Below are 534176 nucleotides of genomic sequence, written 5' to 3'. Positions count from 1 at the left end.
GTACAGTACATTTAGAAATTGTATCACTTGTTTAGAAGCCTAACTTTTAACCACTTGTTTTTTTGAAAATTTATATTACAAAGTCAAATCAGTCATTAGCTGTTGCAATCTCCGTAGCAGACTGGCGTATTTATAAAGTCTGTGTGCTTTTCCACAAGTGACCATCACAGGAAATGACTGAACGCGCATTACTAATTGGTCCTGTAAAATACAGTATGGGAATTTGTTTTTCTTAATTAAAATATTGCCTGATGCTGGATGTACACTACATTAATTTACTTGGTATTTAGCATTTGCCTTTCCAGACCGATGTTCTGTACCTATTTGGTACAAAATCTCCTGCTATGCTACATCTGGCTTCAAAAGAAAATTTGGAAACAAACTGCCTTTCTTATATGGAAAATATGTGGTGTTATTATTGTTCTGAATTATTGTAACAGCTAACAGCACCAGTCCTGGATCCCACTGTGCTAGGCCCAGATCATGCCATCTGCAAAGGGTTGGATTCTCGTAGGAGAATTATTTGTGGGTAAATGCTGGTGTTTATAAACAAGTCAGTGCCTGGCAGTGTTGTGTAGATTAATGAGGTAACAGAGATGCAATTTTCCCCATCTCTCTACCAGCCACACCTCAAGCCTTATTTGGCTGCAAGGTGACATTACTGCTGTTCTGACGCCTCTTCTTGAATGAAGGAATGGCCATTGTGCCAAGCCATATGAACATTTTATTTTGGCAAATCTCCTATAATGAGTGAGCTGAGACCACCAAATCGATGGCCATTTATGATTCTACATTAAGTCAAGTTAAACCCAGTTTTCCTTTATTGCATTGATCTATACCACTAGCTAGCCCCGTCAGCTGTTTTTTAACAGGTTTAAAACCTTGTTCTCTAATGGGTCTGTGAGTCTGTCTTCTCTGCAGAATGAGCCTGGGTGATTGGCACTCAGGTCTGAGCACCTGACTTAGCCTAATCTGGGTGCCAGCAGCCACACTACAAAGACCTACTCAGGTTATGATGTCCTCACTAGTGCTACACTCACCCATGTGTATCACTGAGTCTTCTGGAGACATTTCCCATGGTTCCTTGTGATGCACTAAACAGAGCCTCTCCATGATTCTTTCCCAGTGAGCTGTGGGAGAACTTCTCTATCCTTCTAAGCACAGGAGGGATTTGTGGGAAGGCATTGGAGGACTATCAGCAGTCAAGTGATTTTAGCCTGTGTCCTCACTGCAAAGGGAACAGGTTACCTGCTCCGTGAAAGTGGAACCTGAGCTCTAAACCATACCGCCAAACCAGACCACATGGCCTGGGTTGAAAGCACCACTTGGATAAGAGATTTTTGCATAGAGATGAGAGGAGTGGTAGGGCAAAGTGGATAAGATCCCAGACTAACTTGCAATGAAGCTATACCCTCTGAGTTCTGAGCATGGGTTTGTACAGAGCCAGTACTTAGTAATATGCCATGCTAGCATCTCCCTGATGTAGCATCTACAGAATCTGAACTTTCAAGGTATTTTTTAAATTAAGTTTCTGCCCTGACAGTGGAAGAGAGAGCCCTCCAGATATTATCAATATACTGGAATCTGAAAGAATGAGTCTCAGAGTACAGTAACAGTTTAAATAACCTGAATTATTTAACTGTTAACCCACTTGTTAGTAGAAACATCCTGCGGGGCAGATGGACAGAGTTTGGGCTCATGGGCATAACTTACGCAAAGAGCAACAACTATTTTCTCTTAGTCTGGCTCCCTTAATATGATTAGAGAAATCCTTTGCAGTGAAATCTCTATTAGCCACCCTACCTTTTGTATGATTATGTATTAGTTATTTGAATTGCACTAGCACTTCCAGTGCCCCAGTCATGGGCCAGGACCCCATTTTGCCAGGCACTGCACAAACTTATAACAAAAAGATGATCCTTGGTGGTATTATGACAGAAATGAATCCATTTTTTCCCCCTTGAAAGTGGTGGTGATTGTTTCTCTTCATTGGTCTATGGAGGGATCTTTGAGGTCTAATTTATCTTCCTTAGGCCATAACCAGATTTTAGAAATTTTCTTTTGTTCTCTGCTAAGTGGAGGCAGTCATATTTCCAGCAGATTATAAATGGGTACCAACAAAATTAATTCCCACCTTAATTAAAAAGATCTTGAATACCCTGAAAAGGAATCTGCCCAGGTCGGAACCATCCCTATGAGACTTCAGACTATTTTGAACAACATTTGGAGATGTACATTAAAATAGAAATCCTCAGTTTTTGAGCTGCCTTCCCCTAGATCAACCAGGGGAATTTTCCATCCTGAGTCATTTGTTATTCATCCATGGGATGAAACATTTTGCAAAAGGCTAGAAAAATAAACAAACATCTTTTCCCAAAGAATATAAAAAGAAATAGTGATCAGATTCTGAATACAGATGAGTTGCCAGTATTGCTATATAATGGAAACAAAAACAATATAGAATGTTAATCTATTTATAAGTTTCTATATTTTCAATAAGAGGAGAATATTCTTAATACACTGCATAAAACAGCACTCAAAAGGCAGTTCCTCGAAGATCATGATTTATCATGAATGTTCAAATACTTGTCCAGATTTTACTACATGGAAAATTCTTGCTCTTCCAAGATCTTTCTGCCAGTTGTTAAAAGTCATAGAAAATACATCTGGCTGTTGAGTGTTTTTAACCTGAATTAATCTCTAGCAGAGTTCCTGCGAAACAGGAATATTTGCAGAATGTTCCAATATTACTTCCTGGAGAAGGAGAGATTTACATGGTAGAGCTAGAATTCCATGTAAACCTGGCAGTGGAGTTAGAGACAAAATTCTTCATAAATTCCTCTTCAAAGCTCTGCCTCTTGCAAAAATCTGAAAGATCACAATACTGCAGTTCAGCAGTTCCTGAATGGGTAATGAACAGGAAATGTAGGGTGTCACTGGTGTATCCGTGAATACATTTAACAGCTATTAGTGGCAAAGAGCCTGTTTCTACTATTGGAGCATGATCCAAAGCCCACTGAAGTTAATAGAGAAAAACCCTCACACTGGCTTCAATGGACTTTGAGTTGTCACTGATACATTTTCATTGGGACCCACTGAAGCATGGTATTTTTACTAGTTCTCTTTGAAAAGCAGTTTTTATGGATAATTGGTAATAAAAGGCAAGAGTTTTCCGCATGTATAGTTAATGTTTTAGACTAGGGGTCCTACTTTCACTGCCCCAAGGACAACTTTGTACCAGTGAGTTCTAAGAAAGGCTTGATTAGAGAAAAAGAGCAAAAGAGTAGAGCCATTCAGCACAAAATAATAGTTAGACCCTAAAAGATTTTAGTCTCTTTTCAATGCTGTTAATATCCTACATTTTGACTCCGAATAGCTCCCAGAGGGGGCTAGACCTCAAAACTCAGGGGATTGGTTATGGGTGTATGGACTTTTCATGTGGAAGTCAATGGTTCACACTCAACCCAGGTCAATACAGACCCAGAGTTGACACACACTGCTGATTTATTGGTGGCCTATGTGAAATGAGTTTTAGACTTTCAGTCCTGGTCTCAGTGGTTGAGAGTCCTCAACATACACCTCTCCGCCGCAGCTGGCACACCCGCCAAAGAAGACAAAGAATTGAATGGGCAGGAAGCCTGGCACACCCGTTTACCATGAAGATGGTGCCCCCCCCCCCCGTTTCAGATTTGGAGCCCACTGGCAGGGCAGTCTGGGTAATATATATATTGCCACTGCCCTGCTGTACTTGTTTTATGGGTAAACAGGGGACACGAGCCTCACAGCAATCAGCCAGGCCCCTTTCAGACCAGCAGGAAATTCATCCACACACAGAAAGTCTGGACTTGATTATTGTCTTGTTATTTACTCATTCCTATATATTAGGAATGGGTTGTATTCAGCAGCTAAACCGCTGTAGTTGCAATGACTTTTGGGCTGTACAATAGCCCTTTTTGAAGTACTTGGCATGCAGAGTGGGCTGTAATAAATGCTGTTTTGACATTACACTGCCATAGTGGTGAATGTGCTCAGGGCTGGCTTGTGCTCTTTTTACTCATGTCGGTGAGCGTTTGCTTATAGGAATAGATTTATTGCACTCATTGGGACTCTTCACGTTTACCATCGATCATAAAGGTTTCCCAGCCAAGGCCTATAAGAGTATTATTTGCAGTATCAAGATTAAGGGACATTCTGCAAATATACTCTTAGAAAGGTGAATTTCTGGCTTTGTTTAGTAACACCTGATTTGGGGGCTTTTCTCATGTCCTGAGTTATTTCCTGGCTGAATTAATTTGTTTCCTGCATGTGATTATTCTTATGGGGCTGAGTGGTCATCATTATGCGATTGCAAGTTAATATATCCCAGTTTATGCAGGAGGGCAGACTAGATGATTGTAAGGGTCCGTTCAGGCTTTAAAAAAAAAATTCTCTGAGCTGTTTGGGCAACCTAAAGCTTCAGTATTAGGTTTTAAAAATATCATTTAAATGGTATTCTAAATAGATATATCTACCCCAATTCTCACCCCTTTGCATAATTATCTCTGAATTGTTCGTTTGAATTAAATTAAGCTAGTTATGCAAATTGGAGGTTTTTGTCTTTTCCTTTGCAGAGTGACCACCATTGCAAACTAAACAGACGCATTGTGGTATTGTCTTGACTGTGGTATTTCCTGTATTCCAGCTGTGTACCGCAATGAGGTATTTATACTGCACAGCAGTAAATATTTACTTTATGATGATGCCCTCTTCACTGGGAATTTTATACTTTCTGGTTCACATGGCATAATTCAGTGTGCCTGGTGTGTGTGACATTCTGTTAGTAAAACAAAAGTGATTGTCCTTCCTAATCTCTTTCTGTGAGTAACTAGACTTGCACATCACCCATCTTTTAAGGATCTCAGCACAGTGCCATGGGTTGGCAGGTGACTAAGTCTTCGCTGTAATGGAACCTAAGGTGGCACTTGCTGCTGGAATCTAACACTTCCTTCCTGCTGCTTAAAATCTATTGAAGGCCCTTCCCACTTCCCAAACAGCACTGGTGTCCTTTGTAATGATATGCCTTTGTTTTGGGGTTTTAGATCTTAATTTAATTTTTGTATCTGTTTTGCGCTGTTTTCCTGGATGTCAGGTCTAACTCAGTGGTACAGAATCCGTAGCACCTCCTCAGGGGGTATATATAGAATTCCAATGGTCAATATTGTTGCTTCTGTACAGAAGTGAAACACTTGTCCCCAGTGTTTTAAAGATTGATTTGTTTTTAAGGGCTGGAATGTGCCTTTAGGGACTGCCCTGAATAAGGGACAGTGCATAACTTGCACCGTCCCAGATCAGGCCCACGTTATCTGATGTGATCAACCTGCTTTGGAGAGACCAACATAATTAGTGCCTGACAACTTCTGTCAGATTCCTTTCTCTAAATTGTTAGGCAGTGCAGTTGAAGAAAATTTATCAACAATTTCAGTTTACAGGATTGTGCTGAAAGATGAAATTCTCTAAATGGTACATATATCATGAAATTGTGCTCAGATATACATTCTCATCCTGGATACCAGGGGTTAAAAATCAGCGAGGAAGAGGCACTAGCCTGTGTGCCAAAGTGTGTGTGTAGGTTTTTGTGATTCCTTTTGGGTGCCCAGTCTATACTTGAAATAGAGGAAGTTGAAGAAGGTGATGATAGTGAGGAGGAGGACACAGAAGATAATGTTGCAGTTATGTGAAAGTGAGAAAGAAGAATCATATAAGCAGTCTAGGGTGTTAAGTGTTGCAGAAGATTTTATTTCCAGTGTAAATGAAGGTACAAAGTGGATACCCAAATATATTGGGCTTGGAAGCACCTTTCACTAGGCCACAAGACAGGGTGACCAGATAGCAACTGTGAAAAAACAGGATAGGGTGGGGGGTAATAGGCGCCTATATAAGAAAAAGTCCCCAAAAATGGAAATGGGACATCTGGTCACCCTACCACAAGATCAAAAAAAGTGTCCAGAGGTTTCACAATGCTGGGCACTGTATCACCTACAAGGATGTATTTCAAGTAGACACAGTACTGGCAAAGAGCAAACTGATGACAATGAATGGAGATGGAACAGTGATCCCATCAAACGTGGTTAAAGGAATATGTACCCATTTCACTTCAGATAACATTAATACAAATGAGAGTATACTTTGGAGTAGGCAGAGCAAAGCAAGCGCATCCATCACACTGAAGAACTTTAAACTTAAATCCCTGGAAATATTCATTTTTAGGAGGGGCTTCACGAGATTTCACAATTTCATGAAAGGGGTTTGCGGGCTGTTAAAGTTTGGGAACCTCTGGGTTAGATTAATATTATTAATAAAGGAAGATAGGCTTTTAAGTGAATTCAAATAAACAAGTAAAATCATACAGGGAGAATTCATAACATTACATATAATGCTACTACATACATTTCACCATGATATAGTTGACCAGAGAGTTATTAGTTTTCCATTGATCACAAGGCATATTTTGTACAAAAATTATTACAATAGTGTGTAGGGTGTGAATACAAGGTGCTTTGAGTCAAAGCTTTATCAACAGTCAAGACTATTTGTTTCTGTTGAAGATAATGTGTGACTTGTGACAAGGAATTCAGTGTATCAACTTCATGACCTGGGGAATGAATATAGGTAGGTAGCCATCCGCAGTTAATGAAGAGTTATTGTTACTGTGTTTTTCATTAAAACTTGCCCAGACAGAGTCTGGATTTTCAAGTTGACATTTTAGGAAAAATGCCATATCCTGTGCTTGTGCTTTCAAAGCTAACAATCATCTGCATGTCAATTACACCATTCTGTCAGGACATCTTCACTGAATTTTTGTTCCACTGTACCTTCTGTGATATTAGCAGGAAAGATGGTGTTCATTGCGTCTGGAACATTCCAAGTGGCACGATTGGTTGATTCAGTGTCCTGCAGTATCAGATCAGATGCAGGTCCTCTCTGCCAGGCTGCATACTGTGTGGCATGAAATGTGTTTTGCCCATCAAGTAGACCAGGGGTCAGTAACCTTTCAGAAGTGGTGTGCCGAGACTTCATTTATTCACTCTAATTTAAGGTTTTGCATGACAGTAATACATTTTAACATTTTTAGAAGGTCTCTTTCTATAAGTCTATAATATATAGCTAAACTTTTGTTGTGTGAAAAGTAAATGAGGTTTTTTAAATGTTTAAGAAGCTTCATTTAAAATTAAATTAAAATGCAGAGCCCCCCGGACCAGGGGCCAGAATCCAGGCAGTGTGAGTGCCACTGAAAATAAGCTCGTGTGCTGCCTTCGGCACTTATGCCATAGGTTGCCTACCCCGGTCTAGTCTGTCTTCAAGTTTCCATGACCAGAGAACATAATTTGTGCTGAGCAACACAGAGAATCCTCCCAGTTTGCAGTACTAGTGGCTGTACATGGCTATGCTGTGTATCCTACTACTTTTCACTAGCGTAACAGGATGGAATTTGAGAACTTCATCTGTATGCCTTCAAAAGAATGCCTCCATTCTTCCACTGATATGACCACACAAATTATGTTTGATGGCGATCTGTGTGCTTAGCAGAAACGAACCAGGTGTCTCTGAAGGTACTGGAAGAATTCCAAAGAGGTACTGAGTAGTGAAATGTTCCAGCCACAGATTCTATCAGATTGATCCAGACTATTCCCAAGCAGGGCTCTATGCACTGGTAAAAGAGGAGGAGGAATTGTATCACAACAGTGACCTCGGCGCATTGGCGCTCTCCTTTAATCTACATGCCCAAATAGCAGGCCAAACCAGAAAATTGTTCAGTCTTCGACTTGATGAGCAAATGACTTGCAGCAAATCCACACCAGCGTGACTGCACCAACCGCAGCTTGATCATGTTGATGAAAACAGTACTAATGACATTTCAGAGATTCAAATGATTCACTCGTGAGCCAGCCTCCAATGTGCTGCAAAACATTGCAACAAAGGATGTGGCTACAGAAGCAATTCAGGAAGTGCTGCAGAATGCAGAAATATTTGGCCAGGAGTAACTGAATATCACAACACTGTAGCTGAAGAAATGCCAGTAAATGCAAGGGGTGTGTTGGCACATTAGGAACCTTTAAATTATGCTTGACAAAACAATGAGCAGGATATAGAGTAACTGTTTGTAGTGGGGGGAAAACCCAAATTTACTAATATTTCAAATTTTACTTAAATTTTGAGCTCCATTTTAGAAGGTGAAATAGTCAAAATTCAGCTCAGAAAGCATTCTTTTCAGATTTATCACACTCAAACTATGAAAGATTGTTTACCTGCTTTCCCCCCAAAATGCCTCCTACCTCTTAGTTTATAGACAATGTGCCCCTTCTAATGTACTTCTGGAGATGTGTAAATTTGTTGAGGAAGTGGCAAAGCATGTCCTTGGGTGTCCCCTGCAGAGTTGTTTGGGAAAAAGACGTTAACTGCATTTATCTGGGTGGCCTAAAACTGAATGATCCTGGGAGCACATGAGGTCATTGCTCCTCCAGGAAGCCCAGCAGAGACCAAATGGTGCTGTAAAAAAACAATGCAAATTTTGTTATAAATCTTAAAAGGGGGCTAGACAATGTATGTAACTTTTATTTACATGAGCAGACAGACCTCAGAAATAGTCTTTTATGGGATTATTAGTTTTTGTAGATACAGTTCTACTAGCCTGTTTAAATAATTAAAGAAACTGAATATGTGGAGAGTCCAAATGAAGATCTTACTATGCAGTTGTTTTAATAGCTTGAAGACAAAGGGTCAGTTATTCCATTCTAAAATACTTAGGCAAACTCCTTTTGTTCAGTTTCCCATGAAGCATCCCTTCCTAGAAAGTTCCAAGAAGCAGTGTACGTTCTGTGCATCCACCTCTTCTTGATATAATAAAGATTTCTGAGAGAACATCAACCAAACAAGCAAGCCACATAAGGAGCTTGCAGTGTAAATCAAGTTGACTGCTGTCATTTTGTAGAATTCCATAGGGCTATCTTCTGCTGTCAGTTCTACACAGAACTCCCAGTAGCTTTGGTGAATGCTCTGCACTGCATGTGAAATGATCTGAAATAATTAAGTGCTCTTCCTGTCTGCTAAATCAGTACCAGCAACAAAGTTTGCAAAACCACATCAGGTTGCAATTTATGAAGTGACTAGACTATTGTTTATATGCAAACTTCCTATACAAAGGATTTGACTAGCATGGCAAATCCCAGAGCAATAACTTAATGAATGTTTAGATTTGCTGTTGGGATAAGCAGATGTGCTGCTTGTAGGATGGAATTGTGGCTTAATCTTCTGCTGTTACATAACTAATGCCAATATATGCTTTGTATTTTGTGTAGCAGTATAATAGAGGCTTCTCTTGTGATGCACATTATTTTTCTTGCTTGGTACAAGTTATTTGGGTCATACAAGCTTCCTAAAAAAGATAATTGGTGCCATCTATATAAAACAAAAAAGTGACACCACCAAAAATAGAGGAAAGCAATAGTGAAGATAAATAAAACCAAAGTAGCAATGAAATTCTGTCTGGGATATCAATTCATTTTAACTTTAGACACCATTGTGTCTGGTTTTATCTTTATTTTGAAAACAGACTAGAGTGATATTAATTTAGGACTTTGTATCAACTGGTGCCAAATTTGTTTGCCTTTGTTTTAACTATACTTTTCTTGGTTTTATGGTTTGTCAAACACTGTGACTGTCACACTGAGTCAGGAGTTAATGTAGAATATCCTCTGAAATAATTGTCAATCATCATAGCTAGTTCCCTGAGCAACTAAATGAAAAGTCAACAAAAGCCAGTATTTTTAAAACCTCTTGAGTGTCTTTTTATATAAACAAGGCTGGTTTAATTCTGTATTAACAACCAGGTGCCTCGGGGACTGAGGAGAAGGGGAATGGGAGCCTAGCGGAACCTAAAATGAACGAGGAGTACTTGTGGCACCGTAGAGACTAAGAAATGTATTTGAGCATGAGCTTTCGTGGGCTAAACCCCACTTCATCGGATGCATGGAGTGGAAAATACAGTAGGAAGATATATACAGAGAACATGAAAAGATGAAGGTTGCCACACACACTCTGATAGCTGAACCTAGCAACTCTTTATGCATTAGGGGATGACATGCACAGCTACAGGTGTCGGAGTTAAACTCATCACCCATGTAGCCCTATTAAAGTTCCAGCAGTGATGATTTTGGCCTTTCGGATTTAGTCATGGGTGCGATGGTAAATTCAGCTTTGTCAAATGACAGTGGTTACCATTGAAAAGTCAACATTTGTTAAACAATGGTACTAGAGGAAAGGCCATAATTTCCCCGTATGCCTGTTGGCAAATGCTGATGTTTTAAGAGGCTGCCTCTGCAACAGAGTATCCTGGAGTGAGTCTGCTTGCCTAAAATAAGACACAGATGCAGCTGATCAGAAGGAGCACTTCAGGGAATGAGGGGAGCTCTGTCTCTTTAACTGGAATGAGCCAGGCTGGAGACATAATGGTAGTAGAAGAAGGAGGAAAACAAACCAAAGGTATCACCCATGAGTAGCAATAATCCCAAGACTGTGGAAACACCATGCTGTGGTTAAAAGAAAACCCAGCAACTCTAAAGAGAGAAAAATTGTCACCTGGCATAAAAGTAGCTCATCTTAAGAATGTAGGAGGTGGTGATGAGATAAAAATTTGCCTGAAAAAATAGGAATTACCCTTTTCTAGGAAACTTACCAAAATGAAACTGAACATTCTTAAATGTACAACTGCCAGGATAGGTTAGACCCTTCTTAGACTCGTATAATAGGAAGAGGAAAGGAATTGGGGTTTTGTCACACAAAAATATATCCCTAATAGTTGATAAACCAGTAGTGGAGCCCCAAGGAAAATAGTAACCAATCACAAGCAAAATTAATGATGAGAGAATACATATGCATGTAAAAAACATTTATGTGCTCCAAAGGAACATATAGAGAATGACAACAGCTGCCTCAGAATGATTCTGCCAACTGGGCTTTGTAGGGAGTAGATTTTGGCACCATGGCTGATGAACAACTGGACTGGAAAGTGCTCTGTAACCCTAAAGCCCAAAGCTGCCTTACAGGATGGAGTTATTTGGTATCTGGGGAATTTGTCATCTCGTAAAAAGAAACCTAAGTGATTAACGAAAGACTGGTTCCAGAATAGATGTTCTAGGAAGGAAGGAAGCACTAGTGAAATGTCTTGATGCCACAAATTGTGGCCTTACACCTCCCTGGATTGCTGAGTTGGGGTGTAGAGATGTGCCCCTGGAAGAATTTGTCTCTAAGGCTATGTCTGCAGTGCAATTAGTCACCTGCGGCTGGCCCGTGCCAGCTTACCGGGACTAGTGGGGCTTGGGCTAAGGGGCTGTTTAATGGTGGTATAGAAGTTCAGCCTGAGTTCTGGAACCATGGGCAGCAGGTGGAGCCCCCCTCTGGGGAGACTAGCCCGGACTCTGCACCTTCCGCACCTCCCTCCCTCAGCTGGAGGAGCCCCAAGCTGGCCGCAGCCCCTCTCCCCTCCCATGGCTAGAACCCCCACCCAGAGGAACCCTGAAACCTCCCCCTCAGCTGGAGGAACCCTGAGCCCACCCCCGCACCACCACCTACCCAGAGGAACTCCCCTGCTGGCCAACGCCCTGAGCTCCCCTGCCCAGAGTCCCAGGCCAGCTGGAGTCATGCTTCCCTTCCCCAGCCCCCAAGCCACCCGAAGAAAAGCATGCATCTCTTTTCTCTGGAGGAAGTTTTTGCTATGCCCCATGCAGGTTCCAGGGTGGCTGAGAAGGCTGCTCCCTCAGTTGCCCCAGAACCTGAATGGGGCATAATAAATCAAAAACTTCCCCCCAAAACCCCGCAACTGGGGGTCCAGTGGCCACAGCAGCACCAGGGGAGGCTGAACTTCCCGTGGCCTATTATACCCCCTGCCCATGTCTTGGACCCTCCCACCTCGCAGGGTGCTAGAGCACCTGGCCACCAGCCTGATCTCAAACATCTACACCACAGTTAAACAGCCCCTTAACCTGAGCCCTGCGAGCCTGAGTCAGCTGGCACGGGCCAGCCGTGGGTTTTTAACTGCAGCATAGGCATACCCGAAGAGATTAAAGGGTCTGATTGTCAGAGGCATTGAGCAACTGCAGCTTCACTAGGAGCTGAGAGTGCTCAACACCTCTGTAAATCCATCATTAAAGATTCATAAAATATGTAAGCAGACGCCCATGCGGCTATCCCGTCAATGCAGAGTGGCATTAGGGAGAAACTGCCTACATTCCTATGGGAGGCCTTGACACTGTGCTGTCACAGAATGATGACAGCATATACCTCCAGTAAGGAGAATATTCACCTTGGTAGACCAGCTTCCCTGGAAAAGGAACTACTCATCTTCCATAAACAATTTGCACACAGCAAATCCTTGGAGAGTTTGGAACAAAATTCACCACTAAAATCCAGTTACAGCCATAACTGTGATTCGACATAAAATGGTTCTCTACTATCAAAAGGGAAGGTTTTTAAGAGTAGGACAATAAACCCAACAAGCCTCTTGCAAAGCTACTCGTACCAACAGGTAGTAAAGCTGGTTTCTTACCCATACAGAATGGACCTACAGCTGGAGTTGTGCATAGCATGTGAATACCTGTTCTTTATTTTATTATTTAGCTCATGAAATGCCCCGTTTTGCTTTGCGTGAGGGGCCCTTTTTCACTTTTTTACAAAATTTTAAAAAACTTGAATTGGGTGTTTTCTTGCATTGCCTCATGAATATTTCTCACACCTCCCTGCTATTAAAATTCATTACACATAATAGAAAAGCAGCCATGCAGGAAACATCGGGCAGCTGTTTATTATGAATTATGTTTATTCCTAAAAAGTCATGGCATGTTTTGAAAACTTCACTGCACATCTGGGCATCACTGCTTGTTTTGTAAAACTCTGGGAGGCATTCAAGACAATTAGCCCTAAGCTATCCAGATCGTAGGGAGATACTGATGTAAGCAAAACAGGCATTTCTGAATAGACTTAAAACCCCCAACTATTAAGGTAGAAGATAAAACAGCGCAAGTAGTTAGTTGAACATTAGAAGCCGCTGAGTTGCATGGGCTATAAATTCAGGAAAGGAAGTCAGTTCCCACTACTAAATTCTATGTGCTCAGCCAGCAAACAGCCGTCACATATTCAAATAAAGGCTTGTTTGAGTGGGTTCTCAAAGGCTAGGGGCTTGGCTACACTGGAGAGTTGCAGCGCTGGTGGTGGCTTTACAGCGCTGCAACTCACTCACCATCCACACTTGCAAGGCACATGCAGTGCTGTATCTCCCTGGCTACAGCGCTGGCTGTACTCCACCTCGGCCTGGTAAATAACGATTGCAGCGCTGGTGATGCAGCGCTGCTCCACCAGTGTGGCCACCAAAAGCGCTGTTATTGGCCTCCAGAGATATTCGGAGGTATCCCAGAATGCCTGTTCAGCCACTCTGCTCATCAGTTCGAATTCTAATGCCCTGGCCTCAGGTGACCCGCCCTTTAAATGCCCCAGGAATTTTAAAAATCCCCTTCCTGTTTGCTCAGCCAGGCATGGAGTGCAATCAGTGAATCTTTCCAGGTGACCATGCCTCCACGTGCCAAACGAGCCCCAGCATGGAGCAATGGCGAGTTGCTGGACCTCTTCAGTGTTTGGGGGGAGGAAGCTGTGCAGTTCCAGCTGCGCTCCAGGAGTAGGAATTACGATACCTATGGGCAGATATCAAAGGCCATGCTGGAAAGGGGCCATGACTGGGACGTGCTGCAGTGCAGGGTTAAAGTGAAGGAGCTGCGGAGTGCCTATTGCAAAGCCCGTGAGGGAAACCGCCGCTCCGGCGCTGCCCCCACGACCTGCTGTTTTTACAAAGAGCTGGACGTGATTCTTGAGGGAGACCCCACCACCAATTCGAGGACCATGATGGACACTTCAGAGCGGGGGTGGGAGGAGGAGGGGGGGAGGAGGAAACCGAGAGTGAGGGTACTGGGACACCCCGGAGTCCCAGGAGGCATGCAGCCAGGAGTTCTTCTCAAGCCAGGAGGAAGGTAGCCAGTCGCAGCAGCCGGTACTTGATGGAGGACAAACAGAGGAGCGGGTTCCCAGTAAGTGGCTTTTATTTTCAGGATGGAAATTTTTTGGGAGAGGAGGGAGGGTTAGGGCTGCATGCATGCATGCCTAGGTATGGACTAGCCCATTGATGTGGTCTATCACGTTGCAGTAATCGGCCTTGGTAATCTCTTCAAAAGTTTCAGCCAGAGCGTGGGCAATGCGCTTGCGCAAATTTATAGGGAGAGCCACTGTGGTCCTTGTCCCAGTCAGGCTAACGCATCCGCGCTACTGTGCCGCAACGGGTGGGGGGACCATTGCAAGACACAGGCAAGCTGCATAGGGGCCAGGGCAGAATCTGCATTGCTTTTGAAGACTCTCCCATTCTTTCCAGGTGACCTGCAGCAGCGAGATATCTTCCAGGATCAACTCCTGTGGAAAATGTTGGGAGACTGTTCAGTGTTGAAAGACTTTCCAGGGCAGCTGTTTGCTTTCCCCAGTGCACAGAAACCCCAAGGACAGTACAGCCCTGAAGCAATCAGTCCCCCTTACTCACCATTTCGGGGCTCCTGTGGGTTGTGTGTGCTCTCTTTGGTATGGGAAAATTATGCTATTGTGAAGACTGTAAACTCCTTCACTGTGTAGGAATAACTGTCTGATATAAACAATGCTGCCTCTGTTAAGTGTTGCCTTTTTTGCCTTTCCACAAGCAACCTTGAGATCTCGGCTGCCCATGTTATCAACAGCTCAAAGACTCCAAAACCTCTGGAAGAAGCCATGAAAAAGCAAAGATGACATGCTGCAAGCAGTTATGGTTCACTCTGCCAGAGAGAATCAAAAAGTGCAGGACTGGAGGGAAAGGGAAAGCTGGATCCGCCAGAAAAACGCAGCAGCGAGGAAGAAAAGCACAAAGCAGCTGATAAGCATCCTGGCGCGCCAAGCAGACTCTATCCAAGTGCTCATAGCCATGCAGGCAGAGCACTAGCGCACTGCCCCCACCCCCCATCCCAAAGCTCTTTCCCTTGTGCCCCAATGTCAGCTCAAAACCCCCTTCCCCAGCATCCAGGTTCTTACCACCACCAGCTGTCTCCAGCACCTGTACGTTCACCAACCAGCCCTGAGAACTACGACCCTTACCCTCTGCACTCAACACCCATCACCATGTAGTATAGGCATCCTGAAGTGCAGCAGTCATTGCACAGCACTCCAGACAGGACATATTCAAACCTGTGACTGTACAGTTACCCACCCCACCCCCCTGCCCTTTTAGGTTCCCAAAATGATGTGTGTCTGTCAATAAAGTTATTTTCTTTTCAATAAATGAATTCTTGGCTTTGAAAACAGTCTTTATTATTGCAGAAAGTCAAAGATACCTTAGCCCAGGAAAGAAACAGGCACTGCAAATCATCTTAGGAAACACAGATTCCTACTAACATTGTAACCACTGCACTTCACTCCTGTGCAAGGCACCAAACATTACTCTTGGTTTTTAGCCTCAAATTCCTCCCTCAAGGCATCCCTAATCCTTGCAGCCCTGTGCTGGGCCTCTCTAGTAGCCCTGCTCTCTGGCTGTGCAAATTCAGCCTCCTGGCGTTGAACCTCAGAGGTCCATGCCTGACTGAATCTTTCACCCTTCCCTTCACAAGTATTATGGAGGGTACAGCACGTGGATATAACCGCAGGGCTGCTGCTCTCCCCCAAGTCTAGCTTCCCATACAGAGATCACCAGCGCCCCTTTAAACGACCAAAAGCACACTCCACAGTCATTCAGCACCAGCTCAGTCTGTAGTTGAACTGGTCCTTGCTCCTGTCAAGCTTCCCCATATACGGTTTCATGAGCCAAGGCATTAATGGGTAAGCGGGGTCTCCAAGGATCACAATGGGCATTTTGACGTCCCCTACTGTGATCTTCCGGTCTGGGAAAAATGTCCCTGCCTGCAGCTTCCTGAACAGGCAAGTGTTCCGAAAGATGCGTGCATCCGAAAGATGTGTGCATCATGCACCTTTCCAGGCCAGCCTGTGTTAATGTCAATGAAATGCCCATGGTGATCCACAAGCTCCTGGAGAACCATAGAGAAATACCCCTTCTGATTAATGTACTCGGATGCTAGGTGGGATGGTGCCAGAATAGGAATATGCGTCCCATCTATCGCCCCTCCACAGTTAGGGAAACTCATTTGTGCAAAGCCATCCACAATGTCCTGCACATTCCCCAGAGTCACGGTTCTTCTTAGCAGGATGCTATTAATGGCCCTGCAAACTTGCATCAACACAATTCCAACGGTCGACTTTCCCACTCCAAACTGGTTCCCGACCGATCGGTAGCTGTCTGGAGTTGCCAGCTTCCAGATTGCAATAGCCACCCGCTTCTCCACCGGCAGGGCAGCTCTCAATCTCATGTTCTTGTGCCGCAGGGTGGGGGCAAGCTCCTCACACAGTCCCATGAAAATGGCTTTTCTCATTCGAAAGTTCTGCAGCCACTGCTCGTCATCCCAGGCTTGCAGGACGATGTGATCCCACCACGCAGTGCTTGTTTCCCGAGCCCAAAGCGGCATTCCACGGTGCTGAGCATTTCTGTGAATGCCACAAGCAATTTAGTGTCATATGCTCAGGCTACTCGCTATCATTGTCGAACTCCTCATCACTTTGGATCTTAAGGAATAGCTCACCTGCCAAACGTGATGTGCTGGCGAGACTTGTCAGCATACTCCTCAGCAGTTCGGGCTCCATTTCCCACAGTAATTGCGCTACACAGAAACTTTTGAGAGTCAAGATAGCGCCAAACATGGACGGAAAAACAGGGGTTGCTGGGAAGTGAAGCGATGCATCACGGGGCGTTGGGACAGGAAGCAGAATGACCCGCACCCTCCGCCCACAACCCACGGCGCCAAAATGGGACAAGGTGCTCTGTGGGATAGCTGCCCATAATGCACCACTCCCAACACCGCTGCAAATGCTGCAAATGTGGCCACACTGCAGCACTGGTAGCTGTCAGTGTGGCCACACTACAGCGCTTTCCCTACACAGCTGTATGAAGACAGCTGTAACTCCCAGCGCTGCACACCTGCAAGTGTAGCCAAACCTTAGGTTAACATTCCGTTCTTTTATTCATCAAGTTTTGTTTGCGCACTGCAAAGTTCCCAAAGAGATGAGCCATTTTACAAGGTCCATGTGCTGCAATAACAAAAGGGGAGAATTGGAGGTTGAGCACAGATCTTTAATCCCTCATTCTTTCGCTGGTGTGGGCTCCTCAGCTCTCAGAGAAAGTTGCATTAACGGAGTTTGTCAAGAGCTAATGCAATTCGAGGTAAATGTATTGTAGATATTTGAAAAAAATACATGCAACACAAAGGGAGCATCTCTGAATGAACAGATGCTGAACTAAAGGTTCTGGCACAACATTTTTGTGTGTCAACACATTAAGTACCTCAAAAGAGTCATTCTGAATAAAGGTGATTTTTTTTTCTTGCTTGCTTTGTTTTTTAAGAAAGCATAAAGACTATTTTGTTGAAGAGACGTTTTGGGCCATTGAGTACAGCAGAGTGTTTCAACCCAACTCCCAGTGTTCTCTTTTTGAACGATCCACCATGGCCATGAAGTGTGTCACTCCCAGCTATAGCAACAGTATTGCATAGCGATAGTAGCTGGGCATGAGCGATGTATCAGTGCAGCCTGACAAATGCTAGAAGCTGGCAGGTTGGGAAAACATAGTGAACAGAAGTTTGTTTGTGTTTTTTTAAATAGATTGGAAACTTGTTTTAAAAAAGAGATCCCTCCAAGCTAGTAGTCCACATCAAAATCCCCCCGCGGCATACATCTGCAAACTCTGGGAAAATTCGTATCCTGACTAAAACTTCAGGGCTGGCTTCTAATGGGCTGACCATCCTTGAACTTTGTGGTTCTGTGTACAGGGCTCCCTACTAAGAGGCAGGAGGCTCTGCCACTGCCTCACTATGACTTTTTGGTCAAATCACTTACCCTCTCCAGGCCTTAGTCTCCCCATCTGTAAAATGGGAGTAAGAATACCTACCTTTGTAATGGGCTCTGAATTCTGCCAATGAAAAGTGCTTTAGAAGACCAAAGAACAGGGGAAAGTGAATATCAAACTTTGTAGCTCTTTATTAAAAACAATTTTATTTTCCACAGTTATATCCAATTTCTGAAAATAGATTTAAATGAGCACTTTGTGACTTGATGCTTTTACAGAGATTGAGGCAATTAGATTCTTTGCAGGCAGAAAGCATATTATTTGTGTGTTGAATTAAGGCGGGGGGGGGGGAGGAACATAGCCCTTGGAGAATCATTTTGAAAGTTAGGCTCAGTGAACAGTTGCATTCAAGAGCTGCAGAATGTCAAGACATTTTGAAAGGGAAACTCATGTAGCATAGGACTAAAATGTTACCTACTTTAAAAGTGGCTTAAGTGTAAATGGTAAGAGATGGGGAGTGCTCTGAATTCTAATCTACCTAAGAAGAACTGACGTACTTGTGGCACCTTAGAGACTAACAAATTTATTTGAGCATAAGCTTTCATGGGCTACAGCCCACTTCTTCACATGCATAGAATGGAACATATAGTAAGGAGATAAATATATCTACATACAGAACATGAAAAGGTGGAAGTTGCCATATCAACTCGAAGAGGCTAATTAATTAAGATGAGCAGTTATCAGCGAGAGAAAAAAAACTTTTGTAATAACCAAGATGGCCCATTTCAAACAGTTGGCAAGAGGTGTGAGGATACTTAACATTGGGCAATAGCTTCAATCTGTGTAATGACTCAACCATTCCCAATCTCTATTCAAGCCTAAACTAATGGTATCTAGTTTGCATATTAATTCAGGTTCAGCAGTTTCTCGTTGGAGTCTGTTTTTGAAGCTTTTCTTTTGCAAAATTGCCACCTCTAAGTCTGTTACTGAGTGACCAGAGAGGTTGTTCTTTTTGCAGATACAGACTAGCATGGCTGCTCCTCTGTAATCTACCTAAGGTGTTTTGCTTGCTTCTTTACTGCTGTCGTCACACTGTATTGTTGGGAAAGTATACGAAAAAGAAAATAGCATTAGGCACTGATTTTTGTGAGACCAGAGACAGAAAGCATTATTATATTGCGGCTGCTTCTGACTCTGTGGCATCAGCGGATGCCTCCTCAAGCTGTTCTGATACAGAAACAAAGATCCTTTAACATGACAAGGTGCTGTGTTGGTCAAAGTTAAACCCAAACAGTCATTTAATGCTCTTTGGATATGGGGAGAAAATAAATTCAGTATCTGCCATATGCTGAAGGCCCTAGCCCTTCCTGGCTAGTGCAAATAGAGGGAGCAGGAACATTCTGCAGCATAGCCTGTGCTGCCAGAATGCTGCTGGCCAGGGCAGAATTGCACATAGCAGGCCTAGGACATCTCATAGGGGATGCACTTTGTTACTCTTCTAAAAAAGAGCAGTATGTACTGCTGGCTGGTGCCAAGATAACAGAATAATTGACACCTTCCAACATTTGGCACTCAGACAGATAGATAAATGCTGCTGGGTTGTGTCCCCTAGCTAGCATACCACATCCCCTTGGTCCTTTGCTTGGGGGCCTGCATGGCAGATATTCCCTTCCTAAGGGATGGTAGATAGCGATTAGCGTGACCAGATGTCCTGATTTTATAGGAACAGTCCCGATTTTTAGGTCTTTTTCTTATATAGGCTCCTATTACCTCCCACCCCCATCTTGATTTTTCATATTTGCTGTCTGGTCACCCTAGTAGAGACCCTGCCCTGCTGCTGCATGTGTGTGAGCAAGGATGGAGGCTGTGGAAGCTGTCTAGACCAGTGTTCTTATCTAGCATGAAATGCCAGGATCTAGCACAGAATTGGTAAAGAAGACAAATATTGTCAGGCTTATTGCAAACAACACCGAGTGTAAACATTATAGCTATCGAAGAAATGGGGAACTTTTAAGTATCTCTAGTCAATATTCTTAATCAGGGGCTCCACTATGAGCTTCATTTTTCAATGAAGTTCTGTGGCCTGTGTTATACAGGATGTCAGACAAGATCACCACGATGGTCCCTTCTGGCCTTGGAATCTGTGAATGAATGATGGAGAACAGGAAAATGGTGCAAAAGGTGAAAAACAGCCTTGGCTGTGTGCTTTAGGTCAGAATCAACACATGCGAGCAATAAAGCTTTTTGCAGAATCAGTGTCTCAGAATTCCCCAATTATGTTTTAGTGGGATTTCCACTGTACCAGTGTGAGCAAATCGGTGGTGCTGTAATTTATAGTCTTAGGCTGTCTGTCTTCATTTAGTAGCAAGCACCCTGGCAACAGCAGAACAGTTGTGGCTGAGCTGCCAGAAAGGAAATGAGATGCAAAGAATGCTTAATGAGGCCAATTTGCTGCAGTTAGTATTTGTATAAGGTTGCTGCACCTGGGGAACAAGCCATGATAAGAATAGTGAGTGGTGTGTGGAGCTCAGAAAAAAGTCTGTTCAGTTCCATCAGTCAGCACTCCCTTCCAGAAGATGACCTATTGAACATTTCCAGGAATCGCTGTGCCAAGCCTGTCAACTGCTTTCTTGGAAATACACTCAAGAAAAATGGCTTCCTTCCAGTAGGGATCTGCAGAAAGCCTGGACTGGATCACAGGCTATATTTAGATGCTGAGATAGCATCAACAGCTCAGTCTGTTTCAGGGCTTCAAGAACTCAAGCCATGATTGTTGTAGAGGGAGGTGAGTATTTTTGTGATTGACTCTCTTACATAAGGTTCTTAAGCACTAAATATAAACAGTAGAAAAGGAAAGGAATAATTTCTTGCTCCTTGCTTCCACTCCTGTTACTCATTTCTTGGCGATTCAATCTTGAAATTGTGAGTCTAGTGTGTTGCCAATAAATGCAACTACAGCCTGGCATACTGCTGTACCTGGGATGTTCTTTAGCCTGTCTTTAGCATCCACTCCCAAGTAAATGGCAGTAACCTATTTCTGGCTAGCTGTTTGCCTCTGTGATCATTTTCTTATGGGAATTTAGTCAATAACATGAAGCCATTTTCTTGTGTCCTGGGTTTCACTCAGTGCAACAGTGGCAGCTGCATAGTTAGAACATACATTGTTGCACTGGAAATGGCATTCAAATGTTTTCTAGATGCTCACATTCTAATTGAGCCAGATCATCAGACAGCACTTTCCTAGCTACAAAATCTGCCAGGTTATGGTTGGTTGTAGGACAACAACAATGAGTACGATGTGATAGTGGGTACATGTCAGGAGACGTTACTATTAGCCCATGGTGCTAAGTATTCATTCAGACTTCAGAATATGGCAGTCAGAAGAAAGACATCCACGTCTGCCAAAGGGCAGGACTATACTAGAGAATATAAAGCGGTGCAGCTGCACCAATGCAGTTGTGCCGCTGTAAATTATTTAATGTAGCTGCTCTCAGCCAATGGGAAAGAGCTCCCCCTCAGCTTAACTACTCCAGCAAGGATAGCTTTGTTGGCGAGAGACGCTCTCCTCCCAACATAGCGCTGTTCACATCGGCACTTAGGTTGGTGTAATTTATGTTGCTGGGGCAGGGGGGGAGGAGGAGTGATTTTCCCTCAGTTACACCTGATCTTATAAGAACATAAGAACGACCATACTGGGTCAGACCAAAGGTCCATCTAGCTCAGCATCCTGTATTCAGATAGTGGCCAATGCCAGGTGCCCCACAGGGAATGACAGAACAGGTAATCATCAAGTGATCCATTCCTTGTCGGTCATTCCCAGCTTCTGGCAAACAGAGGCTAGGGACACCATCCCCGCCCATCCTGGCTAATAGCCATTGATGGACCTATCCTCCATGAACATAGTTCTTTTTTGAACCCTGTTATAGTCTTGGCCTTCACACCATCCTCTGGCAAAGAGTTCCACAGGTTGACTGTGTGAAAAATACTTCCTTTTTTTTGTTTTAAACCTGCTGCCTATTAATTTCATTTGGAGATCCCTGGTTCTTGTGTTATGAGAAGAAGTAAATAACACTTCCTTATTTACTTTCTCCACACCAGTCATGAATTTATAGATCTCTATCATATCCCCACTTAGTCATCTCTTTTCCAAGCTGAAAAGATCCAATCTTATTAATCTCTCCTCATACAGAACCTGTTCCATACCCCTAATAATTTTTGTTGCCCTTTTCTGAACCTTTTCCAATTCCAAAATATCTTTTCTGAAATGGGGCAACCACATCTGCATGCAGTATCCAAGATGTGGGCGTACCATGGATTTATATAGAGGCAATATGATATTTTCTGTCTTATTTTCTATCCCTTTCTTAATGATTCCCAACATTATGTTCACTTTTTGAGAGCCACTGCATATTGAGTGGATGTTTTCAGAGAACTTTCCACGATGACTCCAAGATCTCTTTCTTGAGTGGGAACAGCTAATTTAGACCCCATCATTTTATATGTATAGTTGGGATTATGTTTTCCAATGTGCATTACTTTGCATTTATCAACATTGAATTTCATCTGCCATTTTTTTGCCTAGTCACCTAGTTTTGTGAGGTCCTTTTGTAGCTCTTCGCAGTCTGCTTGGGTCTTAATTGTCTTGAGTAGTTTTGTATTATCTGTAAATTTTGCCACCTCACTGTTTGTCCCTTTTTCTGGATCATTTTTTAATCTGTTGATTAGGATTTGTCCCAGTTCAGATCCCTCAGGTACACCACTATTTACCTCTCTCCATTCTGAGAACTGACCATTTATTCCTACCCTTTTTTTCCTATCTTTTAACCAGCTACCAATCCATGAGAGGACCTTCCCTCTGATCCCATGACAGATTACTTTGTTTAAGAGCCCTGTCAAAGGCTTTCTGAAAATCTAAGTACACTATATCCATTGAATCCCCCTTGTCCACATGCTTGTTGATCCCCTCAAAGAATTCTAGTAGATTGATGAGGCATGATTTCCCTATACAAAAACCATGTTGACACTTCCCCAACAAATTATGTTCATCTATGTGTCTGACAATTTTGTTCTTTACTATAGTTTCAACCAGTTTGCCCGGTACTGAAGTCAGGCTTACTGGCTTGTAATTGCCAGGATCACCTCTGGAGCCATTTAAAAAAAATTGGCATCACATTAGCTATCCTTCAGTCATTTGGTACAGAAGCTGATTTAAATGGTTACAGACCTACAGTTAGTAGTTCTGCAATTTCACATTTGAGTTCCTTCAGAACTCTTGGGTGAATACTATTTGGTCCTGGTGACTTACTACTTTTTAGTTTATCACTTTGTTCCAAAACCTCATCTAATGACACCTCAATCTGGGACAGTTCCTCAGATTTGTCACCTAAAAAGAATGGCTCAGATTTGAGAATCTCCCTCACATTCTCATCCGTGAAGATCAATGCAAAGAATTCATTTAGTTTCTCCACAACGGCCTTGAGTGCTCCTTTAGCATCTCAATCGTCCAGTGGCCCCACTGGTTGTTTAGCAGGCTTCCTGCTTCTGATGTACTTAAAAATTTTTTGCTATTACTTTTTGAGTCTTTGGTTAACTATTCTTCAAATTCTTTTTTGGCCTTCCTAATGATATTTTTGCACTTAATTTGCCAGTTTATGTTCCTTTCTATTTTCCTCACTAGGATTTAACTTCCCCTTTTTTGAAGGTTGCCTTTTAAAGGACGTCTCTCCTATTTTGTTCCTATGTTGCAAAAATCTTTAGGAAGAAACCTTGCCCCATCTGTGACCTGACAAGCCCAGTGGAGCAGATTCTGCTGTCAGCTACGTTGGTGTAAATCCTGAGTGACTAGAGTGATTTCAGTGGAGATACTCTGGATTTACACCAACATAACTGGGAGCAGGATTTGCCCTTTGTAACAGGTTACCATTAAACCAAAATCAAAGGCACATAAACTCTGGCAAGTTTATGGTAGATTGGCAATAAGATATCAAGTCCTTCACTTCTGGCTCACTAATTCAACCCAGACAAGGTCAGTAGCTGCCAAATTTTGTTGCCATCTGATAGCTGTTTGGTTGCCTGTATGAACTGGGTTAGGTAGTGCCAGGAATTGGGGCCTAAGTCAGAGCCAGTTTCCGGGCCACCTAACAAGCGCAGCTGGCCTGTATTAGACTGACTATGTGATTACACAAACTGACTGGTGAGAAGAGTCAGCAGATCGGCTCTTAAGTGCAGCAGCTGTGCAGTGGCTGTGTTAGGGTTGCCAACCCTCCAGGCTTGTCCTGGAATCTCCAAGAATTAAAGATTATGTCATGTGAGGAAACCTTCTGGAATACGTCCAACCATAACTGGCCACTGTAGGCTGTGCAAAGCATTTGCCCACAGCTGCAATAGCTCCTGCGCCTGCTTGTTCCCAGCCCAGCTCCTGTCCCAGACTGGGTCCTGCCCCACCCCGGCCTTGCCCCACTCCAGGTAACCTGGCTCTGACTCTCAGTTCCAATTCTTGACTTCCGACTCCTGCTCTGCCCCTGGTTATCAACTCCTGCTCCAGCCACTAGGCCTGACACCTGCTCCAACTACTGGGCATGACAGCTCACATCTCCACTCTGACAGATCATCTCAGTCCCCCCAGACCCCAGCAGACAAATATCCGTATCTCAAAACTGTCCTCACATCTGCCATTAATCAGCATACTTGTTGGCAGGCTCAGCAAAGAAGCCAAGCACTGAATGCGCACAGAGACAGAACTACTTTCTCATTCTCTGAAGATGGACCCTCTTTAGAAGGACTGAGGTAATGTGGCAGGACATTAGGAGGCAGCTTGCATTGTCTCTATGTGTGCTGTAACTCTTCTGTGGATAAATGGAGAATTTAAGTCTCCAGGGCTATATATCCAGCACTTTTTACAAGCACCAAAGGTGAAATTCACCCATGTGCAGGAAGCCCCTGGGAGGCCTACACAGCACTTAAACCCTAAGAGTGGGACAGGAGTGGGCATATAGGCCTCATGTGGGACCTTCACACAGAACTTCATTCTGTGGTTTTCAAAAATTAAAAGCCATTTAAATGATTTAGACTTTGTGAGGAAGAAGAGGCCATATTGCTTTTTTCTCTTTTTCTGTAAAGTCCAGTTAGCTGGCAGGCATTTAGTTTTAAAGTACTAACTAAAATAGGCTTTTTTTTCTAGAGATTTCTGGGCGTGGTGAGATTTTCTGGCAGTGGTTCTATGAGCTAAATTGTGCATCTGACTAATGCAGCAAACAGGCCAGCACACCAGGCCTTTTGCAAGGATTATTCATTTCATACCATCAGATCCCATCATTTACGATTTGCCATGCTAAGTTCAGATTAAATATATACACTGTTTTCTTGTTTGGGGGTAAAATTCTGTTAAATGAACACACTACAATGAATGACAAATAGCTTTTCTGCTTGGCTGTCAGAGGTCAATGAAGAAATCTATTTGTAACAGCACCTTTGCACTACTGGATTGTCTGCTATAAGGTCACTTGACAGAAGCTTTACTTCTTTAGATCATAAATCACCAAAAATGTGGTCATTGCATCCCATATAGGACATTGAATACCCCTTTACTACTGTCCTTTCATCTGTTCCCCCATCTCCCCCTTTCTCCCTTGCAGGTTGCACTGTGTTGCAGGCTGTCCACTACAGGTTGGTATCTGGCCCCTTGGAATTAGCTTTAAGGTAGGTAAACAAAAATTAAGTAGTTGAAATGGAATTGAGACCCCAATTTGAGCACAGGGGGATTTGAAGTCTCCTGCCCCATGAGGTTTTCCAGCCACACATCTCCATTCTCTGTGTGCTGATGGTGGTGTTGGTGAAACTGACTAGCATCTCCATCTTTGAAGTAGCCTCTGATCTGGTGGTGGGGCTAGGCCAAGATGTTGTCCATTTTTCATAGAATCATAGAATCATAGATTATTAGGGTTGGAAGGGACCTCAGTAGACCATCTAGTCCAACCCCCTGCCCAAAGCAGGACCAATCCCCAAACGGCCCCCTCAAGGACTGAACTCACAGCCCTGGGTTTAGCAGGCCAATGCTCAAACCAATAACTGCCTTGACAAGTGAATTTTTTTGTGTGCTTATGAAAGTCTGGATGGAGATTAACAGACCTAGGAAAAGTCCATTACTTATGCACAGAACAGGGACAACACGGGGCAGCCTTCCTGATACTGCATCTCTCATGTACCTCAATCCTTTTCTGGAGGGACCACTTTCAAGAGGTGAGAGGGAAATTGAGTTTCCAGACCTATTCAGGTTTCAACCTAGCTTCCACTAAAATCAATGACAAAGCCACCATTGATTTTAAATGGAAGCAGGCTCAGTCCTTGGTCCAACTTCTGAGGTTGCTGTCACAAATGCCAGTCTTGCCAGTTTTGTGATCTGATCACTTGTCCACTAAAACTATGTTGAGACACCAACTCACTTCACACAGGGCATGGAGCGGCCATTCGTGATAAGGACTTTTGGTCACTACCAACCAGGGTTGGATTTCACTACCAACCAGCAGCCATGCCAATTCTCATAGGGTATGTAGAATCATTCTATGGCATTATTTGGTGTTGTATGGAGGTCACCTACCCAAATATTGCAGGAAGTGTGTAGTGGAAAGAGCTCTTGCATCTAAACTAGTTGAAGTTTGTACTCTGCTTTGAAAAACATGTAAAGTTAAATTCAAACTATGTAAATCCTAGTTATTATTATTACTGAACTAGTGCATTGTCTTTGCATTAGGGGATACAGGGCTGTTAAGCATGCCATCTTTTGGATGAGATGTACAATTGAGGTCCTGATCATTTCTTTTAATTCGAAGATTCCATGGTACTTTGCCCCCATTGTTGCAAGGTTCAATCATTAATGCTTTAGAGCAGGGGTGGGCAAACTACGGCCTGTGGGCCGGAGTCGTTTTAAGCCAGCCTGCAAGCTCCCACTGGGGAGCAGGGTCTGGGACGTGCCCTGCTCCGGCGCTCCAGCTAGGGCACAGGGTCGGGGTGAGGGGGAAGCACCACATGGCTCCCAGAAGCCACGGCATGTCCCGGCTCTGGCGGTCCAGCCAGGGCACAGGGTCCGGGGACGCACCACATGGCTCCTGGAAGCCACAGCATGGCCCTGCTCTGGCTCCCATGCACTCCAATGGCCCCATCTGGCACTCCAATGGGAGCTGCAGGGGCGGCGCCTGCGGACAGGGCAGTGTGCAGAGCCGCCTGGCTGCTCCTCTGTGTTGGAGCTGGAGAAGGGACATACCACTGCTTCTGGGAGCCACTTGAGGTAAGTGCCGCTCAGAGCCTGCACCCTTGAGCCTCTCCCCAGGCCCCAACCCCTGCTCCAGCCCTGATCCCCTCCCACCCTCTGAATCCCTCAGCCCCAGCCCAGAGCAACTTTTTGCATCCCACCTCTCATCCCCAGCCCCATCCTAGAGCTGGCACCCCCAGCTGGATCCTGCACCCCAACTCTGGACCCAACCCCTCTAGCCCAGCCCTGATCCCCCTTCTGCCACCCGAACCCCTCGGTCCCAGCCCAGAGCAAACTCCTACACCCCAAACTCCTCATCCCCAGCCCCACCCCAGAGCCCACACCCCCCAGCCGGAGCCCTCACCTTGCACCCTGAACTCCTCATTTCTGTTCCCAACCTGGAGTTCGCACCCCCAACCAGAGCCCTCACACCCCCACCTCCCTGCACTCCAAACCCAATTTTGTGAGCAGTCATGGCCCGCCATACAATTTCTATTCCCAGATGTGGCACATGGGCCAAAAAGTTTGCCCACCCCTGCTTTAGAGCATTTTGAGGTCCTTGGATGAAGGCTGCTACAGACATGCCATGTGTCATCATTATTGAAGCAGTGGCCTAGAGATGAAGTATTCCCTGTTAGCGGTCTGCTGAGCCATCCAGTTCAACATTTTCCCATTGCTTAAAAGAGGAAGCTAATTTTTTTTTAAATTCTAGTTACACCCTGGATTGGAATTCTAATCTTCATCATAATCCTCCCCACAGTTGCCAGATTGCAAATTCTTTATAAATGAAACCTAGTATATTATTTTCTTCGGTCCAGCAGTGGGCTCCTCTCCCTACCCCCTTCATGCTGACCCTACCTCTCCACACATCTAACCAGCATCTGCTTACAACCTTTCTTGGCTGATTCAGATGGCTGCTTTTTTGCTTTTGTGTAGCACAGGTTCTGACATTCTCCAGGCTTCTGTGCCTAGCTGCTGCTGACAGTAAGCTATCTGATATTTCCATACTAAGTGGAGCCAACTTGTTATTCTCTCCCTGCATGCAGACAAGTCATTGTTCCTCTCGTAAGGAAGTACTTCAGAAAATTACATTATTTATAATACCATAGATTAGTGAGAGTTTCTTTCTTTCTTTTTTATAACAGCCTCTAATTTTCAAGCTTCTTTGTCTTACTTGATCATAACATGATTCACCACATGAAAAGCTTAAATTGTAGCACTAATGGTAGTCTCCTTGCAGTTTACTTACTCATTATTCATTTTGCCCTGCTGATTGATTGATTTTTTTGGTGAGTTTTTATGAGAGTTTAAAAATGACACTGGCATCCACTCCAATGTTATAAGTGTGTTTTGTTTCAAATAGCCAAGGAAACCGTGTGGATTCAGACTTGCAGTAAAACGAAGGTGTCTTAAAAGCCATATATGAAATCAAAATACAGCAGTAGAAATGCTCTGTGAGAAAAACACCTGAGACTTGGACACATCTTGTGTGTTTTTGCATATAACGTTTCGTAGCAAAAAAAAGCTTGAACTCAGAGTGAAAATGTAATATCATAAACTACCTTGTAAAATACCCTCGGGCCTGATTTGCCTTTCTGTTACCCCAGTTGTACGTCAGTGTAACTCCACTGATTTCCAGTGGAGAATAACCCTGCCCCATCTCTGCATGCTGGCCAATGGGGCTTACTGAGTCAACAGGCAACACCTTGCAAATGCAGCAGTGCTGCCACAAAAGTATGTTCTCCCCAGGCAGACTCAGCCAACATTCCAGTGTGTGGCTCTCTCTGCCATACAGCCTCACTGTACCCTGTGGCTTCTAAGCCACAATCTGGCCCACAAGGTTTTCCTATTCTCTCTTCTATTTGTTCCCCTTCCAAGATCTGCAGTGGCCACAGTTAAGGCCCATAGCAGGTGCAAGATTAAGCATCCAGCAGTATTGTTTACCCAGGCTGCAATCTTGTCCTCCTCAGACCGGTGGTCACGTTTGTTTCGAGCGTGAGAAAGATGAGGAAGAGGAACAGCTCTTGCAATGAGATCAAAAAGATTGCAAAGTGTATGGTAACTCTCAGTCTTCTGCAAATGTTGCCAAGGGCTTTCACGTTTTTGAGGAATATCTTAAGCAACAGAATGATTTACTCTGTAACATTATATTGTTAACAGTGTTGGGCATATGTTTGCCTTATACCGCATATGTATGTGTATAGCATCATAGAAGCCTAATGTGCAGAACAGACATCTGTTTTGTTGGGTCTCCATCTCAGGAGATTTTCACATTTTGCATGCCAATGAGATATTGGCAACCAGAATGTCCAGCTCCCACTCTCTCTGGGTATGTCTGCACTGCAAGTAAAAACCTGGGGCTGATCATTGCTGGCTGACTCAGGCTCGCAGGGCTGGGTACAGAAGCTGATTTAAAGGACAGGTTACAAATGATAGTTAATAGGTCTGCAATTTCACATTTGAGTTCTTTCAGAACTCTTAGGTGAATGCCATTTGGTCCCAGTGACTTGTTACTGTTAAGTTTATCAATTAATTCCAAAGCCTCCTCTAATGACACTTCAATCTGTGACAATTCCTCAGATTTGTCATCTACAAAGGACAGCTCAGGTTTAGGAATTTCCCTAATATCCTCAGCCGTGAAGACTGAAGCAAAGAATTCATTTAGTTTCTCCGCAATGACTTTATCATCTTTAAGTGCTCCTTTTTTATCTCGATCGGCCAAAGGCCCCACTGGTTGTTTAGCAGGCTTCCTGCTTCTGATATACTTAAAAAATATTTTGTTATTACCTTTTAAGTTTTTGGCTAGCTGTTCTTCAAACTCCTTTTTGGCTTTTCTTATTACATGTTTACACTTATTTTGGCAGTGTTTATGCTCCTTTCTATTTACCTCACTAGGATTTGACTTCCACTTTTTAAAAGATGCCTTTTTATCTCTCACTGCTTTTTTTACATTGTTGTTAAGCCACGGTGGCTCTTTTTCAGTTCTTCTTCTCCTTCCCTGAGCCTTTTATCCTCCTTAACAGTGCAGGGGCTGTTTGACTGGAGGTGTGACAAATCTACAGAGTCCCAGAAAGCCTCATCAACATACCTCTCTGCCTCCCTTAGCACCTCCAGTTCTGCCACCCTGACCTCCAAAGCCCGTATACGATTTTTGAGAGCCAGGAGCTACTTGCACCAAATGCATACATACGCCACCTGCACACAGGGCAGGTAATCATACATACTACACTGAGGATAGCCCCCACTCTGCTGCTGGGTTTCTGCCTGCATTCTCTCCTACAGCTACCTGGTTAATGATAGGGTTTTTGTTTAAATCAAGATGTTTTGATTATAGTTTAGTTTAAAGGTTTTAAAGAATGGCACGTGTACCTCGCCTCCTTCCAAATTCTCTCTGGAAACTGCCTGCTAGCATCCCCTGGTTGCTGACTCACTGTTTTATAAAGCCCTGGCCTTCCTGATAGCCCCACCCCCTGACTAAAGCTCAGCCAATGAACAGAGGCTTCTAGATTTCAAACCTGTTTAGAATCTCAGGAAACAGCAAGTAACCCCCAAACACAAACACACCCTACAGACAGCCATTTACCTCAGGTGTCCCGTATTTGCTCCTCCTTCACCTGGGGAACTCCCTCTCGAAACTCCATGTTAGCGGCCCCTGTTCGCAAAGGGGAAAAAGGAAAGAGTTAATTTTACTCTCAGTCCCCACAGAAGAGGCCATTTACTTATCTTGTTCTTAACAAACAGACAGACTCAAGGTAGAGGAGAGACAGGATAGAAAAGATGGGTGACATATGACTTTGGTTGATGTTTTTGGAATGCTGGACTGCTGGTTAGTTATGAATGGGTGCTTTTAGCTGGCAGGTCAACCACATTACCTACTGCTTGGATCCTGGTTTTATAATCTGGTCTGGGATATCATCCAATTGGCTCTTTTCTTCTTAGACAAGGCAGGGTTGGATGACGGTAGCGTAGTTGACGTCAGAATTTGATGAAAAGCCAAGAGATAGAAGGAAAGAAAGGGGTACAGGATGCCGGCAATTAGATATCCCCAGAGATGGGCTGAAGATTGGATGTCCTGATAATGTGATGATTTTCAGCACTCACAGGTAAAAACAATATTCCTTGAACAAGATTAAGGCCAGCCAGCCTTCCTCTCAGGAAGAAAGTCCTATAGATGAGTCAAGATGAACCAGAATAAGGTGTAGTGCTGGCAGTGCCGGGATGAGTTGGACTGCAAAGTGAGCAGGAAGACAGGAGGGAGAACTGAACTAAACTGATCATGTCTTTTTTTCAAAGTTTATTTTTAAGGGACTCAAAAAGGGAAAAAGTGAGCATCATAGTTCATCTCCCTCATTGTTTTAGCCACCAATTAAGCCTAACTCCTGTCCCACCAATTTGGGTCTAGTAACATCCAGTTCCACATCTTCTGTTTTTATCAAAGCATAATTTTAACAGTCCTTGGATTACGTCAACATGGTCTTTTTGGTTTTGACTAACCCAGCTTCGTTTGGTTCTCTTGCACTTATTACAACACTCAACAGCGTAAACAACGTGACCCATTTCTCATGAATATTGTAACATCTTATGAACTTTACATACTTTTACATTTGAACTCACAATAGAAGTACACCTTTTAGGCCCAATAGTTACAACACTGCCCCACCGGAGAGGAAACACAGCAGTTCTGATATTCTCTCCCATGCTGAGAATTCGGCTGTCGATAATGAAACAGGGACGGAAACAAACTCGAAAAAACAAGTGAGCTTAAGAAAACAAACTGACCGCACCTGGGAATTCCAGGTGTAGGAATCCTATCAACATCAACTGGAATTCTGCACTAGACCATGTATAGACATCAGCTCCAAGAAAACAGGAAATCATAGAAAGTTGGAGCTCACTTCAAAGGGCTCAGCTTGTGACCTGCCCTTGTACAGAAACGCTGTCCAACAAACATTTGGCCTTCACTTCCTTTGCTAGTGATGGGATTGCTTTTTAGTCCATTTCTGCAGTTACTTTCATCCTCTCTTGTTTACCACCTTTTGAACTAAGCTGAATGATTAGAAAAACAGTCATGGTTATGTGTGGAGCCCTTCTTGCTATGCATTCATGGGTGGAGTTGGACTAAAGTGATAGCTCATTCCATTTCCTCAAGGGGAAACAAACAAAAACCATGTGTGATCCATTGCAGAGTGAAAAGAGCTGAGTTTTGCAACACAGCAAAAGGATTTCCTCAGGGGAAGCAGAAGTCAGCTCTATCCACAGCTTTATCCACAAAAGAGGCACCGTATATTCTAAAGAATACCCATGCATGCATCTCAACAGGCCCATCAATATCCCTCATAAACTGACTTGAGAGGGACCACTAGGAGCAGCCTCCAAGACTAGGCAGTCTCCATGATTGGTCAGTCTGCTACCCTTTTGCTGAGACTGCAAGTATGGCAGATCTCAGTTAGGATGATCAGTGTAATTATAGTCTGGGGAAATTGCTTTGCTGGGTAAAAGATAATTAATTCATTTCAAATAGACACAGGAACCATCAGATATGATTTCCCCCCAGTGCATGTATAGAGAACAATCATGAGGGAGGGAGAAGAGCTATTGAAGCTAAAGGACAACGTTGGCACAAGAACAAATGGGTATAAGCTAGCCATGAACAAATTCAATTTGGAAATTAGCCTCCTAAGAGGAGTTGTGGGGGCAAACAATGTAATTAGTTTTAAGGGAGAGCTGGACTAATTTATGAGTGCAATTGAATTATGGGGTTGCTTGTGGTGGTAGCAGGCAGGGCTCAACAGCCCTGGGGCTTATGTCTGATTTATGTCTTATGTTCCCAAAAGCTCATACTTCAGGGCTTCAGATGGCCACCTGCAGAGGTCAGAAAGGGATCCCACCAATGTATTCAGGGAGGCAGTGGGGTTGGGGGAAGGAGTTAGACTCGTTCCTTTTAAGCATCATTGATGGACACAGCTGGAGATGGACACTGGACAGAGTGGGCCAGTACTCTGAGGTGACTGTGAGAATTCTCTTTTTCAGGTGCTCGGCTGGCTGCTTTTTGCTCACATGCTCAGAGTCTAACTGATCTTCATATGTGGGACTGGGAGGGAATTTTCTTATCAGTCAGACTGGCAGTGACCGAGGAGGGGTGAGGGGTTTGCCTTCCTCTGCTGTGTATGGGTACAGGTCACTTACCAGGATTATCTGGGTATATCAGTTCCTTGTCATTATGGGGGGCCTGGGGTATTGATGTACTTTGGTCCCTCCTATTCTCTCCTTGTGGCACTTAATAGCGTAGTTGCCTGTGGGCTGTAATACTTCGGTATAATTTCAGTTATTGGGTTTAGTATGTGAGTGTTGAGTGGTCATGGTGGCCTGTGATATACAGGAGGTCAGACTAGATGATATGGTGGTCTCTTCTGGCCTTATGAAATGGCCTTCACCAAATGAAATTAATAGGCAGCAGATTTAAAACAAATAAAAGGAAGTTCTTCTTCGCGCAGCGCACAGTCAACTTGTGGAACTCCTTACCTGAGGAGGTTGTGAAGGCTAGGACTATAACAGTGTTTAAAAGAGAACTGGATAAATTCATGGTGGTTAAGTCCATAAATGGCTATTAGCCAGGATGGGTAAAGAATGGTGTCCCTAGCCTCTGTTTGTCAGAGGATGGAGATGGATGGCAGGAGAAAGGTCACTTGATCATTGCCTGTTAGGTTCACTCCCTCTGGGGCACCTGGCGTTGGCCACTGTTGGTAGACAGATAGTGGGCTAGATGGACCTTTGGTCTGACCCATTACGGCCATTCTTATGTTCTTAAATTTTGTGACTATAGGAGATTTTGCCAGAGTGCTGGGCAACAGCGGCTAAGCCAGCACTCTGGTCACTGCCATCTAATTAATTACACCAGAGCAGAGGCAGGAGTGAGTGGGCCCTGCCATGCATGGGGTTTGTCCAGGATCTTAGCCGGTGACCTGGACAATGGAGTGGGCCCTGCAATGGCTGGTAAAACAGCAAAAAGAAATGCAGAAGACCCTGCAAAGTTTCCAACAATCCTCTCACATGGCGAGGCAGACTTTGTGTACCTGGCAGGCAGAGCAGCAAAAGAGCCTGTGGGATTTCATAAGGGAACAAGCCAACATGCAGCAGCAGCTCCTACAGAAGGTAATGGGTCCTGTGGTGGGGGATGGCAACTGGACACATGGCCTGGCACTGTGTAAGATGGGCCCTGCAGATGCAGGTGCATTCTGGGGAATTTTTGAAAGGGTAGCTTTGGGTGCAGGTTGGGATAGGACAACCTGGGCCCTGCGGCTGGCTCCCTATCTGTCGGGGGAAGCCCAAGTGTCCTATATGGCACTGAGTGCCAGGAATTAGGAGGTGGTGAAGACAGTTATCCTGACTTGGATGGGTCTATCCACTGAGAAGTATCAGCAAATGTTCCGATCCAGGATTTACGGCCGGGCATTCAACCAAAGGTTGATGGACTGGGCCGCCCACAGGCTGTGACTGGATACACAAACAGTGGGGGAAATAACTGATGCTCTGGTGCTAGAATGGTTCCTTCATGGTCTTTCTGAGAACATATCAGTGTGTGTCAGGCGGCATTAACCAGGCAGACTTTCCCAAGAAAGAGGGACAACAGTAGAGGTGTCTGGAGCTTGGGAGGAAGACTGGAGAGCCCACAGCAGGAAGAGGCATAGAGAGGAAGAAGAAAGAACCCCAAGGAGCTCTGTTTGGGGCTTGACTTATTACATTCTATCAACGTGGGCAACAGGGACACACAAAAGGGGACTGCCTGTATGTGGACTGCTGTTTTGCTGAGTTTTGCAGCTGGACCAGGACTAGAGGGGAAAAAACAGGGACAAAAACTGTCCACTATTTCAGTGATGGGAGGGAGGAAACTCTGGTCCAGAGAGAGCTGGTGAAGCCTCACTGGATGATTTCAGGAGCATCTTTGGACATATAATGTGTCCACGGGTGATAAAAGACACTGCCCTATGATCCAGGTGTCCCTAGAGGCCTGGGGAGGTTTTGTTGGAAACAGATTGGGGTAGTGGAGGGGCTGCCCTATCGTGTTGTATTGGGCACTGATTGGAATCCCTTCCCATGATGGAAACAAGGTGGTGTAAGGAATCCCCGACTGGGGGAAAGAAAACCACAGAGGAGAGAAAAGATTAAGCCCACAGGAGAAGCCACCAGACAACAAAACCCAAGTCAGAAGGAAAGGAAGTAAAGGAGACCTGAGGGGATAGAAATTAAGGAAAGAGATACAGCGGAAAGAGCGTGAACTCCTTAGCAGAGGATGAGGGACTTGTAGAGTCCCCAGCAACACAACTCCAATGAGAAGAAGAATCCGAGGCCCCGAGTGATCGGGGGATAAAGAGAGTAACCACTGTCAGATACAAAGAGGGAGAATAAGGGGAGCAATTCCCTAGGCTTCCCATGATGTGGGACTTGTGGGCTGAGATGGAGCTCTGGGGGTATCCTCCCCTCACAGAATGTAATTTCTGTGGGTAGACCCCACAAGGGCAACCCAGATGATCACCCTAGGGACAGAGAGAGCCTCCCCCAGTAAGGGGGAGAGGTGTGTGGAAAAATTGGGTCAGATTTGCAGGGGAGGGGACGGACGGGTCAGTTCAGGATCCGGCCTATGGATTTCAGACCTAGTTTTTAGTGATTACATTTTAGAATAAATTCTAATCTGAGTTTCCTTGATAATAAATTTGGAATAACTTCCTTTAACATAGTTATTCTGGATCTGCAGTAGTGTAACTGAAAACATACCTTGGAATAGCTTCAATACTGTATGTGAAAACTTTAAAACATACCTTCCCCCTTCAATTTCAAAACTTAGTACACACAAATATCAGTACATAATAAAATAGATTCTACAAATACTCTTCTAGATTTCTTTGTGCATGTAGGTATATAAGGGTGGGGGGAGAGAGAGAGATCAAGCATGCCTCCTACTCATAATTACATTTCAGTTACATTATTTGGAGAAGATGTATTACAAATGCTTGTAAATGACACAAATCTTGTTAAATAACAGCTGCAGATGAATGTTGTTTCTGGAGGAAGACGGAGAAAATTACCATGCTTTTCAAGATATACAGTAATAAGATTTTAATTTCTTTTTCATCTCTGATAGGAAAGTCCAAAATATTCAGCTGTGTATATCTGTAGTGCTTGCAAAGAAAAGAAAATTAACTGTGTTTTGCATTTACTTGAAAGTAAATTTAGAAAAGTAAAATAAGTTGATACTTAGGGTGGCAAGATGGAATCTTAGACAGGTGTGAGTTTGCTGTAAAAGAGATATGTAGGTCTACTGCCTGCTACAGGAAGCCTGGTGGGATTATTAATTTTAAAATGGTTAAAGTAAAGCAAGAGCAAATTCTATTGATAATTGTGGAAATTTCTTTCTCTGGAATGCTGGGGGGAAGAAAGCCTCTTGCACATTCAGCCCAAGGTCAGACTGATGGGACAAACAAATCCCTGATGAAGAGAGTACCAATACCTTTGTGGTGATGGGGCAGGGTAAGGCCCATTCTCATAACTGGGATTCTATGAAGAAAGGTCCTGTCACACAATACTGATGTCACAGGAAATGAATAATTAGTTTTTGTGATGAGGATGAATTGGTACTTTTACATTTTTGGTGGGGGAGGGCAAGACAAGATATTTTAAGTGGTATTCATTTGTAAGGGGGGTTGTGCCAAAGGCTTTTGATTTTTCCCATTCCATAGGGCTGGATGGTGGTGTTGCGTGGAGAATTTCAATGCAGTATTAGTGCAGACACAGTTAAATGACACTGGTAAGAAAAAAATTATACGTGGGCATGTTATGTGCACTGTTACATCAAATATTCCACTTTCTGGATTTCCTCTCCTGTGTCCATGCTGCTGCTGGGGAATTCAGAGAAATACCCCTTGTAGCTTTTCAAAGCACTTTTTGAACAGCAATACAGATGGACTGTGTGTCAGAGAGAGAGGCTGATATTAAATCATCCATGTCTCCATTAAGAAAGGTGCTGGATTTGCAGTCATGGCATTTTTCCAGTGAAGCAAGAGGGGAGTTTCCTATTCACTGAAGAAACCACATGAGAGATTATTTCAGAAGACAGGTTTACTTTCTAATCCTTGGGAGTGAACAAGAATAGTTTCTCTTTGATAGTGATGCCACTTCCAAGGATTTCATTGAAATACCCTCAACTTAAATTAATAAGTCCCTTTAGTGTCTATTACCAACCCCACCCATTCTGTTACATACCTGATACAATTCAAACATACAAAGATGTAAAGGCACTGAGTATGATCAATCCCCAGAATACTGGTTCTGGTTTAACTTGGTTGCAGAGAAGGGTGGTCTTGGAGGTCAAACCTCTGGCCTGACAGTTGATATCTGGGTTCCATACCCATCTCTGCCACAGCCCTGCTGTGTGATCCTCTGTCATCCCAACAGCAACCCAGGGCAAGAGACTCACTGGTATCTGGTAGTGAGTTTCAGCCGACCTGACAAGTTCAGTGTATCCCAATTCATTAATGTCATAAACTGTATCTAATGTGGGTCGTGTAAGATGTCATTGGAAAACTAACAACACACTGTTCATTAATGTTTTTGTGAGGTGCATGTATGGTAAATGCCCAAGGGACCATATGAACATGGAGGAAATGCAGAACAGAAATAAGTTTACCAGACGAGTCTGAGAAGTGGGTAAACAGGCTTCTCTCAGACAAAGGGCAAGCCAGCCAAATGTCATCAGAATCAATGGGCAATCACATGGCAAGTGCCCATTCATTTGCATTTGATGGAGCAGGAACAGATTAATTTGCATTTTAACAAACACCTAGGGGGAAGAAACCAGCAGAGAACTTCCTTCCACAGAATCCATGTCTTCTTCCTCACAGCTTGAATGAACTTTCCTTTGGTGGATAACATGCAGAAGACTCCACTTTAGAGATACATTGGACTATGAAAGAGAGGGACAAAAATTGCCAAGTTACCTTTCATCTAGGAAGATAGGGGAAGGCAGGATCCTGTACTTCTGTGGAAGATCCTGAGTGAGAGACATTCAGCCATGCTGGAGAAAGTGTGATCTGTGAGAGAAAGCTTCATAACAAAGCTTGTACCTTGCTAGATTACGTTCTAGATCAAAGGTGGGCAAACTATGGCCCAGGGGCCACATCCGGTCCTCCAGACATTTTAATCCAGCCCTCAAGCTTCCTCTGGGAAGCAGAGTCTAGGGCTTCCCCGACTCCAGCACTCTAGCTGGGGAGTGGGGTTGGGGTCTTGCTCCACTCTGCATGGCTCCTGGAAGCAGCAGCACATCCCCCCTCTGGCTCCTACGCATAGGGTCAGCCAGGGGGCTCTGCACGCTGTCCCCACCCCAAGTTCCACCCCCACAGCTCCCATTGGCCATGAACCACAGCCAATAGGAGCTGCAGGGGCAGCGTCTGCGGACAGGGCAGTGGACGGAGCCATCTGACCGTGCCTCTGTGTAGGAGGACTGTTTCTGGGAGCTACTTGAGGTAAGCGCTGCCTGGAGTCTGCTCCCTGACCCTCTCCCATGCCCCAACTCCCTGGCCCAGCCCTGATCCCCCTCCCACTCTCCAAACTCCTCAGTCCCAGTCCGGAGCTCCTTCCTGCATCCCTCATCCCCAGCCCTACCCCAGAGCCTGCACCCCAACCCCCAATTTTGTGAACCCTTGGGCCAAAAATTTTGCCCATGTTCTAGATGTTTGGATGTGTGTTTTTCACCTTAGTGTCCTTGTAACCATCTCTATCTTTATTTCTTTTACTTGGCATCACTTTACCTATGTTCTCTTGTTAATAAGCTTGTTTTACTTTAAGCTAAATCAACCCAATGCTGTATTTGAATTGACGTGGTTGTTAACTCCAGTAAATGTGGGAAGCTGCTGGGTACTGATTTTTGATAGGAGCAAACAAACCTTATTATTCCTCTGAATGGTACAAAAGGCTGGACATTGCAGAGCACGTGGTTTTGGGAAAATTCAGGACTGGGAGTGTGTTGGAGTCACTTGGCTGGTAGTAACCAAAGCTGGTGGATACCTGAGTGTGGCTGGGGTGTAACAAGGTCGCTGCTGGAATCAGAGTTACTGAACTAGAGCTGCTTAACACAGACACTTCTCTCACTGGTCCGGATTTCACCCCAGGATGTGACATCCTGAGCAGGTTACAAATAATCTTTGTAGAAAACAAAGAAACAGTTACAGCTGGCAAATCTTCCTATGTCCTGTGTGTCTAGTGGCCTTGTACTCCTCAAAATTCATTACTTTTGTCTCACTTTCAACCATTGATCTCGTTACTGGCATTCTTGGTTGACACTCCTCTGCCTGACCATGACTGGACAAACAGCAGTTGTAGACAGAATCTAACAGTACTCTCTCAAGAGCATTTCCCCTTCTCCTTGTCGCCCCACTTGTCTTGTCACCCTAGCATTCCCTGTCCTGGTTTGATGTCTTTAGTCATTGGGTTATTTGTTTATACCGGACTTGTAAGCACATCATAAGAAGGCATAGTCCCTACTCTGAGATCTGTAAAGTGCCCACTTCTGGCACTGTATAATTATTAACAATAGCAAATACAATGGGTGAATTTAAAGTTCCTCTGGTCTGAGAGATTCTACTAATTCTAGTGGAATTCCCCATTTCACAGACAGAAGTTCTCTCTAGACCTGGTGGAAAGTTTCTAATCTGTGAAGCTTTTTATGGGTGCCAATGATAATTGAATTGCTGCTGTTAATTATGCTTCTAGGAATGCTTCTAGGCATTTTCCATTACTAACATTAAAAATGAATCCTAGTATTTACGATAAGCTCTCTGAAGTGATTTCTTTCTACTATTTAATTTTGTTCCTGGATTTTAAAGAATTTTTTCCACTATGTTTTTTTTCAATGTTATCACCTTTTATGCAATGAATGTTACATAGCTTGTATACAAAAGCCCATTGATTTCCATGGAGTTTGCATTTGAAGAGTGTTGTCACTTTAGGATATGCTCTAAGAAGAATTTGATGTTGAGACAGGCTCTGACAAGCTCTTCCTTTTGCAGTAGTGTTATGAGCCAATTTCTGCTATCATTTATATCATATAAACTGAGTTACTACACTGACTTCTGTGGAATTACTGTGGATTTACACTGCTGCAGCTGATCAGAATCCAGCCCCATATTCTCTCAGATCCATTATAATGGCATAGGAAGAACTTTATAAAAGTTGGGTAACTTTTTGTAAAATAAATGTATTTACAGGTTCGCTTACTACTATTAAAATGCTTATTGTGGTAGATGCATTTAATTTCTCTATGCTCATCAACATTTTACTTGCTGTCGCATAACATACATTTGCTTGTTACTGCAACTATCCTGAATTACTTCAACAGTACAATAGTCAGCATCTGATTTTCCCGTCGTGACATTTTAATCCAGTGTAATTCCCCTGACCTCCATTTACAGTGCCACATAGTGTAAATTTAGAATGCTGTTCAAAGCATTAATAATGCCTGAATCTGCAAGGCTGAGGCAGAGAGGAAGAATGTAGGGAGGTGAAATATAATTATCTACTTTGAAATTTAAACAGGACAGCATCCTATCTCTTGTGAAAAACACCGTGGGATCTTTAAAGACCACAAGAGAGTGGAACTAAGATTTTAAGTCTCCTTTAGAAGAATAACATCTAAGCAGCCAAGCACCTCTTACTAACACCATTTTAAAAAGACACCAAAAAACCCTCTTAACAATTTTAGCAACTGTTTAAAGTATAACCTGATACCATAAGGGTTTATGTGTCCATGAGCACAACACATCTTCCTGATCAGTCTCCAAAACTGTGCAATATGTTCTCGCCAGAGACGCATGGTAATGCGTCACTCACAATTCACAATACATAAATGGCCTTCTGTACATTCGGATGACAGCTGAAGAGAAAAAAGTGAGTAATCATCTCTTTATTATAAACTTCCTAACAGATGTGTGTAACTGACGAGGCCTCTGCAGATGCATTTAACAGGATTAACTCACCAAATGAGACGTTTTCTCTTTCAAAGGAAATTTGTAACTAGCTGCATTCCTGCATCAGTGAGGCATATCATTCATTGGATGATATAGTGCAACAGCAATACGTTAGCCCTGGTGGGCTTTGCCTCAGACAAAGCAATTAATTGTTTCTCCAAAGAATTTTTTGTCGTCAAAGCCAAAAGTCCTGTGACAAGACTTCACACTTCTCCAGTTCTCCTGTCAAAGGCCCAGGCTGTGCCACCTAAGATCTTACACCTAAGGCACCTACTGTGCATGGATCTCCCTTTGCCTCTGCAGAATGGGCAAAGGTTTAAGCTGCTTCCACAACATTATTTCTTTAGTTCTCCCTTATCCCCAGAGGTCCATTGCAGGGTCCAGCACCAGTGCCTGGGGAAAGGGATGAGGAATTTGCAGCATCCCCAACCAATCCTGTGGAAAACATACTGAAAATTATTGTAGCACCTCTGCACTGACGAACCCCTCTTTTTTTTCTAGTTATTGTTATGGCTGTAATTCTGGGATGGTGGAGGTGTGGGGGGGGAAGGGGGGGAAGAATGGAAATCCTGGGGTTAATTTGGATCAGACCCTCTTTTTTTTGTATTAAAGCCAATAAACATCTTACATATGTGACTGCGCATTTTGTCACAGAAATGAATGCTATAATAATGTATGGTCCAAATAAAATGCCTACTTCATGTGGACTCTACCCACTAGTCTCTTGGCAAGGGCCACCATCTTCTGGGGAACAGATCTCAAATGTTGGCTGACTTGTGATGGTGAAGCCCATTGCCATGGCAGGAGAGAAGTTGCACAAAGCAACGGAGGGATGATGTCACTGTGTGGCACTGAAGTTGTGTAACTTATTCTGAACCATGTAGGGTGACTAGAAAGGAAGTGTGAAAAATCAGGACAGGAGGTGGGGGTAATAGATGCCTGTATTAGACACAGCCCCAAATATCAGGACTATCCCTATAAAATTGGAACATCTGGTCACCCTAGATACCATGGGAGGAGGCTACTCAGATGCATTCATAGTTTCTGCTCTCCTGGCTGGAGGAAGGGACTTCTACAGAGGGCAGCATCAGGCAGTCCTGCATAAGGGTCTCTTGTCTGTGGAGACATGAAAGAGGCTGGAGAGGAGGCTGCAATAGTCAATAAGGAATTGACCAGAGCACAGACTGACCTTCTGGCACCAGAGAAAAGGAATAAGAGGCACATTTTGCAGATAACGCAGAGAAAGAAGGAGCTAGCTACAAATACCAATAATGCTTTGCTGGCACTGCTCTTGAGGAAGAGTTTTTGTTCCAAGTTGGAAACACCTCTAATGACACTGAAGACCAATCTCCCAGAAAATGACTGAGAAATGTTAGAATAAGCCTGAGTCGTTTCCAAAGATTATCCTACCCTTGTTTTGAAGTAAAACTACACTTGCCATAATTCCTTTCTGCTGATTTACATTTTTCTTTTTGGATGGAGTCTGGAAGGATTTCTAGCTCCAGAAAAGAGCTTCCTTCTTCTTAGAGGAATTAAATCATTGCCATCAATTCTGGTTTTGTGTATACAAAGATTAACATCATATTGATCTGTAGGGTTGAATGAACCACAAAACAGATGTTTGAGTATTCAGCTGAACATGAACCCAATGGAAAAAATTCCATTTTGGTCAGCTGGAGGTATGCTCAGTCATCTTATGGGTGTGTAGGATGCTAAAATCTGGATCTTGTAAATGAAACACATATTTTTTTTTCAAAAATGTATTTCCTGGAGATTCACAAGTGCTTCTGGGATTTTGTTTTATTTTTGTACGCTCCAGTGAGCCACTGACACTGATGCTCTTATCCTAGCAACCACACCTTAGACATTTGGTCATAGTTGGTCCCAACCCAGAATCTTAGTGGGGCCACGTTGTATCCATCTTTGTTGCTTTTCACATGGATTGTGTTCAGACTGAAACACTGCTGGGATTGGGAGCATGACAGGACATGGCTAATTACTCTACAACACCCCCATTTTTCCTTCCACTTCATCCAGAGCCCCAAGGGCCATGGAGAAACAGTGGATGAGAACTAGGATTAGCTAAATCCAAATCCCCACCAATCAAACACACAACTAAACATAACAAAGGCCTGGCTCATGCTTCTTTATGTTTATAGTGATACTCTCAGATTATTTACTGCAATTAACAGCATTACAAATTCCTTTGAATATGGTTTCTGTGTGACACAGACTGTGTTGTATTGTCTGTCTTGTAAACATTTCATATTAATACTTGGAATGTTTATACTACTTCTTAATTCCCTCTCTTCCCCATGCTCCCCTCTCTGCCATGCAGTGGCAATGGAAGGACTCACTGGTTCACATCTTAACTAAAAAGGGTCTCCTCAGTGACCCCTTTCTCAATGTATCTCATCTGCAGATATAGTTAGGCTTGGCAGCTCCATTGAGGTCTTTGTGCTGAGCTCATTGATTGCTGCTTGGGTCCCTCTGCCAGATTTAGGAAACAGGTAGCTTACTACTAGGGAAACAGACTTGCAGTGTGTGCTAATGCTCTCACCTTGCAAATGGTAGATCCTCACATCCTCATATTCCATGTTCCCAGCTCTGGGCCCACATCCAGGTGGTCCAAGGATGCTGCTATATCTGCCCTGTTTCAGCCAGGGGAGTGGGGATAAGAATTACCAAACCAGCAAACAGCAGTTCTGGTTACCAAGATTTTATATTACTCTAAACTGCCCTGTGGGTCTGATGGTTTTAAAGGAAGATCATGTGGCTAAAGGAGACTTGGGAATGAGTCTGAATCACTACTAATCTGGGTAATGGAAACTCCCAAAATAAGGTCCTTAAACAGATGGAGCATTTTTTGTCATTTGACCCAACAATATTGACATCAACAGAAGAAACACAGAATACAATACTCTATTAAGATCTTAAGAATCAATCCCTGCTTAGCCAGAAACCAGATCTTTGAAGTGCATTAATAGATTATTATACATAATTAGACCCATAAGAAGGACTAAAAATGGGATATTCTTTTTTATTTTAAATGAGAGGGTGTGCCTCTCTCCCTAGTGATTTCTGGAAAACTGCCATCAAAGATTTTGTCTGCCATATTTCCATCTGGAGGACATTCTTCTGACATTCCCCTTCGCCTGTTGGGCTAACAAACACCAGGAGCCAAATTCAACTGTGATTCAAGCAACCATTATTATGCTACACTAGGACTAGGTTTGGCCTCATGTGTCTACAGATGGCCGAGTGGACTTTGTTGCTCTTTTTCTTTATGTTGTGGTCTTTAGTGACCACAGTGTGTTTACACTGGGCTTTTCAGTATCACCGAAGAGCTGAGGAGGACAGACACATAGACTCAGTGGCACCAAAAGACTTCCAGTGAAGGGAGTTGCCTTTCCTCCTTGTGTAGTATTTTGAACTCTGCCAGGTGGTGCTTTTTATATTTTAGAGCCTGCTTTCTTTTATGTAATAATTTCCTTCTGTTGGGCTGGAAATAAGCCAGGGTTTAATTATAGCAAACCCTACTTATAGAACAAGAAAAAGAAGCTTCATTGTCACAATCTCATTCTGGCTTCAACTGTCATTTCTCTCTTTTTCCAGTTCAAATGCTTTATAAATTATGCATATTGTACAACAAATCCTTAATTTGCCATCTAGTACAAATCATTTCCTTCCATTTCCAAGAGACTTGCAAACTCTGAAAAGTGTGTATATGGATACACACTCATACTTCAATATTATACTCCTTTTTAATGACCTTTCGTATTCCACTCTGTCTTTCTCTCTAGATTTCTCTCTCATACACGAGTGTAAATTATTACAAACTCACAGTGGTGCAAGTGACACCACTTCCCCACATACACCCTCTCCAGTCCTGACCCACTTAACATGTAATTTACACCACCTTTTGGCTATCAAACAACTAAAAACCACCCCCTGGCCTTGAGCGGTGGAATATGTGTCCTACGTTTGCAGGTGGATGCACTAGATGATCTGACAGTTTGTTTTAGCTCTAATTTATAATTTATAATGACTGGGCAAGTTAACTGAAAGTCCAGCATTGTCTGTATCCTATTCAACGAATGCTCTCCCGAAGACACTAAGAAAATAGAAATTCTAGTTTGAATGCAAACTTGCTCATATACATCTGAATCTGAAGTTCACTTTATGAACTTTATACCATTTGGATGGCAAAACGAGCGGAGAACTTTAATTCATCTTGCACACACGTGCAGAAGCAGCTGCAAATAGAATGTTACTACTGCAGTGTAGATTATGACTTTAAACCAATGACAGTTTAAGGGAGGTTAAGTATCAGAGGGTAGCCGTGTTAGTCTGGATCTGTAAAAGCAGCAAAGAATCCTGTGGCACCTTATAGACTAACAGACGTTTTGGAGCATGAGCTTTCGTGGGTGAATACGATGCATCTGAGGAAGTGGGTATTCACCCACGAAAGCTCATGCTCCAAAACGTCTGTTAGTCTATAAGGTGCCACAGGATTCTTTGCTGCTTTTAAGGGAGGTTGTGCACTAGGCACTCTGTCTGACTCAGAATTCCTCCTGGAGTATTGAGGGCACATTCTGGACCAGAAGCTCCACTCCACTTTCAAAGAGGGCTGCATATGCTTCTCACATTGGCTCAGCTCTGCTGACGGATGCCCAAAGTGCACCCCATCCTCTAGCTGAGGTAGTTAGCACCCCCGGCAGTTGTAACCAGAAGCAGTCCTTGTATTCAAGGTACCCGAAGACTGTGAGTGTAACTAGCTTGTTCATGGAGCACAGCAGGGAGAGAATGAATCTCTGTACTCTCTCCCAACTTTTCTCACATTGATTTGGTGAAAAAGTAGCCTTCAACTGCACTTGAAATATTTCGATTATGAACAGTGGGTCACAGAATATCAATGACACTTGAAGCATATGTATAGCTACCTTTGTTTATCAATCTAAATGAAGTAACTAATTTCTTCCATATTTGGGCCTGATCTAACACTCACTGAGGTAAATATTCTTATGGTTTTCAATGGGCATTAGATCAGGGCCTTCAATTGGCATACTTGTTGAAACGGGTGTAAATTGACTTCAGTGGAGTTACTTCTGTTTAACCAGTATAAGTGAGGTTAGACTCAGGCCCAAAAGTCTCTTATCGGAGGGAAGCCAATGCTTTTGTTCAGAGAGAATCCAATGTATTTCTTAATTTTCTAGGTGTCAACAAATGACAGGCTAGCTCCAATCATTGCCACTTTACCAGTGTGTGAAATTATGCCTTCTGGAATGGCTTGTTTAGTTAAAGCTGTTTTGACTGTTAATAATGCCTTCTTCAGAAGGTGTTCATTCACCTGTCAGATGTTCATGCTAATTGACACAGCTTTTGAATAATTATTTCCCAGCTGCTCACACTACTTTTGAAGGGTGATTTCCAGTCTCTTCGGCAATTGTTTTTCTTGGCCTTATTCCAGATTAAACTAATTTGACAAAATTACTTCAAACTCAGAATTTCCACTTAATTTTATGACTTTTGGCAGCCTGCCCAGAAAGATAGCTGAGCTCCAAACATTAAAGCAGTGGGCTGATTTGAAATTTAGCTCCAGGATCCTTTGAAAAAAACCCAACCTCTATTTAGGCAGATTCTTAGGGAAAGACGATACAAAATACACTCATATTTTTTAACAAAGGAGACTCTGAGTGCACTAATAACACCCTTGCTTGATTTCTTTTTACAACATCTGTAGTACCACGATTAATTACTGTTATTTTTTCAAGCGCTTCAGTCAGCTGACCGTCCAAAATGCCCCTTTTTAATCTTCCTTGAGTACATTCTTGTGAGCTACCGGCAGGCTTGTAACTACTATACAAGAGACAGATTGAGCAGATGTGCACTGATATGCCATACTAGCACTTCTGTGATGGTCCCATCAGTTTCTGCAAAATGTAAGCTTTCAAAAAAAACCACCTGCTTCTAGTCTTTATGGTTGCTAAGAAGCTAGAATATAAATGGATGCAGTGCTGCCTTCTTGAGTCTGCTGCCAGACAGACAAACTAAAAAGTGGGCCTGATGCCGATTTCACTTATACATCAGTTTAACACTGGTGTGACTCATTGGAATTCACTGGAGTTATCCCTGTTTAACATTAGTGAAAGAGAGAGGAGAATCAGGTCCAGAAGTTCTTTGTTATCTATTTCACTGCAGATCTTGTTAGCAGAAAAACGCTGAGATTGGGGGTGGCACTTAAGATTTGGAGAGGCTAGAGCTTTGTGGTGCTGGAACAATTGGTATAGTGGGGGTGCTGAGAGCCATTGAATCAAACCGTAAACCCTGGGTATGATGGAACCCACTTCAAGCCAGGGGGTGCTGCTGCACCCCCACCACTGCTAGTTCCTGCACCTATACTAACGCTGCTTTTGCAACTCCCCAGGCGCAGTCTTTGTGTCCCATCTGTATAGATGATAACTCTGCCTGCCGCCTGGTGCTTGTGTTGGGGCTCCTTGCACCTTTGCCTCAGTTAAATCTCAACACAAGGGCCAATGCAGTCTGGCCTAAGCTTAAATATGGTGGTCACTGCAATGCCATGGCTTTAATTTTAATTTAAGGCCCAAACAACTGTTAAATTTAAATGAGATAGTTAAAAGCTGATTTAAATAGTGAGCTGGCAGCCACACTTTCCCCAGGAAGTAACAGGGTAATAGTAATCTAAAAATCTACTGCCGCAGTATGGAGAGATTTTTGCTGGCAGGAAAAAGTGCAAGAATAATTCATTGAGGTGGGTATCAAAAGTAGAAAAATAATGTATGGCTTTTTCACCCCCAAAAAAGGAACAGCTGTTCAGTCCTGGTTGATTTTTAACCTGACAGCATCCATTTATGTATCATATCATCAGCAATGCCTCTCATAGTCTTAATACAATATTGTGCTATTGACTTAACTGAGTTCTCCATGAAAATCAAAGGAATAATGTGGTCCTAACTTACCTGAGGGGTAATAATCTTAGTGTGAAGGGGGTGCTACCCCTTAAGGGACATGCTGTCCCTGCAGCTGGGACAGCCTGGGGTGTAATCAAGAAGGCCCTGCCCTGCCCTAGGACTGGGCTATATAAACAGGAAGCTGAGGAGGAGAGAGGGCAGTAGAAGCCATGCAGGCTGCAGTGGGTGGTGGACTCCTCACAGGTGTTAGGAGATAGGCCTAACTAGAGACTTTGTTTGTAAATTTTAGGTGTAGGAGCTGAACCAGGGCCCTGAGGTGAGTCCCTTATGAAATATGTATTGAATTTGCTCCTGTTCTGAAACCTTATTGAAAGGAGACATACCATCTGTGAGTGTCTGTTGGCTTCTGCTTGCCCCAGGCTGTTAAAAGGACCCTATTGCTGCCCCAGTGGGGAAGACATTAAGGCAGGGCTTACCCAGTGTGCCACACCAGACTGGGTCGATCTATCTATCTATCTATCTATCTAATGTGTATATGTAAAGTGCCTTTCTTCTGAAGATTTCAAATAATTATAAATAGTACCTGGCTCTTATATAGTGCTTTTCATCAGTAGATCTCAAAGCACTTCATATTAGCCCAGCATGCAGATAGTGAAACTAGATCATGAGGCGGTTACCTAAGGTCACACAGGGAGAATAGAATTTGTGTCCTGCCTCCCAGTCTAATGCCTTATTCTTTCGCCCATGCTGCCTCCCTCAACACCAGCAGCTGCATACGTAAATGCTGTCCATTAGCCATGTTTTAGTTTAGTTATTGTAAACATCAGATAGCTCTGGAGTTATCTTAGCAGAGACAATGGACAAAGCTGAGTGTTTACAGAGGAAAGAAAATAACGGGCACTTGGGCAGCTTCAAGAAATCACTTAATGACAGGATGTGGAGAAAGTGAGACAAAAATATCGGAAGGAATGAAAAGAATGATGCTGGGGAAAAGAGCAACTAAAACACAAGAAGCAAAATGAAGAGCAGTAGGGAAGTGTGGGGAAAGCTAGTACAGAACCTTACAGAGCGGTGATGGGTACTGTCCAGTAAAGGGATGAAATTACAACAATGTAACCTTGACACTGGAAGACCAGCCAGGCTGAGGACAGCAGGGAATAGAAATAAGGAATGAATAAAAAATATCCTTGACTTGAAATCATCCAATTGTGCAACTATTTGTGTTTCTAACACTTTACCCTCATCCTACTTCCTTCATTCTGTCTTGCAGTATCTTGTTTTAAATTATGCTTCAGTCCTGCAATCTCTTTTTCAATGCGGTCAATAGGACCATTCATGTGTACACAGTTAAGCATGTGCATATGTGTTTGCAGGATCAGGGACTTAGGCTGTAAGCTCTTCAGAAAATGGACAATCTCTTAGTAGGTGTTTGTACAGCACCTAGCACAATGGGTGCTGCGCTGGAGTGCCCCAGGGGCTGCTCTAACAACATCTGGCTGTGGTCCTGGAGCTGTGCTCTGCCCCATTTTTTACATACTCCCGAAATATCCCCTCAGCCAGGGTGGAGGTGAGGTAGTTGGCATAGGAGCTGGCTTTCCCTTGTGGGGGAATTATCAGCTAGAGTTTCACTGTCACTGTCTGAGTGGCACACAGGATCAAATTGCATAAAAGAACCAGGCCCTCTGTCAACGGCTTGTTGTCTGGTGAGGGAAATACAGGAGTGTTAAATCACACTCACATTCTGTTGTAAACTTTCAAGATATACACATACACCAAAAATTAGAAACCAAACATAAAGAACTCCATGTCATCTAATAGATTCTGTGTGTCATTTTAGGATCCTCTTCTAGGGGATGGTCCCTATGAACTATAGTTAAGATTTTAAATCCTTGAGTCCTGTCAAAATAAAAAGAATAAGCAGAGTGGCTTAGTGAACTAGCCTTTAAAAGTCACCTGCACAGATTAAGTAAGGTTCTTGCACAGTGACTTTATTAAGTTCTGAATGTCCCTAAAATGCAGGTTCAGGGAGGCATTCAACTCATTATCACTTAAAAAGCAATATATTGTTCCTCTCTGCAAGGTATTATGATTTAAATTTCTGCCACAGCCAGTCAACTGGCTCTGACTTCCAGCGACATACCAGCTTGTAATATGCAGTGCTGTCTCACAGAAATCCTGCTAGAACATGACACCAGCCGATAGGAGACACATAAATCCTGGATTGTAAGGTTGTCTTTTTTCCCGGTGTCCTTTTTATTAGCAGTGCAACCCCAGGGGTAAAACAATAATAAATTTTATTTGAAACGAACTTGATATGTTTATTGGAATTTTACCAACTGTCTCATCTGCTATTATGAATAAATAAACAAAAGCTTGAAAGCAAAGCTGATCCTTAATGTCCCAAATTAATTCTAATAATCTAAACATGAACCAAGTCATAAGTGGTAAATCAGAAGCCTTAAGAGCAGCAGGCTTAACAAAATTTAGCAGTTATAACTACTGCTCTGCAATTATTTTAAAGATCTAATTATAGCAGTACACATTTGTATCACATGCTAAGGGATCGGTGCCACTACGAATTGGATTTTTATATGCAGATATCAATTCTTATTAACTGAGGGTACAGTGAGAGTCTCATTTCCCAGAGTGAGCACTCTGTTGTTTAAAACCATTGCCTGGGAGACTGGCAGTTCACGTGGGGCAAGATGTCACCAGTGGGGGAAAAGTCCATGGGATGGGAATGTTTTGGCTGACAGTCGTATCCAACAGACTATTTTCTGAATCCTCTCCTCAAAGGGGCAAGGTGTGGCAGGAGTACAGGCTGCAAGTGCTGCAGTTCCCAGGAGCTGCAAGGACAGCACTGCAGAGGGCAGCTGTGTGGATCTAGGATTTTCTATGCTAATTGCAGATGGCACCTGAGGGATCCATTTTGCAATGGGCTGTCCCCTTCGTTCCTATCCTACCCACTCCTCAGCAAGGATTGCATGGCATGGAGGCTATGACAATATTGCTGTCTAGAGTGGGCTGCTCCCCTTCTCCACCCCCTTTTGCTTCCATTTCCACCTCTAATCGTTGTGGCTGCCTATTAATATGGTCATACAGGGGTTTTCTCTGCTTCCTGGGGGAGAGGGCAGCATGCAGCAGCATCCACGGAGAAAGCAGACAGTAACCCACATTGTATCTATTTTTGTTCCACTCTGCCAATAAATACTGTTCCCAATGTTAAATCTCTCTACCCAACTTTGTACTGTCAATATGCTATCCAGAGAATGCAATACCAAACTTATAGTCAGATTGCATCCTACAGCATCTACAACCTAGGGGCCAACATTTTCAAACCTGTGAGATTTAAGTTGGATGCTTAAATTAATATTTTGGCACCCAAGGATAGTCTGGTGAAAAACGATCTGGCCTTGTATGACAGAGTGCTGGGACCCAACACTTGAGCCACTCGGATTCCTTAAACACCAAGTAATTTCCCTGGAGTGGACATGACTGTCCACATATTTGAAGGGGCAGGAGGAGGACCAAAGAGCTAATTATCCCATTAACACAGAGAGTGGAAGAAGGCACAGGAGGGAAGTCCTGAGGATAAAGGCAGGTTAGCAGAGCCAGAACCAAGAAGGTGGGGGGAGCACATTTGCTTCTCTCTTCTTGATGGAGAGCTCAGGAGAAACTGAAACTGTAAGTAATATAGCAGAGGTCCCCAAACTGTGGGGTGTGCCTCCTAGGGGGGTGCTGAGGAACATTTGGGGAGGATGTGGTGGGGCCTTGGCCAGCCCCCACAGGGGGTAGGGAGGAAGCCCAGCCCTGCCCTGCTCCTGCCATACTCCCCGCCTTGCACCTGGCCCTGCCCTCGGCCTGACTGCAGCTCCACAACTGGCCCTGGCCCTGTCCTTGGCTGTGGCCTTGCTCCTGGTCCCAGCCCCATGGCCAGCTGCAACTCCAGCATTGGCCCCCTTACCCCTGTCCACATCTCTCCTCCCTTCCCCCCCCGCCTCCGGCCCTCAGAGCTGCAAACCTGCTCCTGGCCTCAGCTTGTGGGGACCAGGGGTGATGGAGATCCTCAAAAGTTTGGGGACCACTGTAATACAGTGTGTGGATCAGTAAGGTGGTGGGAAGAGCAAATCCCCCAATGCAGTATGTGCTTCTAACAATGGAAAGGCTTTGAGTCTGTGCGGACAGAGTGGGAGACAGGAGTGGGATTTTGCCATGTCATATCTTGGTGTGAGGTCCTTCAGAGAAGAATATTAGTGACCTGATTCTCCTCTCCATTACACCAGTTTTATGCTGGTGCAATGCTATTAATTTCAGTTGGATTATGCTATGGAAAAAGGGTTTAACAGAATGGAGAATCAGACTTTATATATAAAAGGCACAGTAGCATGGCAAAGATCACTCATGACAGCCCCCGGTTTGCAGGATTCTCGGGAGGCAGGAAAAAATTAATGCAGAGGAAAAAGGTAGTCAGAGTTTATGCTCTTGAGGTTCTGTGTTTTTGTGTTTGTTTGTTACTTAGCTTTACAAATGTCATGCTGTCTGTGTCAGGAGACATGCGTCCAAAGGGATCCTAGGGAGATTGTTTGACAATACACATTTTATATCAACAGCCATTATTTTGTATGTTACTTGAGAAATTTGGAAGGCAGATTGGGAGGTTATTCTGTCATACTTAGGTTTCAATCCCTCCTGTCTCTCTCTCTCTCTCTACTAGTGTTTCAGCCTTTGCTATTTTTAAAACTTTCAATGTAATAATAATGCACCTGGGTAACTTAATAGTGTTTTCTATTTTTAGTCCACTGATTACTTAGAGAAATAAACCTGAGTACTGTCACCATTTTTTTTTTAAATGAACATACAACTGGGGCCAGAATCTTGTTTAGGCTACTCTTCTAATACCAAGCAATTTTTCTATTGCCTTAAGATATTTGTTATGCAGGAATGTGTTAATGGCTGCTACAGTCACAGACCTTGGTAAAGTCAATAGGTGTACTAAGCACCTTTACTTCAGGCTAAATGAAGGAGCAATTAAATTCCCCTTTTGTATAGTGATAGCTAAAACTATGAAAGCCACTGCTCAAGGCATTGCTCAGCATGGCAGGGCCTGAGCAGAAACTAAACCATGTGGACTGAGGGGTTATTCTGGGGGCTGATCCCAAACATAGTGGCTGAGACATTGCTTGGTTGCAGCTGTGTATCAGAGGCAGAAAGCCACAGGAAAGCAAGCAGACACAAAGAGAAGCAGTTGTGAGTGTGACCATGAAAGTGAATAGAGACAGAGCTCCTTGGGGCACAGGACTAGCTGGGAAGGCTTGGAAATTGAGCACAGAAACTGCATGCTCATGTTTGTTCCTGTAGTCTTCAGGGAGAGTGGACTTTGTGTTTGTTTGTGTGTGTGTATATATGTGTATATATACACACTTTGTAAATACAGAGGACTGTACCAAAGAAATACTTGACTTGTATAATCAGTTTGTCTTCCTAACAGAAAGTGTGTGGCAAAATCCCAAATATTGGCTAAGCACTCAGGCCAAGGGCAACACTTATGGTGGCCACTCTCCAGGAGTGAAAGTAATATTAAACACTTACTGGTATGGGGGCCTGGATCTGGGCCCCCAGAAGAGGTGAGGTCTCAGGCGGAAAGGGTAGGGCTGGGAGTCAGCCTGGGGCTCCAGCAGTGATTTAAAATGGCCTGGGACTCCAGCCACTGCTATGGTAGCGGCTGTGGTGACTGGGAGCCCTGGGCCTTTTTAAATCACTAGCTCTGGGGCAGCTGCCCCTTTTGCCCCCTTCTCTCCCCGATGGCAGCACTTTAACATCAGCTGCGTATGGGCTGGTACCGGCTTCTTACCAGGATGCTGTACCGGCCTGTACCAGCCTACTTTCACCCCTGCCACTCTCACGTTCCCAGAATACCAGATGTTCTGGTACTTCCACGAATGGTTTGGGCCTTTCCCTGCTGACAGGACCTCACCCCCCACCAGCGTGACTTCGGAGACACTGTGCATGTGAGGTCACGCCACACAGGGGGGCCATTTTTAAGAGTACACCCCCTTCATCCCTGCCGTTGTGTCCTTGGACATAGTGTGTGTGAGGTCACAACACATGGGGTGGCGTGGCATGCTCTTAAAATGGCATTCCCCCATCCAATAGCAGGCAAAAGGCACCTCCGGTTTTGTCTGAGTAGCGGAAAGGGGAAGGATCATAGAAAAGCAGGACAGTCTGGTTTAATCTGGGATGAGTGGCCTGCTTACCAACGCTATGTTCGCTAGGATCCTGAGTGTATTGAATCAAGGTATGGCTTTCTGACTTGGAGTGGAAAAAGAAAACTCTTATGCCCAGATCCTCAAACATACTTAGGCATTGCATTGCTTTGCTCAGCATTGCAACACCTAGCCTCTAGATGGCCCTCCACCTTATGGAATCTTCAGCCCTGAGTTAGATGGCCAGGATCACTATACAATGCCTAAGGAAAGCTTGCTAACTTCTGAGAAGCCTAAGCAGGGAGCTGCTTCAATTAGCCAGGAGTCAAATGCAGAGAAACGGGGCTTAGGTATCTGACTAATGGACCAGAGATAGGTGCCTCCCTCTGCTCAGGATTCTGCTGTGAACCTTCTCCTGGAATTAGGTGCCCAAGCCAGAGAGACCAAACTGAAGCCAGCGATTCCCAGTGGGTTTTCCTAGGTCTGCCCTGAAAAACACTTTGAATTGATAGATCGATACAACTGTCACTCTTAGGATTTAGATTGCAACTCATTTGGCTACAGGCATTGTCTTTGGTGTGAGATCTAATACAAATTGACTTGGGGTAAGTGCTTGGTTTCTTGGGACTGGAAACAACATGACTGCTTTGTAGTAGGTTGTGTGTGTTTGTTTGTTTTTGTAAGTAAACTAAATCCAGCTTCCCTGTGTGGCAAGATAGACTGGAGAGTCTAAAGGGATTGTCTGACTCCTTGGTAGGACTGGTACAGTGATCCAGGAGTTCACATTGGTCATTGGCTTAGGCCTGGTCTACACTACGATTTTAGGTCAAATTTAGCAGCATTATCTCGGTTTAACCCTGTACCCGTCCACATGACAAAGCCTTTTCTTTTCTTTTTTTTTTTTTGGACTTACAGGGATCTTTAAATCAATTTCTTTACTCCGCCTCCAAAAACGGGATTAGTGCTGAAATCGGCCTTGCTGGGTCAAATTTGGGGTAGCATGGATGGAATTTGACTGTATTGGCCTCCGGGAGCTATCCCAGAGTGCTCCATTGTGACTGCTCTGGACAGCAATCTCAACTCAGATGCACTGGCCAGGTAGACAGGAAAAGGTCTGAACTTTTTTGAATTTCATTTCCTGTGGTGAGTTGATCTGCACAGGTGACCATGCAGAGCTCATCCGCACAGGTGACCGTGGAGTCCCAGAATAGCAAAAGAGCTCCAGCATGGACCGAACAGGAGGATCTGATCGCTGTATGGGGAGACAAGTCCGTGCTAGCTGAACACCATTCCAGTAAACGAAATGCCAAAATATTTGAAAGTCTCCAAGGGCATGAAGGACAGAGGCTATAACAGTTTTCACATGGCACTGCTGCGAATCCCTAAGGAGCTCAGACAAGCCTACCAAAAAAACAGAGAGGCAAATGGCCAGTTCGAGTCACAGCCCCAAACATGCCATTTCTATGATGAGCTGCATGCCATTCTAGGTGGTGCAGCCACCAGCACCCCAACCCTATGCTTTGACTCCGTCAGTGGAGTAGGATGCAACACAGAAGCGGGTTTTGGGGACAAGGAAGATAGCTCACAGCAAGGAAGCAGAGAAACCGGTTTTCCCCAATAGCCAGGATCTGTTTCTCACCCTGGACCTGGAGCCAGTAACTTCTGAACCTACCCAAGGCTGCCTCTTGGACCCTGAAGGCAGAGAAGGGACCTCTGGTGAGTGTACCTTTTGTAAATATTAGACTTGGTTTAAAAGCAAGCGTGTTTAATGATTAATTTGCCCTGGCATTCATGGCCAATACAGCTACTGGAAAAGTCTGTTAATGTGTCTGGGGATGGAGCGGAAATCCTCCAGGGACTTCTCAATGAAGCTTTCCTGGATGTACTCCCAAAGCCTTTGTAAAAGGTTTCTGGGAAGGGCAGCTTTATTCCATCCTCCATAGTAGGAGACTTTACCATGCCAGGCCAGTAGCATCTAGTCTGGAATCACTGCATTTAAACAACATCCGTTCCTTATCTCTCTGTGTTATCCTTAGGAGAGTGATATCATTCATGGTTATGGTGAAATAGGGTGATTTTATTAAGGGGAATTCAGAGGGGCCCGTTCCTGCTGGGCTGTTTGCCTATGGCTGAACAAAAATGTTCCCCACTGTTAGCCATGTGGTTGGGGGAGGGGTGAAGCGATCATCCCAGAGAAGGGGGGGGTAGTTGGGTTTGTGCTGCATGCTAACCTGCAAACCTCAGCTCCTCCTTTAAAATTGCCAACCCGTTTTAAATGGCCAAACCAATGGCCACTTGGTATGGGAAATGAGGGCTCTGCTGTTTGAAACCATTCCCACATGTTATGAAGGTTAAAGAAGCCAAAAGACTGTGGCTTACCATGGCTGCCTGCAAGCCGAAATCTGTTGCCCAGCCTTGCATGAGTGATCTCTCACACCAGAACAGCAGGCCCACCCTCAGTAAGAGGCAAAATGTGACCTTGTGGCAAAAGCACATACGCTATGTAATGTTAACAGCAAGGTTACCATGAAAGCGTGTACCCATTGTACTGTAAAATGTTTTTAACTACCACTCTCCCTTTTTTTCCCTCCACCAGCTGCATATGTTTCTCCTTTCCAAAGGCTAGTGAAGATTAGAAGGTGAAAAAAAACTCACTCGGGATGAAATGTTCTCTGAGCTCATGCTGTCCTCCCACACTGACAGAGCACAGCAGAATGCATGGAAGCAGACAGTGTCAGAGTGCAGGAAAGCACAATATGAATGCGAGGAGAAGTGGCGGGCTAAAGAGAGTAAGTGGCGGGCTGAAGATGTTAGGTGGTGTCAGCTTGCTGACAGAAGGCAGGAGTCAATGCTCAGGCTGCTGGAGCATCAAACTCATATATGCTCCAGCATATGGTTGAGCTGCAGCAAAGGCAGTAGGAGCACAGACAGCCACTACAGCCCCTGTGTAACCAACTGCCTTCCTCCCCAAGTTCCATAGCCTCCTCACCCAGACACCCAAGAACACGGTCCAGGGGTTTCTGGCCACCCAGCCACTCCACCCCAGAGGATTGCCCAAGCAACAGAAGGCTGGCATTCAAGTTTTAAAGTGCAGTATGGCTTGTCCTTCCCTCCTCCCTCACCTCTCATGGGCTACCTTGGCAGTTATCCCCCTATTTGTGTGATGAATTAATAAAGAATGCGTGAATGTGAAGCAACAATGACTTTATTGCCTCTGCAAGCGGTGATCAAAGCGGGGAGGGGAGGATGGCTAGCTTGCAGGGAAGTAGAGTGAACCAAGGGGGGGATGCGGTTTTCATCAAGGAGAAACAAACAGAACTTTCACACCATAGCCTGGCCAGTCATGAAACTGGTTTTCAAAGCTTCTCTGATGCACACCGCACCCTCGTGTACTCTAACAGCCCTGGTGTCTGTCTGTGCATAATCAGGGGCCCGGCGGTTTGCCTCAACCTTCCACCCCACCCTAAATGTCTCCTCTTTACTCTCACAGATGTTGTGGAGCGCACAGCAAGCAGTAATAACAATGGGAATATTGGTTTCGCTGAGGTCTAAGCAAGTCAGTAAACTGCGCCAGCACACTTTTAAACATCCAAATGCACATTCTACCACCATTCTGCACTTGCTCAGCCTATCATTGAATAGCTCCTGACTACTGTCCAGGCTGCCTATGTATGGCTTCACGAGTCAGGGCATTAAGGGGTAGGCTGGGTCCCCAAAGATAATTATAGGCATTTCAACATCCCCAATGTTTTTTTTCTGGTCTGGGAAGAAAGTCCCTTCCTGCAGCTTTTGAAACAGACCAGAGTTCCTGAAGATGCAAGCGTCATGTACCTTTCCCAGCCATCCCACAATGATGTTGGTGAAACGTCCCTTGTGATCCACCAGGGCTTGCAGCACCATTGATGTACTTGCTGGCTTGGTGCCCAGTGCAAAGATAGGGCTATGGGTTCCGTCTATTGCCCCACCACAGTTAGGGAATCCCATGGCAGCAAAGCCATCCACTATGACCTGCACATTTCCCAGAGTCACTACCCTTGATATCAGCAGCTCTTTGATTGCATTGGCTACTTGGATCACAGCAGCCCCCACAGTAAATTTGCCCACTCCAAATTGATGCCCAACTGACTGGTCGCTGTCTGGCATTGCAAACTTTCACAGGGCTATCGCCACTCACTTCTCAACTGTGAGGGTTGCTCTCATCTTGGTATTCTGGTGCTTCAGGGCAGGGGAAAGAAAGTCACAAAGTTCCATGAAAGTGCCCTTACACATGCGAAAGTTTCGCAGCCACTGGGAATTGTCCCAGACCTGCAACACTAAGTGGTCCCACCAATCTGTGCTTGTTTCCTGGGCCCAAAATCGGCGTTCCACAGCATGAACGTGCCCCATTAACACCATGATATGCACATTGCCAGGGCCCGTACTTTGTGAGAAGTCTATGTCCTCATCACTGCTTGCCATCGCCTCCTTGCCTAGTTTTGCTTTTGCAGGTTCTGGTTCCGCATATACTGCAGGATAATGCGCATGGTGTTTACAGTACTCATAATTGCTGCGGTGATCTGAGCAGGCTCCATGATCCCAGTTCTATGGCGTCTGTGGCTTTGCATCAAGGAGAAACACAAACAACTGGCACACACAATGGACCCCTCAAGGATTGAACTCAAAACTCTGGGTTTAGCAGGCCATTGATTTCACAGAGGGAGGGAGGAAAGAGCAAATGAATACAAAAGAAATCGGGTCAATTTCTTGTTTTGATCCACTCCATCTATCTTTTACATCTTAGGCTGGCAGCAGATGGTGCAGAACGACTGCTAGCCATCATCATCTCCTGGGTGCTCAGCAGAAGATGGGAATGACCTGGCTGAGTCGCTCCCATGTCTGCCCAGGCGCCCCTGACCGACCTCACCAAGGTCAACTAAAAGAGCACCCAGGAGTACAATGATGATGGCTACCAGGCATAATGCACCATCTGATGCCAAAAGGCAATGAGCTGCTGCTGTATAGCAATGCAGTCCCACATCTGCCAGCACCCAGGAGATGTACAGTGACGGTGAGCTGAGCGGGCTCCAAGATTGCTGTGGTATGGCGTCTGCACAGGTAACCCAGGAAAAAAAGCACAAAATGATTGTCTGCCATTGCTTTCATGAAGGAAGGGAGGGAGAGGGGGGCCTGACGACATGTACCCAGAACCACCCACAACACTGTTTTTACTACATCAGGCGCTGGGATCTCAACCCAGAATTTCAATGGGTGGCGGAGACTGTGGGAACTGTGGGCTAGCTACCCACAATGCAACGCTCCGGAAGTCGACGCTAGCCTCGGTACTGTGGATGCAGTCAGCCGAGTTAGCGCACTTAGAGCATTTTGTGTGGGACACACACAATCGACTGTATAAAAATGATTTCTAAAAAACCAACTTCTATAAATTCGACCTAATTTTGTAGTGTAGACATACCCTTAGTGAAATCTAGTTATAGAATACACCACCAGTGTGGGGTATCTGCCCTGTTTTAGCCAGTTTGCCCTGAGGTAGCAGCTCCAGACAGTGTGACAGCTGGCCCATCACAGTTTTCCATGCTCTAGCAGCTGAAACCCACTAGGATGAAACTGAGACCTTTTGACATTTTTTCCATGGAAAACCAGAGAGCAGGAGAGAGCTCAGAATAGCCTGATGGTACAGCACTCGTCTAGGATGTGGGAGACCCAGGTCCAAGTTAGATCACATTGTTAATATCTAACAAGATATAGGTAAACACAGACAAATACATTTAGTATTAACTTCTATTTACCTGACAATAGAGGTTTGCATTTAAAAGAATTTAGTCTACTTAATGGCTTTGATAACCATCTACAGCACAGGAAATGGCCTTATTTACCATTTCATTACTTCTTTAGTATGTTTTTAAAGGTTGATCTGGGATCACTTTAACCTGCTGGTTGCTTAACACTTTCTGGCTCAGTGTCACAGGGGTACTTAAAGCACTTCATGTGGATAGTTAGGCTCTTCACTTTGTCATCAGTTAAGCTAGGAGCCTAAACTGTCTTTGAGGATCTGGGCCCTTGTGTCTCCAGATTCCAAAACTGAAAGGGTTGATTCAGTGCAAGTTGAGGCAGCCTACAAGGCTCCCTTAAGTTGTGCTCCTTGCTTTTATAGCCCCTGTTGGGCCAGCAGGGAATCACCAAGGGACAGGATCCATTCTCTCCTTTCTGTAGCACCCCTCCATGCTACCCCAGAATGCTCACTGTGCTGCAGGGATGTTTCAGAGGCCCCTTACATTGGTGCTGTTGGTGTAGGTTGTAGGGAAATTATGAATGTGGTCCCATAACTGTGGCAAGCCTTTTATCTCAGTAACTAGCACATGAGCTGCTAACTGGAGGCTATCATACCTCATAAGAGCATTTTTCTGTTTGGAAATTTACAGTACATAAAGTTTGAAAAGTGTGCAGTTTTTTATTAATGCAAACCACATTTTAATAAATTGTACAAGAGACAGAGGATACAAAGGCACCCTGTATGGAATTGTTGGCCTTCTTAGGTAACGTAATCTCATGTTGCCCTTCCTGCATATCTTCTCATTTTGTAATGCATCCAGTTCCCCTTTTTGTCTGACTTCTCTTCCTTTCCCACTTGAGTCTGTGTTGATGTAAAAGCAACTAAAGACACCTGGAATCACCAGTCTACACACTTGTCTCTCTTGAACGTATGCTACTAACTTTATTACTGTTCACCTCTTCAGTGCAACAGTGCTACCACCCTCCATGAGAACATGAAAGGCTTGAAAATCACACTCACTTACTTTACCTTTGACCTGTTAACTTATTTTATTATATAATTTACTTATGAAATGGGGTGTGTGTATACCCTGTGGAACAAACATACACTGTAATATCAGCATATTTTTAAGTTGATTTTTAAAAAAAAGTAAATACATATTTTGTGGACAAGATTTTTCCAGATGAGTGCCTACAGTTATGTTCCTAAATCCATATTTAGGCAACTAAACAATTCTTAGAATCCTCTATTGACTACAATAAAAGCTTGCTTAGATACTCAGCATTTCTGGCAATAAGATAACTTATTTAGTTGCCTAAATATGGATTTAGGAACCTAACTTTAGGCACCCATTAAAAAAAATCTTAGTCTGTTTGAGATGTTTTGAGCATTTAAATGGGGCTGTACCTTGTATTTCACTGATTGAAAAGCTAAATCCTTTAGGGCCATATTTTCAAAAGGATTTGAATGCCTAATGAAACTTATCTGCTTGGGCACCTCATGGGACATTCAAAGACACCTATCTTAATCTTTACGCACCTAAATACTTTGACAATCTGGCCCTCAGTTACTATGGACCTAATCCTGTATCTACTAAAGTTGATGACAAAGCCCCAATTGGCCTCAGTGGGTTCAGGATTGAGCACCTTGAGCCTAACCGTGCAGGGCTCAGAAGAAATTGTAAAACTCACTTACAATTGCATTTCTCTACATTCTTAAAATGTCACAATTCTAAATTGTTATCTCTGGACATTCCAGTCTAGCAGTGTGTCAGGCCGCAATGAGAATCTTTCCCCAGGTATAATGCTCTAATTTCTAACACTGCAAGATGCACGAGCTAACGTACCTTAGAACCATTAGCTTTTTATTATGTATGGAAAAGGGGGTTTTTGAGGAAGTACAAATTGTGCACATCTTGTGTGATTTTTATTTATTTATTTATTTATTGAAGAAACTTTTCAGGGACTTTGAAATGGATTGTTACAATAAGCCCAAAGGAGATCATTGACTGGACAGAGAATCCTAGAATCGTAGACTGGAAGGGACATTGAGAGGTCGTCTAGATCAGTTTTCTGCACTCAAGGCAGGAAAAAGTATTATCTAGACCATCCCTGACAGGTCTTTGTCTAACATGTTCTGTGGAATCTCCATCACTGGAGATTTTTAAAACTCCCTAGGTAATTTGTTCCAGTTCTTAACAATTCTGACAGTTAGGAAGCTTTTCCTAATGTCCAACCTAAATCGCCCTTGCTGTAGTTCAAACCCATTGCTGCTTGTCCTAGCCTCAGAGGTTAAGGAGAACAATTTTTCTCCCTCCTTCTTCTAACAACCTTTTATGTATTTGAAAACTGTTATCATGTCCCCTCTCAGTCTTCTCTTCTCCAGACTAAACAAACCCAGTTTTTTCAATCTTTCCTCATGGGTCATGTTTTCTAGACCTTTAATCATTTTTGTTGCTCTTCTCTGGATTTTTCTCCAATTTGTCCACAACTTTTCTGAACTAGTGAAATGGTCACATATGCTTGACAAATTAATGTATCACATGGTCTTGCAACTGATCACAAGGATGTTTCCTTCACAGATGTGATTTGTATGAGTGTGAGATACGTATTAGTGTGCATACACATACATAGCATGCTGCATGCTATAAATATCCCCTATTGACTTACAAGTCTGCAGACCAGTGCCATATTTACCTTCTGAGTTGATGAAAGCTTTGATCTTGTCCACTCACTAATAATGAAATCCTACAAGCACCTCAATCACATTACAGCTTTGTGATTCACTTCACCTAATGGATCATGTAATTTCTACTCCACAAATCCTATCCCACTGTGATAACTGAGCAAGAGAAAATGGTGTATTTAAAGGCATTGTAACTATACAATGGAGAGGTGTAAGGGAGTTTTATGCAATCCTTTCTCAATTATATGCCTGCCTTCTGCACTCCTGCAATGCATGTCTGGCTTTCATGGCTTCTTTTCCTTTCTGAAGTAACTAACAATTAGACTCACCTGCCATAGGTTTCAAATAGTGTTTAAATTGCCTCCCTTGAAGATCAAATTTGACTTAGGAATGGAACAATTTCTCATAAATGTTGTAACAGACTTCTCAAGTGGATGAATGATTTAGTCTAGATCTAAATTATAAAGTAATATTCTCTGAGAGAAATGTGAGTAGCACTAGAGTTCTGCATATGTAAAACAATTCTCCTTGCAATTACTCACAGCCTTTTGAATAGCTGTTTCAAGAAGAGCTAAATCCAAGAATAGAATATAAAAAGCCTCTATAGAACAAAGGCCTCTAGAAAACTAGAGGGCCTCTTCCTCAGAGCAACTCTGAATCAGGAAAACATTCTTCAATATGAAACCCATGATGGCTTTTGTGGTAACTTAAATTTTACAATAAGATTATTTTGTTTTTATTGTGGTTTTTTAATACCATTGCTGCTTTTCATCTGCTGTGCTCAATTACAAACCAGTGGGTGGGGAAAATCTATTTTGTTTTCTAGTCTATTCTTAAAAGCTCTAATTTCTGCTCTCTGTATACCAATACCTGCAAATTCATGGCTGTCTGCACTGCAATAATATATTTTATATAGATCAGTAATTGCACAGTCTATCGTTGTGTGTATGTGGTTGCTAATATTTTGCAATTAAAGCAGGCAAAGAAGTGTTAATTGTTTATCGTTCTAAACTGGGGCAGGTGGACAGAAGATCATGAGACTAGACCAGGCTGAAGATTCCCAGGGCTTAATTCAACTCTGTTACACCTTTGGGAGGATCTAGTAATGGAGAATCTCTCTGTCCTAGTAAGAAGGCAAGGAGGAAAGACAATAAAATATGGATAGGATCTAATGAGAAACCATCAAATGAAAGAGTACCAGTCAATTACATCATGTAATGGCAGACAGCTAAAAAGTGACAAATTTTTAAAGTGCTTATATACAAATGCGAGAAGTCTAAATAATAAGATGGATAAGCTAGAGTTCCTCCTATTAAATGAGGATATTGATACAATAGGCATCAAAGAAACTCGGTGGAATGAGGATAATTAATGGGACACAGTAATACCAGGGTGCAAAATATATTGGAAGGGAAGAACAGGTCATGCTGGGGGGTGGGAAGTGGCACTATATGTGATAGGAAGGCGTAGAATCAAATGAAGTAAAAATCTTAAATAAACCAAACTGTACCATAGAATCTCTATGGATAGTAATTCCATGCTCAAAAAATAAGAATATAGCAGTAGGGATTGTCATAGTATAATTCCCAATTCTGAACCTTACCGTCCAAAATATGGGTACTAGCCTGAATTCCCCTAAGCTTAATTACCAGCTTAGATCCTGTAGCGCTGCCACCAATCAGAACTTAGGGTAGAGTGCCTGATAAACTCTGGTCTCCCCCAAAACCTTCCCTGGGGAACCCCAAGACCCGGATTCCTTGAGTCTCACAACAAAGGGGAATAAACCATATCCTTTCCCCCTCCTCCCCTCCAGGTACTCCCTCCCTGGGCTCCTGTACAGATATACAGATTCAAGCGCCGTGAATCTAAACAAAAGGATTCCCCCTTCTCCTTTCTTCCTCCCAGATCTTTCCCACCCTGGGTACACTAGGAGATCACCGTGATTCAACTCCTTGAATCACCACACAGAGAGGAATGATACCTTCCCCCTCCTCTTTTCCCTTCACCCAGAGGCAATCCAGATTCAAACTCCGTGAATCTAAAACAAAGAGAAAATTCACTTTTCCCTTCTCCCCCCTGCTCTCTTTCCCTTCTCCCCACCAATTTCCTGGTGTACACAGACTCAGTTCCTTTGAGCCTTAACTAGGAGAAAAAAATCAGACAGGTCTTAAAGCAAAGCTTTTAATAAAAAGAAAGAAAAAAAAAGTAAAAGTTTATCTCTGCAATTTAGATGGTAAAAAGTTACAGGGTCTGTCAGCTTATAAAAACTAGAAAGAAGCCTCCCCCCCCAGTAAAATACAATTTAAAATACTTCCAGCAAACTACACATTGCAAATAAAGGAAAACAAATAAAAAGCCTATACCGCCTTTCTACCTTTATACTCATAAAATTGGAATAGAAGATTAGAGAGCCTGTAGGTACGTGTGGTCACTCTCAGACCCAGAGAGAACAAAGCAAAACCCAAAAAACACAAACAAAGGCTTCCCTCCACCGAGATTTGAAAGTATTTTGTCTCCTGATTGGTCCCCTGGTCATGTGTTTGGTTCCCTGTTTGTTAACCCTTTACAGGTAAAAGAGACATTAACCCTTAACTATCTGTTTATGACAGGGATATATTGTCAATCACGAAACCAGGATGGTGATAGTGACTCTGAAATTATCAGGGAGATTAGAGAGGCTATAAAAATAAAAACCTCAGTAATAATGGGAGTTTTCCACTATCCCCATATTGACTGCGTACATGTCACCTCAGGACAGGATGAAGAAATAAAGTTTCTTCACACCTTAAATGACTGCTTCTTGGATCAGCTAGTCCTGGAACCTACAAGAGGAGAGGCAATTCTTGATTTAGTCCTAAGTGGAACACAGGATCTGGTCCAAGAGGTGAATATGTCTGGACCGCTTGGTAATAGTGACCATAATATAATAAAATTTAACATTGTTGTGGCAGGGAAAACACCACAGCAGCCTAACACTGTAGCATTTAATTTCAGAAAGGGGAACTACACAAAAATGAGGAGGTTAGTTAAACAAAAATTAAGAGGTACAGTGCCAAAAGTGACATCCCTGTAATCTGCATGGAAACTTTTTAAAGACCCCCAAAATAGCAGCTCGACTTAAATGTATACCCCAAATTAAAAAAACATAGTAAGAGAACAAAAAAAGTACCACTGTGGCTAAATAACAAAGTAATAGAAGCAGGGAGACACAAAACGGCCTCCTTTAAAAAGTGAAAGTTAAGTCCTAGTGAGAAAAAGAGAAAGGAGCATAAACTCTGGCAAATGAAGTGTAAAAATATAATTAGGAAGGCCAAAAATGAGTTTTGAAGACCAGCTAGCCAAAGACTCAAAGTAATAGCAAAAAAAAAATTTAAGTACATCGGAAGCAGGAATTCTGCTAAGCAACCACTGGATGATCGAGATGCTAAAGGAGCATTCAGGGATGATAAGGCCATTGTGGAGAAACTCAATAAAGTCTTTGCATCGATCTTCATGGCTGAGGAGGTGAGGGAGATTCCCAAACCTGAGCCATTCTTTTTAGGTGACAAATCTGAGGAATGTTCCAGACTGAGGTGTCATTAGAGGAGATTTTGGAACAAATTCATTAACTAAACAGTAATAAGTCACCAGTAGAAGATGGTATTTATCTAAGAGTTCAGAAGGAACTCAAATGTGAAATTGCAGAACTACTCACTATAGTCTGTAACCTATCATTTAAATCAGCTTCTGTACTAGATGAATGAAGGATAGCTAATGTGACACCAATTTTTAAAAAGGGCTCCAGAGATGATCCCGGAAATTACAGGCCGGTGAGCCTGACTTCAGTACTGGGCAAACTGGTTGAAACTGTAGAAAAGAACAAAATTGTCAGACACAGATGAACATAATTTGTTGTGGAAGTGTCAGCATGCTTTCTGTAAAGTGAAATCATGCCTCAACAATCTACTAGAATTCTTTGAGGGAGTCAACCAGCATGTGGGCAAGGGGGGAATACAGTGGACATAATGTTCTTAGATTTTCAGAAAGCCTCTGATGAGGTCCTTCACCAAAGGCTCTTAAGCAAAGTAAATTGTCATGCGATAAGAGGGAAGATCCTCTCTTGGTTTGGTAACTGATCAAAAGGTAAGAAACAAAGGGTAGGAATAAATGCTCAGTTTTCAGAATGGAGAGAGGTAAATAGTGGTGTCTCCCAGGAGTCTGTACTGGGCCGAGTCCTATTGAACATATTCATAAATGGTCTGGAAAAAGGGGTAAACAGTGAGGTGGCAAATTTTGCAGATAATACAAAACTACTCAAGATAGTTAAGTCCCAGGCAGACTGCGAAAAGCTACAAAAGGATCTCACAAAACTCGGTGACTGGGCAATGGCAGTCAAAAAAAGTAACAGAATGTTGGGAATCATTAAGAAAGGGATAGATAATAAGACAGAAAATATCGTATTGCCTCTATATAAATCCATGGTACACGCACATCTTGAATACTGTGTGCAGATGTGGTCGCCCCATCTCAAAAAATATATATTGGAATTGGAAAAGGTTCAGAATAGGGCAACAAAAATGATTAGGGGTATGGAATGGCTGCCTTTGGAGGAGAGTGTAATAAGACTGTGACTTTTCAGCTTGGAAAAGAGACAACCAAAGGGGGATATTATGGAGGTCTAAAAAATCATGACTGATTTGGAGAAAGTAAATAAGGAAGTGTTATTTATTCCTTCTCATAACTAGGGGCCACCACATGAAATTAATAGTCAGCAGGTTTAAAACAACCTAAAGGAAGTAATTTTTCCCCCCACAATGGACAACCTGTGGAACTCCTTGCCAGAGGATGTTTGTGAAGGCCAAGATTATAACAGGGTTCAAAAAAGAACTAGATCAATTCATGAAGGCTATTAGCCAGGATGGGCAGGTATGGTGTCCATCAATGGCTATTAGCCAGGATGGGCAGGTATGGTGTCCCTAGCCTCTGTATACCAGAATCTGGAAATCAGCAACAGGGCATGGATCACATGATGATTACCCCTGTTCTGTTCATTCTCTCTGGGACACCTGGCATTGGCTATTGTTGGAAGACAGGATACTGAGCTAAATGGACCTTTGGTCTGATCTCGTATTGCCATTATGGTCTTATGGCATTAGGGGTTGGTGCACTACTCCTACCACTCCACCCAGGGGCATATTAAAGAAAATAACAGCTTCATACACTGACCTGTGAAAGACACTGTGTATGTGTACCTGAAATGGAAATGACTGTTCTTTCTTCTTAAGATCTGTTCCCTTAATTAAAGTTTTTAATTGGCTGCTTCATGTTACTGAATAAAATTCTGTTTCACGACATATGCTGGCTGGTACTGAGCAGGTCTGACCTCAACCTATTTCCTGTTACTACACTGTCTCTGAACCACTAACATTCACAAACAATATTAATAGATGCATTGACAAACACAACAATCACCAAAAGATTAACTCCAGGCCACAAAAGTGAGGCCAGGCAGAGCACACTACAGCAACACGCTAGTTCACTATTAAAATGGTTTTTCAAAGCCTCCCTAAGCCACATAGCTCTGCACTGAGCTCTTCTTATAGTCCTCGTAGCTGGCTGTTCAAATTCACCAGCCTCCACCCCAGGAGAAACTTATTCCCCTTTGCTTTACAGATATGAGGTGGGCAACAGCAGGCAAGTAGAACCATTGGGATATTTTTCTCACTGAGGTCCAATCTTATAAGCAAAGTGTGAGCGACATTTCAAACAACCAAAGGCACGTTCAGCTGTCATTCTGCACTTGATGAGTCTGTAGTTCACGTGCTCCTTGGTGCTGTCCAGGTGGCTGGTGTACAGCTTCATGAGTCATGGGAGCAAGAAATAAGCTGGATCCTCCAAGGTCACTATTGGCATTTCAATATTTCTAATAGTAATTTGCCAGTCAGTAAAGAGAACCTATGCTTGTAGCTTTCTGAATAGCCTTGTGTTCTTAAAGATCATGTGTCACGCACCTCCCCTGATCAGCCCACACTGATGCCAGTAAAGCCTACCCAGTGATCTGCCAACACTTGCATTAGCAGAGAAAAGGAGACCTTTCTGTTGATGTACTCTTGGCAAGGTGGTCTAGTGCTAAACTAGGGATGTGTGCCATCCATCACCCCACTGCAGGAATGGGGTTCCCAAAATGATAAACCATCCACTATGAACTGCACATTGCCCAGGGTCACTGTCCTGCAGAGCAGGAGATGATTAATGACCCTGCACACTTGCATACAATGATCCCTGTGATGAATTTTCCAACTCCAAAATGATGGATAGCAATCTGGTGCCGCAAGTTTCCACAGTGCAATCACCACTTGCCTCATCTGTCAGTGCAGCTCTCATTTTGGTATCCTGCACTGTAGGGCTAGGGTGAGTTCAGCACACAGGTCCTGGAATGTGGCCTTGTGCATTCAAAAGTTCTGCAGCCATTGCTTATCTTCCCAAACCTGCATGATAATGTGATCTCATCAGTTAGTGCTTGTTTTTTGGGCCCAGGACCAGCACTCCACCAGCTTCAGCTGCTGCGTGAACACCATCAACAACCTTGAATTGTTTTTTTTTATGTCCCACAGTAATCTGAGCTCCAGGGAATAGTCACATTCCCCATAGCAACTCTTGCAGCTCTGCAAATGTGCCTGGATCATGTGCCTGGTGCTCGCAATGCTCATGACAATAGTGCTAAGCTGTGCAGGCTCGATGCTTCTGTCAGAGATGGCAGACAACAAGGAGGAATGTGTGCAGTTTGGAGACTTTGAAAAGAAGGTACAAAATATTATGGGCTGCAGATAAACTTTATGAAGAACACTATTATGGGATGTAGACCTCCATGCTCCTAGTCACCCCCTGTTTCAGCCCCATTGGGCATTGCAAGAACTTCCCAAAACACCCTGGATTGGAAAGTGGTGAGTTGCACACAGGGATACCTATCCATGATGGACTGCATTCTGCATAGATACAAGTGTTCCTGAAGAGGACATACACTGCCAGCACATGGAGCCAAGTGTGCGCGCACACACACAAGTGATTTAACAACCACAGTGGCTGTAGGCCAACATGACTTAGGTTGACATAATTTTGTAGTGTGGACATGGCGTGAGAGGTGGCCTCTGTCCAGTACCATGGGGAAGATCAGAGATTAGTGCATGCAGGGCTGCCTCTGTGCTGTGATTTGGTCTAAAGCTGAATTGTTGCTGGGTGTCATGTCAATGCTCTCTTGATTTCCCAACCCCCTTCGGAATGCGAGACTGGAGATGGGATGAGACTTGACAATGCGCTCTACCTTGTGTTGGCTTTTTGATGATTTGATGAGCAATTATGCTTTTCAATTAGATTGGCACTTGATTTCCCTTAGCAGAAGGTACCACGTTATGTGGCTGGCTTTCACCAGTCATGAGGACCATGGGTCTGTTTTGCAGGCAATGGCTCAAATTATAGGGCAATATTCTAAATTTATAATACAGGACTGAGAATTAAGTGGTGCTATGTCTTTTATTTATTGCTGTTTTTCATCACATTTGTCATGAGAGCCAGATATTTCCCCGCCTTGATTCTGCAGAGTTGCAAATAAAAAGAAATGATGCAAGTCTGGAGGAAGATAGTTATCGGATCTTTTATTCGTATATTAAATAAGGATGTGCTTATGCTGTGCTTATGACTCATAAAATAAGTCAATAAATCAACGGCAGTGGGAAGGAGGATAGCTGATGATAACTTTAATGGCTAAGGCTGGATGTATGGCATCAGGTGGTATTACTTTACAAGCCATGATTATTTCTGACTTGATTGACCCATCCGCTCATTACAGAGATTTAAAAGTTAGACATTTCACAGATAACATAGTAATGGCTACATTTTATGAATGTTGTCCTAGCTTTTACTTTCTAGACTAATGCAATAGCATTTTATACCACAGCAAACTGTCACCCTTAACTGACCATCTGAGTATTCCATGTTGTGACTTAGTGGTTTTCAGCTTTCATAGATCTGTGATATTTTTAAAGATTCTTATTTTTTTCCTAATACCTCTACTTGCCAGCTCCCCAGGCAGCTTCTATGCCTGATGTTTCTGATACAGCGTTTACTTTACTTTCCAATCTGAGTCTGCCATCTTCTCAATGGGAAAGAGGGAAGGGGTTGTGTAGCGCTAAAAAGCTTCATGCAATGACTTCAGATGAGTGAGTTTAAGATTTTTAAAAAGCCCTTAACATGCAAACATGCTTAAAAAAAAATTCAAATTCACCAGGGCTCTGAGCCAGCAAAACACTTGAGCATGTGCTTAACTTTTAAGCACGTGAGCAGTCCCATTGACATTAAAGGGATTGCACATGCTTAAGTGCTTTGCTGGCTCAGGGCCTAAGTTAAATGTATTTCAAGTGGTCCCAAAAATCAATGGAGAAAAATGCAAGTGTTTAAAATGTTTTGGGTATGAAATGTACAATCGCTTTTAGAAGTATTTTGTAAATATTGTATTGCTCAACCCATGTCACTTTTCCCTCTCTTGATCCCGCTGGTCTTCTCTTTCTTAGCTGTATTTTTAATTTTTAGAAACAATAGTCTTAGGAAGTTTCCCCTTGTGCTCCATACACACTTTCTACTCTCTGAGTCTTGCACAGTGTACAATCTGTAAATCTGGAACTTTAAATACAACACAATGCCTGATGCAGCTCTCACTTGCACCACTGTAAATCCATTGATTTTGACGGAACTACTCTTGAAGTGCACTGGTGTGCAATGACAAAATCAGGTTGGAAGCTTACATAACTAATCACACAATTTGCTGTGTTATGCCTCAGTTCTATAAGTGACACTGGACAGATGGAACCTCATTGAATTATGGGACTTGCTTGAAGTTCTGCATGTTCTTAAGCATCCTACTGAATTGGGGCCTGGAACAGCTGCCACCCACGCAGACCCAGATCATGTGATTGGAGCCAAAGAACAAAGACCAGGGACTACATTTTTTTAAAAAGCTCATGATTTTAGATACCTCAGTTTGGGAGATTTTTCAGAGGGCAGTTTCCCAGCACTTTCTGAAAACTAAGTCCCTTAAAGTTGTCTGAAGCTGAGAACCCAAAAACTGAGGTATCCACAATCACTAGCCACTTTTGAAAATTCAGTCCCAGTTTCTTCTCAGACCTCCTGTGTGTCAAACCTTATTCCAATACCTGGAAAGCCTATCCAGCTTTCAGTCTCAGCTAAAGTGACTTGAAGTATCTGTTTTTTCATTTAATCAATTTTTTATATACCTACAGAATGTTTGTCCAAGTCAAAATGCTATACCAGCAGAATTTGCACTGTTTCCCAGAACCTAGCTGGCAGTGGTGGTGTTGTCTGTAGCGTGTGTTGGTCCCAGGAGATGAGCCCAGGTGGGTGAAGTTGATTCAATAAAAGATATTACCTCACCCACTTTGTTTTTCCTAGGAACTAGCAGTCTGCTGTTTATTGTGACAAACATTATTTGGAGTGAAAAGAGAGGCTGAATGAGTATAGAGGTTATCAAAACGGCTGGTTTGCTCACAGTGAATGGTAACGATGCTTGTGTAGTGTTTCTTGATAAATTCAGAATTCTAAATTACAGGACAAAATTCTCTGTTCTAGGAAATAGGCACATGTTGCTATTGAGTCAGGCACTGGCAGTAGTGACAACAGCACATATTTAAAAAACACCTCAAAGTGTGCTTTTGAATTTTTCCACGCCCAACAAAAACTTGCCACAAAGCTGTCATGGTTTTTTATTTTGACAGTATGGTGGCCATAGTTCAAGCAGAGCTTTTGATACTATGAGAACATAGTTATTTTCATCAACCCTTGCCATCATGTGCACTATAACATGTACAGTAACTCCTCACTTAACATTGTAGTTATGTTCCTGAAAAATGGGACTTTAAGTGAAATGATGTTAAGCGAATCCAATTTCCCCATAAGAATTAATGTAAGTGGGGGGGGGGGTGGGTTGGTTCCAGGGAAACACAGTATAAGTTTTAAACAAACAATTTAATACTGGTACACAGAGATGATGATTGTGAAGCTTGGTTGAGATAGTGAAGTTAGAGGGTGGAAGAGGGTGGGATATATCCCAGGGAACGCCTTACTGCTAAATGTTGAACTAGCAATCAGCTGAGCCCTCAAGGGTTAACCCATTGTTGTTAATGTAGCCTCACACTCTATAAGGCAGCATGACCGGAGGGAGGGGAGACAGCATGGCAGAAACACACACACTGTATGTGTGAATGAGAGACGCGCATTGCCCCTTTAAGAAAGCTGACCCCACTCTAAGTACACTGCCTTTTTAAGTAGATCAGCAAGTTGAGACAGAAGTTACTGCCAGAAAGCTCCCTCTGTCCTGAGCCCTGTTGTGTCATCCCCTGCTTCTTCCCACGCCCCCCCCAACCCCCGCTCTATGGAAATGGGATAAGCATTATAAGGGAGTATTGAGCCACTTTAAATGAGCATGTTCTCTATTTGATCAGCAATGTAACAATGTTAACTGGGAAAACTTTAAGTGAGGAGTTACTGTAACTCTGTACAGACAACAATAGTCACTTGCAAATGTGGGCTGCACTCTAGTGTCTTGAAGTGCAGATGCTACATGTGCCCTCTGTGGTTATGTCTGTTGTGTTCAGAATGAGTACTTGCAGGGCATTTATATGCTGTGGGTTGGAATTCTTGGAATTACTGGAATCAAAGTAATATTTATAAAAAAATAATTGCTCTATAATAATTCTCTATAAAGCTGTTTTCTGCTCATTCTCTGTTCCTCAGATGAACACAGGATAAAACTTGCAATAGCAAAAGGAACAAGATTTATAACTACCCCTGAAATATAAGAAAGATTACCCATAGTGTATCCAGTAGGAAGCTTCCTTGGAACTGGAAGAGCTGAGATTTAAAATAAAATATTCAGTAACATTTAGGAGAACGGCAAGCCTAACATTGGCTTTTGTTGCAGCTATCAGGGTACTGGTATATGTCCTCCTGATAAATTGACTGCCCCACCACATTCTTGACTTCCAAGGGTTGGTGTTGGAATGCAGATTCTCGTAAATTCAGTATGTGGATCTCCAATTTCAGCTTCATAGTTTGCGCATGTATAGGGAGAAGTTGGCATTTCACACCTTGACTTGCTCTTTCCTGCACCTCAGTTAGCTCCAGGATATGAGGGCATGCTTTGATATCAGGACTGGCTTCATCGCTCTTGGTTCCGCTCTTGCTGCTTGTGTTCTTTCCCCTTGTGCTTTATCATTGCAAGAGAGAGTGAAGCCAGCCCATGGTGGATAAAAGAGAGGCTCCATCCTGCAAGGCCTTTCCAGTGAGGAGCTGAGGGTGCACAGCACCTTGCAGGATTGGGTCCTGGCAGAGTAAATGAGAAAGGAATGGAGAGAGAAGAGGGGGAAAAGAAACAGGAAGGCATGAGATTAACAAAGAAAAGTTCCAAAGAGGAGAAAAGTCATTGCAGAGAGACTTTGCAGGAAGAATATCCCAGCTGAAATGTAGTTCTGTCACACTTGTTTGAGAAAGAAGCCAATCCATGGAGGTAAGGGAAAAGCGATTCTCTAATGTTGCCTTTGGGCACCATTTGTTTTATGCTGTACACATTACATTTAGCTTTGGGCAGCAGTATCTGTGCTGGTGTTGCACTGTTTATTGTGGCAGTTGCTCTAGCTGACAACTGGGGGATAAAACACCCACGACTGGCCCAGGTCAGCTGACTTAGGCTCATGACACTCAGGATCTGGGGCTGAAAATTTGCTGTGTAGACATTTGGGTTCAGGCTGGAGCCCGAGCTCTGCAACCCTGCCAGAGTGGAGGGTCACAGAGCTCAGGCTCCAGCCCAAACCCAAATGTCTACATAGCAATTTTTAGCCCCACAGCCCAAGCCAGTTGCAGCTATGCCACAGGGCTCTTGTCCCCATATAGACGTGTCCTTGGAGGGTGGCAGCAATACCCTTTAATATGCTGTCACCTTTGTACAGGGTAGGTCACTTAATGTAAGGCACAGTGTCACATTTGTGAAGCAGGAATAGAGGTCAAGAATCTCCTTGTATTGTTATTGTAGGCATTTAGGGTGGCAGCCTCACTCTTCCCTCACTGAAATCAGTGGTAAAACTCTCTGCTTTCAGTGGGAGCAAAGGGAGGCCAATTTTGGGTGCTTTTGAAAACTCTGGCCTTCCGGCCCCACTGAGGTCTTGTCAGACTTCCTATGGATGTCACTGGCAGTTGGATCATGCCCTTAGGCCTTGCTCATTGCCAGAGAATCTGAAACTGTATAAATGGGATGGGCACTGTGGGGAGTAACTGATATTTATCTATATTGGGCCAGGAAGAGAGGGGAAGGCTCTAGCAATATACTAAAAAAGGCTTCATATTTAAAAGCCTTCTTAGTATAAAGCAAGCCCTGAAGTCATTACATAATTTTTACTCAGTCCTTATCAGAACTAAACTGAGGAATGGATTTGGCCTCAAGTTCAGAAGCTGGGTTTCTCCCTTCTCAAACACGGTACCAAATAAGCCTGTTGAAGTCTGGTCATTCTCTTATAAAGATCCTAGAAATAACAGAACTCCCTATATAATTAATAGGCAGTAATTAGTATTTATGATTTTTAGGTAACAAACCAGTTGGAGTCTAGAAAGTAAAATGTACCCAGCTCTCAAACTTCCAGGAATTCTACCATGGGATTTAATGCATCTAAGGCCAGAGTGTAGCACTTTTTATCCCTCTGCCATATATTACAGATATGCCTTACTCAGTACGTACACATTTTCTCATATTTGTGTCTACTACACATACCTCTTTATTTTCAAATGACTATAGAGTGGAGGTTGAAATAGTAACCTTTTGTTTTACCTGAAGTAAAGGGCATGCATATAAATTGCTGACATTGTTATCCTTTTCCCCTCCTCCTATAGCACTCCTGCTCCACTCCTGAAGGGTTCACTATATTTTTGTATTCAAAATTACATTGTGAGTTGGAAACAGTTGCAGCTGAGATCCAAGAATGAATAATTCTAAGAAAATATTAATCAAATAAAATTCACTTTGAAATTAAAGTAAATAGTAAAGATACTATGGCCTGCTGAACTGGACATAGATAGTAAATATTATTTAGATTAAAAGGCTGATGGATAGCAGCTGTGGATCTTTCTATTCTTTTTAAAGCAAAGTTATTTCACTTTTAGTATGACTTGAAGTACAAGTCTTTTTTTTGGTTGGTTGGTTTTTGGTATATTTATATTCTAATGAGATGAGATTTTCTTAAAGCTGCTACTACCAATAAGTAAAGCTGCCAAAAAATGCCTTGTAGTTTCTTTTTTGAGTTGTTTTAATGAATTTGCTTAGACTAAGTTTGCACTGCATTTGTGTTCAATTTTCAAAAATATTTTTGACATGAGTTTACTGGAGGGAATTTTTGCAGAAATTTGAATCAATGGTGGAAAATATTCATTGAAAGTGAATTTTGATTTTGTGAACATGAAAGTTTGCACTGGAAACCTGAGTCCAAGAGTTACTCTGATCCAGACAAGGGAACAGGAACAATGCCACGTGACTTATTTGTCCAATCAAAGCTAACCAGAATAGTTTTAGTTCTGAAAATCAGTTACTTACAATAAACTATTCATGGACAAGCTACAGCCCAAGAATTATTTTGCAATCATTTAAAAAAAAACAAATTCCAGAATATTACAAAACCCACAGAATAATTCATGAAAAAAAAAGAGGCAAAATGTATCAAAAAATGATTAGTTAAAATTATTTCCCCGTCTCCATTGTGGCATATCACTTTGTTTCTCTAAAAGAGTTGCCAGCTGGTGAAAAATGAAAATTACTGAATAAAAGAAGCAGGTCTCTAAAGCCTTTCAAGAGGAGCACATTTTATGTGGCCTACTGTTTAAGAGCAGCTGTCATACCATGGAAAATTTAAAAGCATTCTGATTTTAAATAATCCCTTGTGAGACTGTCCTGAGGCTAATGGAGTTATCCTGAGGATGGGATTTGCTTTCTCCTTAGAAACAATTCTGTCTGTAATCATCCCAGTTTTGGTAGGAGCAGGTGCATGCTTTACTACTTTTATTTTTTTATAAACCAGCGAAATATGCCTACAAAGCAGAATTGTTGGTTCTTTGTTAATCTGGTGCTGGGTTTTGTTATAAACTCAAATCTGTGCCCAAGTTCATGTAAAGGTCTGCAGACCTTTGACGTTCATGTGAGATGAGTTTTATTTCACACACAGGGCAGGCCAATGCTAAGGTTCTTAAGGTTAACAAAAACCCAAGTGAAAGGATGTGGTTCCAAATGACTTTTGCATTATTAGTCATGTTTATTCCAGCAGTGCCTAAGGACTAGCCAAGAATGGGAACCCATTATGCTAACCATTATACAAGCACTGTAGTAATCAGGAGCTGCTCTAGGGATTTTGCCGCCCCAAGCATGGCAGGCAGGCTGTCTCCGGCGGTTTGCCTGCGGAGGGTCCGCTGGTCCGAAGCCACGGGACCAGCGGACCCTTTGCAGGCATGCTTGCGGGAGGTCCACCGAAGCCACGGGACCAGCTGACCCTCCGCAGGCAAGCCGCTGAAGGCAGCCTGCCTGCCACCCTCGCGGCGCCGGCAAAGCGCCCCCCGCAGCTTTCTGCCCCAAGCACGCGCTTGGCGTGCTGGGGCCTGGAGCCGCCCCTGGTAGTAGTAGGTCCTTGCCCTGAAGAGTATAGTCTTGAATTCAGGGGTTCACTGAGACTCAAGGTGAAATTCTTTGGAAGCAAACCCACACAGACTGGAATCCAGGGGTAAACCACTAAGCTTTGTACAGTCATAGCCATAAATCTCCATATGTGACAACATAACATCACTTACTTGCTGTGGAGATGGTTACAAATGGAAGATTATTGGCCTCAGTTGAAAAGCGAGCATCAAGAGCAGCTGAACTCAGTTAAGTAAAAGCCCTGTTTTTATGCCAGTAGATCTGGTGAGCCATGGTAGCGGGGAGGGAGGGGAATGCATACACACAAACACTAATCCTTCCTCTGCAGGGGACAATGAGACAAACTGTGTTTAAATTCAGGGTTGGTACATAACTTTCCCTCCCACACATCATTGAATCACAGTATCTAATTGGACTAGCTATGACTAAGTGAGCAATGAGACATTACAGATAAGTCTGTGTATTGAGTATCGTCAGTCCTCAGGTATGTAATGAGGCAGGCATATGGATTTTCAGCACAACACTGCTGGAGATGTGTTACTGAAAATCTATCATGGGGATTATACAATGTATCTATAATAAACAAGGTCTTTGTGTAGCAACTTTCATCTAGAAGTATCACAAACTGGATTAATCTTGTATCAGCACATACAAATAGATGTGGTGTCTGTATTGAATAGAAACTGAAGCTTTGAGCCAAACTGTTATTTACCACAGTGTATCCAGAGCAACTCCAGTGACTTCAGCAAAGATTATATAAAAACTACACTAGTGCTCATATTACTAGACTGGCTCCTGATGCCTGCACACACAGCTGTGAGCCCTGCTAACACTTCCCAAGTTGAACCCCGATTTCTCCACTTTTCCACTGATCTTTTTAAAGTAAAAGTTACACAAATCCATCCTGTACCATATGGGAAGCATATTGGGCTGTTTTCTTTGTGGATAGTTTTAGGTTTTCAGTAGAGACATGCTGCAATATGCTGAGCACAGTGCAGAGGCAAGGGGCTATCCCACAAATGCCTGTTGCCTCCCATGGGTCCCCTCAGACAGTGGTTCTCAACCAGGGGTACACAGCGGTCTTCCAGGGGGTACATCAACTTATCTAGATATTTTCCTAGTTTTACAACAGGCTACATAAAAAGCACTAACAAAGTCAGTAGAAATTATAATTTCATATGGACAATGACTTGTTTACACTGCTCTATATACTGTGACAGACCCAGACCAGTGGAGTACAGGAGTCTGGTCCTATTGGTATCCAGGAGGTGCGTGGGCAAAGCCCACCCACTTCTAAAGGATCTCCCCCGAGCCTAAGGGGAGGATCCACAGATCTGTGACACCAACTAATTCTGTGGGACAACTAATGAAAAAACAGGATCACGAGTGAGCTTACAAGGCTAAACGAAGGGAACCTGATGGGAAAACCAAGCAGAGAACCCTGGACAACGCCCACTGCTCCTCAAAGGCATCAAGGGAGCCAGCGGATGCCGCCCAGAGGAACTCTGCCCTGATGCGTGAATGGACAGAGGAGCAGAAATAGGCCCCATAGTCGCAGGAAATCCCATCGGCCAACCTCCTCTCTCTGGTTTTGTAGATGGCTAGTTTGGCCAGGGCCAAGAGGAAGTTGACAAGGCGATCCCACGACCTGGTGGGGCCACAGATGGGGAGTGCATAAATAAACAGGTGAGGGGAAAAGTGCAACCAAAAATGCAACATAAGATTCAAGAGGAGCCAGAACAGGGGCTGCAATCTAGCGCACTCTAAATAAATGTGCGCCAGGGTCTCTTTCATGCCACAAAAAGGGCAGGTGTTGGGGACAGGGGTAAACCACGTCAAGTACACGTCCATGCTCACGGCCCCATGAAGGAGCCACCAACTGACATCCCCGGCAGGCCTTGGGACCAGGGCAGAGTATAAGCTGGCCCACCAGGGCCTCTCACCCTTGAGAGGTGGCAGGAGGTCCCACCGTTTGGTATCGGGGTGGGATGCGAGGGTGAGGTAGTGGAGAGTGTGGAGCACGAGCGTGTAGAGATGTTTCCTTGGCGCAGTCTGGAACAGAACCGGCTGCAGATCGTGCAGTCGGCTCGCAGTGAAAGGGTGAGGGGCTGATTGGGTCCATGGGGTGAGGGCCTGAGAAAAAGGTCCACAGAGCCTGGGGTGGAAGGTGGGCAGGGCGTGCCCTCTCGCAGGACCCGGTCGAGGTAGGCCTGAGCAGCAGGCAGTAAAGTGGCCTTCACCTCCTGAAGTACGCGCTGGGGAGTATGAAGTCTGGAGAGCCCCATGCGCTGAGCGAGTGTCAGGGGATCCAGCCAGTCTCCCTGGTCATAGTCCAGGAGGTCTCCGACCCTGGTGACTCTTGCCAAGACCAGCCTCTGGCGCACTGCGGGGGACTCCACCACCTGCACACGAAGCTGGGGGTTGTGTAGCAGGGGCTCCGCGAGGAGATTGGCCCCCACGGTGGCCACCATGGACCTGGTCGTTGAAAAGAGCTTCCAGGTCCGGAGGAGGTCTTGGAGGTCCAGCAGCCCGGAGAGGTCTCGCGGAAGACCTCTCGGATGGAGGTAAAAGGGCTGCCGGTAGTATCGGAGCCCTCGGAAGCGGCGGAGGAAGGTGTGCACCAATACGCTCCACATCGGACTACCCGCACCATACAGAAACCTCTGCAGGGCCTGGAGGCGGAAGACATGGACCTGAGTGTGTAGGCACTTCAGGCCCTGCCCCCCACCCCCTCCAGGGGCAGGTGGAGAACCCCTGCAGAGACCCAGTGCATCCCTGGCCAAAAGAACTCCAGAATTGTCATCCAGAGGTTGGCCAGGAAACCCAGGGCCGGGACCAGGGTGTTGAGCCGATACCAGAGCATGGACAGGACTCGCTGATTGAGCACCAGCGCCCTCCCTTGAAGGGAGAGGCACCGGAGTAGTCCCATCCATTTCCGAAGCCGCTCCGTCACCCTGTCCTCTAAACCGTGCCAGTTCTCCGGCGGAGACGGATGCATGGCAGAAAGGTAAACGCCGAGATAGAGCAGCGGACCCACGCTCCACTGGGTGGCCTGAAGCATGGGTGGGAGGGAGCTCGCCTGCCACTCGTCCCCGACCACCAGGCCAGAGCTCTTGACCCAGTTGACCCAGGCGGAGGAGGCCGCCAAGTAGGTGGCCTTGCAAGCCTCCACCCACACCAAGTCGCCCGGGTCCTGGACTACAAGGAGCAAATCGTCATCATACGCCGACAGGACCAGCCACAGCTCCAGCTCCTGAAGCACCAACCCCGTCAGCCTCCGACGGAGGAGACAGGGGAAAGGCTCGATCGCCAAAGCGTATAGCTGACCCAAGAGGGGACACCCCTGCCACACTCCTCGCCTGAAGCTGACCCGCTCGGTCAGGGTACAGTTCAGCCTGACCAGATGCTCCGCAGAAGCGTACAGCACCTGGAGAAAACCCACAAACCGGGGTCCGAAGCCGAACACTCGCAGAGTGCTCAGGAGATACCCATGGCACGCCTTCCCCAGGTCCCACCACCACCGCGCTGAGGGAAAGGCGTGCCTATGCCCTTGCCAGGCCAGCCAGAACTCCCAGAAGCCCGCCACGAAGCCCGCATCCTCCAGCAAACTGTTATTAAAGTGCCAATAGGCTGGCCCCAGCCTCTCTGTGCAGAGAGAGGCCGTCACGGTGGCAAGGTGGTGATCTGAAAAGGGGGCCGGCCGAATGCTGGACGAGTGGGCCTGTGAAAGGTGGAAAAGTGACAGGTAAATACGGTCCAGCCAGGAGTGGCGCGACTGATGGGCCTCCACCCGGACGAAGGTGAACGTCGAGACGTCATCTGGGTGGTGGTTGCGCCAGACGTCCACCAGGGAGTGGCGATTGATGATCTCCTGGAAGACATCTGCGGTGGCTGGGCACTGCTCAGTCCCCGAGCGGTCTCATTCCTCGAGGGTGGAGTTAAAGTCCCTGCTCAGGACCAGGCACTCACGAGGATCCAGGGAGTCGAGGAAGGCGGACGCCTGCTGATAAAAACACAACCTCTCCGGGCTCGATGTCGGGGCGTAAACGTTGACAAGATTAACCACAAGCCCCTCCATGTGGACCCGGAGGTGTAGCAGGTGGCCCGGCACAGCCTCAGCGACCCCCAGCACCTCGGGCCGTAGGTCGGGGGAGAACAGGGTCACCACTCCAGCCGTGCGAACCGAGAGGTGGCTAAAGTAGACCCGTCCCCCCACTCCAGCCGCCAGCTAGCTTCAGCAGCCGGATCCATATGGGTCTCCTGCAGGAAAACCACAAAGTACCCCCCCTCCCGGAGGAAGGAGAGCACCTGGCTTCTGCGGAGACCCATCCTACAGCCCCGGGTGTTTAATGTGGCAAAGATGATCGGTGCCATGAGGAGGGCTGGGGGGGATCCTTGCCAGCAGACACGCCCACGGCCTCCGTTGGGCCGCGCAGCAATCCTAGACCTACCCCGTAGGTGAGTAAAGAGTCGCAGAAGAGGTGGACCTGCTGGTAGGCCGTGGCAGCCTTCTTCCCGGTCCTCTTACACTCCCCCATGAGGGCCCTCGCGGCTCGGAGGATCTGATGGAAATCACCCCACCGCTGAAGCGAAAGTTGGACTTTGTTATGGGAGCCACGGACGTCCTCAAGGAACTCCCGCAGCTCCTCCCTCAGCGCATGGGGGGGCGGGATCACTGATCTACAACCGTCCCCCAGGGGGCCCCCATCACAGCCCCATGGCCCACCGAGGCGGGAAGGCAGGGGGCAGACCCCCAACGTGGCGTCCGATGGGCTGACCTGCCCTGCTCCCCGGTTCAACAGGGGGCGGCAGAAGGAAAACAGCAGCCCCTGATGGGTCAGGACAGGGAAAAACTTCTAAAGCCACTCCCTGGGGGCATCCCCAGGGGCGGCAATGGCATCATGGGAGGTGGAAGGGACAAGGACGGGGCTGGCATCAGGGATAGGGCAGGGGACAGGAGCAGGGTGAGGATCAGGAAGAGAAGCGGGGAGGGGGGCAGGAGTAGGATCCTGAGCCTCAATAGTCGGGCCGCTAGAAGGCAGCCCCTCCTGGTTAGGCTCAGGGATCTGAGGAGTGGGAAGGGAACCCCTGACCATGCCGGGCTCAGCCACCATAGTTCTTGCAGCAACCCTGGCATCTGGAGATAGATAGTCGTCAATGGGGTCCCTGCCCAGGAAGCAGGTCGGGTGCTCCACACCCAAGAGGAACACTCCCTGGGAACCAGGTCTCAGCAGCGGGGCACCGGCCATCACCCCAATGGGCTCAGCGGCCATCAGCAGGGTGCCACCTGCACCCGGGCTGATGGAAGATTCCAGGGGATCCTCAGAGACGGAAGCAGAAGCAGCGGTTAGGGGAAGGGAAGATGGGGACAAGGGGACTGAGGTGAGGTTGCCCAGATCGAGGCCCGCCGGTAGAGGGTCGTCCTCCCCCTGCGTGACCGGGGTCAGACCCAGGGCCTCGATCTCCTCATAGATGGAAGGGAGATCACTGTCCACCACCCCAGGGCCCTCCCTACCAGCACCTGAGGCGACGCCCACCTCAGCGCTCGCAGGGGCTTCAGATGGGAAGGAGGCGAGAGAGGCTCCCCCGGGGGCTTCCACGGGAAGGGACCCTGGAGGAGGGGCAGTGTCACCTTCTGGTGCTGCCACGATGTCCCCAGCCGGCACCACAGAATGGGAGTCATCAGGGAGCAAGGCGGAAGGCTCGTCATCGGTGCCCCCCTTCCTGCTCTTCCAGGGGGTCTCTGAATCTAAAGGATGTAACGGGACTCGAGCCTTCCACTTGCCCCGCTTCCCCTGCACTAAGGACCAGCCCTCCATGGCATCATCCAGGGGCTGGCTAATAGGAGTAAGGTCGGGGGGCAAGGGCAATGGCTCAGGGAGGCAATGGTAGGGTAGCAGGAATGAGGGAGGATTCCCTCTGGTGCGAGCCCTCTCCCACGCCTGGCGGTATCTCTGCCACACCCTCCCCCACAGTGGTGGACCGAGAAGGAGGAGGGGCAGCTTCAGGTGCCGGGCAGCCAGGGGTATCGGCGGTGACAGGGCCAGCACCTTTCCGGGGCTCAGGGGTCCCGGACGCTCCTCCGTGCCGGGCCAAGGGGCAGTCCCTCCGGACGTGCCCCATCGCCCGACAGAAGTAGCACCAGGCCTCCCCCGTCGAATAATGCACCCGGTAGTGGGCTCCCTGGTAGTGGACCAGAAAGGACCCCTTGAGCGCCTCTCCACCACGCGCCGCCGGCGGCAGTTGAAGCCGCACTTGCTGGTGGAACTAGAGGACGTGACGGAGGGCGGGGTCCTTGCAGCCCAACAGGAGAGGGCTGAAATAGGGCACCCCAGGGCAGAAAGGGTGGGCAGCAGGGTGGCATTGGGCAAGAAGGGAGGGACGGAGGTCAGGATCAAGCGGACCCCCAGGTCTTCCAACAGCTCCAGGGGGACAAACACGCCCCCCACCGCCAAGCCCATCTCTACCGCCTCCTGGGCAGCGGCCTCTGATGCCAGGAAGAAGACTACCCTCCCGTACATTTTGGAGGCCGCCACAATGGCCGTGGGCTGCACCACCCTCGCTAACACCCGCACGTAGGTCTCCACATGGGGCAAGGTGGGGAAGGGGCTCTGGCTGCTATAGATGGTAGCAGAAGTGGCGGTCGGAGGAACAGCGGCGGGGGGGGGACCGCCGCCACCTGGGCGTACGCCTTGGGGGCCGGGGGAGGGACACCCCCAGAGCTGGTGGACGGAGCAGTGGGGAAGGCTGCCGCGGCCGGTAGCAGGGCTGCGGCAGCGGAGGCAGTCTCTGCGATGGAGGGCCTTACCTTTTTTGGGGGGGCCCTTACCCTTTTTCCCACCCCGACCTTTCCCACCGGCTGGGGGGGCTCTCCCCAAATTGGAAGGGGCGAGGGACGTGGCAGCAGCGGAGGTCTCCCTGGTACTTGCCACCATTGGTGCCTCAGCGGGGCGGTGGCAGGTGGACCGGCAGCAGTGGTCGAGGTAGAGGCCTGGGGAATGGACACAAGGGTAGGTGGAGGAGGGGCGGTGGGAGCATCGCAAGGGGTCTACCCTGCCGCGTCCCCTGCCATAAGAAGAGCGGGGAGGGGGACAAACAGCGAGGGGATGGAGGGAGAGGAGGTGACCACCCCTCCCCGCAAAGCTGCAGGCAGGGGAGGAGGGTGCCAAAAAGGGAAGGCTAAAGGGGTGTGGGGAGCAACCAAGGACCTAGGGGCGGGAGGGTGTCAGGCCACGGATTCAGAGGGGATTCTGGCTCCTCCAGTTGCACTAGGGAATATAGAGGGCCAATGGCATAGGGGAGTGCAATGAACAAGGGCAAACTCAAATGGGGGAAGGGCACAAGTGCATGGGAGGGAGCATGGGCGCACGAGGGAAGGGACCAATCAGGGCTGGGGGATCACAGGGTGGTGGGGCGGAAGGTCAAGCTGGGAATGGGATGGAGGGACCACAGGGCTATCTGCAGGGCTGGAGCAGGACTATCAGGGCCGCAGAGGGAAACAGGTGGGGCAGACAAATGTGGCAAAGGAAAGGGGATCTGTCTAGGGGATGGGTTGGAGGTGGTGCGCCCACAGGCACTTGTGCAAAAGTCAAAGCTTGGCTGCTGCTGCAAGCCCAAATGATGGAAGCGGGCGTGGTGAGCCAGGCGAGCAGCTCAGTCCCAGAGGCAGGAGTTCGAAGCAGAAGGAAAAAAGCCAGCAGGGGTGATGGAGGGGGCAACAATGGTGGTGGGGGCAAAAGGGAACACGGATTGACCGGGGGCAGGCTCCACGCCACACCCCCAGTGTCCCAACAGACACAGTCCAAACCCCCACCACAAGAGCACAGTTAAAAAAAAGACTCAGTCCAGTAAAGCCCCTTCCACAGCGGTCCTCACGTGGTCTTTCAGCAGCGGGTGGTCCTCTTCTCCTCTTCCTTCTCCTCGGGGCTCCAACAGCTCCCCAGCAACAGCCACAGTAGTCCCAGAGGCTCCAGGAGGTGGTGGTCTGGTGTCCAGGAAGGAGGGACCCCGCTCAGATGGTGTCCTCAGCAACAAGAGCTAGGGCTCCCCTTCTTCTCTGGGAAACAGGCCAGCAGCCTTCCTCCCCTGCCCTCGGGGCTATAGGTGGAGCAACAGCAGCAGTTGGGGGGGTGGGGGGATCAGCAGCCAGCCAACTAGAGGGTAGCAGAGAAGGGGGGAGGCAGGGATGGAAGTGGTGGTGTCTGGCTCAGCCAAAGGAGCAGCAGGAAGAGCAGCAGTGAGGGCCCAGTGCTCAGCAGGAACAACAGCAGCAGCAGCCCTCTCCTTCCTTCCCTCTACAGCAGAGGAATCAAAGGGAGATCTACTGGCCACAGGAGAAGCAGGTTTCTGTTCCCTGAGTGACGGGGAGGGGGGGGGGGGAGAGAAGGGGGCTGTACTAGAGTAATCACGAACCTGCTAGAACCAATTAAGGTAGACTGATTAGATCACCTGCAGCCAATCAAGGCAGGCTAATCAGAGCACCTGAGTTTAAAAAGGAGCTCACTCCAGTCAGGTGAGGAGGAGCCAGAGGAGAGGAAGTGTGTGAGAGGAGCTGGGAGCAAGAGGTGTAAGGAGTTGAGAGGGTGTGGGTGTGCTGCTGGAGGACTAAGGAATACAAGCGTTATAAGACACCAGGAGGAAGGTCCTGTGGTGAGGATAAAGAAGGTGTTTGGAGGAGGCCATGGGGAAGTAGGCCAGGGAGTTGTTGCTGTCATGCAGCTGTTACAGGAGGCACTATAGACAGCTGCAATCCACAGGGCCCTGGACTGGAACCTAGAGTAGAGGGTGGGCCTGGGTTCCCCCCAAACCTCCCAACTCCTGGTCAGACACAGGAGGAGTTGATCCAGACTGTGGGGAAGATCACTGAGGTGAGTAAATCTGCCAATAAGTGCAGGACCCACCAAGGCAGAGGAGGAACTTTGTCACAACACCATACACTGAAATTTAAGAACAATATGTATATTATATGGTAAAAATGAGAAAGTAAGCAAATTTTTCAGTAACAGTGTGGTGTGACACACTTTTTTGTATTTTTATGTCTGATTTTGTAAGCAAGTTGTTTTTAAGTGAGGTAAAACTTGGGGATACATGAGACAAATCAGACTCCTGAAAGGGGTACAGTAGCCTGGGAAGGTTGAGAGCCACTGCCCTAACATTCAAGTAGATCTTGAAAGATCTGTGGATTTGGGGGATTGGAATCTCTGGCCCCACCTGGTTTAAGCCCCACCTTGCTTGGAAACTCTGCAAGTCTACTCACTATGTTAGTTATTCCTGTGTGGGAAGGATATGACCTTAACTGTGGCCATAAGGATACAGTAATGGTAAACAGCAAGTAATCCAGATTAGAGGCAAGGCAATCAATTAGAAACAAGATACTACTGACTTCTTGAGTATGACATTTGTACACCTTTCCTAAGCGCAAGTGAAATTTTTGAAATGTAGGCTCCTGACAAATCAGTTTGGGAAGTTGGGGGTGTGAATCATGCTTTACATTTCCCCACGCTGGTTAATTGGAAATGCTGGAGAGACTGGAAATTGTAACTCACAACATGAGTTTCCTACTCTTGATTTTTTTTTTTAACACAAATGATTTCTTTGTGCATGTGATTTTTCTAAAGAGCAGTGTGGCTAGGTGTATGACAGATTGCATGTGTACTGGAGCGGGGAAGGGAAGTTAAATTGGTATTTCCCCCATGGTTTCATTTAAAGTCACACTTCTCTCTGAACATTGTTTACCTGTTATAAATTACTAGACTTGAAAGATTACTGTTTGTGTATTTTGTACATTGTCAGTTTCCCTGTGTAGTCAGCTAGTTAGCCTTACAACCTGTTTGTGTAGAACTTTTACACAGCAACAGGGGAGAGAGAAACAACTTTTTAAAAGATAGGAAGTGTGATTGTAAAACCATAAAGTGATGAGGTGTCAGAGCAGAACTGAAAATTGTTTAATGCAGTTTTTAAAATGGATTAAATGGACAAGTTATTTGAGGTTATCTGAAGTTAAAGACCTATTCTAAAATGCTATAATTAGCATTGCCTCTGTATGGTGAATTCCTTCAGTCTAAAACATAAAAGCAGTTAAACATCTTATAGGCAAATTGGTCATCCTGGCACCTGGAATATACAAAGTTCTGTCAGCCTAGAGCAGGGGTTCTCACAAGAAATTGTTTGCTGGTCTCAAGAGTGCGGCCACCAATTATTGCTGGTGGCTGCTCTGACAATTTTTCCTAAAATAAGCAATTAACTTTAGGAAAAACAAATAAATATGCATATGTCCATGTCCAAATCATTGTAGTTTATTTATGGAGGTTTTTTCACAGACTCAGTAATAAAAATGTACAATTTTCTCTGTTCTTTACTGGACCTAAACAAAATAGAAACAAATAATGTGTTTTGCATGTTCTTGTCCCTTTTTTGTTTCTTTTGCTTTTTTTAGTTGCTTATTTTAAGACTTGCTGGCTAGTAAGTCTCTTTGTGAAAAGTGATATTTGTATTTTGTTAATATCACGTTTCACAGCAGCGACCTTGTTAGCCAGGGGGGAGGCAGTGAAAAGTTATATTAACATACAAATATCATTTTTCACAACAGACTTACTCAGCCCTGGCAATCTGTGGGACAAATTAAGCCCTGGATGGGGAGGCGGATAGGGAGGCAGCTTTGGGCCAGGAGTGATGGGGGGGTTAGGGGATGAGGGAAGAGTCCTGGGACCAGAGTCCTGTAACTGCACAGCCTGGTGAGTCTGGGGCTGGAGGATGCAGTGGGGACCAGAGGCAATGTGTGGGGGTGGTGAGTGTAGGGCTGGCAGTCACTACCACATGGCTGGAGCTAGATCACTTGGCCCCATGGGTGGAGTCCAAAACCCTGCAGCTGGGGATCAGAGCACAGGGACAGAGCTCAGGACCAGAGGAGGCAGCAGGGGGAGGAGTGAGCCTGGGGTCAGGACCGTTAGGGCTCAAAGCCCATGGCCATGGGGTGGAGCCCGCCACCCCAGATCTGAAGTCCGAGCCCCACAGCCTGCCTGCTCCTCCAGCATTTGTGGCTCTGGGGGGGACAGTGCCCAACCCCTACTGGCAGGCCTAAGAGGGGCTACTGCTTTGCTCCCTCCCCTTCATCACCACCCAGGAGGCTGTGGCCACACGAAAAGTCCTGGTGACCGCATTTGGCCATGGTGGTTGCATTTGAGAAACGATGGCCTAGAGGACTGTTATGCTTGTGTTTTAAACTAGGACTTTACTATAGTCCTGCTGATGCATCCTTTAAATACTCCTTGTGACACATACACTTTGCCAGGCCCTTAGCAACACACACCAATGCTCCTATACGCAGGGAGCCAGTGTAATCCCTAGTTCCAGGGCTGTGAAAGTCACCCGTTGCCACAGTATTATGCTCAATATCTCTGCTTTCATTTAAAAAGAAAATTATGTGACTAACCCTCACTGTTTTAGAGAACCTTAAAAATGAGAACTGAGTGTAAGCTGATGCCTGAGTTTGTAGACAGCATGAAACAATAGTTGAGAGGCATGCTCTGCTCCATGCATCTTAGTGGGTTGTTGACTCTGGAACTGAAACATGATGACCAATGAGTGGCACATTGGAAATAGAATCTGTATGGACACATACATTGAATTTCATATTCAGGTAAGAGTGGGGATACTATAGTGATGGAATTTATTTGCATATTTAAATAAACCTCCATTTTTCAAATGTACTTGAAGGTGGTAGAGAATTTGCCATCAGAGTGCCACCAGATGCAAGCACCTTCCTGCAAAGAATATGGGGTCTCTAATATACACCTTGGATTCATGGTTAGTGTGCCTATTGCTCAAAGAGGGAGAAGAGGAAACATTGCAAAGTTGTAAATACTGAGAAATATGAACTTAATTTCAGGAAGCGAAAGCAGTGATCAGTAGAGCTGTAGTAATAAAACAAATGTTTCCAGTCAATACAGATTGTGTTTTCTTAGCTGCTAAAGGAAAAACCTTCCACTGTATCACTTCAATAAGTTGTGCCTCAGTAATTCTGCTTTATCTACAAAATGCACAGTGGTAGCATTAACAATCAATATTGTTGCAAAGACAAGTTTTTCCGTAAGTGCTTTCATGGCTAGCCAGACATAGTTTTTGCATTAACTAATGTGGGGTGCAGAGGGAAAATTGTGGCCCTTTTTTTTGAAAAGGGGGGAAAAAACATGATTGAACATTATTGCAACCTCATTTCTCCTTTCTATTGCTAGAAATATTATCGTTTCATCATGATGGTGCTGTTTGCTCTTCAGGAATAGACAGTGCCCGTGTTATAGCCTAGTTATCTAAATTATAGAGCATGCCAACCTTATTGCTTTTCCACTGTCTATTTCAAGCCTTGGGGGGGAAAAAAGCCAAAGCACATACTGTAAACACTAGCTAGGCGCTTGATTGTGCCTTCTGCACCCTAAGTGTGCTGTGAGGGCATGGAGGATGCCATATGGCAGCTGCTGTCCCCAGAAGAAATTCTGACTGAGTGTTTTTTGTGGGTCTCTCTCAAGTAGTTCAGGCAGGTGCAGCAACTATACCCATGGCCTGGGTGCAGAATGTGCTGCCCACTGAGGAGCTGCAACCTTGTTTTCACCCCACCTCTCCCTGGCTGCTTTTAACCATCTCACATCTGTTAGAACAACAGGAAGGGGCAGGGCCCCTGCACAGATGAATGGGAGGAGGAAGAAAAAGAGGCAGCTCCATGCATCTGTGTATGGGTTGGACACAATCTGTCCCTAAGCCAATAGAGCTGTTTCAGTATTAGCCATTATCTCCTCCATGGGCCATATCTTCAGCTGGTGGAAATTAGCATAGCTCCATTGTAGTCAGTGGAGTAACTAATTTACACTAGTCAAGGATCAGGCCCTAGATTGTACTTCCCTCTTAGTCCCTTCTCCACTCCTCCCCTTCCTCCTTAGGTGGAACACTTGTAGGGCTCCTGTCTTGCGGAGGTTATTTTCATTGGCGGGGGAGGGGAGCATTTTTAGCAATGTAATGTTTATCTAGATGTCCCAAAATTGAGGGTAGGGGCTTTCTCTTTGTATACCTCTAATGAGTAGTGTCCATTATATACATTACTTATTACAAGCATGTATACTGTAATGAATAATCTGGGTAATGTTCCCTAGTGCACTTTAATGTAATGCTGTTTGAAACTGCACTACATTAAAGTGCACTAGGGAACCGTTAGTGTGCATCAGCAGGGCCTACGCAGACCAACTAATGCACAACATTAGTGCACTTTAGCAATTACGCCCCGTAGTCTGCATTAGTGCTCCACAGGCAAGCTCTTAGATAAAAGTAACCATTTCTGATTTTCTGGTGTTTATTGGATGAACAATTTTTAATTTTTGTTTTATTTGTACCAGGGTGTTATTGGTGTGCATTGGTTAAAATAAAAATTCAGAAGCCTTACATATTCAACAAAGCAGATCCAGGTTCATTCTTTTCCTTTACTCTTGTTACCTAGTCTGAAAGCAGCTAAAAGACTATTTGAACAGATGAACTATTTGTATAACAGTATTGAAACTGGGTTAAAGAACTAAGCAAAATAAGGCAAAAGCAGTTGTGAGAAGTTCCCGGATGACAAGTGCAACCCTAATGTTAAAAATGTCCATGTTATTGGTTTAATTGGGAGGAAAAAAAGATGAATCACTTATTCATCATGATGAATCACAAATATTTATTTGTAAAAGAGCCAATGCGTGTTATTGGTTTGAATCTGCAAGGCATCAAAGGCAGCAGGAGCTGAAGGCACTCAGCTCCTTGCAGGACTGAGCCCCACATATTGTTTTATGTTCACTGCATGTTCCACCATACTGATTTGTGCAAGGACCTGAACAGGACGGGGGGAGAGAGAGCACTCCACATCTTATACTGCATTTGAGTGACAAGAAGCTTCTGTCCTCCCTGAGCCAAACAGGGGGAACCTTTAGGTTTGTCAGTAAGGAGGTTGCATAATTTAGAAAGAATAAGATTAATCATAGCTAAGAGGTGGCTGAAAAATCTGTACAGCGCTAAGCGCAATGGGGTTCGGTACCCAGGAGCTCTACTCCTGGACCAAACACAAATGATAACGAATAATATTTCCCTCCTTTTTTTTAAAGGTACAGATAATGAATATATAAGAACTACCTGCGTTTGGGAGACCCTTCCCTCTTCCTCAGCCATCTGATCAATTGAGGTTACCAAACTAATTGCCACAGATCTGGATAGACTGTGACGAGTTCATACTAACACAATATCGCACAGTATCAGTAAGGTCTACTTTCAGCAATAAGGAAGGGGGGCAGAACAGGGGGAAGTGACTCTGCCAACCTGCAGGAATCTACACAGACCTTCTTTGACTTCTGGATGGAGTCCTGGAGCATCCTGCTGTAGACTGTGTGACCTCTACCAGGCAAGTAAAATGCTCTTCCTTCACAAATGTTACAGTATATCTAGGCTAAATGTGGAATGCAGATGCTTCCTCAGTATGGGTCCAATCCTGCAATATGCTGAGCACTTTCAGTAGGAGCTGAGGGTGCTCAGTACTCTGCAGGATGGACCTATGGTAATATTACTGCAGTTCTCCTGGGAGGACTAGAGATGCTAGGAACCAGATAGTTATGCACCCAAACTCTCTCAGTGCAGAACTGCAAGTCTTCTAAGAAAGACAACCCACCTGGGCCCCTTCCCTCATCCAACTGAAAAGAGTGCAAAGGTTGGGAAAGAGCACAGCCACTGGCCAAGCGCACATGAAAGGCATTGGTACCCAATCCATCTGCAGTTAGCTGCCCTCAGCACAAATGGCCAGACTTCTCAAGGATTGGTCATTTGCACCATCCACATGGCATTGTAAAGATTATTAGGAGAAGGAGGGTGGAGCGGGATTTGTCTGCATGCAGCACCCTTGCCCATAAAAAAGCTCCTCAGAGGATGGGATGGAATGGGACTGGGGCAAAGGGCTCCAGGAAGCATCTTGTAGCAGCCAGGTCACTGCAGCGAAACCTTCCCCCACTTCCCTATAAATCCTCATGGGAAGGGAATTCATGTACTCCTATTTAGTAGAGGGACAAATGCAATGTTTTGAAAAAATAACCTCAAATCCTGAATGGCCAGCTGCCTCTTAAAAAAAAAAAAGTCATTCAAAGCTAATAGTGTAATATAATTGTGTGTTTGCTGAATCAGTGTATTGTGCATATGTGTTTTTAAGATTAATTATTTTGTAAATATTGAATACTTGTTTTTTGGGGGAGGCATAAAATGCTGAGTTATTTTATGTGTATTTAGATCAAGACTGGGCAAAAGCCAAATACTTAGAACTTTGCACTGGTTCAGGAGTCAGAGTTAGGGAATCATCCCACCCCTGCTGGCTTGTGTTGTGACAAAATGTGTCATAACATCTCAGGCATGTAATAAGAAAACCCATATACTGCTTCTGATAACTATTCACCCTCAGGCTTTCTAAAAAGATGAGAGCACTAAACACCAAAATGCTTGTGCTGCTTACAGACTGGCAAATGGCCCGAAGCTGCTACAAACAGAAGGAATAGTGTTATCCCTTAGTTATGTACAAATTGAAATTCTTGTGGAAAGAATTACTGCAATATGTAGGACATGATCCCAGTGCTTTGGCAGAATGCATTATTTAACATGAACGATAGAGCTCAGGAATTAGAATGGATCGTATTAGACAGCACCACACTTTAACCTAATGGATTGTGACCTTCTAGCTCTAATGGAAAATTTTATTTGCACCCATTATAAATGTTAGTTAATGTCGAGGTCAGTCTTTGCATGAATGAAATGGCAGGTCATTCATCTTCAACTGTATCATGGAGACAGGCTTAGCCTGGATATATGGCTATTACAGTGCAAGCATGGCAATTAGACTGATGGTAATTCCAACCTAAACCCCTCTTTATACCATGGTGGGCTCAAGTTTCTCATCCTGAAAGTGAATTATTTTGGAAGCCTGCAAGTTATGGGCGGGGGAGGGGCAAGAAAGCATTACTTTTAACCCATTAAAATACAATTAAGATTTTTTTTCCTTTGGATAATTTCAAAACAACTCGGGGTATGTGTGCATGGCACTCGGAGTGTGACTGCCACTTAAGTTGAACTATTTGAGCTTAGCTTTAATCTTGCTAGCTCAGGTCCTGAAGCAGTGAAGCTGTGGCTACGTGCACATCAGCCTGACATACCCCTGCGAGTAATTACTCAGGATTCTGGGCAGGCTTGTACAGTCCTTGCTGAAGCCTGCACTACCAGGGCTTCGCTGCCCTGGGACCTAAGCTAGCTCAATAAAAACTTGCTTGGGTTGTCTACTTCAGCTGCAGTCACACCGCATGACTGCAGTATAGATATACCCTCTGTTTATAAGATTTCCAACATGGCTTATTTAAATATTCTTGCAAAAGGTTTAGGGTCTTTGACATTTGAAGGAATGTAATTTTGAATTACTATAAAAACCTATAGGCTTATGGGGCACAGCAGTGCTAGCTTGGTTGGTTAATTTCAGAAACACAGCATGATTCTGCATTCACAGAACAGCCTTCTTATTCACCAGACAGGTAGTTCATAACCCTGCTAAAGGCTATGGAACTTTTACTTGGAGTGAGCACTACTCAGTGTCTTTGTCTTCACTAACACACACACACACACCACTTTTTGACTGGTCAGTGGTGTAGCAGTTGTTGAACAAATGAACTAATGGTACAATTCAAATGATGTAAAAGCGCATTCAAAGATGAATGTATTGTTGGAATCCCAGTAAATTATTATTACTAGTGGTGGCTGGGTGCTTGGAAAGAAATTTATTCTACCTGCCTGACTATACCTGACATTAAAAGTTAATCAGTGTCCCTGCTTTGGTCCCCACTGAAGTCAGTGGAAGTTTTGCCATGGATTTCAATGGCAGTGAGATCTAGGTTCCAAACTATCTCTTTGAAGCTGGGAGTGACCACCTGAGGGTTTCTTATCTAGGCTTGTTGCTTCTGACAACAATAGTTGGTCTTAATGATTTAGGGCCAGCTTGTCAACTCTCTATACTGCTGAGCAGTTACTCACACAGTACCTGCACTGTTGACACTTTACTCTCAATGCAGAGCAGTTATTCAATCAGTTTCTTAATGATTGTTTAAATATATCTTTCGCAACATTTTTATTTTGAAAGATTCTCTGTATTTAGTGGCTTGGCAGCTTAATACTGCTGCTCTGGATTGTTATATGGCGAGACCTGAATTTCATGCCTACTCCTGTTAGCTCATGTCATTGAGGCATCAACGAATAGATCAAAAAAATCACTAGCTTACTGTCACGGAGGGTGCTTTTTGTCAGATCTCATAACACAACAGTTCTCAAACTTTTTAGCAACCTAAGGACTCCCATTTTGCTTTTTAAAAATTTCAGGGACCCTCAAGTTCCCTGCCTCACCCCCACCCCACCTCTTCCCACCCCTGCTCCACCCTTGCTCCTTGTCTTCCCCACCTCTTTCTGCCCCCATCCCCGAGTGTACCCCCATCCCTGCTCCTCCCCTTCTCTCCCAACTGTTCCCCAGCATGCAGGAGGCACTGGGAGGGAGGGGGAGGAGTTGATCAGTGGGACTGTCAGCCCTGGACATGATTCTACCCTTTCCCCTGAGCATGCCCTGTCCCCACTCCTCCCTTTCCCTACCAGCACCTCTTGCATGCCACTGAACAGCTGTTCCACAGCATGCAGGAAGTGCTGGGAAGGAGGGGGAAGAGTTGCACAGCAGGGCCTGTGAACCCCTTGGGGTACCCTCATGGACCCCAGTTTGAGAAACACTGTCATAACATATAAGCATGGTTGGGCTTGGCCAGTACTCTCATTGGGAGACCTCCAAGGAAAAAGTCCCAGTTGTCATTGGAACATGCATCTCTCTTGTAGACCAGATTGCAGCTGCTATTCCATCTGCTTCAGAAGCACCTTTTGCAATTATGGCTGTGCTTCTCCCTTCCCTCATCTGTTTTTCATATTTTCTTATTTTAAAAAATTGATTCCTCCCCACTCCCTAAACTCTCTGTTTTATGTTAATAGAACCATCTGACCTTGTAGCTAACTGCTAGAGCCCCCATCCAAAAATCTGGTAAAAGTAAATGTTCCCTCCCTGTATGTACATCACAGGCAGAATTTCCCCAGTCACAAACACTCAGATTGTGTATAGACAAGGACATTTTTATTAGGGGAAAAGGAACACACACAAAGTATTTAAGCATATAAAGAGTAAAATACCACCCTTCAGTAACTTGCTCTAATTCCTTTCTCACCTGCCCATGAGACTGTCCCATAGGTTATAGGCCCTTGTTTGTGCTATCTCATCCTTCCACCAAATCCCACTCAGTTTAGATCAGTGAGTAGCAGTAAGCCAGTGTGTCTTGCTGGTCTGTCGCAAGGACCTGCTTGGCTAGTTCTGCCTGGAGGTGCCACTACCTGACTCTACTAGTGATTCAGATTTAAGGTGCTGGTCAGGAAGAGACCCACCAGAACCCACTCGGTTCGGGTACTGACCCCTGTATCATCTCTCATTCTGATGTGACAGGGGAGGGGAGCCAAAGGCAATAAGGATCCATGAGCAGAGCCACTGCTGCTTAGAAATGATCTTTTGGCCACAAAGTAAAATCTCTTTTGACTCTCTGAGAGCTCACTACTCCCCAAAATCCAAATTCATGACCACCTAAGTGTCACTAGAAGAATTTTGGGTAGCATCTCTCTATGGCAAGCACTTTTCCCTCCTCACCAACAGAGGGAGTAGAGTGCTCTTTCCATGCTGGATCTTCTGGCCTCAGGGCTTATATTAAGGATGTGATTTTAATTGCACTCTAGCTAGGGAATTCAGAAGGGTATAGGAACATCACCTCTGCTCTGTCCATTGCCTGTATAAAAAGGATATCTTGCGTACAGGATCTCACAGCATACATGAAAGTAAAACTACAGGCTACACGTATAGGTGGTGAAAAAAGGGCAATTCCTTTAAATTATGTTAATGTATTATGCTCCGGACACTCAACTTGTAATATTAAAAAAAACAGCTAAACAAAAGCAAGTTGGTGTGAGGCTGAGGTAAACTTTGCTTTAAAATAAGCAACTTACTGTACCTTGCAATCAAGAACAATTGCAAGGTATATTTGTCAGGCTCTCTGTGTTCCAGTATTATCACAAATTGCTCCCATATGAGGGAATATCTGAGACTCTCTTATGCTCCAGGTTTAGCAGGAGCTAGGAGTATCACAGAAGTTGTACTTGAAACTCCTGCAGCAGGTATGTCATCAACATCACATAACCAGGCATGGGGCACTATGAGCAGATGCAGATTCTGGACAGTGCTGAAAAGGACTGTGAAGACCTTGACACAAAGATATTTAAAGACTTTTTGCTCAAAACCATTAGTCACTAGCAAAGCTAGGCTTCAAGTTTGTGCCACTTAGCCCCATGATCTGTCAACTGCCTTGCTAACAGCTGTGCCTAATTATGTATTGCAGAGAATAAAACCTCAAGGAAAATGGTTAGCCTAGCCTCAAAACATCAAGTGGAAGTTGACACTTAAATGTGCGCGCACACACACACACACCCCTCTGCTGCAGAGTACAAAGCTTTACAACTTTTAAAACAGTTGTCAGTAGCACATGTCAAAATATACAAAGCAGGCAAAGTAATAAAAATGCTATCTGTAAACTCATCAATGGAAATATTTTTCATCAGTGTATGGTGAGGATTAAAAATTTAATCCTTCCATGCCTATGTCTAACCCTAAAAAAGCTTAATCTCATAAATTAATACAAAGTACCGTTTTCCCTCTCAATGTTTATAACAGACATGGAAATTATTAAAAAATAAAAGGATAAAAATTAAGAAAACACCGCTCCCCTAGTCACCTTTGACTTGTGGACTTTAATACAAAATTATTCTCTTTTGAAGAAATATCTTGTGTGTAGTAAAGATAAATCTTAATTCTTGTAGAAAAGAGACTTTTTTGTAAATGTCTACATGAGGCAGCCCCCCCCCCAATAAAAAACCCCCCACAAACTTTACTTTTCAGACATAGGTAGACCAATATGTTGTCAAGGTTATAAACTCAGATTCTTTTAAGTAATCAGCTTTCATCAACTGAATCAGTAGTGACATCCAGTGGCTACACAGCTGAACTATCAGATTGCTTGTGTAGACCAGATGTTTCCAATTTGAGGTCCACAAATCTTTTTTTGGTTACAAGGTGTTGGCTCTTTTCCCTTTTTCCAGTTGAGAGAACACAGACCAGGTTGCAGGTGGTGAGTTAGAATGAAATGAAGGGCAAGAGGAAACTGCTATGAATGCTTTCCCCAAAAGACTAAGGTTCAACATTTTAAAGCAGGTTAAGCTTTGCCCAGCTCACTCTCACAGCACCCCACTGATTTATGAGCCTAAATTTCATTTTCAAAAGGGATTTAGGTGCTTAAGAGACTAAATCCCATTGACTAGTGACTCCTTGTGGAAATGAGATGTAGGTTCCTACATCACTAAGTTGTTGCAACATTGAATGCAGCAATGCCTAAATACCTTTAAAAATCTGGGCCTTATTGACTTAATCATCTAACTCTACACAAAACACTTTCTTAATATTACCTTTCCATGGGAGCAATTGCTGTAGTCACCACAGGGCAGTTACATGATTACTAGCAATAGGAGAGGTGATCCAGAACTGTGACTGGAAGGAAAATGTCCACAAGATAATCTCTGTACTAAGATATGGTCTGTGCTATGAAAAAGTTTCATACTGCTTGCCTATATATGTAAGTACATTCTAGAAAATAAAAACAGTCAAAGAGAAGCAATCAAATCTAAGATACTGATACTACCTTAATCTATGGCCCTTAAAAGAAATCCAGTGAAATGTTGCTAACGGGAGGTTTATACTGCTTTTTTAAAAAAACTGGTTTCTAAAAAATATCTGTCATGGCTAAAACCCTAGCCCCACTCAAGTCAATGGCAAAACTCCCAGTCAGTGGGATTTTTCCCCATACTCCTGATCTGGCAAACTCAGCTGCAGGGCAAGCCCCTGCACCCTCATGGACCCCACCTATATAAAATAGCTTACAGAGATGCCTGACAATAGAGAAGTAGTTACTATGACATTATGGGTATGTCTGCACTGAGTTTTAAAGCCCAGGTCTACAGACTCAGGATCATGCTATGGCATGAAAAACAGCAGTGTAGAAGTTGCTGCTTGGGCTCTGATTCCTTTCCCCACCCCCACCATACTCCAGGCTTCAGAGCCCAAGCCCAATGGCTACCCAGCTGTTTTTAGCACCATAACACAAGCCCAAGTATCTTAAATGCTTTCCTTAGTTTAATTTATGTCTGCCAACAGAGCACTGTGTGCTGGATAATAGTGCAATAAAAATATTCAGACACATTAGAATACAAGCCACCCTTAAAAAGTTTCACCTGAGGAAAACAAGGAGAGGAAAGGGTTACAAATATTCAGCCTTCAGTGGTAACTCTGAACAATTTGGGGGGTGCAGACACACAAGTGGTAGAGCTGGGTGCAAATTTTCAACTAAAGATCTTTCTGCAAAGACATGCAGATGGGTAGTGACTGCAACGTTTAGCAAGTGAGTCTGAATTGTTCTGGTCTAAACCCCCTCCCCCAAAAAAATTCTGAAAAAAAAATCAAAATGGTTCAATGATTTCTTTTAAAAAAAATCCTTCAATTTTATTTAAAAAATAAAACCCCTTTGAGAGCTGGAAAGCTAAGGGATACATTTAGGCTTGGTCTGCACTATAGACTTATGTTGATATAGCTAAGTCACTCGGGTGTGTGGGGAAAATCCGCAACCCTGTTATACCGACCAAACTCCTGGTGTAAACAGAACTATGTCAACATGAGGTCTTCTCTCATCAACATAGCTACTGCCTTTTGGGGTGATAGAGTACCTACACCAATGGGAGCACCTCTCCCATTGACACCAGTAGCTTGTGGGTGGCACGTAATAGAGGCTAGGGAAGGTTAAGCTGCCCCAAACCTCTCACTGATGGGGGTAGCAATGGCAGATTACTACACAAGCCCATGGGGCCTGTACCCAGGGGCCGCAGCCAATTTGGGGCCCTGGAAAAATCCCACCCCCCCACTCCATGCAGGGCCAGCTACAGGTACCAGCCAAGCAAGCTTGTGCTTGGGGCAGCAGATTCTAAGGGGTGGCATTCCGTCCAATCCTAGGGCTGCCTTTTTTGTTGTTTGTTTGCTGCTCTGTCCACCCTGTAGGGGGCGGCGGCGCAAAGGAGGGAGAGCCCTGCTGGGAGCCGGCTCCGTGCTCCATATGCCTCAGCTGGTGCTAGGTCTGCAGCAAGCCTGGCAGTCCCGCATCCTTCCCTCCCCACTGACCGGAGCAGCACGGCAGGGGGGGCCGAGTGGTGAGAGCCCTGGCTGCCCCCTTTCTCTCTCTCTCTCTCTCTCTCTCTCTCTCTCTCTCTCTCTCTCCCCCCATGCTCCTTTCCCCTCCCCCCTGCTAGCTGGGGTGCGCACTCTACTGCCCAGGGCACGTCTGCAGCACAGGGAGTTCCGCTAGCCGAAAGTTTGCACCCTGTCTCCAGCTGCCCCGCAGGTTTTTTTTTGGGGGGGGGGGTTGGTTTTTTTTTTTGCTTGGGGCAGCAAAAAAGCCAGAGCTGGCCCTGACTCCATGGCTGGAGGAGCTTTCACTCCCCATTGTGGCTTCTAGACTCAGGGCTGCAATAGAGGGGAACAAGTGTGCAGGGGGCAGGGCCACAGGGGAAGAGACAGAAGGAGGCAGAACCACAGGGAAAGGGCCATGGGTGGAAGGAGCAGAACTCGGGAGAGGCTCCAGCAAGGCCAAGAGCTGTGCCATGGTACTGGCTGGGGCTGAGAGCTTGATCCTGGCTGGGGCCAAGCTCTCAGTCCCCCACCTTCTGGCCCTGACCGAGCTCGCAGCCCACCCTTCCGCCCTGGCCAGGGCCACAGGGGGGCTGAGAGCAGCGAGGGAGGGGCCTTGGCCAGAAGAGGAGGGGCAGAGGAAGCTTCACCCGCTGCCCATGTGTAGCATCTTCACTAACTGCTGCAGTGCTGTATGTGTAGGCAAGCCCTTAGTGTGACCTGAACTGATTTGTTGGGTTTTTTTGGAACTGCCAGCAAACTGACAAATTATTTATTTGAACAGCTTTAGTGTGGGGTGAGGAGTAAGTTCTTTAGATGCTTTTAGAAGTGGGAAACTGAGGCAGGCTTCATGGTGGAGTGAGCTCACACACAAGGGCTCACCACAGAAAAGACACTATCACCTCCCAGCCACAGATAGAATGGGGAGAGTTCCAAAGAGTGGGTCATGTATCTTTTCAGAGCTGGTGATGAGGCTTAAGGGGAAGGTCTCTCTCTCTCACACACACACACACACACACACACACACACACACACACACACACACACACACACACAGCAAGAGTAAAAATAATGCAGGCAGAAGTCTAGCAGCAGAGAGAAGGCTATCCAGTTTATTGCACTGACTGTAGCACGTATGATTACCGGTCTTGTGGGCAGATGGCATGTGTGTGCATTAAATACATGGAGCACACGGCCCTTCAGAGACCGACTATGGGCTCTCAAGACCACAGTGGCTGAACTGGAGGAGCCAAGGGAAACAGAAGTACATAGAGGAGCCTTTCCAGAACACAGTAGAACAGTCCCATCCCCAGTCTGACAGCTTCTGTGCTGTTGAGGAGGAGGATAGTCTCAAGAAAGGAGAACATCAAGCTGGAATGTTGGGAAATGATCCCATAGTTGGGACCCTCCTTCCAGATGTTATCCTGGGAGCCTCTTGCACTGAAGATACCTCTCCAGGGCACGTGACCCCTGTTATTAAGAAGAGAAATAATAGTAATGGGGGATTTGATTACTGGAAATATAGATAGTTGGGTTTGTGATGACTAGGAAAACCACATGATGAATTGACTGCTGGCTCCAAAGGTTGAAGACCTCTTGAGAGCTCTAGACTGGGGTGCTGGAACAAATTTTACAGTGGGGATGCTGTGAGCCATTGAAGCAAACTGTAAATCCTGCATATGATGGAAACCACTTAAAGTCAGGGGTGCAGTAGCCTCCTCACCCCCCATAGTTCCAGCACCTATGGCTCGAGACAGACTTATGTGCAATAATGAGGAGGAGCTAGTGGTTGTGGGACATGTAGGTACCAGTGGCATAGGGAAAGGTAGGGGAGAGGTCCTGCAGGCCAAATTTAGGCTGCTAGGTAAGAAGTTGAGTCTAGGACTTCCATGGTAGCGTTCTTTTGAAATGCTTCCAATTCCATGCACAGGGCCAGAACTACAGGGTTTCAATGCATGGAGAAGATGGTGTTGGGAGGAGGGATTTAGGTTTATTAGGAACTGAGGACATTTTGGGAAAGGAGGAGCTTATGCAGGAAAGATGGGATCCACCTAAACTAAAATGGAACCAGATTGCTGGCATGTAAAATTAATAAGGTTAAAGAGGAGTTCTTAAACTAAGGGCTGGGAGAAAGCCGACAGGTGTGGAGGAGCACATGGTTCAGACAGACGCATCCCTTAGGGGAGGATTTATTAAAGGGGATACTCACTCTATATCCTAGATAAGAGGAGAGAGAAGAAGTTGATAAAGTAGAGTTAGGAACTGAAGAGAAAGCAAAAAAGAGTCTCATTCAATTACATCATATGGAGGCAGACAACTATATACTGACAAAGTTTATAAATGCTTATATATATATATATATATATATATATATATATATATATATATATATATATACACACGCAAGAAGTCTAAATACTAAGGACTTGAGTGCCTGATAGAAAGTGGTATTGATATAAAAGGCATCACAGAACCTTAATGGAACAATGATAATCAATGAGATATGGTAATAGCAGGATACAAAAATATATAGGAATGAGAGAGTAGATTGCACTGGTGTGTGAATGGCACTACATGTGAAAGAAAGCAGAGTCATAGCCCTGGCCTACACTGGGAGGGGGGAAGGGATCGATCTAAGATATGCAACTTCAGCTACGAGAATAGCATAGCTGAAGTCGACATATCTTAGATCGACTTACCTCGCATCCTCATGGCACGGGGTTGACTGCCGCCGCTCCCCCATCGACTCCGCTTCTGCCTTTCGGCAGTGGTGGAGTTCTAGAGTCGATGGCAGAGCAATCAGGGACCGATTTATCGCGTCTACACTAGATGCGATAATCGATCCCCGATAGATCACTACCCACCGATCCGGCAGGTATAGTAAAAATCTTAAATGAATCAAACAGTACCACAGAATTTCTATCTATAGAAATGCAATGCTGGAACAATAAGAACATAGGCACCAGCTCCAGTCTTGGAGCACCCACGGAGAAAAATTAGCAGGTGCTTAACACCCACCAGCAGCCAAGCTCCCCACTGTCCCTCTGCCCCCACAGCACCTCTCCCCTGCCAGCGGCCTCAGTGATCACTCTTCCCTCTCTCTCCCAGCACCTCCTGCCCGCTGCAAACATCTGTTTCACAGCACCAGATCAGCTCAGGGAGAGTGGGGGAGGAGCGAGGATGGGGCACGCTTGGGGGAGGGGGTGTGAAGAGGTGGGGCAGAGCAGGGGCAGGAAGAGGCAGGCAGAGATGAGGGCTTTGAGGAAGGGGTGAAGTGGATGTGGGGGCAGGAAGAAGTGGAGTGCGGACCGGGACTTGGGGGAAGGGGCAGAGGGAGAGGTCAAGCACCCCCAGGTAGAGAAGTCAGTGCCTATGAATAAGAATATAGCAATAGTAGTATACTACTGACCAGTATGATGATTGTGAAATGCTCAAGGAGATGAGAGCCTCAAAAATAGAACACCCAATAAGAATGGGGGGTTTCAACTACCCCTATATTGGCTGGGAACATGTCACTAAAGGACAGGATGCAGAGAGAAAAATTTCTAGGCATTATTAATGATCACTTCTTGGAGCAGTTAGTTCTGGTACCCAGAAGTGAAGAGGCAATTCTTGATTTAGTCTTAAGTGGCACACAGAATCTGGTCCAAGAGGTTACTATAGCTGGACTGCTATGTAATTAAATTTAACATTCTTGTTTGGGGGGAAAATGCCAAGGAAATGCCTCACAGTAGCATTTATCTTCAAAAAGGGGAACTACACAAACATGAGGAGGCTAGTTAAACGGAAGTTAACAGAAACTGTCACAAGAGTTAAATGCCCACAAGCTGCAGGGAAACTTTAAAAAAAAACATAATAGCTCAAACTATATATATCCCAAATAAAAAAAAGAAAATAAGAGGACGAAAAATGCCACCACGGCTAAACAACATAAAAGAGACAGTTAGAGACTGACATCTTAAAGATTAGAAATGAAATCCTACTGAGGAAAGTAGAAAAGAGCATCAGCTTTAGCAAGTCAAGTGCAAAAGTAGAGTTAGGAAGGCCAAAAAAGAATTAAGGGCAACTAGCTAGACACAAGAACTTTTTTTTTTTTTCTGTTAAGTACATCAGAAGCAGGAAGCCTGCCAAGCAGTGGGGCCACTGGACCATGGAGGTGCTAACGGAGCACTCAAGGAAGATAAAGCCATTGCAGAGAAGCTACATGAATTCTTTGTAGTGATCTTCACTGCAGACAATGTGAGGCAGATTTCCATTCTTTTTAGGTGACAAATCTAAGGAACTGTCCCAGATTGAGGTGTCAATAGAGGAGGTTTTGGAACAAATTCATAAATTAAGTCACCAGGACCAGATGATATTTATCCAAGAGTTCTGATGGAAGTTAAATATAAAATTGCAGCCCTACTAATCTATCACTTAAATCAGCCTCTGTACCAGATAACTGATGGATAGCTAATGGTACACTGATTTTTAAAATATCAGAATTATCACATTTATCTGTGTATCTGATATGTTGGGGAAGAGTCAACATGGCTTTTGTAAAGGGAAATCACGTCTCACCAATCTATTAGAATTTGTTGAGGGGGTCAACAAGCGTGTGGACAAGGGGGACCCAGTGGATATAGTGTACTTAGACTTTCAGAAAGTCTTTGACAAGGACCCTCACTAAAGGCTTTTAAGCAAAGTAGGCTGTCAAGGGATACAAGGAAAAGACCTCTCATGGATCAGTAACTGGTTAAAAGATAGGAAACAAAGGGAAGGAATATGTGGTCATTATTTTCAGAATAGAGAGAGGTAAATAACAGGGTCTCCCAGGGGTCTGTACTGGGACCAGTGCTGTTCAACATATTCATACGTGATCTGGAAAAGGGATAAACAATGAGGTGGAAAAGTTTGGAGACAATACAAAATTACTCAATGTTGACTGAAGAGTTAAAGGTATCTCACAAAAATGGGTGACTGGGCAACAAAATGGCAGATGAAATTTAGTGTTGATAAATGCAAAGTAATGCGCATTAGAAGAGATAATCCCAGCTATACATACAAAATGATGGGATCTAAATTAGCTGTTTCCACAATGACTCAAGACCTTTCGTGAGTGGTTGATTCTCTGAAAACTTCTACTCAGTGTGCAGCAAGAGATTTGGTTTTTTTGTTTGTTTGTTTTTTACTAACAGAATGTTAAGAACCATTAGGAAAGGGATAGATAACAAAACAGAAAATATCAATGCCACTACATAAATCTATGGCACACCACCACCTTGAACACTGTGTGCAGTTCTTATTGTCCCACCTCAAAAAGAGAAATTAGAATTGGAAAAACTACAGATAAGGGCAACAAAAATGACTAGGGGTATGGAATAGCTTCAACATGAGGAGAGATGAAAAAGACTGAGACTGTTCAGCATAGAAAAGTGATGACTAAGGCAAGGGTGCTGGAACAATTTGTATAATGGGGATGCTGAGAGCCACTGAATCAAACTGTAAACCTGTGTATAATGGAAACCACTTCAAGCCAGGGGGTGTGGCAGCACCCCTAGGTCCAGGACCTATGGACTAAGAGGAGATATGATAGAGGACTATAAAATCATGAATGATGGGGAGAAAGTGAATTAGGAAGTGTTATTTATCCTTCCCAGGAGCAGCAAAAGGTCCCTAAAAGTGAGGGGGCCACCGGTTTCCAAACTGTGCCCCCTACTCCCCAAGGCCCAGCCCTGTGCCACCCCTTCCCCCCATCACTTGCCCTTACAGCTGGTAAAAAGTGGGACGGAATAGCCCTCCCACTTTTAAAAGCGATACCCCTCCCTACATTCTGGCACTTCTGCCCCTTCACATAACATAAAAACCAGGGGGCATCCAATTAAATGAATAGGCAACAGGCTTAAAACAACTATAAGGAAGTAGTGCATCACAAAATACACAATCAACTTGTGTAACTTGTTACCAGGGGTTGTTGTGAAGGTCAAAAATAGAACGGGATTAAAAAAAGGGATTAGATAAGTTCACGGAGGATAGGTACATCAGTGGCTATTAGCCAGGATGGCCAGGGATGCAACCCCATGCTCTGGGTATTCCTAAACTTCTGATTGCCATAGCTGAGACTAGGTGATTGGAGATGGATCATTCAGTAATTGCCCTGTTCATTCTCTCTGAAATGTCTGGCACTGACCACTGTCAGAAGACAGGATACTGGGCTAGATGGACCATTGGTCTGACTCAGTGTGGCCATTCTTATGTTCTTATAACGTGCTTTAAAAACCAGCATTTGCAACTTAGTCATTCTGTCCACCCAGTGTTAAGAGCCCAGAATGTCATTTTATAGAATTTTCGTATTGTGCAAGTGGATCGGTTTGAAACTAGGTAGATGCAAAAGTGCATTGGCTGTGCCTTGCGGTGAACTATAACATTTTGCTTTCTTCCTTGTTGTGGTTGGGATTTTTAGCCTCCAGATTATTTCAAGCTGATGTAGAAGGAACTTCTGCATTCATTACAGTGTCTAAAGGTAAAAACACAACAGGTCTTTCCACCAGTGCTTAGACCTACTGATGCTACTTGCTTGTGGCAAATGTAAAGCCCCTGGGTGTTCCTAGTTGTATAAAGTCAACATCCTCTATCTCAGAATACACCTTTATAAAAATAGAAAAATCAGGTTCCCAGCTGCTGACTACTTACCTGGTCACCAAGATTGATCAATTTATTGGGCATTCTGGGCAGCTTCATAGTTAGTGTTGCATTGAGATTTATACTTAAAGCAGGACTAAAATACCCATTTCACTATAATGATTCAATTTAGCCTCCCAATTTGCCACAATAATGTTTCAGAGAACAACTACATCTTTAGTATTTGATAGTGAAGTATTTCCTAGCTTTTGCAGAAGAACCACTTAGAAACACTCCATCTCTGAAATTTTGTCCTGTTTTTCTCATATTTGTTTGGATTCCTCAAGCAAAGTAACCTCTTCACCTCTCGCTGTCAGACACCTTCCTCCTCCACAGTGGGACGAGAGAAACAAGCAACTCCTGGCCTGATAGTGACAGCTCTGAGTCCTGTGAAACAGAGGTGTGAAAGAGAAATAGAAAAAACAGATATGGGGAGAGATGGGGAGGATGCGTAAGGGACAGACAGGGAGAGGGTGGAATGGTTAGGAAAAAGAAAAGGACGGCATATGGTACTATAAAAATTGTATTGCCGGGAGCTTGGAATGATAGCATCGATCTTGCATGTGTTCCACAGGTATTCCCCAGATGCTTTTGCTAGTGTGGTGGTTCTCGTTCGTTCTCTTTTTCTCTCTCTCTCTCTCTCTCTCTCTCTCTGTGAATATATATTTCGTCATTCTTTTGCCTTCACCTCCCTTTGGACTCAATTATTTTCTTTAGGCTAGTGTTTACTAAGAACATTAATCATTAAAAACATGGATTCCAAGAGGCTTTCAAACTGAATTGTTCACTGTAAGCAGTGGCCCCACTGGATGGATGCAGTGTGGCGTCACCCAAGGGCAAGGTCCTGGAAGTGTTGTGCTTTAGTGAGACATTTCTCAGAGCAGCTAGCCAGTGTGAGGAACTTCCTTACCTGCTGCTCCCTTAAGGAGGAGGAAGTCATTCAAGCTGACTAGCTATACTAGCCCAGAGCAGTCCTGGCAAGGACTATATTTCTTGCTGCTCCTATCTGGAAGTATAAATTAAAAATTTTGCTTTCTCCCTCCACTTGCACAGCTGCCTAAAAACTGGACACAATCCAGACCTTAAATTTACTGTAGCTGCTGTGCAGTCATGCTGTTTCTTTGCTTTTAACATTATCTTTATCTTTAATAAAATAACAGGTATATTCTGGATGTGTACAGAAACAGAGCATCAGTGCACACTCAGAAAACTAGCACTGCACAGTGGGGGCATATATTGTGAGAAGGAAAGATGTTAATTTTCTGGATTTCTGCTAACAAGGCCTTTAAAAACATAAGAATGGCCACACTGATTTAGACCAAAGGTCCATCTAGCCCTGTTTCCTGTCTTCTGACAGTGGTCAATGCCAAGAACAGAACAGGTAATCATCAAGTGATCCATCCCCTATCGCTCATTCCCAGCTTCTGGCAAACAGAGGCTAGAGACACCATCCCTGCCCATCCTGGCTAATAGCCATTGATGGACCTATCCTCCATGAATTTATCTAGTTCTTTTTTTGAACCCGGTTATAGTCTTGGCTTGCACAACATCCTCTGGCAAAGAGTTCCACAGGTTGACTGTGTGTTGTGTGGAAAAAAAAGCCTTCCTTTTGGTTGTTTTAAACATGCTGCCTATTAATTTCATTTGGTGGCCCCTAGTTCTTGTGTTATGAGAAGGAGTAAATAACACTTTCTTATTTACTATCTCCACACCAGTCATGATATTATAGACCTCTATCATATGCCCCCTTAGTCGTCTCTTTTCAAAGATGAAAAGTCCCAGTCTTATTAATCTCTCCTCATACGGCAGCCGTTCCATACCCCTAATAATTTTCGTTGCCCTTTTCTGTACCTTTTCCAAGTCCAATATATCTTTTTTGAGATGGGGCAACCAAATCTGCATGCAGTATTCAAGATGTGGGCAAACCATGGATTTATGTAGTGCCAATATGATATTTTCTGTGTTATTATCTATCCCTTTTTAAAATTATTTGCTTTTCTGACTGCCATTGCACATTGGATGGATGTTTTCAGAAAACTATCCACAGTGACTCCAAAAGCTCTTTCTTGAGTGATAACAGCTAATTTAGACCCCATCATTTTATATATATAGTTGGGATTGTTTTCCAATGTGCATTACTTTGCATTTACCAACATTGAATTTCATCTGCCATTTTGTTGCCTAGCCATCCAGTTTTGTGAGATCCTTTTGTAGCTATTTGCAGTCAGCCTGGGACTTAACTATCTTGAGTAGTTTTGTGTCACCTGCTAATTTTTCCACCTCACTGTTTACCCTTTTCCAGATCACTTATGAATATGTTGAATAGGACTGGTCCCAGTACAGACCCCTATTTATTTCTCTCCATTCTGAAAACTGACCATTTATTCCTACCCTTTGTTTCTTCTCTTTTAACCAATTACCAGTCCATGAGAGGACCTTCCCTCTTATACCATGACTGCTTACTTTGCTTAAGAGCCTTTGGTGAGGGACCTTGTCAAAGGCTTTCTAAAAATCTAAATACACTATATCCACTGGATCTCCTTTGTCCACATGCTTGTTGACCCCCTCAAAGAATTCTAATAGATTAGCGAGGCATGATTTCCCTTTACAAAACCCATGTTGACTCTTCCCAACAAATTATATTCATCTATGTGTCTGACAATTTTGTTCTTTACTACAGTTGCAACCAGTTTGCACAGTACTGAAGTCAGGCTCACTGGCCTGTCATCTCTGGAGCTCTTTTTAAAAATTGGTGTCACATTAGCTATCCTCCAGTTATTTGGTTCAAACGCTGATTTAAATAATAGGTGACAGATGACAATTAGTAGTGCTGCAATTTCACATTTGAATTCCTTCAGAACTCTTGGGTGAATGCCATCTGGTCCTGGTGACTTATTACTGTTTAGTTTATCACTTTGTTCCAAAACCTCCTCTAATGACACCTCAATCTGGGCAGTTCCTCAGATTTGTTACCTAAAAAGAATGGCTCAGATTTGGGAATCTCCCTCATATCCTGAACTGGGAAGACAGATGCAAAGAATTCATTTAGTTTCTCCACAATGGCCTTATTGTCTTTGAGTGTTTACTGAGCAGCAAAAGCCTCCACGTGTATGCTTAGCTGTTAATCACTGTTGCTACAATAGAGTGCTATTTAGAATGGAAGTCTCCTACTAGATCATTTTATGAATGAGTGAAATCAGGGAATGAGAAAAATCACCAACTTTTAATGGACATTGTAGGTGATAAATTGTGTAAACTATTAGTTGTCCTAACCAGATAGTTTGAAATATTTTCCTGTATTGGGGCAGATTTTCATCTTGGGTAAATTATCATACTTTCACTAAATTTTCATAGTTCCATTGAAATCAGATGAGGATATTTCAGCTGAGGATCTGCCCCATTGTATCTCATCTAGGAGATTAAGAGCAATACAATGCTTAGCAAAGAAGGAAATTCTATCTTATGTCTCTTCCCACTGATTAGTTGGGGAAGTGTTGGAGCACAGTGGGCATGACACCTAACATGCTCTGGTGCATGTACGATCTGAGGTGTAAGCCACTCTTTACAATGAGCTGTGACCATTCTTTGCAAGAGGGAAAATAAGCAAGATATTCCCACCGAAAAGTAATTGCCTCAGCGGCATCTGTAATGTGGCGAAGCTGCTTGATCCCAGATACTCATACTACTCCTCCCTTCATCTGCCATCCATGTACATACAGGTAAAGAAGCAGGTATTCCATGAACCTTGCCTGTTTTCGTGAATTCCAATCCCTAATGTGATAGAAGTTGACATGGACAGCCTCCCACTGGGCCAAATATCTCTTTCAGTCACAGCCCCTATAGCACTCAGCTCAGCCATGAGAGTGTAAGCAGCCATGCACTGAAGAGTCATCATCCAACTCCTAGTTCTTGAGTTATACAGAATGCAAACTTTCTGGTGAGTAGGAGAATGGGAGGTCACCATGGGCTTCTATGGACATGACACAAACATTCGATGATAGAGACGATTCCCATGAGAGGCAAGAGCTAACAATATTTTTTAAATAGAGGAAACAAATTAAAAATCACAAAAAGGAAAAAAGACAAGGAGAAAAAAGGAACAGAAGCAGGAAAGGAAGGGCAGGGCAGAGATCCACCACAAGAGGGGCTTCAATAAAAAGTCTGGTAGCCACTGCTCCAGCTGACGGGTTTCTGACAGGTTTCAGCCGTGTTAGTCTGTATCAGCAAAAAGAATGAGGATTACTTGTGGCACCTTAGAGACTAACAAATTTATTTGAGCGTAAGGTGCCACAAGTACTCCTCATTCTTTTTGCTGTTCCAGCTGGCATTAAGCTGAATTACTTATCATGATAACTGCCTTTGACACTGCTGATCGGCTCTTCCAAACACAGCCCCTGCTCTATAAATTAGCAGTGGTAGGACTATCCTCATTCAGGTCGTTTTTGGAATGAATTTAGCAAGGGAAAAATTATTCAAAGGGAAAGAAAAGATTGTTTCATATTGCTATCATTGTTGCCTCCTTCAGACACATCAGTGTTAAATAAAGTGCAAGGAAATGCTGAATTCATGTTAACACACTGCACTGAATAACAAGAATTAAAATTACAATAATTAATAATTTCAGCCAGTGGCTTCTGTATTATGAGTATTAAAACAGTGAATGAACAGACGATCATTTAACAGAAACTATATTTTCATAACTTCTACAAATACAACTGAAACTTCTCTTGCTGAATTAAATAGCCTTTGATTAAAGCAGATGGAAAGAGGAATTAATGACTCATCTTTGTTGACACTGACTTTAGAGAACTGTTCATTACTGTAAGGAGGGTCTGCTGAATTCTTCCCTGACAGCTAGCTGAGAGGGGGAGAGACTTCAAGAGCAAACTGTATTTACATGAAAACACCTACTCTGCTTAGCTATTCAGCAGATAGAGTGGTGTGTTGCTCAAAGTGATCAACTTTGGCTGGTGTTGGGTTACAAATCACCTTAGTACTGAATGCAGGGGTAGTGAAATGCTGGTATCAATGTTAGCATTATTGTGAATAAAGGGGAGCAGAACTGTGCTTAACCTGTCCCAATAGTGGAGGGTCACCCTCAGCTGAAAGGACCTTGTTAAGTCAGGGGCTCAAATGCCAGAGGCCTTTGGTGGTAAGAGGAGTGAGAACAGGTGCCCTGGCCAGAAGGTGTGGACCCTTCCCCCAAGGGTCCTTTCTGGGCTGGTTTAACCTGTTTTGTCTGCCCCCTCCCTTCAAAGAGCTAAATAGGCTTCATAAATTTAATAGAATATGAGGGTTGGAAAAGACCTCAGGTGGTCATCTAGTCCAACTTGCTGCTCAGAGCAGGACCAATCACCAGATTTTTGTCCCAGATCCCTAAGTGGCCCCCCTCAAACATTGTGCGCACATCCCTGGGTTTCAGCAGGCCAGTGCTCAAACCACTGAGCTATCCCTCCCTCCCAAGCATATTTTCTTATTTTAAATGCTCAATCAGAGCTGAAATCATTTGTGGTAGGACTGAGTTTCTGCCTTGCCTGCTAAGAGGTAAAAGTCACTGAGAGCTGAAATCACTGGAGAGGGGGCAGTGTTTCTGCCCAACCTGGAAAGAGCTGAAAATCACTAAGAGACTGATGTGCAGAAGTCACAACAGAGAGGCAGGTGGCAGCAAAAGGTGACTGACAGTCAGCTGGTGGAACAAGTAGCCAGCAGGGCAGCTGGCAAACAGGTACAGCGAGCAGGCAGACAGCAGGAGCAGCTGGTGAGCAGCCAGCTAGCAGAGAGGGCTAAAGCAGAGCCCCACAGAAAGGGGCAGCGAGTGAGTGCCTGAGCAGCGGAACAAGTAAGATGCCTCTTTACCACCCCCCTCCACCCAGGGTGGGAGATGAACTCTGCAGATGCACCTCTGAACTGTGAGTCTGCACTGCCCAAGGAGAGCAACTGAGAGTAGGGTGCAGAGAGGGGTCAGGCACATGAAAGGTTGCTGGACTTAAGACCCTGAGGGGAAAAGGACACTGCCCAACTTACTTGCAGGTGGGTCTTTCGAGCATGGTTTATGTTTATGAGTCCTGTTTGTGGTGTTTTCTGAAGTTAACGCTGTTACTTCCCTCCTTTTAATAAAAGTTTATTTTCTACACTTGGACTCTGTGCTTCTGAATGGGGAAGTATTGATCTCAGAGGCGCTTGGGTGGTGTGTAGTTTTCCCAGCTTACTGGGTGGGGGCTCGAGCCAGTTCTGTGTTGCATCAATGGAAAGGAACCCTAGATATTGAACCCGGTCCTGGTTGCTGCTGGCTCCACCTGGCAGAAGGGTTACATTACAAAGCAACTGACACTTGGGAAAACTCTAAAAAAGTGGTCCCCACAGAAAATGTTCTAATATGTCACGTGTTCAGCTTTCCTTCAATTCTCTCTCTTTTGTTATAATTTCTAAAGATAGCTACATGAGAGAAAATATTTATTTCTACAGCCTGATCTTCAGGCAGTTGGACCCAGATCCTTAGAAGTATTTAGGTGCTTATCTGCCTCTTTAGTCACCAAAGTCCGTCATTTAGGTGGACAGCCTCAAAACCACCACTCTGCTGCTGCCTAAGTCCACATGGTGCCTAGTTTCCACTAGTTGGCATTCACAAATCCACTGTAGCCCTGATGTCACCTTACAGCTAATGAGCCTCTCAAATCCTAACTCAAGCCAAAGGCCCTGAAACAGGATTCTCAAACTAGGCAGGGGAACACCTATTTCACCAGTGGGGCCCAATCCTGTAAGTGTGCTCTGAGCACACCTTAGACCTGTCAGACTTTTCAACAGGAGGGCCAGGCAGAGGCCACTGCTAGGAAGGGAGAGAGAGAGTGTGTGTGTGCACATGTGCGCACATGCGAGTGTGAGAGAGAGAGATGGAGAGGCGAGGCAGGCAGCACTGCTACAGAAGACAGCTGAGGCACTGGGAAGTGTATGGTGAGTATGAGAGAAGAACTGAACATAAGTAGAAAACAGAAAGAGAGAGAAACATGGTTTCATGTCTATGGTATAGGCTACCTAAGCAGCTGATCTGGCTTTGATACCTCACTCCAGAAGCAGGTTCATGGCTGTGGATTCCAAGCAGAAGGAGGTACCTATCACCTAGGTCAGCTATTTAGGCACCTAAATTCCTCTCTTCTCCCTGAATCTCTCCTCACCTATCTCCTTGATATGTCACTCCTGACTAGCTTCAGCAGCTCTCCATTCAGCTTGCTGGCTTCGGGAGATCTCTTCCTTGGGAACCTAACTCTCCTGGTGGTTTGTATGGGGAGCTGAGAGCCTAAATCAGAGCTGAGGATTCCATTAGTCAGCAAGCTGCCTAGGGATTAACTGTTGCAATGCTGAGTGGACAAATGCCTAAGTACTTTTGAGGATCTGAGCCCTAATAGCTGGTAGCTTGATGCTGCTTTATCTGATCCTAACTTCCTGTTTCCACTGTAAGTCTTTACAAGCAAAAACAAAAAACGGGGAAATGGAATAGATGTACACTATATGGGTATTGTCTGGAAACTGTCAATGAGATGTCAACATTGGTAAGCTTTCCCCTCCCTGCTTATGAAAGGGTTAAATGAAAGGCTGTTTGAGAGACTGATTGGGGAGAGAATGCCTTTGAGAAGGTTGTGTTCCACAGCTGGGGGCCACAGGTCTGGCCTGAACCCCAGGACTGGGAGTCTCATTATGAGAACTTGTTTCATTCCGTTGCTGTAAACATGAAACACTGAGGAAGAGGACAAGAGCCTGCTGACTATAAGCTTTTTCTGCTAAGTCATTCCACCAATTTACAACAGCCTAAGCAGAATTATTGCTAAAGAGAAAGTCTTTAACTTCGCTGCAGAGTCTTTGGAGAATGAGAGAGTTCTCTCCCCTGCAAATTTTAAGTTATCTATCCAATAGCATTAAAAAGTATGGAAATCAACACTTCAGGGAAGGTAGATGTATATTCAAACATATTCAGTTATACAGACTTAAGTAAGTATACATTTGCAAAAATATCACATTGCATATTCAAAATTCAACATTAACTTTATCCCTGTGTAGCCACTCACCGTCCAGCTAACATATGAATCACAACTTACGAAGTCTTTACAATGATTGATTACAAATGAGCATACACTATACATTCTATAGACTTGTTGATTCTCTTCTCTCTAAAGTGAATAAATATTTTACAAGCGTGATTTGTTGAAACTGAGGCTAGACATTTGGAAAAGACTGGATGATAGTGCACGTGTGTGAGGTGACATCTCTGACTCACAGTGGAAGGTGAATAGGGAAGATACAATCATTGAGATCATAGAAATGTAGGACTGGAAGGGATTTTGATAGGTCATCTAGTCCCCTGCACTGAGCAGGACTAAGTATTCTGACCATCCTTGACAGATGTTTGCCTAACCTGTTTTAAAAACCACCAATGATGGACATTCCATAATCTTCCTAGGTATTTGTTCCAGTGCTCATCCACCCTTACAGTCGGAATGTTTTTCCTAATGTCTAGCCTAAATCTCTTTTGGTGCAATTTAAGCCCATTACTTCTTGTCCTGACCTCAATGGCTAACGAGAACAATTTATCACCCTCCTCTTTTCAAGTATGGAAAATATTGTTAGAGGCTATTTTGCCCCCCTCAGTCCTCTCTTCTCCAAACTAAACAAACCCATTTTTTTCAGTCTTTCCTTGTAGGTCATGTTTTCTAGACCTTTAATCATTTTGGACTGTCTCCAACTTGTCCACACCTTTCCCGAAGTGTGGTGCCCAGAACTGAACACAGTACTCCAGTTGAGGCCTTATCAATGCTGAGTAGAGTGGAATAATTATTTATTGGGTTTTGCTAATACATCTCAGAATGATGATGTGGTGTTGTTTTGTTTTGCAACAATATTATATTGTTGACTCATTTAGTTTGTGATCCGCTATAACCCCCAGATCCTTTTCTGCAGTACTCCTTCCTAGGCAGTCATCAGTTGCACAAATACAAAATAGGAAATTATTCCTTCCTAAGTGTAGTACTTTGCATTTGTCCTTATTGAATTTCATCCTATTTATTTCAGACCATTTCTCCATTTTGCCAAAATCAAATTGAATTATAATCCTGTCTTCCAAAGCTCTTGAAACATCTCCAAGATGTTATTGTCAGCACACATTATAAGTATACTTTCTATGTCATTATCCACATCATTTATGAAGATATTGAACAGAACCAGACTCAGTACTGATCCCTGCGGGACCCCACTCGAGATGCCCTTCCAGCTTAATTGTGAACCATTGATAACTACTTTGAGTACAGTTTTCCAGCCAGTTGTGCACCCACGTTAGAATAGGCTTGTCTAGACTATATTTCTCTGCTTATTTATGAGAAGATCATGAGAGACAGTATCAAAAGCCTTACTAAAGTCAAGATATGTCAGATCTACTGCTCCCCACCACTCATCCACTAGTCTTAGGATTTCCAAGCCATGTAGAGAAGCCAAAGGGAGTAAATTGGTTTTTTTGTGTCAATATATGTTGGATGGAGTTGTTAGACTGTTTTGGAGAATGAGCTGTGATATATTGTGGTCCCTTCACTGTGATGGATAGTTGGGATTTGGGAGAGTTAAGTCTCTGATCTGCCTATGAAGAGTAAAATGGCAAGCTGTGGGTATTTCTAGCTAATAAAATAATGAGAGCATTAACTGCAGGACGGTCTGTAGTAAGGTTTAAGAGCCAAGTGTGACAGGTGAATGATGGGTTGATGGTAGATGGAGGTAAAAGGGTTTCAGATTTATAATGGAGACTGGGTAAAGATATGACAGAGTTAAAGTTGTTTGAGGAATATGCAACATCATATTTTACAAATGGTGGAACAGTGAAATCATTCTGGGAGACCATAGAAAAGAGTTGTCTTAACAGGGATTTTGCTTCTTCCATACTCTGGCCTATTCTTATTCTAGAAGCACTTATTATGCAACTCCATTCTGCAGGTGCTGGTAACAATTCCATAGTAAAAAGTTGAGTTAAGTCCTGAATTTTAAAGCAGAGGTTCATCATTTGTTATAGATAAACATTGCAGTATCTCATTTACTTCTGTGGGAATTCTGTACCACTGTGTGTGCGCACAGAATTCATGTCACCCAGAGATTTCTTTGCTTCCCTGCAGAAAAATGGAGAAGCAAAGAAATCAGTGGGGGACACTCACCCCTTCCCCAGCTGCCTGGGCACATCTGTTCGAGTGCCTGGAGCAGCCAGTGGAGGCGTGCATCAGTGTGGGGGAGTGGGAGATTGGGCATGTGTGGATGGGGAGACATCAATCATCACTGGAGGGGCAGGGTTGTGGGGGCATGCATGTGAGTGAGCAAGACTCTGTCCCTCATGCTGGCTCACTTTTGTGGCGCATCTGGCGTGGAGGGGTAAGGCTTCAGGTTGTTTGGAGATGGCCATGAGGCAGGCTCTGTTCCCTCAAGCAGAACAGAAAATATAGCAGCCTGCCTGCCTAGTTGTTCCTATTGTTAGGAAATTGTTCCCATTCTTAGTGAATTCCCCCAGCATAAAACAGATGTAAAAGTTTTATGGCTCCTTTATGCTGCCCAAGCCTTATTGTAAATGACAGTGAGGGAATCCTCGGCTAGGAAGATCTATGTGCTGTCTTGCTTTTTTACACATTTAAAAAAATAAAGAATTTGAGGGCAAATAAAACTTTTATCAAGCAGTCAATAAAATGTCAGGACAGTTAGAATCAAGCATATAATTAGCCAGGATTATAACTGGAATGCAGGATATTTGTTACCAAGTATCTGTAACTTAACTTCCATGTATTTAGGAAATGCTGAATAGTTAGTGACTTTTTTCTGTATTGTAGGTTAAAGAAATTACCAAAATAATTGAAAGTAATGTGATTATATTGCGCTATTTTAACAAATAAAATATGCTGAACAAATTTTTTTATTTTTTGGCGCAGAATTCCCATAGGAATAATCATACCCCAACTCATAGCTCTTACTTTTTGAATACCAAATGAACATTTGGAGAAGTTACAAGTATATCTGTTAGCCTGAGTTAAAATAATGTATAATGAGCTCTTAAGGAAATTTAGAACTTATTTTAGATCTTTCTTTGACTTTGATTACTTTAATAATGGCATAACACGGCCTCTTCAAATTTTCCATGTAGTTAAAATTTACTGAAATCTTGTGCAGAAGGTACATTTGAAAAATTAGTTTGTTAAACTATGTTATTAAAGATTGTATTGAATTATTATGATTGCACAGACTATAGCCAGTGACCAGTGACCAGATCAACAGCTCAGGTCACTCTTAAGAGGAGCCATTGTCCTATCAGAAGTAACACAACCAATCATCATCCTTCCTTTACAGCTAATTTGCATGCAATGATTCTATTGGTTGTAACGAACCAGCACTGTGAAGGGAACTATGTGTCTTTGTCCACAGTTCTTACTGGTAGATATTTCGCCGCCACTGCCACAGCAGTAGATGGTTCCTGTGCTCCATCATGCAGAAGTCTCTTTTCAACCTACTGGATTAAGTTAACTGGAGAGGGTCGGGACTCCCGCTGGACGGGATGAATACTTTCTCTATACGAACATCAATAAGAGGATATGGATACCAACCATTCCCCGCACATCCCCACTTATCACCTGCCTAGTTCATACCCCTGGTCTCCATACCACAGGCCTCCTGTGCGCATAACCTTGTTCCATCCATTCTTCGGCCTCCCCTAACTAGACATTGTTACTGAATCCCCTTGACCCCCACCTCCACATTCCTGCTCACTCATACTGACAACCCCCACTGAACCCTCTTTTACCCTTTCACTCTGTAATCCCCAGTCATCCCTCCCATACTCCTCATACATTCCTGTTTATATCCCATCATCCCCCCTTCCACAACCACAAAGGCGTGATCTCACCTACCTCAATCTACCAAGTCTGCCTCTGGGCTCTCACAGATAATCCAAATTGGAAAATGAAGCAATGAGTGAGATTGTGTGCTGTGCCACTTGGAAGTGCAACACATACAGGCACCACCCAAGGTGTTGGAGGAACCAAGATATCTTGAAGATACCTTTTCACCCTCCTGATCCTGAGCTGTTCTGAGCACTGGTGTAGCCTGTGTGTGATTTAACCAGCTTTGGGGGACTCCAAAGTTACAGCAGCCCATCCTTGGCAGCCTCTGGGCAGCAGCACCGCCTAGGATCTCTGCAGTACTATCTGCTCTGTGTGTGTGTGTATCCTGGAAAAACCAATCTAGTAAATCAATTGCAAATTAAGCACCAGATTCACCTGTATGCTTAAGTAAAGGTTGAAAGTACATATCAATTTAAGGATAGAAGACATTACAAAAATGTTGCAACTTTTCTAAAAATAAGTATTGCAAACCCAAGAAATTGAGAGTTAAATTTAAAAGAAATCCAAACATGTTTAAGATATGGAAATATGTAAAGCACCCAAATAATCTTAGCTCTGCCTTTTAGTGACACCATACAATTACAATTATAGCAATTTACTGTTGGCAGATCTAGGTTAGATTAAACTGATTTTTAAGGTAAGTTTAGTATCAGAGAGGTAGCCGTGTTAGTCTGGATCTGAAAAAGCAGATGACGAAGTGGGTATTCACCCATGAAAGCTCATGCTCCAAAACGTCTGTTAGTTTATAAGGTGCCACAGGACTCTTTGCTGCTTTTAAGGTAAGTTTGAGTTTTTCATTATTTTTCCTTATGTCGTTATAAAATCAATATTGGAAATGTGCTGTACTATTCTTGTAATAATATTTTGGACTTATATAGTGCATCTGAGGTTTTCAAAATTTTTTACAATAGCTATGTTGGGTATGAAATGGTTATATTGTTCATGGTTTGTTAAGTTACATGTATGTATTAGACTCAATAATCAGTTTTTAAGGATATTGCAGCAATCCAAGAGGAGTCTAAGCTGTCATCTTGTGACTCCATCTTGTGACCCCTCTATGCTCTGTCAGCTTAGCCTGGATGTAACTGGATTTAACTGTTTTTTCCTGCCACTGGGCTATCCCCAAGATTTTACCACCTCAGACTGTTTCCCGCCTTTCCCAGGATCATACCATGTTTTCCCGCCACAAACTGTACAAAAGAACTGTAATCACAGACTGGTGGTTCAGTCCATCTTAGTGACTGTGCATGGGTGGCTCGGGTCTTCGTGGCACCAGTGCACCATTGAAGAATAGCATTCACTCCTGAGGTGAGAAGAAAGAAGAAGACGCATTCCACCTGACCTGCTCCTGGGAACGTCAACAGCCAGACGGTCCTCGGTCCGTTTCTTCCATCCCAACTGTCATCGAGGGACTCTCCAGTGCTCCTCCTCTATGGGTTCCAGTTGCCCCTGGAGTGGAGGTCCTGGACTTCACCGCCGCCACGGAAGTGCTGGGAATATAGTGAGACATAATAATAAGGGTTTTCTTAGTTGGGGTTACATTTTCAATCGCCAGGGTGGGTTCTGTATTTTTGGGCCTGAGCTTTATGCTCATAGGAAAAGCTGCTGTGGGCTTGTGTTGTTTATATAGTGATTGCTTGTTACATTTATCCCTTCCCTTATCTGTAATGTATCCCTTAATACACTTACCTGTTGTTTAACCCTTATTTCCCGTCAGTCTTTATTGTTTGTGCACCACATAGGGAAGGAACTCTGCATCAGTCCACCAGTGACAGATACAGCAAAGGGCAGGTCTGCTCTTCTGAGAAAAAGGGGCTTGTTTATATTCTGTTACCTACACCCATTACACAATTAGAGTTATCTTGGCTCCCCTTTGAGATAACAGCTACAGCATCCCTGCAAGGCAAGGGAATATTGCCAATCTCCATTTACAAATGAGGTAGTACAACAATGTATTCTACCCACCACTGGATGGCGCCCCCTTCTGGCAATTAGCTCCTCCCTATACAATGCCCCCTTTCTAGCCATCCACTGTTGCAGTTTTCCTCCTGCTTGCAGAGTCACAGTACGGCTGCTTTGTGACTCAGCCCTCCGGCCATGTTACACTCTGATTTCCCCCTTTGTGTGTGTGTGTGTGTGTGTGTGTGTGTGTGTGTGTGTGTGTGTGTGTAAGGGGTGTCTTTCAAAGTCTCTCTGCACAAGCAGCATCAGGCAGCCCTCATGCCTGCTACCCTGACTATGTTACTCCTGCAGTCTTCCCATTCACCGTCCGAACCAATAGCACTCTGCAGTGGATGGTACAAGGGAACCCAGGCACACCCTCTACTCTGGGGTCCAGTCCAGGGCCCCCCAGTGAGCAGTTAAAATTCTCGGTCTTCACCAATCTTACTGCTCTCTTCCCGGGACTACTGCCTACTGTGCTTCTTTAAGTTTCTCCTTCAACCAGGGGTGCTGGAACAATTTATACAATGAGGGTGCTGAGAGCCATTGAACCAAACTGTAAACCTAGTATATGATGGTAACTACTTCAAGCCAGGGGATGCGGCCACACACCCAGGACTCCTAGATCCAACACCTATGCCCTCACCAACCTTCCTAGTCAGCACCCTTTATCCTAGGCCTACTGGGTAAACCCTTCCTCACAGGCTCCTCCTATTCCCCCTTCCTTCTCCCTTATCTCAGGGAGTGAGTCTGCAGACTTCCTATTGCCAGTCTCCTGGCTTTATAGAATTCCTGCTTGTTCCCTTACAGGTGATCTCCCTTGTAATTAGTGCCCCCACAAAGCCTAAATCTCCCCTGTTTGCAGCTTAATTGACTGATTGGGCCCACCTAGCCTAATTCAACTTGTTGGTTGATAGGGCAAGTACACCCCTTCATGGGCTGATAGAGACATAAGAAGTTGGCGACAAAGAGGGAACAGAACCTGAGTTTCCTGTCTCACATGCTTGTTTTTGCTACAAACCATTCTTCCTTGGTGTCACAGTTTGTGACATGATATGTGGAACAGCAATATATTTCTATTACTTTTTATATGCAATTCTGAGTTGCTTTTCTTTCTCCTTACCACTGTATCACAAAAGCTTTCAATAACAAGTCACCACTGGTGCAAAAAATATTATGTGATTGAAAACATCATGCAGTGGGTGCATGTTCGTGATTTCTTTGGGCAGTTATCTACAATAGTTTGTATTATTTAGAATGGCGGCAAACTGAACATCCATTATTATTTTTTTTAACAATGCACAAAAGGGTTGGTAGCTGTCAGGATTCTGCTGTACAAAAATATCAGACTTTGTCATACGATTCCCTTCACTTCAGATACTGGACTTTTTCAAGCGGTTGTATTATTTGTGGTGTAACAGTTCAGCTTCTTGTGGCACTCACCTGAATTTCCTCTTGTAGGCCACAGAGCAGCCTATTCGTGTATCTGAAATCTCCTCATTGTATAGGGCAAGACAAGCAGAAGAGGGTGCAGAAGGCCCAATAATTCTTAGATCAACCACCAAAAACCGCCACCAACAAAACAGTAAAAACAAAAAACAAAAGCCAAACAAAACATCACAGTAGAATTAAAATCCAACATTGCAGAATCCATATGAATAATATTCAAAGTATTAAGGTGCACTTACTCTGTAAAGAAGGAGTCTTTCAATATAGCCTCTTGGTTTTCCTGTTGCATTTAATCCATGTGTAGATGTAGTAGAAAATTCACTTGTTGCAATGTATTAGGTGAAAAACAGTTATTGCCCTGTTTTCAGATATGGCAGTGAGAACAAAATGCATAGTAATGTTAACTCTGCCTGTTACTTGTTACCACTCTACAACAGCACAGGCTGTTTATCCAGCAATAGAGCAGAATAAATTCTCATCCATGTCAAAATAAGCATACATAAATCCCAAAAAGTTGTTTCAGTGTAGGAAGAGTACCAAGTTTAAGCTAAATTCAAAATAGACAACATTAAGAAAAAAATAAAATTAACTACAGTGGCTTCCCTTTTGCCAGATCTCTACACAGAGTCCTAAATTTGTCATGCAAATGAGAGAGAAGGACAGAGAAAAGGCGGCAGTTGAGTCAGTGGAGAGAGAGAATAGTGAGTAATATGTTAACAGAGGCTGTGTTCTGTCTCAGATTAAAGAAATTATGTAAAAAAGGATCAAACTTTGTTTTAACTCAGCCACAAATGGCCAAGTCCTGATGTCCTTATGCAGTTCTTATTCAGGCAAAACTCACGTTGGGTAAGATTCTGCTCTCATGTAATCCCACTGAAGTAACTGAAACTGCTCAAGGTGTAATTACAGTTGGTTCATTGACTTCATTGGGAATTTTCCTCTGATTAAAGAGTTCAGGATTTGGCCCTTAGTGTTTTATAAATGCACAAAACAGCATGTTAAATTTGTTTATTAAACAAAACAACTTTACATGTTTTGGATACATACATTTCTCTTATCAAAACATGTTTCACATTTACAACTAAATGATTTATTAAAGGAACAGAGAGATTAACTGTAATCAGTGAATTAAACTGATTATTTCAGGATAGCTTGGGAAAATGTTCAAATATGCCTAAGTAAAAGTGATGGGAGTTTGAGTTTGTATTTACCTAAGTCTCTTGAAAATGAAACAACAGTCTCCTAAATTACATGGACTGTCCTTCAAAATTTTAAAACTAGTAGCTCTCATCCCTTCCTTCCTTGTTTTTATTCATAGACTGGAAGAGAAAGATAAGTTTTCAACTCCCAATAGATTTCTCGGTTTTTAATTTTTTATTGTTTCTGTGCCTGCTGAAGAGGCTAGTGCTGTCCAACACTGGTTTAGCACTTCAACAAACTCTGGTTCCAGGTGCTTAGCTAGTGATTATCACCTGTTCAATGGTGTGACTTTTTCTAAAATATCATCAACAAACAGGCTCTGCTTGAATGGTTCATCTCCAGCCCTGATATTATGATTGGCCTGACTAATAGGTGATTATTAGATGCCCATGTCATAGCAGCAGCATCTTCTTCAGTAGTTAGGCCTCTACCTTGGTACTTTGGGTTGAGAATATTGGCAAGAAAATGAGATTGATTGAGTGCTTGATTCATCTGTTTCTTTACTGCCTGCAAATTAACTTTGCTGTAGGATATTTGTTTCTTCAGTGTCATAAGAAGAGCCATACTGGGTCAGACTAGGATTACCAGTTAGCAACTGTGAAAAAAAAGGGAGAGAGGTGGGGAGTAATACGTGCCAATATAAGAAAAAGTCCCCAAAAATGGGACCGTCCCTTTTAAAAACAGGATGGATGGTCACCCTAGGTTAGGCCAAAGGTCCATCTAGTGCAATATCCTGCCTTCTGACAGTGGCCGATACTAGGTGCTTCAGAGGGAATGAACAGAACAGGTAATCATCAAGTGATCCATCCCCTGTTGCCAGGGCTCGATTAACTCTCCTGTGGGCCTGGGGCTATTAGATTTTGTAGGGCCTCTGGGGGTTTGGAGTGGGGGAGTTGGCTCAGGGCTGGGGCAGGGAATTGGGGTGTGAGAGGGCGTGGGAAGGGGTGCAGTTCCAGCTGGGTGGGGGTTCTGGAGTGGGGCCAGGGATGGGACAGGGGGTTGGGTGCAGCAGGAAGTTTAGGGTGTGGACTCTGGGTGGGAGTCTGGGTGCAGGAGGAGGCTCAAGGCTGGGACAAGGGGTTGGGATGAAGATAGGGATGTGGGGTCTGGGAGGGAGTTTGGGTGCAGAAGGGGGCTCCAGGCTGGCGTAGGAGGTTGGGATGTGGATTCCAGCTGGGAAACACTTACTTTGGGCAACTCCTGGTCAGCAGTGCAGCAGGGCTAAGGCAGGATCCCTGCCTGCTCTGGCTCCTCGCTATTCTGCTCCGTGAGGTGGCTGGCATGTCCGGCCCCTAGACAGAGGGCCAGGCTGCTCTGCATGATGCATGCTGCCCGTGCCCACAGGTGCTGCCCACACAGTTCCCATTGGCTGCGGTGCCTGGCCAATGTGACCTGTGGAGCCAGCGCTGGGGGGCGGGGGCAGTGCACAGAGATTCCCTGAATGCCCCTCATCCAGGGACTGCAGGGGCACATCGGTGAGTCGGTGCTCGCAGCTTCAGCCTAGGGGAGGCACCGAGGCTCAAGGACCAGTGTCCAGCCCACGGCGTGGAGACTTGCCATGGGCCCGATGAAAAGAAGCAGTGGGCTGCATCCAGCCTGTGGGGCCCCCGTTAGCCTGAGGCCCTTGGCTGCAGCCCTTAAAGCCCCTGCATTAATTTAGCCCTGACTGTTGCCCATTCCTATCCTCTGGCTAACAGAGGCTAGGGAAGTGCACCATCCCTGCCCATCCTGCCTAATAACCACTGATGGACCTATCCTGCATGAACTTACCTAGTTTTTTTTTAACTCTGTTATAGTCTTGGCCTTCACAACATCCTCTGGCAAAGAGTTTTACAGGTTGACTATGCGTTCTGTGTGAATAAATGTCTCTTGAAGTTCTTTCCAAATGTCAACAGCATCAGCAATACAGCAGCAATCTTTCTCCAGTTTGTCCAAGGCTATGGAAGTAGGTTTCAGTATATTCAGCAGACCTTCTACATTTCTCTTTGGACCAATGTTGACTAATTTGGCTGTGGTCGTTCCATCTAGTTTGTCACAATTTTCTTCACAAATTGTCATCAGAATATGTTAGTTCTTAATAAATAGCTGTGACATTGTTGGCATTACTGAAACTTGGTGGGATAATACACACGACTGGAATGTTGGTGTGGATAGGTATAGTTTGCTCAGGAAGGATAGACAGGGGAAAAAGGGAGGAGGTGTTGCCTTCTATATTAAAAATGTACACACTTGGACTGAGGTGGAGATGGACATAGGAGATGGAAGTGTTGAGAGTCTCTGGGTTAGGCTAAAAAGGGTAAAAAACACGGGTGATGTCGTGCTGGGAGTCTACTACAGGCCACCTAATCAGGTGGAAGAGGTGGATGAGGCTTTTTTCAAACAACTAACAAAATCATCCAAAGCCCAAGATTTGGTGGTGATGGGGGACTTCAACTATCCAGATATATGTTGGGAAAATAACACCGCGGGGCACAGACTATCCAATAAGTTCCTGGACTGCATTGCAGACAACTTTTTATTTCAGAAGGCTGAAAAAGCTACTAGGTGGGAAGCTGTTCTAGACTTGATTTTAACAAATAGGGAGGAACTCGATGAGAATTTGAAAGTAGAAGGAAGCTTGGGTGAAAGTGATCATGAAATCATAGAATTTGCAATTCTAAGGAAGGGTATAAGGGAGTACAGCAAAATAGAGACAATGGATTTCAGGAAGGCGGATTTTGGTAAGCTCAGAGAGCTGATAGGTAAGGTCCCATGGGAATCAAGACTGAGGGGAAAAACAACTGAGGAGAGTTGGCAGTTTTTCAAAGGGACGCTATTAAGGGCCCAAAAGCAAGCTATTCCGATGGTTAGGAAAGATAGAAAATGTGGCAAAAGACCACCTTGGCTTAACCATGAGATCTTGCCTGACCTACAAAATAAAAAGGCATCATATAAAAAATGGAAACTAGGTCAGATTACAAAGGACGAATATAGGCAAATAACACAAGAATGCAGAGGCAAGATTAGAAAGGCAAAGGCACAAAATGAGCTCAAACTAGCTATGGAAATAAAGGGAAACAAGAAGACTTTTTATCAATACATTAGAAGCAAGAGGAAGACCAAGGACAGGGTAGGCCCACTGCTCAGTGAGGAGGGGGAAACAGTAACGGGAGACTTGGAAATGGCAGAGATGCTTAATGACTTTTTTGTTTCGGTCTTCACTGAGAAGTATGAAGGAATGTCTAGTATAGTGAATGCTTACGGGAAGAGGGTAGGTTTAGAAGATAAAATAAAAAAAGAGCAAGTAAAAAATCACTTAGAAAAGTTAGATGCCTGCAAGTCACCAGGGCTTGATGAAATGCATCCTAGAATACTCAAGGAGTTAATAGAGGAGGTATCTGAGCCTCTAGCTATTATCTTTGGGAAATTATGGGAGACGGGGGAGATTCCAGAGGACTGGAAGGGGGCAAATATAGTGCCCATCTATAAAAAGGGAAATAAAAACAACCCAGGAAACTACAGACCAGTTAGTTTAACTTCTGTGCCAGGGAAGATAATGGAGCAGGTAATTAAAGAAATCATCTGCAAACACTTGGAAGGTGGTAAGGTGATAGGGAATAGCCAGCATGGATTTGTAAAGAACAAATCATGTCAAACTAATCTGATAGTATTCTTTGATAGGATAACAAGCCTTGTGGATAAGGGAGAAGCGGTGGATGTGATATACCTAGACTTTAGTAAGGCCTTTGATACGGTCTCGCATGATATTCTTATAGATAAACTAGGAAAGTACAATTTAGATGAGGCTACTATAAGGTGGGTGCATAACTGGCTGGATAACCGTACTCAGAGAGTAGTTATTAATAGCTCCCAATCCTGCTGGAAAGGTATAACAAGTGGGGTTCCGCAGGGGTCTGTTTTGGGACTGGCTCTGTTCAATATCTTCATCAACGATTTAGATGTTGGCATAGAAAGTACGCTTATTAAGTTTGCAGACAATATCAAACTGGAAGGGATTGCAACTGCTTTGGAGGACAGGGTCAAAATTCAAAATGATCTGGACAAATTGGAGAAAGGGTCTGAGGTAAACAGGATGAAGTTCAATAAAGATAAATGCAAAGTGCTCCACTTAGGAAGGAACAATCAGTTTCACACATACAGAATGGGAAGAGACTGTCTAGGAAGGAGTATGGCAGAAAGAGATCTAGGGGTCATAGTGGACCACACGCTTAATATGAGTCAACAGTGTGATATTGTTGCAAAAAAAGCAAACGTGATTCTGGGATGCATTAACAGGTGTGTTGTAAACAAGACACAAGAAGTCATTCTTCTGCTTTACTCTGCGCTGGTTAGGCCTCAACTGGAGTATTGTGTCCAGTTCTGGGCACCGCATTTCAAGAAAGATGTGGAGAAATTGGAGAGGGTCCAGAGAAGAGCAACAAGAATGATTAAAGGTCTTGAGAACATGACCTATGAAGGAAGGCTGAAGGAATTGGGGTTGTTTAGTTTGGAAAAGAGAAGACTGAGAGGGGACATGATAGCAGTTTTCAGGTATCTAAAAGGGTGTCATCAGGAGGAGGGAGAAAACTTGTTCACCTTAGCCTCCAATGATAGAACAAGAAGCAATGGGCTTAAACTGCAGCAAGGGAGATTTAGGTTGGACATTAGGAAAAAGTTCCTAACTATCAGGGTAGTTAAACACTGGAATAGATTGCCTAGGGAAGTTGTGGAATCTCCATCTCTGGAGATATTTAAGAGTAGGTTAGATAAATGTCTATTAGGGATGGTCTAGACAGTATTTGGTCCTGCCATGAGGGCAGGGGACTGGACTCAATGACCTCTCAAGGTCCCTTCCAGTCCTAAAGTCTATGAGTCTATGAGCTCTAAGCAGTCAACCAATGAATTCCTTTGTACATCTTGGGGGAGAATTAGTTTGTTTTTTCTTCCTGCTCTCCTGTATATGCTCTGCCCTGAAAGCGAGAAACCTGGGGCTTTAGTGACTTTATAAGGAGAGCAACTTCCAAAGATGTGAACTTGTTGCTGAATATAGCCTGTTGCCAGGGCCCTAAAAATTGAAACTAGGGTCTGTTAGAAGTCACCAATTGACCATGTGTCTCAGGACGTCACATAAGCTAATACCTAAACCAAATAGAGCTTTCTATTTTAATATCTTGTATCGTACTAAGAAACAAATTGGAAGTCAATGTAATAGATGGGGCACAAGTGTACTGTGTTCAGCTTGTGTTGTCCTGTCAAGTAAGAGGACTCTAATGCTTGGACAATCTATTTCAGTGAGATTGGTTTGAACATTACTTCATTTACATGCTGACTAAGAACCCAGTCTTGTACAGGAAAGCACATCTTCAGAAACTGTGTAGCACCAGAAGTAGCCTGCTTTGCTTAGCTTTTCTAGTACAGTATATATATATATAAGCTACACAGTGTAGCAGTTCTGTTCCACCGTGTTATACAAGGCCTGTACACACCATTTAAGTCACTGACTGTGGAGTAGTATAAAACGTTGGAGGTTCTGGATGTGGGAACAGGATATGTCATGGACTCTAACTGCTGCAACTGGAAAAGTGCCAGTGATAAATGTTGCTTCAGATCCGGGGCAAAATAAATTGCCTTAAGCAATAACTGCTGCAGGGTGCAGTCTACATTTTGGGGAAGGAAATGTACATTTGCTGTACATTTGCTATTTCTGCAGAAAAGGACCTAGGGATTACAGTGGACAAGAAGCTGGATATGAGTCAACAATGTGCCCTTCTTGCCAAGAAGGCTAATAACATTTTGGGCTGTATAAGTAGGGGCACTGCCAGCAGATCGAGGGACATGATCATTCCCCTCTACTCAACATTGGTGAAGCCTCAGTTTTGGGCCCCAGGCTATATGAAGAATGTGGAAAAATTGAAAAAAGTCCAGCGGAGGGCAACAAAAATGATTAGGAGGCTGGAGCACATGACTTATGAGGAGAGGCTGAGGGAACTGGGATTGTTTAGCCTGCAGAAGAAAAGAATGAGGGAGGATTTGATAGCTGCTTTCAACTACCTGAAAGGGGGTTCCAAAGAGGATGGATCTAGACTGTTCTCAGTGGTAGCAGATGACAGAACAAGGAGTAATGGTCTCAAGCTGCAGTGGGGGAGGTTTAGGTTGGATATTGGGAAAAACTTTTTCACTGGGAGGTAGGTGAAGCACTGGAATGGGTTACCTAGGGAGATGGTGGAATCTCCTTCCTTCCAGGTTTTTAAGGTCAGGCTTGACAAAGCCCTGGCTGGGATGATTTAGTTGGCGATTGGTCCTGCTTTGAGCAGGGAGTTGGACTAGATGACCTCTGGAGGTCCCTTCCAACCCTGATATTCTATGATTCTATGCATGTATGTATTCAAACTGCTAACATCTGCATTATACCTTCTATTTGCAAATTTGGGGATGGATTCTTATTTACATTAAGGCTACTTTACACTGCTCCAGCAACATTAAAGTCTGCCCCACTAGGGCAGGAGAAGTTGATAAAATATTGTTTCTTTTCCTGCATATTTATATCTTTACTTAGGACTCAGCAAAAGCAAAACATCTGCCATTTGCTGAGCCTGCAATACACAGTTCTGCTTTTGCTGAGTCTTACCGGAAATGATCTAGTAAGCTTCAAAGAGCATCCAGTCCTGTGAGGTGCTGAGTGTCCATGACGGTAGTGGGAGTTCAAAGTGCTCAGCACCTTGCAGAAGGAGGCACTAAATTAGATAACTGCCACCCAAAGATGGACAAATCCAAACACCTCACAACAGGCTTTGCAATTGTTATTAACAAACTAAATAAAAATCACTGCAACCACCTTTTGAGGAGTGAATTGCAGCAACTGTTTAACTACAACATGACACAACAGCTTAAGAAAGGAAGTGAAAAAACACAATATTCAATGTAATTCCACATCAACAAGGAGAATTTAGATAAGGTTCATCCAGAAGTCTTGGATTAATTTATCCTACTGTTATGAAAATACTGATCTATCATGACTACAAGTGGGAAGGATCTCAGTTTTATGCTTCCTTGAAATTAGCAAAGTGTGTGGATTTTGCAGGTCCCAGGACAAGCTTGTATAAAATTGACTGTTTTAATTTCATGACATTGTGTGAAGGGCCATCCTGTACTGAGATAAATGTTAGCAAGAATCCCAAATTAGCCTGGCTTTGCTTAGAAGAAAGAAGCCAATATCTAGGTCTCAGAAGCCAACCAGGGCAGCATTTCTCAAATGTGGCCACCATGGCCTCATGCAGTCCAGCCACAGCCACAGCCTCCTGGGTGGCATTTGGAGTGCAGGGGCAAAGCAGCAGCCCCTACCCTGGGACCTCCAGCAGGGGTTGGGCCTTGCCCCCTCCTGAAGACACAAACACTGGAGGAGCAGGCAAGCCAGTGAATTTCCCACCTTCCCTGGGGTGGGGTCAGACTTCAGGGGTAGTGGTTGGCAGACTCCAGTTGCAGAGCTTCGGGCTTTGGCCATGGGCCCCATCTTCTGGCTCCAGGCCCATCACCCTGCCCCTCTCCCACATCGCCCCGGCAACTGCTGCCTTCTCCAGCCTCAGGCTTTATCTGTGCAGTGGCAGGCATGCTCTGTCCCCTGACTGCTGGGCCCCCAGGCTCACCACTCCTTCCCCATTGCCCTTGCCCCCCGCTGCCTTCGCCAGCCACTGGGCCTCAGGCTGCAGCCAAAGGGCTTTGGGTTGGGCCCTGGCTGTGCAGCAGTGGGTGCTGGCCCCCACTGCACCCTCTGGCCCTTCACCCACCCAGCCCATTGCCCCTGGGCCCCACTGCCTCCCTCAGCCCCCACCAGCCCCTCCCCTGGCCCCCTTTTAATTCTCCCCATGGTCCCTGGCCCCTGCTGCCTCCTTACTCACTTCCCCATCCAGGGCTTAATTTATCCCCAGATTTGCCGTGACTGAGTAAGTCTGCTGTGAAAAGTTATATTTGTATGTTGATATCACTTTTCACAGCAGACTTAGCAACTAGCTGGGAGGCTGTGAAAAGTGATATTAATATACAGCAAAAAGAACAGGAGTATTTGTGGCACCTTAGAGACTAACAAATTTATTTCAGCATAAGCTTTCGTGGGCTACAGCTCACTTCTTCGAATGCATAGAATGGTATCACTTTTCACAGCAGCAGACTTACTAGCTAGCAAGTCTAAAAAGAACAACCAGCCAAAAAAGCAAAAGAAACAACAATAAAAAGGGACAAGAACATGAAAAACACATTATTTGTTTCTATTCTGTGTAGGTTCAGTAAAGAATAGACAACTATACATTATTTTTATTATTGAGTCTGCACAAATAAAATCCTTATATAAAGAAATTACACTGGATATGTATATGTGCATATTGATTTGTTTTTCCTAAAGTTAATTACGTATTTTAAGAAAAAATGTCAAAACCATTGCCAGCAAAAGTTGGTTGTTGCACTCTGAGGCCACCAAAAAATGTGTTGTGAGATCCCCGATGGATCTCTATAATAAAGATGAGATGATTAGAGTCACACTCTGTACTGGCCAGGGCTACAGTCCCATCTATGCTGGAAAATCAACTGTGTGGGGGGCTCCTTGTTCCAATATTCCCCCCCCCAGAGGTTTAAAACCTGTGTCAACCTGGCAGTCCAAATTAGGGTGACCAGGTGTCCCTATATTGTCAAGACCGTTCTGATACTAGTCTCTTTGTTTTATATATGCAACTATACCCCCTTTCCCTCCACCTCCCGCCCCAAATTTCCCATTTTCCACCCTTACTATCTGGTCACCCTAGTCTAAGTGGGCCCCAGACATGCTCTCCTGGCACCTGCAAGAACCCTGCCAAAGGCTGCATGTTGCACAGGGGCGCTTTGTGCCCATCTAGGCTGAGAGGCTGTCCGATGTTTCACTGACAGCAGGAGCCCAGCGCTGGTTTTGCGGCGCACCCAGGAACAAAGCTGGGCACATGGCGTTGCTGCCTCAGCCCGCTGGATCCTGGACGGCACAGGGCGTGGGGTGGCTGGGGAAGAACTTGCGCAACAGCAAAGTGCAAGAGCAAGTATAAGGCCCAAACCCCCACCCAGGAGCCCAGCCCAGCCCAGCCTCCCGGAGAGGAACTTCCCATCGCCGCAGCCAGACGGAGGAAGCCGGGGCTGAACAACACAGCGCCTCTCCCCCCCCGCAGCACAGCATGGGGCACCTCCCGCCGCCAGGCAGCTAGAGCAGCCGCGGAGCCGATCGAGGAGCTGGCCGTGCCCATGGGGCCGTGCAGGAGGAAGGACCCGCAGCGCCCCGGCTCCGCTGCGCCCCCGCTGCCCTGGGCGCTGCTGATCGCCCTGGTTGGGGCCGGGGTCGTCGTGTGCCAGCCGCGATTCACCCTGCCCGTGCGCATCGACAACATCGCGGCGAGCGGGGACAGCCTCCTGCTGGCGGGCGGCAACTGCCTCTACAAGCTGCACCCGTCCCTGGCCCGGCCGCCCTCCGCGCGGCTGCACCTGGCGCACGCGGGGGCGCAGGACTGCGCGCAGCCGGCGGGCACCCACAACAAGCTGCTGCTGCCCGACCTAGAGGGCGGCCGCCTGCTCACCGGCTGGACCCTGCACGGCGGCAGCTGCCAGGTGCGGCTCCTGGGCAACCTGACGGCGCTGTTGAACGAGAGCGAGGTGGTGAGCTGCCTGCCGCAGGGCTCCACCACCGGGGTGCTCTTCGCGCCGCAGCGCGGCCCCCGCTTGCTGGCGCTGGCCACCACCTACTGGCTGACCGAGAAACCTCCTAAGTGCGCTCCCTCGGCCTCGGACGCTGACACGGTGCTCACCATGCGCAACCTGTGGGACCTGCGCCTGACCAAGGGGGATTCAGCGACGCTGAAGCGGGCCAGAGAGAACCCGCTGCACTTCGTGGACGCCTTCCTGTGGGGCGAGCACCTCTTCTTCCCCTACTACCCCTTAACCCCGGCGGGCCTCCCGGCGGCGGAGCTGCCCAGCGTGGCCGTGCTGAAGTCCACGGTGGCCATCCCCAGTCTCGTCGGCGAGCTGCGCCTGGACTGCGGCGCCCGCAGCACCCTCCTCTCCTCCAGCCTCCTGGAGCAGGCGGGCTTGTGGGCCGGGGTCTTCAGCGCCGGGCCGGGCGAGCGGCGCTGGGACTCCACCGCGCTCTGCATCTTCGACACGCGGGACATGAAGCAGGTGGCCGGGCAGTGGAAGGAGACATACAGTTGCAGCTTGTTAGACGAAATCAATAAAAATCGCCATTGCGTGAGTCTCCCCTTTACTTCGGTTAAGCTTGTTGCCCGCGGAGAAATAGATCGGCTGGCCCCAGTCAAAATCCCCGTCCGGGAGCCCCTGAGCTTCAGGGGAATTCTGGTCCGGAGCCGGCACCCAGGGACCTGGCTCCCCAGAAGGCATAGAGAGAGCTTTATATTTTAAAAGCCATGTGTGCTGGCTGGTAGATAGACTCATTCCCCTCTACAGATGTGGGAAGACAGACATGTTTACGGTTACATCTCAAATGAGGGGTAGACCCAGGATTGCAGTTTGGGAGACCTTGCTTCAAATCCTCCTACATCCTGTTGCCATCTAGACATGCTTCCTCCACCCGACCCCTAGTGCACCATGCACATCTCTGGGGCTGTATAAATAATAACAATAATGAATACTAAATATTAGGGCTGTCAATCACAGTTAACCCACACACTTAACTCAAAAACATTAATCAATTAATGATGCTTATAACAATAGAATACCAATTAAAATGTATTCAATATTTTGGATGTTTTTCTATATTTTCAATATTGATTTCCATTACAGCACAGAATACAAAGTGCTCAGTGTTCACTTTATATTATTATTTTTATTACAAATATGCACTCTAAAATGATAGAAGAAATAGTATTTTTCAGTTCACCTCATACAAGTCCTGAAGTGCAATCTCTTTATCTTGAAAGTATAACTTATAAATGCAGATTTATTTATTTTTGGTTACGTAACTGCGCTCAAAAACAAAACAGTGTAAAACTTCAGAGCCTACAAGTCCAATCAGTCCTACTTCTTGTTCTGCCAATAGCTAAGACAAACAAGTTTGTTTACATGTCAGGAGATTCTGCTGCTGGCTTGTTAGTTACAGTGTCACCTGAAAGTGAGAACAGGCAAAAGAAACAACAACAAAAAAGACAAGAACATGATCTGTAAAGAGAGCTCTGGTTTCTGGCAGATCCTGCAACACCCAAGCATTCTGCAGTTTAACCCCCTGCCCCTTCTCAATTAGGACAGCCTTGTCCAGTAATGGATGGAATACTTGGGAAACTGCATGAGAAGAGGTTTCTTCCCTGAAGCACTCTTGAGATCTTTTCAAATAAAAGCTGCAATATAAATGTAAAATATTATATTAAAAATAGCTAGTCACATCAAATAAGATTAAAAATCTGTCCCCTTCCAAATGGAATCATAAGATTAGGCGGGTGAAATCCTGGCTGTATTGAAATCAGTGGCAAAACTCCCATTGATTTCTATGGAGCCAGGATTTCACCTTCTGTTTTCAGATACCTCGAGCATAAGGGTGATTTTCTTTTTTGGTGGTTTGGGTTCTGTAGTTTCTGCATTGGAGTGTTGCTCTTTTAAGACTTCCAAAAGCATGCTCTACGCCTTGTCCCTCTCAGATTTTGGAAGGCACTTCAGATTCTTAAACCTTGGGTCAAGTGCTGTAGCTATCTTTAGAAATCTCACATTGGTATCTTCTTTGTGTTTTGTGAAATCTGCAGTGAAAGTGTTCTTAAAATGAACAACATGTGCTGGGTCATCACCTGAGACTGCCATAACATGAAATATATGGCAGAATGTGGGTAAAACAGAGCAGGGGACGTACAGTTCTCCCCCAAGGAGTTCAGTCACAAATTTAATTAACACATTTTTTTTTAGTGAGCGTCATCAGCATGGAAACATGTCCTCTGGAATGATGGCCAAAGCATGAAGGGGCATACGAATATTTAGTATAGCTGGCACTAAATACCTTGCAGTGCTGGCTACAGAAGTGCCATGCAAATGCCTGCTCTCACCTTGTGGTGACATTGTTAATAAGAAGAGGGCAACATTATCTCCTGTAAATGTAAACAAACTTGTTTGTCTTAGCAATTGGCTGAACAAAAAGTAGGACTAAGTGGACTTGTAGGCTCTGAAGTTTTTCATTGTTTTGTTTTTGAGTGAAGTTATATAACAAAAAAATCTACATTTGTAAGTTTCACTTTCATGACAAAGATTGCGTTACAATACTTGTATGAGGTGAATTGAAAAATATTATTTCTTTGGTTTATCATTTTTACACTGCAAATATTTGTAATAAAAAAATACAAAGTGAGCACTGTACACTTTGTACTCTATGTTGTAACTTAAATCAATATATTTGAAAATGTATAAAAATATTCAAAAAATATTTAATAAAATTCAATTGGTATTCTATTGTTTAACAGTGCAGTTAAAACTGCCATTAATTGCAAATAATTTTTTTAATCGGGATTAATTTTTTTTGAGTTAATTGTGTGAGTTAACTGCGATTAATTAACATCCCTAATTCATGTTCATTATACACATTTGCAGGAAAGACACAGAAACAAATTCAATTCCATTTTAAAAAGTCATTTTACAAGCATGAAAGGCTAGGATAGGTAAACATAACACATGTGCTCACTTCATGCATGCATGCTTCATCTTCCAGATATTTCTACTCGCATTCTTCTGTCATCTTCCCTCAAAAAAGTGCAAGGTGGTTCACTTGTATAATGTGATGCCCCTTCGAGTCAAAAGTGTGCATGGCTTTGGAATCTTCTGAAAAATAATGCACAACTTGTCATTCAATATGCAAAACTTAAAAAAAAAACCTATAGAAATCGATAGAGCTTTTGGGCACAAAGAAGCACCATGTATCCCAGAACATCAACTGTGCATCTTAAAAAATGTGTAGAAATGCAGCAGGTAGTTGGCGATGTGTATGCTTTACATTCCAGATCTTTTAAAGATAGGGTCCAAGCCTATTACCACTGCCTGGAATTGGAGCTCTGAGCAACTCTTGTGGCTGATGAACTCATCTGAACATAACCCTGCCTTTTGCCAGCCTCCCTTAAAAAATGCCCTTTTAAAAAAAATATTGCAAATCCCGGTCCTCTTGACCATGTTCTAAATCAGTGATGTGTGGTATGGTCCAGGCCAGTGTACATAGATCCATCATGTTGGCTCTCTGCTGTGGTTCAGGATACTACTACATTTTGGTATTGAGAGTGCAGCACTCAGCAAGAGCATATGGTGACATGCCACAGCTTTGTGACAGCACTGTTTTTCTGACTGATTTGTGTGGGAATCTCCTCCTTGTTCACATTCATGTCGCTGCTTGCCCTTCCTGAATGTTGCCTCTGCATTGTGGTTCTGAGTGACATGCAGAGGGTCTGTATTGCTAGGGATATATGCATACTGGATCATCTGTATTCCTGCATTTCATTGGACAGTGGTTTGGAGGTTCCACTAGAAACTTCATCCTGAAAGGTACTAAGCACTCTGGCCCTGATTTAGCAAAGCACTTAAGCATGTGCTTAACTTTAAATGCACCAATAATCCTGTTGATTTGAAATGAGCTATTCGTGTTTAAAATTAAGCATAAGTTTTAATGCTTTACTGGATTGAAACCAGAGGGAGTGCGTGTGTGGGTGTGATTTGATACAATATTGGTAACTGAGGTGAAAAAGAACTTGTGCTTTTGTTTTAGCAATGGATTTAAGTGTAGCATTCCAGACAAGTACGTTTAAAATCTGTCTCCACCAGCTTTATTTCAAAACGTGTAATACTCCAGTGCTCACTGGCCATATGTTGCATTTTTGCTTATGAGACTGGACCAATTATGCTATGATTTCATACAGTGGGGTTTGCACATGGCATTTTGTCTTAGGTTGCTACATTTATTGCAATATAGAATATATACACAATTTATAGCTATCTGATGTGGAATTCCCAGCAACTCATGACCCATAGTTAGCACTGAGGGGAGCAAGGGGACAGAACTATACCTCAAACAGAATTTTATAGTTTTGTAATTTTTTTTCTTCTCCTTGCTTTTCTCTGATCCAAATTTCTCTTGCCTTAATTTTGGGTATATCAAATTATAAATAGAGCTGAAATATATGTCTTAATGGACCCTGCAATAGAAATTACGTGCAGATGAGCACAATTTTTTCTCAAATTAATGACTGCTTTTCCCATTGAGAAATCACCAAATTCAATCTGAATTTGTTTTCAGAAATTTGGCTGCCTACCAGTGAGCATTTTTGGATGCCTACAATTCTGAAATGGAAGCTCCATGGCTAAAATACATGAGGAATACTTGTTCCAATGCCCTTTGAAGTCAATGAGAGTCTTTCCTTTCAGTGGGCTTTGGGCCTGCCCTGTGGGAACTACTGGAATATTATACATGACTCTGTAAATAGGGAGAGTGGCTTAATCTAGATGAATGTTCAGAATCAATTTAGCTTAGGCAAGAAACTCTGTTCTGAGATTTATCTGTGACTGTTCTAGGTGGAAAGCAGTTGCTAACTAATCATTGCAAGGGAGTGAGCATATAAAGGCGAGAGTCTACTTGTTACCTGCTTGATATATTGCAAAACTAAAATAGGGCCTATTTTGCGGGGCCAAAAAGGAATGAAGAGTTATGGGCCAGGTCCTCAGCTGGTGTAAATAGGTGCAATTCCAGTGAAGTTAGTAGAGCTGTGTCCATTTACACCGGCTAAGGATCTGGCTTTGTATCTTTACTTACTGAGCAGCTGCAGTAAGTTTGGAGCTGTACAGACAGGAAAACACAGTCCTTTCCCCAAGGAGCTTGCACTCTAAAACATTTAAATAAAATCAAGACAGAACAGAGAGGCATGAATTTAGCAGTCGCAGCTGTACTCAAAGTGGAAGAAATCTAGATGTAAATTATAGAACATGTATAAGTAATTTCATGCAAAGGGTCATAAAAAGGATACATTACAAGATGAGGTGGTTGTAACACAGTCTAAATTAATCCAGGAGACATCTGGGTTTGTTTGTGAAAATGAAGGCGATTGAGGAGTGGAGAATAAAGCAGAAAAGTGGACTTTTAAGAACTGGAGAGAGCAACCATGTTGGACAGAATGGTCTTTTCTGGGTACATTTCTTGTGTTCTTATGGATCTTGGAAGATGTGCCGAGGCCCCAGGGGTGGCCACACTGAGATTGCTCAGTTAGGGCAAACTGCAAAGAATGGGGCAAACAATCCCCAAAATTGGTGGTTATTCTAATACTTAGATTCACCGAGCCAGCAACAGAAAAGCTTCTGCAATACCTTACTGGTTATTACCCAGAAGCCAGAAATACAGTTCCTTTAAAGCAATCCACCTTTGAGCTCCCACCCAGACAGCCTAGTCAAATATGATGAGGATTAGTGAAAACCTTTTTCATCGTATATAAAAAGTGCTATCAGGTCAATCAATATTTCAGATCTTACCCAAATACACACTTAATGGCAATTTTTATTAACTAAACTAAAATGTATTAAAAAAGAAAAGAGAGTGAGTACGGGTTAAAAGATCATTATACATACAGATATGAATAAAGTTCTATGGTCAGTTCATAGTAGAGATGGCGAGCTTCAGAGTTGTCAAAAGTTCTTTCAGAATTAGTTCTATAAGTTATAGTCCAATGTCAGTGTGACCCAGTTTGGAGCTGGGGACCTCAGTCTTGCAACTCAAACTTCCCCTGATAAAGCTTAAGCACATCTGAGATGATAGGACCAGGGCCGTAGGGTTCTTTTTAGAGTTATCTAGTAGCCTCGTGACAGTGTGCAGTCCTTGGGTGAACAATAGTGTCTTTGATGTAACCGCCTATGTCCTAAGAACCACCAGTGATTAGCTGCATGGATTAATAAAAAGCAACTGCCCATCTCCTTCCATTTACAGATAGTTTCCACAAACTTCAAAGAGAAATAAAGTCAATGATATTACAACATTCACAGTTTACCTAAATATTAACATCTCCTTTTGATCTTTGAATTAACAGAATACAGCGATAGACAGGGACCATTTGGTTACACTGTCAACCACAAACACAATCATTATCTACTAATATGTCTCTAAAAGTTGAATCTGGGTCAATTAGCCTGCTAGTTGTGTATCCCTTTCTGGCTCTATGTCACAGAAGTGTTCTGGAATATAGGAACATGGAAGGGAGGAGAAGTATGACCAATGAAGCATAGAGGAAGCTCCAACTGTAAATACATTTTTAGGGCTGAATCAAGATTGGTTTTACTTATGAAAGGAAAAGCCTGGGAAGACCCTGTACTGCTGTAACCCATTTAGTCACAGTGGAATAAGTAAAAGGGCTGGTTAAAAAACTAAATCCATGTGAATAAAGGATGAGAAGGATGAAAGGAACAGCAGCTGCACCTCAAAGGGAGGGGACAAGATAGGAAATAGGCTATAAAAGAGTGACGGCAATTTTTTTTGTTTTGATGGCCCACCAAACCTTTCACCATCCATGTAAGCTTAAATTATAGTGCCCCTCCATCTAGCAAGGAGAATTGGGGTGATGTTTTCTCAAACTTGTTAGGGTTGCTTCTTCAGTCAGAAAGAGAGGATGCTAAAGAATGGCACCACTCATCTACTAGTATATAAGTTAAAATAAAACTCAGTCACTATAGTGTTTCAGTGTCTAGGTAGTTCCTCCTTCCTTCCAGGATCTAACTGTGCAGCTTCTGCAAGACACCTTGGGTAGCTTGTCTTCCTTTCACTCCTGCCAGGGGTGAAAGTAAAATTCAGCTCTTACCAGCACGGGGTCAGCTCTGCCCCCTGCCGCCCCGGAAGGGGTGAGGCCTCGAGTGGAAGGGTTGGGGCTGGGGGTCAGCATACCCTAGCCAGCCCATCTGCGCCGCCTGATCTGTGCAACATGGGGCTCCAGTGACGATTTAAAGGGCCTGGGTCTCCGGCTGCAGCAGCAGCAACCGGAGACCCAGGCCCTTTTAAATCGTGGCCCCAGGGGCCACAAAAGGGGCAGCGACATTAATGTGCTGCCATGGCAGCGCTTTAAAGTCAGTGGTATGGGCTGGTATCGGCAGCCACTTTTTACCGGTACACCATATCAGCCCGTACCACCTTAATTTCACCCCTGACTCCTGCACAACATTCCCTGAAAAAATCATAATGTTCCCAGAAATCCAATCTTGGAACAGTTGGTGACCTCCTTGCTCCTCAGCCTTAACTAAAATTCAGTGTATGGGCTAATTGTTCAAGTTTGTCTTCCTATGATCTGCTAAAAAAATGAAAAGTCAATTAACTTTTTTTCTTAAAATGCTTGCAATCATATGATATCCTTGTTTAAAACAGAGCACCATTGTACAGAAGTCTCATGCCTAAACTGAGTACTTTACATTTCTGTACTGATGCATCACAATCTCTCTGTGTTTTCCAACCCCTTGAAAAAAATATTTTTTTAATATCAAAGTTAATCAAGTTTTTTTTTTCAAATATGCTTTCTACAGACTAATTGAAAGTAACTAATTTAAGTTACAGGAAAATATTTTAATTGAGAGTGGATTTACATTGTAGAAAAATATTCTCTCTCCATCGGAGGAGGGCCTTGTCACTGGACTTGGACTTGGCATGCTCTGTCACAGGTTCACACTGTGAATGTGGGAAGTCATGTCATTCTTCTAAAATCCCCAGTTGTAAAATGAGGAGGATAATGCTTCGCATCTCCCATCCTTTGTCTGTTTATGATCAGACCTTCCAAGGGAGCTAGTTAGGTTCCTGACTTTGATGAAGCTCCATACAGGTGTAGGAATCTGCCTGTGAGGAACAGAGTCCAGGTTTGCTGTTTTAGATTGTAAGCCATTTTGGGCAGAGAATGTCTCTGACTATGTGTTTCTAAAACATGTAACACAATGGAGCCCCCATCTTGGTTGGGGTCTCTGGACGGCCCTATAATATGATTAATAATAAATTGTACATTTTTGTATGATATAAAAATAATTTTCTAAAGTGATATTGCCCTACATTTTCTTATGCTGCAGTTGCCCAGGCGTTTCCATAAATTAATATAGTTTTACAACTCAGCTTCAATGAAGAATTGTGGGTGATGTTTGGAACTGAAATTTCCACAGATATGTTTTGTTTAGACATAGTGGGTCAAACACTGTTTTTTGTCTCTGTAGCGTAAAGCTTACACTAGTATTTTGGCCCAGCCTGTTAATAAAGTAATTAATTTGTTATTAAAATATGTCTATAATAATATCATATCATAGTTACATCTTCACAGAGTTTTTAAAATTTTTGTTATAGTATTTAGTTATATTTTTATCATGAAGACTGTTACTGGATCTAAATTAAATACAGAAACTTTAGTTGTATGCGTAACAGAGTTATGATGAAGAGGAAAGCAAGGGAATAAACTGTATTTAATGCCTACAATGTCACAAATTGTATGGCACTTTCTAGTTCTTATGGTATAGCAATATGTTATATAAGATTCAGCTTCCTTTACTGCAAAGCAGGAAACCAAAAAAGGAAGGGTGAAGCACTTCATTTTCTGGCAAGAGAAAAAACAACAATACCTATTTGTTTGAATTTATACCTGTTGTATCCTGGGTAACTGCATTCATTAAAAGAACCGAGGCTACTGAACATATGTTTCAGGTCTAAAGCAGGGTTCCATGGACATTATAGACTTTAAAACAGCAGAGCGGCTTTGCAGTATGGTACAGCAGGGGTGGACATGCAGACAACTGGCCAGAGAAGTAGTACCAATAACAGGCTTCGTATCTGGATAGATATCCACAGTGTATCAAGGAACAAATGGCTGTAATAATTTAGTATTTATATTTGCATTAAAAAAAGCTAATCTATGGTAAACTTACATATTCATTGGGTACTTGATTTTAAGTCAAATCTTTGTCCCATTGAAATCAATGGCTAACCAGGCCAGATTGACAAAAGGACACATCTCTCTGTGCATTTCCAAGAGTATATTGTGTTGACACCCTGTTGAGAATAGAAATACCTCCAAAAATTGTGGCTCATAAGGGGAGGGCATTTTAGAGTATTGTTGAATAATTTTGTCACATGTTCTTCTGTTGTCTGATTTTCAGCAAAAACTGTTATCACCGGTCAAAAAGTCACCCACCTTGATTCACTCTGATTTATCAGCTGTTTATGCTACTATAGTTTTGAACAAGACAGTTTTGTTTCTGGGAACAAAAGATGGACAGTTACTGAAGGTTAGTGGAATGTGGGATTTTTTCCTAATCAATGTGTTTTAATGAGTAAATGTTTCCTGTGTTCTATTTTATACATTATATTGTAAATTAACATCATCATCCGGATAGCCCTATATTCTATTTTGTTTGCATTTTAAAGAACTTCAGTATTGTTACTTTCACTTTCTAACATTCAAATGCACAATTATTGGTTTACAATCCCTTGGTGACAGAGGAACACAGAGCAGGGCTGCCCAGAGGATTCTGGGGGACTGGGACAAAGCGGGGGAGCTGTGGCGCTTGTACTCACCTAGCGGTGGTCCGGGTCTTCAGCAGCATTTCGGTGATGGGGGGCCCTTCAGTCACTCCGTGTCTTTGGCAGCACTGAAGGGCCCCCCGCCGCTGAAATGCCGCAGAAGACCCGGACCGCCGCTGGGCCAGGGCTCGCGGGGCCCGGGGCAAATTGCCCCACTTCCCCCCCCCCGCATCCACCCCCCCCCAGTCAGCCCTGACACAGAGAACAAAATAACATCCAGATGAGCTTATATGTCCTGTTTAAAATCCACAAATATATTTCACTAATTAAATAATACCTATAGTCCTTAATTTATTGTTTGTACCACATTTAGTTAGTCTGTGTTTACCAGTGGAGATCAAATATTATTAGATTTCTCTGGTTGTTTTAAAAAAAAAGCCACTTTTCTGTGTTGTTTGGTTATCTGTCCATTAGGAACCAAGACCAGACTCATTTTATTAAGGGTGCTGAGCAGTTGACCTTTGCCTGTTTTGAATCAAAAACTTAGAAATGAAAGGCTTCCTATCTCACCATCAAACCTGGGAGGCAACTCTCTTTTATTTCAGATTCTTTTTCCCCAGAGTTCTGTTAACAGTGCATTTCCTGTCTACACTGCAAAAGATGACTTTTTGTTTTTATTAAACAGACAGCTGGAGTAGAATAGAATACACTATGAAAAACTTTCTCCTTTTTGTTTCCAGGGTGCTGGAGACCAATTTTTGATAATTAAATAAAACTGAAGGCTTTCATGTTTCTGTAGCTCAGTGGAGACCATGAACACGTCTCTGTTGCTTAGCCTCATTTTTGGAAATAAGAAATAAACTCAGGGCAAATTTTGTACTGATGTTAGTTTGTTGATTAGTATAAATATTAAAATATTTTTGGATTCCCTACTCCTTTTACTTTTGTGAGAGGAGAGGCATAGAAACTTGTGGATTTGGGTTGGGTGAGATATGGAAGAGGAATAGCAACTCAGGCCACGTCCAGACTAGGTATTAAAATCGATTTTAGATACGCAACTTCAGCTACGGGAATAATGTAGCTGAAGTCGAATTTCTAAAATCGAGGTACTCACCCGTCTGGACGGCGCGGCATCGATGTCCACGGCTCTCCGTGTCGATTCCGGAACTCCGTTCGGGTTGATGGAGTTCCGGAATCGATGTAAGCGCGCTCGGGGATCGATACATCGCGTCCAGACTAGACACGATATATCGATCCCCGAGCAATCGATTTTAACCCACCGATGCCGCAGGTTAGTCTGGATGTGGGCTCACAAGCATCCTCTCATCAACCCCAAAAGTCCCAGGGAAAAGCAACTCCTGGTACTGGAGACAGAGTCAGCAATAACTTGTGTAGGTTCCTTTTCATGCTGTGGAAACTCCCCCTTGAGGGGTAGTCCTGGGAAGCAGAGGTCCAAGGAGCCAAGTCCCTTACAGCTTTACTCACACAAGAGCTGTAGTGTCAAGGGGCTGCAGGGAGTATTGGGATTTGGGTGGCAGTGTAGAAGCATGGAGCCTCTACCCAGATAATCTTTGCCTCTGGGAGTTCCCATGGATTTAGGGGGCTGAACCTCTGCCATGAAGCAGAGTAGGGGCCACTCTCCATCTTCTGAGAGAAAAAAGCATAAGATCGGTCTACGTTAGTGGTCCCCAAACTGTGGGGCGCACCCCCGTAAAGGGGTGTGGTGGAACATTTGGGGGGCCATGGTGGGACTACCCAGCCATGATCTGTCCCCAGCTCTGCTCTGGCCCCACCCCCAGCTGTGGTCCTGGCTGCTGACTGAGACTCTGCCCCTGGTTCTGCCCTCAGTCTCGGTCCCTGGCCTGGCCGCAACTCCGCATGCAGCTCCTGCTGCCAGCCCCAACTACTGCCTGGCCAAGGCTCTGCTCCGAGCCATGGCCCCACTCCCAGCTCCAGCCCTGGCCCTGGCCTTGGCCCCTGGCTCCCAGCCCAGCTGCAGCTCTGGCCCGAGCCTTGACTCCCTTATCCCTATCTGTGCCCTCCTTCTCCCAGGAGCCACGACTCAGCCCCAGCCATGTCTCCTGGGCATGGACGGGTAAGGAGCGGCCCAATGTGAAAGGTTTGGGGACCACTGGTCTACATCTTAGACCTTAGTTTGTACTGTGGACCCCTTCACCCTCCACTCTACCGACAGAAATTGTTACACACTTCGTATCGCATGGGTATATCTCTCTCTTCCTCCTTGTTTGATGTTGATGTCAGTTAGTTATTTAATACTGATAAAAATTACATTATCTACCCTACTCCAAGATCCAGATTCTGTGCAAAATGTATCTAGTTTCTATGCTACAGAAAATATGATCTGATGTTCTTGTCCTCCAACTTTCTGAATTATGAAAACCAGATGCATTTCTGAAGAAATCAGGTCACAATAAGTCCTCTAAGTGGTCTAATGATGTAGCCACTGTCAGAGCATGGAAAGGATTTATGATTCAAATATTAACTGTCTTCTTGTTAATTAAGGGGTTTAGTGGATAATTTTATATCTCATGTTTTTAGGCTATTCTTAACAACAATATGGAACCAAACTGCCCAGAGATTTTGTATGAAATTGAAGAAGAATCTTCTGTTTTTCCCAAACTTGTACTTGACCCAGTGGATAGTGACTACATATATCTGTCATTTGCTAACGAGGTTGGTACAATACTAGATAAAATGATTAAATGATTAACTGCTATCTTGAAGACTTTAATAAGTTTTCTGTTGTTGTATGAGTAGAGCTTTTCATTTGAATTACAATCAAACCTTGATTATCCAAACTGCAGTTAACCAAAGGTTGGCTGCATCCCCCAAAGTTTGGCTTTAGATCTGCAGAGCTCATAATAGGCACTTAAACCCATGATGACTTTTATGTTCTCCCAGTGAGGGAGTACTCATATGATTAAAGTTAAGCACATGGTTAAGTGTTTTGCTGGATCGAGACTAGAGTGTTTTGAACCAGTCACAACTGAACTCAAGCTGCATAGAAGACCTGCTGATAAACAGGTCTCATAAACTCTGTGGGAACAAAGCACTGAGCCAGTGGGCTAGTTCTCTATAATGTACGGCGTTTGGTAGGAGGCTTTGCAGTCTGTACTATTGAATTATGTTAACTCGAGATATGGGTTTGAAATCCTGGCCTTATTGAAGTCAATGGCAAAGCCATTCATTTTGATGGGGCAGGATTTCACCCATGACCTTTATATCTTCCCTTAAGATAAAGTCTGTTCAGTGCCAGTGAAAATCATATTTTTACCCTAAAATCTAGCAGAATGATTACAAATTGTTATAGGCACACCTTGACTTTCAAGGATGGAGACTCTCAAAGTGCAAAAGTTTACTGTTCTAAAAATAGGTCTAGATCTTTAGAAGAAAGAGCTTGATGTTCTTTAGTCTTGTTGGAAGAGCAAATTATTATGGAGAAACATTTAGGAATAAATACCTCTCCAAAACCTTGCTTAGGGGCTTAGCAAGATCTTTCATAAAAGGAGACTTCTGATCCTGAGTACAGACTTAAGTTTGTTAGTAAATTCCCCTAATGATCTGAACCCCTAATTATTTCAGACACCTTCAAACAAATTGGGTTCTGTTGTATATATTTGGAATAAGAGTTGATCGAGGGTCTGAGCAAAACCACAATAAACAAAAACAAACAATCTTAATGCCTGAAAAACAATTTATAAGCAAATATTTTGAATCAGGAAAATGTTTAGCATTTATAAATAATGTTCATAGTTTTCATTTAAATTATTTCATATTGAAAATGGTTAATTGGAATATTAGAGACAAATTTTCAAATATACATGTATGCACAATAATCTGTTTTTGCACACTAAAATGGAATTTTGAACACATTTCATAATTCCATGCATTAGTACCAGTTTGCTTGTGTAGTTACCCAATGCATACATGCAAATATCTATTTGCATGCACAGATGCATTTTTTGCACATGCATTTTTGGATGCACACTCATTGCAACATTTAAAAATTTGATTTTTAAGAGGCAAAAATCCATTCTTTGTTAAACTAGAAGATTCATCATAAACATGCCCCTTTCTATTATACATAATTCACTGTGCTACTCCAGTATTTCTCCTGTATCCACTTACGGTAACATGAGATTTTTCAAAAGTTAGAACCTAATAGCTTTCCAGACGAAAATTTACCTTACTTTGCGAGTTAACTAATGAGAAAACTCCACAGATATCCGGTGGATATCTATTTTTTTAAGTATACCACTTGCTTGCTGTAGATTTTTTTAAAGGCAAAGAATAAACATTCATTTTGTACTGATGTTAGTTTGCTGATTAGTATAAACATTAAAATATCTTTGGATCCCCTACTCCTTTTGCCCTTTTTGAGCAGAGCTAATACGGTTCAGCGTAAGTTATTGCTTTCTGTATTTTTAGGTGAGAAGAATACAGGTTGCAAACTGCAATAAATATGGTTCCTGTAAAGAATGTTTATCTGCAAAGGATCCACACTGTGGATGGTGTTATTTAAGCAAAAGGTATTGTCTGGTATTTTAGACTTTCATACAAAAACATAATTAAATGTTATTTTTTAATAATTCAGGGCTGTATTCAGAATAAACTTAGGCCTGATCTATACTAGGAATTTATATCGTTACAGCTGTCTTTTAGGGGTGTGAAAAATTCACGCCCCGAGAGACATAGCCAAACCAGCCTTACCCTCCCCCGTTTAGTCAGTGCTAGGATGACGGAAAAATTCTTCTGTCAACCTAGATACCACCTCTTGGGGAGATGGATTACCTACACCAACAGGAAAACCCCTTCCATTAGTGTAGGTAATGTCTACACTGAAATGCTACAGTGGCTCAGCTGCAGCAACGCTGCTGTCCCACTGTAGTGTTTTAAGGGTAGACAAGCCCTAAGTGTGTCTTCAGCTATATGGGAATTTTTATGAAGCCCTCTAGCTATAAATCTATGACATGTTTACTGTCACATGAGAAGGGTCTCCATGCCTTCCAGGGGCTGTGCTAACCTATGGACATTTAGGATCTCCCTATGAAATTTATGTAGGACTGGTGAGAAGAGTGAATTCTTCTGTTTTAAAAAATCATTTGTTGTATTAAATCATGAACAGGTATCCAGAGATCCTCTTTTTAATGCTAGGCATATTTTGTATGTGAAAATATAAATAAAATCCTGAATCTCCTTCAGGAGTTAGGGTTCATTGTATTAGAATTCTTCCCTGATTCTCTATGTAAAATGTTAGGAAGATTTTTCTTCTAGGTTGGTAGGGAACAACTTCCTAAGCATCTCCCATTTTTGCCATTAGTTTTGTTGCTTTGTTTGAAGCTGCATGGGCAGGATTGGCAGACTGCTGTAAATTTTAATCCCATCCAGTTTGTTTTGCATTGATGTTAACAGACTGCTGTTGAAGACCCAGGTATAGGTGGATATTGGTGGACAGTAATCAAATATCTTTTAAATTGTTTTATCCAAGTTGTCTTTTGCTGACCCAGAACAGAAGTTCCACCAAAACTGTGTTATTAATGGAGGACAGGTCCATCAGTTTGAAGGATAGATCCATCAATAGCTATTAGCCAAGATGGTCAGGGATGCAACCCAAGGCTCTGGGTGTCCTTAAATCTTTGATTGCCAGAAGCTGTGATTGGACAACAGGGAATGGATCACTCAGTACCCTGTTTTATTCATTGCCCATGCAGCATCTGGGATGGACCACTACAAGGTACTGGGCTAGATGTGCCATTGGTCTGACCCAGCATGGCTGTTCCTGTTTTTATGTTCTTTTGTTATTTATGTTATTCTTATTGAGTTTTTCAGGTTTCAGGTTTTCTATGTGAGAAGTTACACATAGAATAGATAAGAGCTATTAGTCAGTAAATCTCCTGTTAATGAAGGGGAGAGATATCACCAAAAGTTTCCATCTGTTGGAGAGAAAGAAAATCTTCATTTTTAAGAAACCAAATTATGGTAATATACAACCTACTTAACACCCACACGATTTTTCAGTATTAATGAATTTGTTTTTGAAGATTGAGGATGAAAAGTGAATTTTTAGAAAAAGAGGTGGAGATGTTTTTAACAGATGTTTTTATTTAAGTTTCTACATATACACAGGGGCGCAGGGCCAGCTCTAGCCATTTTGCCGCCCCAAGCACAGCGGTACGCCCCAGGGGGCGCTCTGCTGGTTGCCGGTCCCATGGCTCCAGTGGACCTCCCGCAGGTGCCTCTGCGGAGGGTCCGCTGGTCCCGTGGCTCCAGTGGACCTCCCACAGGCGTGCCTGCGGATGCTCCACTGGAGCCGCAGGACCAGCAGACCCTCCACAGGGATGCCTGCGGGAGGTCCACCAGAGCTGCCTGCCGCCCTCCCGGCAACTGGCAGAGCGCCCCCCCTCGGCATGCCGCCCCAAGCACGCGCTTGGCGTGCTGGGGCCTGGAGCCGCCCCTGCATATACACTAAAAACAATATACTCTGTAGTACTTCTTTATCATGTGCCAGAAGTCCACTTCTTGTTGTCAGCAGATAAAAGGACAATGCACAACTTGTTCTTTGTACAATAATTTATTCTTATCTGCTCTTTTACTTAAGGATAAATGTTTGTCTTAAACACACTTTCCCTTTATTTGAATAAAACTTATTATCATCTGATTTTAAAGGGATAAAATTATCAGTATTGATTTAATTGATGGTGTTCTGATGTGAAAATGTGTACATCTTGTCACATCTGTATACATGAAACAAAACATTTTTTTCTACTTTTTCATTAAAGAAGAGCTAGTGCATACATCCCCTTCTGTCTGTCAAAACTTTTAATAACAGAATAGAGCGTTTCATCTGGATTGTATTTAATTTCCACATGTAAATCTGTGCTTAACTGAAGTATGTTGGAATGAATCCAATTGGAGGTGCTAATATTTTTTATGCATTTCACATAGGAAAAGAATACAACACATCTGTATTCTTTTTCTTATTGAAGAGCACCTAAATTTTCAAATGTACTGCACACTTGCAGTTCCCCTTGACTTCAGTGGGAAATGAGTTGATCAGCACTTTTGAAATCAGGCCACATTTCTTCAGAAAGGGCTGTGCTTTTGCACCAGGAAACCAGCATGTTGCAGCAAGACAATAAAAAGATGAAGTACAGTAAACCAAAATGGCCTTTTGGTTAACACAGTGGTAACGTAGGTGAAGGTCCTTTATTGACTTAATCATACAGTAATGAATCTGTACATCTAGATATAGTGCTCTTCATGATATATGAATGAAGTGATGCACATTGTGGAAAGAGATCTTTAACAGAATAAATATTTTGCTTGCTGGTAAAGATGTGACAAATTCTCAATTCTGCATCTGTCTGTACACAAATTCATGCATTTTGCAAATCTCATTGTGAAATTAATTGCAAATACTTAACCTGGACCGTGCCACCTTGACTCTGTCAAATCTGCCACCTGCTCTCAGTCATTGCCAGACTCTGTCCTTCTAAACTTGCTCCCATCTTCAAGATTCCCCAGTCATTCACATCAATTTCTTTGTGTCCTCCCTTGCCTCCATGTCCCATCTCCCTCATATGCAGTGCCACTGATCCAGTCCCAGCTCTCTGCCTCCATCATGTCTGGGCTCCAAATATCCTCACCTGCTCACTCCTAATGCATAGCTCTTTCCCTCCCTACTAATTTTCTGAATCTGAATGCAGATAGCTGCTAACTGTCTGCCAGATACCAGTAGCCACTTGTAAGTACCCAGTGGATCAAAAAAAGTATGTGACTTTGTTAGATCCCAATTTATTTATTTATTTATTATTTATACAGTATGGGCTAAGGCCTTGTCTACACTACAAACTGCAGTCATTGCAAGTTATGTCAATGTACAGTTCTCAAAGTTTATGAGTAAACTTGGCTGCTTGTGTTGGTGCTATGTATACTCACCAGGAGTGCTTGTGTTTATGTAGTGTAAGTATTCCAGTGGGCCATGCACCCCGACCTGCGTCACTGCCTTTTGGAACATTTTCTCAGGGTTTTCTGGGATAGTAATGATTCGCCAGGCATTTTGGGAAACTAGGTGTCAAGTTCCCAGCATGCAAGTTTCTCCATTCCATAGTACCTTCAACGTCCCATAATTTTTATGACTTTTTTTTAAAAATGCCACAAACTCGTATGGTACTTTTCAGTGTCTGCTGTCTCTGACACAAGCAGGGAGCCCTCAGAGCTCAGCACTAGTCTCATGACCATTTTAAATACAGACTGCTGACCTTCAGGAAGTACTGCAACAACCAAGATGAGGAAGATGATGATGTCTCTGAGGAGAGTTTGTTGATGGACATAGAAAAACAAAAATTCCAGGTTGTTATTGGTATTCATGAGCAGCTGCAGATGGTGGAGCACCACTTCTGGGCCCAAGAAACGAGCACTGACTGGTGGGAATGCATTGTAATGCAGGTATGGGATGATGAGCAGTGGCGGCAGAACTTTCAGATGCAAAAGGCCATGTTCCTGAATCTCTGTGCTGAGCTTGCCCCAGCCCTCCAGTGCAGGGACACCAGAATGAGAGGTGCACCAACAGTAGAGAAGAGTGTGGTGATCATGCTCTGGAAGATTGCAATACCAGATTGCTACTGTTCAGTGAGAAATCATTTTGGAGTTGGAAAATCCACAGTGGAGTCCATTGTCATGCAAGTGTGTGGGGCTGTTAATTGTCTCCTGCTATGCAGGACTGTGATTCTTGGCAATGTGCAAGAAATAGTGGATGGATCTGAAGCCATGGAATTCCTGAACTGTGGCGAGGTGATAGATGGAACACATATCCCTATTTTGGCACCAGCCTTCCTTGCTAGTAAGTACACCAACAGAAAGGGCTACTTTTCTATGGTAATACAAGTGCTAGTGGATAACCAGGGCTGCTTCATTGAAATCAATGCAGGCTGGTAAGGGAAGGTGCATAATGCTCTCATCTTTAAGAACACAGGACAGCTGAGAAAGATGAATGAAGGGATATTCTATTCTGACCAGTGGATTACCTTTGGTGATGTGGAAATGCCAGTAGTGATTCTGGGTGACCTAGCCTACACCTTGCTCCCCTGCCTCACGAAACCATACACCTGCCACCTTGACAGCACCAAGGAAAGATTTAACTACAGGCTCAGTAGGTGCAGAATGACTATGAAATGTTCTTTGGTAGATTGAAGGGTTATGGGTGCTTTATTCACTAGAGATTAGATCTCAGCGAGGAAAAAATCCCAGTGGTTATAGCTGCGTGTTGTATAGGCATCATATACATGAGGCAAAGAGAGAAAAGCTGCCATCAGGATGGAGTGGCTGTCTGCTGAGTTTCAACAACCTGGGAGCCCAATGTGGAGCTATGCATTTGAGAGCGGCTTTAAAGATTCCTTTTTACAGTTAGCCACATTAGTGTTCTCTCTTGCTGTCTTGAGAGAGTGTCTCTCTTCTATAGGTAAAAGTATGTATTGTTTTGGTTTTTGCCTGCTGGCATCTATTCCCTTGTGCCTGCTGCAAAGGAATAAATGCTGCTGTGCCTGGGGCTTTCCCTGCCACTAGGAGTTGTGTAGCTTGCCATACCTTTATAAATATGGCAGGGTGTTTTCTGACACTCTCTGAATTCTAGGGTGCATGATATGCATTTGTAAGTACTGTTTGATTTCTTGACTGTCACTACGCATTCTGTAATATTTGGTGTGAACTAATAAAGATACTGTGATTCTCTGAAAATAGAACTTCACTGAGTGAGCTGCCAGGGGTGTTTGTCAAGTTAGGCAACTAGGAAAGGGTATTTCAAAAACGTGGGGTTTTTCAATTCAGGAAGAGGGCAGGCTTCTGGTCTCTTTCACCCTTGGGCAGTGGAATTTAATATTGTGAGAAGAGCAGTCACTGTTGCAGGGAGAGGGGCATTGTGGGACAGTAGCGGGAGGACTCTTAGGGTTGACTCAGGTCATGCAGTGTCTACACTTGCACTGCATCAGTCAGAGTAGGTTGATCATGGCTCTGCACCGTTCAGGGAGGTGGTTTTACTATATTGCTGTAATGGGATTCTTACTTTGGCTGGAGTCAAATTTGAGTGTAGACGTGCATAAACAGGTTGAGGCAAGGCGACTTATATTTACCTAACGTTGTAGTGTAGACCAGGTCTAAGAATAGGGATATAACAAGATAATCTCACCCTTAAGTAAGTGTGCTTTACTGACATGTCACGCATCATTTCAGTTGGTACTGGGGAGTAATAAGAACTTGGTGTGATAGGGCTCTGTGTGTTATACCTTTCCATTGTCACTGTTTCCTATAAAATCACCTTTCCTTTTAGTACTGTGCATGAGCATTAAAGGCCACCTTTCGGGCAGAGAAGGACACATTGTCTAGGGCCTGAAACAAACAGAACTCAGGAAATATCATGTCTTGTTTTTGCCATGTAGATGTTAGAATTTTCTTATTTAAATCACATAAATTAGATATGCTGATAATCCAGAAGAAAGTTTCTCACTCTCAACCCTTCTGGCAAATATCTTTGCCCTAGATATAATTTAAGAGATTCAGTCTTAAACTCATCAGTGTCTTTCTGCTAATATTGCTGAAGCTAGTCTGTCTCCCTGTTTATAAACTGCAAGATACAGTAGATACAGAGTTTTGCATTCCTTCTTTCTTTAACACTGAGCACCTTTCATCAAACTTTTCACTCAGTAGGTCTAATATTACTCTCATGTGCACCCTGCATGATCCTACTGAAGTCAGTATGGTCCAAGAGTGTACATGAGAGGTGAATTTGTCTCATTTAGTTCAAGTGAAATCTTGTCAACCACATTGTTAATTTCTTGCAGCAAGGTTAGGATCTGAGCATTGTCTGTGAGGGCCTCAGCAAGTTCTGGTGCAACAGGAATTCAGTTTCCTGAGTTAGAGCACACAGATTAGAAAGTGGCCTCTTGCTTGACTCTGTTTGTGCTACCAACACCTTGATTTTTAGGCATCTTATTGGGTGGCAGGGAAGGAGGGGGTTCTTCAGTCTTTTATTAATTTTTTTATTTAGGATAATTCAGTGTTTGTCTAAACATGCTTTCATATAGTGAACCCTGAAAAATCCTATTGACTCCCCTGTCAGGATCGGTTACTTGAGGAATTTTATTAATTAAAGCTCCAAATATGCTTAATTGTAGATTCTTGAGTAGTTCCATTTAAGTAAAGTTAATCATATACATAAGTGTTTTCAGGATTGAGGCACAATATTTTTCATTCCACGTGGTTCAAATAAACCAGTTTTGAATAGTTTTGTTATTATTCGCCTTCTGGAAATGAATGCTTTATTAAAACAGTTCAAAAATTCCTAGTTGCTCCTTGGTCTTCTGTCCAAACGTACTTCTGTGCAGTCTGATTTACAGTGTGTATTTTCTACAACAATTTGATATTAATTAAACTTCATGTGCCTACCCCTCCCAGCTCTGATTTAATTTATACTTTAATACTAGCAAAATATATTTTGCTCTACCTTGTCAAAGACAGGGGTCTGATCCAAAGCCTATTAGAGTCAGTGGGAGGAGTCTCATTGGCATCAGTGAGCTTTGGACCAGACTTCAGGCCCCCTAAGACCATCTTAACTCAGATGTGTAAGTGCATTTCTAAACAAAATCCCTTTGACTTCAGAATACTTTGCTGAATCAGGGCCTAAATGCATAAATGACTGCACTGTGTATTTAGTTTGAAATGCTAAATACGACTAGAAGATTTGTCTGACTGTTTTCCTATAGCTTTTTGTGGTAGCAACTGGGTTCCTATTAAAAATCAATAAGATACAGAATAAATTAAAGCTCTGCATCTGGTACTGAAGCTCGTATAAAGAGGTATTGACTAGTAAAATTTTGTGTGTGTATATGTGGTATTATTTTTAGGTGCACTTTAAAAGGAAATTGTTCACATTCAGATAACTCAAGGGATTGGGTTAACATTTCACATGAAGCTGATAAATGCCATACAATCCAGATACGACTCATTGGTAGAAACGAGGTATGTAAAAACAGTTTTATGTACATTTGTTTGTCATTTTAAATGTGCTGTTGCATCACTTACAGGAACTTTCCTCTTTTGGTCACTACACTCTGTAAACCAGCACCTGCTCATCTCAAAAACTGACAAATATAGTGGAGACTTTAACTGGGTGAATTGATAGATATGATAAAGAGGTAAAGGGGGCAATCTGTTTCTCAGCCACAAGATGGGTCATAAGGCCCTGCTTTATTGTGCTGACTCAGTACTTCATTATGCTGCCCAAGGGAGTGATTTAGTTATATTGTGACTTTATCACTTACGTTGTCCAGGGAGTATCAATGAAATGCACTAACTGGATTCCAGGTTTTATAAGAAGTCAGACTACAAGGTAGCCTATGCACACAAACACAAACATGATCTTTGAGACTGTGATGCTAGTGTTTGCAAAAACACTGAGATGAAAATGAATAGAGAAAAAAAATCACAGGATCCTAGGAATGAAAAATGGAATATATGTACAGATGGAAGCCCACAGAGAACTTAATAGGGATGAAATCAGTAAGATTCTATAAAAATTGCTCTAATAATTATAATAATATTAATACTTAGCTCCTGCACAGTGCTTTTTGTCAGTAAATCTGAATGCTTTACAAAAGAGGTAAGCAATGATATCCCATGTGGGGAAACTGCAGCGCAGAGAGGTGAAGTGACTTGCTCAAGGTCACCAGCAGGCCAATGGTCAAACTGGGAATAGAGCCTAGGTCTCCTGAGTCCCAGCCCAGTGCTCTGTGCACTACAGAGTTATTTTAAAAATTCTATAGGAGTTCAAAAAGGGTCCTCCTGTTAGCAGAAAAAAAAGAATATGTACTGTGGAGTCTAGTTTTATATCTGAATACCAGTGCAGCTTTCGTTCCTGCTGTAGTAGATCTCACTTTTAGAATTTTTTTTCTGGTGTTCAGTCTCAATAGTCTTAATTTCATCCCTTTATATTGATATATCCCCTGCACCCTCTTAAATAATTCTTCTGTTGCCTCGTTGATCACATCCTTTAAATCATTGTAGGCTGGTTTCATGTCCCCCAGCTTAGTTGTTTCTTTGCCAGCCTATTCATCTTTACCTCTGTTAATCTTTTCTCATGCATCAGTCACTCCAGCATCATGATTGTTTTTGCTTCTCTTTTCTATATTCCCTCCATTTCTGAGACATATTTCTGGCAGTAAGAAAAAGATTGAAATATGTTTGCTAAACACCACGAGGCCTAAAGCTGTTTATAGCTTATTCTGATGCAAGTGTCACTCTTACTGCTCCTGCCACCATTACAAATGTCCCACCTGCAATCAGCACTACCACTATCACCTGATCAATTATTCTTGACTTGAGTGGGGTTGTCAAGGTTTTTTTCCCTCACTTTGAACTTTAGCGTCCAAAAAGTGGGAATCTGCATGGACCCTTCTAAGCTTAATTCCTAGCTTAGATCTGATAATGCTGCCAGCAGCCAAAATATAGTGTTTGGCACACTTTCTGTTCCCCCAAAACCTTCCCTGGGGAATCCAAGACCCAAACCCCTTGGGTCTTAAAACAAGGAGAAATAAACCATTCCCCCTCCTTTCCCCCTCCCAGACTTTCCCCTCTCTGGGTTACCCTGAGAGGCTACACTGATCCAAACTCCTTAGATCTTAAAACAAAGAGGAATTAACCTTCCCCCCACTCCTTTCCCCCGCCCACCAATCCCTGGTGAGTTCAGACCCAATCCCCTTGGGTCTTAAACAAGGGGAAAAAAATCAATCAGGTTCTTAAAAAAGAAAACTTTTAATAAAAGAAAGAAAAGTAAAAATTATCTCTGTAAAATCAGGGTGTAAAATGCTTACAGGGTATTCAGATTCATATAGACTAGAGGGACTCCCCCCCCCCAGCCTGAGATTCAAAGTTACAGCAAACAGAGGTAAAAATCCTTCCAGCAAAATACACATTTACAAGTAAGAAAACAAACATAAGACTAATTCGCCTTTTCTAGCTAGTACTTACTATTTTGAAACATGAGAGACTGATTCAGAAAAATTGTAGAAAACCTGGGTTCACGTCTGGTCCCTCTTAGCCTCAAGAGCGAACAACAAACACACAAACAGCACAAACAAAGACTTCCCTCCACCAAGATTTGAAAGTATCTTGTCCCTCGATTGGTCCTCTGGTCAGGTGTCAGCCAGGTTCACTGAGCTTCTTAACCCTTTACAGGTAAAAGAGACATTAACCCTTAACTATCTGTTTATGACAGGGGTAAACAATTCATAATGATTAATATATTGGGCAAACACAGCCCCTTTGTCCTTTGGAGAATTGTCCAGGAACAAACTGCATTTTGTACTAATTTGCTCACTATCTGAGCTTGTTTGGAGGTCTCTTGCAAACAAATTTCGGTTTATGGATTTGCTCATTATCTGTTCACCACAAGTATGGCTTTGAGTATTCATTTTTTGAGCTGTGTGGTTGACCACCCAATTTGTATGATATTCATTTTGTTTCTTGATTGCATGAGCTAACATTTATAAATTACTTTCAACCAATTTAGTACAAAACAGATTTTATATTGTAATTAAATGCATTTTGGATATAGACCCAAAAGTTAACTTTCCATGAACATTTATACAGACCTGAACAAATATTTGTGAAAAGGGAATATAAAGGAGCATAATACCGCCAAAGCAAAATTCAATTAAACAGTTGTCAAAATATTAAAAAATATTTTTTCTCCCTATTCACACACCTCTGATTTTAACAAATTCAGTAGTGCAGTAGCTCTCATCAACATCTTCTTTGTATCCTTCCCTGCTTGGAATTCCCTTTGACGGGCCTCTGGTGAATCTGTCTGCTTCTGTCATGGTAGTTTTTCTCTGCACTTTATATAGTTTGAACTTGTGTGAAGACAGGAAGGCAATTTAACAAATATTGCAAGTAATCAATTGTATTTTTCCTTTTTTTTTTTAGATTGTTGTGACTGCAGTTGGAGATGTTTCAGCAGTCTCCAAAGGACACTTTGTCTGTATTGTAAAAGATACAAAAACCAACCAAGTACTTTGTAAAAAGGAAGAGCCACAAATCATGAACTGTTCTTGCAATCTAAATAATGCAGCACTAATCAACAGGGGTATGTTTATGTAGCATCCACATGTTAAATACTTATTCATTATCCTTTATAACTGATTAAAACCAACAGTAAATACATGCCCAGTGAGCATAAGATATAGATCAGTAGTCTCCAGTCTTTTTACTCACAAGATCACTTTTTGAATTTAAGATCAACCCAGGATCTGCCCCGCTCCTTCCCCAAGGCCCCTCTCCGCTCACTCCATTCCTCCCATCCTCCGTCACTCACTGTCCCCCACCCTCACTCACTTTCACTGGGTTGGGGCAGTGAGTTGGGGTGGGGGAGGAGGTGCAGGATCTGGGCTGGGGCCGAGGGGTTCAGAGTGTGGGAGTGGGCTCTAAACTGAGCCTTGGGCAGAGGGTTGGGATGCAGAAGTGAGGGGTGCAAGCTCTGGGAGGGAATTTGGGTGCAGGGATCATATGGTCACACTGTACCTAATTTCATAGAATCCACTGGACATTTCATGAGTTTTACTTTTTGTTAGTGTCATTTGTGGATTATAGATCCAAAATCCTTCAGGGATTGTTACAAATCAGTGTAACATTCTCAACTGTGGGGTGTCCAGGCTGGAGTGGAGTGTCTGGGCTGGGGCAGGGGGTTGGGGTCCAGGCTGGAGGGCAGGCTCTAGGAGGGAGTTTGGGTACACGAGGGGTAGGGTGACCAGATGAGAAGTCCAAAATATCGAGACCACCACATCCTTTTCAATTGTTACACTTACCTGTCTGAGTCTTCGGCGGCACTTCAGCAGAGGGGCCCTCAGTCACTGACGGTCTTCGGCGTCATTTCAGTGGCGGGTAATAAGCCTTGCTGCCAAAGAAGGAAGTACCCTCCGCGGAAATGTCACTGAGACCCAGACGTGACAGGTGAGTGTAACAATTGAAAAGGCTCTCCCCTGCCTGTCACCACCGCCCAGAGCAACAAGAAAAACAAAACAAGAACCCACCTGAAACAAAATATCAGGACAACTGGTGTCCCGACCGTACTTTGGTCGGGACGCGGGACAAACTGCTTGATATCGGGACAGTCCCTATTTTATCAGAACATCTGGTCACCCTAACGAGGGGGCTCCAGGCTGGGGCAGGGGGTTGGGATGCAAGAGGGGGTGCAAGGTGCAGGCTCCAGCTGGGAGGCGCGTACCACAGGCAGCTCCCGGTCAGCTGCCTGCCTGCCTGCCTGCCGTGGCCCCACACCACTCCTGGAAGCAGCTTGGTGCTGTCACGTCTGTTCTCATGCCTCCATGCACTGCCTGCACCCACAAGCGCTCCCCCCGCAGGGCAGGGACAGTGCTGGGGGCAAGGGGGCAGCGCACAGAACTGCCTCAGACACACACATCCCTGGGGCCACAGAGATGTGCCAGCAGCCAACCGCTTGGGACCACATGAGGCCAGGGAAGGCAGGCAGCCTGCATGAGCCCCGCTGCGCTGCCGGCTTTTAGAGGCCAGAGATCGCGATCGACTGGCAGAGGCTCCAGGATCAACCAGTCGATCGCAGTCGACCAGTTGGTGACCACTGATGTAGACCATACTTTGCATTAAGGTTTTTCATTTGAAAAACACTTGATTCTTATTTTGGCAAGTGATTTGAACATATTAGAGTGTGCTTAATCGTTCAAGTTTTGTTTATATGTAACCCTCTACTGAAGATGTTATAGGTCCCCTTCTGAACCAATCTGCAGAGAATTTGAGTTGTTTCAGCTGGCACCTGGGAAGCCATATCTCTTTAGCTCAGCCAATACTAGTTTAATCTTTTAGCTCTGAAAGTGCTTGGTCTAGCCTCCACTGTGTTGGCTAAGATAGCAGCTGTCACACATACATTCATGATTATAATGTTATACCTACTTTGGGCTCAATTCTGTCCTCAGTTACGTGGTAAAACGCCTATTGATTTCAGTCTGAATTAGACTGAGGGGCAGGGTTGATTTTGTTTATACTGCAAAATATGCTGTTTAATACCTTCTCATACAGTCTCTTAACTTTTTTCTGGAAAATAGCTTTGTTTAGAAACTACTGGCAAGAGATGTTGAAAACTACTGTGTATTAGTGGTTAAGAATCAAATTCTGTTCTCATGTGGGAGACCAGAATTTGGCTTTTAATACTGTTGTACCAGTGTGAAATGAGAGAAAAATTTGGGTATGTATATCTGAATTATAGTTTAACGTTAGTCAACAGTGTTTTTACAATACATTGTTTATCAACTGTAGATAGAAAAACTTAGGGTTCAGTGGTGATTGGCTGAGTGATAATTGTAAAGATTAATTTATTTGATAAATATTGCCTCTTGATGTTTGTGAATTATAGACTCATATAGACTTTAGGGTCAGAAGGGACCAATATGATCATCTAGTCTGACCTCCTGCACAAAGCAGGCCACAGAACCCTACCCATCCACTTCTATAACAAACCCCTAACCTATGTCCAAGTTATTGAAGTCTTCAAATTGTGGTTTGAAGACCTCAAGCTGCAGAGAATCCACCAGCAAGTGACCCATGCCCCACGCTGCAGAGGAAGGCGAAAAACCTCCAGGGCTTCTGCCAATCTGCCCCGGAGTAAAATTCCTTCCCAACCCCAAATATGGCGATCAGCTAAACCCTGAGCATGTGGGCAAGACTCACCAGCCAGCACTCAGGAAAGAATTCTCTGCAGTAACTCAGATCCCATCCCATCCAACATCCCATCACAGACCACTGGGCATACTTACCTGTTGATAATCAAAGATCAGTTGCCAAAATTAAGCTATCCCATCATACCATCCCTTCCATAAACTTATCAAGCTTAGTCTTAAAGCCAGATATGTCTTTTGCCCCCACTACTCCCCTTGGAAGGCTGTTCCAGAACTTCACTCCTCTAATGGTTAGAAACCTTCGTCTAATTTCAAGTCTAAACTTCCTAGTGTCCAGTTTATACCCATTTGTTCTTCTGTCTACATTGGTACTAAGCTTAAATAATTCCTCTCCCTCCCTAATATTAATTCCTCTGATATATTTATAAAGAGCAAGCATATCCCCCCTCAGCCTTCTTCTGGCTATGCTAAACAAGCCAAGCTCTTTGAGTCTCCTTTCATAAGGCAGGTTTTCCATTCCTCAGATCATCCTAGTAGCCCGTCTCTGAACCTGTTCCAGTTTGAATTCATCCTTCTTAAACATGGGAGACCAGAACTGCACACAGTATTCTAGATGAGGTCTCACCAGTGCCTTATATAACGGTACTAACAACTCCTTATCTTTGCTGGAAATACCTTGCCTGATGCCTCCTAAAACTGCATTAGCTTTTTTAACGGCCATATCACATTGGCGGCTCATAGTCATCCTGTGATCAACCAATACTCCAAGGTCCTTCTCCTCTGTTGCTTCCAACTGATGTGTCCCCAATGTATATCTAAAATTCTTATTATTAATCCCTAAGTGCATGACCTTGCTCTTTTCACTATTAAATTTCATCCTATTACTATTACTCCAGTTTACAAGGTCATCCAGATCTTCCTGTATGATATCCCGGTCCTTCTCTGTGTTAGCAATACCCCCCAGCTTTGTGTCATCCTCAAACTTTATTAGCACATTCCCACTTTTTGTGCCAAGGTCAGTAATAAAAAGGTTAAATAAGATTGGTCCCAAAACCGATCCTTGAGGAACTCCACTAGTAACCTCCTTCCAGCCTGACAGTTCACCCTTCAGTATGACCCATTGGAGTCTCCCCTTTAACCAGTTCCTTATCCACCTTCCAATTTTCATATTGATCCCCATCTTTTCCAATTTAATTAATAGTTCCCCATGTGGAACCGTGTCAAAATGCCTTACTGAAATCGAGGTAAATTAAATCTACTGCATTTCCTTTGTCTAAATAATCTGTCACCTGCCTGCAAAAAGGCAGTGAACTGACTGTGAACAAATCTATTCTTGATTTCATTCATTATTCAGAGTTATTCACTGCATCATTCTGCAGTAGTTCTTAGTCCATGGCTTTGTTCATGAGCAGTTAGTTGTGAGTATTAAAAATCTGAATTATTCTGTTTGGACAGATAGGTCATGTGGTATGTTTCCTGACATGGATGAGTGTAAGTCTTAGAATCAGGTTGTGAATTATTATAAGCTTGGAATTCACTTTCTGGAATTCAGGATTCAGTCCCAAAGTAGCTTAGGCCACATCTACACTACAGCATAAAATCGAAATTATTAAAACTGGTGGTGTGCGTCCATGGTCCTGGGCTACCATCGATTTCCGGAGCGGTGCACTCTGGGTAGCTCAGTAAAAGAATGAGACCAATAACTTCGATTTCCATCCACACTAACCCTAAATCGATATAGTAATATCGATTTTAGGGTTACTCCTCTCGTTGGGGAGGAGTACAGAAATCGATTTTAAGAGCCCTTAAAATTGATTTAAAGTGCCTTGTAGTGTGGACAGGTACAGCGTTAAATCGATTTAACGCTGTTTAAATCGATTTAACGCTGTAGTGTGGACCAGGCCTTAGAAGGTAATCCATGACACCAATTTCTGTTCAGTTAGTAACATAATCTTTTTTCCCTGTGCATTGCTTCATGGATCTGTGTGGATGTATATAGATCTTTTAAAGATCTGTTTTACAATTTTTCTTTAGTCCACTAGAAACTGCTGGTGCCAAAGCAGAAAAGAGAGCTCTAAAACAAATGACAGGCAAGGATGCAATCATATTAGTGAACACAAAAATAAAACATCTTTAAAATGTACTGAGAGTTTGATAAAAAACAGTGGGATAAGGAAATTTAACATAGACGCTAAAACTCTAGCATTAACCTTTTCTCCTTTCCTAAAGTATTGTCGACCAAAAGATATGTAACAGTATGCATAGATCTGATCCTCTTTTAATACTCCCATGTAAAGGGATAAATGAAACATCAGCTTTAATTTCTGAACAGTCTTGATTTTATTGTAGACCCCAAACCTGCAAAGAGCTCTGCACAGATGGAGTCTTGTTCCCACTGGGAGCTACTTGCAGTGTCGAGGTCTTAAGATCTCATCCTACAGTCTTTGCTCAGGCAAAACTCCCACTGGAGTCACAGGCTTCACAGCCCGAGCTGTTACTTAAATGTATTTCTGTGTGTGTTGACATCTTTTTCTAATATTGATTGTTAAAAACAAAGGGAAAAGCTATTGTCATAAGGGCGTGACAGCTGGGGTAATAGAGGATGACTCCAGGGCATTAAGCTGTCTGTTGTAAATACATATTAATGTCCTTTTAAAAATGCAAATAGTGTCATAAATACATTAGGAACTTTTATAATGCCTATTATTGACCCACTCCCATGAGCCACGTTAGCACAGTTGTAGAATTTGTCACTTCCCCCATCTTTTTTTATGGGGGAAGGGTCTGTTGCTTATAATGTGTTTGTACAATGCCTAGCACAAATGGGGCCCTGAACTCAACTAGAGCTTCTAGGCGCTACTGTCATTTTACTACAGTTATGTCTACTGCTATACATCAGTTACCAATAGAACCATGGGTATGGCAAGTATGTTGAAAAGTACACGCTATCTGATATTGAGTTGCCCTCACCCTGTGAGAAAGGGCCTTTGCGAGATTCCTGTGATTTTCTCACCAGGGAAAATGCTTTGAAAACAGCTACTGCTCAGTATAATCTGATGCATTCTTCTTTGGCTCAGTCCAGCTCATACTGAAATCAACAGCCGTTTTTCCGCTAACAACTTGATCAGCCAAGGATAAGAGTAATTTGTTTTAGTATTTAAAGAAGGCATAAACTCCACCAGAAGCAGCAAAATATCTTTCCTTTGCTCATTCTCTCTCCCCTCCCCCCATTCAAGCACTTATTAATAAATGGTGAATTATGACCAATTAAGTCTCTGATCATGCAGTGACTTAGGCGTGTGGTTAACTTTATGCACTATGGACCAGATTTTTAAAGGTTTTTACATGCCTAAAGATGCAGATATGCCATAGCGTGAATTTTCAAATCCTGCTAGGTGCCTATCTGCATCTTTAGATAACTAAAATACCTTCAAAAATTTGGCGTTCTGGCCCATTGTGGCAAAGTACTTAACCCTATGAATAGTCCCAAAGTCAGTGTTCATCCCAGGGTTGACCGTGACCACTTAACACATAAGTGGATAAGTGAAACTTGAGCTTGGGCAGTTATTTGTTCTGCATGCATGTGCATGCAGGCACATGCACACACACTCACAAAAATACCAGGGACCATTGCAAAGCACACATCACAGCTTAAGTGGCAAATGCCTGGCTATACTTTTGAGTGTGGGATTCAGCTTATGAGAGAGGGTTAGGGTTTGGGTTAGGGTTATTCTTATTCTTTCATTCCATAGCTGCCAATGAATTGTTGTTATAGTAATTACTGGCTGAAATAATAGCAAACCATATTTTATAGTCATAAAATATTTAAACAGGATAAAAAAATGCTACTGTGTAGATAGCACAATTTGTAGAAGAGTTTGAGACAGAAAGAGAAGGAAGTATTGTTTGTGAAGAGAAGCAACTGTCTAGTGGTTAAAGCACAAGCCTGGAAGTTGGGAAATTCAGGTTTTGGCACAGACGTGTTATGTAATCCTGGGGAAGTAACTTAATTTGCAGCTTGCAAGGGATTTGAAGGGCAACAAGAAGGATTTCTTCAGGTATGTTAGGAGCAAGAAGAAAGTCAAGGAAAGTGTGGGCCCCTTACTGAATGAGGGAGGCAGTCTAGTGACAGAGGATGTGGAAAAAGCTAATGTACTCAATGCTTTTTTTGCCTCTGTCTTCACAAACAAGGTGAGCTCCCAGACTACTGCACTAGACAGCACAGTATGGGGAGGAGGTGACCAGCCCTCTATGAAGAAAGAAGTGGTTCAGGACTATTTAGAAAAACTGGATGAGCACAAGTCCATGGGGCCGGATGTGCTGCATCTAAGGGTGCTAAAGGAGTTGGCAGATGTGATTGCAGAGCCATGGGCCATTATCTTTGAAAAACTCATGGCAAATGGGGGAGGTCCCGGATGACTGGGAAAAGGCTAATGTAGTGCCCACCTTTAAAAAAGGGAAGAAGAAGGATCCGGGGAACTAAAGGCCAGTCAGCCTCACCTCAGTCCCTGGAAAAATCTTGCAGCAGGTCCTCAAAGAATCAGTTCTGAACCACTTAGAGGAGAGGAAAGTGATCAGGAACAGTCAGCATGGATTCACGAAGGGCAAGTCATGTCTGACTAACCTAATTGCCTTCTATGAGGAGATAACTGGCTCTGTGGATGAGGGGAAAGCAGTGGATGTGATATTCCTTTACTTTAGCAAAGCTTTTGATACGGTCTCCCACAGTATTCTTGCCAGCAAGTTAAAGAAGTATAGGCTGGATGAATGGACTATAAGGTGGATAGAAAGCTGGCTAGATCGTTGAGGTCAGTGGGTAGTGATCAATGGCTCCATGTCTAGTTGGCAGCCAGTATCAAGCAGAGTGCCCCAAGGGTTGGTCCTGGGGCCGGTTTTGTTCAATATCTTCATTAATGATCTGGAGGATGGCGTGGACAGCACGCTCAGCAAGTTTGCAGATGACACTAAACTGGGAGGAGTGGTAGATGCGCTGGAGGGTAGGGATAGGATAGAGAGGGACCTAGACAAATCAGAGGATTGGGCCAAAAATAATCTGATGAGGTTCAACAAAGAGAAGTGCAGAGTCCTGCACTTAGGACGGAAGAATCCCATGCACTGCTACAGACTAGGGACCGAATGGCTAGGAAGCAGTTCTGCAGAGAAGGACTTAGGGGTTACAGTGGACGAGAAGCTGGATATGAGTCAACTGTGTGCCCTTGTTGCCAAGAAAGCTAATGGTATTTTGGGCTGTACAAGTAGGGGCATTGCCAGCAGATTGAGGGATTCTCCTCTATTTGACATTGGTGAGGCCTCATCTGGAGTACTGTTTTGGGCCCCACACTAGAAGAAGGATGTGGAAAAATTGGAAAGAATCCAGCAGAGAGCAACAAAAATGATTAGGGGGCTGGAGCACATGACTTATGAGGAGAGGCTGAGGGAACTGGGATTGTTTAGTCTGCAGAAGAGAAGAATGGGGGGGATTTGATAGCTGCTTTCAACTACCTGAAAAGGGGTTCCAAAGAGGATGGATCTAGACTGTTCTCAGTGGTACCAGATGACAGAACAAGGAGTAATGGTCTCAAGTTGCAGTGGGGGAGGTTTAGGTTGGATATTAGGAAAAACTTTTTCATTGGGAGGGTGGTGAAGCACTGGAATGGATTACCAAGGGAGGTGGTGGAATCTTCTTCCTTCGAGGTTTTTAAGGTCAGGCTTGACAAAGCTCTGGCTGGGATGATTTAGTTGGTGATTGGTCCTGCTTTGAGCAGGGGGTTGGACTAGATGACTTCCTGAGGTCCCTCCAGGCATGATATTCTATGATTCTATGAATTCCTCTGTGGGGGAGTTTCTCTTAGCATGAAGATAATATTACTTTCCTACCTCACAGGGGTGATGCCAAGCTTAAATTGTAAAAGTGTGTAAAGTGTTTTGAGAATTTTGGATGGAAGTTGCTGTAGAAAGACAAAATGTTGTTGTTTTTGTTGTTGTTATATAAAGCAAAAGTGTTAATGTGAGGGAAGAGGGAGAGAGAGAGCACAAACATACCGACCAGGATGCAGCTTGATGTATGTTGGCTGCTAAGATTAAGTCAATGTATATTCAGTTATTTCTTGTAGCATGGTAACCAACATACATCTAATACAGGTAACTTTTTTCCAGATATTTCAGCTGTTGAAGTGACACTCATTGCTGATTCTTGGAATTTGTCAGAAACATTTCAGTTGAAAAAGTAAGAGTTTGTTTTCTAAATATGTCACTAAGGGCTGTGTATCTGAGGTGTGTGCATGTTATTTTTTTAAGTATTTAAAAAGGGGGATGCACTTCACCAGAGGCCGAGAAATCTCTTTTCCTGGCCTATATCCTCTCCTCTTTTTTGTGGCTTTATAAAGCTGCTTTCATGTGGTGTCTGTTTTAAAATCAAATGATAAAAAGAGATATTTCTTATAAGCCCCTGGCAGCTACAGGAGGGTTGTTATAACAATGGTAACTCCCACTGAAATAATAAAGGCTGTAACCTGGTATGAGTGGACATTTTATGTGTGTAAGGGCTGAGGGCCATGTTGTACCCTCCCATGGTCTAACCTGGATGAATGGATACAGAAGACCCAGAAAAGTATGTGAAGTTCATCTTAAGGGGTTTTCTCCTATTAAAGCAGTGATGCCATTTGTTGTGATGTTAACAGCAGAAAGTAACACCTATTGAAATAGTAGTAATATTGAAACCCAAGGAGCAGTTATATCTACACATCCATTCTTTAGCACCATATTCTGGGCTTATTTTGAACTGAGAACTCTTACTGAGAGCAGTGGGAGTTACTCATACAGGATGTGGGTAGATTATGGAACAAGATTATATATATAACAGGGTTGCCTGCGATAGCAGGGGACTGGATTTAATAATCCAAGGAGGTCCCTTCCAGTTCTATATCCTGTGTTTCTATAGCCCTTAATCAACACTTTTCCTTTTCTGACTGTAATAAACACTGAGATAGGGAAGAGTTGCAGGGAGCCTCTCTTCTTTCTCCTCGGTGGGTAGAACACTGGACCTACTGAAGATTATAACACAGATAAGTGTTTTGCTCATTTTAATATAGTTTGAAGATTTACAGTTTTGTTCTGTTAGGTTTGTACTTTTTGCATAACTTGAAATTTCATGTTCACAAATGTATTTCTTAATAAATTTGCTTAATCCCTGTATTTGATGCAAACTATCTGTTTTATGTATTGCCAGTTGCTCAAGATGTATCAGCACTGGTGTTTGTGCCTTCTGTGAAATAAAGCATATCTCTCCCTTTGTTGCCTGCAAGCCTGATGATTCTGGGCAAGTTCAGGTAAAATTCTTTGGGATTTATAGAACTTAACATTTTCGGTGGTACCTTTTTTATTATTTAAGTAAATGTATGTTTCCTATTCATTTTGATGTGACAGACTGTTTGGAATTTTTCAGGATGATTGTCAGCTGATTGAAAAACAAGGGGATGTGCCAGCCACTACTGCTTCCCAAATGAAAGCTACTACACAGATGTCAGAGGTTAGCTAACATTTTTAAATAGATGTAAATGATGCACAAATTGATCAGGGGAAATGCTCATGTAAAAGGAGGGAAGGTTGGAAGGAAGGCAAGGGTAATTATAAGAGAATTAATTGGTATATAATTATTGCACAAGCTTATTATTATTATTATTATTACTTATAATAAATAGCGCTTAGTGGCACAAACTAGGATTCGGGCTCCACTCTGCTAGGTGTTGTACATATACATAGAAAGAGATAGTACTTCCCTCAAACACCACACAAAGTACATAGGCAAAGGGTGGGTAGGAAGTATTAGCAGCCCTACTTTACAGATGGAGAATGAGGCAAAGAGAGATTAAATGACTTGTGCAAAGTCACACGAGGATTCTGTGGCAGAACCAGAAACTGAACTCAGATCTCCAATGTCCTAAGTGCCTTAACCACAAGACCATTCTCGCTTTCTTGATGGTTCCAAACACTCTTAAATGTTTGATAAAATTAAATAAACAGAATCAGTTGGTGCTGCTCAGCTTAGCCATCAGTGGTTTGCTAATTTGCTGTAGGAGTCAGAAGAGAAGTGGGTATTGAAGAGGAGTTTGATTGATGGATAATAGGTACAGTAACTCCCCTTTTAACGTCCTCTCACTTAATGTTGTTTTGATCTTATGTCCCTGCTCAATTACAGAACATGCTTCATTTAAAGTTGTGCAATGCTTCACTATAACGTCGTTTGGCTGCCTGCTTTGTCCACAGCTGGCAGCCCCCCATCAGCTCCCCCACACCCCCCACAGCACCTCCCGCCTGCAGGCAGACCCCGCGGATCAGCGCCTTCCCCCTCTTCCCCCCACCTCCTGCCCGCAGCAATCAGCTGGCTTGCGGCGTTCAGAAGGGAGGGGGAAAGAGCAGGGACTCAGTGCGCAGGCTCCCTCTGCCTTCTAAACGCTGCAAACCAGCCGATTGCCATTGGCAGGAGGCAGGGGAGGGAGGGGGGAGCCTGTGCGCCGAGTCCTTGCTCCTCCCCACTCCCTCCTGCCCCCTGAACATCGCAAGCCAGCTGATTGCTGTGGGCAGGAGGGAGGGGGGAGGAGTGAGGATGCGGTGCACCTCCCCCCTCCCTCCCCTGCCTCCTGCCCGTGGCAATCAGCTGGCTTGCAGTGTTCAGGAGGGTGGGGGAGCCTGTGCGCCATGTCCTCGCTCCTCCTCCCTGCCTCCTGAATGCTGCAAGCCAGCTGGTTGCCACAGGCAGGAGGCAGGGGAGGGAGGGAAGAGGAGTGAGGACACAGTGTGCAGAGTAAAGGGGGAAGGAAGGGGGGAAGAGTAAGCGGGTTAAGGGTGGGGGCTTGGGGGAAGGGGTGGCATGAGCGGGCTGAGAGTTGAACCCCCCGCCCCTGGTGCATGCAGCGTAGGGGAAGCTGCTGCTGCTGCTGCGCAAGGTGCTTCTCCTAGCTTACAGCACCTTCAACCTCCTTGCCTGCCTCATTGTCTGCAGTGCCAGTGGGCTGTGCCTGTGTGGGGTAAGGCAGGAGCAGCTCCCAACTATAGTATTGTACTGTACGGCAAAAAAAAAAATTCCCTGGAACCTAACCCCCCCCCATATACATTCATTCTTATGGGGAAATTGGATTCGCTCAACATCTTTTAACTTAAAGTCTCATTTTTCAGGAACACAACTACAACGTTAAGTGAGGAGTTACTGTACCTAGAAAGTTGCTACCTATTTGGCTTCTCATTTTCTGTGAGATAGCATGGCTGCTATAAATAGATACTAAGTGGGAATATAGTATTTTTATCTCTACTTCTCTGGATATCTCCGCCTAATACCTTATATGTCAAGATGTGTTACCTCTCAATTCAGGTGCTAGGCTTGATGATGAAGCTTTTGAACAAAATAATAAGATCACTTTTGTTTTTCAAACAGAAAAATGGGACTGTAGTATGTGCACGTCTGAACATTAATATTTTGGAATTGATGTGTGCATAGAGTACAGAGCAAACTCCTCTATGCCTCATTTCCAAGTGCGTTAGTGTGGAATTGGTAAACGGTTGGAATTGTTGAAAGATGTTTTCTCCTACATGCCTTATCTTGGAGACACAGTGATGGACAAAGCTGTTGAAGCATTAAAAGCAATGGAAAGGCAGATACTGTTTAGACTCAATTGAAACATTCAAAAGGCTTTAAAACTGCAGCTGAAATCCTGCCTTTTCTTTTATTCTGAAGTTTGGCATTTTTATTTTGGCTTTAGAACTTTAGGGTCAAACAGTGGTTGGACCTGCACAGGAGCATTAGAAAGGGGGAAAGGCCACAGAAAACCCTCTGCCCATTGCTGATCCACACAGGGCACAGCCATAATTTGGCTGCAGGGCGCAGGATGGCTAGTACTGCTCTGAGAGGTCTGTCTCTAGTGGGGTTAGGTAGGGAACTGTGCTTCCTTACAGCCCATGAACGAGCTGATCTGTAATGGGGCAATGCTATCTACACCTTCCAAGATGCAGCAAAAGCCTTTTATCCAGTACATTTCCCTCAGCACCAGCTGAGGCATTCAAATCAGAATGGGCAAGATCACCAACTGGTGTAAATTGGTGTAGCTCCATCGAAGTCAGTGACCATGTGCTGACGTACACCAGCTAAAGATGTGACCAAATACCTCCAAGTCCTGCGGCTCAGACGGCAATGTAGGAGCAGGATTATATAATGTCCCATGAGAATTAATGTATGATTTGATTTCATCCTGTCAGCCACTCTTTTTGAATAGCAGAAAGGAATGACAGACCAGAACAATCCTTATGACTGATTATGGTCACCCTTTTGTTTTAGGATAAGTTATAATGTCTACTATGGTTTCCTATATGTATTACAAATTAGGCACTCTAGTTAAATATACATTTCTTTGTTTTAAGGTTTTAGTAAGTAAGAGACAGGATGTTGTATCTATATTAAGGAGATTAGAGGAATGTTGAGGGCCTGAAGCCCCAATGTAAATTGTTTTAGTTATAAGATTTAGCAAGGCTTGATTTACAATGTATTCTGCTGAATATACAATACCGCTGTCTGTATACCTTTGAAGGTTTCTGTAAGAGATTGTTTGTGTGAATGAGTAATGTATGCATCAGGAAAAGATAAGGTGTGAAAGCCATCACGAATGTCCACATGGTCAAGAAAAAGTGAGAGACTTGGAAAAGACCAGGAGACAATCAGAAAACATCCATTGTATTCAATGCTAAACATGTTAGCAGCATTGACGACCTCAGAGGTGAGGCAGGCACCCCCCTCTCTCCCTGAAGGCGAGACAACAAATAGGCAATAACATGGGAAGCCTGACAATAACCATCAAATGATAACACCACTTAAGGACTAATGATTACAGAATGACATTGCAAAATGCATGGACTCAAATGGGAATTTACAACTATAAAGCTGGAGTGTTTTGCCATAAAACTCTAGGTTCAGTCCTGCAAAGCCTAGGAGCATCAGATCGTGACCGACAAGAGCCCAGCTCCTCATTCATGCTCAATCTAACTGGCCATTAGATAGACTCGAGCTACAACAGACTGGTAACTATAAACATCAACTGGCAGGACTCTGTGTGTGTGTGACTGAAAAGCATATGCTAACTGTTGTATTCTCAATAAATGCTATGTATTTGCCTTCTCCTGAAAAGATCCCATGTGCTTTGTATAAGCATAACAGCAAGCTCCCTCTCTTTGTGAATCTTGCTTAAGTATTTATACTGTACTCATCAGTGTGGTAGCTGAGCAGATTACAAAGAGTTTAAAAATATCACTCTGTTTCTTTCCTGTTTTCCTCCTTGTTGTTGCTGGGGGCAGGTCTACGCTACCTGCGAGATTGGTGGGTAACGATCATACCCACCAATCATCAGGGGTTGATTTATCGTGTCTAGACTAGACACGATAAATCGATCGCTGAGCGCTCTCCAGTTGACTCCGGTACTCCACCGCTGGAAGAGGCACAAGCGGAGTCAATGAGGGAGCGGCAGCAGTCGACTCAGCACTGTGAAGACGCTGCAGTAAGTTGACCTAAATACTTCGACTTCAGCTACGCTATTCTCGTAGCTGAAATTGTGTATCTGAGGTCAATTGCCCCTAGTGTAGACCAGGGCTGGGAGTCTCTCATTCAGCTGAGTTGAAGAAATGAGTTTTGCCTGTGCAAGTGAGGAAATTAGCTGTGGTGTTCTGATGCAGAAGTGAGTGATCTAGACATGGGGCTGGTTGCTGACTCATCTGTGTCTCCCACATTCACGAGATCATAGTTTCATTATTCCAGAGAAACTCAAGGTGTTGTGGGCAGCCAGGGGTCATTTAGAGAAGCAGTCACCCAAGTAGCTTGGGTCAGCACTGTTGAGAGCTCTGAATATCAGCACTAAATCTTTTAATTTGATTCTGTGTTCAGTGAGGAAGTTAATTCCGTTTAGCCCAGGAAAAGCATTATTTTGCAATGAAACTTTAAGCACCCTTCTGTTTGATTATTTCTACTTTTTAATAAGAAATCAATTACATTTTAAGTATCCTGCATGCCTTTAATATGAGCTCCTTTTCCCTGCTGAACTTGCACCCTCCTTTCTTATATGTCAGCAGTAAAATGAAACTTAGAACAATCCTACTTTCTAATGGGGCTTGTTACTCAGTTTTGTGGATGTCCTTTTATGCTGCTCTGGCAATGTAAAGGGATCTCAGTGGGGTGGAAATGGCTTACTGAGACTGTTCCCTTGAAGAGGACCTCCTGAGACAGTTTAGAGCTGGCATAAGAATTTTACACTAGCTCTCCTCCTACTTCCAGGTGTAGAGCATTGGTTGATGGCATGATGTGGGTATAGCCAGCATCTACTGCTCTGTAATTATTCTCTGCTTCCCAGGGATCATAGGGGGTCCAGGTATTCAGGGTGTAAATTAAAGCATCCCTGAAGCTGCTCTAACTTACTTCAGAGGTCAGATAGGCCTGTGCCAAAGATCCTGAATATGGGAAGCGCCGCAGCTTAAAGCATCACTATCCTCTGGTCATGCACAAATTGCAGGAACAGAGTAATGGAGAATCAGGCCCTGCATTATATTTTAAGTTGAAAGTCGCTGTTTAAAAGATAACTATTCTAAGTGCTTTAAAAATCCACATGCTGACTTGGATTGTCTTGAAATTTGTTGTGCTTCATGGAACTGTGGGTGGAGTTACTAGTTCAAACTTGAGGGCATTTCAGCAAAGCGTTCCTGATTTACAGCACTCCTAAAAATTATGTGTTTTCAAAATCACCTGGTTCTTATGTTAATTGCACACTCCTGGCACTCAAGCTGTGACTCTAATTCTTTGCACACTGATCTGAGCCACTCAAGATTTATCTCTGCTAGGGCACAGTACTCACTGTCCCTTCAGAGAAGCAGTATTTCAAAAGCGGTTGAGGGTTAAGTTTAGAACTCCAGGACAGCTCAAGCCTTTTGCCCTGAGACCAAAGTTTATGCTTAAGAGCTGATATTTTGAAGTGCTCTGAAATCCCCATTCAGACTCTGATTATACTTTAGAAGTATAGTCAAGGAAATTAGCATTTGTTGAACAGAGAGAAGATGAAAGGCTGTAGTAAGCAGTTGGGGTAATGTGATCATGCTCTTCAGCTGTTTCCTGAATAATGGAACTGAGTGTGATCAGAGGAAAGCAAGTTGCTGGGTCATTGGGTCAAGGGGTTTCTGATACATAGTTCCCTAACATGAGCTGCTCATAACATTTTCAGATTTATATATGAAAATATTATGAGCAGCTCATGTTAGGGAACTATGTATCAGAACCCCCTTGACCTATATATATATAATATTTTTATGCAGACTAGGGAATACAGGGGATTAGAGCCATGCAGGAGGAGGGTTCTATATATTTGCTAACCTTTTTCCCTTAGGGCTGTGCTCTGGCTCAGCTACTCAGTGGCCATGCCACCCATAGATGACAACCTATATTAATATAAGGAGTTATCCAGATACTGTGGTTAAAGAGCCAGTCCAATGACCAGAGCTTTGATGAAAAACTGGGTTTCTAGAAATATCATTTTTCTACATATACTTGATGAATAAGAGGTCATCTTCAAAAGGGCCATTGCCTTCTGGGAGCTCAGAAGCACTGACAGAGCAGAGTCATAATGGAGGGAAGTTGGGTACCTTCCACTCCAGTGACATACTTGGAGGGGAAGGGAAGTGGAGCCATCGGTGACCTCCCCCACTCCCACCCCCTGCCCTTCAACAATCCCCATCCCTCAAAAATTCCTCCCATGGCTGGTCTATGAGGCCAAGGGAGGAGCTTAGAGGCTTCTCTTCCCTTCAATGCTCCTTGATCAAGGGACTCCCACCCTCCATGATGCCTCCAGCAGTGGGGAAGGGGCTCCAGGCTCACCCTTCCTCACTAGGGGAGGTCAGAGCAGTGTAGGAGAGAAGTGGAGGGGGTCAGAGCTATGTCTTGGGGGATTTAGGGTAGTATTCAGCCCTGTCCCCCAAACCTCCTCACATCTATACCCGCAATTCCTGTCCCCCCTTCAAAACATGTCCCTGGTGACTCAGTGTTAGTACTTGCATCCTCTGCCCCGCTCTTCAACTCGTGCTGCCCTCACCCCCCCACCACACACACTTACTGATGCTAAGCCCTCCATAGGGAGGACCTGGCTGTGCTGGACTGGCAGAGATAAAGGAGACAAGGAGACTTTGTAGAGGCAGTGAAGGCGGTAGTATACAGCCAGTGCATTCTGTGGCCAAGGAGTCAGAGGCAGTGGAGAGGAAGAGCTGGGCTGTGGTAAATGGAGAAGCTGATAAATTGTTATTAAAACAGAATGAACACACACACCTCTCCCACTCCCATCCCACCCAAAAAAAAAGTTGCATTTCTTCCAGAACATCGAGTTCAGCTACGTTAAAATCTCTGGAACCCCATGAAATGAAGAATTAATGTAATGCAAACTTAAATTTCAGAAAACCGGGAAATGCAGAATTAAGGTTTATACCACCCCTCAACACAACCTTACCTGCTCTTTTAGAGTGACCTTTCAACACACCAATAACATGCATAGTAGCACTCTATCCCTACTGACACTGCAGAACTCTCTGGAAACAGAGCATATGGGCACTGTCGGGCAAAGTCTAATACCTTCTCCTTGCTAAGTCAAAACTTGGGTTTATGTCAGGTGTTACAGACAAGAGCTACCTATGCCCAAACATTGAGCCTGTTCCGCACAAACCAGCCCACACTTTCTAAATGTTCCCACTCCTTCTCCCTGGCCTTCAGGATTCCCTCTGAGACATTGCCTTCACTTAGCCCTGGGGATCACAGTCATGTATGCCTCTGGACTTCTAACAATCCCTGTGACAAGAAGACCCCTGTTCACTGCTCCTGACACAACCTATGAAACTCAATGCTGAAATGAGGCATACCTGACACCTCATGTACACCTCTCCTCCTACACAGTAATGGCTATGCCAGACTGCCCCAACTAATCCCACAGCCTTTCAGCATAACTAGACATGACACAGTGAACATAGCTGGAATGCATGCAGTAAATGCTGCAATTCAGATCTGGAACTAACCACAGCACAAAAACGGTGGCTCATTCTCTTAGCTACTCTTTGCGTCTACTTATTATGGCATCACTCCTACTAAACAATTGCCAGCTACATGGGGGCACAGTTAAGGTTGCATTGCAGTGGGGGAGGGGTGGCATTTATCTTAACTCTTCGTTTCCTGATCATCAGAGATCTTAGTGTGCTGAACTTGATATTCTGGATGGGCATGAGGCACCAATGGGTAACCTTAACTCTGCCCTAACAGAGGGTTTGGGCAGTTACTTTTTATAAACATCTATGATGCATTTGGAGTTGTCGAATTTTTGAACATTGTGTGTTGTCTGTGTTATTGGCATGTTTACTGTATGCATATACCGAGTTAATTCAAAAGCAGTATTGTCAGGAAATGCACCCAGGAAGCAGGAGGTGGATCCAGCAAAGTCTTGAGAGACAGTGCAAGAGCTGTTCATTTAGATACCCTGACTTAGAATCATAGTATCATAGAATATTAGGGTTGGAAGGGACCTCAGGAGGTCATCTAGTCCAATCCCCTGCTCAAAGCAGGACCAATTCCCAACTAAATCCCATTTGGCCTGCCAAACAGGTGTCCCCAGGAGGGAGTTGGTTCCTGTGGGGAGAGGGGATCACAGGATCCAAGAGGGTTTAAAAAGCCACATGCTCCCTCAGGAGTCAGGTTTTTAAGACTGAGAATGCAGAGCCTGTCAAGTGTGATTCTGGGAGAAGTTAGATCTGTTGGGGTCCTCATCAGAAGGATGGATAGACTCTGGGCAAAGTAGCACATGTAGACCTTTTGTTGTTTTTAAATTGGTTTTCTCTTATGTTATGCCTTATGCCTATGGTTAAATAAACAATACTGTTGTTTTAAGAAGGCTGTTTTGGGTCACCCTAATTAGGGCCCTACCAAATTCACAGTCCATTTTGGTCAATTTTACGGTCATAGGGTTAAAAAAAATGGTAAATTTCAGGATCTCAGCTATTTAAATCTGAAATTTCACAGTGTTGTAATTGTAGGGATCCTGACCCAAAAAGGAGTTGTGGGTGGTTGTAAGGTTATTGTGGTGGGGGGGTTGCAGTACTGCTCCCGTTACTTCTGCTCTGCTGCTGGCAGTGGTGCTGCCTTCAGGGCTGGGCAGCTGGAGAGCAGTGGCTGCTGGCTGGGAGCCCAACTGTAAAGGCAGAGCCACCACCAGCAGCAGTGCAGAAGTAAGGGTGGCATGATATGGTATTGCCACCTTTGCTTCTGTGCTGCTCCTGGCAGGCTGCTGCCTTCAGAACTGGGCACTTGGCCAACAGCTGCAACTCTCCAGCTGCCCAGCTCTGAAGGCAGCACAGAAGTAAGGGTAGCAATACTGCAACCCCACTAAAATAACTTGCGACCCCTCTCTCCCCTGCAACTCCCTTTTGGGTCAGGACCCCCAATTTGAGAAACGCTGGTCTCCCCCATGAAATCTATATAGTATGGGGTAAAAGCACACAAAAGACCAGATTTCATGGTCCATGATGTGTTTTTCATGGCTGTGAATTTGGTAGGGCCCTTACCATAATCCATTTGTCACGGCTCCCGAAGGAAAGAATCACAGGTGCAGAACCCAGTCAGACCTGCTGGGTAAGCATGATGCATCCATAGAGTACTGTAGCCCAGGACTCAGTCTATGAGAGAATCCTGAGACCTGAGGGGTTCACGCACAGAGAGGACAGAGGAGCAGCTAGCTTTGTAACCATAAGATCATATAGAGAGAGCATAAGTAGTTCAAATTTGGGGCTTAAGCAACCTTGAATTCTTTTAACATTAGAGGTGTGAATCTACGTTCCCTTTAAGCTGCGCGGCCGCTGTTAAGCCCTGCGCGGGGCCTCAGGGCTGTGGCAGGGAGAGGCGCCCCTCCCCGCCAGCCCAAGTGAGGAGCTGCCGCAATGGAGAGATGCACCCCTCCGTGCCAGCCCCAGCATTGACCTGCCCTGGACTTGCCATGGCCTGGGGAGAGGAGCCCCTCCCTCGCCCCATTCCAGCCCCGCTGGAACTGCCAAAGCCAGGGAGAGGCATCTGTCCCCCGGCCCTGAGCTGCAGTGGGGATAGAGGGCTGGGGGGAGTCCTCTCTCCCCACTGCAGCCCCTGGGCAGCCTGCACCCCAAACCCCTCATCCCTGGCCCTATGCCAGAGCCTGAACCCCAGCCCTCTGCCCCAGCACTGATCTCCCTCCCAAACCCTTCATCTCCAGCCCCACCCCAGAGCCTTCACCCCTATCCGGAGCCCTCACCCCCTGCACTCAACCCTCTGTCCCAGCCCTGAGCCCACTCCTGCATCCTGAACCCCCATCCCTAGCCCCACCTCAGAGCTTGCATCCCCAACCAGGGCCCTCTCGTCCCCCAAACCCCAACCCTCTGCCCCAGCCCTGAGCTCCCTCCTGTACCCCAAACCCCTCATCCCCGGCCCCACCCCCAGCCTTCACCCCCAGCCAGAGCCCTCACCCCTGCCCCCCATCCCAACCCTCTGCCCCAGCCCTGAGCCCCCTTCCACGCTTCAAATCCCTCGGACCCACCCCCACCACATGAATTGTGTTATGTGCACCAATATGAAGGGGTGCACATTACAAAATTCATCACCTTCGTTTTGGTGCACATAACAAAATTCATTCTGCACATGGATATCAAAAATTAGAGGAAACACTGGTGTGAATGACACTGCTCTGAGAGTAGAGAGGAGAAGCAGCAAATCATGATGAACACAGTGTGCTCTCACAGAATAAATTAGCAATGTTTTCTTGACATACATGCATAAAATGAGCTGGAGAACATATGGGAGAAGCTTTCGATATTTCAGCAGCCATGCTGAACCAAGCTCTAAACCGGGCAAAGGAGTGTGTTAATGGGTCTGCCCACAAACAAACTCATTAAAAATTTGGATAATCACAAAACTCGAAATCCTAAAGGGTCATTTTTAACTTGTAATGGAACTAGCTTTTAAAAAATAGTTAAAAATCATTAACCCTTGAGGGCCCCAACTAATCTGTGGTTTTAGAGTCAGACCTTCCTATATTTTTAGATATTTTTTTCTCACCCTTGTTGGGTGAATAATGCGCAGAGAGGAAACTGATTGTAATACAGTGGAAAGAGCTAAACCAACTACATGCACTCTGGTGTCAAATGCACCAAATAACAAACTGAAATAAAATGTTATTTTTTTAACAATCGTAAGTAAAAATAAGAAGTCCAGAAAGAAATGTGACTATTAAAATTGGCCATGTTTCTTTAAAACATTACTGGCTAACTATTGGGACATCACCACACATAGTGTCATTTTTATACACAGGAAGATGAACATGTAAATTACTTTCCCTTGAAATGTGGCTGTATAGTATTCAAAAACCTGTGTAAGTCTTTAAAAAGTGTCCAGTAAGCCAGCTTTATCCTGTTTCTTGTCTTTTCATTCTAGAATTCTAGCCAGCCATACCGTTTTCAAGACATTGGCTAGAGTTACAATTTGTTTCTCTGAACTCTTTCAGTTATAGTGATCATAGGTATTGTTTCAGGTTGTGCTTTTTCTGAACTGTGGAACAGTAACATATAAAGCTGCATTTTAAAGTTGATTTCTGTGATACATATCTATCAATATGTTAGATTGCACTTCTTGTTGGTAGTTTTATTTCAGTAGAAATGCAAACATTAACACTGCTAAAATTAGAAGACTTGAAAAAGAGTTGTGGTTTCAGCACCTCTCAGGATCGGATTCAAATATGTTACAATTAACAGGAAAGATGAATTCTGATTCATTTAAAAATATTTTAAATGCATAAGCTCAATGTTCATTTTTTTCAATAGCTTGTTTTTTTTTAACCAGGTTTTGTTTTGTTTCCAATAGCCTATCTGCAATATTTCCATAGAACCTTTATGGATATCAGTGTTAGGTAAAAGAGACGTGATAATCAAAGGAGCAAACTTTACAGAAGCATCAAACATTACAGTGGTGTTGACTGGAACCAGTAGCTGCAAACAAGACAAGTAAGTCCAAATAATACATATATTTGTGTTTGTATTTTTAGTACAGTGAAAATTACACACATACCCCAGAGCTAAATTTTGCCTTTAGATACACAGACAAGTATGCAGTTCTCATTGACTTACAGTCAAGGGCAAAATGTGGCCCTTATTTACATTAATGACCCCTTAATTAGCCAGGTGCTGAACACATCCGGTAAGGTGCTCTGGCTCTCAACTCTCACTGAAAACAATGGAGGAAATATAGCCCTGCATTAGTGCACAGCTCAGGGATGATGTGGGTAGGTGGGAGAGGCACATCTGATTTTGAATCCTGGGGCTGCCAGAGTGACCCTGGTTCAGCCCTTGGTACTAGTAAGGGATGTTCTGAAGGCTCCCCTATCTCACACTCAGGTGCCATTGCCCCTCTGGGCTTTGCAGCAGGCAGAAAATAGTTGGGGCATAGGAATCCTCAGCCATGTTTTGACCCACCCCAACAAATCCCAACCATGCTTCAGAACTCTGTCTGTACTGGAGACTTCTGTGACAACTGAGTGCATAGACTGTGCAGTGCTCAGTGGGACTGTTTGTGTAAGTGCCTGTTCACCAATGTGAATAACAATTGCACTGTGTAACCCTTAGTGAAATAGACTAGATTACCCTCGATTAATGATACTCAATCTTGAAGAGTCACTTCAGAGGCACAGAGAGATGCACGCTAATTGTGCAAGTGAAACCTGACATTGCTTTACACAACTTCATCAAATAGCCACATTGCAATGTTTGTGGCACACAGATACTTCATTCAGCTGACTATCTGCCTTCTCCTCCTACCCCTTCTTCTTCAAGTAGTATCTCTATGGGTGCTTCACTGTAGGTGTGTCTCTGTCCCTGCGCTGCTGATCAGAGAACTTTGGTAGCAGTCCTTCCTGCCTGCGCATGTGTTGCTCCTTGCCTGCCATGAGGCTAGCCAGCATGCACGGGTGACCTTCCTCAGTTCCTTCTCAATCACCCTTGGCTAGAGACATAGCTAAAGCAGCCCTTCCATGGATTAATAACTCCCTTTAAATGTGCTAATTGTAGCTTACCTTGAAGTCTTTTTTCTTTGTTTCCTTGTTTGCATTTTATTTGGCCTTGCCTAAAAAAAATTTATAAGAAGAAAGAAAAATGAAGAAGAATGAGTTTGCCTCCTACCAAATTTGTTTAGTGCCTCCGTTGCAAGGAATCTACCCCAGTAACTGTCGGACATTGCCTGGGGGAAAAGCACATTCCACAAAAGAGTAACTTGTGCCCCAACAACTGAAGCCCAGGTCCAGGAAAGAATGAGTTAAGGCTTAAACTCCTGCTCATGGAGTCAGCCCTTCAACCCCCAGAATCCCAGTGGGAATGCTCAGAGCAACTTTCTATGTCATAGGGAAGTGAACCCAGAGAGATTAGCCACTCACAGGACCACTAAGAGATTTGTGAGTCCCCGTAGCGAGCCCACCGAGCCAAAAACAATCCCTGGCTCCATCAATATAATCAGTACCGATGGCACAGAAGCTGGCGAAAACTGGTACCTAGGGAACATATGGTACCAAGCCAACAGAACAAGTTGGACTGCCCAAGGACCCAATGGGCATGGGCAGAGAAGAACTGGTACTGCAGAAATGTGAAAGACACAGAAGATCCACCCCCGAGAAGTCTCCGTCAGTACGGACATCTGCACCAGTACTGACTCCAGTGCACGTGGCACCGACGGACATTGTGACCAGGTCCATATCCCCGACTACAAGCTGCTCGGCACTGACAATCACTGCCAGTACTGACACCATCGGCACTGCCTGATTTCTGGTGTGTGATGGATCTTTTGGTGTCCAACACACTGGATTCACACTTGCTTAGTACTGGAGCCCCGGGTTCACTGAGGTCTCCTTGCCATGCACCACCATTATCATTTGAGTTGGAAAGTGAGAAGGAAGACATGGGTTCCCCATGCTCTTCTCACTTGCCATACCAGGCCATTTCACGATGGGCTTCAGGCGTATCACCCACCTGATCCACTGGCTCCCTGGTTTGGCCATTCGTGCTACCAGCTGCCGGGCCCCTACCCACCATAATAGCCATACTGGGACTCTTGGCAGGCTCAGAGGCAGCAAACCTTCCATGCCTCCAGCATGGCATACCAATAAGCAAGGAGACACCCTTCTTCAGCTGTGGCTTGAAGGGCTTCTGAATCCCCAGGACAAGGGGAAAAAATTGAGGCAGAGATGGAAGAAGTCACTCCCAAGCCCATCTCTCATTGTCCTCACAGATGAGATGGTAATTCACCCCATCACCCCCACCACCATTGATGACGGATGATTTCAAGTTATTCCAGGACGTGTCACAGAAGATGGCAGAAGCCCTACAAACATCATTACAAGAAGAAGTGACAAAATCCCATCACAAACTGGTGGACATCTTACATTCTTCCACCTCCTCCAGAGTGGCCCTCCCGATTAATGAGGCTGTCATATGGCAGACCCCAACATCTGTCCTGCCAATGGGCAAGAGGGTGGATAAAAAGTATTACATGCTGGCAAAGGACACAGAATTTCTTTTTTCCCCACTTGCCTCCCAATTCCATCATTGTGGATGCCATTAACGCTAAGGTTTGATCGCACTAGTTTAAGTTCACTCCTTATGAATGGGACCAGAAATGTATAGATCTGTTTGGCAGGCAAGTGTACTCATCTGCCACCCTTCAGTACCATGTGGCAAACTACCAAGCCTTGTTAGCATAATATGACTATCAGAACTACACAATACTCTGTTCCTTTATTGACCCACTCCCTGACTCTCATAAGGACCAATTCAAAACCACCGAGTGGCTAAGATGTCCCTCCAGTCTATGTTAGATGTGGCTGACATAGCAGCATGATCAATTTCCACGACTGTTGTAATGAGATGGACTTTGTGGCTTTATTTGTCCAGCTTCCTTAGAGAAGTCCAAACCACAGTAGAGGATCTTCCTTTTGAGGAAACAAAGTTATTTCCAGAGAAGACTAACATGTCTCCCCACACACTGAAGGATTCTTAGACAACTCTTCAATCCCTTGAGATCTATACTCCCATCTATAAAAGAAAGTACAGTCCTATGCCACCGTTCAAGCCCCAATCAGCGCAATATGCATCTCAGTACCCATCACAAAGATCTTATGAGCCACAGAGGAAGAAGCTGAGGTTCCACAGGTGAAAGTAATCAGGACCCCAGCTGACTTTATCTCAGCCCTCCACTTTGAAGTGGCAATTTTAACGGTTTGGTTGAGGTGCCCATAGAACACTCTCCTCGCCATCTCAAACTGGAAAACCTCGCCCATCCCTTCCGAGATCAACTCTCCTCATTCCACAGCACATGGGAACAGATAACCTCTGACAAGTGGGTGCTGGAGATCGTCCAGAATGGATATGTCATTCATTTCTCCTTCTACCCCCTTTCCAAACACCCTTCCCTGTCCCTCTTCAGAGACCCTTCTCTTGAGAGTCTACTACATTTAAAGGTAAACCATCTCTCAGCATAGGAGCCATAGAACCTGTGCCCGTACATCTCAGAGGCAAAGGCTTCTACTCTTGCTACGTCCTGATACCAAAGAAAAAGAGAGGTTGGTGACCCATACTGAACCTCAGAGCGCTCAACAAATACATCAAAGCGCAGAAATTCAAGATGGTTATCCTATCAATGATTATTGCAGCATTAGATAAAGGAGATGGGTTCTCAGCCCTTGACTTTCAAGATGCCTACCTCCACATTTCTGTCATACTGAGTCTCAGACATTACCTCAGATTCATGCTGGGCCAGGACCACTACCAGTACAGAGTACTCCTGTTTAGCGTCTCATCAACTCCTAGGGTATTCTCCAAGGTCCTTTTGGTAGTGGCGGCCCACTGACACTCTCAGGGCATCCTGATTTATCCTTACCTGGATGACTGCTTTCTCAGGGCACTGTCCTTCACAGAGGCCCAATGAATCACCCAGACCACACTGGGCCTATAGACCTTAACACATGTACAGAGGCTAGAATTCATAGGAGCCAACCTCGATTCTGTTCAGGTGAAGGCTCTCCTTTCACATCACAGATTCCATAGTCTCTCCTCGTTGATAGAGACAGTACAATCCATCCCCCAAATTATAGCCAGACATTGCCTACAGCTCCTGGAGGAAAAGGAAACATCATCTTGATTGCTCGCACATGGCTCCTATATGGCCCAGACAGACATGGTACCGCTACCTGTCACAGCTGGCATTATATCCACCAATGACTCTTCCAATCACACCTTATCTCCTGTTGCAGAATGAGAGATGCACTCTCCATTCCCAGTCTGTGGGTTTTCCAGCTCAAAGCATGGCTCCTTCATGGTGCCAGCACATGGAGACATCTTGCTTTGAAGAGGTACAGGAGGTGCTGTTACACAGTAGTAAAGGAACTACTCGTCTTACCTATTTTCCATTTTTGCAAAGATTCCAGATATGGTACCAACCTAAAGGCGTCATCCATTATACAGCTACCCTACTGGTATTCCTGGACTACCTGTTGGCTTTCAAGAAATTGTGACTCTCCGTTAGTTCACTAATGGTCCATTTAGCAGCAGTTGCAACCTTCCACCAACAGGTAGAAGATTACTCAGTCTTCTCCCATCCAACTACAAAGAAGTTTCTTAAGGGCATAATGAACTTCTTCTCACAACCTACACTTCCCATTCCTCAATGGGATCTCAACTTAGTGCTAAAAGTACTAGGTAGACCACCATTTGAGCCTATGGCCACTTGCTCATTAACTCACCTTTCCATGAAGACAGTGTTCTTCATAGCCATCACCTCTTCAAGAAGGATAGGGGAAATAGCAGCTCCAATGGCGCATCCCTAAGGTCACACTTTAGACCATATCCAGAGTTCACTCCCAAGGTGACTTCCGCATTCCACGTAAATCAGCTTATTCAGCTTCGAACCTTTTATCCCAAACCTCATCAGTATAATAGGGAAGCCATTCTTCATATGTTTGATGTGAGAAGAGCTTTGGCCTTCTATTTGGACAGGACTAGAGCCTTCAGAAAATTTCCGAGACTCTTCCTCTCCGTTGTAGATAGATCAAAAGGTACAGCGATTTCGGCTCAGAGACTTTCCAAGTGGGTCTCACGCTGTATTATACTCTGTTACCAACTGCTCATTGTAACACCTTACCCTGTAATATGCATACATTCTGCAAGGTCGATCTCCTCATTGGTTGCCTTCTCCAAGAGTTTCCCTATATCAGAAATCTGCAGAGCAGCAACCTGGGCATCTGCACATAACTTTGCAGAACACTATGCCATACTGAGGGATTCAGCTGCAGATGCCAAATTTGGTGCTACTGTGCTATCATCCATATCAGACTTGACTCCAAAAGTTCCTGCCTCCAATAGTGGGCACTGCTCAGGAGTCATCTACAGTGGAGCACCCATAGGGACTGTACTTGAAGAACAAGAGGAAGAGGTTACACACCTGGTGCAGTAGTGATGGTTCTTCGAGATGTGTGTCCCTCTGGGTGCTCCATGACCCACCTTCCTCCCCTCTACTTTGGAGTTTTTGTCATTGACTCTGTGGTAGAGAAGGAACTGAGGAGGGTCGCCCGCACATACTGGCTAGCCTCGTGACAGGTGAGGAGCAGCACATGTGCGGGCAGGGTAGACAGCTACAAAAGTTCTCCAACCAGCAGCACAAGGACTCAGACACACCTACAGTGGAGCACCCATAGGGACTCACATTTCAAAGAACCATCGTTACTGCACAAAGTGAGTAACTTCTTTCTGGGAGTCTTTTCTCCTCTCTCTGTCTCTTCAGTTTATGACCTGCCTGCAGTAACATGCAGAGATGATTGGGGCTTCTGTCAGTTTGTTTAGTGCTACTTGGACTGCATTCCATGATCAGACCCAGGGATTCTACAGGATCTTCACTTCGGGCTCTATGGTGCATGGTAGGAGGAGCGCCACTTTGGCAGTTTAGGTAGGAGTCTGAGCACCCTTTTTTTTTCTGCTTGGAATGGCAAAAATGGTAGAGCCAGGCCTGTGGCGCAGCAAGGATGCGTGCTCAAAATTTTTTACTGATAGGGGAGCATGATCAGAAAAGTTTGGAGACCACTGCTCTAAAGTCACAGCTTGAGTGTCTCTGACCTAGTTAAAATACTGCAAAAACATCTTCACTGTTTTTCTTTCTCCTCCAGCATACAAGTCAGCAAGGTGTTAAATGACACACACGTGAGATTCTCTCTCCCACCTAGACGCAAAGAGGCCAAGAGTGTATGCATAAAGGCCAATGGGCGTAAATGTTCACCACCAATCACAGTATATTATGTCTCTGAGCCATCATGTACTAAAATGGAGCCAAACATCACTTGGGCCAGGTAATACATTTTTGTTTTATGTTTTATTTTTTATAGATTTAATAAAGCTTAGTCATATTATGTTAATATTAGAAAACTTAACTGGCTGGTATAAATTGGGATGCCTGTACTGGATTTCAGTAAAGCTGTACTCATTTACACAAGATAAGGTTCTGATCTAATAATCCAATTAATCACCGCTATAACCTATTTGAGTGTATGGCAGGGAAGAATTTAGCCCAGTGAATTGAACTGAAGCAATATTTCATGTGCAAAGATGATCACTGTAACTTAAAAAAAAAATACATTTGTGGAAAAGTACAAAACTATTTTTAATGCTCCTTAATAAGAAATGAAAAATAAACCTTGGTACTAAACTGAGCTCTGGAATGACAGTGCCCGGATACCACAAACATATTTTGATTTTCCCCCATAATTTATTTTGGCCATACGTTGTGAATTTTCCCTTCAAGACTAGCTGCAGAGTTTCTCCTTGACGTTAAAAGTATCTTTTAAAAAAAACGAAGTGAACTGAAAGTAAAATGAAAATTCCCCTTCCTTGAGTAATATGTATGAAATGCCCCCACTGACGTGTCTTTGGGCCAAAGTGCAAAATGCATCCTGTGAGGTGCTCTACACCCTCGGCTCCTACTAAAAGACAATGGGAATTGTGCATAGTCCTAGGTTGCTCCAGGAGCAGCAAAACAATGTGATGCTCTTTGCTCAAGGTAGATCTTTGCCTTATGCTCTGGCGCTAGCCCTTAGTGAGCACAATTTTGGTTAATACAAGCAAATGCATTGTTGCTACTTGAATAGAAGAAAATGTATGACTAACTGAGAAGTAATATATCCCTGTAGATTATTAGATCATTTGGGGCTTGCATTGGATCTCTCGTGAGCAAACAGGATTTGCACCATGAAAGAGGCATGTAACTATATTATATCTTTGAAAGTACTTTCAATGTAATTTTGTACAACTGAAAAGTCAGTCATATAAATTACCTAGCTCTGCAACTTATTTTTATTTTATCTACTGTTGCCAAGGCAAACCGTTATACACTGTCACTGGTAGTTCCTTCTTGAATAAAACATTTGAAATGTAAACAGGAAAAACAAGATATGTCTTTATTTGTGGGGAAAAACTAACATTAACCTCTCGATTTTTTAATTTTTTTTTTATAGTGGCGGTCGCAAAATAACCCTCTTTGGGAGAAATTTTAATGTGACAGACAGTGTCATTATTTCAGATGACGAGAGATTAAAATTTACTGTAAGTCTTGAACTCCTTTGCAATAACAAAATATGTGTTTTTAAAGGAATCATTTTTGTTCTTAAGCTCTTTCAAAAGCTTAAGCACATGCTTAACTTTACTCACGTGAGTAGTCCCATTGAATTAAATGGGACTACTCGTATCAGTAAAATTGTGTATGTGTTTAAATATTTGCAGTCAAGGTCTGAAATAGTTAATTCCCATGCATAGTTCTCCAAGGCCTTAAAGTTCTAAGGATTCTCCCTCTGATTTTTCTGTTTCTTCACTTCCTGAAAGGCCTTGCATTCCAGCAACCCTCTCCATCACCACCACAGATACAGCCTTAGAAGAGTGCACGGCTGGTGCTATGATTGGTGCTTAAAAGAACAAAAATGACCAATACAGAAACTACTTCAGATATAGTAGACAAAGTATTTCTCTTAAATAGAAGGTTTATCAGTTTCCCATGTGATGTCAGCAGGATTTAAAAGTGCTATTAAGTGCCTCAGTTTCTTACTGTATGTACCTTGAAGAACTTCAGCACTGAGAGTTTTGCTGTTTTTTTCCTAGGTTTCTGGATGTCCTGGAAGTACTTCTCCATGTAGTTTCCTAACACCAGATGTTAGCCTTTCAAAAGGGTGTAAAATTGTTAATGTGTCACTAAAAGTGGAAAATGTCCTTATACCTTGTATTAAATTACAATATTGTCCTGACCCTATATTTATTGACTATCAACTGCATACTGAGATGGACCCACATCTGGAATTAAAATTATATGTAAGTTTTTAAAAAAACAAAAATTCACATATGATAGTTTTAAGTTTTACCACATTTAATAATAGTTTCCCATTTCAACTTTGTTCTCTTCAGAAAAAAAATGACATCTTAGATATTTCTGAAAATGAGATCGGCGTTACTCTCACTCACATGATGAATGATATACGTTTGGAACCTATAATCTTCAGCGTTCAAAATATTACCAAAACCCCAGATCATACTACTATACTGTGCAAAGTCAAAAGGAAAAAACCAGGCAAGATTGAGTTATCTACTGTGGAAGTTTGGGTGAGTAAAAATTCTTTCCATAGTAATTTAACATTGTTTGGTTTTTATGCTTATAAAATAGGTCCTACAATGTTAATTAGCTGATCATGGATCTCCTTTATAATTAAAGAGTGAAATAGCATTATAACATATCTTACCTAAAATATTTCACAGCCAAGTTGTCTTACTGTGATGCTTCTCATGCTCAGGTTTAGGTGAACTTGCAAGATTTGTCCATGTGTAGCTGATAAGCTATATGAAAACTTCAAGGCCTGTGAGCTGTCACAGTGTCTTATGAGGAGTTCAAGGGACTAAGTGCTGCTCCTCTCAACCTCCTTGGAGCAGAACCAATGCAGATGAGGGCAGGATGCATGCTTTGCAGCTGTGCCATCTATGCCACCTTCAGGGTGTGGTTGGTTGTAACTGTGAAGCTCCATTGGCTGAAGTAATTCCCCATGGAGGGTGAGGAGGTAATCCAAGGGCTGGGCTACAGAAGTGTGAGCCTAGCTAAGGGCAAGGAAATGACCTCGGTTCGGTGCAAGGCCTCTATCAGAAATGTTGTTTTTCTTTGGTGTTGACTTGAGCCTTACATTTGTCTTTCTTCTAATCAGGGTAGACATCTGTAGTGAAAAGAGCAGTTTTTGTCTCTGAAAACTTGTTTTTACTCTCTTGAAAATGGCAACATTTTTGTTTGCAGTGATTCTGGTGAGTGCAGATATTTGGCTGGTTTGAGGCCAAAATCTGCCTTTGCTTACACCACATTAATTTCAATGTGGATAGTCTGAAATATAAGTGATGGCAGCATTTGGCTCATTGCCAGTAGTTTTACATTTTTCACAGATCACAGTTTTGTTCTTTTGGTTTAACATAAGATATGGTAAATGTTATGTTTGGATCAGTTCATATATGTTTTTCCAAACTGCTTCTTCCTTCCCAATGATTTACCTAGTCAAGGTTCATCACTTCAGCTGAAGAGACCAGCTGCTTTATCCACTGAACATGATCTTCTGCAAACATGGACTAGAGTAGCTACATTCCACTAATACAACTGTCTATTTTTCCGTTAGGTCACATTAGGAAACTTTTCACAGGAAGTTCAAAAGAAATCATCGCACAAGTATTTGTACGTTCTGACTTTGCTCCCTATCTTATTACTGGGTGTAATTGTTGGTAAGTACTGTTATGCATTACCCTGTAATTTGATTTGCTGAAAGAGATCATTACTGTGTATATCTTAAAAGTATCTGGGATTGTCCAGGATGATAACAGAAAGTCTGATATTTTTCCCAGATTCAATTGGGAACAGCTAGGTAGATTATTTTGCTCTGGTGGCAAAGTTCATCATCACAGACTACAAGATGTAACAAAGCTGTCTCAGTAGCCAGTTCTTCCAGGAAATGCACCAGGTGGCCATGCAAGATCTAGGAACTACAGCCCAGATCCTCAAATGTCTTTAGGTGCCTAATTCTCATTGAAATCAGAGGGAGTTGGGTGGCTATATACCTCTGGTGATCTGGGCCTACATTCCTACATCACAAGTTAGCACCTTCCCAGTTGTCAAAACAAAGCTTCTCAAGGGTGAGTGTCTCCAGCACAGTTGCTTATCATCAAACAATGCTTTTGATCATCCCATTTTAGATGATTCATGAGTTTAATTAATTGTAGTTAGTTTGGTCAGGTGTTTATTTCTCACCCATTCTTTTCATTATTTTAATTCTGCCTTATTTTTACTCCATCATGTTTTGTAGTGAGAGGCATGTCTCAGGGTACGTCTACACTACAGGATTATTCCGATTTTACATAAACCGGTTTTGTAAAACAGATTGTATAAAGTCGAGTGCATGCGGCCACACTAAGCACATTAATTCGGTGGTGTGCGTCCATGGTCCTAGGCTAGCATCGATTTCTGGAGCGTTGCACTGTGGGTAGCTATTCCGTAGCTATCCCATAGTTCCCGCAATCTCCCCCGCCCCTTGGAATTCTGGGTTGAGATCCCAGTGCCTGATGGGGCAAAAATCATTGTCGCGGGTGGTTCTGGGTAAATGTCGTCACTCATTCCTTCCTCTGGGAAAGCAACGGCAGACAATCATTTCGCGTCCTTTTTCCCTGGATTGTCCTGGCAGACGCCATAGCACAGCAACCATGGAGCCCATTCAGCTTTTTTTTTTACTGTCACCGTATGTCTACCTGATGCCGCTGACAGAGGCGATACTGCAGCGCTACACAGCAGCATTCACTGGCTTTTGCATGATAGCAGAGATGGTTATCAGCCCTTCTGTACCGTCTGCTGCCATTGTAAATTGGCAACGAGATGACGGTTATCTCTCGTTCTGTACTGTCTGCTTCTATCATGAGTGCCCCTGGCTGAGGTTGGCCGGGGGCTCAAAGGCAAAAATGAGAATGATGCCCCTAGTCAATCCCTCCTTTATGTATCTAAAAATAGAGTCAGTCCTGCCTTGAATATGTGGCAAGTGTACTAGAGAAGCAGTGTATCAGAGAGCACAGCTGCTCCATGTCAGATCCCGCAGAAATGACAAGCTGCATGCCATTCATGGGGGTTGCCCCTGCAGCAACCCCACCCATTGCTTCCCTCCTCCCCAACCTTCCTGGGCTACTGTGGCAGTGTCCCCCCATTTGTGTCATGAAGTTATAAAGAATGCAGGAATAAGAAACTGTGTCTTGTTAGTGAGATAAAATGAGGTGGAGGCAGCCTCCTGCTGCTATGACAGTCCAGGCAGAACATTAAGCGGTGTAGGGGAGAGGAGCCCAGCATCCCGCTGCTATGATAGTCCAGGCAGTACAGAATCTTTTCTTTACCCAGGAAAGGGAGGGGGCTGATGGAACTCAGCCCCTAGTTGCTATGATGAGGACGGTTACCAGCCGTTCTGTACCATCTACTGGGAATAACTGGGAATCATTCCTATTTTTACCCAGGCACCCCTGGCCAGCCTCACCTGAGGCCAGCCAGGAGCACTCACAGGCTGATAACAAGGACGGCTAGCAGTCCTACTGCACCATCTGCCACCGGGAAGGGGAGAGAGCGGATACTGCTCTTCACTGCCGCAGCATCGCGTCTACCAACAGCATTCAGTAGACATGGGGTGACACTGAAAGAAGTCAAGAAATGATTTCTTTCCCTTTTCTTTCACGTGGGGGGGAGGGAGTAAATTGTCGAGCTATACCCTGAACCATGCCGGACAATGTGTTTGAACCTACAGGCATGGGAGCTCAGCCAAGAATGTAAATATTTTTCGGAGACTGCTGTGGACTGTGGGATAGCTGGAGTCCTCAGTACCCCCTCCCTCCCTCCATGAGCGTCCATTTGATTCTTTGGCTTTCCGTTACGCTTGTCATGCAGCACTGTGAAGCCTGGAGATTTTTTTCAAACGCTTTGGCATTTCGTCTTCTGTAGCGGAGCTCTGATAGAACAGATTTGTCTCCCCATACAGCGATCAGATCCAGTATCTCCTGTACGGTCCATGCTGAAGCTCTTTTTGGATTTGGGACTGCATCACCACCCACGCTGATCAGAGCTCCACGCTGGGCAAACAGGAAATGAAATTCAAAAGTTCGCAGGGCTTTTCATGTTTACCTGGCCACTGCATCCGAGTTGAGATTGCTGTCCAGAGCGGTCACAGTGGTGCACTGCGGGATACCACCCGGAGGCCAATATCGTCGATTTGCGGCCACACTAACCCTAATCCCATATGGTAATCCCATATATATCTATATAAAGGGCCTCATAGTGTGGACAGGTACAGTGTTAAATTGGTTTAACACTGCTAAAATCGGTTTAAACGCGTAGTGTAGACCAGGCCTCAGCCTTTACTGCTACCCTTGTCAATGCCTCTCCTCTCTCACAAGTGTTAACTAAGCAATTTGGAAATGCACATGCCAACTTAAAATATTTCTCTTGCTTGTAAAATCAGTCAAGTTTGAAGAGTTTTATTCCACCATCTGTCAGATGCTGCTGCTTAGCATGCAGATTTGAGTGTCTTATCTGTTAAAAGAAAGTCAGCCTGATAATTCTGAGATCTAAATAAAAGGAGTGTGTTATTAAAGAGTGCCTTGCACAATGGGATACTATTGTCAGCCGACTGTGTTTTAAGCAGTCGAGCCTAGTTGTCGGAGCAGGAGTCAGGCCTTGTGTTCAGAACGGGAATCAGGCCTGGTGGTCAGAGTCTGAAAGCCAGAGCCAAGGGTTGAGAAAGGATTATAATCTGTAACCACGGCCGAAGGTCAGAACCCAAGTCAGAGTCCGAATGCCAGAGACTAGGGTTGAGACAGAGTTGGAGTCAGGAGTCAGTGCTGAGGGTCGGATCCAACTTACCAGATGTCAGGGAAGGCAGGAGTAGGACTGTTTCTGAGGCAGGAGCAAGGATGGGACAGGACAGTAACAAGGTTGGGTACAGGGCAATGTCTAGGCTGGATCTGTGGAGGAGCAGAGCAGGAGCAGAGCAGAGCTACTGCTGCTCCAGAGTTTAAGAACTGGCCTGCTGGCTTCCTCAGCTAGTCAGAGAGAGTAGTCTGTCAGGAAGCCTCACTGGTTTGTTAAGGTGTCAGGAGTACAGAGCAGGTGCAGTTACAGGGCTTTACTCCTGAGGCCCGGTCCATGACTAGGACTCCTCTGTGCTACTAAAATGGAAATTAATAATAATAATAATAATAATAATAATAATAATTAATACAGAAGATTGTTACTAGAGATCCTTTTTTTTTCTTACACTCATTTTCATTTTATTGTTAGTATTGGTATATAAAGCAGATTTGTTCATCTTATTTCTATATTAAATATCTAATACAATTTTCTTTCAATTTTTTTTAGTGGCAATCATAGTAACTAGGTACAAATCCAAACAGTTAACCCGTAAACTGAGTCAACAAATTGAACTGTTAGAATGTGAAATTCGGAAAAAAATACGTGATGGTAGGTCTGCACAGCTTTCTTTTGTTTAATAAGTATATCATTTCTGAAATTAAAGTGCCATGAAAAGACTCACATTTTTTAAATATTTTGTTTCATAGGCTTCATTAAACAGAAATAGAATAGTTTGGAATGTGAATATCAGAGTTTCTTGTTAATGTTGGTGTGCAGTAGGAGCTAATTCTAGAAGCTAATAGCATTGCATGTAACAATTTACTTCAGCAAAATTGAAGTTAAAAAAAACTGCATCCAATCAATGTTTTCCATCCCGCAGAGATTCAACTAGAAAAATAATGCATCAAGTCTTAGAACTGTTTTTAAGAACATCTTTTCAGGGTCACATTGAAAGCTGTAATTGTGAAGATAATTTTGCGTTATCAAAACTAACATTCCAGAGGGTTGTTATTTCAGGATTTGCAGAGCTACAGATGGATCAATCAGATGTGGTGGATAGTTTTGGAACTGTTCCCTTCCTCGACTACAAACATTTTGCTCTTAGAACTTTCTTCCCAGAGGTAAATGGTTGCTAGTCTTTTAGGTGTAATCCTTCCATGGTAATGAAGGTAGTTATCAAGTAAGGACCAAATAGCTCATGTAAATGTCACCATGTGATTTTCACAGGAGGCCTTGTATACTACTACAAATCCAGTAGAATAGTGCTGGGCAAACACTGCAGGGGAGTGCTTAGATCTGTTGATTGTAGGTTCTGTAAAACTTCATATGCTCCAAGTCAAATTTTTTAGATTAAATTGACCCTAGTGTCCCCTTAATTCATATATGTTTAATGATTGTGTGTGCCATGTAAGAGTCTCTCATAGCCTTGCCTCACTAGATCTGCCTCCCTTCTTGAGACTACCATTCCTAAACCTGCATTTTATCTGTTGCTTTTTATCTCTCACATGCTCACTTGTCTGTACAAAACTTAATTAAGTTAATTTAAACAGTTCGGCTAACATGTTTATATCAAGGGACTTCCTCATTGGCTCAACTTTAAGCCTGTGCTTTAATGTTATCCTAAATAGGGACTGGGCTTAAGCAAGTGTTCATATGTTTTCTGAACTGGGGCCAGTGTTACTTGCAACATCATGACATTTAATAGCATGAGAAGAATGGGGGAAATAATTTCCCTGGAATAGCTGGAATGATACCAAACTGGGGAAGAAAATACCAGTCTCAAATGTCTTTCAAAGTTATATTATGAGACTGACCAAAGCCCATGAGTTTTTAGTATACATACTAATCTTCTAAGAGTATCAATATGAACAACTACTTTTCAAAAACAAATACTTAAACAGAAAATATTTTGTTGTATAGGTAGCTCAAAGGAGAAGATGGCCCTAGATGGTTTGTATAGTGCCTAATACAATGGGATCCCAAAATTGACACTATAATGTGAATATTAAATATGAATAACAATAAAACTTTCCAAATTTGATAAAGATCTCATTTATACCAGAGTAAATCAGGAATCACTCCACCAAAATTAGTGGACTTACCCAAGCTGCAACTGGGAGATCATAAAAAGGCTCCTGTTGCTGTAAATTCTGCATGGTTTCCTTTTGTTTTCTTTTTTTACCAGGAATATTAACATGATAATATTATAATTATTTTTAGGAGTTCATCTGGTCTTTTTGTTTATTCTTCATCAAAAATCTTAACTCTCTTATGAAAACAAGATGGGGTTTATAATGTGTCTTTTGCTATCAAAGTGGTCAGGGTGACAACTAGCATATGCCACACATCTCATGTATTTAAAAATATATTATATATATAAAACTTCCCATGTTTTGTTATTTAACCCTGTATCTAGCCACCATGGCTTTGATTTTCATTATTAACTCTGGTATTTTAACTTCTGCTTGTGTTTTGTTATTTATATATGTATATTAAAAACCTTATTACATTTCTCTATATTTAACCCTAATTTTTACCCAGGTTTTCATGCTTTCCTTCTCTCTCTCTATCCTTTTCCTGAACTGTTTTGTTTAACCTTAACCACGTCTGCTTTGTGTAATTGTTTTTTACCTTTACCACATTGTGTGTGTATGTGTTTTGGTGTTGAGTGGGAGTGCTTATGGAAGAGAGGCAGTGGAAATGGAAGGGCGAGGATGGAGGGAGAGGCTAATGGAGACAGAGAACTACAAAGGCTAATAGGCATTGGAAGAGGAAAGAGTGGGAGGAAAAGTTGGGATAAGGATCAGGGGACAGGAGCAGGAAGAGTGGCAAGATAGAACACACAGGAAGAATTCTCTGTGTCAATGAAAAAGTGGATAACAGTAAATGCCAACAGAAAAGTCTTTTAAGTGCCTCTGAATGAGTTTGGAGGCCAAACATACTGATTTGGAGAAATACAGGCTCTGATGTGAGAACCTCATGGACTGTGAAGGCCTGGTACTCCCTGCTGCTAACGCTGCTAGGAAACGGGAGTCTTTTAAGATTTGCCTTTGGAAAACTTCTGCTGACTGCTAACAAGGCTTGCAGCACAGTGCTGGTCAGGGGTTAGTGGGATCCAGTGTCCCCCAAGGCTCCTCTGTGGTTTAATAATATGAATTTTCCTCAAAGGGTTGTGGCAGACTTACTTCAAGAACTTTGAGATCCATTGTATGAAAAGTGTCAGCAGTAATAATAACTGCAGAGAAAAACTCTAAATTTGGCTAAGCCTGACATCCAGAAGAATCATACTATTGGTATAGTGACATCCGGGAGTAATGCATTCTGGAGTGTCCTCACATACCTGGAAAAGCAGCAGATTTTCATGTGATGATAATAAACAGTCTTTTCTGTGGCATATTAGAACATGGCTGGGCTGACTGACCTCCACAGTCTGGGAGTGAGGGCATTCAGTAGCATACCAGTAAATCTGGCCTAGCTTAATCCTGAGTTTCTCTTTGCAGTTTTCCTTTATGTTACATGCCAGAACTTTTGCAGAAATCACAGAATACATAAATTGCAGATGCATTTAGAAGCCCAAATCATCTTTAGTCAGCGAAGTCTGTTGCCTTGGGTACATGCTTAGCCTTTGATATTTCTAACAGTAATACATCACTTGTCTTTTATTTTAGTCAAGCGGCTTTGCATCCATTTTCATTGAAGACATGCACACTAATGTGTCACGGGTAAGTCTATGTAATGTAATTTTACTTTTATTTAGTGATTATTCTTTTCATCTATGTATGATCATGGTAATCACCATAGAATCTGAGCACCTTCCAAATGATCCATTAGGTTAAATTTTCTCTACATTTCTTCCCATGTGGGGAAAAGTTACATGGCTTTATGTATATAATGTAGTAACATATATGTATATATGAAAACAGGATCTTATAATGGGAAATATCAGGCAACTTTAACTGTAGGTAATACTGCCTGTATATAAAGTGTGTGTGTGTGTACAGATATGCTATGGGTGAAATCCTGGCCCCATTGACATCATTGGCAAAGCTCCTATTGATTTCAGTGGGTCCAAGATTTCATCTTTTGTGTTGCTTACCCTCATTTCTAAGAATTAAGGACCTGTCATGCCCAACTACAGTTTGCCTTATTTTTGTTTAACTGTTCCAGAGCAGAGACCCCAGGCAAAAGGATGAAAGCCTCACCATGTTGCATGCTTTAATTTGTAACAAGGATTTTCTTGTTACTCTCATTCACACCCTTGAAAAACAGAAAAATTTCTCTGTGAAAGACAGGTATAGTATGATTATGCCTTATAATCTTCAAATCATAGAATTAAGAGAAAAATTACATGGATTATGACACACACATATAGTTTTCACTACATACAAAGCAAATTTAAGCTTTTCCAAAGTATTTTTCCTTGTTCTTCACCTGAAACAAGCCATTAAAAAGAGATCAGCAGATTTATAGATGCCTATAGACACTGAACTAGCAAAATACTTCACCTCAGAGCAAGCAGTTCTTGCTTTATAATTTGGAACTTTTCTTTCATTGAAATGGAAACTATTCTTCTTCAGAATTAAATTCGGATACACAAAATACATTTTTTTTAAATTACTGGATGGGATGATCCTGTGTACTTTAAATTTTATAGAGACTTTAGTGGGTGTTTGGGGTACCTAAAAAATCAAGGTTCAGCATATAGGCATAACTGAAAGGTGTATGTTTATTTGAACTAATTTCACAGTAAGCTGTTATGAAAAGCTTAGGATCACCTTTCTATTGTCATAGATTTGAAAAGCAAATTCCAGACCTTTTAGCTATGACTTTTTCATTTTTTGTAAATAGGTGCTTGTTTGCATCCTTCTTGACTATTGCACTACAAAGTAAACTAGTCTACCTAACCCATATTCTAGAAGTCTTGACCAGGGACTTGATGGAGCAGTCTAGCAATACGCAACCTAAGCTCATGCTAAGGCGCACAGAATCTGTCGTAGAAAAACTGCTGACAAATTGGATGTCTGTTTGCCTTTCTGGTTTTCTTCGGGTAAGTTTGACATCTTTCCACCACCTTAGACACTAGAATAAGGAATATTTTCAACATAGCACATGCTGACTTCTTCCATGCAGAACTCATGAGAGAGCTGTTTGTGCATGAAACCTAACTTTCTATCCTGATCACTAACTTTCTATACTGTTGCTATCCTGATCACTTATATAGACAGCTGTCATTATGCAAAGGTAAGAAAAGAGCAACTGTATAAATGATGCTAACAATCTGTACTTGGGTTGGACTTTAGGTAATTTTGAAACTCTGACATTTTCTTCTGTTGCTTCACAGATTATCATCCAAACCCCATCAGATATTTTCTTGTCAGGGCAGAAGATTCACATTGTGGTTAGAATGCAATGTGTATCCTTCTCCTCAAAAGCTATTATAGAGCTATGTTTGAGAGAGTTTAAAGGAAGGCTGTCATTTTGAAAACCTCACTTCTGTTTGAATTTTTTTTGCCTGTTGTTGTTGCAGCTATAACACCTATGATTAATGGAACTGTAGGAGGTTGGGGGGAAACGATCCCTCTCATTTTACAGTCTGTTTAATTTAGTCCATTTGGTTGCATTTTATGTGGAGACAATTTTGTTGTTTGAGGTTGTACTTCCTGTTTTGTGCACTAATATGATGACATCTCTCCCGTGCCCTGTTTTGCAGGGAGCTCACGTGCTTTGCCCTAGGGGCTGCAAAATACAGAAGCAGGGTAGTTCGAAGCTGGCAACTTTCCGGGGACCCAAGTATAGAGCGAGGGGACAGTCAGAGGAAACCTGTTCTTTACATCCCAGTCCTCTTCATGGGGCTGAGGAGCAATGGTAGCTTGGGAAGGTAGAGTGACCTACACAGGGTTGGGGAGTGAGTGACGCCTGAGAGAAGATAAAAGGTCCCTCTGAGAGCTCCAGAGGCAAGCTAAGCCAGGCCAGAAGAGGCAGGGGAGGCAGGCTTTCTCCACTAGCTGCCTGCCTGTGCCCAGCATGGGGCTCTAAACTGTCGTGGCAGGAGCCCCAGGTGGCTCTTCCCATTTGAGTAAGAGAAACAGGAGTTGGATGGGGAGTTACGAAAGAACAGATAAACCTGCACAGAAAGTATTTTTAATTGCGGGACAGCTGAGCAACTTGGCTAAAAAGAAAGTTAGTTTGATAGGCTTCAAATTGTTGGTGTCCCACTAGAGTTCCAGTGGGAATGCAGAAGAAAGAACTAAAGCTGTTGCTTGTTTGTGTTTGGTCTTATTTCTTAGGAGACAGTTGGAGAACCATTCTATAAGCTTGTGACTGCCCTCAACCAGAGGATAAACAAAGGGCCGGTAGACGTAACAACTTGCAAAGCTCTGTATACGCTAAATGAAGACTGGCTTCTGTGGCAAGTGACCGAATTCAAATCAGTGGTATGTTTGCCAAGCTGCTTTTCCTTCAAATACTGAAATGTTTTGAAAGAACCCACAACATTCTTCTTACGGAAGGATACTAAATTGAGTCTCTTAGATACTCCAGTGACGGTGGTGATATAAGTACCTAGATAGATAAAAATGGGCAGAAAACAAAATTATTATTAACACAGTTTCAAAACACAGTAGATGTGAATTAACCCACGTTTCACCAATCTGATACCTTTTGCTTCATAGCAGTGATCTAATAGCCAAGCTCGTGATACTTCGTTATTCTTATTAAGAATTATACTATAGAACATTTGCAAGTACACGATGAAGTATTGAAATAAATATTTAAAACTGGATTACATTTATCAACAGTACACAGGAAATTTTGTGATGCTGGATGCCTGTGATTTTATTGTGCTTGCTTACTCAATAATCCTCAGAATTCAGTAATTCACTGTGGGCTTTCCTGTCATTAACTGCAAATTAGTAAAGTTGTAGTGTAGTGGATTTTAATTAGTTGCCTTAATAAAAACAAGGTCCCTATGAAACTTAGTTAAATCATAAAATTCCAGGGTGATGGTGTCAGAACTTTCCTCTATGCATAGATTTGTTACATGCATCAAAACAAATACAACGTTCTTACCATTTTGCACTTATTGCTGAATTACCAAGATATCCTTTTTTTAAAAAAAAGCTGATCGCAAAAAGGTAATTAAACATGTTCTGTTTCTTGTGTGCTATGAATCCTTGGGTTTTCTAGGTTTTTTACTGATTTCTAACAAATATTTGGTGCTGCACATTTAATGATCTGTGATAAAGATATATTTTATATGTTATATCTAAAATTATTAACTGTCTAGATCAGAGGTTTCCCAGTTGTGATCCATGCACCAAATGCTAGTGGTCCACAGAGAAGTGGCTAGTCCCATGGCGTTGGTTCTCCTCCTTATTTCTAGCTCTAAAACACATTGAAAGATGTTTAACACTATGTTAAGGGTGAGATTTCAAAAAGCACCTAAGAGACGTAGGTACTGAGCTCTCAGTGAAAGCTAATCTAATACTTTCTTGGTTTTTCAAATATGCATTTTGCTGCTGTTGCCGTGTGGCCATTATGCTATCAGAAAAGGGAAGGGAAATGGTTTGTGCAATACTACATGGGGGCTGAGTTGGTCTGTGTGATTGAGAATGGAAGGGGAAGTGAGAGACTGATAACTTTTGTTAGAATGTTCCAATACCCTGCTCCATGTTCACTCAGTTTGGCCCAGAGTTAAAACATATATTTAAAACAGAAAATTACACAAACTTGAGCATGAGCCCAGAGTAGTATTTGATGGAATCTGTGGGTTTGAAAAGTGAAAAAAGGAAATACAAACTTTGGAACTGAAGACTTCAAGTGTGGAAGAGCAGAGAGCTGGAAGATGCAGATTACTATCAAAATGAATGACCTTTCTTTGAAACAAATTAGCCCTGTCCAATAGGAGTGTGAGGTCTAACATGGACCGGTCAACCAACAGCATCCTACTAAATGGAAAACAAAGCTTTATGATAGTGGACTGAATATTCTGAACAACCAGATCTACTTTACCGACAAAAAAGAGAAAGGTCCTGCAAGGCATCACTGAGTGATTGACTCTTGGAAGCCTTATCCCTGAACACAGAGGAGCAGCAATGTTATTAGAAGTAGGCCTACTGCATAAGGGTGAAATACATCCAGTTTCCAAATAAAACATCCTGGATATGTTAATATTGGTCACATTTTTATTAGATCTAGGAAACTAGATGAAGGCCATGTGATTTATGAAGATACTTATCAGCAGCCATTGCATCCAAGCAATCCCCAATAGAAATCCAGAAGTATGAACTGTGGTGATCAGAGAGAATTATGAATTATAAATGGGACTAATAGTGAGCATGCCCTTCACTGATAATACTTATCTAATTTTAGACTAAATTTTGTTGCACTGTTTGACAGTTCTAGAACCTCTTGGTGGCTGATTATGCCTGCAGCCCTAGAAAACTCATATTCTCCTTTTCTTTATCCTCCCACACCTTTAGGTTCCCCAGTTTCCACCATTTATTTTAGTCCTGTGTTGGTTTGTTCAGGCTTCTGAGTGTCACGTTGCTGGATTTGGCTTCTTTCTTCATTGTTCTGCATAGTATTTCTCTAGCTCAGGGGTGAGCAAATTTTTTGACCCAAGGACCACATCTTGGTGGGGAAATTGCATGCAGGGCCATGAGTGTAGGGCTGGGGCAGGTGATTGGGGTGCAGGAAGGAGTGCGGGGTGTGGGAGAGGGTGTGGACTGCAGGACGGGGCTCAGGGCAGGGGGTTGGGGTGCAGGAGGGATGTGGGGTGTGGCATGGGGTTGAGGTGCGGGCAAGGGGCTCAGGGCAGGGAATGCGGGAGGCCCAAGTGTTTTGGGATGTGGGCTCTGGTCCAGCACCACTTGCCTGGAGCAGTTTCAGGGTGGCAGTGGCACAGAGCAGGGCGAAGACTGGCTCCCTGCCTGTCCTGGCCTCCCACCACTCTCAGAAGCGGCCGGCACCACGTCCTTGCGGCCCCTGGGGAATGGGGGACAGAGGGCTCCGTGCTGTGCCCTCCCCTGCGGGTACCTGCCCCGAAGCTCCCATTGACCGCAGTTCCTGATTCCAGACAATGGGAGCTGCGGGGGGCGGTGTCTGGAGGCGAGGGCAGTGCACGGAGCCCTCTGCCCCCCATCTCCCAGAGGCTGCAGGGATGTGGTGCTGGCCGCTTCCAGCAGTGGTGTGGGGCCCACAGCACCATGGGGGTAGCAATCCTGCGGGCCAGATCCAAAGCCCTGACAGGCCGGATCTGGCCCGCGAGCCGTAGTTTGCCGACCCTTGCTCTAGCTCATCCTTTTTCTCTTTTTCCAGGTGGGTGTGCATATTATCACTTACCATGGATGTCACATTGGTGGCATCCTTAAAGTGTGTCCTAAATATGTCCATTGTCGTCGTCTTGCCATGTTTGATTGCCTTATTTGGTTTGGTCTGTTTAGAATTTCTGCTATTGAAAGAAACTCTTTCCAATGGATTCTTAACATCTTCCTCAGACAGTTACTTTGGAATGAGTTGAGTGTATCAATTTATGTTGTAGATTTCCATGACTCTGCTCCATAAAGGAGGACATGATGTTAGTGTTATAAATTCATACTTTTGTGTCAGTGGTAATCATGCTACTTCTCCAAATCTTTTCAAGTTTATGAAAATTGTTTGCTGCTTTTGATATTCATTGTGTGACAACTGGCATGGTGTCACCATCATTGCACATCTCACAACCTATATAGCTAATATGACTTACTTGTAGTGTTTCTTCATCCACTCTAGTGGTTACTTTAGCCATATTTTTTGTCTTCCCCTTGTTGATGAACAAGCCAACTTGTTTGACCATATCAGCCAAAAGCTGCGTATTTTCTTTGATTAACTGATGGATTGAACTAAGCTGGACAGTGTTCTCAGCAAATATGTTGTCATCCAGTTGTGCTTTATCATGTATCCATTAAATTCTTCAGTTGCCTTCTGCAGTTACTTTCATAACATAGTCAATGACCAGTGCAAACAATAGTGGGGACATAAGGCAATCTCTCTGTATGCTGTCAAAAGCCTTCTGGAAATGTATAAAATTGATAACAAGCTGTGCTTGCCACTCCATACTTTGCTCTGTAATATGTCTGAGAACAACAATATGGCCTGCACCTGATCCTAGGGGTCTAAAATATGCTTGTTTCTCTCTAAGTTGAAGAGCTATTTGGTTCTTGATACATTCCAGGATGATGTTGCACATGATTTTCCCAGGCTCTAAGAGTAATAGGATTCCTCCCCAGTTACTAATATCAGGGGGTAGCCGTGTTAGTCTGTATCACAAAAACCACAAGGAGTCTGGTGGCACTTTAAAGACTAACAGATTTATTTGGGCATAAGCTTTCGTGAGTAAAAAACCCACGTCTTCAAATGCATCTCCAGTTACTGCAGTTGGTTAGGTCACCTTACTTTGGCAATTTTACTAAAAGGCCTCACTTTGCTGGGTTGGGTTCTTTTTCTCCATTCCATATTCTGTTCAGTAACACACGGAAAATCTGGAGGGCTGTTTCATCACTTGCTTTAAGCATCTCTCCACTATTATTATCCTCTTCTGCTGCTTTCCCATTTTTGAGTTTACTGATGGCTTTTCTAACTTTTTCCCATTGTAATATCTCCTAAATCAATAGGCAGCTCTAGGAATAGGTCTTCATCACATATTTCTAGTAATTTGCTCAGGCTTAGTCTTTTAGGCTCGAACAAGAGATCAGCTTCATGTGAAGAATATGATGGGAATTGGTCAAATCTGTAAGGAAGCCCATGTCATGAAAAGTGCCTTGCTCAAGGTCACATCAGTAATGAAAATGTGAGAACAATGTATGAAGCTACTAAAACTGCCCAAGTAATTAAAGAAATGGATAGATACCATCTTGATGTCCTTGGAATCAGTGAATGTACATGGATAGGGATGAAAAACTACACTTCAGAGGAACAAATAAGACCATCATCTTCGAGAATGTGGATGACAGACATGAAGCTGTTGTAGCAATCTTGATGTTGAATGAAGCAGATCATACACTGACTGAGTGGGAATCAGTCAATGGAAGTATTATTAGAGCTTGCTTTCAGACTCAGTTATTCAAACTATTAGTCATACAGTGCTATGCGCTAACCAACGAAAAGCAAGATGAGGGAAAAAATGCTTTTCATGATTTGTTACAGGATGTGTTAACAAAGGTCCCAAAACATGATATCATAGTGACTATGTGCGATTTCAATACAAAGTAGAAATTTACAGTGTAAACTACCCACTGATAGGTGAAACAATATTTTCCTACTAAAGTCCAACATGGTACTCCCCAGATGATACTATAAAGAACCAAATCATTTCTGTATTTAAAAAAATGTTTTGCAGCTCATACGTGCATACAGGGGAGCAGATATGGGCAGTGACCATACCCTTTGCGTCGCTTAATTGAAGATCGAGTTACAGAGGATGAAGAAAGTTAAAAGACAACTGTGCATCAACAGCACACAATTAAAAGACTGAAACACAAAAAACAGGGCCGTCCCTAGCCATTTTGGTGCCCTACGCAGCCCCTGCTGTGTGGGGTCCCAGGCCAATGGGGGGGGGATGGCCCCAGGCCTCTATGGGGGTAGGGGCTGGGGGGAAACAGCCCCCTGTCCCCAGCCTGTTCCATTCCCCTGGCTCCCAGCCTTGGTGGGCCGGGGGAACTACCCCCCAGCACTCACCAGCGATGAGGCTGGGAGCCAGGGGAGCAGAGCAGGCTGGGGTCGGGTCACTCCTCTTACCACACGGTGAGTGCAGGCCCGACCCTTGCAGCAGTCCTCAGAGGAGTGGGGGTGGACCAGGGGTGTGGGCTTTGGGGAAGGGGTGGAGTGGGGGTGGGACTGGGGCAGAGCAGGAGTAAGGGCTTTGGGGAAGGGATGGAATGGGGACAGAGCAGGGATGAGAAGAGGTGGGGCTGGGGCAGAGCAGGGGCAGGGGCTGGAGCAGCACACAGCTGCGCAGGGCACCAGGAAATGTGGTGCACCAAATTTCCTGGTGCCCTACACAGCCGTGTATATTATGTATGGGTAGGGATGGCCCTGACAAAAAGTGCTTTTCAGCTTGAACTGAAGAACAGGTTCAGTGTTTTAATGGCGTTAACTGAAGAGAACTAAGACATTAATGCTCTATGGGAAATCATCAGAGAGTGCTGTCTGGAAAGTGCAAAGACACTTCTAATGACAATGAACTCTAAAAGGGAAGAATGGATTAGTGATGCTACTTGGGTGGCAGTAGGAAAGAGAAGTGTACAACAACCCAAAAACTGTTAAATGCTAAGACATGAAGTGAAAAGCAAGTGGCAAGAAAAATCCAGAGCTCTGGACAGAGAAGTAAAAGGAATGCCAGCAGAGATAAAAGGGCATATATTAGTAAAATGTCCAGGGGCTGACAATGCTAGCCCAAGAGGTGACTGTACAATCTTGTAAAAGACATCAAATAGCTAAGAGGAAACTTTAGCAGTGGAGACTCTATTAAAGGTGCAAATGAAAAGACTCTTAGCACAGAAGAACAAAGGAAAAGATGGACAGAACATTTTCAGTAAAATGGCCTAGTCTAATTTCTCCATGTCTATTGCATTTTGTAGTCTGAGAGACAATGGTAGAATGCTAGACTGGTGTGCAATTTCAGTGGCAAATATAAATTTGCCAGTTCCCTTTTAATGAACAATATTCTTTCTCAGTTTTTCACTCAGTGTAATAAATGGAAAAGTACTACATATAGAACACTGACAAGACAGAGATTTGAGATACCATGTAGAGCTGGAGTAAAAACTGTGTGCTGTACGGGGTAACTTTTCTTTTCCCAGGTTATCTTTCTGATCTTTGAGCAAGAAACATTATTTTGCATACACCTCTGTCTTAAACCACAGCATAGTTGCCATCTGCTACTGTTTATTAGCTCAAATGCCTCACTTAACTAGAGCAATCACAATTTGCTTTCATTTACAGAAACAACTGTACATCTGGAAAAATGTCTTTAAATGTTGAATTCAAACCTCTTTTTACCTTGTTGGTAGCAAGAAAAAAAATGCTCTTTATTTTCCCTGTCCTTTAGTCAGTTTCCAAGCCAATCTCCAGTCAAGTAGGTCCCTTCCAAATGCTTGTCTTGGTCTCCTTAAAATAATTGTTAAATCTTTCTTGCAACTTATGTTAATCCTTTGATGCCGAGTTGTGATTTACTACTGCTAAGCACTTACTTCTAGTGCATGCAATCTCAACTCTGGATATTACTCTGGGTTACCTTAAATGGCCTGTAATTTCCTCCTGAATCTTTCCTTAAGTTAACTTGTACTTTTCCTTGTTTCCCATGCAAAACCAGAAATAGTAGAAAAATACCTATTAATGTTTCTCCAAGATTTCTGTGCTTCCATCCATGTGTCTGTTTAATGTTGTCTGACCTTTAGTGCCCTTAGCAGTCTTGAGAGCCTTTTCATAATTTTATCATCTATGATTTCTTTTTTAGTTTTACAATTTGTGCATAAATGTGGTGCTCATGAAGGTTAGATTCTAATTAAAGCTTGCTCATGCTAGGCATTGAGCAATCAGGCAAAATCTGATTCATGAAAATTTCAGCTGTAGAGACGCAAAATAATTGTTGGTTTTTTTATTGGCAGGTGTACCATTACATCACTCTGATGCTGTGTTTTTAGAGGTTTTTGTTTTATGTATATGCGTATGTATGTTGCTTATCATCTGAGCATCTCACACACATCAATGAATTTATCTCCCTGGCACCCCTTTGAGGTAGAGAAGTATTATTATGCCCATTTTATGCAAGGTTTAGATCTGTGAATCTATAAATGCTTCAATACTGTATACTTAAGAGGCTGCCTCTCTCTGTGTGTGATACTGTTACAGCTGCAATCAGTGGAGCATTGCAGCGGGGACACCCTTGGTGTAAAAGAGAGGACATTCTCTGGGAGAGGTCTGATAGAAATGGGTGATCTTACTATATTAAGTTTATGTATCATTGTGGCCAGGGATTGTATATAATTCCACAGGGAAGTGTGACCACAGCTCCTCCAGGAACGAACAGCAGTGAAGGGTGATTAGGCAAATTCACTCAGGTTGTTACACCTCCAGAGAGGTACTACCACCTGGGGAGGTTCACATATACCAGGTCGAACTGGATTCTTCTGAGGCCAACAGGCAAAGAAAGGACTTTTAGATAAAAAGCCTGAGTTTAAATTGACTTAGGGCTTTCTTCCTTATCTAGCAAATGGACAGGACCTTCTGTCTGAGGCAGGGCCCCAATCTCTTGAGAGACTTGACCTATTAGGGCCTCATAAGACTGGTGGGTGACCTCTGGTAATCTTTTAACATTCTTATAGGAACTTTTATTGTTTTTATGTGATTTCTCTGTAATGCTTTTACCTTAAGAATAAATGTGCTTGCTTATAAAGATCTGGGTGGTAACATAAAACTCCTGGCGATTATGCTGTTCATAGCCTTTGAAGAGAAAGCAAAGCACAGACGATAGCATGTTTAAGCAGTCTGGTTTGCTGGAATTATCACAGCATATGCAGGGAACTGGGCAGCCTGGGGAAGAACCCCAGTCAGGAGGGAGAGAGACACAGGTCTCCACCCAAGAGAAGTGGTGGCTAAGGAACAGGGAGTCTAGAGCAAGTGTCCTTGAGGGACCAAAGAGGGAGAACACAGATTTAGTTACCCTGAACTGTGACAGGGGGAATCTCAGCTTTTAGACCTATTCTCCCCTCTCATCCACTCTGACTGGAAATAGCTTGAATGTGATTACTTTTAGGGCACGCTGCGAGGCCCATCTCTTAGCCAGGGCTGCTGGGGAAGCAGAGGCAAGATAGGATCTGATGTTTATATTGGGTTTGATTTTACAGTGGCTGATTATTTTTTGTTTGTGGGATGTGGAGTACCTTCTAATTTTACTTCCAATTGATTTTATTTTTAAAAATTTGAAAAATGTATCTAGATGCTGTTTTGAATCTATTGTTATAAATTGAAATAAAATAAAATAAAACAAAATATTGGCCTGAACATGAGAGTGAGAGTCAGAAATTCCTGATTTCTTATCCTAATTCTGGCACTTACTATTTGTCTTTAGGCAAATCACATAATTCTGCTGTATCTTCTTTCTTTATCGGTAACTTAGGGACAGTAATGTTCCCTACTCTACAGAGATATTTTGAGCATTCATTAGTTACTATTTGGATAGCAGGATAGAGAGCTAAGTATTTTTATTTATTTGTCCCTATGGTGAAGATAGTTCCTTTGCTTGATTTGCCACATGATGTTGCATGTTTTAGGATGCCATCACAATTATTCTTGAAGCATCAAAAGCTTCATTTTACTCAAAGACAGAAACAGAGCTTTTAAAAGCCACAAGGATCTTCTTTTTCAGGGATGGAACCATAGTGGGCAGATGCCAAGTGGCAAACATGTTTAATTAGCAGTTTGCCACATTACATGCCCTGTTTCCATTCACATAATTACTATCAATGATTGCATTCTCCCCCCATCACCAGTAGCCTGGGGATTCTATATCAGAGGGAATGGGAGAGTTAAAACATAGTCTGGCCTGCTTGATCTCCAAAGCATTTTCTGATTTCCCTTCCAACTGATCATGCTGCAAACTCAAGTGCTCCATTTATCCAAAGAATGTGGGGAGCAGCTGGGCATATTTCTCTACATCTCTGCTAATGTGCCTTGACCCTGAGTTGGAAACTGTAGCCAGGGGGGAAGAATAGCGGGATGTAGCGAGGGGGCGTGGCCTCCCTCCTTGACAGATGGGGAAAGGGCTACGACCGCCCCCTGGTGGGCAGAGCTGGGACACCCGCCACTGCCCTGCTGGAGGGCAGAGGGGCAGGACAGGAACTGGAAATATAAAAGGCAGGCCCTCCAGCTCAGTTGGAGGAGAGCTGCCAGAGGAGCAGGGCGTCTCCCCGTCACTGCTGGAGCTCGGACCCAATGGAGGTTGCTACAGCACTAGAGACCCAGAGTGACTGCTGGAGCTGCCAGACACTGGGGACACTAAGGAGCTGTTGGGGCTCCCACTAGCCATTTACCCCAGTGAGACAAATGATGCCCCTGGAACCCAGGTACTCCCCTGAAGGGAATGTAGGAAGGAGCCCAGGAAAGCCGAATAGAGTTTGGCTGTGTTACTGACTGCAAGCCGACCAGCCTGTTGCGGCCAGATTTCCATGTTGACCCAGTGGTGGATCACTAAGCCACTGTTAGGGCCCTGGGCTGGAACATAGTGGAGTCAGGTGGGCCTGTGTCCCTTTACCCCTGCCATCCAACCCCTGAGGTGGTGGCAGCCTCCCCAACATTAGACGAAGAGACCTGCATTGGTCTGTCACCTGCCTGAGCTAGGACGCCAGATGGTTTTGCTGCTTGTTCCGCCAGACAGCTGGTCTCACTAGACTGCTGCGTTGCTCTGCCTGATTGCAGACCAGAGCTATTAACCATTTGCAGCTTTGCCTGGACCGAGACCTCCCGGCCTATAGACTCTCTGCTGTTCAGCTTGACTGCAGGCCAGAGCCATTAACTGTCGGCGAATTTCCCCCTGAACAGAGTTGCTCCAGAAGCATTGTAGCGAGGGGGCGTGGTCTCCCTCCCTGATGGACGGGGAGAGAGCTGTGACCGTCTTATAGGGGAAAATGCTCCCCTTTGGTGAATATGGCTCCTCTCGGTCGGGGTTGCAAGGCCTAGCTGTTGGAGATTAGGGAACTGCCCTTGTCCTCAGGGTAGCAAGGCCTAGAGGTCAGAGCCTATGAGGCTGCCTTTGTCCTCAGGATAGTAGGGCCTAGCATCTAGAGTCTATGAGGGGTAGGGGGACCCAGGCCTACCTTACCCAACCGGGTTCTGACCCAGGGCCTGTGAACCAGGAGTCCTGGCTTCAGGCTTAGGTCCCTCGCTCAACAAATGCATTCCCTGGCCCGCTTCATACCCTTGATCCCAAATCCTGTAGTTCCTCCTGGGGTGGCAGCTTTCCAACTCCCTCATCCTCCATGGTCGAGTGGGGTCCCGTGATGGACTCAGTGTGCTTGGCCTCCTCAGGCTGGGGCTCTCGCAGCTCCCTTGCAGGAGCTTGTAGCTTGCATCACCTCTGGTCAGCCCAGACTGACCCAAGCTGCTTTCTTGTATGTACTCCCTCCACCAGGAACATGCACAGTAGGGATGAGAGGGCGTGACCTCCTGGGCCAAAGCAAGTGGTTAACTCTTGTGGGGCCAATGCGAGGTTGATACATCCTGTCACAGAGACATTAGTCTTGGGTCAGTTAGTTCAATCTCAATTGCCATTCAGTCTTAGGCCTCTCTGCTAAGACTGCCTGAAGGGTACAGGTTGTAATGAATTTTGTGACATGGATACTTGTTCACAAGGACCTGCACTGAGACAATCAACTCATTTTCTAATAGACTACTGAACATCCATAATATTAAGCAACTTTTTGTCCCCTCCAACCTGTGGTGGACTTGACCTAGCAACCTAAAGGCTCTGTGCCATTACCAGATCTTTCACATTCTGCCTTAACCAAGCTAATCCTAGAGGAAAGACAATGTCCTGGGTGAATTTAGACCAAGACACACACCGTGCTATGTGTCTTCTCTGCCTTTTTTCATTGCGTATTATAAAGAATGCAAATTGTTGCTGTTTGTCTGGTGGGCAGTGCAGAAATGGAGGGAGGACTCTAATTTCTGGCATGCTAACATATGAAGAGGTTTCACAGCACCTTCCACGGAGCTGTTTGTGTGGGAATGTATGTGTAGGAAAGGAGCCTTCACAGAGGAAACAGAACTTTTCTTGTTAGTCCGAAAGCAAAAGAGTTTTAGATTGAAACAGAGACATTTGTATTATATTGTGGGGCAAATCCTGTAACAGAAAAAATCATGTGAACAATAAAACATGTTTGCAAGAAGTTGAAGAGGAATCAGCTTCATTTTAAATCTTCAATTTAACACTCAGTAAGCACCCTTGAAAGTGTTTAGTTAGGCATCCACCTAGTAGCAGAGGAATGAGGTAGAGCCATGCGGGAGTATGTCAAGGGAGGCGCGATCTGTGTGGCTTTTTTTCTTTTTAAGAGCTCTGGGTGTCTGGGGCTCATGCAGAAGGGCCGTGCACACCCAGTAAGCGGAGATAAAGCCCTGCCACCTGAGCTTGGGCTCTCCTTCCCCACAGCCCCCAATCCCTCACCTGGAGGCGGCGGGGCTCCGGCTGTCAGCCCCAGGGCAGCAGCACAGAAGTAAGGGTGCCAATGGGGCACTAAGTCTGCCATGAAAATGGCAGACTTAGTGCCCCATTGACGAATATCCCTTTTCACATTGCCACCCTGACTTCTGTGCAGCTGCAGTGCTGCCTTCAGAGCTGGGTGGCAGTATATGTGCTTGGGCCGGGGGTTGGGGGTGGTCACAAACAACTCAGATACAAAGAAGGGGGAGTACAGATCAAATACTAAACTAGAGGCTTGATCCAAAGGCCACTGAAGTCAGTGGGAGTTTTCCCATAGACTTTTATGATCTTGGATCAGGCCCTAGATAAAATATTAAGCCATTTTGCCAAAATGATTCTATTATTCTATTGTTTGGATGTTATGATGTAAAGCTTGTTGAAGCTGACAGGGAGACTGCCATCAGCACCAGAGAACTTTGGATCAGACCCTAAGTGTAAGTCACTTATACTTCCTTTTATTGGTTTTTCTGCATCAAATCTCAGTCAGTATTCATTTCCTTCTTCAGGTGCCATATCCGCCCTCACTATTTCGACATCTCTGCCCCTTCCACTCAGTTTGTCCTTTCAATAGACTCATTACCCTGGTAATTAAACATCTCTATGTCCTGATTAAATCATTCTCAGTTACTTCAGTTACATTGTATTGTTCATTAAATCCTGATATTTGCAGTTTTGCAATCTTGTTTTTAATACTCCGTCTGTTTTTATAGAAACAGGGAAGTTAATTAATGTCTCTTTTGTTTCTTTCCTTTTCTTTCCTCACCACAATGTAGTAGTTTCCACTCATAGCTGATAAAAAAAATAGAAAGAACCACTCAGCTATTATAATTATTAATATTTCTGAGAGAGAAAAGAGGCCCACACAATTGCCTGAGGCTATCTCATCTCTATTTCTCATGAGAGCAGAAAGGAAAAAAATAACATTTTTGGTTGCTTCCTCTTTTAACAATCTTTCCTCTAGTGAGTCACATCCACGATCCTCATGTTTCAGTTAGGGTTTATTATAACACAGGTATTCAACTGTTAAATGTAGAGTTATTACATATTACATAGAGTTTTTTCCTCTGTGGCTTGCATTCAGTGGCAGACTTTTAAAACAACATTTGTTACAGTCACATATAGAACAGGTTCTATCAGAACCCCTTTATTCACACACACTGAGGTGAACAGAGCGAAGTTACTTCTGCTATAAGCAAATTGCAATATTAGCAAAGCTTTATCACTGCCTCAAACTGAAAACCTAGTCATGCATCCATACTCATCTCCCTCTCCCTCCTGTTCTTATTGGCCATTGCTAGTAGTAAATTTCAGGCAGTAAATCTGTGGCCTACTAGCTGGATGACCCCACTCTGTGCATAGTCTGGTAAACAAGCTGGCTTCCAGCCACAGCTGATTATGAGCTATGTCAGCCTTCTCATACAGGTTTGGGTCCAACCAATATGACAATGGACCACTTTGTGTATGTCTGAAACCATACACGTTCTCTTCCCCCCTTCACCTCCCTGCACAGTGATTTTTCTCTCCCATGGAGAAATGTTTGGATTCTGATGGATGTAGATTTCCATAGGAAATGTTCCTTGTGATTTGCTGTGCTCATCAATAGCAACAGCTGGTGCTTATGTGTATTTTAAAAATTTTAAGAAACAGCAATGCATATCATGGCTGCTTGCTGAATAAGTGACCTTCTCAAACCTTTATCTTCTCAAACCTTTACCTTGCAACTTCATTTTCTAGGAATCCTACTTATATCAAACAAATGCATATTTTAAGGTGCATACTTTCTTCTAATCTTCAGTGGTAAATCAGTAAATACATTTGCACAAATGTAGAAGGAAAAAATACATATTTGAAAATATACAGGGGCATGTCAGTGATCCTTCAAACACTATGAATTAATTAGATCTACGTGATTCTTTATTTAACTCCGCCAAACAAACGTTTTGATTGGAAAAATAGTTTAAATAGGCGGATAGCTTGAAAAGCCTAGTGTAGTGTGTCTAACTCGATATACAATGTTTGCTACTGTGAAGCCCATCTCATTCTCCATAGATTTTAATAACATTTGTATTCTTGCAGGCACTGAATGTCTTCTTTGAAAAAATCCCAGAAGATGAGTGTGCAGATACCTGTCTTGATATCGAAGCTAATGTTCTGGATTGCGATACCATAGAGCAAGCCAAAGAGAAGATCTTTCAAGCATTTCTAAACAAAAATGGCTCCCTTTATGGTCTTCAGCTCAGAGAAATTGGTCTTGGTAAGAGAGTGCCATTGTGTGTTATTTCCATTATCCTCTTCGTTTGCTGCTGTTTCTGTGAAGATTCCTACTTCGTAGATTCTATCACTGACTTTGGCTACTGTTAGTTAATGCTACTTTGTCATAATAAATTCTGGGGGAATTCATACAGCTAGTAAGGCTGTAACCCTGTGCTTGCCCGTAAGGTTTAATTCTTACAAGTTAATATGTTAAAACTACAACTGCCTTTATGTGCATTAAGATTTTAACAAACATTAGCTAACATGTTAAAAATACCCCTTTTCCCCTTAGTATAAACATAGCAACAATGACAGGGCACACTTGTGCAGCAGAACAGCATTAATTCTGGTGCATAGGGTATTGCAATAACAAAAATATTCCAAACTGCATTCAAAAGTAGGCTCTTTCTTTCCCCGGGACATTACTGTTTTCCTTTACTACCCTGAGCAGGCAGCCACTAAGAGAACTCAAATGACTGTATAAGACTGCCAAGGGGATGAGGAGTGAGATCGTTACAAAGGCAGATGGCAAACAACATGCCCTTAAGACCATTGAATCTTGATCTGAAATGGCTATATAAACTGTACAAAAATAAACTCATCCAGTTCATCCAAATATCCAGTTTTAGAAACAATTCCATAAAATGTTCATGCAGCATCCATATGGGCTTGATTTAGTTGAAAGCACCTGTCTCGGTTGTGGCTGAAGTAGGATAAGATGAGACACTTCCAAGAGCCTCATCCTCCAGATAGCCTTACGTGTACAGAGGGTTTCTACAGGCAGGGCATGCAAATCATGCTTCTGGAAACTAGCACATGGACAGTGATTAGTAGAACTCAGATTGGGACCATTAGTCCAAAAATAATAAAATTAAAATGCTGTATTTTGCTTTATGGGACCAGGTTTAGTGTGTAATTGTTTTTTCAATATCATTGTTTTACAGAACTTCAGTCTGGTGCACAGCAAAAAGAACTGTTAGATATAGATGGTTCCTCTGTAATTCTGGAAGATGGGATAACAAAGCTAAACACCATAGGTCACTATGAGGTAGGAACAAAAATAGTGCAATTAAATTAGGAACCTATTTCTCCCAACCCCAAAGTACTGCCTGCCCAGAAATATCTTGATTGATTAGAAGTCTGAACATTCACCAAGGTGGAGAAAGCTCTGTAGGCTGAACATCTGATGCATACACCTCGACATTTTTTTTATCTCATACACTATTTGTGGAATGGTCTTAGTGTTGAGTCACATGCTATTTCATGTTACTTGTGGAGAGATTTGTTTGTTAGGAAATCACCCAGAGTTAGATAGCTCTGGTATGCTGTACTTGGTAGTGCAGTCCAGTGAATAGTAATAATTAAAGTGTCTGAGGTTCAACGTGCAAAATCAGAGGCACCCAAAAATACCGATCACTTTTGAAAATTTTTGCATTGCCCAACTTTTTTGCTTTTCAATTTTAAACCAAGTGACCCTAACATTGCATTTATATAGAGCTTTAGCTTTTAATTTCTTAGGGCTTTATTGGCTTTTTCTTACTAGAAAAAAATAATAAAAAGAAGCTCACTTCCCGGAAGTTTGTGCTCCTTTCACTACACTACTCCTGGATGACACGTCAGGGCATACACACTCAATGGAGGCACTGCTGTGCTTTTTACAAGATCTCCACCACTTTCTCGTAAATGCAGCCAAGAGCCTTGACAAAGAGACCACGACAAGAGGTTACTTGCTTGCTCCCCAAGCAAGTAGAGATGGGAAGCAGCTTACACATTCTGTTCTACAGTCATAGACTTTAAATTTCCCTGGCTTCAGAGTCACCAGTGAATTCTAGGGGCACAAAGCTGAAGAAATTTGAATTGGACGTGAGATCCAGTGATCACTCATTCAAAAAACAGTTTTCTGCGGAGGATGAGAGTCCTGGAGGCTGGACGAGAGGCAGAGGCACAGGCAAGGGCAGATGCTGCCTCTTCAGCTGTTCTGAAATGCACATGCCCCATGCTGCACAGAAATGAGTATCTCCCCCCAAAGCTGTGCATCTCCCAAATTAATAACATTTTAACTGCCTATGGAAATGATTAGGACACGAACAAGCAATTGAAGGACAGGACAGAAAAGAAGGGCCTCGTTGTTCATATATTGTGGAGGAAGAAATGGCGGATTTGGTCACAATGACAATAGAAAAGAGAAACTTTTAGTCATTAGGTGCTAGGGGCTAGCTTTTGTCACAGAGACATGATGCACTGTAGGCGTAGTGCAAAGCTGCACTGTACCCGGGGCATCAGTTTCTATAGGGAACCACAATTCTGTCCCTGTTCCTCTCACCCTGGTTGGTAGCTGGTGTATATCAGCATTAATCTTCCCTCTGTGCTGGCAAGAGTGTGAAGGGCTAGAATCAAGGCTTTGCTTAGTCCTTGCACCTCCACTCAAGGGAGGTAGGAAACAAGTGCCTAGTCCTATGTACCCAGATCCATGGTACAGGTAGCCCACGCAGAGATGTAAGAGGGACTCTCTCTCTCTCTCTCTCTCTCTCTCTCTCTCGTGTGAGTGTGTGGTCCAAATCAGAGTCTAACCCTAACGAATTTGCCCATCTTTTGAGTGGTCTAAAAGTACCATATGCTGAAACATTCCTGCAGCTCTGGATGAGCTGCAAAATACTGCATTATCAAATGAAACTTTTTCTTTATAAATATAAAATATTCCTTGTCTGCCTCCCAGGAGCAAGTGTAAGGGCAAGATTTCTTTGGCACAAGATGCAGCTTTCTACAAAGTATCTTAATGCTCATGCTGGTTCCCAGCAGTGGGCTGGCTGCCAAGGTTTTAAAAGACATTTAAATTATTTTGGCAGAGATCCCTTCGTAGGATTGGCCAGTTGTTTTTGTAATTATAAAGCAGAGTGTGCTAGCTCTTGGCAAAACACAGGTTTCGACAACTGACTACACTCAACACTACACAGGATTAGCATTAGATCCATTCTTTGACAGTAACAGTATGACTCACCAGTTTCTTTTTAAGGGAAGATTTACTGCCTTAGCAGTGGAGTTTATTCATGGAGGGAGGATGAGGATTTTTCCTAGAAGTCTCAGGCCACCTACCTAGGTACCTTAAGCCTAGAAAACTGAAGTGCAGAAATCTACAATACACACGTTTGATCTTCAACGCTTTGGAAATTGAAGCCTGGAAATAACTATTAGAAACTTGAGTCCTGGTCATCTGCATCCCCTCAAAATGCAGATCTCACCCTCCCTTGCAAAAAGTGATAGAAGGCATCATATGCCTCCACAGCACCATCTCCACATGGGAAGGGATTGGGTGGCAGGCCAGGCTGGGGGGGGGGGTCACACATCATCCTTTTACCAATCCTGGAGGGAATCCATAGAAATAGGAATGTGAATGGAGTGCACAAAACAGTGCCTGGGAATGATTAATGAAACCTAAGGAGATATATGCAGAGCGTAAATAAACCAGAAAAATCTGGCAAGGAGGAAAGCCTTAAGCAGCTGATTTTTCAGAGGTGCTGAATTTCTATAACTTCAGTTAATGTCTGTGGCAGCTGCAGCTGCTCAACGTCTCTGAAAATAAGGCTTTATAGCCCAGATCCTCAAAGGTAATGAAATCAATAAGAGTTAGGTGCCAAAATACCTTTGAGGATCTGGGTCGAAACGCTTAGTGAGAATCATGTGTACTATGTTGAGAATGGATAGTGCTGGCATAACTCACATTTTGTATGATTTGAGATTTATCATGGGGATGAGGACATGAAATCTAGGGCTTCATTAATTATGGACACATATATTTCAGTAAGAGATACTTGTTTTTGCTTTCAGATTTCAGATGGAGCAACTATAAAAGTCTTTAAAAAGAAAACTAATTTCACATCAGGTAACAAAGGAACTGAGAATTAGTTTATTTTTATGTGAAGACTGTAATAAAGTTGTAGAGATTTGCATTCATAGTAGTTTGTATCTCATAGATACAATGTCAAAAACATGACATTGAATTGTAACTGAGAACAGGGACAACCATTTTAATCTTGTTCTGAGCCTGTGACGGGCAACACCTCCACAGGGTGTTGGGAGGAAGAGGTTAAAAAAAAAAAAAAAGGAAGACCCATAGAAAACATACAGTCTTAGGTAATGGAATGCATAAAGACGCAGAGACTGAGTGGCAAGCTGATAAGACAAAGAAGCATAAACATCACAGATGTTGGCTAATGAGAATATAAACTATGCACAGGAAACTTATGAACAATTGTATGAACTATAGTAATAAGCAGTTAAAGACAGAACTTCAAGTCAGCTCCATTATTCACTTTGTAAACCTAGAACTTTTGACTCAGCTTTTTCAATAACACACCAGTAACTACAAGATACACGTTAGGTGTCAGGCACCACTGTGTTGTGGTCTAAGATTGTTGAGGGTTGAAGTTGCTCTCTCCCATTCCAGAGGCATCAGGATCATCCATTTCTGGCTTCTTTTCTGTAAACACATCCTTCCCCCTTCGTATGCTGTCCCAGGCAGAAGCTGGCCTCCATCTCCCTTCCAGGATTTGTCTATATTACAAAATTGTAATCATGATTAAAATTTTGGAGTTATAATGCCTCCTATGCCTCTCCTTTGCACCAAGAGAGAGGTAATTTGCTGCTGGCCTAAACCAACCACAAATTATGCTAGTCGTGTTCCGGCTCAGTTTGCTGGCCAGAGAATGGATGGGCAGTTGGAATCATGTCTCTGCCCTCTCCCTGCCCACCTATGTAGAAGGAGCAAGTGAAGCACAGGACCTGTGAACGCTGACCCAAGGTCTTGTAGCCTGCCTAGGAATGTACAGTGAGGTTCTTGCTCCCTTGCATGGGCACATAGCCCAACTCACAGTCTAGTCCAAAATAAAGATGCCCATTGCTGTGTGCATTTAACTAACACCAGTTCATGCTCTTTCTCCTTTTTCCTATTGCCTAGATGTGGAATACTCTAACAAACACTGTCATTTGGTGAGTTAAAGAAACCAACCATTTTATTGTTCACTTATTTAACGTTGAACAATTATATCAGGATAACATCTATCCTCCCCGTCCTGTAGATTTTACCTGACTCTCAAGAACCACAGGGAGCATTGCATAAAGGAAAGCAAAAATTTGAAGTGAAAGAAATGTATCTGACAAAGCTGCTGTCTACCAAGGTAATAGTTCAGGATTCATTTTGGGGTAGGTTGGGCGGCATGTTTGACTTAGCAGAAATTGGAGTGGAAATAAGGCAAACTTGATGTATGTGTATGACACAATGTTAAACTGTAAAATCACTACTAGCTACAGATTTTTATCATTCACAAAAATAAATGTATCTTACAGATTGGCAAAGTGGCGCCCTAAGATAGCCATCTAGTGATGCATTCTCCCCTCTCAGCACAATTGTTATCTCCTTGCCTTTTTAGTTATTGGGGGTGATGGGGTTCCTGCTTTTACACGCAAAGGAGAGGTTAGTGTTTATAAACATTCTGTGTGAAACCTCACCCTGTTGGAGTCAATGTGAGTTTTACTGTTGCCTTCCATAGACCCAGGATTTCACCTTCTGGATGAATAGACTATGGTCTAAATGTTCCAGAATGATGAGAGACTTTCGGTGCCCAACCTAAGATACTCTGAGAGGGCCTGCTTTTCAGAAAATGCTGAGCACCCTCTAGTCTTTTTGAAAATACAAGTTACTGTTGAAAATGTAGGTCATAATTTGTATAAATCAAGGATCTGATTCTCATTGTGCACAATTTTAGAAACAATCCCCACCATCACTACCAAAATAAAAAATACCCTCGCTAAAGTAGAGTGAGTTATTTCTAATGAATCCAACAGAATATAAATGTAAAAGCCCTTAGCAACAGCATACCATTAAAAAAAATATTACCAATTCCCTTACTGGGTAAAATTCTGTGTTATTCAGGGGGTCAGACTAGATGATCCTTAAGGCCCTCGTGGCCTTAAATCTAGCAATCTATAATTATTAAGGTTATGGAAGCACTCAGAATATACCAGGGTGCTTTCCAAAGAGACTGAAGACCAAGATCCACAAAAATTAATCCTGCCTCTGCAATTCCCCCAGTTCCCTAGTAACATCCAGTGCTAGCAAACTGACCTAAAATCTGGCTGCTGTGGAAAGGATCAGTTTAGAGGCTGAGAAACAACAAATCAGAAATAGTCTTTTAAATTTCTTTAAAGTAAATTAATCATCTACTACTTTATAATAGTGTGCTGCAGCCAGTGTCAGCATTAGAATGAGACAGTGCTTTGAAAATATCACACTAAAACCCTATCTATATGTGCCATGGACCACAGGAAATGTTATTGTGTTGGGCCACTTTAGATAAGCTCTGGTCCCAGCTTCTGACAGTTGGAGATTCAGGGACACCCAGAGCATGAGATTGAGTCCCTGACCATCTTGGCTTATAGTCATTGATAGACTTATCCTCAGGACTTGGCTAAGTCTTATTTGAATCCAGTTATACTTTTGGCTTTCATAATGTTATTTGATTTTTTTTGCCGTTTCCTCCTTCTTAATAATATTGTATGAATAGTGTCCATGTACTTTTTGTTAACCTGCCTTGCCCTTCAACCACCTCTGGGTTTTGTTGATTTAATATAATAATAAATGGAGAGAAACTATCTCATAGCGCTGAAAGGTCATCAAGTCCAGCCCCCTGCTTTCCCTAGCAGGACCAAGTACTGATTTTGCCCCAGATCCCTAAGTGGCCCCCTCAAGGATTAAATTCACAAGCCTGGGTTGAGCAGGCCAATGCTCAAACCACTGAGCTATTGTTTTGTTTGTTTTGCATTAAAAATAGCCAATCCTCCATTCCTCTCTTTAATGGAGGCCCTTTTCAAGGTCTCTGACTATTGCCCAAAGCTGAATCTTAAGAGTCAGCAATACTTCTCTCAGTTGTGAACCAGAGAGGGAGAACAGCAGTTTGGCTTATAGTCTCATGTGACATCATTAATCAGCTCCTCTAGAACTCTTGATAAGATCCTCCCCTCCCAAAAAAGAATAAAGTGAGCACCTGTTGTAATCCTGATCTTCTTTGAAAAAGGTAGAAAAAATATACATTTAGTTAAAATTGTGTGTTATCTAAATGTACCATGAAGAAGCTGGAAAGGGCTCAAGCCAGTTCTGCCTCCCACACAGAGTTCAGCTTTACATTTACCACAGTTCTCCCTGTTGACAAAACACTGTAGCATAGCTGATGAGCTGTTAGCACAGCTGATGGTGATAGGGCTTCAGTTTCTTTTTTATTTGTGATTCTGTCCATACCTACTGAGTCAATTTTACCCAAACTCTATAGAATGCGCATGAGCATGCATGCACGCACGCACACACACCAACCCCTCGCCTTCATTTCTGTGTATGTTTCACTTGGATTGTGTTTCAACTCTCCTTCCCCAGGCAGCTTGAGAAAGTTTGTCCTTTTCACCTGTAATAACAAGACTGCTCATTGTGTTGCCTTTCAGGTTGCAATTCATTTAGTTGTTGAAAACCTCTTCAAAAGCATTTGGAGTTTACCCAACAATAAAGCCCCAATTGCCATCAAATACTTTTTTGACTTTTTGGATGCTCAGGCTGAAAGTAAAAAAATTACAGATCCTGATGTGGTCCACATATGGAAAACCAACAGGTTTGTATGTATGTGTATGTATGTGTGTGTGTGTGTGTGTGTGTGTGCGTGCGCGTGCTCTTTCTCAGTGTACTTATGTGCAATTGGAACAGGATACTTGTAACCATACTTTGTTACATAATCTGTGTAGGTGGTATGCTGTGACTTTGTAGTGATGACTCTGAAACGATCTTGCCTTGTTGCTGTTTGTGAAAAATGTATCACTTAAAATTGAGCATTTCTCACTCAGGGCCGCCCAGAGGATTCAGAGGGCCTGGGGTCCTTGGCGGTGGGGGGCCCCTGCTTCGGCGGTAATTCAGTGGCGAGGGGGCCTTCCGCTCCGGGACCCGCCACCGAAGTGCCCCAAAGACCTGCGGCGGGGGGCTCCCGCCGCCGAATTACCGCCAAAGACCAAGCTCTTCAGCGGCGGGTCCTGGGGCAGAAGGACTCCCTGCTGTGGGTCTTCAGGGCACTTTGGCGGCAGGTCCCAGAGCGGAAGAACCCCCCTGCTGCTGAATTACTGCCAAAGATCCGGAGTGGAAGAAGCTCCAGGGGTCCGGGCCCCACGAGAGTTTTCTGGGGCCCCCAGAGTGAGTGAAGGACCCTGCTCCAGGGGCCCTGAAAAACTCTCGTGGGAGCCCCTGTGGGGCCCAGGGTCTGGAGCAAATTGCGCCATTTGCCCCCAACTTTGGGCGGCCCTGTGCTCACTAACATTTGTAGTGTGACTACCTGAATCCAAGTTATCTGCGTGGAGCTTTAATAACACATCAGTTAGATTTTGGTATATGGCATCATAGCTTCTAGAAATTTGATTTAATACAGATTTTTCTCACCGAAGGAAGTCTTTACAAATCCACAGAGAGTGATTTGAACATTAATTGGTGCTGGCTGAAGCTAGAGCAGGGCCAGCTCTAACTTTTTTGCTGCCCCCAAGCAAAAAAACAGAGCGCCGCCCCGCCGTAACACCCCCCCCGCGAGCGCCATGCCACCGAACCCCCCCTCAAGTGCTGCACCATGCTGCCTGCCCACCCGAGCGCTGCGCCACCCAAGCCACCTGCCCCCCCGAGTGCTGCACCACTCAGGCCCCCGCCCCCCCAAGTGTCACGCCGTCCAAGCCCCCACCCTCCCGAGTGCCGAGCCGTGCCGCCCAACCCCCTGCCCCCCGAGCGCCATGCCATGCCACCCAAGCCTCTGCCCCCTCCGAGTGCCGCTGTAACACCCCCCTGCCCCCGAAACAAAACCCCCCCTTGGCTGAAACAAAAACAAACAAAAAAACCCCTCCAGCACTGCCCCGCTGAACCAAAAAACAAAACAAAACCCAAGCGCCGCCCCACCCCAAGGTACTGCCCCAAGCATGTGCTTGGTCGGCTGGTGCCTGGAGCCAGCCCTGAGCTAGAGCATAGGGTTGTCTGGTCTGGTAGCTTTGTGGCATTCACTAATGTCCATTACTGCATGAATGAGCAGCTCAGAATTGTGCCTGTCTGCATGGTGTAATGAATTCTAAATACTGAATAAGTCATCTGGCTTGAGCTGCTGAACTTCAAGTGCTTGTCCTTTCTCTGATTAGTCTTCCTCTTCGCTTCTGGGTGAATATATTGAAGAACCCTCAGTTTGTCTTTGATATTAAGAAGACACCACATATAGATGGCTGTTTATCAGTAATTGCACAAGCTTTCATGGATGCCTTTTCTCTAACAGAACAGCAGCTGGGAAAGGTAATGCTTGGCCTTCATATTTTTTTGCTGTTTCCAGACTGAATAGTGTTACTTTTAAGTGTGTAATGCTTTTTGGATGAAATCCTGGCTAAAGTGAAAGTCAGTGATAAAACTCCTATTTCACCCATTGTCTCAGAGGAAAATAAGAAATTGAACAATCCCGCTAGATGTACCTAAGAGAGAATTTAACTAGGAATTGTCATAGCTTGTCTAAATTTCATCCTGCATTTTCTATGTTCCTTTCCATCTTGCCATTTTTAAAGAGTATGATGAAGAGGAGGAAGAGTTCCAAATTATTTTGTCAAAGTTGCATCTGTGATGGTAGAAAAATCTGGACTTCTGGTTTAATAATTTTAACAGCTCTAAAAACTGTGATTAATCAAAAGTTTTTAGAGCTGTTAAAATTATTAAACCAGAAGTCCAGATTTTTCTACCATACATTAATGAGGCATGCAGCAAAGACTGCTGATAAGCTGCTAACCAGAATAATAACAGGTAAACTTGAAAAGCATTGGAGATGTGATGCAGTTCCTTTTGCAAAATGTTAGCTGCTTATCTGAACATATCCAGACTTCTTTGGTGGAGAAGCCAGTCTGGAAATCTCACAGATTCAGCTCAAAAAAACTTCATTTTTTCTGTAGTAGTCATTTTTTCTGCTATTTCCCCATTTTGGCTTAAACCAGAAAAAACAGGGTTAAACAAAATGGTTTTTTAAAATGTTAACTAGACAATTCTGAGCCTCAAAAAAGTTTCAGACAAAAATTGAATTATTTCCTGTTTGATCTGTACCAGTTTGCTCATCCAAAATAGGTGGATATTGGAGAAAGGAGGATTTTTTTATAAGTTATTTGATAAGAAGACTTTAGATTTCTTGAAACTAAGCTAAATTGACTAATAATTCAGTGGAAAGCTCCAAACTGCTGTCACCTACATATTAAAACCCTCCTCTTGTTAGGTTTATGCTCCCTGCTCTAACCATCATTAGAAACCATTGCTGATACAATGGCTCAGGGCCGCCAGAGGATTCCGGAGGCCTGGGGTCTTTGGTGGCGGGGAGTCCCCACCACTGACTTGCCACCGAAGTCCCAGCACTTCGGCGGCGGGTCCCGGGACGGAAGGACCCTCTGCCGTGGGTCTTCGGGGCACTTTGGTGGTGGGTCCTGGGGCGGAAGGACCCCCTGCCGCGGGTCTTCGGGGCACTACAGCGGTGGGTCTCGGGGCGGAAGGACCCCCTGCCATGGGTCTTCGGGGCACTTCGGCCACAGGTCCTGGGATGGAAGGACCCCCTGCCGCGGGTCTTCGGGGCACTTTGGCGGTGGGTCCTGGGGCGGAAGGACCCCCCACCGCTGAATTGCCACCAAAGACCCGGAGCGAAAGAAGCTCCAGGGGTCTGGACCCCGCGAGAGTTTTCTGGGGACCCCAGAGCGAGTGAAGGACCCCACTCCAGGGGCACTGAAAAACTCTCATGGGGGCCCAGGATCTGGGGCAAATAACCCCACTTGCCCCCCCAGGCCACCCTGCAATGGCTTATATTAGCCATTAAAAAAAAAATCAGGCTGAAACTTGCTATGTGTATTATCAGTGCACTTAAGAGTTTTTTAGTTCTTAAAAAGACAACAAATGTTATTTTCATGATTGTGCATGATTTTTCTAAGCTTCAGTCACTTGTCAAATAAACTTACTTGTTTATTTTTATTTTAAAACACTAATAGTAGTGCTGGGATATTTAAAAAGTTAATTATAAGCATACACATAGTTTACTCCCCTTATTTAAAATAAATAAACTATTACTGAAATCTGAGAGCACTAACTGTTAGCCCCTGAAATCTTAGGTTCAAAGAGGGGCTTTAGCTCATATAAAAATCCCTTATATTTTGAGGGTCATTCCTCAAGGAAGATAAGTGGAATAGCTGGGCTGGCTTGCTGGTCAGTATTGCTTTAGACTGTTAAAGCCAAGACGAAAATCCATTTGGCTTTGCCTGAATCTCACCTGTGCATTAGCTCATTCTTCTAAGCACCAGGTACATTTAATCTCCCTGCTCTTTCAGTAATATTAAACCGTCCTCTCATCCTTAAAGAGGAGCCCACTGCAAGGCAGGGCTAGATCCACTGGCAGGTTAATGTAAGGGAAACTCACACAGCTGCTGCCCATGTTCTGTACATAAATAGAATTTCAGTCTCAAGAGAGTTGGTTCAGCTCTCACAAGCAGGGGCAAATATAGTAATTAGTACTCCTGAGCCCAGTAGAAATAGTTCTACAGTAACTGTCATGAAATTCAATTTTGCAAAAGCTTTACTCTCTTAGCACGTGCCCACTCTGCAACCAGAAAATGCAGTAAATCCACTTGGAGGCAGAAGCTTGAGCAAATTTGTGTTGTTAAAATTTACAAGTCTTCATAATGTTTTCTTTTTAAGGATGCACCAACAAATAAACTTCTCTACGCTAAGGATATTCCACGCTACCAGGAGGAGGTGAAAGCTTACTATAAAGCAATCAGGGATTTGCCTCTATTGCCCTCAGAGGTAGAAGAATTTTTAACTCAGGAATCTAAGGTATCATTAATAACCAGACACTTTACTAACTTTTTGTTATGTTTAAAAAAGCAAAACTGTCTCATCAGATCTCTCTTCTTTTTTTAGAAACATGAAAATGAATTGAACGAGGACGTGGCCTTGACTGAAATCTACAAATATATAGCAAAATATTATGATGAAGTAAGACCACCTATTATTCCTATTTATGCAGTTAATGTAGACTAACCACATCAGGCACTGATGTTTGACTTTTAAGCAGGGTCTAGTTTGATGAGTGCTTGATTGGGAGACCTCTACAAAAATGTCAGAGGCTACTGGTAATTCAGAGATTGTCTGAGTCAGAATAGAACCAATATCTCGCATGGGGATAAATGTGCTATATTTTTAGTATCTTTGGACTAAGCCATAGAGTTAAGATTCTGAACACACCTCATTCCCTGCCACCACTTTTAACAAAAGTGAATTTAAATTCTCCCTTCAGTTTGCAGAAGGATACTGTGTTCTGCTGCCTGTCCCAAAATGTTTGGAAATGTTGCCAAGTGACTGTTAAACAACTGTCACAACCCACCCAGGACTGGGGGGGTTGCATTTCCCTGGAGATTCTGGAACTCTTTGGGATTCAGATAATGGGAGGCCCAGATGCCCAAAGTTATTTAGTCACCTAACTCCCATTGTTTTCAATGGCAGGTAAGAGTCTGTATGCCATTGAGGAGCTGGGCCAGAGTGTATTGTCATTGGTATGGCTATCACTTTATGAAAAGCAATAGCTACATTTAACACTACAGCAGAGCAAATTCCTCCTCAGTCCATTACAGCAAGGAGGAGTATTCTCCTGACTGTCACTGACCTCTTGCCTGGCCCCATTGGGCCACGTCCTGTCTTCATGAAAATAACTCCCACTTTACTAGTCCTCCCCAATCCCAGCTGTGACTGTCAAGAGAGGTACCTCCCTGTGCATCTGCTCTCAGGTCCCGGCCACCTCATCAGCAAGTGACCACTCAGTTGTCCATGCCAGAAAAATCCCTGCACACTGCTGTGACTGGGCTCCCCCCACACCGGGTGAAATAAGGGTGCTGAGTGGAGCCTGGTCCTAGAGTGATGTGCGACAGAGCGGCAGGGCTGGGTGGGGGAGAGGAGTGGGAATATGGTGTGGGGGACAGTTGGGATTTACTGCAGGGAAGTGTCTTATCCTCATCAAGCCAATTTCTAGCAGCTTGGGCCTCATTCCTAGCAGATCAGACTCTCCTATGCAGTACAGCACCAGCAGGTTCCCCACAGTCTGCTGGTCAGTTTTCTACTCAGCTTACCTGAATTCTGCATCAAAGCAGAACGAGAATTGCTAAATGCCTCTGGTAGTGGTTTTTACAGTGTCTCTCATCTGTCTTTACTAGGGTACTTAAACTGTTACCTCCAGAGCCTTTCTTTGCAATCCTCTCTAACCTAGTAATTATGGTTTATTAGTATGTGCTAAACCTAAACCTACCCCATCCATTCTGGGCCCCCTGCTCCCCATGTAGCTTTTGACCAATAGCAACTACAAGCTTATTGGCCCTTCCTCTGCCATATTGTGGATTTAAATGCCAGCAAAGGGCATTCAAAGTGCAGCGCTGCTCTGCTTTACATCCTCTGGCCCAAGGCCAGGTGTATAATTTATCCCACCAGCTTACACAGGAGTGCAGGGGGTGATATACAAGAGCAATTCTAAATCAGTGTCTTTGCCCCAGGGTAGTGTGCTGTCCTTACATTTAGTAACTAGGTTGTGTGGGGTTTTTGGTTGTGGGGAAGGACGGTTTAAACTGTGGTTGCTATTTTCAGCAGAAATGTTGTAGATCCTGTGATTGTAATGACGTGTGAAGCAAGGCACAGAAACAGTGTTAATGTTTGAAGAACATGTTAAAGGCACAAGTTCAGCCAGATCTTACCACTGATATCTTCAGATGAGAAGAAAGTGTGTGGTTAAAACAAGTAGCAAAAAAAGTAAATATCTTTTCTAATTAATTGTCAACAGATTCAAAGTAAATTAGAGCGAGAACAGGGGCTAGAAGATGCCCAGAAAGATCTCCTGCATATAAAAGCCTTATTTGATGAAAAGAAAAAATGCAAGTGGATGTGAACAGAGCACGCGGGCCAAGACCGTGATTTTTAAACTAGAGGTGCTGGTACCAAACTAGTGTTTTGGCTGCTTATGTGTCTTTTTTTTAACCATTTGGATATTGTTCTCCATTCTGACCATTTAAAGTATTGTAAGTGTAGGGCATAACCAACAGGCACCAAGTGTAGGGCTAGACTTTCAAATATGGGCATGTAAAAGTGCATGTGAGCCTTGTACTCATGCGTTAAGCCTGTTTAGTATTATACGTACATTTGTGTGCCCAGACCCTCCAATTTGAAAGTCTGCTCCACGTAGTTCAACATGAAATAAACATGCAGAAACCAATCTACTCACTGTAAGTTAGAGAAACTTTCACCTAAGCATGTTTTTTGTAGGTCATTTCCACCTTATTAACAGAGAATAGTTCTAATTGGTCATACACGCTGATACCTCATTGGTCTTAGTGTGGCCTTAAATACTATTTTAAGTACAATTCCCCTCCCTTGTTCCCCCTTAAACACAAAATTGTGCTAGTTTTGTTTGAAAACAATAGAAGAGTAGCACTTATGCCCAGGTAATTCAGTATTAGCAGAAAAGATGGTGGAGAGGCTCCAGGGCTAGATGTGCGGAGCCATTTTTTTTAACTCAAGGTACACTGATTCTTGTTTTAGAAATTCTCAATGTGAAAGAATCCAAAGGTGTGTAGAACATTAGGTTGCTGGTGCAATCAACTGTTCCAAGGACATTTTCCATAGGTTACATTGCTTACAATTTTTTAATAAGATTTGAGAGTATCAAGACACTTGAACACATTTATGTTTTGATGATGGTATATAAATACACTGCATCCAAACATTCCAATTATTTCACTAAATCAAATGGAGGTTGTTTTTTTGGGGTGATAAAAGATTTACTTAGTGGCTGTGTAGATTAGTATGGACGAGGGGACTCTAGTTTTCACTGTGGCTACTAGTTTCTCAAATGTATAAAGCTAGTAGTTTGCCTGAGAGCACAAGTGAAGTGTTCTGTTGGAAGTTTAGGATTATTCTAAGAAATTGCAAAAAAGCAAAAGTCAGTCATAGTTGCTGATGTTTTTACTGCTGTGGATATGGTGCTACTTTTTGATACATACAGTACACCTGGGCTTTGCTAGAGAGATCCGTGCCTGACTGCCTTAAACTCCTATCGGCCTTCAGATTTAGCTCAGGACTCATGTATATTACAAGTATCAGAGGGGTAGCAGTGTTAGTCTGGATCTGTAAAAGCAGCAGAGTCCTGTGGCACCTTATATACTACTTTGCTGCACGTATATTACAGTAATAACTGAGTCAGGGATCCCAGATACAATGCACTTCCATTTTGGAGCATGCAGAGCTTTAGCCTATGGCATATGAGTAAGGTCCTGGCTATGCTGTACGTTGGAACTGTTTTGTAGCTACATTCTCTGACCCAGTTGCAACTGTTGTACAGCTGGGCTTGCTAAGGATAAAGCTTTCTACTAGCTTTGGTGTGCAGTTAAAGGATCTCTCTCCTTTCACAGCAAAACACAGTTACTTAGGAAGCCCTGCACTAGCTTGAGTCATCAACCACTTGCAGGAGATGTAGATAAAGGGGAAAAGACTGGTGTAGTAACTTCCTGAAGGAGGAAGCATGGACCTTGAGCTGCTTCGAACTCCTGGGGCTCTGAACAGCCGTGCACATGAACAGCAAGCAGCTCGTCACGGCACCCCAGACAGCATAGTTCAGTTAGGAGCTGTGCTGCTATTGACTGCCTCAGTGAGTGGGTAGAAGGCCCACAGCAGGCGATAATTATCTCTGCAGGAAACGCTAGGGGTTGGTCAGGCGCCGTGCCATAACTATGCGTGGCCAAATCTGAGGCATGCTAACCACCCGCTGAGGGCAGCAGGGCCCAGCTGTTAACTTGGGGAAAGGGGAAGGTTGGCTGCAGCTCTGCTTCCTCCCCTCCCAGACTTTAGCTGGCACATGCACAGATTTCCCTTTCTTTTACCCAAAAGGGGAGCCCTTAATTCACATGGATTTTGTAAGCACTAATAATCTAACCTTTTATCTGATGTTTATATTTGATGGACTGTAGCCACTGTAAAAATACCATGTGACATACCCAGGGTACAAGCTGGAGAAAAAACAGGGAGTGCTCTGCACCCATGGGGCTGGCCACCAATCAGCTGTTCAGTGGCTGGCCCTAAGCCCCCATCAGCTCTTCAGCAGCTGTTGGGCAGGGCTGCCCTGCCACGCTCTGCCCCTCACCCCCACTACCCTTAAGGGGGGGGCACAGAGTGGGACCTCACGGGAGGGGGAGCGGAGTCAATGTGGGGGCATCCACTGGCAAAAGCAAAAGTCAGTGCCTGTGGCTACAACCACTACTCACTGCAGCCATTCACCTTAGCTGCTCTGTTTAGTTGTTTTCGGAATGTTTAATGGGCCTGCTGTAGCCTTTAAACAACACATTTGAAGTGAATATTATAGGAGTGGAGTAGGGAGATTTGAGAGGCAGAAAGGGGTAAAAAAGGTCGGTTACGGTTCAGGGTGCTGGTGGCTGTTCTTTAAAAGGAAATGCAGTCGTTCTGTACAAGCCTAACCGCTTGTGTAGATGGGGTAGTGGAGGCTGCCTTCCAAGAGTGCCCGTTAGCAGACATAGAAACAATGCTGCTTGAGGCTTCTTGCCATTGGGAAGAGGGAATGGAAATAGCCCTCTTTAGACACATAATCAGCATGTCTTTAAAGGGGCAGAGAAGCTAAAGTCAGTCCTGTTTTGTATTTGTTTTAGGCCACTGCTTACCAGCTAAGCGGTAAAATGGTGAAGCAGGTGTAATGCACTTATAGCCCACACAGGAATAGGATTACTGCATTTTAGTTAAGTCTCAGCAGTAGCTTCACTCCAATTTTTGGTAAATCATTTAAACATATACCCAGGCTTACCAACCTGTGAAGTGGGTCTCCTATAGTGCAATTAAATGTATAATCAAATGTTTATAGATTGTTCTAGAACCTTGGGTGAGATTGTGAACCATTATGGAATGCACTTAGTATTTGTACTCCACTGACATTTCATCACCTTGAGAACACTGACAGTCAAATCACATATCTGTTTTGGAAAGTCTGTGAATTAAAGCAAGCCCTCATACAGATACAATTACCAGTTAACAGTATTGGCTGTAAGGGAAACAACCAACCTGTCTTGAACTTATTTTCAGATGTTTACAGGCAAATTAACTATTTTTAAACAGTATTTGTTTTTCTAACACTAGCTTATAAAGCATTATTTTGCAGTTAGTATAATATAATGTTAAACCCTACTAACATGTAAAGTAGTCCCGTTTGTACAGAATTTAAGCTGTTTAAAATGGATGTTTCAAGTAAGTACATGGCAGAGATGCATCTTGATGTGTATAGGTTACTCAGAATAAAATGTATTTGAAATTTAGTTGACCAACTTATTTTGTCCTTTAGAGTCTTTTTTTTTAATTGCTAGTGTTCAAATTGAAACATAGTTACTTGCTGTAATAATAGGAGGCATGTCAGAGCAACCTGGGTTTCTAGTGACTGGTGTAAAACGTACTATTAATCATTCCAACAGGGCTATCATGCTGTTCCAGCTTTGCAAAAGTCTCTCTAACCTCTCCCCTCCTGTTCATCCAAGTTTAGCACTTAAGAATTAGCCAATCAATCAAAGTGGGTGTCACCTAGTAACTCTGTTAGACTTCTTATCTGGAGTGACTAACATATGCTCCATCAACCATCTGAATGACAAGTTTTGCTTCCTTCTTGGAAGCAAAAAAGAGGCGGCTCGGAAACAAAAAAGGCACATGCCACGCAGCATCAGCTGAGAGTACAGCGGAAAGTTACTGGCATGAAACTCTGACCTACTGACTTTCTGCAGATGTATAGGAAGTGGGAGGTGGGGGAAATCCCCTGTGCATGTTCCCAGTGCAAGAGAGGTAGCAGCTGCCAGGAAGAATGCAGGACAAGTAGATTTATCCTGAGTTCAGCAATGCAGTTCTGAGGAGCAGTGCTATGTTTTCAGTGTTCTAAGGCTTGAGGTCAATGTCCAGAAAGGCCATTTAAATGCAAGTGTTAGGATGGCAATTTAAGACATGCATTGTGCTAGTTCACAGAAGGGGATAGAGGGTGGCAGTGTTTAAGAAACTGAAGGTTTACCTTGCAGGGTTTCCATCAAGTCTTGTCAAGAGGAGGGCATAAAGAGCCAATGCAGGAACATGAGTTTGGCTTCCCAAACCCCTATATCACCAGGGCCCCCTGAACCTGGGGAGAGACTGTTTGTCCTTACTCCTGCTATGGCCCTCTCTTCTCCCATACAGGAGCCAGGCTCCACAGAGGCACCCCCGATGGTTTAAATTCCATCTGACAATGCACTGGTCGCTCCCACAATGAAATCTTTTTTTACTGAATAGCATGTAGCTGGGGGGGAAGAGGTTAAAGTGTAAGTTTTTATTTCTGCCTATTACATTTTATATCGGAATATTTATCACTGTGCACTAATATACACACATTTTAATGTGCATTAAATTTGGGAAACCTAGTTCCAGAGCCAACAAGGATTAAATTATTCCAGATCACTTCTGAAGATTTTAGAAACAACTTCCACTATGTTAAGCAATTACCATAATCTGCTTGGCGTACGAATACAGCTTATTAATTTTCTTTAGAAAGTATATGTGAAATTTTAGATTTTTCCCCAAAAGAAGTAGTGTTCAAATGTGTGCACTCCTGGGAGAATCTGAAATGCAGGGGTGGAGAGAAGAGGGGGGTTTGGTCACAGGGGAGGCTCTAGGCACCAGCAAAGCAAGCAGGTGCTTGGGGCAGCCTAGTTGCAGGGGTGGCAGCAGCAGGGTTCCTGCCTCGGGGTGGAGAACCAACAGGGGGCCCTGGGAGCTGTAGTTCCTTTGTTAGCTCCCTGCCTATAGAGTCAGCCCTGGAGCAGGGAAAGAACTACATTTCCCAGCATTCCCTTGGCTGCTATCAACAGGAAAGGGAGGGGAAGGGAGTATGGTAGCTGAAACCTCATGCTGCAGCTTGCTATGAATGGAGAGCTCACTGCTAGAGCGGGGTGGCACTGTGAATAGGGAACAAGTGTGCCCAAGGAGTAGGCGGCTTTGGCCCAGATACCCCCTTCAGAAGACATCCCCAGACTGGATTAGGGATACTGCTGTGACCTCACCTTGCAGCCCACAAAGAAGGAATTGGGTGGACTAAATGGACAGTGCCCCTTTCTATCTGAAGCCTAGCAAGGGAGGTATATAAATCCCATTAGAAATTAAAAGGAAAAGTAAGAGAGGGGAGACTCTGGACCTGGGCAGCTTTAGATACAGTACCAGGCACTTAGGAGGATTTCCACTTCTGAGCCATGGAAGCAGAAATTGACTTTTCCTTTCCATATTTAGCTAATATTCAGGAATGGAATCTAGCACCTGCCTTCCAGATTTGAACACCTCAAAATTCAGGAGTGCTCAAGCTCAATTTGGGCAGCTGTTACTTCATTTCTCCCAAATCAAATATACTGATCCACTGTAACTTGCTGTAGAAAAAGTAGGATAAAATTGAGCAAAAAACGCTTCCCAGTGGTTTTTAGGATTGGAATTGCTATTTTCAACAACCATTGCCTTTTTTTAAAGTTGTATTTGTTTAAAAGGAAGACAGTGATATTGCATTGGCAAATTCCTCATAGAAACAAAGAGTGGAACAAAAGAATAATAAAAGCACCTCAACTTTTCCTCATTTATAGAGGACAGTCTTATAATATGCATCCAGATATCCTCCAATCACACAAGCTGAATATTGTCCCACTTTACTGCAGTTCTGTAACCATATGGGAACCAATCCTGTCTGTGTTCTGTGCACATCCATATTCCTGCTGAATGACTCACCCCGGGAGCAAGTTACCAGTGATCCAGGGCTGGGGTGGAAGGAGGGTGCAGGTGGGGGGGAGCCCAGGGCTGGGGCAGCAGGGGGTGCGGGTGGAGGGGGCAGAGCCCAGGGCTGGGGCGGCAGGGGGTGTGGGTGGGGGGAAAGGAGGGAGCCCAGAGCTGGGGCAGCACAGGGTGTGTGGGAGGGAGAGCCCAGATCTGGGGTGGCAGGGGGTGCAGGTGGAGGGGGCAGAGCCCAGGGCTAGGGAAGCAGAGGGTGTGGGTGGGGGGGCACTGGTGGGGGAAAGGAGGGAACCCAGAGCTGGGGCAGCACAGAGTGTGTGTGGGGGACAGCCCAGGGCTCGGGCATCAGGGGAGTGCGGGGGGGAGCCCAAGGCTGGGGCTGGGGCAGACAAAATTTTTTTGCTTGGGGCGGCAAAAAAACCTAGAGCTGGCCCTGTTTGGACAGATGCTAAAGGAAAGGTGTTAACTCCTGTGACTGAGCCCCTCTTTTGCGTACCTTTGTAGTACTTTACATAAAGGGACCTGTTTTAGCTAATAGTATTAACTATTAAAAGAACTATATTATGTGCTTGTTCATGCTATAGCGTCACGTTCCAGGAAGTGGCTGTGGGCACATGAAATAGGAAAGAGAACCATTGCAGCACTACCAGAAAGATTTCAACTCTCATTGGCAGAGAAAAAGACTCAGTCCCTTTAAGTTTCCTGATATCAAACCAGTGCTCTAGTTAAATGAAAAGCAAATACAAGATGACAGAGAATTAAAAAAAAATATATTAAACCTTGAATAAATAGATGTGATCAGGTTTAAGTAAACAAAGACAATATATTAAATATAAATTGAGACTTCTCTAAAAATATAAAAGGCAAATATTCATACTTCATCTATAATGCAGCATTTGATAAAAACCTTGATTGTTACTTAGCCATGTTCTCCCATAACTTTATTTTTTATATAAAAAAATACAAAAGGTACATTGTTATGGTCCTGTTTTTGTCCAAAATGTGACCTATTTTCCTCCTCCATCTCTTTGCAGATCCCGTATCGTGGTTGGGTTTTTTTTAAGAAAAAAACGTGCTAGCAACACAGCACAATTTCACAGTAACAGAAAAGCTGAGTGGGTGGGTGGGTGGGCAGGGAAAAATCCCTGAAGAAAGAGTTATTCCAAGAGATTTTTCCAAACAAGTTTTTTTTCTTCTAAATGGCTTAAAATGCAACCCAAAATTTGACAATTCTTTTTAAAGAATCATTTTTTGTGCAACTCGATCATTGCATATGTTTTAAGAAATTTGTCTTCCAGGTTACTTGTATATCTACGTTTGAGTAAACTTATTGCGTTCCACCAAAAATACAAAACCATGCAGATTATATTTCATCCTCTCTTCCAATGTGAGGCACATACAAATATGTTTTTGGCAAAGCACTCAAAAACCCTACTCAAGGAAAACGTAGTGAAGTCAAGTGGTAATTAAAACCTGCAGGCTTTATTTGGAGTCCTCAGTTTGTATATCATCCTCTTCAACCATCCTGCTTCTACCAGAGTCACTGTCCACTCCCAGCCTAACTCGCTCTCCACGTGGCCCGAGCTCTTGCAGCTGTTTTCTCTGTGTGGTTTCTAGATCTTCTAGCCGCTTGCGAAGTAGGGAGAGCTCCCTTTGATGCTGTTCCTCCTTGGAGTTCGGGACACAGGAAAAAAAAGAAAACACTTTACATTTTGTAACACTTGCAGAGACATTGTCCCCTACTCTCTGTCCCCTTTACTTGTTTTAGATAAAAGTGCTTTTAAAGTTACTTTATGCGAAAACAAGATTTTTTTTTAAAGTCTTTATTCGATTGGCTTTCAAGCATTGTCCCTGACGTTCACGACATGAATAGCAGTGGGGAATGTGCACGTGAATGACAGGCGCTCCCTCGGCAGTGCACTTCAGAGCCTAACGAATGGACACAGGCAGGAGCCAATACCACAGCACCCTCTTAGCGGAAGAGCAAACTACATGGTCAGAGGGAGGCAGAGGGAGCTGCCTCTTCTCCCTGTTACACTGTGAAGGGGAGTATCCACATTCACTAAACACCTCTTTGATCCTGGGGGCAGGGAAGTGCCACTGGAATCTCCCTTCTGTGGATACATCTACACTGCGAAGAATAACCCACAGCACCAACTCTCAGAGCCTGGGTCAACTGACTCAGGCTTGCAGGACTCACGCTTCAGAGTAAAAATAGCAGGGTAGACATTCAGGCTCAGCCTGAGCCCAGACTCTGAACCCCAGCAACGGAGGAGGGTTTCAAACCCAGGCTAAATGTCTACACTGTATTTTTAGCCCTGAGCCCGAGTCAACTGACCCAGGTGCCATGGGTTTTTCTTTGCAGTGTGTAGACATACCCTCAGTTTGCTCCCATGCACAGAAGGGGCTCTCATTTCTCCGCAACTCCTCCAAATAACGAAGCCAGTGAATTGCTCAAGACTAGATTCACAGCTGGGGGTGTAACCATAAGACAAGGGACAAAACAGTCTGGAGCCTAGGATGAGACGAGTAGCAGATTTGTAAATCTGAGGAATCAGAAGGGAAGCAGTTGCTAGCAGGGTGCAACCGAATTATAATTGTGCTTCTGGTGTTTTCATTTCCTGTTACAAATTTTGATTTTGTGGCCATTATAACTGCTCCAGGGCTGGGAGCACGTTCACAAAAAGGAAAACATTTTTCAATACAACACAACAGACCGCCTAGATAACTAAATGTTACCCACAAACCACCAGCATCATATGGCAATTGCATAACAAAAATGAAGCAAGGGATTTACATCTGAAGTGGGTCTAGTGAGATGTATTTTATATGATCAGTTCTCTCTATATTAGGCCACAACATGACAGTATTCATTACTCCTCCCTTTACGCTTTTAAACACTATTAATAGCCTAAACTATTAATGCAGAAACTTTACTTTGGTAGCCACTATTTATGTCCCAGGTTAGCAACTAACTCCATCCTTTGCTAAGGTATATGAAATAATAAATGTGGATCTGAGTAATATTTAATACATCACCACCTGCAGATGGGGAAAAGATATTTCAGGTGCAGGAACTAAGGTAGATGACATCCCACTGACTGGATTGAGCGATGGTATGTTAGGAACCAGAATTAAACTCCGGAATTCATTGTGTCTGCGCTGTAAATCCTTTAGTCTTTTCTGAAGGCGAGTGTATTCTTCATAGGGAACATTCTGTCTATGAAATAAGGTGTTCATATTGCTCAGAATGCTTAAGAGTACCATAGCACAGAAACACATCTCTCTCTAACACGTTGCTATACACTCTCCCAATAAAGTGCTGCTTCAGGATGGACGTGTATAGCCCATATAGAACAAGGAGAAGCACTTTATTTGTGTTTAAATGTTTGGGAAGTCCGTTTTACACCTCAAATGATATAAACTACAGTCTCACAGACTAGAATGTACTCAACAGCAGGGAAATAAATTCAGATTTTAATGTACTGTTCACAGTAGTGAGTAGTACTATAGTTAAAACGGCTTTTTAAAGTATTTAAATCAAAGATGAGTCAGACCCTCCACATGCTCTAAAGGCACTGGAAGAACCAGGAACTGCCGTATCTTTCCAAGAAGATTTTAGTCTGGTTTTCTTACACCCTTCTGGGTTATTTTTCCTTTTCTTTACTTCCGCTTACCTGGATGTCTGTGATACTGCTAGTCTCACACACTGTACCCTGCTATCTGTTTTAACCTTCTCTCAGCACTGTTCTTCCCAGTCTAACAAGCCTGCTCCTCAAGAGACTCCTGGTGCAGTCATACTATTTTTTTCTCCTCTTTCCCCAAATGTCCAAAATCTGATTGCGATGGAACCTTCTGATGCGAGCCTCCTGCTGCCATCTGCTCAGTCTGACTAGCATAAGAAAACTGAACATGACTGTGTGTACACCTTACTATCTGTTAATTGACTAGCGCATTCAACTACAGGATGAAAGTCAGCCTCTCTTGGCAGTTTATTTGTAAATGTCACTGAGCAGGACAAGAAACATAATTTGCCTTCTTGGACCACTAGCTTGATATAATCATCCTCTTGTTCCATTCAGACAGTTGCTCCCTATTCTACATATCAAGAAGAAAGTACATAGCTAATGGTGTATCTCCTCTCTGTGAAGTGTAGTACAGGGCATAGCTGCAGCTCTGTGAATTTACAAGGAAAGCAGAGCTTAATTTGTGTTGGGGCTCAACCACTGCACTTCTTTTCATGCTTAGGTGCAGTCCCAGCACTTCTTCTGTCAGTGATGCACGAGATCATGCTGTGCGATGGAGGCCATCGTTATTGCTTGAGCCCCAGCACTTTTTTTTTTTTTTAAACACAAATTCAGCACTGATGGAAAGATGGGAGATCAGTGTTTCATTTCCAACCCTGGTTGGATGGACATGTCAGGCAGTCGATACCCAAAGATTTGTTTAAGAGAAAGCCAGATCAGCTGTTTGTCCTTGTAGGAAGAATCTACAACAAACCTTTATCAGAATTCATTACACTTTTAAAAACATAACTTGGATGTCTGCAAACGAAATTAAGGCAACCATATTTCCTGTTGGACACCACAGTTGCAATTTAGTTCGTCCTTAAAGTCACATTAGAAAACTTATTTCTAGCCTGTTGTACGGTGCACCGGCCATTTTAGGCTGAGCTTAAGCTTCTTCACTTTCATGTGCAGTAAATCCCTTCAAAAGGAAAATATATCACATTTAAACCTCGGTACTTTAAATGTATTTGGAATATTGGAAAAATGTAATTGTCTTGGAGTATTAATTCAACTTTTCACTGACATTCTAAGAATCTATTACAGTCAAGTTTTAAACTGGTAAAGCCACAACAAGGAAATAACTTATTTGCATGGGGGTGTTTAACAAGAGGATTTTGTATGTTAATTCTGAAGAGTATGGTGGCCTCCTAGTACAAAAATAGCTCCAACAGCCCTATCCTGCAACAGCACACTGACTTCAATGGGTCTCCATGCAGGAGCAGAGGTCTTTCCCACAAGAATGCAGTTGGATTGGGCCCCAGTGGCTAACCTGTAAGTTACACACATCTCAAATATTTTGTAATGGTAAAATCAAATCATTTAGGAGATTCATTTACAGAATTATTACACCAATCAATCAATCAATCTAGAAACAAAATACCTCAAAACAACTGGTTTACAATTCTAAGGACCAATTCAAACAAAATCTAATATTTTATTACCTATTTAACACTTGGTTTTCAGTTTCTAGTTCTTCCCTCTTTGCTTCCAAGAGTTCTATTTTCTCCTGCAGCCTCTTTTGTTTATTGTCATTGAGGGCCTTTCTCTGTCAAACACACATTTTGAACACTTAGAAGTTGTGTCAACTGTTTTGATCATTTTGATCAAGTTACATCTACTTTGCACTTGCATTTCAGTTACAAGATTCCATAATTTTTAGCATTTCCTTATGAAGAGATGTAATTTTGTTGAAAATGGCGGAAAGAAAAAGATATATTTGCTTTCCATCCTTTCTTTGCTTTAGAAAAGTAATGTACCAAAAAAAGAGGCTTGGAATCCCCAAATGCCCGATGTTGAAGGAAATATGCCGTAAAGGAAGGTAAAGCAGCAACACAAAAAGTATCCAGTTGTATGGGTAGGTTATAGACAATTCTAAACCACCTGTTGGGAAACTGGAACAGCTGCTAAGTCTTGTAAGACAATGCCAAATTGATAGGCAAATTATATAAGCTCACCATGTACTCATTGTTTAGAAATATAAATAATACCTTAGGAACTGCAGATTTTATTTCCTCTCTGACATGATTTGCTGATGGCGACATCAATGTTAAACAACTGACATCTGTATTCTGTTTTATATGTTTATGGTGCTTAAAATTACTAACTAATGCTTTATTAAGGAGCTTTATTAAGGTCTAAAACATATGGACTTGGAAAAATTAATAACCAGTTTCTCCTTTTGTGCTAGCTGTTCCAGAACATGCAATTTTAGCGGGAAACAAAAATATAAAATTCAGTATTTCCATTAACAGTATTACCAACCCCTGGGTGTGTAACAGTTGCTTGGGGAGGAACAATGTACCAAATAGATGTTACTAAAAAGGGAAATGTCATCCTACTGGTATCTATCTTGGTCCATCTCCAAGCTCACCAATAACAAAAAAATATTTAATTGAACAACATGGTTGGCTTCTATAAAGCATATTACAACTACTGTAATCTCACATACATGAATTTATGCCTATCTTAAAACACCTGATATATTTTGAGATATATATATATATATATATATATATATATATATATATATATATATATATATATATATATATATATATATATATATATATATATATATATATATATATATATATATATATATATATATATATATATATATATAAAATTACAAAAATAATCAAATGGGTCAACTAGAGTGCCTCGTATTAAATGAGAATATTGATGTAACGTATACCCAATTTAAAAAACATAGTAAGAGAACCAAAGAAGAGCCACTGTGGTTAAACAACAAAAGAAGCAGAGAGAGGCAAAAGGGCCTCCTTCAAAAAATGGAAGTTAAATCCTAGTGAGGAAAATAGAAAGGAGCATAAACACTGGCAAATGAAGTGTAAAAATACAATTAGGAAGGCCAAAAAAGAATTTGAGGAACAGTTAGCCAAAGACTCAAAAAGTAATAGCAACTTTTTTTCTTTTCTTTCTTTCTTTTTTTTTAAGTACATCAGAAGCAGGAAGCCTGCTAAACAACCAGTAGGGCCACTGGACAATCGAGGTTCAAAGGAGCTCTCAAGGATGACAAGGCCATTGCAGAGAAATTAAATGAATTCTTCAGTCTTCATGGCTGAGTATGTGAGGGAGATTCCCAAACCTGAGCCATTCTTTTTAGGTGATAGATCTGAGGAACTGTCTCAGATTGAGGTATCACTAGAGGTGGTTTTGGAACAATTGATAAATTAAACAGCAGTAAGTCACCAGGACCAGATGGCATTCACCCAAGAGTTCTGAAGGAACTTAAATGTGAAATTGCAGAACTAAAAACTCTAAGCTGTAACCTATCATTTAAATCAGTTTCTGTACCAGATGAATGGAGGATAGCTAATGTGACACCAATTTTTAAAAAGGGCTCCAGAGGTGATCCCGGCAATTACAGGCCTGTAAACCTGACTTCAGTACCGGGCAAACTGGTTGAATCTTTAATAAAGAACAATATTGTCAGACATATAGATAAACATAATTTGTTGAGGAAGGGTCAACATGGTTTTAGTAAAGGGAAATCATGCCTCATCAATCTACTAAAATTCTTTGAGGGGGTCAACAAGCATGTGGACCAAGGGGATCCAGTGGATATAGTGTACTTAGATCTTCTGAAAGCCTTTTGACAATTCCCTCACCAAAGGCTCTTACACAAAGAAAGCTGCCATGGGATAAGAGGGAAGGTGCTCCCACGGATTGGTAACTGGTTAAAAGGTATAAATGGTCAGTTTTCAGAACGGAGAGAGGTAAATAGTGGTGTTCCCCAGGGGTCTGTTCTGGGACCAGTCCTATTCCACATATTCAGAAGTGATCTGGAAAAAGGGGTAAACAGTGAGGTGACAAAATTTGCAGATGATACAAAATTACTAAAGATACTTAAGACCCAGGCAGACTCCAAAGAGCTACAAAAGGATCTCTCAAAACTGGGTGACTGGGCAACAAAATGGCAGATGAAATTTCAGTGTTGATAAATGCAAAGTAATGCACATTGGAAATAATAATCCCAACTATTTTTTTTATATCTATATCTATATCTCTATATATATATAATAGTTGGGATTATTATTTCCAATAATATATATAATTATATATATTATTTCCAATATATATATATAAAATATATATAAAAATAAAATGATAATAAAATGATGGGGGTCTAAATTAACTGTTACCACTCAAGAAAAAGATCTTGGAGTCATTACTGATCTGGAGGATGGCGTGAACTGCACTCTAAGCAAGTTTGCAGATGACACTAGACTGGGAGGAGTGGTAGATACACTGGAGGGTAGGGATAGGATACAGAGGGACCTAGACAAATTGAGGATTGGGCCAAAAGAAATCTGAGGAGGTTCAACAAGGACAAGTGCAGAGTCCTGCACCTTGGACAGAAGAATCCCATGCACTGCTACAGACTAGGGACCGAGTGGCTAGGCAGCAGTTCTGCAGAAAAGGACCTGGGGTTACAGTGGACGAGAAGCTATATAAGTCAACAATGTGCCAAGAAGGCTAACACCACAGAGGGACATGATCGTTCCCCTCTATTTGGCATTGGCGAGGCCTCATCTGGAATAGTGTGTCCAGATTTGGGCCCCACACTACAAGGATGTGAAAAATTGGAAATAGTCCAGCGGAGGGCAACAAAAATGATTAGGAGGCTGGAGCACATGACTTATGAGGAGAGGCTGAGGGAAATGGGGTTATTTAGTCAGCACAAGAGAAGAATGAGGGGGGATTTGATAGCTGCTTTCAACTACGTGAAAGGGGGTTCCAAAGAGGCTGGATCTAGACTGTTCTCAGGAGTAGCAAGGAGCAATGGTCTCAAGTTGCAGTGAGGAAGGTTTAGGTTGGATATTAGGACAAACTTTTTCACTAGGAGGGTGGTGAAGCACTGGAATGGGTTACCTAGGGAGGTGGTGGAATCTCCTTCCTTCGAGGTTTTTAAGGTCAGGCCTGACAAAGCCCTGACTGGGATGATTTAGTTGGTGATTGGTCCTGCTTTGAGCAAGGGACTGGACTAGATCGGGATTCTCAAACTGGGGGTCGGGACCTGAGGGGGTCGCAAGTTTATTACGTGGGGGGGGATCGTGAGCTGTCAGCCTCCACCCCAAACCCCGCTTTGCCTCCAACATTTATAATGGTGGTAAATATATTAAAAAGTGTTTTTTATTTATAAGGGGGGGGGAGGTCGCATTCAGAGACTTGCTATGTGAAAGGGGTCACCAGTACAAAAGTTTGAGAACCACTGGACTAGATGACCTCCTGAGGCCCCTTCCAACTCTGTGATTCTATGATTGTGGATAGTTCTCTGAAAACATCCACTCAGTGTGCAGGGGCAGTCAAAAAAGCAAACAGAATGCTGGGAATAATTCAGAAAGGGATAGATAATAGGACAGAAAATACCATGTTGCCTCTATATAAAGCCACGGTATATCTATATCTTGAATGCTGTGTGCAGATGTAGTCGCCCCATCTCAAAAAAGTATATTGGAATTGGAAAAGGTTCAGAAAAGGGAAACAAAAATTATTAGGGGTATGGAACAGCTTCCGTATAAGGAAAGACTTGGACTTTTCAGCTTGGAAAAGAGACAGCTAAGGAGAGATATGATTGAGGTCTATAAAATCATGACTGATGTAGAGAAAGTAGATAAGGAAGTGTTGTTTACTACTTCGCATAACACAAGAGCTAGAGGTCACCAAATTAAATTAGTGGGCAGCAGATTTAAAACAAATAAAAGGAAGTATTTCTTCACACAACGCACAGTCAACCTGTGGAACTCCTTGCCAGAGGACGTTGTGAAGGACAAGACGATAACAGGTTTCAAAAAGAACTAGATGAATTCATGGAGGATAGGTCCATCAATGGCTATTAGCCAGGATGAGCAGGGATGGATCACTTGATGATTACCTGTTCATTCCCTCTGGGGCACCTGGCACTGGCCACTGTCGGTAGACAGGATACTGGGCTAGATGGACCTTTGGTCTGACCCAGTAGGGCCATTCTAATGTACATATATGCTGCCATTAAAATGTCAATATAAAAAATAATTCTGCTTGCACAAATTGAAAGCTGAGCTCTCGCTCTCTCTTCATAAGCACTGAAGAGTCAACATGCCTTTTTTTGAGCAACAGCAGCCCGGTGCAGTTTCTCTTTCACCTGGTCATACTTCTCTTCTCTTTCTGTGATGCGCTGAATAAATTTATGCTTTTCTTCCAACCACTCTACACGTCGGTCTTCTAATGTCCTAGGAGAACAATATTTCAAAGAGTGGTGGTGTAAACAAAATGCTGGATTAATTCTTTTTAATAAATGTCAGCCTCTAGGATCTCTGACATATACACTTTATTTCACCCACTCTTTCCTTCTTGAACCATATGTTTGAAGTATCTAACTTAAATTTGAACTGTTCTCGAAGTTCTGCAAATTTGGACTTTTGAATTCATAACTTAATTATTGGCTTAATTCAAATAAAATGGCTAACTTTGTAAACGGATTCCAATAAAACAGATGGCTGTACAGGCTTTTTCTTTGGATTAGCCTTCTGATACTCCATAAATTGTGCGCACAGGACAAATTTCTGCCTTTACGTGTGGGAGCCACATTAGAATGTAGTGGAGACTGGCCGAAGCAGCGCCAAACCCTTTTCAAATATAGAAACAAGCCATTTTGCCTTTATCCACTGCAAAAATTGCTACAACAGAAGCCATAGGGGAAATCCCAGCCCCACTCAAGTCAATATTGACTTCAATGGGACCAGAATTTAATCCCATACATATTTCTTACTTCAACAAGGGTCAACTGTGAACAGAAAATGGACGCGTATCCATATTATTCTATGGGTCATTTCGATTATCACTTCGAAAGGTTTTTTTCCTCCTGCTGATGATAGCTCATCTCAGTTGACTGGCCTCTTACAGTTCACATGGCTACTTCCACCTTTTCATGTTTGGTGTATGTATAAATATCTTCTTGCTGTATATTCCAGCCGATGCATCCAATGAAGTGGGCTGTAGCCCACAAAAGCTTATGCTCAAATAAATTTGTTAGTCTCTAAGGTACCACAAGTACTTCTGTTCTTTTTGCGGATACAGACTAACACGGCTGCTACTCTGAAACCTGTCATATTGTTAAAGCTATCACAAGACAGAAATCTATTTTTACATCAGGAAGCTGAAATTAAAAGCACACTCTAAGAATTCTCATTTTTCTCATAATACAGTCAAGATCTGGACAAAGAGGGGCATTATTATATTATCAGTAAGCCATAGCAATGGTGAGAAATACTATTAAAGAACTACATGCAAGCTTGAAAAAAAAATTAAACAGACAAAAAAGTAAATCATACTTCTCTGCTTCGAGCTGAGCTTTTTCTGCTTGACTTCTTGCATTTCGACATTCTTGTTTTAATCTCTCTACCATTTCCTTCAGCTTTTGATTAGAGTCGAGCAAGTCATTTTCAGACTGAGAAAGTGAAGCCACTTGGAGTTGCACATCATGAATTTGCTACCAAAGAAAAAGATGGTTTTTATTTGAGGGAAAAATATGAACAAGTGACAAGTAGTTTGGGATAATGGGAGGGAGGAGGAGGCGGTTGCCATGATGTCTGGCCATTTGTCCCATTATGTCTTTGTAGTATGTATGTCTTTTTTGTCTGCTCTCTGGAACTTTTACAATACGTTTTCTGTGTATAAGGCAGGAGGTTTCCTCTGAGGTTACAAGGAGGGAGAGATAGCATAAACAAAAGTCATTACTCTTTAGTACCCTTTGCTGGAGCTCTTGCAGAAATTACAGAGCCCAGCAATGAGACATTGACACTCATAAAATATTGAAGCATCACTGTCATAAACAGTGTTAAGGGTTAATGTCTCTTATACCTGTAAAGGGTTACAAGCAGGAAACTGGACACCTGACCAGAAGACCAATCAGAAGACAAGATACTTTTAAATTCAGGTGGAGGGAAGTTTGGGTGTGAGTTCTTTGTTCTTCTCTCAGAGGGTCTGAGAGAGACCAGACATTACTACAGGCTCTCTAAGTTTCTTTTCAAGTAGTAAGTAAAAACAGGCGGTTTAGGTTTTTTTTTTTTAATTGTTTTACTCTATTTGCAATTGTGGATCTGTTTTATCTTGTTTTATCCCTTGTTTTATCCCAGGGGATTGGGATAACTCACCAGGACGGGTGGGGAGGGGGAAGAGAGAAAATCTCTCTCTGTTTTCCTTGAATCTGTTTGCCTCTTTGTGGAATGGAAGGGAGATGCTTCTCTGTATGGTGATTTAAGAGGTTAGATCAGTATCTCAGGATAGCCCAGGGAGGGAAGTTCTGAGAGGGGGAAGGTGGGGGAATGGTTTTATTTCTCCTTGTTTTAAGAACCCAAGGGGTCTGGGTTCTTGGGGTCCCCAGGGAAGGTTGGGGAGGTCAGAGTGCCCCAAACACTATATTTTTGGGTGGTGGCAGCCTATCAGATCTAAGCTGGTAATTAAGCTTAGGGAAATTCATGCTAGTATCTCATTCCTGGACTCTAAGGTTCAGATTTGAGAAAGAATGCTATGACAATCACAGACAAATTTAACAGAATAAGTGAGGCAATTATCCAAAATACAAAGGGCCAGGATTGTGGCCCAACCTTACATGACTGTAAAGGGGAGTACAACCTCTGCACTCCCCTGCATAACGTCCCTGCATGTCAGCTGCAAGTGCAAAAGAGCCTATGAACAGTTTTATTTAAATGTGAACACACATTTTGCCAGACAATTAACTCAAAAATCACTAAATGGATTTTCTTCAAACTCTAAAAAACAAACAAAAAGCAGACTCATCTCCAGACTGTAAACAAGTATGAGAAATTTCAGTCCAAAGAGATTTTTTTTCTGGGGAAAAGTTACATGTGCCTGAAGACAAGAGCACATAATATGTGCGCCTCTCTTCACCCATAACTACAACGCTGTTATGAATTTTTACAAGAGCAGAGTAAGTTGAAGGAGTTTTGGTGTATTAGACAACACTTAAATCTGGTAACTAATTGGAGCTCAGGTAAGTGCCAGACTTCTAAATTTAACTCTGTTTCATAGTGGCAACTGTGAAAAATATTATGTATTGTCTTTTGCATTAGAAGATCCCTAGGTAACCAAACTTGAGCTTTATTTCCCTTCCATGATTTTGGGAGGGAAGGGATAGCTCAGTGGTTTAAGCATTGGCCTGCTAAACCCAGGGCTGTGAGTTCAATCCTTGAGGGGGCCATTTAGGGAACTGGGATAAAAATGTGGCTGGGGATTAGTCCTGCTTTGAGCAGGAGGTTGGACTAGATGACCTCCGGAGGTCCCTTCCAACCTTAAATTCTATAATTAAAAAAAAAAATCTATGATTATCTGGAGCATTTGGCACAGAACTCACTCACTCATCAAGTTAATAAATGGTATTTTCAGGAGTGTTAAGCATTGGTCTGACTCTGCTCCCATTGAAGTAAATAAGAATTTTACCGGATTTCACCAGGAACAGTTTGGCCAACACTTGAACATTTTTGACAATTCCACCCAAACTGTCTTTGGTATGAGAGGTGGGCTTTTTTAAGATACTTACTAATATCTTCACTCTTAACTGGTCTTTTTCACTGTAGACATCTACCTATTTTCCCTATCAGCTGAAACTGTGATTGGTAAATTCACTCTGGCTAAATAAGTAGCCAGCTTTTTCAAAGCCACAGCTCCATAACTAGATTATAGGGAAGCATGAAATATGTACAGGTCTGTCTCATCTTATGCTGGGGTTACGTTCCACAGTCAGCGCGTAAAGCGAAAATCATGTATAGTCAAAATTACATTGAGTGTAATGGCAGGATGAATCGCCCACACTATAGAAACAGTATTTAAATTGTTATTTTTCTCTTTTTTTGTTTCTTGTTTTTGCTGACCGCGTAAAGCTGAAATCGCACATGTTAAATGCGCCTAAGATGCGACAGACCTGTACTGCGGTCTCCCTTTCTTTAAGGATCTGTCAGGTTCATTAGTTACCCAGGAGACAACATGGCCTATCAGGAGTTAGGAGACTTAAGATTGTATTTTCAACACTGTTACCAATTCATAGTGCAGTTCTGGCAAGCCACTTCACCTGAGTTTATTAATCTATAAAATGTTTGTAAAGTACTTGAAGTACCTAGGGTGAAAGGTGCAATGTAAATACGAAGTGTTACTGAGAAACAGTTTATAAGTGTATGGAACCTGGATCTCCAGTTAAACCAAAGGACCAGCAACATTCGGAGTTCTGAAATCCTTACAATACATAGAGAAATAAGTAGCTGAAGCAAAAGATTGTGATAAATCCATTTATAAGGGCTCAGAAAAGACTGTCCCTCTATCCATTTTTGCCCTTTGAGTTTTAAAAAGCATTGAAAAAAAGAACTTTCACTATGAACATAAGAGTTCTTTGCTTTAAATGAATAAAGGGATGAAGACCGTTCACAGTAAAATATCACAGTATGATACAAACTCTTACCTGTTTAAGATCAGCATTTTCACTTTTCTCTTTTTCTAACTCCTCAGACTGTATAGTTTGCTGTTGAAGTTTTAACCTAAAATTTAATATAGGTATAATTATTTTTGTCTAATTAAAATGTAACTATTCTAAAACATAACTATTCAGCTTGTTAGTAGTTAAACAGATAAGTCTGTTTAACCATTTGAAAGGCTGATACTCAACAATACACTCTTGCGTCAATTATAAAATAAGAAGTTGTGTTTCTACTGTATGATTAGACTACACTAATGTCAGATTCCAATGATTTGCCTGATTTTATATATCCTTGATTTGACACTGGGGTTTATACATGTGGGTATGTGGATGTGATAAACAGTTGTAGAACTCCATTGAGAACTTTGACAACTGTTAAGTTAAGACTTGTACAGAAAAAGATGCTTACAGAGTAGGAGCAATCAAATTAGGCCTCTTGATTTGCCACATGTTCACAAAAAAACCAATTCTAGGGAAAGAGAGTGGTTTTTGGGGCTGTGAGACTGAACCAGCAGCCACCAAGAGATCAGTTTTTAACATTTAACTAATTAAAAATTACTTTAAACAGCATTTATTGGGAGGCGGGGGAAGATATTCTGCTTAAAATTCTGTAACCCATGACTCCTCTGAGCTTTGTTTTTTAAATTATTATTAATTCTTTGTTTTCCTTCTTATATGAAGAAGCTAAAAAAATTGTTTTAAAACAAACACTTTGTATATTTTAAACACGGTTTTTTTAAAAACCCACATACATTACCTAACATTCTGAAGCTCCCTTCTGATAGACTCTTCTGCCAGCTGCATAAAATGCAATTTTTCTTCATACTCATCCTTTTCAGATTGCCTCCAAGCATCTTGTTCCACTTTCATTTTCTCTAACTCAGCTAATCTGTTCTCAAGTTCTAACCTGAAACAATGTTCAATATTTACACAAGGACAAAGTGATAACAAAAATGTTCAGTTGAATATAACATTAAACAAGTTAAGTCATGCTGTCCCCTACCCTTTTTAAAAACAGAGCAGTAAACAAGTAGACATACTTTTCTTCCTGTAATGCTGCAAGTTTTTGAAAGCCTTCTTCTTTGGCAGCTTGTACTTTACGAATGAGCTCACGATCCTTTTCTACTAAAAGCACTTTGTGGCGTTCAACTGCTGCCTTGAGAATTTCATTGTCTGAATGCAATCCTGTTTTATACAATATATACATCAGCATGATGAAATATTTAAAGTATTAAAATCATTTTACAAACACAGATAAAATGGAACTGTGAATCCACTTTTCATTCACCCATAATATTCCATCATTTTAATGAGATAAAATGTGCAAGGCTTTTACTACTGTTAAATAAAAATACTTTAAAATAGAAAACACAATTAGAAACTAATTCTTATGTAATCATGACTAAATATTTTTCTAAAAATACTAAAATAAGCAGCACAGACTTGGATTAAGAACTGAGTCTGCAATTTAGATTTAGTAAACAACCATATTAGTTAAACAAATGCCCCTGGATAAAACCTTCCATTGTGGATATGGAAGAGTTAAGTGAACAAATGCATTATACTTAGAGAGTACAAGCTGAAGTTGATGGGAAACTAATAAATCACTAATGGAACTTTAATGATCTAGTTAGAGAATATCCCCTATTTTAATTCACTAAAACAAGCTGAAGTGGAATTGGGAAGAACACTGACTATATTGAAAACCTAAAACTCTAATGTACCAGAGACCAGTTACAATGGAAAATAGATTTGTGGAAACATCAACAGTAGTGGAAAAGTTACTGCCCTACATGATTCTGAATGATTAAATACTATGGCTGTAAAAAGAAGAGTGAAATGAGAAAACTAATGTGATATTCAGGGCCCATGTACTGAATGGCAAGATGGACCTGACCCTTGATTTATTAGGCAATCCAGTAAGAAGCTGAAAATGCTGCAACAACTTCAGGTAAGTTTAAAAGTGAAAGGGTTTGTGGAATGAAATATCAAAATAAATAATGAAGTAAGTACATTATTTTAATATTAAAATTAACTGTTTTTACTTTGTTCTGACATTTTCAGTTTTCAATAGACTACACATTTTTGTATTGCTAGCAAACAACTATATTTCTAGAACTTTGGGGTGGAAGCTAGAGATTTTGACAGCTTCTTTTTTTCATCCAGGAAAATGAGGGATATATTTTGGGATTGTTGGATAAAGTGAATGTTCTGCTAAAATGATCAGCTGTGAAACAGTTAACTGTTCTGATATTTAAATGCACCCCAGGAAGCTTTGGCATTCACACCCCTATAAGCTATTATTTCAGACTGTCAACCTATTCAGACAGATAACAAATGCACTGATTACATTCCAACTGTTTTTGGAAGATTTTCTTCAAAACCATGAAGGCTAGAAACAATCATTTTTCTTCAGATGAAAGTCTAGATCCTTGAGCCTAACTCTGTGGCAAATTTTATAGCTGCAGAATCATGGAATACAGGAGGTCCCATTGTCAATCTTCTGTAGACATTAAACCCTTAGTTCAAGCACTAATTATAACAAAAAAGAAACTGACTATACAATTGGGAATATTCAATAAAATTGATAAGGCAAGTTATCTAAATATGTGAATTAGCACAGATTATGCTAAGATATGTCCTGGGTTCATGAATTTACATAAAATGAGAGTCATTCATACACAGCTTCTACACCTGGTGGATTAGGGGATACGACAATGTTTTTAGACAGCAAATTCATTTTCAGATTATCTATTATAGTGCAGATAGTCAATGTGTTTCTTCAGAGGTTAATTTTTAGTGTAGTATGGTAGGAGCTGCAGGTTACAACAGAAACCATTAGAAACTAATTGCACATTACCATCCATTTCACTTTGAATCTTGTTTCTCTCTCTTTCTACCTCACTCTTGGCTCTTGCTGCCTCCAGTCTGACATTAGTTACTTCTAATTTGTGTGAATGCTTAAGTTCATCTACCTGTTAATTAGAAAATAAAACCAAATCACTAATATTATATCCTAGCAATTATTTTGATCCAAGCTTGTCATATAGCATCTTCCTTACAAGCAAATACTTTAAACAATGGCAATCCATGCCTATTCTAGAAAATACACTTTGTGAAAAATTCTTTTCATCCACTGTTTTTCATATAGCCACTTCAAAGTAACCAAGCATCCAGGCTATATATCCCATATCTGCTTAGCAACAATAAGGCTATTAATACACTGTCACTCCCCAAATTATACTCCATTGCCACTTTCTTTCCATAAATCCTTCAAATTTAAGACACTGGAAATTCTTGGATAAATTACAAGTAACTGTTAATATGAGTTACTGCACATGCTTAATTCTGCACTATATGTCTCCATAGGAAAGATGTACTCAGAGCAGACACTAAACCAGTTACCAAGGTGTCATATACTAGAGTTGTAATACATCATGTTGAAGCAGCCAGCTACAAGCACCAGACTGGAAAGCTTCCTTTTTAGAGAAAGCTTGTGCTCTTTTATTTACTGTGATTTTGCACACCCAGTGAGACAGATTGGATTTCTAAACAAAAGATAGTATCCTGATATTTTGAAGCATACACTTCTACAAGCAGATGTCCCAAACCTGTGCAGCTTGTGCTTAGAAGGCTGCTCACTTGAAGTGCCTCATTAAGACATTAGTCCAGTATTATGGACCTTGATGCTTTCTCCATTTTATGTCCATCTGCCAGGACTCTAGCTTTCATGTTTTTCCATCCTGGCTTAAACCTCCTCAACTTCTAGCCAAAACGAAGCTATAGAGATTCTAACAATATGAAGTATCAGAGGGGTAGCCGTGTTAGTCTGGATCTGTAAAAGCAGCAAAGAATCCTGTGGCACCTTATAGACTAACAGACGTTTTGGAGCATGAGCTTTTGTGGGTGAATACCCACTTCCTCAGATGCATATAGTGGAAATTTCCAGGGGCAGGTATATATATGCTAGCAAGCAAGCTAGAGATAACGAGGTCAGTTCAATCAGGGAGGATGAGGCCCTGTTCTAGCAGTTGAGGTGTGAAAACCAAGAGAGGAGAAACTGGTTCTGTAGTTGGCAAGCCATTCACAGTCTTTGTTCAATCCTGAGCTGATGGTGTCAAATTTGCAGATGAACTGAAGCTCAGCAGTTTCTCTTTGAAGTCTGGTCCTGAAGTTTTTTTGCTGCAGGATGGCCACCTTAAGGTCTGCTATAGTGTGGCCAGGGAGGTTGAAGTGCTCTCCTACAGGTTTTTGTGTATTGCCATTCCTAATGTCTGATTTGTGTCCATTTATCCTTTTCCGTAGAGACTGTCCAGTTTGGCCGATGTACATAGCAGAGGGGCATTGCTGGCATATGATGGCGTATATTATATTGGTGGATGTGCAGGTAAATGAACCAGTGATGGTGTGGCTGATCCGGTTAGGTCCTGTGATGGTGTCGCTGATGTAGATATGTGGGCAGAGTTGGCATCGAGGTTTGTTGCATGGATTGGTTCCTGAGCTAGAGTTATTATGGTGCGGTGTGCAGTTACTGGTGAGAATATGTTTCAGGTTGGCAGGTTGTCTGTGGGCAAGGACTGACCTGCCACCCAAGGCCTGTGAAAGTGTGGGATCATTGTCCAGGATGCGTTGTAGATCCTTGATGATGCGTTGGAGGGGTTTTAGCTGGGGGCTGTATGTGATGGCCAGTGGAGTCCTGTTGGTTTCTTTCTTGGGTTTGTCTTGCAGTAGGAGGCTTCTGGGTACACGTCTGGCTCTGTTGATCTGTTTCCTTATTTCCTCGTGCGGGTATTGTAGTTTTGAGAATGCTTGGTGGAGATTTTATAGGTGTTGGTCTCTGTCTGAGGGATTAGAGCAGATGCGGTTGTACCTCAGTGCTTGGCTGTAGACAATGGATCGTGTGATGTGTTCGGGATGGAAGCTGGAGGCATGAAGGTAGGCATAGCGGTCGGTAGGTTTTCGATATAGGGTGGTGTTAATGTGACCATCACTTATTTGCACTGTGGTGTCAAGAAAGTGGACCTCCTGTGTTGATTGGTCCAGGCTAAGGTTGATGGTGGGGTGGAAGCTGTTGAAATCGTGGTGGAATTTTTCCAGAGTCTCTTTCCCATGGGTCCAGATGATGAAGATGTCATCAATGTAGCGTAGGTAGAGAAGGGGCGTGAGTGGACGAGAGCTGAGGAAGCATTGTTCCATGTCGGCCATAAAGATATTGGCATATTGTGGGGCCATGCGGGTGCCCATAGCAGTGCCACTGATCTGGAGATATATATTGTCATCAAATTTGAAATAGTTGTGTGTAAATATAAAGGCACAGAGCTCAGCAGCCAGTTGTGCTGTGGCATCATCAGGGATAGTGTTCCTGACAGCATGTATTCCATCTGTGTGTGGGATGTTTGTGTAGAGAGCCTCTACATCCATGGTGGCTAGGATGGTGTTTTCTGGGAGGTCACAATGCATTGTAGTTTCCTCAGGAAATCAGTGGTGTCACGGAGGTAGCTGGGAGTGCTGGTGGCATAGGGTCTGAGTAGAGAATCCATATATCCAGACAGTCCTTCAGTGAGAGTGCCAATGCCCGAGATGATGGGGCGTCCAGGATTTCCGGGTTTGTGGATCTTGGGTAGTAGATAGAATAGCCCTGATCGGGGCTCTAGGGGTATGTTGATTTCTTCTGGTGTTAGTGTAGGGAGTGTCCTGAGTAGATGCTGTAGTTTCTTAGTGTATTCCTCAGTGGGTTCTGAGGGAAGTGGCCTGTAGAATTTGGTATTGGAGAGTTGTCTGGCGGCCTCCTTTTGGTAGTCAGACCTGTTCATGATGACAACGGCACCTCCTTTATCAGCCTCTTTGATGATAATGTCAGGGTGGTTTCTGAGGCTGTGGATGGCATTGCATTCTGCACGACTTAGGTTGCGAGGCAAGCGATGTTGTTGTTCCACGATTTCTGCCTGTGCACGCCGGCGGAATCATTCAATGTATAGGTCCAGACTGTCATTGTCTCAGATCCCACTTAGGAATACACTAAGAAACTACAGCATCTACTCAGGACACTCCCTACACTAACACCAGAAGAAATCAACATACCCCTAGAGCCCCGACCAGGGCTATTCTATCTATATCTGGACCCATGGGAAGGAGACTCTGGAAAAATTCCACCACAATTTCAACAGCTTCCACCCCACCATCAACCTCAGCCTGGACCAATCAGCACAGGAGGTCCACTTTCTTGACACCACAGTGCAAATAAGTGATGGTCACATTAACACCACCCTATATCGAAAACCTACCGACCGCTATGCCTACCTTCATGCCTCCAGCTTCCATCCCGAACACATCACACGATCCATTGTCTACAGCCAAGCACTGAGGTACAACCGCATCTGCTCTAATCCCTCAGACAGAGACCAACACCTACAAAATCTCCACTAAGCATTCTCAAAACTACAATACCCGCACGAGGAAATAAGGAAACAGATCAACAGAGCCAGACGTGTACCCAGAAGCCTCCTACTGCAAGACAAACCCAAGAAAGAAACCAACAGGACTCCACTGGCCATCACATACAGCCCCCAGCTAAAACCCCTCCAACGCATCATCAAGGATCTACAACCCATCCTGGACAATGATCCCACACTTTCACAGGCCTTGGGTGGCAGGTCAGTCCTTGCCCACAGACAACCTGCCAACCTGAAACATATTCTCACCAGTAACTGCACACCGCACCATAATAACTCTAGCTCAGGAACCAATCCATGCAACAAACCTCGATGCCAACTCTGCCCACATATCTACATCAGCGACACCATCACAGGACCTAACCGGATCAGCCACACCATCACTGGTTCATTCACCTGCACATCCACCAATATAATATACGCCATCATATGCCAGCAATGCCCCTCTGCTATGTACATCGGCCAAACTGGACAGTCTCTACGGAAAAGGATAAATGGACACAAATCAGACATTAGGAATGGCAATACACAAAAACCTGTAGGAGAGCACTTCAACCTCCCTGGCCACACTATAGCAGACCTTAAGGTGGCCATCCTGCAGCAAAAAAACTTCAGGACCAGACTTCAAAGAGAAACTGCTGAGCTTCAGTTCATCTGCAAATTTGACACCATCAAGCTCAGGATTGAACAAAGACTGTGAATGGCTTGCCAACTATAGAAGCAGTTTCTCCTCTCTTGGTTTTCACACCTCAACTGCTAGAACAGGGCCTCATCCTCCCTGATTGAACTGACCTCGTTATCTCTAGCTTGCTTGCTAGCATATATATACCTGCCCCTGGAAATTTCCACTATATGCATCTGAGGAAGTGGGTATTCACCCACGAAAGCTCATGCTCTAAAACGTCTGTTAGTCTATAAGGTGCCACAGGATTCTTTGCTGTTTTAACAATATGAAGTGATACAAAAATACAGGAAAAATAATAATTCCACTGAAAAAGTCCCTATTCAGTTCTGTTTGACAGCAACTTACAGCATCTAGAGATCATAGCTTGCTACGCAACTTTCTTAAAAATCCATTTGTTCATAGTTTTAAAATAATTTGAAACCAGATGCATCTTTTCTGAAACTGTAATGCATAAAAGCTGCCTCATAAAAGCAGTAGTTTTAAATAGGACATCAAATCACTAAAGGTAATTACTGCCTACGTGAAACTTTCTATAGTTTAGGCTCTTACTGCACAGTAATTACACGGTCAGTGAGAATTAAATATCTAGAGGGAAGCACTTATGAAAATCCATTTGCAATGACAAATGTAATTACAATCTGCTAGCACTTACAAGTTGTAAAAGGTTAAGAATGACACAGTAGCTTATTAAATAACTACACTGTGGATTTGGATCCTTAAATATGAAGTTGAGAACATCTTAGGAAAATTCAGCAAATACTTAAGGAGCCTTCTGAGGCACAAACCCGAGGAGGATACATAAATCACTTGAGCACTCAAAGGACCTGTGTTCTGAAATAAGTTTGTCTGGATGCACAGTGGGAGGGGAGCACAGCGCTGGAGGGACTTACTGCTCACGCTCATATTCTTGGAGCAGACCTGCTTAGGTGGAAGTTTCTACTCTCCAAAACCAGTACTATTTAGCCAAATTCCTCAGCACTCCTGCGGTCTTACAGGGAACAAAAATTAACACAACCCCAAGGCTCCATACCCCTTGTACAGCTTCTGATGGGGAGCAAACAAGAAACGAAAGGGACGGAAAGACCAGGCTGTTTTAACTCTTTTCCTTCTCTCTCTTTTTTTTTTTTTTTTTTTTAAAGTTACCTAGCACTCACTTTCCAGGACACGGGCTTTCTTCTTATTTGTTCATACAATGCCTTACCTTGATGGATCCCTGATCCCCAGATGCTACTATAATATAAATAATTAGATAGATCAAATAATTAGATAAATAAGAACTAGGTGTGGCATGTTACATGAGTAGGCATGTGGGTTGTTTGGTGTTTTGTCCTCTTCCTACAGAAGGTTAGAATCATACTGCCTGGGAAAATGTAATTCAGGGCTGAGGTTGTCTTTTTGGTTGATCTGTATTGTGAGTACTGGGTGTGCTTAAGCTCATCTTGAACAAGTTCTGGGATTGTTAAATTTGGACTGTGATTTGTTCCATCTTTCACATTTCTTGTGTTAGGTATCTTTTTGAGCCATACTATGGTGATAACAGCTGTTAAATAATGTAATATTTTGAATGGATGTGTTTATTATTTTGGGGGGTATGTTCCAAAAGGCAATAGATGAGTGTTTCAGTTTCTGTTTGTTGATTTTAAAAAAAACCAAACCAAACCTGTGTTGAAGGTATTCTGCATAGCATTGTATGTGTGTGACCAGAAGTTGCGGATCTGTAGGCAATCTCAAAATGGTGTGGGCAGTCTAACCACAATCTCTCCAGTAGAGACTGAAGGAACTAAGGTTTACTTTGTATTATTATTTCCAATGGACTTCTCTCCAAGATACACTGAGAAGAAGCGGTGAGGATTGTTAAAATAATGCCTGTCCGAGCATCCTCTTCTCTGGGACTAGAATTCCGAGTGTATTTTCTCATACAAATGAGAAGTAAAGCTAACATTACGTCAAATAATGTTTCTGGAAAATTAAGTTGTTTTGACTGTTAGAAGAAAGTTACCAGATGGGCACTTTTAAGAGCAATTCCACGAGGAAAGGAAAATACAAAAAACACAGAGTTCTTTATTTCAGTCTATAAAATGAATGATTCATTAGACAAGTAACATTGTTCTTAGCTAGATTTTAAAAATCACCAGAAACTGAATCTTGATAATCCAATTTTCTTTTTCATTTCAAGTTCTAGCAATTTTGTTAAGATTTATCACTATAGCCTGATGATTTTTACTGAAGTAAGCAGTCACAACCCTTATTTGATAGCACCAGACATATTAGCGGTTGGAAAAATCTACTATGGTACTAATGTGGTTCTTCAAGCATCACATCATAAAAAAACAAAAACAAACAAAAATCCACAGAATGAGATAAGGATCAAAATCTCAGACTCCAAAGACACTTACAGTGATCATGTTTTTCTCTAGCATTACAGACTCCATATCTATCATGCCAGCTACAATTAAAGAACATTTATTATGGATACTGCAGACTTTGAAAGGGCAGAAAATAGTTTACATTAAAAATAAAGTGAAACATGGTTTTAGAAAGTCAGATAAAACTGCCTTGTCCTTCAGCTTGAAACCAGATGTGAAAATATATTGCTGATCCCACAAAAGCACTTACTTTAGTGGCCAAGGCACTGATTTCTCGTTCAGCTTTGTGTAATTTGCTGGTTAGGAGAGTATTCTGCTCATTACTCATCTGTAGTTCTTTTTCAATGCGATCAATCTGGAGCTTAGCTGACTGCTTTTCTGCCTTGAATAAAAAAAGTATTTAGAAGCTTTTTGGAGCAGCAACTATCTCTTGATATGCATTTGTACATTGTACAGAACAATAGGGTCCCAGTCTTGATTAGGGCTTTTTGGGCACTACTGGCTTACATATTACATGTTTATAGTAAGGCTGCGTGTCTGTCACAGAGGTCACAGAAACCATGGATTCAGTGACTTCCGTGATTTCTGCAGCAGCCGGTGCTGGCTCAGAGCCAGCAGCAGCAGTTTGGGTGTGTGTGGGGGGCTCAGGGCTAGAGTATGGTAGGAGTGCGGGGGCGCTCCCGGGCTCCCACTGACATGTCCCTGCTACTCCTAGGCGACGGGGGGCAAACTATGGTCCGTGGGCCGCTTCTGGCCCGTCAGACACTTTTATCAGGCCCTCAACCTCCTGCTGGGGAGTGGGGTCTGGGGCTTTCCCCACTCTGCCCGCTCAGTGCTCCCCAACCCCCGACTCCCAATTCCCTTGATGAGCACCATCTTCTGGCACGTAGAGCCACGCTGCGGGCAGATGCAACTTCACCAGGCTGTTTCCGGGATCGGAACCTCGCTCCTACACAGCAGCCCCAACATGCGGCAGCTCGCCCAGTCCCCTCCTGGTCTCCTACAGACCCACCCTTGAGAGCCTAGAAACCACTCAGGGGCTGCACTGATCCCAGCTAGGGTGCCTCCACCCATGGCAGTGGTGTCACTGCTGGCAGGGCCCCTAGGAGTCCCCAGCACCACCTCTACAGAGCATCTCCCATCCGATGAGTCCCCCCTGCCCCCACCTCATAACATCCCTTATAGAGCCCTCCCATGCTACACCTCATAGAGTCCCCCTCTCCCAGCGGGCATTCATGGCCCACCATACAATTGCCATACCCAGATGCGGCCCTCAGGCCAAAAAGTTTGCTCACCCCTGTCCTAGGCAGAAGGCCCAGGGGGCTTCGCGCACTGCCTCTGCCCACAGGCACTGCCCCCACAGCTCCCATTAGCTGCAGTTCCTAGCCAATGGGAGCTGTGGAGCTGGCGCCTGTGGCAGGAGCAGTGCACAGAACCTCTCTGGCCACCCCTCCCCGTAGGAGCTGCAGCGACAAAATGATTGGAGCCAGATAGGTAGCCTGCCAGCCCCTGCCAGCCTGCCAGCACTGGGGGTGGGGAGGGTCCCCAGGCCATGCACTGCTGCCCGTCTCCCTCTCCCAGCACCAGCGGAGGTCCCCACCCCCCTGAGCGCTCGCAGCCCTCCAGCCCAAGTTTTAGTTAGGGTTATATAGTAAAAGTCGTAGACAGGTCACAGACCATGAATATTTTTTTTTTTTACTACCCCTGACCTGTCCATGACTTTTACTAAAACTACCCGTGATTAAAACATAGCCTTAATTTATATTTAGTAGAGGTTTGCTGTACAAGATGATCTCTCTCTAATTTACTCAGAGTAACACTTGTTCTCCAACTACATTGCCCCCACAGACTCTCATGCACCCCCACACCCCTAAGCCTTCTGGAGGCAAGAGGACCTGAAGCTTGGTTAGAGGGGTCAGGTATTTATACCCTCCGACAGTAAACTGTTAGGCTGTAAGGACGTGTGTCTGCAAGCAGTGCTCCAAAAAGGCTTCTGTAGACGCATGCCCCAGCACAAAACACCTACCATGTACCACTGTAAAGTCAACATCATAAAGGATAAATAACAGTTTCAGTACTCTGCATTTTGTGGTGTTTGAAGAGAGCATTTAAGTAAAATTTCAAGTAGATGCTTAACCCAGGTTATTGACTTCAATCAAGTTATTTTCTCCAATAAGATTTAAACAATCACTAAATTAAGATTAGAGTAGATCTAAGCATACTGAAGTGCATTTTAATAGGTCTTTAATATGCTGTGCCCATTTAAAAAAAATCTACAGCAGCGTTTGTCAAGTTGTGGCCTTCAGGACCACTTGATGGTAATACACAGCAATATGGCAGGCATCTACTGCTGGTTCTTCCTTGTTTTTAGCTGCTTTTACAGAGATACAGCTCACTGCTGTGTAGGGTGACCAGAAAGCAAGTGTGAAAAATTGGGACAAGGGGTAGGGGGTAATAGGTGCTTATACAAGACAAAGCCCTGAATATAAAATCAGGACGTCTGGACAAACTATTGCAGTGAAGAGCCTGGGCACCTATAAAAGTAAGATGGAAAGGAAGCCAGTCTAACTGTGGGCTGCAGCTACACAGTAGGAAGAAAATCCACCACAGACTGGAGCTGCCAACAGGCGAAAAACAGGAACCATTAATGAAGTGGAAGCCCTCAAGCCAGTGAGGAATGTTCAGTGGAGAACTGAAACCTGAAAAGTATGTACAGAAGAGAAGTAGGATAGATGGGACCTTACAGTAGGGAAGTATGTGCAAGGGGACAAGAAAAGGAAGCTAGGAAGTTGTGGCAACATGTGCAGGAAACATGAGTACTATGTGGTAGGCAAGCAAGAAGAAAACACAACAAGTGAATGGGCTGCTTAAATGAAGAGCAAAAGTAGAACATATAATTAACATTTTTTAAAAGGACAAAACTTTTATTGTATTAAAGACAATTAACACACATACTATCCCAATATGAAATTCCAATAAGCAACTGCAGTTCACACATGCATCTTAAGTGACTGCAAATAGAACTGTGGGTGAGAAGGGACATGGTCTGTGAGAATCTTTCAGTTAAGATGTTGCCCATTCTATGGCAGAATTTGAGAAGTGATGACTTAAAAATAAAATCAGAAGTAGAGAGTAAGTTCGGAAAATGCAAACTGTTTAATTCTTTAGCATGTCCATGGAACCAGAGCCTACTGGTCAAAAACTTCCAAATGTATTTCCTGAGTTCCCCTGAGAGACAATTAAACTTCTTACCTCCAGAGATCTCATTGTAGTCTGCATCTCCGCCAGCTGCCGTACCTGTATTCTTTGGACATTATCTGCTTGCACACCACTATTTTCTCTCTCTGCTCTTAGTTCTGCTACCTCAGCTTCTAAACCTTTTAATTTTTGATGTAGTTGAGCCTTTTCTCTTAGGAGTACCTCCACTCGCTTATTGTCTCTTGTGGGATCAACACTAAGCAGCTGATTATGCAGTTCTTCTTTATCTCTATCCAGTCTTGCTATCTAACCGTTATACAGAAAAATATACAACCGTTACATTATTTAGCTGTCAGTCACCAAAATAATACCCAAGTTGATAATTAAGGAAAAGATCAGCAATTTGCATTAAACATGGAAATCTTTCTGCATTTAGATGTTAATTCATTTTCTTTGAGTAATAAGATCCACAGAACCACTACAATCAGACTTCAGACTGCTGGCTGTGCAGGAGACAAAAGTAGGCCTGTCAGCGCCTGCAATTAAAAACCCAGGGCTGGCCCGAACCAGCTGACATGGGCTCACAGGGTTCAGGCTAAAGGACTGTTTAACAGTGTAGGTGTTCAGGATCGGACTGGAGCGAGGACTATAGGACTGTGAGGTGGAAGGATCCCAGAGCTTGGGCTATAGTCTGAGCCCAACCATCTACACCGGAATTAAATAGCCACTTAACCCGAGCCTCGCAAGCTCAAGTCAGGTGGCCTTTGCCAGCTGCACGGTCTCATTGCAATGCCCTCAGTCAATGGCAGGAAGGATTGTCCCTCCCTCAAGAGCCTGCCAGCTGGGACAACTTCCTCTGAGGTTATGTCTACAATAGAAAGGTAAGTTGACCTATGTAATTACTGTGGTGGTTCATGTCCACTCTACCCTCCTTCTGTCAGTGGTGTGCATCCTCACCTGGAGCGCTTCCACTGACTTACAAGGGGCGGGGAAGGGGGTGGGGTCTGAGAGCCCAGCTACCCCTCTGGGCTCTCCATTTCCTGCTCCCTGCCACCAGGGGGAAGCCGGGATCTGTGTGGGGAGGGTGCAGCCTGGCTGGGAGCAGGGAGCCCTGGGCAGCAGGAGCCTCCAACCCACCCTGTAGCTTTCTTGTCAATTTCATGGATCCATGCTGGAGCCGTGAAATTGACAAGAATGACAACCAACAGCAGATGTAAGAAATGCAGAGCCTGCTTTAGCTATATGAAAACAAAGCAAAGCAGTCTCTGCAATAGGAGAGCATGAGAATAATTTCACCTATAATTCTAACAGTAATATAGGTTTAAAACTAGAGAGCTTCAAAAGCTAACCAGCAATTCTTGAATCTTAAAAAGTTGATAAAACAGAAGACGTGAATTATTTTGAGTCTCAAGACTTGATTGTGCACATTATAACTGATTTACATATTGTATGTCTCAGAATAAATATCAGTTTGGGCTAAATTTTCAGGTAAGCACCTAAATATAACATGCAAGAGGTACATGCAGGGGTGCAACTGGTAATTATATACTTACTTGTGCATATATTTGCATTTACAGTTTAGACTCTTTCTTGAAAACTTGGCCCCAAATAAAACAGATCATTAAATAGTTTATCCAAGAGCTAAATCATAGGTAAGGACAAATTTTGAAACAAGTTAAGGGGTCAATAGGAGAGAGATCATGAAAATTTTTCAGGAATGGCAGACAAAAAGATATTGACAAATTTGAAAATGGACAAGTTTTCCAGCTTACCTCAGTATTTTCTGCTGCCCTTTTCTTGGGTTAGTCATCAGATATAGAACAAAATTCTATATTTACTTTTATTTAGGCTATTTGAGTACTAAGTTAGGATTGAAGAAGGTGTATTGATCTATTTAAATCTCTCAACGCTAATAGAAAAGGTTCGCAAGCATTGTTATTGGCGGTCATTCAAAGACAAGCCTATTATTTGCAATAGAACAACTGATATTTCTACAAGATATCTTGAACAAATTGATGTAAATTGTTATGGACCAGACCATGACAAAAATGTAAGAGAGCTGACAGTACTCTGATAACCAACATATTACAAGAATACAAAAAGAGATGACAAAATTATAATAGTTACACTAAAATGACAAAAAACCTTAAAAAAAATTTTATAAATACCTCAAATATTTCAATTTTACAGTTGTTTAACTTATATTACATATTCTCTACCTACCTCAGAGTCATACTTTATTTTTTTCTCTTCTAAAATACGTTCATGTTCTTCCTTCTGGTGTTCAAATTCTGATTTGAGGAAGGTATGTTCATAACGAAGTTTGTTATATTCTGTTCTGTATTTTTCTACCTCCTAAAATTAATTAGGAAGTAGAACACAGATTCACTCAAGCACAGAAATAGATAAACATATAAAAGTAAATACTTAATACTTTTGTTTTATTTCATGAATCATCCATGGAATTTCCCCATGATCTTTTCATAAGTCATTTTTATGCCAAGCAAAATACCAAACAAGCCCTCCCTCAATCTAGACAAAGAGAAGTTAAATACGTCTTACTACTTACTTCATCTAGTTTCCGAAAGCGCTCTCTCATAGGGGTTTCCAATTCACGTTGTATTTGTGCTTTTAACAACTCAAGCTTTTGAGGAGTTAGTACCTGATGTAAACAAATGTACTGTAGAATAATTAACCAAACAGACATATTAAGCAATTCATATTGTAAAACAAATGTTGAGCAATGAAACATTTCACATACAATTTTAAAAAAGTTATTTATGAACATATGCCATTTATAAAATTTATTTTTAATTTTTTCCTACTTTCATAAAAAGCTAATCAATTCAGGTATAATTGATGTGCTTTCCTAGAGAAAAATTTAACATTGCAAAGGTTAACAATATTAAATATACATGAAATAAATCCAGCCACTACATCATCTTTCAGGTTCTTCAGATAAGGTACACTCAGGATCCTTATAGTATACTCACTACCTTTTTTATTGCCTTCTTCCTTAATTGCTGTAATTCAAGTCTAATGCTCAAAGAGTGAAGGACTTGTTTTCTTCCCACTGTCATTCTGCTTTTTCAGCGATTTGCTCTCTTTTCTTTATTACTAGATTAAAAAATTATGAATTGATTCAGGGAAACATCCATAAGCAGACGAGGGCAGAAAAGAAAAAGCCCTCAGAAAAGTGCACTGGGCATGGTCTTACTGCATTCTCATTTTCCTGATGAAGAGTGAAAGATTTCTGGTTACGGTTCTCACACTAGGGCCCAAAAAGAGTTTTGTTGTTTGTTTTTAAAGAATACAGATCATCCTGCTCTGAGATATAGTATTTCTTAAATTATAGCAATTTTTTGAACTTCTGTTGGTGTCTAGCTTTTGCATATATCAAATCAGATTGGCAACAGGTTGAACCCTTCACTGAATTTTGACTGGATTTCATTGGTAGCTGCAGAACCAGAGAAATGTGGCATTACTACTTAAAACAAACAGACTTTTGGGAAAAGAGGTGGGAAGAGTGTTTAAAATATCTCCATTTTGATTTTAGTAGAATATGCCAACAGATAAGGCCAATTCACTAAAAAAGTTGGTTTTTTTTGTTTTTTTAAAACTAAATAGCCTGCCTTTAAGAACTCTCTCTCCACCTTGACAGGAAAAAAACCTGAGTCCTACAAACAAAAGAACAAGTGCCCCTAGAATTCTTACAGAAAAGCAGACCATAATGGCTTAAATCCAACACGGCAAGATGCTGGATGGCCAAGTAGCTCCCTGCACCAAATCTCAATTGCCTCCTAGAAGAACAAAGTTCTTTCACTGGCAGCTGAATAGCTAACATGAAAGCTTCCCGCTGACTACCAAAACACCTTCCGATCAACACTGGTCACAGAACGGATGAGTCATTGGAAAGTCAACTCTGACAAGTTCCACTTTTCTTCTGCCATTCTGGGCCCCTGAAGTGCTTCAAACCCTGAAGATCAGCTCTGGAAGCAACATCAAAAGACTTTTCTTCTTCATTCAGAGTATACTGAACTGTGGGTAGACAGAAGATCTTTAGAATTTTCAATCACACAAGATTGCCTTTCCCTGACCACATTCTGTTAAATTCCTAAGAATTTATGTTTTTATGTTAACTAGAAAGCTCTTGTGATTCATGTGTCATGCTGGATCACACAAACCCTCGGAGTCTGATAAGCAGATTGCAGTTGTAAAAGAAACTAAGGAAGAACTTATTTGAGTAGATTGGACAGGAACAGGATCACTAGAAAGCCAACCCACTGCAGGAAGGCTGATACCACAGGCAAAAAGTAAGTGAAGAATCTGAGGCAAATGCTGATCTGCAGAAGAGGGCTCAATACAGGAGATGAAGGTTTGCTCAAAAAGAATGCTAGAAAGTTATTTCACTGGCAGCTGAATAGCTTACATGAAACCTTCCCGCTGACTACCAAAACACCTTCCGATCAACACTGGTCACAGAACGGACGAGTCATTGGAAAGTCAACTCTAGTCTTTCCAAACTGTGGGGAAATGATAAATAGTTACTGAAAACATCATTGACATCCAAAAACTATCCTGATAGTCAACATGTGATTTGCACAATTTGAATTTTAGCTAACCTCACTGTACCAAGTACAATGTATGTGCTGAAGCACGCACTATATTGCAGCTTGGAATAGTTAAAAGACAAATGATGAATAGTGGCATCTTCATAAGCTTCTTCCCAGAACCTGTTCAGACCTGAGTGTCACAGGTGAAAAAGCTTTCTTTATGAGGCACCGATCTGACTAAAGAGGTTAGCAATAGGGAAAATATGTTCTTGGTCAACAAATTGCAGAAGTAGTATCTTTGGCTGAAAACAAGCACTGCTGATAAAAGTTCATAAAAACGACAGATGGGAGAGGAAGAAAAGAGGCTGAAGAAAAATGGAAGCTTAATTTTCTCTCTTCAGTAGGTCTTCATTCACAGGATGTAAGACTCTTTTCTTTTTGTGTCACCATCTCACAGAGCTTGAGGGCCTAATGCATTGCATAAGCTGACTGAAATCCCAGTGAGGATAGCAGAATCCCAGCTGCACTATTGACACAGGGAAGAGATATGCGCCTCCCTAATTTTCTTCATCCTTCTTCATAACCAGTCTAACTAATTTTTTATCCCCGGAGAAGGAAAGAACCTGACATTATTAATACTAGAACATAGTAAAGAAGGAGTGTGCCATCAGTGGCACTTTTTCAAGAGACTGATAGAGACTACTATTCATGGAATGCATAATAACAGAGTTTAGAAGATCTAAATGGTACCAGAAGTTTTAACTGTCATTTCATTTGTGCTCCTGCAGTAAAATTACAAGAGGATTTGTGATTTGAGGACATAGCTGTAATAGATCCAATTGGAAGCAGAAAGAAAAACTAAAGCTAAAATGCACAATACATTGATAAAGATATATTACAGAAATGTTTTTACAGAAATTCATATTAAGTTCTGGTAACCATTGTCTCACCTGCATCTTCAGTTCTTCTAGTTCCCTAGTTTTATCTAATAATTCCCCTCGGAGCTCAGCAAGAAGACATTGAAATTTGTCATGGATGCCTTGCTTTTCAACTAACAACCGTTTGAGCTCATTTTGTGATTTCGTATACTCATCCTGTAACCTGCAAAATATACAGTATTTTTATTTTATACTAAGACTGCCCATTTACTCTCTAAAAACAGATCTTTCTTATGCTGAAAAATCTGAAGTCACAGAATAACAGAAGTACAGAAGCAAAAGTAAAAAGACATCAAATCTGACAAAATATCTACTAGGTATCATTTCCGCCCTCCCCCCAAAATACATTTGACATGGTTACCATTCTAAATTCTTGAAATTACTTCATATTTACAGATACACTGAATATTTCAGAACCCTGACCTCGCATATATTGAGACCTTTAAATTGTTATTGTGTAAATAACAAAGTATTATTTTAGAAAACTAACAGTCAAACTTGTCCTTAAGCACAAATGAGTAGTAATGTACATTTCTATTGGACACTGAGTATTTTAACAATCAAAGCCCTTCCTCAATGGAGCAATTTACAGAAATCATGACTGAATCCAGTAAACATTTGTACTGCTACTCCTACAAATTAAAGTCAGACAGATTATTAGCTAAAAAAACAAAATAGCTCAAACAAAGTAAGGAAAACAGACATGTAAAGTACTGTACCTTGTATGCTCTGCCTTTAGAGTTTGATAATTTGTTTTATGATTTTCACACCGCATTCTTTCATCGATTAAAAGTTTTTGTATTTCTTCTTGTGAACCAGCAAGTTCACTATTTCCACTTATTGGATGAAGTATGCTGGTGAAAGTATTCATCCTGGCTAAATATTATTGAGTTGACAACCAGGTAAAAATGAATTCAGCCCAAATCTACCACCTTCATAAGGATTACCTCCACCTTTTCTCTTGATGGCATCCCAGGAGGCCAAATTACCTGTTACAAACACAAGTGCAACTAATTAGTAATAGTCATTCATGGTTCAAAAGGCTTCACACACTATTTTATGCTTTCATATTACAAAGCTTCATAACTTCCTTAATCTTGGCTACTCTGATTTTAGCCACAGTTGCAGCTGTACTGGGGAGTAAAATCCCAGTGTTGACAATGCGTGAGTCTTAACAAAGATAATTCTATTTGCTATTCTATTTTTTAATATTTTTATTGCCTCCACTCTGATTCCATTCGCTCAACTTTAGGTATCATTAGAGCAAATACATTAACTTGTTTTCAAATACAGTTGAAGTACTGTATATAAGGCCCTACTTACCGGTAATTTGTGATATTGCAGAAATTACAGATCTCACAATATTAGCCTCCCGCTATCAGCTTTGGACATTAATGACAGCAATATAGTTGCAGCAAAATGTCTCATTATCAAAAAAAAATTAGCAGGCATAACATAATACTTGAGTGTTTATATTGTTCCAGCAAATTTTTCTTAATCAAATAGGTCTTCTCTGGCTTTTCCAAATTTATAAAGGTCTGTTATTACTTTTCTGTAATTTTCCACTTCTTATCCACAGCTCGGCCACAATTATTGACAATCATCCCACGATTCAACTAGGGCCTTACATGTAACTCATTTTCTAGCATTCCAACCTTCACTAAACTCTTGTGGATCCATTTTAATGCTAACAATTTTATCCCGAAGAATGTGTTTCAATCTACAAGACCTTACCCAAAAATCACATGCCTCCCACACAGAGAAAAAACAACATGCCATATTACATACATTATAAAAATAGATGGTATGAAATCCAAGGCTCTCTTGATGTTAATTTCTTTCCTGAAATTTTTCCCACCATTACTAATAGTGAGGGCAGTGTTGGTAACAGCTGAAGTGCTACTGTAGCCAAAGTGCCGGAAGTGACTGGCTTTTCTTTTGACTTGTCTTGTCCAAACTTGCCCAGAGGAGGAAGAAATTAGAATTGAGCCATCCAGTGAGGAAAAGGACTATGACTATTCTTCCTGTGACTGTTCTCCCTGCCTCTGCTTTTCCAATTCTGAGCACTAATCCTTCAGTAAAACAAATTCTGAATAAGCAATCTACTTTTCAATCCAGGCTTTTCAAGAGCAAGAATAAGGACCAGGTAGCGATTACAAGCACAATCGCATAATATTTTTCAATAGATGCATCAATATCTGTGTAAGGAAAAGTGGTCAAAAACAGATCAAAATTCTGAGGGCTACAAAAAGTGTTTAGGCAGACCTTCCAAATGAAGAAAGACAAGACAACACACACAGGAATTTCCAAGCCAAGAGTTTTCATCTGAAAAGGACAATGGGGGCCACCATTAAAACGCAACTTTACTGTGACTCAGATCTGTACTGTCATGAAACTAAATTCCAAGTCCCAAGCTGTAAAGGCGTCAGAATTGAGAAAACAATTTTTAGAGATAAGGAACAAGCAAATATGCAAAACATCCCTAATTCCAAAAAATGGATCTGAGTCTCCCAAAAGATTTGGTCAAGATGACTACCTTGCTTGAGTAGAAAAACCACACACAAACAAGCAGAACGAGCCTAAAACTGAAGCAAATAAGACAAGGTGGAGGTTCTGTGAACACACCAGCCATCAAAAAAAGAGAAACTGAGAGAGAGTTGGGAAATGGAAAATTATATATCCTCAGTTCCACACTGCAGTGACACACTTCATGAGGAAGAACTGGATATTGGACACTGAGTATTTTAACTCAGTATCCAGTTTTAACTGGATATTGAGAAGGTCCGATTCTGAGAACAGGAAAGAGAAGCATAGTTTACAAAACAGGTTTTTTAAATGTCAAAAGAGTAAGTGGTACCTATATAACCAAATAACCCTGTTTTAGATTACAGTGACATCTTGTGGTAGATTTTAAAACCTGCATAAAAGTCTGAAGCTGTCAGTTTTTAAAAACACTTTTACATTGTCCCATTAAAGTTAGTGACTTGCATAAGTACACACAGTTGCCATCCAAGTGCTAAATTGCACATAACATGTACCTTAGACCATTTAATAAACATTGTTGATTAATCCATGGTCAGTGACTTCTAACATTTGATCTAATCACAGAATCATAGATTAGGGTTGGAAGAGATCTCAGGAGGTTGAATCCAACCCCCTGCTCAAAGCAGGACCAACATGAACTAAATCATCCCAGCCAGTGCTTTGTCAAGCAGGGCCTTAAAAACCTCTAAGGATGGAGATTCTACCACCTTCCTAGGTAGCCTATTCCAGTGCTTCACCACCTTCCTAAGGAAAAACTATTTCACAATATCCAACCTAGACCTCCCCTCACTACAACTTGAGACCATTTCTCCTTGTTCTGTCATCTGCCACCACTGAGAACAGCCAAACTCCATCCTTTTTGGAATCCCCTTCATGTAGTTGAAGGCTGCTATCGAATCTCTCCCCCTCCCCCCAGACTAAACAATCCCAGCTTCCTCAGCCTCTCCTCGTAAATCATGTGTCCCAGCTCCCTGATCATTTTCATTGCCTTCCACAGGACTCTCAATTTGTCCGCATCCAAAATCACCATTATAAAAACAAAAAAAAATGCCAAAATGTTTCTTTCCTTTGCCACCCCAACACGGTATTTCTTTCACCAAATCACATTAGTGCATGCTCCAGGAAAGGCAATATTCACTCTTGGATAAGTAGATAATATTTAATTGCCTTATTAAGGCTACATTAGTAAGGCAAGCATCACTTCCAGCTAATGGAAGACACTTGCTTATAGCCATAAATCATACATTAAATCCACAACATGATTAGATAATACATACAGAGTTCAGGATTTTTTTTTTTTAAAGAGAGTTATAATTAGTTATAATTTCTCTCTCCCTCTGAGGACTGTACATATTTATTTATTATAACTAAGGTCATCTAACTTTAGAAAAAGAGGAATATGAAATATTTATATAGTTCAAATTTAAACTCAAGCATTTCTAAAAATAGTTTTTCTGTAAAATATCTGGCATATAGAGTATATGATGGCATATTGTGATTGACTAAAACAGCCATCCCAAAGGATGATGTAGTAAAACCTTTTACTACATCATCCTGCGTGTGTACACCAATAGGAATGAGTGTTGATTCTTCGATCAAGGGGTGTAGGAGTGTATGTATCCCTTTAAAACGCTAAATATCTAACTTTAAAATAATGTTAGAGAGGAGAATAAAGGCTAATGTGAATAAGTTATCTGCTAAACTTCCAACCACCTTAATTCTGTCCCTTATTGTCCCTCTCACTTAAATAGAGAGTTAGAATGTGTCTGGTTTTTTTGTTTTTTAATATCGACTACAATCTTTGCTTCAAGTCCTGGCAAATTCAGAGATATCAGGCCTTTAAGTCACCATATCACCATTAATTTAAAAAAAAATCTTATTTAAAAACATTGTTATTTAAAAATATATTGATAGAATTTTTATTACTAGCTGTTGTAAATGGTAACTATGGTAAGTCAACCTAAATTTAGAGAAAATTATGTAATCATACTAATTTAAATTTTGAAAACTCCAAAGCATCACTCTGAGTTATATGACATAACCAAGTTATATAATGGTGGTTTCAGTGTTCAATGGCAAATGTTTAGGATTACCTGCATAACTCATTCAAGGCTCTGCTTTCATTACTATAGCCTGGTCTAACCTACAAAATATTACCATATTTGAACACTCGTATGATCAATGAAGTTAGATAACAAGGCTAAACATAATTTTTGGCCAGTGCAGAACAGGACAAGTAGTATTCTGCCTTGTGTCAGCTAATTGTATCAGACATTAAAAAAAAACAAAAAACACCACCCTCTTCTTCAGTTATTACTGTAAGTGTAAAGTTTAACAGTAGTTTCATATAATGTACAGGATAATCTGTTTACCTACTTATTTCAGTGTTCTAGAATGCAAAGCCAATACCACCTCCCTGTGATCACCTCCCATGATCTCTCAGTACACCTGTGTTACTGTGAATTAGTACTACCATCAGCCTAAAAGAATAAGACTCTCTGCTGCAGGAAACACAGCTCTTCTGGCAATGACTGAGGAACTCACTACTCGGAGAAATTAGAACCACCATGAAAGTCATTGATTTGACCTATCTTTCCCATAAAAACCAAAACCAAACACACCCACCCACCAACAAGGAACAGCGAATGGAGAGAGATATAGAAGATTCTTTGGTATACTGTATTTACTTCTAAAATCTGTAACTTTCTTAGATGCCACACTGAGGAATGCAGTAGAAATACCTATATAAATATTTTTATAACAGATGCTATGGAATATTTGAATATCCAACACCTATTATATTGAGAAGGGACAGACATAATGCTATGGAATTGTGGCATATTCAAATACTACTGTATTAACTTTATAAATGTAAGATGTATCTGTATGGGCTTGTTCGTGACTGTATTCCTGGCTAAGTGGGTATGATAAAGAATGCTTCATTCAAGAATTAAAGACAATGGGGAGTAATTAATGCAAATATCCAGTACTGAAACAATCCAGCTAACAAGTCTTTTTGCAGTTTCACTCTCCTAGGGAAAAAGCACATGGACTGGTTTGACCTGGTTCAAAGACCTTAGCAGAAAGCCTTTCACCTGATTGAGAAAGGACAGGGATACCACCCAAGAACTGACACAGGCTGTTAAATATTTTAAGCCTAGCAGGGTCTCCATATGGAAGACGGAGGACCACCTAGTATGTCAGTTCATATAAGCTGTTTATTGCTTTAAGATATGTTTTCTGTTAAAACATTTTGTTCTGAATAACTAGTACTTCGCTTTATGAAAGCTGGCTTGTTACTGGATAACTGTCATTGGCCTGAGAGAACAGAAATGCAGGTGTTAAACTGAAGTCAGACCTAATGAGGTGATCACAAAAAATAGCAAAGGTCTGCACCCTAAGGCCCAATCTGCAGGAAGCGAATCATGGGATTGCACCCAGAGAAAGATGAACGCCAGAGGCCTGTGACCTAAGTGGGGTGTCTTGAGGCCACAAAGAGGTTGGACATGCAGTTAACTCAGGAACTCTGACACAGATCAATACATTGTTGTAAGCAGCGTAGTTGTAGCCCTGTCCTCCCAGGATATTACCTCACCCCTTTTGGAAAATATTCATAAATCTCTTACATATGTTGCAAGAGAGACGCCAATCTCAATTCAACAGTCTAGCCACTTCTTTCCTAACAGTGTGTGAAGTATGGCTCTCAGACAGCAATGGGCTATTTAAAGCCACCACAGAAGCAATAGATAAGTATGATAGTGCTGATACGGTGATATACCCTAGGGAACTTCCTAGTTTCTGTTACACTAGAAAAACAAGTGTCCCTTACAGCGACTGCAACCAACTAGGGCTACGTCCAGACTACCCGCCGTATATCGGCGGGTTAAAATCGATTGCTCGGGGATTGATATATCGTGTCTCATCTAGACGCGATATATCGATCCCCGAGCACGCTTATATCGATTCCGGAACTCCATCAACCCCAACGGAGTTCCAGAATCGACAGGGAGAGCCGCGAACATCGATCCCACGCGGTGTGGACGGGTGAGTAATCCGATCTTAGATATTCGACTTCAGCTACGTTATTCATGTAGCTGTAGTTGCGTACCTAAGATCGATTCCCCCCCCCCGTAGTGTGGACCAGCCCCAAGTTGTGTTGATGTAACCTCTGGGACTCCTTACAGGAGCTAAGCCATTTTCACAAACATGCATGAGATTTGTATCCACCCCCCGCCCCCAGGCTGATGAGCGAACTCAACGCCCACCGACCCGCAGGTCACAATTGACAAGATTTTCTCTCGCCGGTTGCCAAGTCATTGGTCCTCGCCTTGACGCTCCCTCCGTGCCGATGCACAGGCCCGGGGGCCTTTCCCGTCAGGCGACGACAGCTGGCGTGAGCGGCTCGCACCCTGAAGCGAGCGGTGGCGGCAGGTGCCCGCGGCTGTCAGCCCCTGGGCTCCAGCAGCACAGTAGGGAGACGTGCGCCCAGCGCAGCCGGTTTCTGTGCCGCTCACCCCGGGCAGGCCGCCGCCCGTCAGGCCGGGACTGGAGCTCTGGGGCCAGGCCCTGTGCAGGGCCAGGCACGGGGGTGGGGGAAGCAGCCGCCAGGCGCGGGGCCAGGCCGAGGAGAGAACGGCGACCCGCGAACCAACCGCCGAGCCCCGTCCGCGGCAGAGACCAGACCGCTCTGCGGGGCAACTAGGACACTGCCACGCAAAGGCCTGAGCCACCCGCTCACTCACCCGGAGCAGCCGCCAAGAGGGTTTAAAAATGGCGCCTCGCCTCCCGCTGTAGCCGCCCGCCCCGCCCCCTCCCCATACCGCCCGCCTGTGACCCCACTCGGGACCCGTCAGCGTCCCGGAATTCCCAATAAGACTGACGCCGCTAAGCCTCGTGGGAAGGGGGAAGCGCTGAGCGAGAAGCGAGAGTGCCCTGGAAACCGGCTCGCGCCTGAGGCGCGCGAACCCTGGGCCCCGCCCCCAGTGGGAAGGGCGCTGCCTGGCCGCTCTATTGCCCGCGGCCGGCTCCTGTCTCCTCGCGCGCCCCTTGAAAGCCCGTAGGCTCGCCCCGGCGGCAGCGCAGGGGTGGCTCAGCGCAGCTTTCCTCGCCCACAGGCCCCGCCAGCCTTTCGCCCGCGCTGCCCCTTCCGGGGGGAAAGCTGCCAGTCCGCCCCCCGCGGCACCGCCTACACCCAGGAGTCGGGTCACCCCAGCTCCGCTGGAGGAAGCGCCACCCTCCCCCCGTAGGGGTGCAGAGGAAGGCGGTCACTGGTCTGATTTTATCCGCGGGCCTCGGGATAAAACCGGAACAGGATTTTGCCTGGTATCAAGCAGGGGAGCGATGCCCTTTTGTAGGGTTACCATTCGTCCGGGTTTTCCAGGACGTGTCCGGCTTTGGGGGTTAAAAATAGCATCAGGGGAATTTGTAAAGATCTAAAAATGTTCGGGATCCCCCCCCCCCCAGTGCATAGCGCGGTGCGGCTGACAGGGCAGCCGGCCGGATAGTGCCACTCGCATGGGGCTCCGGTACAGTGAAGGATACTGCGCCCCGTAGGAGAGCGCTGCCGGCAGCACATCGATACTTACAGAGGTTTAGAAGCTCTGTTGTATTAAACTGCTGCCTGATGTTAGTATCCGTCACTACACCTGCTGCGCCGCCGAGCTCCTCCCCTCCCGTGCTGGCCAGCGGGCTGCTCCGCTTCACTCTGCGGGGGCGGGACCGGGCTGTACCCTCAGCTGGGGAGTCCGGCGCCCCACAGGCTGTTCTGAGCGGCAGCCTACAGGGTAAGGGGGCTGCGGGGGAGGTTGAGAAGGGACAGGGGGGTTCTGGAGGGGGCAGACAGGAGCAGGGAGAGGGTTGGATGGGTTGGTGGTTTTGCGGGGGCCTGTCGGGGCAGGGAATGGGTGGATGGGGTGTGGGAGTTCCAGGGGTCTGTCTGGGGTTGGTGTGGATAAGGGTTTGGGCAGTCTGGGGACAGGTAGTGGGTAGGGTACGGAGGGGGGCAGTTAGGGCGAGGGGTCTCAGGAGGGGGCAGTTAGGGGACAAGGAGCAGGGAGGTTTAGGTAGGGGGTGGGGTTTGGGGGGGGCAGTTAGGGGCAGAGGTCCCAGGAGGGAGCAGTCATGGGACAAGAAGCAGGGGGCGGTTAGGGTTCTGAGGGGGGTAGTCAGGGGGCAGGAAGTGGGAGGGAGTGGATGGGGGCAGAGCTCCCCCATCCTCTTCTTTGATTGTTGAAATATGGTAACCCTACTCCCCACTTCATCCCCACCAGTGTGCGGTCAAGCTCTTGAAAACAGTGACCCCCTCCTGTGCAGTGTTACTTCACATGCACCATGCAAGGTCATGCCAACAGGGTACTTCCAGCAGTACTGCAGTATATACCTCTAGTTCAATGTTTCCCAAACTTGGGACACCACTTGTGTAGGGAAAGCCCCTGGCTGGCCGGGCCGGTTTGTTTACCTGCCGCATCCGCAGATCCAGCCGATCACGGCTCCCATTGGCCCTGGTTCACTGCTCCAGGTCAATGGGAGCTGCTGGAAGCGGCATGGGCCGAGGGACGTAGTGGTTGCCGCTTCCAGCAGCCCCCATTAGCCAGGAGCGTCCCAAGTTTGGGAAACACTGCTTCAGTTAATTATTGCATTAAATACAGTATACATGGTAAGGTATATTTGCTCTTCTGGTTCTGCTTATATTGCAGAAGTGTTTGACAATGAAAGAAAATAGGTGAAAGTGCTCAGCTGCTGTATGCCTGTGTTCATGGTAACTCCTCTGCAGAACAACAAAACTAAATGTGCAAAATGCATTGCAGACAATACTGAAAAACAAGTTCAAGCTATTATACCACATTTCAGACCCAGAATCCCTTAATTCCTAAAATGTGCTTCTGGGGTAAGAGAAGGGAATAATAAAACATACAAAAATGGTTGTAATTAAAGTAAATTTACACAGTTTGAAGCAGTTTCTGACAATTGCAGTGTCTAACTCTTTTAAATACTTCAGACAAGTAAAGTGATAGCTATACATCATATTTTGTATTCAACAATGCTAACTCCAGATCATAAAGGCAGGTGGATGTTACTAATGCCAGTGCCCCATTACACAACTGTTTAACAAGAACAAATACATTCACAGTATTCTTAATAGTGCCAGTTCATTTATATTTGAATGGACTTCTATTTTATGAATCAGTAAGAGCAGTCAAAACAGTTATCAGATACTTTTGATGAAATCTTTCACATATTTTGAAAAATTTATTTTGACTAAGAAAAGTCCTTAATCATCCCAGTCTAGTAATGCCCTTCCTTTCTATAGGGAATGAATAAAAAAAGGCTTCACTTTGTATATCACAAGGAGTGATTTATTTATGTTCCTAGCCCCATTAAACAAACCAACCAACCAACAACAAAGTTAAATATAACCAGAATGTTTTTATAGATCTGCATAAAAAATTACAGTTACAATTAGTTCCCCTAGAGGTTGCTGTAATCCTAGATATGGAAAAGGCTAGTACATGTGACAATTATTTTCCAAAGATCAAGAACAATAAGTCTAGGAAAAATGGTTGAATATTTGTTTCTCTTTAGATGAAATCGTGTAAAAATGTATGATTTTATATAGAATTTTATAATCATAAGGTTATGATAAATATCTTGATAATTTCAGTAGCAAAATGGTAACAAGTGGAGCTTTTAGGAAGAAAAGCATTAAATCTGTAGCAATATTTTGTAATACTACAATAACATGAATACAGATTAAGTTTTTTTCCAAAGTCAAAGATTTTGTTTTAAAAAGTTAAGATTTTTGTTTTGGATGCAAAGCACAGTAGTTTTATAGGACTGTAAAGTGTAGTTCTCAGAAAAATGCCTGTTTAAAAAAAGGCCTCGGGGTTCCGTATATATTGTTACTCTCAATTTCCATATCAAACATGTTCAGTTTAAAAGGAAAATATTTTTTTGTCAGCCCTGTTCATTCTACCTAAAGGTCAAGTACAGTTCTTTTTGCCTTGCTGGAGACTGGTGTTTGAAGTGGGAGGACTGGTGTCAACATCAAGGGGACCAGAATCGTGCATCATCATCAGCCCCACCACATTCTGACCTCAGTGACATCTCCACAACCCAGGTTACGTTGGCCATTTAAATACTTTTCCAACATGTAACCTTGTTATGTGTGGGTGGAGTTCTCTGTAAATATCTGCATAACTATGTTGTTCTCCTTCAAATACCCCCTTAAGACATTTCTCTGCTATGATGCCTACCAAAACTTGACAATTGTTTTCTGTAGCCATTGGTTATCATGCTGACCAGCATCATCTAATTATTTCCTCATATATACTCTTGTCTGTTTCTTGTATCAAACTGTTGTCTTGGACTGTAAACTCTTCCATGGCAAGGACCCTCATCCTTGTACAGAATGGCATTGTACACTGCCTAGCACAACTGGGCCCTGGCCTCCTTGTGCTACTGCTACACAAATAATCAATGCTTTGTACCACCCCAGTGCTGATGCCTCTTTCATTTTCAACAAGCTGAATTTGGTGCTCTATGTGTACAAGCATATAAAACCCTTTATGAGGGCTGAGTCAGATAGTTAGTAATGTAGAGCACTTTTTCCTCAGGGCCACCAACATGCATCCAAAAATTATTACTGTCTGAGGACAACCTACAGTTTGTGAAATGAGTTAGCCTTGATTCTCTTAACATTCACATCAAAAGCTAGCACTAAAACTGGCATTACTTGGAAGGGGAAGCAATTGATTGGACATGAAAACGATTTTATCCCATTTCCTCAACAGCAGGTTTGATACACAGCCACAGAGCAAAATGGCCTGCTGGTACTGCTTATGTCTGTGCTGTATGTGGTCTGGGTATACATGACCTTAGTCCCAAAGGCTGTCAGTCTAACACCTTTCCTGAGCACTTTTTTCAATTAAGAATTGTTATACTTAATATGAACATTCTAAGAATATATTCTCAACAGTAGTAATATTTGGTGATGTGCCTAAACCTGTTTTCTGACACTAGAATAAATAAACAAACTTCAAGCTTCTATTTCAATTGCCCAGAGAAAAAGTCCCAAATGACTCCAAACACTTGATAAAATTAAACCAACTCACCACATATCATGTTCACACTGAATTTAGGAACAAAAAGTCTAGTGGTGGTTCCTCCTCTGTCCTTTACACCACTGCCAAGCCATAGCTGTAAATAAAATCCAAGATCTCAATTTTTGACACCCACAGGGTATAGCACTCAAAATCAAAATCTGAATAGTTTTCATCTATTCTGAAACTGGAGAATGGTCTCCATTAAGTAATGTAGTTATGGACAGAGAAAGCACTATAGGGAGGTGGATTTGACTAATCAGATGATAATTGTAAGAAAATGAACTTTTAACAGCAAATTAAATTTGAAGTACTTTTATTTTAAAAAAAATGTTAATGGCACCTTTGATCAATCATGACCACACCAAGAAATATACAAATACACTACATACATTAATAGATGCATTTTTACACCATGCTGCACAAAATGAAAGTGATAGGAGATACAAAGGTTACATGCTGACACAAATATTTTCAGTCAATAAAAATAAACAGCTTTCAGTACACTTCGGTACTGTCTAGTCAGCATTACCTTACAAAAAAGGAAGGGAGATAGATTTATTGAAAGAAAGCGCTTTCTACCAACAGTACAACTTAGTACACCGCACATATGCAATAAAATCAAATTTACAAGACAATTCAATCAAGTCCCCATGCAATCTGTATGTACATTGTCTTCTGTTTGCAGATGACAGGATTTTACTGGCTTCAAAACTGGATTTTATAGTGCTTTTTGTTCTTCAAGGGTGATTAAGCAATTCAATAAATTGCAATATTTTCTTTTTCCCTTACATTATTTTAATGTAAAATTTTCATTTAAACTGAACTCTGCTTCACTACCAGATTAAGCTCATTCTGTTGGCATTCAAAGTTCATTTAAAAATGACACTGTCTGTGTCTACTGTATTTCAAGTTTTGACTATGAATATATATTTGTTTATCTGGAAGAAGTTATAAAACTGCCTTATTAAAAAAAAATATAAAATCTAGGCGCCTATGTCTCAGGGCATGTTACGTCTGAAAATAGGACTTAGGCGCTTTTGAAAAATTTTACACTAAGTGATTCTGGATCCTCTTAGTATTTTTAGCTTGTTTAGCAAATTTTTGTAAATTATAGATTATAAAGCCAATAGGATCATTGTGATCACCTAGTCTGACATCCTGTATAACACAGGCCATAGAACTTCCCTACATTTATTCCTGTTTGAACTACAGCATATCTTTCAGAAAAGCATCCAATCTTGATTTAAAACTTTTGAATGATGGACAGTCTACCACACCCCATGGTAAATTGTTCCAAGGGTTAATTACCCTCACTGTTAAAAATTTCTAGTTTGAGTTTGTCTAGCTTCAGCTTCCAGGCATTGATTCATGTAATATCTTTCTTTGCTAGATTGAGAACAGAGATTTGATAATAGAGGTCTCTTCAATGTAGGTACTTATGCAAAGATGCTGAAAGGTATTTGGGCTCCTAACTTTCACTGAAATCAATGGGAACTTAGGAAACTCCAACTAGTACAAAATGCTTCTCTCCTCAGCAACACAGACTACAATGAGCATATCACATCTGTCCTCTGCTCCCTACGCGGGCTTCCCATAGAATTTCAAATCAAGTTCAAGGTCTCAGTCCTTATCTTCGAAGCATTCCATGGCCTGGGCTCAGAATACCTAAAAGACAAAAGATTCTGGGACTAAGACCATGGTCAACAACTTCACTCCTCTGGCACAATGCAACTCTCAACAATAAGCTTGTCTATGCAGGAGACAGAACCTTCTCCAGGGATGGTATGAGACAGGAATAAACTCCCCCAGGACTACAAACCTTGTCACTTTCCACTCCAAGTGCAAGGCACATTTCTTTGATCGTTTCTTCTCAAACATGAACACATAGCAACAGCTATATTTAACAAACAGACAAAACAAAAACCCACCCTACCAAAACACGACACTCAACTCCACATGCTTCTCCCTCTGGGGAAGAGGATGAGAACACAAACAATGTGACAGATGTGTGTAGTCATGTTGCTTAATGCACTACTGGAAAGTGCTCAGATACTGTGGTGATATGCATGGTATGAAAACCTATATAGAATAGAATACGAGCCTAAATACATTAAGCATCTGGATCTTATAGACTGACCAAGTCACCCCCTAACTTTATCTTTGATAAACAGACTGAGCTCCTTGAATCTTTCACTGTGAGGCATGTTTTCCAACCCTTTAATCATTCTCAATGTTCTTTCTGTGACCTCTCCAATTTATCAGCGTCCTTCCTGAAATGTTGATACCAGAACTGGACACAGTATTCCAGTAGCGGTTCCACTTCTTAATGTTGGGCATTTTAATACTAAACAAGCAGTGGCCAGATTCAATAGCTATCTATGAAAAGCCAGAACTAGTATAACTGGAGCTTAATAAAACAAGCAGCACCACTGGGTTACATGAAGGACTGAACTTATAGTAGATAAGGCAGGAAGAAATTGAATAGGATAGTATCCAGTCAGAGTAGTATCAGTGACTTTGGACAACAGTGGAACTAAATTTATGTGGGCATCTTTCACTAGGTTTGTGTGGGAAGCCCTAAAGAAACCCCTTGATTTGGATCAATGGGCTGAAATTAGAAAGGTAGCTAACAGTGAAACTAACAGTGAAGGTAACTGTCATGGGAAATTAACTCTTCAGGAATCAACAGATATGGATTCTACCATCAAATTCTTTGGGGCTTTCAAAGATGTGTTTATCTCTCAGGCAGTCAGGATGCTAACCAGAATGACTAGGGTTATTAGACTCAGTTCCAACCAATTATGATTAACTTTCTAAGGATCTTGAAAGTGAAGATACACTTGGCAAAAGTGATCATAACATAATGAAATGGTTCTTTGATTGCCAGCCAGAATCAGCTAGAGAAAAGAATTCAACATATTTTGGGAGAAGGAGTTTCAAAGAGTTTGGCATACACTTAAAGGGATTGAGTGCCATGAGCATATTAAAGGCTACTTTCCACTTCCTTAACACAAGTTAGACACCCTGGCTTACCACAGCTAAGGGTACATGAGAAAAAAAACACAAAATGTTGGAAGAGTTGGGAAAGTGAAGATTGGTTTCAGCATGTAGTACAGGACATATGCAAATTACTGAAGTAAAAATGAGGAAAAATATGGTATTTTGAAGCATTTTTAATTAGTTTTTTTAATTTATATTAAAATAGAACATGAGGGAAAGATTACCAAAGAACTGAGACAGCAGCAGGGAAAGAGAAGGGAAGAAGATGGGGAGACTTGACAGAAGATCTGAGATCCATAAAGAAATTCGAGCAGTTCTCATGGAGAAAGATTTTGAAATTGCTATTGGTTGCGACAGCCAATGGAACATTGGTATGGTTTTAGATAGAGCTCAGAAGGGAACCTAAAAAGATGAAAGTGCCTGATTGACAGAGTAGTTAGGGCTGTATTAACTTGCACTGAGAAGCATTTTCTTTTCTCTTACTTTAGAAATGTCTTGTGATTTTTAAATGTGTTTTAATTTCCAATACAAAGACAATATGGTAATGTACGGCATCTGTTATGTAAGACCTCGTTATTTCTGATTTGGAGTCAGCCAGATTTATCAGTCAAGTGTAAAACAGTTACTTTGACCATTACATTCTCATTTTACATGGAGATCACTTGTTGATAGTTACCATATTCTACTTGAGTACAGACGTCTTTGGGTATAGCTACATTTGGAATTTCAAAGCGCTGCCGGTGCCACGGCAGCGCTTTGAAGTGTGAGTGTAGTCGGAGCGGCAGCGCTGGGAGAGCTCTCTCCCAGCGCTGCACGTAAACCACATCCCTTACGGGTGTAGCGTGCAGCGCTGGGAGCCGCGCTCCCAGCGCTGCCGCCCTGATTACACTGAGGCTTTACAGCGCTGTATCTTGCAGCGCTCAGGGGTGTGTTTTTTCACACCCCTGAGCGCGAACGTTGCAGCGCTGTAAAGTGTGAGTGTAGCCATGGCCTTTGTATACCCAAAGCATGGCTGTAACAGATTTTTCTGCTTATGAGAGAGATTGGCTGATCTTACATAGTTAAAGAGGCTTAACTTGTTATATCCTGATCCTGGAAATTGTCAGAGACAGATCAGTCAGAATGGGTCACAAATTCAAGGTTTCTACATTGGAATCAGCAAGGTTAAATTAATAAAGGTATCTAAATTATGCTAAACTAAAAAATGGTTTTCCTGAGTTCAGTAAAGCTACTGACAAGTAGCATCCACATTACATATATGTAGACATTTGTAAGCCATTTAACAAAAGTACTATATCAATGCTTGATATTTCTATTGTCCAGCCTGGAATGCAGGTATATAAATGGAATATCAAAATGATTAAATGGAGGATACAAAAAGGGTGGCAATGGATTACAATGAAGAGAAGTCACTAGCATATTATGTCAAGAGTCAGTACTGGGGCTCTTCCTTTTAGGTCCATCTCCTCCAAACTCACTTTAAGATGCAAAGTTATAAATTGGTAAGAAAAATTTAAATACATTAGGGGAATGGTTTATAAAATGGCTGATGGATTTTAATACAAGACATAAAGGATTTTGAATCTAAAACATAATTGCTGGCTAAAGAACTGGAAAGTACTGACAACAAAATAACTTACTATTCATGTTAGCTGCAATGAAGATGGGAATATATTGTTTAATGCAGTAAAGGCCAAAAGGTTCCCAAGCTGCATCAAAAGGATATATAAACAAAACAACGGAAATCCTCTGTTAGGATGTACAAATTCTGGAGTAAATCCAGAAAGGAGCAGCTACGTTTTTTCAAAGTTTTTCAAAGATCTGTTTAATCTCTTCAACTGATACAGTTTGTAATCTCCACAGCCTATCAACTGGATAAATGAGGTAGCTATGAGTGGGTGGACTGATTAGGGGATGAAATTTTAATGTAATGTATCCATACAATACCTAAATGGGCATCATAAAAGAATTAGGAATAAGGATCCCATTGAACTAAACAGCAACAGGAACACACAAAGACCTGCCTGAAAATTGAAAAAGGTAAACTTTAGGTATAACACTGACTGTTTTCCCCCTCAGAAGGGTCATCAGTTTTTGGATTTCTTTGCTTTCAGAAATCAAGGAAAAGAGGACTAACTACTTGGATACCAATAGTGACTTTGAGAATAAATGGATTTGGATGAATATATGGCAATTCTTGCTCACATATACAGTGTTAAACTGACTGTTAAGTTTGAGGTATGGAAGGTCATGCCACTATCAGCAAGTTTTTGTTTTATTTTCCTCCACCTTCCTCTGGAAGATTGAACAGGGTCCAGTTAGGATAAAGTGGGTGTATTCTATTTGATTAATTTCCTGTGCCTGCAGCAAGTCAAGTATCACAATCCTTCTGGATTCAGTTCTTTTCTATATTCAAAAACATTGCAGATATCAGGATTTCTTTAATGACTTTTTTTTAAATTTAGTTTTCTAAAGTCTTAGTTATATCATTATTTACATCATTAGCCATGCTCTTTGTTCAGCCCCTGAAGCCACAGCAAGCTATTAGATTAATTATAAATCGTGTTATGGTGAAGAAAGGACAAAGTGCTTTTTCCTTTTTTCCATGTAAGAATTTCTAAAGACTTCCATACAAATTATTGCACTTGATTAAAATTCAGGCATAATTACCCCTGCAACCAAAGTAACAATAATACTGTCATAACAACATATCTTAAAAGCAAACAGCACTGAATATTAAATTAAATAACCAGACATTTGTCAGTTTTTGGATTCATATGAGTGGAGGAGAATCTTGGTATTTTATTTCATATATTCTTTTACATCATATCTGGTTACCCAGGCAACAAAGGATTTCAAGAAAAACATTTTGTAGTTTCTAGAGCAGGCAAAATAAATTATATTTAAAAAAACCTACCTGTTTCATAGTGGTGTTATTGTCTGATGTCTAAAACACTGTTCTCAGGAATTTCTCACAAAAGACATTGCATGGTTAGTTCTAATATATAAACTTACATTCTTTCCCAACCATGCTGACCTGGTGGTTCCTGCACATCCCCTTGTGGAACCCTGAAGCAAAAAACTCTCAGCATCCAATTTCCTTCAGCATTACTAACTCCTACGCAACTTGGGGCCTAGTGTTATCTATTTCATGTTCATTGGAGAGCTTATCAACTGACTGTTAAAAATGTACACAATTGTTTATGTGCTCTCCCTTTGCAATCGGCAAAGCTTGAAATATGACCAGAAGAGGTACTGAAATCAACATAGTGGCATCAGCACTGGTTACTAGTTTCTTTATTTTTCTAAGATGTCCTTGTGTTCTCATAACTCATTCACTGCATCATATTTGGAGGCATGTTATTACATTTATATATTTCCTAAACATGATAAAGAATAGCTCTAGGATACAATACCTACTAATCTGTATCACAAGAGACTCTAGTCATATCAAATTGTTGAGAAAGTATAACATTTAAAGAATCTGTCTTTGTAAGGACCTACTGGCAGAAACATCAGAAAATGGTGCTGGATTGTAATTAAGCACCTTCCCCCTTTCTAATTCACAGATGTTAAATCATCTAGCATTAGGAAATACTGTAAGTATGGCTGGTATTTCCTAATATTGTAAAATATAGCTAGCCATTCTATCCTGGTTCACATGGGAAGCTCGACAACTGAATTAATCCAATAGGAATGGTGCAAGTACATGCCTATTACAATGCACTTCCACCACTACTCCTCCTCACTCTAGTTAATGACACAATACACTTCAGGTTTCTTACACCACCAGTAGCATGACCTCTTGTAGATGTGCTGGTTTGTAAAGTGGAAAGCTGGTAAGATTAAGGCAGAAGATTTACACCAGTGAGCAGTTTATAATAGATTTAGCCAATTACATACAGTATAATTGAATAGGCAAAAACTGCCAGGGAGTATAAATTGAAGTATTTACACCTTAGCATTCAAGTGTTTTTATAGCCTTCATCCAGTCTGCATGTTTAAATTGCAAAATTAAAAATTTTATTAGTTTGTACACACACATTTCTTTTAAAAAAATGAAAGAGCCGGACTATTGGATTCATCTTGGTATGATCATCCTTTCTATGGCACAGATAATGTGATCCCAATTTTTACAAAATATTGCAAGCAGAGTCACTGCAAAAAAAGTGCAGATGATATGGAAACGGCTCTTCATCATAGGAGCTATAAACTTTGCAATGGTAGAAACGCACACTAAAATGACGGTCATGAAGGCCAAGATTACATTTATACATTTCCCTAGGAGTACTTTGGCATTCACAGTTTCTGACTGCAGCACTTGCTGTTCTTGCTGATGGAACTCCAGCTTAAAAACCCGAGTCTGGCAAGATTCCAAGGCTTCCTGTAGACAAAAAGGAAAACAAGTGTAGCTACATTTCTACACAAAACAGTTTCTCATCCAGTATAAATGTATAAACTATTTAAACAAATACATTGTGCAGACAATCAACTGTTGACAAAAATTATAGAAGTATAATCAAACTTGACAACACTATCGTAAGTGTAACATTTACATTTTTTCCTGGTTGAGAACAACAGTGTTCATGGTGTCTCATGTTTTCTGAATGTATAGGTTGAACTTCTCTAACCTGGCAACATCTGTGGTCCGGCATAGGCATCAACTCCATGTGTGCTGTGGGGCTGAAGCACCCATGGGGAAAAATCAGTGGGTGCTGAGCATCCACCAGTGTCAAGTTCCCCCCTTGCCTCATGCACACTGGTGACCCCGCGCTTACCATCTCCTTCTCCCTCCCAGCACTTCCAGAGTGCCACGAACAGCTGATTCACGGGGTTCAAGCTGTGGTAGGGAGGAGGAGGACCTGAGGGTGCCAGACTAGAGAGGTTCAGCTTGTACTGGTGAGCTGAAGAACTGGGTAAGCTGTTACCACGGTAATTTCACTATATCAAACCAGCACCAAAATTAGTTTCTTCACATACACCATTGCAACTGGTGGCTTGCTGTGACACCAATTAAATCAACTGCAATGTGGACCCATTAGGTTTACACCTCCATTCTGGTCTAAATTCACTTTCATTCTCTTGAATGCCACCCACTGTACAATGATCCATGTCATAAATGCATTGTGAGCATGCATGTCTCTGGAGAACATAAAACTGAATCACCCTGGCCACTCTCCAGCCTAACTTTGCTTACAGTTATATCATTTAAATATCAATATGTCAGCTTAAACAGAGATACAGTCCTCTTAATATTTTATGTTTAGCTGTCTAAATAATACTGTAATTATAATTCACTTTCCAACTTGTTCTTTTAGACAATAAATCACAAATTCCGATCATCTGGGAAAAGTGGATAACCAAGACCCCAGGATTGCCATTAATCTTTAGGAAATGTCCTGCACTCAAAACACAGCTATCCAGACTTACTCTTTTCTTCAATCATCATTTTATACTTTCTGTAGATGGATCTCTATATTTTGAAATTAAGTTCCCCATCCCTTACTGACTTGGTCTTTTCTCATTTGATGTTTCTTTTTTTCTGAACCCGAATGTATATATCTGACTGTTGTTTAAAGGTGAACTAAATGCTCTTTAAATAAAAATAACCCCCCAATTATTAACCCAACATATGTGCAAACATAAGTGACAAGTAAATAAATACATACTTTCCAAAACAAATCTGTTTAAAATCTTCTACTTTATTTACTGTGTTTAGTTGACTGTGGTAAAGTTCTCATCGCTAAATACATAAACCAATACAAGAAATGCAATTTCTTTTCATTACTTTAGGCGTTAATAAAGTGAACAACTTTTGCAGGAGAAACACAGGGAACAAAAGGTCTTGATAGGTTAAAAACTTCTCAGTTCATCTTTAAACGGTATTTATAATTCACAAGTCTACATGGGTGTTTTACTAATAATTTGGGATCTCAGTCAGCTTTCACCAACTATACCATTTTTCTACAATAAATTCAAAATTTATATAGGGCTCTGCCATGCTATGTTAGTATTCAGCTAGGAAAGGATTTGGACATTATTTTATGTTAAGCAGACAGCTGGGAATAGGGTTATTTTACTGCTGTTACAGAGCCAGCAGAGAAAGCAAAATTATTGCATTTCAGAGCATTTTAGATTAGATCAGTAGATTCCTTATTCCTCTAGTGATGACAGAGCAGTAGATGTAAGACACCATATAGAATCCACTGGATTTTATTCATTCAAATTATGAAACACTAGCAGGTAAAATCCTGGTCCCATTGACTTTAGTGGGAATTCTGCCATTGACTTCAGTGAGGCCAAGATTTCACTCTAGTTGGGTAAAAAATTGGGCCTAAATTCCTTAAATGCAAACATTATTCCAAATTTTGCAAAATGTCTAGGCTATGTAACAAGTTGATTATAAAATACCTGAACATCTCGTGACCGTTCACAGGCCTGATATGCCACTCTTTCTTCTATGCTGGCTAGCTCTTGTTTCAAGTTTGCAGTCTCATGCTGATGAAGATCTGTCAGATCATTTAGCTGGTCTTCCAATCGTTCATACCTTTTTCAGGAAAAGAAGTCTGAATTTAGCTCCTTCTACACAAATGATGTTACACCATGTTAGAATGCATGTACTTTAAAGTAATCTTTCCTTGTATCTCAAGTCACCAGCACTTCGGTTTGTAATGAAAGGGATGGGGAGAAAGTTTCCCAAGGACTTACTCAGCAGGCTGAAAGCTCTTTGTAAATGCTTCTGGTTGGTGAAATAACAGAACAATGTTTGAAAGACCAAGGCATTTTAATACTGCAATATAAAAATAACTCAGTGGATAAGTGTATCCAATTCATGCTCTTCCTCCTTTCAGACCGCATTTCAAATCTTGTCATGGGGGTTTCTACATATTTTCCCCACCATTTAAACAAACTGAATAAATTGCCTTCCCTACACTTGGAGAAGTGCACAAGGAAATGTTAATAAGTATTGTGTTTGTATGAATGTTTCATCAGTTAGCACAGTAGAAACTACATCGATCTCATTAACCAATACACTTATTATCACGACTAATATGACAAACGGGATGTTCTGCATATGTTTCAGGGGGCCACGATTTTCAACAGTGACTAGTTACTTTCGATGCCTAAACTTTACAGCTTAAATAGTCCTGATTTTCAGTGGGCAGGTGCTCAGTGCTTTCTGAAAAGCAGGATCCTTTAAGGTATCTTAAGTTGCGAAGCTCAAAAATTGAGGCATCTAAAAAGTCACTAGTCACCTTCAAAAAAATTGTGTCTGCTTTTAGTCTCTGGGACCAGGTGCTGATACACTGCAGAACATAACTCATACTCCACAATGGATGTTAAAGGGTTTACCAAGCAGCTAATGATCCCACAGGGAAGCCGTGTGTGATGTTGTGCAATCTATATGGTTTTATAAAAATATGGTAATGAGTGAATATAATGTAACTGGAATATGCTTCATGCAAAAGGTCTCTTGTAAGGTATCATTACAAAGCTTATAATCTACTGAGTGTGATCATCCTATTTGTATAAATGTACCACTCTTGTATCTGGGACTAGAAATATGAAATATAACTCTGAGGGCCTATTGAAATTATGCAAAGTGTGGGCCATTAATGGTGGTTTGGAATTTTAATGGCTCTCATCAACCAGGACAATTGACTGGGGCTCTGTTTGCTTGCAGGCCTTCCCGTGAGACAGGCTGGGAGGAATGAAGGCTTGGGGTCTTACAGTGACATGTGATCATGTCACATGAACTAGAATCCATCTTTAACCTGGTGCTTTTCCAGTGAGGGGGGCGGAAACCTAGAGAGAGAGACAAAGGATTCCCGCCTTATGCAAAAGATATATAAAAGAGTAAAACAGAACAAAGAGGAGAGCCATCATGAAGAATCCCCTAGCTACCACCTGAGTTGGAACAAGAGCTGTACCAGGGAAATAATTTGCCCAGGCCTGGAAGGTGTCCAGTCCGAGAAAAAACTTACTGAAGCATCTCTGAGAGTGAGATTATCTGTATTCAGTTTGATTAGACATAGATTTGCGTGTTTTATTTTATTTTGCTTGGTGACTTACTTTGTTCTGTCTGTTACCACTTGGAACCACTTAAATCCTAGTTTCTGTATTTAATAACATCACTTTTTACTTATTAATTAACTCAGATTATGTGTTAATACCTGGGGCAACAAACAACTGTGCATCTCTCTCTATCAGTGTTATAGAGGGCAAACAATTTATGAGTTTACGCTGCATAAACTTTATACAGGGTAAAACGGATTTATTTGGGTTTAGACCCGACTGGGAATTGGGCATCTGAGTGTTAAAGACAGGAACACTTCTGTGAGCTGCTTTCAGGTAAACCTGCAACTTTGGGGCAAGTAATTCAGAACCTGGGTCTTTGCTGGAGCAGACTGGAGTGTCTGGCTCAGCAAGACAGGGTGCTAGAGTCCTGAGCAGGCAGGGAAGACAGGTGCAGAGGTAGTCTTGGCACATCAGTTGGCAGCTCCCAGGGAGGTTTCTGTGATCCAACCTGTCACACCGTGTTAAAGTATTTAAAACCATATCTCTCTATACTTTGTTACACTGTGTCTTCAAACTTCACAGTCCCATAACAATGTGGCTGAGAACATATACCATAGCACACTGCAGGAAATGGCTCATTAATAAGGAAGTACTGTCAATTGTAAAGCTCTATTACATCAGACACCACTTATAAGGTGCCAAACTACAATAAATCAGGAGCAGTCCATTGGCGACGACAGCACCAGCACTAATTGTATGCAATATTCACTGAATGTAATGTCAGTGAAGTATCAGATAACGAAGCTTTCCAGAAAAGCCTTAGACAACTGCACAGAACTATCAGTTCTATCAGATTGTGAAGTAGTATTGTCACAAATTTAGGTTAACAGAAGAAATCAAGAACTTTGATACCTGACAGTGATTACTGAACACAAGATCACCTTTAAAAAAAAATTCATCACATAGTTTTGAATCAGTTCATATAGCCGTGCAAAAGCCATTTCAAAAGAACAGAAAAAGAAAATACCTGTATCTTTCCTCCTGCAATGTCTGAGAAATAAAACCATAGTCTCTTTGAAACTGTGCTTTTAAATTCTCTATGTCATTAGCTAATTGGGACTGTGTCTCCTTTATTTCTCTCAGTTCCTCCAAGATCATGGAAACCTTTGCTTGACTGTCCAGAGCGTTTGTCCCACCAGGCCCAAAGGAATGGTTCCCATTACTATCTGCAGAGCCAGACGTCCCACTTGAGCACTCATCATCACTAACATATTTTGGTTTAGCCACAATAGTAGCACTGCCACCATAGGCCCTGGAACTAGTTTCTGGCCGAAATTCATCCAGGGTATTTTTCAGGTGAGAAATGTTGTCAGCACTGCCAAATTTATTTCGGATCAAGTTTGCAAACTCCCTCGACTTGCTGAAAACAAACACTGGTGGTGTCAAGGAGACACCTGGCACACCCGATTTGCTGCTCTCAGCACCTTGGCCACTGGTACGAGATTTGCCATGGCCATCTTTTAAAGGGGGATGGATATCCTTCAAGTTATCTTTCGAAATTTCTTTGGAACTTTTGGAGGATCCATTTTGTTCAATGTCTTTGAGCTTTCGGTGATACTGTTCCAATTTCTTCTGTAGCTGGGCAATGGAGTGGGCAGACTTCTGGTTCTTCTTCTCAAAGACTTGTTTAATACGTCCAGCCTGCTGCTTGTCCGCACTGCTCACCAGTTTTAAATATTCAGCCACATTTCCATCACGGGCTGTTTGTTCAATTTTGATCTGTTCTGTAACTTTCAAAATTTTTTGTTTCAGGCTATCTGCATTAAGTTTGACTTTGTGAAATTCTAAGATCCCATCAGGTACATCAAAGTTGAGGTTGGTGTCTGAACCTCCACGGCGAATGTTCAGTGGCAAGCTCAGAGTATTCATGTCATGTCTTTCCACCTGAAAAGAGATTAAAATTCAAATTGAAGACAGCTCTTTCTATTTTATATTTCAATTCTACCCAAAATTGGATTTCCCATCAAACTATTTATATCAAACACTGGTCAGAAAGTAACTTACGAGTTCAATATGTGTTGAACATATTTTAAAGTATTTCTCACAAGTTATGTTAAATAATGTAGCAAGTGAAGACATGCTACTTATACAGCCATGTACAATATGGGTATGAAAATATATGCTTGAGTTGACAAATGACAACCAAGTAGCTTGTCTTTTGCTTAAAAAAAGTAAAAGTAATACGAAGAATCAAAACTAGAACATTATAGGTAAAGCCAGGTTGGGGGCGGGTGTTGTTTTTTTTAATACAAAAATGCTTTCCAGCATCAGGAAACATTTCCTTTAGATTTTCTATTATCAAAAGATTTATATCATTCATGAATGGTAAACATCCCATTGTAGCTGGATGGACACTTATTAGTGGTCAACAGGGCCGTCCTTAGGATTTATGGGGCCCTACGCAGTATTATTAAACTGGTGCCCCTATGCCGGATGGCAGCCCAAGCTCACAGCCTGGTGGGGGAGGAGGGGAGGGACTTGACAGCAAAGGATAATGAGATGCCCAGCCTGCCTCATGGTGGCGGAGATCCCCGCAGAGACTTCCATGCACTGTCCCTCATGCAGAATGGACATGAAGAAAGTACCTAATTAAAAGCACTAAAATTTGGGAATAAAAAATGTCAGTCACAGGTTTTTTGATATGCCCTGAAGTTTGTCAGAGATTTATTTGCAAAAACTTCATAGTAAGGGTGAGTCAGCTGTCCTGCTGAATACAACATTACATATAATGGAATACATGATGCAGCTCTTCTCTGTTTTACATTTTCTTCATCAGTATTTCTAAATTGAATTTATATTTTAAATGTACTCAAATCTTAAGCCAGCGTTCCAGATTACTACATATTTAACTCACTGAAACAAAGACATTCTTTTAAATTAATCAGAGAGATTTAGTGTGTTCATAACAATGTTCATTGCTTTTAGAAAAAGGGAACAGTAATTTACTTTGTGTGATCTCCATAACAAGAGACATGGTTATGAAATTTCACCAACTTTAAAAAAATGTTTCCAAAGATTTTAGGTATAACAAGGATTTTGTCTTACTAAGGTACTGATTTTGCTGGAGGGTTCTTTTAAAACTAGTTTGTTGGATAGTCAGAAGTAAAGAAAGGGAACTCTTTGTCCAGCTATCTGGAAGGGAAGGACTGTTGTCCCTTTAAGGGCTCTCTTCAGTGGGGAGTGGAGGGAGAGGTGGTGAAGGGATGGACAGAAAGGACAGGAAGACTTGGAAGCACTTTTTTTTTAATTATACTAATTAAAATGTGTATTTTAGATAAGGGAGGTCTTTTGAAGGATTTATTTAAAAAAATATGTGTGAAGATCCACACACTTAAGGCTAAAGATGATTGTGCATCTAAAACTCTATGCAAGCATTTTTTAGAAATGTGATTTTATAATCTTCACCAGCTCACTAATGAAATATTTTTAAAGCAAATTTTAAACTAAGTCCTGTAGACTGACATGTTCTGTGTAAATATTACATTAATGCACAACTGTTTTTGTCAGTAAAGTCAGAAACTGACAGTATAAAAATTTATTTGGGCATAAGCTTTTGTGGACATCTGATGAAATGGGTTCTAGTCCACAAAAGCTTATGCCCAAATAATTTGTTAGTCTTTGGGCTTGTCTACATCAGAAAGTTGCAGCGCTGGTGAGGGAGTTACAGCACTGCAACTTAGGAGGTGTACACATCTGCAGGGCACCACCAGCGCTGCAACTCCCTGTTTGCAGCGCTGGCCGTACTCCCGTTTTGTCTCGGGTGTAGAGGATCCAGCGCTGGTGATCCAGCGCTGGTAATCAAGTATAGACACTTACCAGTGCTTTTCTTGACCTCCGTGGAATAAGCAGGTATCCCAGCATACCTGAGGAAGCCTCTGGTAATCAAGCTGGTCTCCTTCCCCGGCTTGCTCTCACGTTCCCCGAACCCCGAGCAAGCAGGTCTCCTTCCCTGAGGTTTGCTGGGTGGTTCCGGGAACGCGAGAGCAAACCGCGGCGAAGCTGGTCTCCTTTCCCGGTTTGCTCTCTCGTTCCCCGAACCCCCGAGCAAGCAGGTCTCCTTCCCTGCGGTTTGCAGGGTGGTTTGGGGAACGCGAGAGCAAACCGCGGCGAAGCTGGTCTCCTTTCCCGGTTTGCTCTCTCGTTCCCCGAACCCCCGAGCAAGCAGGTCTCCTTCCCTGCGGTTTGCAGGGTGGTTCGGGGAACGCAAGAGCAAACCGCGGCGAAGCTGGTCTCCTTTCCCGGTTTGCTCTCTCGTTCCCCGAACCCCCGAGCAAGCAGGTCTCCTTCCCTGCGGTTTGCAGGGTGGTTCGGGGAACGCGAGAGCAAACCGCGGCGAAGCTGGTCTCCTTTCCCGGTTTGCTCTCTCGTTCCCCGAACCCCCGAGCAAGCAGGTCTCCTTCCCTGCGGTTTGCAGGGTGGTTCGGGGAACGCGAGAGCAAACCGCAGCGAAGCTGGTCTCCTTTCCCGGTTTGCTCTCGCGTTCCCCGAACAAGCAGGTCTCCTTCCCTGAGGTTTGCTGGGTGGTTCCGGGAACGCGAGAGCAAACCGCGGCGAAGCTGGTCTCCTTTCCCGGTTTGCTCTCTCGTTCCCCGAACCCCCGAGCAAGCAGGTCTCCTTCCCTGCGGTTTGCAGGGTGGTTCGGGGAACGCGAGAGCAAACCGCGGCGAAGCTGGTCTCCTTTCCCGGTTTGCTCTCTCGTTCCCCGAACCCCCATTGAAGCCGCCCAACAGCGCTGCAGTGTGGCCACATCTAACACCACTTGCAGCGCTGGTTGCTGTAAGTGTGGCCACTCTGCAGCGCTGGCCCTATACAGCTGTACTAATACAGCTGTAACAACCAGCGCTGCAAAATTTTAGATGTAGACATGGCCTTTGAGGTGACACAAGGACTCATCCTTGTTTTTGCTGATACAGACTAACAGAACTACCACTCTGAAACCTGTCAGTATATACCTTGGTGTTGGCAAATGCCTGTTAAATGGCTTTATTACCCCTTGAATGTCTCTTTAACAGTTTCAATGTTGTGCTAATAGGTCTGGCAGGCTGGAGGTTTTTTCACTTTTAACTACTAGATTCCCTCCCAAGGAAGACTTACCAGGCTAGAGCAGCCATCTGTGGGAGCCTGCAGGAAGGGTCAAAACAGGGATAGGAAAACAAGAGGGTGGACACTAAGACCCAGTGGTGCCCCAAATTTTCAGGTGCCCTACGCAGCTGCCTATGCCTAAGGACGGCCCTGGTGGTCAAGTTCTCTCTTTCTGTATCTGTGTACTATCCAATATGCTTTACTGAACTAAAGCCCAGTTATGGACCCAACTGATCAAACAAACAGTTGTTCTTACTCATCTAGACGAAGGTGTCTTGCAATTTACAGTAAGCTTCAGTGACAGCATGAGCCCCAATTTACAGTCAGATCCAATAGCATCCATTAGCTTTCAGTGTAGCTATCACAGAGAGAACTGGACACCCATTTGACTTTTCAAGTTTTTTGAAGGTGCCCAACGACTGGTTTGTTTCTGCTAAGTTGATTATATTTTAATATCAGCCTGGTAGTGTGTGATTTAAATGCCTCACAACTCTCAAGAAAAGAAGAGTGTCTGAAGTATTGAACTCCTATGATTGCGTTCAATTGTAATCACTTAGATGTTTTGCACATTGAACTTGGTAAGTATTCTCCTGAAGTGTAATAAAGTAGATGAACAGTGATTAAGCCACTTGATGATGAAAATTGGCCAGAGCACTAAAGCTTGATTAATAATCTAGATAGCATATCAAAACAGCCTCAGTTTCCATAAGTAGTAAAATATTTTCTCATATAAAATTACTGTGGAGTAGTGAAGTAGGATTTACCTCACGAGAACGTTTTCTTATATCTGATCACTATCACACCAAAATATCCCCTATGATATAAGTAGGGGCAGCCATAGCATCCAATTGATAGAGATTGCTTTTTTCAAATATACTGGCCATAATGGATTTCCCATGCATCACATGAAGTCTTCATTTTAAAAAAGTGCCAGAAAACACAGCCTGTCTTCAGCTAGTTTTGGAGAGAAAAAACTCCAGTCCAAATAAGTTAAAGGCATTAGTACTGACTCAAAACAGTCCCAGTGATAGGTAGTAAATCTTGGACAACCCTTTCACCACCACACACCCCCCTTCCTTCCCCCAAGTCCTCACATTGTATTTTGTTTTGAATGTCATACCTTGGGTATTTTTCTACATAGCACCATAAACCACATAGAGTTTGGTAAGCATTTAATTCACCGCTGTGATAAATGAGCATTCAGCTTTTTAAAAGCTGAACAGTTAAAATAAATGCATTTTAGCACTAAAAGTAGCATGTAGAGGAAGAACTAGAATGATACCGGGGTTACTTGCAGTACATTGACCTTTTCATCTCTGAAGAGCTGGGCTTTAGTCTTGGCAATTTAGACCATCAATGAAAGCTAGAGTAGTAGTTTCATCCTAGTCCCCCACTGCACTTATTGCACAAGTTGCCCCATGACAATAGAACTGATGAATTGACTATGCAAGGCTTAGTGTTCTTTCTTCTCATGTATGACATTTATTTCATCCATACAGAAGGGCATTTTGTTGAGCATTCAATGGCAAAACTGCTTTCAGATAAATCTCATGCATGGTTAGGGCTTTTTACGTATGCCTTTCTTGCATTTTGCCACGATAGGAATATTCAATTATTCAAGGTCCTGTGTAAGAAACATGCAATACAAATGCCTATTAATAAAAAATAAAATTCGTTTGGGACATAGCACAGAAAGAGTTTGGCTACTCAACTTCATGTAGCGTGAACAGAATCGCTCTTTTCCAACTACTGTATGCCTTTTTAGACTTGCAAGCATTTTTGTCTACTACAAAGGGGAGAAGGGATAGCTCAGTGGCTTGAGCATTGGCCTACTAAACCCAGAGTTGTGAGTTCAATCCTTGAAGGGGCCATTTAGGGATCTGAGGCAAAAATCAGTCTGAGGTTTGGTCCTGCTTTGAGCAGCAGGTTGGACTAGATGACCTTCTGAGGTCCCTTCCAACTCTGATATTCTATTGATGGAGTATGAAAAGCCTCTAGTATAACACTGATACTTATGTTTTGGGCTAAGTAGTCCTAAGAATGCAAAGAGCACAGTTCTGATATTATTTCTTGTTAAGAATATTGGTTACTGTTGATGTCCAAGGGCAACTGGTCCCTTTAAGCGGAATCAGGGTCCAGCCTGCTTGTGACTGTCTTCTGCAGGACCACCAAGGTTACAATCACTGCCCCAGATGACTACTTAAAGGTTAATTGGTGAATGACAGCCAGACCTGATAAAAAGGTTCTCTGAGTTTAGTTAAGGTAAGAACTCCCAAGGAAACGAGAAGCTTCTGAGGAAAGAAGCTATCAGGAGAGCTCACCAGAGCAGAGAGTCTAGAAGGTGTACTCCTGGAGATAGGAGATTCTTAAAGGGAGAGCTACAGTTGACAGGCAGCCAAGGTGGCCTGATCTCAGCAAAAGGATCTCCCAAACAGTTGTAGGAAGCCCAGCCTGCCAGGAACAATGTGCTGCTTTGGAGAAGAGCTGCAGCTGACTGGTCTCCATGGAGTTGGACCCAGAGGAGGACCTTACACAGGTAAAGGCAAGAGATCTAACTCCAGAGAAAGGGACCAAAGTCGAGAAAACCCTGGTGGTAATAGGCCTAGTGTTATGCTTATAAGAAGCACATAGGATCTTTTTCAGGGAAAAAGGTAATATTCCACATTTATGGAGAATACAGCAGTTAGCATATGCTTTTCAGTTTTTCACACACACACAATGCACACAGTCCTGCCAGTTGATGTTTATAGTTACCAGTCCAGAGTCTGGATCAATCTAGTGGCCAACCAGATTGGTCGCAGAAGGGAGCCAGGTTCTGCTGGTCGTGATCCAATTCTCCTAGAATTGTGGCAAGATGAACCAAAAGTTCCATGGCCAAGCACCTGGTCTTAGTCTTTATTTCACTGTTGAAGTGTATGGATTTTTCGGTGTCAGTTTGTGACCAGTTACTCCTTAATTGGTGATATCTTTTGATGTTAACATTCCAAAACACCTCCGAGAGCGTCATCCTGTCCTGGTTTCAATTTAATCAATTGTCTTGTCTTTAGGAGTGCCAGCCTCCACCTCAGGGTCCTCAATCTGCCCTTCCTTAATTATGAATGCATGTTGATGGTTCTCTGATGTCATTAAGTCTCTTCAGTCCTTGTTCCTTGACCATCTGGCTAATAATGGCCTTCCTCATTCACACAAACAGTCTTTTACAGAGACCTTCAAAGGTATACAGCAGTTTTTATGTTGAGCAAGAAAGGCATTGTAAATTAAACCTTACTAAATCTTGTAATCAAAACAGTTCACATTGTGGCCCAGCTCTTCAACATTCCACTAATCTCCTTAACATAGACACAATACAAAATCCTGTCTCTTACTTACTAAACCTTAAAACAAAGAAGTGTATATTTAACAAGAGTGCCTAATTTATAATACATATAGGAAACCATAATAGACATTATAACTTATCCTAAAACAAAAGGGTGACCATAATCAGTCATAAGGATTATTCTGATCTGTCCCTGCCTTAACATCTGTCCAGACACTGGCAATCTGTCAGATGTATTTCTACCAATGTCCCAGAGGGTCATTCCTTTCTGCTATTCAAAAAGGGTGACTGGCAGGATGATCAAATCATACATTAATTCTGATAGTACAAATATAAAATCTTGCTCCTACACTGGAAAGAGATAACCAGTGGACTAAGATGGGACAGAAACTAAAACTGACTCGGTTTCCCAGCTAAGACTCCGGGTAAAGGTTTTGCTTATACTTCGTTGGCTTTTTTTTCCTGTTAAGAAAGAGACCTTCCAAATAAAGAGACCTAAAAGTCTGCCTGAATGTTTATATCCCATGTGCAAGGAAATCAAGGGAGGCCTAACCCTCAGTGCCAGGCCTGACCACAAGCAGGTACCCAAAGACAGTCCGGACTATGATAGGAGCCATTCACTACTGGCAGTCTATTCAGGTTCTTATGCCAGTTCACTCACTGTGGTATCTGATCACCTCACCAATTTATTCACATGAAAAAATATTGAGCAATATGCTTAATGAATCAAAAAGGAATATTTACCCCCTTTGTGCTTGCATAGAATGCTAATAATAATTACATATGTGCATCAAGAGGAGAATCAGCTCTATTAAGCCAATCCCGTTTTACTATTAACTTAGATTCCACACACAGCGGTTTAATGTTCCATCCGAAAATTGTGATCAAAATACTACACTGTTAAGGTGGTTCACTGATGCGCAAGATCTTATTTCCAGAATGGTCTTAGACATTATAACTAACAGTAAAAATAATTACTTAGCTTTACATACCACTTTTCAAACAATAGCTAATAAATCTTCACAATACTTTTGTGACAGATAAGCATCTCCAATATTACATGTGCGAAACTCAGACACAGTGACATTAGATGACTTGCCCAAGACCACACAGAGAATCAGTCTCAGAATCAGGATTATAACTCAGGCGTTTATGTAGTCAGTCCACTAGCCCACATAAATGAATGTCTGATCAGAAGCATTTACTGTATCTGGCTAAATCAACAAAGGGGATGGTGGTAAGCCTAGTATAAAATATTAGCTTCCAGAAACAATGCAAATCACTTTTGAATAACCCTTGACACAAAGTTATCCTAAAATAAGTCTGTGAACCACACACATACACGCAAGTCAGACTTGTCATTGAAGTACACTGCTTCCAGAAATGGGTGGTTCTGACTACAATCTTTATAGTGTTTACTTCCTTTAGTACAAAAGGGTTCTAAAAATATTTCGCAATAATTGTATAGAAGCCTGAATCAGGTCTCTTCTCCCTCATGTCCCTTACTGCAAAGTGCTGGAACAGCTAATGGTCACAAAGTTCAGTTCTTACCTATGCTATGTGCCTTCCCCTCCCTACCAGGTCAGGAAGGTATAAAGACAAAATCAGGCAACTATGGAGTGAGGGTTCACATTGGCCAAAAAAGGTGTCAAGCAAGTCACCTTTGCAGGCAGTGGCAGCACCAGTTACCTTCATGCTAACCATGCAAGGAGCATATTGGGACCATTTGTGTCTTGCACCAGTGAAGGAGAGCCCTTAAAAAGAAAAAAAGAAAAAAAAAGGCTACCTGGGGGCAGTCTGAAAGGAGTGGAAATATGCTGCCTTGACTAAAAGAAGAGCAGTAAATGGGAAACTGGGGGCTTGTCTACATCAGAAAGTTGCAGCGCTGGTGAGGGAGTTACAGCGCTGCAACTTAGGAGGTGTACACATCTGCAGGGCACCACCAGCGCTGCAACTCCCTGTTTGCAGCGCTGGCCGTACTCCCGTTTTGTCTCGGGTGTAGAGGATCCAGCGCTGGTGATCCAGCACTGGTAATCAAGTATAGACACTTACCAGCGCTTTTCTTGACCTCCGTGGAATAAGCAGGTATCCCAGCATACCTGAGGAAGCGTCTGGTAATCAAGCTGGTCTCCTTCCCCAGCTTGCTCTCGCGTTCCCCGAACCCCGAACAAGCAGGTCTCCTTCCCTGAGGTTTGCTGGGTGGTTCCGGGAACGCGAGAGCAAACCACGGCGAAGCTGGTCTCCTTCCCCGGTTTGCTCTCGCGTTCCCCGAACAAGCAGGTCTCCTTCCCTGCGGTTTTCAGGGTGGTTCGGGGAACGCGAGAGCAAACCGCGGCGAAGCTGGTCTCCTTTCCCGGTTTGCTCTCTCGTTCCCCGAACCCCCGAGCAAGCAGGTCTCCTTCCCTGCGGTTTGCAGGGTGGTTCGGGGAACGCGAGAGCAAACCGCAGCGAAGCTGGTCTCCTTTCCCGGTTTGCTCTCGCGTTCCCCGAACAAGCAGGTCTCCTTCCCTGAGGTTTGCTGGGTGGTTCTGGGAACGCGAGAGCAAACCGCGGCGAAGCTGGTCTCCTTTCCCGGTTTGCTCTCTCGTTCCCCGAACCCCCGAGCAAGCAGGTCTCCTTCCCTGAGGTTTGCAGGGTGGTTCGGGGAACGCGAGAGCAAACCGCGGCGAAGCTGGTCTCCTTTCCCGGTTTGCTCTCGCGTTCCCCGAACAAGCAGGTCTCCTTCCCTGCGGTTTGCAGGGTGGTTCGGGGAACGCGAGAGCAAACCGCGGCGAAGCTGGTCTCCTTTCCCGGTTTGCTCTCTCGTTCCCCGAACCCCCGAGCAAGCAGGTCTCCTTCCCTGCGGTTTGCAGGGTGGTTCGGGGAACGCGAGAGCAAACCGCGGCGAAGCTGGTCTCCTTTCCCGGTTTGCTATCGCGTTCCCCGAACAAGCAAGTCTCCTTCCCTACGGTTTGCAGGGTGGTTCGGGGAACGCGAGAGCAAACCGCGGCGAAGCTGGTCTCCTTTCCCGGTTTGCTCTCGCGTTCCCCGAACCCCCCTTGAAGCCGCCCAACAGCGCTGCAGTGTGGCCACATCTAACACCACTTGCAGCGCTGGTTGCTGTAAGTGTGGCCACTCTGCAGCGCTGGCCCTATACAGCTGTACTAATACAGCTGTAACAACCAGCGCTGCAAAATTTTAGATGTAGACATGGCCTGGGATAGGAGCTGTTGAGCAGCAGAGGAAGCAATCCTGAGACAACATGGCACTAGGCCAGAATGAGGAATGCAAAGCATTAGCTAAGGGCTTGGCTACACTGGCACTTTACAGCTCTGCAACTTTCACGCTCAGGGGTGTGAAAAAACATCCCCCTGAGCGCTGCAAGATACAGCGCTGTAAAGCCTCAGTGTAATCAGTTCTGCAGCGCTGGGAGCGCGGCTCCCAGCGCTGCAAACTACATCCGTAGAGGATGTGGTTTACGTGCAGCGCTGGGAGAGCTCTCTCCCAGCGCTGGTGCTCTGACCACACTCACACTTCAAAGCGCTGCCACGGCAGCGCTTTGAAATTTCAAGTGTAGCCATACCCTAAGAGCCTGAAGGAATCTACTGTGCTTATGTGGTGTTAGACACACATCCCATTAACTCCCTGGAGGAGCGAGGAGACTCAGACTCATGCAATGGCTGTTAATGGACTGGCTGCTAATGGAAATGTTAGGTGTTTTTTGCGGGGTGAGGTGTAAGAATGGGGAAGAGAGGTGGGGCAGGGAGGAACAGTGCTATGTTATGGAGGGAAGGACCACACACCATCCCCAAAAAGCCTAGTCAAGAGCTATTTGTATCATTTACACTGCTTAAGATAGCTTTAGAGATTTATAGTCCAGGAGCTGAGCAGCCAGGGCCTTTCCTGCTGGGGAAGCCAGAGTTCAACAGAGCACTGGATGGGCATCTGCAAATGCCTGTTTAAAATGTGTAGAACAAATAAAAAGCAAAGAACAGCCCAGCAGGCTAGATGGCAGCCTTTCAGGGATGCTGGGACAATTTGTATAATGGGGATGCTGGGAGCCATTGAACCAAACTGCAAACCCTGTATATGATGGAAATCACTTCAAGCCAGGGTGTGGCAGCACCCCCAGAACCCCTAGTTCCAGCACCTACGCAGTCTTGACACACGAAGAAACCTTTCCTGGACTACCCATGTGAGCCCTTCCTAGGCTGAAGTACAGTAATCCAGAGAGGACATTAGATCAGCTGTTCAGAACACTGAACCAGGTACAGGGCTAAGGACTTTAATACTGGCTGAACAATTGACATGCATATCCTCTGTCTAGCATAAACACATTTTGGAGAAATGGGAGTTGGGTAAGAGGCAACCTGACGTAAATAAAGCACATTGTTTTTAGACATCTGCTTGTGCTTTGAAAAGTGGCTCCACAAAAATGGCAATGGAGAATTATTTGTGTTAAAGTAGTGCCTATATGTTGTCCAATCAGATCAGGGTCCCACTGTATTAGGGACATGGCAAAAAAACAGTTCATGCCTCAAATAGCATCTGTTTTTTCTTAAAATGATGTTTTTAGAGGTGTGTGAAACAAAGTGCAAGAAGAGAATGGAGAAACAGGGATGAGTGCATACACTTTCCACAGACTGACTGTGTGCACAGCCTATAGGTAGTTTGGGGGGTTTCCCCTACTAGTGGAAACAAAGCCAAAAAGTCAACCAGAGATCTCTTCATCAAACGTGCTCAGTTCACAATTCCCTCCTCCTACTGTGTCTTTCAAGTCCTTTGTTCTTTCTGAAGTCTACTGGAGCAGTTTCTGATGCAGAAACCTGAAGCTAGCCCTTCAGGGTATGTCTACACTGCAAACAACACCCACAGCACCACAATTCAGAGCCCGGGTCTACAGACTGTGGTTCATACTATGGCACTAAAAATAGCCATGGAGACATTCCCGCTTGGGCTCTGATGCCAAAGTGGGGGCGGATTCATTTCAGAGCTCGAGCAGGACCATCTACCCAGCTATTTTTTCGTCCATAATGCAAGTCCCTCAAATCTGAGTCTGTAGATTAGGGCTCTGAGACTTGCAGCTGCAGGTGTCTTTCTGCAGTGTAGACATACTCTCAGGGCATATCTACACTGTACTCCAAGCCCAGATCTGTGGGACATAGGCTGGTGGACTCGGTCTTTCCAAGCCCATGTTTAAGCATCCACACTGCATTATAAGCCTAGGTTTAAAATTGTCAGACCAAAGTTTCACCGCCATGCAAACCTGTCCATACTGCACTATGCAGACCTTCTGACAGGTCTATAGCTTGAGCTGTGGCCACACAGGAAAACAAGAGGGGTGGCTGTCATAGGAGGTCCTGATGTATGGAACCTGTTCCTCTTGATGTCATATCACAGACAGTCTATTGTTTTAAAACAACATTACCATTTGTGAGGCTGTAAGCAAGGACACATCAGGAAAGCTGAAGTTACATTTCCAACATCAGTGTCACACACAGCCCTCATTGAGCTTCCCCTCATTAGGCTGCTGCGTTTGGGTCCCAACAAGTTAGACCTGTGTGGTCTTAAGCTTCCCTAGGTCTGAAGTAGGGTGCAGTGCTCTTTCCTTGGGCTCTGTGGCACACTTCCCGGGCATTGGCTCTGTCGGTTACCCTTTCACGGAAGTGGGATCCCAGCTGCACTCGACCCCCACTCAGTCGTTTTAAAGCACACCCTTTCCCAGAGCTCTAACCTAGGGGGCACTCTGGGTTTACAGGTCACCTCTTTGGGGACATGTGATAAAGGAAGCAAACACACAAGTTTTGTACCTGTGTGAATTTCACTACCTCAGTTTTCTAACCATTCTGAAACATTCTTTGGGCTTAGAGCAGAGTCTTCTAAGGCTGTGCTTCTTAGACTTCATTGCACTGTGACCCCCTTCTCACAACAAAAATTACTACAGGATCCCGGGCTGGGGGGGCAGGGGGGGAAGCCCAAGCCCCACTGCCCCAGGGCGGGGAGCCAAAACCAAAGTCCAAGGGCTTCAGCCCCAGGTGGGAGGCCTGTAACCTGAGCCCTGCCATCCAGAGCTGAAGCCCTCTGGCTTTGTTCTCAGGTGGAGGAGCTTGGGCTTCACCTTTAACCCCGGGGGCCAGCAAGTCTAACCCAACCCTGGCAACCTCATTAAAATGTGGTCGCGATGCACTTTGGGGTCCTGACCCACAATCTGAGAACCCTTGCTCTAAGGAGTTCAGGATCCCAGTTCTTCACATGGCTTTCTCCTCCAAATGACAGTACCTTTCTTCCTCTCTCCTTTGCAGTCAGTTTCCTTCTGCTCTCTCTCCCAGGCTTCCTCCCATCCCCATAATCTCAGGCTTTATGAGAGTCATTCTGAGTTTGTACCAATAAAACCCAAGCTTTGTTCTGCTTCTAGGGAAATTCCACTGCTCTAGGTTCCAGTCCCCTAAATAGAAGTTGGAGAAATTTGATTTCCCCTAAGCTTCAGCCATCCCCATTGTCCTAAGCTGCTCCCATTTGAATGGGAGCTATTCAGGTTAACGTATCTCCATTGTCATGCCTGTGTCACCAACCCCTGGAATTTCACTCTATCATGGAGGTAAAAAGACAGAGAAGGCAAACAAAGCCCTACATTCAAAATAGAGTTTGCAATCTGACCCAGACACACATACAGAATCCCCAACATCAAACAGAATTTATAAGCTGTACAGAGATTCCTAAAATCATCACAATCAGTAAAGCCAATATATATTTTTTTAATTACTCCATATAAGGAAATACAAAACACAGCACACCCAGAAGTTACATTACTGTTGCTATTGGAACCACAATTTTGAATTTGACACTCTGTTGTTAGCACTGCATCAACTGCCATTTATTTATTTATTTGGTGGCATGTAATAATAATACAACTCTCGTACAGGGATCTCATTGGACATGCTTAATGAAAAGCATGCAGTTTCAAAGTACTTCTACCTATGAGGAACACAAGGCATGCCTTTAGAAGAGTGTTTTCACTAGAAGTGTACACCTGTTACAATTTATCCCACAGGAGACCAGAAAGCAGCTGGCCCAGACCCAGAGTTGGTTTTGGGATGGTGATCCTTCCTATCTCATGTCAGACTAAGGGCTTATTTACACACGAACTAGAAACCAAATAACTAAATCAGTTTTAATTCACATTTAAATTATTTTGTTGCAAATCTGCATGTAGACACACCCTCACTTTGGATTCAGAGCATCTACATGTGCCGGGCAATTAATTGCATCCTTTTATGAAGGACTGTGACTCTTGGTAACGTGCTTGAAATAGTGGATGGCTTTGCGGCAATGGGATTCCCTAACTGCGGAGGGGCGATAGATGGTCTGCATATCCTAATTTTGGTGCCGGATCATCTATGGTATTGCAGATGCTTGTGAATCACCGTGGCTGTTTCACTGACATCAATGCGGGGTGGTGCAGGAAGGTGCATGACACATGCATCTTCAGGAACACGGGCCTGTACAGAAAGCTCCAAGCTGGGACTCTCTCCCTAGACCAGAAGATTCCAATGGGGAATGTCAAAATGCCCATAGTGATCTTGGGAGACCCAGTGTACCCCTTACTCCCATGACTCATGAAGCCTTACATGGGAAACCTGGACAGTAGCTGAACCAGTGCCGAATGACTGTGCCTTTGACAGATTAAAAGCAAGCTGGTGCTGCCTTTATGGCAGGTTAGACCTAATGAGGAAAACATTCCCATAGTCATGGCAGTCTGCTATGTGCTCCATAATATTTGTGATGCTAAGGGGGAAAAGTTTCCCCCAGGGTGGAGCGTGGAGGCGCATTGCCAGTCTGCTGAATTTGAGCAGACAGATACTAGGGCTATTAGAGGGGCACAATGGGGGGGTTTATTCAAATCAGAGAGTCTTTGAGGCAACATTTTGACAATGAGCTCCAATAATGTGTCTTTCTATACAGCACTCTGCCATGCTTTGATAACATGCCACCTTGCACGAAAATTTTGATGATTCCTGACCATGATTTGTACTTGGCGAATGATCAGATTGCCACTGTGTATTAATTCCAGAAGCAACTACGTGTGGAGGAGACAAATAAAGATCAGTTATCTTTCAGAGAGTATGTTTTTATTAAATACCAGTTAACAAAGCACACAAAAGTCTTGATGGGAAGGGAGATCACAGTGCAGGGCAGCGTAGGCTCTTATAGTTGTGTGTAAGTCCAGCTATCTTTCTGGAAGCTGTCCGAAGGGGTGGAGTGAATGGGGTACTGAGACGGGCCTAGAAGTTGCAAGGAATGTGTAGGAGGAGATTGGGGAGGGTATGGAAAGCATTTCTATATTGCGGGGGCGGAGGGACGACGACTGAGCATACATGAGTTCTGCCTGCTGTGTGATTAGGGACTTCAAAACATCTCTGTTTGCTCCTCCATAACTTTTATCATCTGCTCTTGGACATAGTTGCTGACTCTGTGGGTGCTCTGGGGCTGAAGCACCCATGGGGAAAAATTAGTGGGTGCTCCACACTCACTGGCAGCCAAGCTTCCCTCACCCCCCGCCCCACCTCCTCCTCCCATGAGCATGCTGCATCCCTGCTCCTCCACCTACCTCCCAGTGTTTCCTGCCCAGGTGCCGCCAAACAACTGTTTGACAGTGTTAGCACACTCTGGGAGGGAGGGGGAGGAGCAGGAACGTGGTGTGCTCAGTGGAGGAGGCGGGGATTTGGGGAAGGAGTTGGAATAGGGAGGGAGAGGGTGGAGCTGGGGCGGGGACTTTGGGGCAGGAGTAGAAAGGGGGTGGGGCAGGGCCAGGTGGTTGGGTTGAGCAACCCCAGGAAAGAGGGGAAGTCGGCGCCTATGCACCTGGAACATTAAATTCACTCCTGGCTCTCCTTTCTATCCTGCCTTCTATTTTATAAATTTTCTTTTAAAGTCTCTCTCCATGCCATGTGTTCTTGTTTTTCAGTCTCTGAGGATTAGAGCACCTCTCAAAACATGTTCTCCTTGTCCTCCTTGGTCATGGAAGTGCTCCCCCAGTGTGTGGGGGGGCCCCCTGCAGGCCACATCTGCAGAAGCACAAGAAACAGTAAACAGAAGCACGATTGCTAGTTCACACACAGCATCGAATCACTATGGTAAAATACACCTTTTTTAAAACAGAATTAGTTTCTCACTGTTCCATGGCAAGCACACAGCTCAGCGAACATCCTAAATATGGTGAGTTCGGCCTGCAGATGGAGACGTGGTGCTCAAGATCTCAGCGCTTTTTTAAGGGGATCAGTGCAAGCGTGTGAGAGAGAAAGTGTGTGCACGCATGTGTCATTGAAGCAGTTATCTTACGTGCGTGTGTGTGCGCGTGCATGTGAGAGAGATTGAAGCAGTTATCTTACTTCTGAGGATAAGCAAAAATGCATTCCCTGCATGCATGCGGCTTCAGACCAGGTCCCTTTGCTGCTCACATGTGTTCAGGGACCAAAGCACAAGTGATTGCTGAGTGGCGCGGGAAAGTTTCTTACAATGGGGAAAGGAACAAAGGATTGGCAAAGGATTGGTGAGTACCTCCAGGAAAGTTTCCTAGAGATCTCTGTGGAGGATTCCTGTGAAATCTTCGTGTGCATTAAGACAGTGTTACGCAGCACTGTTTAGCTGTACAGGGGAATGTGGAGCACATGCAAACACAGCTAGTCTTGTACATTTCTATCCCTTCACCCACTTCTAGCATATACAAAGCAAAGGACAGCGCTACCTCATATAACGAAGCAGCATCAACTCAAAAAGATCACTTACCAGAGCTCTCCTCTCCTGCATCATGCACGCCAGAGACAGACTGCTGGGACTGCTAGATCCTCTTGGACTGGGAAAAAAAAATCCTGACTCGCCACACCACCAGACAACTCTGCCATGTGTTCACATCATCCTCCAACTTGACATCCTCAGGGTTGAGTCCTTTGTCTCCAGTTCCGCCAAAGCATCCATGGGAGTCTTGGCGGTGAAGTTGCTACTAAGATTGGCATCCAGCTCCTTGCAGAAGCAGCAGGTCTTCAGAGCAACGGTTTGACTCCCTTGCGTTCTGGTACACCTGTCTCAGCTCCTTTATCTGTGCACTGCACTGATGTGTGTCCCATTTGTAGCCCTTTTCCAACATGCCACAAGAAATCTGACTATAGGTATTGAAGTTCCTATGGCTGGAGCGCAGCTGGCACTGCACAGCCTCCTCTCCCCACAGTGCCAGCAGGGCCAAGAACTCAGGTGTGCTCCAAGTGGGAGACTGTTTGCCACATGGAGCCACCATGTTCAGCTGGGAAGATGCAATATGAGCTGTCCATGCCGAGCAAACAGGAAGTGGAATTTCAAAATTTCCTGGGCTTTTAAAGGAGATGGGGAAGAAGCCTGTGTGCTTGGGTGCAGGGCAGTGGAGTTTGAACCGCTGACCAAAGCAGTCAGGATGGGCATTGTTGGTCATCTGCCGGAGGCCATTTACAGCAACATAGCCAAATATTTACACTGACGCTTTGTCAATATAACTTGCCGCAAAAAGCTCTATGCCTCTCGTTGAGGTGGATTTATTTTGTCAGCAAAGCAGGAGAGTTTTTTTGGTGGAAGAAATATTGTAGTGTGTACACCTTCATCCTTTTTGCAACGAAAGCTGACTTGTCGACAAAACTCTGTAGTGTAGACAAGGCCTCAATGTGTGGGGGTGCTCTGAGAATTGATACAAGACATTTTGTATCCCTTTTTCTAATCTGATTATCTTGCTCATTTCTTACTACTTGTGAGAAACACTTCTCTCCCCCTCACTAGATTTTATGGATTTTTTCCATTCAGTAATAGATTTCTTTTTTAAAAAGTTAAATTTTCCAGTGCAATGTAAAAAAAAAAATCTCTGAAGAGCCAAGTGAAATTTTATATACCTGCAATTTTCAAACATTTTTAAAGTTTGACAGAAAATCATGCTGGGTTTTCTGCCTGTTTAAAATGGTGGTGACAACATAGGCTTATCTTCCTCCCGCACAGGTGTCGGCTTCCAACTTTCCCCAGGAGTGCTCAATCCCAGCTAAGTCTCAGGCCCCACCCCCACTCCACTCCTTCCCCAATGTCTCTTCCCGCCCCTCTCCCTCCTTCCCAGCACTTCCTGCATGCCACAGAACAGCTGATCCGCGGTGGGCAGGAGGCACTGGGAGGGAGGGGGAAAAGTTGACCAGCGGGGCCGCCAGTGAGCGAGCAGGAGGAGAGCTTGGTTGCTGGTAGATGCAAAGCACCTGCTAATTTAGCACCCAGAGTCAGCGCCTATGTCCTCCCGCCTTCCTCACTGCCCCCATTCTCTGGTTTGTAGAGCCTTTCCCCACTCCGATTCATTACCCTCTACTTATACAAATACTTCCCTATTCCCTAAAAATCATGCAATGTGCGTGTTCTGCACTGTAGCCAACTTTTGTGATTTTATTGCTAGTCTTGTGCTATTTTATGTTTTTCTTTAAGCCCCAACTCTCTGCCACGGGACCTTTAAAGTTTCGTTCCTAGAGTCCAGAAGCGTTACCATTTAGAAATTTTAAAATCACTTCAAAACTGGATAGAATCACCATGACTGGTTTGCATGAATTATTTCTTTGATGCTCCTGCAAGGTTTCATTTATAAACAACAGAACAATGATCCCATCAAGCAGATTGATTTGTTTTAATTCTGCAGCAGCTCATCCTGAATACAAACAAGTGCATCTTGTTCTGCACATGAACCGAGTCATTTGCTTATCCTCTCCTTCACTTCCTTCTCCTCACACTGGATCATCAAAGGAAGCTAAAAAAATACAAGTGTCTGCTCTCAAAAGAATTGCAGATATATACAGTTTATTAAACAGGTGCAAACAGTTTCAGATCCTATATAATCTACTGAATTGTCCAAGTGATAATAAAAAACTGCAAAAGCTACATGACAGGTAGAATAGCTAACAATTAGTGGGTTGGCAAAATTAAATAAGACACAGATGTCAATTTTCAGTGCTATGCAAAACATTGTAATTGTTCCAGGGCTAGCTGCAATTCTCCCTCCCTTGCCGCCCCCTCAACCCCCCAGTGTGTCAGGCTTCATGCCTTTACCTTTCCTCAGGTGCAAACATGCAATTCTCTCACTCTCAGGGTAGGTTTACTCTGCAAACAGCGGTGTGAGAGAGTCACTTTTCGTCCAGCCAGTAGGCCTTGTCTTCTCATTTTCCTGGGCTTTTGGTTCTGCTGCCCAAAACCACTTTGGTCAACTCTAACAGGAGGCTGAGAGTCAGTCTCCTCTGGGACAACTGCTCTTCCATTGTCCTGTCAAGTGTTCTTGGAGCATCTTATCTCCGAGTCATTGATTTCCCTCTTGTTTGTTTCCCCAACAGTCCTGTTAGCTTAACCCAGCAGAGTCCTATAGTAAACATCCGAATATTTATCCCCATATACTAAAAAGTAAACACCCCAATAACCAGCTCACAGAATATTCTGAAGTTATTATGGAGCTGCTCCATATTCACCACAAACTTGTACTTTAGGATTAAATACAATATGTTCTTTCAGGGACTAGATTTGTGTAGATTTAACTAACACAGCAAATAAGGTATGATGGTGTGTTTTAATGGTCTTATCAGACTGTGCAGCAACACAAGAGCTTCAGCTTAGTGAAAAAGATAGTCACTGGTCTAAAAGTGTAAACAATATATGCAAGTCCAAAAAATAAGTATGCATATACCATATAATTATAAAATGTATGCAAGCTTATCTTACTAGTACTGTAGGCAATCCTAAATAACTTTATTAGATTAAAAATCCATCCACAGTGTACCTAGAAGTGGCAATAAACCCAGCACAATCCACAGAAAACAGCTACTTTTCAAGGCAGCACTGGATTAAGTCAGGTCACAAAAGTATGTGCACTCTGTAAAGTTTTATACCCTGTCCTTTCATTCTACTGTATCATCACAACCTGCTGAGAACAGCAAACTGGAGCTGCACTAGCAGCCTGGGCCCTGAGTCAGCTGTGTACAATTATAATGAGAGCTGCAAAGTAGCTCAGATTCTGCCAAAACACTTTCAAGAACCTAACATTATCAGCTGCTGGTTAGTAGCACCTAGTCTGATGCTAGCACATAACTTTTTAGTAACATTAAAATGCTCAAAATATTAAGACACACCTCTACATTACAATACACACAAATGCCATAAAGACTATGGGCTTGGACTAAAACTATTTGACTACCCCTTACACACACCAGATATGGCTACCTGTGCCTTGGGTTCAGGTATGCAGGAGAAAGTGGGCCCTGTGCGCATAAGTGTAAGTGGGCAGGAAGGGATGGGAAGAGGGCAAAACCTTGGCTCTGTCAGCACAGGGAATGTCAGAAATTGTTTCTGATATAGGGAAGCAGCATGTTACTATTTCCTTCCCTGAGGCAAGGAAGATGGTGGGAGGTAATTGAGCCTCAAAGAGATGTCTCTGAGGCACAATATTTCCCAGGGCTACTACTGGGGTGGTGAAGGCAGTGCCTAAGGACAATCTAGCTCAGTGTTAAGAGCATGTTAAGGTTACATAGTTAAAGTACTCCACACCAAGTGCCCCTGTAATTTGAGCACTGTTCAAAAGTGAGGAAACAACGTTCTCCCAAGGGCCATCCTTAGGCATATACGGCTGTGTAGGGCACCCAAAAGTTTGGGGTACCACCGGGACAGCAGGTAAGAGGCTCCCACACACAGTTTCTCATTCAGCTGCTGAGTATAATTTATACACTATTTAAACAAATATGTTGTGCAGACAATCAACTGTTGACAAAAATTATAGAAGTATAACCAAACTTGACAACGCTATCACAAATGTAACATTTACATTTTTTCCTGGTTGAGAAAAATAGTATTCGTGGTGTCTCATGTTTTCAGCACCGTGAACTGAAAATGAAACAGGAAACACCTGTAGCCTTGGAACATAGAAATAAGTCGAGGCCGGAGTACCAGTCTCCTGGATTCAAGGAGGGGATGATGGAAGCCAGGGACACCATGCGGAACTTCAACTTTCTCAGAGACTCGTTGAGGCAATGCAGGTCCAGAATTGGTCTGAGACCCCCTTTTGCTTTCGGGATTAGGAAGGGTGCGCTTCACACTGAGGTACTAGGCGCGTCTTGGTGGGACAGGTCAGAAGCCGGACGAAGGGGAGCCTCCAGGAGGAGAGCCCGCAAATGAAATCCCACTCTCTGAGTCCTCGGTCAAAAATGTTTACAAATACGACACTTGTCCTTCACATGTGATTCCCCCAAACACTTGAGGCAGCTGCTGTGTGGGTCATTCACAGGCATGGGCCTGTTACTGTCTGTGCAGGGCTTAAACCACAGAGACTGGGGTGAAGTCCCCCCTGGGACTCTAATTCCTAACTACACTTAACTACTTAACTCTAACTACTATAAACAACAATTTACAAGGCCCTAAGGCTCAAAGTCAGAGAGAAGAAACTTCTAACCCTTGCTATGCAAGGAAAGGCACTTTGACTAACCACCACAGGCAGTAAGAAGGAACTGAGGCCTTGGCTACACTGGCGCTTTACAGCGCTGCAACTTTCTTGCTCAGGGGTGTGAAAAAACACCCCCCTGAGCGCAGCAAGTTACAGCGCTGTAAAGCTCCAGTGTAAACAGTGCCGCAGCGCAGGGAGCGCGGCTCCCAGCGCTGTAAGCTAATCCCCGCGGGGAGGTGGAGTACCTGCAGTGCTGGGAGAGCTCTTTCCCAGCGCTGGCGCCACGACCACACTCGCACTTCAAAGTGCTGCCACAGGAGCGCTCCCGCGGCAGCACCGTACAGCTGCAAGTGTAGCCATACACTGAGAGGGCATGGGCCGGCCGTGCTTCATATACCGATGCATGAGTGGAGCACTCAAGGGGGAGCCACAGCCAGCCCTACAGATACTGCTAAGGCAAAAACCTCCGACAACCATGCACGTGGGCACCTGCACACCTAGAATGGAATCGACATGAGCAAGCTCTCAAAGAAGAAACAATGTTTTTAACATTGCATTTGAAACTAATTTACACTGACCTTACAGTTACACTGGCCGTTTCCTGTGTCAAATTTGAAAATAGAAGAAAGCCAGAAACTAGCTAGAGTCAAGAGACTTGTCTTTGTCTGGATGCAAAATAGTATAGTCTAATGTAATGGTGATAATTGTCATATTTAAATGTCTTCCTCATTTCATTGTTTTTGTAATTATTTTAAAGTCAATTTAAAAAACCCTGTGTTGATTGATTGTGTGTTACTATACTTAATTGTAATACAAAAACCATCAATGATTGTTTATTCTTTTGAATTGCAGAGGGCATGGCTTTGGGTGTGTAACGAAGAAGATGACATATATTTCTGGTCTCCTCTGTCTTCCCACATCACACTCCATACACAGAAGTAAGTAGGTTCAGTCCTTGAGTTTTAAGATAGTTTTTTGATCTCCGCTGTATGGGGAGACTTTGGCAAACCAATAAAGTGCCTGAAACCACTATGGCTTATTGTTAAAGACAGCCTAGTCAGCAAGCTGTTAAAAGCAAGTGGCCTTGGCTACACTGGCGCTTTACAGCGCTGCAACTTTCTCGCTCAGAGGTGTGAAAAAACACCCCCAAGTGCAGCAAGTTACAGCACTGCAAAGCGCCAGTGTAAACACTTCCCCAGTGCTGGAAGCGCGGCTCCCAGCACTGCAAGCTAATCCCCACGGGGAGGTGAAATACCTGCAGCGCTGGGAGAGCTCTCTCCCAGAGCTGGCACTGCGACCACACTCGCACTTCAAAGCGGTGCCGCGGGAGCACTCCTGCGGCAGCGCTTTGGAGTTTCGAGTGTAGCCAAGCCCTCAGCTTGACCAAGGCAGGAGGGGAGGGGGGGTTAGGGTGCCACTGAAAGGGCAGCTTGACCCCACGTCCTTCCTGATAAGAATTAAGTTAAAATTGCTGATACATGCATTTTTAAAGAATAGGATATGCCCCAGGAATGTCTATTGAGGTCTCAAGGCTGCAAGATCTGGAAAAACCCACACCTGGTTAATCAATAATCAGAAGGAACTTCTTGCTTGAAACTGCTTACTTAACAAGGTTTCTTTAATTACTAATGTATAAATAAGGGGGAAAAGCTTGAGACAGGTGGGACTCGTTTCGGGACTGGCCTCTCCCTCTGGATGCATCTTCTGTTCCCCAGCGGCAGATGGGCTGCTGCTTGCTGTATCACTCGAAAGCCACACTCAGCTTTGGTAATTATCAAGGGTTGGGGGTGTTTTACTAACTTGTTGCGGACGTGTGTAAGCGCTTGAGACTAAGTAAAGTTTAGCTTTAAGTGAAAGCACTCTTGTGTTGTCCTGTTTGTGCCAGCAGTCTATCGGTCAGACGGCCGTGTCTCCCCTGATTTATTTCCTGACACCTCCTTGCACAGAGTAAAAGTTACCAAGTGCTTTGGGTTGAAAGAATCCCGGGTAACACCCGCCAGTGCCTTCATATGAAGAAGACAGTAGTTTTCGATCTCCTTATTAACATTACTCCCACTAAATTATCTGGGACAAAACCTAGTTCCATTGAAATAAATGGCAAAACTCTCCCTGACTTCAAAGAGATCAAGATTTGTCCTTTTGCCTCCTGGAAAACAAAATTAGGATTTTCTTGCTTACATTTTTCTAATTGGAAACATCTTATGTGCTTCTTTTACTAATTTAAGATCAAAATAAAAATATCAGATTATAAAGCTTGACTTTCCTCCCAAGAAAATCAGTTTTCCTTCAGTGTCTCTCCTCCAGAAGAAAACAGGTCTGTGTTACCAAAAGTTAATATAGATGACATATTTACAAAATAAAAATACTAACCAAAACTGAAAATATTTAAATAAATACTGAAAGACAATCTTCTACAGCAATGAAATAGGTTTTCCACTGTGGTAACTTCCTGAACTAATTTGGTGTCACAGTCAAGAATAATTTACAGTTAGGATTCCTAACAATAAAATCTTTATTCTTTATAACAACTAGGCAGGGATCCTCAGCCTCTCTTTCTGAGCATCTCCTTTCCCACTCCTGCAACATGCTATAAAACTCCACGGCCACCTGTGCCACAACTATTTTTCTATATATAAAAGCCATGGCCAGCCTTAGAGAGTAGCAAGCAGGGTAATTACCCATGGCCCCGTGGCACAGGGGGCCACACAAAGCTAAGTTGCTCAGGTTTTGGCTTCAGCCCTGGGTGGTGGGGCTTCCGCTTTCTGCCTTCTGCCCTGGGCCCCAGAGAGTCTAATGCCAATCTTGCTTGGCTGGCCCCCTGAAACCTGACCGTGGCCCCACAAAGGGCCTCAGACCTCTGGTTGAGAACTGCTGAACTAGGGCAGTTCTCCAAATTGTGAAGGAAGTACCCTAATGCATATGCAAAACACTCCTATAACTGTGTAATGCAGTCTGCACTGGAGAAAATAAAATACATACATACATATTTAACTTTATCAAATAAAGCCAGACTTTCAAACAATGAATACATAAATAAAAAATTGCAAGTGTGTTTTCTAATGACTCTGGAGTTTGTGAGATAAAATTTTCAAATATCAACCTGTCAATTCAAAATAGTTCTACACCAAATATGAGTTCACAAAGTGACAAAACCTTATGCTGAAAAAAACCAACACTTTAAAGATGACTCTGCAGCTGTTTATGTAAAAAAAAAACCAAACATGTTTTGGGGTTTGGTTTTGTTTTTAAAGCGAAAGAATTCCGAGTTTTTGTTCATGCTGGTACTAATTTCTGTGAAAAGCATATTAAATACAGGAACATTAATTTTTAATGTCTGTGTTTGTCCCCTTATGATGTTCTAAAATGTACGGACAGCTATTAAAATGACTTTAGGAGACAACCAAGTTGACAGCCTCTGACAAAGAAAAGGAATCCTGATTGGTTCTTTAGCCCTCATTTTAGAAATCCATTATCCAAAGAGCAAATATATTTCACATGGTTGCTGATAACATTTTATCATATATATTCTTTATTAATAATGCATTTTGCTAGCTGTTTTTAAATTAATATTGATAAACCAAATCCTTTGGGCAGCATCCAATCAAGCCCAGTACAGAAAGTTAATCACTGAAAACGCTATGCCTTGCAATGCGGCATTTCATTTGTAACGATGCATGACTAAAACTGTTGGAATCCATTTCCCTTCCCCTCCCTGTTTTCATCACAAAACACAGCCCATCTCTTATTTTATCAGTAGACCACCATCAGTTTGACTCTGTTCTTACTAATCTGTATTAAAACAAATATTGAATACCTAAACATCTACTAACATAACCTTCACTACTGCATTAGTCCACTAAAAATTCCATTTCACAAACTACAAATCAATAAGAAATATTCATTTTAATTAGAGACTAAGAATACAGGAGACTTGTCCAACTGAAAAGTCAAAATGATATACTCAGTTAATGAAAATTTAAAATTCCACAGTTAAATGATCTAATCCATGAAACAGGACAATTCCACAATTAGTGGGATTTATTAGATAGAGTTTAAAAAGCAAAAATCAATTATAAAATGGTCTACATTACAGAAAAGGTTCAAGTAATTTTGTATTGACATGGATATAATTTTATGACAGCATTCATTTTATTTAAATTTCAGGGATTAAAAAAAAATTGGCTGAACAACAGCCTCTAATTAAATTTCAGGAAAATTTTTAAAAAGGAGATTCATGGCCACTATTAAAATGTAGTAAACTATCAAAAATATCTGAAGTGTTTCAAAACAAGCTGAAGTAGTAATTTTGTATCCCTTATGCGGTACTACATACCCCTACGAGCAAATCAAGGGAGACTTTTCCTTATATGGAGGTTTGTGAACTGAAAGTTATCCATCGATAATGTTTGGCTAGGATTAAAATGTCAGGGGTGGAATGAACTTCCCCAGGAACTAAGGACCATCACAAACTTCACCACCTTCTGCTCCAAATACAAGCTGCCTTTTGTTTGACTTTTCTTTCTCTAACAAAAACACAGACATTAAACAAAACAAATCCACCCTACAGAAACTAGCAAAACCAAACACTGCCAAAAAAAAAAAACAACCAAAAAACACCAATGCCTCCACCCCCACAAAACAACCCCAAACAACCGAGAAAAATTCCTACCAAAATATACCACCACCCTGCATACACAATTCTCCCCCTTGAGAGCGGATGAGAGCACAAACAAACCACACGTGAGATATTACTCATGTTGCTAAATCGACTACTGGAAGGTGCTCAGAATCTAAAGCAGGGGTCCGCAACCTTTCAGAAGTGGTGAGCTGAGTTCATTTATCACTCTTATTTAAGGTTTTGCATTCCAGTAATGCATTTTAATGTTTTTAGAAGGTCTGTTTCTATAAGTCTATAATATATAACTAAACTATTGTTGTATGTAACATAAATACAGTTTTTAAAAGTGTTTAAGAAGCTTCATTTAAAATTAAATTAAAATGCCGAGCTCCGGCTCCCGGACCGGTGGCCAGGACGCAGGCTGTGTGAGTGCCACTGAAAATCAGCTCATGTGCCACCTTTGGCACGCATGCCATAGGATGCCTACCCCTGATCTACAGTGATAAGTGCAGTGTAAGAACCTATCAGTGAAGGAACTACCCACAGACTTAATTTTATTACCTTGAGGCATATTTGGCAAAGTACTCGTACACAGGTAATGAACAAAGCTTTTTAAAAGCTGTATAATTAAACAAACGCTTATCTGGGAGACTGCCTGCAACAGGGGGCAGAGCCAAAGACCACACTCTGATTATAAACACAGAAGTATCTTGTACTAATACAATATGAAACCCATCCTACATAGAGATGCTTTAAATAAAAGTTGGCTCTACATACAGTAGGTTTGGTCAAAGACTTTGTTGTCGGAGACAGCGGGGTCAATAAAAGAATGTAATAATACCAATGGCAGTAGTAAGTGGAGCCTAGGACAGAGACAGACATGTATGGCAGTTTGCAGCATGTATTGGCATCACGGCCTTTCCTTTGGGTAAGTGCTATGAGCGTTAGACCCTTCATATTAAAAGCTCTTTGATCTATTCTGCTTTCATTAAAACTGGAGGACGGAGGAGAGGATTAAGGGCCAGCCTTTAACTTTTAGGATCACAATTTAATTTAGATCCAAATGTCCTAAAGGAAATCTTGGTGATTTCATCTTAGTTCTCCAGAGGCCATACTGGTTAAAAGAATAATTCAGGATTACAATCAGTAAAGACTATATTACACAATATTTAATTGCACCTTGTCCCAGGATGAGATAGCTAATTCCTCTCAGGTAATGTACAATGCTGATAAAGGGGAGCAGGAATTCTTCAAATTATACTCTGGTAAATCTTATTTGAGTTAAGAGAGAGATTTGCTTTATTCAGATGCCTACTGTAGCCAACTGATGTTATATGCAATGTTAACTATAGCTTAGACTTAAATATATAATATACACACACACTATTCAATTTGGATTAACAAAAACAATCTGTTAGTAAAATAAGATTTTCTGTTCAACATGCTCCTTATACAAATCATTAAAATGTTGCAGCAGAGTGAGTTTTAAATAAAAATCTGCATCGACAAATTTGTAGTGCTTTATACCTCAGTTATATCTTTCTTGCTATCATTTTTGTGCTGGCTTTACTAATTCTTGTATGTTCTTTTTCTTATTATCTTAAAATAATTCTATTATTTTGCTGTTTATCTGGGATGTATTTTACCTAGCAGTTAGACTGTAAATCTTTGCAGACAATACATGCTGATTCCTGTTTGGATGGAAATATTCATATCAAAGCGTACAGGAAATTAAAGTTATCCTGGACTAATCTGGCTCAGTACAACAATAGCAACAATTTCCACAAGACTATACATGCAACGGTTATAGATAAACTTAACATTTTAAAATGTAAGCTTTTATTCTACGATAGAAAATCCCAACCCCCCATATTTCTGCAATCCATGCATTTTCTGTTTGAAAAGATTTTTGATGTGCCAGCTCATAACATAATGCTTAGTTATTATAGCACAGTCTCAAAATCAGGTGGACTTTATTAAATCCCCAGGAGTATGTATTGTGAATTCCATAGCGATGGGTAACCTGACTTATATGAAGCAGTATGATGAAGAGACGATTTCCAAGTTGGAAGATAATATGGGTTTCTCTCCAGCCCGGCTATGAAGGAACAGATTGCTCTGTTCTAGAGTGGCAATAAAAACACTACCATCACCACATTTCTAAAGTGAAAATAGATGCTACTAGTCTACTCCCTCTAGTCACTGAAGACTCTCCTTCCAAGGAACTGAGTCACATACTTCACCTAGCTCAATTTCTATCCCAAGTATATGAGAACAATAGAAGATGCTCAGAGTAGCTTTTGATGTCAATTCTAGTTACTGCTTCCCTGCCTCAAGGGAAGTAGTAGAGAGGAGATGGGCACCTGCCCCAACCACTGCTCTCTCGGTCAGACAATAGACAAAGAGAATGGGAAGTCCACATAGAAGCTGATTCAAGACACATCCATCTGCACTCTTGTGGCCATGCAGAAAGCTAACTTTCACCTACAGGCTATGAAAGCCTAGACGAGTGGCTCTTAACCTTTCCAGACTACTGTACCCCTTTCAGGAGTCTGATTTCTCTTGAGTACCTCCCAAGTTTCTCATCACTTAAAAACTACTTGCTTACAAAATCAGACCCAAAAATACAGAAGTGTCACAGCTACACTGTTACTGAAAAACTGTTGACTTTTTCATTTACCATAGAATTATAAAATAAATCAATTGGAAAATAAATATTGTCCTTACATTTCAGTGTGAAGCATATAGAGTAGTATAAACAAGTCATTGTCCGTATGAAATTATAATTTGTACCGACTTCGCTAGTGCTTTTTACGTAGCCTGTAGTAAAACTAGCCAAATATCTAGATGAGTTGATGCACTCCCAGAAGACCTATGTGTTAGCCCCAGGGGTACGTGTAACCCGGTGGAGAACCACTGGCCTACAATACAGATCTAGAAAAAGCAATGCAAGGCAGAGCACTCACTGGCATGAGCACCAGCACACCTCCCCATCGTGCCCCCTACTTCCCTTTTTGCTTGTGATTTAGGCCATGGCTACACTGGCACTTTACAGTGCTGCAACTTTCGCAAGATACAGCGCTGTAAAGCCTCAGTGTAATCAGTGCTGCAGCACTGGGAGCGCGGCTCCCAGCGCTGCAAGCTACACCCGTAAGGGATGTGGTTTACGTGCAGCGCTGGGAGAGCTCTCTCCCAGCGCTGGCGCTCCGACTACACTCATGCTTCAAAGTGCTGCCGCGGCAGCGCTTTGAAATTTCAAGTGTAGCCATACCCTTAGGCTTTTGGCTGTCCTTCAGGGCAGATGTCTCCTGTAAATAGACTGGCCAACTTCACGGCCACCAGTACATCCTTCTGCAGCTTCAGAGGCTGTATAGATACAATACAGAGGACAAGACAAAGCCCTATCCCCATTTGCAACAAATGCTGCCTCAGACCAAATTCAATTAAGGCGAACAGTTTAAAAAGTTAACTGTACCAGCCCTGTGAAAGGCAGAAACCCTTTGTTGTGCTAACAGGCTACTGAACATATCAACACAAAGCTGGGGAAGTTGTGTAGGAAGCTGAAACACCCTGCACAGCACTTTCATTTCACAGTCTAAAGGGAAGTATTAAATTTGATAGTAAGGAAAACCAAGGAACATGGCTAACTATTTTACTCCATGCCCCAAAATACCTTAGATTTTTTTTTTTTAAGTATTATTCCAATTGTCCCTCGACGCTTTCAGTGCAAAGAGAAAGGGGAATGGGGTGATGGTGTTTTCCTAAAAGACATTTGCTTAGGTGTCCCAACAGTATTTCTGTGAATGTGTGCTCTTCTGTGTAACACACACGCCAACTGGGCTCGGGATAGGAAGAAGAGATACAGAAAACAAACTCACCTCAGGAATTCTCATTTTTTGAAGAGGGAGTGGGCATTTTTAAAAGCAGCTCCCATGGCTGATTAAGCAGCAGCATTAACTACCTCACAGTGTCCTCTGAAAGAACATGATACAAGACCACGGAGGAAGGAAGTTAAAGTAAGAAAAATAGGAAGAAGACTCTGAGAGGCTTGCTCTCTCTTGAAATGCTTTTCATAGAATCATAGACTTTAAGATCAGAAGGGACCATTATGATCATCTAGTCCCTGCACAACACAGGCCACAGAATCTCACCCACTCATTCCTGTAACAAATCCCTAACTTATATCTGAGCCACAGAAATCCTCAAATCATGGTTTAAAGACTTCAAGATGCAGAGAATCCTCCAGCAAGTGACCTGTGCCCCACGCTACAGAGGAAGGCTTTAATAGATCCAAGAGATATATACATCTTATTGTAATATCTCTGTTTGCATTCATAGGCTGACCATTTAAAGTTTAAAAATGGGGTGGTTTAAGACCAGTCAAATCCTTCCCCAATCCACATTTATTGAAAAGAAACTGAAAAGTTGGTTATTAATAGCAAAAACAGGCTCATGGGGTTATTTATAGATATCTACCACAAAAAAAAAACATACTTGTAAACATACATAGTGAGAATTTGTGCTTCCTATAGAGGTAAAGTTTTCCAGATATATTTTGTGTTTAAGGGAACAATTTTTCACCTTTGTTGTCAAAACTATATATCAAGTTTCTTGTTTGATGTATGGTAAATAAGACATTGCATGAAGCAAAATACTGAATGCTACCTTAAGCCTGATGCACTTGTTAATGCCGTTCAATACTTAATTTACGGTATGTTTTTAAAATGAGAAATGCCATCTGTTCAAGATTCATTCAAGGGAAAGACTGAGCATTTTTCAAGCATTTGGTATTTTTGATGTCTCTTCGTAGCCAGCCCTGCATTTATTTTTCCAGTGGCACCCATGTATTAAAAATCCTATCAGATTTTTCTAGTTTAAAGGTGCAGATGTTAGCAGTCTATTCAACAGTATGATCTGATTACAAATGACACCACAATCAGCATCTCATCCAAACTGTTCCCAGCCTGCCTTCACCTCTTATGAACCTTCTGACGAGATCAGAGGTTCTCAAACTGTGGGTCAGGACCCCAAAGTGGGTCATGGCCCCATTTTAATGGGGTTGCCAAGGCTGGTGTTAGACTTGCTAGGGCCCAGAACTGAAACCCGAGCCACACTGCTAGGGCCGGGGAGCTAAGGTTACATGCCACCCACCCAGGGCAGAAGCCACTGGACAGCTTTGGCATCCCTGCCCGGGGTGGCAGGGCTTGGGCGGGCTCGGGCTTCAGTCCCCGCTCCTGGGGTGGTGTAGTAATTTTTGTTCTCAGAAGGGGGCCACGGTGCAATGAAGTTTGAGAACTGCTGGACTAGATTCTTTTTCATCCTGGGTCCACTTCTACTAATATCATCCGTAAGGAAATGCTTTGCATCACCGAAGTGTCTTTGGTATGCAATTTATAAGCATGTTATTGCTACAATTTAGAGAGAGTAATACAAAATAACATCCTTTAGCATATTTTGTTCTCTGAACAGATGGAAAGTTACAAGCAGAACTAAACAGCAAAGGAAATGGATTGCAAAGCTTTGTAGGTCTAGAACCCAGGCCTGCAGAGCTACCAGCCAGCTGACATCTCTAGGCTTCTACCCAGTGGCAGCTGAAACAAGCTTGCACTCCATTTCCCATGACCCAAGGTGTGTGTGGGGGGGGAGGGAACGAGGAGACAGGCCACCACGGGAGGTTCCACCTCAAAGATTTGAGGGACAACAACCTCCTGGCTCCTGATTGGCTTCCTGTCCTGTATAAACCCAAGCGGCATTCCAGAAAGTCTCCAGAAAACAGCACAGATCTCCTGTAGCTCCAACAACTGTTCCTGAATTCCTGGCTTTGATGTAAACTTGATTTGAATTTCATCTCCTGGCTCAGACCCTGAAATCTGACTCAGACTCTGATCCTTGGTATCCACCCTGACTTGGAACCTATGAACTCCAGGGCCACCCAAAGGATTCAGGGGGCCTGGGGTGAAGACCCAGCACTTCGGCAGCGGGTCCCAAGGTGGAAGTACCCTCCGCCGCCAAATTGCCACCGAAGACCCGTCCCGGGACCCATCATCAAAGTGGCGGAAGGACCCCTCACCGCGAGTCTTCGGGGCACTTCGGTGCCGAGTCCCGGGGTGGAAGGACCCCCCCACCGCGGGTCTTCAGAGCACTTCAGTGGTGGGTCCCGGAGCAGAAGGACCCCCCGCCGCTCAACTGCCGATGACAACCCAGAGCAGAAGAAGCTCGAGGGGCCCAGGCCCCGCAAGACTTTTCCAGGGCCCCCGGAGCGAGTGGAGGACCCCGCTCCAGGGGCCCCAAAAAACTCTCATGGGGGCCCCTGCGGGGCCTAGGACAAATTGGCCCTCTTGTCCCCTCCTCTGGGAGGCCCTGATGAATTCCTCTGCTACTCCAAGCCTCATGTTTGCCCCTGCTCAGACCCTGGGCCTTGATTGCCCTTGTTGCAATCTTGACCCAGATAAAAGTCACATAGTCTATGGTTATGCTTTACCCCCACTTCCCACCAGGATTTGAATAATTAATACATTCACAGAGTTATATGCTGCTGGTTCCTGTAGTAAACAAACAAAGTTAAATTCAGACAGAAGCCACAAGACCTTTGAAAAGAAAATCCTATTTCCAAAGATGGAACTAGAAGACTAGGTATTTTTCAAGGTCTTTAGAGTCTCCAACAAGCATAAACAATGATCAATAGATCTTACATTAGCTCTCTGAACAGATGAAAACTTTACATTCCCCCATTAAGCCTTCAAAAATATGGCTCCCATGTGATGATCTGAATTATTAATTAGACTATTCACAATTTTCAGACAAATTAATTTGTTATTTATGGGAAAAGCATTCTCCAGATGTCCTCCTTAAAATAAGTTACCAAAAAGTGAACACATTGTGTAAGTCATAGTTATCTTAGAAAACAAAACCTTAGCTCCTTTACAAGTTGATGTTGCTCACAATTCCTTGCCTCAGGCACTGCCTTTTCCTTATAACTACAGCTGCTGTTAGCACTATGGTTAAGACTCCAAACTAACTTCAATCCATTATTTATAGAATTTACTACAAAATATATATAGGGTGCTAATGTTTTGTTGAAATCTAAAATGTTGTATTTACAAGCTTTCACAATATTGCTGTGAAACAAGGCCAAATTTAAAAGTGACAAAAGATGGTGTAAGTTAGACTTTTTCATATTCAGACTGCTTTAGACACATGTCTTACACCCACTCTATCCCTACATTAAGGAGTCTATGTTAATGCAACTTAGAAATTGATGAAGTGGAAGGCTGTAAAAAGTTATAATTTAAAGCAGGGTGGGAACTACTTTGACTTGCATCTTCTTCTGGTTACTCAGAATGTATGTTACACCAATGTAGACTGCTCAATATGTGGGCAAAGTGGGTAAGGTAGGTCTAGGGGAGTCTGAGTTAGTGCAAAGAGGTCTAATTTAGCGTAATGGGGTCCAACATACACACTCTTATGGGTCCCTTCTCTTTACAACAACCCTAAGCTTATTATAAAGCTCTCTCAAAAGGCACCTAATGAACTGACATTTCATGGGAGTGTTCTTTAGTACATCAGCTTTTTGGGAGAGCAGAAGCACTGATACACTTAGGGCTTGTCTACATCAGAAAGTTGCAGTGCTGGTGAGGGAGTTACAGCGCTGCAACTTTGAAGGTGTACACATCTGCAGGGCATCACCAGCGCTGCAACTCCCTGTTTGCAGCGCTGGCCGTACTCCCGTTTTGTCTCGGGTGTAGAGGATCCAGCGCTGGTGATCCAGCGCTGGTAATCCAATGTAGACACTTATCAGCGCTTTTCTTGACCTCCGTGGAAGGAGGAAGCCTCTGGTAATCAAGCTGGTCTCCTTTCCCGGTTTGCTCTCTCGTTCCCGGAACCCCGAGCAAGCAGGTCTCCTTCCCTGCGGTTTGCAGGGTGGTTCGGGGAACGCGAGAGCAAACCGCGGCGAAGCTGGTCTCCTTTCCCGGTTTGCTCTCGCGTTCCCGGAACCCCGAGCAAGCAGGTCTCCTTCCCTGCGGTTTGCTGGGTGGCTCCGGGAACGCGAGAGCAAACCGCAGCGAAGCTGGTCTCCTTTCCCGGTTTGCTCTCTCGTTCCCGGAACCCCGAGCAAGCAGGTCTCCTTCCCTGCGGTTTGCAGGGTGGTTCGGGGAACGCGAGAGCAAACCGCGGCGAAGCTGGTCTCCTTTCCCGGTTTGCTCTCGCGTTCCTGGAACCCCGAGCAAGCAGGTCTCCTTCCCTGCGGTTTGCTGGGTGGCTCCGGGAACGCGAGAGCAAACCGCGGCGAAGCTGGTCTCCTTTCCTGGTTTGCTCTCTCGTTCCCGGAACCCCGAGCAAGCAGGTCTCCTTCCCTGCGGTTTGCTGGGTGGTTCGGGGAACGCGAGAGCAAACCACGGCGAAGCTGGTCTCCTTTCCCGGTTTGCTCTCGCGTTCCCGGAACCCCCCTTGAAGCCGCCCAACAGCGCTGCAGTGTGGCCACATCTAACACCACTTGCAGCGCTGGTTGCTTTAAGTGTGGCCACTCTGCAGCGCTGGCCCTATACAGCTGTACTAATACAGCTGTAACAACCAGCGCTGCAAAATTTTAGATGTAGACATGGCCTTAGTTTTATTACCTGCATTTAAAGCTATTATAGCAGAACTCTTTGTGGAAACATTTACACTTTTCTCTTGTACATATATGCTTTTTTAGTAGATTCAAGATACAGGAATTTATTGTAATACAGCAGTGGTTCCCAAACTGGAGTTTACAGGGGATTCTCAGGAAAAAATTCCCTAATGGCAGACAGAGCTTTCCCTAGGGACTCCAGGCAGCACAGGACCAGCAGCCCAGAGCCCCTGGACTTCCAAGAGCTAAGCAGATCAAAGCAAGCATGTCTATCACACTGAGGAGATTTAAACTTCAAGACTCCTTATATGAAATGGAAAGGGAGGTGGATATTTTTTGCTATTTTCAAAATGAAATAGGCAGCTAGTATTATTTTTTAAATTTTTATGAAGAACAAGTTTAAGCTTTGTTGTAACATGTGTCGTTTGCCTGGACTGCTCAAGACCTGAATGCTTGTGTAGGAGGAACTCTCTGAGTTGGCTTCTTAAATATCTTCATGCTGTTTCACATCTGATACTTCTTGATGAAACATAGGAGCCTTGTTTTATAACAGGCTTATTCAAAGTGATACAAGCTATGAAAGTGAGATCTTGGGAAAGTGTTGCCCTTTTCATAATGTAAAAAAAATACTGTAATGATAAATAATACTTAATAATAAATAGTGTGCAATAATCATGTCATAAAAACCAATTTTATATTTCCAAGATCACTGCTTTTATAATTTATATGCAGGTAAAGGAGAAAATCCCTGGAAATATTCATTTTTAAGAAGGAGTTCGCAAGACCTGACATTTTAGTGAAAGGGGTTCACAGGTTGTTAAAGTTTGGGAACCACTGTAATACAGGAACTCCCTTAAAAAAAAGTTTGGATTAAGTATTTGCTACAATGTTTTTAAATGGTGTAGCAAGCATTTCTGCATACACATAGAACACATTTTAAAAAAAAATCAGAACCACAGGAATGAAGAGTGCTTTTTCCCCCTCTTAAAAAACAATAAATCCATAAAAGAAGTATGGTGCCTCTTCTTTTTACAGAGAAAAAGAGAAACTAACAATTTTTATATTCTTGAGATTAAAACATCTAAATCCAGATTCACTCCCCTCTTCTTTCCTGCAAACTTGCTCTAATTCTCCTGCCAGATGAAGATATAAATAACAGCTAAATATATTTGTTTATGAACAGAAACGTTGTTTTTACCATCCTAACAACCTCAAAAAAGGGTCTCAAACTTTTAATAAAGCCATTCAGGAACACGTATGGCACAAATAATAATTTTGAGCCAAATACATCACAGATGTAGGTGGTAAATTAATCTAACCCATTGTATACACTGGGAATTTAGTCCTTGAATAGATTTCCCTCTCCTAAGCATTCATTTAAAAAGGATTTCCCTCTATATGATTCTAGTATTAGCGGCCAAAAACCATGCTGCTATCCGATTTATTCCTGGTTAATTTCCCCATTTGGTATACGGGTTTTAACTTTACTTTTTTCTTTTTTATTTAAAGAGATTATCATAATAAAGGTTCTGTAGGGGTTCCCAATGCATTTATTTTAAGTTCTAAGAAAAATTTATTCAAAAGTATTTAAACAAACAATCTTCAACATCCATCTATCTTGAACAAATACTAATAGCCTTAAAAGATCTTTAAAAGGTACTGAAGGAATTCATGAAAAAGCTTGTTAAGACTATTTCACATTTAGCTGATATTTGGGGGTTTGATAAGCAGAAGTAAATATTCAGATTTCAAATTTATCTAGGTCTCAGGTCCTGAAATCACTAGAATATAATATATACAGGTACAAGAATTACCTCTAAGCACCTTTACAGTCAGCATTTTTGCCGGTCTACTCTAAACGTTTTTCCTCGTATGCAGAGCATATCCTATAAAATCATTTTTGGCTATTTGGTAAAGAGTTTTCCTTCTCCCCCATGAGTTTTCAGCTTCCTGTATTGGTAAGCTATTACGTGTGCAAACAAATTTTTTAAATGTATGTGGAATAGTTGTGTTTTAATTGACGTACACCACACAGTTGGGAGGAATGCTTATGAAGTTTAAATAAATGAAGTCCCTCAGGGGAGGGATAGCTCAGTGGTTTGAGCATTGGCCTGCTAAACCCAGGGTTGTAAGTTCAATCCTTGAGGGGGCCACTTAGGGATCTGGGGCAAAAATCAGTAGTTGGTCCTGCTAGTGAAGGCAGACTGGCTGGACTCAATGACCTTTCAAGGTCCCTTCCAGTTCTAGGAGATAGGTATATCTCCAATTATTATTAGTCATGACTAATACAGAATCTACAACATCTCATTGCCATCTTTGAACTTTCCCCAAATGGCTTCTGGCTCAGGTGACACGTTTGGCCACTCCCTGGATCTCATGTTTTGTCTGGGACTGAGTATTTTACTTTTGCTGTAGACCAGCCAATACCTACTCTAGTTTAAGATCAGGGCATGTCTCATCTGCTTGGAGTGAAGACTTTATTTGTTCACTCTCTGAGGCTAATGGAATCAGTATTTGTATTTCCAAATAGTTCTAAGAAAGCCTGCTATTCAACTGACAGATAATTGCATCAGTGGCTTAGCTGGACTTTATAATGAACTTTCATCCTCAGCTATCAATAGAGGGGCATCTTCTCTGAACCCATTCTTATAGGTCACCTATTTATATAGACCTGCTCCCTTATCTAGTCTACTGAACGCTATCTAGGTACTCGCCTGACCACATTATTGTACTATTTGGTTAAAGCAGTGGTATTGAAAATCTTTTCCCAAAACTGGATTATCTGTACTGAGGTTTTTCAAAGTTTTTCATCATGGCTGCCTAGAAGAGGAAGATGTATTCACCTTCATCACAGGACCTGGTAAGTCCCATACAGTAGCACTGTTCCAGATTGTATTCAGCTTGACAACACTCCAGAATTAGTATAGATTTCAAATTAGCTTGTGGATGGAAGTTAGGTACTGGTTGTGGTCCTTAAAGCACTTGGTACCAAATTACCTAGATATCAACGTGATATCAAACAGAATTTTGCACATCGCAAGGTAATAAAATCTAAATAGATTGGCTGATCAAAAGCCTGTTACAGCAAGTGCGTGGAATCTGAAAGGACTTGGTATTAAAAATCACTACTGGCACACCAGGCAGCCTGCCAACATTCCTGGTGATGAACAAGTCTAGCAAGACTGAAAGATGTTTGCAGTGAATATCTAAGCTCTGGTAGTTGTATAAGATGCCTTTGTGATCACCTTCTGAGGTGTTTCCATCTGCACTACAACAAACAATTTTAAAGCAATCTTTACAAGTGAAAGTTGTGGGTTCCTGCCCCCCCCTCCTCCCCGATGACCGGCTTGAATGGTCTCAACTGAATTTTTGACCACAGTGCAGGATTCTCACAGGATGCCATTAGTTCAAATACAGTCATCAGGTTCTCAAATCCTGCATTTAGATAGTTCAGTTCAGTGTTCTGTTCAACAGAGATTTCATTTTTCTTTCACTGGTGTGCAGTGAAAGGGCAATAAAAGAGCTTTCTTTCGAACTGGTCACAAGTTTCAAGTGTGAGAACATGACCCATATTCTCTTTACTGTCAGCGTTGCCTCCTCAAGTTACTTGGCACTATTAGCAAGATGAAATATGGGATTATGTAAACTCCCACCCACAGGCTGGCTGGTGCAACTAGTGCTATCATTGTTGTGAACATCCAAGGAGCTGTTGCCAGGCGAAAGAGAAAAGAAGTATTGAGGTGCCACTGACAACTGAAGACTCTTGGCTCATGTAGTGTTAATTACACAGATTTAGACATGAACTCCTAGAATCGATTCAGATAAGACATCATTCTCAGTCAGACACCATACCTATAGATTCTGCTATTTTAGGTCAAAAACTAGACAAGTATTTCTTCAACTTCTCTGCTTTTTTGAGACTCCCTCTTATTGTACTCATTTCAGTAGATACCATATGGCATCCAGGAACGGAGCTCTCTTTACCAGGGAGAGACTGAAGAATCACTATGCTGGACTGGAGGGTGGGTTATGAAATGTTCTTTGTACATAATAAAAAATACCTGTCTGTCCCCATATGCCAATGTGCTAGTTCGCCAGTATAGAAATGATCTTTGCCAGGCCACCGTCTGTTTCAGGCCCTTGCCTTAGGGCACAATTTACTGGTTAAACAGAAACTTTGGTAAATAACAAAATATTTCCTTTGGCCAACATGAGTTATGGTTCCCAGACGCTTTTCCCTCTCCCCTCTCAGCCAGTACCCTGCCCCAGGGAGCGTTTCTACTCCCTGCAGTTCTCACACCCCAGGCCATCTGTCTGGAAGTATCCTAACAGCTGGGTTCCTTCCTTTGACCTGCAGATTCTCACAGAAATCAACTTGTTCCCTGGAGCTCAGCTGAGCTCTTCAAGGTATTCTATAATCCCCAACTCCAGGGCCTCAGCTGGGAAGCAGCTGATTAGTCACAGGTGGCGCTGTGGCCATCTCCTCTTAAAAGGCCAGCTACTCTCTAACAGTCCCCTGTAAACCAAGCTTTTGGCCAATGAGTAAAGGGATACTTACCACCCTAGTATGAGAGAGTTTGAGGGAAAACCTTTTGTTTATTAAAGCATACAAGCTTTCTTATGTCTTTCCTATGGTTAGTGTAGGTCTCTCACAGGATGCTTGATCAAGCACTGTGCCATTCTTTTTTGCCTGTGCTCTTTACAATAAAAGCAGCAGCGACTGTACTGAAAACAGTTTTGCAGGACGCTTCCAATAACAGCAAGATGCATTTGCAGAAACATGAACCATTGTGTAAAGCTAGTGCAGTATACTGCATGCCAGGCTTTGACAACTCAATCGGCCTTGAATGCTGGAAGAAACAATCTTACATTTTTTTGCCTCTCTATTGTCTGCCCCTTCAAGGCTTGGTGTCTGAAGCTGAAAACATTCGGAAATGGTAACTACTGGAAATCAAAGGCCATATTACAGGGCATGAAGTTGCTTTGCTTTTGCTATCTTAGAGGAAGACTTAAGTGATAGAATTTCATACACTTTCAGCATGAGTTTGCTTTGTATCTTTAAAGTGCTAAGTATTATATACACTAAGCTACTGGTGTAGCTATTCAGTCTATCACCTCTCCGTCCACAAGTAAGAATAGTTTTTGCTTAAAATCAGTATATTTCACTCAGTTCTCAAATACAAGTGTAACCTAATTCAACCAACAAATGCATTGCATTGTATTTAATGCAAAAACATTAAAGTTCAAAGAAATTTTAGTCTTCTGGGGAAGTCCACTATGGACATCGACACAGGCGCCTTCTCCTGCAATATCAACAGCATAAATTAAACTGCAAATTAAAACTTACTTTGCCCCCATTTAAGTAGTTTGGAAAGCTTGCAGTAATTGAAAATCAATCGGTACATGCAGTAATTAGTGGAAAGCATATAATGAAAATAGCTCGCTCTTTGCTACTCAACCAATATTAGCAATAAGATGACTGGCTATTCAGAAACAATTCTGGCTTCATGGAACAGACAGTTATTTATGATCACATGCATATGATCTATAAAAGAAAGGAAAGGACTAGAGTACTTTGAGGACTTCATATTCAGGACTTGTTTACACTTAAAATGCTGCAGCAGCAGCATAGCTCCAGAGGGGCATGGATCAGCATTCACATCACACTTCCTGTCAGTACCCAACCCGAACTGGGAAAGCTAATGATCCAACCAGCAGACCAAATTTAGCGATGAATCCTGGTCATGTGCCACCTGAGGCACATTGCACATACGCTAAGAAACGCTAAGAAACAGCAGCAGAGCTCCATCGTTGCAGCTGTAGTGCTTTTTTTTTTTTTTTTTTTTTTTTACATAAGCTTAGATGTACTAGTTCTTAAGCAGAAAGGTTCTGATTAGGCCTTTCCAGAATCTGCTAGTTAGTGGGTGCACAAAGATTGAGTAGCCCTTTGAAGGTGGATGCTGTGTACTGATTGCTGGCAAGTGGACTCATAAAAAGCTGGTGGACAAACCTGCTGTCTTTATGAAAAGAATACAGTCCAGAATGGAAGGAACATCTGCAGCTTCTGGGGGTGTGTGTTTGATACACCCAGACAGAAAAACGCTTCCACTTGGCTAGGTAACATTTTCTAGTGAATCCTTCCTATTATTAGAAAGGACGCTCTGTACAGCTTCAAAACGTGATCACTCTAAGGACAATGCTCCGCTAAAAACCAGGCTCTGAGATGAAGCGGAAGTGCATTGGGATGCTTGATCTTGGTGTTCCCCTGGATCAGGAGATCAGAAAATGTTGGAAAAATGATCAGTGCCATGGGGGCAATGAGAATGACTCACACCCTGTCCTGCCAAATCTCGCATAAAACTCAAGGCAGGAGTGGTAGTGGCAGACAGGCATAGTTCAGATGGTCTGGACCATGAATGAAATAGAGCATCACCGTGAGAGTGGTGACTTAGAGCCCCTCTGGAACAGTATATGTTGCATTTCCTGCTTGATTGGGAGGTGAACAGGTCACTACTGGAGGTTCACACCCACAATACAGACCTCCTCCTCTTGAGCAACAAATGCTAGAATAAGTAGGCTGTTACGATTTACGTAGAACAGTGACTATCCAGGGCAAAATAGCACACACATTGCCATCATATTTCAGGACATTTCCCATCACCACATTAAAACTCACAGGCATAAACTCCTATTCCTAATAGCAGGTGTAATATACAAGGCATAGTGTATCACACTGAAAGTGTGTAGGTGGACAGAATCTTATTTTTTAAAAAACCCTATTGTTTTCACCTTTTTCTCAACATGTGCAGCTCAGCCTGAGCTGCAACTCAAGCAGTGCCTTTCAGCTACTTCTAAACAGGTATATAAACCAACTCCACAAAGCTGAAGAGAAATATTTTCTGTTCTGTAAAGAGAGCAAAATTTTGTTTGTGCTAGTTCAGAAATAAGTAACTATAGCCTGCCAATGTTAGGCTGGTTTTCTATGCATTTCCTAACTTAAAAACCCGAACCTGCCATTTGGAACACCACTGGTGGGTATGACTAAGCATTCAATTTTATTTAAAATTATGCCAGATGTACTAGCTTACCAATGAAAGCACTTCATAATCTAATCAAGGAACAGCAAAAGTACTTCCATGAACTGGTTCACACACTTTGTTGATTTATTTTACTGAACATTCCTATTTAACATCCACTGTATGCCACATACTTGAGATATTACAGAGGATAACAGGAAAGTTCTGAGCTGGGCTTGCTATATCAGAGTTTTTAAATTATAGACACAGTCATAGCTTTTAGGCCTAAGGTTTGATGCTTCCAGCTTCATTTTGGTGCTGAAAAATGGCTACTAGAGCCAAAAAGCCACCAATTCTGCTAACAGTTTCCTTAATACAGAGATTTAACACTTGATGATGATAAAGTATGTAATAGTCCACTCCAAAAAATAGGGAACATTCATTTAATTTTTTTATGAATGTCATGATTTTCTTCCTTCAGTGCTTTTGAGGGTGAACTATTAATGGCATGCATTAGAACCAATCATTCTAAAAACTCACTTAGCTCTGCCCAGGCACCCCAATCTAGAGTTTCAGCAGTAGCATCCAGAGCTGCTTAAGCTAAAATAGTTCTACCAAACTGAGTAGCAATTAGTGGCATGAAAAAATTTCCAAATACTTGAGTGAGATCATCAATTGCCATTCATTTGTCTCTTCAAGCATATTCACACACAGAAGCATGAACTCTACCATGCTACCTAATCAAATACGGAAACGTTTTTTTAAAATGCAGCCAGAAACAAAATTAAATGCCTCTGTTGAATGAAGAAAATATTAGAGAACAGCAAGTATAAAATATTCTGGGAATGGAATTCAAAAAGCAGATACAAAACATAGATTTGTTAGAACAGTTCTGTTCTTTCATGAGCCCTAACTCATCCACAGATTAGGAAAAGAGAATCATTCTATAAAAACACCCTATTTTTTGGTTGTTCCTTCTTTCAGATTTGTCACCAAAAAGGTTAAAAATGAAACTAACAGCAAACATGACAGTTTAGTGATATAGTATGCACACATCAAAAGTCAGACATCCCACGTTATATCACTGATAATCAGTTAACTGAATTATCACTATCAGTGATTACTACTAAAATACAAGGAACTTGTGTTATTGTGTTTGTTTCCCATAAACATCTCCAGATCTGTGCCACAAACCACAGAGAGACAAAAAAAATTACTTGGCTTACTGTCTAGAGACTGAATGCTTCAGGAACATTTTTGTGAATAATCTTCTGTAGCATTGTGATTTAACACAAAGCGGTATGCACTATGGCCAAGTATGCATTTGCTAAAAATTAAATACCCTACTATAATCTGTGGTAAATTAGCTGAACCTACAAGCTATAAACTCAAGCACCATCCTCCCATTCATAGGGCCTTCTCAGTAAAGCCCAAAGACATCAGCAGTGGCCAGCTAACAAGAGGCACTTCAGCTAATGTATTCCAACCTGTGGTACCAATAAATAAAATTGAGGTTTAGATATTGATTTGTTAATTACATAGGCGGAATAGTTAGCAAACAGAGATTACTACCCTAAACCATGAGCTGGAAACACAATCTATGGGAGTGAAAAATATGTGAATTGTGAGGCTATGCAGGTTAGACACATAGTATTTCAAGTGTTCTCCAGAATCTATACCTCAATTGAAAAAACAGAAAATTGGTAATTCCACAACATAAACTCATTCACTATTGCCTTTTAATTTGCAGTCAGATTAACAACAGCATGGAGACATGTGGTTTTCCTACAGTCATATTCTTTTGAAAAACTATTGTGGCCATTTAAAATGCCAATATTGTTAGCCATTTTATTGGTGACAGTCATACCAGAACAGTAGTTCTCAAACTTTTGTACTGGTGACCCCTTTCACATAGCAAGCCTCTAAGTGTGACATCCCCCTCCCTTATAAATTAAAGAACACTTTTTTTGTATATTTAACACCATTATAATTGCTGGTGGCAAAGCGGAGTTTGGGGTGGAGGTTGCAACCCCCCATGTAAAAACCTCACGACTCCCTGAGGGGTCCCAACCTCCAGATTGAGGACTCTTGTACGAGAAGGATCCAGGAGTACACAGCCAGTATCCTGGTATTCCAGACTGCAAATTTTGAGAATGCCAAGAACTAAATATTCTATCAAATATTAAGATAGTTGAGGTGTTTCCAATTATCTTTAAAAATGCGTGAAAATGAGGTGTGAACTCTCATAGTCCAACAGGAGTTTTTAACAAGTACTTGAGTTCTAAGTAAATTGTTTAAGGGGATTGTGACATTCTGTACCTCGGGGAAATACCCAGCACCCCCATGTTCATCCTTATGGCTGTGTGGTATCTAATGCAAAGTGTGTCATGTCGGGTGCCTTTGGAAGGCTCATGATGCACTGAACATTGTTGTTATAGTAATGTACAGTAATCGTTATAGGTTATAATGTTATGTATATAGGCTGAAAATGTATTCTCATGGCTTAAAGAAAGCCCATGCAAAAACTCTTCAAAAGCAAAGGGACAGTTCACTCCTCATCAGGGCATATATGGGACATGCCCAGCCCAGCCTCACAGGAACAAAGGACACTGGCCCAGGCAGCAACAAAGGATCTGTTGGACTCTCCAGTCAGTAACCCCCCTTCCTTCAGTCAGTTTGGGACTGCGATGAGGTAAAGCTCACCTGACTCTGAAACGGGGGGGGGGGGGGGGGGAGAGGGAAGGAGGAGGAAAGAGAGGCAAAGCCAAGAGGGAAGGAAGGACATGAGAAAAGGAAGAGACGTTTGCCAGGCTCTTCCTCTCTCTTCCACCTCCATCTACAGACATCACCACCAAGTGACTGAAGCTCTGATCAAAGGGTAAAGCCTGGCTGAAGAGCAACCAGCCAGCCTGTGGTGAGAAGCATCTAAGTCTGTAAGGGCACTGAAAGTGTTAAGATCAACTTAGAATGTGTTTTACTTTTATTTCATTTGACCAAATCTGACTTATCGTGCTTTGACTTATAATCTCTTAAAATCTATCTTTCATAGTTAATAAATTTGTTTGTTATTCTACTTGAAGCAGTGCGTTTGGTTTGATGCATGTCAGAAACTCTTGTTGGGATAATAAGCCTGGTACATATCAATTTCTTTGTTAAACTGACAAACTCATAAGCTTGCAGTGTCCAGTTACGCCCGCTGGACACTGCAAGATAGAGGTTCCTAGGGTTCTGTCTGGGACTGGAGATATTGGCTAGTGTCATTTGGTTGCACAATCCAAGGAACAGCTTACATGCCAGAGGCTGTGCATGAACAGCCCAGGAGTGGGGGTTCTCACAGCAGAGCAGGGTAAGGCTGGCTCCCAGAATCAAGGATTCGACTGACCTAGCAGATCACCAGTCCAGATAACACAAGAGGAGAACATCACAGGGATCCAGGAGATAGGCAATCTAAAAAGTCGAGGGGATTATGTACGGTATATTTGGAACTTAGTTCCGAAGAAGCGTAGAGGACCAGGGCTTTGGAGCTGTGCTCCGGCTCCACTCTAGCTCCAGGCAAAAACCTGCAGCTCCAGTGCTCCAGAGCTGCTCCAGCTCCAGCTCCGGGCTCCGCTCCAAAGCCCTGCAGAGGACATCATGGATAGGGCTTCCTAAGGGATGGGATTCCATGACTTCCTGCAAGCTCCATGACTTCTGCAGTGGCCAGTATGGCTGATCCCAGGGTCACCCGAGCAGCTGGCTCCAGGGCCAGCTGCACCGGCCACTGCTCGGGTGGCCTTGGGCAGCAGGTCCTGAGGGCTCCCTCCACAGCAGCTGCTGGTGCCACAGACTCTCTCCCCAGCTCTCCCCGCAGCGCACACACACCAAGATTCAATCGGGGTATTTATGCTGTAAGTCATAGGACATGATTTTTTGTTTCTTGCCCGTGACCTATGACTTTTACTAAAAATACTCATGATTAAATCGTAACCTTAATCATGAGGGATCAACCCATCAACTGAAGACAGCTTGTAAGAGCAAGCCCGCACCTAGGATAATTAAATTCTGTCCAAGACACTGATACCTATTACTCTCCCTCCAAAGTTTTGCAGCTATTTTCCCATCCAGATGTTATATTCCAAGCAGAACTCTTGACAGCATTCTGTTTGGATCTACTGTTTGTTTCCCAGAGTGCATGAGCCTGTTTATTTTCTGTAGCTTGCCAGTGCCAACGCACCATGAAAGGTGTTGTGTGCACTGGCACCCCTCCAGGTGGATGTAACAAAAACCCATCACAGAAGCTGCTGGGGAATATTTGGGGCTGAAGGTTGTATAAAACTCCCTGAAGAGTCCAAAATATATCATACTTTCATGAAACCTTACACAGGATTGGAAGGAATTGCCCTCCAAGTCACATTTCTACAGTGCAATTTAGAAGAGTTTATTATGGGTTATATATAACCTTTGGTCAGACAGTTTATTAAGCCATAAACAATTTATGACGGAACGATACCATGAGTTTTTTGTTACAATATAATCAGCATTGCCAGAACTATAATTTTTGTAGGCTATTTTGAAGTTTCAGCACAAGAAACTTCTGGCTGAATATATTGGGTCACATACAGCAACATGCACATCCAGTCATTATGGCAACATTTAGTTTTCAAAAGAAAAGCCCTATTAATAAGGTTTTTAATCTTACAGCAGTTGCCTTTACGTTAGTCATATTAATTTGGCAGTTAGAGGCAATTGCTCTGAACTAAAACAGCAATAAAATTCCTTGTTGGGCTGCAAACCACCATTATTAATGACAAATAATGTTACCTTCCTGCTCTCCATGCCCCCCTCCACCCTCATTTCCCAACTTCTTCCTTCCCGGAAGAATAAAGTGAAGTCACTCAGCTAAAATGTCTATGAAAGCTCTCTCAGAAATGGAAAAAAATAATTGTAGAAATTGCTGCAAGCACGTAGCATCTATTTCACTGGGGTTCAAAAGCAGATCTTTTGTCAAAATTAAATTAATTTTAAACAGCTCCAGCTGTTTGATACAATACAGCTATAAAAGAAAAAAATAGGAAAATTTCGACCTAAAAGGTCAGTATGACTTCCTACAACACAACAGTCACCATTCGTCATGTTTCTGCTCAGTACATTCTCATTTTCCCTAGGGGACAAGGCAAGGAGATGGGGACGAGAGACAGTTGTATGCAGTACTGAAAAAGCATAACAAATTAAATGTGGAGAACATAAGGCATTTCCTCAAAGAAGCTTTATGAAAAGAAAAAAGAAAATCTGATTTCAAAAATAGAGTAAGTCACCTGCCACTGAAATGGTGTCTTTATCTTCTTTGCCTCCCACCCCCTTCATATAGACTCATCCAAATCAGTATTTGCTGAAATTAGCAGTGACAGCCTTAAATCCAAACTGGTGAATTTTTAACTGACATATTGATTGGATCACTTTTGTGTAGTGCAGTTTTTCAGCCAAGACAATAATTGTAATAGTTGGCCCCCAAGTATGTCAAGCTTTGAACCTAATACATGTTTATCCCAAGCAAAGTTACATTACATAAAGAATGGACAATAGTAAACAGATCTGAGTATCTACAATAAACAGATCATGCATCATTCTGACAGAATCATAATGAATATGCACAAAGAAACTGACTCTGAAGAAAAAAAACACAATAAGGAGACTAAATTGGCAGTCAGAAATCTATTAAAATATTTTATCTTTAAATACCAGAACATTGCAATATTTCCAACTCACTAATTTTTATTTGCTTTTTCAGATAGAGAACACTACAAAAGCTTTTCAACAGATTAATCAATATTTAAAATTCCACATAACTCATGAGGTGTCTACAAAGCTATTATTTTCCAAGTCATATTCTCCCTTTTTAAAGGATAAAAGGGTGAGTACAGAGTAAAAAGATTACTTAGGCCTTGTCTACACTGGCAAGTTTCTGCACAGTAAAGCAGCTTTCTGCATTGTACCTCCTGAGGTGTACACACTGCCAAGCCACTTAGTGCACAGAAACTGCACAGTTGCAGCGCTGGGGAAAATATATATATTATATACATATATACACACACACACCCCACACATCCTGAGAGGCGTACAGCTTTCTGTGCCAGAGGTACAGCGCTATGGTGCTGGTCAATTACAGCACTGTGACTGGCCTCCAAGAGGTGTTCCACAATGTCTATTCTTGCCTTTCTGGTCATCGCTTTGAAGTCTACTACCCTACCCTCAGATCACCAACCATCATCCCTACCCTGTAAATTCCTTGGAAATTTTGAAATTCCCCTTCCTGTTTGCTCGATGACATGTGCAGTGGTCTCAGTGCATCTTTCCAGGTGACCATGCCTGCTCCAAGCACCAAGTGATCCCTCACTTGGAGCAATGCCGAGCTGCTGGACCTCATCAGCATTTGGGGAGAGATGGCTGTCCAGTCCCAGCTGCTCCATAATATTTGTGAAGAGAAAGGTGAAAGCTTCACTCAGGGCTGGACCGCTGAGGCTCAGCGCCTGAAAGCTCAGTTAGAGCAGCCAGAGACCAGGGCTATTAGAGGGGTGCAGCGCGGGGCCACAAGGATCAGGGATGCCTTGAGGCAGCAATTTGAAGCTGAAAGCCACTAATATTTGTTGCTATGCTCGGGAGTGCAGTGCTTGTAATGGTAGGAGGTGATTGTGATTGGTGTAGACTATGCAATATGAAGGCTTACGAAAATTACCTGTTGCTTTACAGGGCTCTGTTTGCTTTCAATTAATAGAATAAAGATTGTTTTCAAACCAACACAATTAGAGGGATTAGTGGCTATAAGCATAGGAATGTTGTCATAGGCCAGGTCCAGCCTCCCATTTAAGCAGCACCAGTGGGTCTTTAAATGGCCAAAAGCACATTCAACAGTCATTTTGCACTTGCTCAGCCTGTTGAGCCACTCCTTGCTGCTGTCAAGGTGCCCCGTGTATGGCTTCATAAGCCCCAGCATTAAGGGGTAGGCAGGGTCTCCCAGCATCACAATGGACATTTCGACTTCCTCTATGGTGATCTTCTGGTCCGGGGAGGAAGTCCCTGCTTGCAGCTTCCTGAACAGGCCAGTGTTCCAAAAGATGCACGTGTCATGCACCTTTCCAGACCAGCCTGCATTAATGTCCGTGAAATGTCCACAGTGATCCACAAGTACCTGGAGAACCATTGAAAAATACCCCTTCCTATTAATGTACTCGGTGGTTAGGTGGTCTGGTGCCAGAATTGGAATATGCATCCTATCTATCGCCCCTCCACAGTTGTGAATGGCTTTGCACAAATCAGCTTCCCTAATGTCACGCAGGTTGCCCAGAATCACGGTCTTTCAGAGCAGGATACAATTAATGGCTCTGCACACTTCCATCAACACGAGTCCAATGGTCGACTTTCCCACTCTGAACTGGTTAGCAACCGATCGGTAGCAGTCTAGAGTGGCCAGCTTCCACAATGCAATTGCCATATGCTTCTCCAACGGCAGGGCAGCTCTCATTCTCGTGTCCTTGTGCCACACGGCTGGGGCAAGATCACACAGTCCCATGAACGTGGCTTTCCTCATCCGAAAGTTCTACAGCCACTGCTCGTCATCCGAGATGTGCATGACAATATGATCCCCAGCGGAGTTCCCTCTAATTTTTTACATCTATGTGCACCAATATGGAGGTGATAGAATCATAGACATAGAATCATAGTCAGAAGGGATCATTATGATCATCTAGTCTGACCTCCTGCACAATGCAGGCCACAGAATCTCACCCACCCACTCCTGTATCAAACCTGTGTCTGATGTGACACATCACCTTCATATTGGTGCACATAACAAAATTCATGTGGTAGAGGTGGAGCCGAGGGGTTTGGAGTGTGGGAGAGGGCTCAGGCTGGGGCACAGTATTGGTGTGTGGGAGTGGGGAATGAGGGATCTGGCTGGGGTGCGAGTTTTGGGGTGGGGCTGGGGATGAGGGGTTCGGGAGGGGGCTCAGGCCTGGGGCAGAGGATTGGGGTGATGGGGGTGTGGGTTCTGGAGTGAGGTCGGGGATGAGGGGCACCTCTCCCGCAGCAGGTCTGCCCTGGGGCTGGCAGGGAGGGGCACCTCTCCCGTGGCCGGTCCATGCCGGGGGAAGAGATCTCTCCCTGCCACAGCCCTGAGCCCCTGCGTGGGGCTTAATAAGCAGCTGCACAGCTTAGAGGGAACTTAGCCCAACAGCCAGTGCTCGTGGTCAGCACCTTGATGAAAGCAACAAGCAACCTTGTGTTGTAGCTACTATGCATGGCGAGATCAATGTTGCACTCCTCTTCTCTTTGTAGTTTAAGGGATAACTCCACAGCCACTCATGACGTATTAGTCAGAGCGAGCTGCATACTGGTCAACAGTGCGGGATCCATTCTTGCAGACCAAAAGAGGCAGAGCAGAGTGCGCAATACACAAACAGTAGAAAGATGGCGCCAAATGTGGACAGAAGCAAGGAATTGCTGGGATGCGAAGCAATGCATCATGGGGCATTGGGACAGGACCCAGGATGCCCCATGACCTCCTCAGCCTTCCCACAACTCTTAGCAACAGAAGAGGAAGAGATGATCTGTGGGCAAGCCACCCAGAGTGCACTGCTCCGAATATCACTGCAAGTGCCCCAAGTGTGAACTCACTATTGCACAGGCAGCTGACAGTGTGAACACGCAAGAGCAGTTTCACTTCAACACTCCCTAAGCGGTGCTGTAACTCTGCCAGTGTAGACATACCTACTCAGTCTCCTCCTGCAAATCTGAGGGTGTTAGTAATAATATGATTAATACTTTCAGTCTTTAAAAGAAAAAAAAATTACAAAAGCCCCTGCCATGACATTGCTAATTTTTCTATGTTTGGAAAGAGGTATTAGACTGAAATCACTTTGTACTGTTAGGAATATAAATAACCCCTAAATAATTATTTTGCAACTGCCAAGATAAGAACTACAAATAGACCTTCTGCCCTAGGAGAGAGAATCATATCAGAAAGTGAAGCCACCTCCTGCTAAATCAGCAGAGAAAGCAGAGTGTTGGGTACTGAATCTCCATAGTATATTAAACAAAGCCACAGATGATGCCAGGAACTACTGATATAAAAGTAAAAGTAAAACTGCTCAAAAATTAATGGGCAGTAATTAGTACATGAAAATAAATTACTATTTTCATTTTTTGCTGGTATACTTATATATATTTTCATAATGTAACAAAGATACACTTGAATAATTGAGGTGAATTTTGAAAACATCTTAAATACGAATATTGTGAAAGATTTTCTAGTAGTCATATGACATCTACAACTATGTGGCATTGAACACACTTGATATGATGATTCACATATTAAAGAGACTTCTTTAAAGCTATTTGGAGTCGCGATTCTTACTGTTTACATTTCATACCAAATATCCTTTAGTAACAGAGTATATATTTATCTGTCTAGCCAGTCTATTAGTCACCAGTATATTAACATTCCAAATAAAATATTTATCACTAACATACAGCAACATATGCTTAATAAACATTCAGAAGCAGTTATTAAAACGCCTTTTACTGTTGTGGAAGAAATTCTGCTTTAGTTTATCCTGAGAACACCACAATTCCCAAAGTTAATAGAGCATATGGGATGTAACTGGAGTCAGAATTTCTCTTAATAAATATTGTGTCAATGTTACTCCACAAGTTAATGGGTTTGCATGAGATGTTAGCAATAGCAAAATTTAATCCAGTATAACAAATTCAAGTTGTCTGCCTGTAGTGGGCAGTCTACAGACACAAAAAGTTTATTTAAGAAATCTAATACAGAATGTGTCAAAAGACTAAGTACAAAAATGGAACACATTTATTTACACGCAAACCTCCACTTTTTCCTTCTTACAGTTATTTTTAAATTCATGTTCTGACAATTTCTTAGTTAAATTTTTATGGTTCTTATTTTAGCATTTTAAAAATACATTGCTATGACTGAAGTCTCTGGAAATAGTACAACATTGAGTGACCTTTGTGTTCTCTCACTGCCAGGGTAACATGGGTGGGGAGAGAGGAAGAGCATCTCTCTCTAACAGCAGGAATTTGCACTGCAGTTCACCAAGTATTGTCACTGAAAATTACAAGCCACCATACAGAAAGCTGACACAAAAATATTATCTATACTGTACCATAAAATTTGAGAACTAGCCTCCAGAAATTAACCACCTCCAGATTTTAACAACTCTGGAACATTTATTTGAGCCAAATATGGAAGGTGAAGGGCAGAATGAGTCTCCTTCCCTCACCCCAAAACTATATTTAAATGTTAACGTGTCTATTCAGGAGTAGTGGAAGCAACTACTCTCTGCAGATTACAGGTCACATTTTGAAAGTAAGATATTAAACTTTTCAGAGTGCACTGACCGATCTGATCTGAGCAGAAACCACAACACTGATGTATTCTTACTCAAGAGTACAACATAAGCACTGAATAAAATGATCTAAAAAGGAGCATGCAACAGCATCTTTCAATTGGATGACCAGAATTTGTGTGACTGAAGTGATGAGTTCTCTCAAGTAGCCTTCCACCGTAAAATCCTGGAGACTGTCTTCACACTTTTACATATAAAACTGTAACAAAATGGAACTACTAAGATATTTATACAAAGAGCGTACCTCAGGAACCTTCAGCTATGTAAACTTTGTCCTCCTGCATCCTCCTCCCCTGCAGCTTCCTATAGGCATCTCTTTCTATGTTGTGTCTAGTGGAGAGTGTAGCTCTTTTAATCAGGCACCTGTCTTTTTTAAAATCTGTAAATGCATGGACACTAACGGTGCTGCATCAATAAAAAACAGCAATACCAATGCAACTTGATCACCTTACCAACCTTTCTTCCAACAGAAAGCTTTTGTACTTTAACGGCGAAGACTCACTGCACTCTCTCAGTCTCCCAGGAAGATTGTTTAATCCCAGAACACAGATGAGCAAAACTGGTGTCTCAATGAGGTACAGACCTTTTTGCTGCCTGTGGACAAGTCAGCTACAGAAACAGGTTGAAATAACCAGTTATTAGAGTCAAGGAGAAATTGACTGGTCATAAGATACTGGAGCTTAGGTCAATTAACAATTAAGACAGTGAGCCAAACCTTAATAAGTTTGTTATACAAGTACTGCAACTCTTCTGTCACTCTTCACAACAGGCCCTCTCCTTCTCCAACATCCCTCTATATAAACCCACTTCAGTCTGGAATATTAAGTGGGGTAGATGACAACATTCAGATTTCAGCAGCAGAAAAATCTGAGGCAGAAAAATAGTAAAATGGGTGGAGCAGGGGCCTACTTTGAAATTTTTGAAGCATCAGGTTTTAAAAATAATCAAACCCACATATTTCATGCAAATATATATAACGTTACCTGGTATTTATCTGAAGTTCTGCACTAGAAAAACCTGCTAGGCAAGGCACAGGAGCCGAGCATCTGTCAGCACAGCAATGCCCCCTACTTACACTACAGGATTATTCTGATTTTACATAAACTGATTTTGTAAAACAGATTGTATAAAGTTGAGTGCACGCGACCACACAAAGCACATTAATTCGGTGGTGTGCGTCCATGTACCGAGGCTAGTGTCGATTTCTGCAGCGTTGCAGTCTGGGTAGCTATCCCATAGTTCCCGCAGTTTCCCCCGCCCATTGGAATTCTGGGCTGAGATCCCAATGCATGATGGTGCAAAAACAGTGTCGTGGGTGATTCTGGGTAAATGTCGTCACTCATTCCTTCCTCCACGAAAGCAACGGCAGACAATCATTTTACGCCCTTTTTCCCTGGATTGCCCTGGCAGACGCCATAGCATGGCAACCATGGAGCCCGTTTTGCCTTTTGTCACTGTCTCCGTATGTGTACTGGATGCCGCTGACAGAGGCGGTACTGCAGCGCTACACAGCAGCATTCATTTGCCTTTGCAAGGTAGCAAAGACGGTTACCAGTCATTCTGTACCATCTGCTGCTGTCATGGGTGCTCCTGGCTGACCTTTGCTGAGGTTGGCCGGGGGCGCAAAGACAAAAATGGGAATGACTCCCCGGATCATTCCCTCCTTTATTTTTTATCTAAAAATAGAGTCAGTCCTGCCTAGAATATGGGGCAAGTGTACTAGAGAGCCAGTGGATCAGAGAACCAGAGAGCACAGCCGCTCCATGTCAGATCCCGCAGAAATGATGAGCTGCATGCCATTCTAGGCGGTGCCCCTGCAACAACCCCACCCGTTGCTTCCCTCCTCCCCCAACCCTTCTGGGCTACCGATGCAGGGTCCCCCCATTTGTGTGATGAAGTAATAAAGAATGCAGGAATAAGAAACACTGACTTGTTAGTGAGATAAAATGAGGGGGAGGAAGCCTCCAGCTGCTATGATAGGCCAGGCAGGACATTAAACGGTGGGGGGGAGAAGAGCCCAGCATCCCGCTGCTATGATAGTCCAGGCAGTACAGAATCTTATCTTTAGACATGAAAGTGGAGGGGCTGATGGAGCTCAGCCCCCAGTTGCTATGATAAGGACGGTTACCAGCCATTCTGTACCATCTGCTGGGAATAACCAGGAGTCATTCCTATTTTTACCCAGGCGCCCCCGGCCGACCTCACCTGAGGACAGCCAGGAGCACTCACGAGATGATGACAAGGACGGCTATCAGTCCTTCTGCACTGTACCGTCTGCCACCGGGGAGGGGAGGGGAGGGGAGAGGATGCTGCTGTTCAGTGCCGCAGCACCGCGTCTACCAGCAGCATGCAGTAGACATACGGTGACATACAAAAAAGTCAAGAAACGATTTTTTTCCCTTTTCTTTCACCGGGGGGGGGGGGGGGGGAAAATTGACGAGATATACCCTGAACCACCGCGGACAATGTGTTTGACCCTACAGGCATTGAGAGCTCAGCCAAGAATGCAAATACTTTTCGGAGACTGTGGGGACTGTGGGATAGCTGGAGTCCTCAGTACTTGCTCCCTTCCTCTATGAGCGTCCATTTGATTCTTTGGCTTTCCGTTATGCTTGTCACACATCACTGTGCTGTGGACTCTGTATCATAGCCTGGAGATTTTTTTCAAATGCTTTGGCATTTCATCTTCTGTAACGGAGCTCTGATAGAACAGATATGTCTCCCCATACAGCGATCAGATCCAGTATCTCCCATACTGTCCATGCTGAAGCTCTTTTTGGATTTGGGACTGCATCGCCACCCGTGCTGATCAGAGCTCCACGCTGAGATAACAGGAAATGAAATTCAAAAGTTCGCGGGGCTTTTCCTGTCTACCTGGCCAGTGCATCCAAGTTCAGATTGCTTTCCAGAGCGGTCACAGTGGTGCACTGTGGGATACTGCCCAGAGGCCGATACCGTCGCTTTGCAGCCATACTAACCCTAATCCGACATGGCAATATCGATTTCAGCATTACTCGTCTCGTCGGGGAGGAGTACAGAAACCAGTTTAAAGAGCCCTTTATATCGCTATAAAGGGCCTTGTCATGTGGATGGGTGCAGGGTTAAATCGGTTTAATGCTACTAAAATCGGTTTAAACGCGTAGTGTAGACCAGGCCTAAGTCACATAGTGCAACAAACTGTTGGGTGGCTGAGTGGGCTCTCCCTGAGCCAGGCAGAGCTCCTGACTGGCTGCTCCCTTTGGTGGGCAATAGAAGGTTCCACAACTTTGCATGAGAGTCAATTTTGCTTTGCAGCCTGACCCATAAAGCCAGAATGAAAATGCCTCTCCTCTCTGCTTTACCCCTATTATTGCTCTGCCCCATAAGTGTAAACGCAAAGAAAGAATTGGGGAAGAAAAGACAGATGAATACATAAGTTGAAGGGATTACAAGGGCTAAGAGGGATGGGGACAGACAAAGAAAGGAAGAAAAGAAAGAGCAGAGAAACACAGTTATTTTAATCTGGAATTTCTGCAATTCTGCGTCAAAATTGTTTGGATATCTTAGTTTACAGATGATATACAGAAATGTTGCTGGTAGTGCTCAACAACTATGCATAAGCCAATTTAAATATTCTGTAGAAAATGCTACTTGAAATCCCATTAGCAAAGTATTCACTATTCTAGTGTGGACAAGGAACACTGCCATTAACACATGCAGATACCTGATGCTGGTGCAGCTATACTGCTTGTATGACCACCACTCACAGGAGTGCTACTCCACTTGTATCTGAGTAGGTGTGAGGGGGTACTATCTGCTGGGCTTTTGTACGATAGAGCTGAATGCAATCCAAAGTGCACATGGCCTCATACTGTCTGCTATCCACTTCACCATATCAGGTGGCTGACAGCTCCTTTGGGGTGGGACAGTTCGGGAGCATACTTCTCTCATTTATGAAAATCAACAAACAGATCATTCATTTACATTAATGTACTGTGAGGCGTGAGGTCATGGCAGACCAGAGTCAGTCATTTTTTGAAGAGGGTAATGTTGCACAGAAAATTAGCTTTTGGAGGGAGTAAGGAAGCAAGTGACAAAATATTTTGCAGATCTGGTAGAGAAAGCTAAGGGCAGCCCTGACATGAACCAACAAGAAACCTGATGCAGTCTCCCGTAAGAATGAAACCAAAACTCCTAGCATGACAGTACAAGTCACAAAAATGAGCTAATTTGCATATTGAGCAATAATATGTACATCATGCAAACCTCAGTAACTGTAGAGATAGCAGCTATTACAATTTTATTCTATTTGCAAAGCATGTGTGTGGGGTTACAAAGGGAAACAAAAAGACACTTCCATGTCTGCCCTTAAGACTGAACTTTCAGCCTTGCACAATAAGCCTAACTGTATACAGGTCCCCATTTTCCACACTTGCTTTGAAGCACTACTGACTGCAACACCTCTTGCTTATTCCAAGTGGGTCAAGAGAGAGCAAAAAAATATGGGCCTGGAAACATAGTTGGGCCTTTTCTGGCAGGCTGACAGTAAAGCTGAAAGGCCAGCCATATAAGTATCTTTCTCCTTTCACTCCAAGATACTGCAAATTTCTAGTAAACAGGGTAGAACAGCCCAAGTGGAGGAAGAAATGGTTTGACAAACAGAGCCAGAAAAAGGGAACTGCTACTAGAATTATTGGTTTTGTGTGACGTGTGTCTTACTGCTTAATATTTTAATGGATTTGATTAGCCTTGCTCATGCTGACGTGCAATATTTTATTTCTTCTGTTTTTACTGCAGGATAGTCCAATTCCAAAAACAAAGAGCAGCTAAAGCTTCTTACACCAATGTTTATTTTCCCATCCCATGGTTCATGTGGCAATTTTATAATTTTGCTCATTGTTCTCCAAGAATCACAAAGAGGCTTGAGGTCTCAGATGATACATGGAGCCTAAACACTGCAAGTGAGACTGAAGTTATCCCTCTCCAGCAACTTTATACTTCACTGCAAACAAATTTCTATAATTTCTTCCCAGCATCTACTTTAAGGACTGCTACCAACTAGGTTACAACTCTAGTTCATTCAGTTTTTGAGCCCTTTTAGAATGGGGTCAAGTTCATTACTAAGTAGCTCCAGGTCTTCAATTCTTTCCTCTTGGCTATCTGCAATTTGAAACCAAAGTGTCTTGTCTACTGTAACTGCTGAAACATGTTTAATGGACACTGGAATTCTTACTTATCATGTCTGATGAACCATAGCCTTACCTCCCATTGATTTAAGCCAGAAGAGAAATAAGCCAATCTCCCACCAAGTGAGAAAAATAATGCATCTTTAGCTGCCCTAGGTATATTTTATGCACTGTAGGGTACCAAGATAGACTGTACTGGATTAGAAAATGTTAGTACCAGTTCTGACTTTAAAGTGTTTCTATTTTGTGGCACTCACATGACCAGACACTGATATATGACAGTGTATTTTACATTAAGCGCTAGCTCGTTCTTTTTGTATGAAATGTAACATAATTTAGAATAGAAATAGAAAATGCTGCAAATCCAGAAATACAAGTCATCTTGGCCAAGCCCAATGACTTCTCCTTCCTATCATAGTATTTCTGATACTGATATATCAGAAGCACACTTACAAATCCACTACAGATATTTTTTTTTTAAATCGATGACACTGAAGCATTCCCACCTCACTTTTCCTGTAATCTCGTTACGTATTTAAATAAATCTGTATTTTTTAAAAGGAAGTAGGATTAATCTCAAATGTGTCAATCCTGCCCTGAAGGTTTGTTTGAATCCCAAGACTAACTAAATTAATAAATCCTTAGTGCATACAAAAAACTGCAATGACCATTAAGTCCAACACATAGAAATTAACATACCTGCCTTCATGTCATCTACAGGCTATAATTCACTTTCAGTCTGTGTGACTTGTTCTCTTGAATGAGAGACAATTGCTATGTCATTTGAAAGTTTCCCTTACTTACTGTTTTAGGGTCCAATCCTGCAAATCTTTATATATGTTAGTAGTTTTACTGAAATGCACAGTCCTATTAATTTCAGTGGAACTACATGAAATGAGTAAAGACAGACACATACAGTGTTTGGTAGATCTAGTCCTTAGTCAGCAATTAAAAGGATAGACACTTTCAAAGGACCATGTCAATTAAAAAAAAAAAACACAACCCAGACATATCTTTGTTTCTGTTATTAACACTATCTTTTTTTTTTTAATTCAATTTAGTTATCAAACACCACACTGATTTAGGACCAAAACTGACACAAGATCACTCCTTTAGAAGTTTAACACCAACTCTTGGTCTTAAACCAGATGAAACTTTACAAGGATACATCTATTATACTACAACTGTAGTCTACTGATTATATACAGCCTGTTTTCATAATTCTGTCCTAATTCATTTAGGACCTGTTCCAGAGACCAATGAAGTAAATGAAGAAACCCCAATTGATTTCAGTGCATATTGGATCAGGTCCTTCGTTATTTTTAATCAATAACGCAATAATATAAATAATACTTCGCACTCACGCAGCCTCTCTCATCCAGAGATATCAAATAAAGACACATATGCATTACTAATCCTATTGTACAAATGGCTAAGCAAGATCCAAACGTCACTGACTTATTCAAACCCATGCAGCCAGTTGATGGAAGGATTTGGAACAGAAGAACCCCGGTTTCCTGACTCAAACTAGGTTTAGGATTAGATTTTTATCAGTAAATGTTAGTAAACATTAATTCCTTCATATACACATAAATTATCATCAAAATTTTACCAATAGGCAAAGTAAGAAAAATGGTGCTTTCAAACGTATTAAAGTTTGATTTAAGGATATTTTGCATATTTTGACATGTGAGGTTTAATTAACAACACTAATGGAAGTTACAAATTACTTTATCTGAACATACCAAAAGTATCAATACTTTCATTCATTCTACCATATGATTCCTAAACTCTCCCTCCAATTACACTCCCCCTTCAACATCTCCCCAAACTGAGGTCGGGCTTGGATTGCAGCACATTTGCCTATTGTGTCAAGATGCTGAAACTTGATATCCAGCAGTGCCAATTTGATTTATAACCTGAACAGCAGTACAAATCAAATCAGCTTCGCTGTCTGCATCCCACCAGAGTACCTGTCCTTTTGCAAGGCTGCCAAATTAAGCGTCCTTCTAAAAACTACCCAAACCAACTAAACCAAGAGAATCAAACCAAATAATTAAAACAAGCATGTGTGTGTGTGTCTGTGTGTGTGTGTGTGTGTGTATACAAAACATCTTTTTACTATGTTTCAAGTAGTTAACTTAGACCCTGATCCTACAGGCAATATGCACAGTAACAAGGATCCACCAGGGGCATAGCAGCAGGAATGAGTCATTGCACTGTTTTGGCTAGAGCTGTGCAAAATTTTCTGGCAGCGACTCAAAGCAAAGTTCACACACATCTACCCAGGTTCAAAAAATTCTCAGTCAAAAATCCATTCAAACTTCGAAGAGAACTCTGGTCCCCATTTCCATTTTGCAATCACCTTTGTAGGAGCAATGGAGTGTATGTGTGTGCGCGTGGGGGGAAACAGTGGCCTTTAATCTACTCCCAAAATATGTGTGGGCACAAGAATCTATTTGCACAGATCACAGGACTGGGGCATAAACTAGCAGTACACTGAGACACAAGCAAACATTTTAAAATACATACTGAACTGTGTAACAATTTTTTCATTCCACCTTATTTCACTTGGTTTAGCAATTTTTTAAAAAAATAACAACAGCAGCCATTATTATTTCAGCTGTATTTAATCTGGAAATTGAATGGATACAAAAGAAATCTACTTCGTCAGCTCCCTGCTGTTCAATATTGTTCTACTGGAGTATTCAGTTAAAAATGTTTTGAAAGTCAGCAATTTAAAAAACTCTTCAATTACATTGTTGAAATATCCATATTTGGTTAGGAGCATCCTCTAAAACAAAAAGCATTCCTTCTAACCTAGCTATCTTTTCTTTTTTTCCCCTACAGTTTTAGATTTTTTTTCCTGCTATTCCTAGCATCCTGGCAGTAGGCATCCCATCATTTTACAGTACACCTCTACCCAGTGATGAGCTGCCAAAAAATTAACAACCGGTTCTCTCCTCCTCACCCTACAAGGGGGGTCATGCCCTCCTCCCGCCCCAGGGAACTCCTGCCCCATCCAACCCCCGACATTCCTTTATGCCATCCCCCCAGGACCCCTGCCCCATCCACCCCCCCTTCCCTGCCCCCTGACTGCCCCCCATCACCCCATCCAATCCCTCCTCTCATTCCTGATGGCCACCCAGAACCCCTGCCCCCATTCAATCCCCCTGTTCCTTGCCCTCTGACCACCCCAACCCCTATCCACCAAGACCCTATCCACCCACTCCCAAACTCCCCTGCCTTCTTCCAGCACCCCTCCCTGCTTTCTGCCCCCTTACAGCGCTGGAGGCTGAGCCAGGGGTGCTGCCCCAGGCCGGAGCTGCTCGGTCAGGGCCGCTCGGCTAGGGGTGCCCAGCCGGAGTCGGGGCCAGGCTGAAGCCATGCTGCCAGGCCAGCCGGAGTCAGGGCTGGGGCCAGAGCCAGGCTGGGACCGGGCCGCACCACCAGGACCAGAGCCAGGGCTGGGGCACGCCGCCTGGCCAAGACTGAAGCCGGGGCCAGGACGCGCCGTCCAGTCGGGGCGCCTGGCTGGGGCCGGGGCCAGAGGTGGGCCAAGCTGCCAGGGCCGGAGCCGGGGCACCTGGCTGGGGCCAGGGCCAGAGACGGAGCCAGGCTGCGCCGCTGGGGCTGGAGCCGGGCCACGCCACCAGGCCAGGAGCGAAGCCGGAGTCGGGGCCGGGGTGCACCGCCGGACCGGGGCCAGGGAGCTGGGCCGCTCCGCCACTCTTCGGAGCCCTCCTCACTCCCCGCCCCCTCACCTGTGCAAAGCTGCTCTTCTCAGCATTCCCAGGTTTCCTGCGTTCTGGGGAGGAAGCAGAAGTGAGCTGAGGTCGGGGGCGAGGCGGGGTAGGGAGCTGCTGGAGCTTTACAGTTTGTTAAATTTAAAAGCCCTTTTCGAACCAGTTGTCCCATGGGGGACAACCGGTTCTAAGAGAGCTTCTAAATTTAACGGGTTCCCGGGAACCGGCTCCAGCTCACCACTGCCTCTACCCCGATATAACGTGACTCGATATAACACAAATTTGGATATAATGCGGTAAAGCAGTGCTCCCGGGATGGGAGAGGGGCTGCACACTCCGGCGGATCAAAGCAAGTTTGATATAACACAGTTTTACCTATAATGCGGTAAGATTTTTTGGCTCCCAAGGACAGCATTGTATCGGGATAGAGGTGTACCCCAGGACAGGGCACCCAAGTCTTCAGAGATGCTGTGAGATAATGATAGCCATATCAGCTTTTTAACGAGGCTTGAATAGTGTTTTGCCTAATCACATTATCTTGAATTTTTTTCCCCTAATGTAGGAACATTTGTACGGATGCTCAAGTGGTCTGGACATAAAATATTTTGGAGGGGTTTTTTTACAATATTTTCATTAGAAATATCTTGATATTTAAAAGGGACACTGTCAATATACCATTTCATAAAATGTACATGTAAAATTATAGATTATATTTTAATAGAAATCCTCATAGAAAAAATATTTCATCCAGCACTCTGAAAATGCACTTGTAAAAGAACTTGCGTATCTATTATTAACTTAGACTATCAAACTTAAACACGTTAAAAGTGTGGTCTCCTTTTCAACATATATGCAGTTTACTTTTGCACTGCACATAGCGTGGACAGTGGAGCTACAATAGCTAGTTAAACTGATCATAAACAGAAAATGTACATTCTAGTTATGCTACTGTAGCATAAAGCTCCATTGAGGATTTTGGTTCAGATCCATTTATCTATATCAAATGCTGTAAATCCCCAAATCTGAAACCCTGAGTTTGTCTGAAAACCAGATCTGAATTTTGTAGCAAGACTGTCATTTGTCTGAAATAATTTTTAAAAGCAGACATTTGTCATTGATTAAAAAATATATATTTTTGAATCTCCAGTACCATCCTGCTATAATTTTTGTTAGCATTACACACGGTATGATGTGTCCTCAATGGTTTCTTAAAACATGGCTAAAGTAATGCTGATAAGAAAAAAATGTGGGTTGAGCATTACTCAAGGCCTAAAAACATTACACTTGGATATGTAGTAATGCTTTAAAAATTTACACTAGTTAAGAATATGGGCAGTGAACATTCAAACATATGGAATTACCAGCTCTGCTATCTTACAACATGTCATTTACCAGGTACTGTAGAACTGTAGTAAATATCTACTAATTGTTTTAACACAGTGAACCACATTCACCCAGGTATAAACCTACTGAAACTAAATGGAGTTATACCAAGTATTAATTTCATTCCAATTGTTGTGACAACTATGAAACGTGAGTAATGGTCTGCTGGTCACTGCGAGGGCGGCAGACAGGCTGCCTTCAGCGGCATGCCTGCGGAGGGTCCGCTGGTCCCACGGATTCGGCGGACCTCCCGCAAGCGTGCCGCCGAATCCATGGGACCGGGGACCTTCTGCAGGCAAGCAGCCGAAGGCAGCCGGCCTGCCTGCCGTGCTTGAGGTGGCAAAATACCTAGAGCCGCCCCTGCCAGGGAATGCCTTACTGCTAAATGAACTATCAACTGACTGAGCCCTCAAAGGTTAACTCTCACAACAGTCTACAAGGCAGCAGGAAAGGAGGGAGGGCAGACAGAGGCACACACCCTATGGGTATCCAATTTTACATAAACCGGTTTTGTAAAACAGATTGTATAAAGTCGAGTGCATGTGGCCACACAAAGCACAATAATTTGGCAGTGTGCGTCCATGTACCGAGGCTAGCATCGATTTCTGCAGCGTTGCAGTGTGGGTAGCTATCCCATAGCTATCCCATAGTTCCCGCAGTTCCCCCGCCCACTGGAATTCTGGGTTGAGATCCCAATGCATGATGGTGCAAAAACAGTGTTGCGGGTGATTCTGGGTAAATGTTGTCACTCATTCCTTCCTCCGTGAAAGCAACGGCAGACAATCATTTCGCGCCCTTTTTCCCTGGATTGCCCTGGCAGATGCCATAGCATGGCAACCATGGAGCCCATTTTGCCTTTTGTCACTGTCACTGTATGTGTACTGGATGCCACTGACAGAGGCAGTACTCCTGTGCTACACAGTAGCATTCATTTGTCATTGCAAGGTAGCAGAGACAGTTACCAGTCGTTCTGTACTGTCCGCTGTGCCATTGTAAATTGGCGATGAGATGACAGTTATCAGTCATTCTGTACCGTCTGCTGCTGTCATGGGTGCTCCTGGCTGACCTTCGCTGAGGTCGGCCAGGGGCGCAAAGACAAAAATGGGAATGACTCCCCGAGTCAATCCCTCCTTTATGGTTTATCTAAAAATAGAGTCAGTCCTGCCTAGAATATGGGGCAAGTGTACTAGAGAACCAGAGAGCACAGCCGCTCCATGTCAGATCCCGCAAAAATTATTAGCTGCATGCCATTCTAGAGGGTGCCCCTGCAACAACCCCCTCCTCCCCCAACCTTCCTGGGCTACCGTGGCAGTGTCTCCTCATTTGTGTGATGAAGTAATAAAGAGTGCAGGAATAAAAACACTGAGTTTTTAGTGAGATAAAATGAGGGGGAGGTAGCCTCCAGCTGCTACGATAGGCCAGGCAGGACATTAAACGGTGTGGGGGAGAGGAGCCCAGCATCCCACTGCTATGATAATCCAGGCAGTACAAAAACTTTTCTTTAGACATGAAAGGGGGGGGGCTGATGGAACTCAGCCCCCAGTTGCTATGATGAGGACGGTTACCAGCCGTTCTGTACCATCTACCGGGAATCATTCCTATTTTTACCCAGGCGCCCCCAGCCGACCTCACCTAAGGCCAGCCAGGAGCACTCACGGGATGACGAGGACAGCTATCAGTCCTTTTGTACGGTACCGTCTGCCACCGGGGAGGGGAGGGGAGAGGAGAGGAGAGGATGCTGGTATTCAGTGCCGCAGCATCGCATCTACCAGCAGCATGCAGTAGACATAGGGTGACATATAAAAAAGTCAGGAAATGATTTTTTCCCCTTTTCTTTCACGGGGTGGGAGAAGTGGTAAATTGACGACATATACCCTGAAACACCCCGGACAATGTGTTTGACCCTACAGGCATTGGAAACTCAGCCAAGAATGCAAATACTTTTTGGAGACTGTGGGGACTGTGGGATAGCTGGAGTCCTCAGTACCCCCTCCCTCCCTCCCTCCCTCCATGAGCGTCCATTTGATTCTTTGGCTTTCCATTACGCTTGTCACACAGCACTGTGCTGTAGACTCTGTATCATAGTCTGGAGATTTTTTCAAATGCTTTCTCATTTTGTCTTCTGTAACGGAGCTCTGATAGAACAGATTTGTCTCCCCATACAGCGATCAGATCCAGTATCTCCCGTACAGTCCATGCTGGAGCTCTTTTTCAATTTGGGACTGCATCACCACCCGTGCTGATCAGAGCTCCACGCTGGGCAAACAGGAAATGAAATTCAAAAATTTGCAGGGCTTTTCCTGTGTACCTGGCCAGTCCATCCGAGTTCGGATTGCTGTCCAGAGCAGTCACAATGGTGCACTGTGGGATACCACCCGGAGGCCAATACCATCGATTTGCGGCTACACTAACCCTAATCCGATATGGTAATACTGATTTCAGTGCTACTCCTCTCATCAGGGAGGAGTACAGAAACCAGTTTAAAGAGCCCTTTATATCGATATAAAGGGCCTCATTGTGTGAATGGGTGCAGCGTTAAATCAGTTTATTGCTGCTAAAATCGGTTTAAACGCATAGCGTAGACCAGGCCTGTATGTTTAAAAAAAAAAATGTACATTTCCACTTTAAGTAGCTGACCCCAGGCTTAAGTACACTGCCTGGTTAATTAAATCAGCTTGCTGAGACCTGAGATGGCAGCTACTGTCTCCCTCCGTAGTGTATCCCCCCTGCTCTATGGAAGAAGGGGTAAGCGGGGTACAGGAGTAGGGGGGAGGAGGAGACATTAGCCCCCCCTCTTCCTCCATACAGCAAGCAGGAGTCTCTGGGAGCAACTCTAAGGCGGAGGGCGGGAGCAACACATGGCGGGGGGGGGACAGCTGCTGCACAGGGAATTTAGGGAAGTGGGGAGCTGATAGGGGGGCTACTGGTCCACCCTGGTTCCAACCACCCACCAGCTAGCTGCAACGGGCTGCTCTTCCTGCAAGCAGCGGACAAAACAGGTGGCTGCCACACAACGTTAGAAGGGAGCATTTCACATCTTTAAATGAGCATGTTCCCTAATTGATCAGCAACTTAACATTGAAACAACGTTAACAAGGACGACTTTAAATGAGGAATTCCTGTACCTCTTTGCCTGGCTTTTGTTAACTGCATTGTTCCAAAAGACTTCAGTTGTTTTAGTGGATTACACATGGAGATCCAGTTGTTGATGTACCACAATCTTAACCAAGGCCCAGAAGTGGAGTAGGAACCAGCCAGTGAAGGGTGTGGAGCTCAGAGTCAGGGATGACATACTATAGCAGCTCTTCCTATTGAGAAGGTGAGCTGCTGCATTCTGTGCAATCTGAAGTTTCTGTATCACTTCAACCTTCAGCCCCAGAATTACAGCAATCCAGTATGGAAGCAATGAATGCATAGATTGCTTTGGCCAGATCCTCACTGGGGTGGATGGGGCAAAGTCTCCTAGCAAACAGAATTTCTTGATGCGGATACTAAATTCTGCAGAACCCTGAAGCTTTGCACCTCTTTGATAAATTAGGGAGGAAAAGACACCTTGAAAGGGGAGAAAACAGTGGCCTAGCTAGTTCTTCAAAACCTTGCGTCTTCTTGACCAGCATCAATTTAATTTCCCCAGACAAGAATGAGACAGCTGTTCTTCATTCAAGTGCTCATCTCTTTTAGGAAGTGGGATCTTTGCGATGGTGTTGACTGTATAGAAAATGGGACTGCCTCCCAGCTCGGGGTCATTGATGTTTAGCTGGCAGGCAAGCCAAGGAGGTCTGATGGCTTCTCTATGTGGTCTCAGATAGAAACTGAAATGGAGGAAAAGCATCTGGCGTGTTAACTACAGTGAAGTTTAAAAATTACTTTTCTTCCCTTTCCTGAGGTTCTACCATCTCGACACAGCTTCAGTTGCTCTGCTCTTCTGTCCCACTCCCCTTCTCATACTTCACTACAAAACAGCAGCATGGTTTGCTGCTCTGCTTCCTACTCACCCTAACCCCTCCAGCTAAAGGATAGCAGAGTTTGAACTACTCTGCTCCTTCCTTTCCCAATTCTCAGGGAATGAGCCAGAACTATCCAGCTCACTTATCCAGATAAAACTACTTGTCCTGGGTAAATGAGAGCAGAGTTTTTCCAACCTCCAGCCATATGATGCATAAAACTATCCAGTTACACAAGACTCAGTTTTTTCCAACTTTTTTGATTTTATCACAGGTCTCTTTATATTGGGAATTTTTCTTAAAGCATTAGCTCCTAGAGTCATATGATTAGATCAGCGCCTCTGCTTGCGTTTAAAAAAAGTAAGTTTCTAGTCCTCATGGTTGCAGAGAAAAGCTTTAAAATATGAACCCTGATGTTTAAGCCATCAGAATGCAAATAAAAAAGAAATTTCATTATTTTTGGACACCTGGAGTTGGCAATACTGAAAACTGGTCATGCTGCTTTGTTCGAGCTATTAAGTCAAGCTGCAGGTTTGAAGAGACTTCAGTTTAAATTCACAAATAAATCAAGACACATCAAGAATAATACACAAGTTTTCTTCTGTCATCGTACTAAGTGATATACCATGTTTACCTTCCAGAAAGAAAAGAATTAGGAGGTATAAAACTAATTTGCTCAACGCTATACAAAGAAGTAGACATCAATACTGTTGGTTTATGTATAACGTGTGTCAAATTTATAGTGCAAAGGCCATGATATGCTGATAGCATACCAACAGTAAAAGCCACAGTGAATGCGGTTACTTAATTTAAAACATTTCATTATGCAGAAACAATCTGAAGCACACTATCTCTTGTCTAGCAGTGTCATTTAATGAGATGGGAGGGGTAGAAAGAAAGACTAGCATTCTATACAGGGAAACGAAGCAGTCTTCCTCCACAGATAAATAATCCAAGTACTTCAAGCTGTGAAGCTCATTTATTTTGAAGCACTAAATATCTTGTCTCCCTAGAAGAGAGAAAGCAGAACAGCTATTTTTGCCCACAGCCAGAGCCAGCAAGAGAAAATTACAATACAATGAAGAGCAGTGTTGCTTTCTTTTGCTTAACCAGAGTCATAAATACAGAGAGTACTTCACCTGCTTAAAATGAACAGGTAGCTGGAAATTTGTACACAAGCTAGCCAAATCATTAGTCCCATCCATACTGCAGTCATACATGTAATTACACACACATATTATGATCACTAATATAACAGGTGCATGTACATGCAGACATCATGCTGTCTTTTTAAAAAATACACAAAATAATCAGACAAGAGAAATATAACCTCCACTGCACCATGAGAAAAATTCCCCCAATGAAATTGTACATCATGGAATCTATAGTATATAAATACATTGCTCCAACCCTCTTAGAAGTAATTTTAGCATGTAGGTTGCCAGGTGTCCAGTTTTCAATCAAACAACCAGGTCGAAAAGGGACCCTTCCCAGCCTGGTGAAAATGAGGGAGTGAGTGAGGCTGGAGGAGAACGACCAGGGGAGGGAGAGGGGATGGAGTGAGCAGTAATAATTGCTCCCTACTGTAGAAAAATCATTTGCTCTGCAGATCTTCACTTTAACAGAGACTGAAATAAACGAGCCTTTGCTTGTATTACCTATGGAATTTCTGAGGGAGACATCTGAGACTTCTGAGGGTGTACAAGCACGAACAGGTAATATTCAAAGAATTAAACGGCTAGTTTTCCGTTCACTCTTTGTAGTTGTTTTCCATTACTCTCAGCTTGAGCTAGTGTCTTTAGTGACTTTATCTTAAACTTCAGTTTCTACAGTCTGTCAACAGTCACTCATTTTCAGTCTCTTACGTAACACAGCAATGAAACAATGTTTGGGTTCTAAACACGGAATGGGAAAGTTCATTGAAAGTTTTCCTTTACGTTACAAAAAATAGTCATCGAAGTTAGCTCTTTTGTGATATTTATTTAAAAATAGAGAACCGAAGTTTTGGTCCAGGTTTCAACCGAGAGCATGTTTTCAAAAGCACATCTGAATGCAAGGCTCACGCTGCCACTGCTTACGCTACCCAGAGCTGCAGCGGGCTTCTTACATGGCAGTTCCTCAGTCTCTCAATTTGTTGACCTCGCTTCAAAAAAAAAAAAAAAAATACACAGCTGCGAGCCCCACAACGGCCGCGGCTCTTAGTCCTCGGGGGGGGGGGGAACAAGCTGGTTTGTTACCTTTGGACTGGAACTTAGCGTGGTACGCGCCGGCCCTGAACCCCTCACCCGCCGCGCTCCCACTAACCTCCAGCCACGACCAGCACCCCGCCGCCAGTGCAGTCCGGCGCGCGGAGCAGTGGAGCGGCGCGCCAGGTGTGTGCTCTGCCCAGGCACCCAGCGGCTGCTCCGGGCCGAGAGGCGCTGAACTGTGAGATGACCCGGACAGTGGCCGAAGCGGTCGGGTTGGCTGCCAGGCGCCTTGTCAGCCCCCAAGGCGCACAGCTCTCTGCACCTGAGGGGAACCCCCGGGGCCAGCCACTGCCAATCCAGACCCGCAGGGCGGCCGGACCAAGCCCCGCGGGACGCCGGGCAGCCCCTGCTACGCGAGAGCCAAGCGCTGCAGTGGCGCGGGGGAGACTAGCCCCCGCGGCGAGAGGGGAATTACCCGGGTCTTGGCGCGCTGCTGCCTCTCCGGGTCCGAGTAAGTCCTGTCCACAGCCAGGCCGGTGTCGCTTCCAGGCATGGTGCCCCCGAGCGGCTGTTCCCCTGGCGCCGCCTTGCCCGTCCCCCGGGCAGCCCGAGCCCCAGCAGCGCCGCCGGGAGCTGCGCCTGAGCAGGGGAGCCCGGCTTCGCCGCCTCGGCGCTTCTGCCTCCTCCCGCCCCGGCTGCAGCCCGGTGCGCCAGCGGCGGACACGCCCGGCAGCTGCTCCTCCTGCCCCCGCCCGTAACCCCGTTAACCCTCCGGCAGCCGCGCCCCTGCCTGGGGCGCCGAGAGAGCTGGGGCCGCTCCCTGGGCAAACCAGTCCCGCAGCAGCGCCGGGCTTCATTCCCAGCGCCGGAGGCTGCGGGGGCAGGGCGCTGCTGAGCGAGACAGCGGCTCTCGGGGAGGGAGACACCGGCGCTTGGCTGAAAGGGGCCCAACCCGTTTTCTAGCAGGCTCCTGTCGCCGTGTTGCTCCCGGGCAGCCCAGGGGCTCAGCCTGCACACGGCAGGGGCGATGGCCCTCGCTCTGCTCCCGGTTTCATTCGCGTCTCCCCGCCCTTCCATTCAGCCAGGGACGAGATACCAAAACTGCCCTGCTCTCGCCTTTCAGCCCGTTTACATCTAGGGGTCCGTTTAGTGCTCCTGGGTGAGAGGCACTGGCTAGACAGGACTTGTACTAGCTAAGCCCTCCGCTCGCCTCTCCCTCCCAGGGCTAAGGGCTTGTCTGCACTGACAACACCGCAGCAGCACCACAATAGCGCTTCCCTGTACACATGACCTAACCTGGGGTTCTCACAACACATTGTTTGGTGGCCTCAGCGTGCAGCCACCAGGTCTTGCTGCACTTGACAATTTTTCCAAAAAACTTAATTAACTCCAGGAAAAACAAATAAATATGCACACGTACCTGTCCAAATATTGTAATTTTTTTACGTGGGGTTTTTTTTCCCCCCAGACCCAATAACAACATCATACAGGCATCCCTGTTCCTTACTGGACCTAAACAGAATAGAAACACAAATAAGGTGTTTTGCATGTGGGGGGAGGGATAGCTCAGTGGTTTGAGTATTGGCCAACCCAGGGTTGTGAGTTTAATCCTTGAGGGGGCCACTTAGGGATCTGGGACAAAATTAGTACTTGGTCCTGCTAGTGAAGGCAGGGGGCTGGATTCAATGACCTTGCAGGGTCCCTTCCAGTTCTATCAGATAGGGTATATCTCCATATATTATTTATTATGTTGTCCTTTTTGTTGTTGTTGTTGTTGTTTCTTTTGCAAATATCACTTTTCACAGCAGACTTAACTCAGCCCTGGCAAGCGGGGGGACAAATTAAGCCTTGGATGGAGAGGGGGTAGGGAGGATGGATCAGGAACAAGGGAAGGCAGCAGGGGCCAGAGGCGATGAGGGTGGTGGTAAGCCTGAAGCCTAGTGGCCAGAGCCTGCCACCACATGGCCAAAGCTTGCCTCCTGCCACCCCAGGGCTGAAGCCAGAAGCCTGAGCCCTACTGCCCACAGGAAGGTTCGCCACTCACACCAGTTGTCTGCTCCTCTGGCGTTTGTTTCTCCAGAGGCGGGCAGGGCCCGACCCCTACTTGCAGACCGGGGAGGGGCCAATACTTCCCCCTCTCCCCCCCAATCACCACCTAGGCTGACTTAGACCAAAGGCAAGCATTCTCCCATCAACACAAGTATTCCACCTCGCTAAGAGGCCATAGCTAGGTCACAGGAGAACTCTCCTGTCGACCTAGCACTGTCTACAGCCCAGGTTAGATCAGTTTAACTGTGTCGCTCATGGGTGTAGAGCGAGGTAGTTCTACTGACCTAATTTCCAGGTGTAAGTGTCCACCAATGTCCAATGCTTCCATCAATATAGTGTATGTCCACACTAGAAAGGCTACAGCTGCTGCACTGCAGTATAATTAGGCAGGCTGAAAAAGAATTTGAAGAGCAACTAGCAAAAGAATCAAGAACAGCACATTTTTTAATTACATCAGAAGCAGAAAGCTTACCAAACATTCAGTAGGGACACTGGATGACCAAGGTGCTAAAGGGGTACTTGAGGAAGACAAGGTGGAGAAGCTAAATGAATTCTTTGCATCAGTCTTCACTGCAGAGAATGTGAGGAAGATCCCCACACCTGCACCATTCTTTTTAAGTGACAGATTTGAGGAACTGTCCCAGACTGAGGTGTCAACAGAGGCGGCTTAGGAAGAAATTGATCAAACAGTAACAAGTCACAAGGACCACATAATATTTATCCAAGATTTCTGAAGGAAGTAAAATATATAATTGCAGAACTACTAACTGTGGTATGTAACCTATCAGTTAACAGTCTCAGTACCAGATGACTGGCGGATAGCTAATGTGACGAGTTTGCTGATGTTATGGGTCAGCTGATGTTATGGTCATATGATTCTTTGAGCTATAAAATATGAAATAGAAGGAACTGTGCCATATAGCATTCACTTTCCATAAATCAGAGTTCTTATTCTGCTAGTGATGTGCCTCTGCTCATCTTTCCAGGAGATAATTTCAGTAGGAAATTCAGCATGTGTGGATTGAGAGCAGGTATGGCCCAAGACTGTCTCCATTTAACAGGTTGTGAATTATTTTTACCCTACATAGTTTCCCCCACAAAAAAGATTAGGATGTTTATTTTCTATCTCTTCTATAAATCACACTATTATCACTAGTGTTGCTATTGTTTCCACACATTTCAGCCCCACAACATAGCAGAATGTCATCTGTTTAAATAGGAGCTCCAGAAACCTCTTAAAAGAGCACTTATATGCTGAGAAATGACTGTAAAAAGGGTATAATGGGGTTCTGTGTTTTATCTTGCAACATGTCAGGCCAGATTCGCTCACTTTATACATACAAATACAAAAAAGAGAACTGTTAGAATCAGGGGAATCAAATAGCCCCAACATTTCTGTGGGCCAAGTCCTCTTACATTCCCAGCTGAAAGTTTCTCCCTAGTGCTGTTAAAGGGTGTTGACTTTTTCACCTTTTGTATTAAACATATTATTTAATAGCTAGCAAGAAACAGAATTAAGCAAATGAGTGAGAAAAAATCTGATTGTTATCAGTGCTCTTCAGTATTTTGAACAATTTCATTAAAGACTATTTAATCTCCTGTCTAAATCCTGTGTTTGTAGCTATAAATAATAAAGATGCAACTCCATGATGACAAATGGGAGAGTTCCTCTGTTCTTGCATCAATTTTTAAGCACTATGGAAGCATACGTGAAATTGAACTCTTCTTCATAATGCACGGTAATGGTGTCATGTTAGAGTATGTGGCTTTGAAAGCAGAGTAAGATAAATCAGAAGAATAACATTTGTTTATTGCTGTAATTACTTAGGGGGCATTCGGTGATGCTCATCAACTTTAGTATTTGATTGTCCCACATACAATTAGTGCATTTACCCTTCACAAAACCTCAGTGAAGACAAGAAATATGTTAATGCCCATTTTACAGATGAGGGAAGCTAAAGTATTGCAGGCGACTAGCTCAAAGCCACACAGAAAGTGCACATCAAATCCAGAAATAAAACTCAGTTCTCCTGCCATAGAGTCTAGTGCCTTAATTATAAGATCATTCTTTAAGGAAGACAAGGCCATTGTAGAGAAGCTAAATCAATTCTTTGCATCAGTCTTTACTGCAGAGGATGTGAGGAGGATTCCCACACATGAGCCATTCTTTTTAAGTGACAAATCTGAGGAACTGTCCCAGATTGAGGTGTCCCTAGAGGAGGTTCTGAAACAAATTGATAAATTTAAACAGTAATAAGTGCCCATGGTCAGATGGGATTCACCCAAGAGTTCTGAAGGAACTCAAATATGAAATTGCTGGACTACTAATTAGAGTATGTAACAGCGTTTCTCAAATGCGGCCACCATGGCTGCATATGGTCGCCAGTAGCTTTTCTTGGGGCCTCGGGGAGAGTGAGGGGAAGAGAATCAGTGGCACCCACCCCTCCCCTGTTGCTCCTGGATGCAACACCTTGGGGTTGGTTGCTTGGGCCGCCAGCAGGGCTCGGCACCTTGCACCACCTTTGGAGACACATGGGGCACAATGCTGGAGGAATGGGTGGCCAGTGAGTTCCTGGGGATGGTAGGGCTTTGGGCTCCAACCCTGGGGCAGCTCCAACTCCCCACCCCTGGCCCCCATTCCCTCCCCTAATTCTCCCATCCATCCCCTCATGCCCTGGGGCCCCGCTGCCTCCCCCTTCTGCCATCCAGTGCTTAATTTGTGTCAGGGCTAATAGCACAAACTTCACAATAGACTTACTAGCTAGCAAGTCTGCTGTGAAAAGTGATATCAGTTTTTAAACATACTAGCTAGCAATAAATAAATTACAATGTTTTGGATGTGTATATGTACATATTTGTTTTTCCTAAAGTTAAGTATTTTAGAGAAAAGTATCAGAGTGGCCACCAGCAAGAATTAGTGGCTACATTCTGAGGTAACCAAAAAATTTGTCATGAGAATTCCTGATGGTTATCACTTAAATTAGCTTCTGTACTAGCTGATTGGAGGATAGCTAGTGTGATGCAGATTTTTTTTAAAAAGGCTCCAGAGGCAATCGTGGCAATTACAAACCAGTAAGCCTAACTTCATTACCAGGCAAATTGTTTGAAACGATAATAAAGAACAGAAATGTCAGACACATAGATGAAGACAATCTGTTGGGGAAGAGTCAACACAGCTTTTATAAAGAGAAATCATCCTCACCAAGAATTACAGTTCTTTGAGAGGGTCAACAAACATGTGGACAAGGCTGATTCAATGGATACAGTTTACTTGGACTTTCAGAAAGCATTTGACAAGGTCCCTCATCAAAGGCTCTTAAGCAAAGTAGACAGTCAAGGGATAAGAGGGAAAGTCCTCTCATGGATCAGTAATTGGTTAATCGATAGGAAACAAAGGGCAGAATTAACAGTCAGTTTTCATAGTGGAGAGAAGCAAAGATAGGATGATGGGCTAGATGAACTATTGGTCTGACCCAGTATGGCCATTCTTACATTCTAAAAAAGGTATGCTGCTGTAGCGCTTCTGTGTGGACATTCACTACAGCAACACCCCGTCAGTGTAGTTAATCTACCTCCCCGAGAGGTGCTCTCTAGGTAGATGGGCAAATTCTTCCGCCAACCTAGCAGTGTCTACATCAGGAGTTAGGCTTAATTACATCACTCAGTGGTGTGGATTTTTCACCTCTGAATGATGTCGCTAGGTCTACATAACTTTCTAGTGTAGAACAGCCCACAGCTGTTCTTGCTTGGGGAGGTGGGTGGTGTTCCCACAGATTCAGAAAAACCCTTTCCATCAGTGTGGGCTGCTTCTGCACTATGGGGTTATGCCTGTATAGCTCCAGCACCAGAGGCTGGTGTAGTCTCTGTAATGTAGATATACCCTAACTCTTGCTCAGCTACTATTTTGTCCTCTGTGTCTCCCTTCAAAAAAAGAGTACTGTGTGGTAATTTATCTGGTGGTCGCAGCTGGGCTGAGGTCAGAACACCACATTCCCAGTGTTGTCAACTCTCACTATATTTGGAGTTTTTCTGAAAGCTCCAGCTTCTCAAGGCCAGTGATTATGTGACAATCTCAGCTTTCACTAAAATAAAATAAAAAAAGTAGTTAAGTTTCAAGCCCTCATGGTTGCGGACAAAAAATGGAAAAGACAAATAAGAAGAATCTGACATTTTTTATTTTTTAAGATCTCATGATTTTGAGGGCCTGACTCATGATTTTTGATCTCTTGACATTGGCAACACTGAGTTCTGTTGAACATTTCAGTGCCACCACTGTGGAGCACTCAGGAGCCATTCCTTTTAACATAACACCTGCTTTACAGGGTCTAGCAAATCTACAAAATAAACAGGGCACAGATTTTCAGAGGAGTTGAGTTAGGCACCCAACTTGCATTGATATTTTTCTTATCAGCACTGTACATTACCAGTATGGAGATAAATCTTTACATATAATAGAAAATGGAAGTCAGAAATAAATCTGCAAGCATTATGCAAATCTAAGGAAAATATACTTTCCAGTGACATCTAAGTATAGCATACCTAGTCCAAAAGTGTTTTGAATATCCTATTAGATGAATACATTTAAACTAATACCTTAAAAACAGGAGCAATGTAGAAATAAAAGCATTTTGTGGAGTTACTCATTTATGTTGCAGGAGGCTTTTACAATTTTTCCCCTCCTAAGTGCAATAATTAAACAGTTCAGGGATCAAATTCTGCTCCAAGTTACACTAGTGTAAATCTGGAGTTGTTTCAGTTTCACGCTGTAGTAACAAGAGCAGGATTTCACATTCAGTTCTCATGAAGTGCATGTGAATGCACTTCTTGGCGCTGGGGCTGGTGTCACACCACCTTTGTTCTCAAGCTTCAGGGAACAGCACCCCGGTGGCCTGCATACATATACATCTCATTAAACTCACACACCCTTGAGTGATTTATTGCCCATTTTACATTTTGTTTGTTAAACCTGAAATTCAGTAGCATTGTGTATGAAACAAGATTTGCTGTTGAGGGTTAATTATGTGACACAAGAGCCTAGTTAGTTTTCATGTAGTAAAACATTAGGAAATATTCTGAGTCTCAAATAAAAAGAAAAGATAACTAGAACTCACTCCTTTAGTAGGTTTTACTTCTGTTACTCTAATAACTCATTTTTTTTTCAGTTATCTCCAAATATTGGGCCAAATTGAGTAGTCAGTGGGTCTTCTAGTGTAAAGGAAAACAACAATTTGCTCCATAGATTTATTCATGTAGGCAAAATCATACAGTATAACTGTACATAAGTGCTTATCTGCCATTCCACTCAGCAGCTTTTATGTAGCTGTAAGACAAAGGCAGTAGTTGAAGTTGGAAGGCTGTTGTGCAGATGCTTTAAAATAAGTGTTGGCTTTCTTCAGGTCCTCAACATAAACACAGAAGTAAGGTTCATTATCCAAAACATGTTTGGGGGGTTGGTTTAGAGTGTGGGGACAAAGCTTTTTGGGCCAGAGACTGTCTTTTTGTTCTGTGTTTGCACAGTTCCTAGCACAATGCAGTCCTGCTCCATGACTGGGGCTCCTAAGTGCTATGGTAATACAATAATAATTAATAATGGGACAATAAAGAATGGAAGAAGCATTAGTTCCCAGATTTTCATAGCAAAGTCCACAACCATGCATTTCTGAAGCAGATTATGCAATTTACAGATCCAAGGAAGGAGCTTCCACATTACCTAGTCCCCTTCATTTCTTCAGCAGCATGCAGGATCTTATATTCTTCCCAAATTCAGCTGAGCAAAATGTTTGGGAGATAAGTAGTTGGAGAAGGGACATACAGAAAGCCTCAAGTGCCAGTCTATTTAACAATATAGAACTTGTTCTATTCCTAGTTCTTGCAAAAGTTTGAAGAGGCCACAAAATGATGGAACCTACAATTCCCTCCACAAAAGAGGGAGACAGGGCAGCACCACACAAGTAATAAATAACGTGCATGCTGCAGGCCGTGTTCGTTGGTGGAATGATACGTGCACAAAGTAAGCAGTGTTTCTGGTAAAGGGGATTAGGAGGAGACGGAATAATGTGTTTAACTCCACATGACCTAGAAATTGCATTAAAGACATGATTACCAATCAGATCTAGTAAGTAGTTCTTTGCATCACCTCCATTTGAAAGAAGATGGAAGGAAGAGGCAAGTTCCAGACTATATTTTCACAATGCAAGCAGGTCTAGAGGTACCATTTAAGGTTCTAGCCCAGAGGTGGGCAAACTTTTTGGCCTGAGGGCCACATCTGGGTATAGAAATTGTATGGCAGGCCATGAATGTTCACGAAATTGGGGTTGGGGTATAGGAGGGGGTGTGGGCTCTGGGGTGGGGCCAGAAATGAGGAGTTCAGAGTGCAAGGGGGCGCTCTGGGCTGGGGAAGGGTGGGTGGTGTGCAGGGGAGGTGGGGAGGGCTCTGGGTGGGGCTGGGGATGAGGGGTTTGGAGGGTGGGAGGGGGATCAGGGTTGGGACAGGGGGTTGGGGTGCGAGGCGGTGGCTCAGGAGTGCAGGGGAGGGGCAGTACTTGCCTCAAGCAGCTCCCAGAAGTGGCAGCATGTCCCTCCTGCAGCTCCTACATGAAGGTGCAGCCAAGTGGCTCTGCTGTGTGCTGCTCCATCCACAGGCGCCACCCCTGCAGCTTCCATTGGCTGTGGTTCCTGGCCAATGGGAGCTGTAGGGGTGGCACTTGGGGTGGGGGCAGCATGCGGAGCGGAGCCTCCTGGGCTGCCCCTACGCATAGGAGCTGGAGGAGGGACATGCTGCTGTTTCCAGGAGCCGTGCAGAGCGGCCTCTGACCCTGCTCCCCAGCTGGAGCGCTGGAGCAGGGCAAGCCCCAGATCTTGCTCCCCAGCGGGAGCTCAATGGCTGGATTAAAACAGCTGTCAGGCCGAATGCGGCCCATAGTTTGCCCAGCTCTGTTCTAGCCAATCTAATGCTGCTCTTTCTTCCTTCTCCCTCCCCTACTCTCACTAATGTACTACTACATTCTCCATGGGCTATAACATAAACACCTGGACTCTATTATCCTACAGTATAGTCACTGAATATATTTAATTTTTCTTGGCTGAGTACAGCCAAAATACCCATTCCAACCACCCCACCCCCTGCTTTGTGCAATGTCCCTTCCCCACCCCTAAAGTAGAGATACACCTCTTTAACATAGCAGTTAAATGAACACAGAATTTCTCCCGGCCCCATGAAATGTTCTCTCTGCATTAATCTCAGAAACCACACTTCATTTCTCAGTTTGTATATGCACATCAGTGTAAATCTGTGTGTCCATTTTTGTCCTGATATTGGCAACATCACTTAAAGAATATGAAGTTAGATTAAAAGTGGCATATATAGTACTGGTGACCAGTAGATAAATTCTCTTATCTTCCTGTAGTTTTCACCAGCTACTTTATAAAATTCAGTTGTATGGTTAAGTTTATGAGAAAACAATGTGAAAACATCCTAGCCATCCATCATATCATTTTTAAAGTTCAAATTTCTCATAAGCATTCACTGACTTACTGTTCTCAAAGACACACTCCAATTCCATCCTTTTCCAGTTTTCTCCCTTGTCAATACTGTACTGACACTATCCACAATCCATAACTTCTGACACTTCCACTGCTTTTCTCATCTATTCATGAAATGACCTTTTAAAAATAAGTGAATTGGGAATGGGAGTAGGATTTACAAATACCATGCAGGATATTTGGAGAAACTAAAAAGATATTAAGGCACATAAGTGGGAACCCACAATCTGTGGTTCTACACAGAGAAGGGCAGATTTTCAGCCCTGGCTCTGGCTGCTTTGTATTGCCTCTGGAGCACAAAGTAGCTGGAGGAGCAGCAGAAGATTCTCTTTATAGAAATGGGAGGCAGGGTGATCCAGTGGGTGGGGTTGGACTGGGAATCAGACTGGTTCTGTTCCTACCTCTTCAGCTGTTTGACCTTGGGCAGATCACTTGATCTCTCTGTGTTTTCATTACCCGATCTGTAAAGTGGAGACAATGATACCTACTTCGTGAAGACCTTTAAGATCAAGGGATGAAAAGTGCTGTTATATGCAGTACTTTATTGTTGGCAGAAGAAATATTACGCACAGTATCCAGTATTGGCAGAGGCAGAATCATTGAAAAGGCAGAGGTCTCCTCTCCTCCTACAATGGGAACTTTTGTTCCATACACAGAGTACTGAGTATTCATATGAGATTTAACATGCACTCAAAAGCCTTTTCCCAAAAGGTCATCAGCTATAGCAACCATCTCCAGCAAAAAGTTTATGTGAAGGAGTCTATCAGTGCCACTTCTAGTCAGATAGGTAATGGGACTCTGTATAATGACATAGGACTCAAAGAGACAAGGTGAGTGAGGTAATATATTTTATTGGACCTGCTTCTGTTGGTGAGAGAGAAACTTTCGAGCTACACAGAGTTCTTAGGTTTGGAAAAGGTACTCAGAGTGTCACAGTTAAATACAAAATAGAACAGATCAGTGGCACCAGAATGGAGAGGTGGGGGCAAGGGGCCGTGGCCCTCCCACTTTTGGAAAGTGGACGGACCTGGCCAGTCCACTTTTTGCTGGGGCAGACTTCATCCTTTCCCCTCCACTTCCCCCCCACCCCACATCCAGGCCAGCGTGAAGCCCGGTGTGGCAGCCCGGACACGGGCTGGGAGCAGCCCCTGGCCTATGTCCCTGCCTCCTGGGCTCCCTACCCGGTACAGGGCAGGTGGAGGTGAAGAGTCCACGATGGCTCCTCACAGCTGCCCACTTGGCTCTCCCCAGCCTGGCTCCGGCCGGAGGGGCAGGGCTTGGAGCCACAGCCCAGCTTTGGTATGAGCTGTGCGGGAGGCCCAGGGGGCAGGGACATGGGCTGAGGGCTGCTCTTGTTGGGCCCCCCACACCACGGACAGGTCGAGTGTCTGCCATGGCTCCCTACAGCTGTCCGTGCGGCTCTTAACATGGCCAGGCTGTGACTCCAGAGCCAGGTCAGGGTAAGAGCCACATGGCCAGCTGTGGGGAATCTGGGTCCCTCCACCTGCCCTGGGTGAGGGACCCCGAGGGAAGAGAGACAGGCAGGAGGCTGCTTTCAGTGTGAGGGGGTGGGCTCTCTGGCTTTGCTGCCACTTGGCCAAGGGCCGGGGGCCCTGGCCCCTCAACTTTTGGGAAGGCTCCCACACCCTTGGAACAGATAATTTAGCATAAGTAGTTAGCACATAGCCTAAGGGACCATTCAAGTTGAAGTGGCCCATTAACATCCTCGTAGACAAAGGACAAAAAGGGGTGGAGGGGCTACTGGGTTACAGATTGATATAATAAGCCATACATCCAGTTATCCATGAGCATGTTGTCTTAGCAGCAGTCCCAGTTTGTATCTGCCAAAGTGTGAGCCTTTTACACCCACTGGAAATGAGATATTCTCATTACCAGTGCACAGTCCAGCTGCCATGAAACCAGGGTGAAGTTTACTAATCACTTTGTTGCTCTGGAATGGTGATGCTGATAAAAATTCAGAAATTTCAGACTAAAACTTTACATCTATTTCCTTTCAGGTCTTTTTTGGATTAAGAATCTCTTGCTGTGTTTTCCACTCACCAAAGCTATTTTTGTGTATATGAGTGTTTGAGCTCTTAATGCCCATTGTCTATCTGACCCAGTAGTAAACTCATACAAGTGGACTGTGCCTAACTTCTGTTCAGGTGTGTGGAAGGAGCATAAAGCACAGAAGACAGTGAAAGAAGCCATCCCCCTTCCGGCCCTCCACCACTTGTGCCCCAGTGTAGGCCTTGTCACAATTTCAGTTCTTGTGCTCCCTGGCCTTATTTCCTATGGGATATTTATGCTAAATAACTCCCCACTGTTGCTACCCATAGTGGTAGCAATAGTCAGAGTAGTGCTAGTGCAAACCAGGTGCCAGCACCCACTACCATTAAAAACACTGAAATGTAGACTTGTTCTGAGCAGGGTTAAATGGCACTGTGCTTAACATGCCTGGAATACTGTCTACACTAGCACTCCCACTGCTGCTACCATTGGCAGAGCTGAACCGGTGGTAGTAGCAATGGGACATTTTAGCCCAAACAAAAAACGACCAACAAACAAAAACCTTAGCATAGCCCCTGGGCACAAGAATTGCTCCTGGGATGCAATGATGCTAGGTTCCCCAGTGGGATTCAGACCTTCCTCCCCAATAGGTATCTGAGCTTGCCCAAGGTTTGGAGAAATGCACACGACACCTTTCAAATGATGAAGCTGGGGGCAACTCTTGTCTGAGCTCCCAAAGGCATTACACCTGAACAACCAGGGGTGGCTCTAGGTATTTTGCTGCCCCAAGCACAGCAGGCAGGCTGCCTTCGGCAGCTTGTCTGCAGGAGGTCCCTGGTCCCACGGATTCAGCGGCACGCCTGCAGGAGGTCCGCTGAAGCCACGCGTCCAGCGGAATCTCCGCAGGCACGCTGCCAAAGGCAACCTGCCTGCCGCCCTCGCAGCAACCAGCAGAGCGCCCCCGGTGGCTTGCCGCCCCAGGCACACGCTTGGCGTGCTGGTGCCTGGAGCTGCCCCTGTGAACAACAGCACATCCCTGCACACACCCTATTACTAAAAGGCTGTAGCATTAGAGCCACACTAATGTAGAATGCTTGGAATTTAGGCCATGGTCCTTCAAACACTTAGGCCTGGTTTACACTACAGAGTTAGGTCGATCTAAGGCATCTACACCACAATGTTCCTCCTGCCAATTTAACTCACCCACTATGCCTACCTAATCACAGTATCTCCGTGCGAGGCGTAGCTCTTTGGTCCATGTAGTTAGGTCGACGCAGTGTCCGTGTAGACACTGTGTAGCTGACATTGCCTGTTGCTGCCTTTGACAGCCCGAGCCCTGCCGCCCTGTGGGGGGCTGATAGCTGGAGCCCTGCTCCCGCATGAGTCAGTGTGAGTGCTCCTGGTGAGGACGCGCACCGCCGACAGACGGTGGGACACAAAGAGCCAATTTAATTACTCTGGCGGTTCTAGGTCAACCTAACTCACATCGACTTAATTTTGTATTGTAGACTTTCCCTTTAGGCACGTTCATAACTTTACACAAAAATGTTCACAAGATCGGGGCTTAGACTGTAAATTCTTCTTGGCAGGGAATGTCAAATTCAAAGTACCATGGAACTGCATAAATATTATAGTAGTAAATGTATGACATCAATTATTTCCATAGCAAAAGACAATGATGTGAAACACAGTATTAGGACTTCTTTGCAAGTCAGCCAGAAAATGACACTGGATCGTGAGGGGATAGGGAAATTACTGGCAAGGTAAGTGAACCTGAATCTCCTTTCACTAAGTCGTGCACAACGGATGCAACTCCACTGGCTTCAATGGAGTTACTCCTGATTTACACTGGAGTAAGTGACAGGAGAATAAGACCCAAGTTCCTTTAGTACTAACAAAGGGAACACTGATGATGTAGGAGCAGGATTTTATAATTGTACTATGAGAATTAATGTATGATCTGATTTGATCCTGTCAGCCACTCTTTTTGAACAGCAGAAAGGAATGACAGACTAGAACAATCCTTATGACTGATTATGGACACCCTTTTGTTTTAGGATAAGTTCTGATGTCTGCTATGGTTTCCTATATGTATTACAAATTAGGCACTCTAGTTAAATATACATTTCTTTGTTTTAAGGTTTTAGTAAGTAACAAACAGGATCTTGTATTGTGTCTATGTTAAGGAGATTAGAGGAATGTTGAGGGCCTGAAGCCCCAATGTGAATTGTTTTAGTCATAAGATTTAGCAAGGCTTGATTTACAATGTATTCTGCTGAATATAAAATACTTTAAAGAGATTGTTTGTGCGAATGAGGAATGCATGCATCAGGAAAAGATAAGGTGTAAAAGCCATCACAAATGCTCAGATGGTCAAGAAAAAGTGAGAGACTTGGAAAAACCAGGAGAAAATCAGAAAACATCCACTGTATTAGATGCTAAACATGTTAGCAGCATTGATGACCTCAGAGGTGAGGCTGGCACCCCCGAAGGCGAGACAACAAATAGGAGATAACGATGGGAAGCCCGACAATAACCATCAAATGATAACAGCAGAAAACCCCAAGATTAACACCACTTAAGAACTAATGATTACAGGAGGACATTGCAAAATGCATGGCCTCAAATGGGAATTTACAACTATAAAGCTGGGGTGTTTTGCCATGGAACTCTGGGTTCAGTCCTGTAAAGACTCAGAGCATCGAATCGTGACCAACAAGAGCCCAGTTCCTCACTCCTGCTCAATCTAACTAGCCATTAGATTGACTTGAGTTACAACAGACTGGTAACTATAAACGTCAATTGGCAGGAGAGTTAGGCCTGGTCTACACTACGCGTTTAAACCGATTTTAGCAGCATTAAACCGATTTAACGCTGTACCCGTCCACATTACGAGGCCCTTTATATCGATATAAAGGGCTTTTTATATCGGTTTCTGTACTCCTCCCCAACGAGAGGAGTAGCGCTAAAATCGGTATTACCATATCGGATTAGGGTTAGTGTGGCCGCAAATCGACGGTATTGGCCTCTGGGCGGTATCCCACAGTGCACCACTGTGACCACTCTGGACAGCAATCTCAGCTCGGATGCAGTGGCCAGGTAAACAGGAAAAGCCCTGCGAATTTTTGATTTTCATTTCCTGTTTGCCCGGCATAGAGCTCTGATCAGCATGGGTGGCAATGCAGTCCCAAATTCAAAAAGAGCTCCAGCATGGACCATACGGGAGATACTGAAACTGATCGCTGTATGGGGAAACAAATCTGTTCTATAAGAGTTCCATTACAGAAGACGAAATGCATTTGAAAAAAAAATCTACAGGCTACACAGTGCTGCGTGACAAGCATAACGGGAAGCCAGAGACTCAAACAGACGCTCATGGAGGGAGGGAGGGGGTACTGAGGACTCCAGCTATCTCACAGTCTACAGCAGTCTCCGAAAAGTATTTGCATTCTTGGCTGAGCTCCCAGTACCTGTAGGGTCAAACACATTGTCCGGCGTAGTTCAGGGACTACGTCGTCAATTTACTCCCTCGCCCCCCCCACCACATGAAAGAAAAGGGAAAGAAATCGTTTCTTGACTTTTTTCAACGTCACCCTATGTCTACTGAATGCTGCTGGTAGACGCGATGCTGCAGCAGTGAAGAGCAGTATCCACTCCTCTCCCCTCCCCGGTGGCAGACGGTGCAGTAGGACTGGTAACCGTCCTTCTTATCAACCTGTGAGTGCTCCTGGCTGGCTTCACGTGAGGCTGGCCGGGGGCGCCTGGGTGAAAATAGGAATGACTCCCGGTCATTCCCAGTAGATGGTACAGAACGGCTGGTAACCATCTTCATCATAGCAACTGGGGGCTGAGCTTCAATCAGCCCCCTCCCTTTCATGTGAAAAGAAAAGATTCTGTACTGCCTGGACTATCGTAGCGGTGGGATGCTGGGCTCCTCTCCCACACACCGCTTAATGTCTTGCCTGGACTATCATAGCACCAGGAGACTGCCTCCCCCTCATTTTATGTCACTAAAAACTCAGTTTCTTATTCCTGCATTCTTTATTACTTCATGACACAAATGGGGGGGACACTGCCACGGTAGCCTAGGAAGGTTGGGGGAGGAGGGAAGCAACGGGTGGGGTTGTTGCAGGGCATGCCGTGAATGGCATGTAGCTCATTATTTCTGCGGGATCTAACACAGAGCAGCTGTGCTCTCTGATACACTGCTTCTCTAGTACATTTGCCCCATATTCTAGGCAGGACTGACTATTTTTAGAAACCATAAAGGAGGGATTGACTCGGGGAGTCATTCCCAGTTTTGCTTTTGCGCCCCCGGCCGATCTCAGCCAGGGGCACCCATGATAGCAGCAGACAGCACAGAAAGACAAATAACCGTCATCTCATTGCCAAATTACACTGGCAGAAGACGGTACAGAACGACTGGTAACCGTCTCTGCTATCAAGCAAAAGCAAATTAATGCTGCTGTGTAGCGCTGCAGTATCACCTCTGTCCGCGGCATCCAGTACACATACGGTGACTGTAAAAAAAAAAAGCTGAACAGGCTCCATAGTTGCCGTGCTATGGCGTCTGCCAGGGCTATCCAAGGAAAAAGGGCACGAAATGATTGTCTGCCGTTGCTTTCCCGGAGGAAGGAATGACTGACGACAATTACCCAGAGCCACCCGCGACAATGATTTTTGCCCCATCAGCCACTGGGCTCTCAACCCAGAATTCTAAGGGGCAAGGGAGACTGTGGGAACTATGGGATAGCTATGGAATAGCTACCCACAGTGCAACGCTCCGGAAATCGACGCTAGCCTCGGACCACACCACTGAATTAATGTGCTTAGTGTGGCTGCGTGCACTCGACTTTACACAATCTGTTTTATAAAACCGGTTTATGTAAAATCGGAATAACCCCGTAGTGTAGACGTACCCTGAGTGAGTGAGTGTGTGTGTATGTGAGAGAGACTAAAAAGCATATGCTAACTGTCGTATTTTCAATAAATGCAGTGTTTTTGCTTTCTCCTCTATAAAGATCATGTGGGCTTTGTATAGCATAACAATGACAAATTGTATAGTTTTCTCTTCCAAGTTTAGTTCACTCTGGTATGAAAGCCCTCCTTTAAATGACATGAACACAGTGCAATGTCAAGTATGTAAGCTAGCAGGCTAATAAGCTGTTTAATGAGCCATTAAATACATATGTCTAATAGCCCATTTAAAATCAGCATAATAAAAACAGGACATTTCTATCCACCCTTCATCAGCTGCAGCTCTTAACCAGCCAAGGCCCAAACATGTCAGATGGGTCTCTGAGTTGTGTGATAAGGACCTGAAACAATAGCTATTAATAGGGGAGAGGCCAACATGCAAATCCATTATGTTTAATCTGCATAAAGTTCCCAATAACCTGACTTTCATGACTTTTTAAAGCTAGTAAACTACAAGAGTAAAAGCAGCAACAGTCTGTGTGAGGATAAGTAAATTTGTGTCTCAAATGAAGGAGAGCCATTCTTCTTAATGAAGTATTGTATCTCAGAGATCCAGGATACAGTTTTCTTTACAGCTAATTTAACTAAAACAAATTTCAGTTAAATTCTGCTTTGGTCACACCTGTGTAAATAGGGAGTAGCTTCACTGAAATTAGAAGAGTTACTCCAGATTTGTGTTTCTGCAAATGATGTGCAAATCTGCTCCGTGGCCCCCAAAGCAATTATTGATTCCCTTTGGGACAATAGGTTCTTGCTGCATCGACAAAATGGAAAACTATACAGAAGCCCAGTCCTACCTGTTTTCTGTAATACTCTAACAATTCCAAATGTGCATTTCAGGTAGAAAGCATAATTAAAAGTCCAATGCAAATATAATATTAATTTGAGCAACAGAAGTCATTTCCTCCATCCCATCCCTAAACAAATGCCTTTTAAAAATACACAATATTATTCTATATTACTCATCCGAATTCTGCAATTTACAATAAAAGTTGCCACAGGGATCTGAGCCATGACTATGTAATCCTATCGTATTTTTTCATTTAATACGATGCTTTGCATTGTTTTCTTTGGGCCTTTACAAGGCTGTTTATTGGAATTAAGTTTATTTTACTTTCATGTACAAGGAAGTTTCTGTGGGTGAAATCCTGGCCCCACTGATGTCAATGGAAGTTTTGCCAATAACTTTAATAAGGCCAGGATCTCACTCAATGTTTCTATATATTTCCACAACTAATTCACTTACTATTAAGGGCCCAATCCCACAATAACTGTAAACTTGCATAGCTTAATGCACATGTGTACTCTTATGAGATTACTCCGGTGTTTAAAATGAAACACCTGTGAGTGCTTTGTGGAAGCAGGGCCATATTTCTGATTGACAGAGTCACATAGACTTAGATTTAGTGAGGTTTAAAAATGTGTCTGCTTCACCACAAAGTAAGTGATAAGATATTGCCTCATTCTACCCTGGCACTGTAACCTATATTTAGATGGCCTACGAATTAATAAAGGTTTTAGACAGAAACCAAAAGAAATCTCAGCTAGAGGAAATGACATTTAAACACAATACTAATAATCATGAGACTATGAATTATTTATTATGTTTAAAATTTAATAGTGCTGTTTTGGGTTGGCTCATTGCCCTGTTGAAGGCTCATATGAAATTCCAAGAGTTCTTTTTTGATATGCAAGGCTTAGGAATCTAACAGTATAAAATTATGCCCTTCTTGATGAAGTGGAGTTAACAGTCTCAATAGGTTTCACATCTTCAGCTTACTGCAATTTACCAGTGAATTTTAGCTGATGTTAAGAACATCAACCCAGATTATCCCCTCCAATGAAAAACATTGAGAGAGTAGGCTCTGGGGAAGGAAATATCCATGGTTCCCTCTCAGACAATCATTCCAAGGCGAGTAGGGCATGCCCCTTCACAGAAAAGTCTGTTGGACTAGACCCCAAACCTGGTAGATCCCAGGGGATCAACAGGAGACCAGGGTCCTGTCCTACCCACTCTTCACATGCAGTCTCCAGCCCAGATCTAGACTGCATGCAGAGGTATTAGCAGAGTCTTGGCATGGGGGAGGAGGTGGCGAATGATGGGGGCATGCAGGTAGCTAAGTTCCTCTTCCTGAAAAGGGGAAGATCTGCTCATGGGAGACACCCTCCATGCGTGGGTCCAGGAGCTGGATCTGTCCTTTTGTTCTGTCTCAAGTATAAAGCATCATGTTTCCTGAACTTGCTTATAAAAGCAGTATTTCCCAACTAACCTTCTATTTCAGTGCTGCTGCTGAGATCTAAAACTGCCTTTTGAACAAAATTTAGCAGGAAAAGGAAAACATAGAAGTATGTAAATGAACCTTTGCGCCAAAGAGGAGATCTTTAGAAGAAAAATGAATACAAATGTTTCAGACAGTGCTGGCAGTGGGCCCATCAAGGAAAACATGGGAGCTAGGGAAAAAAGTGCCTTCAGTCCAGTGGTAAGTAATTAGTTCATCATTTGCACAGCTAACAAAAGTTACTAAGCTATAAAAACTCAGGGCTGCTTTTCTCTCTCTCCCCCTCCCCCCACACTTAGTTCTTGCACAACCACTGAATATTAGATCTAATATAGTAAAGATCTCTTCCTCCTCCCTCTCTCTTCCACCACCCCCCTTGTATTTTGTGAGCAACTTGCAGTATCTTCAGCAGCCACTTGCAACAACCTGGGATGAAATACTGGCTCCACTGAAGTCCATAATTTCCCCCCGGGGTCAGGATTTCACACCAGGAACCTGAGGCCTTGTCTACATTAAAAGTGGACTAGTGGAGACGCATCTTATACCAGTAAAAGGGTTCTTTTGCCAGTATATTTTACGCCAGTTACCAAAATAATCTATATTGACACAAGCACGTTTATGCTAGTGTATAGCTATGCCAGCTGGAGGATATGATATTTTTCACATTCTTAACCAACAGCACTATGTCAGCAAAACTTTTAAGAGTAGACCAGGCCTAAGAGAGACAGAGTAGTGGAGAACCACTCCTTTTTACAGAAGCCTGAATGCTCCTGGAGAGTGACAGAATAGGAGACATCTAGCAGCTGTCAGAAGACTCTGGAGTGAGACAAGACAGAAAGCTCCTTCTCCCTTCTGAGGCCAGAATGTGTGGGGCTTCAGCTTTATCAAAGGCCGAAGATGGAGCTCTGGAGGACAGATATGCCTCGCTTCCTCCAACAGCTTTGGTCGCTGGATTGGGGCTGGTCTGATCTCCTTTGTAAAGCACTTTTAGATCTGCTGGTGAAAAGCATTATATAAGAGCTAAGTATTATATTATTACAAATATCATCGTTGTCATCTGAGCTTCTCACTAGGGCACTGCTGCTAATGTTGCTAGGGCAGCTCCCCATATCATTTTTTGTAACCACCTCAGGCACGCAAATTTAATAGGCCTTTGGGAAATTTTTCAAGACCTGTAGACAAGAATGTCATTCTCAACAAGAATCCTGCATGTACATGCCTGTAAATGAATACAAAGTTGGTAAATCTAATTATAGATCAACCAGTCAAATTATTTCATTTAGATCATATGTTAAGAACTAATATATTACTTACACACACACACACACACACACACACACACACACACACACACACACACACACACACACACACAGAGGACTTCTTTTTTATTAACATTGTAAGGAGGAATTGAATGCATCAGCTTTCCTGTTTTGAAGACATAGGCTGATTAGCACCTACAGGCACTGATATACTTGTCATCATGAATTTTGTTTAGTAGAAAATCCTATAGCCAGATGTATAACAGCCTATGAACACATCATATTCTGAGGTTTGGTAATTAGTGGAGTGATTAGAAAAGCAGAATTTTTAAGTAATCAGGCTTCTTTGTTACAGGTCATTTACAAATTCTGCCAAAATAATACAATATGTCATTCTCAGGTTTTAACTCAGTAGAACTCATAATAAACAGAGAAATACAAACTATTCAAAAGAAACTATTTTTGGGCGTACATTTAACAGCAGGGTAGATTTGATTTAAATCATGATTTAAATCACTAGTCAGGAAGACTCGATTTAATCATGGTTTTCTACATAAAAGTGCATTCTTGTTGGTTGTCATAACCTTAATATATATTCTTCACAACTCACAGATAGATGCAGGTTTCATATTTAGAAGGTACACACTATACATTTTTAAACAGTGATTTATTTTGAAAACTTTTCAGATTAGTTTTACAGCTATATCAGAAAATGAATTATTTTTGGTTATTTCATTTACCAAAGGTAATTGAGCAGATATTTAGCATGTCATTGGGAGGTGAACTCTCTCCAATTCAACAGGTTAATCATTAATATCTGGAGGATTTTCTTGCTATGCTGTAGTAGGAGGAGAATATCACCAGACAGACATTTAAATTGTTTTATTTAACTAAAACAACAACGTTAAGTATTCTGGATTTTTTCTTCAACAGCAAACATAATATTTTAACAAAACAAGCATATGTCCCTTGCTTCTCACATTTATCTCCAGATTTCTTCTCCTCATCCACATCTATGCCGCCCCCAACAATCTTCTATTCATTGAACTTTTTGAAACTTTGCACTTGTAGAGAGAGGCAAGGGATTGACTTTGTGTACAGAAATTTGCAGAGGGACAACAGGGTTGAGGTCTGTTATTTCACACTGGTATATATTTATTTATTTTAAAACATTTTTACTGTTAACAAGCATGTTACCTCTGGAGACACAAATACAGTTTGACAACTGCAAAACTAAGCATCTCTGATGGTATCCTCTAGACTGAGCACTGAGTCCCATTGGGTAGATAGAAAGATTAGCCTAAAAAACCTATACAGAAGCCTGTGGAACCCCATAAGATTGGGTCCCTAATCCATGAACTATTGGAACTCATTTACAAAACTTTTCTTAAACATTAATTCTGTAGTATGATACAATATATTCATGTAGAATTTATAATCTCTATTCCACGATGACATATCTTTGAGCTATAATGTATCTTAATTATGTATCCTATCTTTAGATAGGTTTTTTCCTCAAAAAAGCATTTCATCAAAAAAATCCAATTTAAATAAAAGAATCTGATTTTTTTTATTTAAAAAAAAATCATTGATTCTTATCCACCCTGTTTAACAGAAAATTCTGATGTAGTGGTGCCAGTTCTGGCTCTCAAGTGGCTCCACTGGTTTCTATTGTCTCAGATACACAAGAACCTGATTTTTCAGAGTTATTGAGCAGCTGCATCTCCCATTGATCTCAACTGCATGTTTGTCACTACAATTGATCAATGAAGATCAGCCTTTTTTCTAAATGAAAATTTTCATTTCCTTCAACATTTTTGACAAAATACCCAACAGGTTTTGGAGTTTGAAAACTAAAAGTAACCAAAAAATTCTTTTGTCAAAAAAATCAAAACCAAAATTTAATGTCTTGTGCAAGCTTTCTCCCAGTAGGTCTGTTCAACATTTTTGAATATCAGGCCTCATGGTTTTCAGTTATCATGGCCCTATGTGTGGGATACTTTCCTACCCAAAGGTTCATTATGCCTATGCTTGTAATGGTTAGTGAGCCGACGAGAAGAAGGAGAATGACAATTCATTCATCATTGAAGCCTTTTTAGTTTTATTTATTAGAAAATGTACAAGTATGGGCATCGGAAACCACCAACCATAGAACAGAGCCACTCTTCCATGACTTTTCCAAATAGAACTTCAATACAAATCTGGCATATTCAAATTCTATTTTCTTGTTTATATCTGAAGATTTATAGGCCGAGACGGAATTATGTTCAGGAACAGGTGTGGAACTTCTGAAGGGAGCTCTGCTGATAAGTAACTCAGTATCAGAGTTCGTGTCTGGGAGAACACTTGTCCTCATGCAGACAGAGCTAATGTTATAGAAGTAGAGAGGAGACAACTAACAGGGATTCTTGAGGCATCAAGGACACTGCCAATCTGAGTCTGCAGAAATAAAGCATCTGAGCTAACAGTTGAAACAGCTTTCTAGTTTGGGGACAAAAGCCATGTATAGCTGCACAATAAAAATCTATAACATTCCTGTAAGAATGAATTAGAATAGTTGAGAAAAAAATCTTTACATATAACTCCAGAACAAGTGACCTAGCAGGAGAATCATGTCCTTCTGGTCTCTAAATCTGCGTAATCTCCTGGAGATGTCTCAATAAATCTGTGTAAAAATTCCTTCTCTGTTACTGAGCTGGAAAATTCCTCTGATTATGCAGGCATTGTTGGCCCACTACCCAAAATTATAATGAAGGTTTACAAAAAATGGTGATATATAAGTCAAAGACACAACTATATGCCACTCAGTTTCACTGATGTGGAAAAGAGGCAGATCAGTTGAGTCTAACCAGCAGGGAATGCTCACATTACCATGCCCTGAACATAGACAAAGCAGCAGAATAAACATTTTAAAATTAAACTTTGTCCCTAAACATTTAAATAGTTTTAAATACTGTGACGAACTAGGAACGTTCTTAATGTTTTCTCTGAATACTGTGTTGGTGCCTCAGTGTCCCCATGGCAGTTCTTAAATATATGGCAGAGCAAAGGGCCAGTGCACCTAAATGCCTGACACTCTGTCTCCTAGCAACTGATGGCCTGGGCCCCTCCCCTGCAAAGGTGCCAACTGAAGGTGTTGGAGACAAAGAGATCAGGTGACCTGCTGGCCCGGGAAAGGAGCTGAGCAGAGAGGAGGGGCTGGAGGGGTTTGTTAGGCTGGAGCTGGCTGAGGGCAGACGTAGGAGTCTGGCTCAATGCCCCCAGAATGGACCCGGCCGAGGGGTCCGGTTCGCGGTACCTACAAGCTCTGTTTTAGATCCTGTTCCTGTCATCGAATAAACCTCTGTTTTACTGGCTGGCTGAGAGTCATGTCTGACTGCGAAGTGGGGGTGCAGGACCCTGTGGCTTCCCCAGGACCCCGCTGGGGTGGGCTCGCTGTGGGAAGCACATGGAGGGGCAGAGTATGCTGAATGCTCCAAGGAGAGACCCAGGAGGTGAAGACGTGTGAGCTTCTTGCCCTGCACAAGTCTGCTCCAAGAGAGAGGAGGCTCCCCAAAGTCCTGCCTGGCTTGGTGGGGAGCAGTTCCAGAGCATCGCCCGGGGACTCCGTGACAAATACATACTCCTTTAAGATCATAATAAAAAACAAATAAACAAAAATATCGCTTTGAACAAGATGTTGTTTGGCTCACCGAAAGTCATGCAGTGATTTTTAAATAATATTCAGTTAGCAGGCCTAAAGTTTGCCCTCTACCCCACAATAGGGCATGTTGTCATTTTACTGATGGACATATTTTTTTATTTCATACCTAGAGCCCAAATCCTGAAATCCTTACACTCTTTTTTACTTTGACAAGACTCCTATTGAGCCAATGACTGTCCCCCCCAAGACTTCAGGAGTTTGGTCCACTGTGCCCATTTATAACTGTAGTTCTTTGTATGAACATGTTTTTCTCCTAATCTTTCAATATTCCTTAACAAAACAGTGCCAGCAGCCCAGTATTCATTAGCAACCAGGCAATCAGTGAATCAGTGAGAAAATGCTATCTTCAATAGCTTTTTATATCACATCCATCACCATAATATCTGAGTACCTACAATCCCAGGAATTAAACAGATCCTAGTTAGAAAATTTCAAGAAGTTAAAAACAAAACATATATTAAAATACATTGTGGATGATGTCTCAGTCTTTGTTCACTATTGACTTTATTTTTATATATTTCATATACATATGTATTATCACTACGGTATGGCATTTTACAAGTAGATAAGAGAGAACCACTTGGAGTATAGCTTCAGCATAGTGCACTATGCAGGCGGAGTGCCGCACCTAAACCAAGGCCTGGACAAGGGGAAAGGGGACAAAGGGTGTTGTTAAAATGAAAACCTTACTTAATACCATATACACTCGTTCATAAGCTGAATATTTTTGGTAAAAAAGTGACACATCAAAGAGCGTGGGTTGGCTTATAAACAGGTCTACACCAAAATTTGATAATTTTAGAAGCTATGGAATCATTGAATTGAATATCTAATACACTGTCATTTTGTTCACCTGGAGCATCTGCAGGCATGGAGCCCCTCAGCTCTCCGTGGCCACGGTTCGCCGCTTCCTGCAGCTCCCATTGGCTGGGAACGGCGAACCATGGCCACAGGGAGCTGAGGGGCTCCATGCCTGCAGACACTCCAAGTAAACAAAACGTCCCGACTGACCAGCGACTTACCCTGAGAGGCCGGGAGACAAAGTTTTCCAACCCCTGAAATATAGGGTCGGTTTATGAAAGGATCATACAGTTTTTACTATTTTTACCTATCCATTTTGGGGGGGTCGTCTTATAAACAGCTTATGTAACTTTAATAAAAGGTTGAAAGGATGTTTAATGATGTGTTTGCCATAGTACTAAGCAGGTTGAAGACTTTGCATACCATATCCGAAACCTCCTTTAAAACTGTTTAATGTTGGACAGTGAATGGTTTGTGTTAATACCTTTAGCCCATATATGCCATCTAAATTAATACACACTGAGTCTGAATTGGTTCTTAGTAATTATAGTCATTGGATCAGATTCTCTGGTGATATAAAACTGGCCAAGCCCATTGACTTCTGTGGAGATTCACCAATTGACACCAGCTAAGGATCTTCACAGCATCTTCAATTACTATTGATAAGTTTCTGTTTAGTAAGTCTTGGTAATATATGAAGTTTGAACACCCACTAACATCTCTAGCCCTTTTGAGCAAACTAGTAACAATTTAGGCCTCGTAGCCCATGACAATTTGCACAATCATAAAACATTGACCATTGACTCTTCTGTATCTATCGTAAAGTTGACTGTGCAAGAAGAGATAAATTTAATATATTTCAAGGGCCAAATTCTGTCCCACTAAACTGATTGAAGGCAATTGATTGAACACACGCAATTAACTGAGAGCAGAGCTGGAACCAATTACTCAAGACTGGTTTTAGTCTCTGAAATCATCAGGATTTAAATTTGAGGTGGATCTGATATAGTATGCTTCACAACAACATTGAAGGACGCTGTCCAAATCAACATAATTAAACTAACACCATACAGGGAGAATTAAAAGTTTTCGTGAACATATTCATCCCAGTTGCCTTAAAATGATGGCACATATGGGCTCTACCAAATTATAAACAAGAAAATTCCATAAACTTGGCACATAAACTACTGAGTGCCCTAGCTCCCACTGACGGAAGCAAACCAAATAGCCTTCTAGTTCTGATCACAATTAACAGGAACTTAAAGAGACAAACGATTGACTAGATAAACTGGGCCAGCAGCTATACAGATCCATATATGCAAGTTCAAGAACTTATAAAACACACACAAGATTTAAGAGGAAGCCAGTGCACAGTTATTAGAACACAGGCAATGTGCGCAGCCTGCCATGCTCCAATAAGTAGGCGAGTTGCTGGGTTTTTTTAATTCACTGCATCCTAGTTGTAATACCAGTATGGATTTCTAAAAGATAAGGAACAACAGCAATCTAGCCTTGAAAAAAAAAAAAAAAGGTGTTTGTCAGTAATTCTTTAAACTTACTTTGCTGAGCAATGGTCTCAGCCTGAAGATGATTTGTAGACATCAAAATTAGGTTCCAGTAGTAGACCAAAGATGCATGTCCATTAATAAAAATGAAGACATAACTGCATCCAGGTATTTTATATTTGAGGCTCAAGTCGGTACTACTTTGTGTAACAGAATCACCAAGATGGGAGCATTCGCTCAGCCACCACTTGGAGCTAATAACTAGAGTTCCCATTGTGTTCAGATTCAGTTTAATAGAACGCCCTGATCATCAGAGCCCTGGGCACCTGGGACTCCTGCAATGAACGTGTGCTGCAGACCTGCGGGATCGGTCGATGCTATGCACGGCTCATGCAGCGCCTCATAGTCTCAGACACCAGCCAATGGTCCAGGGACACCTACACCAAACAAGTGACCGGCCACCTACAGTACCAGGAGGCATAAGCCGGAGCTACATCATGCATCGACTATGAGAAAGGGACCAAGAGACTTTATCTGTTGGACCGTATGAACTGGACCATAAACTCACTGAACGTTGGACCATAAACTCACTGAACGTTAAATCTCGACAAATAAGGGTCAATCCATCCTCATCATCGTATCCACTCATTATACTCCTCATGTGAACATAGCTATTATATGAACAACATACCCTCATATCTCAATATCTGTACTTCAACCTGTTAACCTTTTACCCCCAATTGGGGATATTGCAGATTATGTATTCCTTATGCCATTCGATCTTAAACCAAACTTTCCATCCCTTGATAATCGGTACATTATTTCCTGATAACCAGAAACTTCTATGCTTATACTCTGCACCATTTTTTTTTATTTAAACATCTTCTTAATAAAATTTTTAAACCTGTTAGGACAAGCCAGGGCAGACATGAGAAATCACAACACAATAAGAGATAGGAGGAAGAACAACTGAGTGTCATCTGCATACAAGTGAAAGGGCAGCTAATGTTTCCTTATGACTGATCATTTGGAAGAATATAGATACTTAAAAGAAGCCTCAAAACAGATCGTAGAGGAATATGACAGGGAAAGGAAGCAGATGCTGAACATAACTAACTTAGTGAGATGATTACTGAGCGGTAGGCAGTTGATTTTGGAGGAATTATTAGCTTTAAGAGATGCTCAAGCCTCCTCCTTTTGAGATGTAGGAGATTTCTATGTCATATTGCCTAAAGAATCCAAATGTTCTTCATTGTAATTTTACCCTGCATCCCTCTACTGACAATGGTCCCCTGAGCTTTTCCATTTCCGAGGAGAGCACCAAGAATTAATTCAAATGTGGATCACAAAAGTAAAGGAACACTATTTTATATTTCTGCATCATTTTGTACTAATTAAGGTAAGTCATCACCCAAACACACACATCACTGTGAATAAACAGCTGAGTCTGTGCATGCTAATGAAGGCAAAGACTGAAAGTTAGTAAACTGTGCAGGTGATCGAACAGGAAGGGTAAATTAAGAAATATGAGAATGAATTCAACATGTAAAGGCTGAAAAAAAATAATTGAAAATCCTTAATGAAATCAACAAATTCACCATATATCCCTGGGATTGATCCCAATACTTGTGGAGTCATATTATACTTGGAGAAAAATCAGTGAATGTCAAAGTTTTAAGTCCAGAAAAAAGAATAAAAGTTAAATTAAAATTAAATTAAAAGCCACTAGGAAAGTTCCCAATGAACCGTCTGGGAGCTTGAATAGACAATATCTGATTGTTAGAGCAAACAAAGAGGAGGAAGACTAGACTACAGTGAAACCTTCTTTGTGGAAAAACCGGGTCCCATCCTACACTACATTCAGTTTTATTCCATCATTGCTTGAGGGCTGCTAAAGAAGTAGCCACACAATAAATCTTATTAAAGGCCAAATCCTAACATGGAGCCCAAGTAGGTAGGTTCTTAGTTTGGGGTGACTGTAAAGTGTATAGAGTAGCATGAAAACCACTGAGATGGCTACTACAGACTTAGTGATAACATAGCTCTTCTGGCTGGTGTGGCCCCAAACCCACCATAAGCAGAATATCCAGTGGATCCATGTACTCATATATTCAATAACCTAACTCCCCACACTGTCCTCTTCCATATATAAGGGAGCTCGCATAATACAGAGCTCTGTGGTATTTGAGGTACACAGACCCCTGTGTGGGGATCACCAAACCTTGCCTCACTGTCTTTCACTGCTGAACCCGTCTGGTTCCTCTGGGACTACCACAGAAAAGGGGGCAGGGTTTAGTCTTCTAATTGGAATGGTCAAACTCCTCTAATGCTCTGTGATAGATATTTGAACTGTGATGCAATATCAGGGATTACAATCCACAACAGCATTACTGAGGTCATCTGATAATCCACTAATAGCTAAGGGCTAGATCAGGGGTCAGCAACCTTTCAGAAGTGGTGTACCAAGCCTTCATTTATTCACTCTAACTTAAGGTTTCACGTGCCAGTAATACATTTTAACCTTTTTTAGAAGGTCTCTTTCTAGAAGTCTATAATATCTAACTAAACTTTTGTTGTATGTAAAGTAAATAAGGTTTCAAAATGTTGAAGCTTTATTTAAAATTAAATTTAAAATGCAGAGCCCCCTGGACCAGTGGCCAGGACCCAGGCAGTTTGAGTGCCACTGAAAATCAGCTCGTGTGCCGCCTTCGGACCTGTGCCATAGGTTGCCTACACCTGGGCTAGATCCACAAAGAGACATAGGCACCTAAGTTCAACATTTAGGTGCCACTCAGATCCTCAAAATCCCACTCAGTTACTGCCAAACCCCATAGATACCTAAATTTCCATGGTTAAAGTCCCCTGGGCTCCTAAGTTTCTTTCAGTGAGCATGCACACAGCCACCTCTGGGTAGGCACTCAGGCATCTAAGACCAAGAGGGATCCTCAAACTGGGCCTTCCTCTGCCTATTTCCTGTGCAGGTTCCAAGCCAGAAGGCATTCTCAGAACATGTCTTACCCCCACAAAGCAGTAGGTGGTGGTGGTGGTGATGGTGCTGTCTGCCTTATAACACTTAGCCCAGTGGTTGGAACACTCACCTGGGATGTGAGAAACCTGGGTTTAATACCCTTTTTCACATCAGGCAGAGGTGGGGATTTGAATTCGGGTCTCTCCTCTCCCAGGAGAGCGCTCTTTCCATGAGGCTAAAAGTTATCAAAGGGGCACCACCATCACCTTCTCCTGGCTTTGGCACCTAACTCCAGGAGAGGTTTCCTGGATGAGAACACCAAGTGGAGACAGGCACCTAACTCTCCTTGAGAAGCAGGGATTAGGCCACACCCCTCTCCTCACCATTTCCTACTGGCTATTTTAGGTGGCTCCTGGTTCGGTTTGCTGGCTTTTGTGGGTACCTTGCTTTCCATATACGTTGAACAGGGAGCATGGGAGCCCAACTCAATACTGTGGATAAAAGCTATGGCTGCAACAGTCTCCATGGCAATGCCTAAGTCCCTTTGTGGGTGTAGCCCTAAGGCTCTGTGTCATTGGTAGTGTCATGGGACATCACAGTTGTATTTGATCCTTTAGAGCATACAGTTAATACTTTTAGATTTATCTCTGTGCTCATCTATGAAGTAAACCATGTCAGGACTAGTTATAATACCAACTACAATGGATTTTAAAAAACCTAGACATTTTATTCAGAACTACCTAGGGTATTTTGAATTTTAGATTATTTTGCAGAGACACTGTGATGTTTCTGCAAATATTTTGATAAATACGTTAATCTCAGAACAAAGATGACACCCTGTTAGATTCTTTTGTGCCTAGCAGGGCCGGCTCCAGGCACCAGCAGAGGAAGCACGTGCCTGGGGCAGCACATGCTAAGGGGTGGCATTCCATCCATTCTTGGGGTGGCACAGTCTGGGCAGCTTTTTTCTTTTCTTTTTTTGCTTTGGCAGTTTGGGCTTTTTTTTTTTCTTTTTTGCGCTTGGGATGGCAAAATGATAGAGCTAGCCCTGGTGCCTAGAAAGATCACAGCACAAACAGATCTTACCCTTTTCTATCTTCCAGATTTTAAATCTGTCATTCTCTCTTTTTATAGCGATAACTGCACCTACAAGACATTGACTTAATCCAGGGCCAATCGGTCCTTCAGGGTGAGGTTCATAAAGAAAACGTAAGTCTTTTTATTACAAACACATCTGCTATTTTTCTGAGAGTTCTCTCTCACTGAAGGCTGTAATAGTGGCATCAATGGTTATAAAGCTTACACTTTTCTCAGCTGATCTCTCCAGTCTTCTTTCTACTCCATTACAAATCCAGGAGAAGAGGAAAAAAATTCAGTCAGGCTTCAGACAAGCCCACAGTGCTAAGATTGCTAAATGAGGAGTTTACAATGACCTTCTGTTGCAGATGGATTCCAGTATTCCATTAATATTAAATCTTGCTCTTTCTGCAGCCTTTGATTCTGTGGCACATGGTGTTCTCTTGAAACACCAGGAGCATACTGTGGGCCTTTCAAACACCATCCGATGTATCACTTTCATTTCTCTTTCCCTCAGCAGTGTTAGTTTGTCCCTATAAATAGGGTTAGGATTAGTGACAGAATAAGTGTAAAGAGAGGGGGCAGGTCAAGATTCTTCACAAACCTGCTGCAAATGTATAGACATGGTGTTACATTAATACTATGGTGATTAGTACTTTATAAATACAGGTTAGAGAGCAAAGGGAAAAAAGGAAAGGACCCCTAACCCTGACCCTAACTCTATTTATAGGGACAAACAAAATAATCCTACCTTCCCTAAACATTTTATGTGGGCCCTCACTCTGTGGCTTGCTCCAAAGTCCTGGTTATGAAATTCCCACCCCACCCATGCTTTGGGAAAGTGTAGACCCTCTCTAGTCTCAGAAGAAGATTGTAGAAGAGTTTGGGAATATCAGGAACACAACCTGGGACTATCTAGTGCTAAGAAATTTACTCTACGTTTATGCTTAAGATTTCCCTTTACTATTTAGCTGCCAATATTGAGATAGGGTGATTATATTTATTAGATAATGTGCTTATCACGTGTTCTACAAAGCAGAACTCAGTTTTCAGTGGGATGGCCCTGCTGTTCCATGACAGAGGTTAGCAGAGAATAGTTCTGCTTTTCTGGGAAGTAGTTAACTCTAAAGGATTTCCTCCCTTTGTGTACATGTTCTTGAGTTGCTGGGTGTTTACTTTTGCTTTCCTCTCCCCCCTCCCCCTTTTCTCTTTGTGGTACTTTGCAACTTCTAAGCTCTGATGACTCACTGCATTACAGAATCTCAGGGATGCCTTATCATCAGTGATTTGCAGCTACTGAAACCCAGGTTCAGACTTCAGGCACTAAGGAAAGAGTATGCTCAGTGCAGGACAGCTGTGGAACTTCAGGTCAAAGGGGATTGGATTCAACCCTGGACAGGCTATAGTCAGAACAGGTTCAAGCCCCACTAAAGCCTTCCTCCCAATAATATCTGCATTAATGTCCAACAGAGATGGCAGGAGCAGAAAGACAAGAGAAAGAATCCTTCCTGTAATCAAGGCAAGCTATAGATGAGATCACAGGAGGATATACTGAATGTGAAATGGATTTATATGTACAGCACTTGGATATGCCAGTGATAGGTGCCTTGAACCATTTAGATTTAGGAAGGAGACCTGCAGTAATGATCCAAAGGGTGAGCTTTTTCCCCTCTGTTATGCGGATGTGGGGTTGACGCTCAGAAGAGCACTGATTCTCCCACTGTACCTACAGAAGTGATGTTTGTAAGAAGGAGTGCAGAGGGCACACACAATGGCTGTGCCATGGTAACAGACCCAGAGGATTACACCATCACTCCTCCCCCACAGTGTCTCAAAGCAGACATGACATTACACACAATGAACCAGACCTTCAGTCCCGATACGTCCCTTTTACACCATGGAGCAGTGCAAGGCTCACCCTAAATTTGGGGTGAGGGGATACCATGTGGAGTGCCAAAGTGACCTTAAACCCCTCTTGGGCCCAGCACTGAATACAGCTCAGCTGGACTGTGGGATGGACTAATATGAACATTTATAGAACAGACTCTGTATGATAGCTCACTCTTGTGTATTGATAAAAGGCCTGAAGAACACACAAATATCCTGTTAGATTCCATAAGAAATCTTGCTACCAGAAAGTTAAAAATACGTACTCCCTAACTCCTTCCCGATGCTTGCCCTCGCCCATCCTGTAAAACTCAGATAAACTGGAATGTATTTATAGAACACACATCTATATGGCCTAGGATAATTATCTACAGTTTAAAGTCTGTTGTGAGTTTTTAAAATGTCTCAGAGATGTGGGGGGAGGGAGCAGGGCTGGTGCAAGGAAGTTTCGCGCCCTAGGCAAAACTTCCACCTTGCACCCCCCACCCAGCAAACCCGCCCCCCCACGGCAGCTAACTCAGCCCCCCACCCAGGGAGACCCCCCACAGCAGCTACCCCCTGCCACTGCGACTGCTAAAACCTCTCCCCCCTATTCCCCCACGGCAACTAACCCCGCCCAGGGAGACTCCCCCCATCACAGCAGCTAACCCTGCCTGGGGAGACTTCTCCCCTCTGCCCCCCACCGCCACGGCAGCTAACCCTGCCTGGGTAGCCCGCCCCAGCTCACCTCGGCTCTGCCTCCTCCACTGAGCACGCTGGCGCTGCTCTAATTCTCCTCCCTGCCCAGGTTTGCCGCGCTGATTGGAGGAGACTTAGAGCTGGGCAGTGTGCTCAGCAGAGGAGGCAGAGTGGAGCTAAGCTGGGGCGGGGAGCTGTTCCCTTGTGCGCCCCCCCGTTACTGCAGGCAGCCCTTCCCGCGCACACCCCCCCCGAAGGCCGCCCCACCCAGCTCACCTCTACTCCACCTCCTCGCCTGAGGGGACTTTTAGGCCGTCTAGTTTGCCTAAATGGTTGCACCGGCCCTGGGAGGGAGAGGGAGAAAAGCCCAGTCACATAGTATATATTTCAAGAAATTAAAAGACACACACACACACACACACACACACACATGCACACGCACACGCACACACTCTGCTTTCTTGGACCTGCTGCTAACTTCTCTCTCAGGGATTACTCAAGATCAGCAAGAAAGCAGCTTTTCCAATCCTCTTCCCTGTTATGATCCCTGAACAACAAGGTAATTAACTGGGTTCAGAAGAGCCAAGGTACATTGTCCGCTCATCCCTCTGTGCTTGGGTCTTTCTGCACTGATAGCAGACACCGACTGCATTTCTGTTGTTCAGAAAATCTTTTAGCCCTGTACTTTCCAGATGCTGTGTAAAATCCAGACTTCTAATCCCCTGTATTAGGCATTAATTTTACACATTTCTCAAAGTTGTAGGTCTGTAACATTGTTCCTTTGCAAGCTTCATTTATCAAAGACCATAGGAAAAAATGTGCATCTTACATGTGATTAAGTAAAGACAATATCACAACATCTTTGCACAATGGTTGTAATGCAGCCTTCACTGTATTACCTTCCTGACATTTGAATGCTGAATGATGCAACTGTAACGTTCTTATAACATAGTTTTTTATGTGGCGATTCCTAGAATATTTTTTTAAAAAGAAAGAAGATGGAAAAGATACATAAAAGAGTCAGCACTTCACATGCCAGGACTTCAGAGCGGTGACGGCTTAAATTTAGGGTGACCATATTTCCCAAAGGGAAAAACAGGACACTGCACAGGGCTGGCCTGAGCTCCCTCCCCTCCCATCCTCCCTGACATCCCCAGCCTGAGCCGCTTACCTGAGCTCCTCTCCCCCCGGAGTTGATGCTGGCATCACTGCTCACTCAAACCCTGCCTGCCTCCAGCCTGAGCCCTGCCTCCCTCTCTGTGTGGGGCTGGTATCACCCCACATGTTCCTCTGCACCCCACTTTTTTGACAAAAGTGGACATTTGTCCCGTTTGCTCTTGCCAACTTGATCAGTTGGGAAAAGCAAATGGGACAAATGCCCACTTTTGCCAAAAGCCAGGATGACCAGGACAGGACTTAAAAAAGGGACTGTCCCAGACAAAATGGGACATATGGGTAACCCTACTTAAAATGGTTAGAGCATGTATAAATTCTATTATCTGCAACTACTTGGCTGGAAATCACCAAAACATTCTTCGCACAAACTGTAGGTGGTTTACAGAAGAGAGTCCCTCTCTAGTACATCTCTGGAGGATGACAGAAGGAAGCCTCTCTCCTGGGAATCTTAACAGCTGCTCAGCAGAACAGAGCATCGGAGCAGAACTCCCTCTCGTGAAATTTACAAATGTTTATCCCTTCTTAATCCCCAAGCCTAAAGTCCAAGTCGTTAGACATGTTATTGTGACACTGCACCCCATATTTGTCATAGTAATATTATAATATGGTTATGGCATAATTATGATGCATTTTGTACAAGATAAGTCACATGAGGTGTCATTGGAAAAGTTATGATTTGCTAAATATGATTATCCTATTTATATGCATGTATAATTTTTGTATCTGAAATTTTAAATACTATGTATCTGTACTTCAAATGTAGTTACACCTGGGTAATGCCAACTAGACAAGATGCTTTCAGTCTAGATAGCTGGTTGGGAAGGGCCTATTGAAGGCAATGAGCCATTAGGGAAACCATTAGGCCTTAGGAGAACAATAGGCATGCTGGTGAGCCTTCCAGAGAATGCTGCAGACAGCCTCTGAGTAATGGCTGCTATAACTCTACAAGAATATGTGACCAGGCCACATGATTCTGGACTCCATCTTGGGATGTCAGTATTTTTCCACAAACTGATCTAGGAACCAAGTTTTGAAACAACGGGTTCTCACCATATGCTAAAGCTATACAAGGCAGGGGGTGACATCATCTGTAGTTCTTCACTCCCCACACAGGAAGACTCCTGGAAACACCTGAGTAACAAAGACTGAACTGGGGGAAGTATTGGACCCAGGCTAAAGGGATTTCTAGCCTATGTATGAAACACCTGGGGATTCCAGGCTGCAAAGCAAGTATAGCCTATGCCTTAAGGATCTAAGTCTGCCTGTACCATCAGTTAGAGTGAGAATCTGCTATTCATATCTAAGGCTGCGATTTGGTCACAGAGATCATAGAAGTCGTGGATTCCGTGACTTCCAAAGACCTCCATGACTTCAGCCAGCTCCGGCAGGGGGAGACCCCGGCAGCTCCCTGCCACTGCGGTGGCAGGGGACACACCTTCCCCTCCCAGCCATCCCAGAAGGCAGGGGGATCCCTGCTGCTCCCTGCCACTCTCCGCCACCGTAGGCAGCAGTGGGTATCCCTGGAGCTCTCTGCCTCCACAGGTGGCAGGGGGAACCCCCTGAGTTTCCAGCAGCCGCAGGAGACAGGGAGTCCCGCAGCTCAGAGTCGCAAGTAAAAGTCGGAGAGGTCATGGGCTTCCATGAATTTTTCATTATTTCCTGTGACCTGTCTGTGACTTTTACTAAAAATATCTGTGACAAGATCTTAGCCTTATTCATATCCAATCTCTGTAGTATATTAAGCTTAGGCTGTGTTTTTGTTTATTTGCTAGGTAATCTGCTTTGATCTGTTTGTTATCACTTATAATCACTTAAAATCTATTTTGTGTCGTTCATAAACTTATTTTATGTTTTAATCCAAACCAGTGAGCTTTGACTGGAGTGGTTGGAGAAACTCTCTGCTTGGTTACCATAAATGTGCGTTGTTCTCTTCACATTGAGGGAGAGGCAGACTGGGTATTAAACACATATACTGGCCAGATTTGACCAGGGCAGGATGGTACTGCTCTGGGGTCCCAGGCTGGGAAGCTGGTGGTCAGAAAGCCTGTGTGTGGCTGCAGCTGGGTGTGTCCCTATCTGTGTGAATGCTGGTGAAAGTGAAGGCTGGAGGGCTTTGCAGCTTGTCACAGCAGCACAGTGTGAGAGGGTGGTGGGTCAGAGGGCTCAGTCGTACCCCAATTCCAGGTGGGGTTCAAAGTTATAATAAAATGTCCTCATACTTAGAGCCTGCACGGGTACAAATTTATATCTGCGGATGTGGATATCCACAGATATAAATCGGTATCTGTGGAACCGCAGGGCTCTCCCGGCTCTCCCCTAGTTCTTGTGTTATGAGAAGGTGTAAATTACACTTATTTACTTTCTCCATGCCAGTCATGATTTTATAAGCCTTTATCATATCCCCCTTCAGCTGTCTCTTTTCCAAGCTGAGAAGTTCCAGTCTTATTAATCTCTCCTCACGTGGAAGCTGTTCCATACCCCTAATAATTTTTGGTGCCCTTTTCTGAACCTTTTCCAGTTCCAAAATATCTTTTTTGAGATGGGGCGACCACATCTGCATGCAATATTCAAGATGTAGGCGTACCATGGATTTATATAGAGGCAATATAATCTTATTATCTATCCCTTTCCTAATGATTCCCAACATTCTGTTAGCTTTTTTGAATGCCACTGCACACTGAGTGGATATTTCAGAGAACTATCCACGATGATTCCAAGATCTTTTTCCTTGACTGATAACTGCTAATTTAGACCCCATCGTTTTATATGTATAGTTAGGATTATGTTTTCCAATGTGCATTACTTTGCATTTATCAGCATTGAATTTCATCTGCCATTTTGTTGCCCAGTCACCCAGTTTTGTTAGGTCTCTTTGTAACTCTTCTGCTTTTGACTGACCTATCTTAAGTAATTACAGGAGGTGGTCATCACCTTGAAGACCTGGGTTCTTCACAGAGCAGGAAATGTATTGGGAGAAGAAAGGGGAGATAACACCAAGGTTCCTCATATGGAAAACATGTTCACCTGCTTGCTAATCACACAAGTCTAATCATGTACAAGTGAATCACACAAAAATAAACACCAGTCTGTGCCATGCTGAATTTGTCATCATGGGCTCATGATCACTCTGTCAAGTCAGGGAGATGATGATATTTCCTTTAAAAGCATTTCAGGAACAATATCACAAAATTAGGAATTTTGGGTTTCGGCTGTCAGGATGACTAATGCAAATAACCAAACAGCAAGGCAGGTCATAGAATCCTCAGAGCTGCTACTCTCCACTTCACAGAGAGGCTGGCTTCACTTACAATTGGATTTCACACATGTATTTAGTTTCTGCAGTTACTTGGTTATTTCAAATGGCATTCTGTGCATTTAACACAGAGTTTGCTTCTTCCTTGACCAATTCAATTGAGTCAGTCAATTAATGTGTCATATGGATGATCTCAGTTATTAGGCTGATAGGGGGACAGAAGAGAGTCTAATAAATTGCCAATTAAAGTGGGAGGACAATTACAGGAAACTTGAATCAACAATTTCCTCTGAGTTATCAGGATTTGTAACTTTAGGACAGTGACTAAGTTACTGCAAAAGCTCTTTATTGCAAACTACCATCAGCCAGCAAGGAACTTGGAATACATAAATTGGACATGCCTAGGAAATAATATTCTGGACAGATGGCTACATTGGGGGCAACGGAGATATCACTGGATAAATTATTCCCTGTTCTTGTGGAATTAATACTAATGCCATTGTAAATAAACCACAGTAAATAGAACTCTGTATGATTAGTCTACACAACCTGCATTGCCCCATTAAGCAGGTACTGTTATTTAAATTCAGTAATGCCTTGAGATCACACATGAGATCAGGAAGCCATTGTGCTAGGTACAGTACATGTAACATAAAAGACAGTCTGCGGCCATGTCTACATCTAAAATTTTGCAGCGCTGGTTGTTACAGCTGTATTAGTACAGCTGTATAGGGCCAGCGCTGCAGAGTGGCCACACTTACAGCAACCAGCGCTGCAAGTGGTGTTAGATGTGGCCACACTGCAGCGCTGTTGGGCGGCTTCAAGGGGGGTTCGGGGAACGCGAGAGCAAACCGGGAAAGGAGACCAGCTTCGCCGCGGTTTGCTCTCGCGTTCCCGGAACCACCCAGCAAACCTCAGGGAAGGAGACCTGCTTGCTCGGGGTTCGGGGAACGCGAGAGCAAGCTGGGGAAGGAGACCAGTTTGATTACCAGAGGCTTCCTCAGGTATGCTGGGATACCTGCTTATTCCACGGAGGTCAAGAAAAGCGCTGGTAAGTGTCTATACTTGATTACCAGCGCTGGATCACCAGCGCTGGATCCTCTACACCCGAGACAAAACGGGAGTACGGCCAGCGCTGCAAACAGGGAGTTGCAGCGCTGGTGGTGCCCTGCAGATGTGTACACCTCCTAAGTTGCAGCACTGTAACTCCCTCACCAGCGCTGCAACTTTCTGATGTAGACAAGCCCAGAGTCTCAAAAAGGTTACAATCTAAAAACACAAGACAGACACAGGAGGGAGGGAAGGGATATAACGCTCAAGCAGAATGAACAATGAGATGATGTGCAAGTACTGTTACTACCTAACTTTAAGCACGTAATTAAGTCCATTCCTATTCTGCAAAGCACTCGCTGTTTGTTTAAGCACATGCTTAAAGTTAAGCATGTATATTTCGATAAGGCAACATAAAATCATGGATGATCAGATATTTGGTGAACCACTGCTATGAAGTGACTGATTTTGCACCTCTTTTCAAAGATGAAAGATTCACTATAATAGGAAAAGCATCAATGTAATTTGTACCTAGAGAGGATAAGTAACAGATGCTTCAATGTTCAAATGAAGATAAAAGATTTTTGCTTTAAATGTTAAAATATCAAATGATCTCATTAAACATTGTTGACATTATAAAATCCTTCAGCAACAATCACTTGCTAAGAGTATCTATCACTTTCTGTAGAGTTGACTCTTGTTCTACCCAAAGATGGAAGTGAGTGGCTGATTATATCAAACTGTTCATTATGTACTGTCTTAAAATTAAGGCTACAATTATGTCACAGAGGTCATGGAATCCGTGACCTCCATGACATTTTTGCCCCGCAGCTCCCAACCCCGCCCTGGTCAGAGGACCCTGCGGCACTCAGCAGGCACTCCCCTCAGCTGTCAAGCTGGAGCAGGCCATAGGGGGCCTCTGCAGCTGCCCAGCCTCCACCAGCGGCTGGGGGACCCTCAGCTACCAGCTTCCTGGGGGTGAAGGGATGCACTGCAGTGGTAGGAGACCCAGTAGCCCCAGCAGCAGTGGGTGCTGAACTCACATACCCCTTTTGTCAGTGATATTTTTAGTAAGAGTCATGGACAGGTCACGGGCAATAAACAAAAATTCACAGAAGTCCATCACCTGTCCCTGACTTTAACTAAAAATATCCCTGACAAAAAAGTAGCCTTACTTATAATTCATGAAGAAAATTGTGACAAAAATTGAAGGAACCATTAGGGCTGGAGTAGTAACTATAGAACCAAAGAGATGAATAGAATATATGGCTGAGTGTACAGAAACCTATTTCCCTTGCCTTGAATGAAGTAGAACAAAATAGAATAGTTATATTGCTGCTGTTATTGAGACTGGTGAGAAACTTCAGGAAACACTGCAGAAAGAAATACGTAAGGACAGGATTAAATAGTAGGTAATTTATCAGTCATTAAGAATCACAAGTATTACATTTATGAACCATTCCCTCATTGAAAATGTTGTCCATAATAACAAATAGCAACAGTGCATAGTAAGTTGCCTATACTTTTCATACTTTACATCATAGTGTCAATGTGTTTTCATTATTATTCTATGAACTCTTTTTGAGAAAATAACTCACTGAAAAAGTAATCTTTTCCCTTCCGAGAGCTTCTACAAAGATACTATATCAGGGTTAGGCAACCTATGGCATGCATGCCAAAGGCGGCATGCAAGCTGATTTTCAGTGGCACTCAGACTACTTGGGTCCAGGGGACTCCGCATTTTAAATGAAGCTTCTTAAACTTTTTAAAAACCTTATTTACTTTACATACAACAATAGTTTAGTTATATATTATACACTTATAGAAAGAGACCTTCTAAAAACGTTAAAATGTATTACTGGCACTCAAAACCTTAAATTAGAGTGAATAAATGAAGACTCGGAACACCACTGCTGAAAGGTTGCAGACCCCTGTACTATATCATAAGGCCGTTAATATCACCTAACAAGATACAGCTACATCATCTCTCTACCCAGACAGCCATACCTCTCTTTACCGACTTCTCTTTTTTCTACCTTCGCTCTATCTCAGTCTCTTCTTCTGCTCCTACCAGGGCAGCTCCAGGCACCAGCGCAGCAAGGGCATGCTGAGGGTGGCCTGCCGGTCACTGCGAGGGTGGCAGTCAGGCTGCCTTCAGCAGCACGCCTGCATGTGGTCCGCTGGTCCCGTGGTTTCGGTGGCAATTTGGTGCTGGGGACACTGAAGGCACAGGACCAGCAGATCACCCATAGAAACACCGCCGAATCCGCATGACGCAGACTGCCCTCAGGCATGCCGCCACAGGCCGCCTGACTGCCGTGCTTGGGGCGGCAAAAAACAGAGCCGCCCCAGCTCCTACTAGCCTGTCCGTTTCCTCTTTCTTGCTACTATTTTTACCTAACTTTTAGTACCTGCTTAAGTAACCCACCAAATAATAATAAGGATGAGGAAAGGAAGAGTAATTGGAAGCTCTTCAGGAGATGGACTGTCTGCTACTCCGTGTTTGTACCATGCCTAGCACAAAGGGGGCCCCACTCCTGATTGGTCCCTTAGGAACCACTGTAATAATTAATAATGAAGTGAACACAGAATGAACACTTTGTGCCAGATTTGGTGCAGCACCTCTCGGGAAGTGCAACACAAAAGGTACAGCCCAAGCAGGGGGAGGGGAAAGGTGGCTGTAAGCAACCTATGTGACTCTTAGATTCTGGGCTGACCGGTGGTCCAGAACAGCTCCCAGGACATTTTAGAGAAGCCCCAGGGGTGCTCTAACTTACAGCAACCTTGTATAGCTGCCTATAGTCTACTCTGTAGTCTAGAATGCCTGGAGAGCAAATGACACCAACCACTCCCCATCTTACCTCTGACATGCCCTGGCTCTATTACTCCTAACTGTGTTCCTGGCCCCCTGTCGCATAGACCCTACACGGCAGAAATTTCACAGGATGCCATTCCACACAGGAGCAGCGTGAAAGGGCAGCAGCAAAGGCTGAAGTCCGGCCCTTTGTTTTTGGTATTAATAAGAGTTATCTTTAGTTAATGTACATAATGTTCTTTATCCTTCCAGTATGTTGAGTGAATTTTTGTTTGCAATAAACTATTGTTACTGCACCTGCACTTATTATTTTATTTTCAGATATTAAAACTAATTAAAAACCAAAACTTCCTTGATACCAGCATTAGAAAGCTTGTGTCAACATGAAGGGGAAAAACCCTATAGCTCCATATGCTCAAGTGCTAGATGCTCATGCATATAATTTCCAAAAATTTCTAATAATCTGCCACCATAGATAAAACTAGAGCCTTGGCGAGCTTGGCACTTGGATTTCTGAATAAGAAAAGCATCAGGGAGCACATGTCCTGGTCTTCAAAAACAGAAATAAATCAAGTCATTAAGTTAAAATGGTAAAGAAAGACTAACTTGAAGGTTTACTCAAGCCTAAATGCCTAACTTACACAAGAGATGAATATCATATATACATACAAGTGTTGCTTCTGTATTAATGCCCCTATGGGTATTTTCCTCCTTCCATGCAAACGACAATTCAGGATAACATTTTGCCTTGTAGACAGTCTACTCTGGTAAATTCAGTTGTCATCCCACAACTAATTGAAAGCATAATTCCACTGATCCTATTTCTCCTGACTGCAAACATTAAGTGAAGTATAACAAATCTGGGCATCTTAGATTCCTATTATTGCAACTGCTCATTTCAAAAGAAATCAGATCAAAGACTCACTGATGGGAAGGGAGAAAAGAGAAAATTCTGCTTAGCCAAAGGAAAAATAAGTTCGATTTACCTTACGTTAGCAGAGATGAGTGACTATTGTATCATGTAGGTAGAACAGCCGGTTGTCTAGGGCAACGAAATAAATAGTGGCCATTTGATATCCCAGGGATAGTAGAAATTGACCATCCATCTTCAGGTGTGCCCGGGCAACAAAAATCCAAAAGTGGTGCTAACTGACCTCTGCTAAAATTCATGCTCTTCTGGTTTTGGTATCTTCAAACTACCATTTATAATAGGATGTGCCCTCTGAGATGTGGCTGCTGTTTTCTTAGCATATTAAAGCACGTTTCCCTATGTAGAAGGGAAGCCAGTATGTCAAACCCTTTTTAAGTTATGCATGTCTGTACAGTCCAGACAGACTTCTAAGCAACATTAACAAACTTGCCACGCTCCCCCTACCCCAAGTTGGAAGTCTTGGGAAAAAAGTGCGCAGTTTGACTGAATCATGGTATGGAGTTGTTAGAACAACACAGCATGTTGCTTGTATTGATAACACCCAAAATAAGTCAATGGCCAAAATACTCAATATAAAGTGCCTAAAGTTAGGTATTTAGGTCCATATTCTCAAAGGTATTGAGGTGTCTATAACTTCCATTAATTTCAACTGGAGTTAGACGCCTAAATAAATACCTTTGAGGATCCAAGTCTTAGACTGTAAGTTCCTTGGGGCAGGGACTGTCAGTTTGTTCAGCGGTTGCACAGAGCCTACACAATGCACTCCTGCTCCATGATTAGGGCTCCTAGATACCACAGTATTATAAATAAATAATAATAATTTGAATTCCCATTTAAACGCTTAAGTAAAAGCACCATGATTTTCAGAGGTGCCGATCCTCATTACATTCTAGAAGCCAATGGGAGCTATGAGTGGTCAGCACCTCTTAAAATCACATTTTTTTTTACTTTGGTTCCTAAATATGGATTTAGGTGCCCAATTTTAGATAACTCTGTTTAAAAATGTTGGCATGTGTTGAAAGTAGGGATCTGATTCAGCTCTCCAGCTTATTCTGGTTTTACAATAGTGGAACATCATTTCCTTTGATGAACGGCTAGGTACAACCACAGAGGTGGGGGCAGAGTGGAGGAGAGTATGTCCTGTCCAATTTTTTTCTGTTCTGAAGTTTGCCCACTCAGTTCAGCTGCAGGACTCATTCATTCTCCCACCTCTAACCAATTTTTAAAAATCAGTTTACCTAACTCGTCCTTGTACCATAAGTCAGATCAAAATCAGCCCCTATTTACGGAATTACTGAAAAGACTGAATCACTGTGACTAACGCTTAAGCTGCAGCTGATGCTATTAATTATTCCATAGACAAAAACTGTGATATCTTTGAAAACAAACCAGTGTGGCATATGTATCTGTACAGAATGTATTCAGCTGAATCAAAAAACATTTCTTTGAGAGGCCTTTTATCATGCATCAGTGTTATACGAATAAACATTACACATTGACAAAGAAATGTATGGCTTCATCATATGCAAGTGGTCTAATTTTAAAGTAAGTGACCATTCTACATCCCTGCAAATCCAGAACTTCAAAGTGAGCATATTTTTAAAGTAAAAGGTGATCATAAGTGACAAAAAAGACTTTATATTAAAAATATATTCTCAGTTATGAGAAACAAAGTGCTTCCCATTTTATTAACTGTTAACACCATTTTCCATCAAGAGTAACAGTAATACAAAGACATACAGATCCACTACAGTTTAGCTTTTCTTCAATGATCAAAAAGGATGACCACGGACATTAAGAAATCAATCCACTATTGTCAGAGTTTAAAGTCAGGAGTTTTTAGACCTTTTAATTATCTTTTATTTTACAATAATTGAGACATTTGTGGTGGTTTACCGTGAATAAACTCTGTCTCCACACAAACCCTTCCTAATTTTACCTTATTTTATTGCCTGCAAGTTTTAGAGAGCTGGGGAAACATATCAAATATTTAGCTCCAAATATTTAAAATAATCGGTATTCTATTGTTTAGTAGTGTGAGTAAAATGGTGATTAATCACAATTAACCTTTTTGAGTTAATCGCATGTTTTAACTGCGATTAATCGACAGCCCTACTCTAAAGACAACTCATTTCCACTCTGGTCCTTCCAAACAAAAGCTTACACTGCACAGACTATCCTAATCCCAGCAGACTTTACTGGAGCCATCAATCATTTATTACTATAAGTTGCACCATATTTGCAGAAAACAAATTTAAAAGTAAATGCACTAGATCTGTAGTTTCCAAAGCTTTGTGTCTATTGACTATTCAGCTATGGTATATCAAACTTTTACATATTCGGATTGCAAAGGGTTTTGTGGTAACACTCCACATTACAAGATGGTGTCAGGGTATGTTAGAAAGTAACAGCGGATTAAATTGCCCCATGACAGAAATAATTTTTGTGAACCACAGTAGTAATTATTACAGGAGAGTCATGGATAATTATTACTAGCTTATCCATTCTGAGTAACGAATTCACCTCTAGCTACGGAAACTCAACTACCACTTTTAAACAAAGTACTAGTTTTGTATCCCAGCGAACAGCCATCATGTAAATTGTGCAGTGTCTATGATACAGGCAGTGAGCAAGCACATGCCAATTTTGGTTATGGTTGTACAGAGGCAGCAGACATCCTGATAGGGAGAGGATCTCAGTATAACCAATGTCTCATGACACTGTGTCTATGTTACCCATGCTACTGTCTGACCAGCCAACCCAACAAGGAGTCTGCCTACAGGTCTAATAAAGTACCAGACACTGCAGGAAGCAGTGTTCTTCTGGTCTGTAGCCCTAGAATCCCAGTCCTGATCCTGCAAACTCTTACATGCGTGCTTAATTTTAAGCATGCGAGTAGTCCCATTAAACTCAATAGGAACTTAAAACACATGCAGCCATGTGTTTTAAGGATCAGAGCTTCTTATAGTCGGTAAGGTTTGTGGAACTCTTTCAGTCCATGTAGGTGAGAGGGCATTGATTCTTTGTCTAGTGCTAGGGACTGGGTCAGACAAGAACAAGCAACAAGCAGCATAATCACACTATGAAAAAAGCTGTTTTCTTTGTATGCATTAGGGTAGAAGCCGGATTCTCTCTCACTTTGGCCAGTGGAGTTTTTGTGACAGGAAGGGCAGCTGGATAATGATGCTTTGCTCTTTAAACCGTACTCAGCATCTGCAAAGGGCTCTGCAATAAGAAGTTATAACTATTCAACATAACACTTACCTATCCATCTCACAGGGATTTTAACAGCCTTATTTTTAAAATGTGAATACTGAGGCCCATGTTTTCAGAAGCAGCCTCTAATGTTGGGTGTCCCACCTGCATCATTCATCTAGAGATGCTTTCCCATGACCATGCAGTGAATTGAGGACATTTAGAGTGAGGACTCAGGAGCCTGTGATTCCCAGGCCCATTCCTCACAGCCACACCACTCCTCAGAGAGGGGGCAAGGCAAAAGGAGAGAAGCAGATCTGCTTTTTTAATAGGTGCAGAGACCAAGAAATAGAGGGAATGCTTTTGTCAAACATATGGCTCTGCTGGCCACCAGCCTTTTCATTTCCCACAAGGTAGAAGGAAAATGTATCGCATTATGCTTTTCAAACAGTGAGACACAGCGAGGAGTTTGTGTAAATTTCACAGTGTGATGCCTCCTACATCGCTGATCTAGACTGAATTTTGTCAAATTTAAGTTAGTTCCACACTTTATCAAAAACCTGTGCGTGGTAACTCCCCTACCTTGTTATGTATCTTATTTCCTAATAAATCCCACACAAGGCCTCTAAGGGAAAAAGGGCTTTTGAAGTCAGTGGTTCCATACAGTCATTGATCCACTAGCCATTCCCCCGTCTGTTTCCTGCCCTGTTCCAAAGCCATCCTCTACACTGTTCTGAAGAAAAGTGCCCAGGGTCTGCTCAAAGCATCCTTTGCTGCCCTCCTCCTCATCCAAATACAGAGGAATTACATCAGCTCCATAGTGCTTGGGCCTTGGAAATGTACCGGGGCAGAACTTCATCCATTTACATTACTGGGAGTGGGGTGTATATCCTAAAGAGATTGTCGCTCTTTAATGTGCAGATCCTAAAGAGGGACTTACCATGTAACAATGTGACACTTCCACTTTTAGATAAAGCTAACTATGTTGCCAACTCATGATTTTATTGCAAATCTCATGATATTTGGTATCTTGCTTAAAGCATCAGTTTTGGGGTGATGTTATTAGGTGAAAATTGCAGCTTTCATTTAAAATAAATAAATACATTTATAGTCTTCATGGTTGCAGAGAAAACCTTGGAAGCATGACTTGAGGATAACCTAATGGCTCATAAAGCAGATAAGGAAGAAAAAGAATCCATTTTTCAAAATCTCATTACTTGTATTTCAATTTCATGACTTTTTGTGGCCTGACTCATAATTTTGGGCATCTTGAGTTGGAAGTACTGGCTGAGGGGTTTTAACACCTCTGAAAATCAGGCCCAGGGTATATCACACGCTGCACCCAAAATCTGACACACCTAAAATTAGTAGATGCTTTTAAAATATTGGCTATAGTCACTTGCTCAAGGTCATAAAGCTTCAGCAATGCTGGGAATACAATCCAGAGTCTTGACTGCCAGTTCTCTGCTCTAACCAGCAGACAGTACTGCCTAACTACTCACTGACAATGAACAACGTTGGATGGTTTTAGAAAGCTGAAATACTTGATTGTTCATTGAGGGCCTGACTGTCTAGTTCTTAGCAGGCGTTTCCATTTAGGCGCTTCCATTTAGGCAACCTAGGCGGTCGCCTAGGGTGCCAGGATTTGGGAGGGCGGCATTTTGCTGCCCTTGGCGGCAATTCAGCAGCGGGGGGTCCTTCCGTGCTGTGAGTCGGCGGCGGCAATTCTGCGGCAGGTCCTTCACTTGCTCCGGGACCCGCCGCCAAAGTGCCCCAAAGACTGGGAGGGCAGAAGGACCCCCCCCCCCCGCCGCAGAATTTCCGCCAACGACCGGGAGCACGGAAGGACCCCCTCCTAGGGCGCCAAAAACCCTGGCGCCGCTCCTGGTTCTTAAGGCCCGCCAGCTCTCATTAACTTCAGTGATTTGACCTTGCAGGATCAGGCCCTTAGATAATGTAAAACCAATAAGGCACAATTATCAATGCAACTGCGTATGTTCTTTCTAGCTCTCCTGCTCATTCTGTGCCCACAGCAATTGGATAGTAATATCTTATATAAAAAAGCACTTAGCAAATTCATTAGTGTGAGTCTAACTTAATTGGGGTATCAGCACAGTGCAATGTTAGACCTTAATTAAAAATATGCCAAAATGAATCTAGGGACTTTGAAATATCATAACATAATACGCATGCATTGTGGGTACAGATTAGTTATACATTTTTTTCCTTGCTCTTCAGTCATTAAACAGACCGCCTCATTTACAGCAGTTTATATGATAATTGCTCATTTCAATAACACTAAGCAGACATTGGAAAACATCTTCATCAAAAAGAATGGAGATTACTCTTTGTGCATTTAGGAGAGGAATATGCTTTAGGACACAGTAAGTCAGGGGTCATAACACAATCATGGCTCAATGGGTGCTGTAATGATCTTTTAGGGACTTCTTTAACTTGGATTCAAGACTCACCATTTGGTGCTCAGTATCAGAGTATTCCAGCATAGTTCTTTCTCTGAGAAAAACAGAAGTTTCTGTCTTATTCTTTCTGTGGCAAATCATGGGTCTACAATTCCTAGTGAACAAATGTCCACATCACAAAAAACAACCACTGTTAAGTGCCATTAATTTTCAACCTTGTTAGTGAGGCCAAGACTGGACACACACAGATATTTGTCTTCTCCATGTCCAGGCTGGGATCCTGGTGAAGCACCATGCACTGCGGCTACACACAGTGTACCCATTCCAGGGGATCAATCTCTCTAGCCTCCCCACAGCATATGGGTGTTATATAACAAACAGTAGGAAACTTCACTTCTATCACTAAAGGATCAGAACTCCACTCCTTCACACTTCAGTTTAGACCACATCCTGAGCTGAATACTCTATCTAGACACTTAAATGGCCCCCTCACTGTACTATCTAAACAGCTGCCAAGTGCTAATGAATGTATCCTCATGATACCCTGTGCAGAAAGGAGGTGGTATTATTCGCATTCTATACATGAGGAACTGAGACAGAGAGAGACGAAATTACTTTCCCAGTGTCCCACAGAGAGTCTGCGGCAGAGCTGGATAATGTTCCAACATATTCTGAATCCCCATCCAATGCCTTAACCACCAGAGTAGCCTTTCTCCCTCTCCTATTCCCCACACATCCAAGCTTTTGTTTACACTATTACTGCAATCTCTCCTTCCAGCCTTTCCACCAAATCTCAGTGTACAATTTGGCCATTTCTTGCCTTAACTCAAATGCCAGTGTGTGCGTAGACACTATAGTGATGAGGACCTGATAAGAACCTAACTAGGTTCTTAATAGCTAAATACTGGACCCTGCTCTTCTAGGGCCTCCTTGACTCTGCCCTCAAACCCACTTTCCATGGCTGCTGCTTTCACCATGTCACTCCCCTTCTTTAAGTATTTCACTAACACTTGTCTTCTACTTCCAACTCATTGCATTGCCTTCCAGACTCTTCACCACCCAGTTCTAGAGTACACTGATCCAATTTTTTCCCAGCTCCCACTTGCTCCCTTCCCTCTGACAACCCCTCATGCCCATCTACTCCCACTGTATCCTTTTCTCACTCGTTTCCCTTGTGTTCTCATTCCTGATATATGCTCCCTAAAGAGGTACAACAAGCATCCAGCCCCTCTTCTTTCAAATCTCTCCCCAAAAAGTCCACTTCTTCCGTAAATAGTTCTGCTAATGGTTACCCTCCTGATCTCCTTCATGTCTGAGTTCTCCCTCTCCTTGGTGCTCATCCCAATTCCTTGATAATCTACTTCCACGAGAGCAGGTGTGTGTCAGCAACAGGGGATGAATTAAATAACTTGGCTCCTGCTGTTAACTGAATCAGCATCCCAGCAAATTAACTAGCAATGGCAGAGTCCACTCATAGTAGACAAGCAATTCAAGGCCAGGACAGGACTAGTTTGGGGCTTGGGATCCCTAGTTTCTCCAAATATAATCTTTGGGCTAGTCTACACTAGAAGCGCTACATTGGCACAGATGCACTGATGCAGCTGCACTGCTGTAGCACATCTGGTGAAGACACTCTATGACCATGGGAGAGAGTTCTCCCGTCAGCATAAAATTACTCCACTTCCACAAGAGGCAATACCTTTGTCAGCAGTAGAGTGTCTCCCGCCAACGTAGCGCTGTCCACACCAGCACTTAGGTCAGTGTAAATTGCATTGCTGTGGGGTGGGAGCTTTTTCACACCCTGAGTGATGTAAATTATATCGATACGAGCGGTAGCGTAGATCTGCCCTTAATCTCACAGATTAGGTTGACTGTTTCTTGGATACCTACACCTATGCCAGTGTTGTTTGACTGATCAGAGCTTAAACAATTTATTCATTGTCCACACCTAGTTTTCTCACTGAACTTGATATTAAATGCTGTATGATGTTTACTATGGATGGACAGCCTGTACGTTGCTGCACGTGCCATGTCTTGTACAAGTAGTACCTCCTCTGTCACAGTACATCTCAATACAGCAAGTAATATCTGTTGATAAACAAAAAGTCTAATTAGCAGAGAAAACAAAGAAAGTTCACGTCCTTTGTGGTTGGCAGTCAAATAGGCTGGATTACGCTAAGTACCTGGGACACCCATTATATTCACTTGGACTGTTTAAAATGTTTTTAATCAGCTCCCTCACTGTGAAGGGTGTAGCAGGTTGAACAGCTGACTCAGAGTCAGCATGTTACACAGCAAGGTGTGGCAGATGCTACTCACCCTCTGAATCTATTTGCTAACAGAGCCCAGGTATGATTGCCTTTAAAAGCAACAGGCTCCAAAGGTGTTGTCACTCAACCTTAGACAACTTCCTCAGTACACAGGTTTCACTGTGCTCTGAGAGCCTGTTCAGTTCAGTAACTCACAGGGATGTGTCACGGGAAGTGGAATAAGTTAAGTATTGTTAACATAAATAACAAGAAAACAAATCTCAGTGTAAGCTTTCTCCTGAGTTTGTCTGTTTTCCATGAAGGACCCCCCACTCATCTCCAATCTATAGTTCTCTGTACTTTACAGAGATGCTCCACCCATCTTCTACCTGAGACAGAGCTAACAGGACCCACTTTCCAGCATGAGTCAGCACAAATAACTGCAGCTTCATGCTGGGTTCTAGCACCTGCCAACCTGTCACATTCACCAGGGAAGCCAACAGCATTTCTGGACCTAAAGTATCAGGCTGGTACATGGATAACAGAACATCTAGTTATAAAAGCATAGATTAAAAATAATATTTAAGAACACTGAAAGAGGTTTGTCAGGGATGTAAACCCTCAAGCTTCAGAGGGGGCTAGGAAGAAACTTTCTCTGTGGGTTCATTAACAAATGCCAACTGCAGGGTTTCTTACACCTTCCTGAAGAAGACAGGAGACTGGACTAGATGGACCACTGGTCTGATCCAACGGGGCAATTCCTACGTGCCTTTATTTAAGCTGCTGCATCCATTCATGCCTCACGTACTCTCAGAATGTAATTCAATATTAGTTAAATAATATGCCATCAAAGGGAACTCTTACCGTATTATCTCTAAAAAGTCTGTTGACTTGGCTGAATGGGAAGTTATTGATGTGGAGCACAAAGATCTAACCACGGGACAGAACAGCCACGCTATCAGCAAATTAATCTTTAACACCTTTTCTTGCTAGAGTGCAGAGTTGATCATTGCTACATAGCACATACTGTTGCACAGGTTAAAGCATAACAGCAATAAGCTTGACCCCTTGTATTGTCTCAATGATTAGCAGACCATCCCAATACATCCACGGCCATGGTTTAACTAAGAGACATGACTCATAGTTGTCTGGTGTGTCTACTTTCTCAACTGTCAATATGGCATGGGAAGACAGGTGGTCTCTCTCAAGTAGATCGATACCAGACCATTTAGGGTTGAAACCAATATCTTAAACTCCACCTAGAAAGCCAGGAGCAGCCAGTGCAGATAACAAAACACCAAGGCAATATGTTTGCAGCAATACTGCACTTAATGGTGAACTGCCACAATCTGGGCTAGCGCCAGTTTCTGAATGGATTTAAGATGCAATCCCAAATATAATGCATCACAATAATCTAGTCTCAAGATGACAAAGGCATGAATCATGCTAACAAGGTCTACATTAGAAAGGAAAGGTCACCGCCTCCCGGCAGATGCAAATGAAACAGGTCTCAAACTCTGAAAGCTGATTAGCCACAATAACTGGGATTCCAATCAAAGTCTCAAGCTATGACCACGAGTAACAAACGGTGGGCAAACACCCACCCTCAGTCAGAGGGGCCGAGATACGTTCACATCTTTTGGTTGCTTTTCCTAACTCTGTATTATCTAGAAAGAGATGCAGCCAGCTTGCTGTCATCCATGCCCCAGTCGCAGACACTGAAAGAGCTGCTCAGCTGCACCATCTGAGCAGTCAGAGGCAGAAACATACAGCTGTGTGCCATGCATTCTGAAGATACTGAAACCCACTAACAAGCATTCCTTGCTTATCAAAAAGCCTCATATACACTTTGCACTAGAAGACAGAACCCTGCTGAACTCCCTATGACAGTCCCATAAGAGGAGCAATTGCTCAACACTACCCTCTGGGATCTCCCATGAGCTAGGAAGGAAGCCACTTGCAAGCAAACCCATCCACTCCTCAAGGTGTATAGGTATGTCACTAGCACTCCATGGTCATCAGTACTGAAGGCAGCTGACAGCTCTACTAGCACAGTCTCTGCACCACATCCAGGCTGACATACGGATTAGCACGAGTCAAGGAAACTGGAGGCGTTTGGATATTGTGAGAGTTATCTGATCACAGCCATTTCAAAAATCTTAACCCCAAAGCTATATTTAACACAGAATGATAGTAGGCCAGATTGTCAATGTCAAGTGATAGCTTCTAGAGCTTAGGCCATGCCACGTGAAGCCAGAAGCCTGCCTTTCTTCAGGAAGATGCTGAGACTCTCCATTAGCACTGGGCCCAGCATTTCTACATTAGTGTTCCCCAGTCAGGAAAGCATGAGCACAGGTTCTGGCAAAAAATTCCTCCAACACCTCCACGGCCTAGCTAGCTAAAATTCAAAAGAGAGAATTTGTAGCATCTGTTCCTTGCATTAGACATACTCTGCCTCCATGGACACAGACTGTTCAATCAAATCCAAGCTATTTTCTCCTCAAAATGACTAGCAAGGCCCTCACAATGGGTAGAATTCTCACTGGCCACCAAGTATACAGCCAGTATGAAACAAGCTGTCAGACACTCAGAAGAAATCAGCTGGATATTGAGATTATGTGGCTGCCATGGTGAAAGCAAAGGATCACTTTGTCACAGCTGAGGCTGGTACAGTCATGCTTAGTGAATGAACCCGGAATTGGGCCTAATCCAGGGGTGGGAAAACTTTTTGGCCTGAGGGCCGCATCAGGTTTCGTAAATTGTATGGAGGGCTGGTTAGGGGAGCGGGTCGTGGCCTGGCCCCCAACTCCTATCTGCCCCTCCTCCCCCCCCAGGACTCCTGCCCCATCCACACACCCGCGCTCCCTGTCCCCTGACTACTCCCTGCCACCTCATCCAATCCCCTCTCCTTCCTGACTGCCCCGGGGACCCCTGCCTCCATTCAGCCCCCTGATTCCCCCCCAACCACCATCCACACCCTCTCCCCTGACCACCACCTCAAACTCCCCAGCCCTTTAGCCAGCCCCTCCTGCTCCCTGCCCCCTTACCATGTTGCATGGAGCACCAGTGGCTGGCAGCTCTACAGCTGTGCCACCCGGCTGGAGCCAGGCCACGCTGCCATTGCTGCCGCCACCACGCAGCACAGAGACCAGGTCAGGCTGGGCTCTGCAGCTGCGCTGCCCCAGGAGCTCACAGCCTCGCCGCCCAGAGCATTGCACCAGAGGCAGAGTGAGGGAACTGAGGCTGTGGGGGAGAGGGGACAGCAGGGGAGGGACCGGGGGTAGCCTCCTGGGCCAGGAGCTCAGGAGCTGGACAGAACGGTCCCCATGGGCCGAATGTGACCCATGGGCCATAGTTTGCCCATCCCGGCCTAATGGGTAGGGCTAGAGAGCCAAGGGTCAGAGCCAGAATCAGGAAGCATACCAACAGTCAGAACCAGAGTCAGAAGCCAGGATCAGAGGTGGATTGGGAAGCCAGGAACCAAAGCAAGATGAAGGAGCAGAATGTGTCATAGCAGACTGCTGAGGATCCACATAGTTGCACAGACAACTTCCTGGTGTTCCTACCAGGCTTAGGTAGTGCATCTTGGGAGCACAGCCAATCAGGCCCTCAGTATGGGACACATCCTGTGGTGCTTGGGTCCACAAGGCTCAGAGCCAATTGCTGCTCTGCCAGAGCTGTCAGGCGGTGGTGTAAATGTAACAGTTGCTCAGGGACCAGCAGGCCCAGGTTCTAGTGCTGTGGATCCTCACACTCTCCTTTGCCACAGCCACAGCATAAGAGTTTAAACATCTTCATGATGCAATCAGCCAGCATCACACACAGTTCTACCACCAGCACCCTAGTCATCTGAATGAAGGTTTTAAAGCTAAATCAGCATAATGCTGAGTAATCCCCTAACCCAGGACAGTGGTATACAATTTAGAGAAGCTTAGCAACAGACAGACAAACTCAGTCCAGGTGGAAGCGGGAAAGGGATGCAAGTGGAACAGGATAGTGAAGCCAAATGGATTGCAAGAAGGCTGATTTTGCCTCAGGAAACTGGAAGGCATGTGTTTAAACACACATCACTGGAAACTATGATGGGGAGATGCTCAGTGGCATTTCCTGGAAAAAGACTAATTGTGGTTTCCCAAAGATCAGAGAAGCTAAATACTAGTTTAAAAAAAAGGAATTTACACTTACATTTAGTGAGCAAATGAGTTTCTGCGGCTGGTTTTTCTTCTCCTTTATTGTAAATGGGCATCTGTACAAGTAACTAGCGATAGGAAAGCTGGCTTGATAAACATTTCTGTTCTGTCCTTTTGGAAGTCTCTGTTTTTTTAAGTCATGCAGGTTTTCCTTCTAGCAAGCAACTGCATTAGCATTCCATGGCCTTACTCAAGTGTGTAAAAGATAGTAGCTTTATTAGTGCTATTACTTTCACATATTTGCTGCTGTAAGAGATTCACTCTTGGGTAAGGCAGGCAGCAAGTGCTGCAGATAGAGGCTTAAGAGTTTTCCAACCCATTTTCTCAGACAGAATTTTTATCCTTTCCATTTTTCTCCTTTCTTCTTACTTCCAGCTGCTGCTATCATAGAAGACATTTCCCCTTCTGATAGGAGGATGCAGAATGTCAGTGTCAGTCTACAAATGGGCTGGTGTCCCGTCATCTTCCCTATCAGAGTGAACTCATGCCTCAAACAACAGATGTTGCCGGCAATGCAACTTTATAAATGCCACTAAAGTTCCTTCTGAAAAGTAGTTACTGGGCATGAACACTTAACATATGTACTGCCACCTGGAAAAAGAGAGAGAGAGCCTGTGTGTGTGTGTGTGTTGGGGAGGTCAACTGACTTATGGCACCCAAAAAAGAGTCTCAAAACTAATTGCCAAATAATTATAATAAAATTAGTATTTCAATTCTATAGCATCTCTTAGCAGAGGTTATCATAACTATTTGCAAACATCAATTAATTAAGCCTCATACTCCTGAGAGTTAGTCAGCTAATTTTTGCCTATCTTGTTTAGATAATACAGTGATACATGCTATAGAAAAATCTAAGCACTGATGTATTATTATTGAAGGCTCTGGGTGCTAATGTTAAAAAATTATTAATATTAATTACAGACTTGTCCACTATCATTCCTATATCTGTTTCAGTATTCTTCTTCCCTAGTTTCTGTCTCCTACCAAAACTGTTCCAGATTATTTTGCCCTAGACCTGGCATTTTTCCAAGATGAATATGGTTTTATTATTTTCTGATGCTGTTCCTAATCCCTCCAGTATATTAAATGACATGCTCAAGGTGATATAGGAAGTCAGTTTTCAAAATTGGAGATGGAACCCAGAATTTGTGTTTTCTAGTTCTGTGCTCCATCCACTACACCATTTTTTAACTCAGCTCTAAAAACGACTCAACTTTGTCCACTTTGGGGTTCTTAAACATACACATGAGCAGGGCCGGCTTTAGGAAGTGTGGGGCCCAATTCGAACAGTTTCGACGGAGCCCCGTCAGGGATGACTAAAAAAACCAAAACACACACATGTAAAAAAACACGTGGAGCTTGTACTCACCAAGCGGTGCTCTGAGTCTTCGGCGGCACTTCAGCAGTGGGTCCTTCACTCGCTCCAGGTCTTCAGCGGCACTGAAGGACCCACTGCCGAAGTGCCGCCGAAGACCCACAGCAAGCCAAGGATCCGCCACCAAAGTGCCGCCGAAGACCCGAAGCGCAGCCAGGTGAGTAAAAATTAAAAAGGCACCTCTAGCCAGGGAAGGGATTCTCACTGGGTGCGAGGCCCTCTTAGGCGCGGAGCCCAATTCGGAGGAATTGGTGGAATAGGCCTAAAGCCGGCCCTGCACATGAAAACTGTGAATTAGGGAGGAGTAATTTTGCCCTAATGTCCCTGTTTATCTTGAGCATTTAAATGGCCAAACTGTTGCAGTCATAGATAGAAAGAGCTGAGATCAGTCCTGCAAAGCTTCATGTGAGGAAGTACCCGTCACTTCAAAGAGATTTCCTCATCAGGATGGCTTGCAGAATCAGTGTCTAAATCTTCATATGTCTGGACTGCTTCTTTTCCAATTGTGTTGGGTTTTTTACATGTTTAGTAACAGATATCAGTCTATGGAGTGGAATAATGACCACAGTCCCTCGGAACTAGGGATTGTATCACTGGATCCACATAAATGTGGGTTTTCAGCCTCTCTCCTGGTCTATCCCCACAGTGGCTTTCTACACCAGGCTATGCAGCACCAGCATGGAGACCCTTTCCATGGCATGTAGGTTGAGTGGTGGCAAGGCTCAGACAGCAGATCTCAGGAGCAGCCTGTCTAAGGGGCTCCAATGGACTTGTATGGGAGGATATTGTGATCTTGTATGGAGAACATTTCCTGATAAAGGTATTAAGCACTGAAAGTATTCATAGATATGAATAATCTTTAACCAAAATAACATCCCCAAAGAAACTGGACATGTTTCAGCAGTGAGGTAGACAAACTGGTAAAATTTATCCTCAATGTAAGCGCATGGAAATTAACATAGCTCTCCATGACATACACTTGGTCTTTTATCAGCTAGGTTAGAGTGTTTGCTTCACTTGCTCTTATCTGTTTAAGGTAACTATCAGCTTGATAACGAAGGACCTGATCCAAAGCCCACTGGAATCAATGGAAGTTTTTTCTATTTACTTCAAGAGGTTTTTGGTCAGGTTCTAAATCCCAATAATAATGAGGGAAATTTAATAGTATTACATTAGCCATCAGATAGCTTCCATATTTTTCAACGAATGCAGTGAAAAGATATCAAGGACAACTAAGAAAAAACAATCATATGAGAATTAAAATTCAGAGATTCTTCCTAAAATTAAACTGAGATCTATTTACAGAGTCAAACTGGTAAGACCTGATTGAGTATTGGCCTGATTCTGTTGTCATGCCCATTTTACACTGGTGTAACTCCACTGACTTAAACACTTACTCCTGACTCACACCAGAGAGACTGATCGGAGACTGGGGCCCTTGTGTTTGCTTTATTCATCCAAAAACCGGAAAGAACAATACATTTCCCAAAATTTAGCTGTAAGATGCTCAACAAATGGAGGGCCTATTAAAACACCACCCCCCTTTGTATGCAATAGGGGATAACATTTTCAAAACCACCTAAGCAATTTAGGAGGCTATGTCCTCTTTTCAAAAGCGATTTATGCATTTAGGAGTCTAATTCCCATGGACTTTCAATGAAACTTAGGCTCCTAAGTCTCTTTGGACAATGGGACTTTTGAATATTTTACCATAGGTCTAAATAGAAACTCAAATTACCAGAAAGAACACCATTACCTGACCCTACTACAGGATCTGCAAGTCTGCAACTGTCTCCAACTTCACTAAATAAGCTCTGAAATGTCTGCCTTCATCAGAACTGCTCTGGGCACTGAGGTGCCCATGCCATGTTTGCCCCAGGCCTTCCCATCCTGTGCCTGTGACATGCCCAAACTGAGCAGGAAAGGGAGCGTCCTATTCTCTCTGTTTCAGGTACATCTCTACCTCGATCTAATGCTGTCCTCAGGAGCCAAAAAATCTTACCACATTATAGGAGAAACCGCGTTATATCGAACTTGTTTTAATCCACCGGAGTGTGCAGCCCCGCCTCCCTGGAGCACTGCTTTACCATGTTATATCTGAATTTGTGTTATATCAGGTCACGTTATAACGAGGTAGAGGTGTCTTTCTACTTAAATATCTTTTAACCAGCAACTAAATGGTTCTACAATAGTCTTAAACAGTTATTTTACACTCAGAGTTCTGCCTGTTAATGAAATCAGAAACAAGTTATGCAATGTAAAATTGACCAACGTCATCCCCAGAAATAGACAACCAATAAGCCTAACACAATGGCGACAGTGTAACATTGGCACTAATTACAGACAGAAAGTAGCAGAGCTGAAGGGCTAGAATGCATAGCAAAGAGCAGATTTCTGGAATGAGCCAGGAACAAGATGGACTTGTAAAGCTAATACTTTGTGGGATGCCACTGTGAAGACAGTTTCACCACCTCCATCTCATATGCTGAGACCAGGAGAGAGCCTCTTTAAATCGTTAGTGAAATTGCAGCATATCATTATTTGAAAAGTTCTTCACAGCAGCATTCGTGCTAAAGTGCCTGTATGGAAGCTGTATTCATAGCTTCCATAGCTCATCAAGCCCTAGGAGATTCTACCAAAGTGTTAGACCCCCACTTAAACAAGTGTTGGACATGCTGCACTGGAGCCACGGTCAAAAAGCTCTCAGCAAACCATCTTCTCCTGACCACATTTGGGGTCATGTTTCCACTGCTGCTGGGAGCCTCTAGCTGACTCCTTATTTGTATGTTGTCTCTCAGCTGCCTCACTCCCATGCCCTGTTTGTCTCCTACTGAGGCAGAGCTTCAGTTGGTACAAATCATCATAGCTCCACTGGCTTCAATGGAGCTATGTCATTTACCACTGGTGCAGAGTATGGGAGCCAGTAACCAAAGAGCAAATGCCAGCAGGTACTCTCCTCCCCACTAAATCACCTCAGAAGCAGGGACCACAAGAGATACAGGAGAGTGGAAGGAGGACTGTGAGGAGGACATGAGAATAGAAACAGGAGACACAGCAATAGGAGACGATGGAAGCAGAGAAAAATGTGGAATGGGGACAGGAAAAGGGAGAGCACAAGGCATGGGACTAAAACACACAAACAAAAACAGAAGGGCAGTAAGGGTTGCCACCTGCCCAGGTTTTCCCAGGATTGTCCGTTTTTTGAGGAAGCTGTCCTGAGAAACCTTTAAGGGTGCTCAGACACACTGCCAAATGTCCAATGTTCTGGGCTCAGTATCTTCCTGGATAGCCTGGGGTTTTGTACCTCAGAGGCCTAAAGGATAGATATGGAACCACTGGGGCTTTGACAGCAGAGCATGTGGACCTAGAAGTGATGGAAAGGAGGAGAGCAGTGGGGTGGGTTTGAGGGAAAGCCAAGAGATGAAAGATCAGCTTCGCTGATGGCTTGAAAAGAACCATTTATGCCTAGACTGTACTTGGCTACTCCCTTGCCTTACATGGGGGAGGGCACAAGGAGCTGCCCAGCAGATAGTCACAATTAGTCTCTGCCCATCCTGGTGCACATATTCTGCTCCCCTTCTCCGCCCCCAGCTGGTGGGGAAGCAGCAGGGTAGCACCCCCCCCATACACACACATATATAGGCTGCCCATGCAGAGGGGTGTACGCAGTACCTCTTCTGACTCCAGAGCAGACGCCCTCCAACAGGCACACACTATTTACTTTCTTGTCATCTGGCTAGCTGCAGCCCTCCCCCACCTCCCAGGCCAATTGCTTGTCATGAGCAGGAGTAATCTGTCTGCCCTGATATGGAGTGTGCATGCATAAGTATGTGGGTTATTCCCCCTGTGCCCTAACCCTGCTCTGGAATGACCCTTTGCACTAACCCTGCTCTTGAATGCCCCTTTGCCCTAACCCTGTGCGCTAACCCTGCTCTGGAATGCCCCTTTGTGTCCCAGGTCTGGGGGGAACCTGCAGAGCACTTCCCTCTGGGTTTGGAAAGGAGCCACAATCAGCACAAAACCATCCAGTGACTGTGGCTTCACAGCGTGGGTCTAATCTCTTACACACATGCACACACACACAGAGAGTTCATATTTCCTGGGAAAGCAGGTTTTTGCCAGACACAGCAGGGTATGCAAAATGGACTGCATTAGTAAAAATTATTGAACCACTCATCTGAATAAAGGAAATAGCATTGCTGTGTGTTATTTACCCAACAACATTTTAGCAATGCTCAGGTAATCATTTCCTAATGCCTCTGTTGACCAAAACCCAGCACTTCCTAAAGATCTAATCCTGTTATCATATGCCAGTTTTTCTAACCAGAGAAAGTGATTGATTACAATTAGAACTACTCATTAATATTAAAAAATAGCTTAATAATGAATAAATGCCAGTCTCCCCCACCCCACCCCCCGCCTTCTCCCACTAAAGCTTGAACAATGCCTGCTGGTTCTCTCTGCATCCTGCCCAATATGCCCTTTTCCCAGCATATGAAAGAACTATACTGTGTCTAAAATAACATGTTTAAATTCTGCCTCCAGTGGAATATTGCTTCTCTGAGAGCTCAGACAGACAGCAGTGAATGATACTCTTTATTAAGAACATTTTTCTGACAGAAAATCTGATTTTTGGACTTTAAATGGTCAGGCACAAACTCCATTTTGGACTCAGACCTACAAATCCTGCTTCTTGGCAGGGGGTGAGACTAGATGAACCTCGTGGTACCTTCTAGCCCTATGTTCTATGATTCTAAATGCTTGTCAACCTGTGTTACTGTACTCACATGATTAGTCTCCGTGTTCCATGAGATTATCCATGCAAGCAAAATTACTCATATGTTTATAAGATATGCCTACTCATTATGTCACTTTGTCCCCCTCCAGTGTTAGAGAGATATGAGCCCGCTACAGTCATTGGTAAGAAAGTTGCATCCTGTAGCTCAGGCAGTTGTGGCTCATGTATTAAGATCCAGAAGTCCCACGGCCAAGTTGGTTGGTGTTAGACCAGTGGTCCATATAGCCCAGTATTCTGTCTTCCAAGTGTGGCCAATGCCAAGTGCTTCAGAAGGAATGAACAGAACAGGTAATCATCAAATGATACATCCCTTGTTGTCCAGTCCCAGCATTTGGCAGTCAGAGGCTTAGGGACACCCAGAGCATGGGATTGTATCCCTGACCATTTTGTGTAACAGCCATTGATGGACCTTTCTAATTCTTTTTTGAACTCACTTATATTTTTGGCCTTCACAACATCCCCAGGCAATCAGTTCCACAGGTTGACTGTGTCTTGTGTAAGGAAGTACTTCCTTTTGTTTGTTTTAAACATGATGCCTATTAATTTAATTAGGTGACCTCTGGTTCTTGAGTTATGTGAAGGGGTAAAAAACACTTCCTTATTCATTTTTCTCCACACCATTTATGATTTTATAGACCTCTATTATATTCCTCCCCTTAATCATCTCTTTTCCAAGCTGAACATTCCCAGTTTTTTTCATCTCTCCTTGTATGGAAGCTGTTCCAGTCCTTTAATCATTTTTGTTTCCCTTCTCTGTACCGTTTCAATTTTTAATACATCTTTTTTGAGATGGGGCAATCAGAACTGCATTCAGTAATCAAGGTGTGGGCATACTAGGGATTTACATTGTGGCATTACGATATTTTGTCTTATTGTCTATCCCTTTCCCAGTGGTTCCTAACTTTCTGTTCACTTTTTTGACTGTCGCTGCTCACTGAGTGGAAGTTTTCAGAGAATTATCCACAATGACTCCACAATCTCTTTCACGAGTGGTAACAGCTTATTTAGATCCCATCATTTTGTATGTGTAGTTGGGGATATGTTTTCCAATATGCATAACTTTCTATTTATCAACACCAAATACCTGTCAAGTATCAGAGGGGTAGCGGTGTTAGTCTGGATCTGTAAAAGCAGCAAAGAGTCCTGTGGCATCTTATAGACTAACAGACGTATTGGAGCATGAGTTTTCATGGGTGAATACCCTCTTTGTCGGATGCATGTCACCCACAAAAGCTCATGCTCCAATACGTTTGTTAGTCTACAAGGTGCCACAGGACTCTTTACGAAATACCTGCCATTTTATTGTCCAGGCACCTGGTTTTGTGGGATTCTTTTGTAACTCTGCAGTATGTTTTGGATTTAACTTGAGTAATTTTGTACCATCTGCAAACTTTTCCACCTCACAGTTTACCCATTTTTCCAGATCATTTATGAATATGTTGAGCAGCACAGGGCACAGTACAGATCCTTGGTGAACTCCACTATTTGCTTCTTTCTACTGTGAAAATTGACTGTTAATTTTACCCTTTATTTCCTCTCTTTTAACCAGTTTACTGACCCATCAGAGGACTTTTTCTCTTATTCTCTTACTTGCTTAAGACCCTTTGGTGAGGGACCTTGTCAAACACTTTCTGAAAATCCAAGCTACAGTATATCCATTTTGTGATGCTACATACTGTGTGGAAGGTAGCCGTCTACAGTAATATAGTTGCCACTTTTACAAAAGTGTGATAAATCTTGTACAAAGTATGCCTTGTAAAGTATCATTGGAAAAATTATAATGTGCTGTGTATTATTATCTAGTTATAAGGTGTGTTTCAATGTTGTGTATGGAGTTATGAAATTTTGTAATGTGGTTGTCACTCAAACCAATTGTGAGTCTGGGAAATGGCCACAGGTTAGCTCTTCCAGAGTAACAAAAGATCTATAAACAAACACTCCTGCTTGTCAGTCCCAGAGACACCTCCTACATCACTTTCACACAGAAGAGGCAGGCAAAGATTTGAAATTCAAATGAAGGGCTGGTAGAAGAGCAGGTAGACTTTGGAGCTGTGTAAACCACCATGTAGCCAATGAATACCTAACTCCATGGCACAGCCAGGATTTTTCTAGAAAAGGGTGAAAGATATAAAAGGAAAGAACAAAGACCCCTGATTACCTCTTTCCTACCTCACCTCTGGAATAATTTGACAAGGAAAATTCTGAACAAAAGTCTGAGGGCCCCAATACTATTTGGGCAAATCCAGAGAGACTGATAAAAAACTAGCAGATATAACATCCCTGCTAGCATTTTGGATTTACAATCTTTAATTAATGTATTTACCTATCTATCTATCGCATAAAACTGAAAGGGACCTTCAAAGGTCATCAAGTCCAGCCCCCTGTCTTCACTAACAGGTCCAAGTACTGATTTTGTCCCAGACCCCTAACTGGCCCCCTCAAGGATTGAACTCACAACCCTGGGTTTAGAAGGCCAATGCTCAAACCACTGAGCTATCCCTCCCCTATTTTACCTGCTTTAAGCCTCTGAATAATTCTAATTTCTTTCTTAGCTAATAAACTGAAGTAACTAGCTGGCAGCCTTATCTTTGGTGAGATTATGAGCATCTGGTGACCAGGGGTGAATGACTGATCCTTTGGGATTGAGAGTAACCTAATCACACGTGCTGGAACTAGAGGAGATGGGGGTGCTGCCGCACCCCCGCTTAAAGCGGTCTTCATCATACCCAGGGTTTACAGTTTGGTTTAATGGCTCTCAGCATCCCCATGATGAAAATTGTTCCAGCACTCTTGAACCTAATGCGTAGTGATTTCTGGTTTTAATAACCTTTCATCACAGTAGTCCAGTGGGGTTGGGTGGTAAATGAGACTGGAGCGCTAAGGGGACTGTCGGTGTCTTTATGGTGAGCTAGTAAAGTGACCCAGGAGCACACTGATACTGTTGGCTTGGTTAAATCTAACTATAGAATATACCACTAGTTTGGGAGTGTTTGTCCAGTTTAGACAGTCTCCTTGTCAAGTGCTGGAAATGGGCCATTTTCATCACCACTACAAACAGTTCTTTTTCTCTACTGCTGACAACAGCTCACCTTAACTGATCACTCTCCTTACAGTGTGTATGGTAACACTCATTGTTTCAAGTTCATTCTGTGTGTGTGTGTGTGTGTATCTTCCTTCTGTATTTTCCACTGCATGCATCCGATGAAGTGAGCTGTAGACAACGAAAGCTTATGCTACAATAAATTTGTTAGTCTCTAAGGTGCCACAAGTACTTCTATTATTTCTGTGACCTAATACTGCCACTCATAGTGTGACCTCCATTAGACCCCCGTGACACACTTCATCACCCTTGTCCACAGGTTCGTTGACACTCTCAAAGAATTTTAGTAGCTTGGTGAAGCATGATTTCCCTTTACAAAAGCCACGTTGACTCTTCCCCAACAAAATGTGTTCATCTTTGTGTCTGATAATTCTGTTCGTTATTATAGTTTCAATCAATTTTCCTGGTACTAAAGTTAGGCTCATCAGCCTGAAATTGCAAGGATCACCTCCGGATTTTAAAAATCAGTGTCACATTAGCTATCCTGCAGTCATCTGGTACAGAAACTGATTTAAGTGTCACATACTCCAGTTAGTAGTTCTGCAATTTCATATTCGAGTTCCTTCAGAACTCTTGGGTGAATCCCATCTGGTCCTGGGGACTCATTACTGATAAATTAAACAATTTGTTTCAAAACCTCCTCTAGTGATGCCTCAATCTGGGACAGTTCCTCAGATCTGTCACCTAAAGAGAATGGCTCAGGTGTGAGAATTTTCCTCACATCCTCTGCAGTAAAGAGGATGCAAAGAATTAACTTAGCTTCTCCTCAGTGGCCTGGTCTTCCTTGAAAGATGGCCCTATAATTAAGGCACTGGATTGGAAGGCAGGAGAATTGAGTTCTATTCCTGGATTTGATGAAGACTGCCTGTGTGGCCTTGGGCTAGTTCCCTGCCATACTTTAGCTTCCTCAGCTGTAAAATGGGCATTAATATACTTCTCATCCTCACAAAGGCATTATGAGGGTAAATGCACTGATTGTTTGTGGGACAAATACTAAAGGTGGTGAGCATCACAGAAAAACCTCTAAGTAATTAAATCAATAAACAAATGTTATTCTTTTGATTTATCTTACTCTATTTTCAAAGCCACATACTCCAACATGACACCATTACTGTGCATTATGAGGAAGTGTTCTGCATCAGCAACCTGGTGCAGAGGCACACAGTCTCCATGCAAAGGCCTCCTGCAGATCTTGTGGGATACACAGGGCTTGATCAACAAATCCCCTGCTTGTTTTACAGGGACAAACTCCTCTTGCTCTGATGGCACAATCTGGGGAAATCTTTGTGAGGGAAGGGTTAAGATAAAGCTTTAAAAAATAAATAAATAAATAAATAAATGCTACAAGCTACCTCCAGGAGGCAATCTGATGCCCTCAGAAATCACTGTGAAGTTTCTCCAAGGGTTCCAGTATAATATAGTCCAGCTTTCCACCAAGGGGGTATAATTAAGAATAATGAGTTAAACTGAGAAAATGAAAATTGAAGATGAACGTCCAGGAATATTTCTAACAGACAGGTCCATTAAACTGTGAAATAGTTTCCTACAGCAACTGATGAAAGCTTCATTGCCTGATTTACAATTAGACTGGAAAAGTACCATAGAATATACCACAGGGAAATATCCTGCATTGTCAGGGACGAATAATATGACCCAACAGGTTTTTTTCCATCTCTAATTTATAGGATTCTATGATTTTCTTACTTTACCTCTTAGTTTCATAGATTCATATATTCTAACGCCAGATTGGCTAGTCCAACCTTCTATATAACATGGGCCATAGGACTTCCCCCAAACAATTCCTTTTCAGCTCAAGCATATATTTTCAAAAGCATCCAATTTTGATTTAAAAATTGCTAGTCATGGGGAATCCACCAAAACCCTGGATAAATTACTCCAATGGGTAATTACCCTCGCTGTTAGAAATGTACAACTTATTTCCAGTCTGAATTATCTAGCTTCAACTTCCAGCCACTGGCTCTTGTATAACTTTGTCTGCTAGCTTGAAGAGCCCATTATCAAATATTTGTTCTTCATATCTGTACTTAAAGACAGTAATCAAGTCACATCATCTTCATTTTCTAATCCTTCAATCATTTTCATGGATCTTCTCTGAACACTCTCCAATTTATCAATCTCCTTCTTGAACTGTGACACCAGAACTGAACACAATATTCCAGCAGTGACCACACTAGTGCCAAATAAAGAGGCAAAATACCTTCTCTGCTCCTACTTGAGATTCCCCTGTTTATGCATCCACGGATCACATCAGCTCTTTTGGCCACAATATAGTGCTAGTCCTGGGTTTTCTGTGGCAAAGCAAAACAATACGTAAATACAACTCTGGCCTGCTCAAAGACATCAAAACCTACCAGTGCGTAAAAACGCAATTACCATGGAGCTGAATCTGACCCAGGAACTATAAAAAAAACAGAAGTTAACCAAATGTTGGTTGAACATTCTACCACAGAGCACCCACAAAATAATGCAATCATACACACTGCCATCTCAAATTTGGCAAAATATCCAACAAGTTTGCTTAGATCTTGCATTTTAACATTATTTCCGATTTTTAAGAAAACATGAATCAGTATTGTTCCTCACATAAATTAGGGTGTTGTGCCAAGGCTTGTAAGTGTCCAAGGTAACAAAAGTGCAACTCAGGCCATTATACAGAATTAATTATAAAAGGAAGCCAAAGCCGGAAATAGAAAGAACAGTACGAATTGCATTGTTCATGTTTAAAAAAACCTGTTTCAAGGCTTCTGGCAAACAGGCTTGGCGTAACAAGGAACTAAAAGATTCTAGATATGGGAGGAAACTTTTATAGTTGAAGTCACCAAAATGTGTTATGGTTGGTTAATTTTAATGAGATGAGGTCACTACCCCTATTTGAACCAGCTTTATCTCAGGGGGGCAGGCGGTGTGTCATAAACAGATAAGTAAGAGTTAATAGAACAGAAGTACTTCATCTCTCTTTTGCCTGTAAAGAGTTAACAACATCAGTGAGCCTGGCTGTCACCTGACCAGAGGACCAATCAGGGGACAGGATACTTTCAAATCTCGAGGGAGGGAAGTTTGTGTATGTGCTGTTAGATTTTGGTTGTTGTTCACTCTGGGGGCTCAGAGGGACCAGACGTGCAACCAGGTTTCTCTCCAATCTCTCCAATACAGGCTCTTATAAGTTCAGAATAGTGAGTACTAGGTAGATAAAGCGAGTCAGGCTTATAGTTATTTTCTTTATTTGCAAATGTGTATTTGGCTGGAAGGAGTTCAAATGTGTATTTTGCTGAAAGGATTTTAATTTGTACTTGTATACTTAGGCTGGGAGGGTATTCCCAGTGTCTATAGCTGAAAGACCCTGTACCTATTCCATCTTAAATTTACAAAGATAATTTTGACTGTTTTTTCTTTTTTTAATTAAAAGCTTTTCTTGTTTAAGAAACTGATTGTTTTTTTTTATTCTGGTGAGACCCCAGGGGACTGGGTTTGGATTCACCAGGGAATTGGTGGGGAGAAAGGAGGGAAGGGGGAGAGAGAGGTTAATTTTCTCTCTGTGTTAGGATTACTTTCTCAGGGAGAGTCTGGGAGGGGAGAGAGGAGGAGCGGGGGGAAGGTGAATTTTCCTCTCTGTTTTAAGATTCAGGGAGTTTGAATCACAGTGATCTTCCAGCGTAACCCAGGGAGGGGAAGTCTTGGAGAGGCAACGGTGAGAGAAAGGGTTTACTTTCCTTGTGTTAAGATCCAGAGGGTCTGGGTCTTGGGGGTCCCCAGGCAAGGTTTTGGGGGGGGCCAGAGTGTACCAGGCACTGGAATTCCTGGTTGGTGGCTGTCATAAACAGATAGCTAAGGGTTAATGTCTCTTCCACCTGAAGCACCTGACCAGAGGACCAATCAGGAAACCGGATTTTTTCAACTCTGGGTGGAGGGAAGTTTGTGTATGAGTCTTTTTTTTTTTTTCTGTCTGCCTGCTTTCTCTGAGCTTTGGAGAAGTAAGTCTATTTTCTAATCTTCTGTTTCTAAGTGTAAGGATAAAGAGATCAGATAGTAAGTTATATGGTTTCTTTTCTTTGGTATTTGCATGAATATAAGTGCTGGAGTGTTTTGATTTGTATTCTTTTTGAATAAGGCTGTTTATTCAATATTCTTTAAGCAATCGACCTTGTGTTGTGTCACCTTAATACAGAGAGACCATTTGTATGTATTTTTTCTTTCTTTTTTATATAAAGCTTTCTTTTAAGACCTGTTGGAGTTTTTCTTTACTTCAGGGAAATTGAGTCTGTACTCACCAGGGAATTGGTGGGAGGAAGAAATCAGGGGAAATCTGTGTGCGTTGGATTTGCTAGCCTGATTTTGCATTCCCTCTGGGTGAATAGGAAAGTCCTTTTTGTTTCCAGGACTGGGAACGGAGGGGGGGAGTCACTCTGTTTGGATTCACAGAGCTTGTGTCTGTGTATCTCTCCAGGAGCACCTGGAGGGGGGAAGGGAAAAAGGATTATTTCCCTTTGTTGTGAGACTCAAGGGATTTGGGTCTTGGGGTCCCCAGGGAAGGTTTTTCAGGGGGACCAGAGTGCCCCAAAACACTCTAATTTTTTGGGTGGTGGCAGCAAGTACCAGGTCCAAGCTGGTAACTAAGCTTGGAGGTTTTCATGCTAACCCCCATATTTTGGACGCTAAGGTCCAAATCTGGGACTAAGGTTATGACATGGTGTAGCAGCGGTGGGAGATAGACAGAATCCAGAAGCCAGTAGGAATATTATATTTTTCTTTTCTCTGCTAAGGGCTTTTTAGCACAGAGAAACGGTTTGGTTTTAAAAGGGAACCAGAGAGAATTTTTTTTTCTGCTCTCTCTGGCAGTTTGTGGCTTCAATGTTAAGCAAGAAGTCGTTAAGGTGCTATTACGAGTCTTTTGTCACACAATAGCACTCCCATTGAGAGTCATTACCAGCACTATATAAATGCAAATAAAGTGGTTTTTCAGGTTTACTTAACATTGAAGATTAGCTAAAGGCACTGTTGCTAGGCAGACTTCAGGAGGCAACAGAGCCTGCAGTTCAGAAGAGAAACACCGGAGGGCACCCCAACACAAGAAAACAGGAACCATGTCTACCAAGACAAAAATGGAGGCTGAAGAGCACTTCAAAGAAGCTGAACACAGGCGAGAGATGGAAAAACACAAACAGGAACTAGAAATAAAACAAAAAGAGATGGAGCTGAAAGAAAAGGAAGAAAGCATCAAACTGGCAGCCTTCCAAAGAGAACAGGCAGCCAAAGAGGCAGCACACAAAAGAAAACTAGAAGAAGAAGAGGTGGCCTACCGAAGGAAACAAGCAAAAGAAGAGTTGGCCCACCGCCGAGACATGGAAAAACAACAAAAAGAAATGGAAAAACAACAAAAAGAGTATAAAGAGAAGGAAAAACAGAGAAAACATGAACTGGACTTGGCAAAAGCTGGGCTGCATGTGCCAGCCAACCCTAACAACCCGGCGCCAATTATTGCTCCACAGCACAGGAAATTTCCCACCTACAAGGCCGGTGATGACACCGAGGCCTTCTTGGAAAATTTTGAAAGAGCCTGTCTTGGGTACAGCATCCCCGAAGACCAGTACATGGTAGAATTAAGGCCACAACTCAGTGGACCTTTAGCAGAGGTGGCAGCTGAAATGCCTAAGCAGCAAATGAATGACTATAAACTTTTTCAAACCAAGGCCAGATACAGAATGGGGATAACCCCAGATCATGCCCGTCGGCGCTTCAGAACCCAAAAGTGGAAACCAGAGGTGTCATTTCCCAAACACGCCTACTACATTGCAAAAAACTATGGGGCCTGGATAACAGGAAACAACATTCAAACCTTGGAAGAACTGAACCTCCTCATACAAATGGAGCAGTTCTTGGACAGTGTTCCTGAAGACATCACACGGTACATACAAGATGGAAAACCCAAAAATCTCGCTGAGGCGGGGGAGATTGGAGCCAAATGGATGGAACTGGCAGAAAGCAAGAAAGCTACTGTCAAGGGGAACGATTACCCCAGGGGGCACACAGACCATAAACCCTACAACCGAGGACAGCCAAAGACCTCACATACCACCCAAGTAAAGCCACAGACACCCTACCCTTCCACCTCACCAGTCTCCAGTAACTCACCTCGGCCCAGTGACCCATCAGATGGAAGATGCTTTAAGTGTAATGAACTGGGACATATCAAGGCCAACTGTCCCAAGAACACCATGCGAGTGCAATTCATTACACCACTATCACCCCAAAGATCCCCAGGCCCGGATGCCTCTCAAATACCCTGGGAGCGAAGGGAAAATTTGAGAGTGGGCGGAAAGAAGGTTACTGCATGGAGAGACACGGGGGCACAAGTGTCAGCTATCCACCAATCCTTCATTGACCCCAAATTCATCAACCCAAAGGCCAAAGTTACAATTTACCCCTTCATGTCCCAAGCTGTAGACTTGCCTACAGCTCAACTGCCTGTCCAGTACAAAGGCTGGTCAGGAATGTGGACTTTTGCAGTCTATGACAATTATCCTATCCCCATGCTACTGGGGGAAGACTTGGCCAACCAGGTGAGGCGGGCCAAGAGTGGGAATGGTTACACGTAGCCAAACCAGGCAAGCTTCCAGACCCATTCCTGTTCCTGAGCCGTCCACAGAGGCCCCGTCTGTGTTACCAGAGACCCAGACAGAGGTAGTGGACCCGGATTCCATGCCTACCACTGAAACAGCCACAGCATCTCCAGTCCCAGGCCCGGAACTGGAACAGCAACCAGCACCAGCGATTGCAACCCCAGCTTCAAACTCAACGCCAGAGGGCGCCAGCGAGCCCAAACTAGCAGAAGCAACAGACAGCCATACCCAAAAGGCTCAGCCAGAGCCTGAAATACCCTCAGGTGCACCAGCGGAGAGCGGTTCACCAGCAACGGAAACAACCCCATCACCTACATCGCTTCCAGAGGGACCAAGCCCAAGTCCACAGTCTGAGGAAGAACTGGTGACCCCAGCCTCAAGGGAACAGTTCCAGACTGAGCAGGAAGCAGATGACAGCCTTCAGAAAGCTTGGGCGGCGGCACGGAACACCCCACCGCCTCTCAGCTCTTCTAATCGATCCCGGTTTGTTATAGACCAAGGACTTTTATACAAGGAAATTCTTTCTGGTGGACACCGGGAAGAATGGCAGCCGCAAAAACAGTTGGTGGTTCCAACTAAGTACCGGGGGAAGCTCTTAAGCTTAGCCCATGATCATCCCAGTGGCCATGCTGGGGTGAACAGAACCAAGGACCGGTTGGGGAAGTCCTTCCACTGGGAGGGGATGGGCAAGGATGTTGCCAAGTATGTCCGGTCTTGTGAGGTATGCCAAAGAGTGGGAAAGCCTCAAGACCAGGTCAAGGCCCCTCTCCAGCCACTCCCCATAATTGAGGTCCCATTTCAGCGAGTAGCTGTGGATATTCTGGGCCCTTTCCCAAAAAAGACGCCCAGAGGAAAGCAGTACGTACTGACTTTAGTGGACTTTGCTACCCGATGGCCGGAAGCAGTAGCTCTAGGCAACACCAGGGCTAACACTGTGTGCCTGGCCTTAACAGACATCTTTGCCAGGGTAGGTTGGCCCTCCGACATCCTTACAGATTCAGGGTCTAATTTCCTGGCAGGGACCATAAAAAAACTGTGGGAAACTCATGGGGTGAATCACTTGGTTGCCACCCCGTACCACCATCAAACCAATGGCCTGGTGGAAAGGTTCAATGGAACTTTGGGGGCCATGATACAAAAATTCATCAACGAATTCTCCAGTAATTGGGACCTAGTGTTGCAGCAGTTGCTGTTTGCCTACAGGGCTGTACCACATCCCAGTTTAGGGTTTTCACCATTTGAACTTGTGTATGGTCACAAGGTTAAGGGGCCATTACAGTTGGTGAAGCAGCAATGGGAGGGGTTTACGCCTTCTCCAGGAACTAACATTCTGGACTTTGTAAGCAACCTACAAAGCACCCTCCGACACTCTTTAGCCCTTGCTAGAGAGAACCTAAAGGATGCTCAAGAAGAGCAAAAGGCCTGGTATGACAGACATGCCAGAGAACGTTCCTTCAAGGTAGGAGACCAGGTTATGGTCTTGAAGGCGCAACAGGCCCATAAGATGGAAGCATCATGGGAAGAGCCATTCACGGTCCAAGAGCGCCTAGGAACTGTAAATTACCTCATAGCATTTCCCAATTCCTCACTAAAGCCTAAAGTGTACCATGTTAATTCTCTCAAGCCTAAGGTTATGACAGTGGCAGCGCTACAAGTACCAAGCTGGTAATTGAGCTTAGAGGAATTCATGCTGGTACCCATCTTTCGGACGCTAAGGTTCTGAGTGGGGAATTATACCATGACAGGGTGTCACTAAAAGAGCCAAGGGAATGGCAGCATGGGAAGGGGCATGTTTCACCATCATGGCTGCTCCTCCTCCCACTGTCTCCTGGGACCCTGTGATCCACCATGACACCACTGAGCCTTCATCATCCTGATATTGAAAGTTGACCTACCCAGAATGAGCCTGAGAGAGGGAACCAAATCACACCCAATATCAACAAGCTTCAGCTAAATCCTGGACTTCTAAAATGGAAATTGGAGGTTCCGGCTGTCACCCTGTCCTAGGGTTGCCACATTTGGTTAAATGTATTCCCGGAGGTTTCATCACATGACATAATCTTTTTAATTAAAGATTAATCTTTAATTCCTGGAGACTTCAGAACAATCCTGGAGGCGTGGCAACTCTACCCTCTCTTTAGTGTGTCATTTTCCTTCTCTACCTTATTTCTCCTCTGGACTTGTCTACGTGGCACAGATTTATAAAGTGCTCTAACGCATTGTGCTCCAACTGCTCTAGGTCCACAGAAACAAGGTTCTTTTTAGAGCAGGCCAGCAGGGTCTACATGTGGCAGTTAGAGTATAGCACGTTAATGTGCTTTACAAATCACACCCCTGTGGTGCGCTTTGCTGTGCTGTGTAGACAAGCCCCCTGTCCCAACTTCCTCTTTGTCTTATGTCTAACAGGAGCCTGGCTTCAGTGGCCAAATTGTCTCCATCCTTTGCAACATCACTGTGAGCTTGTGACCAGAATCCAAGCTAAAAGCAATGCCTTAAACAGCCTGTGACAAGTAAAAGTCTGCTAGATCTCAGAGAGAGGCTGATGGGCTGTGCCTACAATTTTGTAGCAGCGAGGTTGCAACTGAGAGCAAATATCAGCGACAGGGGCTGCATTATTTTCCTTCTCTTGAGCTGCATGCCCTGTTTTGTCTTAAAAAAAACCTCCATGATCAGACTTCAACAACAACAGCTCAAAAACATCTAAACCACTTTCTCCTCTTTCCTAAAAGGACACTTTACACCTGCTAAAAAAGGTCAAACTTCCCCCCCCCCCCTTATACAAGACTCTATCCACTAGAGGGGAAAGCAATAAGAGATTGTATTAATATTTTATTCTTTCTTGGGCTCAAAATGGCTCCTTACGGTAAAATACTGGTTTGAGCCAGACATAAAGGTTACATGCTATGTAAATATTTCTGACACTAGTCTACCAATCGTGATCAGTCACACCCTTACTATCATAATTCGTAAATTTTTGAGGTCAGAATAATCCATTGCAAGCAATCAGTCTGATCTCCTGCATAACGTAGGCTGGACAATTCACCCAGAAATTCTTGCTGTGAAAGGAATTATTCTTTCATTCTAGTTAAATGAACAAAATTGAACTCAGTGACTTAGGCTAACCTAAATCACTGGCTTGATTCTTGTTTACACTAAGGCTCCTCTACATCAATCTGATGGTTCCTTTAAATTGCCAGAGAGGTGTAAAAAGAGACCTTAGTGTAAATGAGAACCAGACTCCCTGTCTTTTAAGGAAAGCACATCATGCACTGCATTGATTTTTAATCCTTTAGTTTTTTAAAATGAAGGTCACTAGTCATAACATGATTCTCTGATGTGCATAAACTGAGACAAAAACCAAAAAAACTTTTAAAACAGACTCCAAAGAGAGACTGCTGAACTTGAATTAATATGCAAATTAGATACAATTAACTTAGGTTTAAACAGAGACTGAGAATGGTTGGGTCATTACACTAATTGAATCTATTTCCCCATGTTAAGTTCTCCTCACACCTTCTATGGGTCATCTCAATTATCACGTCAAAGGTTTTTTTTCTCCTGCTGATGATAGCTCATCTCAGTTGATTAGACTCTTCCTGTTAGTCTGCATACTTCCACCTTTTCATGTTCTCTGTATGTATAAATATCTCCTGTCTGTGTGTTCCATTCTATGCATCCGAAGAAGTGAGCTGTAGCCCACGAAAGTTTATGCTGAAATAAATGTGTTAGTCTCTAAGGTGCCACAAATACTCCTGTTCTTTTTGCGGATACAGACTAATACGGCTGCTACTCTGAAACCTGAGACAAGGATGAAACTCCCAAACATATGACCTAAATCACAATGTGAATCTTAATCCTCAGAAGCAAAAGCCTAAAGTGCTAATCCATTGAACTCTTATCCCCCAGGATTGATCTCAAGCATCCTATTGTTTTTAAACACAAGCTCCCAAACTGCTGAGCTCCCAGGCTCTTGGAGTGGTTGATAGAAACTGGATTGCAACTGATGTAAATGTTACAGACTCACTATTCCCAATAGGAGTTGCTTTACAAAGCATGGTAGGAAGTGATGGGCAAGTCAGGTTGATAATATAATTGAAACAGGTTAAACAAAAGTTCAGTATCCAACCACAAATCAGGGCAACCTCTCTACAATTTTTATAGCCTCTTCTTTACCTGCATATTTTTAATGCACAGGCTGCAGGAATTTATCATCCCTTACTGCAGGTTCAAGTTCTCATTCCTAAATCATTCCCATTAAGAAAACCAATGAAGAATGTGAAGGAGACTTGAAACTCTATAGTAATCCTTGTCCCCTGGAGGGGGTCTATTTATCCCACCTGTCATGTGTTTCCTCATGAGCAACTTTCTCATCAATTCATAGATTTTTAAGGCCAAAAAGAGTCATTGTGATCATCTAGTCTGACCTGCATAACACAGCCACAGAATTTCACCTAGGCACAGTTCCAAGCAGTGCAAAGTACAATGAACATGAAGTACTGCTACACTCCCGTTGAGCACTGAGTGCTGCTCAGATGTGCACAGCAGGCCTGCCATGCTAGGAGAAAGGTGGACCTGGGCACAGAAAACAGAGACACTGTCAGTGTGAAATGAATTGCAATCGTTTGCTCCTTTCCTAAACATGAATAAAAACCTGAAGTAAGGAAGGCTCTTTTGGTGCTTAACAAATAATAATATTGAGATGTCATAAAGGAAAGCAGCTCCACCATGCACCATGGGGATTGCACACTACAAAGAGCATCTGGAAGAAAATGACCTGTGACTGCCTAGTGGGTGCTAGGTGGAACTAACATGCATCATTCCATGATGATGTGCAAGGGCTGCCCAATATCCAGGCAGCATATTGGGTCTGTCCCTTTTTTCTGGGTTGGGCATGGAGCACTTCAGGTAATCGTGCCTACATCTGCCCAATGAGCTTGATCCTGCAAGGTTCTTGGGTCCAATACAGCAAAGCACTTAGGGCCAGATTTTTAAAGGTATTTAGGAACCTGCCCAGTGATTTCAGTGGAAGTTGGGCACCTACATACCTTTAAAAACTCTGTCCCCCCTCAAAGCAGACAGTGGTCCAGAGACAACATGTAGCATTTTCTAGGAGCGACTGCCTGCCTGTTGTAATTCCCTGATCCTGTAGACTCAGAAAGTGAGTCCCCCTCATTAGCAGTGGGTGTAAGATATATTACAGAATTGCTCATTCAATTCATATGTAGCTATTTTTAAAACAGGAAACACCTAATAGCTTGTTATTTTATGGGATATAAGCTTCTCCCAAATTCTTTTGATAGGATAATACTTCGTGGTACTGGTTTTCACTTGGTGCTGTGATGTTACAGAGCTACATTTGGAAGCAGACCACAATAGCAAAGTGCAGTATAATTTAGATGATATTTCAAAGGAAAGGTGACCATATGCTTTTTCTGTTCATGAGTACCAGGGCCATCCTCCCTGGACAATTCTTACCCACATGTATTCAGCTCAGAACTGACATGCTATCTGTAAGCCAGGACTCCAGACCTAAGGATGGTTCAAATGTGGGGCTGTCAAACCTATCATTTCTTTTTGAAGCACCACTTCATCCTCTCCCTCCTCCACATGCATGTAACTCACTTCCTCATCCCTTTTTCAGCCTATCTTGAGTAAAAAGCCATTTTAAAGAAAACAGTCTGAGTAGGTGTAATGACACTATACTGCAATGAGTAAATATAACAGAACACTATTAATTGGTAAGTAGTATTTCCTCGCTCAGAGGCAAAGATCAGCCATTGAAAACTGATTATTCCTTTTTGCTTCAGTATAGGGACTCTGACTGTACCCCATTCAAACTTTCTACAAGAAGCAACTGCTACAGCATTACACTGATGCTATACTCTCTGTATCCACGTCGTCAGATGTGACATTCATTTAGTTACTACATTGAAATACAAAAGCCTCACAGCAAGAGAGAAATAAGATGTTGGAGTTCCCCACTGGCCCCTGATTGTGGGGTGGGGGTAGGAGGACATACCATCCTCTCTGGGCAACTTCATGCTGCCTGTCAACAAAAGGGGCTCCCAAGGGTCAATCCCAGCATTTCTAACAAACTCTGGGACTGACCAATAGGTGGCATAACATGCCTCATAAAAGCGAGTATGGAGAGGAAACAGGTTCTACAAACCTTATCACAAACCTTATCACAGACATCCATCTCCATCCTCATTGGCCCTGTGCTATTCCCAATGTCTTCTGCACATTTATCTACCTATCTCAGGTTCTCAGCTGGCACCCATTATCATAGAATCTGAGCACCCTACAATGTTTATATTTATTCTCACAATACCCCTGAGGACATTTACATATCTCCATTTACAGATGGAAAACGGAGGCACAAAGAAAATAAGTGACTTGCCCCAGGTCACAGGAAGGTTGTGGCAAAGCAGGGAACTCAGTCCAGATCTCCCATGTCCCCATACCTAACAGCATTCAAAAAGAACGTATTTTTCTGTTAAGTGTAACCATTCATGTATTTTATACTTCGTTTTCTCCTGATTTTTCTTCCATTTATCTCAGCCATTCTCTGTCATTTGGACTCCTCAAATGTCCACAGAAATTACTCTGGCTGCCATTGCTTTAGGATGCTTTAAAGAATCAGTCTTACCATGCCAAGCACAATCAATCTGTTTTGGGCAACAACTCGGGGACATTAAAATGACTCGAGATAAACTTGTTCTCTTTCAATTATCATCCTTTTCTCTCAGACAAACACACACACTTCTACTCCTATTACAATGGTTTATTGCATTAGCAACTACTATTGTACCTTGAGCTATTGCTGAAACATAATTTAAAGAGATCATTCAATCCAGGGATGTGTTTTAGCTCCTGGGAAATAAATCCCATTTTGTTTCCACTAACAGTAATATTTTCATTTTATTTTTATTGCATGCAAGACAAACAGAAAGATGAACAGTTACATGGGAATCAGAGCAGGTCAAATATTAAAGCAGACAAAATAAAGAGAAAACTGTATTACAACTTAAAAGTATAGATAAATGCTTCAACATATCTCAACCATCTCTAAGAATCGAAAAAAGTCTATTGATTTACTGTTGAACAGAGAGCCAAGATATTTATTTATGCACCTGATCATTTATAGAAGCTTTCTTTGCTGGTGACGATCCAGTCTGTTTCACTAGGTTCAGAATTCACTAAGGTGTAGTGTAAGTGTTGTTGCATACATTTAGGATAAACATTTTGCTCACCATAGACATTGTGTTCTGTACACTGGCCAATTCTTAAAATGTACAATAAAAGATTAAAGACTGAGTCAGTTACTAACTTGGAACACATGAAATGGTAGATCAGTGCCCAAAATTGGGCAGCTCCAAAAACAATGTTATGAATGGGGGCTAGGGACACCTTAAATGGAGGTTTGGATTTATTTTGTTCAAATTAGAAGGAAAATAGTGAAGTCCCTACAGCAGAAACCACTGCATTTGCTTGGAAGTGTTGCAAATATGGGCTTCAACGAGGCGTCCTACAGTATCTTTTATCTAGTGTCTGCTTCAGAGATAAAATAGCAACAACTTTAGAAAACTTGGACTTTGTTTATCATATGGAGACTAGATCACATCATTTATTGGTGATTATTACTGCCAAATTCTCTGTAGCGTGGATACAAAATAAAATCCTTTCTATGTAATAATCACCTAAGAGGGCTAACTGCTCAATTTCCTTGTCTCATATACTTGCAGATTATGTATTGTGATGGGGCAAGGCCAGATGGCTACAGTAAAGTACTGAGGAACAGGTATGTTAGCCCCAGGCCAAATCCCTAGTACCATCCAGCCGGCAGCATGATCTGCAGCCGGTTTTGTTCCAGACCGCGCCACGGAAACATCTGTACTCGCTCGTGCTCCATACCCTTCACTACCTCACCCTCGCGTCCCGCCCCAATACCAAATGGCGGGACCTCCTGCCGCCTCTCGAGGGTAAGGAGCCCCGGTGGGCCAGCTTGTACTCTGCCCTGGTCCCGAGGCCCGCCGGGGATATCAGTTGGCGGCTCCTTCACGGAGCCGTGAGCACAGGCGTGTAATTGGCGCGGTTCACGTCTGTCCCTAGCACCTGCCCTTTCTGTGGTGAGAAGGAGACCTTGGCGCACGTTTATTTGGAGTGCGCCAGGTTGCAGCCCCTGTTCCGGCTCCTCCTGAATATTTTCCTGCGTTTTTGGTTGCACTTTTCCCCTCACCTTTTTATCTACACGCTCCCCATCCGTGGCCCCACGAAGTCGCGGGATCTCCTTCTCAACCTCCTCTTGGCCCTGGCCAAACTGGAGGAGGTTGGCCGACGGGATTTCCTGCGACTGTAGAGCCTATTTCCGTTCCTCCGTCTGCTCACGTATCCGGGCAGAGTTCCTCTGGGCGGCGTCCACTGGCTCCCTTGACGTCTTCGAGGAGCAGTGGGCGTTGTCCGGGGTTCTCTGCTCGGTGTCCCCATCGGGTTCCCTTCGTTTAGCCCTATGACCTCACTCCCGATCCTGTTTTTTTCATTAGTTGTCCCCCGTAATTATTTGGTGTCCCAGACCTGTGGGTCCTCCCCTTAGGCTGGGGGGAGGCCCTTTAGAAGTGGGCGGGCTTCGCCCGCCCACCCCCGCTGGATGCCAATAGGACCCCCGCTGGATGCCAATAGGACCATGGTAACCAAATGGCAGGTGCTCCAGGTTAATCAAGGCACCTGGGGCCAATTAAGATCTTTCTAGAAGGCAGTGGAGATAGCTACATTGATTAAAACACCTGCAGCCAATCAAGGCAGGCTAATCAGGGCACCTGGGTTTAAAAAGGAGCTCATTCCAGTCAGGTAAGGGGAAGCCAGAGGAGAGGAAGTGCGTGTGAGGAGCTGGGAGCAAGAGGTGGAAGGAGCTGAGACCAAGAGGGTGTGCTACTGCAGGATTGAGGAATTATCAGACAATCAAACATTATCAGACACCAAGGAAGGTCCTGTGGTGAGGATAAAGAAGGTGTTTGGAGGAGGCCATGGGGAAGTAGGCCAGGGAGTTGTAGCTGTCATGCACCTGTTACAGGAGGCACTATAGACAGCTGCGATCCACAGGGCCCTGGTCTGGACCGGAGTAGAGGGCGGGCCCCGGTTCCTCCTAAACCTCGCAACTCCTGATCAGACTCAGGAGGAGTTGACTCAGACTGTAGGTTCCACCAGAAGGGAAGATCATTGAGGTGAGCAAATCTGCCAATAAGCGCAGGACCCACCAAGGTAAAGGAGGAACTTTGTCACAACTGGTGTCAAAAGTGGGACTTTTGGTGTGCACAGCGGAAGGAGGAGGGTGATTTAAAAAAAAAAAAGAGAGGGTTACTTTTTTTTTTTGTCACCATAATGGATGCCGTAGTGTGGGCACTGATACAAGCCATGGCGGACCAGCAGGAGGCTACCCGTGTCCAGGCAGCCACCCAGCAAGAAGCAGTGAGGCTGCAGCAAGAGACTAATAGCCTGCTGATGGACCAGGCTGCTCAAGACCGAGCTATGTTGCGGGAACTGGTAAACCAGGTAAAGATCCTTACAGAGCTGAACCGTGGCCATGATGGGACGCGGCTCATACAGGCTAGCCATTGGCTGCAGAAACTGACACGGGAGGATGATGTAGAGGTATACCTTCTGGCCTTTGAGAGGACAGCCCTACAGGAGGCCTGGCTTCGAGATCAGTGGTCTGGCATCCTTGCCCCATTCCTGTGTGGGGAGGCCCAGAAGGCCTACCATGATCTGCCTGAAGAGGCTGCAGCAGACTACTCCCAGCTGAAGGCAGAGATCCTGGCCAGATCTGGAGTAACGACTGCAGTGCAGGCCCAGCGGCATCATGAGTGGAGGTACCAGGAAGACAAAACCCCGCGGTTCCAATTGCATGACCTCGTCCATCTAGCACAAAAGTGATTGCAAACAGAGTCCCGGAGTCCAGAAGAGATACTAGAGGTTCTGGTCATCGACCGGTACATGAGGGCACTGCCACCAGATCTCTGCAAATGGGTAGGCCAGAACGATCCATCCACCTATGATGAGATGATCATGCTGATAGAAAGACGTATGACAGCCAAGGAATTGACCCAACTACCCAAGGAAAGCCCTTTTCGTAGCAAATACCCAACCCCAGCCCTGGAAGGTGGGACAGCCAAACCCCTAGGGAGTCCTAGGTGGAGGAAGAGGGGAGTTGAAAACCAGCAGAGACTCCAGAAGGAAGGGATTGGCCTGAGTGGGGGGAACCCTGAGACTAAATCCCCTAGCCCACATGATAGGAGAATAATTAGAAACAAATTATAGATGTTATGCATGTGGGGAGTGGGGACACGTAGCAGCACAGTATCCCAGCACCGAGGAGCCTATGCAATGCAACTTGGGGGATTGGGAGGTCCCATGCGCCCTTATCCACCTTGTGGGTGTCGCATTAGCCCCGCATAACTACACCAGCCCGGTGAAGATAAATGGAGCAGAGACTACAGCACTTGTGGACTCGGGGAGTGCTATTATCCTTATATCGGGTAAGCTGGTAAAAAGTAGCCAGCTGCTGCAAGCCAAACGCATAGCAGTGACGTGTGTGCATGGGGCCATGAGCCATTATCCCACCATCCCAGTGGAGATAGAGGTTCAGGGGAACCCCATTAAGGTGACAGTAGGCGTAGTTCCTAAACTCCCATATCTTGTAGTTTTTGGGAGGGACTATCCAGGGTTTGATAAGTTACTCCCCCTGGAGAGGCTGGAGGGAGGTGGAGACCCTGTTGGCAGTGACTCATCATTGGGGGAATGTCAACCCCCAATGTTTTCTGAGTTTTCTCAGGATCTATTCTCTGCCCCCCGAAAGGCCTGGAAGACAAAAAAAGAAAGGAAGGCCGCAAAGGCTATGGAAACTCAGATCCTGACCCAGCGCCAGAAGACCATGCTAGTAGGCAGATGGACATGAGCAGCCATCAGAGAAACTACCAACACGGAAGGTGAGCCAGAGGCTGGTCCTAGCTATGATGGCGATGAGCCGTTGGAAGAAGCAGAAGCCGGCCCCTGGGAGCTCAGGCAGGTTAGTCCTGGGAGAGAGAGACTTTCGGACGGAACCAGGCAGAGGACCCTAGATATGATAATGTCAGGAAAGATGTGGCTGAGATAGATGGGATACCAGTGGAGGGGAAGGTCCGGAGTCCAGGACCCTACTTTACAGTGAAGAAAGATCTCCTGTATTGTGTGGTGCAAATGCAGGAGCAGGAGTTACATCAACTTCTGGTGCCACGAAAACATTAAAAAGCCATATTGAGCCTTGCCCACAGTCACCTGTTTGAAGGACACTTAGGGGTAGAGAAAACCCAGGCCAGGATCTTGCGGAGGTTCTTCTGGTCAGGAGTACATGAAGATGTCAGGCGATACTGCACCTCTTGTCCAGAGTGTCAGCTACATAGCCCTCGCCCACACTTACGGGCCCCTTTGATACCTCTTCCAATAATAGAGGTACCATTTGAACGCATAGCCATGGATCTGATTGGGCCCCTGGAGAAGACAGCTCGGGGCCACCAACATGTGCTGGTTGTATTAGACTATGCAACCCGTCCCCCTACGCAACACAGCTTCCAAGATAATAGCTAAGGAGCTAGTACAGATCTTTTCCCGGGTTGGGCTACCCAAGGAGATACTGACTGATCAAGGGACACCTTTCGTATCCAAGTTGATGAAAGATCTCTGTTCATTGCTCCACGTACAAGCCCTACAGACCTCTGTATAACACCCACAAACAGACGGTCTTGTAGAGAGGTTCAATAGGACCCAGTCATAGTATAATTCCCCACTCTGAACCTTAGCGTCCAAAAGATGGGGTACCAGCATGAATTCCTCTAAGCTCAGTTATCATCTTAGTACTTGTAGCGCTGCCACCAACCAGGAATTCCAGTGCCTGGTACACTCTGGTCCCCCCAAAACCTTGCCTGGGGACCCCAAGACCCAGACCCTCTGGATCTTAACACAAGGAAAGTAAACCCTTTCCCTCACCGTTGCCTCTCCCAGGCTTCCCCTCCCTGGGTTACCCTGGAAGATCACTGTGTGATTCAAACTCCTTGAATCTTGAAACAGACAGGAAAATCCCCTCCTTCTCTCTCCCCTTCCCAGACTCTCCCTGAGGGAGACAGTAATTCTAACACAAAGAGAAAATAACCTCTCTCTCCCCCTTCCCTCCTTTCTCCCCACCAATTCCCTGGTGAATCCAAACCCAGTCCCCTGGGGTCTCTCCAGAATAAAAAAAACAATCAGGTTCTTAAACAAGAAAAGCTTTTAATTAAAGAAAGTAAAAAACAGTAAAAATTATCTTTGTAAATTTAAAATGGAATAGGTACAGTCTTTCAGCTATAGACACTGGGAATACCCTCCCAGCCTAAGTATACAAGTACAAATTAAAATCCTTTCAGCAAAATACACATTTGAACTCCTTCCAGCCAAATACACATTTGCAAGTAAAGAAAACAACCATAAGCCTAACTCGCTTTATCTACCTCGTACTCACTATTCTGAACTTATAAGAGCCTGTATCGGAGAGATTGGAGAGAAACCTGGTTGCACGTCTGGTCCCTCTGAGCCCCCAGAGTGAACAACCAAAATCTAACAGCACACACAAAAACTTCCCTCCCTCAAGATTTGTAAGTATCCTGTCCCCTGATTGGTTCTCTGGTCAGGTGACAGCCAGGCTCACTGATGTTGTTAACCCTTTACAGGCAAAAGAGATATGAAGTACTTCTGTTCTATTAACTCTTACTTCTTATCTGTTTATGATAGATCCTCAAGGCCATGATCAGGAAAGTGGTTAGCCAGGATGGGAAAGACTAGGATACCCTATTGCCTTACCTCATGTTTGCAATCCAAGAAGTTCCACAAGCCTCCACAGGTTTCTTTCCATTTGAACTACTATATGGGTGCCACCCCCGAGGCATATTGGATATAGCCAGAGAAGCCTGGGAAGAGGAGCCAAATCCCGGAAAGAATATAGTCAAGCATGTACTACAGATGATGGATCAGATAGCCCGAGTTACACCCATTGTACGGGAACACTTGGAGAAAGCACAGGAGACCCAATGGACCCATTATAACCACCAAGCAAAGCTTCGATGGTTCCAATCAGGGGATTGAGTAATGGTCCTGGTGCCCACAGCAGAAAGCAAGCTCTTGGCCCAGTAGCAGGGACCCTATGAAGTGATTGAAGCCATGGGAGAGGTAAACTATAAGGTGCGGCAGCCAGGTCGCAGGAAACCAGAGCAAATTTACCACATCAATCTTCTAAAACCTTGGCATGATCGAGAGGCATGCTTAGTCACCCAGGAGACCCTTCCCCAGGAGGATAACTTACATGAGCAAGTGAGATATCACCCGACTTGACGCCAATCCAAAAACTCGAGGCAGCCGACATGATTAATCGCAACCAAGATGTATTCTCTACAAAACCGGGGCAGACGACTGAGACCTATCACCATATCCGCACTATCCCCGGAGCCAAGGTAACACTGAGACCCTACCAAATCCCAGCAGCCAAAAAAGAAGTAATCAAGGCCAAAGTAAAGAAAATGTTGTTAGAACTAGGCATTATTGAAGAATCCTACAGTCAGTGGTGCAGTCCAATTGTTCTAGTGCCCAAACCTGATGGTACCACGAGATTCTGTAATGACTTTCGCCGACTGAATGAAGTATCCCAACTCGATGCATACCCCATACCACGCATCGATGAACTGGTTGACCGACTTGGTAGTGCCCGATTCTTGACTACACTAGATCTGACAAAAGAGTATTGGCAGATTCCCCTGACCAAAGAAGCTAAAGAAAAGACAGCGTTCTCCACCCCAGATGGGCTATTCCAGTACACTGTCCTCCCTTTTGGGTTACATGGGGCCCCAGCCACATTCCAGCGCCTCATGGATAAGCTGCTGCACCCCCATACTAGTTATGCAGCTGCATACCTAGATGATGTCATCATCCATACGCCAGACTAGGGAACCCACTTGGAGAAAGTTGAGGCAGTACTATGCACCTTAAGACGGGCTGGCCTCACCGCTCATTCTGCTAAATGTGCCATAGGACTAGCAGAGGCTAGGTACCTGGGATATATTGTAGGAAGGGGTATAGTGAAGCCCCAAACTAATAAGCTAGAGCCGATTCAAAACTGGCCCCGGCCGACCTGAAAGAAGCAGGTCCGTGCATTCCTAGGCATGGTAGGCTACTACCGATGTTTTATTCCCCACTTTGCCAGTAGGGCAAGTCCTCTAACGGAATTGGTGAAGGCCCGAGGTCCAGACATGGGAAGTGGACCAACGCAACAGAGGAGGCATTTTTAGACCTTCGGACAACCCTCTGTAATGACTCCATACTCAAAGCCCCGGACTTTGCCAAGGAATTTATTTTACAGACAGATGCTTCTGAGGTGGGGTTGGGGGCGGTTCTGTCACAAACGATTGGAGAAGAACAACACCCAATCCTCCACCTAAGCAGAAAGCTGCTCCCAAGAGAACAGAAGTATGCAATAGTCAAGAGAGAATGCCTTGCTGTCAAATGGGCCATGGAGACACTGCGTTATTACCTCTTAGGCCGGCGATTTACTCTTGTGACGGACCATGCACCCCTCCAGTGGATGCAAAGAAATAAGGAAAAGAATGCAAGGGTCACCAGGTGGTTCTTATTCCTCCAACCATTCCAGTTCCGCATACGGCACAGGGCTGGATGCCACCACGGCAATGCTGATGGTCTTTCACGAGCACACTGCCTGGCGTCCCAAGTTGCCCAACCCTATGGTGTTGAGCGGGGGGGTGAGGGGAGGGATATGTGATGGGGCAAGGCCGGATGGCTACAGTAAAGTACTGAGGAACAGGTATGTTAGCCCCAGGCTAAACAAATCCCTAGTACCATGGTAACCAAATGGCAGGTGCTCCAGGTTAATCAAGGCACCTGGGGCCAATTCTAGAAGGCAGTGGAGATAGCTACATTGATTAAAATATCTGCAGCCAATCAAGGCAGGCTAATCAGGGCACCTGGGTTTAAAAAGAAGCTCACTCCAGTCAGGTGAGAGGAAGCCAGAGGAAAGGAAGCACGTGTGAGGAGCTGGGAGCAAGAGGTGCAAGGAGCTGAGACCGAGAGGGTGTGCTACTGGAGGATTGAGGAATTATCAGACAATCAAGCATTATCAGACACCAAGGAAGGTCCTGTGGTGAGGATAAAGAAGGTGTTTGGAGGAGGCCATGGGGAAGTAGGCCAGGGAGTTGTAGCTGTCATGCAGCTGTTACAGGAGGCACTATAGACAGCTGCGATCCACAGGGCCCTGGGCTGGAACCTGGAGTAGAGGGCGGGCCCGGGTTCCCCCCAAACCTCGCAACTCCTGATCAGACACAGGAGGAGTTGACTCAGATTGTAGGTTCCACCAGAGGGGAAGAGCACTGAGGTGAGTAAATCCGCCAATAAGCACAGGACCCACCAAGGTAAAAGGAGGAACTTTGTCACAGTATTCCTTATGCCACCTGATCTTAAACTAAACTTTTCACCCTCGATAATCGGTATGTTATTCCCTGATAACCAGAGACTTCTATGCTTAAACTCTATACCATTCACTTTTTTTTATCATCATCTTAATAAAATATTTTAGTCTTGGTTTTGATGGTTTAACCCCTCTTCCTTTTTGTAGAAGACCAGGTAAAGTACCCAGTCCCTGCCTCTGAATCACCTTTTCTGAACCTGGGGAGCATTTTCATAGCCTTTTGTTCAGAGCCAGTATTGAATTTCAGACCAGTTGCTGGATGTGTCTATTTTTGTTTTTTCAACTTTAATACAAAACTTTTCAATAACAAAAGTGTGAACAGTGAGTGCCAGATCTCTGGGCTGTCCTTAGGATTTACGGGGCCCTATGCGGTATTATTATTAAACTGTGCCCTTATGCCCGATGGTAGGCCAGGCTCGCATGTGTATTTTAGATAAGAGTGGTCTTTTGAAGGATTTATTTAAAAAACGATATGCATGAAAATCCAAGCATTTAAGGGTAAAGCTGAATATTCAGATTGTGCATCTAAAAATCTATCCAAGGATTTTTTGGAGATGTGATTTTATAATCTTCAGCAACACACAAATGAAATATTTTACACTGAGGTCCTGTAGAGTAACATGTTCGGAGTAAATATTACTACTATTTTTGTCACTAAATTCAGAAAATGACAGTATACACCTGGAGGTTGGCAAAGGCCTGTTAAATGGCTTCATTACCACTTGACTGGCTCTTTAACAGTTTCAATGTTGTGCTAATAGGTCTGGCAGGCATTTTCACTTTTAAGTACTAGATCCCCTCTAGAGGAAGACTCACCAGGTTTCAGCAGCCAGCTGTGGTGGGAGCCTGCAGGAAGGGTGTGGGGGTCAATTAGAACTGGACGAGGTGAGTGGGTGGACACTAGGGTGATCACATGTCCCAATTTTATAGGGACAGTCCCAATATTTGGGGCTTTGTCTTATATGGGCACCTATTACCCCCCTACCCCATCCCGATTTTTCACACTTGCTGTCTGGTCACTCTAGTAGATACTAAGGCCCAGGGGGTGCCCCAAAATTTCAGCTGCCTACACAGCCACGTAAGCTGCATATGCCTAAGGATGGCCCTGAATGCCTGTGAGAAAGAAACCCACAGTGGAGGGTCCTCCTGCTGCCTTTAAGTACTAGACTCCAGCAGCATCGATTCTTATAACTGGTAGCTACCCTCAGTTCCCACAGGGGTGAACCTGGCCCCATCTTTCATTTTCATACTAGGGTATTCTATTACAAATATCTGCACTGTAAAAAACAAAACAAATAGTATATTTCAATTCACCTAACACAAGTACTGTAGTGCAATCTCTTTATAATGAAAGTTGAACTTACAAATGTAGAATTATGTACAAAAAATAACAGGATTCAAAAATAAAACAATGTAAAACTTTAGAACCTACAAGTCCACTCAGTCCTACTTCCTGTTCAGCCAATCGCTCAGACAAACAAGTTTGGTTACTATTTGAGATTAGAAATTGCACATTGGTACCTTCTTTACGTTTTGTCAGATCTGCTGTGAAAGTATTCTTAAAACGAACGTGTGCTGGGTCATCATCCAAGACTACTATAACACAAAATATATAGCAGAATGTGGATAAAACAGAACAGGAGACGTACAGTTCTCCCCCAAGGAGTTCAGTCGCAAATTTAATTAACAGATCATCAGCATGGAAGCATGTCTTCTGGAATGGTGGCCGAAGCATACAGGGTCATATGAATGTTTATCATATCTGACACATAAATACCTTGAAATGCCAGCTACAAGAGGAGCAGAGGTGAGGCATGGAGGGCTGAACTATGGCCTGGGGGCTGCAGAGGGGTGGGGTAAGGAGGATGGGGGCTGATGGATGGGCTAAGTGCTGGGAGGGTGAACTGAGGGCAGTGGGGGTCAATAGGGTAGAGGGGCTGAACTGATGGAATGGTGATGATGGGGCCAGGGGACTGAACTGAAGGGAGCTGAATTCAGTGGGGTTGTGTGGGAACAGAACTGACGAGCTCTGTGACAGTATTAATTGACAGGCGGGAAAGGGGCAGATGTGGGGACAAGACCTCATGCAGCAGGGGCCAAATCACCTTATCCAATACATGGAGAGCAGGCAACACTAATTACCACATGCACACACCCATGGGATGGACGGGGGAGTTAAAAATCAAGACACTGACCTAAAGAAACAATGTAATTTTTTGGCACAAAAATCATGCGATTTTTTTTTTAAATCTCATGATTTTTAGGGGTCTGATTCATGATTTTTGACCTCATGAAGTTGGCAATACTGCAGGTGATCCCCAGGCACAGATATTTCACTCTCACTGCCAGAGCTGCAACAGCACCACTCAACTAGGAACCCTGCTGCCTTGTGATGTTACAGACTCCCGAGGTTTCCAGCCTGGCCTCCGTCTTGTCTCTATTCCTGTCCCATCCTTGTTCCAGACCCATTCCTGAGCCGCTCCAGTCCTGCCCTCGCCTCCTGACCCCCAGGCTTTTGGATTAACTCTGACCCGGCTTTGACCGTTGGCCTGCATCCAGACGCCAACTCTGATCCTCATTTGACTTGTCTACAGACTATGACTCTAATAGGCAGCAGGTTTAAAACAAACAAAAGGAAGTATTTTTTCACAGAAGGTACAGTCAACCTGTGGAACTTGTTGCCAGGGGAATGTTGTGAATGCCAAAACTATAACTGGATTAAAAAAAAATTAGATGAATTCATGGAGGATAAGTCCATCAGTGGCTATTAGCTAAGATGGTCAGGGATCCAGCTCTATGCACTGGATATTCCTAAATTTCTGACTGCTACATGCTGGGACTGGATGACTTGACTTTTGCCTTGTTCTACTCATTCCCTTTGAAAAATCTGGCACTGTCCACTGTCAGAAGACAGGATACTGGGCTAGATGGACCTTTAGTTTGACCCAGTATGGCAATTCTTATGTTCTTATGACCCAGACTCTGACCCACAGCCTGTCCCTGGACCCAGCTTTCAGCACTGCCATTGGTGCAGTCCTGACTCTACATCCAGCCTTCACCCTCGTACCTGTTTTCAGTCCCCAGGTCTGACCCTCTAGAAACACGGGCCTGATCTAGCATACATGAACCTCCTCTGACAACAGTAAAACCTGATTTTGTATAACTGCTCTAGTGACTTCAATGGAATATGCTTTTAAAAGACAGGAAATAAGGGGGAAATTGGGCAGAACAGCAGTGAAGGTGACACATATTCAGCCAGCCTCAGCCCCTCCCGATAACATGCCTGTTATAGACAAGGAGCAAAATAGTAGATTAGAAGTCTAGCTGACCACTCACGTAGCATTGGGTGGGCATCAAGATTTCTGGTAATGAGGATAATATAGATAAAATCCTGGCTCTATTGAAGACAATGGGAGTTTTGTCACTGACTTAAGTGTTAACACAATTTCACCCTCTGTGTGGGGATGTGGGTCACATAGCCGGGGGTGCTGGTAAAATTTTTAGGGGAGCTGAGAGCCACTGAACCAAACCGTAAACCTGAATATCATGGAATCCATTTCAAGCCCAGGAATGTGGCAGCACCCCCAGCACCTATCTATGTAGCTTTCGCACACGTTATTTCAGTTCCAGTATAAAAGGTAAAGCCCTGCTGCACAAATGAAAAAGGCTTTTTTAATAGCCTCTAATATTCAAAAGAATTAGATAACAAATGTAAAGGACCCACCTACTCTTGATCCTTTCTGCTGGCAGAACATTTTGTGTAATAAATCATACAAGCACTGCATTACTCTAAAGCTAAAAATGGACCTGACTCAGGAGGTGGCAAGGGGCTCTGAATACAGATTTCAGAAATTCATTTGATACGATCGGCACTCAGTCTGATTTGAAGCTTCCTCATGAATGCTCCTATAAAATGAGGAAGGAGAGGCTCATGGGGTGATTACAGCCGAAGCTGGCTCTTATGCCTTTTTCCTCTGACTTAATTTTTTTCACAGTTTGATCCTTGCTGGATAAGAGTTTAGAGAAGGTATTTACTGAGTCATCTTTTATGCTTTCCAAGGCCTCAGACAATTGGTGAGAGGGAATATCTCTAGGAGAGAGGCTTGGCTGAATGGCTAGGTGCAATATAATCTCCCTGCAAGTCAGTGGAGTGAGATCAAGAGCTTTCTTCTGGTGTTGGCTGCTTTATATATAAAGCTTTTAACATGCGCATCCCACTAGCCATAAAAGGGCTCAGAAGTCACTGATAGCACTCATAGCATTTCTGCTTCAGGAATATACTCATCATTAGGACTGTGTATTTGAGTCCTGCAGATATCTGAATAAAGCCACAAACCCTATTAGTCACACAAACTTGGATAATGCAATGTAGTTCAATATTTGACATTGAAAAAGCCAATGGAAAAATGTAAACACAAAAGGATCAATTTTGGGGCGCAGAGGTCATAATATATTGCCTTGCAATATTCTGGCCATCCAGGAAATAAGTTTCAGTGCGATGGCCAGATCTTGTGTTACTTCGGTGTGTCAAATGATTCTTGGAGACATTAAAAAGCCAGACTTGTTACATCATGGGAGCTAATGGAATGACAGATGTAAACTGAGTTTGTGGGGAACTGTGGCACCACATGGACCTTGGTCATGGGTTCTGGCAATTCCCAGTCCCATACAATTACCATAAACCCATATGATGGAGTAACATTTTAAAAGCCCCTCTCCATGTCCATATTGGTATATACAGCCTTATTTATTCGATTCCTGATTTTTAAGGTACCCTGACATATTTAAATCTTCCACTTACTATACCTTGTGTGACTCCCCTGCCCTTTCTGGAAAAACAGCAAAGCTCAAAACTGCTATCTGCTGCTGTCAGGGCCAGCTCCAGGCACTGGCCGACCAATCACATGCTTGGGGAAGCACCTTGTAAGGGGCAGCCAATCTTTGGGTGGCGGGGCGGCGCTCGAGGTTTTTCTTGTTTGTTTCGGCTGGGTGGCGCTCAGGGGGAGTTGTTACAGCGGGGCGGCGCAGCGCTCGGGGGGAGGGTTGTTACGGTGGGGCAGTGCCTTTTTTTTTTTTTCCTGGCGCTTGAGGTGGCAAAAAAGTTAGAGCTGGCCCTGGGTGCTGTGCAGTAATTATAATTATATGGGGAAATCAAAAGGAGCTTTCTCAATAGGAACAGATCTAAAGTTATCAGTGCCTTTTTTAAAAAACAAAGATAACCAATGAATGAAATTAATAAAATCCATAGACTTTTGAGGCCAAAAGGAACCATTATGGCCATCTAGTCTGATCTGCATATCACAGGCCAAAGAACCATGACAACTCTTTTCCTGGTTAATTAGTTTCATGTCTGCTAGGTGCAAACACTGAGTACTATTAATGAATACTCAAATAAAAAAACTGTGCCTGTCACTTTGCTTTACAGCCGGTCCTTCTCATCTTAAACAGGAAAAGTGGCATTGCACAGTATACTTCTTCAGCTTGCACAGTCAATGAGAAAATAAGCTCTAGGGCCCTCATCCAGCAAGGTACTTATTAAACACGTGAGTAATCCCATTGACCTCACTGGGGATACTCACATGCTTAAAGTTAGGGACATCCAGAAGTGCCTTGGTGAATCAGACCCCAAAGAAGGGCAGCCACTTTGTCCTCCTCTTCCTCTGCTTATGGGCATGATAGTCCTAGGTATGCGTGTAGGTTCTCCCCCAACCCACTCAACTCCAGCTTCAATAAGTTAGTTCTAATTAATGATCATTCCAATACTACTAATGAAGCGATTCTCTATTTATTGATGACATCAAGGACTTGTTGTGCTTCTTCCCCATTTTATAAAACTAGCTCTCAAAAGCAAATGTATCAGCTATTGCATTGCATTAAAAATTGTGCTAGTTACTGTGTTGGTCACAAACAAAGTAATCCCAAATTGTACCTTCAACACAAACCGCACCAGACAGCTAAACCACAGTCAGTGGATTTTTTCTCAGTGGTATCTTTAATCTGCCCTTTCCACTTCTTCCTAGACTTCATTTTAATTTAAATTTAAAATTGACACTTCCCCTGCACTGTTTCCTGTCAGGTGCCCTAATGGGGTTTCCAGTCAATGGTAATATCTTGACAGCAGAGAACAGCATTTCCTGTCTAGCTGGTTATCGTTGTGCCACCTGCTTCAGGCCAAACAAAATTAATACTATACAGTATAATCTACCTCTGGATGGACTAGCACAGCATCAATTTAACACTAATGCATGGGGCTGTTGATGGTGACATCACATCCTAATTTGATTTATTTAGAATAAATAGGAGTGTCTATCCATTTCCTCTTAGGCACCCTTAATGTAATTTATAATACAAATTAGACCTGTCAAGCAGTTAAAAAATTTAATCGCACTGTTAAACAATAATATAGTATGATTTATTTAAATATTTTTAGATGTTTTCTATATTCTCAAATATGTTGATTACAAAGAGTACAGTGCTCACTTTATATTTTTTATTACAAATATTTGCACTGCAAAAAAAGAAATAGTATATTTCAATTCACCTAATACAAGTACTGTAGTGCAATCTCTTTATCATGGAAGTTGAACTTACAAATGTAAAATTATGTACAAAAAATAACTGTATTAAAAAATAAAACAAATGTAAAACTTTAGAGTCTATAGGTTCATTCAGTCCTACTTCAGCCAACTGCTCAGACAAATGAGTTTGTAAACAAAAAGCGGGCAGCATTATCTCCTGCAAATTGTAATCAATGTCACCTCAAAGTGAGAACAGACTTTTGCATGGCACTGTTGTAGCCGGCACTGCAAGACATTTACTTGCCAGATGAGCTAAAGATTCATATGTCCCTTCATTCTGTCAAAGTTAGAATCAGGACTCACAATTTGTCAGACCACTCTGTTTTATTAGCGCAGCGCTCCGCCAATAACACCCAGATAATGTGAGCGGCCATGCAAGGCCCAAACAGTCTTATTTATACGGATAAAAGAGCGGGAATTAGACAAAGGGACAAAGATATCAAAACAGTAAAATTCACCTGGGGCACAGCATGCATATCCTATTTCCTTACTAACTGTTATCGATCTAAGGCTAATGCTTCACCAATTGCCCTTAAACGGTGCAATTGCTCTATGTTAATGTCTGTATTCCTGACACCTGGTTGCAACATTCCAACAACTTTGCTTAAAGGTACAGACAACATTTCTTTAATCCTTTCTATTCTTACTATATAATTCATTTTACTTTCACAATCCCTCCTTTTGGTCAGGCGTACGCCATGACCAACCCTTACTGAGTTCCACAAATTAACCGTTCCTTATTTTTTAGTTTATCAGCGATATTTAAAATTATTATATTAGCACTCTGTTTTGGGGCAGTCATCTGTGTGGCATGTCTTACACCATTTTGGATGCAACAGGAGATTAACTGAAAGCATACAAAAATCACTAAGATTCCAAACAGGATAGTTAGGGCTTCCTGAAACAACCAGTTTCCTGTGCCAGAGAAATTGAACAGGTTACTTAGCCACTTTCATAAAGAACTCAGCTCTTCATGAGGAAGATATGCGATTTGTTCTAAGTGGCTAGCGTGATTTATTACCTCGTTGGTATTGTCAGGTATAAACACACAACATTTTTTTTCAATGACAGCCCAGGTTCCTCCTTTGGCCGCCAGCACTATGTCTAATGCTTGACGGTTTTGGAGGGCAACCTGTCTGATCACCCCTATTTCTTTGGCCAGGGCTTTTAAACTTTGTCTGGTTTTATTTGCCATTATTTAACTACTTAGGAGCCTTTTTGCTTGGTGTATTGCTCCCCCAAGTGGGGTAAAGAAACTGCCAATAGCCTCTTCCCAGGTGTCATTACTGTTCCATATTGTGTTAAATGGACAAGGTCCTCCAGTGAGGTCTGGGGAATTGAGTGGGATAGCCAGGACAGGAACACCAGTTTGAGATTGGGCTGGGATGTGGCTGCAGACCCAGCATTTAGAAATAATAAGGGTCTGAGCTATCCACACTTGCTGCTGGATAAAAGAATTGTCATTGTGGACTCCCCAGACCTTAAGACACCAGCAGCCGAAGAACAGGTACCACGAGAGGCGCATGTTGGAGGCAGGGCCCTTCTGGTTCTGACAACCTCAACTGAGGGAACTGCAGTCACAGTTTTATGTCCACCAGGCAGCAGGCGCTAGGCTCACTACTGCTTCTTCTTGGGCCTTGCTTTATGTAGTCATCTGCTTCTGGCAACCCTTACGAGAGCGTAGATTGTAAGGTATTGCAGGCTGTTGCTCTACGTCTTCTTCTGGAGCCAAAAAATTGACTCTGCGTGGTCCTGAGGTGATGATTGGTTCACTGGGGTCTGTGCATTCTTACACTGCGAAACATGTATCCACTCTGAGGGTTTGTCTACATCACAAAAGTTGCAGCGCTGGTGAGGGGGTTACAGCGCTGCAACTTAGGAGGTGTACACATCTGCAGGGCATCACCAGCGCTGCAACTCCCTGTTTGCAGCACTGGCCGTACTCCCGTTTTGTCTCGGGTGTAGAGGATCCAGCGCTGGTGATCCAGCGCTGGTAATCAAGTGTAGACACTTACCAGCGCTTTTCTTGACCTCCGTGGAATAAGCAGGTATCCCAGCATACCTGAGGAAGCCTCTGGTAATCAAGCAGGTCTCCTTCCCTGGTTTGCTCTCGCGTTCCCCGAACCCCCGAGCAAGCAGGTCTCCTTCCCTGCGGTTTGCTCTCGCGTTCCCCAACCCCCCGTGCAAGCAGGTCTCCTTCCCTGCGGTTTGCAGGGGGGTTCGGGGAACGCGAGAGCAAACCGCGGCGAAGCTGGTCTCCTTCCTCGGTTTGCTCTCGCGTTCCCCGAACCCCCGTGCAAGCAGGTCTCCTTCCCTGCGGTTTGCTCTCGCGTTCCCCGAATCCCCGAGCAAGCAGGTCTCCTTCCCTGCGGTTTGCTCTCGCGTTCCCCGAACCCCCCTTGAAGCCGCCCAACAGCGCTGCAGTGTGGCCACATCTAACACCACTTGCAGCGCTGGTTGCTGTAAGTGTGGCCACTCTGCAGCGCTGGCCCTATACAGCTGTACTAATACAGCTGTAACAACCAGCGCTGCAAAATTGTAGATGTAGACATACCCTGAGATGCCAGACAGTTTAACAGCTGTCCCTTGACTCTGGCTGTAACAATGGCCTTCACACCTTATCTTTTCCTGATGCATACATTCCTCATTCACACAAATAGATTGAGGGCTTGTCTACATCAGAAAGTTGCAGCGCTGGTGAGGGAGTTACAGCGCTGCAACTTAGGAGGTGTACACATCTGCAGGGCACCACCAGCGCTGCAACTCCCTGTTTGCAGCGCTGGCCGTACTCCCGTTTTGTCTCGGGTGTAGAGGATCCAGCGCTGGTGATCCAGCGCTGGTAATCAAGTATAGACACTTACCAGCGCTTTTCTTGACCTCCGTGGAATAAGCAGGTATCCCAGCATACCTGAGGAAGCCTCTGGTAATCAAACTGGTCTCCTTCCCCAGCTTGCTCTCGCGTTCCCCGAACCCCGAGCAAGCAGGTCTCCTTCCCTGAGGTTTGCTGGGTGGTTCGGGGAACGCGAGAGCAAACCGCGGCAAAGCTGGTCTCCTTTCCCGGTTTGCTCTCGCGTTCCCCGAACCCCAAGCAAGCAGGTCTCCTTCCCTGCGGTTTGCAGGGTGGTTCGGGGAACGCGAGAGCAAACCGCGGCACAGCTGGTCTCCTTCCCCGGTTTGCTCTCGCGTTCCCCGAACAAGCAGGTCTCCTTCCCTACGGTTTGCAGGATGGTTCGGGGAATGCGAGAGCAAACCGCAGCGAAGCTGGTCTCCTTCCCCGGTTTGCTCTCTCGTTCCCCGAACCCCCGAGCAAGCAGGTCTCCTTCCCTGCGGTTTGCAGGGTGGTTCGAGGAACGCGAGAGCAAACCGCGGCGAAGCTGGTCTCCTTCCCCGGTTTGCTCTCGCGTTCCCCGAACAAGCAGGTCTCCTTCCCTGCGGTTTGCAGGGTGGTTCGGGGAACGCGAGAGCAAACCGCGGCGAAGCTGGTCTCCTTTCCCGGATTGCTCTCTCGTTCCCCGAACCCCCGAGCAAGCAGGTCTCCTTCCCTGCGGTTTGCAGGGTGGTTCGGGGAACGCGAGAGCAAACCGCGGCGAAGCTGGTCTCCTTTCCCGGTTTGCTCTCGCATTCCCCGAACCCCCCTTGAAGCCGCCCAACAGCGCTGCAGTGTGGCCACATCTAACACCACTTGCAGCGCTGGTTGCTGTAAGTGTGGCCACTCTGCAGCGCTGGCCCTATACAGCTGTACTAATACAGCTGTAACAACCAGCGCTGCAAAATTTTAGATGTAGACATGGCCAGAGAATACAAACAGTAGTATTTTATATAGAACAAAAAGCATTGCAAATTAAACCTTGCTAAGTTTTACAATTGATAACTAAGACAATTTACATTGAGACCCAGGCCTTCAATGTTTCTCTAATTTACTTAACATAGACACAATAGAGAATTTTGTCTCTTACTACCTAAATCTTAAAACAAAGAGTTAGAGAGGGCCCAATTTGTAATGCATATGGGAAAACAGAATCTTATAGTCCCAGGGGGTCAGTTCTTTCTGCTATTTAAAAAAGGTGGCTAGCAGGATGAAATTAAATTATACTTTAATTCTTATGGGACATTATAAAATCCTACTCCTACATATCCCCCTTTTGACACTAAGGGCTTGTCTACATCAGAAAGTTGCAGCGCTGGTGAGGGAGTTACAGCGCTGCAACTTTGAGAGTGTCCACATCTGCAGGGCATCACCAGCGCTGCAACTCCCTGTTTGCAGCGCTGGCCGTACTCCCGTTTTGTCTCGGGTGTAGAGGATCCAGCGCTGGTGATCCAGCGCTGGTAATGCAATGTAGACACTCACCAGCGCTTTTCTTGATCTCCGTGGAAGGAGGAAGCCTCTGGTAATCAAGCTGGTTTCCTTTCCCGGTTTGCTCTCTCGGTCCCGGAGCCAGCCAGCAAACCGCAGGGAAGGAGACCTGCTTGCTCGGGGTTCCGGGACCGAGAGAGCAAACCGGGAACGCCGCGGTTTGCTCTCTCGGTCCCGGAGCCAGCCAGCAAACCGCGGGGAAGGAGACCTGCTTGCTCGGGGTTCCGGGACCGAGAGAGCAAACCGGGAAAGGAAACCAGCTTCGCCGCGGTTTGCTCTCTCGGTCCCGGAACCCCGAGCAAGCAGGTCTCCTTCCCCGCGGTTTGCTGGCTGGCTCCGGGACCGAGAGAGCAAACCGCGGCGTTCCCGGTTTGCTCTCTCGGTCCCGGAACCCCGAGCAAGCAGGTCTCCTTCCCCGCGGTTTGCTGGCTGGCTCCGGGACCGAGAGAGCAAACCGCGGCGTTCCCGGTTTGCTCTCTCGGTCCCGGAACCCCGAGCAAGCAGGTCTCCTTCCCCGCGGTTTGCTGGCTGGCTCCGGGACCGAGAGAGCAAACCGCGGCGTTCCCGGTTTGCTCTCTCGGTCCCGGAACCCCGAGCAAGCAGGTCTCCTTCCCCGCGGTTTGCTGGCTGGCTCCGGGACCGAGAGAGCAAACCGCGGCGTTCCCGGTTTGCTCTCTCGGTCCCGGAACCCCGAGCAAGCAGGTCTCCTTCCCTGCGGTTTGCTGGCTGGCTCCGGGACCGAGAGAGCAAACCGCGGCGAAGCTGGTTTCCTTTCCCGGTTTGCTCTCTCGGTCCCGGAACCCCCCTTGAAGCCGCCCAACAGCGCTGCAGTGTGGCCACATCTAACACCACTTGCAGCGCTGGTTGCTGTAAGTGTGGCCACTCTGCAGCGCTGGCCCTATACAGCTGTACTAATACAGCTGTAACAACCAGCGCTGCAAAATTTTAGATGTAGACATGGCCTAAGATTATTAATCGCCAGTGTCACTTCTTATTTAGTCCATGTAATAGAAAATACTGGGAGGTGATTTGGGCCTGTGGCTTTAGCTTTGTACACATTTGTTTTATCCACCAGCACATTTTAAACATTTCAATTACACACATACAATTTAAAACCAAAAACACAATTAGGGGTAGTAACATTAGTATGCCAGTAGTTGTGGGAAACCATCCAGAAAATATGTTATACCAATGGCAAGCTGTTATGTTTTTCTGTAGTGGCAATTCTTAACATGTCCCCATTTGTGTGTATAATATGAATGGTCCAGTTTTCCACATCTTTTTTTTTTTTTTTGGAACTATGTTACCTTTTTACCTTTTAACAGATGATTGGTAACTGTTTGCCATTCAGTGCCAAGCTTGATAGAGAACTCAGCTAAATCAGTGCTTACAGTAAGCGGAGACTTTCTGTTGTTGTTGTTGTTGTGGCAAATAGTAAATGTAAGTATTGGTAAACACAGTACTTATATTATATTTACATTTGTCTTCTGGTGGGTTGCTAACACTTTTTAAACACTTTTCCCCAAGAATTAACAGGTACACATAGCCCTTTATACAGTACTTTGGATTATCTGAAAGACAAAAATAACATTTTTCTACCCCTTTTGGGGTGGCATTGATTATTACTTAAGATTTCTTTCTTTTACAAATACCCTTGCTGATTGCAGGCAAAACAGAGGAATTACTCCCATATTTTCTTGTGTTTGTTTGTTCTATAGGCAGGCCAGGTTTTAATGGCTTCTACTTTTTAAGGGTTATGCGGAAATTATTTCACTGTTTAGTTATTAAATTTATGAGGTTGTGTACCTCAAGTTTTTTCTCTTATATAGCAGACCAAGTTTGTAATGTTTTCCCTGCTATGTTAAGCTTTAAGTTTATTCACAGGTAATAGCTGAGAAGCATCATTACCATATTACTTTACTTTAAAGGATTTTTCCAAAAATCATACACACTACAAGTTGTTACAGGGGTACTTACTAACATTAAAGTTATTTTAATGTTTAATATTAACAGTAACAGTAGCATCAAATCTATAAAAGGTATTTTGTTATACCATGCCTTTTATGTAGGCAATTTGTTTGTTTGCTGACCAGGTATGTTTTTTATTTGCAGCTTCTTTTGTGCTGGCAGTTCTTACCTTTTTTTATCAGTTAGGTAATTTGCATAAACACAGGCTAGGCTTTTGGATTCAAAGCCATCAGCAGAGCTCAGAGACTCTCTGTCTTAACATACAGGAATCTGAGGGCTTGTCTACATCAGAAAGTTGCAGCGCTGGTGAGGGAGTTACAGCGCTGCAACTTTGAAGGTGTACACATCTGCAGGGCATCACCATCGCTGCAACTCCCTGTTTGCAGCGCTGGCCGTACTCCCGTTTTGTCTCGGGTGTAGAGGATCCAGCGCTGGTGATCCAGCGCTGGTAATCCAATGTAGACACTTACCAGCGCTTTTCTTGACCTCCGTGGAAGGAGGAAGCCTCTGGTAATCAAGCTGGTCTCCTTTCCCGGTTTGCTCTCTCGTTCCCAGAACCCCGAGCAAGCAGGTCTCCTTCCCTGCGGTTTGCAGGGGGGTTCAGGGAACGCGAGAGCAAACTGCGGCGAAGCTGGTCTCCTTTCCCGGTTTGCTCTCTCGTTCCTGGAACCCCGAGCAAGCAGGTCTCCTTCCCTGCGGTTTGCAGGGTGGCTCCAGGAACGAGAGAGCAAACCGCGGCGAAGCTGGTCTCCTTTCCCGGTTTGCTCTCTCGTTCCCGGAACCCCGAGCAAGCAGGTCTCCTTCCCTGCGGTTTGCAGGGTGGCTCCGGGAACGAGAGAGCAAACTGCGGCGAAGCTGGTCTCCTTTCCCGGTTTGCTCTCTCGTTCCCGGAACCCCGAGCAAGCAGGTCTCCTTCCCTGCGGTTTGCAGGGTGGCTCCGGGAACGAGAGAGCAAACCGCGGCGAAGCTGGTCTCCTTTCCCGGTTTTCTCTCTCGTTCCCGGAACCCCGAGCAAGCAGGTCTCCTTCCCTGCGGTTTGCTGGGTGGCTCCAGGAACGAGAGAGCAAACCGCGGCGAAGCTGGTCTCCTTTCCCGGTTTGCTCTCTCGTTCCCGGAACCCCGAGCAAGCAGGTCTCCTTCCCTGCGGTTTGCAGGGTGGCTCCGGGAACGAGAGAGCAAACTGCGGCGAAGCTGGTCTCCTTTCCCGGTTTGCTCTCTCGTTCCCGGAACCCCGAGCAAGCAGGTCTCCTTCCCTGCGGTTTGCAGGGTGGCTCCGGGAACGAGAGAGCAAACCGCGGCGAAGCTGGTCTCCTTTCCCGGTTTTCTCTCTCGTTCCCGGAACCCCGAGCAAGCAGGTCTCCTTCCCTGCGGTTTGCTGGGTGGCTCCGGGAACGAGAGAGCAAACCGCGGCGAAGCTGGTCTCCTTTCCCGGTTTGCTCTCTCGTTCCCGGAACCCCGAGCAAGCAGGTCTCCTTCCCTGCGGTTTGCTGGGTGGCTCCGGGAACGAGAGAGCAAACCGCGGCGAAGCTGGTCTCCTTTCCCGGTTTGCTCTCTCGTTCCTGGAACCCCGAGCAAGCAGGTCTCCTTCCCTGCGGTTTGCAGGGTGGCTCCGGGAACGAGAGAGCAAACCACGGCGAAGCTGGTCTCCTTTCCCGGTTTGCTCTCTCGTTCCTGGAACCCCGAGCAAGCAGGTCTCCTTCCCTGCGGTTTGCAGGGTGGCTCCGGGAACGAGAGAGCAAACCGCGGCGAAGCTGGTCTCCTTTCCCGGTTTGCTCTCTCGTTCCCGGAACCCCGAGCAAGCAGGTCTCCTTCCCTGCGGTTTGCAGGGTGGTTCGGGGAACGCGAGAGCAAACCGCGGCGAAGCTGGTCTCCTTTCCCGGTTTGCTCTCGCGTTCCCGGAGCCCCCCTTGAAGCCGCCCAACAGCGCTGCAGTGTGGCCACATCTAACACCACTTGCAGCACTGGTTGCTGTAAGTGTGGCCACTCTGCAGCGCTGGCCCTATACAGCTGTACTAATACAGCTGTAACAATCAGCGCTGCAAAATTTTAGATGTAGACATGGCCTGAAAAAGAAAACACAGCCTATTGCGGCTCTTTTTGGAGCCCTATTAGGATTTTAATTCAGCAGCACATTTCATTTGCATTTTTTTTTACCCCTTTCTACAATATAGGCACATGTCCGTGGGAAAATACACATTCCTTCTATACTGTAACTTTTTAAAAACATTAGCCACATCAATTTTTACATAAGGTGTAACTGTTTTTTTTGTTCTTACAGAGTTTTCATGTATTCTCATCAAAGTGACAGTCTGATTACACAGAGCCATTTTAAGGCTCAGTGTTTTTAACATTGCTTCCTTTTGTTTTGTGCACCTCACCTCTGCTGTTGCTTCAGAGGGTCATTGTTAATTTCTTATTCTTTCATTACAGCTTTTATCTGCTATTGTTACAAAACAAACAAACAAACAAACAAGAAGACTTCAGAATTTCTCCCTGTTCTCCTGATTTTGACTGCCCTATTGCAGCCATGACTTGGTCTTTATTTAAAAACATTTTAATTTTTGTAAACAATCAAGTTACCCCTTAAGGGTTAAATGCTAAATTCCAAAGCCAAACAACATTAATTACCTGTGTCTTGCAAAAAGGTCTGTCAGTTTTGCAGCTTTGAATTAAAGAGTCAAATGAATTTGTAGTGGCATTAAAAACAAAATCAAAATCAATTTATCTTACACTTACAAAACAGGAGTTTTACAAACCAGATGTGTTGGTTTAGATTCTTAGAACTTTACATATTTTCACAGACAAATAGATACATACACTTTTTTTTCCTTAACATTTTTTTACACTACTTTGTTTTTACATAGCTGTAGAGAGAGAGAGAGAGAGAGAGAGAGAGAGAGAGAGAGAGAGATTATTTACAGGCACTCTTCTGGAAAAGGGCCCATTTTCCCTTCAGAATGGCTGCAAAGAAACCAAGAATTCTCTTTCTTTAACATGGTCCTTTTTAACATTTTCCACAAAGTTTAACTGCTTAATTTTCTCCAGCCTCTATAGAGTTAACTTTTCACTCTCTTCCCTTAAATTACTTGTTTATGTCCCAAAATGACACCTTTATTACCTTAGATTTCAACATTTTAAGTATTGTTCCAGGGATTCATGCCTGCATTTACTGCTTTTCTTACTCCTGACACTATTCCCTTAGGGCTTTCAACCTGTTTCTTTATCTGTTGCTTGCCTGGGCCCGATCCTGCTTCCCCCCCACCCCCAATGAACCGTTTGTGAGTGCTATTGTGGTCACTTCACAATTTTGAAAGAAGTGTTCAAGGAAAGGGACCAGGAAGGGTGGGGGCTAGTTGAGGAGTCCCCCCGCCCCCAGCCTTGCTGAATTGGTAGTGAGACACTATAAAGAATTAGTTTCTGAGGCAGACAACAAAGGGGAACAGAACAAGGGGCTTTTTGTCCTTTTTACAATGAGATGGGAGTATGAAGGGGGTTAGATCGATCCGGGGTTTGGAGAACGGGGTAAAGGGGAGCGCTTGGTCTGGTGATGGGAGAGGAGGCTTTTAATAAAGCTTTTAACTTATTATTTGAATAATTGAGAAGCGAGTTTTGATTTTGTCCACCTATGATTTGCCTCTTCCCACCACTGCATGAAACAATTAACCTCTCCTTTAGCCAATTTAGTTTTAGGTTGGCTGAGTTTGTTCTTTAAAACGTCCACTCAGTCTTTGTTCCAAGATTTTAACAGTGGCCACTAAGTTTTGGGATCCCCCTGAGTTAGCCTAGACCATTTTCCCAGAAATTTACAGGAGTCTGGACCCTTTTTACAGGAGTCCGGACCCATCCTAAATACATAAAATGAGCCGGCGTTCATTTAGGGAACTGTCCCGACTTAGAAGTCTGTTTACCAGTACAGGAGGACTTCACACACCAATCACACAAGAAGGAAATTCAGGTTCGTCAGAGCGATGCCCAGTGCAACACACAAAAGGAGCCCACAGACTACTGCCTCAATTGCCCTTGCTTTCACACCAGGGGTTTTACCCAAAGTGCGGTGCGGCTGCGACTGTGCAGATTCCACTCACTCAGACCGCGGGGACAGGAACCCCTTGGTCGCCCGATCCCCAGACAGAGACGGCACCCAGACTCAAACACTCCACAAGAGGACAGATAGACACAGAGACAGGACAGTCCTCAGTCCGGACAAAACACAGAAATAATTACCTGACCAGATTCTTGATGTCAGATCCCGGGATCCCTACCAGAACAGAGTGGGAACCAACAGGTTCGATGGCGTAGACCTCACTGTGGCTGTGCGCCTTTCCGCTCTAGTGGGGGACCGCTTGGGCCAAATGCCCAGGTGCCGGCTGCCACGGTCATCCCACAAAAACAGTCAGGAATCACACAGCCCCAGTGAAGACGGTTGCCATCTCGGTGGGACCTCCAAATTGTCAAAGTTAGAATCAGGACTCACAATTTGTCAGACCACTCTGTTTTATTAGCGCAGCGCTCCGCCAATAACACCCAGATAATGTGAGTGGCCATGCAAGGCCCAAACAGTCTTATTTATACAGATAAAAGAGCGGGAATTAGACAAAGGGACAAAGATATCAAAACAGTAAAATTCACCTGGGGCACAGCATGCATATCCTATTTCCTTACTAACTGTTATCGATCTAAGGCTAATGCTTCACCAATTGCCCTTAAACGGTGCAATTGTTCTATGTTAATGTCTGTATTCCTGACACCTGGTTGCAACATTCCAACAACTTTGCTTAAAGGTACAGACAACATTTCTTTAATCCTTTCTATTCTTAGTATATAATTCATTTTACTTTCACAATTCTTAAACCGTCTTTCCAGTGGACACTCATCCTCTGACGACGGGTTCTGCTCGATAACGATCCAAAGCAGAGCAGACCGACGCATGTTCATTTTCATCATCTGAGTCAGATGCCACCAGGGAAAGTTGATTTTTCTTTTGGTGGTTCAGGGTTCTGTAGTTTCTGCATCTGAGTATTGCTCATTTATGACATCTGAAAGCACGCTCCGCAACTCGTCCCTCTCAGATTTTGGGAGGCGCTTCAGATTCTTAAACCTTGGGTTGAGTGCTGTATCTATCTGCAGAAAACTCACATTGTACCTTCCTTGTGTTTTGTCAAATCTGCTGTGAAAGTGTTCTGAAGACAAACATGTGCTGGGTCATCATCCAAGGCTGCTATGACATGAAATACATGGCAGAACGTGGGTAACACACAACAGGAGACATACAATTCTTTCCCAAGGAGTTCAGTCGCAAATTTAATTAATGCATTATTTTTTTAAATGAGCATCATCAGCATGGAAGCATGTCTTCTGGAATGGTGGCCAAAGCACAAAGGGGCATATGAATGTTTAGCATATCTGGCACATAAATACCTTGCAACTCTGGCTACAAAAGTGTCATGCAAACACCTGTTCTCACTTTCACGTGACACTGTAAATAAGAAGCAGTCAGCAGTATCACCCGCAAATGTAAACAAACTTGTTTCTCTTAGTGATTGGCTGAATAAGAAGTAGGACTGAGTGGACTTGTAGGCTATAAAGTTTTACATTGTTTTGTTTTCAAGTGCAGTTATTTTGTTTTCAAGTGCAGTTATGTAACCAAAAAAAATGGACATTTGTAAGTTACACTTTCATGATAAAGAGATTGCACTACAGTACTTGTATGAGGTGAACTGAAAAATACTATTTCTTTTATAATTTTTACGGTGCAAATATTTATAATAAAAAATAATGTAATGTGAGCACTGTACACTTTGTATCCTGAATTCTAATAGAAATCAATATATTTGAAAACACAGAAAAACCATCCAAAATATTTAATAAATTTCAATTGGAATTCTGTTGTTTAACAGTGCAATTAATCATGATTAATTTTTTTTAACTGCAGTTAATTTTTTTAAATTAATTGTGTGAGTGAACTGTGATTAAAATCGACAGCCCTAATACAAATAGAAAAAAATCCTTCCATTATGCACAGTCTTTCCTTCCATGGAAATAGAACAATTCCATCCCATACAACCAGACATTTTAGAATAGTCCTCCCTCTCTATTAACCACCCTTGTCATTGTTCCCCACTGGCAAATGCTGAGAAGAAAGAGGAGCACTGCTGCATCCCTTGAAGGTCACTGGATTCTGGCTATCTCAGACCAAGGGGTAAAGTGGGTTCCTAAGCTAAGAGGGCTCATACAGAATGCCCTGGGTAGGAAGGATGCTCCAGAGGATAAAGTACTGAATTGTGACTCAAGACCCCTGGATTCAATTCCTGTCTCAGCCACAGGCTTCCTGTGTGAGCTAGGGCAAGTCATTTAATCAACCCTGTGCCTCAGTGCCCATCTGTAAAATGGAGACAGTACTTCTTTACTCACAGGGTCCTGTGCAGATAAATAATCCCATAACATGATGATAAGGGTGAGATAAAGTACCTAGACAGATGGCAGCCTCCTCTCACTTACACCAACCAGTACCAAGTGCAGCAGTATCACATGGGGAGAGAACTGAACTCCCTGGCTGGTCCTAAGCCACTAAGGGCTTTACAGGTGAAAATCAGCACCTTAAACAAATCAATATGTATGAAACTGATACCTAACATTGTCAAGTCAGATTGGTGGAACAGGGGAGAACAGAGTATAGAGTGTGTGATAGGGTGGTATGCCTTTAAGAGCAGAGCAGCCCGGGAACCTTCTTGAAGTTAGAAAAGCACAGAGTTAGCAGAGGGAAGGTAGAGTAGGGCAGGTTCTGGTGAAGGAAGAATGTGCAGAGACTACACCAGGGGAAGGCAACCTATGGCACGCATGCCGAAGGCGGCACGCAAGCTGATTTTCAGTGGCACTCACACTGCCCAAGTGCTGGCCACTGGTCCGAGGGGGTCTGCATTTTAATTTAATTTTAAATGAAGCTTCTTATACATTTTTAAAAAACTTATTTATTTTACATACAACAATAGTTTAGTTATATAATATAGAAAGAGACCTTCTAAAAATGTTAAAATGTATAACTGGTACACGAAACCTTAAATTAGAGTGAATAAATGAAGACTTAGCACACCATTTCTGAAAGGTTAGCCACCCCTGGACTACACTAAAGACCCTAGTTGAGGAGATATGGATTGTTCCTAATGTTTCCCTCTATCAGGTGGTCCTTATTCCTCTGTGTTGTTGCTAACAGTAGGTATGTGACCATTTAACCTTTGATTCATGGCAGTTCTTAGGTTCTAAGTTCTGTAATCCAGGTGACTTTATATCAGGCCTGCACAACATACGGCCTGCAGAGCCTCACTGTGCAGCCCATGGGGGGATTCTAAATCCCCCGCACACGGTGCTCTGCAGGCAGCCCAGGGCCCTTTGAATCTCAGCCGCAGGGAGCCCAGAGCCCTTTAAATCCCAGCCACGGCCGGGAGTCAGAGGGCTCTGGGCTGCCCACACAGATTCCCAGCTGTGGCTGGGATTTAAAGGGCTCAGGGCTCCCTGCGGCTTCGGGCACCCCAGAGCCCTTTGAATCCCGGCCTGCGGCTGCTGATTGCCCCCTCCCCAGACCCCTGTCCCTAACTGTCCCCCAGGACCCCACCCCCTATCTAAATGCCGCTGCTCCTTGTCCCCCGATTGCCCCCTCCCAAGACCCCTGCCCCAACTGCCCCTTGGGACCCCAGCCCCTATCTAAGCCTCCCTTCTCCTTGTCCCCAACTGCCCCCTCCTGAGACCCCCCCAACTTCCCCCCAGGACCCCACACCCTACCTGTCCCCTGATAAACCCCTGGGACTCCCATGCCTATCTAACTGCTGCCTGTCTCCTGACTGCCCCCCTAAACCTTCACCCCATCCAACCCCCCCTGCTCCATGTCCCTTGACTGCCCCCAGAACTCCCTACCCCTTCTCCAACCCCCCAGCCCCCTTACCATGCCACTCAGACCAGCATGTCTGGCTCCATGCAGCTCCAGACATATTGCTGCCATGCTCCTCCACGGAGCTCACAGCCCCGCCCCACCCCAGCACCTGCCTTCCAGATTTAAACACCTCAAAATTCAGGAGTGCTCCAGCTCGGTTTGGCAGCTGTTACTTCATTTCTTCCAAACCAAATATACTGATCCACTGTAACTTGCTGTAGAAAAAGTAGGATAAAATTGAGCAAGAAATGCTTATTAGGACTGGAATTGCTATTTTCAACAGCCATTGCCTTTTTGTTTGTTTAAAAGGAAAACAGTGATATTGCATTGGCAAATTCCCCATAGAAAGAAAGAGTGGAACAAAAGAATAATAAAGGCACCTCAACTTTTCCTCATTTATGGAGGACAGTCTTATAATATGCATCCAGATATCCTCCAATCACACAAGCTGAAAATTGTTCCACTTTACTGCAGCTCTGTAACCATATGGGAACCAATCCTGTCTGTGTTTTGTGCACATCCAAAATTCCTGCTGAATGACCCGCCCTGGGAGCGAGTTACCAGTGACCCAGGGCTAGGCAGCAGCAGGTGTGGGGGGGGGGCACTGGTGGGTGGGAGCCCAGGGCTGGGGCAGCAGCGGGGTGGGGGGAGGGCACTGGTGGGAAGGAAAGCGGGAAGCCAAGGGCTGGGGTGGCAGGGAGTGTGGGTGGGTGGGGGGAGAGCCCAGGATTGGGCCAGCAAGGGGGAGCCCAGGGCTGGGACTGGGGGCAGCCAAATTTTTTTTTGCTTGGGGCAGCAAAAAACCTAGAGCCGGCCCTGCCGGGTTCCCCCAGCCGCCAGAGCCCCAGGCCCTTTAATTTGCCCCTGAGGGCTCCGAGCCACCTCTTCAGCTGGGAGCCCCTGGCTGATTTAAAATCAAGTATCTCCCCATCCCCAACCTCCCTTTTTGGCCCACAGCTGTTTTGGTGGGGCCATGATGGGGAAGGAGGGTTTGTTTTCACAGGGCTGGGCGGCGCTGGGGCAGGGTGTTTCTGCGGGGCCGGGAGGTTTCAGCCCTCAGCTGTTTTATTTGGAGTAATGTGGCCCTCACTGCTTTACGAGTTGTGCAGGCCTGCTTTATATCATACCTAGTCATAAAAATGGAGATAATAAGGTAACTGCTGCCTTAAAGGATGCTGAATTCCCATGTCAATCACACTCATAGAAACCAGTGACTAGAGCCCGACTAAAAAACCACAACCATTACAATGTATTTTGTAACGTATCTTCTATTAAGGAAACACTCTGATTACATGCTTATTTTCTCTGCACTACTCAAAAGTATCTTTCTGGCATCTGTCCTATTATTCTCCAAATAAACTATTTTTCTTCAGCCTAGGAACTTTTATTTTATAAAGCATTTGCTTAGCAATGCAAAATCTTCATAAACAATTCATGAAGTCTCCAAGCTGTTATTGATACTGCCAGATTGCATAATAGTGTGTGAGACATTAAACAAGCTGCGTAATCAACTTATTTCGGAGACTTGGAATAAGAATAAAAGGCACTGCCATTTATTTAACACTAAAAAAATAACATTTTGACTGACCCTACTGACCAGGAAATTACCCTTATTGCTTGTGGCAAAGGTTCTCTCACTAGAAGTACTGTAAAGTGGTTTAGTTACAGCCAAACAATTCAATCAGTCAAGACAGGTGCACAAGACTAAAGCTAAATTAACTTTAATGTAATCTTAACATGTCAGTATGTCAATATTTTTATTACAGTAGAGTAGAGGCTCCAGTCAAGACTGGGTTCCATTATTCTAGGCACTGTACAAATACATAGTAAGAAACCAATATCACCAGCCCAAAGTGTTAAAATAAATATGAATCAGGCCCCCAAAATTCATGAGACTGGCTTAAAAATCATGATATTTTACATAAGGTTGCCTCTGTTTGACCTGAGTGGCCAGTCTAAGTTTCGGGCCCAGGGGATGTTCCAGTTGGAAGTACAAACTGATGGAGTCTGGTGTTTTCTCTGATGCAGTCTTGTTTATTTACAAGGAACATACAAAGTCCTGCATCTCTGAAAGCAGGAGGAACAAAGAAAAAAAAAGGAGCAGTTTCTTAGGCCTGGTCTACACTGGGGGCTGGGAGGGTGAATCGATCTAAGTTATGCAACTTCAGCTACGCTATTCACATAGCTGAAGTCGACGTACTTAGGTCAACTTACCATGGTGTCATCACCGCAGTGAGTCGACTGCTGCCGCTCCCCCATCGACTCCGCCTGTGCCTTTCGCGGGTAGAGTACAGGAGTCAATGGGACAGCGCTTGGGGATCGATTTATCATGTCTAGACTAGATGCAATACATCAACCCCCGCTGGATTGATCACTGCCTGCTGACCCGCCAGGCAGTGTAGACATACCCTTAGTTTAGAGGCCCAAGCCTCTTTAGCCAATAGACCCGAAAGCTTTTTCTCTAGATTTTTCTAGTGTCACACCATGCTCCGGGCCGGTGCTTTCATTAGGCGATCCTAGGTGGTCACCTAGGGCGCCAGGATTTGGAGGGCAGCATTTTGTGCCCTCCCCACGGGGCATGCGGGAGCTTCCGGTTCCGCTCCCATCACGCCACCAAAGAAGGACCTTCTGCCAATGTGCCACGGAAAACAGCAGCAGGCAATTGAGCAGCTCAATGACTGCCGCCGTCGCCTGCAGCATTTCGGTGGAGGGTCCTTCTCTGGCAGCGCGATGGGAGTGGAATCGGAAGCTCCCGCGCAGCCCGTGGGGAGAGTACAAAATGCCACCCCCCAAATTCTGCCTAGGGTGCCAGAAACCCTGGCGCCGCTCTTGACCATGCTTACAGGCTACCACTTGATTTACTTGCTTTTTATCTTTGCTTCTTTTTCTGTTCTGCATGTTGTCCCTGCATACACATCCCTCAGCAAAAGTGTTCCACTCACTCACTCCAAAATTCCTGGGCAGGTTCACAAACCCTTTTTGAATTAGATACAGGGTTTGTTATTAATGCTGATAATTTTCTTAATTGAAGGATATGTCCAGCCACAACAATCATCAAAGAGGATTGTGACCAAAGCAGTTACAAGTACCTCTGAACAGAACACTACTACTAAATGTTGGGCTGTTTGGGGTTTCTCTCTCTTTCTCTCCTGGTTTCTGAGCCTTTCGGGTTCACATTTTCAAGCTTTTTTTCTACAATCATGAGGGCTACAAATGTACTTATTTTAAAATGAAAGCTAAGATTCTCACTTAAACCACAAGATGCTGGAAAACAGGGCTTAGAGAAGAAAAATATTGCAAGACTCATGACAATATCCTGCAAGTGCCATACTGAGGGTATGTCTACATCTACAATTTTGCAGCGCTGGTTGTTACAGCTGTATTAGTACAGCTGTATAGGGCCAGCGCTGCAGAGTGGCCACACTTACAGCAACCAGCGCTGCAAGTGGTGTTAGATGTGGCCACACTGCAGCGCTGTTGGGCGGCTTCAAGGGGGGTCGGGGAACGCGAGAGCAAACCGGGGAAGGAGACCAGCTTCGCCGCGGTTTGCTCTCGCGTTCCCCGAACCCCCCTGCAAACCGCAGGGAAGGAGACCTGCTTGCTCGGGGATTCGGGGAACGCGAGAGCAAACCGCAGGGAAGGAGACCTGCTTGCACGGGGGTTTGGGGAACGCGAGAGCAAACCAGGAAAGGAGACCAGCTTCGCCGCGGTTTGCTCTCGCGTTCCCCGAACCCCCCTGCAAACCGGGGAAGGAGACCTACTTGATTACCAGACGCTTCCTCAGGTATGCTGGGATACCTGCTTATTCCACGGAGGTCAAGAAAAGCGCTGGTAAGTGTCTACACTTGATTACCAGCGCTGGATCACCAGCGCTGGATCCTCTACACCCGAGACAAAACGGGAGTACGGCCAGCACTGCAAACAGGGAGTTGCAGCGCTGGTGATGCCCTGCAGATGTGTACACCTCCTAAGTTGCAGCGCTGTAACCCCCTCACCAGCGCTGCAACTTTGTGATGTAGACAAGCCCTGAGAGAGAGTCCCTCTGCTGAAGATCTGTGTAATCTAAACAGACAAAGACAATAGGTGGGAAGAGACACAGAGGTACAGATGCCCTGATTCTGCAAACTCCAATGTGCTTAACTTTACTGCATGAGTAGCTCCATTAATTTCAATGGGACTACTCATGGTAGTAAAGTTAAGCATGCGTGTGTTTGCAGGATCAGGGGCAGAAAGATTAAATGACTTGCACAAGGTCCATAATTATTTACATGGGGAACAAATATTTAATAATGAGCACTTCAGTCTATCAGAGAAAGATATAACATGATCTAATGGCTGGAAGTAGAAGCTAAACAAATGCAGACTGGAAATAAGGTGTAAATTTTTAACAGGGAAAGTAATTAACCATTGGAACAATTTTCCAAGGGTCATGGTGGATTCTCCATCTGACAAATTTTTAAATCACTATTGGATGTTTTTCTAAAAGATCTGCTCTAGGAGTTATTCTGGAGAAGTTCTATGGCCTGTGTTGCACAAGGGGTCAGAAGACATGGTCACAGTGTTCCCTTCTAGCCTTGGAATTTATGAATCTTTGAGGTCACTCATCAGGTCTGTGGCAGAAGCAGGAACAGAACCCAGGTCTGTATACTGCTCTGTCTGAGACAACTGGACGGTGTTTTTCAGTTTAAATGATGCGACTCTTTCTACCTTCTCTTCACTCTTATTTTTTTTTTAAAGGGCTGATCAAATTGTGCTGTAAATTTACTCCAAGCTCTCCGGTGGACTATTGCAATTCTAAAGGCAACTTACCACAAAAAAATAAATAAATAAAAATACAAAAATTAAAAATTAAAAAAATAAATCACAATGCTAAAAAATGTGTACCTACTATAGTTACAAATAACAGCCAAGATCACTAAAATTGAAAATTAGTGGGAAAACAAAGTTTTGTTGAGTTGGTTTACTTAGGAACGTTTATTTACTGCACTTTGTGCACCAATACAGTCTGTTTCACTGTTCCCCCTTTATCGTTACTCAGTTTCCGCCTGGCTAAAAAATTTAAGCATCCAAAGAACAGAAAAAAAATCTTGATTACTTATTTTCTTTTAATTTCAGGACATACTATTTAAAGGTTGCTCTGTCTTTAACTGGAATCATTTTAAATAAGTCAACTGAACCATCTATACTGAGTGTGTTCTTTTAACTACTCTGTCATAGTAACAAGGGCATCCCTGACCTCTCTCTCATCTCTCTGAGTCTATCCCCTTGGCCTCAGGACTTGTGCCTTTATTTTTCCAATGTGGAATCTGGTGATTTTCCCACTCTTGGGCTAGTTCCTAGGCTACAGTACCCTGTGTACCAATCATGCTTGCGCAGCAGATCCAACTGCAATTCTTCACTTCAGCAGTCTATGAACAGTGCATAATACAGTGACCCTAGACAGCCTTCTTAAAACAAAGTACTGTTTGATCTTAACTACAGGAACAAAGGATAACATAAAAGAAAAAGGGTTTTCAAACAAAAGGTTTGCATGCATGTCTATCTTACCTAGAGTTCTAGGCAGGTCTTCTGACAGAATATACCTCTGTGATCACACTCTACACACTATTGTAACAAAGTTTGTACAATGTATGCTTTGTGGGGTATCATTTAAAAATTCATAATTTGCTCATCAGTACTGTGCTCATAAAATGTGTGGCAACATTGTATGTGAAGTTCTAAGATTCCCCTATAATGGTATTAACAACACATGTTCCAAACCCCATAGCCCTGCCCTAACAGAAGTTGGCAAACAGATCTGTCCTAAACAAAGAAATGTGTGTGCTGCTTAATTTGCATTTAAGCAGTAACCAGAGTCATCAAGCAGGAAGGGAAGGTGAAGTTCAAACAGATGGAAGAAAAAAAACAACAGGGAACATCCTTCCACATAGGCTCTTTGGCTCCTGATTCTCAACTGAAAATGTTTTTCAAGAGGGGGACTGAAACTATAAAAAGGAGGGACAAACACACTAAGGCACCCCTCTCTCTCTGTCCCTTCCCATTGCATTCACTGCTCCTGAAGAGACAAAGGGAACTGCTGTTGGACTCCGGTGGAGGGGGTCATGACCTAAAGAGCCTGATCAGTAAGACTACTGAAAGCATGTGGTGAGAAAACTTGGCTTTGAATAGAATGTAGTTCGTTAAATTGAATCTAATATAGTTTGTTAAATTAAGTATCAGTAAGCGTTTTATCTTTATTTATTTTGTAACCATTTCTAACTTTTCTGACTCATTACATTTACTCACTTAAAATCTCTTTTTCCAATTGAAAATGCAGTTTCCACAGATTAAAAATTTTCTATTCGACATATCTAAATCAAATATGTTGTTGATTAAACCCACATTTCATTTAGAGCAGACAAAATTTGGAATTTCTCTTGCAGGAAATATCAATATTTTATTTTGTCTCAAATTGGAACAAAACATTTTGATATTTTGTTTCAACATATGCAATCAAAACAAGACATTTTGACACTCCCAAATCAAATGATTTAACTTTAGTTTGTTGAACTGACCTGAAACACTTCACTTTGAGCGAATTTAACATTAAATTGCATTTTTCCATTGTGCCATCACCTCATGGGAGTTGTAATTCAGGAGCCAGATACTACTATTCTCCCTTATGGGCCAGGCTTCCTGGCTGGACTACATTTCTCATAAGGCACCCAAAGTCATACGACTCCCATGATACACCACACAGAGAGTCAGAGGGGAGTCCCCATATTGCATTATGGGAGATGGCATCCTCCAGGAAGTTCAGCCCATATGAGAGAATGGGTGCCTGAACTACAACTCACAGGAGGCAGTGCACGGATAGGAAATACACCGCTACCTTGATATAACGCCACCTGATATAACATGAATTTGGATATAACGCGGTAAAGCAGTGTTCAAGGACAGCGTTATATCGAGGTAGAGGTGTACAACAATTTAATGTTTTGCGGAACTGATTCAAAAAAAAAAAAAACAACACCACATTTCCACTGAGTTCAAAACAAAATATTCGGATTCAGGTCGAATCAACCTGAAACTCTCAGTTGTGAATTGCCTTTTGGTTTTACCCTTTTGGAGACTTTAATATGCATGTCCCTCAAAGATAATCAAACTTTAACTCAAAGCACTGTGAGAGCATGAACATTTGGGCCACATTCCGATTTCCTTACTGCCGATGGAAATCCAGGGTAATTTAATTGGGGTAGATGCTTTAGCCACTGGTGTAACACCACTGGTAAAAATCACTAGTCTAGATAAAACTTCACCACAGTAAACCCAGGCTCATATAGATGAAGCTTCTCTCTGCTTTAAGGCAAGGTAAGCTGTATTGGTCCAATTCACGGTTTACACTGGTGCAAGTACACTAATGTAGTCTGACCAATGCTATAGCCCTAATTTAGGCAAGGTCTTAGGTTTACTCCACTGTCAATGAAATCAGAACCTGGCATACTTTCACCATCCTTGTGAGCTAAGGAAGTATCATTATACCCATTGTACAGGTGGGAAAGCTGACACTTAGCATTTAAATGACTTGCCAAGGCCACAGGGACAATCAATATCAGAACTGACAGTTGAGCTCATGGGTTTGATTGTCCCATCAGTTATCCACACCCTTCGTTTCAATGGGAGTTATGCACGCAAAACTAACAGCATGATGGGGCCTCACAGACCTCTCAGCTGCTCTCTCAGTGATAGATTTAATGAAGAGCTAGAACTTTTTTTTGCCAAAAGCAAGGAGATTAGAATTAAAGAGGGCAGGAGAGCTTTCTGGAAAGTGATAAAGAGAGAAAAATTACAGGAGAAAAATGTGAGTGAGAAGATGGAGAGTGAGAGCAGCAAATGTACAGAGTCAACAAGAATGAGCTAAAGGACTGGGAAAAGAGCTGATATCATTTTAAAAACTACCACCATTCCTGGCTGCTCCTTTGACAAAGTCCTGTGGAATCCAAACACAGTCACTGGCAATTCTAATACACTGATCCCAAAGGAGATTTTAGAGGCTTCTTTCTCTTTTAAATGTAAATCAGTATCAACCAAGCATATTCAAATTCAAACAGAACTGCAGTAAGAAATAACAAATGCCTTTAAGGAGGCATGGGGAGTTCACAGGGGCCCAACACAGAATAATGTCTGCTTGCTTATTGTGCCTCATTAGTATACAAAACAGTTAACAGGTTCATTAAGTGGCCGTGTCATTATCCTACAATGCTCTGCAGTATGTGCAGCGAAAGACCTGCATTTTAGGCTCACTAAACTTCCACTCTTTAGAAAAAGAGAACATTTTGTAAAGAGTTGGCCAGAAAAGGTAAAATCTTGACTCTGGGTTCCTGCTGCCTGGGCAGTTTGGGTCTGGAAATACTTTGGAGAGGATACATCTGGCCTTTGGAGGGTGTAAATCACCACTTCAACAGGGACCTCTGGCCAATTAAGGTGTGGTGCTGACGGGCTCCTCATCAAGGAAGATGGCTGTGAAGAAGTGAAGCAATTTCTTATGCCATGTTCCCTCCTCTTTCTGTTGCCATCCTGGGCTCTCCAGGAGAACATTTATTTATTTGGGAGCCCTGAAGCAAATATCACAGAACCTTCAAGTCGCACTATGCCCAGTAAAACCAGATCAGTCTGTCTGCACAATGCTTATGACCCCGTCCTCCACCAACCTCATTAAGAGGAAAAGGGGGCTGTGCAGAAAGTTACTCCTGCAGATCTACCACCAGCTCCTCTGCAATATGATCCTGATCCAAACACCATTGAAGTCAATGGAAAAATTCCCTGGATCAGGACCAAAATGAGCATGACAGATGGGCCACAAGAAAAGGGGGTGAGGTCAGGCAACAGGGGAAGTAATCAGAAGAGCTGCCCTGTCTGGCATTTCCTCATTTCAACGCCATTCCATACTTACTCCTGTTCAAAGGAGCATTGACTCTTCTCCTCCAGTAAGGGATCTCCATAAAATGCAGCCACTGCCCTACTATCCAGTGGTAGCACAATGGTGGAACGGGCTGTACTACTAAAGCTAAGGAGGGTAGACTGGGAGGAATGCATAGGAAGAGCGCCTCTGTATCGTCGGAAGAGAACTAATAGGGTGTGACCCTTTGTAGTTCGTAGATACGTAGGCTGCATTCTCTCTTTTGTAGCCTATAGCCCCATTCCCTCTGGCACCACAGGACAGGTAAGGTGCCCAAACAGGCCATATCCTGTTTGCTTATATAAACGTGAGTAGAAGAAATTTATCCAGAGGGAACAGAGTCCATATCACTTCCAGCAGGAATAGTCTTTGGGCACGTATTGTACCAGATGCCTGTTAGATTAGTTTAGAAGCCATTACTCTTTTTCCTTCAGATGAGAACACCTGATAAAGCCAACAACAGAACATTTTAGCCGTGATGAAGGGCTGGGGTTACAGTGAGATTCCTATTATCTTCTACTCTTATTTATTCATTCATGTTTGGGCTGGGGGAAAAAAAACAAAAACTGATTCAATTCATCAAATGGGCAAAGGAAATTATTTCAACCTTTAACAAATCATAAATACTGTATTTAAAATATAGCTGTCACCGATACAGTTCTGGTCCATGATCAGAAATGAACTTACAATTGATTTTATATTAGAGAGATCCTTTTACAAACCAATGTGGGCAGAAACAGAAAATGGAAAAAAGAACATCAGTAAATATGATAAACAGGTACCTTTCCTGTGAGTTTATATAGATAAACAATGTGGATACATATGGGGAAATAATAATGTTTTACATATGTATGGCCATAGACTGAATTTTTGTTCTGATGGTCACTATTCTCTCATTTTGCAGAGCCCTAATTCAAATATGAAGGCATTCACTGCATGGTAGTCATAAAAAAGCAAACCAGTGATAAGAGTTTGGAATGATTGGACATATGAGTACCATATGGCATCACATACAATACACAGAAGTTGCCTAGGATGGTAGGTCTAGAGAGGGTTAGGTGATGTAAGCCCTTTGAGAAGAGAGTAACAGAACAGAGGAGAAAAGACACAGGATTCGTAAGGATCAAGAGGGACTTGGCGAAGACCCTGCATGGCGAGCGTACAGATCTCGTTTCAAGGATTCGCAGCAATGTCCTCTCAACAGTGACACGTGCAGAGCAAACACCTGAGTTATGGCAGATGGTGGAAAGGCACAATGCACACCACTGCTTTCATCATTTGAACGCCACTACAATAACAAGCACTAAATGCACCAACAGAAGCATCGAATTAAAAGTCTATCGTGAAATGAATTCCAATTTGTCTGCTTGCCCTCTGGGATTTTGAAAACTAATGCTATTAAGTATCTTAATGACCGAACTTTCAATTGTTTTCTTTGCCACCCTTGTTTTCATTGTGTCCAATTTTTAAACTCAAGATGATCAACAAGGAAATTCTCTTGTTCTGTTTTTTGAGCCCGGTGGTTATTGAATACTTTGTTTAATTGCAAAGTGATAAATGAAAGGCATACACTACTTGGAATATCGGCAAGCATATTTCTGAGTGTCTGCCAAATCTACAATATTTTACAAGGATTACAGCTGGAAAAAAAATACAGTACGCAGCACTCAAACATTGGAGGTAGAAGAAATCGGCTAGAAAAGGTAAGCAAAATCTGTGCAAGAATTAGGACAATAGCTATCCACTCAACATCACTAGGGGTTTGTTGCACTGTGTTTAAAGGAACAGACTGCCAATCTAAAATTCACACTTCTAATTTTTTGTAAATCTGCTAATATTATTTATAACATCAAAGACTACTGGAACGAAAACAGAAAAATGTGGCTGTAAAACCAAAAAAGGGTCAGGAGAATCAGGGGCAAAAGGAGTCCAGGAATCTACTTTTAACATATTTTTTAAAAACTGTCAACATTGCAAATCAAGTGCCCCTCTAATTTCTATGGTTTCCGGCATGCAGAGATGCTACAAACATTGCCTAACAAAAACGTGTATGAATACACAGGTGAGTCAGTACTGTTAATAATGAATTTTTATGTTCTTTCCGTTAGTTGGTACAAGACAGATATTGGAGATGGAGGGGAGGCTTGATTCCACTGTAGTCTTTCCCCCATTGATGCTATTTCCCAGTTTATAGTAACCATTTTTGTGCAACACACTCTGGCACAGCTCTACTGAGGTACCAAAAGGTCTTTCCACCCTCCAGTCTTTTCCTGTTTCAAAGAAGCAAGGCCAGACAGCCATGAGCGTGCTCAGCTGTATGTGATTACTAACCCTGTAGCAGAACCAACCAATACCAGGGAGCCTGAAGCAAATTTGTAATTCCTTCTGAGCAGCAGAATCTATGTGCTTGCTGAGACACTAGACTAGCAGTCTCTCTAATACAAAATGTCACACTACATCCTCAATTAACTGAATTTATTTATGAAGTGATGCAATTAACTTGGTGAGAACAAACAGAGGGAAACAGCGGTCTTCTTATTCCCTATGCTGCAGAAAGGTAGTGAACTTTTTAAATAATTACTAAATATAATAAAACATAGAATAATAAACAGGGTAAAGGGAGGAAACCACTACAAAATATATATCATTTACATGGACATGAAACTGAGTTTTGTATGAATTAAAATAAGGAAAATTGGAACAAAATATTTGTTGGATTCTATTCAATTGAAGCACGAAGTCGATATTTTAATAGCAGGAGTCCTCCAGTATATGTTTGATTACCAGGAAATTACTCCAAAACATATCATTTTGCCTATTCCAAACAGTAGACTAGTAATTTAGCTCAAAGTGGTGTTTGCACTTTCCAGATCTCCCAAGTCTGCTTATTTTTTCCATCCAGTTATTACCACTTCCAGCTCTGCTTATGTAATACCTCCTACACAATGTGTCAAAAGGTAACTCTGAAAGCAATACAGTATGTAACCAGCAAAAGAAAAACATACTAAAGCAAAGACTTTCTCCCAGCAGTCATTAAAGATTAGCTGACTAGAAAAGAACAAGCTCTTACACACACACCCCGAGACTTACCTACTTCTAGGAGAGATTGCCACAAAGAATGAAATTAAATACACCTCCATTCCATGCAATTAAATACACAAATACTTGTGAAAATAAAGGCAATGTTATCCCCTCTGATCCCATTCTAGCTGGTCACTTTGAGACCACGTTCTGTCTCCTCTTTCATGGCTGCAGAGGACCCCAGATCCTGCAGAAGCAGGGTGGCTGTGCTGCCTGAGTTGGGGTAGGTTTTGGGAAGCCAGTCTATGAATGGCACACTATGGAACAATTCTGGCCCTGACTCAGCAAGGTACTTCAGGATGCGATAAGTAGTTTAGCTGAAGTCACTGGGACTGTTCATGTGCTTAACAAGTTGTCATAAACAGATAAGAAAAGTTAATAGCACAGAAGTACTTTATATCTCTTTGACTGTAAACGGTTAACAAGTTCAGTAAGCCTGGCTGTCACCTGACCAGAGGACCAATCAGAGGACAGGATACTTTCAAATCTTGAGGGAGGGAAGTTTTTGTGCTGTGCTGTTAGTTTTGGTTGTTCACTCTGGGGGCTCAGAGGGATCAGATGTGCAACCAGGTTTCTCTCCAATCTCCCTGATACAGGCTCTTATAAGTTCAAAATAGTGAGTACGAGATAGATAAAGCGAGTTAGGCTTATGTTTGTTTTCTTTATTTGCAAATGTGTATTTGATTGGAAGAAGTTCAAATGTGTATTTGGCTGAAAGGAGTTCAAATTGGTATTTTGCTAAAAAGATTTTAATTTGTACTTGTATACTTAGGCTGGGAGGGTGTTCCCAGTATCTATAGCTGAAAGACCCTGTACCTATTCCATTTTTTTTTAATTTACAAAGAAAGAAAGAAAAAACAGTAAAAATTAATTAAAAGATTTTCTTGTTTAAGAACCTAATTGTTTTTTTATTCTGGTGAGACCCTAGGGGACTGGGTCTGGATTCACCAGGGAATTGGTGGGGAGAAAGGAGGGAAGGGGGAGAGAGAGGCTGATTTCTCTCTGTGCCAGGATTACTGTCTCTCTCAGGGAGAATCTGGGAGGGGAAGAGAGAAGGAGGGGGAAAGGTACATTTTCCTCTCTGTTTTGTGATTCAAGGAGTTTGAATCACACATTGATCTTCCAGGGTAACCCAGGGAGGGGAAGCCTGGGAGAGGCAACGGTGAGGGAAAGGGTTTACTTTCCTTGTGTTAAGATCCAGAGGGTCTGGGTCTTGGGGGTCCCCGGGCCAGGTTTTGGGGGGGACCAGAGTGTACCAGGCACTGGAATTCCTGGTTGGTGGCAGCGCTACAGGTTCTAAGCTGGTGATTGAGCTTAGAGGAATTCATGCTGGTACCCCATCTTTTGGACGCTAAGGTTCAGAGTGGGGAATTGTACCATGACACAAGTTATGTATGTTGTGCCCCTAAATGCCCACTGGCAAAGGGATCACTGTCATGTACCTGCAACCCATATCAAGCCTGACAAACTCACTACATCTAACATATTGCTGTCATGCTATTTATCTGTAAAGAATGTCACATGAGATATTTAATGAAAGCCTGTGACACACTGGTCATTAATTATGTAAAATGTATTAACACTATAAAAGGAATTATGGATACATACTGATACTATGCTTTAAAGTCTGTAACCGTGCAAAGGGGGAAAAAAAAACAAACCAGGATTTTTTTTTTTCCAGACAAGGGGGAAGATAGTTCTCTCTGTCTCTAATGTAAACTGAGTATGGTGATGACAGAGACAATGGGCAACTCATTGGCACTGAAAATGAATAGGAGGAACAAACTTAACATAAGGATGTGAAATCAGCATGGGAAGACTCTGGAGTCTGAACCACAAGGGTTCATCAGGTGACAAAGACAAACTTTGAGGAACATAAGGAGACACAAAAAGACATCATAGTTATCCATCGCTTAGGGGACAAAGAGGCCATCTCTCCTTGCATCTTTCAACAGTGAATGCTTTGCAGTGTGGGTAGGTGATGCTGAAAGTTTGCTTCAGGTGAGGGACTTCTCTTTAGTCAAGGATTGCAGTCTGTTAAGTTTTAGTCATTCAGAAGCATGTTATCCTTTTGTTTTATTTGTAATCATTTCTGTCTCTATTATTCTTGCTTATTATCATTTCAACCCCAGTGCTCGTTGTTTTACCATAAGTACATCTCAGTACTGCTACATTGAGCAGAAGAGTGTCAATATCTAGTTAAATTAAGCAATCTGGTGTGTACACTGTCTCTTTAGAGACAGCAAAGAATCCTGTGGCACCTTATAGACTAACAGACATCTTGGAGCATGAGCTTTCGTGGGTGAATACCCACTTCGTCAGATGCACGTAGTGGAAATTTCCAGGGGCAGGTATATATATGCAGGCAAGCTAGAGATAATGAGGTAGTTCGATCAGGGAGGATGAGGCCCTGTTCTAGCAGTTGCTCCTCCCTTGGTTTTCACACCTCAACTGCTAGAACAGGGCCTCATCCTCCCTGATCGAACTACCTCATTATCTCTAGCTTGCCTGCATATATATACCTGCCCCTGGAAATTTCCACTACGTGCATCTGACGAAGTGGGTTTTCACCCACGAAAGCTCATGCTCCAAAATGTCTGTTAGTCTATAAGGTGCCACAGGATTCTTTGCTGCTCTTACAGATCTAGACTAACAAGGCTACTCCTCTGATTCTTTAGAGACAGCAGACTTGGTAATTTTTATGAGCAGTGATGGGCTGGATGCTGCAGGGAGATGCTTCTGGAGAGCTTGGGAGCTTTGAAATGCATCACGGGTTGCCCTGCAAGGCAAAGTTAGGACTGTTGGGATCCTGAGGAATCTGTGGGGCTGGCTAACAAACTGGAGTGGCAGGGAGTTGTCATTCCATTTAGCACCAGCAGATCCCTTTTATGCTGAGGCAAAGGGGTAACAGTGATTTACAGTTCTGGACACCCCAATAAAGTGTCACACACATGCTTACGTATCTTGCTGAATCTGAGCCTTAACTGGAACAAGGACTAAAATAATCTGATAATATTAAATTACACAGATCTGCAAAGAATGTCGTCTGTGGCTTCTCAGCAATAGTCTTTTAGGATACATTGCCTTAATTAGTTCTATTATGTACCTTCAGATCTATGCTATTCTTCTAAATAACCACCCTTTCTTAAAAAAATACAGGAGCAGTGCATGCACATTGGAGAACAAGACATGGCTGTCAGAATGCATGAGTCTGTGAACATGCTCATATATATATATATATATATATATATATATATATATATATATATATATATATATATATATATATATATATATATATATATATATATATATATATATATATATATATATATATATATATATATGTTTGTGCTTTGTAGGCCTTTCAGCATTACTTTTCATATGGTGGTGTCTATATTCTGTATTTTTAAAAAACTGAAGTTTGAATACAAGGTGTTTTCATGAAAAGTAATTTTTTTTAAAACTAAGTTATTCAATTTCATGCTGAGTTTTGAAAGCCATGCTAAGTAACAAACATCTGTCATGTGACTTCTCACATGATGAATGATTGGTCTGTTTTCCTGTCAAATCGCAGAAACTGCCAAAGGTCGTGTTTTCTCACCAGTTGCTACAGCCAAGTTCTTCTAATCCATGATAAGCCAGAAATGAATCAACTCCCATTTTAAGGCAGCATTCCAGAGAAATGGTTCACTGTGAATCACTGTTCCCAACAAAAACAACTGCTCAGGAAGGAGTAGGGAGCATTGTCGTCACCTGACCTGTTTGGGAGAGGGATGCAGCTCTAAGTTCCAATATGAGTCCCTATAGTGGAAAGTGAGGTTTGTAAATAAGCAAATTCTTTGGCAGCCCTGTTCCACTTTCAGGTGGTTCTAGCAGAGGCCAGGCTGGGTCCATTTTGTGCCTCAGTGGCCTAGTGTTCTGGCAGACTTTCCCCTACTGAAGTTCTGTGGCAGGATCTACATCAGTAGATGTATTTTATCCCAGTTACATCATCTACCTTTTGTAAAACCATGTTGTAGATAATGTACACCAACCCGATCTCTTTCTTTAGAATATAACCGATTTTCTAGACAAAGGAAATGGAGCAGAGCTAATCTACCTGGATTTCAGTAAAGCATTTAATACAGTTCCACATGGAAAATTATTTAGTTAGACTGGAGAAGATGGGAATTAATACAAGAATGGAAAGATGGGTATGGAACTGGTTAAAGGAGAGAATACAATAGACCATGCTGAAAGGTGAACTCTCAGGCTGGAGGGAGGTTGCTAGTGGAGTTCCTCAAGGATCAGTCCTGGGACCAATCTGATTTAACATTTTCATTCATGACCTTGGCACAAGAAGTGGGAGTGTGCTAATAAAATCTGTGGATGATACAAAGTTAAAAGCTATTGCCAATGAAGAGGAGAACCAGAGTATCATACAAGAAGATTTGGACAACCTTGAAAACTGGAGCAATAGAAATGGATGAAACTTAACAGTGCAAAGTTAGGCACTTAGGGAATAACACAAATTTTTAGTATAAGCTGTGGACTTGTTAGTTGGAAGCGACAGAGGAGTAAGACCTGGGTGTATTGGTCAAACATGGGATGACTATAAGCTGCAAATGTGATGCAGCCATGAAAAAAGCTAATGTAAATCATAGGATGCATCAGGTGAGGCATTTCCAGTGGAAATAGAAAAAAGTGTTATTATTACCCCTCTACAAGGCACTGGTGAGACCTTGTCTGGAATACTGTGTGCAGTTTTGGTCTCCCATGTTTAAGAAAGATGAATTCAAACTGGAACAGGTGCAGAGAAGGGCTACTAGGATGACCAGAGGAATGGAAAACCTATCTTACAAGATGAAGCTTAAGGAGCTTGGCTTGCTTAGCCTAGCAAGATGAAGGCTATGGGGAGATATGATTGTTCTCTAGAAGTACATCAGAGAGAGAAACACCAGGGAGGGAGAGAAGTTATTTAAGCTAAGGACCATTGTTGGCACAACAACAAATGAATATAAGCTGGCAATCAATAAGTTTTGGCTTGAAATTAGACAAAGGTTTCTAACCAAGAGAGGAGTGAAGTTCTGGAACAGCCTCCCAGGGGAGCAGGCAGAAAACATAACTGGCTTCAAGACTGAGCTTGATAAGTTTATGGAGGGGATGCTATGATGAAATTGCCTACAGTGGCATATGGCCCATCCAAGACTGCTATTGGCAAATATCAGCAATGTCTGGAGATGGGACCCTAGATAGGGAGGGCTTTGAGTTACTACAGAGAATTCCTTCCCAGGTGTCTGGCTGGTGGGTCTTGTGCACATGCTCAAGATCTAATTGATCGCCATATTTGGAGTTGAGAAGGAATTTCCCCCCAGGTCAGATGGGCAGAGATCATGGGGGGTGTTTCACATTCCTCTGCAGCAGGGGAACAGGTCATTTGCAGGTTTGAGCTAAATGGTGAATCATCTGTATCTTGAAGTTTTTTAATCAAGATTTGAGGACTTAGTTACTCAGCCAGAGGTTATGGACCTTCTACAGGAGTGGCTGGGTGAGGTTCTGTGACCTGCAATGTGCAGGAGGTCAGACTAAAATGATCATGATGGTTCCTTCTGGCCTTAGAGCCTGTGAGTCTATGGGAATCAGCAGAAGCTGGTGCAGATCCAAGAATGAATCCGTGTTCTACCTGTACTTTAGCCCAGCTCTGCAACCATTATCTTTGATGTCAAAGGGACTACTTGCAGGGGGAGAGACTACTCATGTGACAAAAGCTGCAGCATTAAGTTGTCTGTTTAAGCTTGTTTCACTCCAGAAGACTTATAGCAAACCCACAGGAAGACTGTGTGTGTCCCTGTGTCAGTGCCAGAGAAATAGGCTTGGGGAAAATAATGAATGGAAAAAACAGGTCCCTTTTTAGAGTGCAACAAAAGAGCTGAACTCATTAAAACCAGATGGACAGACTGAAGGGACATAGAAAAAAAATCTAATTCCAGTGGAAAATAAACATTTTCGATTTGAAGATATTTGCTACGGTGGAAGTGTCTCTCGGCAGGCAAAATCGTGCTGCAACTGTAAGAATTAACAATAGGTTCCAGCATGAATTTACTCACAAGTCTAGAGTGATAGTGTCTGTGGAAAAAAAGTCAAAAGCATGTGTCTATCAGCAGATGCTCTGTGAAAGGCTAGGAAATTCCACTTGAATATGAATCAGTATCAGCTTCACAAGCTGATAAGGATTTTTGATGTCCACTTCACATTCGCTGAAAGTCTCGCAGTTTTGTTTTTAGTACATCTCAGTTCCAAATGAACCTTTTTAAGTTTTAGAAAACTATACGTATAGGTCTTTTTGAAGCCAAGCACCTTTGAATAAAATAAAAATGTAGATTTTTGGGTCACTGAAATGCATAACTGAGTCAGGCTGATTTTCTTTTCCTCCTCCCTCTCCCGCTTGCTCCCCCTGAAAAAAAAAAAAAAAAAAAAAAGCATTTTTCAAACAAAAGATTCTAACCCGCTTCTCTAAAAAGCCAGCACTGTGCTATTCTCCAAGGCTGGCAATTCATGCAAGCAGGAAGGAATGGTACTTTCTACCATGGAAGATGTAACCATTTCAGTATAGTCTATCAACAGCCACTTTTAAATGAGGAAGAATTAGGAAAACAATTTACAAATCTTAGAAGAGAGCATCTTCCCCGCCATCTTCCTGGCATCTCAATAAATTCACGTTTGGATACCATGGGCCTGGTCCCTGATACAGTGTGCAGAGAGGATACAACTGCCTTGTCCAGACAGCTGAGAATTTCCTTAAAAGCCTTCAGACCTGTTTAGTCAGCTCCATGCCACCCTCTCCTGAGTAAGCGCTGTGACTTGAGTGGGCGTGAGGTGTGTGGCCAAAGCATGCTGTGCTCTCGTAACCCTCGGTGGGCGTAAAGGCCCCGGGGCGCTATCACGAGCTAGCTTAAGCTGGAGCAGCTGTAAGGCTATTCAGACTTGCTGGCCCACAGTAGCTCTTGGGATTGGTGGAGAGCAAACATGACATACATACAGCAGCTTCTGCTCCCTGCCCCCTTTGTTTCAGCATCAAGCACCATAGTGTACTCAAAGATCAGGGCAACTGGATATTATTTTTAAATAACAATAGTATTTCAGAGATTACCCTTGTTAGGCAACTTCCTACATTAAAAGGCCACTCCAAAGTGTCCTCACAAGTATTAAGTACAATTTTGCTACACCTTTACTCAGAGGTCACCTCAATTAAGGAATCAATTTTTATCAACTCCTTGAGAGGTTGCATAAGACAGTTTTCATGTAATCACAATTTTATATTATCTTTCCACGATCCTCAGAAAGACACTCAAGGTGCAACACAAACAAATAATCTAACAGAGACAATGTTTAAAAAGCCAGACATTGATTTCACATGTGCAATGAGGGTGGGAGGGGAGATGGAAGAGGGGGTTGGTTTGGTATGGTTCTCAGCATCTCTCCCAACATCCAAGCTCTTGCACACCACCAAAATCTGCCTTTTCCTCTCTGTTCCTGATGCTAAGGCCCTTGCCCAAGTGTCATGGGAACTATATACCCATGCTGATTCAGCAGCCAAAGGATTAACAAAGCAACTGCCTGCCTGCTCAGCCAGAGCTGATTTATGCTGCTGCTCTGGGGCTACCAAAAGGTTGCAAGGCAAGCAGATGTTGTGGCTGCCAGAGAGACAGAGGGATTGCAGAGAGGATCCCTCCAGAAGACTGGTGAGACTCTGCTCAACAAAGAGGGTGAAGCAGGGCAAGAGGCTGGGGAAGACAGAGGCAGGAAGTGGCTCAAGAAACCACAAGGGACTGGTTCTGGCTGTTCCAAATCAGGGCCCAGAGCTGGAACCCAGTGGAGTGGACAGGCCTGGGTTCTCCTACTACCCAGCCAGGGCCCCATAGAAAAGCCTTCTAAAGTCAGGGGAGCTAGTGATGATTAGCCCCTACTGGAGCCATGGACTTCCACTTCCCCATTATCCTACAAGAGACAGACTATTGAGGACCCGGCCGGGAGGGGTCGGTCCTTGATTAGGACTTGACAAATGTAGAGTTGAGTGTGCTGGCATAGCAGGGGGCACAGCCAAGTCAGTGTAGTTCCCTGTCTCACCACAAGGGGATGCTAACAGATAAAGACCCCCATATTATACCACGCTTTGGTCATCATGCATTTATTACTGTAACCTCCTGGTCCCTGCCTTCCCAACTTCTATCCAAAGTGCCACTGCTAAAATCATCTCCCTTAGTGTGCCAGCCACATCAGCCCCCCCTCCACCTCTTGAATACTGTCACTCACTCCCTTTCTTTTACTACATCGAACCCAAACTCCTTATCCTCACCTTCAGGGCCCTTAATCATCTCATCCCCATATCACAGTCTGTTTTCCTTTCCTCTTCTCCCCTTGTTTTGTCTCATCTTCCTTCCACTATAAAGTCTTCAGGAAGAGAAAAGACACTCCTACAGAAGCAAGCATTCTGGTGGATAATCTCCTTATAGCTGGTGTGAGGCAACTACCTGCCCTTGAATAACTAAGCTTCAGCAGGGCAATGTGCACTCAGTCTCATCTAGCTCTGACTCCTTACGAGATAGTATCACTGCTGACGTTTACCCATTATGAATGAAAGTGCCTCAGGATAAGGACCTTGTCCCTATGTCAGCTCTGCCACTGACCTGCTCTGCGACCTTGGGCAAGTCCCACTACCTCTCTGTGGTTCTATTTCCCTTCCCACTCCTTTGTCAATCTTGCCTGTTCAGACTGTAATCTCTTCTGGACAGGAAATGTCTCTGACTATGTATCATACAGTGGCTAGCACAACAGAGCCCCTACCTCAGTCGAGGTTTCTGGGCACTACCGAAATACAAACAAATAATAATAATAATAGTATTTTTGTAAGGCATCTAGCACACTTGCAGTAGTCTACCCATAATTAGTAGTAATAATGTATTGCAGAGATGAGGCAGACAAGAAAGATTAGGTAACTGCCTATCTAAGCAAAGGAGACAGGTTCTGAACCACATCGCCCCCTTACTGTGGTTTAGAGATGATAGGGAGCAACCTTCATTTTCTTCCTGTTATTCTCCCTCACGACAAGTGTTAGATTTAGAACTCAGTGAAGGAGCGGACACAGACAGGTGTTGTTATTTTACTGCAGTTGAGATTTTAGGAGATGAGACTGTCTGGCATTCAACTGACATGACGGAAAGTCAGCAGGGTCACCCACGTGGCTGCCTGCAAACGTCAAGTAACGCTACTAGCCTGCTTGAAAAGCGTGTAAAAACGTATCAGAGGAATATTATGCTGAAACTGGGATGCACTTATCTAGAATCAAGAGATGACCTTCACAACAAACAGGGCAATGGAAAGGGATTGACAATCTCCTTAAACCAGTCTAAATAGCTGTTGGGGTTCTTAAATTCTGCAGAGGGCAGCACATTTCACACAACAAACTAATGCCCCAGGGTCCTTGTTCATATTTGTTGTTATAAGCAAGCTGAGGATACCTGCAGAGCTCCATCCCAATCCAGGAATAAATGCAGTTGGGGGGGGTTCATCTTTATCCTTTGACAAATGGAATTGGAAAGTTAAATAAATAATGCAAAAGTGAAAGTTCACCTAATTCCTCAGACCACTGCTAATAGCAATTTCATGTTCAAGCAAGGCATGGTGACTCCAAAGCCAAGCACCTTCTGAGAGCTCTGCTTGTAACAACAAAAAAGTGTTCTCTCTCTCGCTCTCTCTTCTGACTTCTGTTCCTAAAGATTCAAAGTGAAACATTTCTTGATCTAAACTTGTAAAGGACCGAAGTGTCTCAGAGTAAGGCAGGCCTGCACAACATATGGCCCGCGGAGCCTCACTGTGCGGCCTGCAAGGGGATTCTAAATCCCCCGCACACAACACTCTGCGGGCAACCCTGAGCCTTTTAAATAAATCCCAGCCACGGCCAGGAATCAAAAGGCTTTGGGTTTCCCGCAGCCGCGGGGAGCCCAGAGCCCTTTAAATCCCAACCATGGCCGGGAGTCAAAGGGCTCTGGGCTGCTCGCAGAGATTCCCAGCCGTGGCTGGGATTTAAAGGGCTCAGGGCTCCCTGCAGCTGCGGGCAGCCCCGAGCCCTTTGAATCCCAGCCCGTTGCTGCTGATTGCCCCCTCCCCGGACTCCTGCCCCTAACTGCGCCCGAGGACCCCACCCCCTATCTAAATGCCGCTGCTCCTTGTCCCCTGATTGCCCCCTCCCAAGACCCCTGCCCCAACTTCCCCTTGGGACCCCAGCCCCTATCTAAGCCTCCCTTCTCCTTGTCCCCAACTGCCCCTCCTGAGACCACCTCAACTTTCCCCCAGGACCCCACCCCCTACCTGTCCCCTGATAAACCCCTGGAACTCCCATGCCTATCCAACTGCTGCCTGTCCCCTGAACCTCTGCCCCATCCATCCCCCCCCGCTCCCTGTCCCTTGACTGCCCCCAGAACTCCCTACCCCTTCTTCAACCCCCAGCCCCCTTACCATGCCACTCAGACCAGCGTGTCTGGCTCCCTGCAGCTCCAGATATGTTGCTGCCATACTTCCCTGTGGAGCCCACAGCCTGCCCCCCCACCAGCACCTGCCTTCCAGATTTGAACACCTCAAAATTCAGGAGTGCTCCAGCTCAGTTTGGGCAGCTGTTATTTCATTTCTCCCAAATCAAATATACTGATCCACTGTAAACTTGCTGTAGAAAAAAGTAGGATAAAATTGAGCAAGAAATGCTTCTTAAGACTGGAATTGCTATTTTCAATAGCCATTGCCTTTTTGTTTGTTTAAAAGGAAAACAGTGATATTGCATTGGCAAATTCCCCACAGAAAGAAAGAGTGGAACAAAAGAATAATAAAGGCATCTCAACTTTTCCTCATTTATGGAGGACAGTCTTATAATATGCATCCAGTTTTCCTCCAATCACACAAGCTGAAAATTTGTTCCACTTTACTGCAGCTCTATAACCATATGGGAACCAATCCTGTCTGTTCTGTGCACATCCAAAATTCCTGCTGAATGACCCGCCCTGGGAGTGTTACCAGTGACCCAGGGCTGGGGAGGCAGGAGGTGGGGGGGGGGCGGGAGCCCAGGGCTGGGGCAGCAGTGGGGGAGGGGGAGGGCACTGGTGGGGAGGAAAGGGGTAAGCTCGGCGCTGGGGCGGCAGAGGGTGTGGGTTGGTGGGGGGAGAGCCCAGGACTGGGGCAGCAGGGGAGTACATGGGGGAGCCCAGGGCTGGGACTGGGGGCAGCCAGCCAATTTTTTTTTTTTTTGCTTGGGGCAGCAAAAAACCTAGAGCCGGCCCTGCCGGGTTCTCCCAGCCGCCAGAGCCCCGGGCCCTTTAATTTGCTCCTGAGGGCTCCCAGCCACCTCTTCAGCTGGGAGCCCCCGGTTGATTTAAAATAAAATATCACCTCCCCACCCCCAATCTTCCCTTTTGGCCCACTGCTGTTTTGGTAGGGCGGCACTGGGGAAGGAGGGTTTGTTTCTGCAGGGCTGGGCAGCCCTGGGGCGAGGTGCTTCTGCGGGGCTGAGAGGTTTCGGTCCTCGGCTGTTTTCTTTGGAGTAATGTGGCCCTCACCGCTTTATGAGTTGTGCGGGTCTGGAGTAAGGAATAGTCACCTGAGTGAAATTTTTTCCCAAGCCAAGCATATCCCATCCCCTACTCTTAGTTCGTTGTCATCCTTCAGAGGATCAGGTTTGTATTCGGATGTCTCGAAATTCAGAATGGGGAGGTCTGTGTCTGAATGGAAAAATTCCAACTCAATCCAGCGTGTTTCCTTCTGCTGAGAGGAACAGAGACTCCAAGAATGTATGAATTTGGGATCTTCATGCATCTCACATGTGTAAGGTGTAAACTAGGTGAAAAATACTACCACATCAGAGCAGTTGAATTTTACACTCACTCTTCACAGCTGTAAATATGCCTTTTATGTATGTATCTGCCTATTCGAGACAATCTGCACATACATTCTTTGGGCTAGTCTACACACCAAAGTTGCACCTGTTTAGTTTAAATTGGTCTAAAAAAAATTACTCAGGCCTAGTCTACACTTAAAATGACCTAGCTAGGTCATTCAAGGGTGTGACTTTTCCACACACCCTGAGCACTGTAATTAAGCTGACCCAACCTCTGGTACAGAATGGCTAGGTCAGCAGAAGGATGCTTCTGTTGACCTAGCTACCACCGCTTGATGAGGTGGATTATCTACATGTAAGGAAAATGCCCTTCCATCAATGTAGAGAGCGTCTGTACTACAGCAGCATAGCTGCATCACTGCACCTGTGCCACTGTAGCGCCCATACTGTAGACATGCCCTTAGTTAAGCTCCTGTGTGGACACTCCCATTGGTTTACCTTGCACTGGCAAGTGTCCACACACAAAGCTGTACCAGTGTAACTCAATTACTATAGAATCATGCCTTTAGCTGACCTGGTGCAAACTTTGTGTGTAGACCAGTCCTCACAGTGTTCTCTTTCAAATGTTCACCCCTTTTCTGCAGCTGCTTTTTGAGCTTACTGCTCAGAAATCAGGGCCAATTACCAGGAGAGGTAACAGTTTGTAATATGAGGGTAAAATAATTCAGGAAGATGAAATCAGAAGCCAAACAACCCTGGTTCTCTGGCTTATGTAAGGTTTTAGGTGCCTTTTGAGGAGAATGTACGAAAGACTACAAGCCCTCTGGTTGCTACTAATTTTAAAGCTTTACTTTCCAGAAGAACAGCAATAGATCCCAGGCTTAAAGTGGTCTCACAGAAATGTTAGTTCTCTCTTTGCATAAGAATGGAATTGAATTAGTGTGTAATCTGAATGTTAGGACTTGGAGAAAAGGTTAGATGCCTTCTCACCAGATATTGCCTTGTTTCAGACCCATCTTATAGCTCTAGTTTTTTTGCTGTCCCCAAGAGACTCAGGCTGCTCTATGTTCTGCAGACTATTACTGTTACAGACAAAAAGCGACGCACATGATCACACTTATTTCCTCCACTTCATCCCTTCCTCCGCCCAAAAGAGAATGGAAAATTACAAAGCAAAGTGTTGTTACTTTAAACACACAAGTAACATATACATTACAAGATGAACATAGTTAAGCTATTGCCCGAGCACATGAGCTTATACTCAGAAAACTGCGCTGTTCCCTCCCATCCTCTCACCCCCTGCCCCTTCACTGTTATACAGCCTAATGAGCTGTACAGATCACAATGCAGCATATGGCAAACATTACTTTCATTCTCCCACAACTGCGTACGCATCACGCTAATACAGCGACACTGCAATTAAAAACATTTTGAGAGCCAGTTTTCTCAGAAAAGAGAAAATTTTACATGTTCTTAATTTCTAGGGGTGCTTGGTTAGTGCTCTGAGAACTGCATTCAGAGAGCAGATGGGAATCCCCAACATACATTCCAAACATGAGGCTCAATCTTTTTCGGCAAAGTGTCATTCCAAGGGCTTGTATTAAATAATTTTAATTAGTTAAGACATTGGTTAATCTGCTGCTGAGGGAGGGACCTGATATTTTCTAAGCGAAGTCAGTTTGCTGTGATAAATGAAACCATCAGTGTGACATTAAAACAAATGTTAAGGGTCTAAAACAAACATGCACAAGCAACCACATCATTAATTCATTGCCAACATGCCAACAGAGAGCTCAACACTTAGGCCAAAGTTTTCTAAACTGGCCTCTGAATGGGGGTGCCCAATTTGAGACACAGTAGATGGACACTAACAAACCTGAAGTACCAACAAATTGGATGCCACTCTTGAACAATCCTAGCCCTGCAGTCTGAGCTCAGAGGATGCTGTATGTCTTCCCTCACCTGCCATTGAAACCCATAGGATGGGTTGCTAGTCCCTGTAAGGACGGGACATGTCACTTAACCCATGTCAAGTATCCACCTTTGCTGTACTATCTAGGCACAATGAAACTGAGTTCACAAAAGGGCTTAGCATTTAAAAAGCACATTGCATCTTCATAGCTAAGGCTGCTTCACGTCTAAACTTCTGTAGGTCTATGCTACATCTGCTTACTGCTCTGTGGGCTGTTAATGGTGTAGGTCTTGTAAAATTAGTCCCTGCACTTGCAAACACATCTAAAGTATGTCAGCTACTTTTACAAGGTATGTTGGTGCACATAATGGCAGCATACAGCCTTATTTTCTTGTCATTTGTCATGTTTAATTCCCACTATATCTTCATGTCTGTGGGCCTGTATTTATCACGTTTGCCAAAGTAAATGATCTAGAGACAGAACAGACCCAGCACACATGCTAAAGGTACAAATAGCGATTACGTCTCCCCCCCATTTGTCAAATGTACTATTTAAGTCAATAAATCCTAGAGAGACACTAAAAAGTGCTTCAACCAGGTTCAGCAACTGTTTAGGAACAGGGTCTCCTACCAGTTACACACCATAATATGGGGGGGAGGGGAAAAATCACACTTCTGTCTAAAAATTTTGTACTTGGTACGGTTACAAGTGACACTGAAGATTACCAGAGGTGAAAGATGTTTGCCGCAAAGACTGTCTCTGTTTTTCAGTTTACTTGGTGCATTTCACAGCGTTTTGTCCAGTCAGTGTCTCCCTTTCTGAAGGGGTCCTTAGAAACATCAAGGGAGGAGCAGAACAGACCTTTTAAAGGGCATGCGAAAAAGGTGCCCTATTTTAAACTGGAGTCTAACAAAAGCATCCCTTTAAAGAGGAAGTATTTATGAAAAATATGTTTTAGTGTGTAAGATAATAAACAACAACATTTTGCATTTCTATAGCACTTTCCCTCTGAACAACTGAAAGTGTTTTACAAACTTTAAGGAATTTACTCTCTCAACACCTTGTAGGGGGGGTCTGATTCCCCCAGTTTATTGATGATGAGGCAAAGACAGGTTAAGTGACTTGCCCAAAATCACACAGGCAGTTTGTGGCAAAGCTTGGGGTAGAATGCTGGTCTCCGGACTCTTAGTCCTGAGCAGTAACCACAAAGCAACCATCCATATTCTGATCTTATGTACAGAGGAGTGCTCTTGTGAAATCATATCCAGAGGCCTGGACCCACAAGAATTTCAAGGTCCTCCCAACCAACGAACTTCAGCCTCTCTCATTCTTGAATCCTTGATCTTCACGCTAGATCAGGCAGCCCGACCATCCCAACCCCACCCCAGCAGGCGGGCAGACAACCAGCAGCAATCAGCTGGCCAATGCGTTCAGCTGGGTACCTGCTACTCTGCCTCTGACACCCTGCCACAAGCAGGCACCTACAACCATGGGACCCAGTTCTTGAGAAATTAGCTCATGCAAAAACAACAGTAATCAATCAGAAGCAAGAGAGGGCCCTGGTAGTGTTAGGCTAACCACTGAGCACCTTCTGTGCAGAAATAAATATGCTTAACTTCTCTGCTAGTGCAGTTGTCCTGCAGCTCACCAAATAACCTGAGGCAATACCCACATCATTTAGTTATTTATTCTTGAATCACACTAAAACCTTCACAGGTTCTAAGAAAACAGTTGGTGGGCTTTGATTTATTTGATGACTTAGCAGCACTTGCACCTTTTCCAACAGAAACACTGTGTGAGATTTTTGGTGTTGTTTTCTAAATAAAGCAAAAAATTGAAAGTGTCCATAAGTTTCCTTGCCAGGTGCAGAAAACAACACCAGCACTCTGCACTGCTGGAATCCTAGAGATTGCTTCAGCTGTGAAGTTGCTATTTGAGCCTCTTTCTTCTGAATTCCAGGGGCAGGGTAGGGAATCCCCAGATCTTATCCCAACCCTGTACTTTTAAGTGTAGATTTGATCTAACATGGCTGTTTTCCAGATTTGGTTCAGATGCAGACTTCAGTGGCAAAACTCTCACAGCATTTCCACTATTCACAATAAAGGAAAGCTGAAGTGACTTTGGTAGATTTATATTGCTGTATTTTTAGACCAACAATCATGCAATAAGCCAGGATTCTGAACCATCAAATCCAAATGCAAGCCCTAGTTAGGCTTTGAACGCAGCCGAAATCTTATCCGGATCTGAACACAGTCACCTCCTTCCATTTATTCCCAATGCCTTTGTTTGAGGATCTCAAAACACTTACCACAGTGGGTAAGTGCTTCCCTACTGTGATTGAATTACTAGCACCATCGAGTGCCACAGTCATGCCAGAATCCACTTTCCTCACCTGAGAATTTAAACCAAACCTTAGCCAGAGAGGGGAATTGGTAAATTAACCTATTTCAGTGAATGGGCAGGGTTGAGCCTGGCAGAGATTCCAGCCCATGTTGTTACTAATACAGGGGGAAGGGATTAGCGACTGCTGATTATAGTGGCCTCTTCTGGTGCGTAAGGACAAAGCACAATAAAAATCAGGAAGCTATTTAAAAAATTCACTCAAAAGGCGATTTCTAAAGAAATACAGGGATCTTAGGACCAGTGTGGCCCAGAGCAAAGCCACTTTTGGGAGGTCAGGGATGCCTAAATTTTAATCTGGTCTCTGCCACTGTTAACTTGAATAAGTCCCTTCATCCCTCTGACTCCATTTCACCCACAGGCACTGGAACTAGGGATGCACGAGATGCTTTCACACACCCTGGCTTGAAGTGGTTTCCATCATATACAAAGTTTACAGTTTGGTTCAATGGCTCTCAGCACCGCTACTATGCAAAGTGTTCCAGCACCCCTGATTTCACCACCTGAAAATGAGGGAGCAGCACCTTCCTTGCCTACTTCACACACAGTGCGAGGGCTGGTTGTGCTTGTGTTCTCTTAGGGAATGTGTGCCCAGCCTTTTGAAAATGGGAAGTGCTCTATAAATGCTCATTATTACCTTGTCCTCCAGTGCCTACTGAAATCTGGGACATTTTTTGGGCTGGGGGGAGGGGTAGCTGCAGCATGTGCTGTGGGAGGCCTCTGAAGTAGCTTATTTTGGACTAAAGCTGCTCTCAGCAACTCAAGGGAATTACTTCTTGAATGGGGGAAAATCCCTTTTCTAGATTATTCACAGCAGACTTCCTCTCTCTCCCACAAACAGCTGGCATTTCTCTTGAGTGTCAGAGTAGTTTTAGTCCAGGCTATGGCTATTTCAAGGACCTCACAAAGCAAATGTTGCACCTAAGTGAAAGATGTCATTTCAGTGACACTGGAGGATTTAGCATCCCTTGCACCTTTAAGACAAATTAACCGTGCATTTTCTCAGTAGAGCATCACTCTCCAAGGTCTGCTCTTAGCCAGTGAACCACACTTCTCAACAGGCACTGGAGGCACATGGCCTTTGCCTTTATGTTTCTCCATGCACCTGAGGCTTTCGGGTATCTCACAGCAACTGCATGGGAGGCAAGTTTGTAGACATTTTGATGAAGCCCAGAACCCGCCCCCCCAACTCCACCCCATCAAACTCCGCCTCCACCTGCTTAAGGCTCTGGGCGGGGTTTCAGGGGAGAGGTCTGGGGTGCAGGTCCTGGACAGGGGATTAGGGTGCAGGAGGGGTGCAGGCTTTGGGAAGGAGTTTGGGTGCTGGGTACAGGCTCCGGGCTGGGGCAGGGGGTGGGTGTGCAGAAGGGGGTGAGGGCTGCAGGCTTTGGGACAGAGTTTGGGTGCAGGCTTCGCTGGGGGTGTAGGAAGGGGTGAGGGGTGCAGGCTCTGGGCTGGTGGTGGGGGTGTAGGACGGGGTAAAGGGTGCAGACTCTGGGAGGGAGTTTGGGTGCTGGGTTCAGGCTCTGGGCTGGGGCAGGGGTTGAGGGGTGCAGGAGGGGTTGAGGGATGCAGGCTTTGGGACGGAGTTTGGGTGCAGGCTCGGCTGGGGGTGGGGGTGTAGGAAGGGAGAGGTGGTGCACGCTGGGGCAGAGGATCAGGCTGCAGGGGAATGAAGGTTGGGGCTGAGGATGAGGGGTTCATGCTCCGGGGGGGGGCTCAGAGCTAGGGCAGAGGCTCAGGGGAATGAGGGCTGGGGCTGAGGGGTTCGTGCTGCGGGGGGGGCTCAGAGCTGGGGCAGAGGCTCAGGGGAATGAGGGGTTCATGCTACGGGGGGGCTCAGAGCTGGGGCAGAGGATTAGGGTGCAGAGGGATGAGGGATCTGGCTGGGAATGAGGGGTCTGGGGCATTGGAGAGGCTCAGGGCTAGGGCAGAAGAGCAGGGTAAGGGCAGCCTGCCTTGCCATTAGCGGATGGCAGGCGCTAGGACCCTGGGGCAGCAGACAGCAGTTCTGCCTGGAGGGGGACACAGGGGGAGGAGTAGAAGGCGGAGGCCGGGACCCTCTCCAGGCAGGGACGCGGTGGGGCGGAGCGGTGGGGGGAGACCCGCGGGGGCCGGGGCCGAGACCCAGCTCCAAATATTGCTGGAGCAGGGCCCCCCAGCCCTGAATATTCCTGGAGCACAGGCACCTCGAGCCCATATAACCTGCCGCCTATGAGCAACTGCACATCCTGTCCAGGGCCGGCTCCAGCATTTTTGCCACCCCAAGCAGTGGGGAAAAAAAAAGAAAAAAAAAAGCTGCGATTGGTGGCAGCTCTACCGCTGCCGCTTCTTCGGTGGCAATTCAGCAGCAGGTCCTTCCCTCCAAGAGGGACTGAGGTACCCGCCACCGAATTGCCACTGAAGAGCCGGACATGCCGCCCCTGTCTGTTGGCCGCCCCAAGCAACTGCTTGCTGCCCTGGTGCCTGGAGCCAGCCCTGATCCTGTCTCATGTTATTCCTCACTCTTACCCATCAGTGACCAAAGTGACAAACAGGAGGAAAGTTTGATGGTGACAAAGCGAGGGTTTGATTCAGTTATGAACAACACAGACCTGAACTCAAACCAAAACACCATGATCCAAATACAGAGTTAGGCCCAAATTTTGTGGCTGATCTTTATATGGAGATGAACTCCAAATGCAGCCAGCCTCGATCTTTGGGGGAATCTGGACCTGGACCTGAACCTGAACTATATGGCTCAATCCTAGTTCTTACCAAAGGCAGAAACCTTAGACAAGGATCCAGTTAAATTTCATTGCTGAAAACAGAGAGCTGCATTGTAATTCTTCAGCTAAAGCTTTGCTTTCTTCCATGCTACAGCAGTAGTAGTTTAGCCAAATTAAAATAGATATTTGTAATCTAGATATGTGCTTTAAAGGATCTGATACAATGCCCACTGAAACTAATTAAAACTCCCATTGACTTAAAAAATGGGGATCGGATCAGGGCCCAAATAAAATAAAAAATTAAACACACAATTATATCTGCATGCTGACACTACAACTTCTGAAAGGCAAAAGAATGGAGAGCAACATCTTTAATCCTATCGGGTGCTTTTCTGCCTATGTAAATACAATACACACAGCTCTCCTCAGCCTTTTGCTGATGTTCACATGCTGTATAATTTATTTCAAATGTTATTTTGTGATTAATTAGTACTAAATAGAACATGCCGCCATTTACCCTGAGTATGTTCCATTCTGTATTCAGGTTCCCCTTGATTATTACCATCCAACGCTGAAAACAGAACCAGTACTCTATAGTAATAAGAGAGTGAGTCTGACTGAGCTAGATACACAACAGTAGACTTAACAAATGAACTGTTCCTGTGTGTATTGACTGACTACGGCATCATCTTGCATTTTAATGCTGCTGATGCAGACGCAAAAATCAGCCTCTAAACATTACAGCCCCCTTCCAAGATCCTTTAGGCATAGGATACTACGATTAACAAAACAAAGAAGTGTTCGTTTCTTTTAGCAGCAACAGCACGTTAGAGCTTTACTACCCTCTTAAATCACATTAAACGCTACACAATCTCAGACATGCCATTCAGCACGAGCTATCGAATAAGTTACCTGTACATCATGTGTCTGTAGGGCAGTAGATAATTCAGTATTTCTGCTGCTGAGCCTGGAAACCAGCAGTGAGAGTTCCCGGGTATTACACTGTGTAGCTACTTACATTTGTCTTTGCACCAGTGGACACTCAGATCAACTGCCAGCATCTTTCCCCTCCTTCCTGTGCTGTGACAGCCCTTCCTTCCCTTTTTGAAGTGCTCGCAACACATTATTGGTGGGGTGTGAAGGGCTGTGTGTAATGAGGCTCATGTATTTTAAGTATTTGGATTTCTTGACATTTTTATGTGTCTGTCGGGGATTTGCCAACACTTCATTCTATAATCCACTTTGCAGAGCAAAATCCTTTTATGGACAGTTTCCCAATCCCTCCTTTTCTTTCTATTATTCCCCTCTTGCTCTGGTGGTGAGGTGGTTGATTTCAGACCATGCGTATTGTATAGGAATGTTTGTAAACTAGGGCACAGGCAGAAGAGGGGGTTAAAAAGTTGAAAGGCCAGATCCAAAGCCCACTGAAAGCAATGGCAAGACTCCCATTGACTTCATGGGGCTTTGGATCAGGCCCAAAGAGAGCCTGGTGCCACTGTGATTGTGTTTTTTGATTTAATTGCCCTGTCCCATAGGAGGCAAGTTGGGCTATGTTACAACTTAGGGGAGGACTTTCCTTTCAGGAATTCTTGGAAAAAAGTAACATACATTGTACCTTCCAAAGAGGTTCTGCAATCTCCCCGTTTCCTATTTTAAGGCACTAGCCTTTACCCAATCCAACGCTGCATGGATTTTCCTGGAAGCCAATTCCTCATCCCTTGATCACTTGGCAGACCTCTTCTCACCCTTTCAAACCTCACAACAGGTTAACAGTTTTACTATTTAAGGATCTGATCCAAAACTTTCCATGGATTTCAGTGGGTTTTGGATTGGGCCTGTAGTTCTGTACAAGACATAAATCCCAGAGAGCTGGCAATATAAAATACACACGCAGATCAGACTGGATATACCAGCCAATGCAGAGGATGGTATCAAGTTGGATTATTCCTTTTATAAACTGAATTTCTTTGGGATATGGCAATAGACTAATATGGATTAGCATTTGTAGACCTTGCAGAGGAAGAGAGGTTCCTTGCCTTCCCTCTCTGTCAGCCCAGCTTCCACTATGGTGTCTCCCCAGGAGTCTGCAAAAGCAGTCTTTATGCTCAATCTTGTGCTAATGGTTTGCTGCATAAGGTCAAAAAAGAGGAATCTAAAGGCCCTATCCTAATGCACCCCTGCTGACCACGGCAGGCCTCTATGAAAGGGGACAATCCAGCAGATAGTCCTCAACAGCACTGTGTTTGGAGCCCTGCTCAGAGATATCTAGAGCATAAAGCATTATTGCACCCAGTCTCTTAGGCTCCAATACTGCAAAACTGTACAGACCAACCCTCCCAGCCGCACAGAGCCCCATCAAAGTCAGGCACTGATCCTACAGTAGGGTCCATGCAAGCATAAAGGTCCATGTCATGTTAATTACATAGCGTTTTAAGGCTACCCTGCCCCCACACACCAATTGCAGCAGTCACAATAATTAGCCCAGAATATGAAACAAGATCAGTTTCAATTGAATTCATTTTTTCAAATACAACTAATTATATTGAAAAATTAAAAGTTCATGTCAAAACAGAACTCTCAAGCAAAATAAGTTAAAATTCATCATTCCCTGCAGCACGTGCTTCATCCTTTTTCCCCAATGCATATGGGAGAGACAGAAAAATAGTGTGTTTGTGTTTTTAGGCTAGACAAAAAAGCTTTCAAAGCAGTGCCTCTTTAAAATGGAAGTTTCATCTTTCTCTTAAGAACAGTGCAAAGACTTCTAATGCATTTGAAAAAAAAAAGAGCAGTGTGTGTGTATTGATGGTGCAATTAGGCTGGAAGCAGATCACAGTTTAGGTGTCAGAAATTACAAGGCTCTGTCAGATCAAGGAAACACTTGCTAACAAGAAAGCTACATGGTTTTGAGTCTTGTCATCCTGTGTAGAGACTAAGTGCTTGTAAAACATAAAAATAAATAGAACGGGCAAAACTCCAGAGGTGAGCACTCCGTGGGAGCAGGTGCAGGGAAGTGTGCATGGCTTGATTTTAGAGATGCTGAGCATCCGCAGGACCTGCTGAAGTCAGCTGAACCAGTGAGTAATCAGTATCTTTAAAGTTGGCCATAAACAGCTAGTAGAGGGTTTGAGAACTAGTGAGCCACCATTTCATTCCTGGAATCATCATAATTAAACTTTCTTTAAAATCTTGATGGTGGGTGGTTGGGTGAAGAAAATGAACCCAAAAGGATTCTGTGTGGAAGGTCCTACTGAAGAGTACTTGACCAGCAACCACCTCTAAAACATAGGAGTCAGTCTAACACTAGAAGCTATTTTTAACCTGAACACGCTAGTACAATAGCCCCTGGAGCTCTGTCATCAGATGCAATCCAGACAGCTGCTGTCTCTTTTAGAGAGTATTTTTTCTGTTCACACAATGAACCCCACCATTAAAAGAAAATGCCAAATTCTATCTCCTTTGTCTCTTTAACATTCAGCAATAAAGTGAACATGAACAGTTAAAACTGATTTACTGACTCTTAATAAAATGTACTTAAAAAGAAAGTGTCAAACTCCTCTGCATGAAATCCAAACAAGAATAAAATGAAATTACATGCTTAAAATGCTAGCAACATTCAAATCATGTCCAAATTTAAAAAACAAAAAACAAACCCTGCAAGAATGTCCCAAAGTAGCCACTGACATTAAAGTATGCACGTTATTTCAAATCCAGTTTTTCACAAACAGTACAGGGGTAAATCCATTTCCGTTATTATACGTTGCAATGTGGGGGTATACCATTGCCCTCTTCTGGGCAGAATCAGAGCAGCTCAAATGTGTGCCATAGGCCCTCTACTGCTAATGACGTTTCTTCTTTAGCTCAAGCAGTAAGGCCCTATGCCTATGACGCAGGGACATTTTGGTTCTACCACTGGTCTCTCTGTTGAGTATCTGAGTTGCCACAATATGCAGCAGAGTGACAACTGTGAAATCTTAAGTAGCCACAGGCTTGTTAAAATACCTACAAATGCCTATAAGGCCTAAGTTTATAAACTTCAGTAGCTCATACGAATCTTCATGGAAAGTCATTTATCAGAAATCAAACTGAAATGTCAGTTACATAATCTACTGGCTATCTCATTTTGTGCCCAGTGGTTTGTGTGTTTGAGTTACACCCATAAAGCATCATGGATCAGGATGAGAAAACTCTCCAAAAGGGAGGAGATTTTATTGAAAGATTGTTCTTATCAAAAGATAACAAGGAACATTTTTATTTCCTTTACAGAGACACATCCCTTTCAACTTAAATCCATTCCATAACAAAAAGCAGTGAGTATTTTATACAAAAGCTTTGTTGGGATGAAAGGGAAATGTCAGCCATATAAAATGTGTGTCAAGCAAAGAGAGAAGCAATTTCTGGTAGAAGCTGCCAAGCTATTATTGCTGAATTCACAAGCTCCATGTGACAAAGTCACCCGTGTTACTTTGAATGCCAAGGATTAGATCAGCATAGTTCCCTTGTGGTGATGTTAAACATGCACAGTTTAAGGCACATTGCAGACTTTGTTTATCATTTCCTTCTTCCATAATACATAGCTCCTCAGCTGATTCAACATTAATTCACATTCATTTGAGCTACTCCAGTTTGCACCAGCTGAGGAACTAACTATGTAATTTGGATAGTAGTAAGCAGGGCCGGCTCTAGCCATTTCACCACCCCAAGCACGGCGGCACGCCGCGGGGGGCGCTCTGCCACTCGCCAGTCCCGCGGCTCCGGTGGACCTCCCGCAGGCGTCCCTGGGGACCCTCCACAGGCATGCCTGTGGTAGGTCCACTGGAGCTGCCTGCCGCCCTCCCGGCAACCGGCAGAGTGCCCCCCGTGGCATGCCATCCCAAGCACACGCTTGGCGCACTGTGGCCTGGAGCCGGCCTGGTAGTAAGCAAAGTTTGCAATGCACCTCAAATTGTATAGGTAACTGATCAAGATTGGTTCAGAATTTTTCAGAACAGCTACATTATCTCTATCTTTGCTGGACTGGCTCCTCTGGTCTTTCTTCATCTACCACTCTTTCTTGTTCTTCCATTTAAAAAATAAATGTTGTTCTCTTCTTTTATTTTTTCAAGGCCCATCCTTTCAGCTTGGTTTTTCTTAATGTTTCTTCTTTATTCCTTGGTGATAAAAACAAAACAAAACAAAAAAAAACCCTGCAGCCTACAGGTAGGTGTTGCAACTATCTCTTGTGGCCAATCATTTTAAAATATTTAGCCAGATGTCCATGCTGGAGTTCACCACAGTAGCTGTATTTAAGCTAATATTCATGGTGGATTTTTTGGCGTGGGGGTGCAGGAAAGGTTCAGCAAACTAATCAACTTTACGATCATCTATAACAGCTAAAGCTGTTGCTCAAGACACAATGGATGGTAGAAAACCTAAGAAACTAGCTGGACTGGCCACTCCTGTCAGCACTGGGAAAGCCGCTGTCTAGACCAGTGGTTCCCAAACTTTAACAACCCGTGAACCCCTTTCACTAAAGTGTCAAGTCTCATGAACCCCCTCCTACAAATGAATATTTTCAGGGATTTTCTCCCTTACCTCAGCATAAATTATAAAAGCAGTGATCTTGGAAATATAAAATTTGTTTTTATGACATGCTTATTAAACACTATTATTTATCATTACAGTATTTTTATTACATTATGAAAACGGCAACACTCTTCCAAGATCTCACTTTCATAGCTTGTATCACTTTGAATAAGCCTGTTTGTTATAAGACAGGGTTATTATGTTTCATCAAGGAGTATCGGATGTGAAACAGCATGAAGATATTTAAGAAGCCAACTCAAAGAGTTCCTCATACACAAGCATTCGGGTCTTGAGCAGTCCAGGCAAACAACGCACGTTACAACAAAGCTTAAACTTGTTCTTCATAATTTTAAAAACAAACAGTAGCTGCGTATTTAAATTTTAAAAACAGCAAAAAAATATCCACCTCCCTTTCCATTTCTTATAAGGAGTCTTGAAGTTTAAATCTCCGCAGTGTGACAGACATGCTTGCTTTGATCTGCTTAGCTCTTGGAAGTACAGGGGCTCTGAGATGCTGGCCCTGTGCTACCCAGAGTCCCTATGGATTTTTTTCCTGAGAACCCCCTGTAACATTTCGCAAACCCTAGTTTGGGAACCACTGGTCTAGACTGATATATGTCAAAAAGGAGATCTGGAGATCAAAGGGACCGGCCCACCAAACAAACAGAGACAGAAACATATATTTGTTCCTGTTTACTTTCGCACTCAACTGATTTAACTCCCACTGACAGAGTCACATTGATTGTGAACCAGAGTAATTTCCATTGATTTAAAAGCAGAGAGCCACAGATTGGAGAAAGTTTGCATGCGTATGTGACAATGATTCTCCATCTTGGCTGACATACTGGGGACTGAACCTGGGAACTCCAGCGCTAAAAGCATAAACAGTTTGAGCTAAAAAGCAAAGCCCCTGCAGCTGATGGCTGTACCAACTCATATCCTCTTTGGATCAGCACAGAGGTAGAGCTGTAACACATCCACCAGTGGGTTATATGGACACACAGCAGTTCTCGCTGATATAACGAAAGCTATACCACTATGACCTCTTTGCATAGACCAGGCTTTTGTGTGTGTGTGTTTATGTTTGACTTTGTCCCAAAATTAATTGGGAGAGCAGTAAGTGATTTGAACAAGAAGGGTTTACTTGAAATAAGCAGAAAAGGATTCCATCTTGGAGTTTTAATCTCTAATCATTTGCAAAAAATTGAGGATTTCATATCAAACTATGCCTTGTTCAGAGTATGCTAAAGCCACTATCAAATCTAGCATTTTAGTGGTCTAAGAGCCAGCCACGCAGCACGATAACAAGGGCACTAACCTCTTCAAATATATTTGCATGAAAATCATGCTGTTAGTTTTCCCTAATCATTATTCCCAACCATAGTTAACTGAAGAGAGGCCGTTGCAGTGAGAAGCAGCTGGACCTATCACAAGTTCTTAGGAGTCTTTTTCCTGTCAGGTTCTAGTAAAGTGGACTGGACAACAGCCCACATGCTAAATGTTATAAATAGACTCAAATCAAATACAGAATCACTCTGATTTTCCAAACCTTGGTGTCATCTGAAACAGGGTCAGGAACCCCAATGCTCATTCATTACATTGAATATTCCCTCCGTTTTCTGAAGCCTTGATTATCCAAGTTTATTCACTGTCTCCCAGGACATATGATAATTGAGGTTTACAAAATGTATGCAAAATACAGTTTGTACTATATTAAAAACTGATCCAATTTGATTTTTTTCCCCATGCAGTAATGAATCAGCTATGTATGCTTACCACTGCCTTCTAGTCAACAGAATCAGAATGCCTTAACTGTGGTCATAAACACTATTCTGCAGGAACTAACAGAGAGTCTCCTTTCAATCAAACGGCAGGGGCTTCTGCCATATGATGCAGCATAGTGATAGCCATTACAGTCTAAGTAGCCATATACTTGTAACAGTTTTAAAGCTGCTCACAATGAAGATCTGGGAGAAAGTTGCTGGTAGGAGACTAGGAAGAGAAGTAAAGGTCAGTGACAATCAGTTTGGATTTGTGACCATCCAGGCAACAACGGATGCTCTCTTTGCATTAAGATTATTGCACATGCAATCTAGAGAAAAATCAGAACACACTGCACATAGTATTCATTGATCTTGAGAGGGTTTATGAACACATTCTGAAAGAAGTCATCTGGTGGTGGCTGAGAATGAAACAAATACCTGGAGACTATATCAGACCTCATCCAGGACATGTACGAGGAGGGTACTGTTACTACAGTCAGAAGACCATGGGGAGAAATAGAGCAGTTTCTAGTAAGAGTCACAGTACATCAAAACTTGGCCCTACACCTCTTTTTGTTTGCGTTGGCACCTGATGCACTGACAGAAAACATCCAGAGAGCAGCACGCTGGTGCATGCTTTTTGCAGATGATGTAGTGCTCATGGGGGAGATAAAAGAGAAAGCAAAAGAAGATTTAGAGAGATGGAGTTGTGATGGGTTCCCCCCTGGGGTTCCACCAGGAACTGGGGTACCACTGAGTCCCCAAGCTTGGACTTTCACCAGCATTCACACAGATAGGGACACCCAGTTGCAGTTACACGCAGGCTCTCTCACCACCAGTCTCCCAGCCTGGAACCCCAGAGCAGTACTGTCCTACCCTGGTCAAATCTGGCCAGTATATGGGTTTAACACCCGGTCTGCTCAAATAAATTTGTTAGTCTCTAAGGTGCCACAAGTACTCCTGTTCTTTTTGAGGATACAGACTAACATAGCTGCTACTCTGAAACCTGGAAAAATACTGACATCCCAAAATGGAGTCCAACATCATGTGGTCTCAACACACGTCCTTATAGTCACAGCAGCCATTACTTGGAGGCTGTCTGTAGCATTCTCCAGGAAGCCTCCGCAGGTGGGAGATAAGCTTCTCCTAAGGCCTATTGTTCTTTCTAATGGCCCATTACTCTTAATAGGCCCTTTACAACCAGCTATTTAGACAAAGCATCTTATTAAGCGGGCATTACCCAGGTGTAATTAAAGACGTACAGATACATAGTCAGTATTTATAACTTCAGATACAAAAATGATATATGCATACAAATAGGATAATCATATTCAACAAATCACAATTTTTCCAATGATATCTCACATGACCCATCTTGCATAAAATGCATCATAATCATAATATCACTATAAAGAATATGGGGTGCAGTGCCACAGAGGTGTGTATCTGAAAGAAATGGCAAGAAAAGCAGAAAGAATACAACGGAGGACATTGTCTGTAGATTTGAGGATACCCTTCAGAAAGGTGACAAGTCTGTAAATCTGGGAGGCCAGCCACTGCCAAAGTGCAGCAGTTCAAGTACCTAGGTTCGATAATACAGAAAAACTGAACTAAGCAAAACAGGAAAGGTATAGACTAAACAGAGAGAAGGGAGCAGAGTGATTGGAGAATGTTTATCAAACTGAACAGTAAAATCTACAAGATGGTAATGAGGCCTGCACTTCTGTATGGTTCTGAATGCTGGACACTGAGTAAGACAGGAGCAGACCTAGAATACAACAGAAATGAAAATGTAACTCTAAGCATCAATCTAAACAAGGATGGACCATGTTTGGAATGAACTAGTTAGGGGAAGTGTCAAGGTAATACCAATTATAGAAAATTGGAGGGAATCCAGGCTTAGATGGTTTGGCCATGTGAAAAGAAGATCGAAAGGATAGATAAGAAACAAGATGTTAAACTTGGAACCAGTGGGCAAGAGAAGGGTTGGAAGACTGAAAACTAGATGGATGGATGTCATAGAACAGGATTTGATTAGCTGCAGAGTGTCCAAGGAATTGCTTCAAGACAGACTGCAATGGAGAACAACTCAAAAACCCGACTCCGTATAGATGGGACCAAGGCTAGAAAGAGAAGAAGATTAAAGCTACTCAGATAATAGATTGTGTGAATGACTAAGTAACAGTAGCCCTATAATACAGATTGGAAAGTTGGTTTTTGTTTGGTTGTTTTTTTAGGAGGGGGCTATGTCGACGGGATACAAGCCTATCCGAAGCTCTAGTTAGAGCTGTTAAAAGGCTTTGGAGACATTGGCTCAGTCTTTCACACTAGGTAATCCACAACAATGGCACAGAACAGAAATTCAGAGAGAGAGAGAGAGAGAGACACACACACACACACACACACACACACACACACACACACACACACACACACACAACACTGCATGAGAGTCAAAGTGCAAAAATTTGTGAAGGTGCAAGGAGAGCCACTTGGGGAGCCCTCATGAAAGAAGTGGGATTTAAGGAAAGAAAGGAGGGGAAAAGTATCACACCAGGCCATGTCTACACTTACAAGCTTACAGCAGCACAGCTGTATTGATACAGTTGTGCCACTGTAAGAGCGCTTGTGCAGCCATGTTATGCCGACTGGACAGAGCTCTCCTGTTGCCATAATAAAACCAGCTCAACAAGTGGTGATAGCTGTTGGCAGGAGAGCATCTCCTGCCAACATAGCACTGTGCACACGAGCACTTATGCCGGCAAAACTTACGTTGCTTGGGAGGGTGTTTCTTTCACATCCCTGAGCAATAAAAGTTTTGCTAACATAAGTGCTAGTGTAGACATGGCTCAGTGGCACTCAGATTGAAAAGTTGTTCCAAGTCAAAGGGATAGCATGAAAGATAGCACGAAGCCAAGAGTTGGAGAAGACGACAAAGGGAGCAACTGGGAGAGATCTGGGAGGAATTAAAGGAGCAAGGAAGAGGAGAACAAGTATATTGACATGGCAGAGCTGTACAGAGCGTTGCAGAGGGAGGACAAGGAGCTCAAATTCGATCTCAAAAAAGGAGAGGAAGGCAGCACACCAAATCTAAGAGCAGGGCAATCTGAGCTGAAGTGGCTGGAGATGATCTTCAGAGCATCATTCTGGATGGACATTAGGGACCAGATGCAAGAGGACAGAGAGAAGAGATTGCAATGATCAAAGCTAAATATTATTAGCGAATAATTTATGCAGTAGGGAGAAGTAAGAAGAAAGTATTTGTTTACACTCAGAGCTTCTGAAAATTAGCTCCTGTGGGCAACTGAGTTTATTAACAACCTCCCTGGCAGATCTTCACATTTTTGCCTTGACAGGTAACCCTTTCAAGGCCAAGGCTTAGAAACAGGGCCAGCTGAGACAGACTGTGAAACCTGAAGTCCTTAGAGGGCCACAAGTTGCGACGGGGATTGAACATAGTGGGGATAAAACTGGTGTGTGGTATACCATTTAGATGGTCCTAGTCTTGTGGTTTCACAGGTACCTCAGGAGTCAGCATTCAGAAATCATAAACTTGATCAGAAAATAAAGCCGATTGTTCCGAGTCCTATTTGTGCCCTAAATCCATGCATTTGTCTTGCAAGAATCAAAGAAAGATTTCATTCTTACTTAATCTCTGGCTACTTTATACCATTCAAGATTTAACAACTATTGATCAGAAAAAGTTTATTCCAGTGTATATGATCCAGAAAAAACACATTTGGATAAGTCACTCTTGTCTCAGCTTTGGTTAATTGAACAATATGCTCACAATAAAATGGATTTAAACAGAGAGATAGAATTAAATATTCAATAATATTTAATTAAAATATTAAACTAAATCTAATTATCCAGTTTCCACCACTCGGTGGGTATCAGAACTTTTCCAAACCAAGTGCAGATCTGCACCATCTTTCTTTGATACAGGAGTTTAAAAGCAAAAGGAAAGACAGCTTCCCCTAAATTAATACTTGTTGCTCTCTTTAGGGGACAATCCTACAAAATGCTGAGTTGAGAGTGCTCAGTTTGAATCGAGCTCAACACATTGCAGAATTGGGCCCTTCCAAAGGAGACAAAGTTTGTGAAATACAGGTCAGAACAGATGACCCAGTGGTCCCTTCTGGCCTTAAATTCTATGAATTTATGAGAAAAGTTGTTATGCTTAATCTTATAGAGTCGCTTGACAGCTGTTCCACGTAGGATACTTTAACTACTCCAAGGATGCATTGGTGTCATAGGCCCTGATTCAGGAAGACATCTCTAAAGGAAAGCACATGCTTACTTGCTTTTCTAAATCAGGGCCATAGAAAGGTGCGGTCTGGTTGTCTCAACAAGAAACTAAGATTCAAGAACTACTGGTGCTGACATTGATTCCCTCTGTCGCTTTAGGCAAATCACTTAACCCCACTTCCTCTGCCTTCCCGTCTGTAAAATACAGTGCTCCACAGCAGTGTTATGAGGATTAATTAGTTAATGCTTGCAAAGCAATTTGAAAATGAAAAGCGCTATAGCATATAAGTGCTAAGGTGGGATTTTTCAGTGAGTGTCACATCACGACAAGCCTTTTTAATGCATACTTAGCAAGAAGCACAGCGTAAAAAATGACAGCTCTAAAATTGTTAAACTAAGATCTACACTATAGGACAGCAGTCAAGGCAGATCAATATTTAGATCTATCAGCCTGGACACCAAGTGATATCTTCAGGGAACAAAGTGAGCTGTAGATGTCTTGTAAGCAGCTAAATAAGAGGTCATGTATCTATTTTCAAAATGCCAAAGGAGGCAGAAACTGTTATCAGTGGCAAGGAAGCTAAAGTGCTTAACAGAGCCATTTTAAACTGAACACCTGAATCACAAATGAACAGAACCTGGGTGTGCATTTAAGCTCCGGGGAACTGTTTTTTCTTCTTTTGACTGAATAACATCTGCTTCTTTTAGAGATTTGTATGTTTCATTTTTATATTGTTTTCAGTTTAAATTTAATTGATACACACAGCAGTAAGTTGAGTTTGAGTCACTTACATATTTGTCACATGCGCTGCCATTTGATGCTGTTTCCTCCTGCATGTCTTTTGAGTGTTGTGGTTTGATCAGTCAAATCCCAACAAGGAGATGTTACTTGAACCACGTGGATGTGTGCGCGCATCATCAAGGAGTCAAGAATGGGAAAGGGAGGTTGCAGCCAACCAGCCCTAGCAAGCTAATGGCACCATCTGGCAACAAACAAAAAGTTGCCACATTTATTTATTCCTTCAGTTCTCTGCTGATAGCTTGGCTACACTGGAGAGTTGCAGCGCTGGTAGTGGCTTTACAGCGCTGCAACTCACTCACCGTCCACACTTGCAAGGCACATACAGCCCTGTATCTCCCTGGCTACAGTGCTGGCTGTACTCCACCTCAGCCTGGGGAATAATGACTATAGCGCTGGTGATGCAGCGCTGCTCCGCCAGTGTGGCCACCAAAAGCGCTGTTATTGGCCTCCAGAGGTATACGGAGATATCCCAGAATGCCTGTTCAGCCACTCTGCTCATCAGTTTGAACTCTACTGCCCTGGCCTCAGGTGACCCGCCCTTTAAATGCCCCGGGAATTTTAAAAATCCCCTTCCTGTTTGCTCAGCCAGGTGTGGAGTGCAATTAGTGAATCTTTCCAGGTGACCATGCCTCCACGCGCCAAACAAGCCCCAGCATGGAGCAATGGCGAGTTGATGGACCTCTTCAGTGTTTGAGGGGAGGAAGCTGTGCAGTTCCAGCTGCTCTTCAGCAATAGGAATTAAGATACCTATGGGCAGATCTCAAGGGCCATGCTAGAAAGGGGCCATGACTGGGACGTGCTGCAGTGCAGGGTTAAAGTGAAGGAGCAGCAGAGTGCCTATTGCAAAGCCCGTGAGGGAAACCGCCGCTCCGGTGCTGCCCCCACGACCTGCCATTTTTACAAAGAGCTAGACGCAATACTTGGGGGTGACCCCAACAATCTGAGGACCACGATGGACACTTCAGAGCGGGGGGGTGGGGTGGGAAAGGAGGAGGAAACCGAGAGAGTGAGAGTACTGGGATGGGGGGAGACACCCTGGAGTCCCAGGAGGCATGCAGCCAGGAGCTCTTTACAAGCCAGGAGGAAGGTAGACAGTCGCAGCAGCTCGTACTTGGTGAAGGACAAGCAGAGGAGCGGGTTCCCGCTAAGCGGCTTTTATTTTCAGGACGGAAATTTTTTGGGAGAGGAGGGAGGGTTCTGCATGCATGAATGCCTAGATGTGGAATAGCGCATTGATGTGGTCTATCACATCGCGGTAATGAGCCTCGGTAATCTTTTCAAAAGTTTCAACCAGAGAGTGGGCAATGCGCTTGTGCAAGTTTATAGGGAGAGCCACTGTGGTCCTTGTCCCAGTCAGGCTAATGCGTCCGTGCCACTGTGCCATGAGGGGTGGGGGGACCATTGCAAGACACAGGCAAGCTGTATAGGGGCCAGGGCAGAATCCGCATTGCTGTAGAAGACCCTCCCGCTCTTCCTAGGTGACCCACAGCAGCGAGATATCTTCCAGGATCAACTCCTGTGGAAAATGTTGGGAGACTGTTCAGTGTAGGTGGCCCCTGCAGCTGTTTGCTTTCCCCAACGCAAAGAAACCCCGAGGACAGTACAGCCCTGAAGCAATCAGTCCCCCTTACTCACCATTTTGGAGCTCTTGTGGGTTATGTGCACTCTCTTTGGGATGGGAAAATTATGCTATTGTGAAGACTAAACTCCTTCACTGTGTGGGAATAACAGTCTGATATAAACAATGCTGCCTCTGTTAAGTGTTGCCTTTTTTGCCTTTCCACAAGCAACCTTGAGATCTCGGCTGCCCGTGTTATCAACAGCTCAAAGACTCCAAAACCTCCAGAAGAAGCTGCGAAAAAGCAAAGACGACATGCTGCAAGCAGTTATGGATCACTCTGTCACAGAGAATCAAAAACTGCAGGACTGGATGGAAAGGGAAAGCAGGATCTGCCAGAAAAACGCAGCAGCCAGGAAGAAAAGCACAAAGCAGCTGATAAGCATCCTGGTGTGCCAAGCGGACTCTATCCAAGCACTCCTAGCCATGCAGGCAGAGCACTACTGCGCCAGCCCCCCCTCTGTCCCAAAGCTCTTTCCCTTGTGCCCCAATGTCAGCTCAAAACCCCCTTCCCCAGCATCCAGGTTCTTACCACCAACAGCTGTCTCTAACACCTGAACATTCACCAACCAGCCCTGAGAACTACGACCCTTACCCTCTGCACTCAACACCCATCACCATGCATTATAGGCATCCTGAAGTGCAGCAGTCATTGCACAGCTCTCCAGACAGGACATATTCAAACCTGTGACTGTACAGTTCCCCACCACACCCCCCTGCCCTTTTAGGTTCCCAAAATGTTGTGTGTCTGTGAAGAAAGTTACTTTCTTTTCAATAAATGAATTCTTGGCTTTGAAAACAGTCTTTATTATTGCAGAAAGTCAAAGATATCTTAGCCCAGGAAAGAAACAGGCACTGCAAATCAGCTTAGGTAACACAGATTCCTACTAACATTGTAACCACTGCACTTCACTCCCGTGCAAGGCATCAAACACTACTGTTGGTTTTCAGCCTCAAATTCCTCCCTCAAGGCATCCCTAATCCTTGCAGCCCTGTGCTGGGCCTCTCTAGCAGTCCTGCTCTCTGGCTGTGCAAATTCAGCCTCCCGACGTTGAACCTCAGAGGTCCATGCCTGACTGAATCTTTCACCCTTCCCTTCACAAATATTATGGAGCGTACAGCACGTGGATATAACCGTGGGGATACTGCTTCCCCCCCAAGTCTAGCTTTCCATACAGAGATCGCCAGCGCCCCTTTAAATGACCAAAAGCACACTCCACAGTCGTTCAGCACCGGCTCAATATGTAGTTGAACTGGTCCTTGCTCCTGTCAAGCTTCCCTGTATATGGTTTCATGAGCCAAGGCATTAATGGGTAAGCAGGGTCTCCAAGGATCACAATGGGCATTTTCACGTCCCCTACTGTGATCTTGTGGTCTGGGAAAAAAAGTCCCAGCCCTCAGCTTCCTGAACAGGCCAGTGTTCCAAAAGATGCGTGCATCATGCACGTTTCCAGGCCAGCCTGTGTTAATGTCAATTCAACGCCCATGGTGATCCACAAGCACCTGGAGAACCATAGAGAAATACTCCTTCCGATTAACATACTCGGATGCTGGGTGGGGTGGTGCCAGAATAGGAATGTGTGTCCCATCTATCACCCCTCCACAGTTAGGGAAACCCATTTGTGCAAAGCCATCCACAATGTCCTGCACATTCCCCAGAGTCACAGTTCTTCTTAGCAGGATGCAATTAATGGCCCTGCAAACTTGCATCAACATGATTCCAACAGTCGACTTTCCCACTCCAAACTGGTTTCCGACCGATCGGTAGCTGTCTGGAGTTGCCAGCTTCCAGATTGCAATAGCCACCCGCTTCTCCATCGCAGAGCAGCTCTCAATCTCGTGTCCTTGCACCGCAGGGTGGGGGCAAGCTCCTCACACAGTCCCATGAAAGTGGCTTTTTTCACCCGAAAGTTCTGCAGCCACTGTTCGTCGTCCCAGACTTCCATGACGATGTGATCCCACCACTCAGTGCTTGTTTCCCAAGCCCAAAAGCGGCGTTCCACAGTGCTGAGCATTTCCGTGAATGCCAGAAGCAATTTAGTGTCATACGCGTCACTAAACTCGCTATCATCGTCGGACTCCTCATCACTTTGGATCCTAAGAGCTCAACTGCCAAACGTGATGTGCTGGCGAGACTCATCAGCATACTCCTCAGCAGTTTGGGCTCCATTTCCCACAGAAATCGCGCTGCACAGAAACCATTGAGTCAGTCAAGATGGCGCCAAACGTGGACAGAAACACAGGGATTTCTGGGATGTGAAGTGATGCATCACGGGGCATTGGGACAGGAAGCAGAATGACCCGCACCCTCCGCCCCCTTCCCACAACCCCAAAATGGGATGAGGTGCTCTGTGGGATAGCTGCCCATAATGCACCACTCCCAACACCGCTGCAAATGCTGCAAGTGGGGCCACATTGCAGCACTGGTAGCTGTCAGTGTGGCCACACTCCAGCACTTTCCCTACAGAGCTGTACGAAGACAGCTGTAACTCCCAGTGCTGCACACCTGCAAGTGTAGCCAAACCCTGAGATTGACAACAAGGATGCAAGTAATGATGCTAGTCTTTGTAATATGAACATTAGGAAATGCCTCAAATCCACTAACTCATTTCACAGGAGCCACAAGTCTCTCATCAAGGGGTGATAACATTCAGGTAACACCAAAATGGCTACGCCTGAACTGCTGACGGAAAAAGGCTGTGTATTCCTAGACCAATCCCAGACAACATGGGAACAGAATGATTCATTTCCTGTCTTCATATCTCTGGGAAGTTACAGCTCCTGAAGAAGCCAGTATCTCTTCTCTCTGTTATATACAGTCAGCTTACTAAACAAAATACAATGGTTACTATTAAAAGGCCTGAGTTTTTCTTCATCTGCCTCTAATTCATCTCTGTCTTTGAGGAAAAAAAAATCAGGTCTTTTATTCAAGATAAGTATCCACTCTACAATGCAATGTTGCCTGGTTTGTTGCTTTGAGTATTAATGTTTTAGATTGTTGACTTATTAGAGCAGTTAAAATACCAATGACACCACGCACACATTATACAGAAAAAAACTGTTCAAAAGAGCCCTGCACGGATACAAAAATTTGTATCCACATCCAATCCATGATCTGCAAACATGGCCCGCAGATATCCACGGAACTTCAGACTCTAGCGTTCAGATTCCCCACAGGTCTTAAGCTCCCTGACCTACTACGGTTTAATAAAAAGTAGTAAAGTGTCTCTCTTTACCATGCAGTTTTAATGTCTCTCTACTCTTGTCATTGGGAACCCATTATTATATTTGCCAGATTACACCTACCCATTTGACCGAGAGCTCTTCAGGACAGAGACAATGGTCTTCCTATGTGTCTGTACAGTGCCAAGCACAATGAGACCCAGGTCACAATGGGGGCCTCTTGGCACTACCGCAGTTCTAATAATAATTACTGTGCTCTTTCTGCAATGGGGCTTATGCCGAACAATTCCAGTGTATATATTATAAAATGTATGATGCATTTCTTTGCCAGAGGATGGCCCTAGACAGCAAACAAATTACTAAACACTAGTTTAGAGCTGATCCAAAACCAACTGAAATAAGTGACAGTCTTTCCACTGGTCTCGGTGGAAGCTGAGTTGAGCCCTTACATTTAAATTGGAATGTCACATGACTTTACATCCATTCCAGTAAAAAAGGATTTTTTTTCCCCGTTTAATTTTCAGCCATCTAATGCCATTAATACCTTTATTATTCAAACTACAGTGCACACATAAGCCTTCATTTTTGCCTACATAATTCTTTTCATGGCTTTTTTGCAGCAATAGCCCAAGTCAGTAGTAACCCAAAGGCTACCAGTTAGTGTAGTCTTTGGCATCTGTGAAATGAGTTGGTGAGGTCAGTACAATTCCTGGTAGACTGGTGTCCCCTTCCTAAAATATTACACCACCATCACCAGAACTGACATCCCTGTTGGCAGTTTCAGCAGAGAGTCCAAGGAATGAACAAACAGGGAGACTGAACTCCCTTTTCAAACCAACACCTGGTTCCTCCTAGTCAGGGTCAAGGCTTGTTGGTGAGATGGGACTGGTACTATTACAGCTAATACAACTTCTGTTTTGTGGGTAAATAAAGAATTTCAGTCTGTGGTGTCAATCTGGCCCCTCTGTCACCTGAAGGGGCAGGCTTTTCCCTGCTTTGGTGGACTCTGCCCATCAATACCTCAAATAGGCTGTCACCACTCATGAGAGCTAAAGAATATATTTCTCTAAATTGTGAATTAAAGTTTTCTAAATATCTACAGGGACATTGTCAAAGGCAAACATGGAAGTTAAAGGAACAGGAGTACTTGTGGCACCTTAGAAACTAACAAATTTATTTCAGCTTGAGCTTTCGTGAGCTACAGCTCACTTCTTCGGATGCATAGAATGGAACATACAGACAGGAGATATTTATACATACAGAGAACATGAAAAGGTGGAAGTATGCAGACTAACAGGAGGAGTCTAATCAATTGAGATGAGCTATCATCAGCCGGAGAAAAACTTTTGAAGTGATAATTTAAGATAACTCATAGAAGGTGTGAGGAGAACTTAACTTAGGGAAATAGATTCAATTAGTGTAATGACCCAACCATTCCCAGTCTCTGTTTAGGCCTGAGTTAATTGTATCTAATTTGCATATTAATTCGAGTTCAGCAGTCTCTCTTTGGAGTCTGTTTTTGAAGTTGTTTGTTGCAAAATTGCCACCTTCAAGTCTGTCACTGAGTGGTTAGAGAGGCTGAAGTATTCTCCCACTGGTTTTTGAATGTTATGATTCCTGATGTCAGATTTGTGTCCATTTATTCTTTTGCATAGAGACTGTCCGGTTTGGCCAATGTGTACATGGCAGAGGGGCATTGGAGGGATAGGCTAGGCATGTATCAGGTTCAGACCTGGGCCCTTAAGCCAGAGAGCCCTGTGGCCATACCCTTTACCACTGATGCAGCCATGCTGATGGGTACCCAAGATGGGTCTCCATGGCCAGGGCAGAGCCTAGCAACCACATGGCCCAGCAGTGCACCTATTAAACAGGGCAAGACTTGGGGCCCCATCCCAGCACTACTAGTTCAGTCTCTCCCCGCAACCCCAAGAGTCCCTGCAAGTCACAGATGCAACCATTTGGTGCTGGCCCCCCTGCCCCCACACACCTGCCAACCCCAACTCACTCAGTAGTTACTCAGGTGCAAGGCATGAGATCCCTGCCATCCCTGGGGAGAGCACAGGAGAGCATAGAGAATTCCCCTGCAGGACACTGGGGTAGGGGGTCCTTCCAGCCCCCATTGGGAGAGAAAGGGGGAATGTGGAGTCCCAGGAAGCTGAGGCCCTGACAGCCCTCCCAGGGGGTAGGCACTGGAGTCCCATGATCTCACCTTGGGTTGATGCAGCCACTTCTTGTTAGCCACAGGCAGGATGGTGAGGGGCTGGCCAGTCTGCTGCACCAAGCCCCAGCCCACTTGAATTCCACTACCAGCACCTGGTCTCATATAGGTCTCACACCACCAGTGAATAGGATGAGAGTGGTGACTTCCTGGGCAGGGGCATCCTAGCGCTGAGTCAGTGGGACCCCAGTCTTCCCCTCTAACCCCTACCTTCCCCCTTCCTGCAGGCTGTTAGTTCAAAGATTGGCCAGCTCTGTTCCAGCGCCTAGGGCCTTTCCTCTTTAGGTGGCACTAGCTCCCATCTGGCCCCACGGGCTCACAGTGCCCCTAGGCTGGAGGGAGGAAAGAAAGGAACGCTACTGTCACACTCTGAGATGAGAGACCAGCAGAGTCAAAGAGGAAGGCCAGGAAGGATTGGCCCTGGGATGCTCTCTAGAGTAGAGAAGTCTGACAGAAGGAAGACAAAGCAGAGACTGGGAGCAGAGTGGTGAGCCCTGATAAAAGGGCCGGATCCAGATTGCCTCCCAGGACTCTCTCACTGGAATTCAGTGTAGGAACAGAGCCAGGGAACAGGCACAAAAGGACAAACCTGAGGATAGCAGCAGTTGGTTTAAGTTACACTTTTGGTTTAGGATTTATTGGGGGATTGCGGAGGAAAGCCTTGCAAGTCCTGGCCTGAGAGAAGAGTGAATCTAGAGAGACTGTGGGGCAGGTGGCCTGAGGAAGGCTATAACAGAAGGTAGTCCAGAAAGGCAGCAATAAGATCTTGGCTGCTGGTTATAGGATCCCCAGGCTGGAACCTAGATTCCTCCCTAGCCACCTGAGAAGTGGTATGAAGCATCTGAGAAGGACATACAGATAACGGAAACCCTGAGAGAAGGGTATGAGGACCACAGGACTCAGTTGTAGGGTCACAGTCCTTTTTTGTCAGGACTGTGGGACTTTGGTTCTGCTGGGCTTTTACCTTGGAAAGGATGGACTTCAAGTGTGACCTGGATACAGCAGGACACACCACCACTGGCAAGTGTCTGTCGGCAGGGAGGACCAGAGAGAAGACATAGCCTCCTATGTCACATGGGCACTGAGTGATTTTCAAAAATGGAGGTTGTCTGAATCAAACTATTGAGTATTATGAGGAGAGAGGGCTGGAAAATGGGTTTGCCCCCCTCCCCACAGAAAATTGACTTTTCACCAAAAAGAGTCCCCCCCCCAATTATTTTCAGCTTCAGGAGGATTTTTTGGTTCTTTAAACAAAAATATTTATCTGTTGGAAGTGATGACCTTTGGTCAATCAAAAGCCCAGTTTTCCACTGGGGAAAAAAAATCAATTGTGACAAATAACTAGGGCCAGTCAAACGTTTTCTATTACAGAAGCTTCTGTAAACCCCAACCAAGCTCAGGGCTCCACTGTATAAGCACAAAGGAAGAGCTTCTGCTCTAAACAGACAAGACAGAACAAAGGGAGAAGGGGAAACAGCTGGAGGAATTTGCCCTGGGTCACACATCAGATCAGTGGCTGATCTGGGAACAGAACACACATCTCCTGACTCCCAGCCCCACGGTCAATCCATGAGAGGATCCTGCCTCCCCTACAATAATGCATTGCGAAGAGCAGCTTACAGGCTGAGCTCATGTTTACTCAAGAGACAGGTCATTCCCATAAACAGCAGTAACAAGTAGTGAGAGATCTATATCATTGGCGGTTAGAAAGCTTAATTCTACCACAACAGAAACAAGGTAACCATCCACTTATCCTCTTAAAGCGCCAAACAGATACTCTGTTGGTTTGATCTGAGCGGAACTGCTTGGGGATGAAGTTTGAATTTTTACACTCATTCGTCCTGAGACCATGCCAGCTGGTGCTCTCAAGAAGAGGATCCATTTCTCCTCTCAGAGGTGATGGGCAGCAACCTCACAGTCAAAAATATTTCAACTCTCAGCACAAGCGGCAACATGAAGGAGTCTATTTTTGCTCTAATTGCTAACTACTTCAGGAAGGACCGACAGGAGAAAAATAATGAGATGTGGGTTAGTTATCGGGAATTTATCCCAAGCTGAACCCACTAGCTTTCTTCATTGGGCCCCTCAGTCCAGCCAATTATCCTCCTTAGCTAACAGGAACAAAAGGACTTCATGAAATTGCAATTTCATCATCTGGTAGAGGCTATCAACAGTTCCAGGTAAAGGAGGCAATTCCCTCACCCTGCCTCCCTGGGCCACTCCTGCTCTTTCTCATCAGTGATTTGAAGGGTTTGCTTTTTATTCATTTCTTGCTGAGGCAATATTCTTCCAGCAAGGTGCATCTTTTGGGCTAAACTGTGGCTTTGTCACAAGCGCAGAACTAAGGGCAAAGCCACAAGGCTCACACAGCTGCCAAGTTTGGTGCAGCTCCATGTGTGACATTTCATGCAAATCAGCTCATTAAATATTTTGCAAATAATTTGTATAAGACCATAAAGTTCACCTTAAGGTCAATAAACCCCACCCCACTTCATGTAGAACTGCATAAAACTGAATAGTCTAATCTGAGAATTGCATGATCTTGGTTGGGAACTGCTTGCTTCCTACAGGCTCTTCTCTCTTCAAGCTGTAGGAGCCAGCTCCTATCATGGACTTTGATGCTCTGATGGAGACAGTGCTGCCACTTGTTATGGTCACTTGCCAAGATTTCCCATCGGTCAAGATCTATTCCAAAAATTTCTTTATCTCTTGCTTGCACATGTCTTTATAGCAAAGCTTAGGATGTCAGACTCCTAAAAGACTAGGGTTGGAAGAGACCTCAGGAGGTCATCTAGTCCAATCCCCTGCTCAAAGCAGGACCAACCCCACCTAAATCATCCCAGCCAGGGTTTTGTCCTGTTGTTCTTGTTCCCTGTGATTGTATGTCCTCGGGTATGCATCAGTCTTCCAACCTACTCAGATGGCCCAGCCAGCGCAGTCATCTTTGCTTGAGCAGGGCTGTCACACTTGATAAATTTGCCCTTTTAAGAACCTCTGTGTTGGTGACTTTATCTTGCCATTTGGTGTTGAGAAAGTGGCATAAACGGTGTAAGTGGAAACTGTTTAAACTTTTCTCCCAATGAGCATAAGTTGTATAGTAGGGAAACATGGACATGAGTGCTAAGGATGCAAGCTTGGTACACAAGCATTTTGGTCTTGATGGTAAGCTTTGAGTTGTTCCATGCTTTCAGTCAGTCTGCTAAAGGTGGTGACAGCCTTTCCAATGTGAACATTTAATTCTTCATCCAGTGAGAGGTTGGCAGTTACTGTAGAACCTAAACAGCTGGACTTCTGGACTACTACTAGCTGGTTTGCCCTTCTAGCTAGGTGATTGAAGGATCTTGTAGAAACCCCCTGTCCCAATGCAGCCATTTTCTTAATGCTGATGGTAGAGCAAATGCCTGACAAGCACTTGAAAGACAGTCCATGAGTTTTGTAGTAGATCTTCATTGTGGTCCAGGAGGGCAACATCAGCAGCAAATAGAAGTTCCCTGATTAGCACCTTTTTAATTTAAGTCATGACAGGTTGAAGAGTTTCCCACCTGATCTGGTGTGGAGATCCACTCCATCTCTCATGTCCTTAAAATGCACAGTTCAAGAGTACAGAGAAGAAAATTCCAAGGGGTGTAGGGGCAAGAACACATCCTTGCTTCACTCTGCTTTTCATCTCAAAGTTGTCCGAAGTAGACCCAAACTGGACAGTTGCTCATGTTGTTCTGGAATGAATGTATAAGACTTCCAGGGTTAGTGGGCATCCTCTCTTTTCTAGTATTGCAAATAGACCTGCTCTGCTGACTGTCAAATGCTTTGGTTATGTCCACAAAGGCAAATGTGCATTGGTAAGTTTTGCTCTCTGCACTTTTTTTGGAGTTGACGCAGAGAAAACATCATGTCTGTAGTTGATCTTCCAGCCCTGAATCCGCACTATATCAGCATACAAATATTCATTGACATGCTTAGGACACATTAACACTCATTTGGACATACTGTATGTCACTGGAAAATACAAAAGTAACATTGCAGGCTTAACACTTGCCCAAGGTGGAGAAACTGGATTCAGCATCGGCACAGGATTGCCAAAACACCACAAGCAATCCAGCTAAGTCTTGGCAAACATGTGCCCATGCTTTTCCAAAAATGGGAGAGAGAGGTGTCATAGGTACTAGGAAGCTCATTTGCAACATTCAAGTAAACTGCCCACTCACTCTCAGGTACAGAACTCAGCACAGGAATACTCTGTTCACAGTCATTGAAGTTTGAGAGTACATGAACTGGCTTGGGGTCAAGGATTCTCATATCGGGGGGAAGGGGGGAGAAAACAAAAGCCACTATATGCTGGCTGTTTGTATTTAAGTATTGCTGCAGCTTCTCTGCACAACTTGAAAAACTTCACACTTGAGACTCTCCAGTGCATTCTGTCCTTCACACTGACGTGTTGCCAGCAGATCAGATGCAAAGTTGCATACTTCCATTGGTAATGTCGACCACAATTCAAACATAAGTAGCGTCTGAACAAGTGAAGTTTCTTCTGCTTGGACTAAATCTGCCACAAGTGATTCACTCTGCAACAAAACACTTAACTCCTTTAAACCAGCTGTGGTGTCCTCCACTTCGACATCCTGAGCATCACACCTCTTGTAGTGCTCCACATGAGGGCTGAGATGGTTTAAAGCTTTAAACCAAGTATTCTATCTTGTTACAGCCAGTTCCGAAGGTATTGTCAGGCTTTCAACTCCATGGTTGATAAAGTAGTCTCTGAAAAGTGCAGGTCTGAGTGGGGGTTTGCAGAACAACTTTTTCATTAGAGCACACAGATGGTCCACTTTTGTATGCAAACAGTGCCAGCACTTGCCTAGTAAAGCTGTAATGTGTGCCCAGCTGATAAATTCAGCTGGTTAAAATGCCACTTAATGCAAAGTACATGCAAAAGTCATTCAAAGGCAGTTTCTCTGTCACATAAGCCACTACATTTGAAAAGTCAACTTCATGTTGTGCAATGATCTTTACAACAGCTTGTGCAACTGTAGAATAGTTAAAAGTTCTAACTCCACAGTTTCTACAAGCTTGGCAGCACCTAGGCCATCTTCTGAAACTGCATCAGTTGTATTACAATATACCGGTTTAGGCTGTCTGCATATTCATGCACAATTACAGCTACATGCTGACCCTTCAATTCAGTGATCAGTTGCTGCTTGTTTAGTTCAAAGACATGGGAAAAAGGGACTCATCTCAGTGTACTTGCTGGCAGGACACAGCCCCCATTCTGTACATGCTCATTTAAGAATTCACATTTGGGGGATTGTCTGTTTTTCCCAGTGGGATGTTTGCACTGCAACAGGCCTCCACCCAGTCTTGTACTCTCTTTTCCCTGTATTTCTGATTTTCATGGGGTCATGCAAGCAAACCAGTAATTGTGAGTTGTTGCTTTGCTGCTGTCATGTCACCCCTCCCTACCCTTCATTTTTTTTCTTTCCCTCTTGCTACAACATGCCGCGGACCTTTAATGTGGTCGACTATGCAATCCTTTTTACCATGATCAAGAACTTTGCTGCAAATTATAAAAAATAAATTCCTTCCATCCACATGCAGCACATCTTTGCCAAATTCTTTAACTCTATCCTCAGGCTTAACCATTTTAGGTGTAAGCAGAGTCAGGATAAGCTCTACACTGACATCTGGTGGAAAGAATTTCAGAGAGTGTATTTGCATAGGCACGCCTACCCTATCCCAGACTCCCAAGCTGTGGGACTGCTTGGTGACAAATTGCTCACCCTCAGTTGGGTGGTACTGGCTAGACATGGGTTCCAAAACCCAGAGAATTGAGAGAGGCTGGGGACAGGTATTTGTGCCTTGTGGTGCAGTCTCCTTGTGGAGCCAGAAGCACCAGTTGCACCTCCTCCTCTCTCCACTGTGGAATGTCAGAAATGATTTTTTTGTTTCCTCAAGAATTTAAATACAGGTTACTGAGCTGAAATCACTTGGGGCTAATGGTGCACTTGCACTGGGGCTCCCCCACTATGAGCTGGAATCACTAAGAGCTGAAAATTACTAAAAAGCTAAAATCACTGAGCTGAGAGCACTGAGTATGGTGCTAACTAGTGGGGAGCCCAAAGCTATATTGTGGAACAGAGCTGCTGGCGGAGTGGAGCAGTTTGTGGGGACGGCTGGAGGAGCAGCGTGCAGCGGCTGGTAAAGCGGAGCAGTTCGTGGAGAAGGCGGAAGCAGAACCCACGGAGAGGCAGGGCAGTTGGCCCAGGACCACGTAAGGTGCCCCTTTCTATCCAGGCTGGGGGGAGGGACCTCTACAGATAAACTCTCAAACTCTGGGGTGGCATTGACCAGAGACTTTTGGGTTGTTGGACTTTGGGGTGATTGGACTTAAAACCCTAAGGGGAAAAAGGACAGTGCCAAAAGTACTTGGAGGTGGGTTTTTGTTTATGGTTTGTGTTATAACCCTGTTTGTGGTGTTTCTCCAATGGGATGCCACATTAATTCCTTCCTTTATTAAAAAGATTTTGCTACACTCAGACTCCGTGCTTGCGAGAGGGGAAGTATTGCCTCCTAGAGGCGCCCAGGGGGGGTGTGGTATGTGAGTGTCCCAGGTCACTGGGTGGGGACTCGAGCCGGTTATGCATTGTGTTACTGAAACGGAACCCCTGGATACTGAACCCGGCCCTTGTTGCTGCCAACTCAGAGGGGCAGAAGGGTTACATAGGCATTGGTAGTAAACAGCTCCAACGGCTGAAGCACAAGGCAGAAAATCTGAAGGAATAGAAGATTCCAGAAATGAAAGATAATTTTGGGAAAAAAACCACAGCAACATCAGCAATTTCCAGAAAACACAGGCCCTAGTCATCGCTGAGATTCAGTCTACTTCTCGGGTTCCCCTTTGCACTGAGTGGGACATCCCAGCGTGCTGGCACAGCCATGCTGGCTGGTGCATTTGACCCTTTGTTAGCAGGCCTGTGTGTGTCCTGCACTTTAAATCTGCCTGGGGATACAGCAGTTTAGAATGCAGTTCTATTCTGAGAAGCCTGTACAAATGGTACTTTCTTACCCAACAGATCTAGATGCTACCTGTGTAGAGTCAGAGTTATATCTGCTGACTTAAAATCATCAAAACATATTTTAGTTCCTTGACTCTTTTTAGCCATGCAGAGCTAAATAGGGGTCAGATTTTATTTCTTCCTGCACCTACTGATTGTTTTCCCTCAGAACCTTTCCACCTCTGTCTACTGTACGCTCTTCTAGACTTGTTACACATTTCCCTAGCTGAGCCACTCACTGAACCAGGCGAGTCACACACTTGACTGTACTGTCATTAGCCAAACAAACAGATAAAACAAAGTTCAGTGGGCCCTAGCAAAGCTCTGAGACACCACTTCACATAAAGAGGAAGAGAGGGAAAATGCTCATTTAATCCCCTCACGCTTCCTTACCAGCAATGCAAGCAAGGAGAGACCAGCAGTAACAAGTCACATAGGTGCTTTTGAAAATAACACCATATCCTTAAACATATTAAAACCAATGGGAATTAGGCATCTAAATACCTTTGAGGAGCTCAGTCCAAGTGGCCCAAGTCATGTGACTTAGGGGTTAGGCATTACAACCCTAAGGCGCAGAGCCTCAAAAGGTACTTAGGTGTTGCTCCACTTGGCAATGCAATGCCTAACCCCTAAGTGCTCAGCTGCCTAGTGGGCTCCTCAGCCCTGAGCCAGACACTCAGGCTCTACATACAATACATGGGGAAGAGTTAGGTTCCTATGCAAGGGAGCCTCAGAAGCCAGCAAGCTGAATGAAGAGCCGCTTAAGTTAGCCAGAAGTGAACTACCAGAGATGGGTGAGGAGAAGGGCTTAGGTGACTAAGTGGTTGACTGGTGCACCTGGCTGATGGGCCAGAGATAGGTGCCTCTCACCACTAGGGGTCTTCAACTGAGAACCCCAGCCTGGAGTTAGGTGCCCAAAGTTGGGTCACAACCACTTACATACCCCAGGCCCTAGCAGCCAAAGCCATCTCTCTCTCTCTCCTGCTTGATGCATCGAGCAAGTGTGAGAGGTATTTCCCCAGTGCCTCCAGCCATTTTTTGTGCAGGTGAGTTTCAGTGGTCTGAATCCAGCCCTCCTGCTGCTTCTGACAGGTATCACATCTAAGGTGTGCTCAGAGCACACCTACAGGATTGGGCCCCCTGGCAAAATAGGCATTCCCCTGCCTAGTTTGAGAATCCTCTTTCAGGGCCTTCGGCTTGAGCTCAGGCTCAGAGCTGCTCATTAGCTGTGGAGCAGTGTCAGGGCTTAGGCAGCTTTGAAAATGCCAAGCAGTGGAAACTTAGGTACCCACAGGATTAGGTAGCTCAGCATTGGCTCTGAAAACCTCAATGGCACTTAAATGGGGGACTTAGGCACCTTAGAGGATCTAGGCCAGGGGTTCTCAAACTGAGGATCAAGACCCCTCAGGAGGTCATGAGGTTATTACATAGGGGAGTCACAAGCTGTCAGCCTCCACCCCAAACCCTGATTTGCCTCTAGCATTTATAATGGTGTTAAATATATAAAAAAGTATTTAATTTATGGGGGGCGGGGGGTGTTGCACTCAGAGGCTTGCTATGTGAAAGGGGGCACCAGTACAAAAGTTTGAGAACCACTGATCTAAGCCTAAATCACTTTTTGAAAATTTTACTCCAGAAACATAGGAAAACAATTCTTAGCATGTAGATTTAAATAATAATGCTGCCTAGCTCTTATATAGTGCTTTTCATCAGTAGATCTCAAAGCACTTCACTATCTTTCATGTATTTATCCTCACAACATCAGTGAGGTGGGCAAGTATGAGGGACAGAGGGGCTAAGTGATTTACCCAAGGTCGGACAGAAGTCTGTGGTGGAGCAGAGAATTGGACCCATAAAAAGGATAGACGTTGGTGTGGATCTATTTAGGATGCTCCATGTAAGCCAGTTTACCCAGTTTCCAGCTCAAGGCCATCACACACATAGCAGTAACTGTCCAGCATGAACAATCTCTGTTTATAATGCAGAGCACACGGACTTGCTTTTCTATCTTACTACAAGTTTTCGATAGCACCCATCACCACTGTTCTTGAGCTACTTTATCCCCCTAGCCTTCCTCACTCGGCTACCATGGTTTCCTTCAAATCTTGGGAGATATTTGCCCCCGCTCCCCACACACACACATTTACGCAATGCACAACCTTGGTGCAGGGAACAAAGGAAAGTGCTGCACAGAGCACATGACCCGTTACCAGTGACTGGAGCTGTGGAGAAAAAGGATGGCAGGACGGATGGGAAAGCTGGGCCCCTAATAAATTAGAGTCCAGAGGGAGGGAGCCTTTTGTCCCAGAAGAATTAGAAGCATGGAATATTCTATATATATAAAAAAAATAGGCAACACTAGTACTTTCTATTGCAGGGGATCTATGAAAAGAGGCAATTTAAAACTTCAGGTTGATTTCAATGGACCTTCTTTACCTTAATACCTTCATAACCTAGAAAGATGTTTTCAATGGGTATTTTCCCTGGGCACAGAATGGACATTATGAAGATGCCTACAGAAGCTTCAGTGATGGGCACAGTGTTAGGAACTTTGGGCTTGTTTCTTACAAAGTTATATTGCCTGTATGTTAGTCCTGTTAAATCTAATGCTTAACTATGCTCATGGACTGGAAATACATGTTTATGTCTTCTGAGGGGGCCAAGAAGGGGGGCTTTTAATTAAAGTCTCACTGTTACCTGATCAGAGAGTTCCCCCTCCAGTGTTCTAATGATGCTGACACGCTACTGGAGAATTCCACAAACATCTTATGTGAGAATGACAAAATAGCACCTCTCTCCTAACAGGTGCATCAGCATCCACTCCCAGTTTCCCATGCAGTGGCAGTGAAAGTGCAACTCTACACAACAGGCTCTGAAGAAAAGCCAACTGCAAGCACTAATCAAGTAATTAACCTTATCTTAAAACTAGTGGAGCTTGATAACTTTATGAACAGCATTATATGACAGAGTTGTTCTTGACAGCAGGGGACTGGATTCAATGACCCAGGAGAGCCCTTCTAATCCTACACATCCCTGGTTTGTTTTAACAATAGATTTCCCCCCATTGCAGCTAACCCTGTTTGTGTATAGATCTATTCATTCTGATATATCACACCCTTCTGCTTCATGTATCTACGTGCCTATATGTCCCTCATTGCTGCATCTAATTGACTCTAATTAAGAAAACAGAGTGTCTCCCCACAAATAAACTGTTCTTTCTCGCTCCCCATTTTTCCCCTGCAGGAGCAGCTGTTAATATTTAAAGTAGTCAGGACAGAGACTGGGTAGCAAAGGCTAAGAATATTAAATGGTAATAAACACAGAAGTAGCAACCTTGATCTCATGCCTTTTAAACATTTTCATTTAGTCCAGCTTGGATCATCAACAGGATTCCTCCTCCCCGCAAATATTCATTTCTTGTCAATCTCTTTTCTAAGAATGGATTTAATCTATACCAGTCATCAGCTGGTGACATCTTGTCAGGCTGAACTGCTGTAACAGAATTTACTACGTGAACAGGTTTTTCTGTTCTCAGAGGAAAACAAATGAGAGACACAGGAAAAATGCCAAACAGAGAGGCAGTAGCCAATGAGAATTTAAATCCAAAATGCAGCTTAGTGTTCTGAGGACTGAATGTCTCAGCTAAACAAACTGGCCTATAATTAGCTGAATTTACCTTAATTCAGACAGGGAGGTCATCCACTGAAAGAAGCTGGGGGAAAGCTCAAAGAAATAAGAACAGCGAGGACCAAGAATTTGGTTTTTCTGTGGCTGCTGGAAAACCCAGTTTCTCCACTCCTTTCCATTAATTCCATCTAGCTTCACTCACTGGGTGACCTGACTATTAGTGAGAACACTGACCAATTTGGTTGGTTGGTTGGAGCAGGGGCAGCACTCTCTTCATTTCAATATTTTTCTCTTGGTATATTTATCTGGGAGGGCTCAAATCTACAGGAACTGGGGCAGATATAGGTGAAGATGGAATGTAGAAAATCAGATCTTCAACTGGTGTACTTCTTTGAAATCAGTGGAGCAATATCTGTTTAGACCAGCTGAGAAACTGGTCCACAGTTTCACACTGTTTAGATATCAAAGTGATGGGGGGGGTGTCTTTAGGTGTTTTATATATATTAAAAAGTATATACACACATATATATACACACATACACCCTACATAGACAAATGTGTGTGTGTTGTACACAAGAAGAGCATAAGAAATCCTTGTGAAATGCTCACACCACCAGCTTTAACTAATATGGCCAGTTTTTGGGCATATAGGAAAGGATTGTGGCTGCCGCCTCATTCCTAGGCATGGTTTGGAAATATTATGCAAGCATAATATTTCAAAGGTCATTAGTGATTTTGGGTGCCTGGGTTGGGACACTTTAAAGGAGCCTGATTTTCAGAAATACAGGGCACATCCACCCTCTGAAAATCACGCTCCTTTAAAGTGTCTTGAGTTCAGAACGCAGATGATGAGGTACTCAAAATTACTATTCGCTTCTGAAAACGTAGACAATACTTCGTCTACCACCTTTGCAAATGTTTTGAGGCGATAGGCCTTTTCCTCATTCTTCCTTCCCAGGTTAAGCATCAGTGGCTTCCAAAATTGAAAATCTCTGCAGTATATCAGAAATCACAGTGGTTCGTTACCATCAAAAATATCTAGATTTGCCTGAATCCACATCTTCTAGAATTTGGCATTGCTTGCCCCCATCATTTTTCCACGCTAATCCCTATTTTTCATTGTTGACAAGACACTGTCCTACACAAGAGCCTCTCAATTAAAAAAGAAACAGGTGCCAAGCATTTCATTATGTTGCAGTTTGACTGTAGGCCTGGCTGGTGGGTTAGAAATAACAGACGGAGAAAAAAAAGACTAAAATAATGAGTGGTTTGTATGAAAAAAAGTGTTGAAATAATAAGGAAGTAAGTCCCTTGGGGATTTCAGGCAATCATAAGTAAGATTAAAAACAAAAAGTTTACCTAGAAGTACCATTAGAATTATTATTAAACCATCACTTTGTAGCATCTAGTGGATAAAAGGGTGAGAAAAAAAAGTTAACAGATTTGTCAAAAACAAAGTCATGCCAAACCAATATAATTTTCTTCTTTGAGAGGGTTACTGGTGTAACAGATTAGGGGGTGGGGAAGCAGTGTACACAACTCACCTTGATTTTAGTAAGGCTTTTGATACAGTCCCACATGGCATTCTCATAAGCAAACTAAAGGAAATATGGTATACATGAAAATACTATAAGGTGGGTGGACCAGTGGCTGAAAAAAGAAAAAAAAAACTGTACTCAAAAAAAAAAAGTTGTTATCAATGGTTCACTGTCAGATAGAAAGTGTATCTAGTGGGATCCTCCAGGGATCTGTCTTGGGTCCAGTACTATTCAATATTTTCATTAACTACTTGAATAATGGAGTGGAGAGTATGCTTATAAAGTTTGTGATGACACTACACTGGGAAGGCTTGCTAGCACTTTATCAAGGCTGATTTGAATTCGAATCCTGTCCTTTAAATTGGAGAACTGGTCAGAAATCAACAAGAAGAAATTCAAGCCAACAAGTGCAAAAGTACAACAATTTAGGAAGAAAAAACCAAAATGCACAAACACATAGTGGGGAGTAACTGACTAGGCAGAGGCACTGCTGAAAAAGGAGGATTATAGTGGATCACAAATTGAATGAGTCAACCATGTGATGCAGTTGCAAAACAAGGCCAATATAATTAAATCAAAATACAAAAAACAAAAAATCATGCTTCAGTTCTGGCAAATAGACTGAAAAAAAATATTTATCTAGATATAATCAACAGGGACCAGACAGCATTTGTACTAAACAAGCAGCTAGCTATTGGACAATTTTCAAAGTCTTAGACGTGATCTTCTTTGCAGACTCTACCATTAAGCCCCTACCTAATTTATCACTAGATGCAGAAAAAGCTTTTGACAGAGTAAACTAACAGGTCTTTAAAAAAACACTTTAGATACATTTGGCTTAGGCTCTAAATTTCAAAACTGCATTTCTGTCTTGTATTCCAATCCATATGCTGCTACTATAAGAATAAATGGATGTCAGAAAATTTCCCCCCCCTTCTTAAAGGCACATACTAAGTATGCCCTTTATTGTCTCTTATTTTTGCTATGGTAATGAAGTAATTTGCCCAGTTGATCAGGAAAAATCCTAGCAAACAGAATTACAATAGGAAACAGAACACAAATTAGTGTTATGTGCAGACGCCATAGTATTGTTACGAATCTACCTCACAGACTACTAGAATAGCAAGAGATCTTAAAATTTGGCAGAGTATCTGGATTTAAATTAAAATTATGACAATCACAGCTCCTTGATATAGGTGTGGGCTCTGATCTACAGAAAGAGCAAATATAAATAGATAATGTCTTCAGTGAGGTACCCAAGAAGACATTTCTAAAAGATACCAAGACATATATAATATTAGTTATACTCCTTTGATTAAGAAAAATCTAAACCTCTGAAAAATGGTGAAAATATATTAACTTCATAGGTAGGCAGAATTGCAGCAGTTAAAGTTGCTCTCTTATCCCAAATTAACTGCCTTTTCCAAACTCTTCCATTTTTAGTTCCAGAAAGTTTCTTAGCTCAATAGCAACTCATGATAAAAATTAATTAATTAATCTGGGGAAATTAGAAATCCAGGATTAAGCAATCTGCTTTGCCATGGCTTTTGAATAAAAGGGAGATTTTGCCACACATTAAGCACCAATATCAAGCTATTCGGAACAGAAAGTTAAGTTACTGTATAACACCAAACCCTAGTAAACAGTGGGTAGAGATCGAACAAGTTCACTGCTGTGCAAACAAACTCTGCATGATCTCCGGATAAAGAAATCCAAGAGGATAAATGAATACAACCACTCTTATGAAAGCAACAGTAGAAACTTGGTATAGTTTATTTAGAAAACTAAGCCCATACCCATCACCTCTAATGGCTATAGTAGAGAATATAGAATTCAAACCCAAAGCCTGGGAAGTTTTGACATTTGGGACCTCACAGGTATATCAAAATTCAGCCTACTGGACTTTAGAGACAAAGTATTTAAATCACTTGATGAAATACAACTTGAAAAACACCAAAGTTTCAGTACATCAATACCTACAGTTTAGACATTTTTCACCATACTCCCACAAAATGGCAGACACACATAAAATTGACAGAATTTGAAAAAAAAACTACTCACTACAACCATAAAACAAAAATGGCTTACTGTCGATTCTAGAAGTAACATTTAGAGATTGCTTTGTAAAGGACAAAACTATGTTCATGAAATGATGGAAAATTGACAGACACCAACTGAAGAGTGGGAGAACATATGGCACAATGGTCCCCACACTTAAAAGAAAACTACATTAAAATTCTATTAATGTGTTTAGCAGTGATACCCAACTCTCCTTAAAATTAAAGTTAGTTTATAGTACAGGGATGGGTAAATGCATCTAAAATGTAAGAAAAGCAGAATTTTGGATCTAAGCACGAGACAACAAAAGACTGACTTTCAGCTGACAAGGCAGAAGAGGGAGACTAAGAAGAAAAGCTGCAACCACAATATATGATCATTATCACAATGAAAGAAAGCAACTGGTAGCAGGGGGACTTCCATTAGCCACTTTATATACTAAGTTTTACAGTTTTAATAGAGATAGAACTGAACGCCTTGTAAAACTTATTTAAGAGACCAGATTGTTAATAAATACAATAAAAATAAAATACACCAAAAATCCCAGCCAAAAGCCAGGAGAGAAAGCCAATGAAGCCACCTAAGTTCTAAACGCAAGCCCTCCTCTAACACCACGCACTAGAACCAAAAGTATTTATTAAAAAGAACATCTGTTGAAAGGCTCTTCACGTAGCTGTTCTTCATTATTAACTTTGTCACTCTCCAGAATACTAGCATCATCATCATTTTAGGATGAGAGTCTCAGCCCACATTAACACCCTAATTATGTCACTCACATAGCTGCCTCTGTCATGGTGGAACCCTGCAAGGTGACATAAAACTAGTCATAACTTTAGAGATAATTCTGGAGCAGTCTCGCAGAGAGAGGGGCAGTGACTGGAGTATATTATAGAATAGGATGGTCCTGCAAAAGTATCTGAGAACCGCCTTTGGACCCCTAAATGGGCAGCCCCAGAATTGGGGATGTAGAAAGGGGACTCAGACACCTTTCACCCATAACTCCCCTGGGTGCTACATGCAGTTCACTTTGCCAAACCCAGGATCTGGACTTTGATATTCATAATTTAAAGTCAAGGGCCTAAACTTGCATTTCTTTCTTAGGAAAAAGGAAGGGGGGCAGAGGAAAAATAAATTCAACAAATAAATTAATTGCTCCACATTAAATCACAGTGATGGGCTAGAATTAGTCAGCTTTCTTTTAGAGCTCTCTTGCCTAATCTGTCCATGAGCCACACTTCAATAATACAAAATGCACCCGGGAGGGATTTGTAAAATAGGTTACTACTGGCACATTTCAGGATTCTGTAAAAGCAGAAGGTGCCTTTTCAGAATGAAGGAAGTGAAGCAGAATGTGCCAACTGCCCTAAGCTAGGAAAGTAAAAACAAATAATGAAAATAGATAGCCAAAGTAAAACCAGCAAGATGATTGAGGCTATGCACTACCGGACTGAGTGCAACCATCAAACTCCAGCCTAGTACAGAGAGAAGGGCTAGAGAAGGCACCAGGATACCTTCATCATCACTGCACAGCAGAAGCAGAGAAGGTTTAATGACTGAATTCAGTGGACGGCTTTGCAGCTTCAGCTACCATTAGGTGCTGTAGTTATCCAAAGCTTAAATGTATAACATTAACAGGCCTAAATGCATAGCACAGTATGTGGCACCACCACAAAATGAGGAAACAAGAAAGTGCAAAAAGCATTGTTAAAGGAATGAATCGGATTAGATCACAAAGCCCAAATGGATCCATCAGCTTCCTGATGTAACCAATTTTCAGTACTTATGGGAACTCTAGCTCGGGACAGCCCAGAGTTAAACTTGCATCAATAAGGAGGGACAACTGAGAAAAATAAGTTCAGAGCTGTAAGGGTCCGATCCAAAGCTCCCTATTATCAAATCACAAGACCCCATTGACTTTAATAGGCTTTGGATCAGGCCCAAAAGAGAGGACAGCCATGCAGCAGCATCAAGCTGCAATTCACACCTGCACATTTTTCTTCTATACCTCTCTCCTCCTCCACTAACAGTAAAATGCCTTGTGTGCATGTTGAAGTAAATGGCATTAGGTAGCAAGCATCTATTGCACAGTATGAGCAATGGAGAGCTGTCCAATTTCCTGAAATCTCTTCATGCATGAGCTACTACAACAATGAAATAATCTGTGGCTGTGCAACAACCAACAGACATAGGCAAGAAAAACCACCCACCAACATTCACGGCAGATGGCTGCTTCCAAGACCTTATCTTCTGCTGCCCAGCAATTCACTCCCAGGAGAAGCTTTCACCAATTCGAATCACACCATACCAAGACCTTGACCAGCTGGATTTGCCTCCAATTATAATAAGATTTTTAGCCAGCTGTGGGGCCAGGAGGTAGAGCCCTTTTCACATTCTCAGGCTTCCTAAATGCCATAAACAATAGCATGTGCTGCCAAGCTGACTCAGACTCTGCAAAAGTAACATCAGTTTCAGTACCTGCAGTCATGGCAACTAAATTCTAAAAGGAATTAATTAGAAGAGGCTTCAGCTGTGAGTGGGAAAGTTTCACTATCATCAGAGTTGGGGGTTTACTATGGCTTTAGTGACCCTCAACACTTTCATCTCTGACAATCTGAATCTCCCAGTTTAAGTAGGGAACTAGATCTATAAAGTATTAATTCCTCTGATGATTTTGGAGAGTTCACATTAAGCAAACCTCTGGCTATGTCTACACTGCATAGTTAACACAGGTGACTGGCACCCAGGTCTGAGCACTCAACTGAGCCTAGCCTGGGTGTGAGTGTCCCCACAAAGTCCTACCCACATGACTGGGTCCTCACCATTTCTATAGGCACCATGGGGGCATATTCCATGGTTCTTCTTGCAAAGATGCTCTAGGAATCTGAGTCAGTTGGGTCAATTGCAGGAGAATGAGTCTGTCCTTCCAGGGGAATTGCCAGTGCTTAAACTAGAGGATGGAGGTGCCAAGGGGTCACAGGCCTGGCCAAATACATAAATACAAAATCAAGCTGGTCTCAGCAGGGCACCCTTTAAGGACCCTCCTACGAGAGCTGTCACTCCCAGATGACGAGACACCCACCCTTGTTTCAGAGCACTGGGAATAAGGGAAGGCACTGGAGGACTATCAGCACTTGAGTGATTCAGCTTGGGCCCTCACTGCAGAGTGGATGGGTTACTAACCTGAGTTATGGCAGAGCCAGGCTCTCACCCACACTTCTAGCCAGGCAAGCTACTCTAATGCTTAATGCATCTCTGAACCCAGGTCAGATGTTTTTGTTTGGATAGCAGGAGAGAGTTTGAGGCTAAAACTAAAATTAACTGTGCAGGGTAGAGAAACTCTCCCTGGTTCACCTGGTTAGCATGGTGACATTCACACTGCAGGTTAACCCGTTCCTTTTTGTCTCCCCTCCCCCTTTCCTTAACAGATGCATTTCACATAACACAACTCATTTGCTGTTCCAGAGGGAAGTGACACATTGTAAGACCAGGGCTGCTATGAAAATGTGATTTGCTACTGCTCAGGCTCTGTCCTGCTCACTTTCTCTTGCTCCACAGACAGGCACAATCGCTGGCCTGTGAGGTTGACAGTGGTCACAGTGCTCCAGCAGACACAGGAAACAACTTGCACAGACTGATCCTTCCTGACCAGGGCTCCCAACAGCCCAAGCCAGCCCAGCAACGGTTCCAGATGGCTGGAGTGCAGCGCTGTAGCCAGGGCCGGCTTTAGGCCAATTCCACCAATTCCCCTGTATCGGGCCCTGCACCTAAGAGGGCTCCGCACCCAGTGGCAGAGCCGTTGGGGGGTGGGGCAAGTGGTCAAGAATCCCTTCCCTGGCTAGGAGGTTCCTTTTTAATATTTACTCACCCGGCAGCGCTCTGGGTCTTCGCCGGTGGGTCTTTCACTTGCTCTGGGTCTTCAGCAGCACTTCGGCGGCAGGTTCTTCAGTGCCACTGAAAATTCAGAGCGAGTGAAGGACCCGCCGCCGAAGACTAGGAATGCCACCCAGTGAGTACAAGCCCCACATGTTTTTTTACGTGGTTTTTTTTTGTGTGTGTCATCCCTGCCTGGGCCCCGTTGAAACTGTTTGAATTGGGCCCCGCGCTTCCTAAAGCCGGCCCTGTTGCAGCCTCAGCTAAGGCAATGAGAGCTGTACCCAGAAGGGAGCCCATAAAATACAGCCCACTGGCCCTGCAGCCTCTGGCCATGCTCCACTCCCGGCCCCCCTTAAAGCAGTCAGTGGGGTGGCCCTGCTCTGGCTGGTCACATGCCCTGCACTGGGCAGCCTGGGGGATGCAGAGCGGGAAGCTGAGAAGAGGCGCTGCGGCTCCTGCACAAAGGTGAGGGGATGAGGTGCTCCCTCTTAACGAGGTCTCTGCCCCCAGCCCCACCTGAGCAGGCAGTGGGGCACTTATGCTTTAGCACGCTCAGGAAGCCTGTGCCCATGCCCACGCGTAGGCTAGCTATGGGAAACCAGCGCCAGCAATCCCCAGGGCTGCAGGGGGTCTGGCCCGCCACATCCCTTCCCCATCCCCCCCCAGACTCATTATCCTGCCCAGAGCCAGACTCTCCAGGGCTTCCACAAGACTTCTACAGTGCAGAAACGTCAGTAAGTGCGAAGTAGCCAGGGAAGCTCATCTTTGCAATTCATGAAATGCCCCCACTTACACTTCCCCATCCTGGCCGGGGGACTGGTGAGCACAGCTCGGCAAGTGGGAGTCACACAACACCCCCCCCCCCCCCAGAGCAACTAGTCCAGACACATGATGCTGTAGCTTTGGGATCCACATTGAACTGAGGTTAAACTGCATCCTGCAGAGCCCCGTCCCCACTCCGCTCCTTCACTCCAGAGTTAGTTGCGTGTACAAACGACACCTCCCCTTGTACCCCCATTAAACAGAGCAGATGAGCCCAAGACACTGACACCTGGGAAGCCAACTCCAGCAGAGGCTCAAGCTGGGCTCCTGGAGCTCCTGAGCAGCCAGACCCACACAGGGCAGCCAGGAGGCCGCTCTGTGCAAAGCCTCACGTGCTGGTGGTTGGCGAGCAGCACTGCTCACAGCCGCATGTGGGACTGCTCCCACTTCTTCTTCCCCAGAGATTTCCCCCTCACACACTCCTGACCCAGGCTGCGCAGCTGGCGCCTTCCCAGGGAAACTCAGCGTGTAAAGTACTCGGCCCAAAGGACCCTGATCAGCACGTTTCACAGGGGCAGAGCACACAGATGTCCTGCATCTACCCCAGCACCAGCACCTGTGATGCCACTGTCATGTCAGTCTGATTTGGGCAGAGGTTGGCTTTTTGTTGGCTGCCAGTAGTCAGCGGGCACCCAGTCAGTCAGTCACCTCTGCAAGTGGGGCAAGAGATCTCCCTACCCAGCAGCAATCTGCTAAGCCAGGGGCAGGGCACTCCTACCTTTCACAGCATGCTGGGCAGCCTGGGCCGAGCTCCGTGCACAGGTGATGTGCTCCCCTGGCCTCTCACTCCCTGGCAGACAACAGCGGCACATTTCTTGCAGGGGGATCTTGAAAGCACATATTGACT

General features: G+C 43.5%; 3 protein-coding genes and 1 long non-coding RNA gene across 14 annotated transcripts; 2 read left to right on the top strand and 2 right to left on the bottom strand.

The window, feature by feature from the left end:
• Window positions 1-131304: 131304 nt before the first annotated feature.
• PLXNC1 (plexin C1) lies at window positions 131305-230206 on the top strand. The gene is made up of 31 exons (XM_030548544.1): window positions 131305-133315; window positions 142193-142321; window positions 145116-145250; window positions 147006-147106; window positions 154475-154589; window positions 157554-157713; window positions 166430-166499; window positions 167502-167601; window positions 167718-167801; window positions 179202-179341; window positions 185536-185715; window positions 186877-186964; window positions 187514-187720; window positions 187814-188008; window positions 189055-189157; window positions 192813-192914; window positions 193323-193426; window positions 195974-196027; window positions 196473-196597; window positions 197154-197352; window positions 198593-198739; window positions 212617-212794; window positions 213738-213841; window positions 216619-216673; window positions 217748-217779; window positions 217869-217967; window positions 220282-220445; window positions 221992-222139; window positions 224555-224692; window positions 224780-224854; window positions 226683-230206. Exons 1-31 carry the CDS (start codon window positions 132320-132322, stop codon window positions 226785-226787), a joined length of 4632 nt encoding a protein of 1543 aa, XP_030404404.1. The 5' UTR covers window positions 131305-132319; the 3' UTR covers window positions 226788-230206.
• A 3222-nt stretch (window positions 230207-233428) lies between these two features.
• CEP83 (centrosomal protein 83) lies at window positions 233429-273293 on the bottom strand. Of its 8 annotated transcripts, none has more exons than XM_030548533.1 (16): window positions 273274-273293; window positions 265864-266133; window positions 265157-265307; window positions 262223-262315; window positions 261877-262008; window positions 259708-259959; window positions 256706-256837; window positions 249813-249927; window positions 247993-248137; window positions 247710-247859; window positions 246938-247013; window positions 243798-243955; window positions 242567-242696; window positions 237906-238009; window positions 235718-235895; window positions 233429-234343 (listed from the first exon to the last, which is right to left on the bottom strand). In XM_030548533.1, the coding sequence occupies exons 2-16, from the start codon at window positions 266013-266015 to the stop codon at window positions 234158-234160; spliced, it is 2154 nt and encodes a 717-aa protein (XP_030404393.1). In that variant the 5' UTR covers window positions 266016-266133; window positions 273274-273293; the 3' UTR covers window positions 233429-234157. The 8 variants fall into 8 exon arrangements, with proteins under 8 accessions (XP_030404393.1, XP_030404391.1, XP_030404394.1 ...); XM_030548531.1 differs by lacking the exon at window positions 273274-273293 and adding an exon at window positions 272431-272614; XM_030548534.1 differs by lacking the exon at window positions 273274-273293 and adding an exon at window positions 272431-272614 and having other exon boundaries at window positions 242609-242696.
• An 83-nt stretch (window positions 273294-273376) lies between these two features.
• LOC115644336 lies at window positions 273377-285432 on the top strand. Its single transcript, XR_003998476.1, has 3 exons — window positions 273377-273471; window positions 275646-275804; window positions 285108-285432. It is a non-coding gene; the product is annotated as an uncharacterized LOC115644336 (long non-coding RNA).
• On the bottom strand, window positions 280726-531031 carry TMCC3 (transmembrane and coiled-coil domain family 3). Of its 4 annotated transcripts, none has more exons than XM_030548541.1 (4): window positions 530842-531031; window positions 288836-289752; window positions 286201-286336; window positions 280726-284173 (listed from the first exon to the last, which is right to left on the bottom strand). In XM_030548541.1, exons 1-4 carry the CDS (start codon window positions 530845-530847, stop codon window positions 283871-283873), a joined length of 1362 nt encoding a protein of 453 aa, XP_030404401.1. In that variant the 5' UTR covers window positions 530848-531031; the 3' UTR covers window positions 280726-283870. The 4 variants fall into 4 exon arrangements, with proteins under 4 accessions (XP_030404401.1, XP_030404402.1, XP_030404399.1 ...); XM_030548542.1 differs by lacking the exon at window positions 530842-531031 and adding an exon at window positions 495884-495966; XM_030548539.1 differs by lacking the exon at window positions 530842-531031 and adding an exon at window positions 358260-358418.
• Between the last annotated feature and the right edge of the window lie 3145 nt (window positions 531032-534176).

Source organism: Gopherus evgoodei, chromosome 1 (genome assembly GCF_007399415.2).
Source record: "Gopherus evgoodei ecotype Sinaloan lineage chromosome 1, rGopEvg1_v1.p, whole genome shotgun sequence".
NCBI classification, from domain to species: Eukaryota; Metazoa; Chordata; order Testudines; family Testudinidae; genus Gopherus; species Gopherus evgoodei.
The sequence above is the reverse complement of the archived record's forward strand: the minus strand, read 5'-3'. Positions and strand labels throughout refer to the sequence as shown.

What these genes read in the sequence shown, in the direction of transcription:
- CEP83 (XM_030548533.1), bottom strand. Translation starts at nt 266,015, where the DNA reads ATGAATACTTTCACCAGCATACTTCATCCAATAAGTGGAAATAGTGAA. An exon ending in GCTTTCGGAAACTAGATGAA is followed by an intron (nt 262,009 to 262,222) that starts GTAAGTAGTAAG and finishes AATTAATTTTAG; the next exon opens with GAGGTAGAAAAATACAGAAC. An exon ending in GCAGCATTACAGGAAGAAAA is followed by an intron (nt 247,860 to 247,992) that starts GTATGTCTACTT and finishes ACATTGTTTCAG; the next exon opens with GTTAGAACTTGAGAACAGAT.
- PLXNC1 (XM_030548544.1), top strand. Translation starts at nt 132,320, where the DNA reads ATGGGGCCGTGCAGGAGGAAGGACCCGCAGCGCCCCGGCTCCGCTGCG. An exon ending in ATGATTCTGGGCAAGTTCAG is followed by an intron (nt 167,602 to 167,717) that starts GTAAAATTCTTT and finishes GGAATTTTTCAG; the next exon opens with GATGATTGTCAGCTGATTGA. An exon ending in CTACTACACAGATGTCAGAG is followed by an intron (nt 167,802 to 179,201) that starts GTTAGCTAACAT and finishes TGTTTCCAATAG; the next exon opens with CCTATCTGCAATATTTCCAT.
- TMCC3 (XM_030548539.1), bottom strand. Translation starts at nt 358,337, where the DNA reads ATGCCTGGAAGCGACACCGGCCTGGCTGTGGACAGGACTTACTCGGAC. An exon ending in AGCAGCGCGCCAAGACCCGG is followed by an intron (nt 289,753 to 358,259) that starts GTAATTCCCCTC and finishes ATCTCTTTTCAG; the next exon opens with GTGGAAAGACATGACATGAA. An exon ending in TTGCAGGAGGAAAGATACAG is followed by an intron (nt 286,337 to 288,835) that starts GTATTTTCTTTT and finishes TTCCTGAAAAAG; the next exon opens with GTATGAACGATTGGAAGACC.